We start from the raw sequence: 576,716 nt of genomic DNA on the forward strand, positions 1-576,716 counted from the left end.
CACAGCAAACCTTTGGGAATAGAGTGCCAGAGGCCTGAGAGGCTACATGAGCAACCTGACACCAAATTTAGCATCAAAACTATTACTTTAGGTATGAAAGAAAGTAAATTGCATGTTTAGCTTTAATCTAAGCAGGAGACAGGTGATGCTTCTTCATAACACAAACATGTAGGCGCTGTGGTGTGGTGAAGTGAGACAGCGTGGGAAGCTATTGACAGGATTTCATCCTGACTCAGCTGAAGGAGTTGCCCACAGAAAGCTGTTCCAAGTTTCACTGCTGGTACAAAAATCTGTTCTGATATGATGATACATAGCATTTTTGCACAGCAACATATCAAGGCACATGGTTCTTCAAGACCTCATGATCTTACTAAATATTTAAGTTGGTCTAAATGTTAAAAAAACACTGCACTTCAATAGAAAATTATTTTCCAGGAAAGTAATTATTACTAAGTCAGGTTAAAAGAAGCTAAGCTAAAATATCATTCAAACCCAGATTACTGGAGGCTAGTTGAGGAGGTACTCTATTTTTATTGAGTATTGAGTCTAATTTTACTCAAGGACAGCAAATAAAATGTCTTATATTTAGACTGTCATTTTTATTTCTGAGAGCTGTGTCTAAAATTTAACTTTGAGTAGATAAAGAGACAGGTTAGGTTGTATCAACTGTATCTATATCTCAATAGTACATTAGCATATTAGTACATTTAAAAAATTCAGAAAATAAAAGGTGGCATAGATGTATGTTACAGACATGAATCTGTTGCGTAGATGCTTTTTGCCTGTAATGAGACTACATTAGATTATGTTTGTAATTACAAGGATAAGTTTCAAAGCAAAACCAAGCATGTAGTTGCTTTTCTCACTGATTAGTGTCTGGCTACATTTCCTTCAGTAAAGAAAAGAACCTGATTACTAGCTCAAATTTCACAACCACCCTAGGCTTCTTGAGCAGGTTTTTTGACAAGTCAGTGGAGGAAAAATTATAATTAAACATTCTCAAAAGGTTACTTGTTGGACTGTAGGTGGACTATCAGTTCTGGTAAGGATGTTGAGTTATTTCTTTCAACTGATAAAATTTTAGGTGTTGTCTTTTAAGTTCCTCTTTAAGTAAGTTATTTCTGAGGGCCTTGCATTACTTCTAGCAGTCAAAGAAATTCAAGAGCACAAGAGCACATCCATTCTGTAGTTCTAGTTCAAGAGCTGACTTCACTTAAATGCTGATCAGCTGACCTAGAATAACAGTATCAGGCTACTTTTCATGTTTGGTGACAAACATGTCTGTTATGTCACCTGTCTGTTAAAATGTTTAGTATCTGGAAACAGCTCAAATCTATTACTCTATGCCTACAGGCATGAAAAGAATGAATTAGGAAACTAGATGAAGACATATTCTTGTCTTGAAAGCATGAAAAGGAACAGGCTGAATAAACATAGAGATTATTATGAAAGAGGATGCATGCCCTACAAACACTGATTTAATTTTGTCTGTTTATGAATACTCTGTATCCAAAGGCCTTTGTAATAGTAATAATCACTTCTTGCAGAATGCTTCCCTGAGAAGTGACACATCAGCACAGCCACATGCAGTAAGTTTCATAGACAGAGGTTAATGGCCCAGTATCACAGGACAGCTAGTGTCAATGCCAAAAATAAAAGCAGTCCTGCTGCTCAGTTTAAAGCAGCAAGGAACAAGATGTCTATGACTGAAGGAAGATTTATGTAGATATAACTGTACCAGCACTCAGCAGATAGCTTAGCGTGGACAATGTAAGTTATAACATAGCAGACAAATCCTTTGTTTTGTAAGTTTTCTTTAGATACAGTGGCACAGTAGCATCTACAGTTCTACATCCTCATAGAGGTGGATGGGCAAGCCCACAAAGCTGTCCTGTCACACAGGCACACCTACTGACACATGCTGGGTGAAAAAGATTTGGCCATTCGGGCAGCATCCTTCAAAGGAAAAGAAGCATTAAACATACTTTAGGTCACACTGGCTTATTTTTTTTTCCAGACTTGTCTTCACAAGCTAATAATGCTACATTATGAAAGTAGCTTTGTTATATACAGTAATGTTTATGTAACAATTGAAAGCTGGAAGAGGAAGGGAGAAAAGAAATCTTAAGTATTAACTGACTGGATAAACTGAGCTGGTACTGAAAAGATTAAACCCAAAATTTGCACAGTATTATGCTGGTGATTTGTTTAATATATTCTTAATGAACATAAAGATGCCGTCAGTTGCCAGACTGAGGGCTGAAACATGTGCCTGCTTCACAGGTGGTAAGTGTAAATGCAAATATACTATCTCAGCATACCTGTCCCTGGAGGACTACTTTTGCATTCCTTTTTAGTAAAGGCCTCATATGGATGTTAATGCATCCATCTCTCTGTTGAAAATATTGCCATTAATGCTGGGGCAATTACAAAGAAGAAAAAGCTGGGGTATTTCATGCACTTTAAAGATGGACACATGAAACATAGATTAAGTTATCTGTATGTTCATGAACAAAGGTCTGGAACCTGAAAGGTAAGTCTGTGGAAGAGCATATAAAGCTATCACTAGAATTTGTATTTCAGGAGCTCTGAAGTTGTGTAAGTCATGGTATTAAACTGGCTGGTTTTGCTCATACGTGAGAATTTCTAGACAAATGCAACCTCAAAAAAAAACCAAAAAAGAAGTCAAGTGCTGTTAAACCCACTCAGGATTTTACAAAAACCCAAAAAGTGTGTGTGTAATTAGAACCATATTTTGCCTGGTAAAATGTTATTTTTGTTATCTCCTGAAATACAACAGTGTCTATATCACTCAGATCCTGTGTTTCTAGGGAAATACTCATGCCATATGCTGGAAAGTTAGGGAATTTTGTGAGTAATTTTTTCAGTAGCATTTTCATTTGCTGTTTTTTATATGTTAAATTCTTTCACTTGTTCTTTTGCAGAGGTCTGCAGGTAAACATAATACAGTTCAAATGCACTTGCAGTGTACGTGATACACTCCTGTTCAGTTGCCAGGAGATCTGGCAACTGATGGCATCCTTTTGTACACTAAGAAGATATTAAACAAATTGCCAGCATAATTTGGTGTAAATTGTGGGTTTAATCCTTTCAAGTGAAACATCAACTAAGTTTATCCAGTCAGTAAACACTTAAGATTTCTTTTCTCCATTCAACTAACTGCTTAATCATGCTAATCTTATGATATGGTTGACTGTGACAAGAAATAAATTAAAGTCAGATCAGTTCAAGTGGATTACAGATGGTTTCAGATTTCTGGTTTGAAAATAATGAAATAATTCCACATTTTCAGTTAATTGGACAAATCTCTAGCTTGCACTACCTTAGATCACATTATAAATGCCTCTTTAAACACTCTGTAATTACAGGTGACCAACATTCCTGCAAGGGATAATGTAGGATAACTATCCAATATTAAACCAAAAATCTTTATGGAATTATAATTTAACTACACAAAACCTTCTGCATCTTCCAACACCATGCAGAGTGCAGGATTGTCCTCTAGGTTTTACTCTTTAAAAATCCATGTTTTTATCAATATGATGTGAGAAAAAAATACAGTATTTAGGCATAAAATATTCTCAACTATATATAGCTAATATTTGCTATGTTACTACTCCATGGTTAACACCCACTCTGGAAGAACAGAACTCATCTTGCATAGGAAATAAAGTCTCTTGCTCTTCCCTCCTCAGCTCTGTGCTGAGGGGAGTGGAACATTTCAGCCCAGATCCTCCCCAGGGAGCAAATGTGAGTAAGGACTTTCATCTGCACAATTTGGCGAGACCAGGCAAGATTTTTTTATTCCAGTGATGACTCAGGCATAATTTATTCACTTGGAAGTTAAATGTTTTTCATTTATTCATTTCCCAAAATGAGAGGATGCCAGGCTGCAGAAATGCTGGAAGTTCATAAGTACACTGGTGTGCCAAGTACAAAAGTGTCTAGTGCTGGAGGAGCAGGGAAATACCTTATGTTTCTTCACTTGGATGTGCAAAATTAGTGAATGTATTCAGATCATGGCAATGTTACTGTACTCAGACTCCTGTTCTCTGATCTGTGGCATGAGGACAACACAAACATCTGCTGAAGCATTTTTGATGGATTATAGGGTGTTAGAGTAACAGGAATAGCATGTAAACATATCAAATGAAACTATTCATTATCAAAATTAGAGCTTAGATCAGACTGAATATGATCTATGACCGCATACTGAGTAAGAAAAATACAAATGCATGTTGAATAAACAGTGCCAGCTGGTCTTAATAATTTGTAGAAAAATAGTATCTTGTCAAACATATATATACAGGATTAATCTAAACCAAGGATCAAGGGGCAATTTTCATTTTAGGGTTCCCTTAGATATTTCTTCCCTTTGAAAGCTTTTCAGTTGTTTCAATTTGTTTTGATTGAGCAAATATGTGCAGGGTTTTTCAGATAGTGTAGTATGAAATTACATCCAGAATTAATTGCAGCCTTCCCCATGCTTTCAATTCAGTCGATATATAACCTGACTTGATTTTTCAGCACCCTCTAGAGTAAGCAGAAAGATCCAGCAGCCTTTCCTTTCATAACTAAAGTAATGCCCTCCTCTTTTTGCCATTTTGTTGGCTTTTCTGATATTCTGAACCTTTAAAAATATTATGGAAGTATTGACACATGATAAATTACTAAATAAGTGTTCATATTATAAAAACATTCCTTCAGGTACTTTTACATAAAGACCTTACTTCAGAAAACAAAAGCCAATCAAACCAATTGTAGCCTGGCAACCAGGGACAATATTCCTACTGAAGTGTAACTTTACAAGCCAGTGGCTGATGCTTTACCCACTGTAGCTGCAATGGGAATCTCTGGAAGAAGAGCTGCAAGGTTTAGCCAGTTCTGTGTTCATCAATCTTACTAGAAAATCAAGTAATTGCCTACATGAGGGTTGGTCAGCTCCTTCTGCCTCTCTCACAGATCCTCCACTGTGCTCTCTACTGTCTGTCTTCCTTCTCTTTACAGTTTTCTGTCTTTTTACACTGGGGCTTTATATCTTGGATTCTTGAGTTGCTCCTCATTTCTTCATATCAATACTGTCACTTTTTAATGCAATTTTAATTCTCATAATTTAATGAGATTTTCAGTAGTCTGAGCTAAATGCATGGAGCTCAAGCCTAGCCCTTGGATCACAGACAGCTAAGTCCATGGGAGATTAATAACAAATGATGAGAACCCACTGGTGTTTCCCCCTGCCCCAGCCTGCTCTGATCTCACAGTTCAGCCCAGCCCAGCTCAGTCCCCAGCTGAGCTCTCCCAGGCAGGTTATGCCAGTGCTGTGAAAGGCAACACCATCTACAGAGCTCCCAGTGCTCATCCAAGTGTAATTCCAGTGCCCTCCCAGAGCACGTCTGGGCTGCTTTGTTGGTGTTGCTAAAACACCAGAATTCAGCTGTAGCAAGGACCCAACAAAGAGCAGTACACCAATAACTCCTAGTGGGAAGGTGAGGGTTATGAAAGTTAGTTTTCTGTTTCTATGACAGTAAATTTTGTCTTTTAGGGTGGCAATACACTGCCAAGAAAAGGTCACCATTTCCCTCTCAGTTTACACTGTTAATTCATTATTCATCATGCAGAAATAGAGAGCTTAACTGAAGGTCTCTGAGAGAAGTCTCAAGCAGTACACCACAGAAGTTCAGTAGCTAAGATGCTGTTGATTCTTTAAAAGTGAGATATAACTCACTCTAAAAAAAGCAGTTTGACAGATTTTTTCTCCAAAGCATGGTAATTTTTTTGCAAGAACAATATAAGAAGAATTGAACATGGGCTCGATGTCTGGAAGCTACACTTGATACAGAGCTTTTTTATTATTATCATTATTAATGTCATAATATGTTTGCTGCTGCAACCAAAAACTTCGTTAAACAGGTTGGTGATGGAGGAAGATTAGTTCCAGTGCCCAGCCTCAGTGAAGCTGACAGATACCAACCTCTGAGCCTTGTGATTAAAAAAAGAAAATGTTTGCTTTCAAAAAAATCTAAATTTGCTTCAACACCTTTCACATTAAAAGACATTCTTCAAGGGGAGAAAGAAATTTCTGCAGGTAAGATTTTTATCTTTCTTCAAAGTGGAAAAATGCATGTTTTCTAGTAAAGACATAGTAAACATAGTTTAAACTGTGCAGGTAGTATGATGTTTCCTTAGTAAATGGGTAATAACATTTTTCTAGCTTAGTCATGTAATAAATATTTAAGAAAAAAAAGTACAAATCAAAATGGTAAGACAAAAGGGAAAAAAGGACTTTCTGGGAAAAGAGTGAAAAATAAAAAAAAGAAATAATTTATACTAAAAATCCTTGATATTTTCTGAAATAGTATTAAACAAATTCAGTTTAGCCTTTTTATTTTTCACAAACCACAAATTCGTGACAGAGGTACTGATGTATGTTGATTAACTGCTACATAAAACTTGTTTAGAAATGTACCCCTTTGTCTGTATACTCACTTTTAAGTGTGTAAGAATGGCCTCAGCTCTGCAGCTCTTCCATGCTGGCAGTCCCTGGTGCTGAACTGACCTCTGCACAGGCAAAAGCATTTGAAAACAGCTATTACATCTGACTGGTGTAATTGGATTTTCATAAGACTTTTTCCACATTTGCAATCTTTGTGATGTATTTAAAGAGATTAACTGTTTTTAAATTTCCTTTTCTATGCCAGAGTGTAAATTTTGAGGAGATTCTAACAGAATTATGAGGTGCAAAATTGAACTATACTGCCTGTATCTTCCTATACATTCCTTTGAAAAGTGTGTAATTCATGTCTACAGGTTTTCTCAAAACCATTTAATTGCTTTATTTTTTTTGAAATGCCAATTTTGGCAAAATTATTGATGATATTACTGGCACAACAAATGCATCAGTTAAAAACTCTACTAAGAGAAACTAATATAAGCACAGGAAATACCACTTGATGCCACAAGAGGGGATTTCAGGAGACAAACATGATAGGAAAAATCTTAATCCTAAATCTTACATTCAGAAGAAGTCAGCTGGCTTGTCCTGAATGGAAAAAAAACAAACAAACAAACAAACAAAAAAACCCCAAAAAAACAAAACAAAAAAACCCCTCCCAAAAAATCTCATTTAAATGTTGCAAAATCTCATTAAAAATTCTCACAAAACCTTACTAGTCTTTTCTGTAAAGGTTAAATGTTGTGCGCAGAAAGTATTAAGAAAATCCTTTAACATAACCAAAGGGGTTTGTAATTTAATTTCCTTTTTTATGTGGCAAAGACTAGCATTTCCAATCTTTTTAGTATTATAAAAAATATATTAAGCTTCTTTTTGGTTAAAAAATAAACATAAACAGGATTCATAGTAGGTGACTTAATAATGTCAATTTATCCTAATAGCTGCAAAGGACTAAAAACAAAAAAGGAGTAAACCGCAGATTCTTACATGTATTTGGAAATCTAATCCCTGTGTTCATTTTAATTTGGTAACCAATGTGTTCTAGTATTTCTTCCGTTAGTGTAATGGAAATGTATTTGATATTATAAAGACATTTTTGTAGAGGTGCTTTGGTACCTACCTTTTGATTGTACAATGATTGAATGCAAGCTTTCAAGCAAGTCAGAATTAATCTGTAGTTTTCCTTTAAAATAAACAGACATAGCTGTTGGGCAGAGTTAATGTTACTGGTACGCCTATGTCTCATTCATGTATTGCAAAAATGAAGAAAAATTAGGGTCTTTGTAGGACATTTAGATGAAATTCAGAATTCCCTAATATTTTTTATACAGTGGCTTTCATTTTATTCCTAGCTTTAATATTCTCTGTGGCCTCCACTGAATCATTTTGGGTTTCAGAGCTTCTGTCATTAAAGTCAAAACTTACTACATGTGTAGTTTATATGTATCAGCATCATAGTTACAGGTGGAAGTACTTGAGGAGAATAATGATGAACACAGAAATTTGAAAATAGCTCTAATCAAACCCAGGACTTCTATGTACTCTTTCCATCAATCATCAGTAGTAACACCAATAAACAAGGGCTCGATGTATTTCTGATTTTCATATCAAAATGGTAAGCACAGTAAAAATTGTACCATTTATTCTTGCTATGCAAAAATCCTGTGTTCAGACTTTTCATCACACACAGGTTATCTTCTTTTACTCAGGTGTCTCGTCTTACCAGTTGCTCAACTATGAAGACAAATCAGATGTTTCGCTTAATGGCAGAAGAGGAAATCAGATAATGAATGATGTTGGGTTTGATGTTGCTGGATCAGATTCTGTTGCCTTTAAAGCTTCTTTTGGCATAGTGACCAAACACGAAGTCGAAGTACCAACATTACTTAAAGAACTTACTACAAGGTTGTATTCTGTGCTTTGATTTCTGTCTCTATAATTCTTAATTCATAATTCATAATTTCCATAATTATTTAATACAGTTATTCTGAAATTCCAAAGTTGTTAGGTTTTGATTATCTTTAGCCAATCAGTAGCAGTCACCATCAGATATTTTCAAGGGTATCATGTCGGATCACGGGATTAGACACATGACCTGTATAATACAGGCTGTACAATTTTCTGAATTATTTGAATTACAGTGCATCCCAGTAAATTATTTACTATGCATGATGCAACATTTGGCATTTACAAATATATTTTGTTACCTTGTTGGTATTTACCAAGAAGCGCATGCCATTTTGTATCTGCAACCTGTCTTTCCATATTTTCCTAATTTATTAATAACCTTCAAATGTTATCATTAATAACCATGAGTGAGGAAAGAGGATCTAGTCTCCTCCAAAAAAGATTCAGTATTACAGAACTGCCATTTTTTGTAGAAATTCTTCTACAAGCACTTGTTTCACGATTGTTTAAAAGTGATATAGGGTTTTTTTCAGTTAATGGCACTAAAGCCAAAGTCAGATGGACAGGCTTTGAATTTTCCAGGCTGTCCCAGATATCCTCCATAATATGTGTAGAATACTGGCTTTCCTTGAATTTTTTACTTCTGTTGCCAAACACTGAAAATCAATATTAAGTTTCCAGAGATTTCCTTGGTCAGTTGTTTTACTGCTATGAAACAGGTATTATGGTGATTTCTTTACTGATTTAATGTTACTTAGCTGCTTTGAAAATGGCTAATTATGTCTGAATTTCCTTCCTGCCTCCCTCTTGATTTTAGAAAAATAAACTTTGATCATTGTCTAGTCCAGCAATCAAGAAAAAGTAGGATGGAAATTTTGTGTGTGGTCATGGAAAGTATTCGAACTACAAGGCAGTGCTCATTAACTGTCCATACTGGAATGCGTGGAGAGACAATGAGGGTAAATATGTTTGGCAAAGTTCTGTAACTCAAATGATCAAGCATAAAAAGCTCATTATTATAAATGTTATGGTTTGATTTAATTGTGTTTTTATAATATAAACTCAGAAAAAATCTGAAGTAAATCAATACTACCGTACTGATGCAAAGTGGTTTAAAAGTTGGTCTTTTGTTAGCAGTGCTTATAGGACAGAGGGATGGGAAATGTATGAAAGGCTAGACAATGAGCCATTGCTTGGGGTAAAGCCTTGGCAAAAATGTGGAATTTACTACTTCTTAGTTTGACTTTCTAATAAATGTATAACCTTTCTTTCATTATTATGGTCATCTTCTGTAACATATTGGAATTTCAGGTTATTACTTGAAGGGTCAGCATCTTACTCCTTGTCTTATGCTCTTCCTCCCCTTTCCCTCTCAATGTGTTTGAATAATTAAACTTACAAGTCTTCTTACTTCACTCTTTCTAGTATTAATAAATCATCCACATAATTTTCAGTAAGTGATGCAAATTGCTCTCTCTGTATCAAAATTTATTAAAATGCAAAGTAGTTAATAGAAAATTCTTCAGTTGTGAAATTTGATCTTCAATTTCAAATTTTCCATCTGGCATTGTAATTCTCAATATATGAAGTTAAGATTAGTATTTTGTTTATTTATTCATTTCAATGTCTAACGTTTTTTCTTTTGATCCTTCTCTAAATTATAGTTTCACATAATTGAAGATCAGAATTATAAAGGGCGGGACAAAGCCATTGTTTTTCCTGCACATACAACTATTGCTTTTAGTGTATTTGAACTCTACATTCATTTGGATGGTAATTTCGGTAAGTGATATGAATTACTGTCATTACTGCTATTATTTATAATGATCTAAGTTTTTAAAACTGCTTTATTGCTCTTGATATACATAAGCCCTGATCCCATACAATGGGATGCTTTAATTTTATGCACATAAGTATTCTGACATTCTGACAGAAACAGTGCTTGAAAAGAAAAACAAGGCAGGTGCTAGAAAATAGTCTGCTGTGTGAACATTTCTTAAAAGTTAGACTTGGTATTTTTTAAATTCTGTGGTGGCATGGAACAAAAAGCCCCACTTAGTTATATTTCTAGCTGGTGAGAAACAGGTTTCTGAGACTACCTGTTCAATTTTGCATAAAATAGGCAAGTACAAAGAGACAAGTAGAGAAAAAAGTGTACAGAACTTCTAAACTAATAACATTTTTTTCTGTTGGGGCTTTAATTTCAATCTGATACATCATTTGCACATATAAATATCTAAAGCTATTTAGGAGGAATTAATTGCAGAAATTGGAAACAAATAAAAATTTGCATAGCATAGATTTTAACTTAAAGTATTTATTTCAAGTTATGGTTAGAATTCAGTATCAGAAGTGGTGAGTACAGAATTCACAGCCTTGCTTACTATGTTTCATTTCTACTTTCAAGTAAGACTACAGAAATGTTTGTCCTTCAGAATCAGGGCTTCCATTGTTATGCTACTGACCATTCTGACCCCTTAACATGACCATAATTTGTGCATGAATCAAAACAGGCTCTGAGGATGTTAATTGAAAGCCACCAACAGTTAAAAATTACCATCAAATCTGTGTTACTTGATTCTGTGGACAATTACTGTGTGCAGACTTGTATTAAAAAGTTATACTAGCCATTAAAAACATTAGCAAAGCTAGATTTAATCACTGTTAACTTTATTGATTAGAAATCATATTAAATTGTTGTGCAATTATGGCTTTTATATTTAGTCCTTTTAAAAACTTTTCATTTTTACAGAACTTTGTGTGACTCCAATTGCAAAAGGAGGATTTGAAAGAGAGAAATCTGGATCATCTTCACTGACCAAATTCAGGAGATTAAAGAATAATTTGTTTCATCGAAGTATGACTTTTGACATTTATATACAAATGTCTTATTTAAAAGTGTATCTTTGTTTCTTTAATTTCTGTCCAAGATGAATGTTTAAAGAATTTGATGCAAAATGTACCTCTCAATTTCTAGTGTATTGAAATGATTATAGAGTTATTAAAATTTACATTTGAGAACCTGTCTCTCAGAAGTAACAAATCTTTTCTTTAAACTCTAAAGATCTTAAAATGTATGGCTGTTGATAAACTGGTAATGAGTAATTACACAGTTAACACTGAGCCTATTTCATGTGTTTGCCATTTACAGCTTGTTATATACAAGTTATAATTATAGTAATATTTGAAGGCAAAAGCTGTAAATATTTTTTGTAAATATCAAACAATATTAACTGCAATAATTGAATGTACTCCTTAGGCTCTATGTTCCCATGGCAGGATACCATCGTAGTCCTTTTTTCTCATTCTAATATGAACATAGCATCCAATAAAAATGCAGATCCCTGTATGCAGCTTTAGACCAAGATCTTAAACTTGTAACACTCCTTGGTCCAAGTATGTTGGAAAACTGCAGATCTGAGTGTGAAGATAAATGCTGAGCAGTAAGCATGTCCCAAAAGCTGCTGTGTGTAGGTGTTCTTCCTCCACTGTATCCCATTCTTGATCAAAGAACTTTTATGGACCAAGCCTTCAGTGCTGTTCCAGTCCACACAAGGGGAAAAAATCTTCAGTGGGTATGATATATCTCAGGAGCTGTAGCTGCCTGAAAGTTCTTCACTCAATCTAGTCAGTCACTGAAGAGAGAGGGAAAGGTAGGTAGTTCTTACCTGTCACATCTGGATACCCAGAAATCTGCTAGGAGGTTAACAAGTAGTCTGAATTTTCTAAACATATTAAGTATTAGTGGGATTTTTTGGTAAATAATAGGAAATAAAAGTGAATTTACAATGTTTAGAACATAAAACTAGAAATGCAAAAATAAAAACAAGTACACAGCTGTGGTTTGACTGCACCAATTTCTCAGAAGCCTGCCTCATGCCTATCCTTCAGGTATATTTCAAAAAATGTAATTACATAGGTCATATACAAAAATTTCTAGCTTTTGTCAGTGTCTTAAGTGAAGCTGAAGAAAAATTTTTATCATACAGGGTTTTTGATGGGAAGCAGTCTATATGGCATGCTTAGAACAGTTTTGTGCATCAGTTGTTATTTCTATAATTAAACTGATATTTTTTAAACCACAGATCGTAATGTAATAACAGAATACTGCTTCTTTTCTTTGTGTGCTCTTTTTCAGATAAAGGAGTAGTGGAAATCGTTGCTAACTCTGATCCTTACTTGGAGGACCTTTTTGCAGATTATTATGAAAAAGCTGCAAGCATGACTGATCTCTCTACAAGCTATCTCAGAGACGGTTCTCATATCCGAATTAATTTACTTAATAACAACATCCCCAAAGGCCCCTGTGTCCTTTGTGGAATGGGAAGTTCAAAAAGGGAGACAGTCTATGGATGCCTGGAGTGCTCTTTTAATGGACAGAAGTATGTACGACTGCATGCCGTGCCCTGTTTTGACCTCTGGCATAAGAGAATGAAGTAACTGATCTGCGTAAGTGCCTGTTACCACAGACATGGGCATAACCGTGCCACAAACTTTTTGGAGTTAGTGAATATGTCTCCAATTGAGAAATGCAAAACAATGGAAGTGCAAAACATTTTATTACGCTGTTATCTTCAAATTCTTTGCTTCACAGTCGATAACCTCTACTTTAAAATGCACATGAATTTCCTGACATTGCTGTTTTTCGTAGAACTTTCTCATTATCATAATTAAAAACATACTTTTAAATAGTATTTTCTAATGTCAAAATATATGCTAGAACTTAAAGTTGTTTACACAAACTTATTGTTAAACCCCAAAATGTTGCCTTTCTCTACACTGGCATATGATGGTTAAATGAGAATATTTGTTAATAATTTAGTGTTCTCATGAATGTTTAATTGAAGTATCAGATTAAAAACCATGCTAAAACTTAGCTCAGTCTAATGTTTCAGTTACAAAAGGGAACAACTGGAACTATGGATAGGAGCTTCATATTAGAGTGCTGTTGCCTAATATCAAGTTTGTTTAATTATGAAAAAGTACCAGCCAGTCTACCTGCTGCAGTTGGATTCTGTGTCACAGCTGCTCTGTTCTTTTATGTGCTCAGAAAAATACCTGCTTAGCAGAAAATGTTTTGGAAGCTTATGAAAATAATGGAACTGCTCACTCCAACAAGACTTCAGGGGTGAAGGTCTTTAACAGCTGCATCCCAGCCTCAGGAAATTGAGTCTATTGAGGACTGGAACAACAGAAAGCTCTGTCCAGGGCTGGGACTAGGCTGCGGGGCAGGGCGCTGTTAAACTTGTCACTGCACTGTTTTACCCTGGCAGAGCAAAAAACCTTTTTATACCTTTTAAAATTATTTCAAGGATAACCCAGTATGGAAGCTTTTTTCACTTGTGCTGCTACTTTCACTGTGTACATCTGATTATTACATATTGATGTGAATACAGCCATTACTTTTCATGTGAGAAGAGTGAAGTATGTTACACAAGCGTTATGATGTGTTCTGCACAAGCAGAACAGTTAACAGAAAAAAGTACTGTCTATTAACTATTGCTACTTTGCATTTTTCCAGTGAGGAAAACCAGAGTGATGCCCAAATAATTAATTAATTATGTTTTTATACAGCATCTCCCATCATCTTCAGCCTCATTCAATTAAATTATGATAGTGTAGATTTTTAACTTGGTGTTGCTGAACAAACTGGCTAACCTGACCATTTTACTAAGTCAAAGTTTAAACACTCTCCTAAAGTACTGCTTTTTCTTCAACACCAAATTCTTTAGATTAATATTACATCAAAGAGGTTATTTTAAAAACATTTTTGTTTTTATCTTAACATTCCATAGACAAAGTTTGCCCATGTTAATGCCTTTTATAGTTAATTGCTGCAAATGGCCTTTCTTCAAGAAGCTAGGCTAGAAGCCTGCAGGGGTCTAAGAGCTGTATTCCCGGGACTCTGTTTTCCCTCTTTTATTTTACAGGGGATTGAGAAGTGGTCAGCAGTTACATTCCAGCTATGTCAAAGGTTATTGTAACTTTTGTGTCCTCAATTGAACAGAGATAATTATTTTCATCAGTATTTCACCAAATGAGAGACTACTGAGCAATACTGTAGGATTGGAACATGTTGTAGGAACCACATATATTATGGTGTCCTTAAATTTTATTTCTTTCTTTTGAAACATCTGACACATTTTATTAGCTGAATGTTAAAAATAAGATTTTTACAGTCACCTTAAGAGATATAAAAAGATTCCACTATAAAAAAAATACAAAAATTCTGTGACAAAGTATTATTATTTAGAATTCAGTGTGCAGAAAACAGCTGAAAATATTTTAAAGTACTTAGAGTTCATCATGCTGGTAAACATTGTACTCCTTTGCTGATATGAAGCCATCTCCATCATGGTCATTCTTCTTAAATATATCAGCTAAGATTTCATCATGGGCAGAGGGATGATGTTTTTTGCCATCTCTTGCAAACTCTTCTTTCAAATACTGGCTTATCTAGAAGCAAAGTAAAAAGTCAAATCATTGTGACTTTTATGCTAGCACTAATTTAGCTGTCTTCAAGGACACTGGGGGTATACAAGTAATGTATTGTGATTCCAGTGCAGACACATCTACAGCTTGTCTACAGGAAGTGTGAGACTTATTAATGTATTAAAGCAAATTTCAGCAACCTACAGCACAGTGTAGTTTGTGTAAACACACAGAAACCGTACATGATTAGCTGCAGCAGAGGCAGCTCATGTAAAGGTAACAGTGATGCAGCCACACCTATAGTTTTATAAATTATTTGTATCATATTACCTCAAGTTCAGAGAGTTTCTTGTCGCCGTCTTTGTCTATTTGATTGAATGCCTCAACACTACGAGGTCCTTTATTTACTGCATAAAGTTCAATCTCAAAGATCAGTGTTGCATTGGGTGGAATCTTACCCTGTGCTATGTATAAAGGAAAAAAAAAGTGTTTAAGGAATCAGACACTATGGGCAGAGATCACATGTATGATAAATTCACAGGTAAAGGATTTCTTTATTAAAAAAGGCTGTGTTAATATTTACATTAAACTCCAAATTTAAATGTTGTACATCTAGACAGGAAGATTGTTTGATTGTGTTAGATAAATGATTTCAGAAGAAACTTGCTGATCATGTACCTGCCTGAAACAAAACTATTGCATACCAATTCAGGTACTTTCAGCGATTAGATGACTGGTTATCATGAAAAACAAATACTTCTAAAGTTCTCATTCTTTCACATCCTGTCATATGACAGGGCTTATTTAAAGACTGGTTCTAAGATATATGTCTTTATTAAACAGCTGCAATCTGATTTAAAACATAACAGTAGTTCAATGCTCCTGTGCATTGTCTGTCTGAAGAAACAGACAATACAATGTTTTACCTACTTTGTATGAATTATACCTATGAATTTACCTATGGTAAAAAGTATTTTATGTATGCTGTAAAACAATGTTTAAAATGTACATCTCAAAAAGCAGCAACAGGATGTAAGTCATCTGACTTGCAAAAAAATTCCCATAGAAACTTCAAACTACTGGAGCACTTTGTCTGGCCTCTGAATTAAGAAAACAACTGTAAGAATTCTTTGTTCCTGAATCAAAGCATTTTCTGCCACCTGATGTAAAATCAGCACTGCCTACAAAAATAGGTTCACGTACCATGCATCTGGCAAAAAAGGGGAACTGAAAAGAGACAGCAACAAATGCAGTCTAAAGATAGTGCCAAAAGAGCATAAAGAAATCATGCAATATAAAATTAAAATGTTAAACATGCAAGCTACCAAAGCCAGTGAGCATGACACTGTAACCTCAGAATTTTGAGCTTGTGCTCATCCTTCATAAACTAAAGAAAAGCTAAAGAATCTACACTGTTTGTAAACAGAAGATAAACAGAAGTATTATACTACTCATCTAAAATAGCCATAGTAAAAATAACAGGTTTCAGAGTTAAAAAGGTTTTAACTTTCCATGCTTTAGAAAAGTACAAATTTTAAATTCATCTGAATATAAATAATGATTTAAATACACCTTACAAAAGAAAGAATATAGAATACAATACTAGAATTCAGTGCCAGCAGTTTACAAATATACATACCAACAAAGGAAAGACATGTAAAGATTTAGAAAGCCACATGCATCTTTTCTAATTCAAGATTAGGCAGGTATCTTCCCCAGCATGCAGGAGGTTGCACGCTGAGACAGAGGACAGGTGTGCTGTAGGAAAATGCTATTCCTTCAAGTGCTACCTGGAACAAACAGTTAATACTAGTATTAAAGAACATTCTTTTATTTGTATCAGTGTTTTTCCTTTTTTTATGAAATTGTATTAAAGACAAAACTGATGCATTGAATTCTGACATATCAGTACCAGAGTATTACTACAGAGCAAGAGCTACCTTTTCACAGAAACTACTACACCCAGGTCAGAGCTGAATTTATCTACATTTGAGTGTTGAAACACTGCATAGAACTTATACTGGAACTTTTTTTTAAGTAATCTGCACACTGAATTATCTTATATTCAAATCAGATTTCAGGTATTGCACTGTTGCAATTACTGTGTAATGTGATAATGAGAGCCATTAACTATTCAGAATGTAAGCAGTATTTTAAGCAAATTATTTCTACTTAGATTAATTGCACTGCAACGTATTTCATTTTACTCAGAAGATGCAGATTGTCATTAAAAGGCTAAACAGGTAGCAGTCAAATAAGAAAAAAAATGTGACTGGAATTTAATATATTAACACAATAAGGCTGATATTGCTCATGGAGATCTTCCTTTTGCTGCCAATTTTTCACACTATGGCAATACTTGGGAAAACACATTGGGTGGCGTGTACTGAGTTCTAATGGGAACTGCAAGGCCTGGGTGTGGGTCTGTGGTCAAGACTACTTAAACTGAGTAGCAATGAGCAGGACTGGGGCTGCACAGCTGCACTGCCTCCAAATGGGAGCCCCAGTTCTCACAGACATTTACAGTACTATGTATTCTATGTTTCAAAGGGTAAAAAACACAGGAAAGACAAAGTTTAAAGTCATAATTTCTTTTTTTACCATATCCTTGCTGTCCATATGCTAATGATGGAGGAATTGTCACTTTCCGTTTTTCTCCAGGGCACATATTCATCATAGCAATATCTAAGCCTTTTATGACTTGTCCAACACCCAGAACAAACCATTTTGGATGACCTTCATTTTGCGTCCGACTATTAAAAAAAAATTGTGCATGAGTAACGTTAATATAATATTTTTTAACATCAATATAACTTTTAGTTGCAGTTAGAACATAGATTATTAGCACACAAGAATGTTTAGAGTGCAAGAATACAAAGTATAAACACTTTTTCTGCTACATTTATAATTTAAGGTCAAATTTTGATATACGTAAGGGGAAAACCTCCTTTTAAAAAAAAAAGAACGCCCTTGTTTTTGAATTTCTTAAAACAACATCCAATCTTCCTGATCATATACACTGCATGCCAGAAACAAGGTGCCACTGCAGGCAGTCTCCAAGAAGAGGAATGTGGGGAGCACTAGAAAGTGAAAATGTCTTCAGCAGTTCACAACACTGTAGGATGGGATGGGACTGAGAGTGCAGGTGCGTGCTGGTGGAACCTGGCAATGTTGGCTGTAGGACTGTGTGCTCACTTACCATTCTGGCCAGCCCAGACAGCCAATGTTTGAGGCACCTTCTGGTCTTATGAGGCCTCCCCAGTACAGGCACTACACTGAACAGCAACTGAGCAAAACATCCAGAGAACAGCGCTCTATGTACCAGTCAGTCACTTCAACAGGTAAAGAAATGCACGTGAAATGGTACTGTTAAATGTAGAATTATCCTATATACTAACTGGTTTTTCTTAAATTATACAGGTAGGGGAATGAATCAAGATTTTGATGAGCTAAATTACTGAGATAAGCTATTGTCTGAGGATAGATGGATGGGACAAAGTGAAAAAGCAAAAGACTAAATGATAACTCTGTGGTAAGATGGATGGCACAACAAATCAAGAAGGGAAACAGCAACAGGCACGAGGCAAAAAGGCTGCCAACCACTAGTATAATAATGTGGTTACACTGCACAGCGCCAACTATGTGGAAGTGGATGCTATATAAAACTTTCTGCCCAAAATTGTCAGTGTGCATTCCTACCGGGAGCTCCTCCTCCCAGCCTGAGTTTTGCTGCACAGGTTACAGCACAGGACACGGCAAACATCAACATCATGTTTTGTTTTTTTTTTTTTCCACTCTGACAAATGAGGGCTCCATGTGAGGTGTGGGCTACAGGCTCTTGAAGTTTCCCCCTAGGGATCCTTGGACTCCTGGGGACTCCAGTTTGACCCTGGGGAAGTTCTGCATCCCGGAACACTCGGCTGAGAATAAGTCAAGATTGAGACGGGGAGAAATCGCTGTTGCTGATGCAGTCAGTACGGGCCCCGAGCTGTGCACTCCGGGAGCGCCCCGAGTCCCGCTCATCTGGCTTCGGGTGAGTGGAGCGGCCGCGCCCCGCGCCCCGCCGGGCCTGCCCACCGCCCGTCCTCCGGCCCGCTGCCACCTGGCTCACCTGCAGTAAAACTTGGAGCCGTCGCTGGCCAGGAATCCGTCATAGTGCGCGTTCAGCAGATCGCCCTTCTTGCTCTTCGGGCTGCAGGCCTCGGGGAGGTGCAGCACCTCTATCTGAACCCCCTCCGCTGCCGCCGTGCCGCCCCCAGCCCGCGCCGGGGCCGCCAGCAGCGCCAGCGGCAGCAGGAGCAGGGAGAGCCCGCGGCCCATGTCGCTGCGAGGCGGCCGCCGGCGTGGCACTGTCCCCGCCGCGCCGAGGGGCGGGGGCCGGGCCGGCGCCGCTCCGCCCTAGCCGCGCCGGACGTGGGGACGCGCCCGGCCCAGCAGCGGCCGCCAGGCGGGCGGTTCTTCGGGCCGCCCTCTTCCCTCAGGAAGTGGAGGGGACGCCGGGAGCGGCGGGGCCGGGCGCGCGTGGGGGATGCAGAGCGCCCCGCGGGGCGGGCGGCGCCGCCGGAGCCGCCGCGGCCGCCGCGCCTGAGCCGAGCGGCTCCGCCTCTGCGCGGGGGAGGCAGCGGTGCGGCCGGGAGGGGAGCGCCATCCCCGCGGCGGCCGCGGCCGCCCGTTCCCCGCGGCGGAGCAGGAGGATGCGGCCCGGCGCCGGGCTCTGAGCGATGGAGGGAGTCCTGTACAAGTGGACCAACTACCTAGCGGGTAGGCGCGGGGCACCGGGCCCGGGGGCCGGCGGTTCGGGCTCGCTCGGCCCCGGCTGTAATGCGCCGCCGCTGCTGCTGCCGCCTCGGGGGTCTCGGCGTCCTGTGGCGGCCGGAGCCGTCGGTAACGCGTTGGCTGAGACGTTCGTGCCCGGAGCCAAGCCCCGGCGAGCGGCCCCCGGAGGCGGCCCCGGGGAGGCGGTGGCCCGGAGCCGGCTCCGGGGCCGGGCTGGGCCGGGGGACGCGCCTGGCGGAGCAGCGGCAGCGCCCCCCGCTCTAGCCCGGTGCGGGCGGCCGTCCCTGCCCCGGCCGCCCCGGCCCCGGCCGCCCCGGCCCCGGCCGTCCCTGCCCCGGCCGCCCCGGCCCCGGCCGCCCCGGCCCCGGCCGCCCCGGCCCCGGCCGCCCCGGCCCCGGCCGCCCCGGCCCCGGCCGCCCCGGCCCCGGCCGCCCCTGCCCCGGCCGCACGGGCGAGCTGTGCCCGGCCCTGGCCTAATGCCGAGCCCCTCTCGCAACCCGGATTGCGCCTTGCCGAGTTAGTCGGAGACTCTCAGCGGGACAGGGAGCTCCTCTATCCCAACCTGGAAAACACGCGGTGAACTTCAGTTTCATTGAATGTATTTTTGGAGGCGCTGCAGACAAAAGGTGCACCAAATATTAGCATTTGCCTTGTTTTGTTCGGCTGATCCTCTGCGGTAGTAGGGGCACCACCTCCCTCTGGAGCAGGCAGCGGGCAGGCACTGGTGTCAAGGTGAAACATTCCTCCTCTGACACTGTGATAGGACTAATTGTCTCTCCCAAGCGGATCAGCGCTGGATCACATATCATGCTTAATCGTGCTTCTTATTACACTGCTTTGGCAGTATCTTTTTTGCTTTATGTTTCTTCAACACTATATATGTGGAATTCTGCCTCAGCATATGCAGGCTGTGAGTGTGAAGTGGTGTGAATCTTGGTTCTGAGGGATTATAAAATGTGGGCCACGTTGTGAGGATTGTACGGATGTGCTGTGAAATGAAGTATACAGGGCATAATCTTGCATTTTTCAGAGCAGTTTTGTGTCCAAAGATGTGGGCCTTCTGGTAAAAGGGACCAGTTGTGCTGTAATTAAATAGATACTTGATGTCTTTGTCTCTTCTTCCCAGTACCTATAGAGAAAACACTTAGGGGAAAAGTTGTGGTTATGAGAGAAAGAATGAGCACAAGGTTGTTTTCAAAGTAATGAAAGTTTTAACTTTCACTTGTGTGACTGAAAACATTGCCGTAGGAAAAGATAAATAGATAAGGCAATGAACTCTTGTGGTGTTTGCTCCTCTTTTAAGTCTGTTATTTAATAAGGAAATACTCAACGGTATCTGTGAATGCTATGCATACAGAGTACTATTAGCATGCAGCTAACTTTTGCTGAAAGCCAGTAGTCCTCTAAACCAGTGGACTTCAGAACCCTTCCTTAGGCTTGTGCTGGCCAACAGAGAACATCTACTCCAGCATTTCAAAATTAGTCAGGGTTTATCTACAATCTTCAGAATGTAGGAGGGCAGAATTTTGTAAAAAGTAATCTAATCATATTAGTAAAATGTTTAAATTCTATTACTGCCTGCCTTGTTACTCCACTATCTGTATAGTATCTGTTTTTGTGGCTGGAAATAGGCTGTAGTACTTGTCATTAATGCTAGACACCAAGCAGCAAATGAGCTTGTTATTGTTGCTGAAGTATTGTGGAAAATATTTAGTTTCTTCCTTCATTAGAAGCAAACCAGAAATACGGCTGCTTTTTTTTTTCCTCATATAAGAATTTGTGAAGTACAAATTTTTAAAATATTTTCTTGAATGTAGGATACTGCCAATTTTCAAATTGCAAGAGGTGTTTTTGTTCTTTGTCTTGCTTCTGTTAGGCACTTGGCCTTTTAAGTCCTTTGCTTCTGTTTTTTTTTTTCCAATACTAGAACAATGTGAGGATGGCATAGTCATTCAGATACCTTCCCTTTTTAGCAGAATAAGATTGTTTTGACAGGCATTGACAGGAGATAAGGACAGTACACAGTCCACAAATCGCAACAAAATGTAGCAGAAAAAAAGATCCATGCATTTTTGAGTTGCATCTTACAGGACAGTCTAATGAATTGCATATTCTTTGAGTATTAGTGTTTACATATGTGCACCATTTGAAATATTTCCTGTGTGAATTCTTACTCTTTAAAGTTTGTAGTTCTTAACTTTCTGCTTTTAAATTTGAGTGTGGACGTGCTTTTTAGTTGTCACGCTGCATTTAAAAAGACATGTATGCTAACTGTTACAGCTAGTAAACAACAAAAAAGAAACAATATGCAGTTACATGTTACTATTTCTTTATCATGGAATGGTAATGTGATTTAATGCAGCCTGGTCTCATTCTTCTTGAATTAGTGTTACAGCTTGTAATGACACTGGTGCTGGGGTGTCTGCAGAAGGGCAGTGGAGCTGGTCGAGGGTCCAGAGAGTGAGTCATACCAGGACCAGCTGTGCCAGCTGAGGGGGTTTAGCCTGGAGAGAAGGAGGCTCAGGAGTGACCTTATCTCTCTACAACTCCCTAACAGGAGGTTGGAGCCAGGTCAGGCTCAGCCTCTTACAGATAACAAGTGACAAAGTGAGAGGAGAAGGCTTCAAACTGCACCATAGGAGGTTCAGGTTGGGCATCAGGAGGAAATTCTTTATGGAAAGGGTTGCACTGGAACAGGCTGCCCAGGGAGGTGGTTATCACTGTCCCTGGAGGCGTCCAAGAAACAACTGCATGTGGTCCTTAGTCCTCTGGTCTAGTTGACAAGGTGGTGATTGGTTAAAGGTTGGACTTAGAGTTGATCAACTTAAAGTTGATCTTGGAGATCTTTTCCAACCTTCAATGATTCTATGATGCTGTGAATAGTATGAAGCCTGTAGCTGATTTCTGAGTCGGGTACCTGATTTAGCCTCCCGTGTTAAGATACAGTGCTGCTGGGTGGCCTCAGCTCGCTCTGTTGGGACAGCAACTGGACAGCATCCTGGGCCACATGGTCATATTGCCAAATACCGACAGGGCTTGGCCACACCGTTTCTGCCATTCCAAACCCTAAACCAAGCAGGAAGTTAAAATGGTGTCAAGTTGTAAAACAGAGGGATAATCTGCTCCTATTGTACAGCTGACCCAGAGAATAATGGGCCAGTGTAATTGTTATGCTCTACTGGAATATTTTAGTGCTGTGTTATTTGTAGAAATGGAGAAAGTGTCAATACATAAGTGTGAAATATAAATTTTTCACTGAAATACAGTAGCTAAAGGAGAACATAGCATAGCAGTTTGTGGCATCAGTCATTTATTTGTATCTTACAAATAAGTCCCTACAATCTTAGAAAAATATGCCTGAAAAATATATTTGAATGAGAATAGGTTTTCAGAGGTATGTAATTTAACAACCTTCAAAACAGGATTCTCTGGTGGCTAAATTAAAATTTAATTTTTCTCTAGAGTGGAATACAGTGAAAGCCGAAGAAAAATCTTGCACCCAAAGAGAATGGGAATGGAATATCCATATAACACTAGTCTGATTATAGAGTGGCTTTGGTCATCAGACTGCAGAGATTGATTACTTCCTGGTGTGTTACAAGAATAATTTAATGTTTGCCTCTTTTATTAAAGTTTTAACAGCCAAAGAAATGTATTTTATTTACAATTTAGGAATTAGACTAAACTTTCACGTTTTTGATCTTTCTAGGCTGGCAGCCTCGGTGGTTTGTTTTAGACAATGGGATATTGTCATACTATGATTCCCAGGATGATGTTTGCAAAGGCAGCAAAGGAAGTATAAAGATGGCTGTGTGTGAAATAAAAGGTAAGAATTAATAGATTTCTGCTTGAGAAAATTTTAGCTGCCATGGAAATAGAAAAGATCACCAACCATACTTTTTTGCATCACATGTTTTTCCTCCTCTGTTTTTGTTTACCTGTAGTCCAGTGTGTCAGCTTCATAGTTCACAGAATATAATGAATTATCACATATATTAATAATGAATATTATCAATATTAATAACATTTTAATCACAGATAATAATGCATTATTAATGAATTACAACAGTGAATAGAGTTCTGTGTTGAGATTTAGAACACACCATGTATTACTTTTTGTTTTTAATAGTTATGTGCACGTGGTTCATTCTTGAAATTATGTCAGCTAGCTGCTTAGTTCTAATGCTTTTCCTCTTATGACCAGGGATAGAGACTTAATCATGGAAGCCAGTTTTCCAGAAGAGCAGCAGCAGTGATCCAAAAGTGGAGATTCTTATAAACCAGAAGTGTTTAGTCTTCTGGTTGGGTTTCCTTTGTCACTGTTAGCAGGTGTGCACATGCACAGGTGATGGGTGTATTTGAGACAGTAAGTGAATGGTTTGTTCTGAAGCAAGAGTTTAGTCTTTAGTGTATTCCTAACTATAGGTCAGCCTCCTTGGCTAACAGCAGGGTGTTTTCTAGCTTCCCATTGCTGTTGACTATTATTTTTTTCCAGATCCTCACAGGTGACTCAGCTTGTGATGTGGGTACTTATTAAAAAGTGGAAATTATTTTACATGGGCCACCAAGTATTTTTCACCTGGTAACTCCTTTTTGTTAGTGCTCTTTAGTGTAGATGAAATCGGTTATGTAAAGAGAGGAGGTTCACTTATTAAAGTTTTTTTTCTTTTTGCCATTCCAGTTGATTTTGCTTGTTATTTTGTTCTTTTGGTGAAGGAAAGGGGGAGAAAGGCTGAGAAGCTTTGGGCTTTTCCTTACTTAACAGTGGTGCTTTGTGATTTACCATATTACTGTGGGATTATCATAAGCATTTTAAAACACTTTGAGCAGTATTTGATAAATGACTGTTACTCAGTTAAGGTTATTCAATTTTTTTTTCCTCTTCTATCACAAGTTCATGCAACAGACAACACAAGAATGGAGCTAATCATCCCCGGGGAGCAGCATTTCTATATGAAAGCAGTTAATGCAGCTGAAAGACAAAGATGGCTGGTAGCACTGGGGAGTGCAAAAGCCTGTTTAGCAGATACAAGAACAAAAAAAGAAAAAGGTATGTGTGTTACCTAGAGTAACTAGTTACTAGGTAACACTTTTTCAAATAGTACAAATATTGTGGTACAAAGTCAGTATTATTGTATTTTAATATAAATTGTAATTATTTCTAGTCATTTCTATGGTAAATTCCCCCTCAGTATTAGAGTTAGAAGTCACCTGTATTGACCTCTTGTATCTTAAGGTGCTGTTGTCACTAGAATAAACATATTGTTTGTAGTTGTTGTGAAGACATTTCATTTCTGATGTCATAGTAATTCTTTATAGTAAGTATTATTTTTCCATAATTTCTCTTGAAAGGCTTAATGTAACTGTTTCCAGCCACTCTGGTTTGTGGCATAAGTTTTATTCAGTAATTTTTCCAACATTACATGTCAGCCAAGAAAGATTTCAACTTTATTTTTCCTGATAATGTGCCTTTTTCATAAAAGTAATTAAATTAGCACCAGTTATCCAAAAGTATTGTTTGCTTCAAGTATAATGCTTGATTCATTGCAGGATCCAGTTTTCCTCAAAACAAAGTGGAAGTTTAAGTTGATTTTTAAATTGATCTTTAAATGAAAAATGTTTAAAAATTACAATATGTATGTACATTGTATGCAATAAATTGATACTTCCATTTTTTTCCATAGAAATAAGTGAGACCAATGAATCTCTTAAAACCAAAATGTCTGAACTTCGTCTCTACTGTGATCTTTTAATGCAGCAAGTTCATACCATACAAGAATTTGTTCACCATGATGAGACTCGCTCTCCTCCCAGCATTGAGGTGCACAATTCTAGAATTTCTTTACATTCCATTATATAATACACCTCAAGTTACTGTTGTTGTCTTAAACCTTATTCATCTCCCCATTATTGAGAGACTTAACCTAATGTCAGTTTTTGAATGCTTGTGTGTAGATGTACTGATAGTGATTTTCTGTATGTAAAGTACCTGGATGGTTTAACTGTAATTGTATCAGGTGTTAGGAACCAATTGTGTTCCTGGGACATTTGGTTGAAAAACCAGTAGAGCTATCATATGAGCAATACAGTATTTTGTCTTGTTTTACATCTCTGTTCAAGTAGTTGAAACAATCTTAGTTTGTCCATTCTTTTTTATGTGGGATGATATTCCATTTTTTTATCAGTGAAAGCTAGCATTCCAGGTATTGGAAGCATGCAGTGTAGATATTTGTCTCTGAATGTGCACAACTACAATACTAGAATGTATTCCTCCTTTTGAATGAAAGGACTGGAAATTGTGAATGACTTTATTCTTTGCACTCTTGAGCAGCTTATGAGCAATGTTCATCCTTTAGTGCAAAACCAGGAGTCGATGCTTAGTCACAACAGAGCAAATTTTCGGTTTAGGGAGGTGAAATGGACCTGCAGCTCCTTGCTCTAGTGTGATAAAACTGTTCAGAGCTTCTATTGCAATTCATTTGTTTCACTGAATGATCTTCTGATACCGTTAGTTAGTCACTCTGAGACAAGCTTTGCAGTAAGGCATTGTTGGCTGGTACCCTAAAGAAATTCAGATGTCATAAAAACTTACAATGCTGTCACATGTGTTTTCTTAAATTAGCCTTATGGAAAGGTGTACATTTGATTAAAAAATGGGAAATATAAATTCTTAGTGATAAATAGGGGAAATCAGTGTGTCTGGAAGAGGTGGTGGAGGAAAGTTGTATTTGCATATTTTAATTTTTTTTCTTGCTTGTGCTTGTACTTTCATTTACTTTCAGAACATGAATGAAGCCTCTTCCTTGCTTAGTGCCACATGTAATACATTTATCACAACACTTGAAGAATGTGTGAAGATCGCTAATGCCAAGTTTAAGCCAGAAATGTTCCAGCTGCCTCACCCTGATCCCTTGGTTTCTCCTGTGTCACCATCACCTATTCAAATGGTTTAGACATCTTCTAAGTGTCATACTGGTGGTTAGACTGGGGGAAGAATGCTGTGCTATTGTTATGTGTTATGATGTCCACAATTGAAATCTTGACTGAGTCATAAATCAGTAGTGGTCCCAAATATAAATCAGTTTTCCCATTCTCAGTCTTTTGCTTTGCACTTTGCTAGCCTTTACATCATCAGTGTCAAGGCCCTGTAATGAGGTATCTCATAAATGAATGAAGTTTAACTTTTCCTCAGTTCAGCTGTTTGGTTTTCTTAGAGTGCTAACCATACACTGATCATAAAAATTACATAACTTCACCTCCTGCTTAAGTGCTTTGTGACTTGGAGCACTTCAGCAAGATAGCATATGTTTCAGTGTATGTAATTCAAGATATTTGTATTAATATATCATTCCCTTATTTAACAAAAATATAATGATAAAGATACTACTTGCATAACTATTCAGTATTAATTCATTCCCTTAGAAGGACAGTGTATAGGGAATCAAATGCTTTGTCAGTTCGGTGTATGTTTTCCAAGATGAGCTGTATTGTGCAATTCTGTTCTGGGAATCTCTTTCTTTCCATATAGATCTTTCATCTCTTTATGTTCAATCCCTTTACTTACATTATGATTTAAAATAATAACTTTTTTTAATATGCATAGAGATTTTACTGTAATAGCAGAGAAACCACAGGGAATCAAGAGGCATAATTTGGCTTTATTGTGTAATGAGGAATTTAAACTTCATTTGGTAAAGGAAAAATGTCTTGATACTTCTGTATATCATAGCAATTAACAATGGCTCCTTGAGGAGCTTCAGTGCAAGAGGGAATGAATTTCATAGATAGGAGGTAGCATCTTTTTGTAATAAAATATTACCTTTGTGAATGTTCTAAAACTTTCAATATTGATGGCAATCCATCTGTTTTCATATAATTTAACCATATTTTTAACTGAGAGGTTGCTTTTTATAAAAAAAATATTGCCATCTCTCTTTGTAAAGACTGTAAATAAAGTAAAAAATAATGTAGGTATCCATATCATTCGTCTGAGTAGCTTGTGACATTTTTGTTGTTGTTTGTTCTTTGGAATTTTTCCCCTAGATGAAACGTTCCATTAGCCACCCTGGTCCTTGCTCTTCAGAAAGGTAATCTTCTGTTATCCTTAAATTTTTCTCGTGTCTCAAAAAACCTCCCTGAACTTGCTAGCATTAAAATCAAAATGTGACAAGAATTGTTTTCTTGGAGAAAAAATTAAAAATCATAAATTGATCTAATTTTAAAAACAAAAAGTGCAGATTATCAGCTATTGCTGGCAGCTGCTATTTTTAATACAGTACCAAAATTTTATGCTAGAAGCTTTATGCAAATGGCTTGTTTTGACAAGTTCATGAAATTAGAACTTGAAACACCAACATTCTTTTTCAGTCAGTATTTCAGTTTCTCAAATTATTTGCTTCATTTTTATTTCCACTTTCAGGCTTTGCAGTTGTGAAATTAAGATTGTTGACTGTGCTATTTTTAGTCTGCTATAGTAGACTAGTATAGTAAAAAGCACCGATACTGACAATTTAATCTAAGCACCAAAGTTATTTCCAATTTCAAGTATATAAAATTGGTTGGGTTGGAAATAACCAAAGTTATTTCAAATTTATAGTATATAAAATTTGTGTGGATTGTTAGAGATTTTGCTTACTAAGAGATTTAATTTCCTTTTTAGGATTAATCACTCTGTAAAAGAACCAGGTTTATCTCTTCACCGAGTTTCTCAGCGGCGCAGACGAACAGTCTCAGATACAGAATCTTACAGTGATATGCTTTCTGAAGACTCTCAGAGTAAGTGTGAAAGGGAGGGAGTTTTTGTATCTTTCAGAACAATTTATTTCCCTGTTTAGAGGGGCACTGATACTGGCATAAGGAAAAATGTCTTATTTGTAAGATTCACATATTATAAATCAGAGCACTTGTATAGTTTGTTACCTGGTTGACTTATGCTGGCTTCTGTTCATATTACAAATGATCTTGCAGCTGAAGTAGTTATATTGAAATCAGTGGGATTACTGGCAAGATAAAACTAAGACATATCCAGAAAATGGATGTTTGTCCTTATAGACTCACACAAATGATTATCTGGTAAGTGGTGTGGAATATTGCCGTTTGCCATCTGCTTATTGTCACAGAAGAAATTATCTTTTTTTTACTTCTGTGAGTTGCAGGGGTAGTTCACTCACTGCATTGTGGAAAGATTGTTCACTTCAGTGGCTCTCTTGCCTTTTGTAGATAACAGCACAGCTCTGAAGGCACACACCCTTGCCGATGATAAAGATCATGGTCAGAATTTAGTCCCTTCTAATTAGATGGGCTGAATTAGTAGTCAGTTCTTCAGTGGTTTTTCCTTCTGAATCTTGCTGGCATTTTGATTCCATTATAACTCCTCTCAAGTAGACTTTAACTTGACTAGTTCTTTTGATTGCTTATATATAGGAAATACTTTGCAAATACAATAATTGAGAGATTGGATTATACTTTTGGGAATTTAAAATTAATTACTTCATTGATCTCTTTATAGGATCTGCCCATTGTTCTAGAAGTGCTGTCAATGGAGATCTGGTATCATCAACCATTCCTGAAGAAAGTACATCAGTGTCAAAGGAAAGATCTGAACTGGAAGAGACTCCTTCATCCTTTCCCTCCTGAAGCAACTGAAAGTATTACATTTTCTATAAATAATGCTATGCAAAAGCTGCTGTAATTATACTGTTGTTATAGGAAGTAGTTATTTCCCTTTTTAGAAGGATTTCTCTGCACTTTATAGAATAACGTAAATACTATCTTTGAAGTGTATTTTATCTTTATATAGTTTATTTGCAAGAGTATTTTCCTAATATTTCACAGTTTGAATGTGCATTTTTTGGAACAGATGATGACTTTAACAGATAATCCACATTTGTAAATGCAGCTCTTTTTAAAAAAGTGTGGAGGTCTGACTGATATGTTGGTAAAAAAGGATTATAAACTTCAGCAAAATGTTTTCATTTTTTTTGAGAAAATGCAACTTGTGCCATGGGCCTCTTGGTCATTTGTACCAGGTCATCCACCTGGAGCTGTGATTAGCCCCACAATGGCTTTTTTTTTTTGCCAGTGTAAGGGCTGTGGGAATGGGCACTAATGGCTCTGCTCCAGCAGCTTGACGGTAATTGACATTGCCGCCTTTAAAAACACAAGGATATACATAATCCAGTCCTTATTTTTAGGCAATGAAAGTATAAATATTTAGTGTATTTTTCTAAACAAATGTATAAAAATAACTTAATATGAAGTATTTGTACCAGACCTGGGATATTTAATAGTTTTTATTTATTTATTCTTTTTTGCATCAAAAATTTCTACCTACTTTCACTACTAAAGGTCTAAAGATCTACTAAAATCTTCAAAATGTGCATAAATTGTTTCTGGGGTGTGTTGCATCACAAATAATTAATACAGTGCTGTTAAGATTTACTCTGCTTACTTAAGATGTGTTTTTAGAAAAGTGTGATAAAAACAAGAGCTGAAATGTTAGACTGTTCTAAGCTGCTGTACTAATGAATATTTGTATCTATATATGTTTTATTTATGACATATTTATACAAAAGGGAGTGTCTGTTTTTGCAACTCCTTTATATCATTTGAGGATGGTATACACCAGAAGATGGATTCTGCTCTCAGTTACATCAGTGTAAATTTGCATTAACTGTGAGGTCAGAGTCTGACTGTCTTAATGAGTAATATAGTACAATAGTGCCTACTAGCACCTTGGTCAAGAAGGTTGTTAATATTAGCATTGTAAGCTTTTGGGGGATTTGTTGGGTGTTTGTTTAGGGATGAACTTGGTCTATGAAGTCTTAGCTGTAGAGCACTTGAAGCAAGCCATTTACTGTTCTTGATTTACACAACTGCTAAATAAATGTACAGGGTTTTTTGTACTCCAGCACATACCAAAATCTGTTTTTATAATCAAATCTTTAATTTGGTTTAACTAGTCTTCCTTTTGTGTATATAAGTAATTTCAAGCAGGCTGGAAAGAACACATGGGAAAGGGAGTTTTCCTTATACATTTTTGGAATATTGATTTATCTAAATCAAAATAGGTCCAAATGTTAAGGAAAAACATATGAGCTGTTGGCCTTACATAAAATGCCAGTTTATAAACCATTGTGTCAGGTTCAAGTGGAGTAGAATGGTTTGTAAAAGGGGTTTGTGGATACCAGCACAGAGCTGTCATTTTTACTCAGTTCTGTCAGTTTTCATGCAAACTGGCATATGCATATCAGCCACATACATGCTTGTACATTTTTTTTTCTGAATGTTTGCTTTAATGTATTCTGTATGACACAACAGTTGTAAAAATAAGTATTAAAGAAGATGTTTAGAGAAGTAAACTACATACTGCATTTAGAGTGTTGTCTTGAATAATATGCTGTCAGAAGTGCTCAGAAATTTCACTGAGGTTTCTGCCAGCTTCTGCAGTGTTAATTACATGTCACAATGACAGATCTTTTTCTGCTTCCACCTACTATGAAGAAAGGAGGCTGGACTCCATGTTGTACAAAACCAAAGTGAGACTGATCAGTGAATGTAGTAGTAAATAATAATTTTAAATACTGACACAAAAGTTGTTGTGATCAGATCCAAACACAAAATTTGCATGTAATTGCAAATTTTAAATGTAATTGTAGTGCTGTTTTGGGTTTTTTTAGGTCCACAAAGCTATCATTTCAGTTTTATGTATATATGTGTGATTTGTTTCTATTAAATCAGTCTTTATATAGATACCTGTGCCAAACATCCCAAAATATATTTCAGTGAAATTAGTGAAGATAATACACTGTTATACTTTTGGTACTGGAGTTAAAAAATAATTTCTGAAAATTATCTGGCTGAATCACAATGATCCATGCAAAATAAGACTGAAAAATACCTGGCTGCTCTTACATATTTAATTTCCACATTCATGGGAGAGCTTTTCAGGAATGCCTGATTGTATTATTCTTGCCAGTGCAGAATGAGAGGTGAACCTCAACAGAATAAGTAGTTAGTACTTATAGTTTTGATCTCATGTGCTTCTGAAAAGATCAGTCTGAAACTAGTTCACATTCCTAAACAGTATTCATCATTTAAAGAATATAAGCATGGGACATATATTTAGATGAAAAGTGGTAACTTCAGTTACATCTCTGAAGTTCCTAACATCAGATAATTAGAATTTTTAGAAATTACCAGCTTCCATTATAAAGAATTAATGGTAAGGCAATCGATGATTTGGAGAGCTGTGAATACTGAGATAACAATGTTCAAGGGCTTTGAAGTACTCTAAATTAATGTCACTATGTCTTTCAATTTAATAATTCAGCTTCACTTTTTAAATTGTTTTTCCTCAGAGAAAGCAATCTTTGGGATAGGAATACTTCAGTGTTTGCTTTTGCAAAAAATGTTATTCCTTACTTAAAAATTGAAGTCACACCTATTTGTTTTTTTTTTTATTTTCACAAATTTTAAACTTGAGTTTTGCTACACCCCTATCACTGAGTATTCTAGTGTAGATGTTTTTCCTGTTGGTGCAAATTAGAAACTTTAAAAAGGGGTGTAATACCTGAATGAAGGAAATGTCTATGTCTGAAAACCAGCTAAAATTCAATGAAATTCATCTCTCTGTGTTATTATGGCTCTCCACCATTATAGTTATTTTCCTCAGGTTGCCACATGTAAAATGTTAGTAGAAAATACATAGCTCTATAGTAGGATTTATACAGCAGCTCATAGAGCTTTGTTAAAAAGTTTTTCCTTATGCATCAGCACTCAGGAAACATGAGTGCCAAATGCTTTCATACACTGTATCAGTGGTGGGATATTTTTATAAATTTATACCACAACAGATCTGATCTGATCTATCTATCTATCTATCTATCTATCTAATCTAAGAGACCAAATGCCAGCTTATATAGTTAGAAATCCCAGTATTTGACCTGGATATAATAAGTAAATAATTCAAAATGTTTATTTTCATCCAGAGACTGCTTTATCTATTGTCTTGAAAAATGTTATTCCTAGAGATGTGTTCTGTCAAATGGAATATTGAAGCTTTAGGTTGCGACTTCAGCAATGTCACTCTAGGTTAGCATTTGCTTAGCAGTCTTGTGGAAAAACACTGGCTCAGCTGGTCAGCCTGCAACATTATTTATTCAAGCTGTGTTTCAGCAAAGCCCCTAAGTATTTTAAATCCTATTTTTAGGCATGAGTGACTCATCTGCCGAAAGTACTTGCTTAAGTGCTGTGCAGAGTTGGGCCAGAGAGGTACTGGCAGGATGAACTTGCTTACAGTGTCACACTAGTGTGTTTCCTCTTCATCGAGTGAGTGTTTTGAGACTCACTAGAAGCCATGTGAGACTGAGTTGCCAGTAGCCTTTGTATAGAAGAGGCCATGGTTAAATCTGCAGATGCTGTCTATCATTTATCTCTTTCTGGTGAGGTTATTTAAAATCTAATGGGCTTTTAGTGTTTTTTTGGGGTTTTTTTTGTTTTTATTTAATGTGCCTATGTACACAAGTTATTTGTTAGCTAGACAAGAGTGTACCTGCACATTTTTGTCTTGTACTGAGTTTGGTGGTTGGGGTGTCTTTAAACATCGAAAGAAATATTTAAAAATTTAGAAGCTTTCTTGAGGGTTTCTTTTTCTCTTTGAATGGTTTAAAGATTAAAATACACAGCCTTTTAAACTTAATTTTTATTCTTTTTAACTTTTCTCCCTTTCATACTTGTAATTACTGCTTTCATCACTTGAAAAAGTTTGGATTTTGTCCTGACCCAGAGCTTAGCTCTTCTGAAATTTTTGTTGTCCTTGTTTTGTCCCCACTTCTTAGTTTTCCTGCATAATTTGAATAGATAGTGGTTGGTAATATACAGGATTACAGGAATGTATTGAAAAAGTGAGTCTTTTTGGAATAGGTTTTAAACATTCTGTCTGCTTCTGCTGATGAACTTCAGGGTTTTTGTTGTTTGCTTTTTTTAGTATTAGTGGTATGCTGAGAGTCACAACGATGCTTCATGTTTGCTAAATAATGCTCTTGCTCCACTTACAGTTCCTATGTGTTGCATTTCAGTGAATGTGTTTGCTTTCAAGCTTTTTCTACAAAGTGAATTCTAGAAGCAGACTTGCTCCTTTGACCTTGATACTGTTTTCCCCCATAGGTAACAAATCCCAACCCCTCCCACAGTCCTCCAAATGTGAAGACAGGCTTTGTTCTGACAGATATGTCAGCTGACTTGTGGGATGAAGAATTGATTCATCACCTAAGGGAGGTGACAGCTTGTTGGTCCAGGCAATTAGAGTCAACTAGTCTGTAGTAGTTGCAGCTGCCAAAAAAACCAAGACACACTAGAACAAGTGTAAAGGAAAGCCTGGAAATAACGAAGGGATCAGAACAGCACAATGCTTAGGCACGTGCTAGAATTTATCCTTTGTTAATAAAGAACATTTTTTTCTAAGTAACTTTCCAAGGCTAGCTGGTGGATAGGCTGTCAACAGTTAATGACCTGATTTACATTGGAAAACTGCATTTCTACTTCGTCTTTTGTTTTAGCAAGTCTTTTTCTGTAGTGTAGTACAGGAACGGTAAAAGCAGCATAATAAATAAAGAAGGAGTCGCATCTTTATGGTGCAGAAAGCATGCTTTATTTCAAATGAATGATTCTATCTCAAGGAGGTTCAACAGCTACCAAGCTCTATTACTACATTAGGAGAACTAAAGCAAATTGAAGTGCAGGCTGGTATTTGATGTTGTAGCAACAGTTTGTGTTCAAACTGTGGTTCATTGCTTAGTTGCCTGGAAGGGACTACAGGGTGTCTAATACTACCACGCAAACTCAATCACTGCACCCTAAGAACCTCCGAGATGGGGTACTGCTGCTGCATTTGAATACCTAAATAGCTTTGTTGATTAAGGGGATGGCCAGGTGATGTTACTTTTTTAAAAGCTATTCAGGCAGTCAATATGTCAGAAACAGTACACAGTGGGTGAACAAAGTGCTGGCCGCTTGCACTTTGCCCAGAAATTGTCAGTCAGGTATGAAAATTATGACACAATCAGATCCAATGTAAAACATTAAGCAATGCTTACAGGAGGGTAATTGCAAACATCACCAATGCCTTACATTTCTGATTCAACATAAATTTTGTGCATGTATGAAATACAGTGCACAGTATCATGTCTTAGGTGTAGGTAATCTTCAACAGGGAGCCTCTCTACCTGTTGAGGCATTCTTAGACATCAACAATGAGTTGAGGCGCAAAAATTAGTTAAATGTTGAGCAGGGTAGTCGTTTGCTAGGAAACTTTCCCCTACCAACTGTTAGTTCCAAAAGTTACGTTTCAAAATGTCACAAAATAAACGGTACAAAACTTCATAACCGTTAACTTCGGCTATATACAGTATGTACATGTCAGTGAAAAAAGTGTTTTAAAATCTTAGGTCAATAATGACTATAAGTCATAATGTATAGATTTGGACTTTGTCTCATTCAGGTAGGTAAAAAAATATTTTTCTTTTATATTTACATATCAGATATTTCAGTCCATATATGAATCACTTGTAAAAATACAAGTGTAAATAATACAGATTAAGCTCTCTAAGGTGATCGGATATTTATATTCACAGTGGCAGAATCGGTACCAAATTCATTCCCTAAATTCAGAGTATAAAGTCCGCCGTCGTTCTTCTGGACATCCATGATGATCAGGGTGGTTAGATCTTCACTGGTTTCAATGTGGAATCTGCCTTGCTGGTCCTGACTGGTAATTTTTCTCCCTCTGCAGTACCATGTTATTTCAGGAGCAGGTTCACCCGAAAAGGCACAGGATAATGTGAGAACTTTTCCTTCCTCAATGCTGATATCAGATGGGAGAGCTTCAATTTTGGGTGGTACTCCTTTATAAAATAGGAGAAGAAATACCAAGTTAGTCTGTTTTCACTAAGCCTGAAGCAGCTTTACTCTGAGGACTACTTCAGGATAGCTGAAACACTAATTCTACCAATAATTGTAATGCTCACCTCTCAGACCTGATTTAAGCATTTTACTAGTTGAACTCTCCAGATGAGCCATGCTAGATTTCCCCATAATACTGCTGGAGCTCATCTCTACAAAGGATTCTTTCATGGAGGACATGCTTTTGGCAGACATGCTTTCAAATTTCATTTCAGTCATGCTGCTACTGCTGAAACTGCTGAATGAAGCCTCTTGTTTAGAAGAAGCCATTTGAAAGGACTGAGAAGAAAAACTTTCGTGCATGCTTGCGTCGCCACTGGTCTTCAATACTACCTCTTTCGGAGGTTCTTCAACTAGAGCTGAAGAGCATTGCAAACATAGAAGGAAAAATCAACAACATCACATTAACTAACAAAGTCATGCAGTTCTCAATGGTTAATTTTACAGAAATGAAGATGGAATACTTTGCTTTCAATGGAAAACTGCAGTGGAGTATACACTTGTTTACAATTGTTTTATTCAAGATATTAAAATCACAAGCAGTAATTTAGAAATTAAAAAATGGGCAATGAAACTTACAGTATGTATGAGCTTCAAAGAAAAACATACATACTTAAGAAAAAACAGGTCACCACACAGTGTTTCCTATTAGAACCGGTACTAGAATTAGACACTGAGAAATTAATTGTGTGTGCTCAGTTCATATTTGTAGAAGCTGTGAAACGTTTTCAAGATCTTGAAATAGTAAAATCTGTATTTCACCGCATTGTTCTGTAGCTGTAAAGGGCAGCAGGAAAGCTCAATCACTGCAGCTTCGCTTTAAACCCAAACACAGTCATGCAAGCGTATCACAACCACACCTTGATGCTAGGAACTGGGATATGGTATAGCCAATAAAATAGTACACCCAGTTCAATTAAGTTGCCATAAAAATCTTGAACTGTGGAATGACTTAATTTTATTGTAACAGATTTTGTTAAGAAATAAGGGAAGAATAATTACCAGCACCAAGGTCTTAACATACTCATCCTAGAACAAATGCTCATAGCTTTCTTTCAACATGCACCTGTTGATATAATAGAGTACCTCTGTGCCATTGTGTGGGTGTTAAAAAGATTTCTAATGCTGTTTTAGGGCTGTATATGTAATATACAAAAGAAAGATGAACTTTCAAAAATACTGAAGTCAACACTGCCAGTGGATTTTATTGTAAGTCATTTTAGTAGACATACCACAGCAAAACATTGATCCAGAGAACAAACTTACGGAGTACGGTCAAAGATGCTGTAGCAGAACACTGCCCATGGTAATTTTTTGCCTTTACTGTGTATTTTCCAGTGTCACTCACTGTGGCATTTCGAATCTCAAGAGAATATACATTTTTAGAGCGAGATACTTTGAGGTGCGATGAAACTGCAATCTAGGGAGGGAATAAAAATGGATTCATTAAATAAATTTTATGAATAATTCTATTTTTTTTTGAGTAAACATATTAAATGATTACTTACAGGTTGATTATTTATTAACCACTCAACTTCAGGAGAAGGCTCCCCAGAAACTTCACAGGTGAACAACACGTCTTGTCCTTCATTGACATTTTGAGACTTAGGCTGCATGATGAATGCTGGTTCACTGGAGCGCTCTTTAGAAAGGGTCACAACATACTGGCATTTAATAATGCCTTCATCAGTTTTACCCTCACAGGTGAGTATACCTTCATCCTTATTACTGGCCTTTTTGATAGTTAGTGTGTGATCACTTCCAGAAACACCGTATCTGTAATCGTCTGAATTTCTCAGCTCCGTTCCATTCAGCACCCATTTTACTTCAGAGGCACCAGGAATGTTGACCTTCAGTGTCACCTTCTGCCCTTCAGACATTGTCATTTTAGTTGAAGAAGCTGTAATTTCTGCTTTCAATTGTCTGACATCTTCTGTAACAACTGACTTTTTAATGACTTCTTGAACTGCAGATTTCTCTTCAGTTGCCACTACTGATTTCTTCTGGCTAGAAGCCAGAAGTAACTCATCTTCTTTCTGAACTGTTTTATGAGATTCAGTTACACCTCTTACCTGGGAATACATATTTTTAAATACTTGGCCAGTAAACTGGAAGTTAGTTCTTGAAACACCTCCTTCCCCAATAATTTCACAGGTGTATTCTCCTTTATCAGATTCCATGAGCTCATGGATTTTGAGCTCATAAGTGCCATCTGCTGCATAATGAAACTTGAAATGATGGTTTTCTTTCAGTTTTTTACCATCCTTATACCAAGCCACTTCTCTGACACTTAAAACATTGCTTTCAACTGCACAGGATAACTTTACCTTATCTCCAAGAGTTTCTGCTTTCAGATGCTGTTTTATCTTTGGTGGAGAAGCAGTTGGTAATTGTACTTTCTCTGCTGATACCATTTTGTCAACAGGTGGTGACTTAGCTTTTGGAGGACTGCTGATGGGTTCAGGAGATTTCACTCGTTTAGGGGACTTAACTGGCTCTGGTGACTTTACACGAGGCTCAGGAGATTTGATCCTTGGAGGTGATGTAATTGTTTTTTCAGGTATTTTTGTTCTTTGAATGGTCAAAGTAAAATGGGCTTCCTGTCTTCCTTCAGAGTTTTCCACCACAACAGTGTAACTTCCTTCATCTGCTAGCTGGACGGAAGTAATTTCAAAGGTAGATTTGTACTGCGTTCGTGTTACTTGGAAGCGCCTTGAAGAAACAATAGGTTGACCTGCACGGAGCCATGTTATTGTTGGTGCTGGTTCACCATCAACATCACAGGAAAATCTTGCAGTCTCCCCTTCAGAAACTGTGATTGACTGTGGCTTTGTGAGGATTGTTGCTGGCAGAGTGCTTTTAAATGCTTTGTGTGAAGTCCTTTCTTCCAGTGACTTTTTTTCAGCTGCAGTGACTTTTTCTTCAGAAGCAGCATAGTGTTCATAGGATAGAAGTGATTCTCTTGTTGCTGATACTTCTGATTTGACCTCTCTTACTGAGGAACTTGCTTCTGTTTCAGATGCTTTCTTAAACGAGGAGATTGCATATGCCTCTGTTTTTGTCAAGTCAGGCAAAATTGACCTTGGTACTTCTTCATCTCTCCTCTGGGAAGAGTATGTAGTGTAATCTCCTCCAGTAACATCTAGTGTTGCATAATCAGAGCATTCCCCTTTGTAGTTTGTGCATACAGCTCGGTATGTTCCACTGTCATCAATGTGGCAGTCGAGAATCTCCAGAGTTAATACACCACTCGTATTGGTAAAGTGTATCTTACTGCTCTCTTGGAGCTCAATACCGTTGTGGTACCACTTCACTTCAGCGGTTGGTTTTGACTGGACATTTAAAATGAACCTAGTATTATGGCCACACGGTACCCGGTGTGAGCGCATTCTCAGGGTAATGCGAGGAGCATGGTCAAGGGTGAAAGGCTGCTGAGTCAGAACTTCATATTTCCTTTCCATCGTTTTTTGAGTTTTCAGAGCAGATTTCATGGACTCGTATCTAGAAAAGATATCAAATCTTGCCATCCTCTCAAACCGGGAGAGAGATCTTTCACTAGAGACTGGGCTAGGTGAGCGTGGTCGAGTTCTCTCTGGTGTTGGGGATCTTCTCTCACTTTCTTCAGGAGGCCGTGAGCGAGGTCGAATTAATTCAGATACAGGACGCATCAACTCAATGTAAGTTGGAGAAAGGGATCTTCTTCTCCTTAGTAATCTAGAGGGAGGTGAAAATTCCCTGCGAGCATATTGCACCATTTCTATTTCTTCTTCTTCTTCTGATGTGATCTCAGTTATTTCTCTTTCCCTCCTTCTCCTGAGTCTACTCTTTTCTTCCTCTGCCATATATTTGAGCTCACTCCTGTATTCAGAGAGTCGCTGATCAGTGCCAACAGGACGGAGCAATTCTTCATCCTCGTGCTCATCCATTATTCTTTGCTTTTGTTTAGGTGGTCTGTAGGCAGCCCTGTCATGACGTTGACGAAGCTCTGCATAGCTTGCACTGGTCTCAGCTTTAGTTGGAATGTGGTAGCTTGAATACCTCAGTTCTCTTTTTCTTTCTTCCTCTGAACTGACCTGTGCTCCTGCAGTAGAATATCGAAGGGCAGACAGTTCAAAGCGTGGAGGGCTTCTACTTGGTGGGGAAGCAGAAAAGCCTAACTCCAGCTCTTCTTCAAGGCGCAGTCTTTCCTCTTCAGTTCTCTTCATGGCTAAGTAGTCATCTATCGGCATGAGCAATTCCTCATCAGACAAGTCACCAAGCGATCGCCTTCTTGGTCTATAGTGATATTCATACTCTGGAGATGGGGTACGCCGGCGTGCTGGTCTCACAATTTCAAGATCGTCTTGTGTCAGCTTTGGTATGCGCCATTTAGGCTTGTACTGATCAGAAATGCGTGGCAGTGGCATCACATAGAACTGCTCCCACCTGGAGAGACGTATGCGTTTCTGGCGTTTCTGAACAGTCCTCTCAAGTTTTCCTGGCATTTCATACTGGTCTCGCAGCCTCTTGTACCATTTCATGTCTGACAGAGGCACAAAGTGTTTAATATGCTGATCTTCCTCAAGAGCAGCGCGCACATGTTTGCGAGGCTCTGGGATCTCATATGGCATACGAAGTCTCCTTTCCTCCTTCTCCTTCTTTTCTTCTTTCTGAATTTCATATTCACCTTTAACTGTTTTTGAGCTAACAGCTGGTTTATATAATATAGCAGCTTCTCTGAGAGCCTCTTGCGCAGTTTGTGTCAGTGGAACAGCTTCAACTCCAGAAAGGATTTCTGCCATTCGTAAGGTCTTGTCAATTTGCCTCTGTACATGCTTCTCCCGCTCTTCTTCTGTCTTGTACTCACGCTTGACATATTTCACGCGTTCAACTTTTAGATAAGCCTGACAGCTCGTAGATCCAGCACTGTTTGTAGCAGTAACTCTGTAGTAGCCACTGTCTTCTGGTAAAGTATCTCTGATATGCAAAGCATAATAATCTAAACCTTCATGAATTATATCAAAGTTGGGACCAAAGGACAGAGGTTGACCATCTTTCTCCCATGTCAGAGTTGGTTTTGGTACACCAGATACCCTGATCTCAAAACTGACATTTTGGCCTTCTTGACATTCAGCATTTGCCAGCAGTCTTTTAAACATTGGCCTGAGTGTGGCATCTGCTGGAGGGGGATGTGGAATCACAGTCAGCTTAGCTTTGCAGCTGTCTTCACCATATTTATTGCGTGCCACAATACTGTATTCAGCATCATCCTCTTCAGTGACATTATTGATGACAAGTTGATAAAGACCCTTGTCTGATTCGAAAGTATACTTCTTATCATCATCCCCAGGTTTGATTTTCTGGCCTGATTTGTACCATGTTAAGCGAGGTTCTGGGTGAACAGTTATAGTTACTCCAAACCTGACATTTTCTCCGACATATGCAGTGCGGTTATACAAAGGCAGAGTAAATTCTGGGGGATGCTCTAATAGTCTCATAGTATCAACCCGTCGTTTCACTTTTCTAACAGTTCTGCATCTGTAGTGCTCAGAAATTTCTCTCACACCTTTAACAAAAAGTTCTGCATAAGAGCTGTCCTCACCATAATCATTCACGACCTTGCATCTGTAGGTACCATCATCTGATTTAGAAACATCTTTGACATACATGGTTGCCACACCATCTTCATATTTGATTTCGTATTTCTCACTGCTTTCTAATTGCCTCATACCGAAGTACCATGTGACTTGTGTGGACTCATCATAGTTTTCAATTGTACAAACATATTTGGCATGGCCTCCTTCTTCTGTAACATTATGCTTTATCTGCCCAGCAATAGGCCCAATGTCTATTGGGGCAACTTTAACTTTAGCCACTGTTATGCCTTTCTGGGATCTAATTGCACCTCCACAGGAAATGCGGGCTACTGACACAACCGTGTTCCACTCTTTCTTTACTAGAGTTTGATAGTAACGTCTGTGCCTCAAGGTCTTAATGGTTTTAGTGCTGGTCTTTTCCGTCTGCTGTTTTAGCCACACATGATTAAGTGCTTCAGCAGCTGTCATCCGAGATTTTCTTTCCTTTACTAGTAGGCGATCAATGAAGTCCATGGCTTCGATGCTTATGTCTTTGAATGCTTCATCCTCAAAGCTGTATTCCGCATTTAGAATATTTTCAATAACTTGTTGGTTTGTTTCAGCAATGAAAGGGTTAAGACCACTGAGAAGTATGTATGTTAGAGCACCAACTGACCACATGTCTGTAGCTGTGCTGACCAAGTCATGGTGATGTACTTCAGGTGCATAATATTCAGGAGAAGTGAACTGGAGTCTAAAGCTGTCTCCAGGCCTCAGCTGTCTGGCTTGACCAAATTCAACAATTTTAATTACAGAGCTTCTTCTTGTGAAGTAAATAATATTGTCTGGTTTAATATCGAAATGTCCAATACTATGACGATGCAAAAATTCTAGTGCATCACAGACCTGGCGTATGTAGCTTACTATTTCTCTCTCATTAAGTTCAAATGAAGCTGTGCTGATTCTTTCAAAGATGTCAACCCCAGAAATGAATTCAAAGATCATGACCAACTCTTCTAGGCTCTCAAATGATTCATGAAGATACAGGATATTTTGGTGCCTAGCAATGTTTAAGATGGAAATTTCTTTCTTTACCAAAACTTGGTCTGCACCCTTTACTTTGACAAATTTGGCCAGGTAAGTCTTTTTTGAAACTGCCTCAACACAGCGGTGTGCAATGCCAAACTGCCCACGTCCAAGTTCTTCTGCAATCATGTATTTATCATAGAGTTCCTTTGTAGAATAGTGACCTGCTTTAGCTGCCGTGATTTCTCTGCTTTCATCAACTTCTTCATCATAGTTCATTACTCTGGTCTTATCTTCCTTTGTTACAATTGGATCAGTAGGCTCAGAAGGCTGACTTTGGCCAAACTTGTTCTCTGCAATTACTCGGAACTGGTAGGTGGTCTTGCCAAATAGGTTCACCACTGTGTATCGTGTATCACGAGCTTGTGCAACACGAATCCATCGCTCTGCTGTTGTAGCACGTTTCTCAATAATGTAGTTTATGATCCTGCTTCCACCATCAGTAGCTGGTTCATTCCAGGTTAAGTTGACTGAATCCCTGGAAACATCAGTTACCTTCAGACCTCTTGGTGGATCAGGCACATCAGCTACATCTAACTCAACTGTTTTTTGATCAATTCCAAATCTGTTTTTGGCACAAACAATGTAAAACCCTGCATCTTTTCTGTCGACACCATTTGGGAAAACAAGAGATGTGAATGATCGTGTAACAATGACTTGGTAGTGTCCATTAGTATCAATGAGATCTTGTCCCTTCTGCCATGTGATCACAGGGGGTGGCTTGCCACTGAATGGAATCTTGATGCTCACCACTTCCCCTCGGAGGGCATGAACAGCTCCCATGCCTTCCAAGTTTTTGGGCAAATGAATCTTTGCAGGAACTGGAATAGAAAGAGGAAGAAAAAACACATAACCAAAAGCACATGAGAAGAGCATCAACAGTCTAAATATTCAAAATTAAAATTAATTTGTCTTGATTATCAAGACCCTTCATTCACCTTCAACATCCAGAGAGGCAGTGCCAGACACAGATCCTCCTTGGTTGGTAGCTCTAACTTGATACACTGTGGCATCATCATCTGTTACATTCGTGATGACCAGCTGGTAATATCCACCCTTGAATTCCTGTATCTTGATCTTTTCCCCATCTGGCATGATTTCCTTGCCCTGTCTGTACCATTTGACAATTGGCTTAGGATGACCAGTGACTTTGCAGACAAATGTGGCATTAGCTTGAAATTTCACATTCAGATTCCTTAGTTCTTCCTTGAAATGTGGAGCTTTAATTGGTACATCAGATTTTGGAATGACTGGTTGGGATATCTCACTCCACTCACTTTCACCACCAAGATTTTCACATTTTACACGGAACTCATATTCAAGACCTTCAATAAGATCTTTCACAGAGTAGACTGTTTCACGAATTTCATCTGTTGTTACAGAAATCCACTTGTTTTGTTTTTTCTCACGCTTCTCAAGATAGTAAGTTCTAATCTTTGCACCGCCATCACTTGCAGGTGGCTTCCATGAGACAACGCAAGAATCCTTTGTGATAGCACTTGCTACTGGCTGGCCGGGTTGTCCTGGTTTTTCTGTAAATAACAAAGTTCAAAAACTGAAGTGAGCTTGCCTTACTAATTAATTACAGGGTAGGCTGGTTTTGGCTGGGGTAGAGTTAACTTTCTTCACAATGGCTAGTATGGGGCTGTGTTTTGGATTTGTGCTGAGCACAAGGTTGATAATACAGAGATGTTTTTGTTATTGCTGAGCAGAGCTTACAGAAAGCCAAGGCCTTTTCTGCTTTTTGTACTGCCATGCTGGTGAGGAAGTTGGGGGTGCATCAAAAGCTTTCAGGAGGAGACACAGCCAGGACAGGTGAGTCCAGCTGACCAAAGGGATATTCCAGACCATATGACACCATGCTCAGTATATAGAATGGGGGAAGGGTGGGACATTTGAAGTGATAGCATTTGTCTTCCCAAGCCACTGTTACATATGATGGGGGCCCTGCTCTCCTGGAGATGGCTGAACACCTGTCTGCCCATGGGAAGCAGGGAATGAATTCCTTGTTTTGCATTGCTGGTGCACACAGCTTTTGCCTTTCCTATTAAACTGTCTTCATCTCAACTGTTGGGTTGAGATTCTCTCCTTGATCCCACAGGTGGGGCAGTGATCAAACAGCTGTGTGGGGCTGGGCTCCTGGCTGGGCTTAAATGAAAACATGGGGGCATAGAGACATTGATATTTTGGGCTGTACTTACCAAATGGAGGCTTTATAAAAACTACTGATGTGACCTCCAGTGCTTCACTAATGCCGTACATATTCTGAGCAGAAACACGGAAATAATAGCCTGCATTTTCAGTTAGGTTAACAATTCTACAGGTTGTGCCTGAAATACTTGAAGATACAAGTTGCCATTCGGCCCCTTCCTTGGCTTCACGTTTCTCTATGATGTAATTGGTTATCATTACACCTCCATCATCCTCTGGTGGTTTCCAGCTTATCACCACAGAATTCTTCAGTATAGACTCTATAACAATTGGTCCTACTGGTTTATCTGGTTTATCTGTACAAGAAAAAGCACACATTTTTTATTTGTTTTTCCAGTCAATATTTTTGAGAAAATATTCCACAAAATACTGAAAAGAAAATTATTTACCTTGTATTTCCACATTAAGTACAGTGTCAACTGATCCAAATGTGTTACTGAGTTGTACTTTGTATTTCCCAGCATGAGTCTTGTGCTGGACATTCTTAATAGCAAGATGAGTATACTGTTCTGTGTTCTCAATAGTAACTGTTTCTGATCCTCTCAAAGGTTTGTTGCCATGGAACCAAGTTATTGCTGGTACTGGTCGGCCAATATACACAACGTGAAGGCGGAGGGTGCCACCTGCACCTGCATAATATTTCTCTTTCAATGGGAAGCCAGGGTGGAACTGAGGAGGAGCCTGCAATAATAGCTTGCCACTAGTTTCAATTTCTCCAACATCATTGGTAGCCATACAAGTGTAGAGACCTTCATCCTCCTGTTCATCTGTCATTACTGTCAGTGTATGATTGCGTCCATCAGACGACATTTTGTATTTTCTGCTCTGTACCAGCTCTTTGCCAAAGCGGTACCATTTAATATCAGGCAAAGGTCTCCCAACAATCTGGCATGTCAGCTGAGCTGCCTCACCCAGTTTAGTTGTAACATCCTGCATTTCTTTTTTAATGGCAGGTGCTTCTCCAGCTGTGACAAAGAAAATAAGAAGAAAATAATAATTACTATGAAATTTTCCTCTATTACTGTATTACTGGAAATTAATTTTCATTTATACCTGTTTCTCTTGAGAGACTGTCCTTTGGGATAGTCATGTTAGCAAATATCATGTAAAACAAATAGGCAGCATGTTAAATGCAGCACCATGGTTTATGACACAGCAAATTACAACAATATCACAGCAAATGTGACAATGAATTTTTGCTTACATGTTAATTTAGTTTTCACTGCCATAGCAGTCCTTCGAGGTCTACTGAGGCCAGTCTGATTTTCTGCAAAAACACGGAACTCATATTCTGTGGCCTCTAATAAACCTCCTACTGTAAACTGCCTGTCTTTGATGCGTTCTTTATTGCATTTTTTCCAGGTACTTTCTCCAGACTGGCGATATTCAACCCAATAGCCAAGGATCTCTTTGCCACCATCACTTTCAGGTCGTTCCCATTCTAATGTAATGCTGTCCTTAAAGATAGAAGTGATCTCAATTTCTCCAGGTTGGCTTGGTTTGTCTGAAAATTAAAACAAATTAAAACAGAAAATCAGTTTTTCCCTAAATGTCATTAAGCTGCTCTTCAAAAGATCTGTTAATGTGGACATTATCTTACCAAATGGATCCTTGCATACAACTGGTTCAGAAGCAGGACTTGCTTCACTTTCACCAATGTCATTTTGAGCAATGACACGGAACTGATATTCAGCATCTGGAACAAGTCCTGTGACTGTGTACATTGTAGTGGTAATCTGTGTCTTATTATGTCGGACCCATTTTTCTGTAGATGTCTCTTTACGTTCAATATAGTAACCAGTTACACGAGAACCACCATCATCTTTAGGTCTGGACCAGGACAAGTTGACAGAACTCTTTGTAACGTCAAGTACTTCAGGTGGGTTGTTTGGAGGCTCTGGTGGATCTGTTAATAATGATAATAATAATAAAATTACAGTGACATAGCATTAATATTTCTGCATTTAATGTTCTATAATATAGTAATTTCTTCTTTTTTTGAGTCTAAAAGGAAACTTACTTAGAGGTGTCTTTGGTACTGCTGGTTCTTCAGATTTGAGAGATTTGCTGATACCGAAATGGTTTTCAGCAGAAACACGGAAGTGATATTCCACATTTTCTTTGAGTCCTTTCACCACTAGTGATGTCCCTTTCACTCTAGAGTCAACAGTGTACCAGGCAGTCTTTGGTACTTCTCTTCTCTCAACAATATAACCCAGGATATCTGCACCACCATCATCTGTAGGAGGTCTCCAGCTTACTCTGACAGAACGAGCTTGTATATCATCATACTCAAGTGGTCCTTCTGGTGGATTTGGAATGCCAATCACTCTGACTTTAATGTACACGGCTTTCTTGCCACACTTGTTTTCAAGTACCAAATCATAGGTGCCTGAATCTTCTCTTTCTGCATCTTTGATCACAAGTTCTGTGTGAGTCTCAGAAGTCGCAATCATTGCCCTCTTGCTGATGTCCTGTCCTTCTTTTGTCCATTTGCACATTGGGATGGGCTTACCCTTAATGGGTATTGTAAGCCTGATTACTCCTCCTTGTCTCACCATGAGACCTTCTTGGTATTTTTCATCAAGTTCATAGTCAGGATATTCTATAAACAAAAATAACATGTCATGCTGTGTTATTCTATAGATAATATCATATCTGCTTTAGGCAAAAAAAAAATTTTAGGACAGCTTTCAACAAGAGCTAAGGCTTGAAATTCTTACCAAGCATTTCTGTAATTTTGACTGTTCCTGGCACTTCAGCAGGTTCTCCTGGCCCACCAGCATTACAGGCTAGCACTCTGAATCTGTACTCGGCACCCTGGGGAAGATGTGTCAAGGTGTATTCCCGAATCTTGGTTGGTGTAGTATTGCATTTGGTCCATTCAAATTGATCAACCTTCTGCATCTCAATTAAGTAGCCAGTAACTTTAGAACCACCTTCATCTTCTGGTGGACTCCAAGCCAAGGAGACAGATGTTCTTGTCGTATCAGTGACTCTTGGATTCTGAGGTTTACCTGGAGGAGCTGGAAGAGAAGATCAGATAGGCAGGTGGGATTTGTTTCTATGAATATTCAAAAGATGAAATAAATGCTAACTTGCAACTTACAGTCTGTAGTAAGTCTATACTGAATTTAAAAAGGAAAACTTTGAATGAAAGATTTTCACTAATTTTATCTTTGTTTTCTCCAGTCAGAATCTCATTCGCTAATATACCCAGAAAAATTTCCAAATTAGAATTAATTCTACCATAATGTCATTCCCTTCTTCCATCATTGCTTAATCTTTGTAGGAAATTACTTACCAATTGGATCTCTGGCAACAGCAGACTTGGAAGGACGACTGGGTTTCCCAGTGCCTCTGGCATTGATTGCTGTGACCCGGTGTTCATATTCTAATCCTTCAACCAACCCAGTGGAACGGTAACGAGTCATGGTGACTGGAACTTTATTTACACGGATCCATCTATCTGCTCTAACTTCTTTGCGTTCCACAATATAACCAGTAATCTGTGAGTCACCATCATCTTCTGGAGGATACCAAGTCAATGTCATGCCATCTCGAGAGATATCAAACACTTCTGGGGTGCCAGGAGGACCAGGAATACCTGTAAAAACATGACATGGAATCAGAGAAGAAAGTGTCAGATGACTTTACACACTAGGAGGATGTGACATATTGTGAATAACAATGTAATATCAATATCTTATCAAACTCTTTTATTAGTAATTACCTAGGTAATTTACAAATCAGGTCAGTGAAAAACTGTTTTTCACTGCTTTTTCAAAGCAACTTTTCAAGATGGATGGTAGACTTGAGCAGAAAGTCCAAGTTTACCATCCATGTTCTGTGCAACACATCTATAATACCTATACCAATTTATGGATGGCATTTTTCATCTGGAAAATAACACGATTACTGTGCATCATAATGTACAATTTTATCTGGCAAAAGGAAGTAGCAGCATCTAGAAAATTCTAGTATATGTGTGGGCATATAGGCCCATTTCAACATATATTTTTAATTTTAAAGATAGAGAATGAAGAAAAATTCAGACTTACGGATTCTGCTCTTGCATTCTATAATTTCAGACTGCAGGTAAGATCCAATCCCAAAGCGGTTTGTAGCAGCCACACGGAACACATATTCTGCACCTTCAACAAGTCTGGTGAACTTAAATGTTGTCCTAGTTACTGACTCTGAAACTGGCAGCCATCCAGGACGGTGAGCATCACGCTGTTCTACCACATATCCACTAAGGGCAGCTCCACCATCCAGCTCAGGAGGCTCCCAGGAGATGGTTACATAATTTGCATCAATTTCATCAATTCTAATAGGTCCAACAGGTGGTCCAGGCTTGTCTAGGGGAAAAAAAACCCAACAAAAAACAGAAAAAAAGCTTACAAAACAGGTGCAGAAAAAGAATCATATTTCTCATGTAAAAGTTTAGAGGAAGGTCATGGACAATTATTTTCATGAACTCTTACCAAGGATTATAACCTTTACTGCATCAGTAACTGTTCCAGTTGTGTTCTTCAGTTCAAGTGTATACTCCCCTGTGTCATGTATGGTGGTCTCACGCACAGTTAATTTGGCCATTTTGGCAGCAGTTTCCATTTTGATGCGTTCTGATTCTTTTAGTTTAGAACCAGCAAAGAACCAAGATACAGTTGGAGGTGGTCGTCCTTCAATTGGAATGGCTAATTCAATGGGCTTGCCAGCAGGTACGTGGATTGTCTTCTGAGGTATTCCAGTGAAGTCAATTGTTGGCAGAACTAAGGAAAGCAAATAATTGATATTTTAAATACCTGTTTTGTAACTATCACATTTATATGGTAAAAGCTTGACCCTATTGTTTTCAACAGTAGACACCTACCTTTTCGGTCTTGAACTGTCACTGCTGTGACAATCTCGCGTGGCTCCGACACGCCCTTCTGGTTCTGCGCTCTCACCCTGAACAAGTACTGTTCACCTTCATTGAGAGAGATAATGGTATGCTCATAGACGGTAGGCTTCAATGTCACTACCTTCAACCATCTTTCTGTTCCAGCTTTGCTGGCCTCAATGACATAGCCAGTCAATCTGCTGCCACCATCATGCAGTGGTTTCTCCCAAGCAAGGGTAACAGTTGATTTAGTGGTGTCAATCACTTCAAGTTTTTGTGGTACCATGGGGACATCAGATACCAATACTGCATCAGATGTTTCACAGCCTTCACCAATGCCATAAATATTTTCTGGGAGTACTCTGAAATAATACAAAGCTCCTTCCAGAAGTCCAGTAACTCTGTAAAATGTCTTGCTGCATTTGGTAGTGACAGTCTTGTAAGCTCTCATGGAAGCTTCACGTTTCTCAATTATGTAATTGTTGACTGGGGCTCCACCATCAATGACTGGAATGTCCCAAGTAAGTGTCACAGAATCTTTTGATACTTCCTTAACTCTCACTGCAGGTGGTGGACCAGGTGTGTCTAAAAAAAACAAACAAATTTTTTTTTCCCTTTTTGGATCCTTTCATTTTACAGTCAATGACTACTTCTGCATTAAATAAATGCTGGGATTTGATTTATAAACTAGCACAGCTCCAGAAATTATGTATTTTCCTTTGGATTATATTGTTTCCTTGACTTTTCATTCTCATATTATTTAAAATGCAAACTTTCTTTGGAAATGAATGACACTTATTCTGAGCAATGAGAATATGGAGTGCTTTAATGCTCATATACAATTGTGCAGTACTTACCATACACTTTCACAGAAATAGTTGCAGATTTTTTTCCTGATTGATTTTCAGCCTCAATGATGTATTTCCCAGCATCATACCGATTAACTTTATCCACAATAAGCAGAGTGTAGCTGTCCGTAGTATCAATAATACCTCGACTTGCAAGGTCAACACCCTGCTTGATCCATGTGATTACAGGAGCAGGTCTGCCAGATACAGAGACCATTAGGCGCAGGGAACCACCAGCTCTGACTGTAACTGTCTTCTTCAGATCATCAGCAAGCTCAAGTTCAGGTGTTTCTGTTGAAGGGTATAAGAAATACGGAATTAGTTAATCTTACAAAAGTCCTAAAGGAAAATATAATTTCCTTAAAATATTTATTAGGTTTTCAAATTACCTATTCTTTCCACAGGTTCAATTTCTGCTGATGATTCACTAAATTCACTCATACCATTCACGTTTGTTGCAGCAACTCGGAATTGGTATTTCTGGTTTGTTTTAAGACCCGTCACGGTGAACTCAGCATTCCTCAGAGTGGCGGTTGTATGTGCTCGATACCACTGTTCACTACCTTCTTCTTTCATTTCAAGAACATAACCTAAGAGGTCAGCACCACCATCATATGTGGGCTTTGACCATGCTAAACTTATGCTGTGCATTGTAGTATCCACAACTCTTGGAACTGAAGGTGATGCAGGAGTGTCTTTGAAAAAGAAGAAAATTCATTTTATATTGGTGCAGAAAACATTTTACAGTCAAAACCAATTTCCAGACAGCTAATTCCAGGAAATGCATTTAATATGAACTATAACTGTTTTTAAGTTATTTCAATACTATCTACTTCAGTGAGTTTATATGTGGTTATGGGTTTCTTAGTTAAAGTGTCAATGTGAATTTATGCTCTGTTATTATAAATAAATATTAAAATGTGCTTTAAATATAGAAACTTACATGATGGTTCTTTACATAACATGTATTGTGAAGCTTCACTAGGTTCACTGTTTCCAGCAGCATTCACTGCAGTGACACGGAATTGGTACTGGCTCCCTTCCATGAGACCAGTGACCTTCAGTCTGGTGTCATAAATGGTATAATCTCTATTCACTCGTGTCCATCGCAGACTTTTCCTTTCACGTTTGTCCACAAGATAGTCCTTAATCTCACTGCCACCATCTGATTCTGGTTTCGACCACTGAATAATGATATGTTCCTTGCCAACAGTCACTTCTTCCGGAGCACCAGGCTGTGTTGGAATAGCTATTTTTTAAAAAGTGAGGGGAAAAAAAAGATTGTTCAACACATTGTTTATCCGTAAGAATTATTCCACAAATTCTGATGCAGAATGGAAGGTAGTAACACTCACTGAAAGCATTCCTGGCAATCACAGTTTCTGATTCAAGGGGAACTCCTGGTCCGTATTTGTTGACAGCTCTCACACGGAAAATGTATTCATTATTTTTAATAAGTTTTGTTACTACAGTTGATAAAGTCTGGCATTCAGCCTCAACAATCACCCAGTGAAGTCTGCTGGTTTCACGCCTTTCTATGATGTAGTGAGTGATTTCTGCACCTCCATCTTCCTCAGGAATGTTCCATGCCAGAGTACATTTCTCTTCTGTTACTCTGCTAACTGTGATTTTGCCTGCACATGGACCTGGTGAATCTGTAGGAATCAAAAATAAATACTGTTATTAGTGGCTAAGGGAAAGCATCTCATTCTTATTTAAAATTATGCTGATTTTTTCTGTATTTTAAGCATTAATACTAATCATGGAATACATACCAAGCACTTTGACAAGAACAGAAATTTGTTTCATCCCACTGGCATTTTTAACTGTTAGGGTATATTTTCCACTATCACTTCTGTCACAGAACTTGATAATTGCAATAGCTCGTTTGCTGGTATATTGCAGAGATATCTTTTCACAGAGCTCCAGTTCCCTGTCACCTTTGGACCAGAAGACTTTGGGTTCTGGTTTTCCACCAACGGCTGCATCAAGAACAAGATCTGATCCAGCCCTAATGCTCAAAACTTCTCCCTGGAGTCTGGCATCAAGTTCAGCCTTTGGTGGTGCTGGAAAAAGAGATTTGAAGAAAAATTACATGACAGTACTAAAAATAGAACATTATGCTTTTAATTGTCCCATGTAAATATTCCTTACTGTATTCATCTTTGCAAATGACAGCACCGGTTGATTCAGATCCTTTGCTAATCACGCCAGCAGCATTCTTTGCTAGTACACGGAATTCATAGGCTTCATCTTCACTAAGAGCTGTCACAGTAAAGAAGTTTTCTGAGACAATGGTATAATTGCATTTCAGCCAACGTCCATCACCAGATTCGTTATATGGTTTGCGCTCAATAATATATCCTATTATTTTGCTTCCACCATCATAAAGTGGAGGCGACCAGCTCAGCGACACTGTAGATCTGGTGACATCTGTTACTTCTGGTCTTCCTGGTGGATCTGGAGGAATAAAGCAGAAAAAATGAGAAATGCACTACTATTTTAGTTTAAATAACAACATAACTCTAAAAGTAATACTTACCAACCGGATTTTGAGCCACTACAGGTCTGGAAGCTTCACTAGCTTTGCTAACACCTGCAGCATTTAGAGCATAGGTTCTGAATTGATATTCTAGGCCTTCCACCAACCCTGTGACTTTATAGTTGCAGTCACAGCATGGTACTTTGTTCTCCTTCACCCAAAGGATGGTGTTGCGCTCCTTCTTTTCCACCCAGTATCCAATGACTTTGCTGCCACCATCATGATAGGGTTCCTCCCAGCGAATGGCCATGGCACTTGCAGACACAGAATAGACTTCTGGTCTTGAGGGTGGGCTTGGTGGAACTAAACAGGAAAAAGGTGGGGAGGAAAATGTTAGTAATTATAAATACCTAATTCAGAAGAAAATAACAAATTTTGAGAAATGTTTCACTTACCAAATGGATGCTCAGCAACTACTGTTTTTGATTCAACTGGCTTGCTGACACCAAATCTATTTTCTGAGCTTACTCGGAAACTGTACTCTTGATATTTTGTGAGATGACTGACTTTGATCTGTGTGCGTTTCACACTAGAATTCACCAGTTGCCATGCTGTTGTGCCAGATTCACGTTTCTCTACAATGTAGTTTGTAATGTCACTGCCACCATCATCTTCAGGTTCTTTCCAGGTCAACACACAGGACTCAGCGGTTACAGACGATATTTCAACTGGGCCAGTGACAGGACCTGGCCTTCCTATGACTACCACTGTGACAGTAAATGTTTTCACACCAGCAGTGTTCTCAAGTGTAAGGTAGTATTTACCAGAGTCACCTCTCATACTGTCTTTTACAGTCAGTGTGGTTCGGTCTTTTGTTGTCTTGATGGTCACTCTTTCAGTTTCCTTCAGCCTCATCTCCTCAAGTTTCCATGTCACTTTTGGAGCTGGGCGCCCACTGATTGGTATATCAATAGTAAAGGTGCTTCCAGCCTTGCATGTTATAAGCTGTCTGCTTATGTCACTGAGATCTGCTGTTGGTTCAATCTGTGGCTCCTTAACAATAACAGAAGAGAAAGCTTCTCTTGGCTCACTGTAGCCAGCATCATTCTTTGCCTTGACCCGGAACTCATATTCTGTGTTCTCCACAAGGCCTTCAACGGTGAAAGTAAGTTGCTTGGTTTGTCCAGCTCCAGTCCAGGTATCAGATCCTTTTTGTTTCATTTCAAGAAGGTATCCAGTAATACGGCTACCACCATCATGATCAGGTTTAAGCCAAGCTAAAACTACAGAAGATTTGGTTGTATCAACAATATCTAGTCTCTTAGGTGGAGCAGGTTCTTCTGTGGCCACAACTGGTTCTGTTAATTCACAGGGTTCACCTACACCATACTCATTTTCTGCTGATACTCGGTAGTAATATGGCATACCTTCTGCTAGATCTGTGACCTTAAAGATTTGTCGAGTGCATTTTGAACTGACTACTTGCCAGCTACGACGACTTGCTTCACGTTTTTCTACAACATAGTGGTGGATACGAGAACCTCCATCCAGAACAGGAGCATCCCACATTAAAGTAATAGATGTTCGAGTCACATCTTTAAATGTAATAGGACCTGGTGGACCAGGTGTGTCCAAAACCTTGACAGTAAATGTAATAGACTTGCTTCCACTGTTGTTTTCCACAGTAAAGACATACTTGCCAGCATCATTTCTATTGCATTCCTCTACAGTCAATGTGCTGAATGAATCAGTTGTTTGAATGTCAGCACGCAAACTAAGATTTGCATCTGCTTTGGACCACACCGCAGTAGGAACTGGCCTTCCAGAGAAGGCAATAAATAGACGAATGCTTGCACCTGCTCTTACAATATGAGTCTGCTTGAAGTTTGCATCAATATCAATTTCAGGCGCAGAAAGCCTGTCCACAGTTTGGACTGAAGCAGGAACTTCACAACTTTCTCCTCTGCCAGCACCATTGACAGCACTAACTCTGAATTTATAGTGTTCTCCTGCCTCCAAATCAACAACGGTATATTTAGTAGCAATAACAGTCTCTGCATTGACTTTCTGCCATGCTTCAAGATCAGCTTTGCACATCTCAATGATGTACCCAATAATTTCCATGCCTCCATCGAAAACTGGCTTTGTCCACTCTAAACTTACACTAGTCTTTGATGTGTCTGTCACTTTTACAACATTAGGAGCACTTGGCGGGCTGACTGGCTCTCTGCATTTAATCAGCTTTGAAACGTCACTTGGAGGTCCAACCCCTGCAGCATTTTCAGCCATGACATGGAACTCATACTCATTGCCTTCAATAAGGCCAGTTACTCTGTATCTGTTCTCAGTAATGGGCCTCTTACTGGATACTTTAACCCAGCGCATGCTCTTCTTTTCTCTCCTTTCAAGAATGTACTCATTTATCTCGCTTCCACCATCTGACTCTGGTCTTGCCCATGTAAGTGTGATACTGTCTCCTGTTACATTGGTAGGCTCTGGAGTTCCTGGTGCATCAGGGAGAGCTACAAAAAAGAAAAATGTCATTAGAAGGACAAGATGGTAACTCCATGGATATTTGTGCAGAATGAGGCGGAAACTTACTGTAAGGTATTTGTGCAATAACTGGATCAGACTCCAATGGTCTGCCAACTCCAAATTTGTTCACTGCAGAGACACGGAACTGATACTCATTGCCCTTAATTAATTTAAGTGCTGTATAGCTGCAAGCTTCACATTTATCTTCAACTAATGCCCAAGCAATCCTGCTGGTTTCACGTTTTTCAATTATGTAGTGAGAAATAGAAGCACAGCCATCATTAGCTGGAGGCTCCCACCATAATGTGACTTTTTCTCCAGTGATGTTTGTAAATCGTATTGGTCCACCAACTTTTCCTGGTGTGTCTGCAATTTCAAAGGTTCAGAGTTACAATTTGCTGACACTTAGAATAAAATACTATTTTTAAAAAAGCATGCTGAAAGTGCTTGGTGCAGTACCTTGTACTCTGATGGTAATATCTTCTCGTTTAGTGCCTGATGCATTTTTGGCTTCTACTGTGTACACTCCACGATGTTCCCGGATAGCATCTCTAATGAAGATTGTACTATATCCAATAGCTGAAGTTATTTCTATATTCATCATTTTATCAATCTCTTTACCATCCTTAAACCATGTCACTTTAGGTACTGGACGTCCTCTGATTAGAGCTTTAAGTCTAATGCTCTCTCCAGCTTTAACAGTAAGGCCCTCAAAGTGTTCAGCACCAAATTCAATTGTTGGAGCAACTAGAAAAGAAAAATATAAATCAATTTTTATATAGCTAAATATTTTTTGATACTCTTCTAAATGCACTAATTATATAAGTCTATGATATATAAAATTATTTCACTTACAAAATGGCATTCTCTAAATAGCAGTTATTTTATGAATGATAAACTTATTTTTCCTTTAAGTATCCATAAGTGCATCATATATATATTTGCACATATATAAAGGTGAAGGATAAAATTAATATGTGGTGCTAATAGTATGCCAAGCAACCTGAGGCACATTTTAATTTTGAAATTATTCAGTGCATTGGAATATTACAGTCCATGCCTTCTTTCCAATTTTGCCACTGCTGCTTATCCAGGAACAATGTAGCAATTGATTATGTATGTCTGCCAGATTTGGGTCTTTAATTTAGACCTCCCCACCTTGGAATGTAAATGTTCTGAATTGACTGGGAGGACCTCAGTCACAAGGCCTTTGCCCCTTGACTTCCCACTTCCCATCAGTACAGCCAGAAACTTTTTCTGGCTTCAATACCCAAGCATATATATATAAAAAAATCTTACCGTTTTCATCTCTGGTCATGATATAGCCTGAAGACTGTGAAGGTGGGCTGATTGTACCAACAGCATTTCTTGCAAGCACTCTGAATTCATATCGGTCACCTGGGCTGAGCCCTGTAACTGTATATTGGCACTCACTGACATCAGTAAAGTTACACCTGAGCCAACGGTCTGCACTTCCTTGCCGCTTCTCAATGCTGTAAGCCACAATCTTACTGCCTCCATCACGCAGTGGGGGGTTCCATTTCAGGGTGATTGTTTCCCTAGTGACATCAATGTAATCAGGAGTACCAGGTGGGTCTGAAAGGAAAATAATGAAGATTTATTTTTATTACTGCTCATAATAATCTACAAGAACAGAATTTTCTGGGATGAGTGCATAATCATTCACTTACCCACTGGAGAGACTGCCAAAGTAAATTTGCTTGGCTCACTAGCTCGGCTTAGACCTGCAGCATTTTCAGCATATACTTGGAATTGGTAATCCAAGCCCTCAAGAAGTCCAGTAATCCTGTATTCTCTGTTAGATATTAATGCAACATTAACTTTTTGCCACAAAATACTGTTTCTTTCCTTCTTTTCAACATGGTATCCCATAATCTCTGAACCACCATCATAAACGGGAGCATCCCAAGTAATGCTCATTCCATCAGCAGTTACGTTGTATACGACAGGTTTGCCTGGGGCACCTGGGGGTTTAAACTGGTGTTTTGCCACAACATCTGCTGAGACAAGAGGTGGGCTCACTCCGTATCTGTTTTCTGCACGAACTCTAAACTGATATTCAGTATCTTTAACAAGGTTTGGTACTTTGAAGGTTGTTCTTGCAGCACTTGAACACACCAACTTCCAGTTCATTTGTGATGTTTCTCTCTTCTCAATGCTGTAGCCAGTAATTTCTCCTCCCCCGTCATCATCAGGAGCCTCCCATGACAAAACTACACTATCTGCTTTGATTTCATCTATTCTTAAAGGTGCTTTTGGCCTAGATGGAGGACCAAGAGTGATTACAGTGATTGTGAATGACTTTCTGCAAACTACGTTATCAAGAATTAAAGTATATTTGCCACCATGCTCCTTTTTCACATTCTTGATACTTAAACTTATCTTGTTTTCAGTTTTCTTGAAACGAAGATGTTCTGTTTCTTTAAGAGGGAGGTTGTCCTTGAGCCAGCTCATTGATGGATTAGGTTTACCTTTATAGGGCAATTCAGCATGCAGGTTATGTCCAATTCTTACTGCAATCTGACCTCCAGGAATATCAGAAAGGTCAGCCTCAGGTGTTATTATAAGTTCTTTCACAGTAATGGGTCCAACAGTAACAGAGTCACTCATGCCTTTTTCGTTTTTAGCAAAGACTCTGAATTCCATGACAGAAAGCTCTTTAAGTTTGTCAGCTACAAATTCACAGCTCTTGCTTGTGCCTGCATATGTCCATTCTTTCTCTTCCTGGAGTTTCTTTTCAATAACATAGTCTGATATAATGCTACCACCATCATAGTCAGGTTTGCTCCACTGCAATTTAACAGAACTCTTTGTAGAGTCTTTCATAGCTAGATCTTTTACAGGTCCAGGTATGTCTGCAGCTTTCACCGGTTCAGTTGTCTCACAAGGTTCACCTAGTCCAATTTCATTTTCAGCAAGAACACGGAAAAAGAATGCAGTCTTTTCTGACAGGTTAGTCAGTTTAAAGGTGGTATGAGAACACTTCGTTGTAACAGTTGACCAGGCCCTCTTTGTAGCATCTCTTCTTTCAACAACATAATTTGTTATTTCAGAACCACCATTGATGAGAGGTGGCTCCCATACCAGCGTAACTGTGCCACGAGAAACATGCTTGAGCTGCAGCTTCTGGCATGCAGAAGGTGTGTCAAGTACTTTTACATTCACAAATGATGATTTTGCTTCTCCAACTCCATTTTCAATTGTAAGAACATATTTTCCTGTATCATTTCGTGTCACTTGAGGAATAATAAGTAGTGTAGATGATTCTGTGTTTTGGATGATGTATCTTTCATCAGTCCCAAGATTCTTGTCACCCTTTCTCCATGTGACTGTTGGAGGAGGTCTTCCCTTGAATGGAATCATTATTTCCACATCTTCACCTGCTTTAGCGACAATAGATGTCCGAAGAGCAACATCCAGATCAATCTCTGGTGCCACTGTGGAAATAAATAAAAAATTAATAATACATACTTGGAATGTAAAATAAGAAACGGTTTAAAACAAAACAAAACAAAACACCCACACAGGAAAATGATAAATCACAAAGAAATACAGTACCAAGAATATCTTTAGCTTGAATGGGTTCCATCATTTCAATAGGCTCTCCTTGTCCAGCACAATTCATAGCAGATACACGGAAATAGTAATTAACACTTGGCTGAAGGTGGGATACAACATATTCAGTTGTTCTCACTTCTCCCTTGGTACTGACTACAGTCCATTCTTGCTCTTCACCTTCCCTCTTCTCCACCACATAGTGGGTAATTGGACTTCCTCCATCATAAGCAGGTTTAATCCAGCCAAGGGTAACAGATGTCTTGGTTGTATCCACAACTTTCAGCTTTGTTGGTGTGCCTGGCTTATCTGTAAATGACAGTTGATGGGGGAAAAAAACATCAATCAGAATCCCATTAATTATAAGAGGAAGAAAATCTGCCCTCAATTGCGTTTGTACAATCCCACCCTAACTACTCATTTTCCATTGATTTCTAAGCTATTGGAAGAAATGCACATTGGATCTTACCAACAGGATCTGCAGCTTTATAGAAGTCAGAAGCCTCAGAGAACGGACCTGGTCCAGCTGCATTGACAGCACAAACTCGGAAATGATATTCACTGTTTTCAGTCAGACCTGTTACTTTCTGTCTGGTGTCCCGAATAGTTTCTTTAGAGACCTTGAACCAACTCAGACTCTTCTTGTCACGTTTCTCCAGAAAATATCCTGATATTTCACTGCCTCCATCAACAGTGGGCCTACTCCAGACAACAGTCATAGAATTTTTGGTAATCTTCGTGACTTCTGGTGTACTAGGTGGTCCAGGTGTAACTGAATAAAAAACCATATGTCAGTAAAACAGTGCTACTTACAAATAGCACACAAGACAATTCAATTGCTTAAGTTATTTTATAGAACTTATTTCTTACCAAATGAATTTTTGGCTATAACAGGCTCAGATTCTAGCGGATCACCAATTCCAAACTTGTTCACACCACGGACACGGAACACATATTCATTTCCTTTGATTAGTTTTGTTGTAGTTACGATACATCCCTCCAGTTTTTCGGAAATTAAAGACCATACAACCCGACTTGTTTCCCGCTTTTCAACAACATAGTGTGTTATAGGTGCACCACCATCATCTGCTGGTGGGTCCCACATTATTGTAATCTTTTCAGCAGTGACTGTTTTAAACTGTATAGGTCCACCTGGGGGTCCTGGCTTGTCTGTGGAAATCAGAAGAAAGAAGATGTTAAGTATTCACGACTGAAGTATTGTTTAATAGCAAACACAGTTGCATCTCAGGACTTACCAAGTATTTGTACTCTAATATGGGCTGATGCTGAACCCATAGCATTCTTCAATTTTAATTCATAGGTGCCACTGTCAAGTCGATTTGCATCCTTGATGAGTATAGAAGCAAATTCTGTTGTGCTTTCAAAAGATACTAGTGCACTGGTTAGTACCTCATTGCCATTTTTGAACCATTCAATTGTGGGTATAGGCTTGCCTGAGATGCCTAGTTTTAGCTTAACTGAAGTTCCTGCTTTGTATTTCACTACTTCTGTATATTCTGGTGGCACATCGATTTCAGGTGCACCTTAAGAAAAAATAAGTTAAAAACATGTTTATTGTAGTCCTGTATTTAATAAAATCTCCAAATAATACTACCTTATTTAATCAAATAGTTAAAGGTATTTGATAAATACAGATCAAAGTAAGAGAGCATATGTAACTTAAATCATAAACCTAGAATAAGTTAGTACTAATTCTATGAAGGAGAGACAATTACATGTATAGCTATAAACACTTGAAACATTTGCTCAGAGAATAAAGATACCAGAAGACTTTAAAAATGGAGATACAGACAAAGATGCTTTTTGCAATCATGCCCAAATGCTCACAGTCAGCATGCTTCTTGAATCACTGTAAACTAGCCTTTCATATTTAAAATATGAATCTACAAACAGCACAGACATTGTCCTAGTACACCAAAATTATATAATTGTATCATTGCAAAACACTTACCATATGTATCAACACATGTGATAGGACCCACAACATCTGAGGGATTACTAATGGAACCAACAGCATTCTTTGCAAAGACCCGGAATTCATACTTGGAATTCTGTGTCAGGCCAGATACTGTGAACTGAGTCTCAATAACATTGGTGAAGCTAGCTTTTGTCCATCTGCCATCTGGAAGATCACGTTTTTCTACAATGTATCCAGTGATTTTGCTACCACCATCAAATGCTGGCTTCTGCCAGGAGAGAGTGATAGAGGTCTTGGAAATATCTGAGGCACGAACATTTCTTGGTGGTTCTGCAGAAGGAAACAAAATATTGCAATTTTGAGTATTGTCTTATTGTACAGAATACAGAATATTGTCTTATTGTCCACAGTTATTTTGAATATTGTCTTACTGTATAAAACAGATTATCACAGGGGAAACAAAATGGTTGGGCTTCATTATTTTATACAGAGTACATACCACAAGCATCAATTGCAAGGACTGGATCAGAAGGACGACTTGCTTTTCCAATGCCAGCTGCATTTTCTGCATAAACTCTAAATTCATAGATAAGGCCAGCGCTGATTGTGGTGACTTTGAAATGAGTGGTACGAATAAGGGTCTTGTTAGCCTTCTGCCATAATATGCTATTTCTGTCTTTCATTTCCAGGTGATATCCAATGATAGCATTGCCACCATTAGTGACTGGCTCATGCCATCCAACAGTAATACTCTCTCGGGTAACATTAGTGACCCATGGTGTAGAAGGTGGGCCCGGGGTAGCTGATGGGATCAAAAGAATTGATTGTTAACAAAATGGTATTTTCAACATCAAAGCACAAAATCATCAATGTATACCATGAGAAGCACGTTACTCACTGTAAGGAAGCTTGACAACCACACATTGCGAGTCTATGTGATCGCTTATGCCGAAGCGGTTCTCAGCTTTGATGCGGAATTGGTATTCTTCTCCTGTTGTAAGCCTCATAACTTTGATAACAGTTCTAGCAACAGTGGCAGACACTTCAGACCAAGCAGCAGTACTTGTTTCTCTTTTCAGTACAATATAGTTGGTAACCTGACTTCCACCATCATAAGCTGGTGGTTGCCATCTGAGTGTTACACTCTCTTCAGTGACATCACTAAGGACAACAGGACCAACAGGAGGACCGGGTCTATCCAGCACAACAATATTAACAAATGACTTTGTGGTGCCACTTGAGTTTGCAGCAGTAATGTCATATCTGCCAGCATCAGCAGCCACACTTTCTTTAAGGTTAATGATGAGACTTTCTGCAGTGGTTTCTGTGTGAAATCTCATGGTAGGTTTCAGTGCAACACCATCTCTAGACAGTGTCACCTTTGGCACTGGTTTTCCAGAAACTGGAATTTCAACTTTTAGATTTGATCCTGCTCGAACATATACAGTGTTATGAGGGAAGCCCTTCATGTCAATCTCGGGAGATTCTGAAAAACAAAACATTTCCAAAATATTAAAAGAATATTCCGTGTTTTAAAATATGAATGCAATTGAATGTAACTTTTGTTTTATGTCAGGAAGCATACCTAATTGTTCTTTAACTGTAACAGGGAGCAGTAGTTCCTTAGGATCACTTAAACCAGCTTGGTTTTCTGCAGACACCCTGAAGAAATAGTCAACATTTTCCTTAAGACCATGGACAACATGGTGAGTTGTCTTTACAACTGCACACTTAACCCATTTTTGCTGTCCTTTCTCAAGAGCTTCAAGGAGGTAGCTAACAATTCTGCTTCCACCATCATGTTCTGGTTTTAGCCATGAAAGAGATACACTGTCCTTTGTGACGTTTGTTACTCCTAGCTTTTCTGGTGGGCTGGGTTTTTCTGAGAAAAAAAGTGCAACAGGTTAAACAACATAGAAGATACTGACTTTTTATATTAGCAATTACAAAGGAACACAATCTGAATCAAGAAAATTAAAATCGGTGTTTTTAAACCAATTTCTATATTAGAAATATTTTAAGTAAAATCCAAGCAAAAAAATTTGAAAATCAAGCTATTAGTTAGCTCTTTTTTATTTGTAAACCCACAGACATACCTACAAAAATGACCTATTTTACTGTATGCAGATTTAAAGCTTTTGACATTATTTTAAAGTTAATACTTAAAACTCATATTTTTTTAAGTATTAACACATTTTTTGCATAGCAAAACATACCTGTTATTTTTGTTCCCTCTTTGGTCTCAGAAGGAACTCCGACACCATATTCATTTTCTCCAGAGACACGGAAGTAGTAAATGGCACCTTCTTGCAAACCAGTCACTTTGTAGGATAGGCGATGACAGTTGTTTGTCACAGTGACCCACGCCTTTTTGCTAGCTTCTCGTTTTTCAATTACATAGTTCTTTACAGGTGCTCCACCATCATTTTCAGGAACATCCCAAGATAACACAGCAGATTCTTTGGTTATGTCTTTTGTTGCAATATTAGATGGTGGGCCAGGCGTATCAAGAACTTTGACTATTAAAGTCAAGGTGGTAGTGTTCAGAATGTTTTGCAATGTTAATGTGTACTTTCCAGAATCATTTCTTGTTGCCTTTTCAATAGTAAGGGATGTACAATTACTCGAAGTGTCAATGCTTGCACGTGTACGGAGATCAGTGTCTGGTTTGTTCCATGTTACATTTGGGACTGGTTTGCCTCTGAAAGGAACAGTCATTGTGAAGGATCCACCAGCTTTTACAATTAAAGTCTTCCGCATTTCACTGTCAATTTCAAAGGCAGGTTCTTCCTCTCTCTCTTTTGCCACCTGAGGTTCTGAGACATCACTTGGTTCACTGACACCCATTTTGTTAATGGATTTCACTCTAAAAACATACTCAGATCCTGATGTTAATCCAGTTATGGTATATTCTGTGCCTCTTAAATTCTGAATAGCTGTTGTCCAGTCAGTTTCATCAGTTTTCTTGTATTCAACTGTGTATCCTGTTACTGGAGCACCTCCATCAAACAGTGGCTTTGTCCAACCAGTTGTGATACTTGACCTTGTAGAATCCATAATCTTAGGTTTAGATGGGGGTGATGGCAAGAATATTGGATCTTCTGCCTTAATCAATGGTGTGGTTTCACTTGGGAGACTGAGGCCAGCAGCATTTTCTGCATAAACACGGAATTCATACTCACATCCCTCACGGAGACCTGATGATTTCACTCTTAAATCATAAACTGGCTTTTTGTTTACACGAATCCATCTTAGGCTGGTTTTTTCACGCCTTTCAATTACATAGCCCGAGATCTCACTGCCTCCATCAGACTCAGGTCTTGCCCAGCATAGAGTTATTGAATCTTTGCTCACACTGGTGATCTCTAAAGATGTAGGTGGGCTTGGAACTGTAAATGGGTCTAGGGCTTTGACAGCAATGCTTTCTAGAGGCTCACCAACGCCATATTTGTTAACTCCCATTACTCTGAAAATATATTCATTACCCTTCAGTAACTTTGTCACTTTACAAGATGTTGTTTTAAGCTCTCCTTCACAAAGTGTCCATGCAATTCTGCTGGTCTCACGTTTTTCCACAATATAATGATCAATATCTGCACCACCGTTTTCTTGAGGGGGTCCCCATGATAAATGGCACTTTTCAGCAGTAAGACCATTTATTTCTAATGGACCTGCAGGTGGGCCAGGTCTATCAAGTACTTTGCAATTAATTGTCAAAGATTTTGTTCCTGCAACGTTCTGTAATGTTAGTACATACTGTCCTGAATCACCTCGGATACAGTCCTTAATGGTTATTGCAGTAGTGTAATCTGTTGAGACTATTTCAACTCTAGCTTTCCCTTCAAGCTCCTTGCCATCCTTTGTCCATGAAATCACTGGTATTGGCCGTCCTGCAACATCAGCATTGACTTTAAACACTTCTCCAGCTTTCACAACTACAACATCCCTGAATTTGGCATCCATCATAATTCTTGGAGCTTCTACATCATCTTTCACGGTCACAGGTCCAGTTGATTCAGATGGCTGACTGAAGAGACCAGCAGCATTCTTTGCAATCACATGGAATTCATAACGCTGGTCTTCTGTAAGTCCACCTACATCAAAGTATGTTTCTTGCACATTAGTAAAATTACATTTTAGCCAACGACCATCTGGTAGTTCTCGGCGCTCAATAATATAACCTGTTACTTTAGCTCCACCATCGTATTCTGGTTTAGTCCACTTCAATGAGACAGATGTTCTTGTAATATTAGTAACTTCTGGTTGACCAGGAGGATCACATGGATCTCTTGCAGCAACTGGCTCACATGCTTTGCTGCATTTGCCTATTCCAGCAATGTTTTCTGCATACACACGATATTCATACATCAGTCCTTCATCAAGACCTGTAACTTTCATTTGTGTATCAGTTATGAGGCTCTTGTTGACTTTTGTCCAAAGAATGCTGCTTCTTTCTTTATGCTCCAAATGGTATCCTAGTACTACACTACCTCCATCATTAACTGGTACCTGCCAAGTTACAATCATGAAAGATTTAGTTGCATGTGCCACACGAGGCGTTCCTGGTGGACCTGGCGGCTTAAATGGATACTCTGCCACAACTGAAGGAGAATTAGTATAAGAGCTTTTCCCATAGCGGTTTTCTGCACAAACACGGAACTGATATTCAGATCCAGTGACGAGTCGAGATACTTTAATTGATGTTCTTGCAACTGCTGCAGATACAACCTCCCATGTTGTTGTGGTAGTATCTCTCTTTTCCACAATGTAATTGCTAATGTGACATCCACCATCATATGCTGGAGGTTTCCAAGACAGAGTTACACTATCAGCACTAACTTCATCAATTTTAACATCAGTAGGTGGTCCTGGTCTGTCAAGGACAACTACAGTTAGAGAAGCTGTTGTTGTTCCAGCAGTATTTGAAAGATGTAATTCATATTGTCCCAGATCTTCATTTGTAGCTTCCTTGATGGACAGTGAAGTTAAAGTCTTTGATGTCTGAACATTTACCCTGGTTGTCTGTTTTAAGGGATTCCCATCCTTCTTCCAGGTAACAGTGGGAAGAGGTCGTCCTCTGAATGGAATGTCAATCTTAAGATCATCTCCAGCTTTCACTGTGAATGTGTTAAAGAGAAGCTCAACAGACGGCTGGATTTCAATATCTTTTGCAATGACCGGGACACCAAGTTCTCTTGGATCACTTTTTCCTTTTTCGTTAACAGCAATGACCCTGAAACTGTACTCTTCTCCCATACTTAAGCCTGTTACTGTTGCTTCCAATGTTTTCACCTGTGTACATGCACTCCATTTTACACTTCCTTTACTCTGCATTTCTACTATATAACCAGTAATTTTACTACCACCATCACTCTCTGGTTTTTCCCATTTAATTGATGCAGAATTGCGAGTCACGTCAACAAGAATGACTTTTGAAGGTGGAGAAGGTGGTTCAGACACCTTAACTGGATCAGCAATTTCTGCTGGCAAACCAGCCCCATATTCATTTACAGCTAGAACACGGAAGTAATAACTACATCCTTCTTGTAGTTGAGTAACCTTGAAGGAATTCTTAGTACAGTTGCTTGTAACTGTGGCATATGCCTTTCTCGTGGATTCTCGCTTTTCAACTATGTAGTTGGTAATTTTAGCTCCACCATCAATAATTGGTGCTTCCCAGGCTAAAGTTACAAAATCTTTTTTCACTTCTCTGATTGTCAGGTTTAGAGGTGCACTAGGTGTATCAAGCACTCTGACATTAACAAAAGCAGATTTTTTGCCACTGTTGTTCTCTAGAGTAAGATTGTATCTACCACTATCAAATCTATTGACATTGTCAATGACCAGCATTGTGTAGGAACTAGTGACTTCAATCTGAGCTCGCTCACTAATTGTTCCTTCTGCTTTCTCCCATTTAACTTCAGGTTCTGGTCTTCCTTTGATGGTGACAAACAGGCGTAAAGTACCACTGGCACGTACAGTGACTACTTTTCTGAGATCCGCATCAAGTTCAATTTCAGGAGGTTCAATCTTGTCCTCTGCTAAGACTGCACCAGGTATAGTCGCAGGTTCTCCTACTCCTTCTGAGTTGATGGCACAGATGCGGAAGTTATACTCATGGTTCTCTTTCAGTTTTGTCACAGTGAACTGTTTTGCTTGAAGGCCTGTTGGTGGGGTACAGGTAGTCCATTCATCAGCAGCAGCTTCTTTTACTTCAACTACATACCCTTTAACAGGAGCACCACCATCATAAATGGGCTTACTCCAGGCAAGGGAAACTGATGACCTAGAAGTATCTGTAACCTTTGGATTGCTAGGTGGACCTGGTGGATATAATACATCACAAGCACGATAGAAAATGGATGGCTCACTGGGTTCACCCACCCCTGCAGCATTTTCAGCAGACACTCTAAATTCATAGAAATGCCCATCAGTTAGACCTGTTACTCTGAATCGCAAGTCTGTCAGCCTTTTCTTATTGCATTTGGTCCACCGGATACCATCCTTGTCTCGTTTTTCAAGTATGTAACCTTCAATTTCAGCTCCTCCATTGTCTTCTGGGCGACCCCATGTTACCACCATAGAATCTTTTGTGATTGCTGAAACTTCAGGTGTTGAAGGTGGACCAGGGGGTTTGTATGGATTACGAGCCACAACTGGTTCAGATTCCAAGGGCTCTCCAACTCCATATTTATTCACTGCCATTATACGGAAAATATATTCATTGCCAGGAAGGAGTTTGGTTACTTTGTGATTAAGAGCCTGCACATCTGTTGCTACTTGTGTCCATGAAAGCCTACTTGTCTCTCTCTTCTCAATTATATAATGTGAGATACTAGAACCACCATCATGTGAAGGTGGAGACCATGACAAGTAGCATTTTTCTGCAGTGACACCTGTAATGTTCAAAGGTCCTTCTGGAGGTCCTGGTCTGTCAAGCACTTTTACAGTGATTGGTATAGATTTGGTGCCACCAACATTTTTGAGATTAAGAGTATAGTGACCTCCATCTACTCTTATACAGTCTTTGACAGTGAGAATTGTTTTCTCAATGGTAGATTTAATTTCCATTCTTGCAGTTGTTTCTTCAAGGTCTTTACCATCTTTTGACCATGTAATGTCAGGAATAGGTTTGCCATGGATATCAGCTTCAAGAACAAAGGTTTCTCCAGCATGAACAACAATGACATCTCTGTATTTAGGATCCAAAGAAGCTCCTGGTGCTTCAATTTCATCTCTGGCAGTAACAGGCCCTGTACTTTCAGACGGTTCACTCAAGCAACCAGCTGCATTTCTTGCAATTACTCTGAATTCATATCGTTGGTTTTCAACAAGACCACTTACTGTAAATTCTGTTTCCAACACATTTGTAAAGCTGGCTTTCATCCAGCGACCATCTGGCAGTTCTTTCTTTTCTACAATATAACCAGTTATTTTGCTTCCACCATCATATTCTGGCTTTTTCCACTTCAGTGTGATATTACTTCTTGTAACAACAATGGCCTCTGGGCGGCCAGGTGGGTCACAAGGATCTCGGGCAACGTACAGTTCTGATACTTTGCTGACTTTGCCAATACCAACAATGTTTTCAGCAGAAACTCTGAACTCATATTCGAGACCTTCTTCAAGGCCATCTGTTTTATATTTGGTGTCCACAATAAGTGACTTGTTCTGTTTTGTCCAAAGAATGCTGTTCTTATCTTTACGCTCAAGATGGTAGCCAAGAACTTTGCTTCCTCCGTCATTAACTGGTTCATGCCATTGTACAATCATGTGGTCCTTGGAAGCTGCTGTAACAAATGGGGTTCCAGGTGGTCCAGGCACCTTGTAAGGGTATTGCACAACAATTGATTTAGAAGCCAAAGGAGAGCTCTTTCCATATCTATTTTCAGCAGAAATCCTGAACTGGTATTCAGAACCTGTTTTAAGCTTTGTTGCTTTGATGGTTGTTCTTGCAACAGTTGCTGACACAATGTTCCATGTGGTAGTGCTTGTGTCACGCTTTTCTACTATATAGTTGCTTATCTGGCAGCCACCAGTATAATCAGGCGGATCCCATGATAAAACAACAAAGTCTGCACTAATTTCGTCAAAGCGGACAGGTCCTCGTGGTGGGCCAGGCTTTTCTAGTACAATTATGCTCAGCTGCTCTGTTGCTGTACCTGCTGCATTTGTTGCTGTTACTGTATATTTACCAAAGTCTTCCCTGTTGCTTTCTTTAATATGTAAAATAGTTGATGTTGTCGTATTCTCAATATTTAATCTGGTTGTCTGTTTCAGTGGCTGCTCATCTTTTGTCCAAGTAATAGTAGGTTTGGGTCTACCTATAAATGGTACTTCTACCTTCAGATCTTCTCCAGCTTGTACACTGTATGTATTAAACATTAGTTTGAAACTTGGCTCAATAGTCAGGTCTTTAGCTATCACAGGAATTCCAAGTGCTCTGGGATCGCTTTTGCCTTTTTCATTGTAGGCAACCACACGGAATTGATATTCCTGTCCTGGACTCAAACCAGACACCTCTGCATTACATGTTTTGGTCTCACTAACAACACTCCATTTTTCTGTTCCTTTAGGCAACATTTCAACAAGATATCCCAAAACTCTGCTACCTCCATCATGTTCAGGTTTTTCCCACGTAAGTGATGCACTTCTCTGAGTGACATCAGTGAGTGTTACTTTCCCAGGAGGCAGAGGTGGCTCCGAGGCTTTGATAGCATCCCTGGTTTCAACTGGAACACCAATTCCATATTCATTTTCAGCCATAACTCTGAAGTAATAAATGGCTCCTTCTGTAAGATTTTCAACTTTAAAACTTGTCTTGGCACACTTAGCACTTACATTTGCAAATGCCTTCCTGGTTGACTCACGCTTGTCTATTACATAGTTCTTTACCTTTGCACCACCATCAATAATCGGTGGCTCCCAAGATAATACAGCAGAATCCTTCTTTATATCCTTTACCACTAAGTTTTGTGGGGGTCCTGGTGTGTCCAAGACTTTCACTGTAACAAATGCAGATTTAGAACCGCTGCTGTTCTCCAGCTTAAGAATATACTTTCCAGCATCATTTCTATCACAATTGTCAATTGAAAGTTGTGTGTAGTTTATGCCTTTATCAATCTGAACTTTTTCTGAGAATTCACCTTCTTCTCGGGACCATGTGATGTCAGGGGTTGGTCGTCCCCTGAATGGTATGTGAATCCTAGCGGACCCACCAGCTCTAACCACTATGCCTTTCCTTAGCTCTGAATCAATATCAAGTTCTGGAGCTTCAAGTTTGTCTTCTGGTTTAATAGTACCAGGAACCGATGCAGCCTCTCCAACACCGATCTTGTTGAGAGCACACACTCGTAGTTTGTATTCTTGGTGTTCAGTAAGCTTTTTGATCTCAAATCGAGTGGCACGTATGCCTGTCTGTGGAGTAGCAAGCGACCATTCGTCTTCATCTGCTTTACAGATTTCTACAAGGTATCCCTGGATTTCACAACCACCATCATAAATAGGTTTACTCCAACCCAGTATAACTGAACTTTTGGTGGTATCCACAACATGGACATTTGTAGGTGGGCCAGGCTTGAACATTGGGTCACAAGCTTTGAAATAAGGAGAAACTTGGCTTGGTTCACCAACTCCAGCAGCATTTTCAGCAGAAACTCTGAATTCATATTCATGATCCTCTGTTAAACCTGTAACTCTTAATCGCAAATCTGTAATGCGGCGTTTATTGCATTTTATCCATCTGATGCCTGCTCGGTCTCTCTTTTCTACAATGTAACCTATGATTTCACTACCTCCATCACTGTCTGGCCGGGTCCAGCAGACAGTCATAGAATCCTTTGTGATGTTGGTAATTTCCAAGGCTTTTGGTGGTCCAGGAACCACAAATGGATTTCTCATCATTACTGGCACAGATTCTAATGGCTCACCAACCCCGTATTTGTTAACTGCCATGATACGGAAGACGTATTCATTTCCTTCCAAGAGTTTTGTTACTTTCAGCATTGTAGGTAAAACTTCTGAAGCAACCACAGTCCATGCCAGGCGGCTAGTTTCTCTCTTCTCTACAATGTAATGAGAAATATCACTGCCACCATCATGAAGGGGAGGTCCCCATGCCAGTGCACATTTTTCAGCTGTAACTCCTGTAACTTGGACTGGGCCCTCTGGAGGTCCTGGCCTGTCCAAGACTTTTACATTTACTGTTACTGTCTTTGTTCCTGCAACATTAGAGGCTTCAAGAATGTACTGTCCACCATCAACTCTAATAGCATCTTTTACAACTATTAATGCACTGAAATCAGTGTTCTTTATTTCATATCTAGCAGTATCCTCAAGCTCTTTATCTCCTTTGTACCACTTAATGGTTGGTAGTGGCTTTCCATGAACATCAGCCTCAAGTCTGAATGTTTCACCAGCATTTACAACAATAGTGTCTTTGTATTTTGGATCCATTGAAATTCGTGGAAGTTCAACTTCATCCCTTGCTGTTATTGGTCCTGTACTGTCAGAAGGTTTGCTTATCGCACCTGCAGCATTCTTTGCAATTACTCTAAATTCATATCTTTGGTCTTCAGTAAGTCCTGTTACAGTGAACTGAGTTTCAATGATATTTGTGAAGCTTGCTTTCATCCAGCGACCATCTGGTAAGTCACGTTTCTCTACAATATAACCAGTAACCTTACTTCCACCATCATATTCTGGTTTGGTCCACTGTAGAGTAATAGAGCTTCTTTTTATTATTATAGCTTCTGGGCGACCTGGAGGATCACATGGATCACGAGCTACATAGCACTCAGAAACTTTACTTGTTCTGCCTACACCAACAATATTTTCTGCAGAAACTCGAAACTCATATTCAATTCCTTCTTCAAGGTTATTTGTCTTAAAACTTGTGTCCTGAATAATAGTCTTGTTTACTTTAGTCCACAGAATGCTGTTTTTCTCCTTTCTCTCAAGATGGTAACCCAGCACTCTACTGCCACCATCATTTACTGGTTCATGCCATTGTACAACCATAGAGTCTTTTGTAACTGTTGTCACAAATGGTGTGCCAGGAGGTCCTGGTTCCTTGTAGGGATACTGTGCTACGACTGGTGCAGATTCTAATGCAAAACTCTGACCATATCTGTTCTCAGCAAATATTCTGAACTGGTATTCTGAACCAGTTTTCAGTTTAGTCACCTTCAGGGTAGTTCTTGCAACAGTAGCCGAAACTGTTTCCCATACAGTGGTTGTTGTATCTCTCTTGTGCACAATATAGTTGGTAATTTGGCAGCCGCCTGTGTACACTGGGGGATTCCATGACAGGGTAATACTTTCAGCACTTATTTCATCAAACTTCACAGGTCCCACTGGAGGGTCAGGCTTGTCTAGAGTAATAATTTCAACAGAGGCAGACTTTTGCCCAACAACATTAGCCACAGTGATTTCATAAGTGCCACTGTCTTCTTTGCTGGTTTCCTTAAGATTCAATATAGTGAGATCAGTTGAATCACTAACATTGACTCTTGTTGTCTGCCGCAATGGCTGGCCATCTTTAACCCAGGTAACAGTTGGTTTAGGTCGACCTGCAATTGGTATTTCTACTTTTAGGTCCTGTCCCACCTGAACACTGTAACTGTGGAAAGCAGGTCTTACATCAGGTTCAATCACCAGGTCTTTGGCAACTATTGGAACTGCAAGTGCTCTAGGATCACTCTTACCCTTTTCATTTACAGCCATCACTCTAAAAAGATATTCTTCTCCTTGAGTTAGATTAGTAACAACTGCTTCAAGTGTTTTAACACGAGCACACTCTGACCACTTCTCACTACCCTTTGCTTGCATTTCAACAATATATTGTATGATTTTACTACCACCATCATGTTCTGGTTTTGCCCAACTTAATGAGACACTGTTTCTTGTGACATCATCCACTGTTATTTTCCCAGGAGGCTGTGGAACTTCAGCAACTTTAATTGGGTCACTGGTTTCTGCAGGGAGGCCAATTCCATATTCATTCTCAGCAGAGACTCTGAAGAAGTAGTAGCAGCCCTCCTGAAGTTGATCTACTTTCCATGAAGTCTTGTGGCAGTTTGTTACAACAGCTGCATATGCCTTTCTTGTTGCCTCACGCTTTTCAATAATGAAATTCTTTATTTTTGCTCCACCATCCAGGAGAGGAGGTTCCCATGAAAGTGAAACAGAATCTTTAGTGATCTCTCTGATTTTCAAATTAACAGGTGCACTTGGGGTATCCAGTACTCTTACACTGACAAATGCAGACTTTGTTCCACTGCTGTTTTCTAAGGTCAGAGTATATTTTCCGCTATCAAATCTGTTAACATTATCTAGAACAAGGGAGGTAAAGCTACTAGTAGTATCAATAATAGCTGCTTCTCTGATGTCACCATCCACTTTACCCCATTTTACTTCAGGTGTTGGACGACCTCTGATGGGAACAAACAATCTTAAAGAACCTCCTGCTCTCACATTTACAATCTTCCTCAATTCCATGTCAAGGTCAAGGTCTGGAGCCTCCATCTTCTCTTCTACAATAACAGAACCAGGAACATCTGCATGCTCTCCGACTCCTGCTTTATTAACTGCACATATGCGGAATTTGTATTCATGTTTTTCCACTAATTTTTCTACTTCCATGTGAGTATTCTTAATTCCAGTTGGAGGGGTACAAATTGACCATTCACCATCACTTACATCGCATCTTTCCACAATGTATCCCTGAATTTCAGAGCCACCATCATATATAGGTTTGCCCCATGAAAGAAAAACTGAAGATCTTGTAACATCCGTAACTTTAGGATTATTGGGTGGCCCTGGCTTGTAAATAGGATCACATGCTTTGTAGTAAGCAGAAGGTGGACTTGGTTCACTAAGACCAGCAGCATTTTCAGCTGAAACTCTGTACTCATAATCATGATTTTCTATAAGTCCAGTCACTCTGTATCGCAGTTCACTTATCAGACGTTTGTTACACCTTGTCCAACGAATGCCTTCCTTATCTCGTTTTTCAAGGACATAGCCTAGGATTTCACTGCCTCCATCTGAGGCTGGTCTTTCCCATACAACTATCATAGAATCCTTGGTAACTGCTGTGACCTCCGGAGCCTTGGGAGGAAGTGGCACAACAAATGGGTTCTTTGCGACTACTGGGTCAGACTCAAGAGGTTCCCCAACACCATATTTATTTACTGCCATGATGCGGAAAACATACTCATTTCCTTCTAGAAGTTTTGTAACTTTGCAGTTCAGGGTTTGCACATTTGAGTCAACAACAGTCCACACCAACCGACTGGTTTCTCTTTTCTCTACAACGTAGTGTGAAATATCACTACCACCATCTTGTAGTGGAGGTTTCCATGATAGCATGCATTTTTCAGCTGTAACACCTGTAATCTCAACAGGTCCTTCTGGAGGTCCAGGTCTATCAAGAACTTTGACATTAACAGGAACCTTCTTTTCACCTGCAACATTTTTTGCCAGTAGTACATACTGCCCACTGTCAACTCTCGTGGCTTCCTTCACACTGAGGCTTGTTGCAAAATCAGTAGTTTTTATTTCCATATGAGCGGTGTTTGTCAGCTCACGATCACCTTTTAACCACTGAATGGAAGGTATTGGTTTGCCATGAACATCAGCATCAAGCTTGAATGACTCACCAGCATGCACTACAATAGTGTCTCTGAATTTTGGATCCATACTTATTTGAGGTGGTTCTACTTCATCTCTTGCTGTAATTGCCCCTGAGCTCTCAGATGGTTCACTGAAAACACCTGCAGCATTTCGGGCTATAACACGAAACTCGTATCTCTGGTTCTCAACTAGACCAGTTACTTCAAACTGAGTATCAATGACATTTGTAAAGCTTGCTTTCATCCAACGGCCATCAGGTAATTCCTTCTTTTCAACAACATAGCCTGTGATTTTACTTCCACCATCATATATAGGTTTCTTCCACTGGAGTGTTACTGAGCTTCTTGTGACAATTACAGGTTCTGGACGACCTGGAGGGTCACATGGGTCACGTGCAGTATAGCATTCAGATGCTCTACTTGCCTTTCCAATTCCTACTATGTTTTCTGCATAGACTCTGAATTCATATTCAAGACCTTCCTCAAGGCCAGTTGTCTTGAATTTGGTATCTGGAAGAGGTGTTTTATTCAGTTTAGCCCACAGAATGCTGTTTCTTTCTTTGCGCTCCAAGTGATAACCAATGATCCTGCTACCGCCATCATTGACTGGTTCATGCCATTGTACCACCATGCTGTCTTTTGTGACATTTGTTACAAAAGGAGTTCCAGGTGGACCAGGAACTTTAAATGGGTATTGGGCAATTATTGACTCTGAGGTGAGATATGTACTCTTCCCATATCTGTTCTCAGCTGCAATTCTGAACTGATATTCACAGCCAGTCTTTAAACGACATGCTTTTATAGTTGTTCTTGCAACAGTAGCTGACACAATGTGCCAAGTTGTGGTGGAAGTGTCTCTTCTTTCTACAATGTAATTATTGATAGAGCTACCACCATCGTACTTGGGTGGTTCCCAGGAAATGGTAATACTATCTGCTGTTACTTCATCTACTTTTACTGGTCCAGTTGGAGGTCCTGGTTTGTCAAGAACAACAATATTTAGTGTCTCAGTTGCTTCACCAGCAGAGTTTGTAAGTTTAACTAAATATGTTCCCACATCTTCTCTGCATGCTTCTTTTATTGTTAACACTGCATTGTTTTCCGAGCTTTCTGCATTTACTCTTGTAGTCTGCTTCAATGCCACATTGTCTTTATGCCAAGACACTGCCGGTTTGGGTCGACCAACAAAAGGAACATCAACCTTTAAGTCCTCTCCTGCTAGAACACTGAAAGTGGTGAACAGTAGTTTGAAAGCTGGTGGGATCACAAGATCTTTTGCAACAACTGGTATACCCAGCTGGCGAGGATCACTGATACCTTTCTCATTCTGAGCTGAAACACGGAAGGTGTATTCTTCACCTTGGATCAGTCCTGTGATGGTGGCTTCAGTGACTTTTACGGTAGCACAGGTTGACCACTTTTCACTGCCTTTGCTCTGCATTTCTACAATATAGCCTAGAATTCTGCTACCACCATCGTGTTCAGGTTTTTCCCAAGACAAGGTTACACTATTTCTTGTCACATCCAACAAAGTTATTTTCCCTGGTGGAAGTGGTCTTTCTGATACTTTTATGGATTCTGAAGTTTCAACTGGAAGGCCTATTCCATACTCATTTTCAGCTAGGACTCTGAAGTAGTAGTTGCAGCCTTCTTGCAGTGAATCAACTTTCCAGCTGGTCTTGTGGCAATTGGCATTAACAGTTGAATAAGCTTTTCTTGTTGATTCACGTTTTTCAACAATGTAATTTTTAATTTTAGAGCCACCATCTATGAGAGGAGGCTCCCATGTGAGTGTAACTGAAGATTTTGTAACTTCCTTTATTTTCAAATCTTGAGGTGCCCCTGGAGTATCAAGAACTCTGACATTCACAAATGCTGTCTTGCTACCTGAGCTGTTTTCAATTGTCAGTATGTATTTGCCACTATCAAATCTATTTACATTTTCAACAATAAGTAAAGTATAAGAGCTTGTTGATTCAATGCTCGCTCTATCCAAAGATTCCCCATGTTCTCTTGTCCATTTTACTTCAGGTGCTGGTCTTCCTTTAATTGGGACAAAGAGTCTCAGAGTACAGCAAGCTCTAATAGTTACAACTTTACGTAGCTCTGCATCAAGTTCAATCTCTGGAGGTAGCATTCTTTCTTCAGCTTTTGGAGTGCCAGGAACAAGAGCAGGTTCCCCAAGACCTTCAGAGTTCATAGCATATATCCGTATTTTATACTCTTGGTTTTCTTTCAAGTCAGTGATGGTAAAAGAAGTGGCCTTTAGACCCACTGGTGGAGTTACAATCTTCCACTCATCTTCTTCAGGTAGTGCAATCTCAACCATGTAACCTGTGATCTCTGAACCACCATCATATATTGGTTTGTTCCATGCTATTGTAATAGAGGACTTGCTGCTATCCAAAACACGAGGATTACCTGGGGGACCAGGCTTAAATACAGTATCACAGGCTTTATAGAATGGACTGGCTGGGCTTGGCTCACTGACACCAGCAGCATTTTCTGCCATGACTCTGTATTCATATTCATGGCCTTCTGTCAGTCCAGACACTTTAAAACGTAAGTCAGTAACAACCCTTTTGTTACATTTCACCCACCGTAGACCAGTCCTGTCTCGACGTTCTACAATATAGTTAGTTATGGGGCTCCCACCATCAGAATCTGGATGGCCCCAACAGACAACCATAGAATCCTTTGTAATTGCTGTAACTTCAGGTGTTTTAGGTGGATCAGGTGGAACATATGGATTTACTGCAAGAATGGGCTCTGATTCCAGAGGCTCACCAACTCCATATTTGTTAACAGCCATAACTCGGAACACGTACTCATTTCCCTTCAACAGTTTAGTAACCTTCAGTTTAGTCACTGGAACTTCTGTGCCTACAGATGTCCATGCCAATCTACTTGTTTCACGTTTTTCAACCACATAATGGTCAATCTTTGCTCCTCCATCATCCAGTGGGGGTAGCCATGACAACACACATTTTTCTGAAGTGACTTCAGACACAGCCAAAGGCCCTTCTGGGGGACCAGGTCTATCAAGAACTTTAACATTGAAGATATGCTTGGCAAAGCCACCAGGGTTTGTTGCAGTAAGTGTGTAAGCACCGCCATCTCTTCTTGAGGAATCTTTGTTGATGAGAATGGTAGAGAAATCTGCTATTTTTATTTCTAATTTTGCTGTGTCCTCAAGTTCTTTTTCTCCCTTTGTCCATGTCATAGTTGGTGGAGGGCGACCTGAAACATCAGCCTCAAGTCTGAAAACTTCACCTGCTTTCAGCACTATGGTGTCCTTGTATTTAGCATCCACCTTTATCCTTGGTGCTTCAATGTCATCTCTACAAGTGATTGCATCTGATGGCTCTGAGGGCTGACTAACCGCTCCACCAGCATTCCTAGCAATGACACGGAATTCATAGGCAGCATCTTCTGTCAAACCACTTACAGTGAATTCAGTCTCTAGTATATTGCTGAAATTAGCCTTCAGCCAGCGGCCATTAGGAAGATCTCTTTTTTCAACAGTGTAGCCAGTTATCTTAAAACCTCCATTATATTCTGGTTTAGTCCACTTCAGTGTAACTGCATGTCTTGTAATGTTCAGAGGTATTGGCTTACCAGGTGGATCTATTGGGTCCAGGGCAAACACAGGCTCAGATGGTTTGCTTGGCTTACTCTTCCCAGCCAAGTTTTCTGCTATAACACGGAATTCATATGCAATGCCATCGGTAAGTCCAGATGATTTAAAGATATTTCCTGACACCAACATTTTACTTACAGTCTGCCAAACAATGCTGTTTCGCTCTTTTCTTTCAATGTGATATCCCAGTATTGGACTTCCACCATCAGTAACTGGCTCATTCCAGCTAATGGTCATGGTTTCTTTGGTGACTGCAATCACCTGAGGAGTGCCAGGAGGCCCAGGTACCTTAAATGGGTAGTTGGCAACTACAGACTCTGAAGTAATGGCTGGACCAACTCCATATCTGTTTTGAGCTTTAACACGGAACTGATACTCAACTCCAGTAGTAAGACGAATGGCTTTAAATGTAGTGCGTATCACTGTAGTTGCCAGTTCAGTCCACGTGGTACTGTCAGTCTGACGCATTTCTACAACATAGTTACTTATTGGTACACCACCATCATTCAAAGGAGGCTCCCATGAGAATGTTAGGAAATCACACGAAATTTCTTCAAATTTGATTGGTCCAGTAGGTGGTCCAGGTATGTCATGAACCTGAACTGTGATTACTTCACTAACTTCTCCAACAATATTTTTAGCTGACAGTGGATATTGACCACTATCACTTCGAATACATTCATTGATGGTCAATATGGTTGCAGTTGCTGTATTCTCATAATTTACCCTTTGTGTTTGCTTAAGTATTTGGTCTTCTTTCTTCCAAGTCACAGTAGGCCTTGGACGACCAAGTACAGGGATTTCAATCTTAATATTGTCACCAGCTTTGGCAATGACTGTTTTCTGGTAAATAGCACGGAGGTCAAACTCTGGTAGCATTGTTTGCTCCTTGATAATAACTGGTCTGCTTTCCCTTGGGGCACTTCTTCCAGCACTGTTAACTGCCATAACCTGGAAAGTATACTCTTCATTTTCAGTTAGATTCTTTACTACACAGTCCAGTGTTTTTACAGTGGTGATGTGTGCCCACTGATTGGTTCCTTTTCTCTGTGCTTCAATTACATACCCAGTGATCTTGCTGCCACCATCATGTTCTGGTTTTGGCCAAGCTAGGCTAACTGAATTCCGTGTTACATCCATAATATTAAGGCTCTCAGGTGGGGATGGGGCCTCAGAAGCTTTTACTGGTTCTGTAGTTTCAGCTGGTTCACCAATACCATACTCATTTTCAGCCAGTACTCTGAAATAGTATTCACACCCCTCAGACAAATTAGGAACCTTGAAGGAACACTTCTGGCAGTTGGTTGTGACTGTTGAATATGCCTTCCGAGTTGATTCACGTTTCTCAACAATATAGTTTGTTATACGTGAACCTCCATCTACCAGAGGCATATCCCATTGGAGGGTGATGCTGTCTTTGGTTATTTCTCTAGGCTTAAGGTTTATTGGTGGACCTGGTGTATCCAAGACTTTTACATTTACAAAGCCAGTCTTCTTGCCAGCAGCGTTTTCAAGAGTCATTACATATTTTCCTGCATCATATCTGGTGCACTCTGTGACAATCAAGAGTGTAAAAGAGTCGGTATTTTCAATACTGGCACGCCCTTTGAGTGAAAGATCATCTTTTGTCCATGTAACTTCTGGAGTTGGACGTCCTTTAATTGGTACAAAAATCCGAATAGTGCATCCAGCTCTAACAACAAGTGTTCTTCTTAGCTCAGCATCCAGTTCAAAGTCAGGAATCTCTTCTCGGTCAACGATTTCCACACTCGGAATTATTGCTGGTTCACCAACCCCTGCAGCATTCATGGCAGAGATTCTGAAATTATACTTGGCCCCAGTCTGCAGAGGAGCTACAACAAACTGAGTGATCCTTAAAGCAGTCCCTATTGTGTCTTTCACCCATTCATCTTCTCCTTCTTTTTGATGCTCTACTATATAGCCAGTGATTTCAAGACCACCATCATAGTGAGGCTTGCCCCAGGCTAAAGATGCACTTGTCTTTGTGGTGTCAGTCACTCTTGGATTTGCAGGTGGACCTGGTGGGTCTGAAAAGCAAATAAAAGATAAAACATTACATTGCAGCAGAAGTCATTCTTATACTCTCTGAATGTGCTCCCTACCCATCCCACCCACCCCAAAAAGAAAAAGCATGATACTGACATGCAACATCTTTGCAAAGGACTGAGTTTGAAGTATCACTTGGCGGTCCGACTCCAGCTCTGTTTTCTGCACTGACACGGAATTCATATTCATTTCCTTCCAGAAGACCGGTTACTTTGCATCTAAGATCTGAAACTGGTTTCTTTGTTGCTCTCACCCATCTTAAACCTTTCTTTTCTCTTCGCTCCACATGGTAACCTGTGATTTCACTTCCACCATCATCGACTGGCCTTTTCCAGGTAACTGTGACAGTATTTTTAGTCACATTTGTTACTTCTGGTTTTCCAGGTGGGCCTGGAGGACCTGTTCAGGAAGAAAAAGGTATAGTTAAACAAAAAATCAAGTCTTTAGAAATTAATAAAACCACACTGGAATTCCTTAGCTTGTTCTACTTACCAAATCTATCCACCATTTTAACTGGTTCTGATTGTACTGGTTCACCCTTGCCATACTGATTTACTGCTGAGACACGGAAAACATACTCATTTCCTTGAATGAGTTTGCTAACAACATGCCTACAGCTCTCAATGTTTTCAGCAACCAATGTCCAGAGTAGTCGACTAGTTTCTCTCTTTTCAAGAACATATGATTTTACTGGTGATCCACCATCTTCTGCAGGAGGTGTCCATGTAAGAGTTGCTTTTTCTGCTGAAACATTGCTGATCTCAATAGGTCCTGGAGGTCCTGGAATATCTAAAACTTTCACATGTACAGTCTCCTGCTTAGTGCCAAAAGGATTGGTTGCAGTGATGGTGTATTCTCCAGAATCTTTTCTGGCTGCATATTTGACACTTAGAGTAGAAGAAGTTGGTTTGGTTTCAATGTGCACAAGCTCTGAGGGTCTAAAATCTTTTCCAGCTTTGGACCATGCTGAAGTTGGAGGTGGTTTGCCACGGATACTAATAGCAGACAGTGTGATGGTTTCCCCTGCTTTTACTGTTAAACCTTCCTTCAAAGTAGGATCCAGAACAATGCTTGGTGCCTCTGTCAAAACAAAGTAAAAAAATACTGATTGTTACAACAAGAACACAGGGAGAGGAAAAAAAAGAGGTTTATTGCTAATTATTCAAGTAAAATTCTGTCTTTTCAATGTTATCTACATACCATACTCATCCTTGCATATTATGGTTCCTGTGGATTCAGATGGAGGACTGATAGCTCCAGCAGTGTTCTTTGCTCTAATTCTGAATTCATATTTGCAGCCTTCAGTAAGGTCAGTTACAGTAAATGCACAGTCTGGAACATTCACGTGATTAGCTTTCATCCAAGTCTTCTTGGGTAAATCACGCTTTTCAACAATATAGCCAGTTAATTTATGTCCGCCATCATATTTTGGTTCTGTCCAAATAAGTGTTACTGAGTTCCTGGTTACATTGATAACTTCAGGTTTCCCAGGAGGATCTAGAAGAAAAAAAATAATAAAGAGCAGTCAAACAAAAGTTATTTAAAATTTCAGAATTTTCCTTTTTATTCTCCTGATGACTTACCAATAGGATCAAGTGCCACAACTGGTTCAGATGGAAGACTTGGTTTACCTACTCCAGCCATATTGATTGCCATTACTCTGAATTCATATTCCAGACCTTCAGTTAACCCTGTCACTCTGAAATCTTTCATTCTTATTGGCGTTGTATTTGCTCTCTTCCACAGAAGACTATTTCTTTCTTTGACCTCAATATGATAACCTAGAAGACAAATGATGACATAAAAATACAGGGCGGGGGTGGGGGGTTTCTAGAAATTCTGACTTCTCACAGCACTGTGAAACATCATACTGCCTGTACGGCAATGCATATGCATTGTGCAAGCGGAGGACTGAAAATCAGGTTAAGAAATGGATGCGGACATATATATGATGGATGTATGTAATTGCAATGAAGAGGTGTTTGTAAATGCAAATTGATAATTTTTTAGACCCAAGTATTGTCACATACTTGTGAATTTGAGTTTATTTCTTTACATATTTTGGCTCTGAGCAAAGATATTGTTTCTCAGTATTTTCCCAACATTTCAATTATTTATTTTTTAAAATAGGAAGTAAACCAGTGAAATCAGGTAATTAATCAGTCCGTCAATCAATCACTCAATTTAGTGCATAAACACCTGCTACTTTTATCTTACCTTTTGACAGAGAGAAAGAAATATTAGGAACTGAAATACTAGGGAGGTTTTGGGAGATGTACCTGTGATTGGTGAACCTCCAGTTCTTCTGGGATCAGTCCAAGTTAAAGCTACAGACTCATGCCGAACAGCAACAATACTGGGAGGTGGAGGAGCATCTGGGACATCTAAACAATATTTTTAAAATACAGCAGTGTTAAAAATTATTATTACCTCTAAAATAATTTTTTAGATTTCAAAATTTATAGTGGATACTTACCAAATGGATGCTTTGCAATGACAGGCTCTGATTTAAGACCTTCCCCTACTCCATATTTATTTTCAGCCCTGATCCTGAATGTATATTCATTTCCCTCATGAAGTCTTGTAACTCTAAATGTGGTTTTCTGGACAGCAGAGGCACAAGTCACCCACTTATTGTTTACATTATCTCTCTTCTCTAGAACATAGTTAGTGATTTCTGAACCACCATCGTCTTTTGGAGGGCCCCATTTTAAGGTTATTGCGTCAGCTGTGACTTCTTCAAATTTCACTGGACCTGTTGGTATGCCAGGTTTGCCAACAACTTTCACAAAAATAGTGCCTTCCTTGGTGCCAGCAACATTCCTCAGAGTTATTGTGTATTTTCCTGCATCAGCTTTCTGGCAGTCATGTACTACAAGGGTGGTGTTAACTGCTGTAGATTCAAATGCAACTCTTCCACTCTCAGTAATTGCCTGGTCTTCATCCTTCTTCCAAGTTACTGTTGGGACAGGCTTGCCTTTCATAGGGATTTTAAGACGGAAATTGCTACCCTCTTTAGCAGTATAGCACAAATCAGGTAGATCTCTTAAGTCAAGTTCAGGTGCCGCTGTAAAAAATGAAGGAATCAAGTTATTCCACCATATATAAACTGTGGTAAAATTAAAATGCTGTTTTAAAGGTGTCTTATTTCTATGTATACATGGTAATGATAGTATGCATAAAGTATAATTTGGGTAAGTAAAGCATTGAATTAATGATCTTGCTTCTCACCAACATCATCTTTTGCAACAATTGTGATCTCTGATGGAGTTCCATATCCAGCATCATTCTGGGCTCTGACTCTGAAAGTGTATTCTTGTCCTTCCTTTAAGTCTCTCATTGAAAAATGGAGGTTCTTTCCCCGCATGACTTCTTGCCATTTATCTTCACCAATCAGGACCTCAACAATATATGCAGAAATACGACTTCCACCATCACTGATAGGCTTCTTCCATACCAAATTGCATGAGGATTTTGTTACAGCTGAAGCTTTTAGATCCACAACTGGCCCAGGTGTTTCTAGAAGGAAGAAAAGCATAGTAAGTTTTCATTCAAGCTAAAAATAAAGATAATTTGAACCAAAAAAAATGGGTGAAAAGGATTAATTGTTCCTACCAGAAGCTTTGACAGCATCACGAGTTTCACAAGGATCACCAATACCATATTCATTTTCAGCAAAAACTCTGAAAAAGTAAGATTTTCCTTCTTCTAAATTAGTTATCCTGTAGCTTGTCTTTGGACATTCTGTTGTTACTGTGGACCATGATTTTCTTTCTGCATCACGTTTTTCAACAACATAATTTGTGATTGGACTGCCCCCATCTACTAGAGGAGGTTCCCATGTAATGTAGGCAGAATCTTTAGATGCTTCCTTTACAACCAGGTTAATGGGTGGGCCTGGAGTATCTGCATAAACACAACACCATATTTGATTTAGTAATAGACTTTTGAAAAACAGTTAAAATGTTAACAAATACATAGTAATGGGAAAAGACCTGAGACTTACCAAGTACTTTTACAACAATGGTGTATGACTTTTTGCCGCAGCTGTTCTCCAGACTGAGGACATATTTTCCAGCATCATATTTATTTACATTTTCACAACGCAGGAAGGTATCAAAATCAGTTGATTTGATATCTAATCCTTGTCTATCTCTTAGGTTGGCACCCACTTTAGACCATGAAATCTTAGGAGGTGGACGTCCTCTTACTGGCACATAGAGTCTCATTGTGACTCCAGCACGCAACACAAGGACTTTCCTTAGTTCTGCATCAAGTTCTCCTTCAGGTGGAACTGTGTGTTTAAGAAAAAAAACACATATAATTAAAACACCATCTTTAAGATGATCACAAAAGTTACTGTGACAAAAACTCCCTTTTTACTGGAATTTTGCTAGACTACCCAATTTCTCATGCCTGTGATGATGTTAGTAAGTGTCCTGACTCCTGTTTGAAGATAATTTGAAAATATACCTATTTTTTGCAGTGATTTCACCTCCTTTTTTTTTTTTTTTCCTGCCTTTACACCATTTATGTTAGAAAGGCTCTTAGTTTCTCTAGAATTCAAAGGAGTTTCAGAGCACCCTGGACTCTAATGCTTTTTTTGAACTAAGATAGTTTTGTGAAGCAATGCTTTTGTAGGTACAGCAAAATGCATACAAAAGCTAGCATGTATCTTAAGGAGTAAGTATCATAAAATCAAGGAGTATCGTAGAGCTGCTTAGAATAGTAATCTTGGTTTCAAATTATTTAAAAGATATGAAGGTGACTGAAAATTTTAATAAATATGAGAGACCTGAAAATTCTAATATTATGATTAGAAAAATAGTCTTGAAGATCCAGTAGGAGGCAGAAAGCTATAAAGCATACAATGAAAAAAGCAGACACCAAATTCTATTCTGTTCCTAACTGCCCTGTTTTCTTCCAAATTAGCCACTGTTAGCCCACATTTTTTAAGCCCACATGTTCCAAATTAATCTGTGCCTGTGACCTGTGACAAAATGTGTGTTTGAAACTCATCCCATAAATTGAAGCAAAAGTCAACAAGGCAATGTGCTTTCAGTGAACATACTTAAAATATCTTTGGCAGTGTGTTTATCCGGAACATCACTTGGATCACTGTATCCAATCTTGTTGACAGCATAAACACGGAACTGGTACTCTGTATCTTCCATCAGCCCTGTTACCACAAATTGTGTAGCCTGTAAATTCTTGGGTAGATTGCATCTGACCCAGTTGTCTGTGTCAGCTCGTTTTGATTCCACTAGATAACCAATGATAGGGCTTCCTCCATCATATGCTGGTTTGCTCCATGACAGGCTTATCGAATTACGAGTAGTATCAACCACTTTCGGGAAAGCAGGTGGGCCAGGAGGATCTGGGAATTAAAACAACATAAAGTTTGCATACCAAATGCTGCATGATAATATTTGGAAATAATAATGGAAAATATCTGAGACTTGTAGCTTACATTGAGGGTCACGAGCATACACTGCTTTAGATGGTGCACTAGGCTTGCCAGGTCCAGCCTTATTCAATGCTATCACCCGGAACTCATACTCTGTTCCTTCTTGGAGTCCAGTAGCTTTAACAGTTCTTTCAATGACAGGCTTCCTGTTTACTTTTGTCCAGTTAAGAGCCTTTGTTTCACGCTTCTCAAGTATATAACCAGTTATTGGGGATCCACCATCACTAGCTGGTGGCTTCCAGCTTACAGTCATAAAGTCTTTTGTTACATTGCTAATTACCGGTGGATCACAAGGTCCGGGCACATCTGTGGAGATTTATGTGAAAGTTACATTTACATTCTTATTTATAGACAAAAACCCAGTAACTAATGAAACTATTCAGGAAACACTTACCATATGGGTTCTTAGCAACTGCAGGTTCAGTTAAGATGGGGTCTCCAACACCGTATTTGTTTTCAGCACAAATGCGGAACTGATACTCATGTCCTTCTATTAGTCTCTCCACTGTGCAGCTTGTAATGGGTACATTGGCACTGACCTGGGCCCAGTTAGGTCTGCTTGTTTCACGCTTGTCTACAATGTAGTTAGTAATTTCTGAACCTCCATCTTCCAAAGGAGGCTCCCAAGAAAGCATTGCACGATCTGCATACATGTGTTTGATTTTGACAGAAGCTGGTGGGCCAGGCTTATCTAGAACAATTAACATCACATTGTTATAGTTCTATCTCTTGCTATATAATTTAATTATAAATGTATTTATTAATAGATAGTCTTTAGCTTACCAAGTACTTTAAGCCTAATGGTTGCTGATTTTGATCCACTTGCATTTTCAGCAGTAATAGTGTAGTCTCCTGTTTGCTTCCTGTTAACACTGAACAACTCAACAGTAGCAAGATTTCTCTTTGTGGTGATCTTAAGACCTTCAGATGGCTTTAAAACTTCTCCTTCTTTCTTCCAGGTGATTGCTGGCATTGGCTTGCCATACACATTTGCCTCCAGACGCACATTAGTTCCAGCTTTTACTGTAAGCTGTGATTGCATAGACAGATCCAACTCTATTCTGGGAGGAACTAAAAGGGAAAGAGTCCAAGAGTTAATCGATCTAGTAGGAGATAAATGTCTCATTCTTCACACGAGTGTTAGTTCCTGATATGCACAGACTCCTTCCAGAGCTATCAAATCCTTTTGTATTCCTTACCATTTTCTGGATGAATGGTCACTGGATCAGAAGGTTCTGAAGGTCGGCTAATGTTAACTGCTGTCTTGGCAATTGCTCTAAATTGGTACTGAGCATTTTCTTCCAAACCAGTCACAGTGTACTCTTCCAGGGGTATTTGATATGGAGTTGTATTGCACCGAATCCACTTATCATCGGGTAATTTGCAAGCTTCCACAAAATAGCCAATAAGTTTGCTACCACCATCATGCTTTGGTCTTGTCCATACCAGTGATGCAGTACTCTTAGTGACATCAATAACTTCAGGTTTTCCAGGGGGATCTACAGCAAATAAAAAATACTATAGTATATTTTTCAAAAAAGAGCTAACATTAAAAAATGGCTTTAATATTACTGCATCCTATTTACTGCATACCAAGACAGTGCAATTAGAGTGATGTCATAATAAACATGAAAGTACAAACAGAAGGGCAAACTAAAGATCATAATAAGTTGCAGATATATTGAAAATTATCATAAAAACATTCTGTGGCAAAGTATTGGTATGGGTGGCTTACCAACTGGTGCTCTTGCTGTGACAAACTCGGTTGGTTTACTAGGTTTACTTGCTCCAGCTCTGTTCAATGCATAAATTCTGAAAGTATACTCAAGACCTTCAATGAGGCCCACACAAGGGTATTCTGTGGAGCGCACAGCTGTGTCATTAGCTTTCACCCACAGTAAACTGTTCCTTTCTTTGCGCTCAATGAGATAACCAGTGATTGGGCTGCCTCCATCGCTATCTGGTTTATCCCAAGCAACAAAAATGCAGTCCTTATTGACCTTGGTAATACGTGCATTCTTTGGTTCACTGGGAACATCTAGAAAGTAATATGAAGATAGACATCAATTGTATGTTTTCTTATTAGAAAGTTTAAATAGACAAATGCTGCTATCAAAAACTGGCATACCAAATGGGAATCTTGCAATCATCTTGCCAGAGGCAAGTGGCTCAGAAATCCCAAAACGATTTTCAGCACGAACACGGAACATATACTCTTCTCCAGGAATCAGTTTTCCAATTCTGCAGCTTGTCTTTGTGACAGAAGATAAAGCTGTTACCCAGTCTCCTCGGCCTACATCACATTTCTCAACTACATAGTTTGTAATGTTGCTGCCACCATCTTCAAGAGGTATGTGCCATGAAAGAGTGCAAGCATCAGCATCTATTTCAGAAATATCAAATGGAGGCTCTGGTGGACCTGGTTTATCTGTATGAAAAAGTATATAAAGCAAAAATGGGATGAAATAAAATGGCAACCACTGGAATATAGTAAAACTAGCTTTGTATAAAGCTGGACTGAAAAACAACCAAATGGAACATACCCATGACTGTCACTTTAATTTTCTGACTATCAGTACCAGAACTGTTTTCTGCAGTAAGAGTGTAAAAATCAGTATCTTTTCTAGTCACATCCTTAATGATAAGAACAGAAGACTTTTCTGCTTTATGTACAGCCAGGCGACTGGATGTAACTACATCTTGATCTCCCTTCAGCCATTTACAGACTGGCTGAGGCTTCCCATATACATGAGCTTCAATTCTCAGTTTCTTTCCAGCTTTAATGTGAACATGATCAGGCATCAGAATCTTAGGTGGGACTGTAAAAAAAAAAATCACACAGAGGCAAATAAATTCAACTTCTTTGACATATTAATTTACTTCTTATTTTTTCATGTGAAACTTCTCTGCTTTTCTTTTAAGTGGAATCAACTGTATGAAGGACTAGAAATTCTTTAATTTAGGTTCTACTTATAGACAACTTCAGTTTCAGCAGGTGGCAATATCCATTCCAGTCTTACTTTTGTATTATTGTACAGTTTATAAGAGAATATTTATGAATTTGGATTGCCTTCATACACATTTATGTAGAGATTTGTGCACTATTAATGCACAAAATACATTTCTCTTTTTATCTGAAACTTGTTGCTTGCTTACTGCTGACCTTCTACAAGAAACATGGAGAAGGAAACTGAAGTTCTTACTGAGATAAACCTGCTTGCACAGTCAGTCTTTCTGTATCCTTGAATTATTTTTCTCCTACTTTATCTTTTGCACAAAATCAATTTTTTCCCAAAAGAAACCTGGTAGCATGTTTGGTGTACTTCCTTCCACTGGCTAGTTTTCATTCTCCTGTTCCTCTACCTCTCTCTCTTTCTCCCATATCACAAATTAAGAAGTTTCTACTCATCTTGCCCTTACCCTAAGTCTTCCTGTGTCTCAGGAACCCTGCCACCTTAATTAGGCCAATCTGTCCCCCATGATTTTTGTTTTAGATTTTCAACCAACCTTACAATATAAACTACTTATTTTCTCTTATATTAAAACAGGTCCAATATTAAAACAGCTTTCCAATTTATCTCTCAAATTACCAGTCTGACACTTCTTCTCTTTCATTTAAACTTCACTGAAGGTATTTATTATTTCTCCCTAATTATCTTATCTTCTGGTTCCAACTGAAACTGTACCTGAAAAATTATTTAATAATTCTGAATTAGTGGTCAACTCTCATTTTTTTCTGACCTGTCAAAATATTCAGTACAGTTAAATAAAATCCTCCAGATAACTCCATAAAGCAAATGTCTTTCTGTGACTCAAAAACCTGTATATCTTGCTCATTTAATTATTGAAGCAGTGTATTAGGTAGTATTTAAATTGTTACTTACTGAGTTGTTCTTTAATTTCATATTCTCCTGTAGCTTCTATTGGCAAACTTACTCCTACAGCATTTCTAGCTGCCACTCTAAAGTTGTACTTCTTTCCTTCTTTCAGACCAGCTACAACAATGGACAGATCTTTAACGACTGAATATTCTGTCCAGCGATCTGCTGGTTGATCATGTTCTTTGTAGCTAACAATGTATCCATCAATTTTAGAGCCTCCATCACGCAGTGGTGGCAGCCAGCCTAAAGTAGCACTATTCTTTGTAATTTCAGTAACTTCAAGTTTTCTTGGTGGATCAGGTTCACCTTTCAGAGGAAAAAAGGAACATATTAAACACTGAATTTTTGAGATTTTCTTACTCTTGAATATTGAATACTATCCATGCAAATTCAACAATTTCAAATATGCATTGATCATATTTGAAAGAAACTGATACAGACATACTTATGTTTATACTTGAGTAGTTAGCAGCATTGGTCCATTTAGAAGCACTAACTCAAAAAATGCAAAAATCTGCTAAAATTAGAGAAAAACAAACAGAAAATGTCCATGGAGGCAAACATAAAATATACATAAAGGCATACTCACTTAGAGGATCTGTTGCTAGAACAGGTTTTGGTATGTCACTTGGAACACCTGACCCATATTCATTCACTGCTGTTACTCTGAAGTAATATTCATTCCCAGGCACAAGGTTTGCTATTTGGAAACTAGTTTTCTTTAGTTCTGCCGTGACTGTTGCCCATGTCTTCCTGTCAGCCTCCCTTTTCTGCAGGATGTAATGAGTCACTGGGCTACCCCCATCATTCTCTGGAGGTGCCCATGAAAGATGGCAGGACATCTTGGTGACATCTGAAACCTTGAAGTCTGACACAGGTCCAGGAGTATCTATGAAGACATTTCATAGATGACATTTAAATTTATGTTAGTATTTTGTTCTTTAGTAAGTTAAAATTAAAGGGGATCAAAAGCTGTCTACATGGAGGGAGTTAGTGTTAGGTGATAGAATTATGCTCAAAAACTATTGCACCTGAAGATAATAAATATTCCTGCTAGGAACATCCAACATTGTTTTTAAATTGTCTTGAGATATTTCTCTCATTACTTACCCAGAACTCTGACGTTCACAAATACAGCCTTTTCTCCAGCTGCATTAACAAGTGTCAATGAATATTTGCCCGAGTCATCACGTGTTGAATCAGGAATGACACAGAAGGCCATAGTGTCAACCAGATCAACTTGTCCTTTTCTGATAACATTATCAATACCCATTCTCCTCCAGGTGACTTTTGGTGCTGGACGACCTCTAACAATGGCAAAAAGTCTAATAGGGCATCCTGCTCTGACTGTGACTAACTTTCTCATGCTGGCATCCAGCTCAATCTCAGGAGGTTCTGAAAGACAAAGAAATAAAATGCAAAGTTTTGCACATTAAATAAAATAAGCAAATAAAGTGTTGTATGCAAACACCAAAAGAAAATGGGAAAACCCACCAAGTATTTCTTTGGGAGACACAGCTTCTTTCAATTCTGCTGGTCGGCCAAGGCCAACCTGATTTTGGGCAGAAACCCTGAACTCATATAATTGCTTCTCATCCAGGCTGGTAGCTGTGAACTCTGTATGAATAACCTGAGCAGCAACATTGCATCGCTTCCATCCTGCTTCAGGATCAGCACCCTCAACTTTTGGTCTCATTTCCACAACATATCCAATAATCGGAGCACCACCATCATACACTGGTTTTCCCCAGCCAAGGGTTAAGGAAGTTTTTGTGCTATCAACCACTCTCAAGTTTGTGGGAGGACCAGGTGGTTCTGCAAGACAGTAAAAATTACAGATTAGAACACATCTTTACAGTTTAACAATATGTTACCATTGAAATAATGCAGAAAAATTCAGTGGTATTTTACCTATTGGGTCTTTCGCTATTACAGGTCTTGATGGCAAGCTTGGTTCTCCAAGTCCAACTTCATTTTCAGCACTGACACGGAACTGGTATTCGTGACCAGGGAAGAGATTGGTAACCTTCTTGCGTCTCTCTGGGATGGGAGTTTTGGTAACAGGAACCCATCTTAGTGACCGTTTCTCCTTCTTCTCCAAAATGTATCCTGTAATTGATTTGCCACCATCATATTCTGGTGGATTCCAAACTACAGTCATCTCTTCTTTGCTGACTCTTGTGACATCTGGAGGGTCCGGGCGACCAGGTCTATCATATTTCGTTTTTGCAATAATTGGATGTGTTTCTGTTGGTGGACCAGTGCCCATTTTATTCTCTGCACGCACTCTGAATATATATTCATTACCTTCAATGAGTCGTGTAACTTTGGCATAGTTTGTTAGGACAGAGGAAGAATATGTAGACCAAACCATACGCTTGCTTTCACATTTTTCCAGGATGTAGTTCTGTATTTCACAACCACCATCATCTTCTGGAGGATCCCAAGTAACAGTACATCTATCACTTGAAATGTCAGTGACCTTCAAGTTTCGTACGGGACCTGGTTTATCCAAGACAATAACAGTAGCATATGCTACAAAGCTACCAGCTGCATTAGTTGCCGTAATCACGTACTTCCCACCATCAGTACGCCTTGATTTTGTGAGAACAAACTTAGATGTGTCAGAAGTGTTTTCAATACTGACTCTTGGAGATCTGGTGAGATCTGTGGCATCTTTGTCTTTTGCCCATACAACTTCAGGCTGTGGTTTTCCTCTGACTCCAGCCTCAATTCTAATTGTGTCACCTGCTTTCACAGTTAGAACTCCACTTAACTTCAAATCTAGTACTGGTTTCTGGAGATCTTCCTTCACAACAACTTCAGCTGTTTTCACCCAGTTACTTTCACCGGCCTCATTCTTAGTTTGAACTCGGAATTGGTAAATTTTATTTTCCACACATTTATCTACCATGTAGTGTGTTTCCTTAATGCTACCTTTGTGAACTCTTTCCCATTCATCTGAATCTTTCAGTTTTCTCTCAACATGGTAACTTAAATTGGGACTTCCACCATCATAATCTGGCCTTCTCCATTTCAGGTATACAAATGTCTTTCCTTTCTCTGCAATGTGAAGATTTTCTGGCTCTCCAGGCTTGTCAATAGGATTGATAGCAAGGATAGGAGTCTTGGTCTCAATGCAAGGACCCGGACCTATTTTGTTCTCTGCACAAACTCTGAAGAAGTATTCACGGTTCTCTACAAGATTTGCCTTTACTAATCGTTTAGTAATATCAGAGGAGACAATTGACCATCCCCTCTGATTTGGTTGACGGTATTCTACTATGTAATTTGTAATTTCAGAGCCGCCATTATCCACTGGACTCTCCCAAGAGATCATACAAGAGTCTTTTGTGACATAGCTTATTTTCAGGTTCTGACATGGTCCAGGTCTATCAAGCACATTAACAACAGCAAAAGCTTGAGCCTGTCCACAGCTGTTTTTAGCTGCTATTATATATTTGCCATGATCAGATCTTTTGGCTTCTTTCACTTGCAGTTCAACAGTAGGTAGGTCATGAAGTATTTCAACATGCTTTTCTTGGACTAGTACTTTGCCGTCTTTAGACCATGTTATTTCAGGATCTGGTCTGCCTTTTACCTTACCAGTAATACGTATTGTTTGACCTACTCGGACAGTAATTAAGTCTCGACAGGTCACATCTAGGCTTATTTCTGGAGGAGAAAGTATATCTTTCGCAAGTACAGTTTCTGGCAGTTCTCTTGGTTCTCCCTCGCCTACGATGTTGACAGCTTTTATTCGGAATTTATATTCATTTCCTTCTATTAAGCCAGGTACTCTGAAAGCACACTGTCTAATGAGTTCATCTTTATTAATCCTATTCCACTGTGTAGTTCCACTTTTCTGACATTCCACAATGTATCCCAGAATTGGGCTGCCACCATCCTTGAGGGGCTTTGTCCACACAAGGTCAGCTGATTCCTTAGTTTTGTCTTTTAATTTTGGATTTATAGGTGGTCCAGGAGGAGAGATAGGACGTGATGCTTTTATTGGATCAGAGCTTGGAGATGGTTTGCTTAAGCCCACCATGTTTTCTGCAAAAACTCTGAATTCATATGTGTTGCCTTCAAAAAGACCAGTGACTCTGTATTTCATATCAAGTATAGGTGTCTTATTGACACGCACCCATTTACCAGATGCTTCCCGGCGTTCAAGTATATAGCCAGTTATTGGAGTTCCACCATCAGATTTTGGTAGAGTCCAAGACACTGTTGCAGCATTTTCTGTAATATCATAAACAGTTGGTTTACCAGGTGGGGATGGTGGATCAAACATGTATTTAGCAACGGTTGGCTCTGAATCCAGGGGTGCACCAATGCCTATCTTATTTTCTGCACGAACACGGAAAATATATTCACAGCCTTTCTGCAGCCGTGGAACCTTAATTTTTGTGTGACTTGTTCCAGAGCTAACCACTCCCCAAGTTTCTTTCTTTGATTGACGCTTCTCAACAATATAATTTATTATAGGACTCCCACCATCATCTTTAGGAGGGCGCCAAGAAATAACCATATATTCTGGTGTTACTTCAAGAATATTAATAGGACCAGTTGGTGGGCCTGGAACATCCAAAACTGTAAGGTGCAGAGCCACAGTTTTGCTGCCAGCTGCATTAGATACTGTGAGTAGATATTCTCCTGTATCTTTTCTTACACAGTCTTTGATAGTAAGCACAGTTGAGTAATTGTCAGTCTCAATCTTGTATTTGCCATCTGGTTTAATTTCAGTGTCATCTGTAACCCATTTTGCTGTGGGAACTGGCACACCTCTCATAATTGCTGGAAGACGCACTGTGGTGCCAGCTTTAACAACAAGACCTTCAATTAACTTCACGTCTAGATCCACAGATGGAGGTACTGAAATTAGAGAAAAATAGAAATTATTTTTTCAGGCCAAATGCTCATAGAAAAAGAGAAAAAAATCAGTGAAAAAACATGAAAAAACCAAAAATTACCTAGTTTTTCCTGACACTCTATTGGTATAGTTGTATCTGGAAGGCTAAGACCAACAATGTTTTGAGCTCTCACACGGAATTTGTATATTTTTCCTTTCTGTAGGCCTGTAACAACACAGTCTAGCATAGGGACTGTCTGGAACTTTGTCCATTCATCTGCACCATCTTCTTGATATTCCACCAAATACCCAGTTATCTCAGCACCACCATCACGATCTGGTCGATTCCAAACAAGGGAAACTTCAGTCTTGTCAACATCTACATGATGCAGATTCTTTGGTGGCCCTGGAGGATCTTTTAAAATACAAAACCAAAATGGTTACTAGGATGAAAAATCTATGGTAGCAATGCATCATGTTCATACCCATAGGACAACCTTAAAATTAGCAAATCCCATATGAAAAAAATCAAACCATATAACTGAAAAACACTTACGCAGTGGATCTATAGCTTTGATAGGCTTAAGTGTTTCCACATATGGACCTCTACCATACTGATTCTCAGCTGCAACTCGGAAGAGATACTGAGTGCCTTCCATCAGATATTTAGCCATATGACTGCGTTTCTTGGAGGATGATGAGATGGCTACCCACTGTGCAGAAGCTACATCTTTCCTCTCCACCACATAGTTAGTAATCACAGAGCCGCCGTCATCTTCTGGTTCCATCCAAGTGAGATAGCAAGAGTCACTTCTAACATCACTGATTTTCAGATTTCTGGGTGGACCAGGCTTATCTAACATTCATAAAAACATAATCTGTTATTTATTTGGTAACCAAAGAATTTCTTAAAAACCTTTGTAAATTTCAAGATAAACTATTTTATGCAGTTTTTAGTCCTTTTTCTATCTTTTAATATTTGCATAAAAATAAAAATATAACTTGGTTTATAACTTGGTTTATAGATATTTTCCAGAAATTCCTTTATTTCCTAATCTTCAGTTATAGAGTAAAAAGATGTTGGATAAAGGGAACACAAAAAGATTACCTAAGACCACAACTTTTACTGAAACAGTCTTTGAACCAGCTGGATTTTCAACTGTCAGGGAGTACATTCCACCATCTTCATGGACAGTGTTACGGATTTCAAGCTTACTGCCAACTCCTGTAACTTCAATATCAGCCTTGGGTGAGACCTCATGATCTTCTTTCTTCCAAGTAACTTTTGGGAATGGAACACCTTTAATAACAGCACTAAGTCTCAGGGTATCTCCAGCTTTTACATGCTGTTCTCGGGCCATATTAGCATCAAGTATTAACTCAGGAGGTTCTGGAATCAAAAATACAAGTTTTTACAAAATGAGGAAAAAGAAGTCTGTTCTTAGGTTAATTTATCTGATTTTATTAAACTCACCAAGCCTGTCCTTTACTTCTACCGGATCAGGAACATGTGCTGGATCGGATTCGCCTGCAGCATTGACTGCCTTCACCCTGAATTTATAGGTTAATCCCTCAGTAAGACCAGTGACTTTGTAGCTTGTTTCAGGACAAGAATCCGCTGTAAGATTAGCCTGTTTCCATTCTTCATCTCCAACTTTCTGAAACTCTACAAGGTAGCCAATTATCTTGCCATTTCCATCATGGCGTGGTGGTTGCCAAGATAAATCAACTGAATTTTTAGTTTTATCTACTGCTTCTGGATTAACAGGTGGACTTGGTTTTGCTGTTAAAAAAGTAAAACAATAAAGAAATGGGAGAAAAAAGAGAAACTATTAGAATAATAGTTTAGGATAATAGAATAATTTTTATTAACTGAAACTGAGTGCATTAAAAATTAAATGAGAAATTATATGTGATACTTTACCGATTGGATCTCTAGCGAAAATTGGCTTTGATGGTGGACTAGGATCACCAACACCAATTTCATTTTCTGCTGAAACACGGAATTCATACTGACAGCCTTCAAGGAGATCAGGTACTTTGAACTTTGTACCGGGGAAAATTGGGTCTTTGGTAGCTTTGACCCATCTTGTAGCCATTGTTTCCTTCTTTTCTACAATGTAGTTTGTTATTGGCTTGCCTCCATCATATGGTTTGTTCCAAACCACTACTGCAGAGTCTTTGGTTACATCCTTAATGATTGGTTGCTCAGGTGCATCAGGAACACCTGGGGTGAGAAGAAAAAAAGAGTGTATGAGCATTACAAACAGAATAAAGATTGGGGTATCCAAATAAAATTGAAAACTAAAAACTTACGGAAACGGTCCTTGGCTTTCATCTCATCAGAGATGAGAGGATCGCTTATGCCATAAAGATTTTCAGCATAAATTCGAATTTGATATTCTCTTCCTTCAAGCAGCTTGGGAATTTTGCATGTTGTCTTCACTGTGGCAGATGTAACTGGCATCCACAAGTCTTTGTGTGTATCCTTCTTCTCAATTATGTAATTTGTAATTTCACTGCCTCCATCATCTAATGGTGGTTTCCAGGAAACAACCATATGATCTTTAAAGACTTCATCAAATATAACTGGGCCTACTGGAGGTGATGGGCGATCTGTATAAGAAAAAATAAAGCATACCCATGCTTTGTTATGAACTTCTCAAAACATCATAGATTAAACAGTGTCAATACAGCAAATATATTATAAAATTAGAAATTTGACATCACAGTTATTATAATAAGGAATCAAGACTTCAGGGCTATTGCTCTGTAATACTTGTTTGACATACTGGAATTAATTCCTTAATGTTTATAATGTATTTGGTGATTAAAATTTTCTATAGTGTTGAGATGCATGTAGAAATGTTAAATTATTCATGCTGAATAAACTAATACGTGCTCAAAATAAATAAATAGCTTTTTAGTATAACTGAGAATGCAGTAAATCAAATTATTGTAATAACGAACACATTTCAATACTTAAATTTTATAAAAATCAATGAATTCTAATCACCAATAAAAATCACAGACAATATTGTTGTTCAGTAAAACCTACCAACGACATTAACTTGACAAAACCCTTTTCTTGATCCTGTGCTGTTCTCTACAGTAACACAATATCTGCCTGTGTCTTCACGGACAGATTTTAGTATCCCCAAACAAAGAGTTGTAGGAGTTGTCTTAATCTTTATTCTGTCATCTTCTTTCACAACAACATCATCCTTTAGCCAAGTAACTTTTGGTGCAGGTTTGCCTGAGTAGCGTCCAGTCAAACTGAAAGCTTCACCAACTCGGACAATAAGTTTGTCTCTAAAGTCAAGGTCAAGTGTGGGAGGAGCTGAAAGACAAAATACACAATGCCCACAAATGTCAGCAATATTAGTACAAAAAAGTAAGGAATCAGTAAATGTAATTAGTATTTTCAAAAGAAATGTGAAAAAGAAACATACCAATTTCATCCTTGCACGTGATTGGTTTAGTGCAAAATGATGGCTTGCCTTGCCCCACAATATTGCAAGCACTCACACGATACTCATAGGTGTCACCTTCTTTCAAGCCTTCTACAGTGAATTTCCTATCAAGCATTTTCTCCTTTGTAACTTTGTGGAATTTGTCTTTTCCAATGAGACGGCTCTCTAGAACATACATGGTGATATCTGAGCCACCATTATATTTTGGAGGGTTCCAAGTTAATGTAACAGAGTTCTTGGTAACTGCTTTTACTTCCAGGTCTTCTGGACGGTCAGGAACAGCTGTGAATAAAGTAAAAATGAGGTAGATTAATTTTTCTGCATATTCAGAATCTTCCTGTGTATTAATCTCGTATGACAGTTATCCAAATCAAAAATATTCTTACTTATTGGATCTCTAATGAGAATCTCTTTTGTTGTTTCTGTGAAAGGACCCATGCCAATTATATTCTCAGCTGCAATTCGGAAAAAGTAGGCTTTCCCTTGAATGAGTCCCTGAACAGTAGCATTCTGTCTTGTAACTGTGTAGGTCACTGGAGTCCAGGCTCTGTGGTCAGATTCACGTTTTTCAATTATATAGTTGGTAATAGGAGAACCACCATCATCTTCTGGAGTAAACCATGACAATTTACAAGAGTCATTAGTTAGATTCTCTGTAAGGAGTGGCATTCCAACTGGGCCTGGCACGTCTGAAATCAAAGAAAAAAACGGAGTATTGAAACATACATGCAGCATCTTATGAAACTGTACTTGTTCACAAGCACTGAAGCTGCTATTTACCTAGTACATCCACAATAATTGTCTTCTTCCTCTCACCGCCATCATTTTTAGCAAGAAGAGTGTATAAACCCTGGTGACTCCTTTTGCAATTCCTGATGACTAAAGAAGAACTAATAGCTGTTTCTTCAATTTTGGCTTCTTCTGGCAAAGCTTGCTCATCCCTGCTCCAAGTCACTGTTGGAGGTGGTTTTCCTGAGACATAAGCTATGATCCGAATTACTCCTCCAGCATGAACAACGATTCTGTCCCTGACACTTGCATCCAAATTAATATCAGGAGCCACTGAGGGAAGAGAAAGAAAAAGTCAATGATTTTTTTTTTCTTTGAGTTAGAGATACCAAAAATGTAAATCAAAGTGATAAATACCAATTCTGTCCTTCATTTCAATAATGTCTGTAACTTCTCCAGGCTCTCCGATGCCAGCAGCATTTACTGCTCTAACTCTAAACTTGTAAAAACAACCTTCTTTTAATCCTGCAACAACGAACTTGGTTCCTCTAATTTCTTTATCTTTTACCTGGAAAAAAAACCAAAACATTGTAACATCAGCAAACATCAAGATATCACCAATTTCTTTGCAGTCTGAAACCAATCTGATATTAGATATAATTTCAGATTTACAAGCACATGAAAATATTAAGTATACATGTACATAGCCCACACAGAATTCATCAGAAATTTTTAAAGAAATATATGTCAGGGACTTACAACCTATTCTGAAGATTCATGTTTTTTCTAACATATTATATATAACATATAAGGTTGTTAGAATTTAGCTTTTTAGCAATTACAATATTCTGGTTTCAGAAGAATTGCATGTATTTTTGGACACATAAACTCATGTAAGTGAGAGCAACAAAAAAAAGGGAATTAATTTATTGTCTTTTCAAAACCAAATATAAAGTCTCTTTACCTGGAATCAGTACAGGAAATATAGGCTTTATTTAAAATGAACCCATGTATTTGTGGAGATACAAAAAATAGCTAAGGTGTGCACCGGCTAAATTTTCGGTAATGCACTATTGAAACAGTAGTTGTAAATGCTCTGGCATTGTCTGATACCAGTTAGGGTTACTTTTCTGACAGTTCTAACTCAGTCTTCTGTGGTTTTTTATTACATATTATCTACATATTTCCCCACATCTTTAAATAAAAATTGTGAAATTCTGTATCTAGTATTTGCAAAGTTAACTTCACATTGAGGAAGGGCAAGCTTGGTCTTGTATTTTAAACATACAAATATAATAATAGTACAAACTTTTAAAAATTAAAAAATAACTTAAATAGCAAAAATTTTAAAAGAAAATATTCATATTGATAGGCACAGAGAAAGGAAGTGCTGATTCTGAAATGGTTTTCAACCTACCCGTTCCCATTCTTCCTTTCCTTCCTCTTTAAACTCAACAATGTAGCCAGTGACTCTAGAACCACCATCCTTTACTGGTGGAGTCCACTCCAAGTCTACAGAAGACTTTGTCCAATCAGTAACTTTTGGTATAGGAGGGCCAGGTGGGGCTGAAAAATATCATCATACAGCATAAAAATGTATTTTATGTTCTTATTTGTATATTCTCAAATTCAGAAAAAAGTAATTTAAAATATTTACCAATAGGATCTCTAGCAATTGCTGGATCAGATGGCATGCTTGGTGGGCCAGCACCAGCTGCATTGATTGCTGAAACACGGAACTGATATTCAGAGCCTTCAATAAGGCCTGTAACTTTGTATGAAACCCCTAGTGTCATAGGCTTGATAGGATCTCGGTTAACCCTGGTCCATCTCTTTCCAGTGGTCTCTTTGCGCTCCAACCAGTAACCAGTAATAGGAGAGCCACCATCATGTTCTGGTTCTTCCCAGTTTACTGTCATTGAGTCACGTGTTATACTGCTAACTGTTGGCTTGTCAGGAGGTCCAGGGACAGCTGAGGGAAAAAAATTCACACATAGCTTGTAAAAAATATGCTAAAAATACACAGAAATAGCTAGAGTGCAGAAGAGTTGTGCACTCACATGGTCACCATTGCACTAGGCAGTTAGCCATCTGCACAAGATTCCTCATTCAGTTTCTCACCCCTATTCCAGTACATATAATTCAGTGAAAAATGAAATACCTTTCCTCCAAATAAAAATCGTCAGTTTTTTTTTCTAGCCTTTCTGGATCACTACCTCATTTTAGTGCTCAGCCTAACACTTGCTGTTTTAAGAGCCATTTTCTCTTGCCAGCCTAACATTCCTCTGAGCTGGTCTGAGCTTTTCTGTATAATTTATCTTTCAAAACTGAAGGTAGGAAATTGATTCTTTTCGGTCCAAGACATTAATAATGTCTCAAATACAACAGAATAACTTGAATCCTATCAAGTAAACACTTCTGTATTTAAGCATTACAGATATTGAGATGGTACTTTAATATAACACAAAGAGAGAAAAAAATATTTTAATCACTACACATGCTTTTAAGAACCAGGTACTACTGCTAAAACTCTTCAAGCTATTCTAGAAAACTTAGTGATGAGAGAAAACAAGAGGGGTATTTAACAGATGCTGTACACATACCAGCATATAGAAACTTGACATAACTTGAAAGCTTATTTCTACTTACTGAAAAGGTTTCGTGCTGTTTCCGGCTCACTATCCAAAGGTTCTCCAATACCGTATTTGTTTTGTGCCATAATGCGGAACACGTATTCATGGCCTTCCATCAGCTTAGGAACAGTGAATATGCATTCCTTGGGCTCATTAGTAACAGGCACCCATGTCTTCCTATTTGCTTCTTTTTTCTCTATAACATAGTTTGTAATCTTAGAACCACCATCATCTAATGGAGGAAGCCATGATATTGTCATTTTATCGGCCAAAATGGTTTCAAATTTAATAGGTCCTACTGGAGGTCCAGGACGACCTAGAAGATACATTTTAAGAAAGAAGAATTAATCAAGTATCAAACAAATGCTATCAAGAAATGTAATTCCAAGAATTCTTGATATGTACCCAGAACATTCAGCCGCATCTCCTTTGAAGCAGTTCCCAGGTTATTTACAGCTGTTATAGTATATAAGCCTGTATCATTTCTGCGAGACTGTTGGATCAATAAAGTGCAAGTATCTTCATCAACAATCTTGTTGACATGTTGATCATACGCCACTGGTGATTTGTCATCTGGTTTCTTTGGAGAAGCTTTTAGCCATGTTAATGTGGGGAAGGGTACACCCTTTATCTTGGCCACAATTTTAACATCTGTTCCTTCTTCAACTTCCATAAATTCTTTGAGCTCAATAGATGGTGGACCTACAACAAAATGTTGAAAAATTAGCATACAAAAATACTTCATAATTTTAAAATGGAATTGGTAGTATCACTAGTAGTATCACTACTTACATGTCTGGTCTTTGACAACAAGTGGGCCAACAGTGGCTGAAGGTCTGCTAGGACCTGCTATATTTACAGCTTTAACTCTGAATTCATATTCTCCACCTTCTACAAGATCCTCAACAGTAAACTTTGTTTCTTCCACATCACGTCTGTTGCATTGCTTCCAAGACTCTTTCACTTCTCCAGTACGATCCCAGCGGAGACATTCAACATTATAATGTGTAACAGGAGCTCCACCATCATTCTTTGGTGGTTTCCATGTCAGGCTCACTGTGTTCTTGGTTACAAGGCCAATTCTCAATTTAATAGGCGGATCAGGAGGATCTTCACAACCAAAACAGAAGAGTGAATAAATCCACTATACAGTACCATGTGGTTTTAAAGGATTTGTTTAAAGGATTTTACTTACGAATTGGATCCCTGGCTGTGGTCCGCTGGATGGTTTCTGCAGGTGGGCCAACTCCAAAACGGTTTTCTGCACGTACCCGGAAGAAATACTCTTGGCCAGTTATGAGATCAGGTACCACAAAGGAAGTACTGCCACAGTTTGGATTGACTTTAGTCCAGGCCTTCCCATCAATATTTCTCTTCTCTATAACATAGCCTCTGATTCTATCTCCACCATCATCATCCGGCATCTTCCATGAGAGTTTACAGCTACCTCTTGTGACATCACTTACTTTTAGATCTTTTGGTGGACCAGGGACATCTGTTTAGATAAAAGCAAAACAGACACAATCTTATGTAAGTATGTAGAAAAATAAGACTAAACCCTAACATTTGGATACTTCAATATATGGAAGCCATACCAAGCACATTGACTCTGACATGTACTGTCTTTTGTCCTGCTTTATTCTTTGCTGTAATACTGTATCGTCCAGAGTGACTTCTGTTGCACTCAGGGATGATAATCTCTGAATGTGTATCAGTTGCTTTCACCTGCATATTATAAGAACAAAAAGAAGTTATAGAGCAACCTTGAATATTTATGTTTCAAAAATGCAACAATATCAGGTTTAAAAAATTGCTTGCTTTACCTGAGCTTCTTCAGGTACATTATGACCTCCCTCCTATAAACAAATGGAAATAATATAAATGTAAATGAGAATAGGCTTAAATGCCTAGAAACAGGTGTAGAAAAAAATACCTATTACTTTTACTAACCTTTGCTGCTGTTTTTGCTTTTCCTTCATACTCCCAGAATGTTTTTGGAACTGGACGACCCTTGATAACAGCTGGGATTTTAATTGTTGTGCCAGCACGACAAGAGAGCAAATCCTGTGCTCCAAGATCAAGGAAGATTTCTGGTTCCTCTGCAAAAATATTTAAATATAGAAATTTTAAAAGCTACTGAAAGCAAAATTCCATCATCACTGAGCTGAAATCCCCCAGAAACATGTGGAATGCATATTCACGTGAGACAGGTTGGATGTACAAAAAGGAAACTGGGAAGTATACAAATAGAAAAACTCGTTGCTGTAAATTTTTCATAAAATTAACAGTATTTCATTAGTATGTCTGTAGGTGCCCATCAGTTTCCTAATTAAGCACTCCCTGACAATGGACATAATAATGAAACATTCAAAGATGTGTGTCAGGCTTTTGCCACATTCTTGTATAATTGTTTACTCTGTTTTGATTTTGGCTTGCTTGGCATCCATTTTGAACAGTCATAGCAGTAAGTGGCATTTACATACAAATACCTAAATCAGTTCTCAGAACTCTTACCTAGAATATCTTGGATAGGTATCTCTGATGTTGCAGGACTTGGTTCTGATTCTCCAGCAGCATTTACAGCTTTCACCCTAAATCGATATTTTCTGAGTTCTTTCAAGTCGGGAATAACACATTCGCAAGTAGGAAAGAGTTTGTCTCCTTCATTCACCTTCTTCCAATCAGTACTACCTTCATCTTGCATTTCAACAATATATCCTTTTATAGGACTCCCACCATCCTTTTGAGGAGGCTTCCATGCAAGTGCTACAGATGATTTGGTTTTGTCTTTGACCTCTGGGCATGATGGTGGACCTGGAACAACTGGTAAAACAAGAGCAAGTAAAAATTACCTGAGTGTTAGTGGCTTCCTATATTTTTCTTGATAGGTTTCTAGAAGAATGCAAGTGTTTTCATTTCTTTACCTGTATTTGGAGTGTAAATCCTAGAATGTACCTAATAATTACATATATTTCCTATGTTAGCAAGGGATACTTAAGGTATATAGCATAAAGATTGAACTGTTTAACAATAAAGTAAAATGATAGTATAAAAATATGATTCTGAACTAAACTTTATTTGGAAATGCCTACATTGGTGTTATCACAGTATTAGGTACATAAAAGAGGTAAAAAAAAAAATTAAAGCTAATTATTTTGGAAGTTTTAAAATCAGAAACTTTGTGTAAATATATTCTCTTAGGTTTAATGTAAACAAAGCCTTTGATTAATGTTAGTAAATTAATACTTCATTATTTATATTTTTCATTAATAAATTTCTAAAAAGTAATAGTAACACATTTTTTGTTCTGCTGTGATACAGTCCTCTAACACAGTCATACAAATAACGTACTTACATATAGGATCTGCTGCCAAAGCTGGATCTGATGGTTCACTGGGTGGGCCAATTCCAGCAAGATTTTCAGCCATAACTCTAAACTGGTATTCAACACCTTCAGCCAAACGAAGCACATTGTGCTCTAGACCCTTTACTGATGGTTTTGTTACTGGAGCTCTGTTGACACGTGTCCAGTAGACACCTCCCACCTCTCTCTTCTCCAACCAATAGCCAGTTATTGGACTGCCACCATTGTCCAAAGGAGGCTCCCAAGTCACCAGCATAGATGATCTGGTGCGATCCAAAATTTTTGGCTTTCCCGGAGGTCCAGGAAGACCATAGGGATCCTTAATAACAACCTTTTCTGAGAGGCATTCATCACTTATTCCGTATTTGTTTACAGCCCGGACCCTAAATTGGTATTTTTCATTTGTTGCAAGATTCCATACCTGAAAAAGTGGATTTAAATCAATACAGATTTCAGAATCAACTTATTTGGAGCTAAGCAGAAATTTTACTTTAAATTCTATCTTGCAATCTGACTGATATACCTATGTTTATGTAATACACAGTTCTGTGTGACATCCTAAGGATATTCTTATTTATGTGCATAGGATTGACTATAAATAAAAAATGTCATTATGTTTGTTATTGCAGTTGGTTAGAAAAATGAGTAATTCTGGAAGATGAAAAGGAAGGTGTCTTCTTTCTAGCTCAGCTGAAGTTAAGTAGCAAAAGTGAACAATGTCCACTTCTGTTTTGTCCCATGAGGGGTAACACAGATACATGGATCGGAAACACTCATCCAGTAATTCTGGAGTCTAAATGGAGTATGAGCACAGATACCTATGTAAGTAGCAGTTTCCATTAAATATGTAATACTGTTATTATTTATGCATACTAAAGTATGTAATAGAGATATTTTATAAATTACCCCAAGTCTTCTCTCAACAGCGCCTTTGGAGACTTCTTCCCACTCAGATTTCTTCTTACTAGCATCACGCTTTTCAACAATGTAATGGGTAATTTCACTACCACCATTATCAACAGGTGCATCCCATGTTAAATAGCAGGATTCTGCTTTAATATCAGAAACAGCAAGATTTCTTGGTGGAGAAGGACGATCTGTATGAATGCAATAGAGCATGGAACTACATTAAAAAGAAAGAAAAGGCATTTTATTAGCTGTCATTTTAATAAAATGTTGCATCCTTACCATACACTTCAACATGCACATTGCGGAATGCAGTGCCAAGACGATTGGAAGCTCTCACAGTGTAAGTGCCTTTATCATCCCTCACTGCTGCAGGAATGATAAGTTCAGTTTTTGCCTCAGTTCTAGATACTTCTTCCTTGGTTATCTTAAGTGCATTGGATGTTTGGTCAATTAAAACTTCATTCTTGTCCCATTCAATCTTCGGCATTGGCAGGCCTGTTACATCAGCAGGAATGTTAACTGGTTCTCCTGCCTTGACTTTGATAGTATCTCCTCTCACAGCCAAACGCAATGTAACAGTTGGAGCCACTGAAAAGAAGGGAAGTGACACAGTGAAGACAGAGATGAAACAGAGAAAGTACCTTGAAGTGTTCTAGAGATATTTATATAGATTTCTTTAAAGTTGATATACCTTCATCATCTTGTATAACTACATTGAGGGGCAGTGATGGCTCACTTTCTCCAATCTCATTGACAGCTTTCACACGGAATTCATACATATGAAGTTCATCGAGTTTTTCAACGAGAAGAGATGTTTTTGGACAGAGCCTTGCATTAACTCTTTCATAATCTTTTGAATCATGTCTCCTCTTCTCAACAATATATCCTAAGATGGGACTACCACCATCACTGCGTGGAGGCTTCCAGTCAAGTGTAATGGATGACTTCGTCCTCTCTGTGTACATGAACCTCTCAGGTGCTGTTGGTGGACCTATTAACACAGACGAATTACAATAAGAAAAAATTAAAGCATCAGAGAATTTTAAATCATAAGAATGCAGTAGCTCTGGCCTTTTAAAACCATAGTTTTTACATGCAAAGAATCAGAGTATGATTATGGCTCATATAAAGTCTCTCATGTATGTGGAGAAAAAGGTAGTGTCTCAGTAGGCACCAGTATTTTGCTATGCAAAGAACCTCACTAGCTTCAGAGAATTCATTCAGAAACCTGACTGAAGTAATGAAGCTAAGGCAGATGCCTATCCATGTAGTTGAAAAATAAACACACTTTCTGTATGGAGGGAAAGACAAAAATATTTCCTAATTAATCTGACATTAATTTTTTTTTCTTTTTAAAAACCCTGTAAAATAAGTCATCTTACCTAATGGATCAACTGCAAGAATGGGTCCTATTTCCACAGCTGGACCAGTACCAAATTTGTTCTTGGCGCTAACACGGAATTTATATTCCTGCCCTTCAATTAGACCTGTAATATCACATTTAGATCTATCTGTGTCTACAGCTAGTCTCCATGTATGCATTTTGGCATCCTTCCTTTCAACAATGAAGCCTATGATTTCACTGCCACCATCATCTTCAGGATCAGACCAGTTAAGCAAACACATCTTTCTGTTTGTGACCACTGGCTTCAGGTCAAGGACTGGTCCAGGAACATCTGAAAAAAAAAACCAAACCAGTAAGGTAAAGCCTATACTGACCAAAAGAAAAGCTTATTTAATTTGAAAAAAATATTTTTCTTACCAAATACTTCTACCCTGGTTCCTGCTGATTTTGAACCACTGCTATTGGTAGCAGTAATTACATATCTTCCATGGTCTTTTCTCAACGCATTCTTAATGGTTAACTCAGATTTTGTGCCAACGTTTTCAATAACAACTCGATCTTTGTCTAATTCACCCTCCTCTACAGCCCATGCAATAGTGGGAGCAGGACGCCCTGTCACAGTAGCAGGAATTTTAATAGTCTGTCCAGCCATGACCTGAATGCCTGCTTTCACAGAAACATCCAGCTCAACAGTGGGAGGCTCTGTGGAAGAAACAGAAACAGTTCATTAATCAAACGGAGGGATTCAAACCCACCTTTTAAGCAGCTGGACATTTCTTAAAAATAATACAATTGAAATACCTTTAGGTTCTGCAACTGTTGCAGGTTCAGTTTCCCCAGGTGGTCCTTCGCCAGCTGCATTGAGTGCAGTAACACGGAGTTTATAGTCTGCACCTTCCCTGACTTCTCCAACAGTAAACTGCAGGACCTTAATGGGTTTTGCTGTACAGCGTGACCACTCATTTACTCCCATCAGTTGTTTGTACACATGGTAACCAGTGATATCTCCACCACCATTATACACAGGAGGTTTCCACTCTAGCTCAATGGAAGTTGCACTTGTGTCAGCAATCCTTGGAATTGGAGGACCAGGTGGCACTATAAATAAATAATTAAATAAACAAATAAATAAAGAAGTGTAAATCAAAGTTAAAGGCTATGAATCCTAGAATTTTTCAACTGTCTGCTACTAGCTTCTGCTAAGCCACTTACTTATTGGGTCCTGTGCAGTTTTTGGATCTGATGGTGGACTAAATTTACCAGGGCCAGCTGCATTTTCAGCACACACTCTGAAGATGTAAGTTAAACCTTCCAACAGTCCTTCAACTTTTACTTCTAGAGCATTCACAAGGTTCCTGTTGACCCGAGCCCAATGAGTACTATTGATTTCACGTTTTTCAATCCAGTATCCTATAATAGGGCTGCCATTATCTTTTGGTTCATTCCACTTAACTAGCATACTGTTGCTGGTTACATCTTCCACATCAGGCTTATTAGGTGCATCTGGTGGAGCTGAAAAACGAAAAGGTGGTTTTGTCATCATTGCTGTCTCTTCAGAGCTTACTCAAGACTAAGAGAGAACTAAGATATAAGAAATTACTAATTTTATTTCCTAGTTTTTCTGCTCTCTTAGAACCTTTGATTTTTAACAGCGATCAGTAAGCAAATTTACAATGGTTCTCTTTTGTGGTAAGAATACTAGCCTGTGAAGCACAGAGAATGTCACTATTGTTAAGTGTTTTAAGGGTAAAGTTTTATGACAGTGATCATCATTCTTATGTGTTTACTATTGAAATCAGAGTATTTTTGATAGTTCTCTGTATTTCAATGGTTTAAAATGTGTAGCTTAAGTTTCTTCTGGGAACATTCACATAAAGCTGAGTATTCACTGAGTCTGTTACAGTTTCACATTTTGTTTTCTGAAAAGGTTGTTTTTCAAAATTAAAACTTACAGAAAGGATCTTTAGCTGTCATTGGTTTTGAAACACATGGTGGTCCTGCTCCAACTCTATTTTCAGCAAATACACGGAATAGATACTCTTTTCCTTCAATCAGTTTTGTTACATGGAATTTGCAATGCCTGAGTGTTGAACTGACAGTGACCCAGCCCATTTCAGCTTTAGTATTGTCTTTCTTTTCCAGTACATAGTTTAGGATTTCACTTCCACCATCATCAAGAGGAGGCTCCCACTTGCAAATGACAGAATTTTTTCTCAAATCTTCAAATACAAAGTTGACTGGTGGCCCAGGTGTATCTGTTAGTAAACCAAGAAAAATTATGAGTACTCAACTTGTGCAATTTCTACCTAATAATCTGAACAACTAGGTGTTTTGAGGACATTCTTAACATACCCAACACATTGACTTCGCATGAAGCTTTTGCAACTCCATGATCATTTTCTACTTTAATTGTAAATGTGCCATGGTCAGCTCTAATGGAGTCACGAACTGATAGTATGGACTCTCCTTCCTTGTGGTTGTCAACACTCATACGTTCTGGCAGTGAAAGCTGGAAAGGTTTCTCTTCTTCAGCTTCACCCTTCCTCTTTTTAGGTGCTGTTACTCTCTTTTTGATATCCTCTGGTCTGACAACTTCATCATTCCTCAGCCAAGTAATAGATGGATAAGGTGACCCTGAAATATGTGCCTCAAGTATGATCTCATCACCTCTCTTCACCTCAAGGCCAGATTGTAGGTTTGCAGCAAGGAAAACTTTTGGAGCCTCTGTAATAACAAAGAATGAGAAATGGAGCATAGAATCTTTCAATATGTCTGAGGATGTATGGCAATTCATACAAAGGATCTAATAAGCAATTCATACCAATAGGATCCACAGCTTTCACAAAAGGAGTAATCCGAGAAGGCTCACTGATGCCAGCAGCATTCTCAGCACGAGCACGGAACTGATACTCCTTTCCTTCCTCAAGGCCTTTCACTGCGTAAGTTAGTAAGGGTACCAGATAGTCATTGCATCTCTCCCATCTCTCTTTGCCCTTAGCAAGCTTCTCTATTATATAGCCCATAATCTTGCTTCCCCCATCAAACAGGGGTGGTTTCCATGTAAGAGTTACTGATTTTGATGTTGGATTATGGACTTCAAGGTCAACAGGCGGATCTGGGGGCTCTGTGAAAGAGAAGATCAAAAAAGGGATCATATGAGAAAAGAGAGTATGAAGATTTTATTTAAAATTCAATTTTTTAGATTATTTAATAGAAAGACAAACTTACGTTTTGGGTCTTCTGCAATGATCGGGTTTCTTAGTTCAAGGTAATCACCCCCTCCAATCTTATTGACAGCTTTAACACGGAAATAATATTCACAGTTTGGGATAAGATCTTTGACTTGCCATGAAAGCTTATTTTCACCAGACATGACTGGGATGTATGTTTTACGACCAGCTTCCCTGCGTTCCAGAACGTAATGCAAAATAGGAGTACCACCATCAAAGTCTGGAGGCTCCCAGGACACTTTGCAAGAATTCTTAGTTACTTCGCTTGCCTTAATGTCTTTACACTGACCAGGTGGACCTGTTTTAAATAGGAATGAAAAAAATAGTTAATTAAATAGATGGGAAAGTGTATTCTTATAAATATGAAATTATATTTAATTTCTTTGCTTTGCAGAAAGCCAAGACCACAGATGTGGACTACACAGCATCTATATGAATTTCTGTTCCCAAAGGTGAAAAATAATGTGAATTATTAAATCACTTGTATATTTACACACTAACTTTTCAAAATAATTGGGCTTTGAGCAGTCACTGAATAGTTAGAGCAACTTGAGGTAAAGTTTTTTTTTCATGAGACTTCATAACATCAATCTGTATGTGTCTGAGTTGAAGTGATTTGCCTGCCTGGCAGAAAAGGTATCTTTTATAGTCCTTTCTTCTGTCAGCTGCAGGGTTCAAGTGAAGATAAGCACATTTCTCAGAATGGAAGAACATAGTTACCTATGACTTTGACATTGACTGAACCAGTTGTTGATGCCAGTTTGTTCTCCAGTGTGATAGTATAAACACCAGCATCAGCATGAACACTGTCTATCACTTCAAGCAATGCAGAGGTGTAGTCACTCTTCATTGTTGTTCTGTCACCAGCTTTCAACTCCTTGCCATCTTTGTGCCATGTTATGGTTGGGGATGGAACAGCTCTGAAGGGTATAGGGATACTTAGTTTCTGTCCTTTAACAACAACAATGTCACGAGTTTGCAGATCAATGGTTGGATTACCTGTAAAGGTAAGTATAATGTTATCAGAAAGTTGCCAAACACCATTCTTTGTCTAGTTATGCAGGTGTGAAAAAAAAATATATATATATATAAAGGAGTCTATTCTTACAGTCTGGGTCCTTGGCAACAACTTTTTCTGAGATGTCTGATGGCTCACTAGCTCCAACAGCATTGACAGCTCTGACTCTCAGCACATATTCTTTGTCTGGAACAACACCCTCATCCACTTTACATTTCAGATCTTTAATTGGACGAGAATTGATTCGCATCCATTTTTCTGTTCCTGCTTCACACATCTCAACATTGTATCCAATAATAGGACTTCCACCATTCTTTGCAGGAGGTTTCCATGCAATGCAAATGTGCTTTCGGCCTGCATCTGTGACATGTAAATCCTGAGGAGGTGAAGGAGGGCCTGCAGAAATGGAAAAGTATTGTATGATTTTCATCCCAGAACAGTACACTGCTTCTAAAATTCATATACTGTATTACTTACTTGTTGGGTCCTCAATATGAACGAGGTCAGTTGGTTCACTGGGATGACCACATCCAGCTTCATTTTCTGCACGAACCTGGAACTGTACATCTGTACCTTCAATGACATCTGTCACTCTGAAATTGCAATCTGGACCAGCTGTCTTCCCAGCTTTTACCCAGCGAGTAGCTAGCTTTTCTTTCTTTTCAATAACATATCTGAAGAGATTAGGGAAAATACCATGAGGCATTTGAAATAGAAAGACTTCAGACTTATTCAAGAAAATAGATGAAAAGAGATTAGAATAGTTTAGACAGTGGAAACATAAAGAGAATAATGGATAATAGAGTAAATGAATTTTTCTTCCCACTTTAGACACTTAGTCCTAGTAGCCCTCAGCCCTAATAGGACTGACATCACTGACAGACCTAGGTCTGAGTGTCAATTCTTGAACTTTGTTCTGTGTTTTAGAAGTGAACTGAACTGTGTTCTCGGGTTGTAGAGAGCTGCAGTGGCAACAGAACGTCCAAGCTCTACTTTTCTCTTTGCTAGTTTGGATCTCAGTGGTCAGTCCATTGAGAATATTTGAAGATACTATTACTTGGCTGTCAAAACTGTGCTTAGGACAGGCTATGGCAAACTAATGCAAATTGAGTGACTTATTTTTCTTCAGGCAGATCTCTGTAGTTGTTTGTTGGTTTAAGATGTGCTTTCTGTGTTTGGGAAGGAGTAAAACAGTCTGTTTGAAAAGTGTTATAAAGATGAAAATGAACCGAGAGACTCATTTCAGCTGAGTGTATACAATTTGAATGACATACAAAGCCAGACGGAAAATGAGAGCATACTACATGCTAGGTGACTTTAAGTGGCAGGAACTGGAGAATATGGTCTCATTATTATTTTTTATGCAGTTCCTTATTATTGTATGCTATTTTGAGGATGTTAACACACATTCACTGTTCAAGCACATTAGGTATTTTATTTGCATCATTTCTACATTGTAAAATCAAGCCTATCACTGGTTTGACCACATGGCTTCTCTTACACCCATCCACATATTTTTCAAATAACATGTTTTGATTTAAAATTTAAATATTTTGATAAAAATATCTTCACTTGTTAAAAGATGTTTATCTACAGGAGTCTACATAAACTTAAAATGACCTTACCTTTGAATTGGTCTGCCACCATCATTCTTAGGTGGTTCCCATTTCAAATCAACATGGCCTTTTTTCACGTCAACTATTGTAAGGGCATATGGAGGCCCAGGGGTTGCTAAGGTAAAATAAAAAAGGCACATATTAGAAGACTATGATTTCATGACATATGAGCTACTGATCACTCAGTAAGTTAATTAAAACTTACTGAAAGTATCTTTAGCAAGCACTGAATCTTCAATTTCACAGTAGTCACTCTGTCCAATGGCATTTTCAGCAGCCACACGGAACACATAGAGTGAGCCTTCAGTCAGTGGGCTCACTGTGTACTTGGTATCTTTCACTGTTGTATCAACTGTCTGCCAACCTTTCCGCCTTACATCTCTTTTCTCAACAATGTAGTTGGTAATTGGGGAGCCCCCATCTTTTTCTGGTACTGTCCATTTAAGGTCTGCTGTATTTTTAGTAATATTAATAACTTCAAGCCATCGGGGTGGTGAAGGAGGATCTGCAAAATAGGAAAAGAAAAAGTAAACCAGGATGTTGCAATTCCCACGAAAGCTCATGTAAGACAGGGAACACGCCAACTATTAAAATTTTGTATTTCCTGAACTAAAGCAGGGCAGATTTTAGTATTTCATAAGCCTTGTGAGAGTTCATTTAGTATCTACAAAGACAGGCAGAGATGGGGCTTTTTAAAAGTCAGAGACAGTGCAGCACATTTACAGTAGCTGCACATTCTGAAACAGTACTCACAGAGCCTCTCCTTGCACAGCACAGGGTCACTGGGTTCACTGGGCTCACTCTCGCCAGCCTTGTTCACAGCTCTCACACGGAATGAATATTCTTGTTTCTCCATAAGATCTTTGAGGAAGTGTTCAGTTGTTGGAACTCCTTCAGCCACTCTCACCCACTCGTCTGTTCCAGTCTTTAACAGCTCAATTACATAAGATTCAATTTTTGCCCCTCCATCATGTTCTGGCTTTGTCCAGTTCAGAGTAAGGAATGTCTTGCCAATATCTTTCACAGTTGGCTTTCCAGGAGGCCATGGTGGATCTAGACAAGAGTCCAATATTAATTATGTAATTGAAAACTATTTTTTATTATTGTTGCTAAGAAAACATTAAAAAATGTGTTTATTGTACCGATTGGATCTTTCACTAAGATTGGCTCTGTTTCCCTGCTTGGTTTTCCAGGTCCTGCAAGATTCTCTGCCAAGACACGGAACTTATATTTCTTCTTATTTGTAAGACCTTTTACTCTGGAAATAAAAAATTAAGTTTGATTAAACCAAACCTAGGCATTAATTCATTTCTAAAACATTATTCTCTCCACTTTTCATACCACAGATAACTTGGAAAATCTGAAAATACCCAAATTACTGCTAATAATGACAACACATTGTCAATACTAAAATGGTACATTATGACAGAAATGAATGTTTTGAGAACCGATTTGGATTTTTTGCATTTTGGTTTTTAATTAATAAGAGTATCAGGAAGAAAAAAACCCAAGCATTTTGGTAAATTGCTACTTGGGATGACCATGCCTCTGCCATTTTAGAGTATCTTATGAAATTACTAAGCAAAGGAATCATTGAGCATAACATTTAAAAGAAAAACAAGATGAAAAATTCTTCTGTAAAGATACTCATTAAAACTAATTTAAAAAGTAAGCTTCGAGGGGTAGTTGGATCAAAACTTATGGAAACTAGGAAAAAATAAAAACAAAGTAAAACTTATTTTTAAAGATACTGTTACATTTTTATGTCTCTGTAATCAACTTCACCCTAAAGTGACTATATTCTTACTTGAATGTTGTATCTTTCACTGGCATTTTGTTGCATTTTATCCATTTATCCTGCTCAGGATCATATCTTTCAACCCAGTAGCCAGTTATGGGGCTTCCACCATCTTCATCTGGTTCATTCCATGTTAAAGTGACTGAATCTTTGGTGACCTCTGTGGGTTTGAGACCTGTTGGAGGGCCTGGCGGATCTGTATACATTAATTAAAAAACAAACAAACAAACAAACCCCAAAACCATCAGTCATTTTTTTTTCTCTTCCTGTGGGAATACTGTAATAATTTATCATTAATTTAATTTACTAACCAAATGAATATTTGGCAATGATGGGGCTACACTGGGCTGGCTCCCCAACACCATACATGTTTTCAGCACTGACTCGAAACACATATTCTTTATGAGGAGTTAAATTGGTAGCTCTGAATTTTGTATCTTTAACAGTTGATGACAACTTGTCCCATATTTCACTGTCTGTAGCTTTTTTCTCAAGGACATAGTTGGTAATTTTAGAACCCCCATCATCTCGTGGAGGATTCCAGGTTAGAAGGCAGGATTCATTTGTGATTTCTGTTACATCAAATGCAGCTGGTGGTCCAGGTTTATCTGTAGAGGACAAGACGTGAATGTTAATTTTCCAGTTACATACCTTGGTACATTACTAATGATTTATATAAATAACATAAAGTACATGCATACCAAGAACATTAACTTCAACAACAGCAGTAGCACGTCCACTGGAATTTACAGCTTCTATAATATAGGTTCCACTGTCACTCCTCTTGCTGTCTGTAATAGTGACTGTAGAATGATTAGGCTGGCTTTCAATGGTGATTCTGTTATCAGGTCTCAAAATTTTGTCAGCCTTGGTCCAAGTAATCTGGGGCTCAGGCTTTCCAGTTACTTTAGCTGGCAGCTCAATTTTAGTTCCAGCTTTCACAGTAAGTCCAGCAAGAAGCTTCACATCTAAGAAAATTTCTGGAGCCTCTGATTTAGGAGAGAATGAAAATGTTGTTAGAGAAAGAGTATTTCAGAGACTGGTAAAAATAAAGCAGTTATGGCAATTTAGCTAGTGAAGTAGTTACCTTTTGCATCAATGGCCTGAATATCATCAGTTGGCTTACTTGGCCTACTCGCTCCCATTCTGTTCAAAGCCTTAACCCGATAAGCATACCACTCTCCTTCCTTGAGCTTTGTTACTTCCATTCTGTCAAAAAAAAAGGAAAAAAAATCAAATATTTAGAGTGGTGAGGACGGCATAATTAGTTAAGAGGATTTATCTACTCTGTTGATTTACTTACTTTGTTTCAATAACAGGCTCCCCACATATCTCCCACTTGTCTGTCCCACGCTGGGATTTTTCTACCAGATAACCCTTAATGCGTGCACCACCATCATATTTGGGAGGCTCCCATGTTAGGAAGATTCCTTTTGATGTTGGATTTCTCCATTTAACATTTTCTGGTGGGTCAGGCACCGCTATTAAAAATTAAAAATATATGGGGTCTTAGAAACCAGTCTAAGGAAGATATATTATTTTTATATCTTACTTTGAAGAAAATCAGCAAAATTTAAAATATGCTTACTTGCTGGTATTGACATATTTACAGGTTCATCAATATATGCAGGTTCTCCAGGGCCACACTTATTGCATGCAAAAACTCTGAATAAATATTCTTTCCCTTGGACAAGGTCAGGTACAGTGAACTCTTGGTCAACAATATGATCCGTAACCTAAAGAGAAAAAAAGTTCCATTGTGTTTTTAAAATTTATTTCCAAAGAGTGATTACAAAAATAATACAAAATTTCAGTAGCATATGTGAAAATAATATAGACATTTAAATGAGAAAGAATGAACTTACTTTGCTCCACGTTTTCCGGCTTACTTCACGTTTTTCAATTATATAGCCAGTAATTGGACTTCCACCATCATCTTCTGGAGGCTCCCATGCGAGCTGCACTGTACTCTTGAGTACTTCTAAAACATTGAGCTCTCTTGGTGCACTCGGACAAGCTAGAAGTCACAGAAATGGTATTATTTTGTAATTGGTGTTTGATAGATGATTGCTATGGAATGTATCTACCAGAAGATTTAGTCTTGTTAAGTCATTCCTCTTTAAACAATGAAGCTACATATTGAAAACTAGAAAAGAGGTTTTTTGAGGAGGGATTTCTAGTTTTTAGTTATAATTTAATATACTTTAGTATACTTTTAATATACTTTTAATATATTATGTTATGAGATTACACATTATAACCTAATTAGGTTTTAACAAGCATGGAATGTTACTGCTAAAATATATACATATTCACTTACCAATGACATTAACGTTAATTTCTCCTGAAACAGATGACACAGGGTTTTCTAATGTTAAGTAATAAATTCCCTTGTCTGGGCGTTCACTCGGAGTAATTACAAGTTCTGCAAAGGAGGCAGTGGTCTTCATTTTTACACGTTCACCCTCTTCTAAGACTTGGTCACCAAAAGACCATGTGGCAGTTGGCACAGGGTATCCAGTGATGGGAACATGGATCTTGATTGGCTCTGGTACAATAACTTCCAGCCCATCCTTAAATGCACTTAGGTCCATTGTAGGTTCAACTGGAAAAAATGGAAAGAAGATTCAATAAATTATTTTGAGATGTTGTGAAGACAGCTAATGATAATTGTGTTGAGAGGCTGCTTCTGATTGTACGTTAGCCTGCAGGTCTAGCTTGCTGTATCTCAGCATATCTAGACCTAGCTTTGCCTTTTGACTCCCTACCTCTCCTGGCTAAATGTTCTGGGTTTTTTCAAAAATATGTGAGATGATAAGGGAGATTAGTATCACCAAGTATGACATTTCATTTACTTTTTAATGTAAAAACTTTGCATTCTTTATTTTTTTAGGGATCTTTTCTGCCTTTCTTTCCTGCTGTTACCTCTCAGGTAAAGGTAGGTCAGAAGACTAAAGGTCATGTGTTGCTTCTCAGGCAACCTGACAGGCTTCTATCTCATATACAGATAATTATCTGCAAAATTCATAATGGAGGAGAAATAGCTCATGATCTCAAATATCTAAGGTGTTCCAGTTATCTGGTGAAAAATACACATATTACCCACAAGATGCACTTTAATTGTCTGCCTTATCTGATTAATTGTTTTTAAAAAATGGCATGCGGCTTACCAAAAGCATCATCTGCAGTTAATGGCCCAATAGCCTCTGCTGGGTCAGACACACCAGCTGCATTTTCTGCTGAGACTCTGTAGTAATAACTGGATCCTTGTTTCAATCCAGTTACCTAAAATGCACAAACAATCATTTACTACCTCATATCAAAGATGATGTGCACATTTTACCTGTTGATGAAGAGAACATTGTACCTTAAAAGTAAGAGCAGGTACTAGTTTTGGGTTACAACGAATCCACTTGTCTGTTCCTTCTTCTTGCCTTTCTATGATATAGCCTAAGATTGGACTTCCTCCATCTTCAAGAGGGGGTTCCCACGTGAGCTGAACTGATGACTTAGTTTGATCCGAATGCTCAAGGTTAATGGGAGGACTTGGTCTCTCTGAAAAAAAATGGAGACAAATAGATGTATTCAACTGATAAACCAGCATGGTTCTGCAAATCAACTGTTTCTATCTTACAGTAAAAAAAAAAAGCTTTTGCATAGCTTTTTCTAAATTGATTTTTTAAATTGAGGCTGCATCCTAACTTCAGAGAAAAAATATTTTGCAGCTTTTATTAAACCAAGTGGTAGCAAGGTACTCCTACTGTGTCTGAAGGACAAAAGTAGACAAAAGGGAATAGGGAAAATATAACTGTACACAGTATTTGCAGCACACATGTTCATCAGTTGAATTTTCCTGCACACATGGCATCCAAAATGCTCCTGTCTCATAATGCAGTCGTAATTATACATACTTTGCATACTCACCAATTGGGTCCATGATTTTTACTGCACGTGTAGCAGGACTTGGTTTGCCAACTCCAACCATATTTTGAGCTCTTACTCTGAAGAAATATTCTTCATTTTCCACCACATCAGTCAGGACAGCTGACAGTTCATCAGCTCCTGTGGTCATAGTTGGCTCCCATCTGATGGTAGCTCTGTTACGCAGTTCAATAACGTAGCCAGTAATCGGGGATCCTCCATCATCCTCAGGTGGCTCCCAGCTAAGTGTAGCTCCAAACCTGTTCACATCAGTAACTTCTACATTTTGAGGAGGACCAGGAACATCTGCATTTTATTTTAGGAGGAAAAAGGAAAAAGAAGGCATGTAGGTTTTTCCTATTGTTAGAATTCATACTGCTTTTTTTACACAACCATCAAACACTGAGTTTTTTGTAACTTCTGCTCACCAAATTTGCTCTTAGCTTCCACAGGTGTGTCGGTTTCCACTGGCTCACCAGTGCCCACTCTGTTGCGTGCACTGACACGGAAGAGGTATTCAACTCCTCCTTTCTGAAGTCCAGTAACAGTGTATTCACAATTTTCAGCACGATCTGTGGCCACAATCCAGGTCTTACGCTTGATATCACGTCTTTCAACGACGTAGCCTATGATTTTACTTCCACCATCACTTTCTGGTTCTTGCCATGCGAGACCAACTTCACCATCATAAGTTTCAGTGACTTCCAAGTTTCTAACTGGACCTGGAACATCTATTGAAGATATGACAATACTTCAGGGCATTGCATTGGTTTTCTTCCCTCTGGCTAGAGAATAGGAGTCTGAGAGGAGACCTCAATATGATCTACAGCTTTCCCATGAGGGGAAGCAGAGGGCTTCCCCCTCAATAAAGGCTTTTTATTCTGTGAGATAATGGTAAGCAAGGTTTTAATAATATGAATACTTACCAATGACCTCTACATTGATGAATGCTTCTGCCTGACCATGTTTGTTTCGAAGCACAACCCTGTACCTTCCCTTATCTGATTTCTTTGCTTCATAAATTTTGAAGGTAGTGCAGTCAGTTGTTGTATCAACAGTTGTTGTGGGCAGACTTTCCCCTGCTTTAAACCATTCAGCTTCTGCTCTTGGGTAGGCATCATATGGGACAGTCATAGTTAAAGGTTTCCCAACATCAACCACAAGGTTTTGATCACCAGTCTTGATTTTAGGTGCAGCTAAGAAAGATGAATGTGAAAAGTTCAGTACTTGCACATATATGTATACAAAAATTGATATATTTGTGCAGTCAGCAAAGAAGCTAACACAGAAAAGTAAAATGAGCTGTGTGTAAACTCTAAGGAAATCCTTCATATACTCATAGGGCAGCTCCAGAGAAAGAGAAATACAGATTGGTTGGTATGTACTGTGTCCTCCTAAAAAATCAGGAAATAAAAAGTTGCTTTTTGAGACCTAATTTAACTATTTTGTAAAATAGACAAATTAGGAATTATAATTCTAATAAGTCATATTCTAAATCTAATATGACTTAAATGAGTAGGCCCAATAATTGTAATTGTTTTTTAGTGACTTAATTAAAAGCTTAAAGCTCCTTCAATCTTAAATCTTGGCAAATACACATTGAAAAGTGATAGGTTTTCCTCAACAGCTGGATCAGCATGGTATAATAAAAAATGTTTGTTGTTTAAATTCATATTCACATACTTTAACAGGTTTGTTAAACAATACTCAAATAGTCTAACACTTTCCTCAGGCTGATTATGTATTCATTTCAGTTCAGCTCCTTGAAAGAGTAAAAATCAATTTAGTTAAACTAAGTTCACAAATCTAAGATTTTATAAAATGAGCATCAAACAAACAACTTACCAGCTAATTCAAGCTTAGCTCTAGCTTCCTTGTCTTTGGCGATGAATCTGTATTCCCCTTGGTCACGGGGCTTTATGTCACACACCTGCAGCCTGTGGACCTTTCCTTCACTCATCATCTGATGTTTGTCACCTTGGATGATAATCATGTTGTTTCTCAACCACTTGACTTCCACACCATCTTTGTTCAACTCAGCCATGAAGATGACATCTGTACCAGGAGCTTCGTAAATATCTTGTGGTGGTCGAATAATCTCAACAGGGATTTCTGAAATAAATGTTAATTTATTTAGTGTTATTTGTTTATTATTTACATTATTATGAAATAATGTCGAAATAAATCCCATCCAATTTTACACATACCTTCAACAAAAAGTCTTGCCCTAGATCTCCTGTCATCCACTCCGCAGGAATATTCACATTCATCATCTAGTCTACAGTCTTTTATGATTAATCTGTGCAGATTTCCATCCTTTTCAAACTGGTATCTTTATGGAGGAGGAAAATAGGCAGTATTTTAGTTTCCAGACAAAGCAATAAAATAAAACGAGTATGTTTAGCACATTCAGAAGCATAATAAAATGTACATACTTTTTGCCTTCTTTGATTTCTCTTCCATTTCTGTACCATTTTACACTGACTTTCTCTTTAGAAAGCTGGCATGTAAAGACAGCATCATCAAATTCAGTGACAGTCTGGTCCTGAAGATGTTCAGTGAAGTCTGCTGGTGCTTCTGTGATGATAAGCTCTGCAACTGATTTGTCTTGTCCAGCAGTAACAGTGTATTCACCTTCATCTACAAACCCGCAGTCTTTAATGATCAATGAGTGCTTGAATTTATCAATTTTGTACAAAATGCGCCTGTCAAACGTGATCTCTTCTCCATTCTTTGTCCATTTGAGAGTTGCATTAAGGCGATTGACTTTGCACCAGAATGTGACAGTTTTCTTTTCCATGGTCTCAATGTCTTCAAGAGGCTCAACAATTCTGAGATCCTCCTCTGTTATGACAAAAAGAAGTAAACATTTTTACATCCTCATTTAAAATGGAATGTAAATGATGAGACAATTTTAATGTAGTGCAAGTTATTTACCTAATACTTTTAAGGCAGCTGAGCTTTTAACGTGTTCACCTCTCTGGTTTGTCAATGAGATGGTGTAGGTAGCTTGATCTTTCGCCTCTGCATCTCTGATTCTGAGAGTGTAGACTACACCCTTCTGAACAATAATGTACTTTGCACTATCAAATATTGCCTCGTCATTTTTGTACCACTTCTCTTTGGCACCTTCTTTATTGACTTCACAGTTGAAAATAATTTCTTGACACTCAGTAACTTCTTGGTCCTTAAGAGGAGTTATAATCTTGAGTTTTTCTGAAATTGAGAAAACAGAAGAAATAGGACATCATGTAGCACAAAGAATGCAAAAAAAACAAGGACCTACACATTGATAAAATAAAACTTACCAATCACTGTTAAGTGTGCTGTAGCTTTAGCTTCACCAACCATGACAGTATACATTCCTGTATCTCCTAGAACAGACTCTTTAACCACAAGTGTTCTCTTTTTGCCATCTGAAATGATGTCGTACTTATCACCAGGCTCCAGGACTGTGTCACCCCTCAGCCACTGTACTGTAATGGCTTCTTTGGATACTGAACAGACAAATTCAGCTTTTTCTCCTTCAAGCACCTCAAGGTTTTGTGGTCTGGTAAGAAATTCTGCTGCAAGTTCTGAAAGAAAACATTTACATATATTATTTTTAACTTGTAAACGGAATAAACCAAGTTGTGCATTATTACTGATTTTAAATGTTTTAAATTTTTTTTTCCAGGACACAAGCCCACTAAAGTAGCACTCTTACCAAGTACAGTAAGTTTTCCTGTTGTACTAGAACTTGGGAGCTTGCAAGTGTATTTGGCAGCATCTTCAGGATGAGCATTATGTATAATAAGAATTCTCTTTCTACCATCAGAAATGTGTTCAAATCTACCGCCATCAGGCACCTCTTCATCTCCTTTAAGCCAAGTAACTTCAGCATTAGGCTTTGAAACTTCACAGATCAATTTCACAGTGTCATTTTCATTTACTTCAAGATCAGGAAGATTTTTTGTGAAAACAGCCTCTTCCTCTGCAAAAAGATTTTCAAAATATGATTAAAGCCTGGACTAATAATAATAATAATAATAATAATAAACAACTCCCATATTGTTATTGTTCATATATTAGATTCTAAAACATTGTGTTTACCTATCACTGTAAGTAGGCCAGAAGTTCGAGCTGTTTTTGCTTCACAGGAATATTCAGCTTCATCATCAAACACACATTTACTGATGACAAGAATGTGTTCTGCACCTTTAGAAATTATGTCATACTTTTTGCCTTTTCTAATTTCCATGCCATCCTTAAACCACTTCACCTGTTCCAGAACAAATTAACATGGTTTTAACATGCTCATCATAGCTTTCAGTGCGTTCTTTTATAGTAATATAACAAAGCTTTCCCCTCTAGCTGAAGGAATTACTGAGATTAAAAAGTGTCACTACGGACCTTGACATTTGGGCGAGAAATTTCACATTCAAACCGAGCAGATTCTTTTTCTTTAACCTCAATGTCAGTCAGGGGTTTCAGGAAGTCGACACGAATAGCTGTAAGACAATACAAAATTTTTAGTAGAGGGAAGTCTATGCTAGAGAAGTAAAAAAATTGCCAGCATTCATACTACTGCCAGTCATAGACACTAGTACATTGTCTTTACAGTAACTAGACATTTTGTAGAAAACTATGAATTACTCACGCTCTACATTGAGAAAACATGATGTCTTAAAATCCTTAGCATCACAGGCATATGTTTTTGCATCGTCCAGTGTGCAGCCACGGATGATGAGTTTTCTGACCCTGCCATCAGAAATTATATCGTACTTCTTTGATTTGTGAATTTCTTCTCCATTTTTGAACCATTTAACTTTTGCATTTTCCCTGGAAACTTCACATTCCAGTACTGCAGTGGCTTCCTCTTCAACAGTCTGGTCCTCAAGTGGTTTAGTAAATTCAACTGGGGGTTCTAAAAGAAACATATATTTTTGATAGAAAAAAATCTAAATTACAGTCAGTCTTCTCCTTGCATAGAACTATCCCATGCTGCTTACTAATATTCCTTGATTGAATAACCAAAAAGTCCCTATTGAAGGTTTCTTAAAACATTTTTTATTTTTAATACACAGACATTTTTTGTTAATTTTGTTAATCCTCATTTTCTTCATTTTCAGCCTACGTAAAATTAGACTGGGTGATATCATTGTCCATGGGGTTTTTAATTAAAAATAATCATAAAGCCTTGCAACTCAATTTCTTTAGCTGAACCATACCCATGTAATCTCAGTGACTCTCAGCTTACACTGTGAACTTAGAGAATGCTTAGGGCTTTTTTACAGTTTTTCATTGAATTACTGGATCAGTGTGTGCAGTTCTTTTCCTTCTCAAAGATAACAGCCTGCAGGCAGTACAAGTGGGTATACAGACAATGTTATCTTGTCCCTTGACTGATGGTGCAGTTATACTCTGACAGATTTCTGGATATTTAAAAGAACAGAAAAAGCCACTGGGAGCTACAAAGGCTGGTACTCGTGGGTCCTCTTGAGGCCAATTGAATGTTCAAGACTGCAGCAAAGCCCTGGAAGTCCTAATGAACTGGTTTTTCTCTCAGATTTGACACAGTTCCAGTGTTTTCCCTTGTTCAGCTCTTCTGTGAAGTGCAGAGATTTTGAGTAGGTGGCTTTTTTAATCAGGGAAGCTACCTACCAGTAGAATATTGTATATATGATCCCACTCTTTGATAAATATCAACTTGATAGATATGAAGTGTGTATCAGCTTCCTATTCCAGGACAAATCATGAGTGGAACATGAATGCTGATGATGGTGTAACTAAAATGACCGACTTACCTTTCACGAAAAGATTTGCTTGAGTTCTGAAATCTTTTGCTGTCAGTGATACCTCTCCTGCATCTGTTAACTTGACGTCTCTAAGAATAAGTGTGTGAACTCTCCCTTCAGCACGGGTCACAACCTGACAAAATATATAAAAACCCCGCTGTGAACATCTACAACAAGTATTTAAAAAATATTTCATGAAATAGCATGCTATTTATGATTTGTGGAGTTTGGTTGTCCAATTTCATGTGAAATTTTGACAACTTCCTTTTGTACATACTTGATATAGCTCAATTCTCTAAGTTTTGGGGGTTTTTGGACTGATTTGAGATGATGTCTGTTTTGAGAAAAAAAAAAGCAACTTTTTGGGAAAAGTTAGTATTACTGATGGCTACATGTAAAGGAAAAACTTTTTCAGCTACAAAGCGGTTTGGCGCTCCCCACATACACTTTTCTGGAAATGCCTATTTGACTTTCTATTATTAAAATTTGGTAAAAAATTCTGCCTAAATGCCAGTTTCTTTTATGACCTATTGCAGAAACTACTTTGCAATAACAGTAAACAAAAAAATCACTTCAATGAATAAAGGTTATAAATGTTCACCTGAATGCCAGCAACAGAGGTAATAAAAAAGTTTGAATTAGCAAACAGCCAAAGTGAAACACTAAAATGTACAAATAGATTGATTTTTAAAGACAGTTGTGTGTTTCAAGAGGCTATTTTGAATGGGTAGAAAGTGATGCATTGAGTGCATATATTGTTTACTTTCAATTTCATACTGATAAAGTTTCAACTGTTCAAATGACAGTTTTGACTATATATGTAAACTACATGAAATCTGATTTTTTTTTTTTCATGTAATTGAAAGGATCACTCAGACAGAAAAGACCAAAATAATGCTCCATTGTACAGATTACCAAACATAATAGTTTTCTGGCCAGGCAATCATAACTATCAATCCACTGCACTGACCAGTAACTTTTCACATTTTTATTTTAAAACTCAAAAGTAATTATCTTGATTAATTTAATTACTCATCTGCTGAGTTTCAACTTTGTTTATCTGTCCTTAAATACTGTAATAGGGTCCCTTATCATGATGATGTGTTTGGATTTTCCTATTTTTGGATTTTATTTATTGTATTAAATAGCTTTTATTTATGCAAATTTTTAAAGCACAGAAAGATCTAGAAAAACCTGAAAAAAAAAGTAAAAAATTGTATTTAAAGAAATACCAATCTGTACTAAAGTATTATTAAACAGCATTATCACAAGTTCTGCAACTTCATTAGGTTACACAATGCCTTGAAAGTTTATTTTATCTTAGGTTTCCAACTTTTATTTGAATTTGCATTACTTTTTTAGGACTAGTATGTGAAAAAGAAGTCTTACAACCAGTAATATACATTTAAATTTCTTAACATATTAATTTATGTTTCTTTATTTATTTCCTCTATCATTAACTTTAAACATTTTGACTGCATTCCAGGCTGCTCAGATCTCAGAGTTAAGAGCCAGCACTTGATGAAGGGTTAAAAATAGCTAGTGAGAAGTGCTTGACAAGCAAATCTGCCCAGAGAGATATCTGGAGAGCCAGAACAAATGCCTGAAATGGAATTTGAATCCTCTTAATCCCCTTATATGTTGAACTGGACTGCAACTCAGCATTCAGGAGAAAAAAAATCCTCTTTCAAAATCCTCTCACTGTAACCACAGGTAACCTGAGCAAAAATTATTCAGTATCCTTGTAGCTGAGTCTCCAACAGAATCAAGTACAAAATCACTATTGTAATGATGGATATTTTGGAATTTTAGTTTCCCTTCATATGATAAATAATTGTAGCATTCCAGAATACTGGACTTTCTGGAAAAAACTGTTGTATCTGATTTAGGGATGATTTAGCATTTGACACAGCAGTACTACAATACTGCTGTGCCTCAGTACTTCAGCTGGGAGAGAATAAATGAGAAATAAAGAAGGGGAAGAGACATGAAAGACAAGAAGGAGGAAACATGAGAAAAAGTAAAGTTCAGATTTTTTTACCTGATCACTGGGCTCCAGTTTCTTTCCTTTCAGGAACCATTCTACAGGGATTCCCTCGTAAGAGAGTTCGCAATCAAAGGTTGCTGATTCCCCAGCTGTCACTGTTACATCCTTGAGGGGTCTCAGCAAGCCAATTACTCGAGCTTGGTAAGGAGAAGACATAATTTTTAGATTAGTCACTTCTACCCAAGAGAGAACTGCTGCCCTTACGTACTAATCTCCATGGTGGCTTCCCTCAAGAGAGCCAGACATCGCAATGCTGCTCTTTAAATTCCCTAAATAGAAGAGGCCACCCTGGGTTCTTAGGGGAGGGCTGGTCACCTACAATTTCCTATTTGCAGAGCGTGTTTCTTTAAATTGAACAAGGTCAGCAGGAAAGTTGCTCTGCATCTGTCTCCTTGCCAAGCCTTGCATGCCTGTTGCTAGATAAGGCATGTGTTTCCAAAATAGCGAGGGCTAGGATTGGAGTGGGAAACAAGTGGTCTGCAACGGTGTAGTCTGTCCCTGTCCATCAAGCTCTTCACCCTATCCCCAGATATCACTGTTATCCTACCCTTTCCAGCTAACGTGACACTTCGATGCAGCAGAGGCTTTGCTTGCAATATTTGATTTCATAACAGTATATATGATGCCAGACCACCAAGCAACGTTCAAGGCCATCTTCTTAATTTTACTGCTATATGAATAAATTATATATAAGGTTAAAAACACGTAGGACATTCCTTAACAAAAAAAAATTAAGACATTTTGAGTAACTAATCCCTAAATTGCTGTTCTGGAAAGGATTCTGTGGGTTCAGTACAGTATAGAGGTTTGCCACCCATTCCAAAGAGGCAGTAAGTATCATGTTTTTGCTTAATTAATAAATTAATTACAGTTTAAAAAACACCTACGTTTCACTCGAAGGTGAGCACCAGACTTGGCATTTGCTGCTTGAAAATCTACTCCACCAGCTTGATCTAAGCGCACATTGTACAGTGTAAGGAAGTGCTTTTTTCCTTCCTCCTTGATTTCACATTCCTGCAAAAACAGAATTGAAATAATTTTTTCAGCATCCTTTTTGTATTACTCACCAAAAAAGCCCCTATTTCTCATATCATTAATCTGTTTTCTACTACTCCATTCACAGCTCCTGGGCCCATGTGAAGTATACCCTATAAACATTCACTCATAGGTCTTTCCTTTCAAACTCTCTTCTTAATACCATTTGAAGGAAAGGGGAAGAGGCAACACATTTCTGTGCTGAGTAGCAAATATATTAACATATATATAGACCAGTCAGAGGCCTAGCTCCCACAAAGGAACTAGAAATGGCTAAGCTTGTGCTGTGATCTTTTCTCAAGAAGACCTTCCCTTCTTTTATCCAGACAGTGATTTTCATGTACCTTCCAATCTTTCTGTATTATTCACATTTATGCCATTACAAAGAAGCCAAATTATTGCCAACTGTGATCGTATTGTTTCTTTATTTTCCAGATCTTTCCAACAAGGAATTTATATTTGATATTAATATTTGATTAAGCTCTGTACATTTTACTCCAATTGTAGCTGTCACAGAAATGCAGAAGAGTTTGTAAATGTGATATACATCTCTTTAAACCAAACATAACTCAAAACCCACAGGAAAAAGCATGAAATCTCATGTTTGCATTTTTAAATGCCATTGTGTTGAAGTGAATTCCATAAGGTCTTTGCACTTTGGATACATGATTGTTAGGTATTGTTAGCAATGCAGAATGTACTGTTTTATGTAAAAATCATTACTTATTCAGCTATTTTGGATTACATTTGTACTACATTTAAAACATTATTAATTAAAAAAACCCAGGAGACTAAATTTAGTTTCTGCAGTCATCCTCCCTCACACTCTAATTCCCCGTGAAGTGTTGAGACACAGATAAAAAAGATCATTAAATATTTGCTTACAGCTGATTCAGTCAGGGGTTCTCCTTTTAGCTTCCAATTGCCATGGACACCTTCCTCAGAGATTTCAATATCAAAACGGGCAGTCTCTGTCTCAATCACCTCCACACTGTATAGTGGTCGCACAATCTCAATATCCCGGTCTGGAGAAAAAAAATGCAATTGACTCTCTCAGTTTCTAGCAGATGTCAAAAGACCTCTATAAAGCAGCCCATTGAAATAACCATACCTTCAATATCAAGTTTAGCAGAGGTTTGGTCAGTACCACAGTCACAAGTGTACTGTCCAATGTCTTTCTTCAAAGCTTTCTTGAGAATAAGGATTCTCTTTTTGCCATCAGCCTTAATAACAACATTCTTTGAAGCAGTAATTGGCTTGCCATCCTTCATCCATTTAACCGGGGCATCTGCTTTGCTGATTTCACATTGCAAGATTACTTCATCTTTCTCCACAGCAGTGTAATCCTGCAGCTTCCCAGTGAAATAAGGGTCTCCCTCTGCAAGCAAAAGTTAAGATGTATTTCAGTCTGAAGTTTTAGTCTACCAGAAAAAACAGTTTCTACCATAAAATATATTTCCTGTTTATATCCCACAAGAAGGATTAAATATAGTCCTTTTTCACAGTTCTGTTACAAAAAAGAAAACAATAAACACCTAATAAATTATTCAGGGCATTACTAATATTACTGACAACATTCTTTTGATGCTCTAGGAGTTTTAGAGCATTGTTTTAAGTATGTACTTACTAACGCTGCAACTTTGCATGAAATTTTAAAATAATTGTAATCATCCTTCATGAACAGGTAAATGGAGACACCAGGAAAAAAACCAAATTGTTAGATTTTCAAAATAATAATTTAGATTTAGGCCAACCACAAGAGTTCTGATTACTATTTTTTATTAATAAAACTCCTCTGATAATATACATCAGGTAAATTATTTTGGGCATTCTTACCAAGAACAGTGAGTTTAGCTTCTGAGGATTTGCCCATAGCTTCCACTTTTATCTGAGAAGTATCATCAATAGTAAGATCTTTGATTGTGAGTGTATGGAATTTGCCATCATCTGTCATTGAAACCACTTTGCTGGTATGTAATCGTTGGTCATTCTTGAACCAGACCACAGTGATATTTTCATGGGAGAGTTCCACAGTGAACTCTGCAGTTTCTCGCTCCTTCTTTGTTACATCCTTGAGAGGAGTGATGAATTTCAGGCGAATACCTATAACAACGTAACATGTCATAATGTTATCAATAGGAATTATGCAAGTATATGATGCACAACTTTCCTAGAAAGGCAAAGTCTAACAAACCTTCAATAATTAGCTTGGCACTTGTTCTTTTATCCTCAGCTTCAAATGTGTATTTTACTTCATCCTCAAAGGCAACAGATTTAATAATCAGAGCATGCTTTGTTCCATCTGAAATGATTTCGAATCTTTCATCAGGAGTGATCTCTTCTGTTCCTTTCAACCAGCGGAAAGTCTTGGGTTCCCTGGATACCTCACATTCAAACTTAGCTTCGTCCTTCTCAAAGACCTTCACATCACTTAGTGGAGTGATAAAGATAAGAGGCAGTTCTGAAATCAAAGAAGAGCTCTTTCAGTTCAGTTCATACAGTGCTTTCTGACACTAGATTTGTTCTGATGCCCCAAAATACACATGGAAATGTTAGCAAAGTGCAGACTGTACCTTTCACTTTCAGATTAGCAGCACTTTTAGCATTGGCAGCTTGGAAAGACACTTCTCCAGTCATATCAAGTTTGCAGTTATGAAGGACAAGAATATGCTTCTTCCCATCTTCAATGATTTCACAGTCCTAGTGATAAAGAAACACATACCCCACCCCAAATATTAATATTCTAAGAAACCACTAAGAAATAACTATTATTAATATAGCTTTCTACTGGAAATTATGATCTAAAAATAAAGAAGAATTCTTACAGGTGAAGGTGTTAGAGTTTCTCCCTTTAGCTTCCACACAGGATGGACATCAGGCTCAGAAATTTCAATTTCAAAGCGTGCTGTTTCACCAACAAATACTTCCACTCCATATAGTGGGCGCTCCACTTTAATTAAGCGAGCTAAAAAAACAAAAACAAAACAAAACAAAAGTTTGCATCTTTTTACTCACAAATTGTATACCATAGAAATGTGATACTGGAAAGCATCTTAAGTCTCTTCCTTTTCCTTCTTTTGGGCATACAAATGCTACAACTAGCAAGTGTTGTAGTAACCCCTTCTTAAAAAGCCACAAGTTGGCAGTCTACAACAGTCTTCTATGTCTGAAATTTAGTTATTTTTGGTAAGAATATTTTTCCTAATAATTAACCCAGATATGTGTTAGAGTGAACTAAACTGTTTTTATTTCCTGATGGTAACTGGACAGAGAGAGTAACTCTCTCCAGTAATTGTCAAATATATTATCTCTTGCAATCACTTTTAATAACCTCAAATCTAGGTATTTCAGCCATTCATCATAACAGCATCCTTTTCACAGATCCATTTTGGGTCTTGCTCTCTGCAGAGTGTCTGTCTGTCTACACCAGTTCACAAACGCTTCGCTCCTTTCCTTTAGTGAAGACATGATTACTTACACTCAACGCTGATATTGGCACTTGTCTTGTCGGTTCCACAGTCACACTCATAAACACCTTTGTCACTCTCTGCAGCCTTCTTGATCTTCAGGATACGGCGCAAGCCATCTGTTTTTATGGAAATTCTGTTGGAAGCTATTAGTTCTTCACCGTCCTTGTACCATTTTACTGGCACATCTTTGCTAAGTTCACACTCCAGAGTAATATCATCTTTCTCTACAGCACTGTAGTCTTGTAATTTCACAGTGAAATATGGATCAGCCTCTACAAAAGCCACAGTGGATAAGAAAAATTAGTTATACAAATATACTAAGAGGTCAATATTTTGTCACTTTCTACTTATAAAAATGGTTGATATTTATTCTATAGCAGGTTTTAGATTATTTATGTAATTACCTAAGACTTTCAGGTTGGCTTGTGTGTTCATGTCCTTGACTACAGCCTTTATTTCTGAGATATCATCAAGTGTTACTTCTCTCATTTCTAGTTTATGAACTTTGCCTTCTGAAGTAATTAAAACTGTTCTGCTTGTGTGAAGTCTCTTGTCATTTTTGAACCATTTCACAGGCATGTCTTCATGAGAAAGCTCAAACTGAAAGTGAGCTGTTTCCCCCTCTTTCACTGTTTGATCCTGTAGAGGTGATATGAACTTCAGCCTCACACCTGTAATGTAGACACATAAATACAATCAGAAAAAAGGCTAATGTAGTCCTGCAAGACATATTTATCTTTTATTTTTGTTCTTTTGTTCATGAGAAAACACTTGCCTTCCACAAACAGTCTTGCTGTGCTCTTTTTGCCATCAACTTCAGCAGTATATTCTCCCTCATCATCAAACTGTGAATCATTGATAACAAGAATGTGCTTCTTTCCATCAGCAATGATGTCAAATTTTTCTCCAATCTTGAGTATATCAGTGCCCTTCGACCATATAACATTGGCCTCTCTGGTAAGGACACATTCAAACCTTGCTTGGCGCTTCTCAGGAACAGTGACATCTTTTAGGGGCACAGCAAAGTCCAATTCGATTTCTGGAAGCAAAAGGTAACACATCATTTGTAACGTGCTCCATGTGAACTCTGTCTAAGCTGGGGTCACGCTCCGAGGGACAGCGTACCTTTCACTGTCAGGATAGCTGTAGTGACGGCGTTCAGGGCCTGGTAAAGGACTTCGCCAGCTTGCTCTAACTTGACTTTGTGTAAGGTTAGGAAGCGTTTTCCCCCTTCAGCTTTGATTTCACATGTCTGGAGAGATGACAGACTTTGTTAAATACAAATACCAATGTAATGCTAATGCCTTGCTGCTGCATGATTTTATTAAAGGGATTTTCATAAACATTGTATGCACGGTAAAGAGTCAGGTAGGAAGAATAAAATTGCTTTTCAAGGAAAGTTAATACTTTGACTCAGTAATTAAAATACACAGTACATTGCTTCAGCATTCCACACTTCTTCAGAATGTCAGAATTATTCCCATAATGTATGTAGGATATTTCTATTATTGCTTGAATTATGTGCTGTAATACCTTAAGAAAATGAAGGCCTTCAAAACTTAGCTTTTATAAAGTATAATCCTTACTTAGAGAATTAGTTGTTTTAATCATATATTCTGGACTGAGTAGCAATGACATGTCTTAACATAAAGATTCAAGGAACCTGTTCACAGTATTTAATTGAAAGAAATTGTTTCAAAATTCAAAGATGCTTACAGGTGAAGGTCTCAGGATTTCTCCTTTCAGCTTCCATTCACCAGGAATATCATCTTCAGATATTTCTGTATCAAAGCTTGCTGTTTCCTTCTCATAAACTGTAACATCCTCTAATGGCTTCAAAAGCTCAACTTCACGTTCTACAATACACAAATAAACACACATGATTAGATCGAGTTTTGATAGAACTTAATAATTAAGGAAGGTTATCTTTCATGTTTGTTTGTTTGGATATTTTTCAACACTGGCCTACATGCTGATTAAATATAATCCAAATAAAAGCTTCCTTACCACCAAGGGTCAGTTTAGCTGGGTATCTGCGACCTTCCACTTCCACTGCATATTCTCCAATATCAGCAGGACCAGCATTCTTGATTTTCAGGAAAATTTTATTTCCTTCTTTCAAGATTTCTGTCTTGTCAGTGGGTTCAGCAGGGATTTCCTCATCTCCTTTGAACCATTTAATGTTTGGTGTATCCTTGACAATGTCACAGCTGAAAGTAGCTGTTCCTTTTGGTTTAACATGCTGGTCTCTTATGGGTTTTACTAACCAGTCCCTTATAATTTCTGCATGACAAAATGTTACACAAGAAAACAGCTTAGCAGACTTTTATTACAAATAGACATGTCATAAAAAAGAAGAACTAAGAGATTTTGTACTACGACATGCTTTTAATAGCTGTAAAAATCTTATCTGTCCACTTATACTGTAAGACAATGAGAAAAGGTTTTCATTTTTAAAAGCAGCCCAAATATCCTAGAGAGAAAAAACCCATGATTTTAATTGCTTACCTACTACCTTAACACAAGATGAGCATGATAGTTCAGAGTCTTCCACAGTAACAGTGTAAGTGCCAGCATCAGCATCATCTGAATCAGTGACTGTGAGGGAATGTGACAAACCAATAACACCCAGAGCAAATTTCCCAGGCTTGGCTTTGATGATTTTACCATCCTTTCTCCAGACCACATTTCTTTCTTTGTTAAGTTCACATGTTAAGTACAGTGGCTGAGTTTTAATGACAGTCACTTCTTCTTCAAGGGTTTTCACAAACCGCACTGGGAGTTCTGTGGGAAAAAAAATTATTTTGATTTTTCTCCTTTAGATATAGAACATGTGGTGCATAAATACCTTATATGTGAGTGATTGAGGGAAAAAAAAGGATACATCTACCAACTACTGTAAAATTACAAAGCACCAGTTCTAGTTTGAGGAGTGGCTAGCTTATTGATAAATTTGAAACAGGGAATACCTTCAACAATAAGTTTGGCTGTAGAGGTCTTCTCTTTGTTCCCCAGTCGTAATACACAAGTATATTCACCAGCATCAGACAGCTGGACATCAATAATATGCAACTTCCTATCTTTGCCATCAGCAATAAACTTGTGTTTTGGGCTCTCTCGGATGTTGCTTCCATCTTTCATCCAGCTGGTAATTGCAGTGGATGGTGAAATAAGGACTTCAAAGATTGCAGAAGACCCAACAGACTCAGCTTCTTTTAGCACTATATCTTTCATCTCCTTGACAAACTTCAGTGGTACAGCCTTGAGTTGGTAAGTAAATGGAGGCTCTTCAGGAGGTTTTTCACCACCGCTACCTGGCCTGAGTTTCCTTCTTTCTGCATCTGCAGGTGAAGGTGTCTTCTTGGCTGTAATTCAGATTCGGAAATGAATAAATTAATCCTGATTAATTGCTTCTTGTTGTAGGCTGTGCTGATTTTGTGGGGGAGATTTAACCGTGTTCTAAGTAGCTTGTATGAGGCTATGTTTTGGATTTGTGTTGAAAGCAGTCTTAATAATACAGAGATATTTTTGTGATTGCTGAGAGGCTCTTGCAGAGCCAAGGCCTTTTCTGCTTCTCATACAGCCCCACCACTGAGAAGGCTGGGAGTTCACAAGAAATTGGGAAGTGATACAGCCAGGAAAGCTGATCCCAACTGACCAAAGTGATATCCTACACCATATGGTGTTATGCTTAGTATGTAAACCAGGGGAAAGAAGAAGTTGGGGGAAGAGGGGGGCATTCAGAGTGCCCTTCAAGGGATGGAAGGGCATCCTGCTGTCCTGCATACGGGTGAACACACCCCTGCTCATGGGAAATTGTAAGTGAATTCCTTATCTATCTTTCTTTGTGTACTCTGCTTTTGCTCAACCTATGAGTTTTCTCACTTTTACACTTCTTATTCTTCCCTCCTTCCCACCATAGGGGAGTGAGTGAGTTGCTGTTTGGGGCCTGATTGCCAGCTAGTGTTAGACCATGACAAGGTATTGCTTGTAATATCCTACCTTTGACTGGACTGATACCCTTCGGAGATTCTTCTTTTGGTGGCTTGGCCTCTGAAGTAGAACAGCAAGATTATTAGAAATGTAGTTAAATAAACATACTTACTAAAACTAAGTCAATTATTTACTTTATATATAAGATTTTTTCTTCTTTTAGTTACCTACATGTAAAAGGGGAGGAAAATATATAAACATATCTCTATTTTTATAGAATGTATACTGTCTATATCTTGATAGTAAGTTCAATATCATGAAGTATAGGAATGACTTATTCAGCAGTAGAGCCTAATTGCTTAAAAGCTTAAAAGCTCCTATTTCCTTGTCCTGCCCATTAATTTGTAAAATTTTGTCATTCCTTGACAAAATACTTTATGTTCCTATTAAAATTATATGAGGTTGTCTTTTTTTTCAAAAACCCACACACTTTTACTAATGAACACCACAAAAATATAAAATGTGTAAATTAAATATATGTTTCAGGACAATGCGGTATTTTACAAGTGAGGGATGTCCTTTTAGTAACCTAATTTGCGATGAATCATCACAGACTTTTGAAAATATTACCTGTGCTGTGAGGCCTCTTGTTACTTTTGTGAAGGGAAATGTAAAAGGTACTTTTAACGGGAGAATGATATGAATGAAATGCAGGACAGATTTTGTTGCAGTGGATGGAAAAATGAATACTAGAAAAAAACATGTGAGTTTTCCTGAGAAGACAATGGCACATAGAATGATTTATGAAGTTTCAGAGAAGTATAAGACAGACAATGAACAGTGATCACACAGCTGTGTGTACAGGTAGGACAAACGTGAAGAGTGGCTGAATGCCAGTAAAGCCAGCTGACAGACTTGATGGAATAGCAAATGGTGTTACTAAAACACAGTGGCAGGTGGCAGTCTCCTGAAGCAAATGGTACAAGCACTTCATGGAAGAATTTGGCATCAGTCTTCCTCACCTCGCTTTGCATGAGATTTTGCTGGAACATCCAGAACTTCATGTGATTCTCCAGGTGCATCCAAATTCTTATTTTCACTCAAAATTCTAGAAGCCTGCTCAGTCAGGTGAGCAGGTTCTGATTTCTGGTATTCTTTCTCTCCTTCTGCTTTCTTTGAAGTTATTACCTTACCTATACTTGAGGAATAAGTATCTTCAATTTCAAGAATCCCTTTGCTTGATGATACTTTATCTATGAGCTTTCCCTTCTCTTTTTTCATGGTACCAGATGTGCTTTTTCCAATGCCATGTTCAGGTGATGTTTTTTCATCTGATATACCTTCTGTAGATTGCTTTTCTTCAATTTTAACTTTTCTGCTTTTGTCAGCCAGAGTTTCTTTATGTTCGTCCTGAATGGTATGAACTTCTTGAATTTGTTTTTCATCTTGACTTTGAGGGGGCTGAATAGCAACTTTCTTTACTGACTCAGGTATGATTCCCTTTTCATGTTCTCCTGTGGGAACTTCACTTTCCATTCCTCCTGTAATCACAGTGTCAAATTCTTTTTCCACAGGCAGACTTTCAGGGGCATTTGACTGCCTAATTTTGCCTTTCTTTAAGTCGCTGCTGAAGACAGTTTTTTCTTCCTTCTCTGGTAAAATCTTCTTGCCTGCCTTTTTATCACTTAAGAGTGCTTTCTTAGTCAACAATTGTCCTAAACCCTCCTCATAATGAGCTTCTTTCTCTGTAGAGTATTTTTCTCTTGCTTTCATTTCTACTACTTCTGACTTAAGAACAGATGGTTTAAAGATTGTGTGAGGTTTTTCTCCAGGAACCTCCTCATCTTCAATGGGGTATTCTAGGTTAACATCTTTTCTCAATCCTGGCTGAGCCTCCTCAGACAGGTCTAAGGAATGTATTTCTGGAGACGTAAAATCCAGATTCTTACCTGTCTCATCATCTTGAATATCTTCTATTTTCTTTGCTTCTTTGTTATGAATCTTACCTATAGGAATTTCAGGTACTGTGCTACCAGATTTCTTCAGCCTCTGAATTTTACTTTGTATGCCATGTCCCTTCATGGATTCTTCAAGAGGAACTTCATATTTCTCAGGAGTAAAACCTCCTCTCTCCTTTTCATCACTAAGCTGAGGAGTTTCAGCTATGTCTGCCTCTATGATATCCTGTACAAATGATGTTTTATCCTTAATGTGAAATTTTTCAGGTTGCAGACTTTTTTTTGATTTTTTCTCTTTTCCTGTAAGTCCTTTCAGGTCCTTGGGCTGATCTGGCTTTCTGGGTTTAGGTATACAAGTTGATTCAATTTCTTCTTTTCCATGGTCAGGAATCTTTCCTTCATGAAGAACACTAAACTTTTCAGAGCCCTTCTCTATGGTATCTTCCCTATGAACAAGCAATTTAATTTCATCCTCCTTTTGTTCTCCAGAATCTCTTTCCACATGTTCAGATGTTATAGAAATCAATTTCACTTCCTCATCAGGTAGTGGTAGTTCCTCCTTTGTGTAAGTAATATAATCCATTTCAACTTTTAATTTCTCACCTGTAAGGGTAGTCTTTCCTGAAACTACAGGTGTCATTTCTAGTTCCTCTTCTTCAGAAGCCAGGACAAAATATTTAAGAGATACTTTCTCCTGCTCATCTGTCTCTGAATTCAGTATTGCACCAGCTGTTTCCAGTGAGATTTTATACTCATATGGCTGTATGGCTGGAACTGTCTCCTTAGGACTTACTTTCTCTTTTACATGCAAGCTTTTTTCAACTGAAATCTTCTTCAACACAATTGACTCAGGCTTTTCTTCTTCCACTGAGGGCATTTTACCTCTATGTTTTAGTACAGATGGTGCATCAGGCTTTTCTGCAGCTACAAAGGTTTCATAGGTAATTTAGATAGTAAAAATCCATAAGAATAAGAATCAGGAACAATATATTTAAGACAAATTTAAGACAGCTATACCTGAAATAAAATGAACATAGAACAGTTTTTCTCTACACAACATAACCACAAAAGACAGGTAAGAACAGGTTACAACATAACCACAAAAGAAAGGTAAGAACAGTACACATGAACAGAAAACCTAAGTAAACTACTCTTAGTAGTGTCTCATTAGATTGCCAATTTAAATCCAGTGTAGGTTAAAAACAGCGGAAAACAGCAGCTATCTGGTCACTGACATAAAATAGGTTAATTGTGTTACTGAAGACTACATCATCAGATCAATGGCTAAGAGATATTAATGATTTGGCTTCTCAAATGCCCAAGATCTGAGCTCTACTGCACCATGAGGCCCTTTGAATAGTGGCCAAAAAGAACAGACATCAGCTCTGCTGGTGGAGCACAGGCTCAGAGTATTTCAGAGGAAATGGAACCATCCCAGCTCTTTTTTTTTTTCACAGCACGCTTTGTTCCGGGGTCCTGAGCATAGCAGATAGAAATAGCAATACTCTAATTCTTCAACATTACTGTCAGTTTTTCTCACGGCTTCAATGACAAATCAAAAGCAGGAAACCAAACAATGAAACAATTATTTAGAAACGTGTAGCTTCTCTTTGTCTATACAGAAAATACAAGATGCAATTCACAAAACATGTATCAGGACAATAGGAGCATCAAGAAAACAACAGAATACGCAAATTTCATAGTAGGACAACAAATAAAGACACACGTATCACCATCCAGACAAAAGAGCACAGATTGGTCTCCACAGTATATCAGTGATGTTTTTGTTTTAAATTAGGTGACAGCACCCAGCATAACAAGATGCTTGAACAGTATCTCAAATCTTCCTGTAGTGAATGAGTTATTGTACAGCTGTTCCCTCTTTTTATACTGAAGGTATTTAGGTATGTCAGAGAAAACCCCTCTAAATAGCATAGAATACACATAAATACCTGCTTTCTTTCCAACAACTGGAGCTGTCACTGGAGCAGTAACAGTGGGTGCCGGTTCTTCAGCTGGTTTTGGAGATTTTAGAGCTGTATGGGGAAAAAAAGTTTTAATACATTATTTTTAGTATGATATTCTTTAAAATGTTTTGTAGATGGTAGGGAAATTTTAGTCTTCTTAATTCTAAAGGCCTTTGTGTGGACACTTTTATAATCTGCTGCACAAGGTGGTGAGTTATCTTGTTGAAACTGTGCTTTTGCCAAGAAAGGTTGGACTAGATTACCCTTGAAGTCACCTTCCAACCTGGTATTTTGTGATTCTATGAATGTCCTTTTAGCAAGAAATCCCTGATGCAAAATACTAGACACACGAGAAAGGCTTCACCGGTATTTACAACTAAAGAATTCTTACCTACTACAGGTTTAGGTTCAGGCCCAGGAACTGGGACAGATGCTTGCTTAGTTTCTGCCATTTCAAACACAGAAATTACAAGTAGGTTAGTTTACATTTTTTTTGCAATCACATTGAGCATTAGAAGTTAGGAGCAACAACACAGAGAGAGCCAAATGAAGACAGAATTTATTGGTTTCTATTTTATTTGGCTAAAAAGCAAGAAATTACTGTGAGATTAACTCTCATGAAGATTGCAAACAATGGAAAAAAGATGATTTTTTCAAGCATTGAAGAATAAAGACAACAAGAAATCCAGAAGACTGCAAAATGGTTAATGAGGACACAGTGGTCATGACAGACTGGAGGACAGTAATGCATTATGTTAATATAGCATGATATCCAGCAGTGAATATTGTTTAGTTGTTGCAATAAGGAAAAAGAGCACCACATGTCTGTACCTTTTGGTGGTTCAGGCACAAGCTTCTCCTCTTTTTTTATGGCAGGTATCTCAGTTTTCTTCGTAGGAACTTCTGGGACTTTAAAATAATATTTTTATTTTGTAAGATACATTAAAACACCTTAAATCCCTATATAGAATACCCTCAAATGTATTTAAAAGCTTTCATTGTTTTTACATGTAAACAGTTTCAGATGTTCATAAGGTTTAGGAACATATATTTTTCCTAAACTGGAGTAAGATTTTAATAAATTAGAAATTATAAATGGGTAAGAAGACACATATTTGTAAAATATTACCTAAAAGAATGCTTTAAGTGTTTTGCTGTAGTCATGTTTTTACCCGTATTATATAAAATATTTGTGAAGCTCTTTCCTATACACAATGAAGATTGAGAAACAATCCCAAAATACAGAATGCAAACCCAAATGTGAATGCCAAACTAGGTTGTCCATCCAGGCAAGACTTAAACTGCACAATTAAGCCAATGCAAGCTATCTTTTAAGACACCAGTTTCATTCCTGAACTTAAGAAAGCACTACTCAATAGTGGGATTTTTAAAAACAAATATATTTCAATAAATATATTTGATAGTAATCTAGTACCTTCAGGTTTCTTAATTTTTTCTACTGGTGTAGGTACTGGTTTAACTTCTGGTTTAGGCTCTTTTTCTGGTTTAGGTTCTTCCTCTTCTGGTTTCTTTTTAAGAACTTCAAAGGAAAAGAAATCTCAGTTTTTAAAGCACAGGCAAACAGTGAACAAGACAACAATTAAAAACATCAATCATAAAGAAACAGGAAAATAAAATATATAGCTCAACAGAAATGGAAGATTTGTGTAACTATTCAAGATACTATTCAAAGTAATTTAAAATTCAAGTCATCTAAGAAAAAAGACATTTTTATTAAGAGCATTCCATTTGAGAAGAAAGATTTTAATGTTTTTTTAAGTGTAATTTCAGTGTAAATCCTCAAGTACTGTATTTGGAGAGCTCAAATTTATATAGTGCCCGTTTTCCACTTTATTGATTTCACTTGGTTTTGTCGTCTCAGTTCTCTGTCTTGAGTATGTAATGACACTGTCATCTGAGAAATGGAATATTACATTTTATAATGTTGTCTGAAATTTGAAGGTACAAGGTACACAAGCATGAATCATCCCTCTGTGGTATTTCAAAGAGAATTGGAATTAATGCTTAATTTTTCTAATCAACAGTTGAGCACAAAAATGATTCAGAATGTCCCAGACTTTGCAGGAAATGGGACTGATGTCCAATAGTACTGTGAGGTTCTGTGATCTGTGTGGTACTTCTAAGAAAACCACAGAAGAGAATACATAGACTACACATGTAACTTTAATAACATTTACACTGTGGGCAGTGGAAGACTCAACTCTAACATAAAGAGATAAGGAAAACAGAACAGAAAGAGATGGGGAACTAGATTTTCATCGTTCTGCTCAGTTTTCATTACAGATCCTTTGCATCTGAGAGACTTTCAGGCTACCTTCCCTTCCTCCCTGCACCTACAACTGCTTTTCCCAAGAAAGAGACATCAGATGGTATTTGATCATGTAACGTTCCTTACCACATACACAAAACAATTTTACTTAGGGGATTATGCTGATGAATGTTTAAATGCTGGGTTTTTAAAACAGAGCCAAGTTACTATACCTCTTTTCAAAACAACTTCTTCTTTTGGTGGGGGAGTAGGCTCAGGAATTACTTTGCGAGGTTTCTTTACAAGTCCAGGCACTTAAAAGAATATTATTCCAGATTTTATTACAGGCTCATAACAGCAGTAAGAGTTAACCAACAACTAGCATGTCCAAACACACAAATCAAACACTAGTCCACTAACTGTTAAACTGTTGCTATTGAAGCCAATACTTTTAATATATTTTCTATATAATTTGCATGCATCTGTCATCTAAGTTTATGTATGAAGAGAAAGTTTTCATACAAATCAACAGAAGAGAAGTATGGTTTAAGAAAATTATAAAGGTTATGCATTCAAGAACAATCATTATCACAACATTTTTATTTCCTTGTCCTCTTTCACTACAGGCTTATGTTATGTATCTATTCATAAGAGCTGTCTGTCTATTCATAAGGATCCACTTTAATCTCTAAACTTGGAACAGTGTTAAGAAGGAATGTCTACTGCTTAGCTGCTTAGCTTATCATCAACTCCAGTACATATGAATAATATAATGGCATACCTGTGAAGTGGCTTGCTCGATACATTATTCATTCCCTTCTCTAGAAAGTGTTCTCTCACAAAAATTAATTACATTTCATAAAAATAATAAACTAAGTATGTTGAAACAATGGTGTATACATTTAAAGAGTATTTTTATTTTTTTTCTAGCTAAGCAGAAAACCAAAGCGAGCACCTACACAAGTGATAAAATGAATAAAAATTCTCTCACTCTTCCGTGTTTCTGTCTCTTACATCTCATGGATTGCAGGATATACAATTAAAGTGGACATAGATATAACACAAACATATATGCCGAAGATGGGGGTGCATGTTGAATAATCTAACATAGACAGTGTTTTGATATATTTGAGCAAATTAAAGAAGAAGATACTGAGAACTACAACGTTTGGGGTCGTGAGAGGTTTATTCTAAGCTAGATTCTTATGTTAGCTAGGTACCTTTAGCAGGTGGAGGTTCCAATTTCGCAGGCTCACCAGATTTTGCAACCACAGCTTTCTTCCTTGCCTCAGGAGCTTTAAAGAAAATGATTTGAATTTTACAAAGCATATTAGACTACAAAAAGAAAGGAGTTTTCTAAAAAATCCGAACACTTCATTAATAGTATTGCTGTAAAAGAAGGACAAAAGCTGCAAAGCTAAGATCCTTGCTGATTAACTGTTTAGAAAAAGTCAGATGGTCTGCAGGAAGCACAATTGATCTGAAACCTGTGATCACATAACAACAGCAAATTATTGCTGGGGATTCTTTTCATTTCTAAGAATATGTTAAAGAGAGAAGAATTGTGTTAAGGGTAGAAGAATGTGTTAACTAGATTAAAATGGTTTTAATATTTTTTTTCTGTAATTATTGAAAAGAACCCATGTAAATGCTGGTAAAAAATCATAATGGACTGAGCATTAGTGAGGCGCATCATTAAAATATAGTATATTAGAAAAGAAATAAAAAACCCATAAAATTATAATCTAAAAGCATGCTTTTCAAGGTTCATCAGTAAACTTTAAAAAGACTGAGTTTCCACCATTATTACGGCTTCAGATGATTATACCTTTAAGCAGATCTTTTGCCAGTTTTATATCTTCTGTTGGAGCAGGTGGCGGTGGTGGTTTTCGCTTTTCAGGGATCTTCTTTTCAGGCTGTGGCACTTTAAATAACATTAGGTAGATTTAGAATAAATTTCCTATGATGGTGGTTATAAGAAGAGTAATGTACAAACCTAAAGACCACCACCTTCCATTTTCAGTGAAGTCAGTGAAAAAATGTCATTGAGTTAAATGGGAGCATGAAAGAGCCTTAGGTTACTGCTTCATGCATGTAATAGAAATACCCAAGCTGACTTTAAAAAAGCATGTTAATAATTTGAGAAGAAAAGTAGAAAACTAAATGATAGGAAGACTCTTGTGGACAAGAAACAAAATGAAAGCATTTCAAATAATCTTCAGGTTGTACTTAGAGTTAAATGATCAGAAATAATTTCCAGAACAAAACAATGGAAGAATCAAAGAAAGATCTACAATGTAGAGATGACCTACAAGACACAGGCACATGTGTGAAAAATGAGAAAGCAAGAAAAATCTGCAGATGATGATGATGAAAGAAAGGTGTGTGGCAGCCTCTAGGGAAGTACTTTGTATACCTTCAACTGGTAAAGCTTCTTCAACTTCTACAACTGGAATTTCTTCTGCTTCTTCAGGCTCAATCTCCTTTATGATTTCATATTCTTTAAAGAATATTGACAACTGGTGTAAGTTTTCAATTATAAGATTGCTTCACGTGAACAGTTATACAGATATAACTAAAAGCAAATCTACTTCAACAGACAGAGACAAATACATGTTAGGATAACAAATCATTCGGTATCTGTTACTTTTGCAGTTAATGCAAGATTTTGAAAGCTACTTTCTTTCTAAGCATAAGTGAAGATTGTGTGAAGGACAGAATTTTTTATGTATACAATATAAATTAAACATTAAATTTGTTGATGAGTCGTTGTAACAGGAAAGAATAAAAATGTCAATGCTCTCAATTAATTCAGGATTATAACAGCAGCATAAATACTAACTTTTGAGAGACTCCAATTTAGTGGGAATTTAATATTATCTTAAAAAGAGACATAACCTGTGCAGGAGCATATATTTTACTTCCAAATATGAAGATATACTAACAGACACAAGAAATAATGACTAGTATAATCTAAAATATGAAGTGAACAATTTACAAACATCACAATGGGAGAAAAAGGAAAATATGTACTTTAAAGCTTATACTCAGAAGAACAGGACAAAGGATTGTTCTTAAGAGTAAAATCTATGGTGACACAAACCTTCACTTGGTAGCGATTCAGGTGTTTTAGGAATAGTAACAGGCACTTTCTCCTCTGAGACGGGCTTCTTGGGCACCTCAGACACTTAAAGAAATATTAATTAAATATTAAGTTTCTTTTATTTTTGTGTATATAAATGCACATATGAAACATAAAAAGACAAAGACATCTAGTACACACAAAATCACAGTAACAGTGGCCATAACCATGAAAGACTGCACTCTAGTCTTTCTCAAGGTAGGCTACATTCAACTGATAAATTTTATAGACTCAGATATGAATAAAGAAAAGAGAGAGTATAGAAAACATTTATTCACAGGAGGTGCCTCCTGGCAATATGTACCTTTGGTTGGAGGAAGCTCTGGTTTTTCTAATTGTGACTTTTTAGGTGTTGTAAGAAGCACTTTCTCTTCTGGGACAGTTCTCTCTTGAACTTCAGTTTCTTTAAAGATATTAGTAAATTTTAATTTTTGCGAATATTAAGACACATATATACAAATAACACTGAAAAGTGCAATGACTAAAAAGAGGAGGGCATACAAAACATGAAGAATAATAAATTTAAGCAGCAGATCATTAATCTGGCAATGTATACATCAGTGAAAGAAAGGAAAAGGTATTCAGAGAAGACAGATAAGGAGATGCTCAGTCACTGATGTATGTACCTTTAACTGAAGGAACTTTATGTTTTCTAAGGACAGGCATGGGTTCTGGTACTTTTGGCACACCAACAGGCTCTGGTTTCTTGGGTACAACCACAGATTTCTTTGGCACAGCCACAGGTTTCTTGGGCACAGCCACAGGCTTCTTTGGCACAGCCACAGGCTTTTGAGGAATAACCAGTGGCACCTCCTCTTCTGCCTCTTCCTCTTCAATCACCTCAGGGACTTTAAAGATATTAGATCTGTTTACTTGACTGAGCTTAACATCATGCACACAGAGAAAATGACAAAATGCTGCTCTCAGCCCTCCCACAGAGTGCAGGGGGCACAGAACACTGAGCACTGCAGCAATGTGCAGGGCATGGCAGGCTCTTTCAGGACACCACCCTATACCTTCAGCTGGAGAGACTTCCGGCTCTTCAGGCTCAGCAACTGCTGCCACCTCTTCTGCTGCTTCCACCTCTTCTTCCTCTTCCAGGACCTCAGCTTCAGGCATCTCAGGCACTTCAAAGATATTAGTGCAGTTCATTTTACATAGATGAGAAGACATGGCAAGTAGGAACAACAGCCAGGGCGACACGGACACAGAACAGCACAGCAGGCACTCAAACCCTCACACACCACACAGCAGCACCCTTGTCCCAGCACACACTGCCGTGACACTCTCAGTCAGGGCATAGAGACAGGCCAGGGTAGGACAAGGCTTAGGAGAAGAAGATTCAGTATGTTCTTTGTTAAGCTATCCATGAAGACAGGTACCTCTGGGTGCTGGAAGCTCTGGTGCTTTGGCAGAGGGCACAGGTGGCTTTTCCTCATGAGCAGCCTTCCGGGGCACCTCAGGTGCTTCAAAGATATTAGTAGCAGTCAGTTCTGTGCATACAACAGGAGGATGCACAGTGACACATAGACTGGAGATACACTAATGAACAGAACCAACGTGGTCTCCCAGCATCAACCTCTCTCTCTCACTGGCTCACACACACAGACCCCACAGGGCAGGGCACAGGCACAGAGTAGTGAGGCCAGGTAGGCTCTGAGAGAGGACTGCTTGCTATGCATGGGCTTGAGGGTGAGGTGTGAATTAGGGTACTTAGAAGCCTTTCCTCCATTGGAGGAGAGCCTTTAATTCTCAGCCCTGCTGGGATCTGTCTTTTCTCTGGGAGCAATCTCAGTCCATGTCTTATCTGTTACCATTCCTCATGAATCTGCTGGTGCTTTACACTCAGCATTTTGGGCACAGACAGGATGAGGATGACAGTTTTTCTCAATTTTTCTCTAATTTTGTCCTTCTGTAAATCCATTCTTTGGTTATGCTTTTCTCTCTTTTTCTTTCTTTTTTTTTTTTTTTTTTTTTTTTTTTTTTTTTTTTTGACTGATTTTCTTATCCCAAGTACCTGTCTTGCTTCAACTTTCATTTCACAGTGGCAACTTCCACAGCCTGTACAGTGCAATGGATTTTATAAATATTCTTTTTTATAATGAACCCTAAAAGTGTCAGCAATTTCTTTACTATCACTTCTTTCTATACTGTCACTTCTTATTGCACTTGAGCACTGCTGAGTAAAAGCTGAGTTTTCATTTCAAAATATTTATGTCTATTATATACATTACCTGAGTCTGCCAGAAAAGTCATGCAGACTCTTGTCTATTTGTGATAGCAAATTTGGGTGACAAGATAAAAACTTACGATTAATTGCTAAAATACAAAGTTTTAATATCTACCAATTCAGGATATGACACCCATATAATAAGAGCAAAACATATTTTGAGTTGTTTACAAAAATGCTGGATTTTCAAATTCCTAACTGATACACGGAATGTGGAAAGTTCAGGAGATCACCAAGGAACAGAACAACAACAGACATCAGAAATAACAGGTAAGACAATAAGGACAGTCTCATTTGGACTGATGCACAAAGCCACAGGTACCTCGAACTGCTGCTGGTTCTGGCTGTTTGGGCACAGTTACAGGTGTAGGCTCTTCCAGAGCACCTTTCTTGGGCACCTTGGGAACTTCAAAGATATTAGTGGATTTTAGTTTTGTGGGCACTGCAGATGGCTGTGTTACAATAAAGCAACCCGTAGATATTGCACACAGTCTTTTTTGAGAAAGTGCTGTGGTTACATTCAGCCATCAGCTCTGCTTTGCTTCCAGCCTGTGGAATGACCACGTTGTCCAAGACATCCCACAGGAGATGGGAACTCTGTGTGGTCTGTGTCTCTTAGTCAGGATGGAAATGCAAAAAATGTATCTGGTTTCTTAGTAACAGATGATCAGAGATCTATATGTGGAATCCTAGTGTGTTTGTGTATCATCCAATATAATTCATGACTACTTTGTCATTTTAACATTATTTTTTTAGGAAATAGCATTTGATTTATCATCACCATATTTTTTTTCCCTATCAATTATTTCCATTCTTTATAACTCCTCTTAACTTTCTATGTTCCACAGTTCCTTTAATTTTAATTCTACTGTAGAAATAGATATCCTTTTTGTACTTCTCTCTTCCATTATTGGTTCTATTAATATCTTAATAAGATAATCACTAGATATATCCAATCATTTGCTAGCTAAAATTCCTCGTGTACCTTGGCATTATCTTACTTTTAAAGAGGTAGAGAGAACCTTGTTGTTGCCATCTGTTAGAAGCTAAAGGGATGCAATATTTTGTTTTTTACAGCTAAAGACTTATTTTCAGGCTCTTCAGAAAAGCATGCTATTCTGTTTAAACTAAACAGTCCGCAATGTTAATGCTTAAACTTCACTAAAAATTCAGTACACTAGAGATATATTTTCAAGGAATTAAATCTAGCTTTTATGCCACATTTTTGACACTCCACCTTGCACTTCATATATCTTAGGCACTTATATCTGATCACAAGTCCAGAAGAACATGAATATTTTTCTAATGATGATAGTGACCTGTACCTTTGACTGGTGGTGGTTCTGGTTGTTTGGGTACTGCAACAGGCATCTTTTCTTGTGGGACAGCTTTCTTGGGCACCTTGAGCACTTTAAAGATATTATATCATCTTAATTACACAGTTAAATTAGTAGGAAAAATCATAACAGTCAAAGAGTTTAGATACTTCTAAGCACTGTAGAGATCCTCTAGTGACTGGTTGGTTAGTCATGCACCAAGATTGGTCCAGCAGAGGTTAAAGGTCAAGGACAAACAACAAATCTTACAGGAAAGAAGGGATAACAAATGAAAATATTAATCAATACAGTTAATATTGATTAATAGGTAAATCTCTCCAGAAGATATACCTTTAGCTTGAGGAGGTTCTGGTTTCTTTGGCACCGCAACAGGTTTCTTGGGCACAGCCACAGGTTTTGGGGGAACGACCACTGGCGCCTCCTCTTCTGTCTCTTCTGCCTCAATCACCTCAGGCACTTAAAAGAAATTAGATTCGTTTACTTGACTGAGCTTAAGGTCAGCAAACAGGCAGATGGCAAAATAGGAAAGGAGGAAAGTGAACACTTGACAGAATACCAGGATGTCCTCTTCGGCCAATCACTCCTGGTGGATAAGCTACAAAGAGCCTAAGAATGGGCTTATTGCAGGGGGGTTTGTGGAAAACCCCATGGCTCTCTAGTGCAGAGTGGGCAGGCACACAGAGATACAAAATGCTGCTCTCAGCCCCCCCACAGAATGCAGGGGGCACAGAACACTGAGCACTGCAGCAATGTGCAGGGCATGGCAGGCTCTTTCAGGACACCACCCTATACCTTCAGCTGGAGAGACTTCTGGCTCTTCAGGCTCAGCAACTGCTGCCACCTCTTCTGCTGCTTCCACCTCTTCTTCCTCTTCCAGGACCTCAGCTTCAGGCATCTCAGGCACTTCAAAGATATTAGTGCAGTTCATTTTACATAGATGAGAAGACATGGCAAGTAGGAACAACAGCCAGGGCGACATGGACACAGAACAGCACAGCAGGCACTCAAACCCTCACACACCACACAGCAGCACCCTTGTCCCAGCACACACTGCCGTGACACTCTCAGTCAGGGCATAGAGACAGGCCAGGGTAGGACAAGGCTTAGGAGAAGAAGATTCAGTATGTTCTTTGTTAAGCTATCCATGAAGACAGGTACCTCTGGGTGCTGGAAGCTCTGGTGCTTTGGCAGAGGGCACAGGTGGCTTTTCCTCACGAGCAGCCTTCCGGGGCACCTCAGGTGCTTCAAAGATATTAGTAGCAGTCAGTTCTGTGCATACAACAGGAGGATGCACAGTGACACATAGACTGGACATACACTCATGAACAGAACCAACGTGGTCTCCCAGCATCAACCTCTCTCTCTCACTGGCTCACACACACAGACCCCACAGGGCAGAAATTTCAGGAAATCACCAAGGAACAGAACAACAACAGACATCAGAAATAACAGGTAAGACAATAAGGACAGTCTCATTTGGACTGATGCACAAAGCCACAGGTACCTCGAACTGCTGCTGGTTCTGGCTGTTTGGGCACAGTTACAGGTGTAGGCTCTTCCAGAGCACCTTTCTTGGGCACCTTGGGAACTTCAAAGATATTAGTGGATTTTAGTTTTGTGGGCACTGCAGATGGCTGTGTTACAATAAAGCAACCCGTAGATATTGCACACAGTCTTTTTTGAGAAAGTGCTGTGGTTACATTCAGCCATCAGCTCTGCTTTGCTTCCAGCCTGTGGAATGACCACGTTGTCCAAGACATCCCACAGGAGATGGGAACTCTGTGTGGTCTTTGTCTCTTAGTCAGGATGGAAATGTAAAAAATGTATCTGGTTTCTTAGTAACAGATGATCAGAGTTTTATCTGTGGAATCCTAGTGCTTTTGTCTACTGGCCGTGTTTCATAAATGACTGTGTTCTGTGCTGCTTTAGGCAGTCATTGTCATATTTTTACTTGCCACTTTACTATTACTATTTTTATCCTTCAGGTTGACTTCTCCTTTCTAATGCTATCTGCAATTTTCCTCTCTTCTTTAACTTTTCCTATTTTCCCCTCTGTCATCTCCTGGCTTTCATTCTAATCACTTGATGTTCCTTATAACTGTTTCTTACATTAATTTCAATTATTTAAATAATTACATGATCACTTTTAGGTAGTACTTCACTTGAGGAATGTCATTGTATTTCAGATGGAGAGAGTCTGATGGCAGAGGGAATGTTTTCTCTGGCCAGAACTTGGGAGTCCTAAAGGAAATTAAATGATGTATCACTGCATCAATATATTGTGTCTTCAGTTTAGTGTGTCTTCAGTAATTTTTTTGTATTTCAATTGTAAATGCCTTTTTAAAGGCTCACTGTCTTACATGCCATAGTAACTTTACAGCTTTTTCATGCTATTTATACAAAGTAACATGTTTGCAAATCCCATTGTCAAAAATGTTAATGTATGACCAAAATACAGACAAATTATAAATAACAGTTTAAAGAAAATATTCTGCTCTGTGATACAGATACATAGAGATATTTGTGATTATTTTGCTCTGTGTACTAAAACTACTACTCTCTGCTGAGACCTTTAGTTTCTGTCTATTTTGTCTTTCCTCATAGAATCATCTAGGTTGGAAAAATATTTTAGGATCATCAAATCTAACTGTGAACATAACACTGCCTAGTCCCACCAAACCATATATGAAGCCATCCCTACTAATAATATGAACAACTGTTCATGAACTCCTTCTCTTACATCTCTAAGATTTTGGCATTTTTTGGTAGACAGGAGTTTATCATATCTGCTTGATATGGCATAAACCCAGTATAACAAAAGTTGGTTTAAGTTGAGGAAACATTTCACACCCTTGCACAGCATTTCATATTTGGCACATCCCTTCCTCATTTTTGATAGCAGAGTATCATTTTAAACTGAGATTAATTAAAAATAACCCTAAAAAGCAAATAACACCCCTTCTTATGATGACAATAGTGGTGACATGTACCTTTAGGAAGTGAAGCTTCTGGTTTTTTAGCTAGAGCAGGGGGCACTTTCTTCTCTGGAACAGTCCTCTCAGCTGTCTCAGGCACTTCAAAGATATTAGTGCATTTCATTTTACAGTTACAAGAACACTCAGTATTAAATACAAAGACTGAAACACAGAGGACAACAGGCATGTTTTGAAGTAATAATTTAGCACACACTCATACTCAGTATGATTTGTTTAGCAAGCATATTTTAAAACACAACAAAAACGACAGACAGCTCAAAAGAGGTTAAAATAATACTTAAAAGAAAATTCACTCTGATTGTCTTATATTCATGATAACAGATAGCTTTGACCGATGCAGGTTTTGGTTTTTCAGGAGCAGCTAGAGAAATTTTCTTTTCTGGGACAGCTTTTTGAACATTGCATGTTCTTTGAAGATATTAGTATCTATTAATTATGTGTATTAAGCTTTAAGATGAACACTGAAACAACATACTCAATGGAAGGAAAAGAGATCCAATGCATAAGAGATACCTTTAGGCTGCGCAGCTGCTCGTTTTTTAGCAGCAACATGCTGTTCCTTTTCAGCCACCTTGGCTGGTGGTGGTTCCTCCAGTGCCAAAACGAGCTCAGGTTCTTTGGATGCCACTTCACGCTTTGGTTTTGGAAGTGGTGTAGAAGGCTCCAGGTTTTGGGGTTCTAAAATAGTTTCTGGTTCTTCAGACACCATGACAGGCTCTGGCACAAAAGGCTTTGATTTTCTGGACACTTCAGTATGCATTGACTTCTGGAAATCTGCAGCAAAGTCTGTTTCTTCAGCTGCTACAAATTCTGTTTTTTGGGACTGCACAAAATGTTTTGTTTTGGGGGGCACCACAACACGCTTTGATTTTTGAGTTGATTCAACTGTCTCTGACTCAGACACTACTATGAGCTCATATTCCTCAGGAGCCAAAAATGGTTCTGGTTTCTGGGATTCCAGAACTGGTTTTTGTTCTGGGGGCATCACACTATATTTTAACTTTTGGGGTGGCATGTGAGGCTTGGGTTCCTCAGGTACCACAATAAATTCTTCTTTCTCAAGAACTTCAACCTGTGCAAGTTTTTGGGATTCCACAATGGGCTTCTGTTTTGGTGGCATCACGCCATATTTTAGTTTTTGGGGTTCTAAGTCAGGCATTGTTTTTTCAGGTACCACAACAAATTCTTGTTTCTCAAGCACTACAACCTGTGCAAATTTTTGGGATTCCATAACAGACTTCTGTTTTGGGAGCATCATGCCATGTTTTAGTTTCTGGGATGCCACATCAGGCTTGGGTTCCTCAGGTACCACAACAAGCTCTGGTTTCTCAGGCACTACAACATGCTTTGGTTTTTGGGATTCCACAACAGACATCTGTTTTGGGGGCATCACACCATGTTTTAGTTTTTGGGGTTCTACATGAGGCATGGGTTCTTCAGGTACTACAACAAATTCTTGTTTCTCAAGCACTACAACATGTGCAACTTTTTGGGATTCCATAATGGGCTTCTGTTTTGGGGGCATCACGCCATGTTTTAGTTTTTGGGGTTCTACATCAGGCATGGGTTCTTCAGGTACCACAACAAATTCTTGTTTCTCAAGCACTACAACCTGTGCAAGTTTCTGGGATTCCACAATGGGCTTCTGTTTTGGGGGCATCACACCATGTTTTAGTTTTTGGGATGCCACATCAGGTTTGGGTTCCTCAGGTACCACAACAAGCTCTGGTTTCTCAGGCACCACAATATGCTCTCTTTTTTGGGACGCTAAAACAGATTCTGATTTTTGGTGTGTCAAAAGAGTCTCAGGCTGCTCAGATGTCAGAACATGCTCTAGTTTATGAACTGCCTTTACAGACTTTATTTTTCGGGCCACTCCAGCCACTTCTGGTTCTTGCGGTTCCACCTCTTGAGGCTTTAGTTTTGCTTGTCCTGCAATGGACTTTGGTTCTTGAGGAACTGGAACACGTACTTTCTTTTCTGGCAAAGTTGTCTTGGTTGCTTTATGTACATAAAAGATATTAGTTCTAAATTTAACAGCTGCACTGACAATCATAACAGAATTAAGCCAACCATAAAACATAAAAGACAGTTGTGATGAAAATATTAAAAACATATCAGGTATCAATCATTTATACTGGCTTTTTAAATGATGAATATAGGACATTTTGGCTTTTCTCTCAAGAGTACATACACACACTCCACCTCACAAAACTCATGCTCCTATATGGAAGTACACATATGAACTAATAATATAACTTAAGATATAAGTAAAAGCCATTATAATTGTCAACAGAATGGACAGGACAAAAGATATTAATTGCACTGCAGGCAATAAGCTGAAGATTCTTTCAAGAAACAGCGGTGATGGTATCTAGTTTTTCTTGGTGGAACTTCTGGTATTTCAATTAAATTGATTAATTCTTGTCTTAGCTACTAGAATGGGTACTTTGTTTTCTTGTGGTGGTTTTCTTGAACCCAAGCAGGTAGAGTAGCAAGGATATGCAAAAATAGTAAGAAGAACTGAAGTAGAATAATAGTAAGAATAACATACAGGCAATTCAGACATCCAATGTTTTTCAAAAACAACCGCGTGTGTCTATCTCACACATATATGTATATAAATAGAACCAGCATAATTTAGAATTTCAGGAAACAGAGGCTTGGATTATTACAGTGTTAAAGACAAGAGAAAGAACATTACTTTTGTTATTTTATTAGTGTTGAGATTTACCTTCCTTTGATGGGAGTTCTGGTTCTTCAGGTGCAGCCTCTGGTTCTGGGACAATCACAGGTTCTTGTATTTTTTGCACAGGTATTTTCTTTTCTGGAACAACTTTCTTTGGCACCTCAGGTTCTTTAAAGATATTTGTTTGTTTTAATTTCAGGAATTTGAAGAATAGGAATTTAAAAGACAATAACAGCTCCAAAGTAATAAAATATCTAACAGCATTAGAAAAAAGCCCACCCTTATAAACCATTTGGTTGGTTTTTTTTTTTCCATATTGCTTTACACGCACTATTGTTACTGGGAGCTATTCACAAAGGAAGAAGAGCACACAGTCTGTGACACTTATGAATATATTACATAAAGTATACAAAAAAGCTACTAACACAAACGTAAGAAAGATAATATTTAGAGAAACAGATTAATATTTGTGTGCAGTCTTATTAATGTTGAACATATACCTTTGGCTGGTGGAGGTTCTGGTTTTTTAGGAACTTCAATGTGTATTTTTTCTTCTGAAATCACTTTCTTGGGCACCTCAGGTACTTTAAAAAAAGCAATTAATTTTATTTATGTAGGTTTGCAGTGTTCAGACATTAAGAAATAGTAAATCTCAGGGACTTCAAAAGCATGGGTGGTTTTGGATGTGAATATGTAATTTCTCCTTTCTCTAGAGAAAACTCTCTCTGCTGCCTCACTGAGTTACAGATGCAAAAAGTACAATTGAAACAACAAAAAAATTTTAAAATATATTAATAGTAAAAGTAAAATACCATGATGTTAAAATGGCACTGAATAAAATTAAGGGGTTTTCTTTCCTTGCATACAGTTTTAGTCACTGGATGTTCTGGTTTCTTTGATACTTTAACTTAAACCTATTCTGGGACCAGTCCCTTTGGTACATCAGACACTCAAGAAATAGCAATAACTTTATACTGTCAGAATTTCATAAACATTAAAACATAACAGCAGATCACTCTCAGTGAAAACGCCAACTACAAATATATATATTTTTCTATCAAAATATTTGCATCTTTTTGACAACAGAAGAAAATGCCAACAGAGATCTTGAATAATATCTTTTATATCTTTAAAACAAGAAAAGAATTTTATTTTTGATTCTGTACTTTTGTCAAAATGTCAGGTATCTTTAGCTGGTACAACTTGAGAGGATTGAGGCACAGCAACTTTAATTTTTTTTTGTTGTACATCTACTTCTTTGGGTCCTTCAGGTCCTTTAGGACAGAGATTATTTTCAATTATATAGAATTTTACAGTTATTGCAAAACTTTTCAGTAGAAATTGCCAATAAAACCTCTGATTTGATTTGTTTATTGTCTTAAGGTTATGTCCCTGTAAAGCCTCAGGAAACACCTCAGAGTCTTCTGGAGTTTCTTTTTCTACATCAGAATATTTTTCCATTTTATTCAAACATCTCCCAAATCTCTATTTGACTGAGACTGACAATTGTCTATTTTGTATTCCTTGTATGTCACATTCTTCTATGTGTGACGACTTCTTGATATAATTTTTTTGGTCTCTGCACACAAGTTTTCTTCTATATTAGATGTCTCTATCACTCATTCTATGCTCTCTTTTGGGGCTAGTTCTTCATTGTCAGTCAGGACTATTTCACATCACAGAGGCCGTCTTTTCTCCTCTTCTTTTAAGATTTCTGCTTTTGTTCTCAAGTGTCAATCTCGTTTCTGCTCAGCTACATAGATATTTCTAACACTTTGGTACAGATTACAGCTGTGATTCAAAGGAGAAGAATTTTAAACACAGTAACATATATAGAACTCTATGGGCACAGAGAGTAAAAGTAACAGGAAAACACAAACAAGCAATAAAATAACTAATCTGCACAATCAAGCCAAAGGTGTTTTTCCTCTTCCAAATTTAATTTTTCTGTAGTGAAACATACCTTTGGCTGGTGGTGGTTCTGGTTTTTTAGGAACAGCAGCGGGCACTTTCTCTTCTGGAATTTTCTTGGGCATCTCTGGCACTTTAAAGAAAACAGCATTCATTTTTAAAATTAAAACATTTAAAATATGTACATTGTAATGAAGAACGAAGATCACAAGAAGCATATCAGAAGGAAAGATATAAAGAGAGATGTCATGCAAAAAGTGTTGTATACTATTACATACAAATAGGATTTTCATAAATGAGTTTTGCTATAAACCCTAATGTTCAAGAGAAAAATCTCCTCCTCCGAAAGACACTATTATTGACATATAAGCTTTAGGTAGTGTTACCCTTGTTTTTTTAGGTATAAAAATATTTATTGATTTCTTAGGTACCTTGTATACTTTAAAGATAATAAGATGCAGTTTTTAAAATGAAAAAAATTAAACATTCAATACAGAGACGTAAGACAAAACACACAGATATACAAGGATCTGACAAGTAGATGGATAAGGATGCTTTGACAACAGTTACAACTTTGGAGAAGTCTTCATGGTTCTACCCTTCTGGCAAAGAATAAGTTGGAAGTGACTTTGCTTGGGACCTGTTATCAAGCAGTTTTAGATTTGCTATGCTCCCCACAAAGATGAAAACAAGCTAAAGAAGTCATGGCAAAAGTTGCAATGAAATTCCTTCTGAATGTCACACATAACAGTTTTTCACTGATGCTTGGCAGTACTATGTGATAATGACTAGGGTGGGATAAGCTGTGCTGCTTGACAGTTTTCAATGCCACTCAAACTGCTACTTCAGACAGACTTTTAAAACATCTGAATGAATTGTAACAGCTGGTTTCTGTGCAAATCCTATTTCCATTCAAAATGAAATAAATTGACCCCTAAGTTTAACATGAGCAATGTGAAACAGAGGCGTAGGATTTACTCCTTGCTAGTGTATGAACAAATTTCTGAGGCTGTACCTATAGAGTGAAAACATTCTGTAAATCTCACTGTGTGTTAACATGGCTGGAGCTTTCCTTACCCTTTTACTGGCTTTTGATACAACTTCTGGGTTATTCTTGGGTGGAATCAGCTAGATCAACTCAACAAATTTTTAATGCTTTGGCAGCAACAGTACAAGGGACAGAAGAAACTTGTAGCAAAAGAATGAAAGGATATGCTGACCTATACCTTTGGCAGCTTCTGGCTTTATAGGCAGAGTTTTTCCTCAGGAATACGTTTTTTTAGGCAATTCAGACACTTGAAAGCTATTTACCAATTTTGATTTTATGACTTAAACACAACTTAAGAAACAGAAAAAGGGACATATACAACATAAACACCACAAATCTGACATGTGGACCATGAACTATTATATCAGAGACTATGTAAGAAACAGTAAAAAAGTAAAAGTATTTATCAGTGAAAGATCTCAGATCTACCAGGGTCTCAAAGTACCTTGAGATGGTGGAGATTCTGATCTTTTAGGAACAGGAGTAGGTTCTGGCTTTTTAGGCATAGTAATAGGTACTTTTTCTTCTGGAACAGCTTTCCTAATGGCTGCAGGCACTTTAAAGATATTAGTTCAATTTAATGAGAGAAAGACATGTCATGAAAAATCTCAAATTTTTCATATAAGTAAGGCACTGAAAGAATGAATATAAATATGAATTATGAATAATTTAATTTTCTTGGAGTTCAAGACTTAGCAGATTGACAGAAGAGGTGATGAAGAAGTCATATACCTCTAGATGGTGGAGCCGCCTCTTTCCTATGAACAGTAGAAATTTCTTCTTCTACGTGAATCTCTTCATAAACTTCATGTACTTGAAAGATATTAGTGTAAACACTTAAATTAACTTAGACTATCTTCAGAAAGCAAGACAACATGTTAGATAAATAAAAAATATAATCAAATATTCAAGCTCCTCTGAAGACATACAGATCCATTTTATATCTATGTGCAAAATTAGGATGCTTTCAAATAAGGGATGAAAAACCCCTCACATTCTGCCCTGGCCTGACCTCTGCAGTTTATCAGAAGAAAGATGTGTGATGTATCCTAAACTGAGCTACTACCTTGAGTGCAGAGATAGGCTGTATCTATCTAGATTTTGTCACTTTTTCTTTATTTTTTTTCCCTTTGGACTGATATCAAGTAGCACTTTATTTTAAGAACAACTACAGGTGATAATTTTTAAATTACTTTTTACTGTTGCAAGTAACTAAAGCTGTTAAGTAAACTCTAGTTCATGATAAACAGAATACTCTCAAAATAATTTATATATGAAAACATATATTTTATCCTTCAAATAATACTTAAAATTTCTTATACCTGTAAAGTGTGAAGGTTCTTCTTTAGGTACAGCAGGAGGTATTTTTTCTTTGTGGACAGCTTTCTTTCGTACTTCAGGAACTTAAAAATATTGGTTTATTTTAGAAATTTGCATTATGAAATAAGAATTACAGTTTTTTAAAAAAATTAAATCTACTAGAACAATAGGAAAAATATGTGGTATTGAGATGTGAATAAAATTTAACAACTTCACCTTCTGTAGTCTGTTACTTTTCTAACTCCTAGTATTTATGGTTCTGAATAGGCTCTTCTCTGAAAAGATAGTAGGGGTTTTTTATGTTTGGATTTTTGTTTGTTTGTTTGTTTGTTGGAGGGATGTTTTTGTGTGCATAGTATGTGCATGTTTAAGGACTTTCGGCACTAAAAAGGGTTTTATTTTTGAAATTTAAAAATTACCCATAAAAGAAAGGCAAAAATCCAGCTCAATTAACTAATTTTTAGGCTTCCATCATGTATAGAGATCTTCATTCTGGAATCATGTAACAAAATTATGTTTCTATTAAAAAATTTGTTGTTTTCTATTTTGTCCTGATTTAAAGTCATACCTTGACTTTCTTTAGGCCCTTGATATGATTACAAAGAGTCCTTTTGCAAATAAGCTTCTCTCACAACCTTTTAGATTTTTTTCAATATATTATCAGAGAAAGCGTTTTGAGAACTAGAACATAAGACATAAAGTAAAATAAAACAAAAAAACCCCCTAATCCCTGAATCTCCTGACTACTAAATTTCTATGTCTAATTTAGTCTTCCTAAATTTTAAATTGTTGATGAAGAATGTATCAATCTGTTTAAGCAACTGCTTATAGGAAACAAATTAAAAGAAAAAAATCCAACTGTAAAGTGTCTCTAGTAGCTGGTGGTGTTGTTTAAAGAAAACAAGGAAGCTGGGTTTCTCACTTGGTATGTCACTTTCATAAGAGGTTAGAGAGGGTTAATTTGTAAGTAATGTACCTTTAGCTGGAGGAGCTTCTTCTGCAGGTACAGCAGCAGGTATTTTCTTAAGTGGGACAGTTTTCTTTGTCACTGCAGATATTTCAAAGATATTACATTTCTTAAAGACATTATAATACACAAAGTGTAAGTAGCAAAGATGCAATGACAGACACATAGCAGCTAAGGAAACATTAGAATGAAAACATTAAATAGCAGATTAGCACACAGATGGAATGATGAAGATTAATTTGTAGGAATGTGTTTCTTTACAGATTACTTGAAGAGTTGGTTTACCTTTAGCTGCTGGAGCTTCTGGTTCACTAGGAGTAATAAAAGGTGTCTTTTCTTCTGTTGGAACTTCTCCATAACCTTCAGGTTCTTTAAAGATATTAGTTTATTTTACATATTATAATATTAGTTATAAGACAAGGAGTAGAAAGACAAAATAAAAGCATACAGACATGCATATGGACAAAGAGTTGTTTGAACGTAAGTTATTTAAATGTCTTTCAGCCTGATCATTGACTTACTACTGCTAGAAGTTACCATTCCCAATTAGTGAAATATATATTTACAGAAGTATTTCATTTTATTTTCTAGTTTCTTAGTTTTGTGTATTTGTAACTGAAATTTGTATGTCTTCATTTGGAGTTGACTATCTCCATTGCATCTCAAAAATTAGGTGTTGCTCAGGATGGCTCTTAAACGGCTGTCTACTTAAGTTCATTTCTTTGCTTCAGTGTGACTCAAGTGCTTCCTGAATCAGAAACTTAGTTTGTCTCTTATTTACATATCTTTTTCACATTATTAGAGGGGAAAAATACAGCATTTTTAAAAATGCTAAATTATATTTTTAAATTTAGTGTAAGGTTTTAAATTTGAAGTTTTTAAAATGCTGAATTATATCTAATTTTGTGGACATAGATGGTCTAAAAGATATGAGTATGAGCTGCTTTTAATAGTTTTAAAAATTAATTTAAAATAGCTCACATTTTACAAAATAGTATAGAGCATGACTTGATATATTTTCAATTTACTATTTGGTAGATGAGTCATTGATGTACCTTCATAAAAAGGAGGTTCCTCTTCTCTAGGGATAATGGTGGGTACTTTCTCTTCAAGGACAGCTCTCTTATGAAACTCAGGAACTTCAAAGACATTAGCTTTTTTTTTAGTAACTTCAAAGTAATTTTCAACTTTTAATATCCCAAACAGAAATAAACCCAGAAAACTAAGTCATTTTGAGGTCTTGGAAACTCTTCAAGAATCAAATATGATACAGGTCTAGAGCTGCCTTCCTGGAACAATGAATTATGTGAAAAAATTTATGGTTTCAGCTCTCAAAGAGAAAGCTGAAACATAATGCAAATTTGCATTCCTTACTGCATTGCCATGCTCTTCTTCTGGCTGGTGTAACAGCTTTAATAGCTTTAACTTACTGGCTCTTGCCCTATTACTTCTTCACCAATATAATGACCTGTGTATTGGTATCAAAACCCCAGTTTAAACTAAATTCACAACTGTATTATAAATAGAAAAGCCCTAAAGCTTTACATATTGTGTTGTATATAGGAATACCTCCTCAGCATGTTTTCATTCGTAATTTACTGTCTAGCACATATCTGAAATGTTTGCCCCAGAGTTTGAGATTTATCACTGAGATTTCAATCTCCACTTGGAGAGACTGGGTACTCTCGCAGTGGTGTAAAGACCGTGACAATTTTTAATGATGTTAGCTGGGCAAAATGGCACAAATGTTTGCTTTCCATAAAGTCTCATATCAAAGGCTCCTTTACCTTTCATTGGTGGAACTTCTATCTCACGTGTACGTGTAGGTTTCTTTTCTTCAGGGACAGGTCTTTTGAAATCATCTGGCCCTTTAAGATATAATTTACTTTTAGGGCTTTCAAAGCTACTTGAAAGAAGTTACAAAGAAGAAGAGCAAGTCTAGCAAGGAAGATTCTTGAAACATCAAAGAATTAAATCCTTCCTGAAAGAACATTTATGTTTATTTTGAAGATTAGACAGAAGAATAGCATATTAAAAAATACATTATTGAAAGATTCCTTTCCAGAAGAAATAAAGATATTATTTCTTTCTGACCTTTTTTCATGTGCAAGTTAATGACAGGACACACATTTTTAAAGTGACTCTAACAAGTTTTAAACAAATAACTTGAAACCAACAGGCAAAAAAGACTCACTGACAAACATGAAAAAAAAAACCACCATGGGGACATAAAACATGCACATGTTTCTCAACAAATAATGAGGACAAAAGACTGAAATTAGAGTTCATGTCTCACAAGGACAATGAAGAGGAAGAATACCTTTAGCTGGCGGAGGCGCTTCCTTTTTAGGAATAGCAGGTGGCACTTTCTCTTTTGGAACAGGTTTCTTTGGCACTGCTGGCACTTTAAAGACATTGGTAGTTGTTTTAAGAATGATTGCAGTATGAGTATTATGTAAGAATAGAGTTAAACAAAAAGCAAACAATGGAAAGAGTCAGAAAACTTAGCAAAACACAAAAATATTTCTAAAATACATAAATATACGCTATAGAAAAGGCCGCCTATCTGGACTATTTTGGTTGGATTAATGCAGCTAGAGTTTCAGCATTCAGTGAAAGAAAAACACTGCTATTGTTGGATACATTTTGAATAGGGGTATGCCTTAACAATTAGGTTTCATGTACTATTATCTCTAATTAATGGGAGCTGGGAGTACAGTAAGGTAGCCATTTCCTATCAACTAACTCCAAACTTTTCTGTAAAAGCAAACAAGCAAACTGAGCCACATTTTCCCACTTATCAGATTTCATTCTGACAATTAATTAATATGAGAAATAACTATAAAAGCACACAACGAATTCCTGGCAAATTTAGTGCTATGAACAGATAATTACAGAGCTCTGGACTAGTGCAGTAACTTCACTAGCACTCACTGACAATTGCTATTTCATAAAGCACTTATGCTTTATGAAACTTATGCTTTATGATACAGAGAATACCTATTAAGATAGGACACACTCCAGCACGTCATTAGGTAAAAAAATGTTATAGGTTTTTAGAATTCTGCAGGAAACTAGAGTTTTAACCATTAGCTTTAAAATATCACTTGCATTGTGATGGCAAAAATTAAATTAAGGTACTAACTTCATTCCCTTTGTCTCCAGGAAATAATTTGTTTGATTTTTGTTTTGCTAAAGGAATTTTTTTTTTTTTTTTTTAGTAATCTGTCTTTAACAGTACTGTGAAAGAAAGCTAAGAATTTAAGAGTCAAATTAGATGAGGTAAAGTACTGGATTTGGGGATTTGGAGATTCATGCAGAAGGCTGTGTTTTCATTTATCTGATGGATGATGTACCTTTAGCTGGTGGAGCTTCTCTTTTAAGAGCAGGTACTTTTTCTTCTGGCAGAGGTCTTTTGGGCAACTCAGGCACTTTAAAAAATATTTCATTATGTATTATATGTTATTTATTAAGAAACAGGTATAAAAACAGCAAGCAGAGCAATCACTCATTTGTAGAGGAACCATCTCATAATTCATGCAAAAAAAGGGAGCAGCCATCTCAGAATTCTTGAGTAATGAAATAAGAAATATCAATGTACATCTACTTATTACATTGTAGATGCACTTTCTGTTTGGTGTAAGGGATCCTATGATCATAAATATAAATGATGGGAAAGAAGGTTCTATAGGACTCCTAATATCTTTGTAACTCAAAGGAGCTGAACTGGACAAAACAATTAAATCTGAATGCATAAAAAGTAATTCAGGTTGAAGCTGAAATACATCAGAAGATTAACATTTTCTCTGCTTGTGTTATATATCTGCTAGTTCACTCTTGGGCAGTCAGATAGGGAACCCTCCCATTTTACAAGGAAAGGTGTTCCTTAGGAAGGACTAAGACAGAGACAAACTGGATGGATTTATCATTACCAGCAACATAGGACTACAAACACATAGGACTACAAACAAAGCAAAATATAAGTAAACACCCGTAGGTTGCTTAAGCAGCAACTGAAAACTCAACACACTGTAAGAACAAAGAAGTCATGATTTGATTTACCTATAGCTGGCTTGGTCTCATAAGCCTCCTCATATACCTCCTCATATTTCTCATAGATCTCTTCCTTCTCCTTAAACTGATACTTTTCATAGACATCTTTCTCCTCAGCCTCCACCTCATATTCCCGTTCCAGAATTTCCTTATATCCCTCAGGTTCTTCAGGTTCCTCATATGCCTCAATTTCTTCAGCTTCCTGAATCTCCTCAAACTCTTCAATGCTTTCATATGTCTCATACTTCTCATATTCTTCATAGGCATACTCATACTTCTCCACCACAGGTGCAGGGGCAGGGACTTTTTCTTTCTGTACCAGTTTCTTGGGTACTTCAGGCACTTTAGAAACAGTATTATTGTTACTACCTGACAATTATTTAAATTTTTTTTTTACAGTTAAGCCAAGATAATTGACAAAGAACAGATAATGTGCATGACAACCTCAAACATAAGTAACATTAAATTATAGAACTATGCTTCTGAAAATATATATATATTATAAAAGATTTTAGAATGAGGAAGAAAAAAAAAATTAAGAAAAATGAGGAAATATATCTGTACCTTTGGTTGGTGTGGGTTCTTTGGGTTTGGGCACAACAGCTTGCACTTTCTCTTCTGCCACAGCTCTTTTACGCACCTCCGTGACTTAAAAGATACAGATTTTGTTTAGGAATTTAAAAACAACAAATCACCTTAGAGCAGTGTAAGTAGAAAAGCACAAAAAACAGAGCTTTATGGTTCAACAACATAAACATTGAAAATGAAGAGTTTTAACATAAATTCAAACAAAGATCTTGTACAACAGAGACAAAAGTTAGAAAGAAGAAAGTCCTAGCATAAATATTTATTATAAGGAGTATATATACCTTTTGCAGCTGGAACCTCCACTTTTTCAGCGGGAGCAACCAGTACCTTCTCTTCAGGAGCAACCTTCTTAGGCATCTTGGATACTTTAAAGATAAAACCTAACTTCAGTGCACTTTTGCACACATTTTAAATGGACACAAAGCCAGAAGTTTATGAACAACAAAGCAGAAACGTACAAACAAACAAACAGTATAGTGACAAATACAATACAGGACAGAAACACTAAAGCGTCCCTTGCTAAACTCAACTTGGATCAAGAATATTATCAGTTAATCATAACAGCATTTACAATCTCCAGTACCTTTGGCTGATGGAGCTGGCACCTTTTTAGGAACAGGTTCTTTCACTTCAGGAATGGGTTTCTTAGGCATCTCAGGCACTTTAAAGACATTTTATTTTAAGAATGTCATCCACCAGTAGTATGAGAAAGATAACAGAAAACACGTACAATGAGACATAATAAGAACTGATCTGCAGAATATGTTTTTAAAAGATGAAACAGAAATTTAAACAAAAGACACTTTACATCCATGGGTAGACTTGAGCAACTCAAATAGTTTTAGAACTTGTTTTGTACTAGGAATTTGACAGGCACCCTGAGATACCAATACAGAAATGCAGCAGGGACACAAAGCTAACATAAATAACAAACAAACTAAACAGAAACACAGAAGGAGAATAACAACACATTGTTAACTTATGCACCTTTTGCTGGAGGAAGTTCCAGTTTCTCAGGTGGAGGTACAGGTGTTTTTTCCTTTTGGACAGGTTTCTTAGGAATCTCTGGCTCTTTAAAGATATTATTTTGCAAACACATGTTAAAATTGCTTTTGAAACAGTAAAAGCGTGAACATGGAAACAAGATAAAAACATAGAACAAGACCACAAACTTCCTCAAAACATATAAAAGAGTTACATAAAACTTAGAACAAGAAATAGAGATGAATTTTAATGAACACAAAAGATGTCATAAGTGACTTGCAAGAAAAGATCGTGTACCTTTTTCTGGTACAATTTCCTCTGGAATAAATTCCTCCTCTTCTTCTTCAGGAACAAAAATGGGAACTTTTTCTTCGGACACAACTTTCTTTACAACCTCAGGCACTTGGAAGATATTGTTTCAAGAACTTTACTTTCACAACATCACAAAGAAAATCCATAACATAAACCACAAAGACACCAATTTTAAAGTAACAATAAAAATAGAAAAAAATAGGGGAAACTACTGGGTGTTTTTTACTCCCTGAAAACAGCGATGTGTAATTGGGTTACAAGGATTATACTTTTGTCCAATTTTTAATTCCACAGTGTCATTGTAAACAGAAAATATGAGCAAGATATGCTACAAACCAGAGTTAAAGAAGATTACTAGCATTAAGGTTTTTTACATAAAAAAACTTGCTTTTCTTTTTCTTTTCTTTTTTTTTTCCTAAATTACTCGGCTGTTGAGGTAGGCTTGGCATCCAACAGTTGCCTTTGCAATAGTCTACCTCCACTTGGAATTTCACATTTAGGGTATAGGATCTTATCATTAGTGTGATCACTTGTAAATTGATATTATTTTTGTATAAGTTTAGTTAAAACCCTTGAGAATACAGCTTATTTTCCAGATACATATAAGAGTTATCTCCCTAAATTGAAGGCCCATAATATTTAATTTCAGCTATTTTGTTTAAAGAAAATTGAAATTACTTTAAAAATTATTTCTAGGTGATTATATCACAAGGAATTATTTCATTCACAGTAATCACTTAAAGTGGAAAAAAGAAGGTCATTCAAGGCCTGATTCTCAGCTGGCTGCAGTCAATAACAGAACAGACAATCCCTGTCTGAGCCCTAGGACCGCTCACTGCAGGGAAGCAGCAGGGTGCTATAACCCAGGGCCTGAATTCGCATGAGTATGAATTGAATGTTAAAATTAAGCTCCACTGAAATATGAAAATTAGAGGGAGAGGAATTATCTGCATACATCATGATGTGATATACCTTTAGCTGGTGGCATTTTCTTTGCTTTAGGGACTGAAACGGGTACTTTTTCTTCTGGTACGGGTCTCTTGCGCACCTCTGGCACTTCAAAGATATTGTTGTGATAAGAAATTGGTAATTGCTTTTAGAGCATCAAAACTACTAAAACTACAGAACAAAGTCACAAAGACCAGAAAGAAGAAGAAGAAGAAGAAAACCCCTCTCAGAAGGTTAGTAGAGGTTTATACCAAGCTTAAAACAATCACTGGAGATGAAGATCTATTAATGAATTGGACAAAGCTCTCATAATCTTCAAGAATCAAGGCTGTACCTCTTGCTGGCATCTCTGGAACCTTTTCCTCTTCTTCTTCAGGAACAAAAATAGGTACCTCTTCACTGGGATATCTTGGTATTTCTGGCACTTTAAAGATAGTTTTTAATTGTAGAAAATTTAGACACAACTTACACAGAAGCTAAAGCAAGTACTTTTGTCACACACTACTATGACACCGCAGTTAAATTCTAACAACAAATGCACAAATCAACAACAAATGCACAAAACCAAGAACAAGCATTATCCACATGTTCAGCTACAGGAAGCGATACCTTTGGCTGGTGGAGGTTCTGGCTTTTTATGTACAGGGACAGGTACTGCCTTTTCTGGAACTTTCTTGGGCACTTCAGGCACTTTAAAGACATTTTTATTTAGGGAATTAATTTTCAATGTAATATAAAATCTAGTAAAAAAATAACTGATATTAAGATAACTACACAAATATGGAAAAATTTAGTCATGTGATGAAAGTTAGCATTGATTTTATCTACAGATTTATGCACAGATGTAAACTTACAAACAGGGACTACAGAATGACAAACTGGTGTGGTAAGGGTAAGGGAGAAGTCTGGCTGTTTAGGTAAATTTTTTCTCTTTTGGACCATCTGTTTTTGAAGCAGCAAGTCCGTTAAAAGATTTAGATATAAAAGATCCAAAAGACAGAGACAATACAAAACACAAAGACATTTTCAAAGCGAAGAGTAAGGATAGACACCATGACTGACAGACACAGTGTCAAACAGCTCAGGGAGTGGTTCAAACATATTAGGCTGAAGAATGGGATTGTTACTGCCAGTAACAATCTCATAAAGATGAAGAAACAAAAATAGAATCACACAGTTGAATCAGAAAATGGTGTACCTTTGGTTGGTGGAGGCTCTTCCACTTTTTTAGGCACTGGGACATGTACCTTCTCTTCTGGCACAAGTTTCTTTGGTACTTCAGGCACTTGAAAAATATTATTGTAATGTAAGAATTTCATTTTTGTGCCATAAGGTAAAGAACATTGATATGAATCAATAAAGTTGGGTGACAAAGAAGAACTGTCAAGAATAGAAAACTCTTCACTCTATATCATGTATGAAAAAAGACTGACTTTTAACTTTTTTTTTATATAAAACATTTGGCCAAGAGCTATATCAAATCATATACCTTTGGCTGGTGGAATATCCTTCTTTTTTGGTACAGGAATAGGAACCTTCTCTTCTGGCACAGGTTTCTTTGGCACTTCTGGAACTTAGTAAGATATTATTAAATATTGAGCTTGGCATGAAAATCTAAAACAACATGACATACAAACTAGTCACACTAAAACAGTTAAACACACACAAAAGGAACCACAGTCTTCAAGAGCAACAATTCTTTTTCTATCCTAGTTTTTAACACAAGTGACAAGATAAAGGAATGCTAGAAGATCTTTCTGATCACAGATAATGAATGACACGTGCATATACCTTTAGCTGGGGGAGCTTCCTTCTTCGGCACTTGGACTTTCTTTTCAGGTACAGGTTTCTTTGGCACCTCGGGCACTTCAAAAACATGATTTTGGTTAAAAAAATAAACCATAAGCCTACTCAAAACAAAAATGAAACAAAAAAGACAGCAACATAACTATTTCATATGAAGACCCCTCTCCAAAAAGAACAGAAAAAAGTAATAAGCCATTAAGGCATCTGAAAAATAATGTGAATTACATATTCAGAAGATGTCTTCTAACATAAAGAGATTATATATACCTTTTGCTGGAGGAGGTTCTTTTTTCTTCAGAATAGGTATTTTTTCCTCTGGAACAGGCTTCTTGGGAGCCTCAGGCACTTGAAAGATACCATTAATGTTTTAGGTATTTACTTCCATAACAACAAGAACATAAAGTGCAAACAAACATCACAAATACATATTCATGTAAACAAGTATCACACACTCAAAAAACCAGCTATTATTTAAGAGGGCTTTATCACTAACCCAAAATAAAATAACAAACTCATCATATTAGCTGCTTTTATCTCTATTCTTCCTGCTTAGGCATGGAGGCCATCAATAAAAATATTTTCAATTTCAAGGGCTTTTTTGAAAGAAGATTTCCTTTTTTCAGAAGATTAAGTCAGAGAGATTCAGTCACTTTTTTGAATTAGTTATTAAAAACATGTTTCAAATGCTTGTCAGGCATGTAATAGGTTGCATCTGATCATATTCTTTTATATATATTAAATGTAAATTGCTGAACTGCATTTTCTTCCTGAAGAATTTCCAAGAGCTTTCTAAATGCAACAAAGCAAGCATATCTAGTTTATCAATGGACTTACTTCAAGCACAGAACTGTCCATTTTAAGTACCCAGCAGTTTATGCCACAATTTGTTGGATAAATTAAATGCTTTTTAAAAAATCTCTTTACTCTTCTGCAATCAACAGACTTGTCCTTTAACTGCAGTGAGGCAAAAATTTCAACTATAATATATATCTAAAATATAAACTAAAATATATCTAAACTTTTGTTTGTACCCTAAACCCCAGAAATGCCCATATAAATAATTCCACCGGTTCTAAGCATACTGAAGAAAGTTTGGAGCACATATGAATTAAACTTAGCTACTATGAGAGATTAAATGGAAATTTCAGCTAACCTTAATCTTCCTGCTCAGGATTAACCTGGCTTTTGCAGTGTACTGCCTTATCTTTTCTCATGTTTATGACAAAATTTCTACTGCAAACAATGTTGGATTAACTTTGACATTTATTAATTAGTCAAATGAAATTCTAAACTTCTTTGATGGAAAAAGACACTATGGAATGATTTGGATTAGGAATGGAAATGATACTCTTAGATGATTATGTAATTTTGGAAAATCAGATATAAATTATCTATATCTTTTTATTATGATGTAGAAAGGCTTTATTACCAAGATCTTGGTATGACCTAGTTCTCCTAACTAGTGAATACTGTACTAACAATGCAGAAAATTTATACCCATACCATAAAACTTTGTCCTAAGGAAAACACATGAAACTAAGTTTATTTAAATATGGGTATTGTTATTTTTCATGAAAGTATATTATTCTTTTCAAGATGGAAATAAACATCAACCATAGGCCTTTCTAAGATTTCTGAAAAAAATTCAATGTGACTTGTGTTCCTAAATCACTTTTTTTCAAGTACCCTAGCTATTTTCTAGATAAATATATTTTTTGTCTATAAGTGCAGATTTTACATAAGCATTTTTAAGTATTTCAAGCACAGACTGACAGCAACATTGGACCGCAGATGAGGATGAAATTAAGCCTGGTTATATTTTCATAGGGGATTATACAGAGTTCATATGAAAGAGGAATGAACATGTATGACATGGAAAATTTGAATTTATGGCATTAGTAGTAAAGAGTAGATATACAGCCATCTGCGCTATATAATAATCGATAAACACCTTTAAAAATGCACACTGTAAAGCACACAGCAACATTTTTAAACAAAAGTTTGATACTTTCATAGAATGAAAAGATACTACTTTTCCTCACACAAAAGTTAAAAGTATACCTCTAGCTGGTAGGGGAGCCTTCTCTTCATACTGAGGAACTTGTGGCTCTTCCTCCTCATATTCAGCAACTTCCTCTCCATAGTAAGCAGCTTCTTCTTCATAATGGATGACTTCTTCCTCTTCATACTGAGGAACTTCTTCTTCATACTGAGGAACTTCTTCCTCTTCATACTGAGGAACTTCCTCCTCATAGTGACTAACTTCTTCATAATGGCGAACTTCCTCCTTGTAATGGATTACCTCCCTCTCATATCTGGTGGTATCTTCCTCCTCGTACCTTGGAATCTCTTCTTCCTCTTCATACTGAGGAACTTCAACATATGCTTTTTCTTTTCGGACAATTGTCTTGCGTACTTCAGGCACTTAAAAAGATACCAATTAAAAGAAACTTAAAATTTAGCACATAGATCTTACTAATAATGAGGAACACAAGGCATTGTCAAATAAGAATTAACCAAGGGAAGAACATTCCATAGAAAACAAATCAGTACGCACTGTACATGGAACATACAAGACACAAAAAATATTTACACCATTTGAATACTCTATCCAGTATACCTTTGGCTGGTGGTCTTGCCATTTTTTTAGGAGGATAAATTGGTACTCTTTCTTCAATGATAGCCCTCTCTGGTACATCAGGCACTTAAAAGATACAGCACAATTACATTTAAGAATTTTTATATGCCAATTGTTTAAAAGCAAAAGTATTCTTGGCAAGAAACAGAAAAAGATATCGCACAAACACATGGCTGACATGTAAAAGACAAGTTATTGTCACTGGACATGTAGCTAGGGAAGTCATTAGGCTTCTTTTCAATTAAGAAACAACAATCTTTTCAAGATAACAATATAAGCAACTGATATGACTCCTGCTTCATCCACTGCTGTCAACAGTGAAGTTAAGTTTGCTGATGGGCAGAACTCAAAATCCAAAGCCATCCAATTACAAAATCAGTACAACTCATTGTTCTCTGCAGCAGTTCCTCTCCAGAGCAGTGACACTTTGCACTACCTCAGGAAGAGATCAAGAATCCTCATTCACTGACAACAAAAGATTTGTGTAGGAAAATCTAGATGAAGATGAAGGAACACATGGATAAAAACTTTGAGAGTGACTAACATAGATAAGGGCCCTGGTCTAATTAAAAGCAAAAGAATGACTTGCTCAGTGAGGAAGGTGTTTTTCCTCTTCTGTCAATTACTTTATGAAGTGACTTTTTTGTTCTGACATGATGAGGAGCCATTCCTTGTAAAAGCAGGAGCATCTCCAGAAGATTAAGATGCGGATATGTTCAGTTTTTAAGACTTATTCAGGAAAGAATGCTATGTTTAAGCACCATATTCTCTTTTACAGAAGTGTGTGGGCCTTGTCTTCCGAGGCATGTGTCTTGGAAAATTGACCAATATAATTGGAAACAGCACAGAAAATCACCTTGGCATTTTAAGATCTGCCAGACTTGGAAAGTCGGAGAATAACCGTGGCATTTTCTTAACAGATTTGAGATTTTTTCTGACCTTAAGAGATAGAATCCATTCTGTCACTGACAGATTTGATAATTTCTAAAAGCTTTCTTCATGACAGGCTACAGTGAGCATAGATGAATGGCTGCCACAAGTCTTGATGCTCGTTGTTATTTTTGGGGCAATGTGAAGACTCATTTTCTGGCAGAGTCCTCCTTGATATTTATTTATAAATACCAGGTACATCTACACTTGAAATATTAAACTGAATCTGGTTGGAACTGGTATTTTGGTGGATTTAAAACAAAAACTGCATTATGCATGAGTCCTCTTTTCAGAAAGCTCAGGTTCCTTTGGATTTTTTTTTTTTTTTTCCAGCTAAAACACCAGTGTTTGGTACGCTATTGGAGAACTGTTGCATTTAATGTCTTTCTGCTTTGACCCTTTTCTTTCCAGACTGGATGGAATATTACACCTGCCTTACAGAGAACCAAAGGTCATCCTTCATCATACTCTTGGTACCCATATTATGCTTGTCCCCCCATCTTTGGAGACTAAATAGGTAATTTAACTTCATGCTGATTTGTCTGTTTTAGTCTTTCATGAGATAATGCCATTTATAAACAGTATCAGAATTAAAAGTAGGGAGTGTGAGGCATCTTGTGGGCCATTTTTCACAAATAAACTGATAGTCTGCAAAAGTAAAAGAGCAATAAATTTTCCTTAAAGGCTATGAACTGTTGAGCAGGCAGATCCATTACATTGGATTGTGTTGTGTCTCAGCCATGCAGGCAACAGTAGAGCTAATGATTTTATCTTTAATATTAAGATTTAGGTGAGGAGTTGTTTTTACAGAACAGGAAAGGACTGTCTGTCTTTTCAGAATCATAAAGCATGTTAATTTAAATGAAAGCAAAGACTGTGTCTTGTTTCCCCTCAAAGGTCAGACAGGTGGCAAGATTTAAAAAAGAAGACCTAATGAAATTATTTGGCTCCCACGATGTGAACAGCAGTAAGCCAAGTGAAAGAATTAAACGAGAGAGGGTATTTTATTGTGAGAATTAAATACTGTCCTGCATTATTCTACAAGTTTCACTTTCATAATAAACTGGAAGTAGCAAAGGACATGAAATTTTCTTTTACTTTCTTTGTTGTTTTACTAGCTGACAATATGCAACTTTGGGTGCAGAATCTTTTTAGTGTTCATACCTGTGTATGAAATCTCCTTTTCTGTGTGGAGAGAAACGGATACTTCCTCTGACATAGCCCAATGTTCTTCTTCTGTTGATACTTCAAAGACAGAGTCTAGCATTAATTTTTTTCTTCTGGTGTAATATAATGTACAATAATAAATACCCCATTTGGAATTTCTTAAAAAAAATAACTATTGTTACCTGACACGACCCACACCCAGAGAAATTGGGAAAAATATCTCTAGTATTTCTTAAAGACTCTGTAAAAGTTCCTCTGGGACTACAGTGGATCATAGTGATGGGCTTGGTAGTTTCAGATTAATGGTTGGACTCAATGATCTTGTCCAGCTTAAATTATTCTCTAATTCTAAATTTGAACCTCATGAGACATGCCAGACCAGGAGGCCTGAAGCTCTCATACTATTACATGAGCACAACCTGTTCTTAGATTAACCCATGGGCAGGACTACCTTCTGGTGGTGGAGACACTTTTCTCTTTTGAACAGCAATGGATACTCTCTCTTCTCTGGCAGCTTTCCTCTGTACTTCTGGCACTTTAAAGATAGTAATTGTAAGAATACTAGCTTCTAAAAGAAATCACACACATTCTGAAATTCATATGAAATATTTATAGACAAACATTTAGGAACAAACAGCACACTATTTAAAAAAATATAATAAACACAACAATCACATGAGACATACAAATAATATATAGTAAAATAATATATCTAATATTAGAGTAATAGACAAATAGACAAAAAAAGTGAACAGAATATTCACATATGAAGTAAGATGGAATGAAGATGAAAGTATGCAGTAAATACTTTGTCTCTAAACTCTTCAGAAACTCAATTAAACCACAGAACATCAGACACACAGGGTACATAACAAAATCAAGCACAAGAAAAGCACAGAGGCAGAGAACATATTTGTAAGTTTGAAACACTTCACTGAATATTGACAATATTATAAATATTGATTTTTTTAAAAAAATGTGTTCAATTTTTTTTTCACTGAGTAAATGTTGTCACTCAGCTTTGCAAGCATTTAAGCATCCAGAATGGTTAATGAAATTAAATAGTAGCTAAAAAATGCAAAGAATGAAGGTGCATGACTATTCTCTGTCACACTCAGCAGTATTTTGAAGGGGAATAGATGAAGTTCCTTTTCATTTATAACCAAATCAGGAGAGACAGATCTTAGTAACTAGGCAGACTGTAAGTATGATGCACATGGATGTCTGATATTTAAAAGTCATCTCTACTTTCAAAAGGACTTGTATACCTTTAGCTGGTGGAGCTGCCACTTTCTGTGAAATTGGAACAGGTACTTTGTCTTCTGGCACAGGCTTCTTGGGCACTGCTAGCAATTTTTAAAAAAAAAAATTTTGTTGTGATAGATGTTAAATTAATCACAGTATACAAACATAAGCAGACGACAAAACAAAAATCAGAGACTTGACATTTCTTCAAGTAAAAAAAAAAAAAAGACAGCAAACACTGAGCATTAAAATCTGTATTTGATAATGAGACAGAAATAAAAACCACTGTTCTGAGACAAGACTTCTCTAGTGTAACTCTGAAAATGTGTATACCTTTCTTTGGTGGAGCCACTTCTTTTTTAGCAACTGCAACTTTTTCTTCTGTGATAATTTTCCTGTGCACTTCAGACACTTAAAAATAATTTGCAAGGATATTTAATTACAATATTTGAAATGCAGATATATGTTTCTTTTACTTATTCTGATTGCTTAAAAAAAGTGCTAAGTGAACTTCTACAGCAACAAAAATAACACATCCTGAAGAGCATCCTTTACATCCATAGCACCCAAAAGAGTAGAGTCAAAAGAAAGGGGAGAGCCATACAAAGGTTACAGATACTAACAAACAAAACTGTATTTAAGCAAGTTGCCTAAACACAAATACTGCAAGACCTAACTAAAAAAATCTTCGTGGCAATAATCTGTTTACCTTTGGTTGTTGGAAGTTCTTCAAACTCTGCCTCAAAAGTGGGCACCAAAGCTTCTTCAGGTTCTTAAAAAAGATTGTGTAACTTTAGAAAATTTATTTGGTTTCATCAACAGGTATAAGATAGAAGATGAAGTAACAGATAAATAACATATAAATCTCCTCAAGACAGCACAGGTCACAAGTGTCATTGTAGACAAACAGACATACAAACATGTTTAATGTTGAAGAAATTTGATACCAGAGATATATGTTATATCAACAATACAATCCCAACCAAGGCAAATATGTTAAAAATGGAATGCAACAGAAAAGCATTTTTCTTGCAACAGGAATAAACACTGATATACCTTTTGCTGGTGGAGCCACCATTTTTTTAGACACAGGAACAGGCACTTTCTCTTTAGGAACTGCTTTCTTATGAACTTCAGGAACTTTAGAAAAATGAGCAAGATGAGAAGGAAGATGAGAAAGAATGTTAAAGGGTAATATTTGCAATTGCCTACTATACAATGTGTTTTACTGAGTTAACACAAACAAGAATTTTCAAAGTACAAGGTGGAATTTGAGACAGCATTCATCACTGTGAGAAGACACCACCTATGTCAACATGTACAAGCAAGACAGTAAGACAAACATAATTCCTTTGAAGACACATCAACCAGTTGAGGAACTGGTTTATACCTTTTACTCCTGGAGCTTCCTTAGGAGCAGCTGGGACTTTTGGCTCAGGGACAACTCTCCTGTGCTTCTCAGGCACTTTAAAAGATTACAATACATAGTTTTACATAGAGGAATAGTATCACTATAGCACAAACACATACAAAAGTGAAAAAAATAGACATAAACATGTAGTGACAGCATAATGTTGAGAATGATGAAACAACCTATGGGTTGTAGTGAAATGAACTTATACCTTTTGTGGGTGGGGCTTCCTCTCTTTTTGGAACAGTTACTGTCTCCTCTATGTAGTAAGACTCTTCTTTAGTCACTTTTAAAAAGAGTAAAATATAAAAATACTTAAGTTTAAGGATTTCACATATATTACTGTCTTTATGGCCCTGCTAAGCAACAAAACATTTGTAAGACAAAAATAAACAGAATGCTTTATTAACAGACTCTTCTGGGATGACAAAAATCTACATTCAAGCCATCCTGCTTCCACTGAGGCCAATGGAAACACTCCAAGCAACTTAAATGGAACCAAGAGACAGAGCTGTCGTCTTGTATTTGCGTGGAATTTGAAAATGCTCCATTCCTCTGTCCACTAACTCATTAATGTTGAAATTTGTTCTTTCCCAAATACTGAGAAAATTCCCTTGACTAAAGATGTCCCTGGAAAAATCTGTAGTGTCACTAGTCATAGAAACTGTCAGTCAGAGTTACTGTCCTTCAGAATATTATGTGACCACCAATAAACTTAGAGGTGGAAACAATATAGTTATTTTACAGTGAAATTATCTGAGGAACCCGAGTGCAACATGGTATTCAGAAGAACATTTACTTTATTCAAGCAACCTGGTGGAAGAGGAACTTCCAAAAGAGGATTTTTGTAAACAGAAAGAAGTCCTGACAGATCTCAATATCAAAGAGATAACTTATTATTTTCACTCTATTGAAACATGATTAGCTACTCCACTTTTCAAAAGCAAGTAATAGAAGTTGTAGAAATTAAAATTAAAATTTATAAGTTACAAAACATATTTATGTAGTAGTAGTTTTTTTCCATATTATTAAAGCAGATATTAATCCAAATTGTCTATTAGGTATAGACCAAAAATTATTTTTTGCTTTTGCCCAGTGTTCCTAAATTGTTATCATACCTTCAGAAATCTCTTCTCTGTGGATGGAAATAGATACTTCCTCTCTTTCTTCTTCAGACCATTCTTCAACTGTTGGTTTTTTAAGGAAAAGTATTAGTTTTAGTATTTTTGGAGGATGAATAGATGGAGAGAGGGAAGGATTGATGGATAAAGAAGATGAAATCCAATTCTTAGAAGTTCTGTATGGCAATGACAGATATGCATACAATCCAGAAAGTGTTGTGCACTGTATGCATATGTATGATTTGTTTGTCCATGTGGTTTGTCCATGTCCCAGGTTCTCTATTGTGTATTGCATCTAATATCATTCATCAGTTCATTAGAACACCTCAGCTCCCCAGATTTCCCCATCACAACAGTTGAAGTGCGGGAACAAGAGTGAAAAAATGAGAAGTTTCTCCTTGATCCAACTGTATGAAAGCGAGGAAAGGGAAAAATGAGATGGATAGGTCAAGAATTGAAAAGAAATTCTGGCATGTACTCATCTACAAAGGTGACTGTATCAGGGAAGACCTCAACTAGGTTTTGGAGAAAAGGTTAATTTGCAGGAGACAAACAGAAACTAACACTGCATGTATCCATATAAATGTGCACTTGCAAGTTCATATTTTAGATAGACATGTTCCGAATTTTCTTCTCAAAATTCATTAATGGTTTTTAAAAGAAAGTGCAAATTTTCTTGACTGGATAGTCATTAATGGGACATAAAAAGAGATGAAATGCTGATTTCAGTAATCTTGAAGCAGATATTATGTGAAATTATACTAACTTAAAACAACTGATCTCAATCTTCCTGGAACATGAGAATGTGAACTGAAAGCTGGTGAGAAGCTAACACTGCAGAGGGAAGCAGTATTGTTTTATATATATAATCTATATTATATATATATCTTCAGGGCTACAGAAAGCTTTGTAGTGAGTATGACAAATGGCTGGTTACAGCCCTAAATTGTGGAGTCTAAAATAAACAATACATCCATATTTGCTACTGCAAATTTATGAGGCCCTCATCTGAAGGTGATTGTGTTCAGTAGTAGAGTTTCCATTCTTATCAATGTGGTGGGATCCTGAAATTCAAGACTGAGTTTGTAGATGGCACTTTAGGAGGCTTTTAACTGCCCGCAGTTCAACACAAAACATATATGAGATAACTATAAAAAAATGTTTGGTGTATTTTGATCTTGATATTAGAATAACAGACTTGTAGACATAGTGCAAGTTTCTCACTATTGTCTGCTTATAGTGTACCTTCAGGTGATGGGATTTCCTCTGGAATTGCAACAGATATTCTTTCTTCTGTAATAAGTACTCTTTCTTCAAAAGTGGCTTTCTTCTGTACTTCAGGCACTTTGAAAGATAATGATATTAAATGTATGCTTTTCCAATTCCATTGTGAAAACATAATTTCAAAATGCTAAATCTAGGTTTCCAAAGAAGGGGTACTGAGTACATAACATATAACAGAGATTCAATATTTATAAAGAATACTATGTAAATATTGCACATGAGATACAACATACATTAATGATGTATTATGTAATCAGAACAGCAGAACTCACAGGAGAAGCACTAATCAATGACTAATAACAGCACAGAACTTATAGACAGAAGCTGAGAAATAGCATATTCTTGTATTCAGCACAGAACTTATACACAGAAGCTGAGGAATAGCATATTCTTGTATTCTACTTGAAAGCATACCTTTAGCTGGAGGAGCCTCAATTTTTTTAGGAACAGCAGGAGATACTTTTTCTTTAGGGACAGGTTTCTTAGGAACTGCAGGCACTTAAAAAAAGTATTTTTTTAAGAACATTTCAAATGAAAACTGGCACATGTATCACACAAGAGAAATGTGTTGTTGAGAAAGATTACACATGGATACATGACAGATGACTAAACTGAGATAAATGCAATGATCTAAAGATTACAATAAATGATATTAAAGTGAACTGCATTGTACCTTTTGTGGGGGAAGTTTCTACTTTAGGAACATATGGAATTTTTTCTTCTGGAGCTGTTTTTTTAGGTACTTCTGGCACTTCAAAGATATTAATTATAATATAATCAGCTTAAATTACCAAGTTTTTAAAGAATAAATCTACAGCACACCTTTTCACAAAACTGACACAAAAGATACACATTAACGTACATGAAGCACCAGTATAACCAGATTAATTTGGTAATCAAATCTAAAATTTGACAAAAAAAGATGCTTAAGATAATAAGAAAATAACATTATTTTTTAAAGTGTACCTTTAGGTGTTGGAGCTTCCTCTCTTTTTGGAACAGCAACCTTTTTCTCTGGGGGAGCTTTCTTAGGAACCTCTGGCACTTAAAATATCATAAAGTATAAGGTAACTGAATTCTAATTCTCAAAGATTTATTGAAGCACTATAGATTTCTTTAATCCATCTGTAAGAGTATCAAGGCACACCACATAACACATTCATACACTTAACATAGAAAGATCTATGACAAGAGCAACATATGTTTGATAAAAAACAAAATCAAACCAGTTGCTGGAAGACTATCAAATACTTTAAGACTGATTTCTTAACTGAAGAATGGGATGCTCAAATATACTCCTTTGGGGAAAAGGACACATAATTTTTCTTCAGGCACAGTTTTTCTAGACCCTTTAAAAACTCTAAAGGTATTAAAATGTATCTAGGTAATATTTCTAAGGCTTTTGAATGCCTTACATGAGACAGTCACACATAACACACAATGATTACATTTATCATATATATTGAGAATATAAGAGAAGTTAGGAAAAGAGAACAATAGCACAGAACTGGTTAAAGTCCACATTCAAAAGATGCTGTACCTTTTGCTGGGGGAGCCACCTCCTTTTTAGCAACAGCAACTTTCTTTTCTGGAACAGCTTTCTTAGGGGCTTCAGGCACTTTGGAAAACATTGTAAGAGATCTTTAGTTTTTGGAACACTAATCCAGATTTGAATAATCCAAGATTGTTTTATACAGTGAAGACAGTGCTTGGACAAGGAGCTGAGCACTGCAACTGACACAATACAGTGTAGAGCCTTTTGGACAAATGTGGACAGTAGAGGAAGGACATTATGATACAGGATAAAACTCCCATGTTAAAATCACTGCACTAATACCTTTCATTTTACTATCTTGAAGTGAAAACACTTTACACTTGCCTGAAAAATTCACACAACTTAAATAGAAATAATAAGCACAAGATAGTTAAGAAAGAGAAGGACCCAAGCTGAGATAAATTCAAGCTGTAAGTTATAGAACAATTGAAAAACTGAAATTGTGCAACAGAGACAATGCAAAATCAAATAATGCATACAGAGATTGTGCAACAACAAAGACACATAGAGAGCAAATTCCTAAATATATGCAAGAAAACATGAAAAATAATACAAATAAAAAAATTGTTTGGGCTTTGCTTCTTTCTTTTTTACTCAAGCAGTAGAAATACCTTTAGCTGATGGAACTTCTTTTTTAGGCACAGGAACAGGCTTTCTTTCTTCTGGAACACGCCTCTTTGGTAGCTCAGGCACTTTAAAAGATAGGTGGTGATCATTTAGGGATGGTTAATATAACTGGAAAACCACAGTAGGCTACTCTTAACACGGTGTATAAGCGAACACTAAATGTCAAAAACGAATCTGTTTTAGCAAACAGATACAACAAACCCATCTCACAAAAAGCTACTAAAGGAATTATTTAAAGCAGCCATGAAGAAGAGTAAGATAGAAATGCAATAAGGCTTGAAGCTTTGAGAGCAGAGCCTTAGAGAAATTGAAATATCTCAGTTCTGATATGCTATCCTTTGGTAAAGTGTTACAGACAGATAATCTGAAAATTCAGAAAAACAGAGCAGATGTTGATGCAAAGACTTTATTCACCTTCAACGTGAGAGATCTCCAGTTCTGTAGAAACAACTTCTTCCTCCTCCTCAACCTCTCTATGTGCTACAATAGGAATTTTAAAGATATTAAAAGTTGAGATAGGAAATAGCAGTGTCCATAGTAAATCTGAAAAACTTCAATAAGATATTATGTGTCTATGGTACACAATCACTGAAACATATATGTTAATAGGTAAAAAATTTTAATCCAGAGAATGAAGAGCATGTGCAAATCGCACAATGAATTTTGACTCAAATTAAAACAAACAAACAAACAAACAATTTATTAGACTCCCATCCATAATCAAGCTACCTTCAATTGGGTAAACAGCTTCAAAGAATCTTTCTTCAACTGTTTTCTCATGCTCTGCTGGTTCTTCAAAGAAAAGTATGTAAACAATATTAAGATAAAGTAGTTGAAATATAAGCTGAATAATACTAAAGCTACATAATACAATGGACACAAAAAGCAAGGCATAGTGAAAGACAAATGTACAATATGTCTAAATATGTAATTTGCAATTCATAAAAATAGATCAAAAGAAAGTATAGCATGATTGATTGTTTTGATTTGGGTACACAGACTTTTGGTTTTGTACATACCTGTAACATCATATGAATACTCTTCTTCTCTGTGGACAGAAACTGACATCTTTTCTTCTGAAACAGTCCATGTTTCTACTGTTGGTACTTTAAAGATAGGATTTTGTTTTAGTATTTAATATTCTAGATCCACATTAGTGGTAGTCAGCAAGTGAGTTTTTATCAGGTCTTTATTGGTATTGCACATTAAAATCTTAGACATATTTAGACAGTCAGTATTCATATTGCAAAATACTGAACACAGAACAAGCACACAAGTATAATATTTAGTATTTGTTAAAGACTAAAGACACAGACACCTTTAACCCAAACATTTGAAACAAAATGCATGCACAGGCTTTTGGAAATAGTACATCAGAAGAATTCTAAAGGTGGTTCTTCAAAGATATTTTTGGGCATGGGGACACAATTATACTTATTATGTAAGGATAGGCCAGCAAGCAGAATAGATGAAGAAAAAGCTAAGTCAAACTGCAGCATGACTGCAGACTCTTTAAACAAGAACCAAAAGACTATCCACAAATATGTTAAAAACAGACATAAAAAACAAAAGCTTGGTAGACGTACTAACTAAACACTGAGAGCAGTCACAGCATGACTACTACTATGGATCCAGATACATACACACAGGCTCATGTATTCCAAAGAAGCACAGAAGTACACACTGGGTACTGAAAAAAGGGTAAACTGCAATTCAAAGATGCTGATCTGTACCTTCCTTTTTCATAACTTTTTCCTCAACGACGACTGGTGTAGGTTTTGGTGGCAGAACTTTCTTGGTAACTGTTGGCGTTAGAATTTTGTTACTCAGTCAAACATTTAGCAAAGAGATCAAAATAAGTCTACAGAAATCTATAAATTATATTGAAAATACAGCAAACAATCTAACTCAGCAGCTAAGAGCTAAGTCAGGCTTCTTAGAATCACATAAAGCAACAGAAGGAATGTGTTTGTTTCTTTTTATTGCTATGTTCTAAAGGAACTCAGGGCATTTAGAACACAGGTAATTTCCTGATACTTATTGAATTGTAGCTGACAGAATCCTGCTGCAGAAAGGGAAATGCTACACAAAAGGAAGTAGCTATTAAGAGAACAAGGGTGCATATTTATTTTATAAACAAAGAATTAACCAAAGCATTTTGATAGACGGGTCAAAATGGAAAGGTAAGGAAGACAGGGATTTCACATCTTCAGCTTCGATTGAAACATGCTATTTCACCCAATTTTATACACACTTCCTTTCTTAGAGCATTGGTAGTTAATATTAGCATTTAGTATTTTCCCCTAAAAAGCTTTTAATCTTATTTTTAAAGACTTCAACAGAAGCTTTTATTAGATGTTTCAAAGACTGAAAAATTGATCAGACCCTGTTAAGTAAGGACAAAGCATATGCAGATCAGCTAAGTAACAAAAGCACAACTTTCACAGAAAGATGACATTAAAATAACTGAACAGTATTTACCCTCAGCCCTTTTGAGTTTTTCTTCTGTAACCCTCTGAGTGGTTACCTCCACTTTTTCATCGACAGGTTTCTTGACAACTGCAAGTAATTCAGATAGATTTATTGTTCAAGTAATCTTGCAAATTGTGGATACAAAGCATATAGAACTGGCTGGGTTTTCTTGTTTGTTTGTTTTTTGTTTTGGTTTGTTTTTTTTGGTTTTTTTAGGATGTTATAAATCTTGTGCATCCTGTTCTCTGTTCAGTGCATTGTTTAATGATGGTGCTGGCAGTAAGGCCCACTCTGCCCTGAGAGATATGCAGTGATCTAAGTCAGAAACACTTTCCAGAAGGACAGCATTTAATTTCTTAAAAGTGACATCCATGCCTTAGACTAATATACAGGGAAAAGGAAGGATAACTGAAGCTCAGTTTGATTTTTCCATCAATTCTTGTTTTCATTCAACTACCTTTGAGCAGAGAGCTCAGAAATATGAGGTGGGAGAAGAGATCCATGACCCTTGCTCATCTCACTGTCCAACATAAAGATAATTTTCTTTCCAAGGAAATGTGAATAACCAGCACCATTCAGCTTGAAGGGGCTGCACAAGAGATCTTAATCTGCATATCTTAATCTGTTCCTGCTAGTTTTCTGGGGAAGTCATACCTTTTTGAACAGTTACTTCCTTCTTTTCCTTCTTTTCAGCTATAATGGCTGGTGGTTTTCGCTCAGGCATGGGTTTCTTAGGAACTTTGGTCACTTAAAAAAAAATAACATCACTTAATAATAAAAAATATGTTGTTTAAAGGCTCTTTAGACAGAAAGGTATTAGTTATGCCACTACAGTTTTATGAATTTTAAAAACAAACAGAGAGTTTTGGAAATCCACTTGTTGAAGTAAATGTTTTGCTTATTTCCAAGTTTCATTTTTTTCATCAGAGCCAACTTTTATCCCCAGAGGCATACATGTTACTAATCCCCAAGACAGAAATAACATGCAAGAAAGTGCAAAATACAACCATTGACTTCAATCAATAAATGTGTGAAACATTTAAGTAAATCAAGTCTATCTAGACCACAGGAAAATGATAGAAGTAATAACCAAAAACCTAAAAATTACACATATCCTAACTACTAACTACTAACTCATGTTAGGTTTTAAAGACCTGCAAAGTTCATTGGCAATGACTTTCTAATGTACCCATTCATATCTGCATCCAGACCTTGTGATATCTTGTGTTATCATAAAGTGTCACTTAAACTTTGTCAGCATATTATAGTTCCAGATATTTTAGCAAAAAAAAAAAAAAAAAAACCAAAAAAACAAACCAGAAAAATGTTCCCTAATTCAAAATGCTGGGGCGTTAATAATAAATACGAGAAAAGAGAAGAAATAAAATGACATGATAATTCAAATACCTTCTTCATGAATTACTCTTTTTTCTTCATAAGTCACTTCTTTTTTCTCATAAGCTTCTTCCCATTCCTCTTCCCCTTCATCATAGCCCTCTTCTTTGACATAATAGTCATGATCTTCACCATAATCTTCCTCCCATTCTTCATAAATTTCTTTGGGTGTTTCATGTATTTTCTTTTCTTCATGTATCTCTTCTCTCCTTGCCATGGATGTTATTTTGGTCTCTTTGGGCTTCTCTGGTAGCACCTCTGGAACTTAAAATAAATAAATTGATTATTCATATCATAGTGAGGAATTTGCAAGGCATATTGGATGTTCACATTTAGTGAAAGTATTTCACCCTCACGGATGGTTTAAAGGGACTATTTTTTAGGCAGTCACAATCAACTTGGATTTTAAATGTGTGTTTTTAACATAAAGCCAGAAATAAAACAATTTTGATAGACTGAAGTTATTTCAAAACAAAACACCTTGTTTCCACAAGGTAATTTTACTCTTTTAAAAAAGTTTTCAAACAAAGGAAAAAAGTTACCTTTAGGTGGCAGGACTTCTTCAGGAGCTTTTTTAACCACCTTTTGGGGGACTTTCTTTAATGGAACCTTTTTCTCTGCTTAAAAATAATAGATTAAAAAATTTAAATTAGAAAACCTTAAGAACCCCTAGAAAGCCAAACAAACAAAAATCCAAAAGCCAACTGTCATAATGAAACATGAACATATTATTCAAATACTGTAAGAACTTTTACCTGGCTTTTTCTCCTCTGGAGGTGGAACAAGAGGCAGAAGAATGGGAATAGGGGCAGCTTGTAGGAAAAATGAAATGTTTAGAACAAAATTTAAGTTTGATATTTCCTTGTAAATGAAAAAAATTGGTTTGAGAAAATGGATTATATTATTTTATTGCAGCTGCAGAATAAAAGCAAACATGGTGCTTATTCTGAGAGTTTACAGCAGCTGAATAAATACCATTTGAGTGGGAATCCCCAGTCTATTTTTTTGAACCCTGAATGTCCTCAGCTTTATTTTTATTGCTGCCATCACTCTCCTATCTTTGCTGATGGTAATTCATCTAATTATCAAATCTTTCTCTTCCTGCTGCCACTGCAAGCATTTACTAAATTATCCAAGAAGTTCACAGTGCTGATATTTATAGTAAGCTACTGGGCGAAACAGAAGTATAAATATTGTTTGTGGCCTGTAGTCCAAATCCAGAGCCTGGGGGGAGACCATTTGCCATAAACATGAAATCCAGTGTATGGCTTTATTTTTTTAAAGGCTGTAATTCAGACTGCTTGTTTAAAAGATATTTTTTTGTGGCAAAAAGAAAATTTTTTAAAAATTATCAGAGAGGAAGATGAAAATAAAAGGAAGATCAAATGAACAACAGACTGATAGGAAAATATGATGGAAAATATTCTCTTTTTAAGAGAATTAAAATTCTCCTTTAAAGATAAATTCTTAAAAATTCTTGTTTTAAGAGAATTAAATTAATTCCTACCACTACCTGTGTAGAGTTTTCACCTTCCACACAGCAAAGAAGCCTATCCAAGTCGATTCTTGCTCACAAGGACAATTAATTAAATCTTATTGCTGAGCTAAGATTTTTCCCTGAGGTTCCCACTGGCCTTCTGGTTCAGTGAAGGTACAGAACAAGTATGGTTTGTTACCCTACCTTCAGCTGGTTTTTGAGGTGGAACTGCAACCTTGGCATCAGGAACATCTAGAAAATCAAAATGTTTAATTGACTTAATAAATACTACCAGTTAAAAAATTCAGTGTGCTCTCCTCAAGGATAGTAGTTGATGGTGTTTTAATTTTTCTTTTTGTAACATACATGGAATGTAGCTTGCTCCTCAAGTATAAGCCAGCCAACCAATAAATAACTAACTGTACTAACCTTTCAGTTCAACCAGCCCATACAACATTATGTTTTATTTCTAAATAATTCTTGCAACAGTTGGAGTAGGCTCCTAAGAACATTCAAAAAAGAAGTTCACTGCACATCATCAGAAAGTGATTTTTACCTATTTCGCCTCATTTTTTTTATTTCAGTTGCGCAGAGAAGATCCTGCCTATTAATTGGTACATCTTCATTGTTCTGTTCCTTAGCAGTTAAAAAAAAGCAACTTGTGTGTTTTAGAGAATGGGGCATTTGATGTTGTACAAAATAGGGTCCCTATTAATGTCATTGATTATGGATTTGTCTCAGTATTCATTGCCACTACTTATGAGAATAATAGTTCCACATGTCTGTTGATGAGGAACACTTTTTAAGGATGTAGGTTATACTTACTCTAACCAGGAAAAAAAGATTTGAAAATAATAAAAAAGCAGAGCAATGCTTTCATTTTATGACAAAATATTAACAAGAATTTGCTTGAGGAGTTTACCTGGTGGCTTCAGTTCCAGTTTGATTTCTGCAAAGGAATATGAGATTTATTTTAGGACTATTGTTTTTTCCAGAACCATGTTTCAAACAAACAAATTTGCACATGGTTATGATCACAAATTTATCTAGAAAATTTGCTTACCTTTTGTTACAAGATAGAGCTCTGCAGTGCTTCTTGCTTCTCCTCTTGGTTCAAGACGAGCAATTACAGAATACACACCTGCAGCAGCCAAGAATATTCATATTTATATTCTTTTATCATTTAAAACCACACAAAAAAACCAGATAAAAAATGGCACCAGCACAACTGTTTCATGCATTTTTACCTTCATCTTCTGCATTAACATTGTGTATAGTCATATAATGACAACGACCTTCACTTCTGAAGCTGTACTTGGGACTCTCTCTCAATTCAGTGGGGCCTTTATACCACGTCACAACTGCATCATCAAAAGACACCTCACACTCAAAGGTTGCAGACTGGTGTTCACTCACAACGATGTTCTGTATGCTCTTGGTGAACTGAATTGGTTCCGCTGTTTTGAGAAAGAAAAAATACATCAACTGTTATGCACCACCACAGCATTTACTGTATCTGAATCCTTCTCAATGTTATCATCCAAATAGCTAAATTTTAATGAGATAATAGCAATAGATCGTAAAAAAGGAGAGTAAGAAAAAGGGATTCCATCTTCTATGAAGTTTTCATAGAATCTTCATGTATAAGAATGAAGATTAGAAGATGTAAGAGTTCAGCTATAACAAGATTGCTGTGCAGATATGTTTTGTAAGAGAAGCCATTAAGGAAACTAAAGATAGAGAATAATTAAGAAAAAGTCCAAGGAAAATATAAGAGTCACAGAGAAAATAGAAGCTAGTACAACTCAGATTGCTTGTGGGCTACGGGACATTATTAATCATGGTTTAGTGAAAAATACAAAGTTACACAAATATGTCACACATGTTGTTTAAAGAGAAAGAATAGTAAAATTTCTTATTTAGTCTGTTTCCAAGTTTTGGAACCTGTCTTTCAGAAATTCTTTTTATTTTCATTTGTTATGCTAATGAAACCTCCAAAAACTATCACTATTGTAAAAAAGAGAGTCTATATATTTACAAACCTTCAATGGCCAGATCTGCTGTTGTTTCTAGACTGTCAAGCTTGCAGGTATACTGTCCCTCGTCTTCCGTTCTAACATCCTTGATGATGAGTTTGTGCACTTTGTCAGAGACTTGTGTTGAATATCTCCCTCCTATCTTAATGGGTCTCCCATTTCTATACCACTGAGATTTGGCATTTGGGATAGAGAACTGACAAGTCAGCGTGCATGTTTTTCCTTCCTTGAAAGTGGTGTCATGAAGATGCCGCTCAACTGCAGGTTCTATTAGCACGTTAAAACATACATTTTATCAGAGATCAGAGAGTGGAATAAATGATATGTAAACTAATTCAAATATATACTTCAGAAGTAGACTTACCAATCACAGTTAGCTTGGCACTGGCAATATGTGGTCCACATACTATTCTGAAATTTCCTTGATCTTCAGGCTGGCAGTTTCTAATTCTCAGTATGTGGCGATCACCTTCAATTCTAATTTCATATTTGTCATTGGAGTCAAGTTTCTGTGTTCCCTTGTACCATGACAGTTTAATTTCTGGATAGTTAATCTTAATCTCACATTCAAAGACAGCATCCTCATCTGCTAAAACCGTCTGATTTTCAATGTCTCTGATCAGAGTAATAGGCTGGAAAATATTAGTTTAAGTTAATTTCAATTTCCCTGTTATAGGTTTGAATATTTCATAACGCAGTCCAAAAATGTTTTACCTCTGTTTGTGTGAGTCGTTGCTGAATAAAAGCTACAAGTTCATCAAACTCCTGATCTTCCCTTTGAGCTTTCTCTGTGAGCTCAATTTCCTATAAAAATGCAGAATATACTCAAAGATTAAAGGATACTAAGCTGTCACATTTATCCAACACAGAATTCATTCCTACATCAAATTTAACTGTACTGTAACTAGTGTATCTTCCCATTCTAACAATTGCAGTCAAGTTATGAAGACAGAACCTACTTAGCCAGAAGACCCATTTTTTCTTCTTGGATTTGCACATGCAAGAAATTGAGAACTGACAGTATAAGATCTAAAGAGGAACCAGAAATTTCTCCACACATCATAACTTCAGAGCTTCAGAGTGTGGACACCACGTCTGTTCAAGGGGAACATATTATTCCTAAGAGAACCAAAGCTGTATCTTACCAATCTATGGCTTTCTTCTGCTTGGGTTTGCTTTAGTAACTCAAAGGCTTGCAGGAGGCCACGGAAATCTGTAATTCCATACATGCGAGCATATTTCTCATATTCTTTGGGATCTACATTTTTGAGAAGTTCCAAGATATCAATAGGTTGTTCTTCCTCTTCTTTTCTTTTTGTTGGAGTGCTATTCAAATCAATAACAGGAGTTAAATATGCAGCATTTCATTCCCAGAAAGCTGTTTAATGAAATATTGAATCACCTCAGAGCTGTTCGGTGCAGTAGAATCCTTTAGCTCAGTTTAGTCAGGTGCTTTTATTTTTAGTACAGTTATTCCTATTTAACGAATTTTTTAAAATTATATCTTGTTCTGAGATGTATAATAAAAAAAAAATTCTTCTGGGTTGATAGCAAATTAATCCATAAAAATTTTCAATATACCTTTTTAGTTTTGCCCTGAGATCCCCTTCAACAACTTCTTCTTTCTTTCTTTCTTCAACTTGCAGGTTTACACTCCTTTCAATTTCACCATGTTGGTTAAAAGCAACACATTTGTACATGCCAGAATCAGTTTTTATTGTGTCCTTTATTTCTAGTTTGGCTTCATCTCCTCTCTGCTGGATTATAATGCGGCCTCCCTGGTTGAGTTGCCTCCATTTTCCTTTCATCCACTTAACATTTGGAATTGGATCACCTCCAACTTTTGCAATAAATGTTGCAACCGTCTCTGCAGAAAGATGCAAATGAGGAAGCTAAGTCTTTCCAGGAGTTTATGACAGAGATAATCTCAAACAAAAGGTGTAGGCAAATAGAAGACATAATACTGTTTTGAAAAGAGTTCTTACTTTCCATGACTTTGATACTCTGAGGCTCTGACACAAAATAAAGTTTGCCTTCCACTTCTGCTTTCTTAGCTGCTGGAGCAGCTGCCGGTTTTTCTAAAAAAACAGAGTCAGAGAGTTATAACAGATGGCTTCATGTAATAGCTTATGTTCATAGGTGATTATGCTTCTGAAGGAATTGTAAAAGAGAAATTAATTCCTGAGATGGAACAAATGACTGTGCAATAGGTAAAAATGCAAAATATTTTCATATTGTTTTAGCCAACTTGAAGTTTACTTTCCAGATGAAACTGTCCACAATGGGCCATGCTGTGCTGTTCATTTACTTCAGTCAGGCCATTTGTACTCTCCATGGATGCAAATCCATAGGTATATATACAAAGAGAAAGCCTCAGTTAATAAAATGGATTTTTTTTGGTGAGGTTTTTTCTTTTCAGACTATTTCTGGATATTCTGCCCTAAGAGTTACTTGCAGTTTTTATCAGTGGTCTTTAAATCCTCCTTTTCACCTTCTCCTGCTTTTTTTTTTACTTAGTCCTTAGCCTAGTGGCTAACCATGTAGTGAAAATACTGTTTGTACATACTGCTGGGCTCCTGTGTCCTTTATGCAGTGGTAAAGCAAGAACTACACAAAAGGACTCATGTTTAGACACTATTTACTTTCAGCTAAAAGGTCAAAATGTCTTAGAGCTGTAATAGTCTTAAAACAAATTAGCCTCTAAGGTCATATGCTCAAATTTCATCTGTATTTTTCTTTAAAAAACATCATTTTTCACATGTTTTCCATAAAACATGCATGTCCAAGTAATTTCACATATTTATCTTGCATTTTTCTAAAATTTCATGTTTAGATAGAAAATAAATTCTTAATCTCTTTGGTAGGAATGTACTATTGGTTTGACACTGATCTTTCAGCATTTATGTCACTATTGATATATAAATTATTGTTAAATACTCTGTTTTACCAGATTCTATGATTTTACAGAAAATTAAAAGTAAATAATCATTTGTTAAAGATTATTAACTTTTTTCTTCCACAGGAAAAAACCTTGGGATAGTGTTTAGGTTGACATTTTCATCATATGCCCTATTTTCTCCATGTTACTGTACCTTTGACTGTCACTTTAGATTTGCAAGTATCAGTGCCAGCTGCATTTGAAGCTTTGCATACATATTCTCCTGAATCTGATTTGGTAAGTGCAGCAAGTTCTAGAAGAGCTACTCCATTAGCAAAGCTGAAGTTGCATCTGTCTGAAGCTCTTATTTCTCTTCCTGCCTTCAGCCACTGGATCCGGATTGGCTGTGATCCCTGGACATGACAGCTAAGCTGTAGGGTATCACCTTCCTCTGCTGCTGCTGGCTGAAGAGGCTGGTCAAAAACTGGAGGCTTTTTAGGTTCTGGAATATGAAAATGCTTGAATGATTACTCAGGAAAATATGGTCAAGAATATGAGAGCAAGAGAGGTGCATGTGATTACTAAGGAGGCAATGGCAAGGAATGGGGAATGATAAACAGTAGTCTGAGAATATCAGTCATAATATTGTAAAATGGATAAATATCAAGAGAGCATGGCATCATAGTTCCTATATAAACATGCAAGAAATATCTTTATCCTCTCAGCAAGAACTTCTACACGCAAAAAATAATATGAGAGCAAAAGCGCCATTAGGCTGCAAAACTATATAAAATCTTAAAGAAATAAACCTGAAATTTCCTTCAAGACTATTATGACAAAGTGTCATGCTACCACAATGCAGTGTCAACACTGCCTAAGCTTAGATTTCATTGCACAAACCCCCTGTTACTGCACATAAAGAGAATGATGAAAAATTCAACAGAGATTTCAATGCTTACTTTAAATAAGTCATAGCAAGTAGTGAAAAAGAAGTTTCTCCTTGAAAAAAAATAGTCACACAAATAAAAGAATTTCTTAATTTTGTGGTTTATGTCCATCTCTGGACAAATCACTGCTGTTAAGGTAAATAAAACCAGCTCATAAGAGGGAAGCTATATACTTGCAACTAAATAAAACACAGATATTGTTTTTATGCAGGAAGCAAAGAAAAACAAGACTTCAACCAACCTCTGATAACAACAGAAGATGTACTCAACACGCTTCCTGCTTCATTGGACACTTTACAGGTGTATAAACCAGCATCTGATTGCTCTACAGTCTTTATATGCAAAAGCAAGGTATTGTTTTTGAAAGATAGTTCACAGTGAGCACTTGAATGGACTTCCTGATTATTTTTATACCAAGCAACAGTCAAAGGCTGAGAGCCAGAAACACGACCCTCAAGTTTAAGTTCATTCCCTTCTGTTTCTTCTACTGCTTCAGACAGTTTCTTAGTAAAAGTAGGAGGAGTTTTTCGTTCTGTAAAAAGAATATAAATTCCATGAATCGATCTTGAGATTAAAAATCCTAAAAATGCTTCAAGAAAAATTTGAACATTGGGGAATTGATATTTACTCTCATTTAAGCTGGACATATTTTTAAAGTGAAATTATGCTAAGATAAACAGCATGAGCCTTGCTCTTACAGTCATTGTCACTGTATTTTCCTGTTTGAAAAAAATCTCTCTTACATTAAGTCATACACCATTTAAATAACCCAAAGAGTTTTTTTTCAATTTCTTAAGAAAGAAATAGGCTAGAGCCTATTGAGAAAGTAGGCCAAAGAATATGTTTTATTTATCTTCCCATTGCTGTTAGTGACCCTTCCTAACTCACTTAAAAGATTCATAGGTATGTCCACATAGGCACTCTCAGGCTGCATCTCAAAAGTTTTCTCAAAGTTATCTTGCAGTAATAAGTCAAACTTCCTTTGTAACTGAAGGAAGAAAAATGTAAACACAATGCATTCTCTATTCAATACCTTTAACAGCCAGTTGAGCTGTGCAAGAGTCTTTTCCAACTTCATTGCTAGCATAGCATGTATATCTTCCAGAATCTCCCCTGTCAACTCTCAATATAGTCAGATGGGCTGTGTTGTCCACATAACTGATCTGATAGTTCTTTCCTGTTCTAATTTCTTGGTCATCTTTTGCCCAAGTGACTCTAATAGGCTGTGTTCCAGAAACGTGACACTCAAAATCAGCACTTTCTCCAATAATGCCATCCACAGGTGTAAGTGGGATGTCAAAGAATGGAGGAGTCTTCCCTTCTGAAGAGTGAAAGAAATAAAAAACATCACTTAAAAATCTCAATGTACTTTAAAACTGTGTGAAATAAAAATCTTTTGTACAGTATTAAATCCATATATAAAGCAAAACTCAGTTTTAAGACATTTCCATTAAATATTTCACAGCCCACCAACCTGTAAGGACAAGCCTGCCACTAGAAGAAGCAGTCCCAATAGCATTGACAGCTGTGCAGGTGTATTGCCCAATAAGGCTCCTATCTGTCTTCAAAATCTGGAGAGTTGCTACATTATCTACAAAGGACGTGTGAACATTGTAGTCCTCTTTTACACGCACACCATCTTTAAACCAAGATACTTCGATGGGTTCTGAGCCAGCAATGCCACAATCAAACACGACTGGTAAGCCAACGGTTTCATGAATATCTCTTAATTTCCGTGTAAAAGAAGGAGGAAGTTTACGCTCTGTAAGAGAACAAGCATTGTACAGTGAAGTCTTCCAGAAGACATGCATCTTTCGCTGTACTCACTAATAATCACTGACCAATATGCTGTAGAGTATGGTGGATTTTTGCTCGTAACTTCCAATTAAAAATATTGTTTAGCATATAATTTATTTTGAACTTGTAAAGAGCCCTGTGCATATGGTTGCAGGAAGAGATGTCACTATTTTTTTTATCTTAGACCCAATGAGCCTCAGGACTGCAAATACTGAAAACAATCAAAGAAATATCCTGAATAGGGACGGAAGATACAGAGGCTTGTAGCGCCACAAAAGAGCAGTGGTCAGTAAGTGCTGTATTTTAATTGAAATACAATTCTAGCCTTTACTGGTAGGCTTTTGTTAGTAGAAAGTACCACAGGGTATCTTACACATCAAGAAACAGTAAAGTGTTTTACGACGGAGAGGCAATTGTTTTTTGAAATAGCAAAGCATACTTAAGAAAAATAGGCCATTTCCCTATATTTAAAATTGAAATATTCACCTTGAACTGTAAGCAAAGATGATGAAGAAGCTTCCCCAACAGAGTTTTCTACTTTGCAGATGTACTCCCCACTGTCACTACTGTCTACCTGGCTGAAAACCAGAGTAGCAATTTGGTTCCTAAAGTGCATTTTCACAGTAGCAGTTCCTCTCAGCTTTGTATCACCTTTGTACCATGACACAATCATTTCTGGTGTTCCAGCCACCTGGCACTGTAAGGATGCAGAATCCCCAACAGTCACCTGCACTGGCTCCAAGGATCTAATGAAGTAAGGTGGTTCTGAAGGACAAAGACACACCATTAACATAAAAAGATATTGCATGATGACCATTAGTACAAATAACACTTGTTGAAGTGCTGCTGGCTTGACGCACCTAGTATTGTGATTGTACCATGACAAGTATCTTTCCCAGAATCATTTTCAATATGACAAGAATATTGCCCCTGATCTTCTAGTTTGCTGTTAGGGATTTCCAGTATGGCAGATGTGTCTGTAGTGGTGATGCTACACTTTTCAGAGTGCATTATTTTCACTCCATTTTTCTTCCATGTCACTGAAATCGGTGGAGTACCCATATATGTGCATTCCAAGATTAAATTTTTCCCTTTCTCTACACTTAAATCATTCACCTTCTTCACAAATTTGGCTGGTTCTATAATGAACAACAGGAAGAAAACAAATTAAATAAAGTCAAGAGGTCATCTTTAAGAAGTATAAGAAGCAGTAGTCTGGACAAACCTTTGACAAAAAGATGTGTTGTGCAAGAAATTTTCCCTGCCTCATTAGAGACCTGGCAGGTGTAGTCTCCACTCTCAAGTGGATGTACATCAAACAGCTCCAGTTCTGCAACTGAATCTTGCAAGGTGATATTGCATCTGGGTCCTGGTACTAGCTCAACACTGCCTCTGAACCATTTAACTTCCAATGGAGGGGAACCTTTAACAATACTAGTAAAGGTTATGTTTGCCCCAGATAAAACATCCAGTGGTTCAGGTTTCTTCACAAAAGATGGTGATTCTAAGCACACAAATAAAACAGACAGAAAAGAAGTACATTTGAGCTTCTTTTGAAGATCACAGTAATCAGAAGTATTCAACAAAGAAAAAATTACATCTTTCTGAAAATAAATTTGGACCGTCTGATTCTGGCTTCTTACTTATACTGACCTATAACACTCAAAAATGCGCTGCATTCATCAGACCCAGCTGCATTAGTAGCTGTGCACAAATAAGTTCCCATATCAGACTCCTGAAGTCCATTCAGTTTCAGAGAACAGGTATTGTCTGTAAGAGTAGCCTGATACTTCTCTCCGCTGGTAATCTCTTGTCCATCATGAAACCAGGAAACAAGAATGGGCGGTGACCCATAAACTTTGCACTCCAGTACAGCAGAAGAACCCAGCTGGCCATAAGTTTCTTTAAGTTTTCTTGTGAAAGAAGGAGGTATAATACGATCTGGATTTGTTTCAAAATAAAAAAAAAATATATATAGAATTTACCACAGAGGGTTCTTAAATGCAGGAATTTCTCTGTGCATAATAAAATTGATGATCTTTTGCTGTATCTGCTTTGGCAATATATTCTGAAACATCTAAGTATTTGAAAAATAGTCAATGGTTTAGGATATGCTGGAACTTTCATCCATAATCTTTGAGGAACACCTTCTGTTTTTTCCATTCTTTTTCATAAGCAACAATATTGCACCAGGTGTCCAAGATAACAAAAGGACTTGAAGAAATCAAGTCCTTTCAATAGTTCCTGCCCCTCAGATTTTAGGTAGACATCTATTCTTGATGCCTATCAAAGTGGCATACCAAGTACTCTTAAGATTATGCAACTCTCTTAGGTTGCCAATCACAATAACCACTGTGCTATCTGAAGGATTTGTAAAGGAACTAAAGGGTCCAAGGTGACTCAGAAAGAGTAGTCAACTAACCTGAAACGTGCACTGAAGCTGTGCAGCTGCTTTTGCCAACACTGTTTTTCACCTCAAAAGTATATTCTCCACTGTCTTCTAGTGTTGCATTGAGGATCTTAAGCCCAGACACTTTATTGAAGAAGCTGATTTTATATTTATGATCAGTGGACAGTTCATTACCATCCTTAAACCACCTAGCAGTAAGCTCTGGTGTGCCATCTACTGTGCATTCCAGAGTACAAGAGTCTCCAGCTGTAACTTTAACTGGGCCTGGCTTCTCTACAATGACTGCAGGTTCTGCAATGAAATGCAAGTCAGAAAAATTTTTAGAACAACGAAATAGCTATTATTATGATAAAATTTTAAATTTCAAAGCATGTTAAAAAACACTGTGTTTTTTATCTCATACTACCAACCTAGCACTTTCAGCATGGCAAAGCATTCCTGAACTCCAGCATCATTTTTTATCTGACAAATGTATTTCCCAGCATTGGTTGGTTCTGCATTTCCAATCTGCATAGTTGCAATGTTTTCTGAGTAGGAGATCCAAAGATTATCACTTTCTCTGATTATTTCCCCTTTGTCTTTTAACCACAGAACAGAAATGGGCTGTGATCCTTGTACTGCAGCCTGCAGTTCAATCGACTCCCCAACTACGACAGTGAGATCACTCAGCTTCTTCACAAAGGTTGGTGGTGCTATTGAAGAGAAGATATTCAACAGTAAAAAACCCTGCCAGAGGTGGAAAAGTAGGAGAAAAATTTCAGGAACAAAGAAATGCCAAGAAGATGACAATCTTTGTACAAACCTCTTAGTGTTACAGAGCCAATACAGGAGTCACTTCCCACATCATTTACAGCCTTACAGTGATATTCACCAACATCAGCAGTATCCACACTGAGAATGTGAAGACTAGCTATGTAGTTCTCAGACATGACCTTATACTTCTTGCTGCTCCGAATTTCTCGTTTGTCTTTATACCATGAAATCTGGAATGGAGGAGTGCCCTGAAGCTCACACTCCAGATGAATATCAGACCCTTTCAAGGTCTCAACTGGATGGGGCTTCTTGGTAAAAATAGGAGGTGCTGGAAAAAAGAAAAAGGAGTCATCGTTTGTGTTATTTAAGCAAAAGATATTAAAGAAGACAGAAGATTGAAGTAACTCTTCTGATGCTAAATAGCAAAGACAATAGATAAGAAAGAGCTGCCAAAGAGATCAAAAACAGACAAAAGATTTGCCATCTACTCAGGCAGGTTTTGGCCTCTCTGATAAAAGAAAGTGGGGTTTAAGAGTTTTTCCTAAAGGAGGACACAATGTTAGAAAGAGAAGGAAAGAGCTGAGATTCTGACCTTTTACTCTCAGTGTAGTACTGGTGCTTGCACTACCCGCTGGATTCTGAGCTTCACAAGTGTAGTCACCACTGTCTTCAACACTGAGGTTGTGCATTTCAATGACTGCCACTGAATCCACAAAGGACATTCTGTATTTTTCACTGGGATGGATTTCAGTTTCACCTTTGTACCAGGTGACTCTGATTTCTGGAGATCCACCTATTTTGCATTCATACGTTGTGGAATCGTGCTGTTTCACAAGTTTTGAGGAGTCTAATTTCTTAATAAACCTTGGTGGTTCTGGAAAGCCAAAAGGAGAGATGATGCTTTAAACTGCACTAATTGTTTGAATAAGCAGGGATGTGTGTAACTGAAACTGTAAAATTTAGGGACTTAGGCAAAAATTATGATTTTGCAATTTCTATTAATTTTTTTAGATGATTTCAAGTTGGTCCAAAATCCAGATTAAGAAGAAAACAAGTTTTCTATGCATTTCAGTGAGTTTCTCATTAGTTTACTGACACACTGTACCTCTCCTTGCATGTATTCATTAAAGATTAGTTGATAGTTGATTTCTTTACAAAATATGCTCTTGTTATATATGTGTAATCAAAATACCTGATGCAAATGCAAGAAGCCAACTCTTCAGCCAAAAAGTGTTATTAGAAACATTTACATTGAGTATTATAGCAATTGCTTTATATCCTGTGATTAATAATTAATGTAGTCAATGAATGTATCTGCATTATAACCCCTCACACATTTATTGCAAAACCAAACATAAAGTTGCACATAAGGAATCAAAGTTAAGGAACTCAGGTAGCAAACAAAAAAGCTTAGAAATAATCATGCTGAGGAGAATTATGAGATGGCTGTTATTATAGACATTGGTGTTAAATATCTTGTAATTGAAAAGTAAAACAGATGGTTACATTTTGTTCCATAAGGAGGAGAAAGGAGTGGAAGTTTGATACTTTTCATCAAAAGTACCATTTAGATGTTTAGAATCACAAGACTGAATGCTCACAGATCAAAGTTATAACTAGTAAAACCAAGAGGTGGTAATGTGGGCACAACAAACAAAATAGGATGAAGTGCCTCTTTGCCTGACTGAAAAGTGTAGGAAGAATATCGAATTAATTTTGGATTCCTTCGACCTGTGATACAGTTTCAGAACATCCTGTGCTGCTAGAAACAAAACTTCCTGAGTTTCTAAAAATAGAAATGATGATTTGGTAACATGAGGACTCTTGGAACCTTAGCAATTTACTATCAGATTTCACTTTGAGAAAGAGTTGATTATCTATCTACATACTAACAGTTGCTGAGTAGTCACACTGATTCCACTCCTTTCAAAAAATGAGGGTATGCACGTTAGTAAGGTATATATTTACAATGTAAAGCAGTCCTAGAACATAAAGCAATTATTAAAACTACAGATTGGGAACATTAGATGATAGAGTGAAAAAGTTAATAAAAAGCTGTGATTTTTTTCAAGGTCAATTAAAAGAAAGATCTTAATTCTACAAACAAAAAGCTGTATGTCATAGAAGTGAGACAACATATGCTCACATTAAACACATGCAAGTCAATGCACCCAAAAAGCACCCTTTCCAGTTCTATAGAAATTTGTTGAAAACAATCAGCATCACTAATTTTACAGCCCTGGGTAATCTGTACAAATTCTAAAGAATGCTTACACTAAAAATGTGCCAGTAAATTCAGGATCAAAAAATAAAATAATATTACTGAAAAAACTCCTCAAGATTTTACAAAGAAAGATTAGAAGAATAAAAAATAATATATGGTCAGCTGAGATAATTTAATGAATGGTAACTGTGTTCAAATAAAGATATTATCAATGATATAATTAATAATAAATAATTATTGTGGTGGAAAGAAATTTTAGATCTTTAGGTTGGATTTCTCGCTACAATTTTTCAATGCATTTTGGAAGTCAAGCTACATAATACAGCAGCCCTACTTATTACTGGATCCAGGTACACACTCTTTCCACCCCCACCAATAAAAATGTTTATGTCTGAAAAAAACCTGATAAATATAAAACATTTGACAAATAATTAATATAGAATTTTGCTACTAGTCACTCCATTTTCGGTGTTATTTGTCTTAGAGAGTAAAAGGATTTACTCTTGAAATATTTTCCCCCCTCTTTGTTCTCCAAATTCATACAGAGAAATAAGAAAAAAAAAAAGAAAAAAGGGGAAAATGCTAAGGCAACAGAGACCTTTTAACTCGGACATAATCTAAGCAGTGTATGTTACATTTCTTCTCTTATAAAACCAGTCAAATTGAAACATCCAGAACAGCTATAAATATATTTCCACCTACATTGAGGAAATTGCACTAATATACATGTGTCACTTGCACCAAGACAGTATGAGCCATTCATAAATTTAGATTTTACTTTTAGATCCACACACTATAAGGAGAGGTGGAGTGTTGGGTGGAATGGATATTTGTCCCCAAATCTGCTCTCAAATCTCCCAGTTTTGCTGCTTAGAAGAGCAATTTTCAATACTCTCAGTCTGTGAAAGAGCAAAGCTATTTGCAGGAGTTGCACATGCAGTAAAAATACTTCTAAGTCTCATAAGTGGATTGCATTTCTCTCAGTTTCCTTCCATTCCCCTGGGCAACCTAGTGACTGTCACTGCTGGAGAAAGACTTTAGAAAGACAGATTTTGCTGTCCAACAGAACCATTCAAAAAGGCACAACAAGGTAATAAGAGTTAATGTTTCAATGGAAGGATACCTTTGATAAGAAAAGTGAGGTTCTATACCAAAGCAGAAGAAATATAAGTATTTAAGTATTACAATAACATTTAAATGAAATAAGACATCTCAGAGTAACCTCTTGTAAAAATTGTTAGTCGCACACATGTCTGCATTCAGGACAGAATGTGTTTTCCAGGTGTCTGCCTTGCAAAGAAAACCTCATAAACACTAGAGCCAACAGCAATACCTTGTACAGCCAGCTGGGCTGCGCACGCATCCTTTCCAACACTGTTGCTGGCAGTACATGTGTAGAGTCCAGCATCCCCTTTACCAACTTTTAGGACTGTCAAGCTGGCCGTGTTTTCCACCAGTGTCATTTTGTAGTTGCCACCTGGACGAATCTCTCGGTTGTCTCTGCTCCAAGTAATCCTCATGGGAGCAGAACCAGTCATGTGGCACTTAAAGGTTGCACTTTCCCCTAGTACCACATCGATAGATACCAGCTTGATGTCAAAGAAGGGAGGTTGTAGGTGTTCTGCAAAGAGGAAAGCATGGCAGAGCTCACCACCAAGCCTGTCTCACCACGCCATGCCCATTGTCCCTGGCCACCATACAATGGGTGGAGTGGGAAAAAGGGTGGAGAAGTAAAAGAGCAAAGACATACAAAAGATTTTAATTAAAAGTGTGGTCTACAAACCTGTAAGGAGAAGTTTGGCACTGGAAGAGGCAGTCCCCAGAGCATTTTGGGCTGAGCAAGTATACTGGCCACAGTAATCCATACTAGTTTCTAAGATCTGTAAAGTCGCAACATTATTTAAGAAGGCTGATTGCATGTTATCAGTGTCACTCAAGAGAGCCCCATCCTTGTACCAAGACACCTGGATAGGCTCTGAGCCAGTTATGCGGCAGTCAAATGTCACTGGGGCACCAACCACCTCCTGAATATCTTTAAGCTTCCTGGTGAATGTAGGGGGAAGCTGACGTTCTGCAAAATAATAATAATCACTACTATCAGTAAGAAGCCAACCTAGAATTAATCATTTTTGAAATTAATAAAACCCCCTTTCTTTAGTCAATGAAGAGTTCCTACAAACTACCCCACAAAAGAGTGGCTCTTGGCCCATCACCTTTAACAACAAGCAAAGCTGTGGAGGTGGCAAAGCCGATGCTATTTTCTGCTCTGCAGATATATTCTCCGATGTTACTATCCTCTACAGCAGAGAATGCCAGTGTTGCCACATTGTTCTTGAAATGCATTTTGTAAGCCTGTGTTGATCTGAGCTTGGTGTCATCTTTGTACCAGGACACCTTGATTTCTGGTGAACCGCCAATCTGGCATTTTAAGGTCAAGGGCTCGCCAACCTTCACCTCCACACGGTCCAGGTGCGTGACAAAATAAGGTGGTTCTAGGGAAGGAGAGAACGTGGTGAGCAGAGGTAGAGCATCACTGGGGTGCATTAGGGGGATCAGGGGCGAGGAATACCTAAGATGGAGACCAGGCTGTGGCAAACATCCCCACCCGCCTCATTTGCCACCTCACAGGTATATTCGCCTTCATCGCTCTTTGTGCTGTTGAAGATTTCAAGAATGCCAGATTTTTCAGTAGTTGTAACAGTGCAGCGTTGAGACTGAGCAATGGGCATCCCATTTCTTTTCCAAGTGACAGAGATGGGAGGGGTGCCAATGTAGCTGCTTTCTAGCACAATGGACTTCCCCTGCTCCACACTGAAATCACTTAATTTCTTCACAAAGACTGCAGGCTCTGTGGGGAGGTATGAATCAATAGTAAGAGGGACAGATGTGGAAGAGATGCAGGCAGGGAGTGAATGAAGATAACTGTGCATTCATGCACACACCCAAACACACCTTTCACAAAGAGCTGTGTTGTACATGAGGCACTGCCAGCATCATTTGTGACCACACAGGCATAGTCCCCACTGTGGCCTGGCTCCACGTTGTACAGCTGCAGCTGTGCCACAGACTCATGGAGAGAGATGGAGCAATTGCTGTCTGGCACCAGCTCCCTGATGCCTCGGAACCAGGTCACTTTGAAGGGAGTACTGCCCTTGATGTAGCTGGTGAATGTCACATTTGATCCAGGCAAAACTTCCTGGGGATCAGGTGTCTTCACAAAAGAAGGTGGTTCTAAGGATCATGCAAAGAAGTGAAAGAGGGAGAAAGATGTTAATAGGAGGGCCTCTGTGGGGAGGAAAATGAGCAGGTTTGAGTCAAAAAGAAAAAAATAAAAGAAACCATGGGAAAAAACCCAAACCAAACAAACCAAGAAAAAGAAACCATGGGAAACCAGAGAAAAGAAAGAGAAGAGGGAAGAATTTTGTTGAAGGCATGGCAGTATCCTTCCACTGACCTTGTACAGTCAAGAAAGCACTGCATTCATCAGATCCAGCCACGTTGGCTGCCACACATGTATATGACCCTGTATCTGTGACATCCAGGGCATTCAACTTCAAAGCACAAACATTATCCAAGAATGAGATTTCGTATTTTTCTCCACTAACAATCTCATTCCCATCTTGAAACCAAGACACAGATATGGGAGCTGTGCCAGACACTTTGCACTCCAACAGCACAGAGGATCCCAGCACGCCATTTGTCTCCTTTAGTTTTCTTGAAAATGAAGGAGCAACGAGGCGATCTAAGTAGGACAGGGCAGAAGAACAGGAAGACAAGTGTTGAGGTTTCTTTCAAGGGAAAGAAAAGGGAAAAAAAAATTAAAAGCTTTCTTTAAAGACAAGAATGAACAATAAAGACATAGAGCTGACCTGAAACATCAACTGAAGAAGTGCAGCTGCTGTCCCCCACTTCATTGTGCACCTCAAAAGTATACAAGCCCCTGTCTCCCCTGTCTGCAGAAAAGACCTTTAAAGTGGATATATTGTTGAAAAAGGTAATTTGGTATTTGCGGTCACTCTTTAGCTCTCTGCCATCTTTGTACCACTTGGTGATAAGCTCAGGTGTTCCTCCTACTTTGCACTCCAAGGTAAAAGGATTGCCAGCCATTACTGTGATCGGCTCAGTCTTCTCTAAGATGACTGCTGGTTCTGAAATAGGAAGGGAGGGGTCTGTGTATCACAGAGAAATCTACCCACAAACGTGTGAGCACAGAGTGTAAGCAGAAGACAAAGGCTGGCAGAGCCAGCTGTGCAAGCTTTAAGACACAGTACCTATAGTGGAGTAGGCTATACCCACCTAGGACCTGTAAAAAGGCAGAGCACTCCCGCATGCCAGCGTCATTTTTGATCTGACAGATGTACTTTCCAACGTCAGTTCCCTCTGCACTGGCAATCTCAAGAGTTGCAATGTTGTCCATAAACCACATTTGAACATTTTCACTCTCCCTAATAACTTCACCCTTATCCTTGAGCCAGACAACAGAAATTGGTGGGGATCCTTCCACTACTGCCTGCAGGGCTGTTGGCTCCCCGATGAAGATTGCTGTGTCACTCAGCTTCTTTGCAAATCGTGGAGGTTCTGATAGCAAAAACAAGGAGGCAGAGGACAGTTAATCATACATGCTTGCTTGGAAGAGCGACAGCCAGGAGATCAAGAGAAGAGGGCAGTGATGTTGATCCTCTAGCATACAAACCTTTGAATTTCACTGGGCAGGTGCAAGTGTCGCTTCCCACCTCATTCATAGCTTTGCATTGATATTCTCCAGTATCTTGAGATTCCAAATTGAGAATATGAAGACTGGCAATAGAGTGCTTTGCTGTCACCTTGAACTTCTTGCTGCTCCTGACCTGCCTCCGGTCCTTGAACCAAGCCACCTCAAAGGGTGGGGTCCCTGCTATCTCGCACTGAAGGATAACATCTGAGCCTTTAAGAGTGTCCACAGGGCTTGGCACCTTGCTAAAAACAGGTGGTTCTATAAAAAAAGAATAGCATCATAACGTGTGAGCTTCCTTCTCTGAGTGGGTTTCTGGATAGTAGCAGGAAGCAACATATTCAGGAAGGGAGCCTACGCTTATATTGTAAACACATATTTAGCTTTTAAAAATGTGGCCTCACCTCTAAAATAATCCCAGCACTCAGAGTCCAAAGGGCAGAAAATGTGATACTTCTGCACCTGTTTGGAATCAGTGCTCAGTATCCTTCCCCAAAAGCCACTCTCCATGCCCTCTAGGGTGACATTCCATCTTAGTTCCCATCTTTCCCCCGGCTCTTTCTAGTCATGAAAGCTACAGTCAGTGAAGCTCAGCTACACAGCCTCCTCTTCCTTCTTAAATTTCATTCCTGTCAGTATAACTGTGTATAAAAAGGAGATGGAGGGATGGCTGAAAAGTATTCCCAGCTTCCTCACCATGGCTGGTGTTCTACCTAGTCCTTGCTTCCATTGTGATCTGAAAAGCTTGCCTTGTTCATCCTGCAACTGACTTAAATGGGGAGACGAGGGAATGACTGCACAGTGCTGAAGACTCGCCACTATTTCCTGCCTGATCTCTGCTGCTTAAACACATCAGCATTTAAATGCAAGAGCAGCTGGAGAGACACTGGCCCAGCAGGCACCAGCTGCTGCAGCAGCAGTGCAGCTGGGAGCAGGCCTGGCAGCCAGGGATTCTGGTGGAGTATGGAGCTGTGAGCTAACCTTTCACTGTGACTGAAGTGCTGCAGCTGGCTGTGCCTGCAGAGTTGTGGGCTTCACAGATGTAATCCCCAGCATCTTCAGCAGTGGCACCCAAGATGGTCAGCATTGCCACGGAGTCTACAAAGGACATGTGCAGCCTGTCGCTTGCCTGGAGTGCCTGATCGTTTTTGTACCACACGATTCTGATCTCTGGTGTGCCACTGATTTTACATTCAAGCTGAACTGTGTCCCCCTGCTTCACGAACCGCAAAGCTTCAGGCTTCTTGATGAACTTGGGAGGTTCTGCAGAACAGAATAAGTATGTAGAGAATGACAACCTACCTGTTTGCCATGTGAAATCTACAGCACTGAGCAAGAGTTCTACAGAGGCACAAGAGTATTACAGCACAAAAATAAAATTGTTACCAAAGTTGGCTGTATCCCCAACCAGAGTTTTCTCTCAAGGGAATACAGAAGATGAAGAAAAGAAGACAAAGACATCAACTAAAACTGTTCTGCCAGCTTTGGACCCTGCTGCATCAGACAGTTGAAGCCGTAAAAGATACACAAAGAATGGTTTCTCCACTCTATTGAAATTTTGTGATTACCTTTGAGTGGTAACAAGTAACAGAGTTCCCAGGCCAACATGAAAGATTTGACAAGCCCTTCATCCCTGAGAGCAACGGAAACACGGTAGGGATTGTTTCACTTGCTTAGACATCTCTAAAGTATATTTCTGCATTAAGAAATTAGGTGATTCATAGTGTAGATTAAATCAACAATTCAGAACTCCAACTGACATCTTTAGCAAATTTGAAAGAGTCACCTATTCAGGCCAACAAATGCAAGGTAGCAATTGCTATGAGTGACTATACCACAGTGACTATAGTTATTAAAGTAAAAAGCAGTGTGAGTGCAACTCTCCGTACAAACAGGTTCACACATTACCTTTCTCCTTTGAGATTTTGCAGTCACATAAGACTTCTGCAGTTACACAGTATGATGGGAGGTCATTACATGATTTATGTCTGCAGTCTGGAAAGCTACTTTCTGTATATTTCTAAACTATAAATGGTAGAAGATCAAAGAGATCTCTTTACCCAAGAAAAAGAAAATGCACAAACAAAGGTGACTTAATACCTTTGACACTGAGTTGGGCTGAGCAGAAGTCTTTCCCAGCTTCATTACTAGCCTGGCAAGTATATTGGCCAGAGTCTCCTTTACCCACTCTGAGCACTCGAAGGTGAGCTGTATTGGCTGTGAATGTAATATTGAAATTTCCTCCAGTTCGGATCTCCCGACCATCCTTGGACCACGTTATGTGTATTGGCTGGGCTCCCGTAACATGGCATTCAAAATCAGCACTTTCTCCAAAAGGCACATCAATAGATTCTGGTTTGATGTCGAAGACAGGTGCTTGCTTGGGTTCTAGAAATACAAGAAAGCTATGTAATACTCATACCTCAGAAAAAAAGCTAATCCCACACATAGATACCATTGCATGCATAAAATAAGAGGGAGGGACCTGTGATCCAAGTAAAAGTTTTATAAGACAACAAACACACCTGCCACTGTGAGCCTAGCGCTTGAGGTGGCAGTGCCCACAGAATTGGTGGCTGTGCAGGAGTATTGCCCAGTATGATTTATCTCAGTTCGCACCAGTTGCAGCACTGCAACATTATCTACAAAGGATGTGTGCACACTGTGGTCATCCTTTAGCAGCACGCCATCTTTGTGCCAAGTGACAGTAATGGGCTCCGAGCCATTGAGACGACACATAAGCTTAAGGGGTAAACCAGCAGGGTGCTCGAGGTCCTTTAATTTTCTTGCAAAGGAAGGTGGTTGTTTGCGTTCTGGAAGAAAGCAAGTAAAGGATAAATACATGCCAGGAAGCAACCTTTTATAGTTTTGTAAGCCAAAAAGAGTTTTAGCAAGCTAATATAAAATCATCACCTTGAACTGTTAAGAGAGCCTTTGTAGATGCAGTTCCTACACTGTTTTCTGCCTTGCAGATATATTCTCCACTGTCGCTGCTAGCCACTTTGTTGAAGATAAGTGTAGCAACATTGTCTTTAAAGAACACTTTATACTCAGGAGTAGACCTGAGTTTTGTATCACCTTTGTACCAAGACACAGTAATTTCTGGTGTTCCAGCAACATGGCATTGCAATGTTGTGTAAGACCCAACTGACACCTCAAGAGATTCCAAATGTGTAACAAAGTAGGGAGGTTCTAAAAAAAGAGAAGCAATTAGACAGGCTTATTGTGTGCCAGGTTTTGGAAAGCATACACTTGGAAAAAAGGCAAGGAAAAGAAGCAAACACACACCTAGGGTAGAGACTACAGCCTCACAAACATCTCTTCCTGCCTCATTTTCAACATGGCAAGTGTATTCTCCTGCATCTTCTTTGGTGCTGTCAAGTATTTCTAGGATGCAGGATTTCTCTGTGGTGGTGATGCTACACTTCTGAGATTGTGTGATGGTCTGGCCATTTTTCTTCCATGTCACAGAGATGGGCAGGCTGCCTGTGTAAGTGCCCTCTAGGATGATGGGCTTGCCAGGTTCCACATACTGATCACTCAGTTTCTTTACAAAGACAGCTGGCTCTAATGAAAGTAAATCACAAATGTTGAGCACAACATGCCAAATGGAGAGAAGGAAACAATAAGTTAAGGTAAGTGGAGAGACATCATCTTTACAAACCTTTTACTGTGAGGTGTGTTGTACAATTTACCCTGCCAGCATCATTAGTCACTAGACAAGTGTACTCTCCGCTTTGGGGAGGAGTTACATCAAATAACTCAAGCTCCACAACGGACTCCTCCACGTAGATGTTGCATTTGTCCCCTGGCACAAGTTCATTGGCCCCTCTAAACCAGTTAACCTTAAAAGGAGGGGTTCCTCTGACAACACATGTGAAAGTGATGCTTGTGCCTGGCAATACATCCAGAGGCTCTGGGGTCCTCTCAAAAGAAGGTGGTTCTAAATATACAAAAGAAAAAGATAGATAAGACAAATTGCTGCAGCATAGCTTTGGTATTTCCACACACCTACTGAAGATAAAGAGCAAAATTTTTATTTTTCTGTCAATAATTTTCGCCAAGAATATTAACAAATACTGCAGATAATTTCAAGAGAGAAAGAGAAAAGAGTAGCTCAGAGAGCTTCCTGACCATCATATACCCACCTTGTACAGTCAATACAGCGCTGCATTCATCTGAGCCAGCTGTGTTGGTAGCTTTGCAGGTGTAAGTGCCAGTATCTGAGTGGCTCAATGAATTAACTTCTAAAATACATAGGTTATCTGAAAAGGACATTTGATGTTTTTCTCCACTGACTAGCTTAAGTCCATTTTGGAACCAGGCAACAGAAATAGGAGGTGAACCTGACACTTTACATTCCAGAAGTGCTGAGGAACCCAGAACACAAGGGATTTCCTTTAGTTTTCTTGTGAAAGAAGGAGGAATGATTCGGTCTGCATAAGAAAATATAATAAATTCATGGTTAGAGAGAAAATGAGTAAAGGAATTGAATAAAGGACAGAGAATGGCCAAAAAAAAAGGCTTTTGTAAAAGGTAGAAGATAAGGTACACAACGAACCTAAAACATCAACCGATGCTGTACAACTGCTTTTCCCCACATCATTTTGCACAGCAAAAGTGTACAATCCACCATCTTCCTTTTCTGCGTCCATAATTTTAAGTGTAGATACATTATTGAGGAAAGTGATTCTGTATTTTTGGCTGCTGGTCAATTCTTTGCCATCTTTGAACCACCCAGTGGAAAGCTGTGGTGTGCCTGCTACTTTGCATTCCAAAGTACAGGCATCTCCTATAGTAACTTTCATTGGCTCTGCTTTCTCTACAATGACTGCAGGCTCTGGAAGGAGAGATGGGTAATATAAATGGTTAAAACAGGGTTTTATAAGTATCAGCTGTAAGTATTATAGCACTATGAGATGCTATGAGTATCACATCTGATACTATGGAAATTTTGATTTGTTGGGGTGTGGAGCTTTTTATAGCTGTTTTTTCCCAACCTTTCTGTTACTCTAAACTGCAAATTTCAGATGTTTTCCAAAACTAAATAAAAATATTTTAAATATCTTAAATAATTTTAAAGTATATTTTAATTTAAAGTATAAAATATTTTAATCTCCCTCTCTGAGCAGGCATGAGCAAAAGACATGACAGAAATTCAGACTGGTTCCTTTCAACTCTGTTGCTGGACTACTGGAAATATGGAACCCGACTTCTGCTTGTTGAGGAGAGAAGGATTCTCTGTTTTGTCTGTTTTGAACTCAGAGGCATAAGCAAAATATACAGCTGGTACTAAATAGCCAGGTTTCTAACTTTAAAAAGAAACTTCCATGAATTTGTGCTTTTCACCCACCTAGAATAGTTAAGGTAGCCATACACTCGCGACTTCCAGCATCATTTCTGATTTGACAGGTGTATTTTCCAGCACTGCTTATCTCTGTGCACACAAATTGCAAAGTTGCAATATTTTCCACAAATGTGATCTTCGTGTTTTCACTCTCTCTGATAATTTCCTCTTTGTCTTTAAGCCACTGAACAGAAATTGGCTGGGAGCCCTCCACTCTTGCTTGTAACTCTACTGGTTCACCAACCACAACAGTCATGCTGTTTATTTTAGTCAAGAATTTTGGTGGTTCTGAAGAAAAAATACGCAGTTATAGTAAATACTCACAGTGTTTCTGCAAGGAAGAGTAGTGCAGCGCCCATGGGAGCACTGCAGAAGACACATGTACCAGTACTTTACCTTTCAGCTTCACAGTGCAAATACAAGTATCACTTCCTACATCGTTCTGTGCTTTGCACTGATATTCACCAACATCTGCAGCTTCGACATTAAGAATGCGAACACTCGTGTGGTAGTTTTTGGCTGTAACCTTGTACTTCTTACTACTGCGGATTTGTCTCCTGTCTTTGTACCAGGCAACATCAAATGGAGGTGTTCCTGAAATCTCACATTCCAGGCTAACCTCAGATCCTCTGACAATGTCTACTGGAGAAGGCTTCCTGCTAAAGACAGGAGGTTCTAACAAGGAAAGAAAGGAGCATTTAGAAAGTAGTCTGAAGCTCTTTGATCAACAAAGAGTCTACAGATACCAGCTTCTGGAAAATGGGACTGCTGAAAATATCTACAGAATGGGCAAGACTTCCCTCTTTTTCTGGGCACAGTATGACATGAGCTTGCACAAATGTGAGTATTAAGAGCCCGTAGATCCCCTTTAGAAAAGGTAGACAGAGGGGTGACCTTTGGCAGAGAGGGTACAGGTCTCATTTAGCTGGTAGTAATCTCCCATACAGGGTGTAAAACTGACACTAGTCAGTTTGTGTCTATTCTTTCTCTTCATATTCCAGCTTCTTAATATAGCAATTCTCACTATGAATAGTCTTGGATACTAAAATTATAGAACTGGGGGAAAATAATAGAACTTAGTACACATCTGCATTAAAAACATCATCTCTCTTGTTTAGATACTGGCAGAGAAGATCGGGGGAATCAAGAAACAAACATGACATGAAGAACAGGGCAGTCCTGAAATAAATTAATCTCATGTTCCTGTGTATTTCTAAGGTATAAAGCCACCAGAGGAAAAAAAAGGATGCAGTTGGAAAACAAGAGGACAGCTAACCTTTCACTGTGACTTTGGTGCTACAGCTGGCCTTCCCGGCAGGGTTGTGAGCTTCACAGATGTAGTCACCACTCTCATCAGTACTGAGATGATTCATTTCAAGCACCGCCACAGAGTCAATGAATGATGTCCGGAATTTTTCACTGGCAACAATTTCATGGTCATTTCTGAACCACACTACTTTCATCTCTGGAGATCCACTTACTTTGCACTCAAGCCGGGCTGAGTCACCCTGCTTGACTACTTTTGTTGCCTCTAGCTTCTTAGCAAACTTGGGGGGTTCTAAAAAACCAAAAAAAGTGGGGTCAGGAAGGTCTGAACTAATACTGGAGAGAAAATGGTGGAAAAAGAACTAAACAACGGTGGGTTGCAGACACAGGGCAGGGAATTCACTTGGCAGTATATCAAAGATCACCAAGGTGGGCTCGTCAAAAACAAAGAGAAGAAGGAGACAAAAAGATAACAACGCAACAAGAAAGAGTGCACACCTGTTACTAACAGTGTTGTAGTGCAAGAGTCACTGCCAACGTCATTGGAAACATGGCAGGTGTAGTGCCCACTCCTAGAAGAATCCACTGAATAGAGGGTTAAGAACCCAGTTGAACCTTCAATCCCAATGAAACAAGTTGGACCAGATACAAGTTCTAAGTCTTCTTTGAACCACTTTACTGTAAAGGGTGGTGTTCCTTTCAGTGTGGCCTTAAACTCCACTGTGGAATCTGGTATAGCTTGCTGGCTTTCAGGTTTTACTAAGAAGCTTGGTGGCTCTGCAGTTTTTAAGAAAAAGACACAATTACATCAGAAATCTAAGAATGAAGAAAATCAGTGAGACAAGCACAGAGACCAATTTTTCAGTGTTAACATTAAGACGTATAAGAGTGTTAGCATAAGATTTAAGATATTTTCCCAGAATCTATCATAGATAAGAAGTAGTAGAAGAGTTTCAAACCTTTCACAGTCAGGACAGCACTGCAAGAATCATTTCCAGCAACATTAGAGACACTGCATGTGTAATTTGCACTGTCTGCCAGCTCTAGGTTAGCAATCTCGAGTGACATAGTGTTCTCATGGCACAGGCTTCTATATTTTGCACTGTCAGTTATCTCTTTTCCATCCTTAAACCATTTTGCAACAATTGGGAGTGACCCAGAGACTTTACACTCCATTTGGATAGAAGATCCCAGAATGGTATCCTTTTTGGTTAGCTTTTTGATAAATACAGGAGGAATTGATTGATCTGCCCAACACAAAAAAAAAAAAAATAGCAAAAACATACTAGTTAACTTCTCACTTATGTTTCATGGAGATTATTTTTCATTCCCTCCTTGATAGATTGGCAATACAAACCTAGCACAGTCAGAACAGCTTCACAGGTGCTACTTCCGAAGTCATTTTCAACCTTAAAACTGTATGTGCCACTATCCTCCTTTGATACAGGTTCAATCCTGAAACTGGCCACATTGTTTTCAAAGCTCATTGTGTAGTATCTACTGGGCAGGAGCTGCTTGCCATCTTTGTACCATCTTATCCGGAGCTCTGGTGTCCCAGCCACAGTACACTCCAAAGTCACGGGGTCTTTTTCAGTGACTTTAAGTGATTTGGCCTTTTCTATGATCTGTGCAGGCTCTGAGGTATAAAAAGTATAAAAATTACAGCAGTTAGCTACATAGATAGGGAACTGACTTTCCAAGTGCTCATGAAGGTTACACCTTGTACACACCTTGTACAAAAAGCAAAGCAAAACACTTCTCCACACCAGATTCATTCTTTGCCTGACAGGTGTATCTCCCTCTGTGGCTGAGGTCAACATTAGTAAGCTTCAGTGTGGCCACCCTGTTCTCAAAGGTAATGTGGTGGTGCTTGTCATCTTCTAGTATTTTCTCATCTTTTATCCATGACACGGATAGGGGTTGAGCACCTGCTACGACACACTGAAGGAATGCATCACCTTTCAAAATGCTAGTGACGTTCTCCAGCTTCTTGACGAAGGATGGTGGTTCTGTGGTGTGTGTTTTGTTTGTTGTTCAGAAGAGAAGTCATGGAAAGGGAAGAGGAGAAAGAGAGATCATATAAAGTAATCCCACTTTCTACACTTCAGCTGGGGCATATAATGTTTGAGGTGTGTTTCCTACAGGACTGACCTTTTAAGCTGAGTCTTGTGCTGCAAGAACAGCTCCCACCTTCATTTGATATAATACACTGATATTCACCAACATCCGAGATGTCACAGTTAGTCACATTAAGAGTAAATACTGATTCTTTGGTGGAGATGGTGTATTTCTTGCTGCTGAACATCTCCTTATTGTTCTTCAGCCACTTCACCTCAAATGGAGGGGTACCAGTCACCTCACACTCTAGTGTGGCCTCTGAACCCTTCACTACTTCGGTGGGACGCAACTCCTGAACAAAGGTTGGAGGCTCTATGAAGAAGAATGGAGGGAAAGTAGATAATAACCTCAAATAGTTTTGAGGGGAGAAGAAGTGTTTCCTACTTCCTCACCCCAGATATGTGACAGAGATGACAAGATGTTCAAAACCAACCTTTTACTTTCAGCTCGACGCTGCAGCTCTCACTGCCTGCATCATTGTGGGCTTCACAAACATAAATCCCACTATCTGCCACTCTGGCTTGAGTGACTCTCAAAGTGGCTAAACCATCTATGAAGGAGATGCCGTACTTAGCTTGGTCAGTCACTTCATTCCCATCCAGGTACCATGTAATGTGGATCTCTGGCGTGCCTACTACCCGGCACTCAAAAGTGGTGGACTGTCCTTCACGCAAAGCTACTACAGAAGTTGGCATCTGAATAAATCTGGGGGGCTCTAGAAGATGGACAGAGAAGTTGAGGCTTTATAATATTCAAGGTAGGAATAAAAAAACCCCAGACTTTAAAGAAAAAAAAAAGGCTAAAAGGCTTCTTCCCCCTCCCACCAAAACTGCACAGAAAAATCAGAACCAAAAAAGTAGAAGATTGGATTGCACACCTTTTACAAACAGAGTTGCTTTGCAGGTTGCAGTCCCCACGTCATTGCTTATCTGACAAGTGTAGCTCCCAGAATCAGCTGTCCTAGCTGAGAAGAGCTCCAGAACACTAGAAGAGTCATCCTTCCAGACAGATCGACTGGCTCCAGACAGGAGCTCCTGGCTGTCTTTAAACCACTTTATCTGCAGAGGAGTAGACCCTTTCACCAGTGCTTTGAACTGAACCCTAGCATTGGGCACAACCTCTTGAGACTGGGGTTTTTCCACAAAATATGGTGGCTCTATAACATGCAAAAAGGAAAAAAGGAGATTACTCTGAGATGGGGAAATCCAAAACTATGCATGAGAAACCTAACAGAAGAAAAAGAAGGAACTCAAACCTTTTACTGTTAAGAACCCGCTGCATTGGCTGCTTCCTGCTTTATTTGTTGCTTCACAAGTGTAAGAGCCACTGTCTGTGCCTTCCAATTTATTTATTTCCAGAAATGCAGTATTATCATGGAAAGAGTATTTGTGCTTTTCACTTGCTGTTATTTCTTGGCCATCCTTATACCACTGAATACTTATAGGATGTGAACCAGACACTATGCACTCCAGGTGGACAAAAGACCCCTTAATGCTGTCCATTTTCTTGAGTTTTTTCGTGAATTTAGGTGGTATAATGAGATCTATCCAAAACAGAGTAAAAAGAGGAAATATAAAAATTCAACTACAGTTGTGGCACATGTCAGCTCAGGAGAAAATATTTGGTATCTAAAAGCACTAGTAAGAGAAAGCCCATACACACCTAGGACATTAATGCTGGCAGAACAGCTACTGCTCCCAACGTCATTTTGAACCTCAAAAATGTATTCTCCACTATCTTTCTTATCTGCATAAAGCACCTTTAAGACTGAGACGGTATCTGTAACACTGATCTTGTATTTTGGGCCCAATGTCAGTTCCTTGCCATCTTTGAACCATTTGGCTGTAATAGGTTTTGTTCCTGAAAATTTACACTGCAAGGTTGCTGGGTCTCCCTCAGTCACATCTATTGACACAGCCTTGTCCACAATTGTAGCAGGTTCTGTTGTAAACAAGGAGATAGAGTGTTAAGTACCTCTGTAAAAATCACAAGAGAATCCCAGATCATTGCAAGCCTTCAGGGTAAGACCAACCTTTGACAGTCAGCAGAGCAGAACACCTCTGAATTCCTGCCTCATTTTTAGCCTGACAGAAATATTTCCCATCATGTTTCAGCTCAATAGATCTCACCATAAGAGTGGCAACATTGTTCACAAAGGTCATTTTGATATTGTTGTCTTCAATCACTTCATCATTGTCTTTCAACCAGGACACAGTGATGGGCAAGGAACCTTTAATAGCAGCCTGAAACACAACTGTTCCCCCTCGAAGTGAACTAATGTTTTCTATCTTCTTCAAAAACTGCGGAGGCTCTGGCAGGAAGAAAGTGGTTATGTAAGTACAAGTCTGGTGTATAACAAACAGTGTGGCATGGAAAACCACACCGGGATAAGAGCATGCTAATGATGTTCTGCACCTTGCACTAACCTTTCAGCGTGACCTCTGAATGGCAGAGGCAGCTCCCAACATCGTTTGTTACTCTACATTGATACTCCCCAACATCAGAAGCATCAAACCTGAAAACATGGAGGCTAATCAAAGATTTCTCAATGCTTATTCTGTGCTTCTTACTGCTCCGCACGGGTTTATCATCTTTCACCCAGAACACTTCAAAGGGAGGTGTGCCAAGCACCTCACACTCCAAAACCACATCAGAATCCTTCAAGACTTCCATGGATTGAAACTCCTTGCTAAAATAAGGTGACTCTACAGTGTAAAAAAGAAAGTGCAATTTGCATTAATGACACTTTTGAAGCTGGTACCACTGTACTGAGTCTAAAGATACAAACTATGTGGCTGGATGTCACACACACCTTTGACTGTAACAACACTACTGCAGATGTCTTTTCCAGCGTCATTTTTAGCTTCGCAAATGTATTCCCCACTGTCTTCAGTATCAACCTCTGAAACATGGAGTATTGCCAAAGATTTTGTAAAAGATATCCTGTATTTGTCGCTCTCTTTTAGCTCTCTATCATCCTTGAACCATGTGATTTTAATCTCAGGAGTACCAGTGACTTCACAGGTCAGCTCTGCATATCCACCTTTCTTTATGAGATGAGTTGGCTCTAGTTTCTCCTTAAAGGCAGCAGGTTCTGTGGATTTAAGAAGAGTGTTCAGGACAAAGAACACAGGAAAGAGTGCTGCTGTGTTAATCCAGCAGCTAGAATTTTAAATAAGAGTAAGAATGCAAACCTTTCACAAATAAGTTTGCACTGCATGTTACTGAACCAGCTACATTGGAGACTTTGCAGGTGTATTTTCCAGAGTCAGTTGGCTTGACTGCATAAAGCTCTAAGTAACTTGCTAATGCTTCTGTCATAATGTAGCAGGCTCCTCCTGTCACCAGCTCAGTATCACCTTTAAACCATTTCACTGTCAGTGGTGTTGTGCCTTTAAACATTGCTTTGAAATGTACAGTTGATGCAGGCAATACATCTTGAGACTCTGGTTCTACAGTGAAGTTGGGTGGCTCTGGATAGCGTTGAAAAGAAAAGAAATGCAAAGAGTAAGAGAGGGCTTGTATTTTAGGAAAGAAAAGTATTATCACAAGATAAGCAAAATTCAAAAAAAGGCAAAACAAAATGCCAAACCTTTTATAAACAAAGTGCTACTGCTCTCTTTGCTACCAGCAGAGTTTGTGGCTCTGCAAATGTAGACCCCAGCATCATTTGCATCTAGGTGTTTTATTTCCAAAGATGCTGAGCCTTCTGCAAAGTGTACTGTATACTTGGCACTTGAAGTGATCTCAGTATCCTGCTTAAACCATGAGACAGTCATTGGAAGAGAGCCTGAAATTTTGCAGTCTAGGCGGCATGAGGTGCTAATGACGCTGTCAATATTCTTCAGTGGTTTAGTAAAGAAGGGAGGGAGAGTGCGATCTGTTGAGAGTGAAAAAAAAATGACAGAAAGGAACACATGAGCAAAACAGGAATGCTGTTTTCCTTCTGGCTCTGTTGGGCACAGAGCAGAGTAATGGGACTCTGCAAAGAGGCAGTACCAACCTAGCACAGTGAAGCTGGTAGTACAAGAACTGATGCCCACATCATTGGATATCTCAAAGGTGTATTCACCACTGTCCTGCATTTCAGTGGCATAGAACTTGAGCTGGGCAATGTTATTTTTGAAGCTGATCCTGTATTTTTTGCTGGCAGGTAGTGGCTTTCCATCTTTGAACCATTTGGTTTTCAGCTCTGGAGTGCCTGTGACAGTGTACTCCAAAATAGCTGGTTCCCCAGCTGTAACCTGGATCATTTCAGCTTTTTCAATTATTTTGGCAGGTTCTACAACAGAATTAAACAACTGGTGTTAAGGACAAAAGGAAATTTCTTCACCTCTCAGGTGGGAGACTGCAGGAATCACAGTGCTTTTCCACTGACCTTTCACTGCTAGTTCACCAAAGCAGGACTGACTTCCTGCATCATTCTCAGCCACACAGGTGTATTTGCCACCAGAGCTCAGCTGGACTCCGGTAATTTGCAGTGTTGCTAGACCGTGATCAAATATTACTCTCACATTGTTATCATCTTTAATAATGTCTTTGCCCTTCATCCATGTCACAGAAATAGGCTCTGACCCTTTCACCACGGCCTGTAATGTAACACTGTCTCCAGCCAGAGCTGTCACATTTTCGATTTTCTTAACAAAAGATGGTGGTTCTAGTTCAAAGAAGAGAGACAAGAAAAAAATACTCATCTACTATTACATCTTCACATAAAATCTGCTACTTAAAGACAGTTTTGTAAGACAGTATGTGCAGTACATAATCTCAATTCAGCAAAAGAGCAGGCAAGTTGGAGAAGTGCTTTCTCCAGCTAGGAGCTAATGGCCCATTAATCTCAATGTTCTTCAAATTCACAGGTTTGATGCCAGATAAGACTCAAGATACACACAGAATTTTAAGAGAAGAAGATATTCTTTGTCCCCAGTCTCCCCAGCCTCCCACAAATCCAAAGAAAAGACATTTTATGAAATAAGAGGTTTTTGCCAATCCCTTCAGTAAATGAAGTTTTCTCTCTCTCACTGACCTTTCAAGATGTATGTGGCACTGCACATGCACTTCCCGACTTCATTAGCTATCACACACTCGTATTCTCCGACATCTGCACTATTAAATGAGGACACTTCCAAAGAAATAACAGCCTTCTGAGAGGTCAACCTGTATTTTTTACTACTGCGAATCTGTTTCTTGTCTTTGTACCAGCTAATCTCAAAGGGTCCAGTGCCAGCAACCTCACACTGAAGAATGGGGTTTGTTCCCTTCACTAGCTCTGCAGGTTCAAGTGTTCGGACGAAAGATGGAGGCTCTATAAAAGCAGTAAGAAAGAATTAGTCAACCATGACAAAAAAAAAAAAAAAAAGAAAGAAAGAAAGAAGGAAGGTTTTTCTCAAGAATGTGGCTGGCAGCAACAAGAAGGACAGACCTTTGACAACCACTTCAGTGGTGCAACTCTCACTTCCAACCTCGTTGACAGCTTCACATGAGTAGGTCCCAGTGTCATCAACTTTCATTTCCAAAATATCTAACACAGCCACAGAATTGACAAAGGACATTTTGTGTGTGTTACTTTCATGGATTTCCTTATTGTTCTTGAACCAAGTAACCTGGATTTCAGGAGATCCTTTGATTTTGCATTGAAGGCGTGCAGAGTCGCCTGGGGTCAGTAAGTAAGATGGATCGACCTTCTTCACAAAGGATGGTGGTTCTGAAAATGGGAAGAAAAGGGAAGAGAGGGGAAGACATGGTAAAAAGGGGAAGAAGGGGAAGAGGAAAGGGGAAAAAGGAAAGAAGGTTGAAATACAAAGCTTTGAAAGATTGCTTCCCAGAGCAAGAAAAAAATACAACTTCACAAGAGATCAGCATAATCTTTGCTGAGCTGCAGCTTCTGTGGTTTTGCTTTCCCTCCATCAATCTCTCCCCTGCAGGCAGGAGCAATTCTTGATTTTCTCCGGTGAAAGAAATATTGAAGTAACACACAGTGCACTGTGAGGCAGCAGGGGAAAAGACTTTACAGGGAACAGACCAGGTGGCAGGTCTGAGAAGAATTCACAGTGTAATTTCAGCCCAAAGAAATCTTTTGCCTGTGAAAGAATAAATGGGGAACCCAAGAAGACAAAAGGTAAAGGGGTCAGAACTATCTTACCTCTGACTGTGACGCTGGCAGAAGAGGAGCTGCTTCCTGCCTCATTTGAAGCAGTACACACATAGTGGCCCGAGTCCTTGAGCTTAGCCAGAGGAATCTCAAGTGAGGCTATTTTGTCTTCAAAGTAAATCTTATAATCTTTGCCTGGAGGGATTTTGTTTCCATCCTTTGTCCAGCCTACAGTTACTTTCCTGTCTTCATCTATCTGACATTCAAGGCGTATTTTCTTATTAACTGCTGACTGTACTGACTGCAAATCTTTAATGAAGTGCGGCTTGTCTATAATGACCATTTCAGTCTGGCAAATATCAGCCCCAAACTTGTTGGAAGCTTTGCATGTGTAAACCCCTCTGTCACTAGTGGTAAGAAGGGAAATTTCTAAAACATGTTTATTTTCCACTTTGGAGATCTTATGGTGGTCTGAAGGTGAAATAGTTGTTCCATCTTTCTGCCAGGTGATGTCGATGACTGGAGTGCCCGAAACAGTACACAGGAACTTGGCACTTTTGCCAACAAAAGTAGTAATAGGTTCAGGTCTGGTAAGAAATGTTGGCGGAAATGCCTCTGCAAAACAAAGGGGTTCAATGTTATCAAGAGGTGAGGAACAGAGCCACATTTGCCAGAGACAGAGAGCGAGAGAGACCAGCTTGTCACTGGACACTCTTAAGCAAAAGAAAACAGCAGTAAAGGAGATAAGAGGTGTTAAAGATGATACATTTTGGCTTTTGATTTTGTACTTCTTCAGTCTATGTATTGCTGCAGAGCTTGAAGGCATTTTGAATCTCTGGAGCAATGCATGAACTAAAGGAAAATAAACAAAAAGCCAGAAATTCCTCCCCCAAGACTGACATGTTTACTCAGTGTTCTCGCAAGATGGGAAAGTCTGCATGCATTTCACTGTTCATACACCTTTTTCTAGTCTCTAGCACCTAGCACTTAGCAAAGACCACATAAGAACTCATCCCAGAAAAAGTCGGAGTAAAAAAGTCATCATAAAAGAAACAGCCAAAAGATGATGACTTTTTGTTTATTGCTTTCTTTTAAGAAAAACCCCCGCTCTATAGCTCTCAATAGACAAAAAATTTGCAAATTGAAACTCTTTAAACCTCTTTTTGTTTAAGAAGAACTATTTCCCAATCACAGAGTTCCCCTTTGGCCACAGCACCAAGATGTTCAGGTATACAGATCTGCATAACCTGCGTCACAAATATAGCTGCAGGATAAATTTAAGGCACTAGGATATCACACAGTGACTATTACAAAAGAAAACAGTTTTTAAAGTTTCTTGTGTTAAATAAACCTTCTTCAAGAATATATTCACAAAGCAATCCCATGCTGTTTCTTCCTGCTCTCTTTCCCCCTTCTTTCTTTCCCTCTGAAACTTTTTCACAGTGATTCCCTCCTCTTCATACAGAAAGCCCCTAAAAGCAGCATTCTCAAAAGTTATTCCTTTTCTTTGTTCCTGCCAAAACTAGGTATGGATTATGTATTATGATGGCAACCAAGAGTCCTACCATAAACATGTGCAAGTATAGCAGTGAAAGCATTACAAGACACCAAGGTATTTTATGGAAAAGGAGAAGTGTTTGAAAGTCTGTACTTACCAGTTACTGTTAAAACAGCTGTAGAGCTTACACTGCCATGCTGGTTGGAAGCCTTACAGCTATATTCCCCACAGTCAACAACTTGAGGCCTTGGGATCTCCAGCGTAGAGAGGTAGTTGGAGGTGCGAATGGAGTATTTGTCCCCGTCATATATCTCTCGTCCGGCTTTGTACCACTGGAACTTGACATTGGGAGCCATCTCTACCTCACAGGTAAACTTGGCCACATGATTTACAGCCACTTCCAAGGGTTCAAGCCTTCTCCTCAAGATCGGTGCAACTGAAATTAGAAGCAGAGAGTAACTCAAAACCCTGTCTGTTGACATTCTGAATTTAAGTGACTGACTGAAAAAAAAATGCAAAAAGGTGACATACTTGCAATTCACACAAAGTGACTGTAAAAGAAAAAATATCTGTAAGAAATGAAAGCAGTACTAGAATCGATGGACAGACACTCTTACAGTGCATGATGACATCAGGAAACAGTGGTGACACTGGAAAAACAAAGTGAAATAGCAATGCACAATAGCAATAGGATATAAATATATAGTAATCTATCCTGGAGTTGTGAGAAATTATGGTGTGAATGAGAAGTGCAATGACTAAAGAGTGAGAGAGGGTGCAGCAGTGAGAAAAACAGGAAGAGCAGGTCCACTTCTCAGGCAAGAATAGGAGAAATGTTTGGAATTGAGATACATCTTTGTCCTGACCATGCTAGTGCAATGAAACAAAAAAGTTCCTGACCAAAGACTGGGGTAATGGAAGTGAGAGGCTTTGCAAAAGGGGACCATCAATCCAGAGAGAAAGGGGGCTCTCTGATTAGTGGCATCATGATATTAATATTGTATCTCTGTCCAAAGATTCACATAGTAGGGGAGTTTCATTAGTAGAGCAGTGCATTAAAATGATTGTTTTATCCCCACAATCCAACCTCTTTCAATAACTGTGAGTTTTGCTGCTGTTGTTCTTTTTCGACCTTGATTCAGTGCCTCACAGGTGTACTCTCCTTGGTGAATCTCCCCACACACTTTGCTTATTACTAGTGTGTATGTGTCCTGATCTTTCAAACACTTGAATTTGTTGCCTGAAGAGACCAGTTTACCCTCAAAGTACCAGTTCACCTCTCTGGCATTTGTTATGACAGACACCAGCCTGACACTCTCCTCTTCCTCCACAACAGTATCAACCAGTTTGCTGTGTATGATGGGATAATCTTCTTTGCCCAGCTCATCCTCTTGCTTTTCAGCTCTAGTTTCCAGACCATCTCTGCCCTCTTCACATTTTTCTTCTCTTTTTTTCTTTTCAGTATCCCTGAGGGTGTCTCTGTAAGAACATCTGCAGAGGCTACATCAGCACCCACATCCTTGATTAGACCATGCTCAGCCACAGTGTTGATTACTTGTCCAGACGAAGGGTGTTCCAGTGGTATTTCTACCTCCATAATCCTCTCAGCCTGCTGGGGCTCCAGCTCAAAGCCTGACAGAAGTGGACTGGCAGAGAATGGCAATGCTTTGGATTTTTCACCAGTCAGGGAACATTTATCTTCATAAAGAAAGGAATAGAAAACTTCCTTCAAGACTTTTCTGGTCAGCTGTCTGAATGTTGACTTCTCCCAAGAAGACTTGGATTTCTATGGACTGCATCCTCCTGTGGTCACAACATACGTGCACAAGGTATGTGTATTCTCCTTGATGAGGTTTATTGCCTGGACTTTAACATCTTCCTTATCAGCCAGCTCCTCTGAAAACAAGAGGTTTTTCTCACTTACCACTGCAGATTTCAGTGCATATCTGATTTGAGACTTTATGTCTAAACTGCAGTTCTTGGGAACCAGAGCAGTAAGCTCACTGTCTTTACTGAGGACTTGGCTTGGCTGGAGCTCACAAGAGTACATTGTTTCATGGGATTGTCTCTCTGCCACTGCTTAAGTGGCTTGGAAATATCAACATGTTCTTCCTCCATGGACTGGTTTTCTTCCAGCAGCAAAGGAAATCTCAAAGCCTGTCCCTCGTGTACTCTCGCAGCAAAATCTTCCTTTGCTGTTTCCAGGAAAGAAATGTTCTCCAGGGGGACAACTTGGTCCCCAGTGAAGGCCAATTCAGAGAGAAATCTTGACTCAGCCTTCAGCTCACCTTGTGCTATCTGAAAGCCCTCAAGGATCTGGATTTGGTCACCATCCATAGCATGGCTCTCAGTGGTGCTCGACACCTGTAGAAGGGTTTGGGAAGCCTCTGTCTTCAGAGCAGCCAGTTGCTCTGCTGCCTTGGGGGTGATTTTCTCTTTGGGCATGAGTATCTGTGCAGCTACAGTCCCGAGGCAGCCTGGCAATTGTGTCTCCATCACTGCTGCAGGCACCACACCTTGGGGGCCAGCAGGGAGGGTTTCCAGAGGCTCTGCCAGAAGCCCACTGCTCTCTTGTGTTGTGACTGCCTGGGTGAGCAGCCCTTCAACACTCTGTGCTGCCAGACCGGTTGGTGGCAGGCCAGGCAAGACATCCTCCCTGGGCAGCATGTACACTGCCTGGCTCATCTGCAGCTGAAGGAGGATTGAAGGCTCCCTCATGGGCTCAAGACCGAATGCTTCTCCCATTGATGGAAGCTCACCAGCCTCCTCGTAGCAAAGAGGGCTTTGCTCCTCTGCCACTGCAGAGTGCTGCAAGGCCAGGCTCTGCCTGCACACAGCACGTTCCTCAGGCAGCACAAGGAGCTCAGCAGAGCACGTGGCCTCACCCAGGGCACTCACGGCCCTGCACGTGTGGAGCCCAGAGTCCTCCTCCATGCAGGCCCTCACTGTCAGAGAGCCGGAGCTGGCAGGCTGCTGAGCAATGGAGCGACGCGCACCAGAGGAGAGCCGCTCGCTCCCCTTGGACCACAGCACGTCGGGGCACGGCTTCCCCACCACAGTGCACTCCAAGAGTGCTGTGAAGCCCGGTGCACACTGCACGCTGCCCGGCTCCCTGGCAAAGCAGGGGAATCCCGGCTCCCTCTGGCGCACGCGGAGCTGGGCGCTGCAGCGGGCCTCACCGTGTACATTGCTGGCCACGCACACATACCCTCATCCTGCACACCTGCGTATGGGGGGATGAGGCTGTGGTCATTGCCAGCAAACACTAACTTACAGTCCATGCACGGGCTTAGCTTCATACTGTTGAAAAACCACTGGATTTTGGGTGTGGGGCTGCCAGTAACAGTAACAGAGAGCCTAGCTACAACTTCCTGCCAGACCTCAACATCTGAAACTCGTTTGAGGAAAACAGGAGCTTTGCCCTCTTCCTCAAGTTTCATCTCTGCTTTGCTGAAATAAACTGGCTTTCCAGGCTCAAATTCAAGTGTTTTCTCTCTATCAGGCAACTGAAGGCCGCTGCTGTAGCCTTCATTTCTTCCTTCCTCAGAAGAGGCAATAAGAGACCTAGTGATGTCTGTATGGAAAAAAATTGTTTAGTTTTACTAGAATATTTATGAGAACACTCGTAGATAGCAATACACAGTGTTAGGCCATCTATTTTTCTATAACTGGAGGCTTTCTCAATACTCTAGAGCAGCTAGAAATGAACAGGAGGTCTGTGTTGTCTTTTTGCTGTCACACCTGCCAAAATGAGTAAGACATGCTGTGTTGTCAGGTTGCTTAAGAATTTCCTATCTTGATCAGGATGGGTGTCTTTAAACCTGACATCACAGTATGGGTTGGGCATATCCCTTCAAGGTGCACTGTGCAAGTAACAACCAAGCAACACTGATGCATTTCACAGATATAATTAAGGTGGTATGTGTCAAACATATTTGTACGTACACCTATGCAAACAAGTACAGCAGAAGAGTGCTAAAACCCTGATTTAATTCAAAACATCAACAACAACAACAAAAAAATCCCACCCCCTCCCGCCCCAAACCAACCAACAAACCCACAATCTTTTCAGCACACTAACCTTTCTTCTGATGCATAGTTCATCTCTTTAAACTCTATCTTTTGTCTAGTACATCAAAAGATTACCTCCACCTTAACAACTTTGTCCTGGTTTTGTCATTAGACCCTTAAGTTTACAGCATTACTATTACAAACATCATAAGTTAAAACCCTTGATTTAATATAATTGATTTAAATCTTTGCTTTTGAACTCCTCCCTGTCAAGATGTAGCATATTAAAACTCCCACAATGTCAGAGAAAAAGAGAACAGACTTTTAAGATTTTTTGCTTTCTTGCCTTTTTGAATTTATAGATATATGCATTAGACAACTTTAGTTCCAACAGTAGTTTAAAATGAGAGGAAACAGAGGCAAGAACATCTCTGCAGATGCTTGACAATAGAAACATCAGTGACATATAGAATTTCCAGGAATGGAAAAATTCATGAAAAGCACAATGCAAGGAAAGCCTTTGGAAATCGAATACTGTTGTCCTCACTAAGTCAAGTTTCCTCAGTAAAGGCCCAGAGTATTAGACAGATAAAAGAGTTTTTTTTTTAAAAAAAAGTGTATGGATTAATGTCTTTAGACACTGTAATGTCTCTAGACACTGTAACTGAGAAGCTTCTCAATTACAGTATCTTCAATTTTAAAATTTATTGAGAGATAAGAATTTTTGCAGCCCTCCAACAACAAATAGAAAATGGAACAAACTGTCACCTAATTCTTTCTCATTTGTTTTAGTAATTATTAGTCTTGCCACAAATGCCATAATATAAACGACATAGCACAGTGCATGCAATGTTCAACAGCAGAGAAGAAATGCTTAAGTAAAAAAAATTACAGCAGTCCTTCAGCGTTATTTACCAACCTTGTAAAAACAGTAGTAAATTGTGCTAATATAATTAAGAATGGGCGGCAGAATTGAGCCAATAAAGTAAAAAAAAAAATTGCAGAGTGCAACGCATTTTAGTACAGGAAAATGCTTTATACACAGGACTGTGTGAAAAATGAATGCACTTTTGTGTGTTACTGGATACTTATGAGAGAAGAACTATAGAGATATTTTAGATATATTTCTAAAATGAATAATGTACAAGAATTGATGGAGTTAAATAATTTCATATTTATTTCACAAATTAACCATACATGTTAACATTCAATATACATTGATGACAGATAGACATATTTAATTCTTTTTTAAGGATACTTGTTTTATGGAAATGAAGACAACATTAAATCTGAAAATAAAATTGTGAGCTTTTTCATTCCTATGAAAACCACAAAATTTTTAAAAGAGATAGTCAAGCTATTCCAGTTGTCCCAGACTAAGTTCATTCAAACCTTGGATTACTCCAGATTTAATAATTGTAGCTTAGGCAAACCAGGTCCTCCTGGCTAATGTACAAAATTTAAACCAAGACTTATAAATTTACATAAAGTACAAACACCACTGGAGATAAAGATGCTTGACCATATATTTCAGATGTGAATATGAGCTTGGACCTGCGTGGCTTATGGCTCCAAAACCAAGTTATGGGCCTCTTTGTGCTAAAAATATTCAGATTTACATGCAAAATAAAGACACTTCACAATTTTGCAGGACCTAATCAAAGGGCCTCTGACCTCTTTGACTTTGGAACTAAAAGACCCCTCACACCACAGCTGACATAGAACATCAGACAATTCATGCCAACCCCAAGGACCTCTGCTGTTTAATGACTCAGTACTACACATCTACACAAGGAACGGACTGAGGACACATCATGGAGTAACTCCTTCCCAGCACAACATTGGGACAGACAGTCATGCTTCTCTTTCCTACCACCATTACCTGTGCTTACAGAGCAAAGCACAATTTAGCCTTTTTACATACAAATCTTAAATATTCATCGAGGGGTAATGACGGAGAAGACACTGAAGCAACACATTTGCATTAGCCGAAACACTTCAGTCATTCTGGGATCTGCCTGCGTACTGGGCCATTAGAACTTGCCACTCCTGACTTTAAATTTTTATCAGGCAACAAAATTGGGCAAGGTGAATCTTTTGAACAAAAATTACTATTCCAGGTGAGTGATGGGATAGTCTTAGAAGATAACAGATTTTTTGAGACATGGTGTTCTCACTGTGAGGACAAATCAAACTCAGAAATAAGAAATGGTATGAACATAATTGAACATATTATAGGAGTAGTTTTCATGCTTAAAGTCACCACTCTGCTTAAAGCTGTTTGCAAGGCAACTGACAGCAATTTGTAAATAACTAGAAGAATCTCATAACAGGTAAACAAAGTAAAATTAATTTTTGCTTAGGGATCTTGAACTCAAGATCTCATTTTGATATATAGGTGACTGGACAGATGCTATGTGCATTAGAGAGTCATCTAGTTTCTGAGAAATACTAATTAATAACTTTCCTCCATTTAACAGAATTTCTTAATTAATTTATCATTAGGTAAGACAGATTTAATTCTGATTTAATTATGTCAGCTACCGCTGATTTCTCCTAAATATTAGCATTACTTTAAATATAAAAATATATATTCACATTGGGAACGTTAATGTAAAAATCTCTTGTGCTGAGAAAATGCCACACAATTGAATATATTCCTCTTATTTCTAGTCATCTTGATACATAGCATACTTAACTGTTCTTAACAATAAAAAAGAGAGAAAGAAAAAAAGAATATGTAGAGATGTAATTATAATGTGAAACAAGAATACTGCATAAAATTATCGTACTTTCTTACTACTATGCATTTTTTATAAATGACACTGGAATACAGGGACAACCAAAATTATTTTAATGAATTTACAGTAACATAATTGATTTTTTATTATTATGCTCCCTTTCTTCTTTCCCTTTAACTCCTAAAAATACAGTACAAAATATGCTTTCATGTTTATTACTTGGTAATAGAGAAGAAAATCCTGTCCAGTCTCTACTAATGCAAAATTTTCTTTTTTTTCCCCATTGCTCTGCTTTTCTTTGCAACAGCATAATTTCATTGACTTAAAAAAGGCATTTAATTCCATGAAAGAAGCCCATTGATGTAAGAATTTTGCAGTGATAGAAACCATAAACAGGATTTGAAACATGTTCTGACACATCATTGTGAGAAGGGGGAATACCAATTTAAGGAGTTCTTTAACAGAACTATACCAAACTAAACAGCAAGCATAAGTTAGTGTTTCATAGCTTTAGGTCACAAGCAAAAGGTGGTATCTACATTTTCAGGTGATTTCTAGCCTACATAAAACAATAGTGATTGCACTGTTACAGACACACAGGTACGTGTACATTATACAAAAAAAATTAATCCTATGCAAATGAGTGTAAATTGAAATATCTTTACAAGATATTTACGCAAGGAGCATAGAAGAAGCCTGAAATATCCCTCAGTGCAGAAACTGTGCACAAAATCTATGCATGGATTAAATCTCACTTAAATTCTCCAAAGAAGTCAAATCTAAGTGAAACACAAATATGCCCACAGAGTGGTTTTCATCCTTAAAGAGATGAAAACAATGCCCCTAAAATGAGTGCTGCATTTTTACCTGCAGTGAACATCAAAAAAACACTTAGTATTTCAAGACAGACTCTGAAATAAATTATGGAAATTTAGTATAATGTCAACACAGCACAAGTCTCAGCAGTTCCTGCCTTGTTAGTAGCTACACATTTGTACTGCCCACTGTCACTTTGCATCAGGTTTTCAATGGTAAGACTGTGCAAGCCGTTCTGCTCTTCCTGTGCAAAATACCTATCCCCTTCCAACAACACCCCATCCCTGTACCAGTGGACACTGGGAGGGGGGGAACCAGTCACAAGACACTGGAAGCATGCTGAGGCACCTACAAATGTACTGTAGTCAGAAATGAGCCTCACAAATCTGGGAGGAGCTTCTATGACCTGGAACTCAAAGCTGCAGCTCTCTGAATCCTCTGCCTTAAACTCAACCCGTTCCTCTTTGGATGGCTCTGCAAACACATCAAAACTAATGTTGACATGCTTCTCCCCTTCCACTTCCTGCTCTTGTTGAGTCACTGCAAGCAGTTGGATTGCCTTTTCTGAGTCATCTCCCTGCGGCTCAAACTCAAATTCCAGCTCTATTTCTGACTGGTCACCTGGGCTCACAGTCGTGCTCAAAAGCAAGTCGCACTTCTGGGACCTGTGTGGTTCACAGCCTGTGATTGTCTCACTGCTCACTGCATTTGCTTCCTGCTGAGCCATGACCACAAGGGAGCCTTTGCACGCTGCTTCTCCCAGCCTATTAATTGCCTGACAGTGATACAAGCCACTGTCAGAAGGTCCTACAGTTTTGACCTTCAGACTGTGGAGTCCCTCTTTCTGACTCACAACATACTTCCCTGTGCCAGGTGTCACACACGTGTCACCTCTGAACCACTGAACTGCTGGAACAGGAGTACCCGTTACAACACACTCGAAAACTGCATCTGAGCCTTCTGTCACCTTGATATCTGTAACAGGCACAGCAAAGCGTGGAGGCATTTCAGTTACTTGGAAATCAATTTTTATATCCTCATTCTCCCCTGCTGCCAAGCCTGCAGCTTGTTCTAACAAGGCAAGTGGAAGTACATCTAGGGAAACCACCATGCTCTTCTTGTCTGGGCTAAACTCAGGACTGGTTATGATTTTGACCTGCTTCTCAAACTCTTTCACTTCATTTTCATCCAGCTCCACTTCCAGGAGGATTTCCTGTGGTGAAGGGGACCTCGAAGATGTGTTTTGCTCCATGTCAAAGTGTATAACATGCTGGTGGGTGACAGGGGGTGGCAGTGCCAGTGACCGTCCATCTTCAGGTAAAACTTCCACCTCTGCAATACTTTTAGCTTCCCCGACAATGTTCACTGCATGGCACAGATACTGTCCTTCATCAGCTTTCTGGACATTAGTGATTTCCAGAACATATTTGTTCCCATCCTTCTCTATTAGCACTCTCTCATCCAGCTCCAGCAAAGACTTATTATGATACCACTTCACTCCTGGCTTGGGCACACCCACCACCTCAGCCACAAACATCAGCGTGCTGCCCTCATACAACCTCCTCCCGCTCAATGCCTTGAGGAATGCTGGTGGCATGTCCCTGCCTGATGGCTCCAGAGCTTCACAGGGAGTCATAAACCCATTTGACTGGGGCTGGTCTGGAGGCTGATGCCTCCTCTCACAGAGGGGGAGCATGGTCAGGGCATCCATATACTCCCCAGTGGGTGTTCGGTAGCGTTCTGGTGGCGTGCTGTCCCCTGATGCAGAGTAGGGTCCCTCAAAGGGTGTGAAATATTGCTCTGAGGGTGTGTTGCATTTTGAACTCTCAAAAGATGTGGAGTAGTGCTCAGGGGCCATGCTATACACTGAGCCCTCGGATGGTGTGGAGTAGCGCTCAGGTGGTGTGCTGTACCCTGAGCCCTCGGACGGTGTGGAGTAGCGCTCGGGTGTGCTGAGCGGCGTGTGGTAGGATGCTGATGAAGCAGTTTCAAAGATTTCCACGGAGGAGGGTGGTGTGTAGAAGCGGTCTGAATCAGGTGACTCTTCTCTGCTCCCACTCTCCAGCTCTATAGACATTTCTGACTCAGGAGAGAAGGGCCGGGCAAATTCCTGATGGTTGTTGTAATAATCATAAACCGTGCTGAAGGTAACCTCCTCCACTTCCAGTGAAGTTATAGTTTTTTGGTGCTCCTTCTGAACTGTGCCTTTGAGAGCTGGAGTTTCATATATCCCAGTGGATCTTAAATAATTGGCTAGGGACAAATCAGGCTCCAGCTCTGAAATTGGAGCAGCACTGTGCTCTGGACCTGCAGAAGTATCCTCCCACATTTCTTCTCCATCCAGGCTATTCTCAGAGGCTTCCTCAGTGGGTGTCCTCTTCTTGTCCCAAGACTCCTTCCTTTGCTCTTTCTGTGCCACAGGATCATCCATTACTAACCCAAGTGTGAGTTTCCCCAGAGAGAAGCTCTTGGTTGTGTTTGGTTCCTGCTGGATGTCTCTGAGCATCTCCTCAAGGGAATCTGTGCTTTCCATCTCACAGGTGAAGCTGCTCCTTCCTGGCTCAAAGAACTTTTCTGTCCCAGAACCACCATCTTCTTCAGCCTGATGCCCAGTCTGGGGTTTCTTTTCATGTGCAGCTTTTTTCAAGTCCATAATGAAGCTGTCACTCTGGGAGTCTATGGTCTCCAGTCGTTCCCCACTCTCCCATGCATGCGTTTCCTGAACTCCTGTTTTGAAACCTGGTGTGGGCTCCACTAGAAATTCATTAATTTTTTCCTGAAATGAGTCCTCTCCACAGACAGTCATCTTTGACTCCTGAACTTCTTCAGCAGAATGTCCCTCTTCAGCAGATACCAGGACACTGCCAATGTCCCCATTAGGAGTTTGCAAATCAGCTGTTGTGATTTCTCTTGGCTGCTCCTCTTCCTGGGCATCAACCTCCTCCTGCTGCATCCTGTAGCTCTGACGCAGCTCCTCACTCAGAGACATCTCTCCTTCAAGCACATCATGTTGGTGCACTGGGGAGATGACCCCAGCGATGACCTCCACACTTTCCAGTGCTGTGGGGGTTTGTGCCTGTTCTGTGTGCACAGTCTCTGCAGCTGGGAAAGGCTCTGCAAACTTCTTCAGATCAAATATGATCTCAGTGTCAGGCTCAGAGGGCAACAGCTGCTCTCTGAAATGCACTTCTTCCAGATGAACTTCAACTTCCTCAGTAAAAACCTGACCTGAGTTTTCTATGCCATGAGGAGTGGGGATTCGAATCAAAGGGCTACATGCATCAGACTCCATTTCTTGCAGCATTTGTCTGTCACTTTGTATTTTCCAGTGTGTGGCATCACCATCATCAATCACTTCTTCTTTACAAAGATTATCATCAGCTTTAATGTCCTGCTCAATACCAACTGATCTCTCTTCCTCCTTGTCCTGTTCCTTCTGCTGCTCTCCTGTATAGAATTCATAAAAGCCAAACTCTTCCTTTGTGGGGGTGCTTGCAATGTGGTCCTGCAGGTGGGGCACACTTGGCTCTTCCACAAGAGGCACATCAGGAGTCACTGCCTCTCCAGCAGGGGCATCACACTCTGTGCAGACATCACTTCTGTCTTGCACCACAGGTGATACCGGAATGAAAAATTGTGAATCCTTACACTCCCTTGCCAAAGCAGACTGCTCAGGGGCATATGCTTGCCCTTGCACTTCCATAAAGGATGAATCCTTACATTCCCCTGCCCGAGCAGACTGCTCAAAGGCATGTGTTTGTTCTTGCACTTCCATAAATGAGAAATCTTTACCTTCTTTTGCCAGAGCAGACTGCTCAGGGACATGTATTTGTTCTGGCACTTCCATAAGTGATAAAACCTTACACTCCCCTGCCCGAGCAGACTGCTCAGAGGCATGTGTTTGTTCTTGCACTTCCATAAATGAGAAACCTTTACCTTCTTTTACCAGAGCAGACTGCTCAGGGACATGTATTTGTTCTGGCACTTCCATAAGTGATAAATCCTTACACTCCCCTGCCAGAGCAGACTGCTCAGGGGCATGTATTTGCCCTTGCACTTCCATAAGTGATAAATCCTTGCACTCCCCTTCCAGAGCAGACTGCTCAGGTGCAAGTGTTTGTCCTTGCACTTCCATAAATGGTGACTTCAAGATGTCCCAGGATAGAGTATCTGTATGTGGTAGCACCTTGCCTCCTTCAGGCTCCAGCTCCTCAGAAAAGTGACCTGAGTCCTTGGCCACCAATTCACATCCTTCGCTGGATATAGTGGAGTGCAATTCAGTGATATCAATTCCAAAGCTGTGTTCCTCAGAGATAGCTTTTCCCCTGTTCTCCCTCATCTCAGACATACCATCTGTATAACTCACCCTTTCTTCTGTATTGCCCATTTCTTGCTTTGTATAATTTTCTGTGATATCCAGCACCATTTTTCCCTCTATCTCACTTTTCCTGATGTGGGGTGTTTCCTCACAATCTTCCAACTGCTCACCAGGAGGTGGAGACAACCTCAGGGACCAGGGTAGGTGGGCTTCCTCCTCCTTGGGGCATGCAATTTGTTCCTCTTCATCCTTACCAAGTGTGCTGAGGCCTTGGAGGTGCAGAACATGGTCCATGGCAGGCAATTCCTCAGTGCCTTCACCCTTGCTATACAGCTTGGGTGCCCTGGGCTGCACTGTCAGCTCAGAGGCAGTCTGTGCTGCTCCAGCCACATTTGTGGCCACACAGCAATATCGCCCAGCATCTGTGACAGAGACCTCTTGAAGGTGTAAGCAGTGTATACCATTCTTGCCCTCTTCAAACCTTAGTCTCTCATTGGCAGAGAGGCTCTGGCCATTCAAGGACCAGCTCACAACCGGTGGGGGCTGCCCAGACACAGCACACTCCAACATCACTTCCTCTCCTTCACAGCAATGAATATGTGCTGGCGCTTCTGTCACAATTTTGGGTGGTTCATTTCCCATTTCAAATGAAAACTTAAATTTGTGCTTTATGGTGGAAGCAGCCTGCTCTGGAGAGAGTCGTGGGATCTCCCTCATCTCTGTGTCTTGCTCTGGTGTTGGAGTGGGGGCAGTGATTTTGATTTCCACAGGCAATGACAGCAACTCTGAGTCTGGAACTGAACCTGGTAGTCCCTTCCCTGCTGCAAAGGCCAGACCAACTTCTTCCTCCTCCTCCTTCATTTTCTCCTCTTTCTTCTTCTCTTTCTCCCTTTTTTCCTCCTTCACTTTCTCATCTTTCTTCTCCTCCACTTTCATCTCCTCCTTTTCCTTCTTTGTGTACTTAGAGGCTGGCATTCGCTGCCTCACATGGAGCCCAGCTGAGGTGCTGACTGTGCCCAGCGGGTTGAAGATCACACAGGTGACAGTGCCACCATGTTGTGGGAGCACAGATGGGAAGGTCAGTGTGGAGCAGCACCCCGTGGTGTGAACAGCAGTGCCCTGGATGCGCCCCACGGGCTTGTCGTTGTTGTACCAAGTGACGGTGGGCTGTGGGCGGCCGTGGAAGAGGCAGGAGAAAGCGCATGTTTGTCCCTCAACAGTTTCCTGGGGCTTGATCTCCTGTACAAAGAGGGGTGGGCAGGGCTCCAGGAGCCCACCTTGCACCTGCCATCTCTCCCCCAGGTCCCTGGACCTGGAGTATTGCTTCACTACCTGCACTGCGAGGGGCTTTGAGCCAACCATTTTGGCAGCCACCTGAAGTGAGCCGGGCTTCCCAGGAGGTGCCTCCTGCGGCGTGGATATGAGGAATTCCTGCTTCTTTTTCAGTGCTGCCCTCTTTGCTTCCCGCAGCTTCTGCAACTTCCAGCGGATCTCCTCGTCCAGCAGCTCCTCCGCATTAGGCACTGTGCCCCCGAGCTCCGCGCCGTGCGCCGGCCCGGGGCGGCACGGCGCCCGCAGCGGCAGGCTCCGGAAGCGGATGGTTCGCACCAAGCCCCGCGCCGGCGAGGGCTCCCCGGGCTCGGCCTCCTGGCCCTTGTCGAAGGGCGAGCCAGTGCAGCGGAGCACCACCCGCAGCCGCTCCTCCCGCCGCTGCTGCAGCAGGCACCCCCAGCCCTGCCGCATCCCCTCGGCATTCCCGGCGGGACGCGGGCCCCGCCGCTCCCCTCGGCGCGCCACCAGCAGGGAGGCGGTGGACTCGGCCGAGCCCTCGCTGTTGATGGCAAACACCCTGTAGCTGCCGGCGTCGTGCTCCCGCACGTCCCGCAGCTCCAGGCTGGCGCAGTGCGTGTGCTCCGTGCTCTCGGTGCGAATCACCTTGCGGCAGTCCTGCAGCACGGGCCGGTTGTTGTGGAACCAGGCCAGGTGCGGTGCTGGGCACGCCACCAGCTTGCACCTGAAGAGTGCAGGGTCCCCCTCCAAGACAGACCTGCACTTCAGCCCCTGAGTGAAGATGGGTTTACGGTTCTGGGGGCACGCCAGCACTGCCGCTGTGCCGTGTCCCTCGAAGTCCACGCTGTGCTGTCCTGCAAGAGAGGGAGACTAGGTTACAACGTCACGCTCTGCCTACCGCCTGCTTGTAAAAAAGTAACAATATATTGAAATAAATGGGCATGCAACAGATTTCATCACACACCCAGGAAAAAAAAAGTAATTCACTCACCATATTTGTTCGAATAAACGCAACGCCTTGCTCTGTTTTAAAGATTGACACGAAAATCGTTCGTTGTCTGTTCTTTCTTCAGACTGGAAATTTCTTCTTGAACAAGCAAAAAAAGAATTTCAAAATAACATGTTCTTCTGCGTATATGTTTTTGTTGCCTGGAAAAGCTGTGTGTCTTTGGGTGGCAAAGAAGAAAATCTTACCTGACTTGCAGACAGTAGAATAAACGCCCTTTCTGACCCCTCTGTTTGTAGATATGTTCAAACAATTGAAAAAAATAGTTTGAAATATATTTTTTAAAAAGTAAGTAACAAGAAACGAGAAGGCGTTTATTCGAACTAATACAGCCACTAACTTCACAGTGTTATGCACGGGGGGGAAAGCAAGCAACATGAACCACGTATGCTATCTGCAAGCCAGGGTAAGAGATGTATAATGATGAATTAATGTATGTAAAAAAAAGTGCGAGGAATCAGTGGGAATGTGTAGCTTTCACATAACCTAAACAACAAATACTCTCTAGTATACTTCATCTATCCATCCAATAGTGTCCATTGAACCAATTAATGTTAGGCTGCTAACTTGTTTAAAAGTAATACAATTAAGATTTGTGTAACTTCCTTCTGAAGTAAACTATTCCATGCACTCAAACGGAAATTTAACATTTAAGAGCTCTGTGAACAGCTGCAAAGCATGAAGTAAAAGTTAAAAATATGGCTGCACAATTATAGATTTGAAGTTTTAAACATATTTTAAAACTTAAATAACTTTAAAATGCAGGTAACCCTTTGCATATCAAAACAAACATGCAACATGTTCCAATATGCTTTATGGTGTCTTTCCCCATCAGACACTTCATGGAAGCTGATAAAATCTTTTCATAACATTACTAATTACTGGTAATAATTATTCTCATTGATTATTGTACCTTTCACTTCCATTTCAACCTCTTCCTCTAGCTTCTCATGAACAATTTTTTCAGGAGCTAGAATAAAAAAAGACAAGTATTTTTTGAGCTATAGTTGTTAAATGTGCCAATCAACACTTTATATAGTAAAAACATCCAATGTGTTTTGCAAATAGACACAAACTGACATGTACATACACACATAAATGCATGCCAAACAATTCAAACATTTGATAAATTTTGAGAATAAAGTAATCAAATATTTTCCAACTTGTTTGCAATGTACATTTTTCTGTAAGATTTGCTTTCTTTTTGCAGGGTGGGGGAAAGTCTAAAACAACATGCCTTTATCATGCCGTAAATCCCTGAAGAAAACATTCAACAATCCACAGACTAATGAGACACTTCTTGTTCTTTATCATCTCCTAGGGAATGAATATAGTGGAATGGAATTATGATGCTATGCATGAGGAATTGATACTTGGAAGGAACATGCAGTTGCCAACCTGTCACTTTCAGATGGGTGCTGCACTCGGCTTGTCCTGCAGGGTTAACTATTCTGCACTTGTATATACCCTCGTGGTCCTGACCAACTTTCAACAATCTTAAACTGCATAGTGGCCCATCATGCTTTATGGAACACAGTGTGGACTCCTCAACTATTAGCTGATTGCACAGCCAGACTACACAAGGTGTAGGCACACCTTTCATTATGCAAAAGAGAAACACATCATCTCCTTCTTTTACAGTGGTTTCTGAAGGCAGAGTTTCAAGAAAATCTGGTGCTTTGGCATCAGTTTCTGTGATGTCTTCATAGGGCACAACATCAGGATAGTATACTCTGTTTCTTTGCTTCTCAGTTTCATGTGGTCTTTGGGATGTAGATATAAACAAGCTCGAGGTTTTCTTTGATGATTCTTGCTTAACTTCAGATGCTTTAAACTGACAATCTTTGGCTGCTTTAAAGGTTTTAGAATCTGTTTCAAGAGTAATTTTTGTTACTGCTTTGGCTTGTGCTTCTTTTGCTAGGTAAGAATAAAGTTAGGAAAAGGATTAGGTCAGATGTTTTGCAGGAATAAAAAAAGTTCTTATACTTATGGGGGAAAACCCAGTAATTAGTATTGATAGATTAGGCCATATATTAGTGCTAAAACAGTGCTATTAAGCATGAGTGATTGCACATTTAAGAGCTCTATTCCTGTTAGGCTAACTCTAGGTACCAGTTAAGCCTGTGGGTCTTTCATAGGGCCAAGTCTTGAACCACAGTGACTAAAAAAAAGCACATCTTTGCTTCTAATTTAGAGCCTTAATTTGGAAAGTAGCAGAAGATTATGTAAAGTGCTTTTGGCAGCTCTATAGTGAAGAAAGAAATTTCAGTAATTAAGAGCCAGATCAAAAGGGTCAATGCCTTTTTCATTATTCATCTTAGTTTTCTGCTCTTGATTCCTTTGAGCTCATCAGAAATACTATCACCTGTGGTGGTAATACATTTTTGGGTCTTCACTAGGGATAATACTACTAACATTTTAATACATGGATGTCAGGAAGAGGTAGAAGGAGTTTAAGCAAAAAGTAAATAATTATATATTAGGAAGAGTGGAAGGCAGAAGACAGTTCATTATTGCAGTAATACAATACTTGCACCCATTAATCCTTTCAAGTACATTAACTTGAATTGCTAACTTTGGAATTGGAATCTTGGATTTGTTGGAAACATGCTGGAGTTAGAAATGACCAAGTATCTAATTCAAAATTACATCTGTCATTCTTTTCTTCCTTAAACACCTGCTTCAGAAATTAACAAAATATAAAAAATTCCTACAAGCCTTACATCTCACTGCATGTCATGAAGGCTATGAGGAATAAAAAGCCTGAGACAGCTGTGACTCTATGGGAAGAGACACAAAGTTATAGTACCAACTTCCCAGTACTGCACACGTCACGAATAGAGCTGTAAATGTGGAGGAAAAACTCCAGAGCATTATTACTAGAGATTTCTCAATTAAATACTGATAATAAAGTAATATAAATGAGCTCTAGGCAGTTATAATGAAGCTGCAAAATTAAGTGATGTTAAAAGTCAGATAACCACCTTTGACTGTTAGTATTGCAGAAGTTGTTGTCCCTCCATAGTCATTATACACAGTACAACTGTACAGTCCTTGATCTGACAGCTGGGCATTTAGGACTGTAAGCAGAAGAACATTTCCGTTTTGTGATATCTTCAATTTTTCAGACAGCTCTATCTTTTTACCTTCATGAGCCCAAAGAAACTCATAGAATTCATTTTCTAAGGCACATATGAACTGAGCAGTGTCACCACATTTCACAGTTAGGTCTCTGAGTTGCAAGAGAATCTTTGGAGGGACATCTTTCTTTTCTTGAGAGGTCATCATAGAGATTTTGGTGCTCTGAGATGTTTGAGAATGGACCGATGTGTGCATGGCTTTAATTTCTTCTGTTGATGTAGCCTCCATGGTCAAACTTTCTGATACACTTTCAAAAACCTGCACACGCAATTCCCGTGATGGTTGTTGCACTGATTTAAATTCTTTTTGATAAGTTTCAATGTTCTTCTTTGTGAGAGGAGAAACATGAAGTTCTGATATAGACTGTGACCGGATAGACTCTTTTACATCTTTCCCAGAACTTTGCCTATCTAGGGCTTGCACTGTGTAATCAAGTAACAAAAACAACAACATTAGTATCTAAAGAATTTTACTGTGCCATGCTCCGAACAAAATCAAACTGCATGGAGGATGAAAATGAATGATCTTCATTTGAAAACACAGCATGCCAGACGTACTACTCTGTTGACACAGAAGTTATCCATTCACATGTATGAATGACAAGTGATGCCTAGACTAGTCATGCAGTTGATACTCAGTTGGTGCTTGTCTCTTCTTTTACTAAAGTAGTCCATTTTAGTATTGGAAACTTTTGGCACTTTAAAAGGAGGTATTTTCTTTTTTATCTTTTTTTTTTCCCCTACAGAATAGTGCAAAATACCTCAGTTACTGCTATAAAGATCATTAAATCACTTGTTTAAAACCCTGGATGCCTTCATTAAAGCATTTTTATTCTTTGACCTATATTGAGATGCAAACTTGAAAATTTCCAAATGTTACAGCTTAAAGACAAGAAATGAGAGTGGCTGGGTTACTGAGGGTACTATTAAAGTTAGGTGGGAAAGAAAAAGTGTGAAACAAGGAAAAAATTAGTAAGAGCATAAAAGTGTGGTATGCAACAAATTGAATCCCTTTGAAGTAAAAATGGGGCTTTACCTTCTGCAGTCACTGTAAGTGTAGCTGTACAAGTTGTTTCTCCAGCACTATTTCTTGCCTTGCAAGAGTATTGGCCAGCATGCTCTAAGAAAGCATCTACTATTATGAGTATAGCTGTGCCTGTAGACTCATCAAAGTGGAAAACTAAGTCTTTTTTTGGCAACATGAGTTGTTGATTATGAAACCACTGGATTTTTGGTTTGGGCCTGCCAGAGACTCTAGCTTGAAATCTGACTGATTCCCCGCTGCATACCCTGCAGCTTGAAATAGGCTGGATAAAGGTGGGCCTTTGGCCAACAGATTCCTCCTTAAGTGAAACAGATGAAGAAACATGCCAAGGGGACTCTGATGTAACTTCTTCAACATTTTTAAATCCTGAAAAGAAGCATGCCAACTTTTAATTTCTTACCCTACACTACAATGAATTTTCTCTCTCATTCAAGTTTTTTTCCTAAATCACAACTTAACAGCATGGATTATTTTCATTCATCATTTATAAAATCTATTGCAAAAAGAAAACAAAATATTTATGGCTAAATAATATCAAGAACTATATAGAACAGCAAATTTTCCAAACAGTATTTCTGCTGTAAAATTTTAATCAATGTTTCATTAATTCATATGAATGCAAAGTATTTCTTTTCAGTTACCCAAGTACCCATTACATACCTCTATTTGAGACGTTTTTCAAAATTTTCAAAGTAATCTATTTTATACAAAAGCTACTATATTGTCTTCACAAGGCAAATCAAAGAATGTGTAAGCAAAAAATTTCCATTAGAAAGAAAGTTTTTATGATCTTTGGTGCATGGATTCTAAGACTGGAATAAATGAAAAGGGGGCATGGAACATGAAAAAATCTTGTAATATCTTTTTCTGTTCATGACATATATTTTGGAGACAAAAATGTATGCTGTGGACATTGTAAATGGCAGCAATTAATTGAGTTAAAAGACATGACAGACAACAACTTGCACATTGATATCAGTGTATATTAAGATGATTATTGGAACATGACCTGAACAAGACAACTTCTTTAATGGCACAGTGTACCTTCTAACTTCAAGGTAGCAGTGCTGGTCACTTGGCCTACAGAATTGCTTGCCACAAAGGTATAGATCCCTTCATCCTCTGGATAAGCTTCAGCAATCTCCAGCTGATAAGTGTCTTCAAATTGAGTCATTCTAAAAAAACGTGATGGCTTGATCTCCTTCTCTTTGCTGTACCAAGACACTTTCAGATCTGCTCAGGCAAAAGAAAACAAAAAGGTCTAAGTTATGATATTATAATAGCAAGTAAACACTATTTTTATATTTATATCTTTCAAAAATCTTAAACTCAAACTTCTAACTTTAAATGTGCCTTGTATTATTCTGGTAAAGTATGATGAGTGGAAAGTGACCTACTTGTTGCTTTAGATTTTGATTTGTGCACTGGAAGTATTTGTATGTGAAAACTGATTCTGGTGCTGATCTATTATTGAATAAAAATCATTCTTCCTTAACTCTGTTAGTGTAAAAATTTAAAACTATTTTGGTATGGCTAAAGTCAGAGAAAGTATCTTTTTTAAAATGTGATTTTGCTACAGTTACATGATTAAACAGGCTGTAAAATATCTAGCTTGAGCTAGTCAGGTTAAGAAATTAAAACAGCACGTTCTTCTGCCAAGGACAGCACCTTCCCTCTTTTTGTTGCAAATATTACTTGTAATATTTCTCAAGAAAGAATTATATATTCCTATATGAAATGTATTACTTGTATAGATTCTTGTAGACATAAAAGTGAATTGAAGCAGACTTCAGCTTTTTGTCTCCGTCATTGTACTACATTATGAATCATATGTTGCTACTCAAATAGTGTGCTATTACTGTTATCAGAAGAGCATTTTCAATAGCCAGCCGCACAATGCCTACCATTAAACAACTGTACTTGCAATCATGTGTTAGCTAACCTAATATAAAAGGTTTTTATAAGTAAGAGGTGTGCAAATGCATTTGGATAGAGTATTCAATAAATGAGATTTTCAGTAGGAAAAATTTCTTCATTGCAAGGGTTGTCAAGCATTGGAACAGGCTGCTCAGTGAAGTGGTAGAGTCACAGTCCCTGAAAGCATTTAAAAGCCATGGAGATTTGGCAGTTAGGAATATTATTTATTTCTGGACTTGGCAGTTCTGGTTAAGAGTTGGACTTGATGATCTTTGAGTTCTTTTCCCACCTAAATGATTCTACAATGGGTGATCTAGATTAAAGGATCCTTATATTCTGTGCTGTAAATGCAGCTTCTATATTCACATAAATATAGGTATATTAAATAAAAAATTACACTAGCATGTATTGCACAAAGGGTGGACCAGTATTTCCAACATATATTTTCTGAAGCAGAATCAGATTTTTACTAAAGCTTTTTAAAAAAATAAAAAAACCCTGGAGTTTTATTTCAAGGGATGGTAATACAAATTACATATATTTGCATATATATATGTAAAACAAATTTATATTAATTTTTATAGAGCTGTCACATTGGATTATTTTTTAATTTAGAGTTTTGTTTGTCTCGAAATAATTTTAAATTCTTTGGCTTGTGAACTGGATCTTACTCTGCAATTTACTATGTGAATATTTTACTAGTAGTCGTACTCAAGGCCATTTGCTAAGTGGAAAAAAGTAGCTTTATTTGATAGTGTGGTAAGGAAAAAGATACTTTAATTGCAGAGTAACATTCTATGTATCTAAATCAAAAAACTTATTTAAGCAAAATCTACACTTAAAAAGAAAATTAGCTAACACTTTTTAAGTAACCACTGTTTAGTATTTGCAGGATGATACTTAAAATATTTGGAGAAAGGTTGAGTCACAGTTTCAGTTAGTGTACTTAAGGGCATGACAGTGTGTGTCTTCAGAAATTCATGTTCATTTGATGCAGTACTGCTTTTCTTCCATGAAACTTTTCGTCTTACTCACTGATAGAGTTCTCCAATATCAGTTAGCTTTTAAGATGCTGAGAAGTTTCCAAAGATAAGCTATGGGAAATTATGACAAACTGGTCTTTTTAGAAACACTTAATATGTTTATGACAGTTGAATACTTGCATGCTTTGGTGTGCTTAACTGAACCTTGTCAGTAACACTTGGCTATGTGTGTGTATCAAGTATCTGTACTTCTAGGGGAAGACTGATCTGAGAACATATATTGCTGAACTTTTTTCCTGAGTTCAAGATGAAAAATTTTGAGAGATGGAAAGATGTATAGGATGTCATTAAACCCACCTGTTCCAGTAACTCTGCACTGAAAACAAGCAGAATGTCCCTCAGATGTAACCGTATCACGTAGTGGTATTATGACAGCAGGTGGATACACTGGCATTTCTAGCTCTGGAGAGACAACTTCTGGGACTAAAGAAAAAGAAAAAAAGGTGATTTGTAAAGATCAAGAATGAAAATTTCATTTCACAGATGTTGTTAAGAGCATGGAAGACTCACTTTCGACTGAAAGTGAAGCTGAAGTTGTAGCTACTCCATAGTCATTTTTTGCTTCACAGGTGTACACTGCTTCATCTTCAGGGAAAGTTTCTATCAGCAATAGAGTATATTCTTGTGCATCATGAAGAAATTTACACTTGAAACCTGGAGAAAGCTGTTGATCATCTTTGTACCAGGAAATTTTGGGCTGGGGTTTGCCTGATACAATAGCACAAAAGCGGGCAGGTTTGCCAGACTCCACAGTAGTTGGCTCTAGCTCCCGAATAATCTGGGGTGGCTCTGGAGCTGAAAATTGAAGGGAAGTGAAGTGGCAAAGAGATATAGGAGAAGGAAGGAAAGAGAGAAAAATCTAATTATTTATGTTATTAGTGATTGAAAACTATTTTCAAAGAATTAAACAAACAAAACAAGCCCTTATAATTCCTAATCTTTTGTGTCCATAAAAATCTGCCCTCACCCTTGATACAGGGGGAGTGATTTAGCAGCAAGTGCCTTAATGTAATTAGCTGTGTTGGCAAAATCTGTACAAGTTAGTGTTTCTGGCAAAATGTGTACAAGAATTGTTAGGTTGATCCCTCTGGAAAGGCATATCTGGCCTTATGAACAAAGTAGTTTTATTTAGACTCAAGAATTTTCTGGTCTAAGTAAATACTATGGGAAAAGAATTGCTATGGTATTTTCATCCACTAGCCAGCTACTTCAATAGGGCAAGAAACATCTATGTACATGAAGAATTCAGTAGTGTTCCAAATTATCTCTTTGAATTTTTTTTTTCTTTGAAGGGTTAGAATTCCAGAGAAGGCATATAAGAACCACAAAACCACTGAGTAATAAATACAGTCAAAACATTGGTTGTGGGGCCACATACCATTCACATAAAGAATAACAGAACTCCTATTCCGTCCCGCAACAAAAGTATATTCCCCAGCGTCAGAGTAAGTGGTTTCAAAGATGCTCATTCGATGAACTCTCCTTTCCACCACATACTTGTATCTTTCTTCATATTGGAAGTTGATCTCAATACCATCCTTGTACCACTGTGGTTCAATGTCATCTTCATTGACTTCAAATTCAATTTCAGCTCTTTGTCTCTCAATGACCTTTGAAAAAGAATAAATAATAGAAGTAATATTGATTTTTTCCTCTGAGTCTCACTTTCCAGTTTCTTAGGTGAAGGTTCTGACCTTATGATTACAGATTTTTGTGCTGTGACTCTCTCTGGTTAGATATTGTTGCTCTTCCCTTGCATTATTCTTTGAGTGACAAAACTGTGAAATATTTATTCATCTGTATAGGTCTTACCTGAATATCTTTCTGGGCACTTTTGATACGAATGTCACGACCTTCCACTATCAAATTGGCACTGGATGTGTTTCCACCTGCTACTACAGTGTACTGACCAGCATCAGACATCTTTGTGGAAGCAATGATGAGACGATGGACGTATTTCTCTCTCTGAATTTTCATCCTGAGCACATAAGAAAAGAAAGTAAGCTAGAGATTTCATGTGGGAAAACACACACCAAAAGTTATTATGGTGTAGAAGCAATAATTTACCTATCACCAATCTGGAGTTCTTGCCCATCCTTCATCCACTGGACCTGAATGTCAGGTTCTGATACTTCACATTCAAAAATAGCCCTCTTCTTCTCCACCACTTTGATGTCTTTAATATGCTTCCTAAACTCAATATGACGAGCTAGAGAAGAAGAAAGTAGAATGAGTGCTGTGATGTTATTTAAGCCCGAGAAATCACTAAACATACAAATCGAGAGAGAAAATACCTTCTACATATAAAGTAGCTGATGAAGCTGCTTTTCCAGCAACAAAAGTATATTCTGCTGCATCACCAAAATGTACATTCCTTATGGAGAGGGAGTGTGTAAGCTTCTTAGTTCGTATCTGGCATTTATCAGTCGATTTTATTTCTACTCCATTCTTTAACCATTTATATGAGATGCCTTCATAATTAACAGTGACTTCAAATGTTATTGTATCTTTCTCTTCAGCATTGATGTCTTTTAGCATGGAGGTAATTAGGATGGCTAAAAGGAAAGGAATAGACATGGTTTGCTTTTTTCCATTCTGTTTTACTTTATTTTAAATGCATGTTAACAAGATTAGAGATGTTTCAACTTCTTTAAGATGATTTTGGAAATACTAAAAGGTACATTTTGTGTTTAGAATCAGTATTACAATTAAATGTCCCACAATTACTGAATTACATAGAATCCAAATTCGGTCTCTTACAGTGACCTGGCATTTATGTATGTTTGCCTAAAGAGGAGAACACAGGATCTGACTTTCAAGTTCACCACTTCTATATCCCTTTAAAGAATGTTATTGAGGCTCTTTAGTGTTAAAAAACACCTCTACAGTCTGCTGGTTATGTCAGAATTTCATTAAGTCCACTTGTTAACACAAACTTATTACTGGTAACTGTAAAATATTCTGGTTAATTTAATTTTTACTTACGTTTTACAGTCAGGGTTGCGCTGACTCTATCATTTCCACAGACAAAAGTATATTCTGCAGAGTCTTCACTGCTTGTGTTCATTATATTGAGCTGATGAAGTTTCCCTTGGACAACTATTTTGAACTTTTCACTCATTTCAATCTCCACACCATTTTTCAACCAGACAGCTGGCACATTGAAATGAGAAACCTCACATTCAAAAGAGGCAGTTTTTGTCTCAGGGATCTCAATATTCTTCATGGTCTTTGTAATGTGTATGCCTAAAATGAGGGGATAAAAGATACATTTTTTTTAAAGTTTGTATGTTTGGAAGACTGCAAAAAAAAAACAAGGGTAGCAGGCTATGAAGAGTCAGATCCAGTTGCTCAGTGTTGATGTAACAATTCATATAGCTATTTTATTACAATACTTACTTTCCACAAACAGTTTCGCCTTGCACTCAATTTGCCCAACAAGAGCTGTGTATTCCCCAGCATCATCAGGAGATATGTTATGCAGCATAAGCTTGTGAACTTTCCTTTGAGAGATCATCTTGTATTTATCACTTTGTTTAAGCTCAATATTTTTATGGAACCACCGGACGGGTACAGTATCATGGGAAACGCTCAGTTCAAATGAGACAACAGCATTTTCCAAAGCAGTCACATCCTTTGGCTTTTTGATGATCTTGACAGCTTGAGGAAAAAAGTTTAGCAATATTCAGCACTGTGTAAGATATGAATTCAAAACACACATTACAGCAAATACTCAAACCAAAATGACTTACTTTCCACATGAAGTCTGGCATTTGCTCCTATTTTTCCAAGTTTAAAGCTGTAAACAGACTCATCAGTGACAACACAGTGTTTGATTCTCAGTGTATGAACAGTTCCTTTCACTGTAATTTCATATTTGTCACTTGATTCAAGTTCAACACCATTTTTAATCCATAGAGCTCCTTTCACATCAGGGTGGGTCAGTTCTACACTGAAAACTGCCTCCTGTGATTCTGTCACAGTCAAGTTCTTCAGTGTTTTCTTTATTTTAACAGCTAGGAAAAAAAAAGAAAGAAAATAGAAAAAAAACTTGACAAAATCGATCAAAATGAAAGCCTATAGTAAATATAATAATTCTGATAAAACTGAATAATGGTGCTTCATTTTATGCATATAGCAATTTATACAGTTTTCAGCAAAGTGGTGCACTAGGAACGCAGCATGGCAGTTTTACTCATAGTATCCATGAGAAGTGTTTGGTTTCTGGGGTTTTTGGTTTGGGATTTTCTGGTTGGTTGGTTGGTTGGTTGGGGATTTGCTTGTTTAGTTCTTGCCATTGTTGGATAGGCTCAGGGTTTTGTTTGTTTGGGGTTTTTTATTTATTTTATTTTGCATGTGTCTTAAGGCCTGGTCCAAAACAGAGTGAGAGATGCTGGAATAAGTCTCAAAGACCTCAGTTAGTTATAAAAAATACTGACCTTCGACCTTCAGTTTGGCAGATGTCTTTGAGCTTGCTATTTCATAGCTGTATTCCCCCATATCCTCCAGTTTCGTCGCAGGGATAACAAGCCTTCTTTTTACACCATCAGATTCAGCACGGTACTGATCTGTCGTAGCTAATGGTCTACCATTTTGTAGCCACTGGCCCTCTGATTCAGGATTTGCCACCTCACATTCAAAAACAGCTGTCTGGGACTCGGCCACAGTCAGGTCACTGAGAGGCTTTGAAATGGCACCGCCTGTTGGGAAGAAAAAGTGTGTTCTTTTGTTGTGCTTCTGTTCAGTTTTCCCCCCCACAGAAACCAAAACTAGATGCTGGAATTCTTTGTCCTAATTCGCAGCATAGAAATGCTCAGTCATTCTAAGCTCTGAGAAAAATCAGGAATAAAATATGACCTGGAAATCACAAAAATATGTTTCTTATTTCTATCCTAATTATTCTCTTTTATTTTATCATCAGCACAGGTATACTGAGAACACACAGGACAAAACCTCCTCTTTTTTACATTAATTACATCACAAGCATAATATAGGTTTCATACTGTGCTTCTGATCTAGCAAAATATATTAACGTTATCAGATTTGAGTACTCAAATTTTACTAATCACAAAAGATAAGGGGAAAGTCAAGGAGAACATAAAATAAGGATAAATTAAAGACAAACTCCCACTGGAACAGCACTATTGCTACAAGTCCATTGGGTACTTTCTAAACCACAGTATAATAAAAACCTTGGACTTTAACCCTACTCACCTGCTACTATAAGCTTCCCAGATGTTTTCTTCTCTCCAGCATAAAAGACATATTCTCCTTCATCATCTTTCATCATCTTCACCACTGTCAATTTATATATTTTGCCATGTGCTTCAATTTTATATTTAGGACCGGCCTTTATGGGTTGGCCTTTGAAATGCCAAATGACATCAATCCCTGAATGGGAGAGCTCAACCTCAAAGGACACATTCTGTGTTTCAGTGCAGGTGATGTCATGAAGACCTCTAATAATCTCAATTTCTATAAAAAGAATAAATTATAAATTTATTAATTGTTTCCACTAGTGTTGTTTTCAAAGAAAGAATTTCACAAAGAACTGTGCATCTTAAGAAACACCAACCTTCAACTGTGACATTGCAGCTTGTTTCCACTTTGCCAACCATTAGCTTATAGCGCCCTGCATCTGATGCATGGGTTCTGGTGAGCACTAGCCTCTGTTTATTGCCTTTACAAACAGCTTGTACACGTTCATCAGGCTTTATTTGGTTATCATTTAGGTACCATTTTGAGGAGGACACATCAGGTGCTGAAACTTTGCATTCAAGGATGGCTTTTGTTCCTTCAATTACATGAAGATCTTCTAGAGGCACCACTATTTCTACACCTGCAAGTTATAAAAATATTCATTGTGAGAAAAACTATGTCCTTAAAAAGTAATCCTAAAAGAGCTAAAAATCACACTTTCAAAATTATCATAGTGACTTACTGTACACTGTGATCTGTCCAGTGGTTGACAGCTCAAGATCAGGAACATTAAAAGAGTAAGTTCCACTGTCTTCCTTTGTGGCATCTTCTATGAGCAACATATGTGATTGTTTATCCAACACAATGTGAATACGGTCACTTGACTGAATTTCTTGGCCATCTTTCATCCAGACACCTTCTGCATTTTCTAGGGAGACTTTGACTTCAAGTTGCACTATATCTCCCTCACAGACTTTTTGATCAGTAAGTCCTTGAAGAATTGCCATGGGACGAGCTGTGGAATTAAATGAAGTTAATATTTATAAGAGGCAGAATATGGAACATTAGCATTATGAGATACAACAGGATAAAGCTATAATACATGCTATAAAATAGAAAAGTGATAGTATATAGACAATGTGAGAAATGCTTACGCTTCATCTTCAGTTTGCATTGAGTCCTTTTTCCATCAACAACATAACTATATTCTCCTTGATCGTCTCTATTAATATCTTTAATAGTGAGGATCTGGCGACCACGGCGGGATGCAATCACATATTTAAGACTAGAAGTGAGCTCAACATCACCATGATACCATTTCCCCTCCACGTCTTCTGGGAAAACCTCACATTCAAGTTCAGCTGAGAAAGATTCTGGCACTTCAACATCCTCAAGTTCTTTAATAAATTCAACTGCAGCACCTAAAGGCAAATAATTACATTTGTAAATAAGCTTGATTAGATTCTCCTGAAGAAAAAAAAACTTACTAAATGAGCCTAAGGGAATATATATAGATATATAGTGTAATCATTTTACATAAATACATCTCTAAACTGTCATACTGGATTCCAAAAGTGTGAAAGCAGCTCCACACCTCTAAGGGCGTTAGAGGTCTTTTTAAATAGTTTTATTTCTTTCTGAAGCTGATTTCACCTTAAAAGTATGGCATGGTACTGAGTTGTATGCTTACCTTCAACAGTAAGCTTTGCAGTGGTTTTTACAGATTCGTCTTCAACCAGTGCACAGCTGTAGTCATCAGCGTCAGACATATCAATTGTTAATACTGAAAGAAAGTGAGCCTTTCTGTCCGAGTGCATCCTGTACTTGTCTCCAGAATGAATCTCAATTCCATCCTTAAACCATTTCACTTTGACAAAGGGCTCTGATGTTTCACATTCAAATGTTGCCATGGAGTCTCTTGCTTTAGCAACAACATCTTGTAACTTCTGGGTGAAGCTGACTAATTGCTTGGCTGCAAAATAATATATAACAATCAGCAGTGCACTGACCAAACAGACTTAACACACTATGATGAGCAGTAAGATGAGTAAAAGAATTGAAATTACCTTGTACTAACAGGAAAGCATGACTAGAAGTTTCACCAGCTATATTGACTGCTTTCACCATGATGCTGGCAGAATCATCAGAAGTCACATCTCTGATAACTAATTCACAAACATTATCTTCAGGCCAGTACCAGTACACACGATCCGTCCTTTCAATCTGAACACCATTTTTGAACCACTGGCATTCAGGATCAGGTTTTCCCACCACTCTCACACGGAAATGTGCATCTGTTCCTTGGGCTACAGTCTGGCTTTGAATTCGTTCAAGTATCTTGGGAGCCTCCATGCTTGGACTAAGCTCTACCTTCTCTGGTTTGAATGTTGGAATGGTGATTTTGCCTTCAGGAGGAAGTGCTTTCTTCTCTTCCTCTGGGATCTCTTTGGTCCAGTGAAGAAGTTCTTCTTTTGTCTTTTTTAGCATTTCTTCATATGATTCATCTTTTTTGCGAGATTTAAGTTCCACAGCTGTGATGGCTTCATAGTAGCCCTCTTCTGTCCTGCGCTTGAATTTACTACGCAGCTCTTCAGATTCCTCTGAAAGCTTTTCATGAGTGATTCTTTCAGCCCTTTTCAGCTTCACCACTTCTTTGGTTGTTGCCTCTGCAGGTTTGTCTACCTTTTGTACCTCAAATAGAAGTTTCCCAGGTTCTGTAACTACAGGCTCATGTTTGGGTTCAGGAGCACGACGAAGAACAGATCTGAAGTCTTCCCTCTGTTGGATCTCAAGTTTCACCTTATGTTCAATAAAGCCTTCTGGATTCTCTGCAGTGACTCTCACCTCTCCTGTGTCATATGATTTGCAGTCCACAATATCCAGGTAGTAGATTCCATCGTAACGGAGTCTAAACCTTTTGCTTTTACGGATGAGCTGTCCATTTAGGTACCAATTGACCTTGGGCATAGGATAGCCAGTCACACGGCAGCGGAATCGTGCTGTTTCACCTTCAAGAACTCTTGCAGGTTCAGGAACCAAAACGATTTCTGGTTTTTGTTTTTCCTTTTGGTCCAGTGCAACAGCAGGTAGAGCACCCTCATGGGCCATTCTTTCTAACTCTTCAATTCGCTGGAGCCCCCTTTTGCCTTCTGGCAACTGGGATTCTTCCACAAGACTTTTCTCATCCTTCACGATCAGAGTAGCAGATGTATGGTCTGTACCATATTTGTTAGTTGCCCTGCAAGTAATCACTCCACTGTCTCTGGAATAGGCTACCCCATAGTCCAGGCTACAGTACCCAAACTCGTTGATCATGCGAAGTCTGTTAGCAGCTTCCAAGGGTTTGCCATCATGCAACCACTCCACCACCATGGTTGGGTCACCAATTGGTGTAAGCCTGCATTCAAAGTGTGCTGGTCCAAATTGTTTGAGCCTCAAAGATGTGAGCTTCTTCTTAAAAAATGGTTTCTGTTGCTTTTCTTTGTCATAGAGATCTCCTTCCTCCCATTGCTCTTGACCATAACGCAGATGGAGAGGTTCTAACTCTGGTGCTGCAATCTCCTTGGCTTTGTAAGTTCCTTTTGGAATTATTAATTTCCTTTCTGGTTCAGGTTCTGTGTGTTCAACTTCAACATTTACTTTGCAACGGGTAGTGTCCCGTCCAGCTTTATTGATAGCAGTAGCAGTATACCATGCAGCATCTTGCCTGGCAGTAGATTCAATTTTAAGGGCAGCTGCCCCTTTGGTTCCCTCAATCCTGAAATATATATAAAAAAAAATTAATTATTTTTCCCTTCTTTGTCATTAATTTTTGTCCTTCTTCCAAATTAGTTCAAAGCTTCCAAAGGCAAATCTCTGGAGGTAATAGACATTTTGTTTATGTTTATTCATGTTTGGGAGTGCAGTGCCTAAGAATCAAACAGAGAAGAATAATAAAAACCAATCTTAAATTCTGTGGTAGTTTTGCCTGCAGAGGTCTTCAAAATCAGAGACAGAAAATTTCAGTAAATCTCTGTGATGGCTTTTAGAAATTATATGAAAACACAGGCTGGAAAAATATTGAGTGATTAATACAAAAAATTGTATATCTGTAATCCTTGCTGCAATGCAAAAGCCCCTAGTGAATCCCTTCTGTGAAAATGCAGAAAGCATTTTGCATTACTACTTAACTTATATAATATATTTTAAATAAAATTAAATAAAAGGGTAATAAAATTTAAATTTCAACAGATTTAAATATAATAAAAATCCTTACTTTATTTTGGGGTATTTATGAGGCACAATGATGTCACTGTTCTTGAGCCATACAATGTCAGGATTAGGGTTACCAGTAGCTTTCACTGCCATCTCCAGTCTAGAGCCCTCCTTCACACTGACATTTCTCAGCCTTTCCACAAAGTGTGGTCTGACTAGGTCTTCCTTAGCTGAAAGAGCAAATGTAAGTTATCACAAGAAGAAATGACAAGGCCATAGTTTTAAATAAGAACCACTCATCTGAATGCTAAAAGTAACATGATGTACAGAATACAATAGAAAATACAGAAGATACCTTCTACAGTCAGTGTCATGGAGACTGAAGCTTTGCCTGCCCTGTTCTGAGCAATGACAGCCCATTCTCCAGAGTCTTCAGGCATTGCAGGAACAATGATCAATGACTGGGTACCATCTTCTTTAATCACTATTTTATGGGTGTAGTCATTAATCACTTGCTGGCCTGCAGATACAGATGAAAGGAAAACAGTTGCAATCAAGACAGTCACAATGAGACATAAAAAGCTTTTTGAAAGACTATTTCTTCATGAAAATAAGGCTGATGTACCATTATGGAACCAGTATGTCTCTGGCATAGGTCTGCCAACAACTTTTAAGTCAAATCTTGCTGTCTGCCCCTGTGAACATTTAAATGATGTTGGTTTCAGCACAAAAACTGGCTTATATAGTCTCTCTAGTTGTCCTTCATCAGTTTCATCTAATCTCCGGGCAGGAGAACGAGAAGGAGAACTGCGGGCAGGAGACCGGCTTGGAGACCGTGGAGAGATAGACCTGGAAGGAAGAGATAAGACAGATGTGTATGGCAATGTCATATAGCAGTGGACTGACGTGATAAACAGAGTTCAACCTTTGCCTTTCTCATAATTTATTTTAAAGACTTTGGTCAATTTATCTATGTGAGAAATTGGGGGGAAAAATTATTTGTAGTCAATTTTCTTTTGGTTTTTGACAGCAGTTTTAGAGGCGAGTAGTGTTAGGATACACTATGACCAAAGAAATTTTTGGGTTTTGGATAGTGCACAGATCAAAATAGGATAGTGCAATCCTGTGTACGTTTGTGCATGGGTGTGTATGTGTATGGAGACTGAACACAGGACATGGCAATGCTTAATTTTTCTGTAATAGAAATACAGTATTTCAAGGACAGGAAAAAAATACTTGTACACCACACCAAAATTCGAAGTGCAGAAGATATTTTTTTCAAAAATGTGAGTACTTTAACAAATAAATATGGTTATTGAGCTTGTAAATCTGATACTGTGGCTGGAAATGAAATGCATATGAATTATTGCACTCTGGGAACTGCAGTGCTTATTAAAAAAGAAAACCAGACAAAAAGTTAGTACATAAATCTATATGAGTCATGAAAACAGCATTTAGAACTTTTCTAGAGGCGTGTAAACTGCAGTAGCTTAAGTTTATTTAATGGGTATGTTAAAATAAGCTTTTGGGCTATCACAGTAGATTGAAGTCTCATAAAATGATATGATTGTGTACCTACCTATATCTTCTCATAACTTCAGGTCCTGGCATATAACCTGGAGTTGCTGTAGGTGCAACTGGCTCAACATAGAGTTTTGCTGAGCAAATGGCATTTCCTTTCATATTACTGGCAAAGACAGTATAAATCCCTTCATCTTCAGGTAAAACAACAGGTAAACGCAGAGTGGCGCTGCCATCTTGCAGAAGTTCCATGTGGTAGCGCTCTCCATGTCTAATACGTTTGCCATCCTTGTACCATGCCACCTGCATGGAAAGAAAAAGTAGACTGCTATGTGAGCTCTCCCAAAGGCAAAGATCCAGTAATGGCTAGTAAATACAAGACATTACAACTTGCTATTTTTCAGCTGGAAAACATCACAATTCCACATATATGTGTTAAACATTAACATTTTTAGTTGAAATAGGTGAGACTAGTGTAAGATGTTTACATAGCAACCTGAAAGACAAGTTTTGGAGCTAGAAGCAGATATAAAGCCCATTTTGATGAAGGGCAAAGTAACCTCAACTGGACTGCTTCTGTGTTCCCCACTGGTCTGGGCTACCTCAGAGATACTCAGAATCAAGACCAACTCAATTGGTAAATCCAACCTACCTCTGAACTGGCTAACCAACCTAACTCTATTCTATTAAGACACAAAGATATCAAACCAGAAGACTGGATTCCTTTTGAAAGTCACTGTTTCCTATGCAGAATGTAGAATGTCTGACAATGAGATATTAAGGGATTTTTTTCAAGTAGAGCATCAAGGGAAAAAAAAAAAAAAAAGAGTTATACAGATTTGGGGTACCTTTGGCAATGGATATCCAGATGTCTTGCAATGGAAAGTAACTCCTGTCCCTTCAAAGGTTCTGTAGTTCTTTAATCTTAAATCGAATCCTGCTTCTACAGCTTCAGATTCAGAAATATCAACCATCATCTCCTCTCCATCTTCTTCAAGAAGTTCATGTAAGGTAGTCTTAATAATTCTGAGTTCAATTTCCTTGATAAGTCTTTCTTCAAAAGAAGAAATATGGAATTCCTATATAGAAAAGCAAGACCATTAGTTTAGTTTTCTGTGTCAAATAGTGACCTTGCAAATTAATTATTTATATGGTAAAATGTCAATACCCAAAATTAGTATGGATAGACATACCTCATCTTCTACAAAAGTTCTGACCATCACTGTATCTTTTGCCATTTTCTTCCTAATTAGAGCTTGTTCTTTCTCGTACTCTTTTTCAAAGTCACCATAGGAAATGGGTGGGGCTACCTCAGCCACTTTAGGTTCCTGTACGTATGCAGTCATTTGAGTTTGGTACATCATTTCTTGTTGCGATTTTATGTAGGCTTCATAATTAGCTAAGAATTGAGAACAGATTAATTTTGATAAATTTTTTGGTTTTCACTGGACTGAATGGAGAAAACAAGTACAAACTTATTTTACTGGTTTTGGTGAGTCAAGCAGATTTTCTGTCTGTTTAGCTAATAAATATCTAATAAATATGAACAGCAACAAAATGCAAAGACTAATGTATTAAGATGAGCTTTATAAACTGGTATAAGTCTTCCTGTACTGTTTGGGTGTCCTAGTTTTCAAAGGGGAAGAATCTGCAGAGATTATTGATTATTTTATAATTTCTTCACCATGACTCCGTCTCCTGAAAACTTTTGTACATTTATATAGGACAAATAAAAAAATTAAACTAGCTTATTTTCCTTCAAGATAACAATCTATTAATTTATTAAACTTCTTTTCCCACATCTTTTTCTGAATGTCTTGTCATGAACATGGCATGTCTACAGAGGAAGGTTCCTACAGCTACACATTCTAACAAAGAATAAAGTCCTTCAAGGACCTTATGTCAGATATTTTATCTTGAAGAAACAGAGCCATTAGATCTCCCTTTATGTTTTTTGAACTGGATAAACTAAGCTGCAAAGAATTTGCAGCACAATTGAAAATATTTTTTGCCATTTGGAAGTTAATTTTAGAAAAATATTGTTTCCGTTTCCTTAATCTAAAATGTACCTTCTTCTAGTAAGGAGACCGTTGCAGAAGCTTCTCCAAGATTATTACGAACAACAATAGTGTATTCTCCGGCATCGTCAGCAAAAGTCATGGAAATTTCAAGTTTGCATTCCCCGGTTTCTTTTTTGTAACTCACTTTGTATCTATAGAAAACATAAAAGTAAAAAGTCTATAATTCTGGACAGAATTTTTAGTAAATTTTCTTTTAGTTACAGTTAGACACACTCCTAACTTGTACAAGGCACAAAAAGAGAAACTTTTACAGGCAATTCTCACTGAATGAATGAGCATAGGGAGTACCATATGAAAAATAATAATGCTGAAACTGGAGTACAGGTCTTTTTGTTGTCACTAAATATATAGGATTCAAACACCAGTACTGAAATTTCAGAGGTCTAGTTATCAGACACAATATAATGGTATATTCTGTGTGCACACGGTTTGTCCTAGTATGGGTCATCATATGATTTCAAGAATCCTACAAATATAATATTTTTTCTCATCTAGAAAGAACGTTGCTTTCTACAACAAGACTTACGTAGAGACAATGCAAACATTGCACACACAGAATAAAACAAACACAAAACTTCTTCCTGATTTGTTTATAAGTATAACATATGAATAGATCTTATTTTATAGTCTTTTGAATATTTATATTTTTAAACTTAATGACCTTTTAAAGTCATACATTAAGACATGAGCCTATAACTTTTACATTAAAAAATAACTTATTTCACAGAAATCAGGATGTTATTTGGCTCAGCATAATGGAGGGAATCAAATTACGACATTACCAATTAAATATGCATTAAAATTATGTTAAGATGGATTTTGGGCATTGTATTCAAAGTACCTGTAGCCAGTCGTGAGAGGAACTCCACCTTTTTTCCAGTAGACATGTGGCTTTGGGTTGCCCCCTACTTGGCATTCAAAAATAATGCTCCCACCTTCAATTAATTTATGTACCATGGGTTTTCTTATGAAGAAAGGAGGTATGGGTTCTCCCGATACTTCCTCTGCTGCAGCAGAGACATCTTCCATTACAATGTCTTTTGTCTCCACATAGCTGAAATAAGATTTCCGTGCAGGTAAGTGAGCTGATGTCTGAAGCTCTCATAAAACAGAATGCAAGAACATAATGACTGCAATAGGAGCAGTCTGTTTAGAAAAGTAACTTACCGTTTCTCTTCTGTAACAGCCTTCTCAGAAATGGTTTCTCGAGTCTCAGTTTCTTCAGTAACTAAAAGGCAAATTTGATAAAGTGGATTTTAAAATATCTTAATAGGCCTTAAGCAATGAGTTCAGTTGACATAAAAAGAATATGTAGTTATCAGTCTTTTCCTTATATTCTTACATCCCTTTTACCTAATAACCCCAGAACACAACTCAAGCCATATGTTTTAAATGTCTAAGACACATTACAAGCAATATGCAGTTAACAAAATTATTAACTTCCTACAGTGATAAGAGGGACTGTCCTTGAGATGCACCAAGGGAGGTTTAGTTTGAATATTAGGAAACCTTTCACCAAAAAGGCTGTTGAGGGTTATCAAGCATTGAAACAGGTTGCCCATGAGTCATGTGGGGCTGACTTTTAAATACCTTCTCTACCCTGGAGGTATTTAAAAGACATGTAGGTGTGGCACTTAGGGATATGGTTTAGCGGTGGGCTTGGCAGTTTGAGGCTAATAATTGAAATCAATGCTCTCAAAGGTCTTTTCCAACTTTAACAATTCTATGATTCTATAAATATACTTACCTTTCACATGTAAGTGGCAGGAAGTGCTGACACTCCCAGCCGTATTGGTGGCAGTGCAGGTAAATCTTCCACTGTCCTCTGCAAAGGCTTCACGAATCACAAGGCGAGCAAGTCCTGCTTTGAAAGTGATCTGGAAATCCATTGAGCTCTCAATTTTGTAGTCTTCCCTGTACCACATCACTGTAGGCTGAGGATGACCAGATATTTGGCATTCCAGAGTGACAGACTCACCTTCAGTCACAGTCTTATTTTTGAGGCCCTGTATGACAAAAAATAAGTATCACAGTCAGTATACATTTTCAAAACTAAACAGATACTCAAATATCTAAAACCTATTAGAATGGAAAATTTAACATCCAGTTCAAAACACTGTTCTGTGAAGCAATGTATCAGGGAAAAAACCCCAACATTTTCCAAAGGGAAGTATTTGAATCTGGCTTTTAGGATCTCTGAACATTGCTGTTATTAACAACATAAAAAAGTAGGTTCATATTTATGCAGGTAGATCAACCTACTATGTAACATAAATGTGAAGAATCACTACCATTAAAAATATCAAGAAGACTTTGTATCAGAGATAAATTATATGGCTGAGTAAATCTAATGCAAAGTTAAAATGACAATAAATAAAGCCAATTTTTAATGGTTAAGTATTAAGCGATAAAAATTAGAAAACAGAATGGGTGAAAATCTAGTGGAACTCTCCTATACTACATACAAAATACTTACTGAGACTAAGGTGGGTGGCGTAGCAGGGATTTCTGCAGGTACAGGAACTCTGGCAGTTTCTGTCACCTAGGTTGTTTAGAGGACAAAAATGAACAAAGTATAATTTAAATAAGAAAATAAATCAGGTAATGTTAACTCTTTGCATGTCATAAGTAAATATTAGGTCCTAACAAGGATTTGTGTAAAACAAATAAAAAATAAAAGGCGGCAGAGTGCTTTGGAAATGGAAAAATGATGATAACAAGACAGCAAAAAAAGTGAGGGTATTCCATATTTTTACGATGGAAGTCAGTCAAAGAGATGGAAATTTGCTGAAAAACATACCTTTGCTTCACCTTCTTTATGCATCATCAAGTGTTCTGTCCGCACTGCTTCACTTTTAATGCTTGTCTCCATTTTAGTCTCAACATCATAGTGGCTCTTATACGTCTCCGCAGCCTCTCCAAAGGGGAACTGTGGAGGGGCAACTGGCTCTGCTTTTGTCCTGACTTCATGGGGCTTTAGCTGAGGTGGTTTCACAGGCTTGGTGATCTTTTGCGCAGCAGAAGTAGCTGATAACTCTTTCTCCAGAGTAGCCATGGCAGTTCCAGCTATTGAAACCTAGGGAACAGAAGAGTTACAGCTTGGTTGTCTTATTTTCAAAGGAGAGAGTGCATTTCTTGAGCAGATTGCATATGCAGCAGTTGCTTCATTAATTACTTGGTTTTGACACTGCAAAAGCTATATGTAAAAAAAGAGTAGTAGTTTTAGATTGCAGTAGTAGAATGCCAGAGATACAATATCCCTGTATTATTTTTGATCTAACATTTAAATATTTTATTTTTCAAATAGAATTTGATCTTTGAATGGTCAAGAAGCTCTTAAGCACAGCACAAGAAATGTTCTCTCCATTTCTTCACTTGAAACCTTAGATTTCCATTTAGTCTAATACTACAATAAAGAATACTATAAATTATATCACTTCCAATGATAAAAATAACTGAAGAAATTTCAAAATCCTTTTATGAGTGGAAAAGCTTTTAAAAATACATCAAAATATTTAATAAAAATATTTATAACAATGTTTAATCATATTTGGGGAAATATTTTTTAAATTCCAGATGAAAAGAAAAATTATGCTTGAATGAGAAAATTTGTAACTGGAAAATTTTAATACTATGTAAAGGAGTCCAACAGAAAAATGGAAGAATAACTTTAAAAATTGATATTATACAGTCAGTCTGGTTTTTTTCTAATTAAAAAATTAACTTAGCATTCATTAGCAAGGAAGAAAAAAGCAGTGTGTGAATGAACTGATGCACATAATAAGATTAAAGAGAGATACTTCTGCTCTTTAAAAAATATAACTTGCATGACAAATATCTGTAATTTCACTGTATGTCATCAAGTACTGAAGCAGCATCCTGAAACAGTTTATAAGTTTATTTAAATAAGAAATGATAACAAAAAATGGCATTTTAAGAATTCATTTGTCTGTTTAGAGCAGTGTTCTTTATTAGTCAAACAAGCCAACAAAAATAACTGCAAGGAGCACACAACTCTTCCTCTTGGGGAAGCACCACACTGGAGTGTGGGGGGAATATCCAAATTGAATGGATGACCTGCTGGCTATTGAAAAGGAGCATGCTGCTCCTCTTGGATGCAGCTTCAGCTTACCTCGTACGTATGATCTGGTTTAGGAACAGCAACTCTGGAGACAGTGAAGTGAGGACTTGCTGTGCGAGGCCGTGGCGGTTCAACATGAATTGTTTTCTCAAGTTCTGTTGTTCTTTTTATCTACACAAAGAAATGAAAAAAATTTGTTGAAAGCGATGCTGTTCTTTAAACTGGAACAGATTTTGCAGGGACATAGTTTCTGGAAAAGAATGTAATTTAAAAAAGAGTCTAACCTCTTTTGATATATGAACTTCCTGCTTTTCAGGAGTTGAGATATGTTTCTCAGGAGGAACATAGACTGTTTTGACTTCTTTGGTGACAACATGACGTTCTGCTGGGGCCTCAGATCTACGGTCTGTTATAGTGTGCTCTTTATAACCATATTCCAAAGTTTTCTCCGTTACATAAGTTTCATCAGCTTGTTCTGGTTGCCAGGGTGATCGAACACGTGCCTGATCAACTGCTGCAACGACTGTAGCTACAGCTTCAGCCTTTTTTCCAGCTTGAGTCTGCAAATAGCATCAGCATTATTTATACACATATTCATCATTATATTGGAAACTTGCATATACGACAAGCATTTATAATGTTGAGTATATTCCAAAAAGAGGTTGTAGGGTTATGCAAAAGTTATGATGAAAAGATCAAAAATATGCACCTGTAAATAGACTTAGGAATCAGTATTCAAAATGCAAATAAATTCTCTAAGTACTATCTCTGCACATTCAGAATATATCTGTGCTTCTGTGTTTTATACATATCAGTATTTGTCTGCAAGCCCAATTTTAATACCCTACAGCCACATTTGTGTCCACTTGTCTAAGAGTATGCAGGTATGTAAAGGTGCACACAGTTTTAAAGTATGATCATCAGCTCCATATAACTCTTGTACATGTAAAAAATGCATCTAGCATCTGATGTGAATGTATTTATTAAGCAACAGACCCATAAACATTTTTACATCAGGTATATCTGTTAATTCAGTGCTGATCTATTTGAAAGGATTTTACAAAAGAAAGGAGACTTAGATGTCTGATAATTTGGAAGTAATGCTTACGTATCAAGACTTCAATTTGTTTCTAATCATTCATAAATACTGTCAATTTTGTTGCTAGGGTTCAAACTTCTGCCCAGTCAGCCAGCAGTAGATAATAGTGACTTCTACTACTGGTTGTCATTACTGTCATAACTGAGCTGGATGTAGCAACAGAGCATATATCTATGTCTTGCAAATGGAAAAAAAAAAGCCCTAACAGATAATTTCATACTGATTTTAAAACTATTAGCAGCTTAAACTGTAATTACTTAGGTGAGGCCAAAATGTGATCCTTTACAAAGATTTTGTTTTCTTATTAAAGTAATGTTTAGGTAATGGGGATCTCTTATTCAGTACTACTGTCAGTTTTCAAATAATTTTTTTATAGTGGCTTGAATTTGGCCCTAAATTCACACTATATAACAAGGAACTGAACTCACCTAGCAGTCTGACTCCTCTGAGTTTTATATGCTTCACTCATTTACTTATATTTTATGAATATACTACACTGTAGGTAGATAGATTTTAAATAACAGCTGCTGTCAACTATGCTATTTTTCCACATGTAAGAGTTCCTGACTATGTTGTAGATATTTCCTACTGTGGGAATCCTACTGGAGCAAAGCAGTGCCAACAGCAGTGCCAGTGTCTGATGATCATAAGTAACAAACTGGACAGACCTGAAATTATGTCAAAATTTGTTTTATACAAAGAATAATTCATACCTCAATAAAGAGAAATTGTTTAATCTGACAGCCATGAAGTTACAAGGAATCACCAAGTAGAAAAAAAGATTGCAGAGTCAAAAATTTGAATAACTAAATGTTGCTTTGAAGCCACTGATAGAGAGGAGACTCTCACAGAGAAATCAGACCATAGCCTAAAGTGTGACATTTCCTAGCAGGGTGGGATATAAACCTCTTTAGCGCTAGAAACTTAATCCTACTGACTCTTTTACTTGAAAATCATCCCACTGAATGGGTACATTTTCAGGAATTAATTTGAGAGCATTCTGTTGTACCAAAATAGGTTTTAAGATGCAAGGTTTGCAGATAAACCAAATTGTAACAGTACATTGGCTGTAATTTCTTCTCCAGTTCTGGACACTGTGACTGGTGCTTGGGTATTAGCAGTGGCATACGGTAGTTTTCTCAACTTCCTTTTTAATCTAGTTTTTATTGCAGAAATAAAAGTTTCAGTTACATTAATTCTTGAAAGATATTTGAGCAATGAGAAAACATTTTGAAATGGGAACAGTGAAGTAGAATTGAAGAGTTAGATCCTTGTGTACTGCACACATCTCTGTGTTATGTATAGCAATAAGTATTGTTATACCCTCGCACCTATTTAAATAAAAGTAGTGATTAAAAAAAAAGTTAAAATGCATTTCAGGAGTAAGTCAGTCCACTCCAAACATCAGTCAGAAGATAATTATGAGCACCCTATTAATGAAAACAAGAGAGGAAGATCAAGATGAAATAATTTAGTCTCATTAGCAGTAGGTCTAAAAGTTTGTAAGTGGAATAATCTTAGAAAAAAAGAGCTGGAAATGTATAGTTAGTATTTTTTGAGGAAAACAGGAGGTTTGCAAAGAAGAAAGGATAAAACCCAAATATGGCTAAAACAGTGCTATTCACCTTTTCACGTGTTATGCTCACTTGTTCTTGTTTGGTGGCAACTCTTTCTTTACTTTTCGATATTATGACCGGTGCTTTAGGTTTATCAGTAGTAATTACTACCTTAGGTACTGAAGGTTTCATTTCTTCCCTTCTTATCTATTTTTTATGGTAAAGAAAAATAATGGTAATTGATTATGCCTGTTGTCATGATTACACAACTTTTTTGGAAAGCAGGATAAGGTTTCTAAATGTATATCAAGAAGAAAGAAACATGACTTCAGAATTGGAGTAATACCTTTGTACTCAAGTTATAGCCTGTTTCATATGCTAAGAGAAGTGAATGCAAAGTCATTAATATATTGCATTATTTTTTATTGGAATAAGAAAAGAAAGTTTGTATTTCCTAGTTTATAATATATCATTATGTTTTCTAGAAACTATTTGCATAGAAATTAGTATTATTGACTTAATAACTAACCCCATCAGTTGAGTGGTTCCACAATATGGTCTAACAAGTGTATTCAATTCTCACACAAATATGAACTTCATTAAATGAAGCACATATCATACCATGAAAAATAACCTTTAACATTTCTATTCGGAAATCTACCTTCAGAGATGAATTTATTTTTAAGCATCAGATGAAATTCTGTGTAGTGTGGCAATAAAAGCCCTAATGCTTGAAGGATCTGTAAGAAGGGCAGCTCACCCCTCTGCAGACAAGAGCTCCTATGAGGTCAGTAGCACTGAACCTGCAGAGATTGTGCTCTGGAGTACTTTGTTTCACAACATTTTTGTTTAGTAATCTTCTCTTTATGAAGAAGGACAAGAAAGTTATTTAACAGATTTTATAAACCAGAGTATCTCAACGAACTAAAGATTGTAACTCTTTTTTACCTGTTCGTGAGCAATGTGCACTTGTTCATGTCTGGTAGATATTTCTTCTCTAGCTCTTGTTATTCTTTCTTGTTCTTTGGCTTTGTCTGTGGCAATGACTACTGTCTGTACTGGAGTTTTCTCTGGTTCTTTTCTCACCTGGATATTTACAAATAAGGAACTTTTTATTTTTATTTTAAAATATCAGGTATGTGATTTTCAATATATTTGGAAAAGAGCATAGAAATTAAAGTGAGTAAAGATGTCACATTCTGTATTTTGAAATCATCTAGTCTGGAAACAACAATAAAAACACAAATGGACTTAGTACAAAACATTTAACATAAAAATAATAAAACACTGCCCAAATGCTTGGTTTGCCACTGAAAGCAGTACTAAAAAAATTGGCTCAGAAAAAAACTGTCCTGCATTAATATCACTTTGAGAAAGTGTAGGATATTAAAAATAAACTTTACGAAACTCTATTTTGATAAGAATTTGACTTAGCATTCAAATGCTAAGTTCAGATTAATGCCTGGGTGGATTTCTGTTTCTCTGCTTTCAAGAGAGGTTACACTTTCTTTCTCATGCACTTCTACTATAATTCAAATATAACATTGGCTATAAAAGCTCATCTTCCATTAAATCACATTTTTCTGATAAAATACATGTTAAAATAATCTGAATTCAAATCACTCATTCATATTTTCAAAATTTATTTCAATGCAGAATGAGCTTTTCCTCCTTTTTTTTCTGACCCCCTGTGCTGCCAACAGACAAAGCAGGCTACAAATGGCAAGCTTAGAGACAATATCAGAACACCCCCCAACACACACCCGATCCCCAACAAAATTTAAGAGCTGGTTTCTACATGTCAATTCTTTAAATGATCAAGAATACTATCTAGTAAATTGCTATATTATATGAAAAAAGAGAGGTTTGTCTAGGTTAATGTTTTGCAACTTTATCATATACTTAGGTATAAGTAATGAAAGTGAAATAAAGGAAAGAGTAACCATAGCAAAGAGACAGGAAAATGATAGCACTGTAAACTGGAAGAGTGAGCATATATAAAAGGGACAAATAATAACAGTATCTCATTTTTCTTCTTTATAGGTTTGTCTTTTATATGAGATATCAGATTTTTGCAGAAGGTAGGTCATAAAAAATCTCAGGTACAATCTGTATTCACCTTTTCAGGAGAGATGTGTCTTTGTTCTTGTGAAGTTACAATTCCTTCTCTAGTTCTCGATATCACTGTTTGTTTTGTGGCTTTATCACTGGTAACTACTACCATTGCCTCCTTTTTCATCTGATTTTTGTAGCAACAAACAAAAAAAACCAAAGCCTTAGAAATCATTTTAAAAAATTAATCATCAAAATAAGAGGAGAAGGAAAAATAAGAGAGGAACTCAAGTAAAGGAAAAATACTGAGGGAGAATTATGTTATTTCTAGTGGGGAAATTATAAATGAGATATTAGAGAAAAAAATTTCATCATTCTTAGAATAATGTTAGAGAAGAAAGGAGAAGAGAGAATGGAAGATCACTTTCAGAGAAAGCATCCTTAAACCTAAAAAGAGTAATTAGTTCAATCCTGTTATGACAGAATGGAATGGTGTAAGTGAACCTGAGCATTCCTTTACAGTCTAGGTGCTCTAGATGAGTATGCATGCTTTTGCAGTGTGTTGGGTAATATCTTGTTAATTCCTCACAGTGAATCATGCCTTGCTTGCATGTTGGATGAAGGGATAAAGGGAAATCTTAGAATGTCTGTGCTCTATTTCTACCTGCTCATGAACAGGCTGAACGTGGACTGCAGTCATTGCTGTCCTTTTAGCAGTTTGCTCTGCAACACCTGGAGCTGGTTCTCTCACCATGGCTTGATCCACAGCAGCAACAACTGTAGCAATAGCTGCTGTTTTTTCACTGTCCTTTCTCACCTATATCAGTCACATCAAAAGACATTTCTTCATATTTTGCATACATTCAGAAGAAGCACAAAACAAGTACAGAGACAGAATGTTGCAAAGAAACATTTCCACATCGTAGCAGAACTCTCACAATAGCAGATGCACACAAGGTTTTACACATAGCCTCTCGGATTCCATTTAGCAGACCTATCCAGCAGTGTGAGACCCCACACAAACCAAACCCAGTATTTTTTCCAGAAACAGACTTTACCTCTCTAGCACCAGCGGCCACCTCGCCAGCAGCTGTGCCAGTAACAGTAACTTGCTCTTGGACCCCGTATCGCCCTTCCCATCTCTCTTCAGTGACTTGGGTAGTGCTTGTGGATACTCTTGTTTCCTTCATCTGGGCTTCCATGGTTCCAGTATATCCTTCCTGCTTCCAAGGAGGAAGGACATCGGCCCCAGCTGTTGTCACTACATGTGGTTTACGGATTGGAGATGGAGATTTCACTGGTCTGATCGGTGAGGTGGAGATTCTTCCAGCAGGAGAAACTGACCTATTGAAAAAAAATAGAGGATCAATATAATTAATCTACTGCCACAGAGTGATAATTGTATAAACAACTTCAGCCTGAACTTGAACTCACTCCCCATAACAGGGTATCTCCAGTATTGTGTGATTTCATTTTAAGAAAGGTTTTTGAGAGGTTCTGCTTGCAAATTACGCCTAACTTATTTTTTTTAACATTACACCTAATTCTTGTAATTCTTATAATTTTAACATGTCTTTGTAGTAGCTTAGTTTCCAAAAAGAAATAAGAACAAATGGCAAAATAAATTTCAGTCAACCAAATATATTTGAAATATACAAATGATTTTGCATTTGCTCGATCCTATTTCTTCTAATAGGAATAATACAGAAGGTTCACAGTTGTAAATACTACATAATACATTCATGGTCTCTGTAGAGACACAAAATCGTAATTGTAACCAGTATTTAGAAAAATGTCATGTGGCAACCACCTAGCAAAACAACTGGATGAACTCCTGTACTACATCTTTTTTTCATGTGTTACCCATATATGTACCCACAATCCAGGAAAATTTCTTATCAGTGCCTAATATTTTTCCCTGCACTTACATTTACAGATCTCATACACAGTAATTTATAGCCAGTTGGAAAATGCTAGTTTCTAAATTCTGATATTCCAAAAATTCAGTCCTAATCCTAGCAGAGAATTTTAAAGCATTTTCCAAAATTCTTAAACAGGCTTTCTAACTTAGAATTTCTCTGAGTGAAATTTTTTGTGCTGTATTTCCCAGAGAATGTTAATAAATAGCATCAGTAGGGGGCAGCAGCATCATGTTAATATTTAGATTTAGTTTTTTATAACGTCTTGTATGTCTAAAAGAGATCTGACTAGCAAGGGAGGGCAAATTTCTGGCTCTATATGTGCTCTAGGTGTCGCTATTGAATTCCTTTTTCATTTATGCAGTTAGTAGCTAGCTGCTATTGATCCACTTATTCCTGTGTTTGCAAGTTATTATCAATGGGGTAAAATTCACCAGCGCACCCAGCTCTGGCAACTTAAATGGGCTCTTCTGAGCATTCAGCTTGGAGACATTCCTTCCATGATTCTGGTACTTCAGGATTCTGAAACTGAAGGGCTTTCAAAACACTTTTTGCTTTACCTGCCCCTCAGCACATCTCCCAGACCACAAACCTTGCTCTTCAAATCACTCACTTTTCCTCTCTAGACCTTCTACACAGCAGAGATAAACTTCGTTTTTCCATAACCACATTTAGCTTGCCTACCTTCAAAATATTATTTCTGTAGTTATTACCAGTAGATACATGGAACATGAGCTCAACTCTTTTTTTACATATCCTTTCATTCTGTTTGCTACTCATCAGTGTTATTGCTCTTCTCTCTGTTCATCTAAAACAATTGAGATTCAACTGCTCTATTGGGTTTTTTTCTGTTTCATCATGAAATTGTGCTGTGAGTGCTACTTTGGCTCTGTGTAGAGCAATCAAATGGAATTTTCTACAATAGGGGATAGAAGTATACATAGGTGACCTACATTTATATAGCAGTGGCAAATATAGCACATTACAGCTCACCATCAGAGAAAAAAAAATCGGTCACTAATAAGTCAATGCATTCTTTCATTCAATACCGTGCTCTCATTCTACAGCGTTACTTGTATATGTAAAAGTGATTCCAAAAGCAATATTGCCCAAAATAATAGTAATATTACCTTACTGGTGAAGGTGTTGGTGCTCTGACATGTCTTACAGGTGATGGTGATTGTCTAACGGGCGATGGTGATTGCTGTCGTGCCATTTGTGCTTTTGCAGCAGTTGTCGGGGTTGGTGATTTTGATGTAGGTCTAGGAGGCATTCGTGGAGGTGCCTTGTGTGGGAGCTGTTGGGTAGTTGCACCTTCTATAACCATTTCAACACTTGTAAGTGATCTGGCATCAAAGTGGGCTTCAGTCTTCTACAATGAAAAACAAGAAAAGGAAAACTAGCGTGAGGGGCTGTATAAGTAATCCTCCACATTTTAGACATATCTGCTTTGTTTTTGAAAATTATACCTTTTCAATTCTGGCTTGTCTTGTTTGTGAAATCTGAGCAGTCGAAACAATTGTCTTTGTCTTTTTAGCAGGAACGGCTTCTTCCTCGCCTTTTGAAAGAAAACATGGTCAGAAGAATTGCATATGGCAACAATCAATAAACAGAAATAAATGAATGGTCAACTCCAATTATACAAAATGTACATATACAACAGAATAATAATTAAACAACCATCTGTTTTGCCTTCAGTTTCTATAGACAGATAATTATCAAAACAGTTGAAACAGTATCATTGCATTACCAAGTAATTAGAAAAAACTCAAAGGAAAATAAAATACTTTAATTGCAGATTCTTCATATCAGTCCTGGATCTAAAATGATTACAAGCCTGACTGAGGTGAAATCCAAGCAGGACTGCTCTGGGTAGCATGTTTCCCTGCCACAATTCTCTAAGAACTGTCTTCATCCTTACCAGCCTCCTTTACAAGACCATGTACAGCTATGCAGTCTAATATCTCTATTGTATCAAAGCCAACTTACAAATAAAACTTTGAGAGATTTACAGACCAAAATGAAAAGAACTCAAGGTATCCCACACTTTTTCCATCAACTATATCCTCTCCTTAAGGAAGACCCATTCTGGAGAAAAGGTCCGTTTAAATCTCTGGCAAAAATCTTTGGCAAGTTTCATCAAGGACATTGCTTTTTTTTTACAGCAAGTTAATAACTCTTGAGAAAGAAATTATAAATTAACTTGTTGATATAACTGCAATGAAGTGGTGCAATGTGCACCACTACCATTAATGCTCTGATTTTCATGGCCTGCAACTTCAGCTCTGTTACCTTGAATTAGCAATTCAGCTGTTGAAGTAGCACGTCCCACACTATTTGTGGCATTTACGGAATAGGTGCCGGAGTCTTCAGGATATGCTTCTGCAATTATTAAGCTGTAAAGGTCTCCTTCTTGTAAAATTTTAAAATCGGGGGAACTTTTAATTTCTACTCCATCCCGATAGAACTTCACCACAGGTGTAGGGATTCCAGTCACTCTCACGTCAAGTCGAACTTGACTTCCCTGTCTTGCAGTCATGCTCTGTAGTCGTTGTGAGAAGTTTGGTGGTGCTGTTGCAGCTGCATTTTAATTGAAGAAGTAAATAGAAAAACAATAGTGTCTGTTAAAAAGAATGGCAAGTACTAGATACTTTCATTACTAGGAATGCTTGAGGTCTGTATCTTCTTCACATGCTACTGACATATTATAGTACCTTCTGAAATGTTCAAAATATTATTTTTGATTACACCTATGATTGCAAATTTTTCTAGAATTACAGACACATTGCTTGTAACCATAGGCAATAAGCACAGTCTCTCAGTATGGCCCTTTTTGTGGCTTATTCTGTTAAATATCATTTATACCATTAGATATCATTAACAGCTCCATCCCGCAGAACTTCATTCTCTCTTTCGTGGGCAATTTCAATGTAGCCAGCATGACAGACCATAAGGAGTTACATGAATAAGGGCTGGATATGAATTTGTGAGATCAAGATTAAACTTTATACAGTTAAAATGTAAAGGACACTGTTAGACATTAATGGTGAGACCAGATGCTGAGTTCTAGACTGCTTTAGGAAAAGAAATGTGGTTTGCTATTTTTTGCTGATCATGCACTTGAAATCTGAACTATTTCGTTATGTGAAAATCTCCCTCACACTGTTAGCAGGCAGAGAGAGGTGCCTTTCTTTGGTTGCTGTGTACCTGTGACAAGCAGCTCAGCAGTACTAGTTGCTTGCCCAGATCCATTGGTGGCTTGCACAGTGTATCTCCCGCTGTTGGCTTCTGTCACGGTGGGGATCACCAGTCTAGCGCGGCCATCACTAAACGAGATCTGCACACCGGGCAGAGTTGCAGCAGAGAGAACCTGGCCATCCCGAAACCAGTTCACCTCAGGAACTGGGAAACCTACAGAAAAAGGAAGACAAACGGAGATCAAGACACTATGAAATGCCAGACATAAAAAATTACCATATATACGCAGTTGTGGTGGAGCATAATGCCATAGGCACAGATATATGTCCAGTGCCACAGTGGCAAAGAAATTTGTTTTCAGAAAGGTCTCTAAAATGCACAGAGCAATAGAGCAGCTGCACTGGCTCCTGTGTTTAGTAAATCACTTGAATAATGAGAAAACTGCAAAGTTTAGCAATCTTACTAAGAAATAGAAGTCCATCAAAATCATAAGAAGGATGAATTAATTAATGTGAGGTATTTTTAAAATGAATTTGCTATTATCTAAGAAAGACAGCTTATTGTTAGTGTATTTATCCAGTCCAATAGTCTGGAGATATTGTAAAGATCAGTACTTCCAAACAAATGAAACATATATTCTTATGCTAGAAAATGAAGTGACAGAAACAGTGGCTGCTGTAGACATTAAAAACAAATGCTAACAAAGTTTTGGGGGTTTTAATTTCTTTCTTCTGGAATTTTTTGAATTTGATCAACAGCAGTCATCTGGAATCAACTGTTGTTCAAATATATTATTCTTTTTTGTCAGGGTCATGAGCAAGAGTCTTTAGGTCAGAAAAAATTCAATTTTAATAACAGCTGATTTTTGGCTTTAAATGGTGATTTTAGATTGCTTGTGGAAATTCTCTTCTCAGTGCTCTACTCAGCCAAGTTTATTGAGTGACTTAAATCCATTTGATGAATATGTAAAATTCTTATATGAACCACATAAGGAAAACAGGTAATTTAGGGAGACTTTTTCCAGCTCAAAGTCTGTCTTGTAGTTCTAGAACATAATTTCTTCAAAATTAAAACCTTCCCAAATTCACTTACTGTATATCTCTACTCAACCCAAATCACCAGTTGCACTGCATGGGGGCTGAGGAAAGAGATCTGAGACTGCATTTACAGCTGTATTAATTTTCCCAGTTCTAATGTGTGTTGTTTGGAAAATCCCAAGTGCACAGAATTCTTCTTCTTTTCTAGAGTATCCTTCCTATAAGCTGAATAAATTATTAGGGAATTTGATGTGCAAGGAAAATGACTGTATGAGACTAAAGTGAAAGAGAAGCCGATATGTAGATTGAGGCTTCACTGCAGTCCCATCAGACTTGGTTAGGAAAGTTTAAAATCTTATTCACAGTAAAGCACTCATATTTAGAGAAATGTAAAACAGGAACACACACACAGAGAGAAGGAAAATGTGGACAGTTTTAGGAAGGATTAGAAATCGAAAGGGTAAAAGTACATTTAAGCATTGTCAATTTCACAGATAGAAATTATCAAACAAAAAGTCCTGATGGGATGGTATAATTCAATTTTGTGCTATTGGTGTAGGGCAACTTGGGCATTATCATCATAAACTTAGAGTATGCAGCAGACCCCAGTGATTTAATTCAGAACTATGGGTCTTCAATATTTGTGAAAATTAGGTTAAAAATGATTTAAGCTAGGCAGCCTCCCAAAAGATATCCTCAGCAGTGAATTTCTTGAAATATTGTCAAAAGTTCTATTTTCTTGAGGTGGTATTATATAATGATTAGCAAAAATGGGAGTTTCTGTGGCAGGTTGAAAAAGGCCTGCACTTTTAAAATTGAGTCTATTTTGATGTCTCAAATTGCTATGTACAAGGGATCCAAAGCTAGAAGCCATTTTAGAAATCTGAGCCCAAGTTTATATTAAAAACTCAACTCCACAAATGTACTAGCACCCTGCTAGTCCCAAGTCACAGTCTAGGTATGATCTAACTTAAATTACAGATCTATGTGCCTGGTATATGGAATAGGGTTTTACTTCTACGTGTCCCAAATACACTATGATTTGACTGTTACTGTTAGGACAATTGTTTTTCATTTTAAAACTGTCCTTAAGGTTTTTTGAACTTTAATACCAAAAAGAAGAAAATCGACCTGAAGTGCCTCAAATTCACCACTTAAGTAATTGAATTCATTAAGACTTTCCTTACAATGATGTGAGAGGACTTGCCAACTTGTGTATGATCTTTGTGCTGCTTTCAAAAACAAGCTCTATGAAAAGACTGTTTTGCACTGGGTAATACTTGAAAATACCAGTTCAAGAAAGGCAAGCAGAGAGCAGGTTAATTCCTTATGAAATAATTCAAACTCTATCAGTACTGTGGAGACATGAGCTTGGCACAGTTCTGATGCCAGCAACACTTCTGACTTTCCTGTCTCATGACTCAGTCCCTGGTGACCCAGTAGGACTCTGCCTGTGACAGTGTCCTGGGTGCTCTGGCGTTTGCTGCTTTTAATAACAGGGCTTGTGTGTTCTGTGCTTTCTGTTACATGCTGGGTATATTCATGTCATCCCTTCGTAATGTGACACTTAATTCACATTCTAATACAGCAGCACAGTTCATTTGTTCTAGTTTACCCACAGCAAAATTACATCTCAGGTGGTTGCTAAGCTCTTCTTGATACTCTTAGATTAACTGAGCTCTTCACACTTGTACTGTTGCTCTGTATTAATACTTGACCTGTATATAATGGACCAGTGTTATTAGAGATAGGGAAAAATTCTGATTTTTAAACACACAATAATTCATGACAGATAGAATGGGTAGACATTACAGCAGGATAAAGCTGGGTAGTCCTTTATTTATGCAATTAGTTATAGTAAAAACCTTTCCTGATTTTTATGCTGTAGAAAATTAAATGCCAAGCTACTGTCAGATCTTTCAAACCCAGAGGATGTTTTTAGGGCAGGAAGGATATACAATGTGAAAAATTCACAATGCAAAAAAAACCTAACAAGAGGTTGGCTCACAAGATATTTGAGACTAACATACAGATATGGCATATGCTATTAGAAATACTGCTGTATCTTCACTTAGTAAGAAATCAAGTTCCCCTCCCAAGTACTCCATAATATCACAAAATTAAATTAGCCAAAATCACACATTGAATAATAATAATAATAGCATCCTATCTTTTTATGATGCTATTTTGTAGGTATTCATTATAAGTATCATAAAAGCAGAAAAAAATTTCACAGACGATTTACAGTGTAGAGGCAAGAAGAGAAAAACAGGGCAATTAACTGAATAATGGCCAAATAATAGAACATGGCATGAAAAAATGTCACAGATGGAGACTGCAGATCATGTTCAAACACCTTGAGCTAGTGTTATGCAAAGGGACCAAGGGATGAAATACATGGACCATAGATGTCAGAGATCTTTATAGGTGCACAGATCATGTGTTTGCACCTGTCACAGAGCATCTGAGTAGTGCTTTATGGTATGTGGATCATCACACTGCTAATGCCTGTAAGACAATATAATTCCACCAGCAGGAACACGTGTCATTTCTCCTTAGTCACTGCCGAGGTCAGAGACACTCAGAGCAGGGTGTTGGGTCTCTGGTAATGCTATCTCAGAGGTTTGCTTGGTGTTTTGCACAAGATAGGGTGTTTAAGTAGTATTTAGACTGGAGAAATCAAGTATCCTTTAAATTGTGTGGTATCTTTAAATTGCACAGGCAACTTAAATTATATTAATCCAGCCTTGTGCTACCATCATGATCACCCTACACATCTATTTTTTAGCATACTAGGGTTTTCTGCCCTCTTCAGTGGCTAGTTGGGCCTAGATTTTGTGCTTTTAATCCCCCTCCTAGAACTCTGGAATTAGGTAAACTTAAGGGCACGGGAAGCAGAAATACAGCATAGCTAGAGAAAAGCTTAATAAAAGGTCTTGGAGAAACTAGCATAAACCATACTTTTTGCACCCTGACTTCTAATTCTGCCCAGTTTTCATCCAAATGAGATTATTCTTTCTGCAGCCACATGAAGTTCCCTTATTAGCACAGTATGCATTTTTATGCATATACATTTAAAGGATCTGTTCAGCACTGTATGATAAGGATATATATCCATATTTCACCACTCATTTTTACCCATTCATACCAGATTACTATGAAAAGTGTCATCATTTTTCTTAGCATAAACATCAGGAAATAAATTAGTGCTAAACAATAACAAATCTTGGAAGAATGAATCAAAATCTTACCACTAATATGAGCCTCAAAGGTTGCGGCACTACCCTCCAGTGCCACAACACTTTGTAACGGCTGTGTAAATGTTGGTGCTTTCATCGTCATCTTTACAGGCACTCTGCAAGCAAAAAAACCCATAATTACATTTCAATGGTGGAAATGTTGCTATATCCACACCCTTCTTGCAAGATTCTAAGAATATATATAACTATTCTCTGAAGAATTTACTTTTCTCCGTTTTAAATCAAAACAACTTGGTGAAATGAAAAGATTGTGGGTTTTGACAAATTTGTATAGCAAATTACACTTGGAACATGCTTGGCTGAATTGGATGGGAAACCATTATATTCAGTGGAGTTGTGCTTTGGCATTGCAAGTATGCAGCAGGAGACAAAAATTCTGCTTGACTCACTGTGTGACCTTCCACAGGTCATTCAGGCTGCCTCTCTTTGTCTACTAACTTGTTTTATCTGACAGGAAAAAATCACCCTGTATAATTAAAAAAAAATATTTTGCTGGTGCAAAATATTTTCATTCTCAAATGACAAGACAACTAAGTCACTAAGAAGCAGTTGAAAGAAATGTAGAAGTCTACAATGTATTTAGCTTAATAATGCAAATAATACATTATTAATAATAAATAATTATATTACTAAATGTTGCGTTATTAATAATGCAATAATGCCAAAAGACTCTATTTTAAAAGCACTCTGTAAGTACTGGATAATTTCACTTTGCAGAAGCATGTTGGTATTAAAGATGCAGATAAAATGTTCCTCTTTCTTAGAGAGTATCTCAGTGGAATTTTGAATATGGGAGGACAGCCACCTTCGAAATGTGAGCTAGGAGATAAAGTAGCCACTGACACTGATGGCTTGAACAACTGCAAAGCCATGTGAAATCTGAAAGAAAGTTTGCTTTCTCTTGCTATGCCACAAGATCCTACTTTGAAATAACAGTGATGCTAGAAAAGTTTGTGTGTTGGTATTTTATATTTGCATGACCTATTTATTAACTGATGTTGAATTGTGCAGTTTTTAAAAAGGTGGCTCTTATCTTCTTAATATTATCATACATCCATTAATGTTACATTTTTTCTTGTTAAAAAATTTCACTCAGAACATATCTGGTATCAACAAACGGGTTAATCCCACAATACTTCATGACAAACTTACTCACATATTTACTTCCATTTACTTTTGCTCTTGTGCCTGATTTTGTGACAGTCCCAAGCTTAAATTAAAAATGCGAAAGTGAAGTTTTTTTCACTATGAGTCAAATTTATTCCACTTCTTACAGGGGTGAAAATTCTTCATTACAAGGGTTCCTTCATATAAATAAGGGCCTGATGCATACATGTAATAAGAGTTTAAGGGCAGAACTGGGTATTGGATTGGGATTTTCAGGTTCAGTTATGACTATGTTTTGAAGCTCAGCTAAAATAAATGGGGATAATTTTGCAATATAATCAAACATTATGAAACCTCACACATATATATATATATATATATATATATATATATATATATATATAATGTAGTTTCCAGAAGAGATCAGAAATAATTAAGAAGAATTTCTATTAAGATCCCACAAAGTTTCTATATTTCTTTGTCCAAGCAAATTCTGGTGATGAAGATCTGATCTTATAAGGCTTCTTGTATAATTAGAATTGAAAGTATGCATCTAAAATGTCATGTTCCAGAAATAACCTTCACAGCCATGAATGACAGCAGACAAGTGTTCCAGAGCTGCCGTGTAACTGATACCTTAGCAGTTGTTTTCCTTAAAAAGTCATCAGCACTTAGCTGATACCATGTGCATTTTATCAGAGCTATTCTTGGAGCTTCTCAGTTTATCTCTCAGCAGCATAACCTTGAACACTCCCAACAGAAAGGAGTTTTAAAGTCAAGCACATGTTTCCATGCACTTTTAAAATCTTAATTTATATGGTCTTTAGCGATGAAATACACTGGAAAAAAACCATTTTGCTGAGAGTTATCATAGCTTACTCCAGAAATTAAGGCTATAACCTTGACAGAGAATTTAAATGTTACATGTCTATACCCTGAAATCCACAACCCCCTGTGGGAAAATTTATAAATAATAGATTGTACCAGAATTATTAATGACTGATAAAACACTTATGACACCAGCAGAAACATGCTACTAACCTGATCTCTCAAAGTGCCTGCAAGAGTGGGCTAAGCCCAACGAAATCTTCTTGAACGACGTCCTTATCCAGAGTAAGATTTTTTTAGACAATCCCAGCATGAGAATTGAAGAGCCTCTAATCATAAAAACAAAACTACACAGTCTTGACAGTGTAGTTTTGTTTTTTTGCAATCCCTACACCCGAGGCGAGGCGGGGAATGCACGACTGCTCAGAAGTGCTAACATAGTTGTTTCGCTTTATATACCCCAGCTCTGCTGACACGTCTGCCTCATCATGTCAGTGCCAGTTCTGATTGGTTTCCTGAAAGAAAGTTTCTTGTGAGAGGGGATTTACTCTCTGTAACCATACACCACCTGTTGGCTTTGATTGACAATGCTAATTTTGGAAGCACAAAAGGGATTCACTGAGGAAACCTCAGCCGTGCCAAAGCTTTTGATTTATAATTCAATTTAGTTTACCAAGTGCAGTTAACATTGCAAATTTCCTAATTCATAACCACAAAACAATGAAAACAATAAAAAGCATTTTAGCGGGGCATATGGACAAGTAAGATTCAGTCTTAATTTCTCTCATGATAAAACATCCAAGAAGCCACACCAAATGTATACGTCAATCACCAGGCTAAATAAGTTAGCTGAGCTCAGACAAGTGGCTGCACACTATTGGAATACACCATTTAAACTACCTTTTTTCCCATAACTTCAAATTCTAAAATTGTGTTTGGTAATATATAGATTTGTTTCTCTAGGGTTGTTTTTGTTTCCTTCAGAATTTTTCTGTTGGATGTTCCAAGCAGTTAAGCATAACAAACAGTAGCATACAATGTGGAGAAACACAAATTTTGTGAAAGTAAATTAACACAGACAAATACTGTCATTTTTAAGAAAGAAGATTTTAAGTCTAACAGCTTTTTTCTAGACCTGTGTAGGCCTTGTGCAGACCTTGGAGCATGGAACAGCAGACTGGTTTGTGAACTTCAGTAGCCCAGCTTTGTGACTATGCAGCTAATTGTGCCATTAGAGAGGTTGCTTCTGAGACAGACATCAGAGTTAGAAGACTACTCTTGTTTATGGCTGGAATGGGAGGTGTTTAGCCACCCCACCTCATCTGCCTGTTTCTGTTCCTGCCTATCTAGCAAACTCATTAAGCACATTACTGGCACATAAGACTACTTAAAATTGCTTGCTTAAAATCAAACATGTGCTCAGCTGGTTTGGTAAAATGAGGACTTCAGTCTGCAGTTACCAAGTTCCACGTTGAAAAGGTCCTCCCTGAGAGCACCCAGCCAAGTAAACACAGATTGGAATTTTGTGCCATCAGCTGCACTTGTATTTGGAAACAACCTGAAGGAAGAGTTGTGAGGAGAGTTTCACTGCTATGATTCCTTCGGGGGCATCCTAATATTATAGTTTGCAGATCTGAAGGAAATAAGAAACAACATATTGCTGCAATTTCATAAAATAACTTCAGAAAGTTGAACTGAAAGTCAATTTATCTATTCCATAAGGTGGCAATTTAATGGCTACTTTTGGCATGTAGCAGTACCAGCAGCAACACAAACTGGAGGAACAGTCTCTACACTGGTACTACCTGAACACTCACAATGGCTGAAAGTCAGAGTACTACAGCTCATTTTTAATTTCTTGTTGCAAATAGATTTCAGAGAGCCTAATCACTCTGTACAAGACAGTACGACAGCAAATGCAACTCTATGCAATGAGGGGGAGTTCAAGCTAGCTTGTATTAAAAAAATGTATTAAAACTGTTCAAAGAAACTTGTGTAAAGGGTATGTCTATTTCTAAACAGACGCCTGCTAAATTAGAAAACAGTTGTTTTTCTCTGTAGTGAAACACTTAAATAGTGAAAATTCAAACTTGAAGAAAAACACAGGCTAGTATTTGTACACTTAAAAAATGCAGCCAGCTTAATGATAATGTCTAAATCAAATAAAAAATTAAAAAGTTTAGGAACATATGATAGTTTTTAAATGACAGAAATATCAAACCTGTCACTTTTGAAGTTTTGAGATGGTCAAGATGGTCAGAATTTCATGTTTCTATTTCCATCAAGTCAACAATGACTGATAAAAATCATAAGTTACAAGGGGAAAAATTTCCTGCATTTGAATACAAATATGTTGTATTTTAAAAAATAAGTTCCTTTTTTTTTATTTAAACTTTTACATTTGCTTCTAATCATCTGTTTCCATTCCAACAAAAGTTTATACCTTCTCAATTTTTTGCTTTAAATACAGAAATGGAATTTCAGAACAATGGAATATTTATCTTGTCTTCAAGGAAATATGAATTACTTATCCCATATGCCTTCTGTCACATTAATATCACATGATTTCTACATATTTAGTGTCACATAGTGTACCCACAAGAAAAATCAGAAGGATGACTTCAGTCTTAGTGTGTAGCATAAACTCTATATTGCCAATGTTTAGTACAATGTGGTACATTGTAGGCCACAACACATTTAAGGAGTAGCAGGTGATATTTAACACAGTGAAACATTGTGATGTGGGCACCTGCAATCTCTGTATGAATCACTTTGATTAATTATAATAACCCTAATGACTTGATCCATGGAGCTGCTTTAATAAGGCCCACATGATGATGCCTTGAAAGCTGAAAACTCTAGTCAGAGTTTAAAGAAAAAAGTAATATTTCTTGAACACTTAAAATTTCAAAGTGCCACCTAAGCAAGTTTTTACTGTGCTTTTTTGAGAGGAATTTCCTAATACTTAAAAAAAAATTCACTATCTTTGTCATTATTTGTCAAACACTACTAGTGTTGTACTACCAGTGTACTCTGCAGTAGCTGCACACCCAATGTAACATAAATCCTGATTTCTTGCCTGGTCCCTTAGTCTATCTAATTTGCAAACTGTGTAAAAAAACCAAGTACCTTTCCCATTCCCTTCTCTCCTTCCATTTTTGCTGTCTCACTTACTTCTCACTTCCATTCATTCATGTGCAATAACTATTATCTCTCCTTTCATTTACTATTTTCATTTTACTCCCTCCTCGATCAACTCTGCGAACAAAGAGAGTCATGAAATAGAACTTCACATAAAACTTCTCACTGGAAAAATGCTGTCCTACATCCTTATAGAACCAACAAAACAGAACCCAAAATATATTGATATATTATACTCTTGTTGAATTTCCAGTTTTCCAGATATACTTTAGAAAACAATTACTTTCCTTTCTCCCACCCACTTTCTTTAAGCTTGGAAATAACAATTCTAAATTGTTAAATGACTAAATCCTGACTTAAAATCAAATCACACTTCCACTACCCTTATCAACTTCTCTTTCCCTGCTAATACTACAAACAGTACTTTCTAAGAAAAATTTTAGAACCTTAAATACAGAACCTACAAATACAAATTGAATTGTATGCAGAAGAATATCCACGCTTGTGTGCTGCAACTGGCTTTTGAAAGGCTGCTGCCTTTAAGGTGCTTATGATTCTTATCTGAGCCACTGTAATTGAATATGCAAGATACATCAAACGTTTTCAAGGCAAACTAAAACCTGCTTGCAAAAAAATTGTTTCTGAAGAAGGCACTTTCAGTTGCTTCCAACATAGCAAACAAAACTAAGGCACTAAGTGAGTTTTGCAATTAGTTTATCTGTTTCATATGGAAACAACTTACTGGCAACTGCACATTATCAGGATTCCTACTCACTACCTTCATGTTGATAAGGGTCACTTATCTCCTTTGAAATACCTAAGGAGATCTATAGATGTCAATTTTGACAAATTTTCCTTGTATATTACTTCTTTATGTATCTTCCTCATATATTTACGCACATGGAACAAGGAAGAAAGAAAAACATTTGCCTTCTCAGCACTTCACTTTAGAGAGCAGGCCCTACTCACAAAACCTGCACCCAGAATAAAGAACATACTCATTAAGTGTTCCATTTTCTTCCACAAAACAGTAATTAACATTGTTGTACTGGGAATATATTTTATCTAATATTGAGACATTAGCATTTAATGTCCTTAGCATTTAATAGATATGAGTCCTTAGCATTTAATAGATATTATATACACATATTTCATCAATTTTGGAAACATTTTAACAAATCTGTAGACATCTATGATTTGTAAAATGAAAAGAAACAGACTTACCATTTTTCATAATGGATCCATTCTCTGGGAACAGTTGAAGCAATAGCTGTGTTACTCATTGGCCAAAGAAAGTTGATAAATCTTTATTTATTTATAAACACCACTTTTCTTTTTTTTGTAAGAAAACCGTAAGTAAGAACAGATACACAGATTTCTGGTTTGCCCCATGTATTATTTAAATAAGCATTAAAACTTTTTTTTCCTGAGTTATGTTTTGTGAATCAAGAGGAAAAACCCTCAAATATTAATCTTTTTATCATAGTCTAACAATCAAGGAAAAGCAAAAAGAACACAATATTTTAAATTTGATGAGCATCCAAGAAAAGCAAGCACTGAACTCTACACTTTCATTTTTGCAGGATCAATTTCTAAATAGGAAATCATATATGCTATACTAAAGGGTTCCAGCTGAGAAAAGAATATTCATTTAGGGAGTTTATAATTTGTGGCGAAGAAGGGGATGGACATCTGATATGGACTTTTTCAATCCTCTGAATGTAAGTACAGTTAGAAACAGTATTTTCTATGATATCTCTAAATCTAAATAACACACGCAAACGAGGGGCTCAGTTGGGAAAGGCAATTGCATAGGATCTGTAAGATGTTTGACACTTTTCTTCATTCCATTTTGGAGAAATCCGTGAGAGATACAGGGTAAATATGCAGAGCAAGTACTGCAGTCTGCTGCTACTATATTTATGTGCACATATACATAGCCTTGTGACTCTTCTGTGGGCAGGATGCCACTGACTTTTCCATAACGTCAAGCAAGTGATTTATGTGATCAGGTGAAGACATGTACATGATATTTTTTTCCAGCTCATTTCCTCTCTCTGCCTGTTCTTTAACTTGAAGATAAATTTAAGTTTCTGCTATCGAAACTGCATCTTGATGGAGAAAAATGTCTAATGTTTTAATATTATGATTGAAGCAATTCTTAAATATGTTATTTTGGCCCAGTTTTGCACAGATGACATCTGCTAGGATGAAGAACAAAAATGCAGCACTCCTTAAATCCCTATCTGCTCCCAGTGAGAAGTGTGAGGGTATTGCAGTGGTATGCAAAACCACAGCAGGTCTAATCATGCATGTATAGAATGACAGAATGCTGGACAACATGAAATTGTAAAGTACATGTGGAACCTGTGTGTATCTGTGGTGTTGGCTAAGCCGTTGAGGGCGCAATGAAGCAGAAGTCCTAGAAGTGTGAATCATTTCACAAAATTTTCCAAGGTAGGACTTTGAAAATCTGAATCAGGCAGATCAAGCTCAAGAACTGCTATTTGCAAGGGCAACTGTTTTGTTTACTGTTGTCGCAGCCAAACAGCCATCCAAAATGGAGCTTTTCCTGAACTACCTTTTTTTAAATGCCACAAGTGGATGACACTACAAAAGTCCTTGTCTTTCTTTACAAGAACCTTTGTGATAAATTGGAAAACACACCTAAACTCTGAATGCAAGAGATGGAGACAAAGCTAATGCTGTGTCATGCTAATGACTGGCCTAAAATCCAAAGATTCAGTTCCAGTTCAGGGCTTTTTTATTACCCTGAATAAACACTGTGGTTCTTAAGGAATTCTATTATTGAAGAGTCATTGTCTAAACTAAAAATGTGCTTTGAAGCTGGCACTAATATCACTTCATAGTCCACTCCTTTAAACTGCAATGGCAGGCACCAACTGGACATGGACTGTATTGTCACACTAATCTAGTCCTGAAAGCAGAAGCATTGCAGTGGAAGACTTCTCCATTATGCTAACTTAGAGGGACTTTCTCTTTCCTGAAGACTTTCCTGCTACTAAGCAAGCATTAGAAAAGATTTGCTAATATAAGTGACAACTCCTTTTGGTGGCTGACCTCCAAAATATGTCTCAAAGCTGTTAGAAATATGACAATTAACACTCTAATAAACTGAAGAATTCTGTAGTTAACAGATAATTTTGTTTTAAATCCTAATTCTTATATTACCTAGTGGGAAGACCTATTGATATGAAATATGAAATTAATACCACTGATGGAATTTGTAGAATACAATAGTGGGTACTAGTGAATCACCAAGGAGATCTGTAATTTTTAAGGAGAATGTTTCTTTTCTTCATCATCGCCTTCTGTTAGATTTGTCCAACAATCCAGAGAAGACCCAAAAGAAATTATAAATCACTGCCTAATAAATGCTGTGCACAGGTGAATTTTAATAATGATTTATTTGTAAAGAAACAAAATAAAAATTTAGATATATATTGGATAGCACCCAAAATTCATCTGTTCCTCACCCATGGCCAATCTCTACTAATGGACACAGCAAACACCACAAACATGCTCAGGAATCAGGCATCTTGCTGTTCAGTCCATCTTCTGTTCCACTGCATCAGGCAGAAGAATGGGATCATGTCTGAAATTGAAGTGAATCTCTTATGGCCTGTCAAGTTCAAGATGCACTCCTTGAAACCAAAGTTTCTCTTTAAACCTGTTTGAAAAATGTCAGTTAATATTGCCCATATTTTTAATGGTGGCATAGACAGTTTTTTTGTGTTCTAGTGAAAATAAAAGATTAGAGATGAAAAAAACTGTGATTACAGAGAGAATATAAAATATTCTAAATCTCATCTTACTGACCAGAATATACTATCTACAAACAACAGAAGATTAGAGAAAAAATTAGGATAAATCTAACCCATACAGTCTACATGTTTAAATCATACTGAATTCTCTGTGTGACTTACATAAAATTATGATGATCTTTCATGTCAGTTTTTACTTATGAATAACTGCCATAGCACAGTAATATGGAAAAAATCCCTGAACAAAGTATGTGGGATCAATGCCATGAAGCCAAGTGTGCAGGCAGCTCACAAGGAAAAGGACAAAGCTTTTGAATCAACATGTGCAAAACCTTTCCTTTATGTTTACATGTTGTGCTAAATCTAGATAGATAAACCTTAGAAATTTAAAGACAAAAATGCTTTCTTCTTTATCAGAATCTTATATTCATTCTTATCAGAATTTTATATTAATGAGGCAAGAATTCATCCTGTGCTGAAAGTCACAGGGATTAGTGACTTCATGTATCTCATTTATTTAATCTGAAATTGCACAGTGGGAAGCATTGTTATCTTTAATCAATTAAGGAATAACAACAGTTCCTGTCTTATTAGGATTGCTACTTATTCTTCAGAATAACCTCGCTTATATATTCTGCTCATGAAACTTCAAATAACTGCATCAATTTGCACTTCTGTAGTACTTTGTGTTTTAAACTCTTCAATCTTACTTTAATATCTAGATTAAGATGACTAGATTTCAAAAGAAATTTCACTAAACATAAATACATAAATATACAATAAACATAAATACCTTGCACAGGCTCAATTTTCTAATGTATTACTAGTTATTTGATCTAAAAATTACACATCTTTTGATGAAGAATTAAGTGAAAAAGGGAGTCACGTATTATGCACATAACATAGAAATTCATAAATTAGGAAGAGTGATGTGTGCTTTTTAAATTAAGGTTGTTACAGTTGTTGCAGTAGAACAAGCTGCAGCATGGAGTAAGATGCAAGTTACCTTACTGGAGTACATTTAGCCACTGGCCTTTCTTCTCCCTCACATGGTGTGTTCTGGGCTTGTACTAGCTCTGCTGTGGTGACATTCACTTCTTCTGAAAAGTATCCATCTTCACATTCTGGTTTAGCCTGCATTACACTGGACGTGTGCGGGGGTTTATTTTTCTCTGAAACAAAATACGTCCATTAGTTGCTCATGTAATAAGGCAAGAGGGTGCCAAAAAGCATGCAGCTGGCAGGAGGAATCACCTATCACCGTCACAAAAGCAGAACAGTGAGCCTTTCCAATTTCATTGCTGGCAACACAGATGTATTTCCCAGTATCAGCAAGGACTACATTTCTTTTTAAAAGGTAATAGGTATCTCCTAATTTCTCAGTCTGTAAAACAAGAGAATATACATAGGGGATAGTTAGCACCATAAAACAAATTTTTCTCCCAAGAAAAATTTCAAGAACATTAAAACATACACTGATATCTCCAGATACCACTTGGATGTCATCCTTTGTCCAGCAGACATGTGGTTTGGGCTTTCCATGTATAGTGCAATGCAAGATTAAATCTTCTCCTTCCTGCAGAGTTCTATGTCCAAACTTTTGTATGAAGTTTGGCTGTTTTCCTTGTACTTAAAAAAAAAAAAAAATCAGTATTAATTGTGTTTTAAAAGACAGCTAAAGCAACTGAAGAAAATAATCTGTTCTGGCAAAGTTTATCACATTGGAAGACAAAGAGAGCCTTTACTGATGCCTGGAACTCAGAATAACTTGTTTGCAAGACAATTGTCATATATAATTTATCTAGCTAATATAACATTTGTTAAAAAACATGGATCTTAAGCACCCAAGAATTTCATGCATCAGCATAGTGGTATTAGTTCTGTGGAAGTGGTAAAGAATTATATTGTTTGGTACGATATTAAGCAAGTCTGTGTCAATTATTGCTTCAACGAAGGTGGAAGATTAATCATTCCACACAAATTTAAAGTGACAAAGTCATGAGAGCAAATTTTATAATTTAGTGCATTCTTGTACATCACATTTCTTCATTTCCCCCCCTCTATTATTTTAGTTTTAAAAAAGTTATTGTAAAGATTTAGAAAATTGGTATTTGCAACATATATGAAGGGCAGAATTATGCCTCTCTACAGCTTTGACCACATCATTATTTTGGCTGTCATTAATATTGAAACCATGTGTTACCACATCATCCAGTACAAATTTTGTTCAGATGAAGGATGGGCAAGTAATTTGTTTTTTATTGCAATACCTAAAGCACGTGAGATTTATTTTGTGCTAGCCTCATGCCAACTGTGGAAGGACAGGTGACACCTGAACCACTACAAGGACTGATCAATACAAATTAACCCATCAAAATTGAAGAGATTTTGATCATCAGCATCAGTTTGTACTGAATAAAAGCATTGCTTTCTGTGACATGTAACTTAATGACCTGTAAAGCTGGATTTATTGAATCATTGTATTACCACCTGAGGTTCCACTTATATTCCACCTATGAGGTTGCAGTAAAAAGAGAAGACAAGCTCAGAATTGACTAAGTATTCTTGACACAGGGAATGTAAAGCAGAAGATGTTAACACAAGAAGAACACACAAAGACACCCTACAATAAAAACTCTTTTTGCATCTCTATCACATAAAGAATGTGTCCTCCTTCCTCTTTAGTATAAATTGTACTACATTTCCAAAATATTTGACAAAGGTTATCACTGGCCTTCTCCAAAATAGAAAGGTTTGGAACTGCCATGACACCATAACTCCACTGTTTAAGGATGAAAATTTTTTCTTTATGTTATTATGAAACAAATATCAACTTACTTCACACAGGTGCCCATCAACTTCTAGACCCAAATATATTGAGCCAAAGGCTATTTTTGCCAACTGTGGGCCTGCTGGCATCACGAGGCAGACATTTTGACCACTGTATTAATAAATTAGCTTCTTAAGTGAGCTCGTAGTTCCAATAAGCTTTCAAGCTTATCTGCTTTCATATTCTTCCTAGGTACTGCAGGACTGAGGCACCAAGGCAAAGCAGAAGAATGTAAGTTTTGCTCTCCCATACTGGTGCTAACCTTGTGTGACCTCTCTATTAGCCAGCCAGAGCAGCTCCAACAACTCAGTTCTTAGCTGTTGAAGGTTAGCATGTGCAAGCTGCCACCCCCATTGCATTGCATGCACCTGAAGCCCAGAAATTTGAGATCTCCAGCTTCACTTCAAGCAAGAGAACCAAGTTTACATCCCTGCCTACTCTTTGCAGGCAGTTAGCAACAGGTCACAAATAGAACATGATTAGCTAGTATTCCAGTGGAAAACATTAAGTGGGCTTCAGTGGCTCCTTGGGATAATTTTGGCTGGATTCCATAACTTGTGCAGTTTGGATTGCCTTGTGTACTCATGTTGAATCTGATACCAAAATGATTTTTACAAATCAAAGAAAAAAAAAATCTGAGTGGAATGGTGACTGTAATAATGATCAGACCACATCTTGACTTTATATCAGTAAGGCAGCAGAACACAAAAAGTAAAAGGTTCAGTTTCTAGAGAGCAAAGGTATGTGCAAATAAAATCATGAAGTTCTTACAACTCTTTCAGGCACAGGCTTTACCTCAACAAAGCCTGCTGTAAAAAAAGATTTTATCATTTGACAGCAACCTTCAAAATAGAATGGTTATATTTCACCAATGGTTTTTGCATGATATCATAACAAAAACTCAGAATACAATTTGTTAATTGCAAATTATTTCTTGGCTGGATATCCCATGATCCCATCCACACAGGTTAGAAAGAACAGATCTGTTCTTCCATTGTGAGAAAAATAATCAGCTAGACAGTGGTACTGAAATACCACTCTTACAGCTGCAGACAATAATTTTGTCAACTATCAAATATTCCATGAATTTTCTGTAGGAACCAGTAGAATTATGCTGCAAACTGGTGAATAAGCACAGAAAAATCATCAACCTGAAGCAATGCTAAAACTGCAGGAGAAAAGTTCACCTTCATCTGTCTATTACACTGCGTTCACCCCTGCCTAAAGTCTCTCTTACACACAGGTGTGCAGGTCAAGCCAAATTGGTTTTAACAGCTACTTTTTAAATTAAATTGCTTCACAGTTATTGTCAATCTATTTATTCTAGGCATGTAATTTCCAGTCTCTGGTGTCTTGAAATGTGAAATTAGCAGTTTTATGAACTTCCCCTGTCTTGTCTATGAATTTAGGTTAGGCAGATTCCCACCGTGCTGCTTAGAGACTTTGGATTTGCTCAGCATTACTCTAAATTGACAGCACACTTTATTGTTTGGAGATTTTGTCTCAGTCAAGCTCCTAACACAAACAGAAGGATTCCTTTATTAGGAATATTAAGCAGGTGTCATGACTCAATTGATCTGAAATATCCATAACCCCAGAGCTCCAGTCTCCTTGAATACCATATGTAACCTCTTTAAAGTCTTGGCAGTAATTTTTCAAGACACAGTTCCTCTAGACCACAGATCATAACACACACACACACAAAAATTACTCCTTTACCCTAGAAAAGTCTCCAGAGAAAGGTGCAGAAGTAAGCATACCTTACCAGTCATTTGAGAGGAACTCACCTTCTCCTTTGCAGCTCCAGCCACATTTGATCCAATCTGGGTAATGTCTCATCCTCCCTCTGCCTACTGACTCAAACCTGTGACATCAGGCTGCCTCTCTTGAAAAATTAAAATAATTAATTCCTTTCCCCTCCAAATTTAGGTACCCTGTGTAAACACCCCTTCACACGACTCCATGTCTTGTAGTCAGGCAGTATCTTTCACCATTTTCTTAAAGGTGTCTTCATATGGGGAAGAAGGAAGGCAGTGTAGGTTAGTTATATACTTAATGTCTTTCTTCTAAGGATGGGGGGACTGAGGCTTAAATCTTCACTATAAGGGAGCCATCAGGAAGATGTAAACATTTTGGGATCCTGAAGAAACTATAGCCTCAAAACTGAGTGCAATGAGGGGAAGTCAGTGTTGTGAACCAAGAAAGAACCAGTACCATACAAAACACCCAGATGTATTCCCTGCTCTACAGTATGGTTAAAAGAAGGAAGAGGTAAAGCATTTTAAAAAATACAATCAGAGTGGGAAGCATTATGTTAAGATTATTGCTGCAACAGAATGAGTGGTTTTTTCCTTCAAAGAAATACTAGTGCATCATTAGATAACATCACAGTCACTCCTTTCCCTCCCCCCCCCCCCTTTTTTTTAGATTATCTAAACAGAACACAGCTGGAATTTTCCAGTAATTTTTTTTAAATACTCATTTGAGTCCTTAAATAAAGGGTATTTAAATCCAGACTGCCAGCACAGCAGTAACCAGTGTTGATTATGTCTTTGTTTACAAAGCAGAACATTAAAACCATGAGAGTTTCAGAGTCCTGCTGTGAATTCAGTATCTCTAAGCATTCTTTTTGAAATCTTGTTTCTTGCAGCAATTAAAATTGTGGCTGATATCCACCCATTAAAAACTGCATTTAAAGCTATTCCTGATTGAAAGTAGATGCAATAACACACTCACAAAATCAACTTTTGTTTACCTAAAATTCACAGAAACTGTCAAATTCTCAGAGGAAATCTTTAAGAATCAAACAAACAAAAGGTATTATATACTTATACAATGATTTATTAAGATCTAAATTACCTTTATTGTGAAATGGAAAATACACTGCAGGAAAACAGGTGAAATTTATACCTGAGAAAATCTTTATGAATCTATATTTTTGGGAGATTACTGAACTTAGAAAGTGGTTCATTAAGGGTAATGCCAAGTTAGAACTTACTGTGTTCCCCATCTGTTCACCACTTCCTCCTCCTGCTCCCTCTCATTGCTGTGAGGTTATATCATGAGAATTTTTCCTTTTTTAAATGTTGCAATCACTAGGCCAAAATATCTGACCCTCAGCAAATACAATATATATTCTTTTCATAGCATGCTACACAGTAAAAGGTTTACTTTATTCCAGCAAATTATGCAAGAGAAGGTAAATACTTCCTCTTTAAATATTTTCCACAGCAATGCAATTGTAACACAAAAGCTGGTAATCAAAAGATGCAGGAAAAATCATGTAGCTGTTTGTCAACTCTTTTTACTGCATAAATGCAACAAATATTGAGGCTGAAGAATGACATTATATTTGAGGATTTATAAATTGAGTCTTCCACTGGCACAATTACATCATTGTTATGTAATAGTTAAACAAATTAGAACTTCAATAAAAAATATATTTGTGGTTGTTCTTGTCAAGAAGGAAATATAAACTGTAGATGAACAAAGCATTGATTTGGATTTACTGCTCTGAATTTAAAAGAAAATTCTGTTTGACTGACTTTTGTTTTTTTTTTAATTTTTCTAAAATTCGTATACACTTTTGGATATTTCCCTGATATGGTTGATTCTGTTTGAAATCAGTGCATTAAAAAATTCAAATGAATGCAAATGCTCACTTCATAAGTTATTAACTTTCTTGTACACTAACAATTTAGAGGATTATTAGAAATATTTGTACCTTTACATTGTAAGAAGGCAGAGAAAGTATTACAGACATCTATTTAAGCATAGTGGAATGTTGGAATGTTTCATTTTATAAACATTGGTTCTATTATGTCCTAGATGCCACTTACACGAATCCTGATGGTTCTGGGTCCGTTCTGTAGCACAATCACAACTCTATTGAACTACTGCAGCTTTCCTTTGTGGAGACTGTATGCTGGGCTGAGACAGATTTAAATCTGATATATATTAGTTCAATCATGAATGGTTTGATACCTTCCCTAAGAAGCTTTGTCCTAAATTTTTTTTTTTTTTTTTGTATGAATACAAGCAAATACGTGCCTGGAAAAAATACAATTGACGTTTAAAACACCTTCCACACCCTATCCCAGGAGAAGACATATTCCAAAATATACAATGATCTGAACACGTTACCTGGCTCTATACTGACATTTAAAACCTACAACCATAAAACTGTTTCCAGTGCTTTGGAATGCCTACATTTTTAGAAAGCAAAACTCAGCCTCAGATTCTAGAAAAATCTTTGTAAAACTTTTATGTCAACATCACTATTAGAAAGTAGAATAAACACAGAATACTGGCAATAAAGAAACAAGCAACATATCCATTTTGCCATAAAAAGTGGTTTGGTACATATTATGAAAATGCAGTGTAAGAAAATAAATTCAACATGTGATAATTAAGTCCAGTGCAGTCAATATTGTACTTATTTTGTGAATAGCCAGTACATTAGTGATACACTAATATAGATGACACACAGCATTATCCAGTCTATTCTTGCAATAAGTGGCCTGTTACCTTGCACGTGAAGAATGGCACTTGAGGAGATAGTGCCGTTCAAATTTTTAGCCCGAGCAACATAGAGGCCAGCATCTTTATCACACACCTTCTGAATGAACAAAGTATGCTTTGTCTCCTTTTGTAAAAGCTTTAAGTGCTCATCTGCAGACAGTTTCTGGCCCTTCTTGTACCTAAAGCAGAGAGTCAGTTTTCAAGTCAGAGTTTTATCACTGCATTCCACACCGAACTTTGCAAATTTAGACAATCTCTGTAACACTACAGTAACAGTAAGGGACAGAGAACTGCTTTACTCTCATTTCTCAGTTTTAAACTTAGTCTGTCAATATGCATGAACAGTTAAACAATGCAAATTATAGGACAATACATTCTTAACAGTAGAAAATTTGGTTCTGAAAATGGTTTTCAACATACAAGCTACAATTCTCTCACTGCAGTATTAGAGAGGTAACATGATGGCCTGGGCTCTCAGTTTTGTCCTGAGATATTTTTGCTAATGAGGTCTTGAGTCAGTCCATATCCAACTCATGAATAGGCTCCAAAGGATCAACAAACAAACTTTATAAACTTGCATCTTCTGCATAAAAGACAGCCAAGAACCTTCCTCCATCCCAGCCCACTTAACATTTTAGCTCACATCGTCAAACAGGATAGAAAAATGCATCAGGAATTACTTCAGCAAACTTGTGCCATAATCTAACAATTAAGGATCTGTCATGATGTATTGGTATTCACTTCTGATTTAAACATGGAAATTAGAGAAAATTCTGGCTCTCCTTGCCCCAGCCTATGTTTCAGCATAGGCTACATTTAACCTAACACAAACATGAAAATATTTTTCTATATGTATAGCCAAAGAAATTTCTACACCAGTACAAAAATACATGTTATTGGTGATTTTTAAATTAAAACAATATTTTTTTCTGTTTTCACAAATTTCTAATTTTCAAAATTATTCCACTTGAATGCTATCTTTTTGAAAGAATGTTAGTAATGTTAATGTCTTTTTGAAAGCCTGTTAATGGTGTATATATTTTTGGGCTAAATTAATGCTTTCTTACAATAAAATGAATGTCGTTTCACCAATAATACTCTCCAGTCTGTACAATACTGGTATTTAAAACAAGCTAACTTTATTGATACCAACAAAGTATAGCACCAAGGTTTCAGTGTCCAGTATTCTTCTCAGTGCCACTGAAAAAAATTTCAGTTTAACAAAAACATACAGTTTAATTCTTTAAATGTGCAATAATAATAATAACATAAATTTTTTTCCAATAAGAGGCATATTTAATTTTAATACATTAAAAGAAAGGCCTCCATTTTGAAAGACTAATGAAATAAGTGGAGAAAAGACAAATGAGGTAAAATTGAAGGAATACATGTCACAACATATAGAACTATGAAAAAAAATCTCAAAATCCTGTCCTTCTTTCAGTCCCTGTTCCCTTTGGCAGGGAAGTTTTAGAGTTCAGACATTTATGTTACATCATCTGTATTTCTCACAAATCCAATAATAAAGTAATCTAAATAGACATGTAGCAATTAAGAGATAGACCATGCACACCAATACATGGTACAAAACTGATTCCCTTAGTGTAGATATTTAGGTGGGGTTTTTAAACATGCAACCTTAGTTTTGATACCTGACTTTCACATATGTGTAACTGTGTCCCCATCTACATAGTGACTACATAGATATTTCAGTGTGCATGCACATCTATGTCTCTGTCCATACGTAGTGCCCAGAGCCTGGGAAAGAGGAGGTGAATTTATTTATAGTAAATCTCAAGTATGCAATGGTTTAAGAAGGCATTGAACAAGTAGAATGCCATATTCCAGATTATGAAAACTGTATGCTGATTTTGCTTGTAAACACTGGATATGTTTGCAGTACTTTGATACTCTCATTCCTGAAATTTGATAGAGAGATTATTTCAAGATGGTTAATTGTTGAAAACAATTCTGAAGGTGGAAATCATGCAGAAGTGTGGAGGAGAAGGATACAAACCTTTTATTCTAGCCTACAGAAGAATTTATTTGGTTATAAGCAGTTCATGGTGGCTCACTACTAGGTATATTTGCTACTTCTCATTGCAAGCTACCCACCATGTCAGTGTAGGCTCTGGGAATCCCGTTACTTCTACTTCCAAAGTTACTGGAGAACCTTCCATGACGGTTTTGTTAGACAGAAGCCGGGAGAAGTTAGGTGCCTGTCCAGTTAGGCTGGCCATGCTGTTCTTTTCTGAAGGACTTTTAATCTCTTCTCGGGTAACCATCTGCCTCTGACAGCTTCTGGTGGCATCTGGTTGAAACACGAAACCTGAGAATGCATCAGGCAAAGCATGCAGCCTGCCCTGGGGTTTAGTACAGTTATTCAAAGCATGCAATTTTTCTTGCATTTCTGCCATGCTTTTATGAAGTTCAAGGTGTTGTAAATGTGTTTTGCATGTTTCACTCATCATGCTATCTACTGGTTTGGCTTTTATAGGGTAGGAAGCAGCACTAGTTTCAGATATTCCTTGTGAGCTACAAGTCAAAGGAGATACTGCTCTGACTTTTGGACCAGAATCTGTGAAAGAGATACAAAACTTTTGAAAGTGATCTGATGGGCTTTCCGTTCTATTATTTGTAGCATCAGCAAAAGCAGAATTTGTTAAGAGGTCAGGTGCTTCCATCAGTTTTACTGTTCTAGTGGTTTTCTGCATTTGCAAGCTATAGGAATTGACATGCAGACTATGAGAACTACAACAGAACTGCTCTTCCAGCTCTGTTTCAGAATGTAAGAGGTTGGATTCTGGTGTTTCAGAAAGCGGTGGCAAAGATATATCATCAGGTGATATACATTCATATTCATCTCCAGAGGGTGTTTCTTCCGCCAGGAATTCAGTCTGTAAACTATCCTCTTTGGCTGAAGATGACAGCTCTGTATCCTGTGAAACAAGATCCTCACCAGCTGGAGAGATAACTGAAATATCAGCCAACATCTTCCTCTCCTCAGGCTAGGAGGGGGAAGAGAAGAAAGGAAAGAAGAAAAAGAAAAAACAAAGACAGAGTTATGATTAAATACCTGCCCTTGTCATGCAAAATCTAGCAAAAATATTTCTTCTAATTCAGCTTGATGTATTCTGAGAGGTAGCAAGAAATGGGGCAAAAGACCCTTTGTCAGAAAATGTTGCAGCAGCTTACTGGAATTTCAAACTGTTCAAGTAGATCCTAGAAAACATTATTACAACATTATATTATGTATAAGCATTTATTACAACAGTAACAATAAAACAGAATGTACCTTTCCATAAACAAAGAGCAACCTGTGGATTTACTGTAGCTTATGTTTATATGAGCATTTGCCAGGGAAATGTGGTGGAAGAGGAGGTGTGGTTGGCCTAATTACATCTAAAGGGGACACAGTTACACAGCAAAAAAAAAAAATATTAACAGCCAAGTTGCTGGACTTGTTCCTTTCAGAAAAAAGTTGTCAGTCAAGAGTTAAATAATTAAGCCAACATCTCTATAACATTTTCTGAGCATTTTATATATATATATTTTTTTTTTTACTTTGCCAGCTGTTAAAAGATCCTCCCAAATATTAAAAGAAAAGAAATGCAAAAATTATTTTTATGTTAGCTTGGATCCAGAAAAAAAAACAAACAACCCTCTCATCATGTTTCAAAGAGAATTGGGTAGGCATAAGTGCATTAATTTTAATCACAAAGCACATCAAAGTCATCTGCTTTGTTAATTACTTCTCTGCCTCTTGATTTTTGCGTGAATGTAATCACATATTCAGATTGATTTCATTTGTGCAAAGGCTCTCAGCAAAGGTGTGCATAATGTTTCCTTTAGCTACTCTCTCTTTGCTGAGTTCTGTACACAAATATGTAATCTACTAAGCATTGTTTCTATCACCTATAAGCTGCCCACTCTAATAAATTGGGTTATACACTGCTGCCCACTCTAATAAATTGGGTTTCCAAAGCAGGTCTCTTTGACAGTATTCAGTACAAGAGTGTGGTGGTATATTTGTTTTTGTTTTCTTTTTCCTTTACTTCTCTAAATACAATCTAACAACTAGTGCAAAAATTTAAACACCCAGAAATAATAGAACCTCATATATGCCTTGATTCTTTAGACATGTTTGTTTTAATATAGATGCTTTCACAAGTTATTTGTTATTTCAAAGGATTGTGATTCATGCCAGATCTATGAAAAAAATGACTGAAAGCATGTTGGGATTTTACTGTGTCTATTTTACTAAACAATTCAATTCAGTTGTTAGATGAAGTTCAAGTTTTACTATAAAAATGCCCACGAGCATCCCCTGATCAACTCTGACATCTGAAGAGAAGGAAGAAGACATTGGGGAAAATGCTGTGGAAAAGAATGACAGGTGAGCTGTGAGTGAGCAAGCTGCCAGATAGGCTTTGGCAGCATGAGACCAAAAAAGCAGGAGGATCAATGTGCCATGAGAAGGTCTAGCCCACTTTTAAGAGGGTTATATTTGAAGCAAATTAATACTGGGAAAGCAGCTTGCAGAAGTACAGACAAAATTAGAGATTGCTGGCCTGCTATCCGAAGCTTTAGTGAAATGAACCTGCTACTTCTTTAAGTGAAGTATGGAGTGATGAAAAGGGTAGAGGCATCGTAGCTGCCACAATCCTCATGAGATATTTGCTGTTTCACACACCCTTGACTTCTCTCCTTGGCAGCTGAGGCTCAGGCTGATGAGGACTGACAAAGCTGTGGTTAGCAAAACAGAGCTATGGACATCTGCTGAAGTGATTCTCATGAGGGACACTCTTTGGAGCAGTCTCAAAATTTTGAGTGAAATCTGGGCTCCGAGTCAATGCTGAAACTCCCACTGACTTGGATTGGAGGTAAGAAAATCAATTAGGTTTCATTTTGGCTCATCAGCAGATTACAGGACATTTTCTATTGAACTGAAGGGAATTATGTGAGTTGAATTTCTACAAAACATCACTGTTTAATATCTTGCAGTATTTGTCTGTGTTAGCAGTTTGCAAAATGGCATTTTTAGATCTCTAAATCTGTTATCAATGGATCCTACCTTTCCAAGGCTTAAACCCGCACCAATTTATCAGACTATTTTACATAGGAAATTATTTACATTTATGTCCAGGATCCCAAGACTTCAAAATATTCTTTAAGCTAAAGTAATTAATCACATAAAACATAGATCTGCTTTGCTTTGCCTGTACTTCTAAGATTTGATTTATCCATTGATTATTTGGAAACTTTCATTGTATATCCATGAATAAAATATGTTTGTCTGGATTTTTATAATTCTAAATACATACTCAGTATTTTCTTATGTTTTGTGAATTGTCCTCAACATGGATGCAATCTCTACTTTGGATTATTTATGATCTCTGATGTAGGGAGTCCTAGCAACTGAAATCCAGCTTGAGTGTTTTGAGATGAGGATAAAGATAATTATTTGATGGTGAGTTCTGTTATTTCTTCTGTAGTGTCATACCAATATTAAGCAAATTATATTTGGCATGATTTCCTACTGAACTATTGACAGCTGCAGTTGTGTTCCATCATTCTCTGTTTCCTGTTATTCACACTGTCTTTAAACTGAATCAATGTGCTTGTTTTGTCAGGTTTTTGGTAATACTGCAAATGGGAATATAACCAAAGCTTACCAATACAAAAATAGTCCTCACTTTTGATACACAACAAATTAAGGACTAGAATTCCCTTGAGAGTACACAGTGGTGCCCATCAATCTGATCAAAGGTAAATTGATATGAACAGCACATACCTGTTTAGTGCGTGCGGGACATGGAGTATTGCTTCTCTTCTCACCAATGCTTTCTGAATTTGCAAGCAATTCAGCTGGTGCCATCTGAAAGAAAAATGTTTTAAAATCCCACTTTTTTTCCCAATTAATACTTTATATAATTCAGCAAATAAACAGCATTTCCACCATTATTTAGTTCAAATTCTGAGCTATATTTCTCTCATAGAATATTACTTATAAATCAAATCTTGCCCTAACTTGTATCTAGGCATTATAAGAAGTCTAGAGGTCTGGGAATACTATCAAGCAGTCTCTACTATTACTTATATTCCCTTAGGTTTTCTTTTTAAAGAAGAGAATTCAACAAGTTCTCTTTTTCAAGAAGGACTGGTCACAAAGAGGACCTTTACATTAAGAATACTGTGGCGATAGGACCAAAGGAAAATTGTTAAAAGGTTACAAAAGGAATAGTTTTTAGAAAAGAAAGGGATATATACAGGCATGTAAAAATGTTAAAAAATAAATATTCATAGGGGAGAATATGTGGACTGGTTAGAAGGGAAAGGGGTAACTGAAAATAACTGAAAAACAATTGACCAAGACTGCACTGATAACACCCATCCAAATGAAGGCTTTAAGACTGAAAAACAAGAACCTTTTTAGCAATGCATAGAGTCTTTTAAGAAAGAGTTCTACTTTTTTAAAAAAACAATTAACTGAACTAACCTGCTGGTTTTGCTCCACTTCTTTAACAATCTCACATGTTTCTTGACCATGTCTTTCTTCTATTTTAACAGTAATCAGCTCTTCAGAAACATCAACTTTCTGCCACATGAAGAGAAAATTAAGTAAGTTTATACACTTTAGAAGGTAGGAATTTTTAGCTCTACACTGATTTATGCTCTGTACAACAGAGAAAGCATGGAAGTGAAAATCTGTCATCAGCACAGGTGTAAATTGCTTATGGCAAAAAATGCAGCAAAATCCAATAAATTTATTCTTGGAAAAACAATGACAACATTTTTTGAAGCTGACAGGATCTTTTCTAAGGCAGGGAAACTAGAGAAGACTATAATTCTTCAGTGTATAAGACTGAAGAATTCCAGTGGCTAATCAAGAATCTGAGGAATATGAACTAATTTATACACAGGCTCAGTAAGGGGGAATAAAGGATTAAGTAACACTGTTATATGAAAAAAGACAACAAACAACAATGTCAGAAATAATATCAGGATTGCAGGAAAACAGTCCTAGGGTGGAAAGAAACATTTGTGAGCATCTATAATCATTTTTTTTTTAATGGTGGAAATGGAAGAATGTGGTCTAAGCATAAAACATAGAAATAGAAATCTGGACAACCATAATGTATTTTAAGAAGACTTGATAAATCCTTCAAAACTGTCATGGAAGACTTACACAGATTTCAAAATATATGTAAAATTAGGAAAGATTATGTAATACATTTCCCCTTAATTTGTCATGCTTTAAAAATAACAGGAAGTGAAACTCAATTTATGGTCCTGGTATTCCATACAGATGGCACAGACAATTTGCTGAATTATTTATTCTTCATAAGATACAGACATTGATAATTGATATATTCTGGAAATGTTCAATAGGAATATTAGTTTTTAAATCTTGGAACATCACATAATGTAAAAAAAAAAAAAAATAAATTTAAAATAGTTGTGGACAATTAGGTAGTAAAATTAGTTTGAAATTCTACTTGTCCTGAAAAGCTCATAAAACATTGCTGTAGAAAAGATGGAAGGTTCAAGCCCTCTTCTGACAGAACCTGGGACTAATGTCCTGCACACAATAGTGTTTATGAAATACACTAATGGGGATGGGAAACGGTATTTATGTTGAGGTTTCTATATGGTCACAGTGCAAGACAAAGCCTTCCCATTCACCTAATGACCTTTGGAATTCATGTATATTTTTGGCATCTCTTACTCCTTTAAAGTGCATTAATGGATAATTTCAGCATTTGTCAATGTTATAGTATAATTCCATCAAAGAAAAGTGAAACAACATGCAGTACCAACAAAAGCATGATATTTAAGCATCTTAATTTTCCCACTTCACAGGAGCTGCTGCTGCATGCAGAAGGTTTTTCAGATATTACTTTGAGAATGGAGGGGGGTGGAGTAGACAGAGTCTTAATTATCTACCCCATCACCGGGCTTCTATAATTCCTCCTCAGTTAATATGTTACATTTAATTACACCTACAGCCATTTAGCAGAACATTAAACTAAAAATACTGTTCTCTTAAATATTTATATAAAACCAAGGCATTTCTAACTCAAATTACTTTGGCCATAACACAACTTGTTTTTCAGGATGTCTTTTCCAAGAGGAAGCCAAGTGAGGTTGGTTGGTATTTGGTAGCTCTACAGTTATGTATATTACAATATCAAAGGAAGAAGTATGAAAAAAAAAAGTATTTGCTAGATACTCAAATAGAATTTAACATTTTCTCCTAAAAGTTTCTTGAAAGGAGTAACAGTTTTGAAAGGGGCAAAGAAAAAGAAACTCAGAAGAAATATTTAGTGCTCAACAAGTAGCGCTTCATTGATTCATTACAATCATTACCTAAAGTAACAGAAAAGTGAACAATTAAGTAATTCATGCTACCACAGATGATCCTCACTAGAAGCACTGATTCAGACACCAAATAAAATAAATTGATGTAGATGCAATACATTCTCCAGTTTTAAAAAGTACCTTTATCTCCTTAAGTTCTCTCAGAGATCTGCACAACCCATCAACAGAATTCATGATTTCTTCATACTTTAATACAGTTTTTTCTACATACTTCTTTCCTTCTTCAATACCTACAAAGGCAAAACAACACAGAAGTAAAGCAGAATGCTTCAAACAGACATGCAACAATCCGTGTAATTTGTTACCCCAAGGTACTACAATAAACACATTTTTCTGTGTTTTGTTCTGCGGGAGGAATTCTGTCATTCATAGTAATGTGCTTTCCCAGCTCATACTAGCTTATTTGAGATGAATCCTCATAGTTTCTGCAGGTCTTCTGTCTGGTTAGTAATACTGCTTTAAAAGATGCTGACCTCATAAAGTGTCCCCTAAACTCATTGCTACATTCTATAACTAGGAGGCACTTAGATCCCTGTTATAAGAATACAGAACAAAGGCTGGAGAAGGGTTTTCCAATGTAATGACTTAAAGGCCATCAAAGCAACTTCTTTCTCCCGGTCTTCCTAATAAGGTGTTGTCAAAAATCTGTTCTGTCATCTCCTTTCCTGTAGATAGGAATGTTTAAAATATTGAGAAGGCTAAAAAAAAAAAAAAAGCGAAAAGAAAAAAAAAGTTATCTGTGCTCTCTAAATAATCTTTCCACTAAAATAAAAAGTATTCAAAAGCCCAGTTTGACTGCTGAATTTTTTTTAGCTTTACTACTTGAATTGATAGGCTACACAAAATCCCTGTACATTTGGTTTGTCACATTATCTTTGGAAAAATTAACTTTAAAAAGTATACAAAAATTACAAGTAGGGAAAAAAAAGAAAAAATACAAAACCTTTTGACTTTCAATTTTTTTGGTCAACAATGTTCCAAATCAATCCAATTGCAAAAATTGCAAATACAGTATCTAAGTAGCAGTCTACATTATTTGCGAATAAACATTTGACAATCAACTCATACCAGTTATTTACAGTTATAATGAAAAAAATTAATTCAGCATTGAGGTATATCATTATAATATCCTCTGGCTTCAAAGGCTTGCCTGTTATGAGAGAGCTTAAGCCATGAAATCTTAACTCAAAGCTCATGAATATTGCTAGGACATTTTGATTTCAAGGTGAACTCAGGCTGTATACAGAAAACTAAGTAAATACCAGACTGAAAGAGTACTTTGATATATTTACTTTTTGTAAATACTTGTTCTGAAATCCTTCACCTCTTCCAATTAATACTTTAAAACAACATTTATTTTTAAAAATTCATCGGATTTTCATCTTAAATGAACAAATCTAGGAGTCTGCTTACTTCCATCCCAAGTTACTGCATTTTGTCCCCACAGTACATTACCATATCACCTCACCATATAACTGTCTAGCAAGGTCCATAATCTGCTGAATTTTTTCTTCTTGTTCAGGCACTGCAGGTTCAATAAACTTATTGAATTGCTTGTAGAGAGTCTCTATTGCTTCTCTTGTTCTGCATTCTGCAGAGTAGTTGCCAACTCTAACCACTGTTGCGCTCACATCTTCAAACCAAAATTGACACTGAGGGTTAAAAAACCTGCATTATAATGAATTACTGTCTGCAGTTCAAGCTGTTGAAGAATAGACTGGATTATTCTTAGACTTTCCATAATCAGTGGCACACAGTATGTCTTAAATATTCTGACACATTTAACCTGAAAAACATTTGTTCATTACTAATGGTGCTTCAAGCATTAGTAGCTGTTAAATTTTCATTAATACTAGGCCCACGCTCATCTTACAATCACGGTGAAGTTACTATTTAATGGGTCAGCAAAAACATATTTTATTTCTGTCTTCTTTCCACATTGTATATCAACCGGCTAATTTCAAAAACGCCATGTTATGGCCTCAGTTATAGCTGTGTAAGGGCGTAAGAGTTCTTTAAATTTAACATTCTAGCAGATGGGGTTTTTGGTCTCAGCAACCATTAAAGTCATCAGGAATCTTACTAGTGACAAAATGGGCTTTAGAACATACACATAATAAACATCTTTGGTTAACAATACTCAGAACAGAACACAATCTGGTGTTCACTCAGAACCATCAGTATTGCATCATTACAGAAAGCAGCTAAAAATCACCAATTCTAGCCATGGTTGAAATCAGCATTCAAGACTGTGCCTATTTGCTGAAAGAAAAGTTTTGAGTAAAAGGTGATACTTTACACTAAGTTAAAAAACAAATCAAAACAAAGCAGTCTTAAATTCTAGCTTTAGGAGATAATTTATTTCTGTTAAATAAGTGGGGAGTTTGAAAATGTAAATATTCAAGAAATATTAACAAATTGCTTTGCTAATGGTATATGTAAAAACACACTGATCAGGTCACTGGACATTGAAAATATTTCTTAAAAATCTTTAGTATTGTGATTCGTTATTAAGGGAATTTTTCATGTACTTAGATCTCTTTGGAAATAAGAACAACGTTATTTCTAAAAATAAAGTGATGACCAGAATGAGCTTGCCCCATGGCAAGAGCAACAACACAATACAGCAAGACTAAAAATATTTACAGCAAGTAAAATACTCTTACAGTACTGTCACAAACTTTTTTCTTTAAAAAAAAACAATGCATGAGACAGTCCTCAGACACATTAAAATGGACTTATGGAAGTATCCAATAAGAAAGATTGCAGTTCAGAAAAAAAATTATAGATATATTTAAAAATTTAGTTTACTAAAAAACCCATATTCTTCTATTAAGGAACTGAGTGTTTTATATTTCAGTTCCATCATTTCATAAACCATAGTGGGTACTGTGATACCTGCCTCGCATAATTTGACGGCCACCAAAGAGGACTTTGTGGTGCTTTCTGTTGCCTCAGAGCTTAATCAGAGAAAATGTGCTCCTAAGCATGACCATAAAAATGCTGAATGACCGTGGAAGTCATATGGGCATATGGAGGCGGAGACACCACTTGCATGAATATGATCACACTGAACATTTATTTCTCCCTTTCACCACAAATTTAGAAAGAAACAAAAACCCATTTTATCAATTTATTACTTTTGGAATGTACAGATTAACCTTGAGGCAGTTAAAGCACTTTTATCCATCCCTGTCCTGGATTGTTATTACAGCCACAATGGGGCTGGCAGGTTTACTAGTACCTCTTTCATCATCTGCTGCAGATGCTCCATGAGATCCAGATTTTGCTTGTAATCTTCCACAACCATGTTAAAATCATTCAGCTGTTTTTGTAAGTCACTGATAGAGCCCAAGAGAACTTGAACTTTAGCTTTAGGTTCATTTGCAAAAGGGTCAATTACTTTCTTCTCTAAATTATCCATCTTCTTTTTAAGAATCTGTTTAAAAGATATAGCAATGTTAAATACCACTACAACATGCTTCTATTTTTGGAAATTTAATATAAAAAAGCAGGGGAAAACCATACATACGTATTTCTTGTCTTATGTTTTAAAAATTACAAGCTGCTCTTTCAAAAATCAAAGGAAACTGGAGGGCCTCTGCAAAGCTGATTAAAATTTATATAAATTATATTTATTAAAGGTATAATTGAGCTAACTTTTTCAGCATAAAATAAACAAATACCTGCAGTAATAAAACATGGTCATGCAAGACTTGCAACTAAAAAGGCCATTGAAGGAACAGTTTCTGGTGAATACAAAACATGGGTGAGGCTAACAGGATTCTAAGGTACCAATGAACATGATCAACTCCAGGCAATGAATACAGCCAAATGCTCTGAAGAAAAAAGTTCATCACTTACATGATGAAATCAGAAAGACAAGAGAGTAGCTTGATGCAAGACATGATTCTTTTGGGTTTCTTTAAGGAGAAGAAAGACTAGGTCACACAATAGAGGCAAGAAAAATAAAAGATTAAACAGAAAAATAATGGATTAAAGGAGTCAAGTCAGGAATTGGATTAGCATTATTTCACTGAATTAAATGGCAGAATAACAGGAACAGAATAGTGAAAAATGTCTCAGTCAATGACAGACGGAGGATAATATGAGAAAAGTAAGAGGGAAGTGCACAATAAATTTTGTGATGTGCCAGTTTCCTGTGATGTGTTTGGCATAGGCCAAGTAATTAAACTGGTGAAGCTTTTAGTAAGCCTGGATTTTCTGTTACCTGTAGCTTCTCTGCATATGTATCAACTTGCTGAATCTGTACTTTGAGTACTTTCATATTTCGAGCTTTTTCAGTTTTCTTCATATAGTTAAACTTCAAATTGTTGAATTTCTTTTTGAGATCTCTAAATGATTCTCTGAGCTGCAACAGTGTAAATATATTTGTTAGTAAAAAAAAATGAAATCAGTGCACATCAATTTAGGTTTGTTTCAAGAGCTGTTTAATGGACTATTTAAACACTGAAAATTTAACAGAGAAATTAGTAATACTATGCCATCTTATAAAGCATCCTTAGCTCCTCAGAATTTCTTTCCAGTAATAATACTCATAATCTTGCTAAAACAATGTTTTTGCATTTTGAATGACAATGCAATGAATATTTCCAGAATAACGAGGGAAAAAAAAGTATTGTAACAAGAGATGAGATTATTATTGCACAGACAATCTATGAAAAAATCCTCTCCAGGAGTTTCCATTGTTTTTAACTAGAGGTAGATGCTCTTCACATACTTTAGTCCATTTAGTTGAAATAGTCGCCATGTAACTGTCCCATTCCTCATCCCTTTTTCAAAAGTCCTGCTGCTGAAAAGAAGTTATATATGGACTTAATTTCATACACTGTGCAAGTCCAAACGTTCTAGTACATTTACTCACAGCACACAAAGAGGAATACAGCCCTTTGCAGGATCAAGATGCAGACTGCATGGTCGCCTGACTTTCAAACTGTGCTCTGAGTATCCTGCCCAACAGATAGAGAAACTGTCTAACTACTATTGGATGTGCTGTGTGAGAATACTTCTGCCAGGCAGCACCGACTTGTTGCAACAAGCCCAACATTACAGAAATTATTCTTACAATTATATAAATTAAAATTAACTAGTAGGTCCAATTATGAAGTATCCATGCCTTTGAAGACTTTTCAGATGAACTCATACCAGCTACCTATTAAATCTAGTTATATTAAATTTGTTCTAAAACTCTTTTTTTAATTAGATGGAATATAGCTAGATTTTCTTTATTCTATAGAAAATATTATGAAATGCCAGAATGATAGGAACTACAGTGATGAAGCTCTAGAAAGCTGCAATTTCATTTACACACATATGGATCAGATACATTGCCAATTTACCAGAAAGAGTTTAATACATATCAAAAAGAAGAGCCATATATGACGAACAGAATTTTAAACCCAGTGTTTATTTACCATAGGAACTAGTTAACATATAGGCTTGCTATATTCTTTATCTTTTGTTTTCAAGTGGCAATTATATTTCCTTTAATATTGTCATACAAGTAGGCCTTTAGTAAACCATGTCATTTTTTTATTATTAATTTTATATAAATCAGCATAACAAAACTATTTAGATAAACCATTACTAAAGGCCTATGATATTTTCAAGCATAGTTTTCCTAATATTTTTTCTCTGATAGCTATGCAACTTCCAATTTTATTTACAACTTTAAAAACTCCTTTCAGATATTACTGTTACTTTTTACTTTCTTTAAGCAAGAGATACAAGAATCAGACAAGTATAAAACCTGCTTACAATCAGTATTAATTAATTGATAAAATTTGAAATAAAAGAATATAAAAATGACCAAAATATTGATTTTAAGAATTTCAAATCCTTTAGGCAGATAATATTTTGCTTTTAGTATAATGTATAATAATAATAATACATAAATTATGTAAAAGTATGTTTATTTAAAGACACTGATACAAAGAAATGGAGAAATTCTAATGCCTTAGGATCTAATACCCCAGACACACAAATGTAAAGAGCTTACTTCACTAGTGTTAACAAGTTCAGGCCACATCTACAATTAGGATCTAATACCCCAGACACACAAATGTAAAGAGCTTACTTCACTAGTGTTAACAAGTTCAGGCCACATCTACAATTGGATATCTAAATATGTATTTGAGGCTTTTTTAATATTAAAAAATCCTACAGACTTCACCCTCCACCCCCTCCTCCTTCATGCCAAAGAATCCAGGGAGTAAAGAAGGCTTATTTTGCAGCCACTGTTATTGGAACAGCTAACAATCCATCATTATTATTATATACTAATGTTAATCCATCAAGGGATATATTTTTCATTTCATCTAGTGGGATGTTGCCACATTATTTCAGCAGTGAATAAACAGATGGTGCTCAGTCAGTGTAATGGAAAGGAAGGGAATTCTATCACTGCCCCTGTGATCTCCAATTACTTTAAGCTCTTTATCCCGCCTAAGTACACAGAATAATAAAGTCTATCTAAAAGCCCTCTGTTAATATAATCACTTCTGCAGAACAATATTTTTTTATTCAGAAATCAAGAGTCTTATTTGCTGCTTCAAGTTTGTGGGAAAGAAAAGATGAACAAGAGTTTATTTCACTGGCCTGTGCACATACAGACTAGCAGTGATAATTTATAAGGCCAGAGGCTCTCCTCATAGCAGTATGTGAAATTAGATCGCCTTGTTTCAGATATGATGGCTTCTGTGTGAAAGGTCTGCAGCTGCTGTCACTCTTCTCTTTTAGCCTCAGTGGAAAAACCAGATTCAGCTCTGACTTGTGCATCAGACTGCATTTGCACAGCTCCTGTTATCATCAGCAGTTGTACCAAGAACAATGTGTGGCTTACAATTTTTAGAAATCTAAACATATCTGAGTTTTTTAAGATTAAATGAAAAATACTGAAGGGGCTGTGCATCCAAATATGCTTCAGTGACTTCAGCCCACTGCTTTAATGGGACTTTGTACCTTGTCTATTGTGTCATAGTCTTTAATCAGGCAGCTGTTCTAACTATAGTTGCCCTGTCACAGGTGGAGAATGATAGTGGAGGAGAGGGGTTTAAGTACCAATTGTTTAATTTTATCACAGGACCACAAAAAACAAATGGAAAAAACAAGTTAAAAAATGCTCTAAACATTTTTTGTTAACAGTACCATTCCAGTAAATGCTTTGATTGCTGTGTGAGCCACACAAAAAAAAAAAAACAAAAAAACCAAACAATAATTTTCTCATTAAAGAGTTGGGAAAAAAGTCTCAGTCACCTCTTCTTTAGTGATTTCAGAAAATACAGTCTGTCTTTACATAGGTGTGGATTTACTTAGCAAAAGCTAAAGATAAGAATATATAACTTTCAGTGTCCTGTATTTATATTACATATGCTTCATGCTACAGGGAACATTAATGTGAAAATCATTCCATTTCAAAATCCACCTTCTGTTCTTCACAGATGCAGAGGAGTACAATCTACAGAACATCAAGTACAGATCCCATCAGCCTCTTACTTTAATGTATCAGTCTGGGAAAGGTAGTTCTTTGAAATGTTTTTCTTAAATTAATTTTTTTAGAGACATCTAATGAATGTAGCTTTCTGATTTGTGAATTCATTTGTATTTGGCCTACCAAGATGTTACACTGATAGTCATATTACCTGAGTAATTATTCCTGACCTAAGTTCCATAATGCTTATTCTAATCTCTTGTGCTCATGAACATTTTATTTCCTCCTAGCAGTTTTTCAAGTATGTCTTTTGTTTCTGAAAAAATATTAGTACTAAATTATTCTGAACATTTCATTGAAATACTAAAAGTTCTTTACAATGTCCTGACAACCACAATATGTACAAATTCTACTTTTGTTTGAAACTTTAGCTTCATAAGAAAAATTATGAAGACTCATGTTTCAGATGAAGCTGACTGAGCTGAAAGCCAAAGAAAATATAGCTGTTATATTTCCAGTCCTCTTGGTACAGTGAAAGCATTTTATTGCCAGCCCAACAGCTTGATAGAATCCTGAACAGCAGTGCCATGAAACATAGATTAGTGTTGCTGCTGCGTTGATCCAAGGTTGCTGCTAAAATCAAAGTCTGTTTTTCTGTATATATATGAAGCATTTAGGGGAATGGTAAACAGTAATATATATTATAGAACACACCAGCTCTTTTAACAGTCATGCAATGAGTTGGGATTCATCTCATTTACCTCATTTATATCCTCTTGAGTGGTGCAGTGTTGGAAATACTGTGACAGCTCTTCCTCGTACTTATCAGCTCTGGAGCTCCAGTTTATGCTATCACATTCAAATCTAGCAAGTTCTTGCTTCAGATTCTTTACAGAAACATTCAAGCAATTCTAATGAGGAAAGAAACAAATTAATCAGTCTCAGGAAATGTATTGATTTAACCGATCCAAAATGAAAATCATTGAGGCAGAAGGTGCACAGCCAGCCACAATGGGCTAGAGTAAACTAGCTCTCCACTGGAAGGAGAGCAAGGACAGAGTGGTTTCAGTCACTGGTAGCATGGGGGGTGGTTTTGGGTCAAAGTCACAACCTAAACATGGTGTCTTCTCTGAGCAAAGAGGGAGTGACTTACTCCAGTCCTCTGCCAGCTGGAGAACAGCTCCTTTCAGTCACCCATCACTTTATGGTGTCTGAAGAGCAGACTGTCAATATGAAGGATCTAGCCAACTCATAAGGAAAGCCTTGCTTTCTTAGTAAGCGAATGAATAATGAAAATTCTTCCCTGAATAAATAATTCCTTTCTAAAACTATATCCATCCTGTCATGCGAATCAGTCTTGAACCCACTGATAAGGTAGCACTGTTACTACATTTTCTCTTTTGTTCTTACATTATTCTTTCTTTATAGAAGAACAAATCTGCAAAGCAATCTTGTCAAAATAGCAGGATTGTAATGTAGAGATTCAAGGAATCGCCATCAGGGCCTTGTGCTTCACAAAACTAAAGTAAATGATGGCTTGCAGTTTTTTCCAAGCAATGATATTTTAAGATTAATTTCCTTAAGGCTCTCTCTGTATTTTTCTCAGAGTACTAATACATATTTGCACATCTAAAATTCAGCCAGATAAGTCCAATAATCTTTCAAATTTATCCTTGATTTCATAAATAATTTTACTTATACTCACAGGTTGCTGCACTGCAGACAAGATGTCTACTCCCTGGGTAATAAGTAGAGTATATAGCTGTCTAATATGTGCATGTTTCTCCTGAGAGTTCACAAGGTAGGTTTTGGCCTGGTGCACATTTTCAGGGTCCCCATATATTTCAGGAATATCCAGTTCTCCTAATTTTGATAGACATTCCAGCTGAAATATACAAAAACCAAAAATAAGTGTCTGTTAAAAATAACTTTTTCTTCCATACCATTGAGTTTAAGTAATTAAAATTTGTTTCAGATCTGAGTTTCAGATCATGCAGTTTTAGATCCAAGATTTTAATTGTGATCACCAGGCTGATTAATTTTATTTCTCTGGTGAAAAGGAAAAAAATACAACAGGAACCAAAACCAAAACTACAATGGAAAGACTGTATATTTTAAAATGTTATACTCACTTCTTTTTTAATGTGATGGAATTTGACTGTCTTGCTGAAAATCTCATCATATTCTATCATTGCATCCTTTATTGTTTGATGGAAATGAATAAGCTCACTTATTCTCTCAGTATTCTCTTTCACAGGAAATCCTTTCTGGCTTGGTAATTCCAGTAATTTTGTTAGGTACTCAAGCTCAGCATTCAGTTGCTAACAAAAATCAGAGAAGTTACTCGATTTGCACAAACATTGCAATTTTTCCTTTACATTTCATGAAATAACCATGTGACAATGTAAATTGCCTTGGGGAGAAGTCAATGCCCTGCACTTTAAAACACTACATTCTGTACTTTCTGATATGCAGAAATCTCAGCTATCACCCAGCCTTGCATAAAAACTAGTCAAACATAATTAAAGGGCAATGGCAGAGTGAATTGCTCAAACTCAGAGACAGTATTCACAGGAGGCAGAAAAGCCACTATGATGTACCTCAGCCTCTGACCTGCTCTAAATTCAAAAGTTGATGCTCTCCTTGTACTTCCACCACCACAGTTCTTGTCCCTTGAATACACAGCTAACACAGCACAAGACATTTTCTGGACACTGAAGGCAAAATCTCTTCACCTCTACCTTATAAACACAGAAACACTTCCTCTTGGAAAGCTGTTGTGAAACATAAAACACTTAAATCCCAGAGAGAGTGTCTGGCATCAGTGAGGGTGTGGATCTTTATGGGACCAAAAAGAGATTTTGATGTACCCTTCACTCCACTAGCTTGGTTTCTCACCTCATAGTGTGGTTTCATTTGGTTCAGCTTTTTCTGGAGTTCCAAAACAATTAAAAGGTCACTTCCAAGGTCAACTGGTACTGCAAGCTGGAGGGCCTCTTGAAGAATCTCTAATCCACGGGTAGTCTAAAAGAGAATCAAAAAGTTCAGCATTTCTAACTGCAATAAATTAAAAATTACCCAACAAATTTAAAGTCAAAGCTAAATTTGTAACAAAAACTTCCTCAAACCAGGCACCTAAATGCTGTCAGTAAAGCCTGTCACAAACCTTCTGAGTGACGAGGGTGATAAGATATCTTTGAGACAGCATGAAAAAGCCACTCAGAGGCCAGGACTGCAGGACCACAGACACATGATTTCTGTGATAGCAGACGTGCTGCTGTACTACTGAGTGGCAGCAGAGATACAGCAGCTACAAGCCTAGCTGCTGTTTCTACTTCTGCTACTAGCCCACCTAGTGCTTCTTTTAAAGAGTGCTGCACACTCTCCCTGTGCCAAGAAGGTTTCAATCCTCCTTCTTCATGAGCCATTGGATTTCAGTTTAGTAACTATTAGTACACAGCTTAATTCAGCAACTGTTCAGTCTTCAAAAAAAATGGTGCTTTTAAAAAGCATTAAAAAAATCACTGCTGGTAAAGCATTGATTAAGCTTCATTAAAACTTAGAATTTGAAGTGGAGACTTGGACTTGTATGCATTTGAGTAAGGCAAAAAAAAGATCAAAAGAATTTCATGGTTCCTGATGACTAACTGACAGAACAGAGAACAGAATATGGACAAGAATCATATCTTACTGATCATCACTCTTAAATAATAGTTAATGAGAGAGACACAGAAAAGCCAATAACAATCTATAAATATTTGCCACAGTTGCTTTCTTCCTAGCTATTTTACTTACGATTTTTAGTTGTTCTTTAAATATCTGGCACTGTTGCTTGATGGGTTTTACTTGAGTAATTTTAAAATTCCAGATTGCCCAAAGATCAGTCAGCTCTTTCCTTTCTTTATTCAGATTAATAATGATATCTTCTGTTACTTTTATCGATTTTTCTACTTCTAATATTAAACTCTCATTTACCTGGCAAATAAACAGACACATTTTTTTCCACACATATTTTTATAACATACAATTAAAACTTCATAATTTTAAATAAAGCTTAATAAAACCTCAATTATTCTAATGTAACTTTTATATAAAATTTTATTCTTTTGAATACAGTTTTCCCTTAATATTGTCTAGAAATAGGCACAGATTGACAGAGTTTGCAAACTGAGGACATACAAAGCTGGTGTTTAAAACACAGAACATAATTCAATAATGACTGAATTACAGCCATCTGATGTCTGTTTCACACTCAGACAAAATAAAAGAATTTCTGACTAAACAGAACTACCCAAAATGGTCTTTTGGAGAATAAATAGCAACTGGAAAAGAAAGTAGATGAAGAAAAGACCACTCCTTTGAAACAAAGCAGCACTGAAGCATAGGAGGGCTAAAATGCTTAGTATTTGAATATTTTAGTATTTGAATATTTGGTATTTTTTCCTCTTTTCAGTACAACCGCTATGAGAAATACCAGAAAACTGGGTAATGTCATTTCTGGTTTTCTCATTTGATGACTTTTTTTTCTAAGAGAAGCTGTAAATTACTAGTATGATCCATATCTTCCAGATATTTAAAAGCCACAGTCTGTGAGTATCATGGGAACAGAGTAGTAGAAAATACGGTGACAACATATATCCAGGTTGTTAGGGGGGTAATGTCTGAAGATGTGTCAAGATTTTAAGTGACTTTGCCATTACTCTGACTGTCTTACCTTTGCTTGGCTGCATCCAGCTGGGACACACACCCTGCAGCCACACTAACAGCCTGAGCACCTTCCCTCCCTCAGCTGCTTTTTCCAATTCACCTTGCATCCTGCTCTAGTTTACCAACACCACCTCCCCCTTCCCAGCTTAATGTCTAACTGCTCCCTAGTGTGTCGTATAAAAGCAGAAAGAACAGCTAGGTATTCAGGCTGACCTCATTAATTTGGATTACTTTAGGAGGTGTAGCTTAGGGAATGATTGCACATCTCAAACCAGCACCTCATGAAGTGTTGTTGGAAAATTACACAGGGATGCCTAGGCAGTGTAGCTGTTGGACAGAATGTAAAGACACTGGGAAATATTGTCTGCAAGGAAGTAACTCTAACATCCATTTCTTTAGAAAAATCCATACAATCAGTTGGTAAAGACTCCCTGCCTCTTAGTGGAAGTAAAATAAATTTAATATTTTACTTGTGTATATGCTGCTTTCCAACATGAAAAAAACAGATATGAGAATGCATTACATTTGTATACATGGACTGTGTCCATAAGGGCTATGTCATTGCTAACAACAAAACTTTTTACATTATCATAAGCACTCAAATACTTTCTTCTTCTGAAAGTATATATCAGCATTAGCCCCTTTAAAACTAGGTACACAATCCATCAGGCATAGAACTAGGATTGGACCTCACCACAGGCAAGTATAAAATATTCAGTATGGTTTATCAGATCATACTCACCACATTTACTAGATTAAGAAAATAGCAACCCAAATTTTGGGTGGAAAAAGTCTTTTTTATGGTCTGTTGCCACTGAGTATTAGCTGACTCTATTGCAATTTTACTTTCAGTCTCTCTGTTTGTTGATAGGGGTTTTGAATTATAGAATTCCTTCAGATTTTTAATATCATCATTCACCTATAGAAAGACATTAAATAAACATTTTAAAAAATCAAACTAGGTGCTATGATCAGAAGTTATAGAGATATGATAAATTTGAATAGCACCCTCTGAATCCTCTCATAAGATCTATGAGTCCCTAAAATATTTACAAACACCAAATAATAAAATAGTTTTAAATAACTTTCCCACTGGTAGACGGCAAGCAGACAGGTGGCAGCAATTAACTCAATTTCTGTCACATATCCTTACATGGATTTTACGTACCAGTATATCAATGCACTGGTTTTCACTGAGCTGCTTAATGTGAAGTAACTGAAGTTAACAATAATCAGAAGTAGACATAATACAATATTTTTTGTAGTTTATAATGCAATAAAAAAATAAATATGGCTAATTTTATCGGATAGGTCCCATTCCATCCTCAATTTTTTTCTAAAAATTAACGAACAGCTAACATATTATAGAATCTTAAAATGGAATCCAAATCAAAATGAAAATTAAGCATCCTGATACCATTAGCTCCCAAAATTATGTTGGTATTGAATTGATTGTGATTTGAACTAGAGCTGGTTTTCATCACATTTTTAAATACAATCATATGAATTAGCTTGCCAGTGGAAATAGTGTAAGACAGCAACAAAGATTCCTATGAACATATCATAGGACATTTTTAAAAGTTATATGGAGCAAATCAGTAAATTTAATATTCAGAATACCTATAAGGAAGCTCTTTTTATCATGTATAAGTGAGACTGCACATGTGGAGAGGAGAAAAATCTAAATAAATTACAATCCTTCCTACAATGGATGCAAATTTTTCAATTATAAGATTTTTACAGTCTAGTCAGAGAATAAATAAGTAATCCATACCTCTACAGCTGATTGTAAAAAGGCCACATAAGTTTCCAGAATTTCTAGCTTTGAACTAATATTTTTTTCCATTTTTTTCAGCTCTCTATTCAGAAAGGCAGCTCTGCTAGAAAAAGCCGCCACCTGCTCAGGTTCCAACTCTTCCATATTTTTGATGATTCCCTCAGCTGCTCTCAGTTCACATGAAGTTTCCTTTGAAGGTACAAGCATAGAAAAAAAATTGTATAATGACTGGAAAAGACTTGTGACTATTGATATCACATTATTAATTTTCATTAGGATTGCTTTTTTATGTATAATTTTATTACTTGTTTGAAGAAGAGCTCACAATGGAGACTAAATCACAGAAATATCTATTTCTTTCCTAAAAATGATAGGGAACTACTTCTTTTTTACTCTAAATGGGAACTACTTCTTTTTTTGCCAATTCATCCCTTATATTTGGCACAATAAACCACAAGAAGGTTTTTCTCTGACTCTGGCTGTCTAGACAATTATTAAACCTGGTGCCTCATGGAGGAGTAGCAATCCACATTTGAAGAGTCTTCCTATCAAGAATTGGTACAAGGATCCTGAGGCAGTAACAAATAACACAGTGAGATAGAGACAGTGGAGAAAAACAGTGATTTAATGACTGTAAAGTTATCTGTGGTTTTGTTCATTAATTACAGTTTTAAAACAAACTACAGATCTATTTTCTTTACAAGAAACTCTCAGACTCTGACCCTATTTAGAATTGCATATAGGAAACATTTGTTTCTAAAAGCACTCAACATTATTTAAAGGTTTTTTACCTTTGTTTGTTTAGCCAGTTCAAGGTGCTTGTTCAAAACTCTTTCTGACTCACACAAATACGAACCAATCTCCATCCCAACTGCGAGCATCGGGGCAAGTTTTTTAATTGATTGCGACACCTTTATTTGAAAGTATTATTCACATGGTTAATTTATATAAGTAGACATCATAAACCAGTATAAAATACCACTTTTTATAGAAAAAAATGAGGCAACACTTCTCTGTTGGTGTATAGATTATGTTTCTGGGCATAATGTCGTGGTTTAAACCCAAATGACAGCTGTACCACACAGCTGCTCACACACTCCAAATGGTGGGATGGAGAGAAGAAATGAAGAAAAGGTAAAACTTGTGCTTTTATATCATGTATACTCAGAGAAATATGGGAATTACATAAAAGAAGACAGCTCTACTATTTCTTCAACAGCCATGATCAAAACTGGTTCTTGTTTGCTCTCATTCTATTGACAGTTCTTTCCTTTACCCTAAATATCTGAGGCTTGTGATTTCAATGTGGCACAACTGCACTATAATCTTGCTATTATAGCCCTGGCAGAAATATTTTGATTCTGTTCCAGAATCAAAAAGCACATTTAAAGCTTCTCTGACAGAGCAAGAGACCTATTTTTGTGCAGATACATGTACAGAATTCCCTTCCACTGTCACTAAGATATTATGTATGCACTATAATAACAAAACAGATTATGAAGAGCACAGGCAGATGACACCAGACACGAAACACATAGTTATTATTAGACATGTGAATTTACATCTAATATTTTTCTTAAGAACTGGCTGCCAGTTGAGGTTCAAACTTTATTATATGAGGCTGAGGGGCAATTGAATTTGTATCCTTTGGATACTTTGCTTTAGAGAGCTGGGATTAAAAGTGTATTGCTCAGTAACAGTATAGCAGTAAGCACTCTTTACTGCAATGACAGTCGTGTTATGGCACAATGTTCTCTAATGCAAGGCTGGGAACAAGTTCATTGGAACAAATGGCACATTGAAACCTTATGTTCAAATTAAGGTTTATATTTTAAGTAAAAGTTGCCTTCATAATTTAACTTTTAAGTTAAAATTCACAACACAATAGTGTCATCATTTCTATAAACATAAATGGTATGGAAAATGGCCAATTTGTAGCAAATTAAATTCACATTTGATTGATAATGGTTCATTATAAACATCATGCAAATACAAAATATCAGATTGCAGACTTAATTATTCAGCCATTAAATTTTACTTACTTTTCTCATCTATGCTAAAAGACTATACTTTTTTAAATTTGAATTTACACATGGAAACTTATTTAGGAGCTATTTGTCTATTCCATTTTTAACAAGTCATTTAGAAGGTCTGTAGTACTATATGACATTCAACCATTTAAAGAAGGTTATGTCCTTGATGCATCAATACCTTAATTAACAAAAGGAATTTTTTATAGTGAATAGAATCTAGTCTGCTTCACATTTATTGAAAATTTGCTGTGATTCAGTCACTGTGCTTATTAAACCTCAATTCTTGCCACACTTTAATTTTTATCTTCAGCCACATAAAACAGAAGACAGAAACAGTATAAGAAACCTGCTTATGGGTCACAGGACTGATTGCTCACTTTTCTGAAAGAACAAATTATAATAGTTCATTATCCAAGCAAATTCATGCTTAATTGAACATCACTAGTAAAATGTGCTTGTGGAAATGGCTCAGTTTTTCAGAACAGCTTTTGGTTTCTTTGTGTTGATAAGAGCATTCAGCATTCTAACTATAACTGTGCTCTCTCTAAAAAACTTAATATTATTTGATTCAACTTCAATATTCACTATAGCTAAATTATGGAAATACAATGCACTGTTCATGAATGCACTAAGAAGATGTGCTACAGTGATGACAATAGCCATCACAAGATGATCAGAATGCTGGAGCACGTCTATGGTGACAGGCTGAGAGAGCTGCAGTTGTTCAGCCTGGAGGGCAGGAGACTTTGTAGGAGACCCTTGCAGTAACTAAAGGGGCCTATAAGAAAGCTCAGGGGTGACTTAGAGTGACAGAACAAGGGACAATGGCTTCAAACTGAAACCAGGTAGGTCTAGATTAGATACACAGGAGAAATTCTTCACTAGGAGGGTGGTAAGACACTGGCACAGGCTGCCCAGAGAAGCTGTGGCTGCCCTGTCCCCAGGAGCATCCAAGACCGGGCTGGATGGGGCTTTGAGCCACATGGTTGAGTGGAAGTGTCCTTGCCCATAGCAGAGGGGTTGGAATGAGATGTTCTTTAAGGTCCTTCTCAACCTAAACCATTCTATGAATCTATGATGTACCTTACTCAGATGATCTTCAAGCGAAGCAGTCCATTGTTGTTTCTTCAAAGTAAATTCTTCATAATCTGGACACTGGCTGTTTAATTGATCTACTTTTTTTTGAATATATTCCATCATTTTCTGAATTCCTGCCACCCAAGAGCTAAAATAGAAAAGTAGAACTCTCATTTATTTCTCTTTTTTTGCTTAAGATCGAGGATGATTATGATTTAAAAAAAACAATACTCATTCTGTTGATTTGTATGATGAGTAACTTATAATTTTTAAACTGTCACCCTTAAAAGAATAATAAGCAAGAAAAATATTAAAATTAATTAAAATTAAATTGATAATTAGCAAAACACAGGAATGAAATTTCCAAACAAATAATTTGTCACCAGTGCCTAAGGTTGATACACAAGACAGATATATTAATTCTCACGAGACACATAGCCTGATTCACTGACAAATAACTCATTTCCCTTTTCACTCTAGCTATACTATCTAAAAACTAAAATGACAAATGGAAGAGCTTAAAAGGGAAAATATATGGCATACCAGTTCTATTTGAAAAAATGTTTTCTTTGGATTCCAAAATATTTTACTGTTTTTACAGTAGCTGATAAAAAGAATGCCATATACATTCTAAGTCAACCTCTCCTTAAGGATGTTATTTTAATGGGAGAAAAATCCCCACCAATTTACAAAACAGTGGCTTGCATTATAACTTAAAACATAATATCGGGAAGAAATTCAGAACCTGAATACTTGAGGCATTCCACTTTAGCTTGTAAAGAAGTTACCTCATACAATTAAGAACTGAAATTTTGATAGTAACCCCCTCTCCCCACACATCAAGTTATTTCCTACTTAAATTTATATTAATCATAAGAATTTTTGTAAAATTAACATTTTCAAAATATTTTTTTTCATAAATTTACTTCCATAAGACACTTATGTTAATACCTGTGCGAATCTGCTTTATTAACTAAAGTTTGCCCCTTCTGCATGGTAGTTGCTGTACAACCTTTAATTGCTTCCTGCAATTCCTTGTACTTCAGTGTCAATACAGGTAAATGTAAGCCTTCAGAAATAGAGATTTTATGGTAATTCTCAATACTTTCAAGACCATCAAGTACCTGAAGGAAAAAAAGAGAAACATATGTTAAAACATATCTATATTTCTGTTGAAACCATAATTGGAAATTATCTGGGTTTTAGACCTCTATAAATGATTTAAAAAAAAAACATACCTGAAAAAAATACAAGACCATTTGGTCTTTGAATAGTCTAAAATATAAACTTTTCTAAATAGTCTTCTAACAGAAGGATTTTTGGAAAAAAAGATTTCATTATTAATAATACTGATTATAATTAGGTCCTGTGGAGACCACTGCAAGTATAGGGATTGTTTCTGGTGCTCCCAGAAAACAACCTTAAAGCCCAATTCTTGGCAAAAAAAAAAAAAAATCCCTAATATCTTATTTCCAAACCAAGCACTGAATATACTTAAAGGAAATAAAAAAGAGAATATATTTTTGAATGGATTTGCCATTTTGGATATAAGTTTGAGGCAAAAAGTCATATGAAAAAGGTAATTGGATTTGAATTTTTTCACTTCAATTTGCTTAGCCTACTGTTTGCATAATCCCACATCCACCAGCCTTCAAGAGCACACTAATAGTTTCATTGTCAGGTTATTATAACACACTTGGCTTCTTACTTACCTTGCCAGCAGCATGAAAGAAGTCATTGGCCTCTTGCAGCAGGGCTTTCCTTTCTTCCATGTGGAAGCACACTTCTTCTTGCAACAGACAGATTTTCTGATTTGCAAGTTTTAGGTGTTCTTTTTCTGTATAGTCCTCTGAAAGCAAGATCCTAAATGCTTCACCTTCCAATTGTTCCACAGTGTAATTCCATTCCTAGTGGGGAAAATTCCACTATAGTCAACTACACATAGAAAAATAATATACTGACATGGTAATAATATAAGCATTGGAAAATGTGTATTTTTATAGGCGTGAAAGCTATCATTACTTAAAACAGTATTTTTACTAGGAGGGGCTTCCCAGCAAATAATGGTTTTAGTGATAGGAGTTTCCAGCAGTGGCATTCTACATTTTTGACACAGTTTGACAGTTACTAAGGTGTCTGCTGGGAAAAATTGTCGGGAGAAGAAAGACAAGAAATCTCCTGGTAAGACCACACTCTTATGGCAAACAGCCCTTCAGCCCACCTATTTAGTCAAGAACAAATTAAAATATTGCCTAGACAATAGCTGCTTGCAGTGACAGAATTTCTGCTAAGAGATATCTGGTAATCCCTTCAATCAAATGACCCTCCCTTACAGCAGGTTGTGCCATCATCCTTGGCATTCTCCATTGCAGTTTCCCTGATTTCCTACAAAAAAATCTTAAGTTCACTCAAAAAATATCTCTATCTTATCTGATCATGAACCTTTCTAGTGGTAGTGACAGAAGGAAAAAAAGGAAGATTACACTTAAGAATTCCAAGCCATAGAGTCGGAAACATTTCTGACAATTGAGCCAGGTACTTTAAGAATAAAGTGCTTTAAAATGGATTCTGCTGAATCAGTACAAGTTTGTATATAGGTTTTTGGTCTACATTGCAACATTTGGAAGCACATTAAGTTAATTATAACTGATTGCCTATTTAACTCCTCTTTCTTTTTTCAATTATTTACACTGAACTGACTTGTGCTTCTACTGTAGTGACCCAAATATAAATCAGCTTTTGGAATGTTATTTCTCTACTGTGGTGAATAATCCCACCTTTCTGCCATGGAAAGACGAAGCAACAGTAAAAAGCTGTAGAACTAAATTATTGCTTCTTATCACTTTTTTAATATTAAATCTACTTTTGCCTTTAACTTTTAGTTAAAGTTAACTTTATAGTATTACCAATTCTAAAAAAGTGTTACCATAAAAAAAATTCAATAGCCTTAAAATGTTTCAATCAGATTTTAAGGGCTTTAGTAAGAAGATTAATTTCATATATTTCAACAAACCTATCTTTGTTTTATTTTTGTGTTTCTGGTTGTGCTTCAATATACCTGCACTGTGTGCCTAAAAAAAATGCAAATTTGTCTCACTCATTTTAACTCTTCTTTCCTTCCACAAGGGAACGTGGAGGAAAAGTCTTCTCAGATATTTTTAAAGTTCAAAGTTCATCTCTTCCCAAGATAAGCATCTGAAGGCCAAATCCAGCCCACTGTATTTCCTTCTATGCTTCTTAAAATACTGCTGGTTGAGAATATTCTGCAAAGAAATTGCTCATTTTCTCAAGAAAATACTCAAAAAAATCCCCTAAATGTCTTGACTTGGATACTCTCAGCTTCCTACTGAAATCAAGAGAGATGGATCGTGAGAACAAGAAAAGCAAGTTTTCTTTTCATTGTATCTATTTCTGATAAACAGCTGTAGCAAAATCTTTCTAATTTTTAAAACTTCTTTTTCAAATTAAAATAATGACCATTACAGACATCTGGATGCAATAATCTTCAACCTGTACTTTTAATTAAGTGAAACTTTGCACTCTATTATTTAATGCACAGTTCCCCTCTCATAAAATCCTTTGTCTCTCTATCCTAAGCAATATTAAGCAAGAATGAGGATTTTAGGCATAATAAATCACAGTCTGCTGTGCTGTATTTGTTACTTTTTACCTGACAAATTTATCTTGGGGGGAAACAATAGTAAGGAGGTGTCCCTATAGACACAGCTGAAGTGACTTGATTTCCAATTATATCAGCGCTGCAACATTTTCATCTTCCAATTGTCATCTTCCTGGAATGACTGGTATGAATTGCATGGTCAGATTTTAATGATAATTTTAAATGTAAGTAATTTTACTTACATTTAAACATATAGATATTCATGGTAATTAGAAAACAAGCCTGAAGTTAGGCACTTTGAACTGGGATTAATAATAATTTACCACAAAAATGGCAAGAAAAGTGCAGCTGAATATGTGAATCCTCATTTTGCTATTATTTTTATTTGTATCATAATTAAAAAATAATATTTTATGCAAGAATGAAAACTCACATGTAACATTTTAACAAGTGGAAAGAAAATTGTCCATATTTAGCTTAGAAGCAAATATGGAAAAACAGAAGTTCTGAATTGTTCCAGTGTATTATATGTTTAAATTATAATTATAGCAGGCAAGACTTATAATAAGAAAATGAATCAACTTACAGTGCAATTATTCCATGTAAGAGTATTTCATTGTAACAAAATTCATAAATTTGTTTGGTACAAGATGCCCAACAGCAGCTTTTAGGTGATCTAAAATCAGATATTAAACTTTGCCTTGTTTATATTGAGGCAAGGCTCATCTCTAAGTTTTCACACAAGCTCAAAATCCCAATTTATTATAATAATTTATATTTTAAAACATTCCACAAATATTACAACTTTTCACACTTTCTGAGGGTATTAAATTTGGTTAGACTCATTTGCTATCTTGTTTAAACATTCCTCAGTCGGTTGAATTTTCTATAAAACAGCTAGTGACAGCTTCATTTTCAGCTTTCTATTTATAAGGAAATGTTTCTATACATAAAAAGACTGGGCTTTCCATCAACAGGACATAAAAACTCAGTGGAAAAATCTTAGGTTCTTCTGTTCTTCAGACCCCAACATGTTAAATTCATAAGTCTGCCAGTCAGCACTAACATATTTCCTACTCATTTTCCTTGAAAGGCACACACAGCCTACTCCTTCATTGACTTTTCAATTTACCGGGAGATGCTTGTGAATTGCTCTGACACATTAAAGACACGTTGAATGTGCCTCCTTAGCTCTTGTCACTATTGTTTTCCTCACACTAAGTAAGTCTTAAAAACTCACTTTTACTATTCCATTTGGCAAGGAAAATGAGTCCTTTCTAGGTTCTTTGATTAAACAGGTATTTTTCAGGAGTGTTAAAACTGATGAATTAAAAATACTGTAGCTTAAATTAAAAATCTTGACAATTTTTTTATTTTAAAATATTCAGCACAAGTCTGGGAGGAAAAATGTGGAAATAAATACCTAAAAATTTACCTTGTTATTAAACAATTATTGTGGGATAAATTGATTTTCTTGTCCATACAATAAAACATTTGAACTTTGAATTAAAACCTCAGAAGCTGTATAAAAGTTTTTTTCACTGTAATGTTCTACGCTTAAGCTTTGAAACACATTTATTTGACTTCAGATTATGATCCACATATTAGATAAAGCAGCAATTAAAACATAAGTAAGTTAAACATAAAAGCATTTCTTCCAGAATGTGTGATAAATTAGCTTATTCTCTCATATGCAAAAATATCCACAACTGATTTTTTCTGAGCCCTGAACCTGCCTGTTCATTGCATACATCAGCACATTGATAATTTAGTCTTCATGAATATTTGAAAGGCTTTCCCCTTCAAGAACTACATTGCAGTATAACTACTAATATAGTCATATTATATTATAATCAAATTTCAAAAGAAGTGGTGGGCACTAATAAAACCACAAGGGGCTGTGAGCTGCTATGACCATTACCATATACTGTGTCTTTTGGGAAGCTCAGTGAATGGCTGTAGCAGTGTATTTAACAGTGAGCTGATAAAATCAACAAGCAGAAAGAGCAAAAAATAATTCAAAGTTTGTAAAGTTTGTCCCAGAAAATTGCTGAGATATGTTGAAAATTATTTGGCCACAAAGTGGTGCTAGCAGTTCTTCTTTACCATGTCAAGCACCTCCAAGGCACGCAGAAATGTAACAGCAAGCAGGTAATCAGTGCCAGCACTCCTTGATTGAAACACGAGCTCTAAATGTGCCTCTTCTCCCAGATCTTGGTGGCAACAGCTGGGGGGAGCTGGGAAGGTCCTTGCAGGAATGGGAGGCAGGAGGATTCTTTTAAAGTCTGTGGGGGTTGAGGGCTTTTTTCCCCAGTTATGATTTCTTGGGTTTGTTTTTGGTCTTGATAATTTTACAAACTAGTGATAAGGTTTTTATGGGTTTTATCTCTTAGCAAGGTGAAGTTCAACATCAGACACCAGATTGAGAAAATAATAATAACAATTAATCATTCTCCTTTCTCTTCTCAGCCCAGCCTCATAAATTAAATGCTAGGCCTGTAAAACCCTCTTAGGCTGGCCTCTGAACAATTTAAGAAACCATTTCTGCCGTTTAACCTAATACAACAATAGATGTAAGTAAACACGTTGTGTGAAATTTCAGACATTGGAAATTTCCATTCCCTGTGAGAACATTGAACTTGCTCTGCATATCTACTGCACACAAACATTTTGCTCTGAGCTACAGTACACATATGAAATGGTACTTGAAAATATTTATTTATGCTACTTTGGAGCAGGTTCCTCCTTTATTCTGTTTTCAACATCTGCATTCAGTGCTGCAAAAACCAATGCCTATAACTCACAGCTTTCTCCAAGCCCCATAACTCACAACTTTCTCAATTATATTTTCAGCATGCAGCTTCAACATGGCCACTCTTCTGCACATCATAAGCAAAACCTACATGTTCAGTAATATTCCCTTCAAGAATTTAATTTCTCTCTGTTAGAACATGCTGATAGTAAGAATTGCAGAAGGCTTAAAAATAAGATGCTCAAAATCATAATTCACATGGATGTGTAACAAAAACATTTAATGCTAAACACTTCAAAATTATCTCATTAAAAAAGAAATTAATTAAAATTATATCAATGATCTATTGCATAATGTGTGGGAGAAGAATTTTTAGGTTAAATTGTAATAAGTGTTATTATTATAAGTTAATTTCTAGATACTCAACCATGAAAAATGTTATTATAAAAAATGAAAATGCGTGTTTTCCTTTCTGCACTTACACCCTAATTTCTAATTCAGATAGCCTAATTACAAGAATAGCCTGTGAAAATGAAATGTGGGAAATACTGATTATTATTTGGTTAAAATTCAGCAATGCTTTAGAACACTTATTGTTGTGTCTCTCTCTGAAAACACTCCACAGTGTACTCATTTACTGCTTTTTCTGTTTTTCTTGTGTCAAAGGTCTGTTCAGAAGAATTTATCTTTACATGCTCATCTTCCCTTTAAAAACAAAAAGTATTTTTGACATGCTGCTTGGAGAAGCATTAGAAATATTATTGTATTGTGTTAACATGACAGCCTTGAAGCAGTTACCTGTTAATTATGCAAACAGGCAAACATGTGACATTTAACTACAAAGCTTACAAGGAAACAGATCTGTGAACAATCAGAAGCTCTTACTAACACCACAATAACCTTTTAAAAGACATTTCGTTCTAGTGGAGTACTTTATGGATGAAAAAGATCTCCTTGGTCATCTGGGTTATCCAAATTCAATTGCATGAAAATGATATATTGGGGAATGGTCCTGACCCAGCAGCAGCACTTACCTGATTATGCCACAATTCAGTTACCTAAAAAAAGTTCTAAATATAGGCCATTTATTTCATACTAAGATTCTTTCTTCTCATAGCAACATTTTCTTTAATATCATCTTGCTTTTATGAGTGGCAATAACAGATTTATTCTCTGGAAAACTGATAGTGACTATGAAAGTGGCATTTTCAATTACTTTTAATCACAAGAAATAAATGGGCAAGTACCTCTTCCAATCATGTACTCAGTTCACTGACAATTAATTATGGTAGAAATGGCTGGAATATTGTCCTTTATAAACAGTAAAATTTAAAAATTTTAAATGTTGAATTTTATTAAATTTATTTAACAAAAATAATTAAATCAAACAAAAATTAAATATAATTAATTTAAATTTAATGTTAAATTTTAAAATTTAACATTAAAATTCGAATAAAATTATTTTTATGCATTTTTCACCACAGGATTTTACATGAGAATTACCAGTGTGGAAGTTGATCACTAGATTGAAAAACCAACTAAACAACATCAAGGGTTATTCTTCTTATAACTTATGGGTAGCTTTTTAAATTTTAAATTAAAAAAAAAATCTGAGAAATATGGAGGCCTTGCATAAAAAGCAGTAAAATTACTAAAATAATTTAGACATATAGAGACGTATATCTCGTGTACATATAGAAAATGTCTGCTCCTATATGTGCTTGTTCAATGCCCAAGATCATGTTTTGCTACTAATTTTTAAAGTTGTTTCACCAACCAATTATGGTATTTCTTACTTTCACTTTGACTTCCATTTCTTCAAGTTCCTGAAGTAACTCTTCATTTTCCAATAGTGATGAGCCTAAGTTTTGCTTCTGAAAGTAATCTCTGATGTTTTTCTTATACCAAGATGTTACCTAAATAAATAATAAAAAGAACTCAGTGAGAAGTTTGAGAAGTCCATTTTTAAAAATATGTACAAGGCAGTATAAAAAAAAAAAAAAAAAAAACAAAAACAAAAAACTCACATTTTCATTCCTTTCATTTTTCATTCCTAATGTTCACTAATGTTCATGCTTTATTTAAACATTTATATTTCTGTCATAACAAATGCAGAAGGAAAGGACTAATACCAAAGCAAGCACACAGTGGATATATATGACAAAACAGACAAAAATATATTCATCAAGTATGAAAATCAAGTATCAAGATTGTGAATTAACACAGTAAAAGAAGAATCAAGTTATAGCCTTGCACAGAATAAATGCACGTTTTTTGATACCATAACGATATTGTACATTATCCCTTGACATACAGTAACTTAAATACTTGCATACAGTAAAATACTACAGATCTGAGTACTTCTGACCTAATAGAACCTCTCCATCCCTGGCTTGAAAAACTCAGTAAAGACAATGGGATACTATTGTATGGAATAATCTTATGTAGATGCACAAATTTACTACATCTTACAAACCTCTTCAACAAGTATATGCAGCAAACATGTGCAGTATACAATAAAATCTTCTAAATTCCACAGAATTACTTGCATTTGTACCTGCTTGATTCATAGTAGGTACCTCTCACATTTTTGGTTAACAACACATGGCAAGAATTCCTGAGTGAAGTTCCACATTTTAAGATAATATCCAGAATTAGTTATTGGTATCAAGAGGACTTCCTCCAATATTTCCAGTCTGGAAAATCACCACTATACTTAGATTGTAGGCAGCATATGAAGAATTTCTGTACTCTACAGATATTAGTAGCCCACTAGAGACTTTTTCTTGTTGTTTTATCTGCTCATGAAGAATCACATTATTTTTAATAAATTTAAGCAATTACAAAAAAAATTAAAATACTTTTAAAATATATTGGAAATATTTTCAGTTACACATAAAAATTATTAAGATTATGAGTCCAAGAGACCTAGGGAAGTAAGGAAATTATTTTAATACTAAGCCTTCATTTCTTGAGTATATCCTCCAGATGTGTACTCACTGACTGAAACATTTTTCCTGGAAACACATTTTCACAGAAAATTTACTATGAGTTCATCAAAAACCAAATAAATGGAGTGGACAATAAAAACTGTGCTAGAAGGGAAATAAAAATTTATTTGCAAATTAGGTCTGGGGGATTTTTATCGTGTATCGGTTTAGCAAAACAAGCCAGTATATCTGTAATGTTAGGCAGAGGAAGAAGTAATTTTTTAACCCTGTTATAGCAAAGTGTTCACCCTTTTACCACTTGGCAATATTCCTTTCCATTACAGTGAGTTTAATCAGCTGGCTTCCACTACAGCTAATACCTCTGAGTGATTTCACCATGCTACCTTAGCTCTGAAGGAATATCTGAGAATTCTTAACTTGCTTTACAGGAAAAAACCCACAAAATTCCACTTTTAGTGATTTTGCTGAAGGTATGGGAAAGGAGACAAGGTTAACACAGATTTTAGAAAAAGACATGGCATTCCTTGACTGGTTGAAATCTAAAATCACTCCTGTTTTTCAAGAATCAGATTTTATATTTCATTTACAATAATTATTGACTAGATTAATTACTTTATTCTTCCAAAGATAACTAATTATGCATAAAATATGCCAATCTGCCTTTGATTTTCATTAATGAAAGAGAGATCGGAAAATATGATGCTGACACTTTCATAATGGAAGCTATGTAAAATAAATATGCTTTCACACATAGAAAATTCTGAATAAGGAATATGTTACAATCATGACTATCAGATCATCACATTCCAGTTAGAGATCAAAGGGAGATGTTGCATTTTCAGTGTTTCATAACCTGGTAGTAAGGGATAAACAACACAGATTTTGCATCCTTCTAGACTACACAGCTGTGCCTAGCAAAACAGAAGCAACACAAAGAGCAAAAAGCTACTCTTAGATTAAGTGCAGCAGAGAATGTCTCCAGTACTCTTTTTGCTCTGTATCCCCTTAACTCCCACTAACATCAGTCAAACATTCAAAAGTTAGGGTTTCCTCAAACAGAAGTAGCCCAGAAATATAGGCTTAATAAATATATTTAAGCTTCTTCTCTATTTGTACTGTTAAACAGTTGCTGGGTTGGTTTTCATACTGTGATTTCCCTTGATATTTTTTGTGTTACCTGGGTCTCCTGTTGGTGCCACAAACAAATTTGCAGAACCTGCTCCAGTCCTTGGCGCTGATGTCTGAGGAATTTGTCCAGCTGGCGTCTCCTGTCCTGCAGCATCTCAAGGAGATTGTCAATCTTCAAACAGCTGCTGTGGGCTCCTTGAATCAGTTCTGGATTTGCATTTGGCCCCTCACATTTGAATTCTTCTATGAATTGAGTTAGGTCATGGCTTTTGTTTAAAAGAGCAAATGACTTCTCCAAAAGTTCTGCAAGAAAAGAATTTAATCAGGAAAAACCCAGAGTGCTTTGTGATTCTAGTATCATATTTCAAATATTACTCATGTATCTTTCAAACTATCTATTTGCATACATGAGCACAACATATTTTCATACATTGCATGAACATGAATGCTTACTTTAGAAGATATATATATATATTGTAAGATATTTCAATTTGGAGAGCTCTTAGGTAAACCTGCAAAAGTACAATGGTGTGTACACAAACATATATATACACACATATAATGGTATACTGGGAGACATCAAAACAAAACTGAGAAGTGTCATTGTTTTCTCAAAACAGAGTTCTTTTTGATGGTTTCCCAACCTGTGGGTAAGCCAAAGTGGAATTTTCTACCCTGCTTTCCTTGTGGGTCATTACACTCTGCAGTTTTTCACTAGTGAAGCTAAGTTTAGGTCTTTACATCCCTCACAGGCATTGGGGAAAAAAGTTCTCACATGCCTGGGTGTTGTTATAAATAATCCAGGGGTATCAGGAACTCTTACCTTCTTCTATAGTTTTTACCTGGACACATTCAGGGTTAAAATTCTAGTTAAAAGTGAACTACTCCACTTTAAGGACTTATTAGTGACATGTCTATCTTTGTTCCATCTCCTGAAAGTCATGTAGTTCCAAATCTATTGGATGGACAATGATCAATATTTCTAAATCTTTCAAATGAAAAAGGAAATATTTTTAGGCACAGAATGATGAAGAGGGGGAGACAAACCACTACAAGCGTCAAGGTAGACATGAAGGAAAGTATAAAGAAAGGAATATTTACCAAGATCTTCCAATAAAAGAACAAGAAGCAATCCTCCTGAAACTTTAAACTCCGAACTCTTCCCAGCTGAGTACTTGTAGTGATAATTCAAGGCAAAGCACCCTAAATCCCCACCTTGGACAAAAACACTTAGGGAAGAAGCAGAGTGGGAGGCCTCTAGTTCTTCAGTCACCACGGGCTAACCAAAGAGATTAGTGTCCATGAGCTCACTGCAAAAAGCCTGTCCATTTTACTTCTTGCCTTCCAGAAAAGTGGTATTAATCAGAAATGTTTCATTTCAGTCCATCCAAAATTGAACATACATAGAAATGGGTAAACAAAAATATTTCATAAGTTTTAACTTTTTTAATTACATTTTGGAGTGCAATTATATTAAAATATTTTTTTTTTTAATTCCAGAGTGATAAGCATTTTTGATAAACTACTTATCACATACTGGTAGAGTCAACACTTGGCCAGGGTTGTATTTTCAGACACCTTTCTTTGGAGTGGGTAGAGATTATCCTTCCTGTAGAAAGCACTGTTTTTTTATCAGATGACTCAATATCAGCTTTTAATTTTTCTTTTTCTTATTTTAGGGTAGAATAAGGAGTCAATAAATTGCAGCCACTTTCCTCCATCTGAGGGAAGTCTTATTTCCATCAAAGCAGACTTTGGCAAATAATTTCATCTGATCCTTACAGTTATAAACCATCTTTTCAGCAGTAAATTGCTGCCAGATACTCCAAGTTTAAATTGGTAGGCAGTGAGCACTTTGTTCCCATGAAGATCTATTTGGAGGACTCAAAACCCATATTAGTGTTATCCAAGTTTAATTCTCTATTCAGCCTCCCAGAAAGAATAACTGGCATTCAAGGTAGCTAAAAACAGTTTAGCTAGTGCTCCACTAGTGAATAATAAAGTATCATTTATATTCTGCCAAGTTTAATTTTAAAATTTGATTAAAATTACAGAGTCTTAAGACTTATAAAAAATGCAGAACCATATGGAATTGCAAAGGTGTCTAAAAAGCCACACAATGAGATTAGTTCCAAGAACTTTTTTCTCTTTTTGATTTGAATGTGTCACAATATAGTAGAAGGTACTTCACACAAAAGCTTGAATAAAGAAAAGTAATTCATGTGAAAGAAACTTTATGGGCAAAGATATGTGCAGGAAAGTTGTTGAAGGCAAGCTGCAAGGGCTAGCTTGAAACCAGGCATTTCACATCTTTCAGCAAGTCTGCCAAAATCTATCTCACCATTATATTTTTCTAAACAGAACATCTGCATATTTTTTATAAGTTGGTTTTTTTTTTAATACTCACATTAAAAAACAAAATTACTCCATCAAGAAGTCAGCACACAACCACATGCCATCAGGAGTGGAATACTGTTTGTACCTTTTGTATGATGTTCTTGTTGCAGAAGAAGTTCTCTCAAAGAGTCAATATTGTCGAACTCTTGAGCATTTTTTAGGAAATCTTCAACTTGGTCAATTTTAACAGCAAACTGCATTAAGGAAACAAAAGATAGGGAGAAGCACGCTGTAATTGTGTTTTACATAACTACATCATAATCTCTGTGTTATTGGGAAAGTTCATGAGAATTTGTAAATTCTTGGAGAAAGGCATTTTTAGTGGCTGCCAGGTACAGATGCTTTGTGGCCTCTATGCACTTCCTGAGTTGTTTTTTTCTTTCAGGTACTGATTGATTGAAGGATTTTAGCTGACACAATCTATAATTACAATTCACCACTTTGTTAATCATCTTTCCTACAAAGCTTTGTGTCAAATCTAATTTCTTTGTATAATGCATACTATCAGAATACAATAATAAGCAGATTGTTCATCTTGGGCTTCTTAGGACAGTTAGCAATCCCATGGGTGCTTCTGCAATTTATAGGGGGCACTGGAAACAAAATTATCAGGGAGAATTATTAAAGTCTTCAAGTTCCAGGATGTGGGGACAGTTGATCTTTAGCTCCCTGAGTGTATCAGTGAATTAGGATGAGATAAATGGGTAAACAGGGATCACACAGTTTTTCTTTTGTGTCCATCTCCACAGCAAAGTCTCAGGTAAAGCACGGTCAAGTTAGACTAATGTTTGCTTTATGAAATTAGGGATATTTTGGTGTAAAACTTTCAGTGACCAATCATCAGTGTGCATCAGTAAAGGCACCTGAGAATAAGTTCTTTCAATGCCAAATAATTTTAGTCATAAGGAATGAAAGCTATTCTGCAGAATGTCCATGGCCACTGAAATACATATTTTAGGGTTTGGTCCAGTTCCACTTTTCTTTGGCATTTTCTGTCAAGTATAAATTTGGGAGACATTGTGACTAAAATATTTCTTAAAGTCAACACGGTGTTTTGTTCAGCTTCATCCTGCACTTTCTGAAAGGTGGAAAAGGAAGGATCTTGAGGAAGGATCCCAATAATTTAATTTTATTGTTTGACTCAAACTTTAGGAATACAATGAACAGTATAAAACATATTAAAATTACAGTGGGCAGAGTACTTGTAAGATGAGGGTGGCTTCAAATTAGCAGTTATTTCATTTAAATACAAACCTCCAGAGCGTTTTCAAAGAACACTGAAGTAAGTTCCAGAAGTGCCTGTCGCTTCTCTAACAGAATGATGAGGGCATCCCATGCATCCCCAAGGGTCTCTGCCATGGCATCATAAACCTGACTCTTTTCTTTGTTCTCCTCTGCAACCTTGTCTGCTTCCTGCAGCAGGTCCCATACCTTGTCTTCCAAAGCCTGAGAAGGAAATATACCAAAACAGCACAAACATAAGAAATGTGTATACAAAATCCAAAAGACTGTGCTGATACCAGTCTTAGGATATTTTTACAGCGGGTCTGCACAGGAGCCACAAGCCTCCTACACCTGCTTTATATCCAGTTCCAGTTCTGCATGTTTTATAGCAAGCTTCTGAATTTCAACTGCACTTAAGAGGCAATAGTTTTATGAAATTCACATACAAACAAGATTTAAGAGAATTTATCATGTTATCTCCAATAGTTATGCTCCAAAGTTTTTACATCTCCATAAACACATGTCTTCCTGGAAATGGTAGCAGGGCAGATATTTTGATTTCTCTTTCATATGTCATGAAATTATATTACCGGACATTATAAGTTTTAGAACTTTGTGAGGTAATTTTCTCTTAAATTTCTGATGACTACAATGCAATCCAGACAAGAGTGGTTTGAACATAAGCACCTATTCTCCAAAAAAAAAAAAAAAAAAAACAGACCTAAATTATATAATGTTTCAAGTTCAGCTTGCTGCATTGCTCAAGCTGGCCACCATATAATAATGTTCTACTGCCAAAATAATTCTTCTGTGTTTCATTCCTAATCTAACCACAAGAAAGATAACTGCTAGCCAGCTTATGTTACAAATCTTCAGTGTGTCAGAAAAATTTATTAACATTTTTTCTGTGTTCTTCCCAACCCCCATATTGGGTTTTATCATGAGCATGAATTAATGAAGTGTCACTCTTTATTTTTTTTTTTAATTAGAGGTGCTATCACATGAATATGTAATGTAAAAATAAATGTTTATTAGAAAATTCAAACAGCCATTCATATGGTGCTGGATAAAAATTTGATTCTCAACTCTAAGAGAAGCCTTTATGATGTTTCCTTCTTGATGAGGCATAAAATTGTTACATGCATAACAACTCAGTAAAAGCAGTGGCATTCATTAATCATCCAACATGAGATATTATTAACATTCTAGACTGACTCTGTAACAAATATAACGGGAATTAAATGAGTATATGAGATATTGATAGTCTCTTTACTAACTCAACACCTTAATATCAATTAATGAGAAGCATTATAGTCATGACAATGCTGATATTAAAAAAAGGGGATAATATATTCTCAGAATGTTACACCCAAACTGCTTGACACTAGAAGGTCAATTTTACCGAAACATCAGACCACTTTCACAGCTGTTCAGAATACACTGTAGAAAACCAGATGACATCTGAGTTCCACATGGAATTTCTTGGCAAAGACTAGTTTTCAAAGAGCTGACTATTTTATATTTTGAAACAAAACTAGGTATGCTTTTATCCTAATATTACATCAGCTTCAACATATTTAAAAGACATTTCAAATGCTAAATCTTTCCTAACTACACAAGAAGAATGCTACAAAAATAGTATAGGACCAAGAAGAAGATTTTCTTCTTTTAGAAGCCTTTTTTCTGAACAGGTTCTTAATTACCATTTATCCCTGGCAAGTAGGCTAGTAATTGATTAGCTGTGAGGAATAGCTAATCCCTAAGACACAGAGAAAACTGGAATATTCTTCAAAGGTTATCAGTCATGCTTCCTGCACCTCTTAAAATTCAGTTACTATTGGATGAATTCAAATCCAGCCAAAAAAAATCAGAAGGTAAAAGGAAGCCAAACTACTGCATTTAATGAAATGCAAAACTAGCGTGCATTAAGTTACAAAAAAAAATTATGAAACTGTTCATGTGTAATAGTCTTTTAGTGCTTAGGACTGATTAATGAAAGTTTTCAGAAACAGACTTAATTATTTCTTTAGCATGGATTGGATATGGTTCAATCATTTAAAATGGGTGTGTATTATATTGCCTTCAAATAATAATTTATTTTGTAATGCTAATTTTGCTGATTTTGTAATGCTACAAAAACCCTAATATACTATCACAAGAGTTGTCATGTTGTCTGTTTCCTCTGCAACAGAAAAAGTTACATTTTGAGAAGACAGACTAATTTAAAACAAAAAAGAGGAATATTTTATAGAAAACTACTCTTTCTTTGAGAAACAGTTCAAATACCCTAGATGGTCAGAGTGATATTAAAGTTTTATTGCCTTGAATTTACAATTATGCTTCTCACAACTGTCAAAGCCACTAGTTACTGTGAACTTTCAAAAAAATTATCCTCAACTATGTTAGTTTCTATAGACTACATATGTGAATAGTTAGTTTTTAAATGAAGTAGACCAATATTACTGTTTTTCTACTTTTTCTCTTTGAAATATAATCCTTTTATCAACACAGAGCCAAGGAATAATTTGGACAGGACTCTTCAGGACATCTGTCTAATCCCTTGCTATAGTTATTCAAGGACTTAGCCCATGAAGTTTTAAATATCCCTAACAATGGAAATTCCAGGACATTTCTGTCCAACCTGTTCTAGAATGAATTCAATTTGTGGTCAAACTTTTTTTCCTAATATCCATTTGGCATTTTCATTTTTCCAACTTGTGTCTCTCGATCTAGAAGCAAGTGTAGGAAAAGGAAAAATGTGAATTTCCACCAAAAAAATGATTTCACAGAAATCTGAATTTTAATGAGGTTTTTTTCAATTGAGTGAACTTAACAGAGCTTTCCAGTAAAGACTTAAAATTATTTCAAAAACTTTTGGAATCTCATGTTTCATTCCCTGTGAACACAAAAAAATGGAAGAGTTTCTTTTTGGACTCTGAGAAGCTGGAATGAAGCCTGACAATACAAGGAATGCCTAGCATGTAGTCAAAAACGAGCTCATGCAAACATGCAACTTCTGTTACTGTCAGTAAAACCATGTCAAAAAAGCTTTGCTCTGAAAACAGCAGACCAATTTCAATTTCTATTAAATATCTATGATATGTTTAATTCTACCACAGCAAAAGAAGAGCACCGGTAGCTTACAGGGAGCAGCGTTCTGGTTCAGATGGACTGCAGGGATGCTGGGTGGATGCAATCCCAGGCCTGCAGCAGGAATGCTCCCTGCCTGCTGATGCAGCTGCTGTGCAGCCACACCTCTCCCCCCACTCCATCTCAGGGCACATTTGCCTCTGATATTGCAGCAAAGACAAAAAATTCTTTCATGTAATTTGTGTTGGATAGCATAACTTTTGTATTAATTTGTTCACAGTCCATTATTAGAGTACTTTTCCTTCTGCTAAAAGAGCAAGGAATGAGAGGGGGAAATTATCTTTTGCCTTTCCTGAGCTGTTGTACACTGACTACATAACTTGGAATTTTCAGAGGTGTAAACTACCCTCCCATTCTCTTAGCACTGAGCTGCTGCTAAAATTAACCTTCGGTTAGTGCTAAAAGGCAGTGCTGAGATAATACAGCACAGTTGGTAACTTGAAGCTGGAAAATAGTCATAAAGCTACCTTAAGACAAATATTATTTTGGTGGGAATTTTTTTCATATAAATATTGAAATTTATGAGTGACCTGAACAAACACTGAAAAAAAGATATTTATTACATCTCACTTTACCTTTTCCTTTTCTTTTTTTTTTTTTTTTTAAATCACTTGCAAAAGTCAGCTCTGGTTTGATAAAAATGCTGCTGAACTTTGATGCTAATTGTACTGTTGAGCACCTCAACAACTAATTGCCAATAATTCAGAAAATATTAACAAATAATTTCTTCCATAAGAAAATCTCTTAAAAGTAAGCATTTTTAAAACATTTTTGCTTGAAATAACTGAAAGGCTTATTTAAAAGGTATCAAATGCAAAAAATTAATGTATTATATTAGTGCTTTTTGAAGAATGTAATTTTCTAGTTTTTTTTCTCTTGGCTATTACCATATAAATTAATATTTTGCAATTTATGCTCTGTAAATTAAAGTAAATAAAATATTTAGGAGCAATCCTCAGGTTCATGAGCCAAATTAATAACAATAATGGTTTTAAACTTAAGTTTATGGACTGGATTCTCTTCCGTTTTATGGCTGTTCTGCCACAGCCTTTCTCATTATAAAAATCAGAATTCTGGAAGCAAACCAAGAATGCCTTATTGGGAATTTTCACATTTTTATGGACATACATACACTCTTTTTCTTTTATTTTTTTTTCAGAATATCTAGTGAGTTTTAATATTGAGAGACCCAAGCACTAAGAAATCACGTTATCCGCAAGTAGCGCTTCTCTTGGAAACACAGGAGAACGGCGGAGAAATGTCGTGCAAAGTGCAATCCAGGTCATTTTACCTCCTGGAAGTTTTGTCTCAGGTTTTATAGGTTTGATTCTTCTCATTTTTCTTTTTAAATTGTGAAGAATGAGACATCCAAATGCACATATACATATTTCCAGAACATATATACCTGCTGAAAGTTACCTAAAGAAGGATGAGGCAGATATTGGGAAAGAGACTTCCATGAAATCACAGAAGTTGATGATTTCAACAAAACTGGTGCTGCTGATATGGTCTGATTTAGGAAAAGAGAAACAGAATATATTGGCTTAGAATCAGAACTTATTAGATGAGGCTCCTGAGGGGAAATTTTACCTGGATGTAAATATTGTATACATGTTCTCTGTTTAGTCTCAGTTTCAATCTTTGCTGTTCAACATTTATTCTTTCAACTCTATTAATAATAACAAAACATCTGTTTCCTAATCCATAAACATTTGAAGTGGAACCCTTTTCAGAACTTGTATCCTGCTTTTTGTTTAAGTAGTAAGGTGTTTCCAATTCCTAAATTTAATGGAACAAATGTAAATCAGTTATGAATAAACTAGAGTGCATTCTATCAAAGTATTTTGGATATGTTTTTCCCTACTGCCCAGAAGACCACACAACAATTTTTATTACTATAATTCTGAACATTAAAAGAACTTCAAAAATGTTCTAAAAATTACTGTTTCATCTTTCAACAAATTTATTCCAATTGCTGTTTAAAGTACCATCTGCCTTACTAAATGTCAAGCTGTTTGTTTGGGCTTTTCTAAACCTGTTAGCATTGCTAAGTCAAAACCAATTCCCTGAAATACTGAGCTGGATTACATTCTTTTTCCTCTAGCATCAGAAGTACTGTATGTAAACTGATCACTGTGCCAGACTTTGTCCTTACTTACATCTGTGAATCTTCAACATATTGAGCTGGCAGAAGAATTTAGCCTGACTATTTTGATTATAACTTGCAATAAATATACTGGGATGAAAATAATGAAGTTAAAAAGCAAAGGGGTGATAAAAACCTAGAACGAGTTTACAGAAGAACATGGGATAATGCCAGAATGAACAACTATTCCATAAATTATCTTCCAAAAGTTGATAGGTTTGTCTCTACTTTTTCCAAAGGTGTATTTAGTATGAATCATCTAACCCTGGCCTTAAGCTGGACTAGATTCATGATTGAGTCATTATTTGTTCAAGAATTTTTACCTGACCTGCACAAAAAATTAATTTTGAATTGGGTTAGTCTAATCCATAAAGTTGAGCATATGCAAATCAAGTATGGGTATCTGTAAGAATTTATTTTCCTTTTTTATTAAAACAATAAAAAATAAATGGGGAAACAATTCAAACTGCCTCTTACCCATCTTTGCACAGCTAAGGTATAATTCATTATCAAATGCTAAGTGGAAAATAATTACCATAAACAATAATTCAAAAACTGAGGATCAATCATGAAAAAACTTTTTACAACTGGGTTTAGTGACTTAAGACTATGTAATTACTGACAAGTGTTAACAACTTGCTATAAGTCACAAATGGTCTTGGCTGAAAAACACACAGCCAGGAAGAATTATAACAACACTGCAGTCCCTTATTTTTATAGCTCATGTTATTAAGGAAAAAGTAGTAATTTTGAACTTCTTTCATAGAATATTCATTAATCAATGCTGAATTGAAAGAGCCACAGGAATAAAACATGAAATAACTAGTGCTTGTTCCCAATGTATATGGATGAAAAGTACTCTTTAACAGTTTATAATAAATGTTCTGATCTGATTTGATCTGATTGTAAAATATTATTTGAAACCTTGCTTTTCTTAAAAGATGGGAGCTTCTTTCAGAGACGGGAATTGTTTTCTTCTCCCACTCTTTAATATTTATTTTTGAAAATTAGGAGAGAAAGAATCAGCTTCATTCTGTCATCAGGATGTAAGAACTCAGTTAATTCTGAATTGCTCAAACAGGCCACAGCAGCTTGTTCCAAGAATACCCAAATGTTGCATTAGTGACAATAAAGATGAAGCACTTGGCATAAAAAAGGAAAGCAAAACCATCTTTCTCTAGGATTTGGGTATTTTGGTTGGTTTTGGGTATTTGGTGGGTTTTTCCATAATTCAATTCTTCATACTCTTCAAAATCCACACAGTGCAGTGTATTAGCTACATTCTCTATATACTGTACTGAATTCCCTCACACTCATTGGATATTTTTAATGATTGGGGAAGTACATAGTCCTTGGCATTAAATAAAATACTTATCCTATCCAAATCATGTTTGTTCTTTCAGATCTCAAATTTATGTAATTCCCCCAAAAATTAAATGGATAAGTTACTCTTAATAGCTTCTCTGTTAGAGGAATTAATTTGTCTACATATATAAAGTCAACCTGCCCTATCAAAACACTAAAACATTTCTTTTTAGGTGACTTCAGACTTCTCTCAGTGTCAAACACCCACACTTAAAATGATTCAACTCTTTAATGCAAGCCTGTCACTCAGTGTCCAAATGCCACTGTTGTTATAATCTGCTCTCAGGAATGCCAAAACCTGATTTTAGGACTGTCACTTAATTAAAATATTCCTAGATCAAGACAAGCTGTTTTAATCCTACAGTATCAATACCAATGCAACTTACATCAGTTAAGATTCAGTTAAAATGTTTGTGGAATATCTGCTTCAGAATTACAAAGGGCTTGCTTGTGTTCACAGCTGTTATAAAATAATCAGACTTTTCACAACATTGGAAAATTAAAAAAAATTAATTTACATTCCTTTATATTTAGATATAGGATTTTTTCACTTGACACTGATGTATAAAGTAGAAAAAACTGTGCCTTTTCTGCTGCTGTCAGAAGCATATTTTTCCTGGAAAGAAGTGTAATTTCCAGAGAATTATAGAATATCCTGAATTGGAAAGAACCCACAAGGACCATCAAAGATCTGCTACATTGACAAAAGCTGAACATATTTTTTTCCATGTGGAATTTAATCTAACCACCATACTGCAACAGGAGACACAAACAGCTACATCAGCTGTTGTACCTGGACTGTAATGACTTGAGGAATTTTATGACATCTTACCTTCAGCTTGGATAGGAGGAATTCATGATCTTGAAGTAGTTTTTTAGTCTCATCTTGATTGCTGCCAATTTCTAATATATTTGGTGTTGATTCAGCTAGCTGAAGCTTCACCCATTTTCCACACTGTAATAAGCAAATAATTACAGCCTTCAGAAAACACAAGGTTTCCTTCATTTATTTACTCACACGGATTCCCAGCTCACAAGTACTTTCCATAGTCATAGGAGCACAGGGACCATACACACAAGGAAGTCACAGAGAATACAGTACAAACTTCATCTGAAACATGTAACAAAACCCCAGACTAGTGTTATCCAGATGATGTTCCAATATTGATTTTGCCCATGAAGAGTAAAACCATCAGAATGAGCCAAAATTTTTGTCTGACTCATCTCCCCTTTTAGCTGAAGATGACACAGTTATGTGAATTTAGTGGGAGAGTGGGGCAAGCAGAAGTAACAAATGTATTACAGAAGATGCAAAAAACCATCCTCAGATCTTATTTCTATTGCATGGGTCCAGTGTACCTCTACAGTGAATACATGGAACAAGACATTGCACAGGTAACAGCAGGGACACTGAACAGCCTTTGGGACAGGGACCAAAGGATGCCGATAAGGACTGAAGCTGTAATGTCACTGGAAGCTAGCATGCTTCCTTCCACAGCACAGAGAGGGAAAGTGGCTTCACCATCAATTTGAGTCTCCTTGCAATGATATTACTCCCCTGCAACAGCAGATGGACTCACAGGAAGGGTGAAAACTAACCTCAAAAACCTTTCCCACAACTGAGGTAAGCCATCCTAAATAACCACCTGAATTAGGTGACAACTCAACCCATTATCACCTTATTCTGCATTACAAACATACTCTAATGGCTGAGGCTAGCACGTTTTCCAGGTTGCCTGGAGAATGAAAATCAAACTGCCAATAAATTCCAGCTGGGATTCATTACTAACATCTAGATTTTCTCCCACTGCCCAATTCCACACAACTGAAGGTGTGGAATCCAACTTACAAGACAGGCCTTTCCATACTTATAAACACAACTGTATGTACACAAAGGCTTACTGAAACATGTGGGATGGTGGATTCACAGCTTTCAAAAAATAACTACTCATTTTTAAGTTTAGCTCTTTTTTTTTTTCCCCAGAAAATACTTCATCTGTGGAGTTTGTACACTTACTGTGTAAAATTATTACTTAGTACAGGTTAAAGTAACTCAAGGAGGCTGAACTGCAATCACCATGCTTTAAACACATTATGCCACTCTTCATTTAACTCTTTTTAAACAGAGTAAAAGGAATTCCTTCCAAGACCCTACATATTTTGACCAAAATCTATTGTATTGGAAAAAGCCACCAAGAGTAATTGTGAACAGAAACAAGTGCTAATTTGCAAGAAAAGCCTATTAGACATTGAATAACCAAATGGCCTTGCTGTACCGTTTCATGCTAACTCCTCATTTGCAGAGAATATTTAAAAGCATTAATGACGGAGAAGCAGAAGGACGAGAGCAGCCGTGGCAGCAGTTGGTGCCTTACCTTCAGCACAGCTATAACAATGCTGGCATCCCCAGCCTGCACAGCAACTGAGCTCACTGTTGTTGTAGAAGGCTTCTGCTCCGAGCTGGCTTCATCTGACATGGTGTTTCACAAGGGGACTGCATACATCAAAGCAGGCTTGAGACACTCTGAGGGTCCACTGCTCATTGCAGAAAGCACCGGAGTCGCTTGGATTCATTCAGCGAAACGGCTCAGCTAACACTGATTAGTCTGCCAAAAGGAAAGAACAGGAGGTTAAAAATAGACAGCTCCATTGAGTTTATCATTCTTGAGAGAGATTTGACACACCCCTAGTTTGGTAGCATTTAAGCTGCCTGTTCTTTTTTGTCACCATCTGAAGTGTGAAGGGCTTCTTCCATGGCCATCGCCTGACATCGGTTAACCAAATTTTAAAAAGTTCTCAAATTAAAACAGCTAGGAAAAAAAAATTCCATTGATTCTCTAGTGACAAACCCAGTGTTACGAGGTTTCAAACATGCAACCATCAAATCTACATTTTCACATTATACCAGTAAAATACTTTTTCACTAGCTACTGAAAATATATGTTCAATATGATTCTCCTGCTGAATCAAACTCTTTAAACAGGATGAGCATGTATATATATATCAAATGCTAAATCAAAAGAAGGGATTTTTAATCCAAAAATACTTAAAGGTATAGTGACCATAACAATCAGAGAAGGAAACCAAGCACTTTGAATCCTTAAGGGATATTTTATTTCTAAGATTAAGATAATTTACTCACTTCTCAATTTAATCTTAAATGTTTCTAGAGTCTTCATTTTGTTCTAAACGAGCATAAGGGAGACCTCTTTAATAGCTGCTTAAACACTGCTTACGTTTTTTATTCAATGTGGGGAATTATAGACACCTTTAGATTACAATTGGTTTGACATATTAATTTTATTGCCATTAGTCCAGAGCATGCCACAAGTAGCCCACACTATGGGACAGCAGCTGCTGGGTTTCCTTCCACAGAACAGCTGAGAAAGTGACACTGGTGTTTAGGCTTGCAGGTCACTCTGGAAAAACAATTCCACCCAAGAAACTACATGCATAAGTCTCCCCTAAGCATCTGCTTGTTTGGTTTGTTTAAAAATATGTAACATTTAAACATTACCTTTTTATATAAACTAGATTTCTAATTACATACAAGAACATGCACACCTGCAATGGAATCAAGATCTAGAAGCAAATTCTAAAATAGTTTGGATTAGAAGAAACTTAAGGTAGTTATAAGGAATTTCAATTTATGTATCAAGGTAGGATTTTTCTTTTTGTTTGTTCATTTCTCCCTCCCTCCAATTATTGGCAGATTTGATTCTTAATTTGAGCACCACCTTCAAGCCATGAATTTCAAACAGGATATGAAGAAGCCCTTTATTGTGGTTTGTGCTGAACAAAATGAGCTTGGCAAAGCAAAATCCATCCCTTGTGTCAAAACACAACCATGAACCCTCAAACTGCCAACCAAGGAACAAGTATCACACAACTTTCTGAAACACTTTCTAACACCTGTAAGAGACCCAGGGACCCTGCCACTGAAATATTAGTCACATCTCCTTGGGATTTGTATGCATTCCTGTAATAAGTATGCTGAACAAAAATGTGATAATTAATCCCAACACAAAACCTGGGAGACAGAAGTCCTAAAGAAAACATCAGGATTGAAACATAAGAGAGCCCTATTTTGGTTTGAATGGAAGATAGGTCCATTCTACAAATCCTGCTAAATACTCAGCTTTCAAAAAAACATTCCTGAAGACAAGCAAGTTTGGATTTTTTACCCTGCAGGCAGGACTGCACTTGGAGGACAAACAGCACCTGGCTGTTGGAAAAACTAATTAGGAAAACACAGGCAAACCTCTTTTTACTCTTACAAAAGGAGTTACAAACCAATTTTGGTATTATGTCCTTGAGCTTTTGTTCTCTCAGAAGAGCATTCTAAGTGTATTTTTTCATGGCACAAGTTGGGCCAATCCATCATCTCCCTGGGGTAGCCAGACATAAGAGCTGTTTTTCACTCAAGTTAAATGAGGTATCATTTTTCATAGTGCTGACAGCTGGAAATAAGGGAAAAATGCCACACTCAAGAAGTTGACTATAAGCAAATTTGGTAACAACCGAGACAAGTGACTCAGAATGTCTGATAACAAATGTATGGATATTGTATTTATTCATCTTATGCTAAGCATAGAAGATAGAGACAGAGAAACATCAGGATAGTGGCAGAGAAAAGTTATCATGGAATCAAAACATCTTAGAACATAACCCTGGGAGAAATAAAACAGATTTTGGCATTGCACGATGAGCAGTTTCAGCTGTGTCCAAGGGAGCAAAATTTAACAAGCATGCCTTTCTCTGTCTTGTTTACTTATCTCTCTGTTCTTCTGAAACAAACAAAAATCCTGGTAGTAGCCAAAGGAAGATGGGCTATTTGTGTCAGGAGAGAGAAGTATTTTCCCTTTGCTACTGCTGTGTGAAAGAAGAAAATGACAAGAAGAAAGAAACATTCACCAGCTGTCCACAGGAAACAACAAAACTGAACAAAGGAACAAAGAAAACAATCTCAGGAAAACAGAAAAAAAGATCAAGTCTCTCTCGTGTAAAAAATGTCATCTGAAACAACTGTATGTAAAAAGGATTTGAGAGGTAAATATGATAAATTCCACTTCATTTTAACACATAGGGTGTCCAATCCACAGGTTTTTCTCTTGTATAGCAAGCAAAGTATGCTAATAACAGTTTTGATAGTGATACATAGAAAAAGGCTCTGACTTTAAGTTTCTGTTGAGAGCTTTTAAGCTACTGATGCACTATGAAAATGCCTCTGGGAGAGACAAAGCTCACTCCCTGCAGCCTCAAAGACACAAGGTGCTTCACTTTGGTTTGTAAATGTAGTAAGTCTCCTCTTTCTTCCCTGTCTCAAATCTGGGAGAAGAGGCATACACAGCAAAGAAGGGAAGGAAGCATCCCTCAGACTTCTGGGCTTCATGAGGCTTCCAAAAAGGTGCTGCCAGTAAACACTGCTTCCACAGCCCCACCTGAAACAGGGACAAAGACATCAGGCCTCGCCAAGACTCTGCTTGTTCCTTTTTACTGGTTCCTCTGGTCTTACCTTTTGAGTAGGGACCATTTCCAGATGTCATCAGGAATGAGGCATGAAAGCCAGCAGCCTTGCAAGCCCCCATGCTCATAAAACAGCATGGAGGTCATCAAGGGTGAGCACTGAGCAAAAGATGGGTTTTCCTCCTGGAAGAGGCCTCTTTACCCTAAACTGGTGGAATAAGTTTCTAGGGTGACAAACTGGTTGAAATTCTGACCCATTATTCCTAAAACCCAAACCCAAGAATGATGAAAACCATCCAGGCAGCAGTCAGGGGACACAGGAATGAAGCAGAGGTCCGGCAGTACCTGGAGGCCTGTGGGGAGCAGTAACTTGGAATATCACCTCTTTCTTTACTCTGAGGGGGAAAGTCTTCTCGCAGAGAGCTGCCCTGGAGAGAAGGTTGACAGGAAGCAGAAGGGAATTATATTCTTGTATATTCCCATTCTACCAGTGCATCACCCCTAACAAAAACTTCTCTACTCTTTCTTCATCACCTGTCCTGAATACACTTCATACCGCACTAAGAAATCAGCATGAAAAGAAAAAGCTGCCCAAAAAGCTACCCCAAAAACACCATCACACAAAGCAGAGAAACTGCCAAAAGGAAAGTTATCCCTGTCACACTGAACATCTCTGGGAAAGAAAATAAAGCAACACTGCTAACTGTAAAACCAGCAGTCTATCAGAGATTAAGAAACCAGCAAACATCTTAACACTGCTAATTTAGTGCAATGGTAAGAGCAAAAATCATTATTTGTTTGCTTCCAAGGACAACAACTTTTTAAAAAAAACATACAGTAATAGACACGGGGAGCAATGACAGCTGAAACATTTCAGTCCATTGGTCATCAATTTATCATGTTCCACTCTTTCATCCTGAAGCTTTCTCTTCCCTGTATCCCTCTTTATGGATCTAGAGGATTTCCACAAAGTATACATGCTATTTGTGCCTAGAACCTGTAAATAAGAAATAGTACCTAAATCTCTATTATTTATTGAATGATAGAAAAATCCAGCAAATTTAACTAGGGTTAAATGTCACGTCAGCCTTCACATTAATTTTAAGAAAGCTCATATAACCTTTAAATTTAGAATTCCAGATTCTAATTGTTATATAAAAAGCCACCATTCTTTCTAGCATCTGTTATTCAAAAAATTGTCTTCCAGTTCTTTACTAGTCTTATATACAAGATAAAGAGGTATACAGCACATAGGGACTGCTTACATTTTTATTCATTAGGCTTGAATTCTAGAAGAGGGTTTAACTGCCCTGTTTTCAGAAATACAGAAACAATAATAATAAATAATCAATAATAATACATTATTATATATAATAATAATTATAAATAATAACAATAACAATAAACAATTAAGCTTGGCAGAAATGCACTCATCTAATCTGCTTTCTTCATATCTTGTTATCCTAGCACATTATTCACAATGGGCAGCATAAAAAACTAAGGTGTTGGATTCTCCACTTAAGAACCCCTGCAGCAAAACAAATTTCTTGTTCTGAGACTGGATAACACATCAGTGTTTTCAGAAAGAAGTTCCTTCCCTTGTTAAAACTAACCTCATGCAAAAAAAAGAAATTCCTTCAGATTTTTTACTAGCAGATAACCTTGAGGTATTTTGATACAATGATAAACTAGAGGAAGAGGATAAAAAGTACTTTGAGGAAAGGAAAAGAAAGAGAGGGGAATGTGGGCTCCTGTAGTAATTCTGAAGCCATTGACAGCTCTGAGTGATTAACAGCTGTATCTCAAAGTCAAGCTCTCTGAACAGATTTCTTAAAATTGAAAGACATTAGTAACTTGCTATCATAATTTTTAGCAAGTTTAATTTGATTTTGCTATCACAGACAATAAAAAATACAAGCTGGATTTACACCTTTCCTCAAAGTGATATCTAGAGGAAAGACATAAGAAGTGACTTGATGATTGTTCAAGTGTACATGTAATGGCAAAATATAGACAGTGAAAATTTTAACTTTTGAATGGGGTAAAAAAAAAAAATCAAACAAAACAGAAAACAATTCACAAGTGTTCACAGTTGCAAAGGGATCATGTCTTATTCTGTCTCATGTTCCAGGTGAAGACATCAGCACATCTTCTTAAGTTTACTGCAGAAATGGCAGTGAAGCTCTCCAGCTTCCACAGAATCAGCTGGTGAACAGACTTACCCCATCAGCGCCCCTGGAGAAGCTCAACATTTCTGTGTCACTGGGTGTTGTCCAAACCAAATGCTGCACAGCCTATGGAGCTGTACCCTGCTAAATGCAAAGTGAAGCCCTTTTAGCAGCTCACAGGTGGCATGTGCACAAGTCAGCCCAGTTGAAAGGTTGTCAAGCAAGACGGTGGCCCAGGGTACTCAGCTCTGTCAGGAGGGTGAAGAGACATTTGAGGGTTCATTAGTCCGTTGTTGAGGCTCCAGCAGCAGCAGCAGAAAGAGGAGAGTTTATTATACAGGATTACTGTGTTCCCTTGCCCATGCATGTAAGGAAAGCCAACAGGACTTTTGTTACTGAATTCCTTGGGAGCATTTGAAATTCCTTCCTGGTGTGGTGTGTTAGCACAGTGGAGTATGCACTCTGCACCAAATATAGATGTGAGACAGGCTACTTGTTCTCTCTGTAAAGAAGGAAGATTAAGATACAGATTGGTAATCGACATTGAGCTCTCAGGGCAGCTACAAACTACCACTAATAAGGTAACTTTAGGGCACTTTGGCCCCATGTCCCTACTTTCTGTGTTTAACTTGCATTTACATTTCAGCTGTATTAAAAAACTATTTCAGTTTAATTTTTTTCAATGTTTATACATAAATACAGATGTATGTACTAAATTTGCAAAATAAAAACATTATTTAAAATCACTCAGACTGTTCAGAATTCAAGCAGAGTAACTGAGTTTTTAGGACCATCTTTTAAAAGTGAAAAGTCTCTGTTCAGACCTATGAAACATAATTAGCCAGCAGCTGCAAAAAGATCAGTATGAGCCATTCAGTTAACAGGGGATTAATTAAATAGATACAATTATGCAAACCACACCAAACCACAAAAGCCATATTGTTCCTATTGTCTGGAAAAGTTGAGTTACACAACTTCCAGAAGGCTAAATTTAGAACATGTACACAAATATGTTTCCCAGACATACTTGTAATAGAACATTACTTCACACCTCTGATATTTATCCAGAAAAGAAATATTCAGCAGGGCAGTTGAATTTTAGGTGTTAGAGAACCATGAGGCTTTAAAGACCTTTTAAAAAAATGTCATTTATTAGTGGGATTATAAATAGCGTGCTTTATTTTGTTTTAAAAGGTAAGTCCATCCTGCATAAAACTGCTACTTGAAGGTTGACACTGCTGAGGATTCCTCTGTATGTTCTGGCCACACATTGCCCTCTTCCAGACCCTGATACCTCAAACAGGGATCCTGCCTGTCCCTTTCAGGTAAGTACCGAATGGTGTCACATACTTAGGAGAGGCTATCTTGGCATTCCATCTCCACCCACCCCAGTTTATTTGCCTGGAGCTCTGTTAAACAATGGTGCTTACCCAATGTACAAGGAGTGTGGCTGCAGGGTATGAAGATCCTCCCTCCATCCTCCCAGATTAGGTGACTCCTCACTCTATGAAGGCTAGCATATAACACTTCAGAATTCAAGACCCACATAAATCTATGAAGCATTGCATACAATTAAAAAAATAACAAAAGAAACGCCCCCCACCGGCCCCGTGACTCAGTACTGTTTAAACACCAAAGAGGAGAGAAGAGGGATTTATGTGTTCCAGAGCCATTGTTTGCCATCCATAACAAAAACACCATCACCAAGAGTAGGTGATTTGTTCCTTGTTCTGGGTGCTCATATTGCTTTGGATTTGAGTGCTGCTCTCTGCAGCAGCAGGTGGGTTCTCCTCTCCTCTTGAACCTCTCTTCACCTGCAAAAGGAGAGGTTCAAGGGACAGAAACTCAGGACCAGGACTTTATATAGATCAATGTTCTTCATGCTGCTTCCAAGGGACACCATGGTGAGTGAGCTGCCTGCATGACAGTGTGTACTACAAGACACCATGGTGTACTCCTGTGGGGACATTATCTGGAATTAATGTATGCTTATCCTAGTGGAAAACTTTAGGAAAGCCCTGAAATGTTTTTAGATTTTTTTTTTTTAATACCCTGGAGTGGCTTTTCTTATGGTCTAACTATGCAAAAAAGCTCTGAGCATGGGAAGTTTTTGAATGCAGGTTGATGTCATGTTCATATCATTAGGACAACATTACCTTCTCTGTGTCATAGCTGGTGTTTTTGATTCCTTCTTCCAGAACCTGAAAAGTGAGGTGTTCTCCTCCCTTCTTCTGAGGGTTTGAACTTGCTCTGTAGGTCTTGGTTACTGGGAAGTTGTCATCTCCTACTGCTCTGTGCCTGCTTGGGTGGATGAGGTATCATAGGGATGCTGTCTTCTTGGGTAAGAAGTAGCAGCAAGAATGAGAGATGAGAAGCTCTCATTTTTATCATTCAAGCTTCAGCTTGTGTTTGAAACACTACTCAGCAAGTGGCAGTGTCCTTCAAACTCATAATGGGCCATCAGTTATCTTTGCCCATGCTTGTTAATCCAGTGTATCCTCACAGCTGGGCCTCTACTCTTCCAGGAATTATTCCTTCCCCACACACAAATCCACAAGAATGCAAGGTGTTTTTTTCCCATGAGAGAGGGCTCAATAGTTTATGAACTAGGACCGTAAGGAATAGAGAACCCTGTTAACTTGGTGTTCTGCACATTTGGCTCACTTGGGCACCAGGACTGGGTATCCTACACAGAGTAGGACCTGGACAAGTGTACTTAAACAAGAGACTGCTACAGGAGGATTCATGTCACACTCAGGGTCCTGAAGGGATTGATTTCAAAAGCATAGCAGCCCATGCTCCCAGGCCAGAGACAGCTGTCACTTTTCCACACCACTGCACCCAGTGCTGTAATACCACCAGAAGACTCCCTTCCCCAGAGATATGCACAGAACATCACAACCTTTACCTGGCTGCAGCAGTGGTCTGCCAGCATGTCCTTGTTGGATTTGTCTGTAGATTCCAGGGACAAGAACCCTGGATCAGCTCCGGAAGGGACACACTCCTTTGGCACCTCCCATGCTGTGATCCCAGATCTGAAAGCCCATCTTGGCAGGGCATTTCCAGCTGACAGGCTGTTCAGGCTCCATATACAGGTTATGTGGATGTAATGCTGCATTCCTATGCTTTGCCACATGTCCAGAATGTTTCTCTCAGGGCAAAAGTATTCTGTGAAACATACATTCTGTGAAACATAGTATAATTTACTTTTGACCACTTCATCTGATTTCTCAAACCAGCTGTTTCTGAAATATCAGTCCTCTAGTGAACTCTGCAGTCACTCCTCAATTAAGGATCCCCATTGCTTAATTACCTTGGATTTCACACTGGAAAACAGACTTGCCTGGGATAATAATCACCATCTTAGTTTGAAAAAAGGACAAAAATTGAGATTTAATGGTATGGTGGATACAAGATGTGATGATTTCACATTGTGGAGACAAAGGGCAGGCAAATATTATAGTTGAAATTTCCAGTCAGAAATAAAACTGCACTTGGCTCCCTCTATATATTATGGGATTGGGGAAGAGAGGAGAGGAAATACCAAACCAACTACAACTGTAAACTTTTTGCATCTTTCAAATGGCACAAAGATTCTTGCTTTGTTTTTAACCTTAACTCAATTTCAGTGTTAGAATTCAGGAGGCAGAGTCCTGTGGCATACATGCTCAAGCATCCCTTGCCTGATGTTATGGCCTGAGAACAGTTCTGTGCTCTCACTGACAGTAATAACATTGCTAGGATGCTGAGATAAAACTCTCATATTGCAGAATAACTTCCAGATTGAGGCTTTGACTGGCCATATTGAAAATTCATGGACATTTTTACGGAAAGTTTACAGGAGAATTGTGGTCACTGCTGTGCAGAAGGTTTTGCTCCAGTCTGCTCCTGTCCTCTAACCTGCAACTGACTATAATCAGCATGTTACATTGAGGCCATGAAGTAAAAGAGGTGTATATCAAGAAAGTTTAAAATAATAACAATTGTAATTGTAATTTGCTAATGTAATTTCAAATCTCCACTGTTTCATATTTGTCTATATTTGCACTGGTTGTTTAAAATCATGCAATATGTTTTACAGTACTGAGATTTTAAAAAAATTCTTAAGTAATCCTGTCAAGTTGCATGATGGAATATTAGACTTTTTTATAGTTATGCAGTTCCTGTGGGCTATTTCCTTAGCTAAATCAAATTTATTTTGTAACTATTTCACTGCCTCCATTTTTTAATTCACAGAGCCTGAATTCATCATAAGGGTTTCCAGGAGAGGGCTGAAAGACTGAAATCCACATTTTAATGAGGACTCCCAGAATTTGGCCTAAATTACCAGACACTTTTGAGGAGTCCTCTTTCTTCTTTACATTACATGCAAGTCTTTTCAGAAGAAGAGACAGATGTACTGTAAGTCATGCCTTGTCAGTGCAGCAGAATCTGCAGTAACCATGTTTCAGAACCTTGCTTTCAGTATTCCCAGGACAAAAAAACCCATGCAAGAGTACTTGTGGGCTGTGCATCTTTTTTGTCTACTTGATCTGATATTTGATAATTATCCTGTAACTAAACTCCTTTCTCTATGTTAGTTCTCACTGTGTGAATATTCCTTCCTTTTGCAGGTTGATTAACTGACTTCAAAGGATGAGCTTAATCTTCCAAAATATTAAAGGCTACCTACTGAAACCAAAAGACTTTTATAAATATTTTCACTGTATGTGAAACACACCATTCACAAAATGGTTTTCCCACCTTTCTTTTTTTGCTTGCTACTGCTCTTCAGGTCTCACTATTATATATAGGGGAAAACCCCATCATCTCAGTGTTCTAAGATTAAAATTATTTCATCTGTGCTTTTTATATCCTCCGTATGTGTGCATGATTTTCATGACTATAACGTCTTGCCACTCCTTCATATTGATGAGGTTTCCTTTCTAGCAACATTGTGAAGAGGGGAATGCAGCTGCCACCCCCTCCCAACACACACTGGCAGTACCAACAAATTCATCCCAGAAGTAAATCCTCTTTGGAAACAATGAAGAAATTCTTTACATGTCTGTTGGATCACTCTTTGATGAAACTGCTGCTGAAGAAGAGAGTTTAGTGGTATAGACATGTGGACATACCTCTGATAAAATCCAGAAGACAAAGCAATACCTAGAAAGGAGGTAACAGCTAACAGTAAATACAAAATACTCCAATAGTTTACATTTCTTCCACCTGCAGGAACAAATGCCCTGCTTCTTCATGTGTGGCTGGTTCTGCAGAGGCAATGCACCATGAAATGATGCCTGCAAACAGCAGCTACCTAACAAATTGGCCACATGCGATGAGTGGAAATAAAATCCAACAAGGCTCATTGAACTACGGCTCGCTGCAGCCTTTTGATGCCATTTCAAGTAAAGCACTAATATTAACCCTGGCTTACATGTCACAAATTACTGTGTTCCTTTGGATACATTAGTCCTGGGGAGGAGGAGAGGAGGAAGGCCATGCTCTGAGAGGCACCGAGTGATATAAAGCAGACAATGGGCATCACATTCACATCATCACCACTGATATGTGGAGTGGCACTCAAATGTGTTGAATACATTGCACAATCCTCACCCTGCTGAGCCCAGCTTGCAGCTATGTACCCTGCAATAGAGGCACACAGAGCTGTATACAAGGGCTGAGAAAAAAGAACAGGCTGCTCTTAGTACCAGTTTAGAATATGGCTTGTTCCCAAGTCTCTGAAAGTCAGACTTGTATCACACAATCATATTAAATATCAAGTAACCATGCTTTAAGGCTTGCCTCTGAAAATGACTGAGACGCCATGAAAGCTACTCTCGCTCCTAGTAGTCTAAAAACCTTAAGGGGAGAATGGCATGTTAAAAGATGCTTATCACACATAAATCCTGGCACAATATTTGAGAAAAACATTTTACTAGAGAGCAACAACCCACTGGAACTCTGCAGCCTCTTATCCTGTGAGGCACAAGAATCATGAGCAATCCTGGCACACCTGGAAATTCAGCAATGACAGTGGGAATATGTTGTCACCCAGCATCTGCAACTCATGCTAGGAAAATGAACATGGGAAGCAGAAATCCCAAAATTGAGATGGCAACTCATTCACTGCAGACCAAGCACAACATAGTGAACCATGCCTGAAAATGACACCTTTGAAATTAACACACTGACTACTCCTGCCAAAATGGAGAACACTAACAAATTAAAATCAGAGTTTTGATAGGTATTCATTCGTGCTTCATTCTGATACAGTGTCTCAAGTTACAGGTCTTCTCTCAGTTCCTCCAATAGTCTATTCTTAGAGCTAAGATGAGCTTTCCTCTCCACTTTACTTTCATAATTTACAGATTATTAGAATTAACATTTGGTGTAAAGTCTAGGAAAAGGCTCAAGAGTTTCTAAGTCCCAACCTATAAACATTTATATCCATTCAAATGGAGCCAGCGATTCTCAGAACTTGACTGAAGTCTCAGGGCTCTTCTACCATGAGCTGTCACAGCCTTATTCCAAGCACAAAACACATCTACACAGCTGCCCAAGCATCTTCCTGTGTGTGCTCTAGGACCTACAGCTACCATGAAACCTTTTCACTATTTTCTAATCCACCTAATGTATGTTGCCTTCTGACAGTGACAGCATTGTACAAGACTGGGATTTGTCCCATAGGGAGCCTCAGAAGAGCCAAGTTTATTTATATGTCACAAGTGGCCACAATGTCTTAGCAGGATGTGCAAAGGAATCGGTCATCTGGGCCATGAACAGTCAGTGACATGGTTTGCTATAGGAGTTTGACACACAATCTAGGGCTAAATATGCCTTCTCTAACACAGAGCTTCACTTTCTGAGTATTAGAAAGTAGGGGTGCTTACATTAGGTCCACTCAAACATTTTAAGCACAGATGTATGAGCTTAGTAAATCAATAGGATATCTTACATAGCTTGCAGCATTCCCCCCCTTTATATACAAATCCAATTAAGAGGTGCATTAAGAGGTTTCCCAACAGCAACTTGCATCAGTGGTGTCTGATAGCAATTATCAGCTAGCTGCTGGTGGAAAAGCTAAAAGGCTTCCTAATATGTAAAAAATATATATTTAACACTTTAAAATGATAAAAATGCATAATAATTTAAAATTAAGTTTTTAAGCATAATTACTTTGAAACGCATTTTGTCTGTTAGTTACCTGTGCACAAAAAGGTGTCTTCTCCTTGGCATGCAGTAATCACAGCACATTTGATGTTTCAAAGTTGTCATTAAACTGCCAATGAAACTGCATTAGTATTTAAAAACCGTGGTTTATCTGCACTAAAAAGAATGTAAATTATCTGCACACAATTTAAATTATTTGCTAACACAACCAATTGTTTCCACTTCTTTCAATATATCACAAAATTATACCAAATAAAGTTTCCTTCACTTTTCTTCAGGATTCAAAAGTCAAAAAAGAGCAGGGCTAACATTCTTTGGCCTATAAACTGTAAATATCATTAGTACCTGCAAAATTAGCTGAACTTTTCTCATTGAACTGAAATTAAAATGGGTATTTTCACTTTTCTTCATAATGTTTTCCAATATATTTCCTCAGCACATAAGAAATTTTAAGAAAGCATTTTTTTTAACAAGAGGTATTTATCTCCTGACTCAGCCTTCCTCTTGTCTGTGTTATATTCCCATAATTTTTGTGGTAATAGAGACCCATGTAAACTAAAGTCAACAGACAGGAAAAGAGAAGGCTGTTACATTAATTTTCCTTGCTATTTTGAGCTCAAGTGTCACTGGTGCTTTAAATACACTAAAAACCTTTTAATATATCCTGTTTCTATTCATTCTTGTATCAACATAACTAAAATTTCAGTCACACAAGCATCTATTTTGATGAGTATCTTTGATATGTAACATGTTGTGTTCCATTTTCACAGAATCAGATGTATTCTCTCTCACAAGTTCCTTCAGAAATTCATGTTCCAAATTAATCTTGGAATCACAAAAAATGGTCCTAAAATACCCTGTGTTTGGGAGATCTGTATAAAGGGACCCAACAGAAGTGTGAAACCAATGTCCTTCTTCTGTGGTTATTTAGTCTTACCTGTATTTCCACACAGTAAACCTAAATGAAAAATATCTTGAAGTACTCCTTGAGTCCATAGCATTGCAGAAAATATGCAATTAGATTTTTAATAGAATTTTCAATGAAGATGCAGTCTTGACAGGAATCGGTCACTATTTAACTGAAGGAAACTCAAGTGGGATGCCTGTGGAAATCAAAATTTAAAAATGGTATCACATAATAATTTCCTAACACCTGATTTTGATCCTGCAGAAGGAACTCTGCAATTGCCTGCACTATTACACATCAGGAAATTGTGGAAATGGCACACTATGGAAGACTCAATCTACTGAGACTCGCAGTGACTCTGCAAGGAACTACAAATAGAGGAGCTGCTTGGCTATTTGCCTTTTTATTTCAGAGTACATCAGTTCTCCACCAACCTGGAAAATATGGTATCTCTCCAAAGAGATAATTAATTAATTAATTACTTGGAACCATGTTATGCAAATCCAGATACTCAAACCGTTTGTGGCTGTGCAGCTCACATTCAGGTACTTTTGCAGCTATTACATACGTATGGATTTTTATTCTGTATGTTTCAATAAATTTTTAAAATAGATATTTTTTAAAACCAGAACAGAAATCTAACAACCTAGTATTTTTACAGTCTTAACTCCCTTTTTACCAATACAAAAATCTGTAGAGATACTAAGTCAATCCTTCAGAAGTTAGGAATTACCAAACCTTTGCTTTCATCAATTTCTCAGCATTTTACCTTCAGAACTATTAGAGAATTTAGACTGTAGCTCCAAAAGCTTTCCTTTTTCCTCCTCCTTAATAATATCCTTAAACAAATTAAAATTATCCTGTAGAAAGAATTCAGAAAAGTAGAGGCTATTATAACACCATCACCTGTGATAACTTTTGCAGAAAGCCCATGACAACCTCACTTTGTGATCATGACCTACTGACACTTTTTTTACTGTGATGGAAAAAAATGTTCCCCTCACCTTTCTGTCAGCTGGCACTGATATCCTTGGCCAACAGGATGGAACAAGAAGTGCTATATGATCCTGCTCTGCACACAGCACTTCTCCACCCACTGCTGCACCTCCAGAGTGGCTTTATTTGAATACTGAATCAGTCAGTCCCACAAAGCTATAGAAGTCCATGGTCCAAATCTATTTCTTTTCCAAGAAAAATGTAACCCTATTAATCCTACTGAACGCAATATAAAGTTAAGTGGAGAAAAGCACCTAACATTTTTATGGACACTAATACAACAATGCACACACATTTTACAATAAAAGAGCTTGTAGGTATAAGCATTTTCTATGGCTGTCAGTCTGCACAACTGATCCATCCCTAGGAAAACAGGATGGCATGTACTGAGTCGATCACCTTTCCATTCACTGTCACAAAACTGCACACTCAGGATTACATTACCATCAAGAGCAACAAATAGTCATCATAGTTTTAAACATTTCAAATACATCCAAATTTAGCAAACAGGAACACAGAAAATCTCAGTGCTCATTTCATTACCATGAACAGAACTGACTCCATCACTTCCAAGTCATTAGTTGTAATGTACTGAGGGGTGTAACAATTACAATCCTTCCCTTTCTGTGGTTATCTCCCCAGCTCACTCCTTGCAGCACTGCACGTGATCTCTCTTTAAAAAACCTGAAACACATTTGCATCTTTTGGAATTCCATTGTTTGAATTATTTTTGCAACCAAAAATGGCAGAGGAAAAGCTGCAAGTAGAGCCACCTTTCTTTTCACAGTAGTAAATGCACAGACAAGTAACAATGGATTACTTGAGCAGAGGGTTTTTTGCTTTTTAGTAAGTCTGTATCTCATTGACTTTGATGGCTATTAAAGGTTGCTTAGTTCTAAAGGTTCAGTACCAAGTACAACCACAGAGGATAGAGTAAGAGTAAAGACCAGCACAGAAATCCCCCTCTCAGTTAGTTACATTCAAAAGCAGTATTAACAGAAAACATTTATTCCATTGTTTCAGTAAGCTAGGAAGCCCTTTGCCAGACACTTGATTTGCCTAAAGGCAAGGAATTCCACAGGAAGACAGCCGAAAGGCAGAGCAAAAGCTGGCACAGCCCAAGATGCTGTACTGGAGACTCAGAGTCAACAAGGTGAAAGTCAGGATCCACTGGCCCCTAGGAATGTCAAAGGACAGATAAGAGCAGTATCAAGATTGGACTACACACACTGAGCCAAAATTAACATCAGGGTTACTGGGGTGAGCAGTCATCAGTCCCAAGTTGTGCATGCAGCTGTCACAGGAATGAGTGAAGAGCTTCTGATACTGCCCTGGGTTTGCATACAGCAATAAGACCCTAAACATAGTAAAAAAATAAAATTAAATTTAAAAAATCCTAAAATAAAATAAAACCCTGAAAATAATTTACAGTGTTTGTAATACTTGCTTACTCTAATATTTTAATGAGATTTTATACTGCAGACCATTATTTACTGTAAGCAGATTCAATTTACAAATGCTGCAGAACTGGAGAGAGGGTGCTTATTAATAACCACATTAATTTACTTACATGTTTGCACTTTATATTAAATATATGCATACTTTTCTTGTTTTGGTTATTTCTAAATGAATTTATATCCTCCAAATACTAGCTGTAATAACATCAGCTTTCCCAAATGCAATCAAACAACAAAATTAAATTTGAAAAGACTGTATCAAAAAAGTCTCTTCATAAACAAGGTCTGTAAAACTTCAGTTAGTTCTAAACTAGTATTAAAGTAACATTTTAACATTGCATTAAGTACATTAAAAAAATTATATTTCCTCTGCCAAAACACCCTAAGAGGAAAAATACCTTTATCACTGGATTTATAGGAAAGCTGTTAATTTGAAATTAATGGATTTTTTAAAATAAATGGCTTGATTTGAAGCATAGTTTTCCTCTGGAAAAAAGGCATAAAACTGAAAAAAGTAAATACAGTATTTGAGACAGATCCATCAGGAAAATCTGCAGAGTAATAGCAAAGCCTGTAGGAAGAAAGCATTATCTTTACTGTGAGCAAAGTATAGTGAGATAACAGTTCTCAAACTTACAGTCGTTTGCTCCACACAGAATACTCTAAATGGTCAGATCCCACACCATCTTCCAAAAATATAATAATTGATGTATCCAGATTGCATCCTGAAGATTAAAAAGTTAACCAAGCCATGTACACTGCTGATTTGGTTTTAATCTAATTCCCTTCTCTGAATAAATTTCATTTTATTACTAATCTCATGGTTTTAAGTTATGAACCTCATGTTAATTTCTTTCATTACATGAAAACCTTTAACCGCAAAGGTACCAACAGGGATATTCACATTATTCAGGATTCTCCATTCAAAGAGAAACAAAGGACTTAGAAACAAAGCACAGGAGACGTACCAGTCTTACAAGGGAACAAAACTGTGATTAATATAACACTGACTTATGCAAATACCATCTTACTTTTGTGAAAGTACTGCTACCAGGAAGAAAGAAAAAAATAGCCAGGACTTTCATATCCATTGAATAATATTCAAGAGCGGTTCCCTTATAGCTACAATGTATTTAATAAGAAAAATTATACAGACTTTCTAAATATATTGGGGGAGTAATTATTTTTACTACCATTTATCTTAAAAATGTAACATAAATAATATTTGGAAATACAGACCAGAACAAATTTATCTTAGATTTTAAAAAGATGATTTTTATTAAGCACAAACAGCTTTTAATACATTATCAATACAAATAAGAAAACATCTGTTTAATGAATTTGATATATCAAAGATCTGATGGGCAGGTTGCATACTGGCACAATAAAAATGATTTTTTTTTTTAAGTATTTCAAATGAAAATTACAAGGTTACCACAGTCTACACTGCAGGTACTTTCCTTACAGTCTAAAATTACTACATCACCTGGGCATGGGGGAAGCAAAGAACTAGTTTCATAATATGGAACTTCTAACACTTTAATTAGCACCACTCAAAGCTTGCATCAGCTGTCTAACTAAGAAACAGCTGACAGGTCAGGTAAAGCTTTACAGCAAATTTCAGTGCAAAGTTTACAGTTCCTTTTCATAAGATACTTGGAGTCTATGGTTTCATAGCATGTTAAATAATTATGGCTTGATAGATGTACAGTATTAAGATGCTGAGAACATTTACTTTGAAAAAAAGATGAGACTCGTAACAGCTGTGAAATGCATTTTAATATATTATACCAAATTCTGTAATATGCAAACAACATGCTGGATTACAAACTGAAGTCCTGTTATGAATTCATAGACAAGGTCAGTATTAGCTCTCTGGGGTAGTGGCTTCTGGTTGTCTCAGCTGTTGCTTTTTCAGGCTAACTAACTTCATCTTCTCCCTGATGTGTTCTGCTGCAGAAGCCATATCACTTGGGCTCCCAAAGTACTGCTCAGACCTAGAAAAAACCCAAACCACAATAAATTATCTGCAGTAAGTCAGTGCACAAATACACCTGTTAATTGCAGTAGAAAACACAATGCACATAAGAAAAATAGCCACTTTTTCCTCTTGTCATTTAAAAGCCACCTTTAAAAAGCTTTGGAGACTTAGTGATGAAGACTCAACAGCAAATTTTTATGAAATTGTTACAAATACTCAATGAGCCTTTCATATCCAAAAGACACTCTCAACAGAAGTTCAAAGGTGGTGAGACACTGCTGGTCTAGTGAAATGTGCCCCTGCCCATGGCAGAGGGATTGGAACTGGATGATTTTTAATGTCCCTTCCAAACCAAACCAATCTGTGACTTGAACAGCAAGGCACTATTCTAGAAGCACAACTGGATGCCTCCCTTCTCTGGGTCTCCCCCAAGTCCATCTGACAATTTTGCATACTGTGACAATATGATACCTGCCTATACATGAATTCTGAGTTTATAAAATTGCTGCATTATTAAAGGACTCTTCACATATTAAGTCAGCCACATGCTTTCAATTTGTGCCATCTACCTCTCAAACTGAAAGGAACACATGACTGTGTAATTCAGCTACAAAAAAGAACAGCTGAAATGTTAGGCAAACCACTAACCAAGCTGTCAGCAAAGGGAGGGTTTGAAAAGAACATGTGTTTCAGAAAAACAGGTATTAAATCTAGTTGGAAATGGCAGTAGGACAAAGGACTTTCAGACAGGCAAAACTGGACAGAAAAGTTATTCTGTGCAGGAACAGACTCATATTAGGAGGTAACTGGTCAGACTGCATAACTGCACATGGATCACAGCATTTCTTCATACACAGACACAGCAGAAGCCATGAGCAGGACAGGGAGCAGTGACCTGAGCTTCCAAAAAGATACTGGCAAAAGTCTGAAGAGGTGAACAGGCGAATGAAAATGCCTCCAACCATTTATGACATTTTGCATGTTCTTAAATCTCAAAGTATTTCTAATAATGAGCAAACCCTTTGCAAACTATTTGCTAAACACTTCAAAACCAGAATGCCAGGATGATGAGCAGGAGTTCCTGAGATAAAGGACAACTACCACACCATTTTTGTGAAGGGGGATATGCAACACTCTACTGAAATGCCAGAGGGGTCAAAAATAATATTCAGGATTGAACAGTTGCTACTTTTACCAGGTTACTAGAATCTGCTATGCAGAAGTTATACAAAAATACTTCAACAAACACGGTCAGTTTTTTTTTGTTGTTTGGTTGGTTTTTTTTTGTTTTGGATTTTTTTTTCCACAGCTATAAAATCCTCCACTATTTTCAAACACACTACTGAAAGAATAGTTAAAATCACTACTCATTCAGGCCTGGTCTCATCTTCATGATTAGCACTCTGTATTGAAGAATCTACACTGCAGAAGGCATATGGCATTTTGGAAATATGATGACAAATTTTCATGACCAGTTTCCTGCACCAGTGTTTTTCAGGTAGACTTCAGGTAACGCCTAATGCAGTTGCCGGATGTTATCTCATAAGATTTCAGCCTCTAATTCTGTATGCTTATTTCACACCTTTTTCATTATGGTGTGACATCCTACACATCAGAGACTTGCTCCATAGCTTGGCTGTAACTCACGTACAAATTAACTACAAGCTCAGCATAACAACAGACATCACTGAACAGAGAGAACGGAGTTTCATTATGGCTGAGATTGCAAATTCAATTTGCTTTTGTAGCTCAAGAGAATAACCAGTTTACAGTTAATATGAGTAATTCTCGAGGGAAGTACTGTTTTATTTACCAAATAAATAATATTAAGTTATCTTCAATATACTGGCTTAGATAGATAGAATTGCAAATAAATAATAGAAATCCTGTAATTCTCATCTGGTATCTTTTTTCAGGGAGAAGAGACTGGGACTGGTCATTCTTCTGTTACTTCTGCATACTGTGCTGGTGCAAAGACTGCATAAATCTAATAATCATTCAGTGTGAAAAAGTCACTAGTTTAAAAAGGCAGTGCGTTAAATCCTCATTAAAAATTCTTTCCCATTTTTTCACAGAAAGCAGACAGGTCCTATTTGAAATTTTATAAAACATACTCACTTTTCTGTTTCAACAATAAGCCTTCAGGATTCTTCTACATACAAGACTATCATACAATTTTACCAAAAGCATTATTCCAAAGACATTAGAAACCATTCTACATACCCATCGGGATAAACTACAGGCACTGTTAGTCTGTCCAACAGTGATTTCCCAACTGCTTCAATTTCATCAAATTGATCCATTTCATTAAAAGCTTCAGGCTGCTCTGGACATTCCTGCAAAATCTGTTTAAAAAAAGTAAGAAAATACAGAATAAAGTACACAAGGGATAGCATGTAGTTTCTTAAGTGCCATTAACTGTCAGAGTGAATGTTCTCTTGGCATTTCCACTGACACATTTACATGAGATCAACTGACATATATAATTCAAAAAAAGAAAATATCGATTAAGAAGACAGTTCAGGGCTACCAGTGTTTTGTATTAGAATGTTTTACATTACTTCTGAGAGGGAATAAAAATTAGTCTTCCTAGACAATATTCCTGCAACAAATGTGAAATGCATAAAAATAGCGACTGACATCATTAAACATACAAGACAGTAATGTAAAGTGGAAACACCATGGTCAATGAAGACTCCTTACAACAGGTTTCAAAACTAAAAACCATATCAGGCACAGAACAGGTAGGAATAAAGAAATCTGAACACAAGTCTTTCCAGATGGGACTGTAATCCAATACTAGCATTCAGTACTCTATTTTCTTCCACTTCTCACTCTGCCACTTCTTACTTTTTTCCAAAGCAGCATGGATATTAAGAGTCTATTTTCCACACAGACTCATATGTCCAACAGTGAAAGAAGAATAAGGTTTTTGAGCAAGAGCATTGTTTTGTCAGCCATTGATTTACTTTTCTTTAAACTTAAGACCGCCTAAACCCAGGAATTAACTACTGTAATAATGAAAGAATGCTCATAATACGGACTGAGAGATTTCACTCTTCTAGGAATCTATGAACTACTGAAATTTCATTTGGTATCAGGTAAGTCTCTGGAAGCACAGATGATATATTTCTGCTATTGTGAACCTCCATAAACTCCCAATGCCTGAAAATTCAAAGTATCTTCCACTAATACAAGTAAGAAATAAATAAAACCAAGGAGCAAAAGAATCAACTCTGAATCCATGCTCTCTTTCAATGACAGAATGAATTTATTTTACCATATCCAAGATTTGGATTTTACTGCAGTTATATGCAATTTTATTATCAATATTTGAAATACATACTCTAAACTGATTTTTTAAAACACACCACTGCACAAAGAAAAAGCAGCTGAGGACAAAAAGGTCCTACTTCTCATGACCTACATTAAAGGACACTGTCTCAAATTTAAGCATTTGAAAGCTCTCAATATTTTTCCCCTTCAGCAAGCTGTTACTGAATAGCAACTAATCCTCATCATACTGTTGCTGACTGCTCATCCTCCACTGTGCTTTGTGCATCACTTGACTGGGTGCAGCAGTGAGACATTTGGTTATAGGAGTCAGAAAACCATACCAAGGTAGAGGTGTGCTCAGGAAGAAAGCATGTTCAAACATCACCAGGAGCAAAATACGAGATGGAACAAGACAGCATATGTGGAAATTAAAGTGGCATGAGCTGCCTTCATTTACAGTTTGGGAGAAGGTTATCCCATCCAAAATCCACACGGCTTAAAAGGCAACACACCTTTAACTCTCCAAAGAACTTAAATGACCTGACAGCTTTGTATCATACCTTGCACAAAGACGTGTTCCTGGCTTTTAAGAATTACAGTCTTAAAGACACAAATAAATGCTTTCTCATCAATAGCAGAGTTCCCATTTGAATAGTGCTGTTCTCCTTTTTGCTAAGCAGGCCCTATACCAATACCAGTATATGAAAAATTATTACATTAAGTACTGAAGTTAATGGTTAGAAAAATATACATAAATTCTTCTTTCTGCCATTTAAAACAAAATATTTAAAAAGGGTAAATGTACACACTGACAACTTCATATTTCTTGTATTTTGTTTGCCTGAACTCGGGTAAGAATTGTTTTTCTTAATAAAACACAACACTCACCTTTTCAGCAGTTGAATGAAATGCAACAGCTGTTTCCAACCGGTGTACTCTTTCTTCAGAGGTCACTGTAAACTGTTTCCACACTCTGTTCAGCCTGGGCAGTGTGTCCCCTGAGGACCTTGAAGTGCATCGCAAGGACTGGCACAGGACCACCGTTGCCTGCAGTAACTGTCTCCCATAATCGTAAGTACTCTAAAAGTTGGATGGGAAGGGAGAATAAGTGCATGTAAAAACCCTGCACTTTACCTGGCAATGAAACAGCATCTTAAAGCAGCAACAGCAGGCAAGTTTATGGAAGCTCCACAATTTAGGTTCACAAAGTACAGTGAACTAATCTGGTCTACTAGAAAATGCTGATAAAGTAAGGATAAAATGGTTATGACCAAACACTGCTTTCACTCTTAAAAAAAAAAAAATCCAATATCGGCTCCTGGCTAGTGCTCACACTGGCAAAAGACAGCTTCCCAAGAATTCTGAATAGCTGTTTGGATCTTCCAAGGGATACTTGATATCCACTTCTGAGAAGACTGTCCCCCTGACTCCACTGGCACCATGTCTACGGTCAGCCAGCATCCACGTGCCCTGGGGCACATCACTGTAACAGCAAATGACCCTCCTGTCATCATCAACTCTTACTCATCAAAAGAGAAAATCAGTTCCAGTGCAACAGGTGGAATTAGAAAACATCACATCTGTTAATTAACGAGTCCAAATTGGACACTCCTAAAAGCAGCAAACGACTGACAAAACATCTGACCAGGTGCTTTGGCCCGGCTTGCCAAAAGTAATTTTAAAGACTGCTTGAGATATATCTTTCACAAAAGCCAATGAACTTTCATTGGTTGTTTGCATTGCCTGTGTGAAGGTTAACTAAGGTAGTGAACTGCAGCATTGCTGCTCTTGATGGAACTGTCAAATCTCATTAGGCCCATTGCCAACTTCGGCAATCAATTTCTTCACTCGGGCATTGAGGCAAACCAGTAAGACCAGTGACAGCTGTTCAATGACTGTCCATATAGATATTGATTCTATTTAGGAGAGAACGTGAAACTGCACAAACCCCATATTGCTAAAAAAAATTAACACATTTCACCTGTGCAACATCAACAAATTTTCGATGTTTCTCCAGTAAAACTTTTGTTTCTTGAGCATCATCTCCCAGTCGGATGTGTGTCTTCAGCAGAGCATCCAACAGTTCACTTAACCATTCTACCGCCTTAAAAAAGTTGAAAAGAATAAAAAACAAGTACATTAAAAAGAAATTAAACCAGAAGAGTGACATTACTTCAGTACTAGCATATACTTTTGATACAGAAAAAAAGTTAAATGAGCTGTCACAAGTTGGTGGATGCAATCCTCAAATATACTATTTGCAGACATTGCTATATCCTTTATTTTCACTGTACATATTCACTAAATAAAACTACATTTGAAAGTTGCAAAAAAAGTACTGTAAAACTACCAGCTCCCATAAATCAACCCAGTGGACTACAAAGATCAGAATGATGAAATTCTAGAGGTATTTCTGTACCTGAGCAGCATCCTCCTCACATTTAAATAATTGCACCATCTGAAGCATCTTCAGTCGCCGCACATCCACCATATCCTCACACCTTAAACAGCACACAGAAAGATTCATCAGCACATGTACAGCAGACACAAAGCACTCTGATGGTGACAACGTAATGAGAAACATTAAGATCCAAGCACTCATGAAAAGGTGATCAAAGCTGCTTTGTTTGGCCAAAATACCTCATGCCACAGACCACAATAAGAAACTTGCAATAAATAGAACTGAGCACTCCAAGTCACCAAAATCATGATCTTCAAGATTCCTGATATGGCTAACCTGGAGGCAGTAACACCAGAGATAGCTACCAGGTCTTGCAGCAGCATCCCAGGTTCCTTGCCTTGCTGCACTGGTAAGCTCTGCAAAACAGAGGCTTACATGGCTAAGACAGACTTTCTCCTATTAAAATTCAGATCAAAGTGGGCTTCAATATGACTTAATTCTGAATTGTACTGTTTGCTGGGGCAATGTTTTCTTGATGCATACAATGAGGCTGTTTCAAAGATAATACATTTTTCCATTTTTCTTTTTAGCTGATTACAGATGGTAATATCTGAACCCTTATATGATGATGTCCTTTGCTTTACTTGTCAGGAAGCATTTCAAAATCTAATTGATATAAAAATCGATCCTAATTATCTTGTTCTGAGTTGAGCACAGTTTTCAGTTCTTTCTCCAGAATTCCAACGAAAGTGTTGAAAATTCTTTTCTTTCCACAATGAGATGTAAGCTAATACATCCAGCAGAATGCTTTTCACTTCAATTTCAGAGCCTACTAAATAGACAGCAAGACTCACGCTCCTGTTCAGTGCAAATGGAATTACTAATGTCAACAACAGTTGGCTTTATAAACAAATGCAAAAGACTGTGTGCATGATCTTTTCCAAACTGGTTACAAACACAAGCTCTTCCAAAGAACAGTTTGTTAGCATGCTGCATTTTGTTTCATGTCCTGCAATGCTCACAGAAAGGACATCGGCTGCTCTAATAATGCAAGAAAACAGTTTATGGGTTCCAAAATCATAAACAAAGCAGCAAAATGCCCCTAAAAGTAAACATTACAACAAATGTGTATGTAAATAACAGGAAACACTCAATAGAACTTGGAAAAAAAAATAAAATTAAATGTCATAAAAAATACTATTACATGCTACTGAGAACTACTTAGTCCTTTTACTTTTTTGTTTCTCATCCAGGCTAAATAACCTTGTTTAATCATTCACAATCTGAAAGCTGCTTCATACCTTTGTCTGAAAACATTATTGATGTTTTAGACCTCTGACTTCCCACAATTCTATAACCCTTCTGAGAACACAGACCAGAATTGTGTAACACAAACAGAAATCAACTACCAATCTATACAGCAACACAATGACATTCTTCTTTCAGTTTTTTATTCCTTTCCTAATAATTCTTGGCATTCTACTTGCTTGTCCTTGTGTGTTTGCACACTAAAGCAATTTCTGCAAGTTTTCTAATATTTATCTTTGAGTTCACAGCTGATTCAGAGTCCATTACTGTGTCTACAAAGTCTTTGTCCCATGCACATCTCTTCTCACTATGGAACTCCATCTGCCATTTTACTGCACAGTGACACGTCCTCTGCAGCTTTTTGCAGCTGGCCCTCTAAACACAAGTATTGCTTAAATTAATAGCATTCAGAGGGCAGATGTAGAACAGTATTTTCTCTAAGCACTACCAAAACACATAGCTCCTAACACTAAGCTCCCTAAGAAAACAATTTAAGAATAGTGGAATTAATTTGTAAAATGGGCAATTTGATGCTCACTAGACCTTGCTGCTGCCCAGAGGCACCTCTCTGCTCAGCCAATGCCTTTGAACATCAGGCCTTTTCTATGGACAGTATTACATTGTCTGAGGGCTTCCAGCAGTAATACTGGCAATAGCATCTAATTTTTTCACACTGTTGAGTAGAAAAAAAAGGCAGTACTACAGAAAATCCAGTACTACTACATCTTTAATTATAAATAATCAAATTTTGAAGGAAGATGATGACCGGCAAAATCCATTGTTCTTTTAAATTCAACTCCCTCCAACATTTTTCCCAACCTCATCCTCCACTCTGTATGATTTTCCAAAACTCAAACCCCATGTCCTGGGATGACTGTACGGTCCTGCATCCCATCATCTGCTCTTTTGAAATCTATGCCTCCATTTTGTACCCTCACCTTATTTGTCTTCCTAATGAAGAGGATAAACAAGGCTGGTTATTATGTAATTTTACACCCATCACCACTACTGTAATTATATTATACTCCCATCTCAAACTGCTAACATATAAGACACCTCTTGCATATTTTCATAACTCTATCTGAAAGGAATGTCTCACTTCAGAGTGTTTACAAGGACAGGAAAGCATTCAAGTACTCCATCTAGTACCAAAATATAAAAAGTGCTTGTTTTTAGGAATACACTACAACAGATTAGTCAGGGAAATTTCTGTCCCATTCAAATATACTACAAATATAAGTGACAGTTGTAATACATCCTTAACTGAACATAAAACAAAATGGGTTCTTTTCAACAAACTAAATTGTATAAAAAGTAACTTGTTAACACACAAAATTCTTAATGATTCAAATTGTAGTTTTTACCTTTGTTTTCTTAGCTGCATATCTTCCATCACTCCTTGGATATGGTCCACATTTTCTTTGTTCTCAATGGTCACATCTTTCCCATAGGCCCATGATGCCTGGTTAGATATCTGATCAAGAAGACTTTGACCTTTCTCACGCAAGCCCTGCAAGCCTAAGTCTAATACAAGAAAGGGAATAAAAAGGTCAGTGATCACTCAGAGTTTTGGTGGGCTTTTATCTCAATGGAGAGAAAATGCAACAGAATCATACATGAATGAAGACTGGAACCTGGAAAATGAAAAGGACAAGACTATGTCCTTCACTGCCCTTTCCAACTCCCATTTGAGCGAGCATTTGTCTATATGAACAAAGAATTAAGGCTTTGGTATTTTATGACCTAGCAGATAACAAGAAAAGGGATAAAAGTTGACAGCATGTCAGCTTTTCAGCATATACATAGCTAATTAATGTCTTTCATCCACATAATTATATAATTCCTAAAATATTTATCACTGCTAAGCAGTTGTAACCTAAGTGTTCTTCCACTGCAGGCAGAAGTTACTATTTTATAATACATCTGATATGGCTGACACAATTTTCTACACTGAAACTTGTCAACCCTTGGGATCTGCTGTTACATCTCTTATTTGGCAGCTCTATTATCTGTTTTCCTGAAGGAATATCTCATTTATTCATCAGACTGTTATACTGCAATCATACCTACTTCTACCATAAATTTTCTTTGCAGCTCTTTCTCCCACAACTTAATGAACAAGCTGATCACTGTAGACTACTTCCAACTGAAATAATTCCATATGCTTGACAATGTAACAATCTTCAACGTGCCATTTATTAACATATGCATTCAAAGTTACTGCAAAACACTCAGTACAAGCATTCTAAAATGGAGTGGATAAAACTTTAATCATCAAGGAACCTGTTCTGGAGACAAAAAGATCATCTAAGCATAATGGCATATAACAAATATATATATATTAGATGTAAAACATTTAAAAGATAACCGTTCAAGATCAGTTCCACAGACAAAGCTATCACACAGCAGATGGCATAAGCCAGCCCAGAGTAGCTCAGTGGAACATTACATAGTCAGGAATCAGAAGTTGTAAGATCTTTTCCCCCTGCTTTTTTGGTGATTTTTTAAAAAGGGATTACTCTTTCTTCCCCCTGTATGCACTCATTAGAATGTATGTGTCTGAAATGCAGAAATATCTTGCTTACCAACACTTTTCAATTTTTCTTCCAGTAGTTTCAATGTTTGTTGAATTGACGCTCCATCTGCTGGTGCTACATCCACACACAACATTCCAAGTAAACCATCCAATTGCTGAGACAACTAAAATGTAAGAACATAAATGCTGACATTTAAAAAGAAGTCTGAGCTTCAGACGGTTGGATCTATAATATTCTAAATGTTTGGAAATTTGTCATTTTCAAATTTCTCTTTGCAGCTACAGGAAATGAATGTCAAGAAGAAAGATAAATGACCCATCTGCCTTGTAGAAATCCAAGAGCATACATCTCTAAATGGTGGGAGAGTAGAAGCCAAGATACTATTCATTTTTAAAGAAAAATATAGGATATGAACATGCCATTTTATAAAAAGAAACTATGAAAGGTAGAACAAATTCCAGTCCAATCAATGCACATGCCTCTAAATAAAAAAAAGAGGGGCAAAAAAATACTGCTGAAATGTAAGACATATTACAAAGTACTTCCCTCCTAAAACAAGGGGGAGCCAATTTTCTCAATGTTTCAATTACAGTAAATGATGACTTACAGCATTTTCCAAGTGACATTTTATTTCCCCTCATCTCCCTGAATATTTTTCCAATGTATTCAACATTTATAATATTAAGGCACTAATTTATTGACAGTGCCTTAAAAAAAATTAAAAAGAAACACTTACATCCTGGGCAACACTGTGGAATTCAAGCGCTGCTTGTAACAGGTTCTGCCTGAATTCCAGCTGACTGGCCTGCCTGTAACACACATCACTCAGCTGTTGCTGCAATGCTTTCAATTCCACAAGGTCCTCCTCATCCCCTGCATTTAGAAGAGCTGCTATCTGCTGATTAAGCTCAACATAAACAGCAAACCACTCCTAGAAACACAAGAAGATGAAAAATTAAAAATGCCAAATACAATTTTATTTTTCTTATATGGTATACATCCAACTGCAGGCTAATAAATACTCAGATTGAAAAAATGAGGTTATTACAGATTGCACTATTTCACAGGGGAGGAAAAAAATATTCCTGATTTCAAACCAACTCTCAATAAAGTGCTTAATAGATGTTAATACACACATTATAGTATAAGAAATTTAGTGCAGAAAGACAGGAAGAGTTCCATGCATGGCTCCTAGTCCCAAGCACAAACTTCCACCAAAAAAGGAATTTCACCATTTTAAAACAAATTTCTACTGCTTAAATGTCTGTACTGGTCTACTGAAACAAAAGATCATTTCTGCCAAGTGATCTGCTCTTATAAAAAGCTGTTCACAGACAATCCAGGTGTTACTTTCAGTGACATGATTAAAACTAGCAATTAATTTCCTTAAAATATTTAGAAAAATACTGCTGTTGACAAAGTGGAAGTAATCTCTATCTTCTGAAAAAAGGAAAGTCTATGCACAGAAACTTCAAAATGATCCTTGTTCCTTATTTAAGGAAAGCTTTATACTATTTAATTCAAAATGTGCAGATTTGTTGTTCAAATGGCTTGATTACTGAATACATACACAAGATTTAGTTACGTTATCCTGTTGGTATATTTGCAGATGAAACTAGTTCAAATATTTAACAATTTGGTGAGATATAAAAACAGCTTGATACATCCAGATCACATTCACATCTTGCATGACTGAGATGCCTGTAAAGCAAAATGTGTTTGCTCTAATTTTGACCTTGAAGTGTCCTATGCATTTCTATGGAACAGCACCATCTATTGGCCTACAATATTTGATTTAATTTGTATTCTTGTCTCGCTCCTATCGGGATGTTTAGAATTTTGTAAATTATGTCTTCAGCTTTTGCATCATTTATTTACAAATCATGCAAAACGGAGTATAAATATCCATATTGTGAATTTTTTTCTTTTTTCCCAAAGCTGTCTCTACCATCTGCTCACAGAAAAAAAGAGAGCAGGAAAAGAGCAAGAAGGGAAACAAACAGAAAGTAATGAAAAAGTTAAATTAGCAATCAGTCAAATGTTTAAGAGCAGAAAAAATTTCTCATCTGCCCCAAAATGGGCAACTAAGATGACATAATGTGAAAACATCTTCCATTGTGTCATATGCACTATAGATACACAGATTCAGCACAATCAGTTCACAAAAATAGCTCTTCAACACTGAGCATACAAATCCAGCTAAATGTGACATATAAACTACAACATGAGAAGTAAAAAACAATTAGATTAATATGTTTAGGGCTTTTGGGTTTTGTTTCTCTTTTTTTTTCAGTTTTATTTTTAGTATTAGAGTAAGTAAGAGTTGCAGTAATTTATTTTGATCAAGCTGTCAGTAAAATTATGATACCAGCAAAAAAGTGTGTTTCTCATCTTTTCATGGGAGAACTTGGACACAGTTGTATGTGACAGTTCAAACCCATGGAGCAAAGACCTGCTCAAAAACAACAGTTCCTGTATTGCTCATGAATAAAACTATCAGAAAATTAAAACCCTCCCAAAATCCAACCACCCTCTCCCAACAAAAAAACCAAACAAAAACGCACCCTATGGAAATGATTTTTGTCACTTCAGAGTAAATTGAAGTAAAAAAGTATCTTCAAAACAAATCAAACATTTTTACAAGTCTCTTCAAAACACTATAACCAATATTAAACAGAAGGTGATGAAAAAAAGCAAGCATACAAACTGTCAATTCAATTCTTAGGAGAGAAAAGACAGGAAAACAAGGAAAGAGGAAGCATACACTAAAAATCAAAGGAAAAGGCAAAGTACACTTTTCTAGCACTGTTGACAAACAATTATTTTAATCTCTGAACAGGCATCCAAATGTAAGGTAGGACAGTGGTCTTCCAATTAATTCTTTCGATATAAAATAAAATATTTTTTTCTGACTCTTGTTTCTGCAAACTCCTGGCAGCACCTGAGAACCAAGCTGTGTTTATGTCTACATCAACAAAAGTCAGAAAAGGTGAACAGCACTGTGAGCAAAACTCCCTTTGGGAGCACTGAATATCCATAACCTACTTATAGTTAATAATCTGATGGAAAGACAAAATTCTACTAAAGCTTAGGAAGTATTCAAAATTAGGAGCAAAGGCATCAAGTTAGTGTAGTTACAAAAAAGCATCCTCATGATTTCACTATGAACATAAAGTCTTGATCAATTAAAGCCTTAAGCCAATTTCAGCTACTGCTGAGTGTTGTCTAATAGAGACAAAAACATGGAGTTATTCACCTGACAAGTGCAGGACTTCTCAGACATTTTGGCAGAGAGGAGAAAGTAAATTTATTCCTTCTACTCAACATGAAAATTTAAGAACTGCTGTAACATACTAAACACAAGAAAAATCACAGATAGAAATCTGTATTTTTCTACAATGGAAAAAAATAAAATGCAAATATATATATATAATACGACCATATTAGTTCTACTGCTCAGGTAATTTCCTCTGTAACTCAGAAAATCATGCACTGTGCAAAATTCCTAGATACTCATAACCAAAATACATTGCTCATAACGACATGTATTTAGAATTATTTTGATACTTGAAAAGGGTATAGAAAATCTCACACTGTGCTGACTCTCAATCTCTTCATGCTTCTGTTGCAAAGCTTGTGAAGCTCTAATGGAATCTCCTATTCCCCACTGGGTTCTTAGCTGTTCTGATCCAGGTCCTTCAAGCCAATTGACAACCTGTCAGTATGACAAAGACGAGAAAAACAAAATAGCAAATCAATTATACAAAAACTGGTATAAGCAGAATTTTCTAACACAAGCAGAAATTTTAAAAAACCATATGTTTATGAAAAAAACAGATCTTTTTCAGCTTTGTAAAAATCTTGTTACTGAATCCATTCACATCCTTCAAAGTTTTAAGTAGAAACTACATTTAGTTAACCTTAGCCTGTCAGCTCTGTGCAAACAGGTCGTAGCTATGAGAAGATTTTTCAAACAGACAATTGTCACTTCATATCTCTTGTCAATAAAAGAGCTCAAATTACAATAATAACAATCCCTTGTCTTCAAACCAGATTATTTTTTGCCCAAGTCATTACAATGCACGGTTGTATTCAACCTCACACCTGAGAGCTTTCTCCTTTTTTTGCTGAATAAACTAGCACAAGTACAGGATACATACCTGTTCCAAAATTAAACTTACATATCAACTCTTTCTATTCAAATAACAGAAACCTGTAACTGAGTTTTTGTGGCCACATCTCATGGAATTTGTCTTTGCAGAGTCACAGCAACACAACTTTGGACTACAGTATTGGATTTCTTTTATTATTATTTTGAAACTATTTTTTGATGTAAATATTATTCAAAGCAAAGCAGAATGTCTTAAATTCTGGTTTCCTTACACAAATTTGAATTATCAGACAATACCTATGGAAAAATTTCCTGATAAATTTTTAGATATCTGGGAAACAGAGATAGCTACAATGAAACCAAGCGCAGAAGTCACTTATTACTGGAGTCCTGAAGTAAGGAAATGCAGGAATACCTCTAGATTCTGAACCTTAATAAAAAGGCATAGGAAGCCAGCTTCCTGTCTTTAATGTTCGTTTTGTTTAAGCATCAATCACAAAACAGCTTCACACAGATTTTTAGGAAACGGAATACAATACACAATGTAACCCCACAACCATGAAGACAAATGAAATAGGGGCTAATAGGACCATTTTCCCAGTGCTGCTAGACTGCACTGCAACAGCAATCAAGAACAATCATCATTACAAAAGGCTGCTCAATTCACTCCATCTCTGAGTCATTACGTGTCTGCCTTCCCACTTCCCATTTTTGCCCCATGCCAAAGCACCATTTCAGAGAATATATTCATTGCTCCAAAAGCATTCTGAGTCTTCCCTGCTTTTTATCATTTCTAGGACAAATTAATACTCAACAGTTGCAGGTTCTTTTTGTTTAAAGAGAAACTTCCTGTTGTGCTCAGCACCTCTGCACAGCTGTTACGGGTTAAATATGGAACTGACCTAGAAGTGAAGGGACCCAGATGTTCCCCTCTAAGGTCAGAGTGGCCTGGAAAACTTACACATGGGAATGACAGCTCTCATGCAAGCCTGAAGCAGTGAACAAAGCAACTGCTCAGCAGTTGCCCTCTCTGGCCAAGACCACCTCCCCATTACAAGTCTGCAGCAACTACTGCATTGACTCTGCAACTGCTTAGGCCAGCACATGGCTGTGCTTGTCACAGATGCTTATACTGAAAAGGGAAGAGTTCCTAGAATACATGCAGAAAAATGTGATGTAATTTTCACAAAATAAAGTTTAAGATCATTAATAACAAGACTACTGCAAGAGGTCACATTTATTTTTGTGAATTGAGATTAGAAAAACAATAATTAACACCTCTGCCTAAGGAGGGACAAAGCCAGAATTTATCCTAGTCTACACAGTTACAACAATAAGTAGCATTTAGAAAAACTGCTTATTACAAAGCATCTGACAATTATTGCAGCCTTTGCATTACAAAATTAAAGACAAAGGAGAGGAAACAAAACCATGAAACAGAAGCAAAAGGGGTGATTCAAAAGAGAGGGTAGGATATTGAAGGCATAAGGGAGAGAATTGGTTTTGGATAAGAGGGTTTTGAGATAGGAGTAAGAACTAAGCACATCACAGTAAGGAGAAGCAGAAAATAGTGAAATTGAAACAGGAATACAAAAGCAATCCAGGAGTGGTTAGCAATATAAGATGGTACACAAATAATAAAATATTAATCTAACTGTAAAGAAAGCTAGCAGAAGATCAAAACACACACAAAAAACCCCACCCAACAGCAGCACAAGGAAAAAAAATCTACTCTAATTAAAGTACTGCAAGTACTGTTATATGGCAACTTCTGTTTATTTTGTCAAAATAAATTCCACAGCACTTTGCCTCTATCAGCTTCCTTCTGCACATCATTAGCTTCCCATTTTTGCCTTTAACTCTATTAGCCAAATTTTTTGCTGTAAATCCAAAGGAAACAAAATAATTTCCTAGATTTAGTAAGTTTTTCTCAAATATTGGTATGCCATTTAGAAAGCTTTTAAATACACTTAAAAAAACCTGATTCATTTGGCAAAAGGACAAAACAAATTCTTCCTGTGTACTGAAACTCAGTTCACTCATCAGGTAACAACATCTGTAGTGCACACACAGCAAACAAGTAACTACTTCTATACAAATATTGCAAAATGAGGCTGAGTAATTGTAAACTATTCTATTTAAATGCATAAACAATGTCAGTTTGCCAAAGTACAATAAAAATCACATCTTGTTTAACCACTAAAACACAGGAAAAGAAGCTTCACCTGATTATATCCACAGCTGTGCTGATATGTTTTATATAGAATTATATTAATATTTCATATATTTTTAATACTTCCAGCTCAATATATCAACAAATGACATCTGTTTTTTATATTTTTTTACAGTAATCGAATTACTATAGAAATTAAAATTATCTCCTTGGTAGATTTCTATTTTCAATTCTAGACATCACAAAATTGATTAGTTTTTTATTTTTACCCATATCTACAATGCTGTAAAGTGCAAGTACTTGATACGCACTCCCCTCATGCATTAGAAAGGCCAATGTTGAAAGGTTAAAAGCAATTATCTATTCAATTTTCTGCATATTTAAACTATACAGAATCTAAAAAATACACATATCTAATTTCAAGTGATAAACACAAGATGAATAAATTAACTCAATTTCCTTGATTTTCTCTACTGAGACTCTGCTGTGAAACTGTTGAAAGTGCCAATTACATGGCTGTTTCCAAAGGACCAAGTGAGTTCATCATGACCTTTAATAACATGCAATTGATTAGGAAGTTTATATTCATTCTTGTCAGGGTGTTCCTGAAATACAGACAGTTTAAGCACTTCAGATTAGTTTAAACCACCAGGCATCAGACAACTAAAGGGATAAATAATGGCTTATTTTCAGTAACAAACACTTTAAATGATGTGGGCAGGGGAAAGTTTTCAACTCTCAAGCAAAGCTGATGCTCAGTCAAAGGTGTCCTCTCTGCCAGCAGGGCAGGCACTTGCACCTCCAACAATGCAGCCATGCACTGCCACAGTGCCCAGCAAAGGGACAGCCCCAAAGCAAGAGAGCAGATTTATAGCAACCTCCACATACCAGAACAGCCTTTGGAAAGTCACAGTGGCAGCCACAATGTAAAGCACTGTGTGACACCAGCACACTGAGATTTGTGAAGTGACGGGAGGCATGAAGGTCTCCCAGCTGGCAGAAATCACAGCCTGAGACTTGAGCTCAAAACTCCACCTCGCTGCATTTGAGAAGAGCTCCAGCTTACCTGCATTACCTTCTGCTGAATCTCCTCTAGCTGCGTGCGCTTGCTTCGCTGCCTACAAACCTCCTGGTAGCGGGTGTACTGCTCCCGGAGGGAGTCCAGCAGCTTCATCACCTGCGGCTGCGCCAGCAGCTCGTCGTCCATCGGAGACCAGGACACCCCCCCGTCAGATCCATTGAAGCGACGCTGCTGCAGCTCAGAGAGCAGCTCGTGACCTTCAAGAATACACGGAATGATCTGGTTAATCTAGATCCGAAGAAAAAAACCCATAAAAATAAGTAGTAAGATTGCCTGATTTTAAACCACCAGCAGTGCCTTTCTGCTGCAAAATGCTTCCTGTATTGCAACCATTTGTTGGCTACCGAGATGAATTAATTCCATAAGGCAAATATATTGACATCAGCAAGAAACTAAGCATTCCCAAAATTAAACGTAATATTTATGGTGATATTGTAAAGATGTTAGTGGTATTATAGAAAAAGTATTTAAAAATACATGTTTGGAGTTCTTCCATTTCTTAGCATCACTTTTTTAAACCCAAAGATTACGGTAAGCTTGTTACATTGGCCAAGATAACAATTGTGCCATCTGTGCTTCCACTTGGGTCCTAAAATGAATCATGTCACTTTACTGACCAACATTCTAATTTTTTGACTTACTATACCTGTCTGCAACACTGTCTCAGGATCAACTGATGGAAGGAAGTTCATATCTATTGATCTTTGAAAAAAAAACAAACACATGATTAAAATTTGTATTATAATAGCACTAAAAACTTCAGCTAAGGCTGGAACTACCTAAGGGTCTTAAAAGACTAGGGTTTTTTTCTCAGTGAAGTCCTTACTTTTTTAACTCATTAAATCAAAACACAAGTGGAGGTTCAGATAATCAGTTGAATGAGTGTCTATCTACACACTCACTTACTTTGTAGTCTACATTATAGAGGTTTAGAATTTCTTTACACATTTCAAGGTATTTAAGTGCATAATTTTTAAAGTATTTTTCTGAAATTCAAATGAAATTTTATAATCCAAAAGCACTGATTTCAAAAAGTGAATCACATACCTCTCTCTCTCTTGTTGAGTTCCTTTATCACTTCCATTGTTAATTAGCGCAAGCTCATCCAGTAAAGATGTTGATTCTTTAGTAAACTTTTCAAATACCTAAATAAGAAGAAGGTTTTAATTTAAGAAATAATTTTAGCTAGCTGAAGGCATCAGTGGAAATTTATTTTCAGTAGTTCCATTAGTATACTTCAGTCTCTATACAGTGTAATTATTTCCCAGCATTCAAAGGATAGGGAGGAAAGAACAGAAAACAAACACTTATGAGCACTAAGATTCCTTAGGGAGAAAGTAAATATACTGAATATAATGAATACTGAAAAAAATTGAGATATCTGCAAAACCTGTAAGATCTTAGGGATATATTTATTCTACAATTTCATTTAAACCTTTAATAATGATATAGAATCAAGGCATGTTACACAACTACTGGCCAGTTTACTTGGAAGGATTAAAATAATTTTGTAAAGATTCCAGCTTCTAATCACTATTAAAATGGACCATATTGTAATAAATAAATAAAAGAAAAATGTATTATATTATACAGAAAGATTACATAGAATAAAATGTCCTCATCAGTTTCATTGAACTCAGGGGCTTCTGATCTCAGATAACACCTGGACAGTCAAGACACTGTGCAGTGTTCAGACAATTCCTCTGTACCTGACTTCTGAGGGCTGGTTTTGCTTTTTAACAGAACTGAACATAACTGGGTGTCTTATGTGACATGCACAGTAACTTTCAGGTATTTTTGCTGTTATTGAATTATTAATCAATAGCTTGCCAATGAACTTTCCTTAACTTCTCTAGGACTACTTGAAATTTCAGAGGAAAGCAGGTGCAGTTGCAAGAAACATGGAGGTCTCACATGGAGACACACATTTTAGGAATAGATTACACAGGAAGGGAACATGCTGTGTATGCTGTGTAAATGAAGATTAAATATTGTTTTGAAAATTCTATTTAAGTAACTGAAAAGCAAGTATCAATGTAGAAAAAATTAAAAACATTCTGGAGAGCTATGCACACCAGCAGCTGCTTAAAAAAATTGTGCTGATTAATAATTAAAGGGTAGAGTTGCTCCTGGACATTTACTGCTTCTTGGTCTGCTGGGGAAACTGCACTGACAGCAAATGTTTTCGTGTAGGACAGCTTAAAACCACAGGAACAAAGACCTAAGTGATAACTCAGAAGGATCTGCAGAGTCCAGGTATTTTCTGCTTGTTTTGATCTTCTTCTACAGCAGCCAATTTCCCCTTATAGCAACTATACCAAATACTCAGGGTCTTCTAGAGTTATTGTTACTAAAAGAGCTTCATTAAGGAATTGGTTGTTCAACAAATTGATGACATTAGCTTTGTTACCCCTTGAGTAAAGGCAGTGTTACTTATCACAAGACTATTCAAGTAAATAAATTGCACAACTATAAATGTGACCATTTCCTGCACACTCTACAGTTCCTACATGAATAAAAATTTCACGGGTCAAGAAGGAGACATTAAAAAAGCCCCGAACCCCAAAACACAGATGACTAACCAGCCTCTTATTCAACCAATCCATGTGATCATAGGTGAGAGTTCCTCCAAAATCTTCTGTTAGTTGGCATGGTTCTATATATCGCGTCAGCTTGTTAGCAGATACTAAAATAACCTGCAACAATAAGAGAGGTCACTTGTAGGTAATACTCATACTTTCCTTAAGTATCTGAGAAGTGTGCCTAGAAATACTGAGCAGATCTTTCTGTGATTCAGATTTCACTGCTAAATGTTTAAATGAAATATGGCTCTTTGCAATTAATGTGGGCCTCAACGAGACAAGAAATTCTGACATGCAGTGTATGCCTCATGCATAATCCTTTAAGTGCACCACCTCTACCACCTTAGTGGGAAAAAGCAATGTGCTCCCTGGATATCTGTTTTCCTGCTGGAAGCTGATGCTTTGTGATTAAGTCATATATCACATTATCTGTTTCTAGTGAATATAGTAGCAGGCTATCATACTGCAAAGCACTTGGTATTTTTACCACTCTCTGGCAATACTTTGAGTCCCAGAGATGAATTTGTGCCATAAAAGTTAAGTGCCTGCATTTACTGTGAAAATATGCTCAGCAAAAGTTGGATCAATCATGATCTTTCCATGAGTAGTCAAAAACTCAAATCTTAGTATGCTTAAAAGCCTGAGTCATTTACCCAGGAGACAAATCTAGCTCATCAGCTCCATCAGGGCATACAGGAAAACACAGGTCCACTGCTAGGTGGAAAACTAAATTCTTGCCTTCATTTCTGCATTCTAGAGGCTCCTGAATGAGCCTTATTCATATAAGCCCAAACCAAAAGTTGGCAGCACAGCTTGCTTTGATGAATGATATGCTAAGCCCGGAATAACTCCTGTGGAAAAAAACCCCAAAACAACATCTCTATTGAAGCAGACATATTGGGAATATAAAACAAGAAACAAAAGAAAAAAAAATAAAAGAAAATTTCTATAACCCATCAAATCATCCACATACTTTTGCAGGGCACAAGAATATGTGGAGAGCTAACTAAAGAGAGACTTCTATTCCAGTTCCATTTCCCTGCAGATACTGAAACTACAGAATTCAGAGTAGCTCCAAACAAATGGTCTATTATTGCAGAGGAAAGCCTTTCAGCAACATCCAAATATACACTATTGCCCTGTACTCTCAATGGTACATGGCTGCTGTAAATGGAATTGGCTAGTAGTTTCTTTAAGTAATGCCAGTAACCAGCCCAAACCCCAGAGGATTCTACATCCAAGAAAGGAGAAAAAAAAAGCATTTGTTCTTCCTTCTTTTGGCACACTTAATAGTTTAGGTAATTTTTAACATTAATCTCTGTAAGTTCATCAAAAAAAAGAAAACTAATTTTGGTATGGACATTCTGGTATGGGAATGAAAGCAAACAGGGCAGCTGGTTCTTGTTACTCAAGTATAATTTCTGAAAAGACCCAAATAGCCTGACAAAATAGATGGACTGTATTGAGACCACTTATTTCATATTTTTTTTAACTGAGATCCTTCAGGAAAGACAGTGGGCAAGGGATAGCCCTCAAACTCCCACTAGGGATATGTTTTTTTTTAATAAAAAAAAAAAATATGAAACAGCAAAGCCTGCACAAAATAAATATTTTAGCCATATGAAAAAATAATCTTTTGACAAAAAATAAACACCCAGAAAAGAGACTTGGTCAAAACCCAAATTTTCTAGATCTTACTAAAAAAATTCTGAAAAATAAAACTTCCACCTCATTAATAAACCTTGTTGTAACTTAAAGCATTACTCCCAAACCCATTCATTCTCTAGGTTTCTCATTCTCATTTAAAAAGCACTTCCTTCTTAAACTGTTTCTTGACTGTTCACTGAGCTAGCTGCTAAAATCATGTGTGAACTTTTCACAATATAAACAAACATTTGAATTTTTGACAAGGTTGTGGCAGAAATGAGGGCTCCTGAACAGAATTTAGCTCTTGCTCTAAACCTGAACTAGTGGCAGTGCTACCCTAACATCCTCTATATGCTTTAAATTAGTCAATCAGCTTTGATATTTTCTAGGTGTCGAAAGTGTAGCTTGTCTCTCTGAAGCTTCAGAAGTAATGATTTAATCAGCTACTATAGATTAATAGCCTATAAGTATATAGACCAAGAAATAAAAAAGAGAAATAAAAAAATGTTGAAAAATGCAATGTGGACAGTGAGAAGACACTTCACTTTTACAGATCTGAATTCTACTTCAAGCTCAGCAAACTTCTGCTGTCAGGTTTCCAAAATGTTTCAAAATCCAAACAGAGCAATTATTTTTGACCTTTTGTGAAAAAAGATGTCAAAATACCACATCCTAGAAAAAGCTGTTCCTTATGAATAAGTGTTTCACTCTTGCTTTTGGATTTTACCCTTTGAAGTATTACCACAGGTAAATATAAGGTAATTTACAGCTGTAAAATCAGAAATAACCCTGTTTGCTTGCAATTGCAATGATTTTTTGTTTTCCTTCTTTTCCAAGTCAAGCTATGTTGATTCCAGAAAAAGGGAGAAAAAAAAGCAGCTTTCATAATCCAAAGTAAAAAGCCTTTGGACAGCAGATTATAGCTGCATGTTAAAATGAAGAGCTTAAATTTCCCAAGGGAGAAACAAGTAGATCTGGACAGATGGTAAAACAGGGGAAAAAAAGTATACATTATTGAATCCTTTAATCTTTGCTTCCCTTCCCACTTGATCCACCCACTTCTGCCAACAGGGACAGCTAATAAGCTCACAGTGGCAGTAGTTTCAAACATGTCCTGTTTGCTACTGACCAGAGTCACGGAATCATCATCTGCACTCAACTCTTTCTCAAACCTGGAGGAGTGGTAGCAGCTCTCATCCTTACTCCACTCTAGTCAGTAAAGTTCCTCTGCACAATATTGGCCTGCTAAATTCTTGTGAAAGCCTTTAAAGGAATAACTCAGAACAGTGCTTGGGGAAAAGTAGAAGTGCTGTATTTTTAATAAAATCAAAACAACGTTTGTAAAAGCTGTCAAGCAAAAGAAGAAAGACAAAGCTAAAAACATGGACTGCAAAGTCTTGTGTCTTAAGTGCAAAATTCTATTTCTCAGGAGTGAAAATATATGATTTTGACTCATGCAACATGTATCTTTTGTAGTAAAAAAGCTTTAAATACTGTTTGCAGTAAGCTGACCTCTCTATGTCATTTCTGTTTTCTGCAATTTTCATTGATCATCTACAAGGAGATAGAGGCAGAAGTCAAGATGAGAGAATTCTACATATTCAAGAGGACAATTAAAAGTGCCCCAAAATGTTAAATACTCCTATCTGAACTTTCTCTCTTAAGGGGAAGAAATGAAAAAGCTCTTTAACACAAATATCACAGAGTCAAACCCAGGAGCTACTTGAGAACAGGATGCTGTAAAATTTCAGTAACAAGAAGCTTTTTTCTGAAGTGTGTCATATCAGAGCAGCCACACTACTGAATCTGAAAAAGAGAAATTACTTTTCGAAAGAGAACAATACACATGTCCCTTGAGAATATAAAATTTAAACAAGTGTAATCTAAATATGCTCTTCATTGCCACAGAACTGTAAAGCAAAGGCTACTTCTTCCTGAGGAGAATAATCCTATTTTTGATACTAAATACTATTTCAATCCATTTTTTTGAAATACTATTTGATTAACCGCTGAGTAGCACAGGGTATTATTTGTTTAATATGGAACACTAATCTAAACAAAGATAATTTTCTTTAACAATACACCAATAAACACTAGGTAAATATTTATCTGGCCAGTGCCATAGAAATCTGTCATACTAGAAACCCAAGGGCAGTTGGCAGAACCTAGATAAACACAAGATGAATTCCATTCCCAGGAACTGCCTCCTTCACTTGTGGCTTTACCTACCCTCTCACTCACCTTACCCTCCAGGGCTCACAATAAATAGCACAGTCTCATTTTTACATCCCAGAGAAGAGAAAATAGGCAAAGATTCTTGCATTTTTCAACACACCTTCTTTGGACAGAATTCAGGACATGACATAAATGCAGGCTTACATGCCCCAGCTCCACACAGACAATTCCTTAATTTGCTCCAGAACCCATTGCCTCCCATGTTAAAGTAGCAACTGAGATACATACAGATGAAAAGAGATGCAGTTAAATAAAAAATTTTGACAGGAACTTCCATATGCTTTTTTAGGAAAGTCCATGAAAGCTTTAAATTCTGGTGCCTCAGTCTTAAAACACTGAACTGAAAATGGACAAAAATTAGATACTTTCTACAAAGTGTTATTCATTTTTTAGTCTGTGGAGCAATCCTCTGCTTATTAGCATAATTCTTAAAAGGTAAACTAGAAACTTGATATTTTTCAGAGCAGATGCTGCAGATAAATTATCATGAGATATTTCTGACACCCTTTACTAGAGAGCTGTCAGCTGCTACAGTTGAAGTGTGCAGCATTTAGAACTATTTAGACTTTGGACTTCAGGATTATAAAGATCATTATGTTACACACTCTAATTTTTTCAACTAACCCATGGTAGTTTACCACCCATTTTTTTCCTTTCTCTTATTCCTTTTTTTAATGCACTTAATTTCTATTCTCCAAATTCTCAGTGAACTTTTAAGATTTTGCTCCCTGATTTCCACAAGGACAAGAACAGCAAGCATGTCCTCTTCCTTCCTGCTCCTGACAAACTGATTTTCAAAGTACTGATATAATATCTAAATCAGGCTCAGATATTATTTTTTCACTAAGTTCCTTAAATGACTGATATGTGTGAAGTAACCTCATCAATCTATAGGCAATTTTGCATTGTGTACAAATTTGTACATTTCTTCTATTTTTCTGGTAATTTTTTCTTCCAGTAATGCTCATTGTTCTCATAAGAAAAGCTCATGCTCAAATACAACACACTACATCTACTAAGAGTGATTTCTTTCACATTACTATGTAGAGCATGTTAATAAAAACTCAAAAAGCACCACCTCCCAACTCTAAAACACAGCATTTTTTATACTCAAGTCCTGTTCTTCAATCTTTTAAAGCATTAACAGCATCAAGCATTACAGTGTCATATATGCAACATTTCAGCTGGAAGATAGCTTTAAAACAATAAAGACAACTTTCCTCTTGTGAAGCATGGCACAGAACCAGATAAAACTGCTTCAATTAACACACGAACTGATTGCTAATAAGGGAGGAATGAAGTTACAGAAGAAAGTTCTGCTGGAGGACAAATAGGAATTGTCCTGAGGCAGGTCCAAAACCAACACTAATGCTAACCAGAAATAAAGATATGAACTTTTACTCAGCTGAATCAGCCCACCTCTTTGTACTTATCCACCCAGTACTGTTTGATCTCAGTTCCCACATTTACTTTCAGTGTTTTGCAACTCATCATCACCACATCTCACTCTGAAGCAGAGGATCTCTGCCTTTGAACAGAAAGGAAGACACTGTGATTAATGGCCTCATATGGGAATATTAAGCAAGGTATTAAGAACAGATCAGGTAGCAGAAAATAGGAGGTAGATGTGATGCCCCATTAGAAATCACAGTTATTACACCCAAGTGACTAAAAAGATTTCGTATTTGAATTACAATTTTTAGTTCATAAATATTTCACTGGCACAACATCAATCCTGAATTTTCCTAGTAGTTAAACATATCTAACCTGTGATCCAAAACATGAGTTGGGTGTTGTTTGTTTTTACTGCCAGTAATGCAAAATTATGCAGCTGTAGATTTGTGCCTGCATTGGAGCCTTCCATGGCCTTATCAGTGCTCTGCACTCATATTTGGAATAGAGGAAAGAATACTCTGCCTCTGACACAAATATTTGGAGCCCAGAGAAGGTGGGTCGTTTTTACTGAAACAATTTTCCTGATTGTGGCCAAATGACAGAAACCAAAAGGTTTGGGTACATAATTCCAGTGGCCTATGCCAACAATGACAACATGATTCTAGCACAGACCATGCTTTATAAAATTACCAAGATTACTAGATTAATGGATTATCATTTAAATTAGCTAAACTTTAGAATGAAACAAAAATTCATTCTATTATCATAGTCATGTAAAATTATCCCTGCTTTGTTGATATAATTTCTGTAAGCTTTCTGCTTATTTGTCTAAAAATGCATTCTAGCTGAGTCATACTAAAGAAAAACCCAGGAAGAATCTTCTAGAAGGACTAATTTACAAACTAGCAACCCTATCATATATACACTAACAACTGCTATGGCACATACTTTCATATCATGACTTCAAAGACTTCCTGTACTTACCCAACAACTTTATTTACAGGAGTGTAGCTGGGAAAAGAGAGCCTAAAATCACACAGTAGTGACTCCTAAAGAGGGGCTTTGCCTCTGCTGCTCTCTGGACTCTGACATCTACCTTATGTTGTGAAAGATCTGTGTGAAACTGAATATTGCAAGCTTAAATCACTTTCTAACCAGCACCTCTTAAATCATATTTTTGAGTACAGATGGTTAGTTCAGAAGCTTTTTAAATTCTCATCATGGATGTGGCTCCAAACAATATGCTAGTTTATAAAAGTGGGTACCACCACACTCATGTTTTTGATTAGGGACAATGTAACTGGGCTGCATGCTACATGCCTGATGTAGTCCAAACAAGATTAGCTTAAAAAAAATAGTGGAAAGTTTTATGACACAGATATTTTCTAAAAAGACAGGAAAAGTTGAGGTTTCCATTAACGTCCCAGAGATAACAAGGGAAGTGCTAACATCACCATGTAGTCCCTTGTACATGCTCTGCCTCACAACTCAGAACAATGTCAGCTTGGATTTGGCAAGGGATATATAACCTGTTCCTGATGTCAAAGAACTCACAAAACGAGAGAAGATGCATGCAATACCAAGGTATTTGTCAGAATGGTTACAGCTGAGAGTGACACCATACACTATGTATCTCTACAGCCTATCAGAGAAGTAATTAAAAATTTCACACTAAATCCTGTACAACTGTTTCTGACTCAAAACACCCATATGTATCACAGAGATTTATTTTCTTACTAAGCAAAGAATTAAATGCCTCACGTTTCTAAGTTAAGAATATTCAATGAAGAAAGTCTCATTAAAAACGGAAAACTTTAAAAAGCCACAGTGGTTTGTTAAGGTTATCCACAAAGCATCAAGAATACAGCTACTTTAAAGGCACTTTAGTTGTCATCCAATCACATCAGTTATTTTAGAAACAGTATTTTTGACTGAACTAGACAAAAGCTCAACATACCTCAAAGCCAAGTCTATCTTTCTCTTTCCAAAAGCAGAAATGTGTAACCTTCTTATCCCAAAATTCATCTGGCTTTACTACACAAACAAGTGACACCTCAGCTGGAACAACATTCTGTAAAATAAATAAAAAAACAAGTAAAATATTCAAGATTAAAACCTTCATTTACCACAGAACTGAATTCCACTTAGATTTCATCATCTATACAAGAATGTAAAAATTGCAGACAGAAATTGAAGCCTGCTTCATCTACATTACATATTTGCTCCATTCTGCTTTGTAACATTGCACAAGATTTCATAGCAAACTGAGTCAAAACTGAAAAGAAAAATATAACCTCTTTACTCCCAGTCCTAAGGACAAACTATTAGTCTGTGCTGTGTTAGTACAGAAAAATGAACTATTGGCTAGAGTTAATTTAATTTATGGTATTTCATTAAAAAGAGGAAGAAATGTTTAAAAAAAAGCTTTCCACCAATGTTATCTTCTATGTAGAAGGAAACCGTAATCATAAAGTTAGGAAAAAATTGTGTATTTGTTATCAGCTTACATGTCAAGATTATATCCTATACTTCTTTAGTACATATTACTTAGACTAAAATGAAAAGGTTGAATATTAACATTTCAACATATTAATTTCATTAAAGTACTACCAGGAAAACATTTCTCAGACTAAATCAGTAATTTCATCTACTAAGTTGATTTTATGATGCCACACTGAATGTAGATCAAGGAACAAAGACTCTTGATTACTCATCAACTATAGCAGTAAGAAGTTAATCAGAGTAGTGACATAAGGGTGACACAACCCATGGGATTTCTCTTTAAATACCTAATTTTATTAATAACAAATTAATTCAAAAGAAGTTAAAGAAATCAGAAACAAAAAACCCCAATTCATTCTTGCACCATTTTACCAAATATGCAAAAACTATTTATAAGTAGGCAATATTTTGAACACAGAAGTGTTTTTGAGAATTACAAATGATGAAGCAGACAGAAATCTCACATGATCTACACAAGTGATCAATTCACATAGGAAAATCTTCCTTATTGGCTCCTTCTCAAACTCAAGACACAGATTCTGCAAGCCTTGCAGAGGCAGGGTGAGTGCTGCCAGGGAAATAAGTGTTGGCAAAGAGCTGACCTTCCCCACTAGCTGCAGCTCCTACTGAAACCTCACAACCACACAGTGGCTGAAGCAAAACCCAGTCAAGATCATTATCTGAACACAAGGGATTAAAAAAAAAAAAAAATCATTTGCATCTGACACACTTTCTAAGGCTTCACCTAAGTCTGAGAGAAAAACTACTCTGATAAAGAGGAACCACCTGTGCAGTAAGAAAGGCAGTAGTCCAAGTGTTCTAATGTGTTAAAAATACTGTATCTCACATTTTCTTTTACCACTGAGACCAGAAAATAATCTATACCGTTCAGCAGAAATAAGACTACTTGTAAGCCCACAGTTCTGAAGAGTTAAAATAATATTTTTTAGAATATTTTATTTGAAATTGTCACTTCTCCTACTTTTTGAAGTACACACAACATAATTTGTATTTGGAATTATGATCCATGACTAAGTCAACTATATCCTATTGCAAAGGAACCCTGGCAACAGCATATATTGCATCAAAACCTGCTCAGCTGCAGTATCTGTGTGAACTGCAGCCCTGCACACATTCCTGCTGCTCATAGTTGGTGATGCCAGGCGCATATTTTTTTGCTTTTTTAACTAAAACTCAGTTTCAGAAAAAGGTTTACAATTGTGTGTTCTCATCATATAAAGAATTTGTCTCTCTCTTGAGTGAACTGCTCTCTTGATCATCTGCTTCTCAGAATTTCTTCCTGCTGCACAGGAACCGCATTTGAAGGAAATTACTGTCTCTACAATAACGCAGCCATTGCATTCACATCATAAAACTGATCAGTCAACTATGAATGTATAAATATTTATTTACCTGGAGCATTAACACAACTGTCTTTACCACATTCCACTGAGATTTTCTGCCATCCACTATCACAGTGAATCCTCGAGCTTTACACTTCTCACTAAAAGAAAAAACAACTTATAAAAATATAAACTATAACAAGTGTCATACCATGACAACTTTGGATTTCAAGCCTCTTGTAAAATACAGCTACATAGCATTTTCCTTACAGAAACACTGTCTTATAAACCTTAAGTTTACTCATTTATAAAATAACTTCCAATTTTAATGCTCTGTAGCAACTCTGAAAAGGTTAACTTGACAAAATGCTCACAAAAGAGATCAACTTAGAGTGTCATAAGGAAGACAAAGGGATGTCAGTTTTTACAAGGAGCATCCAGAAGAGGACTTGCAAGTGAGTCCATGGTTTAACATTAGCTACCAGACTAGATATCATGTCCTAGGTTGAAATTCTTGCATTGGCAAAGTTATAAGCAATTAAAATCCATGACATTTAGGAGAGGTGGGAAAGCATTACATAATCTTTCCCAAATCTGCAATTATAAAACAAAGCTATTTCTGTGATCTCCTTAGCTTACAAAACACAAGGCATGCAATAATAAGCATTATGCTGCACAACAAGAAATCAGCTGTTATTTATTTCATGTTTAAGCTGAGCTTCATCTGGTACAGGTGAAAGACAAATTCACCTTGAAGTTTAAAAAAAAAAAAAAGGGGAAAAAGGTCACTTTACTAGCCTATTTAGGAAAAAATAATTCATCCTGGCTCTTTAAACAGTCCATGAATGCTTTTGGTTTTAAGGAACCTCTAAGATCACACATATGATGTTTCTGGAAGCAGTCTGAACATTCAGGCTTCACTAGCACAAATAAAACCAACTCAGAAGGCACAATGCTATTGCTTTAAAGAATAAGGTGTAAAGTGCTGCTACAGCATCTTGAGACATGACTTCCTTAGGATCACTGGACTCCAGCAGTATCAGCATCTTCTCCTCTACTACTAACCTATTAAAACCCCCCAAACCAACAAAATACACAACTGATCAAATTCAGGAGTGACCTACCACTTCTAGAAAGGTTAGCCAATGTATGTGTTTGTATGTAGGTTAAAATAAAAAGTAAAAAGCTTGGGGATTTGAGCCACAGCAGAGAGAACACAACCAAGAAAGCATATTTTAGTATGAACAGGCAACATATCATACTGTTCCCACTTTTATTCTTCCTCAGTTCTGAACAGGCATCTTCAGAATCGGAGAATTTTAAATACCATCAAAGTAAGGCATGACAGTATACTTCAACACTAGGAATGAGTCGTCTGAAATTTCAGAACGGCTTTACACACATATTCCAAAGAAATTCTACCCAAGACACTTTAAGCATTAATGCCTCTCCAATTTTGGACACAGCCAGCAATTCTCACTAAACTGCAGATCTCAAACCAGTTGTAGTCACATCGTATACCACACACAACTGAATTATAAGTCAAACATATTACCTTACACAGAACTTGGGGAAAAAAGTAGTATGTATGTTGCTTGGACAGCTATCTGGGTTTGGGACAATATCACTCCCCTCAGCCCTATTTTCCCCAAACACTGTTTAGAAAGTCTTTCCAGAACAAAAATAGAGACGTGCTTAGGCCAAAGTTTGCATTTCCCACTGAAAAACAACATACGAACCAAAACGACTATGATTTTTCCATACTGCCACCATAGAAGAGAGGTCATTTTTTCCACAACTGACACAGAGCATTAAATGTGGGAACACTGACTTCACTTTCAAATAGATTTCCCAGTTTCTACTGAATACAAAGAGCACTTTGGTTCAGCTTTTAGGCCGTTATTGTTACACTAATGTATGTAAAGACATACATCAGGATGAGACTGTGGAATAATTAATGCTTACTGGAACAAGAATGCCTGCATCTGTTCCACAAATACAGCCAAGTCCTTAAGTCAATGACATGACTTGTGTGTGGATGACCATTTGGTGTTTCACCACTTTACAAAAGACAACAAGCTGTTTCAAAAACTTAGACAACTAAAATGTTGTGCAGTATACTCATATACCTTCTGATGTTTTACTTTTAAATAATCTGAATTTATTCTTTGCTTCTCTCTTGCCAATCAGGATGTTTAAAAGTCTTATCTTCCAAAAAACCCCAACACTGGATCGTTTAACTGTGCTTTATAAACATTTACAGATTACAATATGCAAAGTACACTGGATATCTTCAGTTATGCCATTATTGTTCTGTTTCTAGAAGAGGAATTTGAAAAGATACAAAAGCAAATATTTATATGAGAGGCTCCTTTTCTTTATAAAACAGTGGCACATGAGAGAAAAAAAATTATGATAAAGACCAATCCTTGGATCTTAAGAAAACACATACAGGTAACTAAGCCAGGACCAAAAACTGTCACTATAAGCTGTCAATGGTACATGTAGAGAACTTGAAGAACAACAATTTTACAGCAAGCTATGGATGAGAGGATACTCAAGTTGTTAGGCAGCACATTTAAGCAGTACAATGAGCTGTTCTCTGCAGTAAGACTATATTTTTATCTTAGCACACTTTTAAACTGAAGCCCTAAAAGCTTCAAAGTTTAGCCATGTAGCACAGAAAGGGCAATGTTCGAATGGAATGGCTCATTAATTTACTTAGCAATTTAAGTGCATTGTCATTAAAAAGAAATTATGAAAAAAGCTGTGCCAAGAAAAGAGAACATAAGGACATAAAAGGACACAGACAAGCCTTAGTACATATCCATTAGCTTATTGGGATGTGTGTTTCTAGCTCAGTCAGATAGTATCACATTCTAAACAAACATTTACGTAAAATTAATTTGGTAAAGAAGAGCAAATAAAATTAAAAACAATAGAATGATCCCTTCTACAACTGGAAATAAAAAACAGCTATGAACAGATTGCCTTCCTAATCACCTTGGTATACTTAGAAGATAGTCTAGTGTGACACTCAGCTCATCCATGCTTGTCTGTTCAAGGCATAATGGAATAGTCAGAATGAGGCCACTTCTTCTGTCCTTCCCTCCTGTTTCAGAAAGAAAAAGTAATTATAAAGTTAATGTGATGAGGTTTAAGCAGAAGAAATACTTTGCAGCTAAGTGGTCTCAAACTTCATCACAAAAGCAATCTTTAAAGTTGCTGTGAAAACCACGACTGATTTCACCTATCAGTTGTGAAGATTCATTCACCACATGGACATTTAAAACATCACCAGGGCATCAGAGCATAGCCCACATCCACAGCTGTCACAATTTTTCATCTAATACTTTCAATATAAACAACACAAATCAAGTGTTCCAGAAGCTTTTTTTTTTTTGCATTTTTACATTATATTACTTAAAAACATCTCCTAGACCTTCTACACTACCAACCTATCAGAAACCTAGTCCACTCCCAAGCTGAGCATGTACCCAGAAGCTCCACTGGAGCTCCTAGAAAAGGACTTTCCTATCCAACTGGCTACTACAGGAGGATCTCCTACCACAGAGGCTGCCCATGGCACATTCTCTAAACTGGCACTTACTTCAAACACAGAAAAATTTCAAGACCTACTTACAAACAGCTAACAATCACCTTACAATTAAGAGATGTATTTCCAGCTTGCCTTAATCTTCATCTGCATTTTCAAACCTTTCTGGTAAAACTTATACAAACAATATTAGAAACAGTACATTTTGATATATTATCTATGTTATTAAAGGAAAAAAACCACAACCACAACATACTTAAGCACATGTAGGAGTCAATTACTATATAATCTTCTCTATATTTTAGAAAAAAACTATAAAAACACATCTATAATCACAGGTTTATTCGTGGAAAAATCAAGCAAAGTGAATTCCCATAATCTGAAAAAGAACATCTTTATTCTCAAACTGTTTTTCACATGGCTAAAGCAATTAAACTATGCTTTGGCATCATAAAGTTCTTCAGTAGAACTGAAGTTCCATCTAATCCATAAGAACAGCTTTTTACAGAATACTAACAGATGTGCAGAAACAAGGAAAGGCACAAGCACAGCAGTGCTTGTAGACTCATACACGTATGTCGACAAAATTTGATAAGAATTCTCCCCATCCATGAGGTGCATGCAAGATAATGAACAAACACTACTTACACAACATATATTAGAATCTTAATTGCAACAGGCCTTTCTTCCTTGTCTCCAAAGCTGTGCAAACACTCTAAATTTGGAGTTTTAAAGATCCACTGATACGTAGATATTTTCCGCATTTTCATAAAGAACCTACTACTTCTGGTGCAGTAGTTATGTTCCCTTTCCTTCCTCGCTTTTGTAAGAAAATTGTTGCTGTAAAATAGCAACATACTTTCTAATAACTGTATTTCTAAACTGAATAATTGAAGAGTGGTGCTGTATGAGAAAGGACAAATGGACAGATGCTTCCAGCAGAAACAATCTACAGCAGCAGTTATTTACAGACTGTCCACCCTTCTGTTTCTGAATGGCAAAAAGCCTGAAAATTGGAGTGAGGAAACAGAGAAAAAGGGAAAATGCTTGGATTTAAACAAGCTGAACTGCCTAAGCAAAGCACAACCCAAATCCCAGAAATATAATCTCTTGACATTTCACAAAAAAACCAGAATAATTATCTAAATTATTATTTCATTACAAGACATCGTGTGTGACAACTGACAGGTTTTTCCCTCAGCTTGTAAACACTGCTAAGGAAAGCAACTGAGAACATCACACAAGGAAGGAGAAAAAAAACAAAAGGAAAAATTTTTTAGTTTATTTTGCACCGAAGTGGTTGTTCAAGGCTTTTTGTTGATTTAGGAGCTTGCCTTTTCTTCTGTGCTATGTGTAATGAATGACTTATCAGCATGAAAGCTACTCCAGCCATGGACTTCCATTAGAAACCATTGTTTTGCTTCTAGAAAAAGGCAGGATCAACATTATTTGTACCAATTTAACTCAAAAATGACAACAGACTTCAGCACATAAACACTGCAGGACTTTCCTAAAATATTATTTTTCTGAGTGTATATTTCTAATCATTAATGAAACTATTATGAAACTATATAGAGTAAAATTGATGTAAAGAGACATGATGAACTGATTTGTGTCAAGTTAGTTGACTTACACTGAAGAAGACTAAAAAATCCTCCTGCATCAAGCTTTACCATTCATTAAATTAAAACATCCATTAATACTAAACAATTCCAGAATGATCAAACCTACTTAGAAATACATAGGTCCAAAATGGTTCCTAGCATTTAAAATGCCATTCAGTAAATTACTTTCCACTACGAACATCTGTATTTCAAAGCAGATCAGGCAGCTTTAATAGCAATTTGATAATGCACTCTAGTTAATGAGAATATCTGCTTGCAATATAATGCTGAACAACCAACTCACCACATCTGCTGTTACTGTGGAAGAACTGTCCCAGGATTTAATGTGAGTTGAGTTTTAGGGTTTGATTGTTTTTGAAAAGGAATTGTTAGATTTGCAATTGCTGGGGACAGTGGGCAAATTCAAAGCAAAATAGACTTCATTAACAAAAAGAGCAGGTTTCACTTCTCAGGTGATTGGAGCAGGCTAAACTAGACTGGCCAAAAACATAAATGAAAATAAACTAAACAAGAAGAATATTTATGCAACACTTGTCAGTTTTTGAAGTTGACAAGTGTTCTGCAAGTTACCTATCTACACTGCATCAGACAATCAAACACCAAGAACTAACACAGCTATCTACATCAGCAGTGAAATCAGAAATAAGCAAGGGATAGTCATTCACCATTTGAAGCATTTCCTTTTTTTTTTTTTTTTCCTCTGGCAGGGGGAGGAGAAAAAGTTACCTTCAATGTAAGATTCAGGAAGTTTTAATAAATACAGTGATAATTACAGCTTTCCCTGAATTAACTAATTGGCAATAATCAAACTGTTGCAATGCATGGCTAATTTTCCTCCCATGTGTTTCAAAGCTTGAGAAAAGACATGTGAAAAATTTTCTACAGAAAATCCTGAAAATAATCACTCTGTTTTTCTAAAACCAAAAAACTAAAAAGGCAAACCAGCAAGGATTATTTCTGGGTGTCTATTAAATCATCAGTCTCTTCTATACAGACTGAAACTTCTTTAAAACTTTGCGGGTTGAGCTAGAGGCTACAGCAAAACCAAGTCCTAAACACCAACACCAACAGCTTGGCTACTCAATAAAGGGTTCCAGAGATTCTTTTGGAATATGACAAAGCACTAACCAACAACACATTTGTGTTAAATACATCCAGAAAATACAAATAACCACCTTAAAAATCCCACCCAAATTATGCAGGGTGGAGTGGACTCAGTTGAGAAAAACTGAAACTGTACCTGAAAGAAATGCCAATTTTTTCTTCAGAATGGGTAATATTACTGACGCTTCCATTCTACTTCAGATACTTTTCGCAGCTCTGAAACACAAGAAGTTGAAGTTATCAAGCATGGGAAATCAGTTACAGTGTTTTGCTGTGTTACACTTTTGTATTCTTCTGAAGGAAGAACAGAACACTGTAACCAACATCTAAAATACTGTAAACTTTAGAAAAAACATAATTATAGGCATTATTAATACATATATTTAATTAAAGATTTCCTTTCCCTCATTGTGTGGAAAAAACAGTTCAACCACAAAACCCAAAGCAGAATCTCAACCAAGGACAACAAGATAATGTATATAAAATCAAATTACCCAACTAAAAAACTACAATTAATTTTCAGGTAGGTCTTTTTTTTGCTCATTCAGATGTAAAATGAGTGCAAATAAGATTGTGCCTTTGCACGGTCTGTCTGGTATTACCAAGAATATAATAATTATCTAAATATGTTATGCTACATTTCTGTCAGGACATTGCCATTACCCTGCCATTAGCAGGGCTTCACTTGAAGAAAAACATCCAACATGCAATAGCCTGAATAACTACATCCTACCTATAATCTATACCTGGAAATGCTCCTGCTCCTTCTGCCTCCTTACTCTCATGCATTTTTTATTGCACTGTGAACTGCAATTCACCATGATGAAGCTTTTTTGCTTCACTGACAAATCCACAGGATGCCTGAACTGCAACCTCCTCTTCCTGCCAACACAAAGTAGGAACTGGTATCTGCTTGTAACTTTCTGAGGTCCTACTTCCACAGATCAATTCATATAATTAAGAAACCTAGTTCTGCTCAGAAATACTCTATTCAAGTTATATGCCAATATCAGTCAAAGTAAAAAGAGACCAAAATGGCTTTGGACTGTAACCTGGAATTCTCCCTCTGGATACTTCAGAATGCACACAAAGAGAACTTTTTTCCTGGCACAGGGGAAGTTAACTGAATAAAAACTATAAATGATTTAGGAAAAAAAAAAACCAACTCAAAAAATTCAGAGAAATCCAAACAGCCTGAGGTAAAATAGTTATTCGTTTTCATGTTAAAACAATGAGCTTCATAACAAAACAAAGACCTAACATATTATTGCAAAAAGAAAAAACATTCAAACAGCTTTTTACTGTCTCTTCCTGTTCCAATGTGTCACAATGTTCATTGCCACCTCTTATCCCAAAATCTCCACACTGAAGCGCAATTTTTGCCAATTATATAGAATTCACACTGCATATATTAAAGAAGGAAACAAACAAATTTTAGTTCTCTCAGGGAACTGAGTCCCATGACAGCCTGCTCTTTGAACAACTACTCAAAAAAGCATCCTATTAAAGCTTCCTGTATACTTTAGACAAAGATTTGTAGTTATTTGTTGCATAAAATTCAAGAATTACGCAGGCAATAATTTTTGTCTCTCAAACCACTCTGTGTAAGCTTTTTAACTTTGGCACTTTTCTTTATTTTCCTTTTTTCAAGATGTGGAACACATACCTGAATGATTTTTTTCCCCTCCTCCCCAAGTTACATTTCCAAATTATTATAAATGCCTCTTTATTATAATCAATGAAGAAAGTTCAAACCTACACACACTTCATTATCTTCATACTTTCACACTGGAACAAAAGTCTGCATCAGCTTACTGACTCTAGGGAACATGTTTCTCTGCTGCTCTGAAAAGATCTATTTATTTAATATGAAAGCATTGCTTGGCTTTCTGCCACAGTAGTGGCACTGTCCATGGATCAAAATAGTTCTTTTATTCAGTATTTCCTGGAATCAAATAAAGCATTCTGTTCAGAGTGAAGGGAGGTGAGTCAGACCAGTTAGAACAACTGCTGGCAATTCCAAACACCTAGCTTTTGTTCCATAAACTCTTGAAGTGTACAATTACCTCTCTTCTGTGAGAGCTTTAATAGGTTTCATCTAGAAGCAAACTCTCACCAGAGCAGGTTATCAGAACATACTAGAAAAATGAAAATATTCAGTTTAAAAAACAGGCTTAGCATCCTTCTCTATTTTTGACATCCAAAGAGTCTCAGGATAAATGAAACAAAATGTCTTTTTTTAATATTGGAAAGTGAAACCATTTCAAAGAAAGCTGCCATCTACTTTCCAATGGGAGCTACTAAAGGTGTTTTGAAAAGGTACAGTGCTTTGTACCCTTGCAATGTATTTAGACATACAAAATATATGCAAAGTTTGTTGGAGGAAGACAAAAAATTTTCCATCAAGGTCTCAATTTAGAATGAGGAAAGAGTGACTTGTTGCTTAATATTTTCCACTATGTAGCTGAAAAAACCAGATTCAGTGTCTATTCATCAATAAAAAACCCATTTGGTTTCATTAAACACAGAAAAGCTACTGAAGAAAAACAAAAGCACTGAAGAGAACAGATTTCATGACAAGAAAGTGAAATACTTCAGGAAGTTGCATTTTATCACTTCCAAGTCAAAATACATAACTTTTATATGCTGAATTGTTACCGATATTAAACAAATAAAGAGGTTACATTTGTTTGCTGAATTTCAGAAATAATCTAGAGTGCTGTGTGCCCACCTAGAATCTACTTTGCCATAATACCATAAAATACCACACAGCAAACTGTAGAACTTGTAGTTCTTTTATTTAAAATGTTCCCTGGACACATTCAATACACTTTGAACCTCACTGAACTTGCTTAGAATGACATAGGTTCCAGGTTATTAAATCAATATACCAATGTCAGTCTCCAACAAAGAAAAAATATTATATGAGTTTAGTGTTGCCACCTTCTTGTGGAAATCTTCAAAAGAATGGAGATTCTTTTGAAGATTTCCACAAGAAGGCGGCAACACTAAATTCACATAATATTTCTATTTAAAACCCAAATATGAAGGGCATTCCAGTGAAATAGAAAACTCTTCCAATCCACTTGACAAGCAGAAACTAATACTATTTGTGGAGAAAATTCTCTTACATATAAATATGCATACATTAAGGAGAGAATGGGATATAGTAAACAAATAGTTCAAAGAAATTACAAAACAGGTAAAAATTGCAAAACTATATTTGAGGCTGCACTCCAATGTGAAATCAAATCACAATTTAGTAGGCTGCATCCTCCATCATTTCTAGACTTTGGAATGACTGCAAATTACAATGTTTTACTCCACACATCTAAAATTTTGGAAGTTCTTCCAACAACAACAACCAAACAAAAACAAACAATGCCCCCAATAAATATACAGAAAAAAAAGCCAACCAATAAAAAAAGCCAAAATATTAAAAAAACTCACACATAATAAATACTATGTGAAATTCACCAAAGTGCAAAATTCCTGATGAATGCAAAGTTTTGCCTGCATTTTGTGCAACCCATCTTCACTACCACCGAATTAAAAAAATTAAATAAGAACCAATGTCCAGACACTGTTTAAAACCATTATAGAAGCCTATTAAGGACAGGAGAAGAGGGACAGGTTGACTGGACAAATAGAAGTAAGATGGCAGAGAGAAGCTCTCCTGCAAGTAATAGGTGTTTTCTTTCTGAGCAACCCAGTAGAAACCACTGCTCCAAAATATTAACAATCTAAACATATTCAGGCTTAATGAGAATTAATATTAACATGTTTATTCATGTCTGTTAGACCTGAAACCTTTTATAATTCTCAATACATGGTGCAAGGTCTTGAAATGGCTTAGTCTGTGCATGAGCATCTGTTGCAAGATTCAAAGAACAACTTCTTTCTTCATTCCTGTAGCATGTACCTCACAAGAACATGTAGCTGGTCTGTAAAAAGAATCTGGTTTCTATTCTCTGTTCTGCTATGAAATATACATATGGCTTTCAGCAAGTCATTTATCCTCTTTTAGTCTCCATTCAGTTTCTCCATTTAATTCTCTTTTTACAAGAGTATTGTGATGTTTAATTCATTAATGTTTTTGAAGACTTGAGGGATTAGAAGGAGCTCCACAAATCTGCCTATAAATAACCAAGGAGCAGATGGGCAGCTAGGTTCAAAACTGTAGCAGCTTGCAAGTCCAAACAATAGCACAAATAACAATAGACATTCTGAAGTACCAAAAGAAAAAAAGCCTCAAATCATGTAGAATGAAAACATTTTTTCTTTTTAGATCAACTTTTGAATTGCAGACCTTCATAATGAACGTCTTCATTCTCTGAAGCCAGCACACAGGCTTTTTCAGACACTAACTTCAGCCCACAAAGCATTACCCTCTTTTTCCCTGAATCAGCTTAAAACTAGTTCATCTATTCCACACAGAAATAAAATCCACATGAAAAAGACAGGGAGAAAGCCAAGTATCATAATTATCTATGCAGATTATTATTTCACCTTCCTTTAAAGCTACATTAAAGGATGTCATATCTCCCACAGCAAACTTGTACAAAGAGAGAACACAAACGAAGGTGTCTCCAGGGCTGATGCCCCAGGGTAATTTAAGAAGGATAAACCTGCCCCAAAAATAAAAAAAGGCTGTAAATATTTATTAGTTAATGCTGTCTTCAATTAAAAAGCACCTGAAACTCAGCTACTCAGCTGGACAGTTTCAAAATAACAATAAAATATGATGGAGGAACATCAGCTCACATATGCAAATACAGTGTTTGATTTTTACTCATTAAGATATTATGAGCAGTACTAATAAATATTTAACATTAAAGCCCTCAGGAGAAAAGGTAATTTCAGATATATAAGGAATATCAAGTTTTTTGCTTTCTCAACCACTTCTGTATTTTTAATTTTTTCAATAAAAACTATCCAGAAAAACCCACAGAAGTTTTATACTATATCTGAAGTTGTGCACAACAAAAATATTCCTAATGTTTAACCTGCTAATTCACAATAAAGAAGTCAGAAAATAAAAAACACAGACTAATTTCTCAAGTATGTAAGCTGCTTTGACTCTAAAGGAAGAACCAGTCAATGCCATTTCCATTACACATGCACTGTTAGTACTCTAACTCAGCAACTTGCCATGGCAGCTCAAAGAACACACTGATAATGCGCTATGACTTGGGTTAAAGCTGAGGTAAACAGCATGCTTGACCATGATCCAAAAGCACATTGTCACAGCCACAACAAATTTAAGCTTGGAAAAATTCCAATTCCACTCCATTTTCACCTGAAGGTTCAAATCATGTCTTCTAAGTAAAGTTAATAATAGCATTTGTAAGAACTGTCCGTTAACTACTTCCTATATTTAACCCATCTTCCATGTTCATTTCCCACCCTTTTCAATCCCTCAGCATTCCGTGAAAAGTGAAATAAAAAGACAAGCAACAAAAGGAAGCGATGAGCAATATAATGAACAGCAAACCAGCAAATGGAGAACAGGTGAGTGAGAGGTTACGCCATCTGAGAAGAAAAAGTCATTGTGTGTCCGAGTTCTAACTTTGATCACAGCCAGCTATTCATTTCACACAAAGGCAGAGCTTCTCTTCAGACTTCAAGCAAGTGCCAGAGGGGAAAAAGGGAAGAGCAGCAAGCACAGAAACAATGTAACTCGGGATGCACAATAACACCTGCATGTGCAGGTGTTTCCAGAGAGCAGGGCCAGCCACAGGGCCCTGTGCAGCACTGAGCACACTCCCAAAGAACAGCACTCCTTGGACTCCTGGCCATGTTCAGAGAGTGAACCTGCCCGACCCAAAGGAGCACATCCAGACGTTCACAACGATGCTGCAACACAAGACAAAGGTGACAGCTAGCTAGAGTTTTCTACCCTGTCCAGCCTCAGTCCAAGGCACACACCCGGTCTATGCTGAGTTATCACAGTCGTCAGACCTCTAATCTAGAACAGTAGAAAAAATAAGCCACAGGTTTTGAATGCATCTCCATATTCCCTTTAGTGCAACATCCCTGTCACATTTTGCCATTCTCTCACATACAACGAGAGACACCATTTACCTTCCTGTAGAACCCTACAGTTTGCCCAGCAGCATCAGAAGACCAATATACCTCATACCCTTCTTCCCTTACAACAAGCAGCCAAACTAGCAGAAGTTGCAACCATCTGGTATAGTCCCATCTCTCTTAACACTATCAAGTAACCACAGAACACAGAAGATGATGCAAGTTGAGAGGCTGCTTCTTCCACCACCTTCTACATGGCAATATGCCAATTGAAATGCTATGTTCAAAGCATAGCCAAGACATTTTCTCTTCCTTATCAAACTGCGCTAAAACTTGTTAAAAGAAAATTCCAATTTTTAGGTCTTAAAATTTTCCTTAGTCAGAAGTCTCATGGGAATAGTACAGAATAACATGGATTGCAACTTCTACCATAGAAATACTTCATGAGATTAGGGGGAAGAAAAATAACCGACAGTAAAATAAAATTACATAGTCCTCTCCTAGCTCCCTGTTCTTAAAAACAAACAAACAAAAAAACCCCCAACAAACAAAAACAAAACAACATACAAGTCACAAGTGCTTGGAAAAATAAATACCTTATCACCAGCTCTTTAAGGAACTGTCCAAAACCAGTTTGTGATGAAAGATCAGAAAGCTTCTATGCCTTCAGTACTTCATAAAATGAACTGGGACAGTGGGTGGAATGAAGCTGGACAATCCAGGCCATGGGCAGCCAAATCAAAAGACAAACAGCTGTACTGATGAGTGCAACTGCTGGCAGTCTAGAACAAATGAAAAACACTTTCCTCTGGGGTGCAAGATTAGAACTTCTTGTTCTTTTTGCAACACTTATATAAGAAAACAATCTACCACTTCATAACAATACACATATTTGGCATTGGTTACAAGTGCATGTGGCTCAGGGCCCCAGGATTCAATTCCCAGCTCAGCATAGTGACACTCCACTGAGTGGAAGCAAAAAGAAATGCTCCCCTACACCAAAAGCCATCTCGTACAGCAGACACAAAAGCAGTCATTCTTTTGGAGTGGAGGAAACCGACCACAACAAGATGACAATGAAGAAGGGGCTAATACAAAGTCTGTTTACAAATCTCTAATACTCTGGGTTTGCTACCTGACCAAAAAATTACCAGCTCCAGGGCATGATTTTTTGCAGACCTTGAAACACCCTGAACAATTCCATCTGCCCCCAAAAAAAAAAAAAATTTAAAATTACTGTTGTGTCCTTACTGCACAATATAGAAAGTAACCATGATAAGGGTAATAATAAAAATCCCTTCAATAAGAAATAAATAACTTGAAAATTTTGCTAATGTTAACCAAACATGAAAGTACAAGAGACTGAAATATGCCAGATCTGGTCAATAAATACCTTATTCACGTATTTCAGAAATCCATTAATTCACTGCTCTAAAAAGCAAAAATAATTACCTAAAATGACGTAAAATTAGTGGGTACAGGAGAAATAAATATTAACTTTCATGGATGTCTTCATTTTTTGTACTCAGATCAAAAATTCTGCACTCAGATTAAAAATTCTGAACATTTCAACTGCAAATCACAAATTAAATCAGCCACAGCAATCACCTGCAGTAATCACAACACCTCTCCCTCTCTCCTACCCCCTCAAAATAAAACATGTAGCCTTTCACTACCAAGAAATAAATCAATAAACCAATAAATAAAGGGTCACATGCTTCAGAGCAAATAAGATCAAGCTCTCTCAGCTGCTGCCTGGAACATCCTGCATAGATGCAACATTCATACATTTTCCAATGGTACTATTGTAAGTGAGAATGTAAAATGAAAGAATTAGCAAACAGAACACCAACAGAAAGAAAACAGACAACCTGCACTGAGGTCTCAAATTCAGCCATAGATATCATTTAGTGACCAAAACATCAAGCTAACATCAAACCCATTTATCTTATTCTTGGAACACATTTTTGCTTTGGCCTTACTTGGTGTGGTCAACACTTATCCTTCAGGATACCTCACTAAGAACACATCTCAAATACAACTCTGCTAACATAATAGGAAGTGATCTTTGCCCTGAATTCTTAGGTACCTACTACATCTATCTCCACTGAATTATTGCTTCTGCAAAGCCCTAAGTCATACCTTCATCTCCTCTTAACTACTGTAATTTCCTTCTTAATGGGTTCTTTATGTCCCAGCATTCCAAACTTCAGCTTGTCCAAAATGCAGCAGTTCATCTTCTCACCTGGAAACAGGAAAACAACACTCCAGATTGATTTTCACTTGCTTCCTTGTTGAGTTTAGCATCTCTGTAAGGTTATCCTCACTTCAAAAATCTCTCACTCTTATTTAGTCTGACGAGCAAAAAGCTTTGCCAACACATTTTTCTACTTGCTCAATCAAGGTTCCCAACTCTTTCATTCATCTTCCAGCACAAGCTTATCAACACCATCAGAGCAGCAACAATTACCTCGATGCTATTAAAATTTCTTTCCTTACTCTCACCCACTACCACGGAGCCCTCTTAAAAGTAGAATTCACTTTTCTCCATTCTTATGCTTAAACACCCTCTTACACATCTGCAGCCACTCCTCTCCTTGTGAGACACTACCACTACGTGAGGCACAGGAACACAAGCTGCTCTGTGTGCTCACAGCTAAACAATGTAATTTAATATAGTTTTGTTTATGTTATAGTGTCTTTTAAAGGCTTTTTAGAAGAAACAAAATGAAAACAAAGTAAAGCAGGTAAGTTAAAAAAGGCATGAGCTAAAGCCTAAGTAAGTTTCCACAAAAGCAACTGCAAACATGTTGTTCCAGGCAGTATATTCAGCAGTTTCAAAGCTTCATAAGAGCAAATATAGTACATGAAAATTATACAGATTTATATTTGGAAGAGACCTATCTTACTTACCATTTATAGTGGAATGCAAAACTGTCTGCTATGGTTACAAGTTTGGGCTCCAGATCCTGGGTTCTGTAAATTTAAATGAAAAAGTATTTGACCATATTTTTTGCTTTTGCTACTCAATCTAAAACTTTATTTCCTTGGAGGTTGAAAACAAGAGTTTCTTACAGCGCTACATGATAGGGGAGTCAACATTTCTGTTTTATATTCACAAATACTAGTAAGCTAGGCATTTGAGTTTAGTGGGACAGCAGGAATCCTGCACTTTCTACCAAAACATATGGTAGACATCAACATTGTTTATAGTTAGCAGGCAATGCTCCTGAGGCAGCACCGGAAGCAGTGGGAAAGTAACAAGAACCAGAATCCCTGTAGTATGCTTTCAATCAGAGGTAACCTACACAGTTTTAGACTAAATTGAAAATCCAACAGTGTTAGTAGATTTTTCTGTGGAGAGGAATACCTTATTCCTACAAAGGTACTCACTGCTATAAAATTTTAAAAGGCAAAATATAACTTGAGTAAGAAAATAGAAATAGTCCCTCTTTGTATTAGGAGATATGGAATTAACACACAAGCATCAAATGTTAAACCACAGCAAGTGTTGTAAGACTTGAATGAAACCTTGTAGTTTATCAAATTCCATCCATTAAATTAAACCCAACAGCAAAACCCTAAAAGTTCAAATTTGTGTATACTGTGTAAAAGGCAAAGCCAAGATGACAAACACACTTCACTGGTTTTACAGTAAATCTGACAGATCAGTTATTACAGTAATCTAACCGGCAGCAAATATTAAATTAAAAGCACCCCTCTATTCATGAAAGTTTTCTAGTCAGCCTCAAAAAGATGGGAGAGAATGCAAGAAAACACACCTACAGATTGGGAACAAAACTACAAACAGCAAATCCTTGAGACAGCTTAAGTACAGACACACTGGGAATGCTGCAACTTCACTTCCAGGGTAGGCTCTGCCTACTTTATCAGAAGCTGTCTATTGAAGGTGTTCTGTATTTCCCCACCCATCACCACTAGGGAATAAAGGTGTTCCTCTTTATAATCTATTCCCAAAGATTGTTAACAGTAAAGCAGCACTGTATTAAAGTTCTTACAGAAATTCCTCAGGTTTCTCTTCCTACTACCACTCTCAAGCAACAACCAACTGAGCTGAAATTCACCTGACTCCTTTATTGTGTTGACAGAAAATGACAAAATTATGTGAATTTCCCCTGTTTACATAAGCTTTACTGAGAAGTAGGAATCCATAGCAAATTTAGAATTACCGCCTACAATTTAAAAATACATCTATTTCATTATTGTAAGTTGTACTTCTAGGAAAACTGGTGTTACTGATCAATAACCGTCAAACAAAATATCATCTATTAGCAAAGTACTCCAGGAAAAAGAGTCAGCTGAGATGATTTTACAGCACTCCTCAAGCAGCAATCAATGACAAAGAATTCTGGAAAATCCAAAAATCTGCCCATAAAAATACACTGTAATTACTCTTAGTTTTGGTGGAAGATTTTCACAGAATCACAGGATCATTACGATTGGAAGGGACCTCTGGAGATCATCTGTTTGAATGGTTCTATTGGAACCCCATTTGGACACATCCCTGTGTAACTGCTGGTGGTGACCCAGCCTAGGCAGGGGCTTTGATGTCTCCAGAGAGGAAGAATCCACAATCTCCCTGACCAGCCTGTTCCAGCGCTCTGCCTCGTTGCTTTTTTCCTGAAAGAGCAAGGCATGACCAGCAACACAGCAAGCCATGGGCCTCTCTGAACAAGCTTCAGTTCTATTCTGTAGTCCACTTTCCCCCTTTTCTCTCTTCAGTTTCTGCTTGGTACAGACAATGGCATTAGGACTATAAATGCTCACATTCAAAAAAAGGAGAACCCTTATTAGCAAAGAAATTAATAACTACCAGTAATTCTGTAATGTAGTAACAGTATTCATTATTTACTATACACTTAATCCTAGCAGGCAATGTCACAGAAGGGAGAAAAGGGGGAAAAACCCAGTACTTCCTCATCACGGTGAATTTTAATACATGAACAAAGTCAAGATCCAATTGTGAGGACACTGCAGACACTGCAATACTAAAAATGGAGAGGACCAATATTTCCTTTGGGATGCACAAAGATGAGAGAGCAACAGACAAAAGCATCTATTAATATGTATCCACACAAACCTCATCAATTTAGCTCACTATAAAACTTACAAAAAGTCAAAAAATAAAGAACCACTCTCCCCTAATTGTTTCCACTCTTGCTTCCAGACTCGTTTAAATTCTTCAACATAAACAGCTGCTTTCGTGCATTGCCTTCGTACAATTGCCCGGCTAAAAAGCTCTGTCGGGGGTAGCAAAAGACACTACAATTATGGGGGAGAAGACAAAACTGCTGGACAATAGACCTGTCAAAAATCAAAGCAAGGGTAACCACAGCTATGAGCAACCACGTCTTCAGCAGTGAATCAGCTTCCCGACCAGGCAGCGCTTCCAGAATCCGACGCCGCGGCAGTGACACGGCCGTGACTCGCCCGCAGCCCCCGGACGGACCGGCGGCCGCGCACGGCCAAAATCGCGGCCGGGAGCCGACCGCCGCCCCGCCCGCCCCCGGCGGCCTCCCGGCCCGAGCCCCTGCTGCCCGCCGGGCCTCCGCACTCCCGCGCCCGCACAAAGGCAGAACCTCCGCCGGCGGCGGCCGCTCGGGAGCCCCCCGGGAAGCCGCCCCGCCGCCGCCGCGGCCGCACGAACAATGCCCGGACCTGTTGCGCGGGTTCCCCCGGGCCGCACCGACCCGCCGCGCCCCCGGCGGGCCGGCGGCACCCACCGCGGGGCAGCGAGCGGGCGAGCTCGCAGCCGGGGCTGCTCCGCGGCACGGCCCCGCCGCCGCCGCCCCGGGAGAGCCGGAGCCGCCGCCGCACGGCGGAGCGGAGCGGAGCGGAGCGCCCGCGGCGCCGGCAGCGCCGCCGCCCGGGAACAAAGCGCGGCCAGGCCGCAGGGCCTGCGCCGCTCTCCGCGGGGCGGGGGCCAGGGCAGAGCCGCTCCGGAGCGCGGGGACTCACCCGATGCGGCGCTGCGGGTGCCCGGGCGGGAGGACGCGGGGCGGAGCCTGGACCCGCTCCGGCCGGGCTGCGGCGGCGAACCTCGGCCGCCGCGCACCGCCTCGCTCGCCCAGCGGCAGCCCCTGGGGACGGGGGCGGCTCCGAGCCCTCCTCCGTCGGCAAGGAGACGGAGAGCGCCGGGCGCTGGCGGGCCCGCCCCGCGCCGCTGCCCTCGCTCAGCGCCGCCCCCGCCCCGAGCCGCCCGCCCCGCCCCGCCCCGCCGGGAGACAATGCGGCCGTGCCTAGCGCTGTGCTGTGCCCGCGGGCCCCGCCCGGCCCGGGCCGCCGCAGCTGCGGACGGCGGTGGTAACCACTCGGCGTGGGACAAGCGGCAGAGTCCGACTGCGGAGTTGGCAGCGCTGGCAGCCGCGCTGCGATTACAGCTCTCTGCTCCGCTCTCGGAGACGCGCCCTGCGTGCTGAGTGCGCGGCCAGCGGCTCCCCGGTGAACGCTGACAGTGCCTCGGGCAGGTGTCGGCTGCCCCCGGGGCCGTTCGCCACCGACGTTTCAGCACTCACGGTATCGCAGAATATCCTGAGTATATCACAGAATACACTGAGTTGGAAGGGACCCATGAGGATCATTTAGTCCAATTCAGCACTGACGTCTATTTTGTTTCACCTCTGATGGCAGATAATAGCCCATTGTCTATTTTAGCTCCTGGACAAACGCCCTAAAACTCTTGTCATGCCAAGATTAAAATAATAGAAGCAAAAATGCAGAAAGAAATGCTGTGAAGAAAGCTGGCTGGGACACTTGCCTTACATTTAGCCTAACCACTCTAGGACAGATTGGAGTCCTAAATCTCCTAGCTGAATACATCATTAGGTGACCTAATGGCTCTTTAAAAAATTGGCTTCTGCAAACTCTTATTTTGCTCCTGGTTTTTCCAGAGCAGTTGAATATAATTTATTGAATCTCATTCTGAGTATGAAAACTGTCTCACAGAGGCTGCAACTGCTTAGTTTCTTCCCTCAATCCAAGAGTTTGCAGAGCTGCCTCTGTTCACTTTTCCTGGTTGCTGTCCAGTCAACATCTGCTGCAGCTACCATTACCTTCGGGACACACCTGTGGCACTGAGCTCATCCCTGGCCTCTGCAAACTCAGAATATGTCCCTCTCTCAGCAACACCACCCACTGCACATGCACGAGCAAAAGATCCTGTCATACAGATTTTCGGATGAGGCCTATCAGCCAAGGCCTGCCAGCCTCGAGAACACACCTTCTCTGCTGGGCCTTTCTTTCCCGGAAGAATACTTAAAACAGCAGCAGCAAAGAAAAAGGAAGGGCAAAATGACTTCCTTCACATTTTAATTACTTCTTGGTAGAGACAAACAGAGATAAGTTATCTTCATCAGCTTCCCAACAAAAGTCAATTGCTGCACAGAACCAAATAAATTATTTTTTACTTTATTAAAAGAGGAAAACTTTAGCAATATTTTAAGTGTGTTCACTAATGATTTAAAAATGTGCCAGATAGAACTTCTACAATGCTCTTCTACATTTATGCTTATTGCACACTTGTGCGAAAAAGTTAAGATAATAGAAACTCACTATTCATCAATATCTACTTGAGATCCCTCAGACTGGATCTTTGTAAGCTCTGACTGAAGGACAAATAGTAATTCAGAACACTAGGTAGGTCATCTGATGCCTGACACATGTGAAAGCTCAGTGGGACTCTCTGGCACACATATCTTTAAAAGGAGCAAGACAAAAATAAACAAAGGAAAAACTACAGTTGATTGTCATACATTAATTTCTCTTTCTTATTTCACACATCTAAGATCCTCCATAGTGCACTTATTACACTCTGTGAACCATTCCTATCACATAGCCTATACTATAAATTGAGTGGTTTTGCTTTGCCTTGTAGATCTCTAATTTTCAGTACACATAAACTCATTAATCCTAATAAATTTTCTTGTGGCTACTTTTGGGAGAGGAGAGGAGTGGGAGAGAGAGAAGAAGAGGGAGAGGGAAAGGAATTCAGTCCAAAAGGATATAGACCCTATTTCTCAATTTTTCTGGTCTCAAATGGAATCTTTTCTCAAAGACAGAACAAGGCTTCTCCTGCAGAGGAGGGACAGAATTCTTGCAGTGCCTTCCATAAGAGAGAATTACCCAAAAGTCACTCATTTTTGTACTCTGGTTGGAGATATGCTAGTTTAAATATAAAAATATTGCAACAGGTTTTCTGACTTTTGTTTTCCATGCTCCGATTTTTGAATGAGTGGCCAGGACAGACTCTGACATAATTAATATTTTTTAAGGTCATGCCATCAGTTTAGAGTTGTAGTTAATTGCCTTTTCCATGCAAATTGCCAGTAGGAAGAAATCAGAGTATCAAGGATCCATTTGATTAAAATGACCCTTAATATATGGTGTTATTCTCCAGCAGCTGTGCCAGATTAACTCAAATACAAATGAAAGCAAATAGGCTGAAAACATCCTGAGCTTTGGGCACTGTGCTGTGTGCCAGCACAACAGAGCCTTTGTTACAAGGCAGAGCAGTGCTCTCACAACAGAGTTACTGCTTCCAGCTTCAGCCCTTGCTCTTCTAGAAAAATCAGCCTTCAAAGAAAAACAAACAAAACCCCCATACACTTCTACTGGACACCAACTCATGGTGGCACTGGTCACACAGATGAGACACTGGCCATCCTGTGCAGCTCCCCTCAGGTCTGTAATACGCCTTCCCTCTTGCTCCACTTGCCCCTGGGCAAGGGAGGTGCTGCCAGGCACAGCCTTGCACCTGGTGGGCTGGAAATCCTCCACCTGGAATGATTTACCTTGCTGCCTTGCTTGTTATTTGCTTCCACATCTCCCTGCAAGAGATAGGCAATTGATTTCACTTGTAGCACAAAAATGAATGTGAACAGTTAAGTAAATGGTATTTAGTGGGTATTGGCAAGAGATGCAACTTACATAATAGTCCAGTTCATAAAAGGTGTATACTAAAAATAAGCAAATAACTATATGCAGTGGGATAAGTATAGGCTGGCAGCAATGAATTGTAAATAAAAGCTGTGGAATGTTTTCCGTATGGAGCTTTCTGATCATGACAAGATGGTATCATCATACTCACAGGTAAGAAGCAGAGGCACCTACTACTTTAAAAACTTATGCATTTGTCATACAGCTAGATTCATGTTGTAAAAACAGTGAAAAAAGCCCCTTCTATAAGGATAGACAGGAGGTTTGGGAAGTGAAAGTGACAGAAAAATTCAAGCATTCAGTGCACATTCAAAACATCACAGAAACAAACAAAAGATCTGCAGAATTCAGTACATGAGCTACCATTCACTGGCTTCTGAAGGTAAGCCACATTCACCTATTAGCATTCAGATTTTAAATGACCCTTTAAACACAAATACTAGGTTTTAATCCTGAACTGAGGAGTGATTGTTTCTTCTGAAACAATTACAACAATGCCTTAAATTGTGCTCTTAATAGAATTTGAAACTCTAATCCCAAATAGCCCAAACCCATGAGATTTTGTTTACTGACTAGCACAGGCAGAAAGCCTGGCACTCTGTAGACAGCACCTAGCAGGTTTTGAAGGATCTATGTTTTATTGTACTTATCATAGGGTGTGTAAAACAATATTTTAAAAATTCCATCATAATTTTAAAGTTCTTCTGTTCAATTCTATATAAAAAACCCATAAACCCTTCATTTTATAAAGGTATGAATGACATGCCTGTAATGAGATACAGCAGGATGAAACCTTACAAGATTCTGAAGAACCTGGAGTGTTTTGGTTTTTTTTTCATGTGCTTCTTAATGCCCAAGTACAAACAATAAACTATCCCTATTGTGTCCTTCCAAGTACTAGAGGCTGTTGGATTGTGCTTCCTGTAGCAAACTCGGCAGTGACTTTTGTTACTTTCTTTAATTATTTTTTATTTTCTGTGAAATAGTCTTTATAACTTGGTCTTTCTTGTATAAAATAAAATAGAAGCCTAAAGGCTGCATTTCCTGAGAAATATTTAAAAGGAAGCAAAGCTATCTGCGCTTAGTGTTTTGCTGCTCAGATTTCTTAAATATTAATGTAGTTTCTTCACAAATTTATTTAATCTTGTGAAAGAAAAATGATTTATGGCTGGCAGTAGACCTTGAGCATTTTTGATACAAGGGGGAATGCCTTCCTTTCTGCACAGCACCTAACATAACAAGAAAGTTGCTTCTCATGTCCTTCCCCTGTGGCCACAAACAACCTGGGATACAAGGGCAGGGATCTTGATCCTGTAGCTTCACTCAGAAGGTACACAGCAGCAGAATGGAGAGGGGCATGTCTCAGGTCACGTTTGTGGCCACAGGGGAAGGACTCGAAGACCAACTTTCTTATTCTGTTAAGTGCTTGTGCCATCCCACCGAGCAGGTTTGGTGGTATGGCTGCAGCATGCTCTGTCTCCCAATGGCTCAGTCTGATCAGGGGCTACTGCTGGTGTTTGCTGAAGCAGAGGAACTGTACTTACCATACTAGTTATCACATGAGGCATGGCAGCTCTGAGAAGACATGACTGTGGAAGTAACACAGAGAGAGAGAGCTGATAGTCAATGACATTTTGAATGACTCCTGTACAAAGCACCTAATATTCTGCTGGAACCATATTTGCAGCTCCATGATGCTTTCTTCTGCTTGCACCCTAAAAAAGGAAAGAACAGAGATTTTTCTAATGAGACTTGATTACCATCTCCCTGCAACTGCCTTGCTCTTCAGCCATGGAGTATATTAGCACTGCAGAGGTAGCCACACTCAGTACCACCACCATTTTTACTTACATTAGATTTGCATTTCATTTTCAGTTTCAAAATTAACTATTAGCAAAATGTTCACAGCATAAAAGAGGTTAGATGGCAATGTTGGTCAGGGATTGAGAATTGGGTGTTCTGTACTGTAGCTGTTACTTTGTTTGGTCTTAGAAAAGGGGAAGACCAAGACAGCTTTACAATTTTTGCATGCATTATTGTGTGATTCTACATTTTAGCACAGTTCTGGCATGGTGATGTTACCAAGCACCTTCTTGAGAAAAAAAAAACTCTTCTCTAAGTTTCTTTGGAGGGCCATAATGGGGTGTTTGGAAAGAGGATAAACTGAAAGGAGTTTCCCAGTAATAGGCTTTTCTCTAAGTGTAAATAAATCATCTTTCTACGTTGACAAAACCTATTAATTTACACAAATAAATAAAGGTTCTGCATAGGTTCCTCTTCATATGGCTCAAATCTCTTAAATTACAAACAACAGCTACACAGTCATTGTTAGCAAAAGTGAATTGAAAGAGGATAAGTAATATGAGTTATTTTTAGAGGCAGTAATAGGCAGAACTCTTCACTTTCAGAGAAAAGTAATTTTTAGGAGTGAGTGGCTGAGCTGGTTAAAATTCTTCTCTGTGTCTGTATAAATGTCCTTAGAGCTACCTGACTTCATAGTTTATTATGTTTATGTAGAAGCTTTAAATTGTAACCCTTTGAGTCAAAAAGATAAAAATTCTATTTTATAGAGATTCGGTGTTATTTAATGTTCAATGACTTAATATTCAAAGTTCACCCAGATCAGAAATTCTCTTCAAGACAGAATATCATGACTGAAAATCCAACTATTTTTCCAAATAAAGTTATTATACCTGTAGCTATAACTAAAAAATAAAACATCTTGGAATGAGTGGAGTATATTTCTCACTGCTTTGTTGAAACTTTTGTGTACAAGCTTTAATGCATTTTGAAAGGGTAATTTAAAATGTAATGAATTATGTTTATCCTTAAGATAAATTAGTTTTGAAATCTTTGTCAGAATGGCAAGGATTTTCAAACACATCCAAAAGCCCTGGGAGCCTAATCATAGTACATGTTTCTAATCCACATAAGTGTTTTAAAATTCCATTGATTGATCCTTGTTTTCTTGTTTTTTTGCATAGTTCACAAGCAGTTTGTAAAACTCTTCCTATATCTTTTTTTTTTTTTTTCTGTACAATTGTGGGCAATCAGGCTACAATAGTTCTCTTAGTCACAGAGGTCACACACATTACAAACAGGTTGTTAAAATCATTCAGGCCACCTAGATAATAAAGTGCAATTTAAATGTAATTTGAATAATACTGTCTAATCCAAAGTGCTGATAGTTTTCCAGTCTAAGGCAAGTATTTCTTGAGCTTGTCATCTTTAGAGTATTTGGTGTTATACAATAACTGAAATTTGGATGTAACTGCTGAGTACTAAATTAGGTACTTGGCACTTTGTCTTCTAGTACGTGAACATAATTTCAGAACAGCTCATACTGAGAGAGAGGAAAATAGGGCAGAGATTAGCAAAATCATGCAACAACTTTTACTTAATAAGGTAATTCTGAAAATCTTTGATATAAACAAATATTGTTAGAGAATATTATCATATACTAAGTTACTCTACATAAAATTTTGCAAAATGTGGAAATTTACATTTCTATATGTAAAAAAGATTTTAAAAATTCCCTTTCTTAGAGACTCATAGAAAATTTTATATCAGCAAATGATCCTTTCTAAAGAAAAGATAGTTAAAATCCCTCATATACTTCCCATGTACCAGCGAGCAGATTGAAAATGCAACGTACTCTGAATTAAACTCTCAGTTTTCTTTATCCTGACATAGCAGCAAACTGTCCTGCTAAAATTCATGAGCATGCTAAGCATATGCAGTCAAAACCAGTAGGTTTTTAACCCTTCGTTAGGATAACCAAGCACCAGATGTTTTCACTGTCTGGCCACCTACAAGCCTCACAGAAGGAGGTCCTTAGGCCTGCTGGTTGTTGTCACCAGTGCTAGTGCCCATTCTTCTATAAAACTTCCTCAGCACCCTCACTAGCTGAAGTGAAGTCCTTTTATGAACTCAGACTTGCTGTCCTGCTTAGTGCTGGAGGCTACCCTTCAGTGTTGTGCCATGAGGGAAGCAAGCAGCCTGTTCAGCTTTGCCTTCTGCTCACAGTAGAAACTTCTTTATGCATTTCTCTGTTCAGGTTTCCTCCCTGCCTTTCCCTCCTACCAGGCAGGCTCTGGGTTTAGCTCAAATGGCTCTTAATGCACCCGTTCTGCCTACCCATGCCTCTGTCAGTACATGTGTCTCCAAACAGCCTCTTCTCCATGGGGGCCATCTCAGACAGGCTTTGATAAGCCCTAACTTCACTTTTGCCTGTCCTTCTTGCCACTGCCTTTTGTTGTGCATTTTAATTTGTGCTGTCACACAGTGAGCCAGGCTGGAGAAATAATTAAGATCAAAACCAGCTTCTTTCCCTCCCTACAAAGCTGATTTATCCAGCACTTCCATCAAAGGAAATATTCATCAAACTCTAGCCTGAGTTAAAAAGGAAATCCTTCCTGTTAAGTCACACATGCCCTTCCCTCACAGTACTCGGTCCATTGGGCCTTTCCTGGTATCAATCCTTCTCTTCAAACATTTTCCTATTGTCTGACAAATTTGATTAGCCAAGGTTTTCTAAACTGCTTCTGTGCTATTCTTCAAATGGCTTCACCGTGATGAGACAGCAAAGTTCAGGAGTCCATCAATATTCCAGTTTTTGAACATGTCAATCTCTATCAGAATGTGGCAGGTTACACCTATGTTGTGATAGTAACACAGAAATATTTTGACAGCAACCAAAATTTTTCAGTTGCACAAACATTACCCTAGAAATTATGTACAGCTCCTTCCATCATTCTTTTTAATTTTCAACCCCTTGTAAGAAATTAAACCATTTTTGATAGAACATGAAGAAGTCTTTTCGTAATTCTTGTTTCAGTCCTGCTAAGCCTCATCAGTACAATTAGTGCTCTTGTTCAAAGTTGACTACTCACTTATATGAAGTTGCTTGTTTTGGTGAAATGTCTGCAGAAATAGACACACTTTTTGCACCAGAGTGCAAATCTTGTATAGGTTGCCTCCAGTGACAAGGAGCCCCGTTCATCTCAAATATTTCTGTAGCTCCACTGGCAGTTTTGAACTTTAGATCACCTATAAACCATGTAAGTATGCAAATACTATAAAAGACTTAAAAGTAGATTTCCATTTACCAGCAGTCTTTTGGAACAGCACAATGAGCTGAATGAAAGATGAGTCAAACCAACAAACCTGTCTTTGGATATCTCTGTTCTGTAAAGTGTCCATTTGAGTCCAGACCCAAGTTGCTCTAACCAAAGGCAGTTTCCTTCCCAGAGCCGGTGTGTAGGATCCCTCTCAGATGACAACTGAAAATGCATGGCATTTCTCTGCTTCTCATGGGGCAGAACATGGAGTTTGGAACATTCACAGCAGTTAATCTGCAACAAAGCAAAACAGAAAACAAATAACACCCTAAGTATTTTTGTGTCGTACTTGGTAAATAAAACATTGCATTTAGGTTTTATCCAGATTATTATGCCTTAAAATTTCCCCCCTTGAATAAATGTAAAGTTTTTCTATTCTGCGTATTAACTAGTATCTTTACTTTTATCAGTGGCCACCACTGCATTTTTTCAATCATATTTTTAGGCTTCCCTGAAAAATTGGCATGGTTCCCAAAATTGTTAATAAACTACAGTATCCTGAGTGATGAGTCCCTATACAATCTTTTAAAAATATCATCTCCATTTTTAATTTCAAGTTTAAATGCAAAAGGATAGATTTTTCTCACCACTTCACAAAAATCTATTTAAGACTCTCCATTAAAATAATTGGAAAGAAATATTATAAAATATGCAAAATATTTACCATTTGTTGCAGTAAAAGGATTATACTTTTTAATAAGATCATATTCTCATTTTCATTATTATATTAACAATAAACACCACCAATAATATATATATAATAGTTATAACCAAGTTACATTCAATCATAAGGAAACTAAACAAACTAATAGAAGTATTTTATTTTGACATAATTAAGTCAATGAAGCAGCTCTTTATTGGTAATGAAAACAGGATGCACACAATTATCTTCCAAATAATAATATAAAAATCATACCATTTTAAAATTCTAGCTATACATGAAACAGTACATGCACTTTCTTGCCAACAAATTTCACATATTTTTTGCTTGAGAGGGGAATTATTTCATAGTGGTTTTGAAAGCTTAGGCATCTGTATGTCATTCCAGCAAAAATTCACTGTGTTTTTATTGATCAAGAGGTTTTCAGTTGCTCAGAAAAAGTAGGAGGCTGGAAAAATGTTTGCATAGGAGGAAAGAGAAACAGCAATTATGGCCACATTATTTGTGAACTGCACAATAAAATAAGGCTGATGTTGGTTCAACTCTCATTCTAGCATTTCTTAAAAATAGCTATAAATGTGAGTACTCCACAAGCATAATAAAGATTTTGTTTATTTCGGTTGTTTCAAATGAGGAATAAAAAATAAATAGCTTTATAGCAGGCAAACTGCAGTGGTGGAACTGTGTGCACAGGAGAGAGGAAGGTGTGCTAATCAGCTTCATATCCTATTCTCAGATCCCTGATAGAGCAGCTAAGTGATAATCCTTTCCTGTGCAGCACAGGAAGATATCACTTTCAATCTGGACATCAATATGAGAAGTGTAATGACAATTCAGAGCTGGTGCTGATAATTACAAAGCTAGAGGGACTGATTTATGAGGAAATGGCATTGATTACAATTTGCATGGAGAGGACTTTGTCAGAGAGGATCACAGTGCTGTGCTGGTGTTAGACCAACATTTTCAAAAGCAAGCCTGAAGAGGCTGCTGTGCTGCTGGGGCCTCTGGTAGTCAGCAGACTTTCTGAGCAGGTGTTCAACAAAGCCAAAGCCTGCTGAACACCCTTGTGCTGAATACTCTGGGAGGAAGTGGTGGGCATTTAGTTGAAGCACCAGACACATTACTTTTATTTGTAAAAATGCTCAGGAGCCCACTTCACTTTGTTTCCATCCAGGTGCCTCTGATTTAAACAGCTCAAAGGCATACATAAAGTGAGTGAAGTCTCATTAGAATTGTACAGACACTACTGATAGCTCAGCAGACTGTGTACTTGGAACCTCTAATAGAAAAAACAAAATAAGCTCTCTGCCACTACTTCCCCTAAAAGTATGAGTATTCCCCTCAGGAATCAAAGAAATTGACTGAATATGAATGGCACTATAATAGATGAAAGAATGTAGAAAGAAAGAAGTGGCTATTGAGATGCTTGGATGAAACTGAAATTGGGAATTGCAATTCAAAGGGTAGTTACAGCTGCAGAGTCACATTCACCACCAAAAGCACCACGAATGTAAAATGATATTATGGACAGGGGAGATGTGATTAGATATAAAATATAGCCACATTCTCAAAATGGTGAATGAAAGTCAATGTGAACTTTCCATAATTTTTTACCAAGAACTGCTTGGAAGACAAACATTTACCCAAAGGATGAACTTGAGAAGGACTTGAAAAAATAAATCATTTAGGGATCAGCCAGGCTTCTGACAGATTTATGCTGTACATTCATGATCACCAGAAAATACCTCCTGTTCCTCTCCTTGTTACACAGAGTTGCAGTAGAAATGTTAAGATTGTGGTGACTGGAGAATGAATGGGAGTGCCTGGAACAAAGGGCAGGAGAAGACACAAGGGCCCACAAGTTATTGGAAGCCAGATTCGTGGGATGCCAGCAGACTGTGCAGTTTTTAACCCAAGTTAGGAGACAAAGGACAGTGAGTAAATCCCGATGACTCACAGAGCTGGGACAGGATGGAGAGGCTAAGGACTGTCAGCTCCTAAATGGTGTATAAAAGGCAGATCCAAGATCAGCACATGGAGCTCATTGAAAAGACTGGAGAAACTGGAGAAAAGCTCAGCATGCAAATGCAAATCAGCTCAGCTAACAGAAGAAAGGAAATAATATCTGCTATAAAAATAGAAAGGTATTGTAGAGCCTTTACATTGTTTTCCATGGCTTATTCTGTGGAATTACTAATTTGTATTAATGGAAATGAAGGCATTGCAAAGCATTATGAGATAACCTTGGAGAAGGAGAGCTCAGCCTCAGCACACAAGTAGTGAGATGTGTCTTTATGCCCTAACAGAGGACCAAAGGCAGCTGACTTAGGAATGAGCACATAAAAAGACTTTGTGCTGCTGCTGCTAGTAATTATAGTTTGCTTTTATTTTGATGCAGATGCATATAGGTCATTGCTTTGGTGAAATGCATACTTCAGTAATAATTTTCAAATCTCCCAGGTTCTCATAATTTAACCGTTGTTAATTATTTAGCAATTATGCTGATGAAAGGTTAAAAATTATTGCAGAGGCATTTCTTCAGTCAGGGAAAGGAGATATGGTTTAAAATTAAATCCTTGCAGTTGGTGCTAAATGGTAATGACATGATATTTTTGTTTTACTGGATCTAACAGCTGATTACTTAGAAACTTCAACATTGGAAAGTGGTCTAGAAAAGTATGGTGAGCTAAGTAACAGACAAGCATTTCTACTGAGAGATTTGTACATGGTAGACGCCTACAGAAATACAGCTTGCAAATTAATATCTTGATGATCACTGAAAGACCACAACATGGTATTTATATGTTGGAGCTCAAACATAAAGTAGGCAGAGACTACAGATAGGAGTGTTAAGAAAAACTTTACCTTTCTAAGAAAGAACAAGGTGTATTTTCATGCATTACCAATGCAGCAAATCATGCATATTTAAAAGGTAAGTTCTGTCAATAGCAGGTGTAGTATCTTTTAAAAATCATACCTGAACTACCAGTTCTGTTAAACTGCAGTTTTCTTTCTCCTTTTTTGTGAAATTTAGCATAGTTTAAGGACCGTAACTACCATGTCCTATCAGCCATTTCAGATTGCAAAAATTAAAATTAAATCTATTTTATTTCTCCCACAAACAATAGCTAATATCCAGGGTACACAGAAAAGACTAGAGTTCATGATTCCTTATGCTCTTTAAAGGAAAGTCAGAACTAATGAGCCAAGCCTTATGGCTCAAAATTAATAACTCCAGAACATCTCAGAGTAAGAGCAAGAAAGCATCTCAAAGCCATCAGAGATCCCTGTGAAGAATATCCTGCCAAGCACCCACACTTAGAATGAGGAAGGTGCATTATAAGCACATTTACCAATTGCATCCCTGACCCCAGAGGAAAGTAGAGGGGAGGAATATAGCCTGCTCACACAAATGGATCTCAAATTGCCAATCACTTCTGGTGCCTCATTTTAGACATAAAATCTCCACTGAAAGATAAGCCAATCTTTTGAGTATGGCAGAGGCATTTAATATAATTCTGCATGCTGTAAACAAGAGTGAGGCAATTGATGACCTTGTACGTGTTAGAAACAGCTAGAGCACGTGTTCAAGCTGTAGTAAGAGGAGAGGTATCAGCACATATAATCTAAGAACAAATATGAAGATTCAATGATGCCTTGCAGTATATGGAAGTATATGGCAGCATATGGGATTTCTCAAGCATTTCTGAGTATTTATTAGAGTTTAGTATCAAAAGTTAACTACAACATATTTTAGGAAATACCATGTTTATGAAGATGGGGAAGTATAATCATTCTGTCAGGTTTTTACTGGCAGCAAAAATATATGAGTTCTAAGTTCAGAAGTCTCTGATAAACACCAGCTTAAATTTATACCCTGGAACTTGAAAATATGAAACTAAATGAACTAATTATTCCCATTTGCAAATGGCAGATTAACTTAAATATTAGAAAAATATTTCACTGAAGCAGGGAGGAAGAAGTAGTGAGGCAGAGGGGAGGTATTTAATACATAACCACTTCTTTCCAGAAGTGCAAGCATATAATGTGTAGGTGCTCTTTCATCTCCTGTGCTGGGACTGTGGCTGTTATTCTCACCCTGTGATAACACCTCAATCTTGCAGGGTATGGCATCTGGGCTGGGGGATGTGTTCCTACACTGCTGAGGAACAAGGCCCACAGCTACTGAAGCTCCATGGGTCCACAGCTGTGAGGGGTGGTTTCAGTTTGGTTTGTTTTTTTTATGTATTAGACAACCAACCCAAAGTTACTCAAGGTTTGGATAGATGTTTTTTAAACTATTTTTCTGCTTCTTCTCACAGTGTTCATCAACTCTGAACACATCCCTTATTCTTTCTGATGCTCAAAAATTCCCACCCATTTTTACTTTAGCATTCTTACTTGACGTTAGTGTTTTTGCAGGTTTGTGAGTTTTTTGCATCAAGGTTTGCTTGGGGTTTTTTTGGGATGCAACAAAAAAAAATCAAAACCAGTCACACATTTTCTGGGAGAGGGAGATGTTAGACATTACTGACCTGTAAGTAGCACTGTTGTTCTGGGGTCATCTAAAGCACATACAGGTGCAAGTAGCAGTTTCAAGTGAGGTTTTTACATTATTTAATTTATCTGTGTAAACCTGTGTTAGAAGGCATTTTCCAAACAACAAACTAGCAGTACCTGCTGAGAAGCTTCAATGGTGAGGCAACATTCCTAAAATGACCCCATTTGTAGAGGCATAGAAATGAATGAACCTATAGTTCAAGGAAAAATAAGCCCTCACCTCTGTTATTTTAAGCTTGGTATCCATGTGTCTCTGAAGGTCCCCAAGCCTGTGAAATTAGCACTGCTGGAAATCAGGAGAGCCATCAATGTAGTCAGTAAGGAAATCCTCCTGCCCACAGTCCTCAGAGCTAGGTTGTAGCAGATGTTGAGAATCCTCTCAGCCCCAAATTACTTTCTAAACACAAACTTCTAGTCAGCACTCTGGAAAAGGTTCTCTGTGCTGTGAGTGGCTTTTAATCTACTTCTCTCTCCCCATACACTCTATTCAAACATTTTCTATTTGTCTCATAACACATAAAGCTTGCCTGCCTTCACAGTGTAGAGTGAGGCTGAACTATTTCAAATGCCCACAGGATTTGAAATTTTTCTCCTTGCTTTTCTGCAGTGATTAATGCTTTGGAAAGCACAGTTGCCCTGGGATGGCTGGAGCAAACACTCACATGTCTGCAGACAGCTGTAACCAAAGGCATGAGCAGAATCACTAAAGCTCTGCTGACTGCAATGCCCAATCAATAATCCATGGCAACAGCATCACAATCTATACAACATACCATAGGGCTGACAGTGGTATTGTTAGCAGAGGGCTCCCTTAATGCAAATCCAGCTCTGGAAAATTTGGAATATTTGGAGGTTTGTTTTTCAAAGCAACTACTTGGTATCCACACAGTAGAAATTTGAAAGGGAATTTGTTGGGTGCATTAATTTAAACTGATCCTTCTCCATAAAACTGGAAGAAAAACCCTACTTGAAAATTAACATGAATAGAAATTTGGATGTCATTAAAAGAATTTAAAATATACATAAGATTTTCACACAGCCTTTTACTCCTACAGGAGTAAAATCGTATGTGCAAGAAAACTTGTTAAACTGTATATGCTAAAGAAAAATATGAATTACAGAGATGTAGTTATTTTGTAAGAATCTTTCAGACTCATATATTTGTCACAAGTCTGTAATTTAATAGCCAAAAACAGATGTAAGAGTGATTTTCTTTGTGGGGGACCTAAAGATCACTTTGAACCCTTGAGCTGCATTTGGGATCATACCATGGAAACATATCTGATTGTAGGCAAGGCACTTTTCAGTCTGGTTACATGCAGCCTCATCCTACAAAGATACACATCAGTGTGCACCAATGGCACATCACAGCTTCATGGATTTTGATAGCATAGTTATAGCAGAAATCCTTAGATAATCCTTAGTGTGAAACTCAGTGACTGCAGTGCTAGGTAGGATGCTTACACATTTCATAATTCTAGTGGTTGTTTTTATTTTCTCATTTTCCCATTTTCTCTCATTTTAATCTCTTTCCTGATACCATTCACTATTTGTCCTCTGCCAAGCTATTTCTGTCCGTGTTCCAAACTTTCCCACAATCTTTCTTTCCTTCACTTCTGTTCCTCTTTCTTTCTACATAATTTCTCAAATTTCTTCCTTCATAGTTTCCACATTTCTTCTTCCCTTAACTTGTGGGTTTTATCCTTTCCCCCCCCACCTTTTTTTGGTGCTTCTTAAGTCTCAGTAGTTTTATGGCTACTTCTTGAGCCCATTTAAGAATAATTCCTTCTTTGCTAGCTCTGTCTCTGCATTGGCCTTGACTATATCTCATTGCTTAGATGTTAATTCACTGTTAGCTTGTAAAGAAGCCAAGCACACTGATAAGTCAAACTCACACAAACAAACAAAGCAACTCCAATTAGATTCTTTAGCTGTAACTAATAATTTAACACCACACTGATTAGGTTTTAAGAACAGACTCCTGATAAGCACAAGAAGTCTTCCTGGACACCTCTTCTACCAGTTATCTTTTGCTTGAAGTCTCCTCATAGTACTCACATTTTTTTTCTGATAAGTGCATCATCTGTCTAAAACTACTGGCATTTCTACAAATATATTTGTTCATGGAATGACAGCCACAAGCAATTCTGATAACACTAAATTAGCAGGAGTCTGAAAATAATGTGCTTATCAAACACCTTCCCCCCTCCCTTTCTTTGGATGTTCAGCCAAGGGAATGTATTTTTTCCTCCTTTACTTTTCTGCAATTTGCATTTTCATTTGCTAAGTGTATTACAATGTCCTGTTTGTCTTGGACTGCAGCATCAAGATCTTTGTACATCTTATTCCCTCCAGTAATTTCCCAGACAAGTATTTCCCCAATGCACCTATTTGCTAAAGAAAGAAAAAGGTTTCTCTAATGTAGAAAAGTAGAAACTGTCCTCAGAGAAAGCCAAAATCTTTCTAAAGAATAATTAATCTTCTGGAAACAATTCAACAGAATGACATTGCATGTGTGAACGTATGTTAGCAAGAAATAAAAGCTTCAAATCATATGGGCTCTCTCCTAGTTGATTTGAATAATCAGAAACCCCTCCCACCCAGTTCAACACATTTAAGGGTCTTCAAATACCATTAGTTCATGCCCCCTCCCAGGATTTGTGGAACCACCAAACCCTGAGAGCCTTCTTAAATTGTTCCCAACTTCTAAGCACTGTATTCTTGAGGCTGGGAAGAAAGATTGCCATTAATATTCAAACACAGCTTCGACCCAACCCTGCTCCCAGCAATGTGCTTATGATGATACATAACATATTCCCTTAAGCTAGTGTTAGAAATAGTCCATTATTTGGACTTCTCACTCACCAGAAAGAGCTTGCAGGAGGCATGCATACTTTTAGCTACCACCTCTCTGCTTTAGTGCATAGTTTTCATTGTGTGGCACCTCCCAAGAGGGTTTGCAGAGAGGCTTCAGCCTCTTGGGAACACTGCCCAACCCTGTCCTTCAGTTCAGCCAATGATGACTGTTTCGGCTCTGTTTAGTTCTGTGACACAAGAGGCTCTCTTGGAGCTAATCCAGAATTTCTCTCATACTCTTCAGCTTCTGGAAGAACCTTCACTTTGTTTGGAGTCCTTCTGGTTCTTCCTGTAATGATGGCTCAAAAGCATCAGTAGGGAAGTGCTGAGCTGAAAGTTGATGTAGTTGAAGCTTTCTGAGGGCTGACTTTCCCTGTGTGCCAGTAACAAAGAGCAGAAAGCACTTCTCTGTGGTTTTACCCCATCAGGAGTTCTGGGTAAATAGTTTATGCAGATGGGCTAGCTCCCTTCCCATTATTCTCCCTTTCTGTGAAAAATTAGTGTAATGGAGGCTTGGAGCATGAGACTTAAATGAAGTTTTATGAAATGATATTTTTCTGCTTTAGAATAAAACCTGACAGAAGGAAAAAACAAACAAAAAAATTACAGGAGTTAAAATTCCCACAGCTGCATCCAAGTATTTTTTAAAATGTCATTATCCCTCCAGTGTTAACACAATGCTGCTGATGCTGCACAGAGGTGCAAAGTTCTTTAGCTGAATCACTGTTACCAGATGCCATGTGCTCTGTGAAAACAAAGTTTTTGTTGATTCAAGGTCAGACAAGTTTCATCAATATTTATCTCTTACTGACTTGTCCAGAAAGTGCTCCCAGGGTTTAAACTGGTCAACCACAGGTAGACCTGAGTGCATCCTCTTAAATTTCCTCAAACATTTAGTGCTTACTTCCCTTTCTCCACTTCAGCCTCCCCATGAGACATAAGCCTGCCTCCTCAGTACCCCCCCATCTTGGTTTCTATCACCACTTGTAATGTTAAGATGCAGTTTCATCTGTAGGATCCTGGGCTGACAGAACATACTCTTATCCCCACATGACTCTGAATGCCTGTGAAGAGCAGTTGCCACATTTCTTAGGGGGGAAAAAGTGCTTTTTGTGATTCTGCTTAGTGTCCTCTGAGCCATATGATTATTTTTAAGGTCTTCCTGCCCACTTATATTTTCAGTTCAGTTTTGACTCTGTGACTTTTTCCCTTAACACAAGGCATGAGCCTTTAGTTGCAAGTGTTTCTTTCTTAAGCCCACTCATTCCAGGAATTTTTTAGCAGAGCACCAAGATTTTTTCAACTGTTATACTGCATACATTCTCTTTCCCACTTTAGAAAAATACTGAAATCACTAGTTGCTTTATCTAATCTTTTTCAACCCACAACTTTGTAATCACAGGTATTTGAAAAACAGCTGAGCAGAGACCAGAAGCAAGACATATTTGATTAGGGCTGGCACTATGCAAATATAGCTGTACTTATTCTGGGCCAGATCCAGACTGAGTCTTGTGGATTTACAGGCTCAGCTCAGCCTGCACAATATTTGTACCATATTGTCTTCCATGATATACAGACATATTCTCCCTCGCCTAGGCAGCACTGCAGCTATAGCTGTGCACAGCAGCCCTTTCCTTGGGCAGTGCCCTCTTCTGCCTGCTTCCCTTTCAGAGCTGCTTTTGTCTCACTCTCTCAATACAGTGGCCATCTTTATTTTTCCATACTTTAAAACTTGGCCTGACTGTTAGTGTTCTGTTGGAATATCTTGGTCGTTTCCCTTAAGCAAGTCCTAGCCCAGTTTCTGGTCTTTACTCCTTTCCTTCTCTGGATGGACTGGGACAGCCAGTGTCTCTTCCAGATGCACCTGGGTAGCTCCTGCTGGGCCTCCTGGCTGCTGCCTGGTTCTTACTCTACCATCAGCAATAGCAAATGATTCCTCTTAGATATATTCTTCACTGAATTTATTAAAAATGTCATAACTGCTATTAGTCATGGCACAAAGATGCATGGTCCTATGGTTCACACTAGTCTGAGCCATAGGAATTAATGGGAATATGAGTCCACTGCTTAGCAGATTTATCATAATGGAAGCAATTTTAATCCCTCTTGAGCCAGTTTAACCAACACACAAAAGATTCTGTAGCTAATTAGCAGGTCTTTGTAGTATTCAGACCCCAATAAATATTAATGTGATGGCCTAAAGAATGAGGTTTATGTTCCTGAATCATACATTTATTAAGTCAAGATTTGACCTTTTTGGAGATTACACGGGCAAACTCCTTCACTCTCTGCAAACACAGCAAAAATCAATCTCCTGCAAGCATTCCCTAAAAGAATTCAAATGCCACATCCTACACTTAATGGACACACTTGATTAAACTGAATACAAAAAGACAAAAGAAATGGAACCATCCTAACCTAGCTACAAAAAGTTAAGAATTAATACAATACCAACATCTTTAAAATGTCATTTTTAGTTTTGAATAATGTTAACAATTACAATTCTTCTGTTCTTCCTACAATAGGAGGACAATATATCTATATATAATTCCTGCCAAAAATCTACATTAACATCCTGCTGCAGATACAACGTCAAACACACCCAAATTTGTAAATACTAGAATGAAATCTATTAGTAGAGTGATCATTCATTGTCACATAGGCATTCTGCTGTTTTCTTCCCAAGCTAACGTTCAATTAGGATTTTAATTCTTGCACTTCACACACAGTTGTCTTACACAGAGGAGCAACTGGTGACAGAGATAGTAAACAACAGCATGGCACCCTGTCTGCCACAGGGTGACAGGAACAGGCAAGGGCTTGCTTGCTGTGGAGATTCCTAGAGGGGGGCTGCAGTACTCAGGGAAATGAATTCAGAAAGGACACCTGTGACACTTGAATAACATACACAGTAACTGGGAAGAGCCATGAAAATGAGCTGAGAGATGTAATTTTGCCCCGAGAGCCACCTGTATTAAATCCCCATAAAACTTTGGCTAGAGCTCTGGAGTGCAGTACTGGCAAAAGCAAAGAGAAATTCCCAGCCTCCATGGGCAGAAGTGTTAGAACGTGGTCAGAGATAAAACTCATGATCTACACAGAAATACCTACAGAAGCTGACAAAAATGAGGGTCTGTGATCTTGCAGCTTCTGACCTACTCCGTCTTAGTGTGAGTGCACTATGAAGAAAGTCCCACCACAGGTGCAGCCCGTGACAAGACTGCCTTATGTCATATTCAATGTGGTATAAATCTCCAGGAGAGTAGTCCTGTGGTGATTGATCCATTTGAGAATAATGCACTCATTCCTCCCTATCATTGGCTGACACAATGTATGAATAGCTGTAAAAATCTGGGATAAGAATAAAACTTTTTTATCAGGCCATCATTACTTTCATTATTGTTCTTATTTTACTGATTTTTTCCCTAAAAAGAAAGACCACCACAGTAATCAGATATGCCTATTGCACATCTGCAGCAATACTGCTGCAGTTACTTAGCAACCAGTGAGAAATTATGTATAGGAAGATAAAAATTAGAAGCAAATTGAGCTGAATAAAAGGAAATCAAATACCATACTAACATTCAGTGTGCCTAAATCCATAGGGCTGGCTTTGCTGCATGCACCACCAACTGTTGAACATTGTTAAAATAGCTTCTACTATATAAAATCAAAGCTGAGTCTAACTTAGATTTGAAGATGTGTTATCTAGAATCCGATGACTATATCCTCTTCTCTGTTTCATATTAGGAGCAGAAAGACACAACAAAATGAAGAATGCTATGTTGGCCAACAGCTTTTGGAGGTAAGTACCATCCCTGTCACTGAGAAAAGAAAGCAACCTCAACAGGACTAATTTACAAGGAGTAAAATTCTACTCCTTCTATTGGAAAAGAATAACCATGGGCTTTCTGAAGGATTGGAAACTTGGCTGCTGCAGAAGGAAGCACAAACACCTCTGCTGGCCAATGAGTTTTATGCACACTTAAAATCTGTTCATATGGACAAACACATCATCCCCTTCTGGCTTGACTGGATCCCTCTTCTTCACAGCTCCCTACCAGCTCAGACAGGATTTAAAGTTTTCTTTTATTTACTTTAAAAGGTGAAGATTTCATGTATGTTCTGGAATGGGGCAAACATAATAAAACTTGTCTATATGTTTGCCAATCTAATGTAAATTTTTGGCTTGACTTTTATAATTTAGGAAGGAATTAATCACATTTTGAAAGAAATTACAGTCTTTACTGAAAGTAATGATCCTATGAATTATCACTGAGATTCTCAGCAGGATGTAATTATGTTTCTGGTAATTTGGAAAATGTAGCACTGCAGTTTTCTTTAAAAGTGAGCAGTGTTTCATCAGAAGGCCATATTACATATATCACCTTCCAGTGCCAGGAGAGTCTTAAGTATAAAATATCGGAGATCAAAATTGGTTTCTGTACTTAATTATTACATTATTTCTTATGTTACATTTTAGCAAAACTGCTGGCATTTACAACTCATTAATAGTTTTCTGTGGAATTAAAAGCATCAAAATAAAAAAAAATAGTATTTAATTTCATTTTTTCCACTGAAACACTCTTTTGTCAATAAACCTCACATACTTCCTGCACTTTGCTTTCAAATTTGTTCAGAGGTAAAACCAGTCCAGAGTAAAGCCTCCCTCAAAACTCTCCATTAACTTAATTTTTTTCTAAGCTTTGCTGTTGGGATTTGAAAGATAGTAAGTCCTGTGTTCAAGACAACCTTTTTGGTCAATGCAAAAACTGTAACAAACTTCTTTTCTTTAAACGACTGACACTTAAAAAGACTTCATGATTTAGTTCAGAACCATTTCATTTAATGGGCTGATGATTTAAGTCTTCCATGGTGGATGAATCATAAATGCTGAAACCTAACACAGTTTTGGTTTTACAGTTTAATGGGCATCTGTACTGAGCAATGTATAAATAAAAAAAAATCCAAGTGACTATGCATCATAAATATTTATTTCCCAAATTATGTTTCCCTATCCATCAGACAGACCTGGGAGTGATGCTGAAAAATGTATTTGTGATAAACCCTTCCAGCAGCTGCAAAATGAGCAGTGGGGACATCTTGGGGTCTTTATTAATTTAGAGGTAGTAGGAAAGTGAGACTGAGTTTCTTAAAATTGTGCCCTAGCAGATTTCCTGACACATTTCACAACATGAGCCAGACAACTGTTTTCATCTTTCCAGTAGACAAAATAAAGATGACTCTTCATATCAGTGCAACTTCAGTTTTATATAAATTTTCAGTTAACAAGCTGTCCCTCTAAGTCAAGAGCTGTCCTTGGTGGTCACTGCCTGTAGGTACCATTTCTGTGCTACCAGGTATCTGGCAGTAAAAGGAGTAGAAAGGCTCTAAGAAGTTGGTGGTCCTGCTGGACTGCTAGTCTGGGGAAAGCTCTTCACAGTTACTATTAACTCTTGAATTATTGGTATTTTCCAGAAAAAAAATAGTGAATTCTTGATAGAAATTAATTTGTTTAACAAGCCCCCATTGTTATTTGAGCTGTTGATACCATAAAATCTTTCACACTGGGGGTTTCTGGGAAAAAAACCAGCAAATATGCCATTCATCATTCTTAGTTTCTACTTTTTGCTGTAATGTATTTTTAACAGCTCTAATTATTGCTTGGCTCTTGTACTTGAAGTGTTCTCTATGAGTCAGGCTAAAACTTGATACACATTAAATAATAAAAGAGAAGCATCCAATTAGTAAAAATGCATCCGAGTACTGCGCAATGCAACCATCAAGCAGCTGATACAGGATGTTTGATGTAATTACTGGGGCTTAGATGTCAAATGATTGAACAAGGCAGCAAATCAATGAACTGTACTTTTACAGATTATTAAAATCGAGAGTGGTGAGGGATCCCAAGGTATCAGTCGACACATTCTGCTGCAGTGAGTCATTTTTTGGCAAAAGTTTGCTGATGGATTATGAAATCTCCTCTGTTGTAGGTTTTAAGAACAAAGCCTTGACAATCTATGCCAATGCTTAGTCACCCAAACCATGAGAATTTTTTCCTAACATCTCATTTAAATCTTTCTGGAATTTAAACTCATTGCCTCTTGGGCTAATCACAGTTAGCATAAAGAACAGGTTGTTTTATTATTTTCTGCTGGAGCCTTGGCACAGAGCGGATGTTGCATGAGGGCTGATGAGTGCTGTGCCCTTCCCTTCCCATCCTGTGCAAATCACTGCTCTTGCAGCTCCTGTCCCAGCAGCAGCAGGGTTGAAAGGGGGCTGCAGCACCTCAGGGGGTGTAAAGATCCAGTTCAGCCCTAAGGGCAAACAGATCTCTGCAAATCTGTCTCTGCAAATCTAAGCCAAGACAAGGGCTCTCATTTGCCTCTCCTTGCTTGTTAGCAAAAATAACTAACTCTTGCTTAGAGCTAGAGCTTGGACACAGACTTCACTTGCATATTGTGAAGATATTAATATTTTATTTCTTCTTCAAAAAATTTTTGCTTGACCTATTTAAATAATATAATTGTTAAAAACTCCATACAAGCAGGACTGATATGTTATTCAACCTTGGGAAAACACTAAACTGAGATAAAAGGTCCCAAAGATTTTAAAGTTTAGGATATTGTCCCAACAGTAAACAAATTACAGCGAGGTTGTGGGAGGAAGGAAGCTTCTGGAAGTTCCCTGCTTGCTTTCTTTTCTAGCTTATAGTCCTGACACTGAAATAGTTGCTGACCTTTCACTGTGATATTACAGAGTGAAAATGAGGACATTCTGATAGGAAAATGGAGCATTGTGTGTCATCATGTACAAATCATTAAGGCTGGTACCCTGAGATAATTGACTAGCCAGGACATTTTCAGAGAATTAGAGAGAAACCCAACTATTCAATTTCACTGCTTCTCTGTGAAGTGTAAGTTAGTACCTGTTTTTAAATGAATGTTCAATTGACTGAGCAATCCCAAACTGGTAATTTGGTTGTGCCCTCAGCAGTAACTGTGGCAGGCTGCGTGCAGCCCCAGCCTTTCACTGTGTGTCAGACAGCAGGAGAGGAGCAGGAGGATATGAAGAGCAGGAGAGGAGCAGGAGGATATGAAGAGCAGGATTGTCACAGCCTCCTGTGCTATGCACCCATCTCCCACTCCACACCACGCATCAGCAGACATCTGGCAACTAGAAGCTAAACTGAAGCTCCTCTGGTGATTGCAGGGCTGTTTCCATAAAGCCAAGGGAAGATAGCACGTAAATACACAACACAGAACAGCTAAAAGCCACATAATGCAAACCTTTAGGGTGAATTGAATAGTTGTATGGGACAGGGTAGACATCTGGAGTATTTTGAAGAACTGTGACAGCAATGACAGTCTCCTCTCACTAAATCCTCAGCAAGGTACAGAAGGAGCATGTTGAGAAATGAAACAAATGTAAAAGCACTAAACCCTTTCATCAGTGAAAGGGTTTTCTCAAGGTTTGTACCTGGTATTTCACTTTAATAGCCTCACAGATCCAGCTTGGCAATAAAATACATAAATGTAACATCCTCAAACAGCCTGCCCACAGCTTTTAAAGGAGAAATCAAGAAATCAAGGTGCCTGTGGCTCCTTCCCTGGCCACTTTGGCTCCAGACAATACTGGGGAAGGCTGCCCTGTGCAGGCCCCTTCTTTACCCCCTTCTTCTCCCTGCTACAAGGTGTTTAGAGGCAAACCCAAAATGAAAAGAGATTATTCCCATCAAATTCACATGAAAAATACTTATCTGGAACACAGGTATTTATTATCCTGATGCTCATGTTCCTGGTCACTTCACATGAACAATGGTGGAAGTCACCTGAATGGTATCCAAGGAGACAACTTCACTGAACTAAAATAATTAATCCTCTCTTGCTGCTGTTTACAGCTCTTTTTAAGCAGGCAGTGACTGATCCTGCAGAGCCGGTTATGGCTCCTCCTTAAGGACTGCTTTATACAGATATGTACTACATTTATCAGAACTGGGTTCGCCTCTTAAAGTAATGTTATTAAGCTTTTCCATTTCACTCCTAGCATATTATTTTCTACTTTTAACTACCAGCCTCTAGTTCACATTAATTCCCCACGGATTTAACTTCCCTTTAGTTTCAGTAACATGGCCATCACCCATATGCGATTGCATTTCTGGTGTATAATTCGGATTTTGCCAGCAGGTGTCATCAGAAGGCTCACCAGCGGCTCGGCTTCCCGAAGGATTTGGGAACCCCGAGGTTTGCGTGGGGAGGTATACGGGGGGTGTCATTAGCTGCCAATAAACTGACACAGTATTAAAGGGGTCACACTTCTGGTTTCCTCACGGCTTCCTTTGTTTAGCTAGACTTTGCATTACAGCAATAGAATACAAACCACACGCTCCAGATGTTTGCACTGTGGTGGGGACACCAGCCTACCTTTGTTTTCCTAGGAGTCATTCCAAAGTCTGCCTGGATTTACAGTCCTCATTAACAAGCCTAGAAGAAGTCATTCTTCTTGTGTCTGGCCTTAAAGGCTTTTCAACCAGCCATTGGAACTCCCACGAGATCTACAGGATAAAAAACAAATTGGAAAGGCATCAGATAGGACACACTCATTCATTCCAGGGTTTCTGTAATGCTTCCTTCCTTCCTCTCTTCCTGGTAGATTGTGAAGTAATTTTTTTCCCAAGCAAATGTAGCTCTTCATTTTTGTTCTCTATCTCCCCCTCTTCAAATTTTCAGTTTTTTCAACAAAAAAATATTCAATGATGTTTCTACTTGCTACAGTTGACCTGCCCACTTCTGTAGGCCATCACCTGGCCAGTTCTCCATTTCTATATTAATTTACTGCATAGGGCATTTCCTTCTTTTCATCTGAATCAGAAACTTGGATGAATTAGTGTTCCCCAGGGCTGTTAATTAGACACGTGATACAGAGGAATAAGCTTGCCCTCATTTCTCCCAGGCAGCTGGGCACTGTGGGATCTTGCTATCCCCCTTGCTACCTGCATGGGGGCAAAGCAAGCCCAGCCAGCAGGGTGCCAAGGTGGCACAGCCATTGCTTTTTTAGATATCATGTGCTGGAAATTTACAGTAAGAACATTGCAGTAAGGAAAGACCAGCACCACTAAAGTCTTTAGTATCTTTCAGACAAGCAAATCAGCTCCAATGCACAAATAAATTACATATTTCCAAATTTTTGTTATTTTGTTTCAGGTCATAGAACATTTTAATTGATTGATCAATTCTGATAGGTCTAGTTTTCAGATTTTTCCATTTTGAGGTGCTTTAGCTAGACTGCATGCTGTCCATCACTTTTTAACTCAGTTGACTTCTTGCTGGGCCAACACATGATCCTGCTTCCCCCTGGGATTTGAGGGGAGCAGCCCTGTGTCTTCATTTGCAGTTATTCTTATGCGTGGAGAATAGCAATGTCTTCTTCAGTCAATCTCTAGGAGGATAGAAAGAAACCTGATTAAACAAAGCAAAGAAGAGTCTCGAGCTAGAAACCCTCTACTTCCCACACCCTTGATGCCCAGTATTGGAAGCACATCAGGCAGGAAAGGGGTCCCAGGTCAGTACTGAAAGCCTGGCCTGTGCCTTTGTCTTGCATGAGATAGGCTGCTTACATAAAATCCAGTCTTCAGAGAATTCCATAAACTGAATTTACTGCTAAGTACAACCCCTAGATTTCACCCAGGATGGGTTGTTATTAATATCCCATCTATTTGACCTAGTTTCTGTCGACTGTAAAGTGCCACATTTAAATTTAACTTCTGAAGGAAAAATAATTGAATTGAAAAATCAATCACTAGGCAATTTCACATTAAGTTCATTTAAGGTCAAGTTATTGCTGTCTCAGAGAATAAAAGTTTTCTTAATGGATCAAGTTCAGGAGTGATGTGAAATCAGGCATAATTACATACTGGCTAATGAGCCTAAACTGGCACACAGCATACATATTGAGAGGTATATATCCATTTACACCCTCTTTGACTCACTTCTTACTTGGACAAGAAGACAAGGGGCAGGAATTGCCACCAGGGGCTTTGGATGGCTCAAAAGGCCACAGCTGAGGCAGACAAGTACCAGCTTGCTTCCTGCATGAGCAGGCCAGGACTTGGCAGGGGGATCACAGGTGGCTGCCCAAGGGTATTTCTGCTCATATGCAGGAGCTATGCCAGATGTGATCTGCTGTGGGTGGCTGTCCTTTGCAATCCATATGGTACCATTTCCACCATTCTGCACCTTCCTAGGGCTCTAAGGAAGTCCTAGTCCCAGTCCAAGGTAAAATCCAATGTGTTCAACTTGTTTAGACTTTAGTCTTCTTCCATTGTCAACTCTATGTTTTGAATTTCTGTAGAAAATCAATCATAATCCAGTTTGAGAGGTTCTTGGATTTTATACCTAATTGGTTCTCCAGCTGAAGGTGCTTGGGTTTCCACCTATTTTTTCAAATTGAATAATTTCATTCAGCAGAACATGATCAACAGAATTTTGTAGTACTATGAAGCATAAATATTTTCTAACTGCATCATGGTATATTCATCTCCACTGTTCACAGATCTTAGCTCAGTGTAACTCGGTTCTAAATTAAGTAAATAATTCCAGATTTAAGGCTTTGCATTTGGCTTTTGGGCTTTTTCTTTTCAATTTAGCTTATGGGCTCTAATTAAGTATGAAAGTATTTGCCTATAAAAAAGAGGCACTAGTATTTTTGTTACATAATGATAAATATAAGTTCAGGTTATGTTTTTAATATGTCTTTTCACAAGTAAGATTTTATCATATCCTATATTTTAAAATATCTTGTTAGGTTCTGTGGAAAATAATTTTATTGACTTACAACAATAAACTCTGAAGTAATTAATTGCTTCAGGATAGTAATCAGCAAAGTGCTTTAGAAAAGTATCTTTTTCCTTTAATGACATATTTCTCAATCTGTTTTTAGGGAAGATATGTTGGTTGTCCTAATTAATTCTTGCACATAAAGTATATTTAAAATATAGCCTTAGCAGACTCAGTTTTACAGACATGCAGAACTACAACTTAAAGCTGTAGTGCTAAAGGGGAAAAAGCTAGAAGCAAGTTTAATTGCATTCATCTTAAAATAACAGCAGCTGGCCACAAGAAAATGTATCTATCTGCATTACTTCCTTTACTCTGAGATGCAGAATAAATCAAATATCCCTTGTGCAACTCAACAGTGTTACACTTTTATTCCTAGTTTTGCATTTCAAGGTAGCATGGAACTTTAGGAGTCACAGATTTTTAGTCTTTATCTGCACATCAAGTCGTAATTTCTAATATACAGATTCTTGATTTTCTTTTCTACAGGCATGACTGTGGGAGGAGCACAGCTGGTGAGACAGCTGCAGTGAGGCTGCAAGGATTCTGCTCACCAGAGACCTACAGATTTTAGGGGTGCAATTCTTTCCAGTCCCCTTTTTCCTGTTTCCTTCATTCCTGGGTTAGTGAAGGAAAGGAAATTCCTTAGCTGAAATTCCTTTATGCAGAAGTTCTATGACATTTTTGTCCACTGTATTTTTCCTTCATCAGGAGATCAAGCAAAGCAGGTCAGAGCACAGAGCTGGGCTGTGTACTTTGGTCTCAAGGCTTCTTGTCACAGCCAAGGCTCTATCTCCAGGAGAAGGCATTGGGCAGATCAATGACAGCATGGGAGGACTCTTTGAAAATACAATTAATTACAAAATCAGATTTGCCTAACTAAAAAGCTCAAAGAGTTCTTCTAACTTAGCCACATCTTGAGAATATTAAAAATTATTTTCAGTACATAAAAATGCATCTAAAAAAGGAGACCAGAGAAGGATGCTCAGTGTGAAGTTTGCATGCAACAGTAAATCATATTTTATCTTCCTTTTATTTATTTTGTTTCTTTTAATCAATCTGAAAGTTTTTTTAGCAGACTGAATATTTATTTTATAAACCAACATTCAGCTGTTTCAGGTGTGAGAAGCTCTACTGAGCTTTTCTTTGGTCTGTTGTTGTTCTCTGGTATGAAGTCTCTGTGGGAGCTGCAGAAATGCTTGGCAGCAGCTCTCAATTCCTTACAATGCCTACACAGAGATTTCTTTGGAGCTTCACATTCACCCTGTATACTTTCAATCAGTGCCAAGAAGAAAAGCATTTCTCCTGGGAAGTGGTGGTGTTAATTTTTTGGCTTCTTTATAATCTAAAGGGATACTAGTCAGTCATGTTATTCCAAGGTTTAACTTTGAAAATTGAGTTTCAACACAGCAGAATTTTTTTTTTTTTGTTTAGCCTGTTTAAATGCTGCTAGAAATAAGATCAGTCCCAGGAAATAGGGGAAAAATCCCTCTATCAGCAGTATATGCAGACCAAGTGTCATGTCTTCTTAACAGTACACAGAAATAAGAAAATCAGCCAGACTGCTCTACTGTTACAATTTGATTTTTTTCTCTTTATAATACCTGTCCATACTTCATAGAGATCAGCTAATGTATGGCTCCAGGTTGTACCACACCAAGGCAGCCCTGCCTGTGGGCTGACTGCATCAGAGTCATGAGCTGCAGGATAAGTGCCAAAGATCAGAGAAGCCAAGCATCCAAGATTTCCAAAAGCTGTGGCCAGGACACTCAGCTGTTTGAGGAGAATGGCATCACTGTTCATCTTTCCTGTTATGAGACAAAGAAAAGAACTCTGATGTGATCTCCAATTTACTTTCTCAGCTATTCCCTTTAATAATAGATAATGGACAAGAGACTGACTTCCCATCAGCACAGGGCCCTGGCAATCTGTTTCACAGACTGCTTTGATTCAGTCCTGCTAGAACTCCCCGTGTCTTCTTTTTTTTTCCAAAAATTACTGGCTGGTTTTAAGGTCCTGGTGTTTCTTTTCATGAGCACACAATATAAAAAACTCCCTTTGTCTCCACTGCATGTGAAAAAGACACTCACAGAATCAAAATTATCTTATTTTAAATCAAACTGGAAAGCACATGTGTTGGAACACATCACTGTGTGAACTGCTTGTTGAAAGCATGCAGCCAAGAGTTGAGAGAAGGTGGGAACAATCACCACTATCAACCTTCCAAATACCAACCAAAAAAATTTGATGATTTTCATGTTCTCTATCTGTCATTATAAGATAATTCCTTTGACAATGTGGCAAAGTATATTCCTAAAATGAAAGAGGACAATTGTAATTTTTTTGTTCCTACTTTCTTAAAAGAAACTTTATATGCTATCTGGAGTCCATTTCTATTGACCTTACTCTCTGGAAGCATCCAAGTATATTTTAGAAGAATCAGATAATTTAATATGTGATTGAACTTGAAATAAATTTTCCATATGGCATGTTTTAAAGAATGTCTGGCCATATCAATACAAAGAATAAGTTCTATTAAAGTTCTATCTTCAATATCAATGCTCTATGTTACAGAAATAGGGAGTTGAATGTCTACTTTAGAAGAAACGCATGCAGGTGAATAGAAAGAAATAACCATCACTATGCCAGTTCCTTCATTGCTTTCTGGTAATTCCTTGACTTGGAACATTTGCCAACTCTGGAGATGCTGACAGTAAATGTAAATGTGCCTTGTACTGCACATCAGAGCTTTTTCAAGTCACAGGATAAGATTAGGCAGTTAAAATTGTAGCCCCTAGCACAAGAAAATGAGAAAAGAAATTGAGTGTTTTAGCACGCAAATATATTTTGTAAAACACAGAAAAAGAAATCCCAGTAGAATGGGTTGGAATAGTGAAGTTCCAGGAATGGTCCACTTCATAAGATCTATCAAGCCTCTGTAAAACTGCTCTTTAGTTTAAATCTTCATTTAAAAGTTATCTTTAAGTGACAACTTAAGTGCATTTCAAATCACAACTTAATTCTTGCTCACTCATGATTAAACAAAAACCGATGGTGGTGTTTGTAAATGTGTTCTCCTCCTGAAATGCCTGTGAATGCACTGCACCTCTCAGTAGCTCACACATCACCACAGTGCAGGGAGAGCTCCCTCTTCTCTTGCAGCCTACCTTGCCCACTCTCATCTTGCTGCCTCCTCCCTCAACTGCTGGAGCATCATTCTAACACATGGCAAGCAGTTGCAATGCAGATTTAAAGTGTCTCAAATTTCCCTTGAGTTCCTTTGAAAAATAGATAAGAGCAATGACAGGCAACATATATAAGGAGGTGAGTATTTTCAGGAGGAGAATAAAACTATTTAATGCTTTTTTTCCCGTGACAGAAGACTGCAGAGCAAGCCAGCTCTGATGATTTAGAAGGCACCAGAATGTTCCCAGCATTCAGACCCAGGGAGGGAACGGCAAAGTCGTTATTTTAAAATTAACTTTTTCATTTGAAAATGTGGATGTAATTCTTATCACCCTCTACATTTGAACAATTCTGGTGCCTTTGCTACCACTAATCAGGACTCCCACACTAAACAATTTACAGAAAGCAACCCCTGAAGCTGATTTATGAGCCAGGTGCCTTGTCTGGCAGCACAAAAAGCACACGTGGTAGAAAGTATCTGTGTTTGCATGGTCTCCTGCCCTCAGGTATTTGTCAAAGGCGGGTAGGGGAGAAGGGGGAGAACATAACCAAAGTCTGTTTAGCATCAGCAAGGAACTGAGTCTGAGATTTATGTTTTTTTCTGTCACAGATAAAAACTTCATTTGTTAATGAAGTTCAGCCTGGTGTCAGGCATTATGTTCCTGTTCCCCTCTCCCTTTCCTTGGGGAATGAATAATTCAGCAGCAAACATGCACCTGGGAAAGTCACAGGTAAAGCTCATACTGGATGGGGTTTTCTACATGAACTCTGCCTCTGCAATCAGAGGCAGGAAAACAAGATGCAGGAAAAACCTCTGGAAAGGAGGGAGGCATAGACTTGAGACACTGGAGAATTAACTTTTCTACAGCGTGGCTATGTTGCAAGCAGTGCTGTTCTCCAGGGTGGCTGGACTGTGTTCCAAACAGGAGCATCACCCCCAGTGGAGTTACACTGGCAAGAAAGAGCAGGGGTGGAGCCAGTGCATTTGGTTTCACATAAAACAAACCCCCACTATTTCCTTTGCACCGTTGGGCAAGGGGTAGGCTCATACTATTGGACTGTGAACACTGGCTGAGCAGCTCTGGTGAAGTCAAGCAATGAAGATCCATTTTTCATTCAGCCTTTGCAGAAAACGTTAGAGAATGTTTTAAAATTCAAATTGCATATGAAAACCTGATTTGGCACACTGCAACATGAAAATTAGTTTTGAATCCAGCTACCACCTCCCTTCCTGAGGAGATAATATGTCCTGAAAAGCAAGAGTTTGCAGGCATCACTGACCCTCCAAGGCAAGCGTCGTATCTGCCAGGAAATGTGCTTAGTATAGTCAAGGTTGACAGAGTTTCAATAGATAAAATAAGAAGACTCACTGTTATGCTGTCCCTTATTCTTAGGCTTTCTTATTTGCTAAAATCTGACATCAGAAAAATCTCATGACAGTTTTACTCTCCCTGCAGTGGTGGTGGTTCATTTTAGGGGAGGGGCAGGAGGTGGGTTTGGATTTTTGCTGCCATAACTGAGCTTTAGGAAATAAATTGAAGGTGGACTTTTGGTGACTTATAGTTTAGGGAGTTGAACTTTGAAATTGAAGGGCAGAATGGAAAAATCTTACCAGCACCTACTGGAAAATGAAAACAGAGTTCACTCGGGGGATGGAGAAGGGAGCTGACATCCTGACAAGCTATGAGAACTCATACCTAGGAGCCAGATAGAGGGCTAGAAAAACAAAGGCATGGTTTGATGTGGTCAAGGAAAGAGCTAGAGAGAGTCAGCAGATATAATCAGAGGGTGAGGAGGACAATACAGCAATAAGTTCAGGCATGGGATGACAAGAGATTGAACAGTGGGAGTTCCCCCTCTCACAGCTGGAGGAGAGAAAAGTGTCTTAATGGAGAAGTAACTTGGGTGGATGGCTCTGGGGAGAAACCTTAACCAAAAATTACATCTTTTATGAGCAAGATACCTCCTGAAGAAAATAAAAAATCCTGGGGAAACAAAATGGAAATGTCCCTTGCTGGACAAGAGCTGTGTCTGGATCTGGAGCCTTAGAGAGGGTGCTCATTGCCTGGAGTATCCTGAAAGCTGCAGCTCAGATTTACAGCTCAGTTCAGCTGTAATTCTGACAGCATCAACTGGCTGCTAAACATGTTGGACATTTAAATCTGCTGAAATTACATTGTATATCTAAAGTGCAAACTGCAGTTTTTGAAAAAGAAGCCTTTGTGCTGTGGCTGCTTCTGGCCTAGCAAAATAATTCACAGTAGCTAACATCTTCTAACAAATATATTTTCCAGCACTACCACAGTCAAATACTTTCACTTAAGATGGATGTATTTGTTTTAGCAAAACTCACAGAGGCCTGAAACACATCACATTGCAATTACTGCAAGGTCCTTTTTCTGGTCTGAAAAATACAGCCTCAGCCCTTCCCAAATCCAGTAACAATATTGCAGTACAAATAATTTCTCCTTGCTGCCACTTTGAGTGCCTTACCTTTTCAGGTAAATCCTCCTTCCGGTTCTCCTTCTTCAGCAGGCAAGATGTTTGTCTTCATTTTTTCAGGCATAGCAGGTGCCCACTGTGTTGTGAATCATCTGTCAGCATTTACTGCTGTAAATCCATCAGCTGTTAACTGCCCTGTAATAATATGATTACTTTTGATTTTTCAGACTTTATTATCTTTTAGAATTATTGATTCATTTAACATGACAGGTCTTCTGGAGGGCACCTACTCCACTACTACTCAAGGGTGGATATTGCAATAACCTTCCAGGCATGGCACCCGCAATGCAGGCATTACCCACTATCACTTCAAAACTTTCTTTCATCTGTATGTTCACAATATACTTTCCTGCATCTCCTGGCTGCCTACTCTCATCTTCTCATGGTGCTTCTCTGAGAAACATCAATCTCTCTTCCCTGTGAGGCACTTGAGGACAGTGGCCTTCTCTGGGCTCAACAGACCCACCTCACTTCCCTGAACACGATATGCTCATTTTTTGACCACCTTTTGACCTTCTCCCAGACTTGTTCCCATTTGTTGGTCTCTCTCTCACCAGAAGCCCCAGGCTGGAACACGTTCCTCCAGGTGAAGCTGTGCAGAGGGGCTGTCACATGCCTTAAGCTGCTGCCTGTGGCTCTGGTACCACAGCACTGAATGCAGCCTGGTTTTGCTGCCGCCAGGGCACACTGCACACCCGAGCTCCCTTTGTCCACCACAGATCTGGGTGTCCCCTGCCTGCCCAGGCCCTTTCCCACAGGGCTCCTGCTGGTGCTGGCCAGTCAGCCATACTGCACAGCAGGCTCCTTCCCCAGCTCCTTTCCCTGGCATCTCTCCATGTCCCCCAAGTTCCCATCAAACCAGGTCTCCAGCTTGCCTAGGTCCCCATGGAGGGCAGCCTTACTCTCCAGCACACCAATGGAAAATAAGGTTCCTGCTCTGGCACTCACATGTCCTGCCCAAAGACCCCACCCCACTGCACAGGTTCCTAGGGTTCTCTGTCCTGCCCAAGAACCCCATCCCACTGCACAGGTTCCCAGGGTTCTCTGTCCTGCCCAAGGACCCCCACCCCACTGCAGAGGTTCCTAGGGTTCTCTGTCCTGCCCAAGAACCCCACCCCACTGCACAGGTTCCTAGGGTTCTCTGTCCTGCCCAAGAACCCCATCCCACTGCACAGGTTCCCAGGGGCTCTGTCCTGCCCAGCTCACTGCAGAGTGCCTTTGGTGTCACTGGCCTGAGGGACAGAGCAGAGTGGCTGCCATGGGCTGCCAGCAGCTGTCCAGCTCCTGGAGCTTGGTGGCCCAGGCTGTCCTACAGCTCATTGAGGCCATTCCTCCTGCCTTTGGTGCCCACATTTGCCTGCTGGGATTCTGGGAGAGCTGGTTTTGGAAGCGTCACCAAAGCCAGCCTCAGAGCACCTGGCTCCCTTGGCTCTGCAGACGGACCCCTCATGGCAGCCAGGCAGCACTCAGGCCTTTTGGATGTGGTTTTGTGTTTTGTAAACCCGTGCTGGCAAATCCTAAACACCTACTTGCTTTCACATGCCCAGATCTTCATTCCTGACATTTTTGAAAACAGGCATGAAATTGTCCTTTTCACAGTCCCAGCAGATCTCCCTCAGCTGCAGCATTTCAATGGCACTGTCTCAGATTGGTCTCCTCCACTTCAGGTACTCAGCAGGACCTGGCTCTTGGCATCCAGCACAGCACTCTATAGATACAAATAAATATGAACAGGACACAAAACCAAATATAAACATTTCTAAAACAGTGTTAATTTAATAATAAAACATTGTAATATAGAATAATTCTAGACACTAAAAAAAAAAATAGTTTTACCTGAAATGCTGGTCATTCCAAGAAATACTTAAGGATGTTTCAGCTGTCACTGGAAACAAGCAAAAACTATAGAAGCCACAGTAAGAAAATTATTGTGACCACTGTGAGCAGATGATGGCTGTGGAGATGAAATGTCCAACCAGGCATGAAAAAATAGTGAAGTACCTCACTTATTCAAGGTGACATGTTCAAAAGATATACAGCAAAGCTCACTTTACTGGGTTATTGCCAGATCCATAAAGAGAGTGGAACACTTCCTGCAGAGTTTAAAACCACCACGCTTTGTTTCCCAGATAAACGTGACAAAATCTTTTGTAAAACTTTTTCACCATAAAATTCATAGCTCAAGATCAGATTGTAAGGTAGTAAAACAAGGCAACATATTTTTAATGGAAAAGTCTCTTTTTTAAAGGAACTGCCTTTTAGTTTATCAGTAGATGAGCCCAGTGTAACGTTATCATCAGAGTCCAAGTGCTGATATCGACTGGGCAATGTCCATGCTAGCTCCTATCTGCTCTTGCTATCAGACCAGAACTGGAAGGAAAGATTTTATAACATTTTGACCTGAAGAAATGAGAGAGACACACACTAGTGACTTGTAGTGGTTATAGAATATTCTATCACCATTATTTTTCTTTTTTAAAAAGCAGTGTATATAAATATTCAGTCTGTACAGACTAGTGGACCAGATCTCTGTTTGATAACCCTTTGTGATACAAGGACCATGATCCAGTCACACATCCCAGCAGAAAGTTCCTGCTAATGTGTTGATATCTGGTTATGGATCCTTCTTTGTCTTCTACAGAAAGATGGCAGTGCCAGGTGATAATCCCTGACCCACAGGGTGCCCTTATAGCTTTTGAATTTTAATACAGGAACAACTTGCAGCTCAGAGTGCAGCCACCAAATCTAGAATAATAGAGGATATGATCCCATTACTGTAATCTTACTACCTTAGTGGTTTCCACATTTGGTGTCTTACTCAAAATTCTAACTGCACTGCCAATATTATATTTCTATACTTGTTATATGTTACAACAAATGCATGAATTTCATAGCCAGCCACGTGTGACACTTCAGGAGAAGGTATCCTAACATTACAAAAAAGCTGCTGATTGCGTTTTTCAATGATACTTTTCTTTCTCTTGTAAAGCTCATTTTTTAAAAGGAGAGATCCCAGCGTAATGGGAGGATTTACCATTTTTCCTCTAATTATCATCTCAAATGCTTTGTCCTGCATGCTGTAGATAAAACTTTGGTGGCAAGCAGAATTTCAATACACAAAATACAAAAAGTTAAAAATCAAAACACAGAGTTTTGATTAAGAATCTTCCTTGGTTCACAATCACATTTTTTAGTTCCTTATATTTCACAGATTAATTCCTTTCATTGCTGAATGACATAACACATTCCTTCACTCTTCGTGACCCGAATATTTCTCCATTTTAAGATGCTCTTTGAAATAATCAGCTGTCCAAGAAATCTAGACATGCTTAAACCAGCCTCCTCCTTTTTTTGTATTTCATATAGGAACATTTTCACTTGCAGAAACCTGTAATTACTTTAAATTTCTTATTATCAACAGTAGAATATAAAAAGAAAAACATAGTGGTTTAATACATAGACAACTCTTGTTTCCTGAGGAACTAGTTAAAATACAGAGTTCTGTAGACCTAGCTTGTGTTGGACAGCAACAGGCTCCTGATAGGATTAACTCCTCTGAAGGGAGCTGAGCAGTTAAATCTGACTCCCTGCAAAACCAGGCACAGACAGAAGCACATGGCAAGGTGTCTCCCTGTAATCCTGTGGGTCTGAGAGTCCACAAGATTAATACAAAGTCAACTGCTCTCCCAGAGGATGCTAAAAGCTTGGATTCCCTTAGCTACCTCTTTGGTAGAGGATTTTCCAGTGAGTTACGCTCTCACAACACAACTAACAGCTCCACAGAACAGGGTAAATGGGGAGAATTGCACTTGCAGAAAATGATCTCTAATAATGTTGCTATGAGGTATATCTTGGTCTGTAAAATCTCTACTATAAAGTTTCTGAAATTTTTTTTCCCTTGGCCTTTGTGGATTTGTAATGGCCCTGTTGGCTTTGTATTAACCTTAACAGCCTTACAGTTGAGTCCTTTTACTCTTGTACTCCTTACTTTCCACTTTTTATTAACAAAGAGCAGGCTTTTAAAGAATAGGCTAAGCCTTTCAGCAGTAAAAAGACAAGTTCCCAGTTCTAAAAAAAGATAAGGCTTCCCCACACACATCCCTTCAAAAGCTTGCTGCTGGGTCAAGCAACTGCAGACTTTGCCCATACTTCACAGCAAGTCCTGGCTCCCAAGTGACCTGCTTCCAGTCTCAAGTCTGCCCAGGCTGGTTTTAAAGTTAATCCTTAATCTCCATTAGCAATGGCACGACCATGGTGTAGCATTTTGGTGGTACAGTAAAACACTCACATAATCACACACCTGTCTCTGCTGCATCTTCCTCCGATGCTCTGATGTAGTGAATGTTCAGTCTTGCTGCAAAAAAGCTCCAGTAAAAGCTGTTACAGGCTGCGGTGAGGAAAGACATTAAAACATGAGGGAAACAAACACAGGTTCTGTAATTATACTTTATTGCAACTCTGATGCTTTGTCTACTCCTGGAAGACTCCTTTAGCTAAATTTGTTTCAGGCATTTTCTTTCCGTACCAATTAAAACACAATAAGCATGTACAATTTTCTTATTATTTTATTGAAAAGGTACATTTAAAAAAATACACAGACATCTTACTATTATGGATTGCTGATAAAGATGCTCTAAAAGTTAATTCTCTTTTTTTTTCCTTTCTTCCACCTGTAGTCCTCATTATCATATAATGACTCCAGTCTGAGCACTGCATAATGATTCACCTTTATAAAAGGGTTGGGGAGGTAAGAAGATAGGTGGGACATTACTGTAATATATTCAGTAAACAGAGAATATGGTCAATTATAAATATTTTATGTTCTGTACATTATTGCATTAGGGAGCCACAATGTTATGCAGCATCATTACAAAGGAAACTAGTTAGAAATTAAGAAAACAGGATATTTACGTACAAACACATGGATCCATTGTCTTCTTGAACAACACATGTGAGCTGTGGCAATGTGCAATTGAAAGCTTTTTTTTCTTTTTAAACATTGCTTAGCAACACCAGTGAAGAAACAACAAAAATAAGTTAAATGAAAGTAGCAAACAAGCAGTAATCTTAACTCTATGTTATATGGCTTTCTATTCTTGATTTCTCTAAATAAAGTATGACACAAAAGAAATAATTAAAAGCTTCAGCATTGCATTGCTTTGAAACATTTGCACAGAAACTAAAAATATTAAAGTCAGACATGGTACATCTGTAGTACTACACAAGATACACCAGTACTGGGGTCTAGGACAGCACACAATCCCTGTCAACAAGAGCACATAAAAATAATGGATGCAATTATTTTTTGAGATGTTATCTGCAATCAAGCATTTTGTTCATCTGCCTTTTCCTTTATTCCACATTAGATTATACCCTGTTGCTTTTCAGACAAGTATTTACATAGGTGTGAGTGAGGAAGACCCTAGTTTTCAAGTCTGTCAGGAAAATATTTTATGTTCCTTGATTCCAAGGTGCATCATACAAATTAAGAAAAAAAAAGAAAAAGAAAAAAAATAATAGATGCATGAATCTTTAATGGTATAAATTTTATGAGCAATTTAATTTTTAAGCAAATCACACTATTTTGATTAAAAAAAATAGAGATGGAGAGAAGACAGAGTTGTCTATACTCCATAACGCAGTGCCGTCAATGATGGATTTTATGATGTGGTTGGATGAGGTGTCATGCTGGATGGCATTGCAAAAGAGAAACATTTTAAAACCTCAACCCCTTTCCTGCTTTTCTTTGCTCTTTGTACTGGCCGTAGATATCTCTTTTTCACATCAATAAATTAGTATGGCGCAAAGAGTATGGAGGCAGGCGTTGCCCGGATGGGCCCGTGGGCTGGCCTGAGGAGAGCTGGCGGGATTGCTGGTGCCTGGAACAGGGATGCCGAGGGCCGGGGAGGGAGGGACAGAGCTGATGATACAGCTGCAGCTGCAGCAAGAGGAGATGAGAGGAAAGCAGGTGCCACAGGCTTAATCATGTCCTTCTGGAATGCAAGTTTTGCCTGGAATAAAGCACACACGCAAAAGCAATGTAAATACAGTTCTCCCAGCACCCACTTTTGCACAAGGGAAAAACTGAACTTGGTACAGGGAGCACTGTGGCTTCTCACAGAAACTTCTTGTCAGCTGCTTAGAAATGTTACCTGCACTGTCCCTTACTCCCAGGGCAATTAAAGCTACCAGATCCTAAATCTAAAGATAAATAAATGTCTTGAGTCTAAGAGACCATCTCAGTGATGTTTAGAAAGAAGCATAATTTGTGAGTAACTTTATATAAATTATAACTGTGTGCATGAAATATTAAAAATAGTCCCAAGATTAAGACTTCAATAACAAAAGTCAAATTTTCCACTTGCAAAATTGAATTGTAGAAAAGTAGAGCGGACAAGATGAAAGTGGTATCAGGCCAGTCAGCTTTGTGCCTTCCAATGCAGTCCTGCTCTTTTCAAAGTAAAAACATTATTTAAGATTGATGCCAAAAAGAAATTTTTTCTGAAATATATGTATGACTCTCCATAGGATCTACAAGCTTCTGGTGAAACAGCTAATCAGAAATATATACAGCCATTTATATATCTCTCACTGAAAATGGGTTGCACTACAATCATTCAATCGTGGAAGCAAAAATATTCATGTCCTTCCTTTATAATTGGTGGTCTCCCCTTATTCAATAGATGACAAAATGAGGTATTACACAAATGAAGAAGATTAGCATGGGCAAAACCTATCAAATGGGGAGACTTAGAAGACACCTACAGCATTTTCATTTGCCTCTAAACAATTACAAAGACATATCAATATTTTAGCATTTAAAGGCTTTTCACATGCTTTCTCTTACCTACACACAATTGCATCTGTCTCTTTTCAACCTATAAACTGTTTTTTGTGCCAGGGGTGGCGAGCACTTTTCTCAATGAACACTGGCTGTGTCATGGGCAAATAAACACATAAACTGTGCTGTGCTAAAGCCAGCGTGAACTCTGGCTGCAGATGATCAGCGGGACCAGCCTGGGGGATTCCTGGACATGCAGGTGGGTGTGACAGGGATTGGCTAGTGGCACAGAGATTGACTAGGTGTTTGATATCCAGTGACAGACATGGCCTGAACATACAGGCAGTCAACTCTCCTAAACACCTGATGGCTCTTGCACCAACTCATACATCCACAGAGCATTCAGGTTTGCTGTATGCAGAGAATGCGCACTAGTATATTTATATCTTAAAATTATCTCTATATCTTAATCCTGTGTCCTTTTCCCTGAGTGCATCCATCATAAGTTATAGTTATCTCAGGTGTGCAAAAAGACACAGTATACCCATTGGTGTTTTCAAAGAGCCCTCGCCCAGCAGAGCCCATACCTCTCCATGGGGCACATGGCTCATTCCCCATTCCACTGATTCCTCCCTTCTTTCTAGCAGTAAATAACACTTGCAGTGCTGTCTGCATGCCTTGGACTGTGCAGACAGAACACATAACTATCTTCAAATCTGATTCCTGTGCAGAGTCAGCCTGCAGGGGAAGAGAGGCTGCAAAAGCGTCGGGTCTGTCATGTTCCTGTCTCTGTGCAGTGGGAGTCCCCAAGGTCACAAATTCACACAGACAGTGATAAGAAATAAAAATACTTACTGCTAAAATACTTGGGTTGCGCTGCAGTTTGTTGTAAGGACTATATTTAGGCTTCATTGGCTTTCCTGCAACTCTGTCCTTATGCCTTCGGCTGGAAATGTGCTGAAATAAATATCCTCACATTTAATTAGCTCCTTAAACATTTCTCAGTTTTGAGTTTGAAACTGATTTATCAGCAGGATATGCCTAAGCCCGTTTGTAAGATAAAGTGGGCTCTTTATAGAGAGCAAGGATGAGTTTTGCTAAATTAAACATAACAATTTGGAGCATATCAAATAGAGAATCAGAAATTAATCAAATACAGCATATTTTGTGATTCAAGACAGGCAAATTATTGATATTTTGGTTACTATTTCCTTTTTCCACTTGAGGAGCTTTAAACCAGGCAGAGCTGTAATCACTAAGTTATAGGGCTATTCAAAAGTAAGAGGTAAATTTCCATCTTGCTGATACTGTTGAGTTGTGTAAACAATTCAGTATTATCTGAAGGAAGAACCAGTACCCAGGGATATGTCTACACATGCATTTAAAATTCTCTTAGAGCCAGCTGAAAAACAGGGAATAAGAGGACACATTCATACAGCACAGCACCATCCAGTCAGAGATTCCCATTTGGGTATCAGAATCACTGCATTTTTATGGGCACAGCTCTGAACCCAGGGCTAATTGGCTCAGACAGAGAACAGCTCCACAGGCACACAACAGCCACACTGTTAATGATAATGTTGTTCTACATAATTCAGACATAACTACAGTACTACCCCATAGGTGATGGTCCCAAACCAATAGATTTGAGTCATGTTTTCCTTCTCACATAGCATTAAATATTATTACAGCACACTGAAAACAGCACCAAAAGATGAATTCAGGGAACCTCAACCCAGAATTTCTTACATTTAGGATAACAAGTTTCACATCCCTATCTTGAACCACAGAAAACTTTTAAATGAGATCTGCTATACCATTGATACTGACACCTCTGCTTTTACAACTATCAAGCCCATTTTTCCCAACTAAAATAATAAGGTGAACTTGGCCTGTCATTAAATATTTATAAATATTTGTGGGAAGGCAGATAAGAAATACTAAGTTCATTCAATATTCAACAACACATCTTTACACAGCCCTACACTGCCCCTACAACATTGCAATGTAACTTCAACCAACGAAGAACTCCAGATACATGCAAGTTACCTGTTTAAGCTGAATTTCTGAATTAACATGGACATCACAGATTTCACAATGGAACGTCTTGTTCTGCAGTCCTGAGCCTTTGCTGCCATTCTGCACCTTCATTCGGGATCCAGGCCTAGGGTAAGACTTGATGGGACCAGCACCATTCCGAGCTTCAACCATGGTCTTGTGCTTGGAGCCTAATGGGCAAGGAGATGCAGGTGAGTTCATGATCAGCAGCACAAACATTCCCTCAGCTTTGGGACTTTGTAACATTTATTTCCAAGACAGAATGGTTAAAGTCACCACAGACTGGGACTAATGATCACTCTTGTTTCAGTCAGTGTAGTTCCTGCGTTCTTGATCTAAAGGCAAGCCAGAAGGCTTTGTGCAAAAAAGAGAACAGCAGGCATGCTGGACCACACTGTTTGGGGGCAGTATGTGCCAGGATGGCCAAAGTGCTTGCTGCCTATTCTTTTGCCAAATTCCATAGAGCCAGTAGATTTCAGAAAAGGGTTAGCCAACACTGGGACAGGAACCACAGCAATCCCTCAAAACCTGCCCAGGAACTGTAATACTTCAATAAATATCCTCTGATTTGGAAGAAATGTCTGCTTTATCCATTTCAAGAACGGATTACAGCTGTAAAACCAGCTTCAATAGCTTGTTAATAAGCTTTACATCACCAACACACCATACACAGACAGAGCACACTAGAGATTGCTGCTTGTAGCCCAAAAAAAGACACATAACTAATCTTCAATAATCAAAAGATTCTATGACATCTAGGAAACCTAATGATTCCACCCTAAAATTATAAAAAAATCAAATAACAAATAAATTACTGTAAGTTTTACCAGCAAAATAACAGATACTAATGATAATGAGATAAAATATGAAGGAGAGAGAACACTGGCATTTTATAAACCTTAAGTGTTGTAGAAACCACTATGATCTTACTGTGATCCTCAGTGTGAAGGTGTGAAGGGATCCAATTAGTTAACATGAACTGTAGGGATTTTGTCAACTAAAAATTTAGAGTATACGAAGGACAGTTATAAAAAAATTAGAGAGTGCTTTAATAGAATCTCAAAAAACACACAGGAAACTGTTATTAACAGGACCAGTGTTTTAACTTGCTATTTTAAGTTTTAACTAAAAGCTGCTTCAGTGAAGTGTGGTCACCGCCTTGTAACATTGAATTTTAAAAATGTTAACACACAGCTGACTTGTACCATATGGATACTCACCTGTATTGTGGGCTTCTAGTTGTGAAAGGGAATTCACAGCCACTTTGCATAATGAACAGTAAAGTAGTTTTTTGGCTTTTTCCTCTTCTGACTCAGTAACTGTGTTAGCAGCTCCATTGGTGCTCTTGGAAGATGAGGCAGGTGCTGCAGGCACCACTCCAGGTTTGGGAAGAAAAGGATCCACTTCTGTACTGGACTGCTGACTTGCACTGTCGGGTTTTTCTTTCCCTTTATCTTCTAAAAGAAACAAAACACATATGTTTTTGTTTCATGCCACACATACAAAAAACATACAGTAATAGTCCTGTGGGCTTAGTAAACATAACACAACAGGGGGCTAATTTATCTCATTTTTATAAAAGAGACCAGCATCCTTGAAATCTTGTTAAAAGTCCTGCCATGAAATATGTGTAATTTGACAAAGGGGTGATTTTCCTGTTTTTAAAGTTACCAGTGAATACCAACGAATTCACCATATTCATGCCAGCTGTTCCTGTTGTGCTGCAGGCATGGCCAGCTGAAAGGAGCCCAAGCAATACCAAAGGAAGCCAGGCTTAAGGACTGGACAACACTGAGAAACAAGCAGGGCTTTGCACTAGGGATTAAGAAATATTTCTCAAAAGCAATACATTTGCCTTTGGAAGGGCCCATGTTTCTCAAAGTCACTGGGAGGACACTGAAAGGCTCCAGTACCATCTTGACATACATCCCTTGTTTCAGTTCCAGGAGTTGTGGTACTACACATTAACATAGCTGCTAATATTTTTAGCTTTTTCCATTAATGACTCCTATATATTTGTGGATCAGGTGGCTTTTGTGTGCATTCAGTGCATTCCTTTATCACTTCACAAGCATGAGTCTGTGCTTCTATGAGGCAGGTATTACTTCATTTTGCAGATGGTGATCAAAAAGCAGGAGATAAAACATCTCAGCTGTGCCTACAGAGGAACTTTGTGCCAGAGCCAGTATTTAAATGATCCCTGCTTACATGCTCATTGCATTTGAAGCTGTTCAACTGGAGGGCTTGTGACCACAAGCCATGTTAGCTGCCAGCAGTAAAACAAGCTCTGTCCAAAACAAGCACAGGATGGGAGGGGGACAGTGCAGGGGTGCTGGTATGAGCAACCCCAGCAAAACAGACATGAATAAATGTCACTCTGAACAGCTGGAATCAAATTTCTTCATCTAAGCAAGTACCACATCTACATAAGAGCAACCTCCCCATTTGAAACCCATGGCTTAGTTTGAAATAAGAATTGAACAGACTTGAAAAACTAGGGTATATTTTGAGCATTTATTTTTTAACATGGACCCTTGCACTTTGTGTTTATAGCTACCAAACTTCATCTTAATATACCTTTGTGTATCAGGCCAAGACTGTGCTACCAAGAACAGGATTGTAACCACTCAAGCAAACACTTGAAAGTGTGTATGAACTATGAATAGCCATCCTGAAACTAACCCCCACAGCTGCTGGCATATTTCCCAGAAGTGCATTGCAGTACATCAATTTTGGATTGTTATAAACCAGAAGAAAGAAAACCCTAATAAAAGAACTATTATTTTTTAAAATAACAATAAAAATACTTGGAAATTACACAATATGAACTGTATTAAACATTGAAAATAGTCAAGAACAAAGAATACTATTATGATCAAATTAATGTTAAAACCAGATTCTGAAGGTATTCTGATTGACAAAGTATGATAAAAGAAACTGATGTTAAATTGTACTTCATAGGCTATTCATTTTAAAGTCTCCATAGTAGGTCACATCTGCAAAAATCTAGAATAATTTATATGACTTATGAGTCTTTATGAAATAGAGTTTCAATAAATAACATTTGCTAACATTCTAAATTAAAGAGTTTCAATATGGAAAATTCTCAAAGGTGCTAACATCTATAAATGAAACACATTGAGTAGCTGTCATTTACAAATATACATTACTGAAAAATAGAATTGTTGTTGTTGTTGTTTGTGTTCTGTGGAGATCCTAGGAGCATCCCCTAGGTTAGGGAGACACAAGAAGTTTCCCACAAAAAGCTGTTGAGACCCCATTGGCTCCTCCTCTTGTTCCTCTGTCCCTGAACTACTCCCTCCCCATGCCCTCACTGGCCATGATTTTGGTACTGCCTGGATGCCACTGCCCAGCCCCTGCCTCTGGGGAGAGAGAAACCTGGACTCCCCATGAGTGTGCCTTGGACCCTGAACATCTCACCACATGGCTGAATTAAACATCTGTGGATATCAGGCAAAGGCCCTTTTGCTTCCTTACTCTGGACTTTATTAACAACAATTCAGGCTACAGCATTGTAGTCTGAATATGCAATATTATACCAAATTGCAAAAGGTGTAACACTAAGATATATGTGAACCAAAATGGAATAAAGGAAGGTTCTACAGGATTTTGCATTTCAGGCGTTAAAGGAAAGATACACCTACATAACTGTAGGCTGTATGTTAACATATACCAACTACACTTCTAATTTGGCTTTGGGATTTTTTTATATATAAATACATGGGATTTTGTTCCCTATGTGCTTTTTTTAATGTAAGGATAAAAATTTGCTGGTTTTGAAACATCACCCATGTGCAAAAACCACAGTGCTTACCCTCATGCCCACAGCCCCTGCCTGCACTGATCTCACTGACCACAACAAGAGGGAGTAGACTTTGTTTTGCCATCAAATTTTGTCTGTGGAGTAAGATCCCAAGATATGGAAGAAGTTCCATTTTACATGGGCCACCAATTACCATCATAGCGATGGTTTTCCAACACTGAATTTAAGAGATGATTGAAAAAATTACAGATTTCATTTCCCACTTCTTCTCACTTAGCTGGCCAACAGCTGATGTAGTATGTTGATTTTTATAATGCTTGCCAGATTTACAGTGTTTTCACTATTCATTTTCCAAAAATTCTAGAGTACACACACTAACAAGAAAACTTCTACAGAACCAGAGAGAAGTTACCAGCATGCAGCTGGGCTCAATTCTGCCAGTATTGCAGCTTTTGGGAAGAACCTCAGTTCACATAATAATTCCATCATTTGGAAAGCTTCCTGACACAAATAAGCTCTTCATCGATGGGGATGTATAAGGAGAGACATACAAGCTCTCTATGAATTAATGTTTCCTTCCACCATTCTAAATGTTTAATGCAGAACATCTTCAAAGATCATCATTGTAAGGTTATTATACAGTTGAACTCCCACGGAAAGTACACGGAGCTAAGTGCGTATTTGTCACTGCAATGGGCTCAGAACTGCATTTTCCTGGCTTCTAAAATCAGAAAATTGCACTTCTCCAAATGGGCTTTTGATAACAGCTTATTGTTTCAATCCATATCATTCAAAACACCATTACTTACAGTTTTATGTTTGAGACAGAAATGCCAACTATTCAACAGTGCAAAGCACAGGAAATGCCAATTGCATGTATATACAAATCACAAAGACCATTACTCTTTTATTTGTACTTACAGCACAGAGATAACAATATCTGTATGCAGAACTCAAAAAATGTAAAAATGTAACAGCTTAGGGCTGCATGCATACCCATACTTCCCAGCTATCACCACCTTAGAAAACAGATGTGACTTGTGAGATGCAGCTGTAGGATTACAGTCCTCTTGCTATTCTGAAGGTATTTATTGAGAATAGGCTCAGATTTGCTCTAAACTCTACCTGGCTCAAGCCCAATAGAGCCAGGCAGAGCCCAGACGAGTGCAGGAGTGAGTCCATCCTGCCTGGATCATGGGCACACCAGCCTCTGCTGCACAGCTCAGCAGAACACAGCTGCAAGCATGAGACCAGGGCAGAACCAGCCTACTGCCTGAAGGCAGTAGCTATGATTCAGTCTGCATCATGGTCAGGTTGAAACGCTCACACCAAAACTCAAGTGCAAGAAATTAATTTAAACTCTAATTTGTATTGTTTCCCTATGTTCCTTTTCCATGCAGAAAAGCCATATTTCATGTGACTTAAATTCCTCTCTTAAATTCCAGAAAAGTAAATTGATGATTCAGGTTCTTACTGAAGCCTGGATTTATTTTGAAATAGAGCCCAGGGAAAATACCTAAAGCAAGATAATTAAGTATTGCTTTGGGCTCAGTAATATCAATGCTTTTCTCACCCATTACATTGTTTTAATTCTCCTTTGAAGTTGTTTTCATATATTTCTGCTTGTTTGACTCATGCTTGTGTCAGTGCCATGTTAACATTCAAGACTTATTTATCTGATCAGTACTGCCTCATTTCGAGTACCAAAGTCAGGACACTGCAGGGCAACACCTCACAGGTTCAAAACTACAGGTTCTACTGCTTCACTTCTACAGCTGAAGTGACTCACTGACCCTGCAGGTCATGCCACTCTCAGTGCAGTTGCTGTGGGATAGAGAATAGGTTTTACCCATTGATGGCATTTATTTCTTTTTGAGTCAGAGGGATGCTTTGGTGCACATTAGAAAGAAGTTTTATTTGGACTTCATAATGAAATAATACATGCTATTTTCAACAACAACAACTAAAAAAAGAGTAACTTAATATTCACATCATCAATTCAAAATTTACAATCTTGATAAAAATAAAAGCAATGTAAATTTAAAACTCATGTATATATTTAGAAATCTGATGAACTTTTTCAGTATCAAAAATGTTCATTGCTAGTTCCACCACTCAACATGCCTACCTGCCCAATTTTTATCACTGATGATACATAAGACGTCTTTACAATAAAGTTCTGTTCCATAACAGATTGTACAAATAGTTAGAATTAAAATATCCGAGGTACTGATGATATGTGATAAACTTGCACGAACTCTTTCCAATACATATGCTAAAAAGCTTTTCAGATATTAAGTTCTGCTACAATCCTAATAACGCTTACAAAACTGTCACATTTTCAAACTGTCAAATTTTCTGCTATATGTAATAAATAAACAAATTTGCTCTTGCTGTGACAGTAACAGACCAATGTTTCAATTACTTAAAATGCATATTTTGTGTCTGTCTGCATGCAATAATACACTTGCCTGCTTCCCTTCTTCACCAGAAACGGGGACTGTTGTGCACAGCCTGTGCTGAAGGCTGGGCATACAGAGAGGGAAGGATCCTGGCACTAAGAGCTGTCCACCACTGACTGTGGTGCAGTTGGGAAGAGACCACGCCGTGCTTACATCACCCACTGCCCAGCTTCAGCTTCACAACTTCCCTTGTGCCACGTCCTTCACTGCATCCCCCAGCTCCAGGCACTGAACAGCAGCTGTGCACAAAGTACTGACAGCAAAAGGGCAGCACAGGCACTGCAAAGTGGCTACTCTGCTCTACAACCCTGCACTGAAGCTCTTTTGTGATATTCACTCATTTGCCTTCTTAGGTATAGAAGTCTGATTTTATATTTCTTTTACCTGCTTCCACAATAGTGCACATTGCCAACTTAGAAGAGATCATAATGGAAAAATTACTTTTGGCAATAAAACGTTGAATATTCTCCATTGTAAAGGTAAGAAAACAGTAAAAACACATGCTTCTTTTCTTCTTGAAAAAGATGAAGAAAAGAGCCACACAATATCCAGTGAAATTTCCAGTCTAAACCAGTCACATAATTTTTTTTCCCATGTAATTAACTCAGTCACTGCATGATCATTGAGCACAATTGATGCAGTTAGGAGCAAAGCCTTTGGTTCAATCAGCCTTGTTTATGGTGGTGCCTTACAATACCATACCACTGCTGAAAGAACAGCTTTTTAAAAAAAGGACTGCTTGGTGATCCTGTACATTTTCAACTGATTTCTATGTCACTTCCTATGGTAACTAAAATCAATGGTCATTTCTGAAAGTAAATGCTAATATTTTGTTTTTGGGATACTGAAAGCATGGTGCAAAGATCGGCTTGTGATAATCTTGAGTTCACTTAAGTTGTGCTACAGGGAGCTGCTATTTGTCTGAAGTGTTGATTTTGGAGACTAAGAGAGAGTCTGAGGGAAAGCAAACATGTCTCCCATACCGGTAAAGCTGTACTGAATGAAACAGATTACCAGGTTCTCCTTGCAATTTCAACAGCTCCACATATGCCTGGGAATACTGGGCTGAATTAAACAACTTTTGAAGCATACAGTGATTACAGAATGGGAAAAGGAAATCCATGAGATTATCAGAATATTAAACATTCTTGTCCCAAACAAGAAAAGGTAAAATCAGTTGCATTCATTACACTAGTAGACAATCCAAGAAATTTTGCTGAAAAGCTTATCAGTAAAGCTAAATTAGCATCCACAATCAAAAAGTAAAAATTTGTCTGCTGGAAAACAGAATTCTCAGTTTAAGTTTGACATGTTAAATGCTTGGCACACGTGTAATAAATCTAAAAAGTGACAAATTTAATTACATTTTTTCCCACACTTCACAAGGTATGCCCACTGACAATGGTAAAGAGAGGTGAGTTACTCGAATAATTACTCAATAGTCACCAGTTGACCTCTCTGTTCGAAGCTTTCTGCACACAGAAGTTGTTCCCCAGACAAAATGATCAGTTTAGGAGCAGAGATGACCACTGCAGACAGGTATGAAACCACAGACAGACACGACAACCAGGCACTGATACAGACACCATTGTGGCAGTCAAACTTCTCACAAGTGTTCTCCTATTTTTCAGTCCATCACAGCAAAAGAGAAATTTTTAAAGGTGAGAATGAAAGAAATAAGTTTAGCAGCTGATTGCAGGGAACTCTTTACAAATAGGTCCAGACAAATTAGGAAGCTGTATCAGAAGCTGGTTTCAAATGGCTTTTTGTGGTAGGTGCAAGACAACATTTGAAAGTGTGTTACAAAAGGCATACAAAGGTATGGAGAGCTTTGAAAGTGAAGGATATAAATTCAGAGAGAAAAATCAATACCACAGAAATATTGCAACAATATTTGCTGCATTTAGACCAAAAACCATTAAAGTGGAGAGATCACAGTCAAAGAGATAACAAGCCTGGCTGAATGTAATTAAGGGAAATGTTAAGAAACTACAACAAAATAAAATCAAAGTGGGGAAAACTTGAGTCACACTGTACTTGTAGGACTGCCTAACCAAACATCAGGATCTACCCTGGAACACAGTCCTGGGGATAGAACAAGAACACCCACAAATAATTATATTAGAAGCAAGAGCTGCTGTACATCTCCTTGGCCTGAAATAAGATTTGAAGGGAGATCATCAGTGACTGAATTACCAGGATGAAAAGAAGGGCCTCTTTCAGTGTATTAGCAGAAAAGTTATTGAATAGAAAGTCAGATAATAGCTCCAGTAAGAAAAGCAGGTTTCAAAACACTGTTCTTCACAGAAAGCATTTTCTTCTGGTTCACAGCACTATAGAGGAATAAAGAACACACACACACACACACAATTAATTGTTTTTCTTATGATGGAAAAGATGAACACTTTGCATAATATATGCCATAAAGATAATAGTAGGACAGCAATTAAGTCACTAGTGGTCACAACATTTACAGATTTGTAAGTACTCCGTTCCTGCATCTCAGCACCACTCACAAAACCCCCTAACAAAAGAAACAACAAAGAGTATTAGATTATTTATTCACACTCGTTAAGATGGAGTTAGAAAACTTGAATATTTTTTGTTCTACCTGCACATTTGCTGAATAATGAGACTCTAATGGCTGTCAGACAAAATGCCTACTTTCTCACCAGTTGTGCAGTCTACTGAGAAATGAGGCTGAAAAACCCGTAGGGCTCTGTTCTAGAAAAATTCCACTGCAAAACCTACATGCAAATCAGACAGCACAGTGTATCTATTAACGCTTTAGTTACTTTTCGTTTTTGTAAAATGTGTTTTCTTCTACTTCAGGCATGTATGAAAAAGAGCTACATTTTACATATTGAAATAAATCAGTTTGACACATGCTGAAGCAAACAAATTTTGTCTCTATACAAAGATGAGGAAAAAATGGACATTACAAATATAACACTTTTTCTCTCAAACACAAATGTGCCCTCAAATAAACTGTGACATATTTTCTCAAGATACTGAAGCTACAGCAGGAAATGTCTGGATGGCTGTGCAATATTAGGTGAACTTCGTAGCTAGAATGATTATTTGATTAACTGCATCAGTACTCTCCAACAGGCTGAACCCAAATATCTTTTTTCACTTCAGAAGTATTGCTTGCATGGCTATGTTGCAGCAGTGATGCTGACAATTTCTTAGATACTTTATTTCTGATTTGGCATACCAAAGGCTCTTACAATGGAACCTGCATTTTCTCTAGAGTATGAAAGTATTTGTGCTAATCCAAATAAAGATGTAATGTTAAAAAAGGTTTGCTGCTGGAGTTTTGGTTGGGTTTAATTTTTATGATAAATTGGACTCATGAGAATTAGAAAATATTCAGAAGGACACAGAGCAAGTGTAAAACCCTGCCCTGCAAAATCTCTTCCTGTTCCTATTTGTGCACCTTCCTGAACTGAAAACTCCTGCTGCTTTAATTACTGGGTTGTCAGAGGTGATCCTGCTGTATCGCCTATGATTTTTCATCAATTACTTACATATTTGGAAATTCTTAGGGAATTGGTTTATGTTGGCTGGCTAGTGTCTGTTTTAAGATTTGCTATTACAAAATATATGGGTGAAAGCAAATGCTTTTCCAGCTATAAACTGATCTTTTTCTGACAACAGATATCTATTATTTTGAAAATATTTTACACTCCCATTCCAAATTCTGCTACATCTATTTCTGAAGTCTTGGAATGCAAACTTACAGTATTGCACTGTCTTCTAAACTTTTTAATAATGTAGGAATTCTTAGAAAAATAACTTTCAAAGATTATAAAAAACATACAGTATTTTACCCAGAGATCCTTCAGTCTGCTTAGTCTCAGTTCATCATCTCAGCTGTAAAAATAACATTGGCTCCACAATTTATGAATCTGAAATATATTACTAGAAATATATTTAAATTGCTGGTCGTGCAAAACAAAAATCTTAAAACTCTATGCTCAGCTGCTGAAGTGCTTTAGAACTTAATATGAAATTTATGGACATCTAAATAAAAGAATGAAGGAGAACTGACACACTCTGCAAGTAAATTCTCATGGGCCTGTGTCTGAACTACTCACTTGGTACTTGCCCAGGCAGAACTGCAGTTAAAGTCAGCTATGAAACACTCGTCTTCATTTCAGTTAAATGACATCTGTAATTGTGCATTCTTACCCACTTCTGTAGCAGGTTTGCCTGAAGACTGTGAGCATTCAGTCAAGCCCTCAAGATTTGACAAATAAATTGCATTTCAGATTTACTTGTCTAACCAACACTAAAATATTTTCACTCTCCTTGAAGACAAACAATAAGGACATAATGAGTAGCCTAATGTATGCATAAATAATTTTTCTACTATAGGGAATGAAGTATATTTCCCCCTTCACTGAACCAGATTTGGTCCTGACCCATTCTTTTATATTTGGACACTAAATTTATTCAAGGGCTCAGAGAAAAGGAGAAACTTAAACTTTGAAGCTTTAACGCAGCCTTTAACTTCACACAACTGAACACAGAGAAAATTTTATTCAACTACCAATTGTATGGTCACCAGACCCATATTATTTATTCTCTGGCACCAGTGCAAAATCCATATCTGATATCAGAAGAACTGCCTTATTTCCTTAGAAATATGTTGCTTCAGTAAGTGCTGTGAAAGTATAAAATACAATTGAAATTATTTCTCCCAGGGTTGTTAAAAAACCCAACAGAACCAGCAGGTGTCTTTTTAGCAAGTTATATTGTTATTTCATACTCACCTTACTATCATTCCATTATCACCATCATCCTATTAAAAACATCCTCTTGGGATACTCAATAAGCAATTTTATATTTAATCATTAATAGAACAAACAATAAAAACAGATGCCTGATTTCACAGTATAAATAAGGTGCTGAAAGATTCAAGGTATATGAAAGGATTGTTTAAATGACCACATACATCTAGCTAAAAAAAAAAAAAAAATCATCCCAGTAGCTGATAGCATCCCTGGCCCTGCTCCATTGTCCAGCAACACTAGTAGAGTGAATTTTGCTGGACCAAATGCCTATTCTCTACTTCTCAAAGAAAGAAAAGCTTTGTATCATTTTAAGAATGCTGGTTAAAAAATGCTTTGAAATTCATATTTTTAGAACTTGAGTAAGTAGAATTACTAGAGGTATTTAGTTTTAATGCACAGGACATGAGTGCTCAGGCAAAGTGCAGAACATCCAAAAGAGTCTTATTTCATCTTACAATATATTTTGATCCAAAGCTTATGCTTATTTTACTGCAGGAAAAGCAAAACCTTATCATTCCTTCCAAGGAAAATCCTGGTTGCCTATATTTCTGATTGCTACAATAACTGAAGAGAGAAAAATTTTGGCCTTTTCCAGTTTGAATAAAATTGCAGCAGCTCATCAGTGTATGTGTGTCAGCTGCAGACATTGCTTTTCAGTTAATGGCACCTATAATCAGTTTTCAGTTAGGTACAGAATTTGAAATGTAGCTAGCATTATAGACAGACCAAAGATTTCCCAGGAGCTTATCAAGAGCAAAATACACAGTATGACTGGTTTTCCATTCACATTTGGACACACATAGAAAGATGAGATTTGAATATTCATTTTTGAAAAGTATGAACAGTAAGACCGGCAGGGAGGAAAGTGTTTAAAGATCCCAACCTATTATAATGATTTCCTGTTAACAGACTTTGACTTGCTAATTTTTCTTTTGGCTCACCTTTCATCCTAAGAGCATAAACCAAACAGCAACCTACTGAAAGAGCTGCTGAAATTACCTGCCAGAAAAATGCCCAGAAGCTATTTACTATTAAATGAAATACAGGTATTACATGTGCCATGGATGTAAGTACACATATGGTACTTAGAACTGTGTAACTGTGATGACTTTATGAGCATTTATTAATAGTAATTTATATTACCAATTGTAAAAGCACCGTGGTCAAGCAGAAAATTCTATACTGTGCTATTACCTCTGTTTTGGGGGTAGAGTTTCAACAGATGGCAATATAGAAGGATCCTCACATGGCTGTGAAACACTGAATCAAAAAGGAACAAAGCTTACCTCAGATGATGTAATGGAAAAATGCCCTTGAAATTACTCTCCTTGGTGTCTGAAGCAGATTGAATTTACTACTCAGTTGACCATAAACTAATGCCTTTATCTAACAGGAATATGCCTGTGCTTAGCAGGCACTATCTGAATCCACATAAACACAAATGCGTGGTTATTTTATGGAGTACAGCTTCAGCTGAACTCTTTATGTCAGCATAAATGTGAAGAACTGACGAGGTTCATCAGTGGCTTTTGAAGGAGACTAGACATAAGCACCAGCATCTTTGAAGGGCAAAAGGGAGAACCTCTAAATAGGGCACAGTGACACAGTGGAAGACACCAAGCCTTGTCCTGTTCCTCTCCTAGAGCCTCTCCCTGCCCCACCCTCAAAATTCAACTTTGTCGCAACCTATTTCAAGGTCTAGAGGACTTTGGTACATGGCACAAAATTGTAAGAATGATTAGAATTACTATGGCTTTGAGGGTCTTATAATGCTATCAATGTGACAACCTCAAATTTCCCAGGACAGATGCACCACAGTTCAGCTGGGGAGGCTGTATGTCTCTGGCTACTAGCTACTTCTGAAGGATCATATAAGAAACAGATAATTTGAGCTATTCAATTTAAAATGTGTGGAAAACAATGTGATAAATGGAAACAAATGTTAAGGTGAAAAGGGATTTTGCTACAAGATCTGGTATCATTTTTGCATCAGTCCAAGTAAAGAGCTGCATATGTATAAGTTAGAATTTAAGCACTGGCATAAAGATTTTTAAAATAAGCAATGACAGCAAGATAAGTAAGGGAGTGTCCTGATGGTGGACTCATGAAATACAAACTGAACCCTCCACTGGCACATTTCACCTCACTGGTATTTGATGACTACACAGCACTGGCAATGGGGACACTGGAGAAATCCAACCCACCATAAGCTTCCTGAGTAAATGTGATTCAACATGTTGCACACTAATTTGGAAAAAAAAGGAAAAAAGACAGTCAGTTTTGTTGTGAAAGTATCCACAGATAGCCCTTGATGAACTAAACCCACAGACAAGACCACGAGGTCAACTTTTCTACGTCTGATAAAGCTTGGAGTTGCCAATCCTGTCTAATGGGACAACTAATTACCATATGTCTACATGACATCAAGTCATTTATGAGGTCCACCTGGACCTGAGGTCCAGGTTATTTTCCAAACATGATCTAGTGTCAGATACTGCACCAGACTCCGGCTTGACAATGTTCCTCAGAATAACCTCCTGCTATTTTGAGTCATGCAGCTGTAATGACTGGAATAACTCTTAGAGGACACACTTAGGATGAAGAAGCTGGCAAAAAAACTTGACAGTCACAGCCCTTTCCCACCATTCTTGCCACACACAGCAGATCAGCCCAAGACTGCTCATATGCTGGACTGACATCACTATGACCCTGTGCGCTGCCTGTTGAGCTGTCCTGAGACAGTGCCCCAGATCAAAGCTGTAGTACAAAGGGTCAGGATTTGAAACAGGTTCTAGTGTTTGGCCTAGTTAGGTGTGTAATATTCTCTGCTCCTGCCACCTGAAAAAAATGGGGTTTCATAGAGCCTCCAAAGGGTTTATTTCTACCTTCTAATTCCCAAGTAACAGAGGCTTCTGCTCTTCTGCAATGACGACTGAAGCTGAAGTATCCATACCTATCATTTCACAAATGGGCATGGGGCCAATAGAGCATACAGAGAATGATCAAAGGCCAAAAATGATTATCTTTTATAATCTGAAATATGATTTTGACTCTTGAGTAGTTTAAAACAGTTGCATTTACTTTCCAATTTTCATATCAAAGCAAAATGCAAAGAAGTTGATACCACTTCATTTGTATGCTTCATTTTGAACTATTCATTTTGATTTAGAAGTAGGATCAAAGAATTCCTCTTTGCCTGATAAGTAAACAGTGACATTTCAATCCAGTAATTATCATTTGCATTCCTGAAGGATTCATCACTGTAAGCATCTAGACTATGCTGACCTGGGGTCACAGACATCATCATCTATTGCACTCTTAGAGCTATATTTAAACCACACTTCAAATATTCTAAACTATGTTTTGTACTGGTTATTGCCCTTGCCCTTTCCTAAAACAATGCCATACAATACATCCTTCTGTGTAGCCATCTTGGAAACCCTGGGCTTCCTCTGGAAGGGAAGGGAATCTTTGCCACTATACTGAGTTTGCATGGCTAGGCTTTGGTAGTGGGAGGGCTACAGAGGCAGCTTCTGTGAGAAGCTGTCAGAAGTTTCCCTTATGTTTGACAGACCTTGGCTCACAAGCTTTTTGCTATATTTTCTCTTCCCTACTCAGCTGAGGGTGGGAGTGGTAGAGTGGCTTTGGTAGGTACCTGGCATCCAGTCAGGATCAACCCACCACAGCAAGAACAGCTCCCAGTGCTATTAACACAGCCGTTCTGTAACCACATCTCAAAGCAGGTACAAAAAATCTTGCAGGGTCACAGTATTAATTTTCTAGCATATAAAACTGTTATATAGACATTACTGGACTTTTCCTGTGTGGTTTGAGAAACTGTGTGGGAGACAGATACATCCCCTATGGCCTCCTCCAATCTACAAATACCAGTCAGAACATGTAGAGATAGACCAGCTATAGTGGGAGAGCAACAACTTCGTCACACAATCTGTGGTGATTTTTCCTGTCTGCAGAGTGAATTGGGAAGGGTGGTGGTATTGACAAGTACCAATAAATAAGTATATTCTGAACAGCAAGGAGTTGTGAGCTTAGACAGTGAGATCACATAACAAAGTTAGAATGTAAACTTCTTCAGTTAAACCCATTGATACCCACTTACGGTGCAGCCACCTGCACCATTCCTGCTCTATGGCTTTATCATTAAATGTTTGCTGATGATCAATTTACAAATGCCATTTCCAAGTCACACTGCTATTAACAATAGCAGGGAAGAACTCTTACAATGTGGGCATTGTCACTCTCAGACCACAGCCACACCTTTCCATGTGGCTGAGGCCACTTTTGCCTACAGGAGCACACATTCTTCTGGAAATATCCCAAAAAACCTTAAAGATTAATTTAACTTTTTTATCTCTACCAGCAGCCACATTTCTCAAGCTGAAAGGAACAGCTGTAGAGAGACCACTCCATCATACATTTTGAAAAATAAGGACTGGATGAATTTGTGTTTTGCATTTGATAGATTCATCACTAGTTGAGCTAACAGTGAAATTATTTTTCCTATTAGTACTATAGTGGTGATGTCTGACAAGTAAATGTTTTGGACTTCATGCTATGTCTGACTCAAAGAACACATGGCTCTGTAGCAAACTTAACCTGACATTTCAGTTCAATATTTAACAACTGTTCTGTCTGGAGAGCTCCAAATCATTCATCATTATCTCATTCAAAATGACAGAACATCAGAAGGGGTGCTACTCAAGCCTGTTGTGTCCCTTTATTAGCAGACCTACGTAAGAGAATAATTGCAGCTTATCAGTTTACTGTAATGCTCCCTACCCTTTCTGCACTAATACCCATGGAAGTACAGCAGATAAAAAAGGATCACAAGAACTTATAACTGTCTTCTCTGTTTAGCTTCTCTTTCTATTCCTCCATATACTAGAAAAGGACACCAGAAATTACTTCTACTTGGTGAACATTTCTCAGGAACTCTCCAAAGTACAATAGCTAAACAACAGCTTCCCAGGTGGTAGAATTTAATTCTCTTCCTTGATTTAATTTCAGTTCTGAAGCCATTTTTTCAGACCTACAGCACACATACACACTTTCAACTGTCTCATCCTGAAGGCTGAGTTCCTGATCAGTCAGGAGGTCAAGATGTTAGCATCCTTCAGGACAGAACATAAGTTATGACTTCTACCTAGGGGACAATTTTCATAAAACTTATAGGATTTATAGGATTAAAATCTCTACATCTTTTTTTTTTCCTGTTTTTCTGGTTTTTTCTTCTTTTTTTCTTTTTTGTTCTTTTCCGGAAAATATAGGAATAGATTATATGACCATAAGTCTCATTTCCTCTGGAAATCAGGATAAAAGAAGAACAAATAAACACATTAACTGAAATTCTTAGTATTAAAGATACTAAGGAAAATTAAAATATTCTAAAAAGTTAATAACTTGTACTAGTAGATTTCTTAGAGAATGAAAGCTGTGTTAAAAGATTCAGAAAAAATGGCATAAGTAAATATTTTGCTCCAAATTAAAAAAAAAAAACAAAAAAAACAAAACTAAACCAAACCCCAAGAAACAAAACAACCCCACAAAAGAAAACAAACCCCACCAACCCAAAAAAACCACTCCCCCCCCCCCCAAAAAAAAAAAAAAGCCCAAAACACTACCCAATGGCAACTTAGTGACTGCTTTAGTTTCGTTTTTGAAGCATTATGTTAAGGAGATAAACACATACCAGAATAGATGGGCAATAGTATCTGTAAGGGAAACTGCAGTTGAACAAAACTTGGTTTGTTCCACCCATCTCTCTGATGAGCTTTCCCTAGAAATACTGAAAATTTGCCTCAAGTTCAGGTTCTTTCCTCCCAAACATCCCAGTCTCAGTCTCTTGTACAGCAGTAAGAGGCTCTGAGGAGCCTACTCTCCACAGAGAATCCCACTGCTCTCCTGATGGGAAGAAAGTATTCAAATAAATTGCCACTGGGACTTATTTTTAATGTAGAAACAGTTGAAGTGGTGTAATCCAACAGACACAGATGGTAATGTCTAATTTGTATAGAGTAGTTAATAGCATAACACACTGTCAAAACAAGGCAATTAAAAAAATATCAAGAGCATGTTTCCCTTTTGACTGGTTGTATTATTTTACAAAAAACTGAATGTAGATTTTAGATACATTGCAGAGGAAAGAAAAAAATTAATTCAATTCAGACCTCATAGTCTGGGAAAGGAAACATGAAACAGATCCAGATGGTTTCTGGAAGAAAAAGATGGAGTTTGAAAAAGATGAAACTTTTGCTATCTGGACCTCAATGTTTGGCATTGGAGAGGGAGGGCATAATAAAATTATGTTTCCACAGATGAATTCTTAACATGTTAAATCCTCTCAAGTCTTAACTGATATTTTACTTTGGCTGTTGTCTGAGTTGTCAGTATGTACACCTGGAGCAGTAACCTATCTTAAACAAAGCTATTTTTGATATTTCAGAGAGTAAAATATTTACCAAATATTTCAAATCTTTCTGTTCAATATACTACCTATCGCTGGCAAATTGCTACCTTTTTATAGCAGCATGTCTTGTTTACCTGACAATGTACTTGAATTTAGCTTATTTCTCTCAAAACTAAAATGTGGTTTGTTAGGTAGATCAACACAAAATTTGGCACCCACTGTCGTTGTTAAGGATCCACAGAGAGATTTGAAGCTGCTGTAAAAACTGCAGGATGACAGTCATTGATTTTTTTTTTTTTTTTTTTTGAGTTGGATTTTTTGTTGTTTTTAATGCACATGTCAAAAAACTGTTATTCACCTCATAGCACCTGAGTCAAGCTCAGCTCTGGTGAAGAGGATAATAAAGGACTCCCTAGGTAGAAGCAAATTTATCAGCAGTAGTCTACTGTGACAGTTGGGTAATCCACAGTAGGGGCCTTCTCTTGAAAACACTGTCAGCGAGTTCATGAAAGTCTCCTGTTTCATTCAGTAATACAACACTGACAGAGCAGAAACTCAAGCAATTCTATTGCTATTAGTGTTGCTGACCTTCCTCAGATTACTCATCTGGAGGGTAAAAAAAAAAAGAAAAGAAGTGATGTGAAGCACTAACGAGCTGTGAAAGTCAGGAAATACCCAGGCCACAAGGCTTCACATTTCCTATTAGAACAAGATTGTCTTATTCAGAAAGGAAACATTTCTTACAAAGGTTTCTTGTGCTTCAGCTAAATACATAACCTCAGAACTCACCCTCCACCCATATCCATCCACTACTGCCATAAGAACAGTCATACTTTTTAATAGCAAATTCCATAGGTTTTAAAAAACACACTGTAGCATTCAGGGACATGAGTTGTTTCACAGACAAAATAGCAATTTGAGAGTATCACAACAAATCTATTCTGTACAAGAAAGTAAATAGTTTAGAAAAGACAAGTTCTGGATCACTATCATGCAACCAAATCCTCTCATACAAACACCAAAAAAAAGGAGAAAGTAAAGGATGTACGGAACAAAAAGTTGTCATTGACCTGATTTGTCAGAGATGTTGGCTGTGACTGGCGTGGTGGAGCAGCCCGTGTTAACCTTTGCGCTGTCCTTGGAAGAACCAGCTTTGGGTTTGTTTTTCGTTGCCTCTAGTGCTTTGACCTTCTTGGCATGTTTACTTCCTTTGTAGTGGGCCTCGGCCTGGCTCTACAAAGGAGAACAAATCAGGCTCACTTTTTTTTGCACTTGTATATAATACAATGGGTGACAAGGCAGAAAAGTGACACTTTCAATAGTAGGCACCATATTATTCCACCTAAAAATTTTTAATAGCTTTATACTAACACTTTTCATGGATGTAAGTTCTTATATTTTAATGAATATTGCATGTTTTCAGTAACTTGGAAAAATTCAAGATTACATAGCACTCTGTCACTCCTAAGGTAATTCTTTACTTCTATGGTGCTTAAAAGTTTAAAGGACTATACAAATGCAAATACATCCAATTCAAAAAGATGCTACTCAATTTTCATGTGGTGTTCCTTAGTCTTTATTACTTGCAGTTCGAAAGATGTACTGTGCTGAAACATGATTAAATAATCCATTTTTGCTTCTGTTTGATCTAATACAGATGTCATAAAATACTTTCATTTTCATACTAACAGCAACTGAAACAATTGAAAAAATATTACTTTACTAGTAGATCAAAAAATAAGGGTTAAAATAAGGAAACACCATATCTGTAAACTTCAAGTACAAGAAAACTAAATACTTGCCACTCTTGATTGCTTTATAAATTGTCTTGAATATTATTTTTAAATACCAAGAAAATTGGAACCTGAAGGACAGGGAGAAGAGGAGCTTTTAAAAATTATTATTTATTTTGTCTTAATCTGCCCAAACAGAACAGTATAAATACATACTGAGATGTTTCCTTTACCTTTGCCTTAAAACTATCTTCAGAAACTAGGTCAGTGTTTTTGAAGTTGCACAGCTAAAGCTAGACACATAAATATCTGCCCATTTTTTTCAATGATTTTGAGTCCCCTTCATGGCTCCTGACTCTATTTAATCAGATGCTTTGACAAATCAGGCCACTTTGTTAGAAGCTGAACTAAGGAACTACATATTAAATATGAACTCCAAAGCTTGGAAATTTCAGCTAATGAATTTAAGTGTTTTTTTGACTTCTTATAAAAATTAATTTACCAAATAATGGACAAGAAAAAAATCCTATCCAAACTAGTTTGTTTTCATGATGAGTTTGTATTGAGAAATAGCTTTGCATTATTAATATTTCCGAACACAATTTTAAAACGCTATTTCAGGCATACCACTAGGTGCCTCTATTGAAGGTTACATATTAACCAAAAAAGTTAATATTGCTGTTTACTTCAAATTAAAACATTAATAGAAGGCATGCTTCTTCTAAGCACATCTTGGAACCTGGCATATAAAAACATCAGTGCAAGTAAACTTTCACTGTGTTCATGCAAAACCACATTCATTCTCTCTCATCAATCAATTATCAACTACTTTATTTATTTCGCTGTGTTAAATGAAGCGAGCCATCAAACAAGTCACATGCTTTTTATAAAGAGCAACTAGAATATCTAAGATGCTTGAACTCCATAAAGAGTGCTACCATAATGAGGAAAATTGTTCTAAGATCAGCAGAAATGGGCATTACAATACAGTCACCCTGGGACAGCATGTAATAACAGCATTATCATATGGTAGAAGTGAAGAATAGAAACAGCTGGGCAAGAGAACAGACAGTATGTTGGAGTCCTCACACAAGTAACTGGCATCATTAAACTAATGGAGAATTGTTGCTAAAATAGAGGACTTAAGTTCTTACACACCAGAACTTAAGTGATTTTACAGCCCATGAAACAGTGCTTTCCATCTCAGGACAGTGTATGTTGTGGGCACATCTTTCCTTTCATTGGAGATTTTAGTAAGCAAGCATTCAGTAAGAAAGGCTGCTAGATTAGTTTTATTTTAATTCCTCTGAAAGTGAGATGTCTTTTAAAAACTTTATTAGAAAAACAGCAAAGAATTTACTCATAAATTGCTAGTAAAATATTTCTTGATTTTAAAACCTTTGAAATATTAAGACGCATACAAACACAATTTAAGGGTTATAAAGAAACAACTAACCAGCTATACCACTAGTACTATGTGCACTACTTAAAGGGACACTTGTCAACTTCTGGGTTGGATCTCTCCAGTTCTGAATGTGGGCAGAGGAACACAGTCCTGTTTTTGCCCTGCTATGCCAATGTGCCTTCTGAGGCACAGGAGTCACATCCTGTCTCTGTCCACCTTTGCTGGCTTTTTCCATTTAAGCTTTTCAGTTGCAACATGATGCACTGGAAGGGTGTTTTCCGCCAATAAAATTCAATAAACTATTCACACATTGCAGTGTAAAAAAGTGGAACTAAAAATTGGGGTGAATATATACCCTTTCCATTCCAACACCTTTAACTTTCAATAATAGCAACTACAGGATTGTCCATTCAAGCATCCTCAAGTTGATGATGTCCCTTTAAATATTTGAACTCTATTCTCTGCGCATATGTGTGCTGTTGATAGGATCATATGCTGCCTGAGGCCAAAGCTATGACATAGGAAACATAAATGCACTCAAGAGAAAGACTTAGTAAGTCAATTGCTTGATAATAAGCCTTTCTGCTGATATTTGCAATAATAATGCCTGCAATATCAGTAATAACCTACTACAGTTTTTGATTCCCTTCATTCAATCCTCATATAGTGTACATGAGACCTGTTGAGAACAAACAAGCCCAGGCAGGATTAAATTAAGATTTCCATAATAACAAGCAAAGCTTCATGGGAACATGGTGAATGGACTAATTTTTAAGCTTTCTAATTATCATAATCTATCAAACTCATAGCTGTATGTTATAAGGCAAAAAAATACTGCTGTGATCAGTCTAAGCAGGGGTTTGGAAATGCCATCCTTCTTCAATGCTGTTCAAATTAGACCATAATCCTTTGGGGGTCAGTAGGATTCTCCAGGTTGAATTTTAAAGTAATAAGGGGATGGAAAAATCTACCTTTCAAAAACTGTTTCAGTGCCTCACTTTGTCAGTTAAGTAGATGCTATTTGTTTCTACATTGACTTTGTCAAGTTTCAGTTCCAGGGGCTGCCCATTTTTAGAGCTTTGGTTTTTAGACTTTGTCAGCTCATCACTGTTCTGTGAATAGAAACACAGATACTCTTTCCAAGCATGACATTAGAGAAACATTCCTTGAAGTATTGAAGCAATCTTTCCTAACCACATAAGCACTATTTTCTAGTCCTTTCAGATACACTTGAAGTTCAGAGTTTGCTTTTTCTTATGCACTGTGGGATAAATAATTTGATTCAGCTGCCTTTTGGTAACTGAAATGCTGTACTACCATGTTACGTAAACCTTTGGAGTTTTCTGGAGTCATAGCAAGCAAAAGAAAAAAGGGCAGCTGAGGCAATGGGAAATTGGAACTCAAGTTCTGATTAGTACTGATACCAATTATTGTGATTATTAATTTCCTGATCATTAATAATTTTATTTTTATAAAATATTTGCAAAAGCACCACATTCAAGGCAAACATATTTGTTCCTAGTCTCACTTAAAACTTGCTTATGAGACAAATACAGCAATAGAGCAGAGGCTATGAGCTTTGAAATCATTGAAATACTGGATCTATCCTAGAAATAAGCCATGACATATATCATTTTCACTTTTAGTTAAGGCAAGAAGCTGAAAATTTATTTTCATTTGCTCTGGTAATCCATAGGAAGTTATGTACACATAGGGTTCAAAATTCATGTGCATAAAAGAAAGATACTTTACCAATTTTAATATAAACCCCCACTAAAATACAAAGTTAACTTAAGAGTAAATATCTTTGGGATACAATATTTTAAATGGATAATGAAGGTACTTTTTGATCATCATTAAGTACAACTAATTAATGCAAATTATGTGTCAGCAAAACAATATTTAAAAAAATAAAAAAATAGGAAAAACCAAAATTAAAATCCATTACCTCAAAATAGCTTTCTATACTCACGTACTGTAATGATTTTAATTGCAAAATACTTTATTCCAGTGTAAACAGCTGCATTTACTGTAGGCATTAACTCATTCTACACTAAAATAATTTATCTGTGCCACAATTCAACATTAAATATTTATTTTTCATTTCAAAAATATTATTTTACATCTATTTATTACAGAGTTGGTATTAAAGCTTACTATTGAATTATCATTATTACAATTTTGAAATTAAATGCATAATAGGTTAGGAAAACACTTTTTGAGAAAGTGGAATAAGAAAATATTTCTATTAAAGAACTCCTTAGCTGAAAGGAATCTTTAATTTTGAATTGAATCTAATACTGACTGTAATCTGCTAGTTTGAGATATATATATATATTACACATTGCAACAGTTTAAAAAAGGACCCGCCTACTTATTAGACAGCACAGATAGTCATCAAGTACTGGCTAGTAAGGTTTAATGAACAAGAAAAGCTTTAAGCTGCCATAAATGTGACATTATGAATCAGAATATAAAAAATACCTTTGTACGGACACACCAGATTCCAAAAACGTGTTTATACATTTGGCTGGCATTACTTTTTGATCAATAGGATGCATATTTTATGATACTAAAAAATATGTCTACCTATTTGTAAGATCAAGGCTTAGTGAATAGCTGTATTTTAAATTAAGTTGCAAATAATTAAGAGTATAATTGACAGACAACCATGTAATTTTTCCCCGTAATTTTTCTAATGTATACACCTTAAAATTTATACACCTCAGTTCTATCCAGAGTCTTTTAGTATCAATTAAAAACCCCTAAACAATCAAACCTTATGAATGTTTTAATTTTCAAGAAAGCCTCTATGTCATAAGGATTAATGATCTGGCTGTAAGAAAGGATAGCTTTTTCTGTTCTTAAAAATTATACAAATGCAATATTTTATTTAAAACTGCTACTTGCAAGTAGCAAGTAGCTACAGATTATTAAATTTGAGATCCAAACAGGATGTTAAATTGCATAACTACATAAAATACATATACAATAGCCTTACATATACTGGACTGCATTTAATAAAACATCAACAATTTATATTATCTTCTACATGTAAAAAGGCTTTTGAAAATAAAATTTAATTACATTAGCCTATTGTAGTGCATAAAACAACGTCAGTAGCTTTATTTTGTAGAAAGTTAAATGTGTTTAGAAATCTGCATATATTGAAAATATCTAGATAACCAGGAAACAGGTGGATCATATGGATTCATTGATAGCAGTATTACCTTTAAGAAAACTCTGAACTACAGGCAAGACTGCAGTACAAAAGATAACAAAATATTCCTCATCAGGAACAATGAATGACAGTGTGTTTGAAATCCACATAATCCATTTTGACAGTTCACAAGTGACTGAGTTTTAGAATCTACTTGCGATGTGAATGACTAATTAACTGAATTTATTGCTACACAAAGAAACATTAACCTGATGAAAGGCTTGAGTAAGTCTAAAGGTGCAGTGTGTGTGTGTGAGATCAAGAGTTTTTACAGGTTTACTCAAGAGCTGCTGAAGTAGCCCTTCATTAGGTCTTCATGGAAATAAGACAATTGTACCAACAACTCTTGAATCTGCTACCCCATCATCCAGTCTGGCAATTAACATATACAATTAAATATATGTAGGTATGCATCTGCATGAACAGAAAGAAGGAGACATGCAGGAAAAAAGGGAGACTCTGAAGCATCCATGTGGGAAATGCTGGTTCATGCCTTGAGCTGCACAATATTAGGCGAGTGCTGCAACTAAATGGAACTGAAAAAGGTGGCTCACAGCTCCTATTTTTTCTCGTTTATACTGCACCTTCTTAAAGCAGGAATTCCACCCTGGATGGGAAATACTCTCAACACCAGTTCTAACTCTAACGGGCTGCCCAGTGAAGTGGTGCAGTCACTATCTCTGAAACTGTTCAAAAACCACCTGGGTGTGGCACTCGGGGATATGGTTTAGTGGTGAACATGGTGGCGGCTGGACTTGATTATCTGAGGTGTTTTCCACCTTCAGTGATTCTATCTCAAATCCTGTGTTCATTTGGTGTTGATGCAATTGGTAATCTCTAATGAAAAATATTTTGTTGAAAAAAACCACAAAAGCCTCTGCCAGTAATAGTTCAACCACAGAAAATGAAACAACTGAAAGACTGAACAGATGCATAATAATCCTGAAAATTTCCAATCTGTTATGGAGTACTTATAAAGATGAATTTTTTCTGCATATCACAAAAAAAAATTACATAAATTCAAGCTAAAAAACCCAAGTATGTCTCAAATATAGTCCTAATTTATATTGTAGAAAGAACCTCTCAACACCTGTGTTCCCGCCCACTTTTACTCATCAAGTTGATTACAATGGCAGTGGTCCTGGTGGAGAAGGAAACTAACTGTGCAAGATGGGAGCAGAGAGGTATTTGTTTATTACAAACTGTTATTTCAATTCACAGCAGATCCTAAACTAGAAAGGTCTCCTAATAGCAAGATGTTTACAAAATGTTTGTTCACTTAGTTTATCTGTTAGAACCATTCTGTAAGAGTACGCACATTTATTTGAGCATATAAATTATGAAGAATTTAGACTAGAATCGTAACTAATAAAAATTACATGATAAATTAGGAAGCAGTGTTGAAAAATAGATTTTTATCTCATTTGTTATTAATAATAGATGTAATTGAAGAAATCTGCAAACCTGGCATGTTCATACATTTTTTACACCAAAGCTATACATTAGTTTTTGATTCCATCCTTACAGATTTCTAAAACCTAATTTCTCAAAACAGTAAGGTAGATTATTATTGAAAAGAACACATAATAATTTCTCACATAGAAAGCTGTGAGAATATCAGCCATGTCATAAAAAGTCAACTCATATCTAAAATACTTTACCAAACTTAGTTAAAAGCTCCATTAAATAGCTGTTATTTGAACAGAACTTCCATCATGTTATAACCCTGTACCCTATAATCATGTGGTATTTCTGTCACATTGGAGGTAACAACTTTCATCATTTTGTCAGTTCTGTCTACAAAACACAAAATTACCTCCACAAGTTCCTGAGATTTATGCTTTTAATTACCTCCTATCTGCTTCACTACCCTCCATACCCAAAGAATCAATATAGTCCTATAAATAAGAAAAATGTAAAATGTTTGACAGAAGACAATGACAGTTCTGTACATTTTTATGTGATGCTATTGATTATTTTGTTATCCTTTTGACAGCATGAATGATTTATTTAAATCTGCAAAGTCAACTTTTGCTAATGTTTGCCTAAACTTAAAAAATTTGCCTTCTGGCTTTTTAAAAAGATGAACACTATAATCACATCATCTTTATTAGCTTTAAATGCATTCAACAATAAGATGACCTTCATTGTCTCTTAATGCCAAATTGTTACATCTGCTTTTCTGATTTGCCTCAAGGTGTTTAATCCTGGTTTTTCAATCTCCTCTTGATTTTTGAGGTGACACCAAAAACCAGGGCTGAGTTGCAATCATTACCAACACAGCAACACACTGTGCAGACACAAATTTATTTTCAATAACAGGACAGTGCCTACCAGGCTGTACCACAGCTAAAGATATTTCTATAAGAAACAAAGTGTGCAGAAGGAAGCAGACATTTTCACCTATTTTAGACACAATCAACAGATGACAAAATCTGTTTACAAAAAAGGACACCACCAAACAGAAATCAGAAAAATAGCACGTGGACTCCAGGCATCATGGAAGTTTGGATATAGAGAAGCCTGGCTGCTGGAAAAAGGGATTAGATTAGTACTGGCATTATTTATAGTGCCTAAGCACCTAAAACTCAGTGGACCATCACAGAATCCTTTGGGCTGGAAAGGGCCTTTGAGAGCAAGTGCAAATGTTAACTCAGCACTGCCATGTTCACCACTAAAACATGTCCCTACACATCCTTTAAATACCTCCATGGGATGGTGACTGCACCACTTTCCTGGACAGTCTGTTCCAATGTTTGACAACTTCATTTTGGTGAATAAATTTCTCCTAACAGCCCATCTGAGCCTTCCCTGAGCCAACTTGAAGCAGTTTTTTCTCATCCTGTCACTTGTTTCCTGGAGAAGAGACTGACACCCACCTTATTACAACCTTCTTTCATGTAGGCATAGAAAGTGATAAGGTAACCCCTGAGCTTCCTTTTCTCCAGGCTAAACAATCCCAACAACTTTAAGACTAAACAGTAAAATAAAAATAATGAGGGAGAAGAGAAACACAAGGTAACAATTCAGATAAGGAGGAAAGAGCAATTCTGCAGAAACCAAACAAATAGCCTTCCAACTACAACTTCCTTTTCTCTTATGGCTGTAAGCTACACTATCAGATGCCACAACAGAATAGACACCTTGGGGCCAAAGCTCCACAGCTGCTGGAGACTTATTGCCACACACCAGTTGAGGAAATTGCTGCAGATTCATCTGCTGGCCAGAAGGAATGAGGAAGAATGAGCAGAGAAGGAGCCTATATGGGATTAAAAAGAGCCAGTTTCCCCTTGCCCTCTTGCTACTGGACCCTCCTACTGGTACCATATGAATTCAGTAAACTTACTGTTGTGGTTCAGGAATGGTATTCCCCAATTCAGCACCACAGCTAAAATCAGGTGTCACTTTCCTTCCTCCCCCCAAATGGAAGCACAAAAGGAGAAGGTCCTGGGTTGATACAAGAATAATTTAATGGAAACAGCCATGAAATAAGATGATGAGCAGTAAGAGCAACAATATTAATAACAAAAGGTATAAGTAAAAGAAGCTCCCAACAATAAATAACAGGGGACTGCTCCATCTGCCACATTTCCCTGAGTGGAGGGAACCCCTTCTTAAAGAGAGCTCCCAGCAAGGATGGGAGGTGATGTAGAACAGTCTCCAGGCCCCTGGCCATGCCTCTCTCAGCCACTGCAAAAAATTAGCCCTGTCCAGGGCAGAACCAGAACATTCACTCAAGATGATTTTTGGTTTTGCTAGAATGTCTGTAGTATATAAAATTATTATCACCATACAAACCTATGTAATTAAACCTAAATTCTTAAAATGAAAAAACAAAGTATTTCTTCAAAGGTTAAGCTAGATCTTTCACAGCATGTCTTGCTTCCTCTTGGTGGAATACACGTAGTGTAAAATCTGACTCACAATCACAATCTGTTCCATGGAGAGGATTCTTCCTCTTCTACTGCCTGGCCTCCCATGGTAGTAAATGTAACTGAGTATTTCTCCTTTTTTCTGAGCTGGATTATAACACAACACCATAGCTTGAACTTCATTGACATATTAGTCATTGCTGCACTGGAGCACATGCTATGTCATCACATGGTGTTTACAGATAATTTGATGCAAAGATGGAAATACCTGTGTTTATTCCAAAACATTGAAGCACATCCAATTGCAACTGGTAAGAGATAATATTGCTTTTTTCCTTTTTTTCTTTTAACTATTTTCAAAAAGAGTGTGTTCCTCTGTATAGCAGAATGAAGTTTATGCATACTAGAGTAAGTATCTCATTGACAATACTATTAAATCAACATCATCAATATCAATCCTCATAACACTATCTTTCCTAAAATGAGATTTCTGAACTATTTCAACTGTACTTGACTCCTGCTATCTATCACCATTAAAAGCAAGTTTAGGAAAGAGACCTTTCCTCTATACCCTCCTCACATTTTTTGCTCATTTCACTTCCTCTATTCCTACATTTTTATGCTTTTTCTCCTTGCTGCATCCTGCTTCTCTCTCTCTCCCCTCTTCAAAATAAAAGAAAGAAAATTAAAATAAGAAGAATGAAAAGTAAACCAGAAGGCACACTGAATGAGTGGGGGTTCTATTCTAGAGGCAGGCATCCCATATAATTTGGCATGTCCTCAGGTATCCTTTGTCAGCCTGCTGTGGATGTCCCAGGCACCTCAGATATTCCAGCAGCAAGACACTTAAATTTAGGCACCTAATCCCACTCAGTTCCAGCTGCGGTATCTTAAGGAGATCATGCAAAAAAATGTTGTTGAAGGCAACCTCAGCTATCATTGCTGTAATGCTGATATTACTTTTACAGATATAATTCTCCTGAAGGACTACAAAGTTCAGGCTATTAAGACAAGTTCAGTTTGCTGTTACTTCAGAGATGACCTTATATTTTTTCTGTTTTATGAGACTTTCGATCATCTTTTCCATACTACAGTTTATCCTGGAGTTGACAGAGATTGGAAGGGATGTCCAAACTACTTGTAGCAAAATTTATTAGCAGAAATAAACAACTTCAAATTTGACCAAAATGCAGCTAGAAATATTAAAAAAGGACAGGTGGAGTATGATGGTGAATGTCTGTAAGTATGAGTCAAATACTATGATTTCTTTTTTTGGAAGAGGACAGACATATCAAGTGAAGACTAGATAAAATTAAGAATCTGTACACAGAAGTTTTCTTCATGTTGTACTTTTAAAAATCGAAGACTGGGAGATCCTGAAGAGTTCAGTTAGAAAATACTATTCAAATTATATGGCAGAAGAAAAATCATTCTATGGACTTTATTTTTGAAAATAAAGAAGCCATCACTTCAACACGCACAATCCCACATTCAAGAAAACCTATTTTTAAATATTTAAAATTTAAAATTTCCTTCCATCCCTATCTTTCTTTTCCTCCAAGTAGCTGCAGATCCCTGCCTCTGAATCTGATGCCAGAACACTCTCACCAAAGCTAAATGTGTGCCAGAACACTCTCACCAAAGCTATGTGCAGACACATAAGTAAAAGAAACCCAAACCTTTGCAATTCACTCTATTAATTTAGTGTGAGGTTTGACAACTACAAATTGACTAATTTGATTTTTTTTTTTTTTTTTGCTTTGGTCTATTGATTTAGACCAGTGAGTGTCCATAGCACAAGGAAAAGACTGAAGGCAAGGAAACCAATTTTCTTCTCACAGATGAATAACCACTGTCTGTGTTTCTTATGCAATTGATAAAACACCACCAGAATGAAGCCAGCATCCTCAAACGCCATACTAATGAAATTCATTTAGGAGAATAAAATTTAAAAAAACCCAAACAAAACAAAAAAAGACTCTTCATAGTTCAGTTTTGACATTTTTATTTCATTTAGTTGCATAATTTAGGTCAGAGAAAGTTCAAAGGAATAGAATGCCTATCAACAACAAGAAGTATGTCAGCCTTGTAGAGCCAGAAGAAACTGCAAGTGTGGAGTGACTGCACTACTAATCTCATTCTGCAATGTGCAATGAAGTCTTAATGCAGATTAACAGAGTTTGATGCTACTCAAAAGCATGTCATGGTGGAACTGATTTCCTGAAAGATTCAGCAGTTACAAGGTTCACAGTTATATGATTCCCTTCTTCCCAAAAGAAGCAAAGAAAGGATAGATTGTAAAGATTATTTTATGCCCTGAGCATAATTTCACATTCTTTTTGGTCCAAAGGGAAAAATACAGAGTCCAGATTTTTATTTCTGTGCAGGAGTTTCAACAAGCTAAGATGGAGAGCTTGGTTGAAACCCCATTACCATTACCTCAATGAAACAATTACAATGCAGATTATGGGGGGGAGTGTCTATTTGGATAGGCAAAAATAACATCCAAATAAGATAGGATCTCACTCTCAGAAAAAAAAGATGCAGCATATGCTCATATAAATAATTCTTAAGATTAAATGACTGAACCTGAAGAAAAATTTAGAATCTTATGTACAGCTTCTCAGGAGAAGCTAAATAACACAATGGAAGACTAGAAAGCTTTTAAAATAGAAGTACTACACTATGAAAACTCATTCTCCCAATATTCCTGGATGTTGAGGTTAAGAAACAATTGTGAAATTAGATTGATATTTAAGTATCTTCTGGTATTTGTAATATTGCTGTAACCATAGCACTTTCCAAAATCAAATTTCTCTATTGTTTGTGGATGGCCTGGTAAACTAAATTGCTGTAGAAAGTAAGGTGCTGCACTTCAGCAGGTAAAGTATCAAAGTCACAATGCTTCATCCTTTCTTACAACCATTCATTTCAAAAGGATGGTGATATTTTCTAGTAACTATAACTGAATATGCTTACCAAATTTAGGAAGATCACACCACCCTATTGAATACACCTGGCCCAGAAGAAGTGTAGCTATAACTTGCCATGCTTTTGTGATGCCACTATTTAAAGCAGAATATGACATGCACTTCCTGTTCTACTTTGTAAGTCTAAATAGGAAAAATTGCTTGGTTGTCAGAGGTAAAAAATGATATAACATATTCAGCTCTTTTTTTGTTTGTTTGTTTGGTGGTTTTGTTTCAAGTCACTCAGCTGTGATTCAGTTTATCTGCCTGAAGTGCTGTTTGTCCACCTGAATGTCAGCACAGACAAAGTGAGTGACCCCTCTGGGGACACATCCCATCATCAGGGGGACCCTGACCTCAAGAGGAGAGGGAAGAATGAGGACAGCCTGAGCCATCTCATAGGTGACAGATCCACCTCAGAAGCAAGATCCATGAAGGCAAAGAAAATTTTAAGAAATATTATTGGTTCCTTGATTTAATCAGTAAAAGGAAACACCTGGACTAAGTATCAGAGCAGAAAAGATTTTTTTTCCCCCTTTAAATCTTAACCTTAAAGTAGAAAGACAAGCAAACTAAATTTAAAATAACGACTTTTGAGATGAGTTAACTAAGCAGATATTGCCACTTCAAAGGAAGTTTAATAAGCTTGTCAAATGATGACAGATTTAGAAATCAATTTGAAGCTGAGATAGCACTGCTTCAAAATCCTTACCAGCCTAGACAAGAAAAGCAAATTGGGGAAAACACTTCACAAGACAGTTTTCAAAGTGCAATGTTAGAAGCAGAGAAAACCAGGGTAATGGGTATGGGTGCTTTACTGCAAACCTCTAGGAGCACAAAATACTCAAAGGCTTTGGAGGAGGTGCCTGAAAACTGTTTCAGAGGCCAAAATTTTGACAGAAAAATATATAATATTAACACATCATGTCAGGATTTATTCTTACCTAAAGATTAAAAAAAAAAAAATCTAGTAATTTGAGTTTATTTTTATTAACTCAATGACATTAACAATAGTCTCCAAGAATAAATACATACTCCTTAACTGTCAAAGGTTATAATTTTCTTAGATACAGTTTCCTTGAATTTTGTTAATTTTCAAGCTACTTAAGAAGAAACTTTAAATGGTTATATATTTTAAAAATACCTCTTTTTTGCACCATTTTAAAACACCATTACTCTTTTGTAATGATTTTTTTTTAAATTAACCTCCAGGAAGCAGTTTCTTTGCATTTGTCATACTCAAAATGGCAGCTAGAACTATGTGATTATATCTATTATAGATGAAAGTATTTATAAGAGTGCCTTTATTAAAAAATGGAAAGTCGTATCAGCAAGGACATCCAAACAAGAAGAAAAAGCTATTTCTTCTGGAAGAAAAGCAAATATGACCTGGAGAACTCACTGGGAAGCTTTTCTGCTTCACTTCATTTTTTTAAGGAAAAAACCTCAGGCAAACATTTCTTTTTGCAATACCTGTAGAAGGTTATTGTACCATCAAATGGGATCTCACCTACGGATGTGGCATTGGATATCATGCCAGAGCTATGTAAGAAAATTAAGAGTTCATGCTCTATGGACTTCTGCTTCTGAGTGGACAAAAAAACCCACCAGGCTGAGCAGAATGCATGTAGCTGGGATGAGTTATTTGGGAGAAAGAGATTTATGATTAATTATACCTAATGGACCAAATTTAAAAAAAAAAAAACTAAGGAAGAAAATTGGCAATACTCACATCAGAGTTAAAACGAAGCTGGCAGACATTACAGGAAATTACTTGCTTCTTCTTTGGGGGAATGGACACTCCAAATGTATGGTTTATGACTGCTTTTTGCACAGGATCCATCTGGAGAACAAACAATAACCAATTTACAAATTTTCAGGGCAATAAAGAGTACAGATGAAAAACTTTTTAAAAAATGACACTTCCAGCAGAAAGCTCTTTTCTTTTCTTTTTTTGAGATAAACAGGATAAATGAGATTCCAACCCTCATAATAGTAAGATTTAACATAGGTTAGGGAATTGGCAGCATGCCAAAGCTGATGAAGAAAAGGCAGCTTAATTGGAGCTGTCCCCAGGTTACTAAATAGTTCTTTCCCCAATCCTGCACATCTTCTGGGCTTCAGGGCCCCCTACCACACCTGAATTGCAAATGAAAGCCCACCCCTTTCACCCACTGTCCCAACAGACATATTGCAAAAGCCACTTCTGCACCCTGACAAGTCACTGTCATTTATTTCTACATGCTTTCCTTTGAGTGATAAATATTAGCAATTATTTGAAAATATTCTCTTCTGGAGATCTCTTTGTGAAAGGAGGTCCTTTGCAGGCTCTGGTACAAATACCACTTGCTGGGAAAAGAGGTTGCAATCCCCAAGCATTTTCATGCAGAACTGATGAGTGACAGAGCCCATGGGAAGGCTGAAGTTCAGAGGAACATGAAGGGAATGTTTGTACCAGGAAAGTTGGCATGCTTCAGAGAATATTTGAACACTGTAAGAAACGTGAGATAAGGGAAAAATCTGAATATATTACTCCTAAATCTGACTGAAACTTTCAGGAACTTGGAACTGATTACATCTTTGCTACATGTCAGGACTCCTGTTGGTTTAAACAGAGTTTAGAACTGCTACTGGAGCAAGGCCTCAGTCCTAACATGTCATTCTTTTGGATGCGACATGAATACAGATTAAAATTAATTTCCTGATGCAAAAATACTCAAACAAAATTTTCTAATTAAAGAAAAAGCAAAATATCTGGTCTGGTCTCACAACTGATTGTGCTCTCAGCATGATGACATCTGAAACCCCTTTCAACCCAAATATTCCGATGAGCATCTGTGTATGTGTGGCCCCTCATCCTTATCTAAGATAAACAGATTCTGAAGAGGAGAGGAGAAAAAACAGGACATTTACAACAAAAGATAAGTGCTTATTTTGTTTTTAAGCTAGTTCAGAAGAAAATAATTTGATTTTTTTATAAAGTTAGAGTTTTCTGAAGCTTGCTTTGCAACCACAGTGATTTTTTTTTTTCCTTTACAGTACTATTAGAAGAAACCAAACCTGCTGTTTAATCCCAGGTGATACACAAAACACATTTGGTACTAAGCTGACTTGCAAAAGGACAAGAGAACACATAATTACCTGCTTCTAGACTTTCTAAAAATGAAGATAAAGACTTTAATTTTCCCTTAGTACAAATTTTAAGCTTCCAGTGAAGCCTGCACTACTGAGGATTTTCTGCACACATATATACACACACACAAAACAAATTCAAGGAAAACTTACTGCATTGTATCTACCTAAGAAGATATTCCCCAAATATATTACCTAACATTAAACACTTTTTTTTTTTTTTTTGGACAATGGTTACATATGTTTCTTGCTGCATTCATTTTAAACCAAATGCATGATTTTGTAAATGGCATTAGTAACAAATTTTCCAGAGAGGTAATTTAATATTTATCTTCTTCCCCTAAATACTGTATTTCATTGCCACAGGGGTACCATGTGACAACACAAAAGTAAAAGCACTTCATCTGGAATCATCTACTAAATTATTTAATGATGCATTGTTGTTACAATGAATTGTGACAAAATAAAAAGAAAAACCTGAAATAGATGCCCTTGTTACCTGTTTATTCTATTTGTAGGATATAGTGAGAGTTCAAAGCCTAAAAGCTTAAACACAACAAAAAGAACCCCTTCTTCTGACTTGTACCATTTACGGCCTTGCCCTATATAATATATCAAAATTATACATGCAGATTAAAATTTTTTTCAACATCCACTTTATAATAGATATGGCAATCAATATATATAGTTAAATTTATTATACATGTTAAAATATTGCTGTATTATTAGGAAAGAGATAGGTTTTTTTCTTAAATGGAAGATATGTTTTACATTTCAACTTAAATACTAAATGTTAATCAGTTAATCTAGAAGAAAAGGGTAATGTTCAAAAGTACCTCAAACATTTGGAGTGTCTGAGACCGGTGAAAAGAAACAGCAAAAGTACCCACAAGTGTCTGCAGTCCCGTTTAAAACAAGACACAAAGGGAAGAAGCAGTGATCAATGACTCCTCTGTGCGCTCCAATAACGATCCGCAGCGCTAGCGCCAGGCAGGGCACTTCACAACCACACAATGCAGACTCTGCACCAAGTCCCAGCTTCAAACAGATGCAGCAGCACAAGAACATAAACCCACAAAAAGAATACAACTCATGGTGCCTCCAGAAAGTACCACTTGTGATCCCCAGGGGAGTGGGTAATGATCCTTCCCAAACTGGAGCCCTGCATGCAAGCTGGTCATGATTAGAATTCAAGAAGTGCAACATTAACAATTAATACACTTTAAATATGTCAGAAACTGGGGTGGATTACAGCACACTGGAAAAATATAATAGTATCTCTCTGTTAGAAGATTAATGCTGCAGGGTAAACTGATCTTAGATCCCTAAACAAAATTATCCTCTTCAATGCAGGGAGGAAGGGAGTAGGAAAGAGGCAGAGAATTATTCATTGAGGTATTTATTACGAAATGATGCAGTATAGTTTGCCCAGTGGGGAGCACCAGTATTTAAGAACCAGGTCTATAAAACAAAATAATAACAGAACCTAACAGCTACCACAAATGCAAATAAAAATCTGCACTACACTGTTTATGCTGCAGGGGGACTTAACAAAGCAATTCATAGTGCTCTGGTAGCCATAAGTAGGTTTAACAACCTGTAAGTATTGTTCTCCTACTTCCATTGGTTTAATAAAACGTTAAATTTAAAAATGTCTTTCCAAGAGAGTTGAAGATACCATCGTTTTTGCAATGAGTCTTGTAAAAACCACCCAAACTATTGAAGATAGCAAGGATTAAGAAATACTCTACACCTACTGAGATTTGCAACAAGAACTTTAAAGGCACCTAGAAAATACAAGTGTAGCAACATACAGGACAGAGCAGGGGCAGCACAGACATTGTATTTCCTGCTTTTTTCATATTTTTCCACCAAAAATTTTCCAGACTCAGGTGTTTTGTGTGTATTTGATAAATTCCATTGACTTTCTCTTGTATAGTTACTCCTGAAACTGATATAAACCAGTTTGCACTCTTTTCATGCACTTCCAATGCCTACAATCCTCAGTGCCAAGAAATTATTTTTGTTTACATATACTTTCATAAAATTCAGTTTTATAAGACCTGTACCACATCACGAGTTATCTGTGTGCTACTCAGTCATTCTGTGTATGGAAACAATTCCATTCCTTTCTACATTCTTGTTGCCCATCTCAAGTGTACCAAAAAATCAACAAATTCAATTAAATATATTGAAGATATGGACAGGAACCATATAAAATACTCTGGGTAGATTAGTATTGAACTCTGAGCTGATGTTTTCAAGGAACCACTATTATAAACCTGAGCTCCCACTCCCAAGTCTTGATGACCAATTCCTAGCTCACTACTTTCTATGTCAAGTTTTGTGAATTTTTACTTCCATTTGCCTGCCTCACTTTAGAAATATCTAGATGTAACTTTACCAATCACTATTTTCTGCCTTGTCAGTCTCATCAAGGTCTTTCACAATTTTTGTTGTCTACCTCAGAGACTTTGCCAATAGCAAATTTCCTCAGCTCACTTACCTCCCAAACATCTTTTTGTCATGCAAGAGTCTTCTTATGCCAATTTAGTTTTCTTTAAAAATCTTTGCCAAGTGGTTTTGTGAAAAATCTTGTTGGTAATTCAGACTATGTAGATTTAAACATCCTTATTCACACGCTTGTTGATCCCTATAAACAGGCTTGTAGAGAAAGATTTATCTTTACAAAGGTATTCTACTATACTGTTCTTATTGAGGCACATATTCATTTGCCTGGTAAAAAACCCCTTTCACACTCTACGGAGTGGGTTTTAAAAACTTGCATCATACTTACCACCTTTTAGTCCTCAGGTACAAAGCCAGTTTTAGATAAGATGTTTCACCTTATCATCAGCAATTCAATAATTTAGTCCTTGAATTCTCTTACCATTCTTGCTACCAGAAACTCTCCCTGCTCTGCTATGTATCATGGTACCATAGATTCTTCTGGTGACTCCAGGGAAAGGAACCAGACTACAAAGACACATGTAAGTAGGCAAAGGAAAAAGATTAAAAAAAAAAAAGCATTGGAAGAAGTCACTTGGTGAAACTGAAGTTCTGGTTATTTTGAAAGATCTCTTTATATACAACAGACTGTACAAACACCAATTTGTGAGCCTCAGAAATAAACTGCAATGATCCTGAGGGGAGGCAAGTAACAGAAGCATTACCTTAAACCTGAGTAAGGTTTAAAATTGTGACTGGCAATGAATGTCCTGTTACCTCTTATAATCAGGTAACTCTTAGGTCAAATATAGAATTAACTGTTAGACAAGCTTTTGTAAACAACATATTGATAGTGGGGATAAAAGATGTAACTCAGTATCATTTAACCAGCAGGCTAATCAGCTTCTGGAAAACACAGAGACTGGTCTCCAGTGTACTATCTTGGTTTACTCTGATAAAGAAAAGTTTTAAAATGTTTGTGGAACAAACTGATAATATAATCCAGTATTTCCCTCCAGAAAAAAAAAAAAAAACAACCCCAAAAAAAAAAAAACAACCCCACAAAAAACCCCCAAAAAAACCTGCTGGCATATATAAATTACCAGTGCAACATGTAAATTACGTTCTGAAACTTCCTGTGTGTCTGAGCTCCAGTTGTTATGAAAGCCAAGCACACTGCCACTGTGGAGAATGATCATACACTGAAGCTTATCATAAATTCTGCCAGAAATACACAGCCCCCTGCCATAACTGTACATATTAGAATGACTGAAAGAGTGACAGAAGTGAATACACATACTGTGTATTCAAAAGCACATACTTAAAATGCTCAGCATAAAATCAGAAACATTAACATTGTGATGTAATGCTTGGCAAGCTTGGCCAAGACAAACCAAAAGCAAAAATCTGTTCTCTCCACGTTTGTGTTGCTTTTGTTGCAACAAATATATTTCTCATTTGACTAATTCTAAGCATAATTTAGTGTTCAAGTCACTACAATCCTGTTATACATTTTATTGCTTTTTTAGCATCAGGAACACTTCTGCCAGCTACTGATTGAGCTCTACCTGAAAGGCTGTAGCAAGGTCAATGTCACTATGTTTTCCCAGATAACAAGTGACAGGACAAGAGGAAATACCCTCTAGTTGTACAAAGGGAGGCTTAGACTAGATACAAGGAGAAATGTATTTATGAAAGGGTTATAAAGCATTGCAACATTGCTCAGGGAAGTGGCGTCTCCATCCCTGGAGGTATTTAGAAGATGTGTACATTGACACTGAGGGATATGGTTCACTTGTGAATTTGTCAGTGCTGCCTTCACGGCTGAACACAATGATCTTCAGGGTCTTTTCCAACATAAATCACTCTGTGATATGAACAACTTTCTTTTCATGCAGGAAAGCCATCAATATTCCCTGTGCATCAGCTCTCCTTGAGTAGCAGTGTCTCCAGAGATGTATTTCTGTAGTGTGAGCCTGCAGCTCTCTAAACACTACCTCCCTACACCTCTGTCCCTGTGCTCTTCACAACATTTTGGGGGTTCTTAAAAAACAGGCAAATGTAAATAGCCAATAACCAAACCACAGAGGTAAGTCAGATTCTCAGCAGCTGATTTGGAGACATGTGCAAATACTTCACTGAACAGAAAGAATAATTAATTTAAAACATAGAGTTTTGGGTTGGTTTTTTTTTTTTACTGCAGTCCTGTGGTCTAGCTGAGGGTTGCTGGAATCACTTTTTTTTTTTTTTTTTAAGGAGGCTCTCGATGTACTTACACATAGCACATTTGCACAGAGTATGAAATATGGATCTCTGGGAAATCAAGCCCAACCATACTCAGGTTACAGAAAGGCCATGATTTTACTTTTTCTTCTTTTTAAAATGCTGAGTAGATGTCTCCCCAAGTGCAGTAAAACAAGCATCCACTAAGAAAGAATACAGACCACAGGGTCTAGCATCTCCCCTCGCACAGGATTCCTAAAATACAATAACACTGTACTCTGAAGAAAATTCTCTCTGAATTGAACTTCTCACTGTGTTTATCTGTTCCCTCAATTTGGCAGCAAGATCCAACTTCCCTGAGGAACACAGAGGCTGTGATAGCTGTGACATTCACACACTACTACTGGTCAGAGTAATCAGCCAGGAAGCATTTTGAAAATCCCCAAAAATCTTGCTGTAATTCACTTGCTAATGACAGATACTACAGCTATCCATGAAGAGTTGCTGAAATAAGAGTAAGTACTGAAGAAAAAAAGGAAAGAGACACCTTTGGTGTTTACATTTCTACTTCATTTTTAGTATAAGACAACTAAAAGGACACCCAGAGCCAGAAACAACTTTTATATCTTAAAAGAAATATTAGAAATAATAATAAATTCAACTTCCTCATTCTCCTTTTAGATTAAGGCTCAGCTACTTTTGCTTTTGCAAATTCCACATTATTTCTGTTAACAGAGTTGCAGGACTAGATCCCTGGACATCAGAGACCAATTTTCTATCTCCAGCTCCTAGCAGCTAAATTTCCCTTCCTATATTTTTATATCAGTCCTATGGTATAATGCAGAGTCTCTGGGTGTGCTACCCTCTTGCATGTTCCCCCTTTAGAGTTTGCATAGAAAAATGAAAAAGAGGCTGATTCTCTTTGTGTGCCTGTATTCACAATCACACAGAATACTGAAAGTGATTTCTGAAGTGATTTACAGATTTGTGTTAGGCCAGAGGGAGCCATTACATCTGATTTCCTGAAAAATTTATGACATAATTTCATTCACTGAAAAGGTTCAGTCCTTCCTATTACAAAGTCCAATAATTTGTGGTCAGCCAGAGCCTAAATTTTAAGGGGAAACAACCCCATCTCAACAGCTTGATTTAGAAGTTTCCAAACCAGTTAATTTACATGACTGTGGAAGCAATACTTGCTGAGTTATTATAAGCCCCTCACTCTAGTTCTGCTGCTCTGTTAAAGGTCACTCAAACCTCAAATACCTTCTGAATAGTGCAGGCACTCACACACTGCAATCATGCCAGCTCTTAACCTTCTCTTTGAAAAACCAAACTTCTTAAGCTGCTCACAATAAAAACCTTGATCATATGCTACCTTTTCTCCGACTCCTTTTCAGATTTTCAGTACACCACTGAAGCCCAGGTACTGAAAGTCAGAACACATGCTCAAATATACTTTCTCTTCAGCTACCTAATTACATCCTTTCTGTATTAACAAGAAATGCATTCATCATCTTTCCCCAGCATCGACTTGGGAAGCAGAGCCCTAAATCTTTATTGACATGCACATTTATCCCTCCAGTGTGCTAGCACAAGCAATTTCACCATCACACATCCTTCTCTCTCCTAGGATGCTTTCTGACCCAGTCTCGTAGAGGGCTAGAACAGCACCACACTGGGAATCTTACGTTGAAGCAGTGAACCTTACCTTTCAGTAAGGTCTGCATGTAGGAATTTGCAAACCATTGTCAGAACAAGATCCAGAGGCTACTGATGAATCTCAGTCTCCTCGGCAGAATTTTCTTTCTCCTAACCCAGTTCTGAAATAATGGATTTTCTAATTTTTTTGCTTTTCTGACATCCTCTGGCTTTGCATTACAATAGCCTAAATCAAGGTACTATATTAAAAATCAAAATCAAAGATAAATAAACTCTCAACTCTTCATACCTCTCTCTTCTTTCCATGTAATGTGGTATAAATAAGCACAGAGGTCAAAAGGTAACTGAGAAAACACTGTTAAACTATTTTTTACTATTATTTTTTTCAGTGCTGTGAATATTTCCCCCGCCCTTCCTTCCCTTCACACTTGTATATTTTTTGCATGTTAAAAACAATTTCTGGGTTAGAAAATCATAATCAGGAGAGTCTTAGTCTTAAATTTTCAGAATTCTCTGAAAATTAAATACCACTGCTGTTTTCTGATTTAGAAATATTTGTGTAAAAAATCATGAAAATGTAATATTTGATTCCTATAGAAGTGCTTGACCCAAAAAAAAAATTGACGAGCCACCACAAAAAAAAAAAAAAAAAAAAAAAAAAATCTAAATCTGGTTTCTTTTCTTATAAAGCTTATTCTTAGCAAGGATATAAATACATTAAAGGATTGAGTTTGTTTTGAGAACACCAAAAATGGATTTAAACTTTGTGGTAAAAATTGTCAAATTTTCTGCTCCAGACAAGACGAGAGATTTTTATGGCTGAAATAAAGAAATAAAAAGCTGCTGACAATATTTTCGGATAAAAGAGAATTCCCCATGAAAGAAATGGAGAATAAGTAAAAAAAGCAAGTGGCTCAGTGCTGTTTGCTATATGAAACTGAACTAGCTCTATGCATTGGGCAGCTTCTTCTTTAATCCATCCAGATTACTACTCTACCATTGTGTAATAATTTATATCTGTAAAGTGAATTGCTGGGACCATGACAGACCAAACCTGAGAAAAAGAGCAAAGTCTAAATTCAATGGTTAAGCTCAGGGAATAAGACAGTTTTCTTTCCCTCTGTGGCTATGCTGGCTCATAAGTTTAACTGTACATGAGAAATTTCATCTGAGTCTTATATCACTCATTTATAAACTGGGGATAAAAGTATTTGCAACCCCATAAAAAAAAGCTGAAGGGTCTAAATAACATGTTAAAATAATCTGATAGGTGTTATATAACTGCTATTATTATAGCTGCTGTTTTTCAGAGCACTCAGCTGTGTTCAGCTAAACAAAAAAAAAAAACATTACTTGCCTTCAGATCCAGCAAAAAATAAAAACATACTGTAGTTTGAGAGTTGCTGAAAAGCAAACCAATAACATACTCTGAGAGCAAAACTACTCTTGTTACAATGTCTATTACCAACTGGCAGTAAAACAATATAAATAGGTAAATAACACTAAAAAGTACCTTCCAGCAAAATCCTGCCAAAAGATTCAAGCCTAAGAGCTTGTACTCAGAAAAGGAGCTTAGCTAGTGCATGGGGCAAACAAGATTCCTGATTTTTGCTTTCATCTTTGAGATAGTTCTTAGCTGTAACCTTTTTCTACTTAAAAGTCTGCTCTAGGTTTTGATGAGTTTTCCTGCTCCCAGGCTGCTCCAGAACACCAAAACACAGAGATGAATGGTATTATTGCATTAGGTACAATTGAAGTTCCACTACAGTTCTGAACTATGCTGAGAAGTTAGGGACAAATTCAAAGCTTTAGATTAATTCAATGAACAGGAGAGAATAAAGACATGAGAAATCTAGTCTTCTGAAATTAATTAATATCATTACTTTTCACACACTAAAAAAAAAAAAAAACAAATAAGAGGATAGAATTTATGTGTATATAGACACTTGAATATGAATGTAAAAAATGGCTAAATATAAGCGAGAAGCAAATCAGAAGCAAGAATTGCCTATATATTTTCACAGCTGTCTTCTGCTTTTCACCATATACAAGAAATAAGGCCTTTTTCACTTAAAAATTAATAATGATATTTTTGGTTTAGGTTTATTTCTCTTGATTTTGTTTTGGGTTTTTATCAACAACATACACAACATAAACAAACTTCAAAATGCTTTTGATTAAAAAAGCACTGTATTTAGATATGAATCTTTAAAGGATTCCTCTAAGTCTGCTCTGAAACTTAATATAGTATCAAAGTCTGTTGGTTTGGGTTTTTTCTTTGTTTGGTGGTGACTTTTTTTCTTTAAATTTAAGTAAATGAGAAACAAAGCCAGGTAGAAACCTGCCTTGTCTAACATAGACAGGCAAGAAATGAGATGCTCTTTCCCTAGTGGTAACCTGGGGAAGCAGCTGAAGTTCATGGTGAAAATGGACAGACAGAAAAGGGAAGACTGGTCTGAAAGGCACAGCTACTCAAATCAGCCTTGCTCTGTTACTTGAAATGAGCTGCTCAGCACTCCAAACGTGGGTGGTGTTGGTTTCCAGGCATGCAAAGGAAAGCCAAGTTTCACAGTGTGGCTTTAAACTGCCATACAATACCTTCAGATTGTCATGCAATTGACTGCATTGAGATTAAAAGACTATGAGTACACCCACAGTCTGAAGGAATGAGTATGACAAGAATTAAATTTTGGCTACATTTTTATAATATATTAACTAATAATTATTGCAGCAATTCTCAGTTTCACCCAGAACAATGTGACAAAAGTCTAAGGCAGGGCAGGAAAGCTCACCATGGACAGCCAGGATACAGCAAAAGCAGCCACTTCATCAGACCTATGGAAAATTACTTTTCTCTAAAGCTAGTCCAGAATTTTGCCTAGATTTTGTAGAGCTTGTAGGTTTGTAATTAGGAACTAGCAAAATCTTTGTAAACAGAGTGGTAAAAGACATGTTACTTTTCCTAAACCACAATTCTGTGACTGTTTGTTTTGAAGGGAGATGTTTTAATCACAGTCTATTGGCAAAACATCCTTCAGTTACCTAATGCCTAAAATATCTATGACTGACAACCCTCTCCCTTTAAAAAGCTTTCTTGCATCAGGAACATACTACTAACTTGAGAAGAAAGCAATCCAATGCAGATAAAGGCTTCTGAGCTTTCCTGTGTTGACTAGTAAAATAAATAAATATTGCTGAAATGTAACAAATAGTAACTCCAAGCTTTCTCTTAAGAAAGACAAAACACATAGCCAAGGACCAGATTTTATGAAGGACTCAGCAAATTGTAGGATTTGTACACAGAAACTGTACTTTTTTTTTTTTTAATTAGGATGACCTAATTACTTTTACATGCAATAATGGATGCAATGCAGCAATTTAGAAACCACTTTTCAACATCCACATGGTGGATGCCAGACTCCTGCAAAGGGGTAAGGAAAGGCTGCACCTGGTAACTTCTGTTCCTCACCAGTGCATGTCAGTGCACTTTCTCCTTGGAGACAGGGTCCCCTATCTGGCTACTGATCTGGAAACTGAGAAGGAAGCTCATCCATCCAATTCCTCTTCAAAAAAATACAAAAGCAATAGAAAAATCTATAAGATATTTAATGTTTGAAGAGATTATCCCTTAAAGCCTGACTGTATTCTTTTAATAAAAACATTTCCCCCCCTTGTAATTATATGTATGATATACTAGAAGAAGGGACAGAAAAGTGCTTATTTAGGCTCACCAATTTTACAGAGCTGCTCTTTGAGAGATTCCTGACAGGAACTCGGGAACCTGCATCTTTCTGTTAAAATACCAGAAACTGAAAAATCTGTCAAATTCAACTAACAATCCCCTGTTTTTGGCAGCTTTTTTTCTCATACCTAACTCAGTGTATCTTACTACGTGTTTTCTTCAAGCTCAGAGGTTTTTGAAAGTTTCAGGAAAAGACTCAGGTATTTTTTTGGGAAAAATATACCACCTTCAATAAACATTTTATAAGGCTTCCACAGGCTGAGAAGAATTTTTCCAAAAACTCCTACCACAGCTGAAAGAGTTCTCTGCTGCTTTGCCTCAAAGCCATAGAAAGACAAAGAGGGATTCCTGGTTTGGTAAAAAATGCCTAAAGATACAAAGAAAAGGGACTACAAAAAACTGAGAAAATGATGACATGGAGAGTAAAGGGTCTCTGTAGCCAGGTACTTGGACAAGTGATAGCAAAGACTAGCCACAGAGGTCTGTGCTGACAGAATCTGGGCTTGATTGTGTGGTCCCTGAACTTGTGCTTTCCTCACCTGTATCTCAGAAAATACCTATTACTTTTTTATTCCCTTAATAAATGGCAATAGGATGACTCCTCATGTTGTGAATTGGATGATACTGGCTATGACTTGAAACACACGAACTTTTATATCGGTACAACTAAAAGTGAAGTAGGAATATCTTTTAAGTTTTCAAAAGAGGAATAGAAGGTAAACCTGAAGTCCTTGTGTTCCTGCATTTTTATAAAGAGTATAAGAGATCTGTAAGAAAAACATTACTATTTCTTAATTAAAGAAATCCCAGCCACCAAAAATCCTCAAGAAAATATCCAGCTACCCTGCAAAAACACCACTCCTAAATCAATTGCTTAAATTTCCTTTCTGTGCGGTTAATAAATAAAAGTATGAATCTTTGAAAATTTTACCTCCTCTCTGGAGTCAGATGGAGAGGAACAGAAAAGGTCACTTCCCTCCAGCACTCCAGAACAGGGAAAATGGGAATTCAGAGCCCAGGGATAGGGTACTTGGATAAAAAGGATGGTAGATAATGGGTTGGCAAAATCCAATTGGCTGCATTTGTAATCTGTTCCTGCCATATACAATCCTGGGCTGCAAAGCGTACCTTGGCACTGCAGCAGGGTGTTAAGTGGCTGAATTCAGGCCCTGCTAAGGAAAGAGAAAGCTCCCAAGCCAGAGAGTCCTGCCAAAAAGGCAGAAGAGGCACTTGGCACAGAGGGCTGAGTGAAGCTGGTGGTACGGGTGCCCTGTGCTCTTATCTGCTGAACTCAGCTTCTGCCTTGGTGATTACTGGGCCTTTCAAATGAGAAAGAGATGGGCAGCAAATAAAAATGTGAGTAATAATTGAAAATGTAGAAGAGGAAAGAGAAATTAGTTCCTCCCCATAGCTGTCTTGGGGATAGGCCAGGGATACTTAGTCCAGGCAGGGCTAATGCTGGAGAAGAGTCAGAAATATCCGACTGAGTTACTAGTCAGCTCCTCTTCCCTTCCTGTAGCACATTCCAGCTGGCTTACCTTCCCTGGCAGATGTAAAATATCTCTGGTCCACTTTGCAAGGGGACTGAGAGAACTCTAATATAAAGAATCAGCATAAAGCTACTTGAAGAAAAATAAAACACTGAAGCAATAACTAGGCCACATTAACCCATGTGTCCTCTAAAACATGAAGGGTATGAACTAGCATTTAGAAACCAATCATGAGCTAGTTAGATGCAAAATGTTTCACTAATGTGAAAGCTACAAGAGATGCTCTAATCTTTGATTACCCCTGAGGCCATAACAAACTCAGAAAGAAGCATATGAATTGCTGATTATTTTCTATGATGATAGAATCTGAGAAGCTGCTGATAATGTTTTTGTGCAGATTGACAGGTCCCTGGCTGTACTACTACAACTAAATGTGAGTCATGTAGTACCGCTCTCATTTCAGGACGAGGCAGAATATGCTGGAGTTTTGAGACTTCTCTTTTTGGGGAGTACACAATCTTTATATTGGGAGATGGAGGCAGTGCTCGTGAAGTGATCATGATCTCATGAGATAAATCCTGGCTTTCAGCCACTTTAGCACATGTACCAAGATGTGATCACAAAGTATCCTTTCATCATTCAGTACGCAAGATGGATGACAGGAGGTGAAGAATCAGGGAGGTTTAGAGAAAGAATGGGACAGAAGGTAAAGCTGTGTGGTGGAAGCCAGCAAGTGTAAAATTCAAGATTATGTTATAATAAACACACAACAGGGATCACAGTAAACTTAGCTTTGATTTCCACTGACTATATACTTGACTTACATATTTTTGAATGTAATCAATATAGAAGTTGTTAACTTGTTAAGGCTTCTTTATAGTCATTTTAGTATGCTGAAAAAAAACCTCTGCTTTAACAATACCTTGTGGTCCATATCCATGTCAAACTGGAAGTACAAGTTTGGGAAGTTCCTATAATGATGGTTCCAAATTTTTTATAAACAGGAACATTTTAAGTAATAATAGCTGATAATATGATTCAAGCTCTGCATTTCAGACAGAGGGGTATTGAGCAAGACCATTTTGGAACCTGATGCCAGGACAAACATGATGTCACCTTTGGATCCACTGCTGCATTGCTGACAGAGGGCTTGTCCTTCCATGCAGAAACTCAGGCTCAGACTCTGACAGTCTGATCATGCCTCTACTGTTCTGACAAAACTACTTGCAGCTGACATGAAAAGACCAGGGAAGACAGCACCTATTCTGCAATACCTCTTCATTTGGAATCCTTCATCCTGCCCTTACAAGATCCCCTTCTGGCTGATCTGTTAAAACAGAAAAGTTTTATTCCCCTTACTGAGGAATAAAGATATGTATCCAGTGAGTTAGTGCAATCATTCCCCAAATAATTTTTCCTATATAATAAGTCCTAATGAACAAAGACAAATTTAATTGCGGCATGAATTGGCAATTACTGTACATACATCCACAGCATAATAAGAGCTATTAATGATATAAGAGAAGCAAATTGGAGACAGCTTAAACTAAATCACACAATTCCATCAAGAAAATAAGATATGACTGAGGTAGGTATTGCTTTTACAAAATCAGGGCCTGCTCACTGCTTCAGTTGAAAGTACTCCTTGTGGAGAGAAGATAGGGATCAAAACAGTTCCACAAAAAAATGGGAACACTAATGTTTTATCTGGAGAATCACTGATGTTTTCAGAACTGAAAACTGTCAAAGTTAACTAAATAAGAAAGGGTTTACCCTAGATTTTAAATATGTTTCCATAAATAAGAGAAGTTCTTTGGGGAAAAAACTGTAGGGGGTGTTCCTTGAAGATGTTTGTAGTTAATACATTTTACCTTGTTTTTCTGCCTTGGTAGTTACTGTATTAACACCCATGCAAAACTTTCTTTTTTTAAGGCCACTGATGTTAAGTTAGAAACCACTCCTAGCAAGGTTTAGAAAAATGTTTTTGTCTCTGACAGCCATTGAAAATGCAGGGGGATCCAAAGAAGTTTTGGCTCGGACAGTTTCTTTCTGCCTCCTTCAGTGAACACATGCAGGCAGAACCAGCACCCCAGAAAGGTCCTCCCAGTCTTTTGGAAGGCAAAGAGATGAAGGGAAGCACACTGGACGTTTCCCTGTCTGCAGTCCTTGACAAGTCCTCCAATGAATGAAGTACACAGATTTCCTGATTGATCCATAAAGCAAATGATGGCTTTCTTGGCTCTTCTAATAGTCACTTCCTGCACAATATAAAAAATTGTGGTTCTTTGGATGATACATATGGATCAACTGAATTTTGCTTCTATAACTCAAAATCATCTTCTGGAAAAATTGTTTTAAACACTTTTACATACTATTGCCACCACTTTGGAATGAATAAGGACAAAAAAAAAATGCTACATATACAAAACTTAGAAATCTACCTTTGCAAAGGTTGTGCTAAGTTAGAAATAAAGGAAGTGCATGACAGCTGGCATTCATTGTGCCTGTCAGTAGATAATCATGAATGATTTAGTTTTGCAATGAGCTTTGGAGTCCATTGTGAAAGACTCTTAAGGAAAATCAATACCTGAAAGATAAATGGCAAAGTCTGCAAATTAGAAATAGAGAAGTACTGAACCACTGTTTCTTAAAATAAAGAGTTTAAATATGCAATGTCTGTATAGCAGCATAATTTTATATAATTATCAAGAATTCCAAGGGAGGAAGTAGACACCAAGTTGACAATGTTTGCTAATTACCCCAGGTCAAATTTTTAATCAAACCTACAGAAGTTTGGAGAGGAATGACAGTTGTGAATGATAAACATGCCAAGAATTAGGCAAATGAAAGGCAACCCAGATAAATATAAGCTAGGCAAAACCAGTGTAAATATACAAATTAATCTGTATCTAGAGGCTATTGCAACTCTGATATTCAGTAATACCACCAGAAAGCAAATAAGGGTTGGTTGACTCTGAAACTACATCTGTAAAGAAAAGTTTCTCTGAGTCATAAAGAACAGTTATGTGAAAAAACTCACCGAGAAAACCTGTGCAACTAGAAAGGAAACAAATCAGTAGCAAACAAAATTCCTGAGAGTATTAGGAAGAGGATGGAAAATTAATATGAATTGCACCATGCCTAGATATGGTAATAGCACACTGCTTCCTTAATATGGTATTGAGTATTGAACCTGCTCTTTTAATGTACCTGTTTTTTCCTAGTCTTTTATATCTTTGTGCAAATGCACATCCCCACATCACCCTGATAAATGCACATTTTTCACACACATGTTCTGCAATGAATTAGTAACATTTGCTGCTGCTCATACCTTGGGCTGCTGACACGTGAGAGAAGCTGGTTCACATGTCACCCCACAGCCGCCCCACATCCCCACGGGCTGTAGCACCAGGCCTGTCAGCAAGGTGGATTTGCTTGGCATGAGGAAAAATAATGCCGTTGCTGCTCTAATTTCAGACAGACAGTTAGTTTGAGAAAGGAGACACTTGGCAGTAGTTCAGCTGGTGACTGTGTGGTGGTGATGACACTACTTCCCTTTCTGCACCCCCCCCCGCATCAGGTGCCAAGAGCAGCGTGCAGCAGTTCAGGTGACGGTCACCTACAGACACACTGTACCTGCACTGGGCAGGAATGACTCACAACAGTTTCCTTCCTTTTTTTGTTTCAAAAAACCCCAAGATGCTTTACCATTAAGTAAAAATAACAGTTTCACATTTTCCACATTGACAGTGTGCAGTTTTACACTCTAATTTTGAAATTATACAGAATTAACAATATCCTCCAGTTGCTTTCCTGGTTGTATTAGACTTAGTTTGATTCACAACAATGTAGGATTTAGGTCTTACCTGACACACCTGTCTGTCCTTGAACTTTTATTTTTTCCTTTTTTACAGCATATAGAAATACATATATCCAGACAAATGCTGCAAATCATTCTATTGTTTCTCAAATGTTTAGCACAGCATAGGGTTTTTTTTAATGTGCAAACACTACCTCAAGAGACCAAGTTAAAAATCAATCAGCCTCATTCACAGTGAAAGGCTTGGAGTGATGTCCAGCCTTCTATACAAAGGGAAAAGCAACCACCATGGCACAGAATAAAAGGGCTCCTAGAACTGTGTAAGCAATGCAATGTTTTAAGGCAGTTTCAGTACTGGATATTAGAACCAGATTGGAAAGTATACACTGAAACTAAATGTGGAAACACCTTTACTTACTGTGTTAAAATTTGGGAAGAATCCAACAGCAGAGCTGCTGTCCACAGGGAAGGACATAAAGGGTTTGATATCCAGGGAAGGCTGCATCATCAAGGTAGGTGTGCGCACAAGGGTGGGAAGTGTAGTAGTGCCTGCCAAGAGCAAACAAAACCAGGAATTCATGGTATTCTCCTTTCTGCAACACACACAGTATAGCTGACACAACTGCCAAGAAAAAATTACACAGAGGATGATGAAAAGGCTCTGTAGGAGTTAATATCATTAAAACAAACCTATTTAAACACAGTACAGATGAGGCAGAGCACTTCCCTATGGCCATGGATACTCAGATGTTGAAGAGAAGACATATGGTATATAAATCACACTGGCAGGTAGAATAAATCCTTTCTACAGCTGCAAAATTCTTCTTGTGCCAAAAAGGCCAGGATGGGTGCCCATGAAAGTCAGATGCTTGTGCAATTCATGGTTGCCTACTAGATCAGCCAGCACAGACAATACATGTATCCTGAAATCCAGAGATTTGTTTCCAAATAGTGATCTGTGTGTTATTTTTTCCCTCTTCTAAGTGTGAGGTGCTACACAAACACCATTTCATTGAACATGTAAAAATTTCCCTTTTTTATGGTGCAAGGCAAATACTAGGAAACAGCCAACAATTTAAAAAAAATCAGCTAGCATACAGATTAACACAATTCTTTACATGCAATGCTAAATATTTGCTAAATTGGAGCTCTCCAAACAAAAGTTTTCTAGAAATCCATTTGCTGATTTTTTTCCTCTATACACTTAAGAATCATTGCCCAGCAAGGTCCCAAAGGAATGAGCAGGCACAGACGTCCAAATATTTATTTTTAACTAGCTATCTAACCTATTCACTCAAGAAGGGTGCCTAGCACACCGCTCTCAGCTATGCTTGTGGGAGTATTTTTTTCCCTGAAATGATACAAAATAAATTTCAAATAAAATTTCCCTCATTGAAATACAAAGTGGAAAAAAAAAAAAACAAAAAACAACCAAAACCACAAACAAAAAGAAGCCCTCAGTGTCTCCTTCCTGGGTTGAATAAATAATTCAACACCGACAGGAGCAGGCAGTGGAAAACAAGTGTCCCACACCTCTAAAGGAAGGTGAGTCACTCTGTTTCTCCTACCTCTGTCACAATTTCTCCATAATTACCTCCTCCTCCCACTCATCAGTGGCCAGCAGCTGGGAGCATAACAGGCCTTAGGAGCTTCCCTTGTCTCAAGCACAGCTTACACAATACCTGAGCTTTTTCTCACAGAAGACATCTGAGCTTTTCTAACCCAGCCAGGAAGGGGATGGGCAGGAGGGAAGGGGAGGGGAACTGAGAGGCTGCTAGAAGGATGGGGTTAGAAAAGTAAACAAGCAATTTTCCTTCTCCCATAAAATGAAATCATTTGTATTCACTTGCAAAATGCCAGGCAATCCGTATGGGCTGCATGAGCACCAGTCTTCCATTAAGGGATCTGCCTTTCTGCCTACTAAGGACGCACAAAACTGAAGGCAAAGGAGAGATTTTCCTCCTTTTCACTGTCCTCTCTCCACAGTCACAATTTTAAGCCCATCTCATGGTATCCAAGAGGAAAGCTAAGTTCAGAAGCAGATGGGGCTGCATGGATTTTTTGGATGAACAAACTCTTACAGCTAGCCCTGAGCTCCAATTTTGTTGATGCTGGAGAGACAGTAATTTTGATCTCAGCTGCAGCATAGTAAACACTGTATTATGGTCTAGCACACGAATAGCAGGCTGTAATCTATTCTCCATTTCTTCTATAGGAAAAGCATCATGATTGCACAAAGATGGGTCAGTGACAGCCATGCAAAATCATACCATCCCAACAGAGCTGCACAACTTGAAAGAAAAAATATGCTTGAGAAACTTTCCAAGACTATTTTCTCCCTTCTTCTATCCCAATACTTTCATAAATGTCAAGTTTTTTCCTGCATAAGCCCATGAGACTAATTGACAGTTGTGCCTAATTAACTGTACGTCAAAGCTTATTCAAGTGGAGTCACAAACGTCAAAAAGCTAAAGGCTAACATGCCTATAGTTTCTTAGTCATATCCATAATGGAAAAGATGAATCAATAGGAAAGCAGTGTGTCAGAGAATTTATCCAAAGAAAGTATCTTCAACTGCAAAAAATTATGATTATTTCTACTAGCTGGTTCTGAAACAGTAGATTTACATAATTTGGATTTCAGAGTTGCATTCAAACAGGAACTATGTTGTATTCAATTACCTAAAGGGCCATCATCAATCTAACTTCTGCAAGTTTCTCTTTGAAGTTCATAAGCAATTAAAGATCTGAAGTTAAAGAAGACCTATCCTCCTTTTACATAAATGTACTTCAATGAAGCTATGGTTACATATTCTAACTCAATTTTACAGAAAAAAAATAGAATAGACTTAGATTGTGACTGACATTTGAAATCAAAGTTACTTTTCTGACATGGTCCTTATTCAATGTATAGAAAACACGTGGCATAAAATCTTTAAGGCATCTTGCTGCAAAAAATGCAACCTTCTTTGTACTCCTTGGTTGAGCACAGGATCTTTCATGTGAAAAATACATCTGAAATTTCTCTCTAGTTTTGCAGTCCATGTTTTTTCTGCTGCCAGAGTAATTTATAATCAGGAGACTAGAATACATTTGGAGCCCACACAGAAAACATACACCTACCAGACTTATTAGTGCAGGCATTAATCATAAAAAATGTGTTCGTTTTGTTTGCCAATTTACTACTTCAACAATTGCCAATCAAATATTGGGAACCCTGTTGGACTGAAGTCTGGCTTTCAGACCCACCTCTGAAAGCCTCTGAAGGAATTATCAGGTCAAGGTGACCTAAATCACAATTAGAAGCACTTAATGAAAAAAACATCAAACCAAATGCAACAGGGCAGTTTTACCCTGGCATTGCTCCCAATGGTCAAATAGATTCTCACCACTACTCCACCAAATCTTTATCCAGGCCTGAACTAAGCAGGAATATTGGCACAAAAAAGTTGTCACCGACAAGCTTCATTATCTTTGTGAATTTAACAGGTGCTTATAATTTTATTAGCATTTTAATGATAAAGACAACTTATCATGTCAAGCACAGATTGTTTTAAACTACCTGTAAATCCTTACAAGAAAGATCAGTTATATTTATTCCAAAGGCATTTGCTTATTTCAGCTTCATACTTGTTAAGCAGTATTTTGTACCTTCAGTTTTGACTCCCACAGCAGGAGTTATCTAAGTGCTGGGAATGCAAGCTGTGGACAGACTTTGCAAAAGGTACTGATTCTCACTGGTCCCTTTTACCCTTGCTGAAGAGGAGAAAAAGAGGTTTTCAGCTTACACAAAATTTCTAATTTTGTTAAAAGTTTTTCTTCTTCCTACACATATTTGTCTGAACAAACAAGTCCTTGTGTAAGAGGTGCTGCTCCTCCTTAGCCACGTACACATGGCTTTGCATACACTGCAATGCACTGGGACACTGATGTTTCTACAGAAGTTAGGAAAGGTGGTAATCTTTACTCAAAATTAATCAGCCTCTAACAAATAAGGTGCAATGGATTAAGCAGTGCAAGTGATATTTTGGGGAGCAATTAGAACATCTTTTATCTGTCACTTCTGTAGCAAGATGTGTCCCCAGGACCAATGAAGCAAGCTTTAGCCTGTTGCCAACAAAGGGACAGATGACACAGGGGCTTGAAGAATCTCTACTAACACCCCGCTGGAAAAGAAAAAAACAGAATCCCAGACTAACAAGACTGCAGTTTTGACAGAGGGAATCACAGTTAACTCTGGCCATGGTAAAAAGTCACTGGTGCTCTTCAAGTAAAAGCAGTGCCAAGATCAGTCAAATCTAAGAGCACAACTTCGCCCTCTGTACCTCTTTGTGACACTATTACTTCTGTGATCTTCTCACCAAATGCTTTTTTTTGTCACTGAAAACCACAAAAAAAAAAAAAAATGCAATGCCTGCTATTAATTCCTCAGATTTGGGTCATTATTAGACTGTTATACAAAAAAAGCCCAATTCCATCTTAAATCATACTCATATAAACCACATTTGTGAATTATTTCAGCTTACTTAAATGAATCATGTTTCAGACTTGAAAGCATTCTCTTCCAATAGCTTCATTAAAGGCAACTATAGAGAAATCTGAAGCCATACTCAAGTTTCTCCTGTTTTCTTGTTACCTAAAGATGTTACTACAGTTTTTAAATCCTACCATCAAAGGAAGCAATCCTCACTCAGAGCAAGACAGTGGAGGAGTAAGCACTCTCAGGACTGAATAGAAACATTTGAATGACTAATTTCTATGCATTGGACAATCTACATCCACCTCAGATTGCACATGGTTGCATTTGTTTTAATTTGTGCCACTGAGAGTATTTGGGAAAATTCCAAAGGGACATGGAGATATTCACACACACCACTACTTATGGGCATTACACTGGCAGTTTTCAGTTATGGACACTGTGCTGCTGTTTTCATCCCTCACCATGTTCAGCTGTGAGGAACCTTCACTTTCTACAGTAGTGTTGAGCAGTCTTATCTGGCCCCAGAACAGCAGCAATGTAAGTGGTATGATGGATCAATTCTGGGCTTTCTCCTCCCTTCTTTGTAGAATTGTGTTTTTGAGACTGTGCTAGAGCCAACAGTACCCCTCTGAGGGTGGATGACAAATTGCTCCTGAATTAAGGACTGCAGCCAGGGTGTGCACAGCCACCCTGTCTCTAGACCTCACACTGTCCTCTCCAGTTACAGCACTTTCCTTCTGAGCTCCAGAAGGTGGAAGCAACCCCTTGGAAGGATTCTGAGACAATTCTGCATGTGTTCACCCAGGAGCTTTTTCTGGGATCCTATAGTGTCAGTGGAAGTTTTCAGAACATTTTCAGAAATACTTACTTTCTTCATGTGGCTAAGAAATCCAGTTCTATAAACACATTACAGCCAGAGGTAGTACCTAGGGATTTCATATGGAATAAAAAAATCTCCAGCTGTATTGCCTATGACTCACATAAAAAGCCCCAAAAACTCGGACCACTTCTAGAACAGCCCAACTTACACAAGACTTTTCTACACTTGCTTATATACAACTATTTGGAAGGATATGCAGAAAAAAATATGTTTATTACGATCCCTTTACCTAACTTCAAGATGAAAGATTCAGAGTTTTCTTCCTTTTTGTCTGATACCCCCATTGCATCATACTTCAGTTCTGCTTCCCCCACAGATTTTTCCCCCTATCTGACAGGTAAAAATCAATCACTTGCAAGTCACTACATTTTGTTGTTTGGGCATTTATAAGACACTAGCCCTTGAGATTTTTTACAATGCTTAAAAAATCAGTAATTTTTCCATTCTAGTATTATCAGTTTAGAGGATTTAGAAACTTTCTAATTTAGTTTGTTTACTTACAGCTATAAAAGGGTATTAGAGGATGTCATCTGCTTCTGTTTATGCCTAAAATAAACTCATAAAAACAAGTTAAGTGCAAGTAAAATAATCCTGAGTTTCTGAACAGCAGGTGTTGATATAAAAACGCTTAAGAAAAAATCTGTTCTAGAAGTAGCCCATTAATAATACTCCTGAAGGTGAATATTAACATATGTACTCCCCTTACACACACACAAAAAGTTAGTAAATACAGAATTAATTGTTTTCACATTTCACTCAGCAGACCAAACATGTCTTCCTTACAATATGGTATTACGAGAAATGAGACCTATAACACCCATATGGATTCCTGTCTGTCAAAAGAAGTCGTGAGAGATAAGACCATTACTTAAACATATTTTTCCAAACTAATGTGATGTTAAGAGATAACTCGCTACCCTGGCAACTTACTTTTACAAGTAACTTGAAGCAGAAGCCCAGAATATGTGTGACATGGCACAGCCCCTAGCTGACAAAAGGAAAAATGCTAACAAGTTTTCTACCCCCCTGGGCAGCACACCAACTAAAACACTCATGAATGAGGATGCAGCTCCTTTGGGAATTGACATGATTAGCATCAGAGCTACTGATACACATATTTTAAAACCTGGAGAGTGCACTGTATTCATATCACCTAAATATTATTCAGATATCAATGGAATAGTCCTTGGATTATTTATGTATTTAAGAACCAAACTATATACACCTATCTGTGCCTGGCAAATAAAACCAGATAAATCCTCAAAAAATGTGGTTTTGTTTTCTCAGGAGCCACAAGGAAAGGCAGCAAGAAATGGTGTAGAAATCATGGCTACTCAACTAAAGAACGACCCCTGCATGGAACACTCATAAGGCAAGTGTTAAGAAAGCATTGGTCCAGGTCCAGCTTTCCATAGCAACATATGGATAAAAAATGATATGCCAAATATTCTGTACTCCATTTGGAGTTTATTTTTTCAGTAGATGTTTCAGGAAACCCAGAGGCTTTTGGTGCAACTTCACTGCAACATATAAATTATCTAAATATTGTACATTGTAAGCTCTGTACAATACATGCTGAAAAATTACTTACCTAAAACATGTCAGATTATAAAAATAATTTTCTCCCTAAAAATTAAAACATTATTTCCAGTATGTTTGAGCATGAAGTTAGTATTTCCATTATTATCCACATAGAAATGGTCTATGAAGGTATAGTATCAGAATTCCATATTCTCCTTTTGTATAAAATGGGATACCTGGAAATGGGCTATTTATATGCTTCAAAAGCATGTAGGCTTCCACCAACTAGGTCAACACCAAAAATAAATTGAAATCTGGTGCTGCTGGAATGAATGCCTTTTAGTCAATCCAAAAAGTCAACCATCACTTACCTAATACTGATAATTATATATAACTCATCCAGAAAAGTTGTATATCTATAGTTATATATTGCATGTAATTTCACATAAGAATCCTAAAAATAGAAAAAACTTTACAAATAAGCATATCTTCATTGGATCAGATCCTTCCTCATTGAAATATTAGTTGGTTATATGAAAGTACTTTAACTTTGATTAATTGTTAATATTCCTTTACCTAGCTAATTATTTTCCATCTCCAAAGCCTTATGATAGAAGGATGGACACAAAAAACAATATTATAGATCATAAGTATTATGCACATACTTTATAGGAAGATAATGAAAAAACTGATATTGAAAATTTCTCTTATGATAATAAGAGTATGGAAAATAACTGTGTTAATACTTACTGCCTTAATCTCTGTATATCAAAATCACATATATAGACAAATAATGATATCTACTGGGGAGAAGGGAGAAGACTGAGACAAAACAATAAGAAACTGGAATTTCAGTATTTTAGAGACAAATATGTTAGAAAATTAATTAAAAAAAAATCTTACTCTTCTTGCAGTTGAAAAAATCTTATTTTTCTTGCAGCCTTTCTAATAGTTTTCAATAACAACTGGAATCCCCATAGGTTTTTTATTGAAGATACCAGAACAGATGGAGTGGGAAGTGAAGTCCAATAATTAGAAGTGGAACTGATTATCTTGCATTTCCCCTAAATAACCACATTGCAATTTCCAGATCATAACATCAGGAAGAGCCCTGTACTTGCAGGATGGGTGACTCATGCTCCTGTCCCCTCCCTCATGCAGCTGTCCCTCCATGTCCTTCTGTGTCCCAGGACACACACACCTGCACAGAGAGCAGCAGAGTTCACAGCAGTTGTGCTCCACTGTTCATTTCACACATTTTTTCTCAGTATTTACATTCCAAGCCAAGCGAATGCCACAAGCACTATACTGCTATCAAAGCATGTTTGTTAGCACTGGCTCCTTGTCAAGTCTAAGCAATTAAATAAATTACAAAACATCCTTTTCTATATTTAGAAGAAACATGCTGGCTGGAATGCAATTGCAGTTTGGTATTATCTGTAGATACTATGGGAATATTTGCCATTAGTTTCTTAAAAGAGTTAATTTTCTAGACTTCTAAAGCAACCCAGACTGTTTGACTGAAAAATAGAGTGCCATGTCAAGGCATAACATGATCAAGCTCGGTAAGCTGGGTTTTTTTCTAATAAAACAGTAACAACTATTAATAAATGCAATGTTCTGACCTACATTAAGGTCAGATGAGGTTTTGCAGTCTATCCCTATTTCTTTTTCTCAGAATCCTCTGGATGGGTCAAACTTCCCTCTCTTGTCTCCACAGACTGAGTGAGCAGCATTAGCCCCCTCCTCTGTTCTTATCTGCTTCTAGGAAACATTGCTTTGGACTTGTTTTCACTTTGAAGTTTTCCAAACATAAAAGAAAGAACAGCTGCATCTTTTCCAGCTCTCTGTTCTCCTGCCATCTGCACTAATGGAGAGCTCTCTGAAATCCTTAGGATCCTTTTACTTTATTTATTTAAACCAGCCCCCACCCTTGCCTTTTGTACTGTCCCAACCCAAATGCAGTGAAAGAAGGTGTTTGGTTTGCTGCAGTCACCCCTAATTGAAAACACATCAGGTAACACCTACTGAAGCCACATTCTTCCCAGAGCATGGTGCAACTTCTATAACAGTCTCCATTTTTTACCCCAGTGCATGTTCTTCAGTGCTGGGCATCAAGCCTGTAATTGTCCCAGGATTAAACACTGCACTCCTTTCCTTTCTGGTTCAGGAAACACAAGTTTTCTTACAAACTGAAGCTTCCTTGATAAAGAAGAAGAGCAAAATATTGAAATATATATTACCTCGAAAGTTTCATAATTTGGAGGAAATCACTTAATTGCAGTTAGTTTTTTAGAGTCTATTATCCCTTCAACTCTCATATAACCTGATTTTTCTCAAAATCCAACTCCAATTCTGGCACCACTGAGGTGCCATTTAACCCTCAGTGAGCCTCAGCACAGGCTTTCTTTCAGGAGATACTGAGCTGCTACCCACAAAAACCAAACGAGTCTGTCACCAGGAATGCTGCTGAGGGAATCCTTTGTTGCTTGTTGCTTTGTTTGCAGCTGGTTTCTTGCTCCTTATTCCCCTTCAATATGCCAACCCCTCAGCTCAGTAGTGCTGTGCACAAAGGTAAAAGGGATCTAGACACATGGATCCTCACAGATGTGTCCGATGCCTTAACCACATTAGACAACTTCCAGCGCTCCTGAACATCATCATAGCTCAGAGAATTTCATGCCTCATTTGCTTTTCCTGCATAACACACAATCTCCTATACTAGTTACCCAAGTTGCTTTTTGTTTTCTAAGTTTTTCTGTTGACAGTGCCCTGTTCACAGTAAAGATTGCTGCAAAAACTAATTTAGGTTATTCAAAGAGGTCTCCTGAAAATATTGGCAATGGAAATCCAGGTCTCCACCAAATGAAATCTATTTTCCTTCCAATATTAATTTTCAAATTTGCAGAAATTTCAAAAGTAGTTTGCGTATTCACTCCATCCCTTTTCTATCCAAACCACCACAACACCAGACACAATCTTCCCCTCACTTGCCATCATTTCCATACTAGGCACATGCTTTTAAAATAACCACTATCTTTCTGTTTAGAAATAAAAACAATGATGCAGGGAAGGAAAGCAGATTTTAAAACATTCATTATATTGTCCATGTAGTGTACACATGTTTCACATTGAATTTAATTGCTCTGCCACAGCATAGGCCATGCAGCACATGAGAACCTATCCAAGAGATCAAACGTGCAGTTTTTTTTCTAGCTGTTGCCCTTAACTAAAGCAACAAGAACATCTTCATAGGATTTTCTGGAGGATTTCAGTGTCCTGCTAATCAGATGACACACTACATCTACTTCTTTTCAGACCCCACACTCTTAAATGTCTTCAGCAAGGGACAAGACAGAGCTCAAGCTTCACAGGTTACCAGTGCATCCTGTAGCACCACACCTGGAAACAGAGTGCAGAGACCTCACTCCACAGATGAGAGCAGAGTCAGGCTTAGCACTTCCCTACCTAACAATACAAAGAAAGGCACTTGAACCTGCCTGTGGAAAGAGCACAAGAGTTGCATTATTTTTCTAGCTGTCTAAATTTCTGTAGGTCATTCACCAAAGGAAGGCAAGTGCCACAGATTTACCAGTGCCTTACAATATTCAGAAGCTTTATATGTTTTTGCTGTGACCACACAATTGTGAATGATTTTAGCAAACCAAAAGGCATAATAAAATACACATAGTCCTGTAAAGGCTTCCCACTATTAATCAGTGCCATGGTGCTTACTTAAGTCATTAAGGGTATAACCCACCACCTCTGCAGCACTTCAACATATACATATACAAACAAACAGCTCAATACTCAGAGGTAAATAATTTCATTTCAACATGGTGCTTTTATGACTTCAGGTGCTGTGAAATAGTGAGCAACTTTCAAGCCTGAACAAACCTGGGCTGTTGTAATTGTGTGTTTAGCTTTGACGATCTGTGAGATCAGTGTGTCTGAAATGAGCCCCCTGATTCTCGGGGCTGTCCTGTGCAGGAGCTGGAGCTGGACTTTGATGATCCCTGTGGGTCCCTTCCTACTCAGAATAATCTGTGATTAATTGAGTTTTTTGCAACTTGACCCTCGAAGGAGGGCAGCTTGCTATTCAACATTAAAATATAACCTAAAAGACTGATAAACTGAATTTCACTGGCTTTTTCCCTGATATTCTTCTTAGAATTAAACTTAAAAGGATTACTAGCTAGCTGTCTGCTACTGAGCTGCATTTAAAATAACTTCTGGGGGAAGAAAGAAACAAAAAAATGAAAAGAAATGGTCTCTGAATTTTTTGAAGAGTTCATAAAAGGGGACCTCAGAGCACAGGGTTACAGACAGCATGGGGTCATGGCATTCAGAAGATCAAAGTCCAAAAATTCTGTCTTTCCTGAATTAAGGTGCACTGCTTTACTTAGTCTCAAAGTCAGCATTGATGAATAAGTGAGAACTAGAAAATCTATAAAACTAATATATGTGCTATCTACCCTCTATTTATAATGGGAGAAGGAAGACAATAGATTTCAAATTAACAGATCTGCTAGCCCAGACTGCTGCATTTGTGATTAATTAAACACCAGTATCTGACTAAAAACCTTATTTTGTCTTGGGTGCAGCAGTGCTCCAGCCCTGCCAAGGCTGGAACATAAAGACTTCTGATAGTGTTATGTTTTCAAAGAATGCATGACATGACCTTGACAACTCTACCCTCAGTTTACCTTCAGAAAGAGAGAAGAAGAAAAAAAAAAAAAAAACAACAACAAAGAAAAGAAGCAGGTAACAGAATGTTTCTGTCAAATTAAATTGAGATTGGACCAAACAAGAACTTTTTCACCTAAACATTTGAACTGACTTAACTGTGCTCCAACTGATACAAGCCTTCCAAAAAAAGGCTTCTTTTTTCTTCTAGTTTCCCAGAGACAAATCAGTATCACTTTAATATGATTTATTTCATAAACTAAATGTAACGAATTAAACACTATGCTGAAAATAAAGATAAACAAAGAGAAGTTGAAAGTATTTTTTGAAAATGTGCTGTCCAGCCTGCATCTGCTTTTCATGATGACATCAGCAGTGAGGCTGCCCAGCCTCACTGCTCCTCTTCTCCTAACACTGCCCTTGAGCCAGCACAGGGGATCAGACCAGTTGTAAACAAACACAAACCAAAAAAAGAGAAACTTGTCTTCGAGCAGACCAGTGAGCTGGTCAAGCTGAGGTCATGGTTGAGAGTACCAAGAGACTACCAAGTCAGCAGCAGCAGAAAATAAAACCTTCGTTGAGCACTGATGCATCTTACTGTCATCCAGACTCATCTGAACTAGCCCTCATCTTCCCTGCAGTGTAACAGTCAAATTTCATGCCTGCCACTTTGTGTTCCTGGTTATTTCTCTCAGGATGGTATCAGTTTAAGCTGACAACACAGCAGTGTTAACTCAAGTTCACTTTATGAACACAGCAACCCAGTCCTGCATTCCCAGAATAGAGATTACTGCTCATGTTCTGCACTGGTTATTACTCAGCTCCTGATTTCCTTTCTATACTTTGGCGTAATTCATTTTTCCTTTGCTTCAAAGGGAAGATAACCTATTAGTTCTTAAAGTTATTCAGTTTGTTCTTCTCTTTTAAAATTACTGTGACCTCATCAGTTCTCTCACTACTTTGGAACCTCTTTTACAAGTACCACAGATCTGTATGTTCATCTATGCAAGTATCCTTGTGGTGTGTCTGTCTGAGCCAGTGCTTTGAAGATTCTGGTTCATCAATACACTCTGACCTGTTCTTGCAGGCTTTTTTTGTTTATATTGGCAACTGTCACATGAACATAACTTATCTTTCTAACAAAAAGTAATTACAAACTGGCTCCATGCAACCCAAACATTTTGTTTTATCTGACTCTCACAATAACAATCCAATTTTAATTTGGTATTCTGTAAGTATTGTAAGTGCACTTAGAGAAAGATTTCTTTATGTTTGATGCTTATTTCATTCTCATTTTATTTTCTGGGTTTTTTTCCTACAGATGCATGTTGCTCTTTCTTCATCATTATTAGCAATTTAAACCCTTTTCCATTTCCTACCCCTAGATACAGCTCTTGTGCTCAAGTCTGTAGGAATTTTATAGTTTAGCCAAACTATTATTGCCACATTTACTAACTTGCCTCTACCATGAGAGAGTTTGCAGCTGTGTTCTTACTAGGGTTTCTTTAGAAGAACTTTCAAACCCTTACATTATGCTTGATAAAAAGAAATATACTGATAAGGATAACTTACAGGAAAACCTCAATCCTCTTTTCAGAACTGCTTTCACTACTGTTTTTTTTTTTTTTTTTTTGTGTGTGTGTGTGTTATCATGTTGCAACCTTTTGCTGCATAATTAAAACCCAGGCAAGATGGCTATTCTGACATTTTTTTTTCTACTAAAAAGCAACTCCCCCTCAGTTCTAATAAATAGTGGTTTTCCCCATCTTTAAAATAAGTGTAAGATTTCACTCTAATTTCAAAAGCAATAATCAATAGTTCATATTCAGTATCCTAAATGTTAGTTTAAAGTTGAATCTAAGCATCAGAAAGACTCCAGCTTGCCTCTGGAACAGGTAGCATATTTCCCTTTCACTTCTAAATCCCAGGTTATATACTGTGGTAAATAATTGAGCCTGTAATTCTGAGCAGTGATAAAGAAGCAATGAGCCCTTCACTTTTTTCTTCCCTTTTCTCATGCCTGATTTAAGAATGTGCTTAAATTCCCAATCACTGGGTTTTAAATTCACATTCAAACATTCTTATTAATTCCCAAGAGTACCACACATCTCAAACCTCAGGTCATACTTTGTGATTGGCAAGACTGAAGAGAGGATTTTCTGACTAAAGGCAATGCAAATTTAACAGAAAGCATATGGTTTGAAATATGACTTTGTATTTCTAAAATATTCAAAACTTAACAATGAGAGTTGAAACTATATAATTCAAAGAAAGGGTATTTTGGTTTTGTGAAGTGGAAAGAACTGGCAAAAAGCTCAAAGGAGGAAAAATACTGCTACTGCAAAGGTGTCTTCCACCTCCAGTGATGTTTCTAGTAGCTATAATGCCACTCCCAGCAAAAGGGAAAGCAAAACCACTGAAATGCTACCCAGATTCTTGGAAAAAGAATTATTCATGTAAGATTTTGAAGTCACAGTTGAAGGCATTTGATGAGTATATGTTTAGACACAAATAAATTTTAAAATACTTTACAGTATAATTTTGCTTTTCCCTTTTAATTGCCCATATTTACAAAACCAAGAGAAGCAAGCTTACTTTTATAAACTTGAGATCTGGGGCTACAATGTGTGATGTAAAAAATGCTGGCAAATAATTCAAACATGGATCTATTACCCTGGTGCAAATCTGCCATCATTCCTTTTAAGTCCAGAGAATCACCAGGATTAGCAGCAGTACAAGCGTGAAATTTGGCTGAATAACTTCAGTTAGAGGAGCTCTGTGTAGAAGCAGCAGCTGCCAGGTCAGACAGTACAGTGAACCTTCCCCAGTGCAAAGCAATAGCAAGACAAGGTACAAATGTATTTGTTATCAATTCCATGTCGTCAGTTTGATCTACATCCACAGAAACTGCTACGTGCTCTTTGCTGACTAAGAGTTCTCCAACTGCTGCACGGAGAAGCCCACTGAGGACATGAAACATGCCAGCACTCACTGGAAAGAGGTGAACGGACATTCCACAGAGCAGCACTTGTAGGAGGAACCCAGCAAGGGGGTCCTGCAGAGCAACTTGGAGGGCAGGCAGGGCATCACAGCCCACCCACTCCTCTATCTATTAACACTTCTATGGAACTCTCTCTCCATTTCTGTGCAGATGTCTCAATTATAGCACCTTACATAAATATCTGCTACAGGAGCATGCTAAAGCTGCAAGGGAAGCATCAAACACCGGCTCTTTAGTTAAGGTCAAGGCTGGTATGTTTCCGTGGATGCACCAGACACAGTTTGACAATTCATCATGCATTCCAGAATGGGTTTAAAATATGCCACGTATCTCTCCATTAGGTACAGCCTTTCAGAGTGAAACTATACTCCAGTGCCATATAACCTAAGGATTCTAACCAAATTCCCTAATTCAGGAGCTGGAGTTCTTAAGCAGGTGATCAAGTAAGAAGCTCTGAACTTGCATTCTGCAGTTGCAGTTCAATCACCTGAAGAAGGATCCCATATTTTTTTACACAGTCACCTCCAGGAGAAGCAGAAGTGATCTCCCCTCCACCTCCACTGGTGGTACCTACAACTATTGGTGTTTTCTTTGGGTTTTTTTGTTTGTTTGGGATTTTTTGTTTTTGTTTCTTTTGTTTGTTTTTTGTTTTTGTTTTAAATTTAAGGTCTATTTCACCATCTTTGCAAAGACAGTTTTTAATCTTACAGTTTTCTGCCAACACAGAATTTCAGGATTGTACAACACATTTTTGGACATGAAATTCAAACATCTTCTATTAAACACTTTTCAAAGTTGCACAAAAGAAAAAAATGTCATGCAAAATGAAATTTAATCCTCAAATATGTTTCCTATTATAAAAGAGCAGAAATGTCTATCATATATTTTAAATGCTTTATGAAACGCACTTGAATTATGGAATACACATGAATTGATTACTGTGATTAATGCCTCAACTGGAATAAAAGAAAGGAAAGAAATAAAAGGGAAAAAAAAAAGATTGGTTTGCCCTTAGACAACGCCAGAGCCAGAATACAAAACAGCCATAAACATTTTCTTTTTTCACCCCAGATTTAACAGCATTGTTTGCAACAAAGGATTTCAGAAGAGCAATTATTTAACATGAAAAAAGAAAACATGCCTCCAACACAAACTGAGAAACAGTCATCCTGTGACACTGCAGCAAATTATTTAATTCTTGAGATCCATTGTGAAAGGTATGAAAAATTAACTTAAAATGGGAATAAGAAGAAATCATAGGAGCAACTGGATTCCGGTGTGGCAAGCATCAGAAAACTAGAGCTGACTTTGAGATTTCAAACTTTGGTGCCTGAAATAACAGAGGTTTGAACATGATGAGCATTGTCTAGTGTTTCTATTTCTGCACACACATGCTCAAATATAACAGCAGAGAAAATCTGTAAATCAAGCTAAAACCACCACTTCATATGTTGGGCTAGGTATAGATTGATAAATCACTCTATCAGGCAGTGGTGCAGAGTTAAAAAGACTTAGACAAAAAAACTGCAGAAAATAAAAATATCTGGACATTTTGTCTGAAAAAAAAATTTAATGCCCTTGGTCAGGGCAATGAGAAATATAAGAAAAAAGTATATATAGTAAAAATGATTGATGGGCTTCCAAGTAATATTTGAGTTGAAAGAGCAAGAGAGAGCAGTAAAGAAAGACCTGCCAGAGTAGCAATTAAGGTGAAGGAGGAAAAAGCCTAATAGAAGCCTAATAACCTGGTCACAGCATGAAGGACAAAGCTCAAACCATCCATGTGTCCTTGACATGAAGGAAGGACTCATAAGTCCATCTCCGATAAAGCTTATTGTGATTAGCAGCAGGTACCTTTTAACTGGGAAGGGATTTACAAATTGAAAGAGCCTGAGGTAAAGAAAGCTCTGGGAAGTCTAGAAAACACAAGAAGTTAAATATGGACACCCTTGGAACAATACATGGCAGATATGGAGGCTAGAGGGGGTACAGGTATTTAAAAGACTTCTGAGGTGAAGAATTCTGAAAGGTTCTGGAGAATAGAGAGAACTGAAATAAAAATATGTGAGAAAAACAGGCCTGAACATCATGGAAACATGATGAAACATCATGAGCATCAAGATTGTTCTGCGAGAGATTTAATATTCATGGTGACAGCCTTTTTCAGCTGAACCAAAGTGTGGAAATAATCTCCTAAGAGGTTTTGAGATTCTCAACAGCACATGCATTTGTATCAAGACTGAATAAAGCAGTACTGTATTTACAAGAGAAGCAATCCTACACTGGCAAGGAGAGGATCAGATGATCAGCAACCATCATTGCACTTGTTAAATATAATGTGCAATAAGGTATTGATAGCATTAAACTTTTATTTTATGAAGTACAAGCATGGCTTTGCTTCATTTCAAGGATTCCATATCTTTCAGAAAGTTCTATCATAAGTTTTGATCAAAACATCAATAAACCAAAATTTTACAAAAGCAAATAAAACCACAACCATATGTTAACAGTTAATATCAATGAGAACCCAATGTCCATTTTACAGCAAAAAAGTGGGTCCTTCCTCCACAAGAATTGTTAAAAGTTTAACATTATAACATAGAAATAGATAGAAATAGCTCTATAGTTCTCTGTATAGAGCAGTAAAATGCTCTAGCTTAAAAAACAAAAACTTATTTCTGTTTCAAATTTGCATTTTTATTTTCTGATGGAACTTGCAGTCTTTTCCACTTGAAATGCAGAAGACAATATAAACACTTAGAGTGTTTATTTTAATTCTGGAATTATGTACCTATTCCTGTGGAGAAGTAAAGCAGAAAGTCTTTTAACACTTCTGTCAAATGTGGTCGTTGACAACTGAACAATTTAGTAGTTCTCAATACAGGAGTAGTTGCAAATTCTGGGAAAAGAAGGTTGCTCAAATTCCCTCTCACTCTGCAAGTGGAATTTTCCACTTCATATAAATACTATTTTTGTCAAAGTGATTTTTACAGAGTCATGCTACCACTGCACATGAAATGGAAAGTTCCACAGCTGTAATGGAACTGGGAGCTTTTGTTCATGGAACACTTTTATTTTCATATTAAGGACAAGTGTGCGTCAGTCAAAAACAGCATTGCTTATCTTCACAGTAAATACAAGATTTACAAATTTTATTCCTAAATATCACTTGTATCTCATTTTAAATGCTAATGTTTCATAATGCATTCCTAGCAAAGTTCATGATAAAGCACCCTGAGCACAGCTGCTAGTTGCCATGTCCCTTACATCTACTGTAACAATCAGCTTGCATGCAAAGCACTGGGAGCTGAATCAGCAAAAAGCAGAAGGAGCTTTCATTTAGGGCCATTAGGACTTGTGCAAGTGGCAACAAAGGAAGATATCTATCCAAGAACTTCTATTTACTTTCTAGAGTGATAGCAACTTTCAGCTATTATTCCTACATCTATCAAAGCATTTTGATTAAAATCTGATCATTGAATCACAGAATCTCAAGTCACTCAATCCATCTACATGAAATAAATCAAGAATTCTACCTTAAATCTACAATGTCCGTCAAGCACCACATTATTTGAAAATCCCTTTACTATAAATAGCACTCAAAACAGTGGGAAAAGAAGAGCAGGTAAATGAAAAGCTAGCAGAGAAGATGAAAAAAAAAGACTGGCTCCATGGAATTTTGTGTATTTTCCATACACATTTGTATCTCCAAAAAATCATATCTTTTAACAGATCTATTGACAAGAAGGTACAAAAATACCTAACACATTCATAGTTAAAGGAATGGTGGGAAAGATTATATGATATTTGCAGAGTAGATAGAAAATAATGACAAGTGTCAAGATCTTGCTCATAGTCTGGAACTTTAATTACTTAAAAGAAAATATAAAGGAAAATAATTATAAAGATGAAGCCGTTAATGATGCAGAATAATTGATGGAATTACAACAACTGCTTAGGCATTTCAAGGATTATCCTTCAATAGCAAGAAAGAACTGTTCTATCTAATAAAGGTAAGAACAATACAGACATATAAACCACTTTCCCCTAAAGGTCTGGAATCTCACTGCTCCATATTTTGCTTATGCTGGAAAAGCCAGTGTTACAAAAGTATAAATATCTATTTGGCTTGAAAAGAAAATTGTCACTGGTGATAAATCACACACACACAAAAAAAAAAAATATATATATATATATATGCAACTTGCAATTTTCAGAAGCGTTTATAGGGCTGGAATTTAGCACAATAATAGCTTTGCTTTTAGACTGAACAAGTTACAGAATTAGTGAGATTTAACATTTACAATACATCGAAAGGGAAATGCTCCCCAAAGAAGTCAAGCAAAGGGAAGAGGACTAAAATGGGATACAAAATTTCACTGATTGAGTCAGCAGATTTGTGAGCCTGAGTGGATACTGACTTAAGCAGGCACTGATCAGCTGGAGGCTGGGCTGGAGTTACCTGGTGGCCTTCAGGTCCTCTTTCAGACCTACATTTGGCACCTTTACATACATAACTGCCCTTCTCAGGAGAGCAAACAGGTACAGGAAAACCTCCAGTACCTGCACTGCAACCACTCTGCTAAAAGGAGTCTGTCAGTCTCACGAGCTACTGCTGTCCTGTCCCTCATTAAAAAAAGTTAATTTCATTAAGTGCCCCAGCAACTACAGACCCCCACTGGCAGTGACCCATATCAATTAATCTCATCAAGAACCTTCACCCAAGCTGATTTAACTCTTAAAAATTATTCCCACCATTCTCACATCTTGTTCTGCTTTCCATATAGTTGAATGTATGAGAAAAATTAATGAGTAGGTTAAAAGTATAAAAACCCCTGAACAATTTTCTTAGATGCTGATATCACAACGATGTGCTGACAGCAGAACTGGTAGAATATGCAGTGTGCCTCACTCTTCCCCATGTCACTGGTATCTCCCCTCAGCACCATGCACACACTTGGCTCTCACAGCAAAGCAGGAAACCTTGCCTTGAGGGTCCCCACCCCACCCATGGTGGCCTGCTGTCCTGAGAGCCTTCCTGTAAACTATTCCACTTTTTATCATTGCAGCTTCACACAAAGTTCAAGCCCTGATCTGGAAGAGATCCCTTGTAAAGAGCCACATCAGTGATGACTACAAAGACAGCTTCCTTAACTGGTTCATCTTTTGAAGGATACATGTTTGCATAAACTTAAAAAAAAAAAATAAAGGAGAAAATAAGCAAGACAAAAATTTCATTAGTTCATTCAAACTAGTTCTGAACTTTTCACAGGACCATTAGGGAGCTGTTAACACCAAGTAATAAATAGCTTGTAACAGTGCTCTCCTTTGAAATGTTCCAGTGTTAACCACAACAGTGGCTGCATTGCTCCCTTAAGCTGATCTGGTCTCAAATGGCACAGCAGAAGCAGCTGTAAGCAAAAAAAAATTAATACATGCTGTAAGATCTCTGCTTAAGTTTTGTTACAAAACACACTGATACTTGAAAGGTTGTTGATGATGTAGGTTAGAATTCCAGTTTCATCAAGAGTGTTAAAAATGTCTAAATAACTGGGAACTTCAGAAACTCTATTATTTGATTTGAATGAAATGCATGCTTTGGGTTTATCTATACACTTTGAGACCCAAAAGACTGCTCAGAAAGCTTTCATATCTGAGATAAATGAAAACAAACAAGGAAATCAAACTTTAAGCAAGAGTTGGCTGTGTTCCTTAGTACAAGTAGGCTAAATTAGTAGAATACAACAAATTAAATAAAATACACTATCGTTATGTTTGTTTAAGAAGGGCATAAGCAGGTAACCAAGGACCACGTGAGTATCTGTCCAGTTTTCTGAAGTCTAAGAGAGACATCAGCTGGTATCCTGTGCTGTTGTCAGTGAATGAACCGTTCTGTTTGCTTGCATTAAAATAGGGTTTGTTTGATGCTGCCAAGTAAGCTCTGGAGAACAGCTGGTTGCACTTTCCATCCTCCATCTTTCTCATGGAGGAGAAAAGCATTCTTTGATAACAGACAGTTCAAACAACAGGGAACCCCGCATTCAATAAATGCAGTGAGACTTTCACAAAATACAGAGCACTAACACGATACTTTAACTGGAGAAAGTGGCGCTCAAATTCAGCTAATTCAAGATTGTAAAAGGTGTCTTGGTACACACTGCACTGACAACATGCATACATACATATTAAGAGGCAGAATTCTCACAGTAGATCCAGCACCAGCAGTTCACATAGATTTGTCAAATATCAGACAAAAATTACTCAAAACAATAGAGTTTTATTTTCATTAACACATCTGTCACTACTTTTTTTTAAGAATGGATTTCCGTATTTAGCATGTCTCTACATAAAAACTACTATAATTCCTATTCTCCCTGCTTTGACATCAATCATGCCTTTAAAAAAAATTTCTCTCATAGTTGGTTTCCAGAAATAGTCTCATCACTGTTCAGTCTGACTTTCTCATGGCTTTTTCCCCCTGAACTTTTTTCAATTTTACATGTCAGTAAAACTTCCAAATCCCTGACAACATGAGATTAAGATCAAAAACCGATGATAATCCCACCCCAACCCCTTTTTATTAATTTTAAGAAAAGCATTGCCTTTTCTTTTTAAACATACTTCCTTTTTCAGATCAACACAAGTTAGATGAGAACTTCAAATTTTATTGCCTTTAGGAACTGACTCCACTTTTTTAAAGGAGCTCTTGTTCTCTGTTCCATCAAGAAACAGAGAAGAAAGCTTGAGTTGCTCTCCAGATGGCCTATACTGTACGTACAAGGAGCTCTTCACTTTTCATGCAATTCATTCCGTCAGGGAAGGTAAACCACAGTTTTGAATTTTAAAGCAGGATCTCATGTATAATTTATAAAAACTGCCAATTACATCAACCTTACTTTTTCTGGTTATTTTCTGCTTCCAAGTGTCCCATGATGTTATACTTTAGGCATAGGTGCAGTATCAATTACTGGCTGTAAGTGACCCTGCACTGGCATCTGTTTTGTTGCTATCAACAGTCCCTTGAACATTACAGATTTTTGGCTGACAACATCACCTACTGCTTTGTTGTTACTTCTTAAAGTTGCCATAGAGACAAAAGAACAGCTGAATAGCAATCTTAATAGTCAAAAAATGGTTATTCTTTAGTAATAGGATGCTATTTGCCAGTACAGAGTCTCAGGTTCTAATGGAATTTATTTTCAATAGTGAGATTTGAGTCAGAACCTTGCTCAAAAAAAAAAAAAAAAAAGAAAAAGGCAAAGAAAAAAGAGCCTTGTGTTTCCTCCTGCCCACTGTAGTTCTGAAGAGGCAAAGAAGACTGACTCCCTGGTGTGGCACGAGATAAACTCAGCAGATGTTGAATCCAGCCCCACACGCTGAAGGATAAAACAGTCAATACACAAAGACCTTACCTTATTCTCTCTTCTTACACATATATTTTCTCTTCTTATGTCTCAAAATGGGAAGCAATAAAGAAGCTTCATGCTTCATCTTCCTCACCAAGTAAAGTGCTTCACCACCTCATGCAAAGTGCTGCTTCATCCATAGAAACACAGCACAACCTAGGAAAAAAAATCAAGCATTCCCCTCCTTGAATTTTTTCCTCTAGCCATAGAGATCTGCTTTCTCCCCAGCACGACCCTTCCCGTACAGAGTATGTGCCAAAGCTCAGACTAACAGCTGAATCCCACTGCTCACTGTCCCATTAACTCATATTACAGTATAACTTGCAGCTGATGGGAGCTGAGGGCACTCAGCCCTGGGATACTTGGCGTCTTTCAGATTCCAGTCCTAGGTTTTGAAATCCTTCCATTGCCCCACAGCTCCTGAGTGAACAGAAAGCATGGGATCAGACTAAAGTGTTACCTTTTCTGTCTTGAATCCTGTTGTTGAGAAGTCAGATAATTTCTAAAGATAACTATAAATAGCAGATTATCCCTGGTTTGGTACAAATAGAACGCAACAAATCAGATCTTTGTCCTGCAAAGCCATCCCACGGACAGTTGAAAGAATATTCTCCAAGAGCCTTCACCTCCCCCTCAATTTGACACCACTGCCCTTCTCCCAAACCTTAGTGGTAGCATGAACACAAAACCTGTTCCCAGGGGTTGCTGCCTGATCATTCCCCAGGAGCAGCTTTAGCCCCTCAATTTCCTGCCCCATGAGCAGACTGTTATCTGCCTATCCCCAGAGCTTATCTGCTGCAAGGTGCAGGATAATAGTCAGGAGGAATATTCTAGCAAGACAAGTAGTAGGGGATAATGCATAAGAGAAGGAGGAAAACAGATACACAAGTGATTCTTCCTCTTCTTCACCAGGCCTTCCTTTTGAAAGATTCCTGCACACCCTTTCCCAGTCACTGAATTTTCTCACCCCCCCTGCCTCTGATCCCCACAGCCCTGACATCCCACACTTGAGGCTCCTTTCACCTCTGCCATGGCCTCTTGTGAACCCTCAGCTTTCAACAACCTGGCCTCTGTGCCAAAATACATTTTGTTGACACTTAGAAAGAACACTTCACACTGACTAGTGTGAGCTTTTGCTCACATTGGACAAAATCTGCTTTTACTAAGAAGCCTTGAATTGACTTTGGAGCTCACACAGGAGCAAAAATATTAAATATTAATATATGAAAGGGCAGGCAGGCTGTAACAGTGGAGGTCTGTTCCTCCAGCTTGCGAGTTTCCAGCTGAGTGAGAACATTTTAATGATAAACTGAAATTAAACATACAGGTTGATTCTAGTTTTAAAAATTCCAATCCACAGAAAAGGTGCTTAATGTGGGAAAAACCCTTAAAAATCACTACTTTTTTGTTCTTTTGAGCAAGTAATTTTTTATCAGTTGAGGGGGGAGAAGATACAATTCAGACATCACTCATCTAGGGGCTAAGGGACAAGATGCAAACAATTACAAAAACAGAAGGAGTAAGAATATAAAAGCAACTTCATCAAAAAGAGGGCAAGACCATATTTTAAATGAGCTCCTTCCCCACTCAGGAGTTACCTTAATCCAAGCTCAGCTTTGCCTCAGCAGGCCCTGCTCTAGGCTTGCTCAGTCACACAGATTGCACATCTTGGGCAAATCACCTGGGCAGATGCCCAGCAAGAAAAGAGCGCACTTCAAAAAAAGAAAGTGCTCTCCTCTGATGGGGAGAGAGGCAGCAGCCCCTCTGACAGGGATGCCCAACAGCTCACAATGCACCCACTGGAAGGGCATTGGGCATCTGCCAGGGGCAGCAGGGGGCTGAGACCCGGGCACCACCCCACCCACAGCAGCAGCTGCTGGATTCTGGGTCTGAGCCTCCTCACAGCCCCAGCTACAGACAGAAAAATGCAGTCTGGCACATCACTGCTGACAGATTGCCAAGTCCAATTCCACACCTCTCTGAAAAGGAGAATGGAAGAGAAAAGATAGACCCTAATATTAGTAGTGATAATAATAATCACAGAATTAACTAGGTTGGAAAAGATCTTTTATATCATTGAGTCCAATCTATGACCAAACACTACCTTGTCAACTAAACCATGGCACTAAATGCCACAGGCCATCTTTTCATAAGCACCTCCAGGGAAGATGAGTCTACCACCTCCCATGATGGTGAAAATAATAATAATAAACCACAATGACATTTCTGATCCTTGTGCACCCACAGTCAAGACCTGAACGGAAGGGAAGAAGTCCACACACCATAACATGAGGTAAAACTCAAAGGGAAAAGGAAACAAGTTGAATGGCAGCCTCAGACTCAGTCCCAACGGTATTTTTATCAAACATGTTTGGAATTGCTTCCACCTTGGGAGCAAAAAAATCTTCCCTGAAACATAATTTAAAGAAATGTGTGCTGAGAAAGGAAATAAAAGATTTGCATTTAAAGTGTTATATGGAAAGATTATAAGGGAATGACTTTTGGAAAAGAATTTTCAATGAAAAAAATTCCAGATGGAATTCAAAAAGAAACAAAGCAAGACACTGATAACATCAAGGACAAGTTGTATTTGAAGATTAGCATACGTTCATAACATATGAGGCATAATGAAATGGTGTGTATTTAAAACTTAGTAGCTATTTACACAAAATTGTTGTGAGGTACACTGCACTAGCAGCTATGTGAAGCACAGCTAAATTTATTTAAGGAAACCTGAGAAAAAAACAGACATGTAACTTCTTCAGAAAAAGTATGAATCCTTCCTTCACATGACAGAAATTATTATAAACTCTTGACTTGCAGTGCTAGCAGTTTGCCTAGTATTTCAGCTCCTATATTTCTATTTTTAAATACCATAGATAAAGAACAGTATCTAGATAAGCCAGGGGTGAAGAAGTAGGGCTCTCAGACTATGTAAGTGCAGAGGGAGAACTGCATTTAAGACAAACAGTAAACAGAAGTCAAATACAGAAAGTTTTTAAAGTTTATGAAATCACAAAAAAGAATTATACAGAAACTGGCAAACACAACTACAGATCACCCAGCAACTTCTATCAATACTGACTAAAAGCAGAGATTTAACCACTCTCTTGCTGTATTAGCTAAGAAGTTCCTTGTCTGTGAAAAGGTGACTTCCTTGGTGTGAAGGCACAGATGTGGGAAGATCTGATGCCTCAAGAAGTCTGGCAGAGAGAAGCTGCAGTGATGCCCTGGAGCTCCCATAGCCACCATGCAATGGCCTTGCAACAGCTCAAATTAAGAAACCTTGCTGCTCTTCTTTCAGATGAAAGTCTATATTTCATCTTTTTGATCCCTTTGGTGTGAGCAAACATTCCAGATATCATTTAATTGGAGTTTGTATGTTTTCTCAGAGGTCAGTAGCACATACGTCATTATTTATGTTCATATTTCCTTAGGGAATTATTCCTTAGGGTACCATGGTTTTTAAATTCTGATGAAAAGTCTTAAAATTCCCCCTGGATTTGTATTCATAATTGACAGTATTACATAACTTTTAAGCACAGAATGATTCACAATTGGTTACAAAATATTGACTTTGTAGAAACTTTGTTATGCTTCTTAATATTTCTTACACTTTCTTTGCTCTAAGGGTCTAGAGCTTCAGTCTCTGATGTTTAGATTTACAAGAAGCAATTCCTCTCCTTCAAGTAGAAGCATGTCCTTTGTTAAATTTTAAAAAGCAAAGACAGGGCAGAGATCCTAATTTTTGTTAGACTTGCATAACTACATCTCAAAGTACTTCTCAGGCCACTCTAACAGAAGGATTTCCCAAATCTTACAACTCCAACTAGGAGCAAAAATAAATCCATAGGTTTGCAGACTCAGCATGTTAAATGTATCTTGATGAATCTTTCATATTTAGACCAAGTAGTTTTTCTGTAATCAACTCACCCTCCCAGTTCACAAAAGCTGCTCATTTCTGTTAACTCAAAATGCTACTCAGAACCTGCTAATGCATCTTTGCAACATTAAGACTATCACTAGCTCTTAAGCATCACAGCACAGAATAGTAAGTCTTTACATTTAATTTGATTGGAATTCTGTAGAAAGTTATTTACTTGGTTTTGTTGGCTTGTTTGTTCCACTATTATTAAGCTGTAATAGCATCCCATCCCTTTCATTATTTGATACTATTTCTTAATGGCCAAACTTGAACAGGGACTCAGAAAGTAAAATGATAGTGCTCCTAATATCCCACAGGCAGACTGTTAAAACAGTAAAGTGATACCATTTACAGCTGCTGGAACTAAGCATTTGGCTTAAAGACCTCTCATGTAATGAAATGTGTTTCAGAGCACCACACAAGCAGAGAGAATGCCACTAAAAGTAGCTCCAAGCCTGCTGCATGCAAAGGAACAGCAGCAGCACCCAAATGGCAGAATTTCCTGTGCCACCTTTATGATCCTGGTGACCATGACACAACAAGTCACTAACTTTACTGTGGGGAAAGCACTATTCAAAAAGTATCTGTGAGCTGACTTGAAATAAACAATTTTAAAATAAATATTTTAATGAGGTTAAGACTGTTCCGTTCAACCAGACAACACCATTCCTACCTCTAATACCAGGATTGATTTAAAAGGAAATTAATATCTGAACCCCTCGCTGGATCACAAATGTTTGAGACATAAATACTGTAAGCAAAGACTGTCCCTTAGTTTAATACACTGTGGTTATAATTAGGAATGATGAGATGGAAGAAATGAATGGCATTTCAAAAGCTTAATATTGAGAAAACCAATATCCAAAGCAATCTATTCAATAAAGCAAAAGGAAAGTGACCCATGGGAAAGGCATGAAAATCAAATAGCTTAGGACTTTTAAAGGAAGATCAGAAAGTAATGAAATTAGTGAGTGCAGCCTATTTTCATGTGTTTCAATGTCAGTTTCTCTTGCATTTCAGTTGTATTTTTAATATTAAAACTTATAAAATTTATTTTAAATGTGATAATTAGCATAATTTTAAAATTGAAAGAGCACAGAACCACAGTGTAATTATGTAGTCTCTAACACTGCTCATCTTGAAGTATATCCCTTACTATTGAGTATACTCAGTGAAAAACTGATTTTGTTCTACAGCTAGAGTTCTACTTAATCAGAAATGTACATCGCTCCCCATGGACTTCCTTGCACTCAAGATACAAAACTAAAATGAAAATACTTCCCCCCCCTTTTATGAATTTACTTATTTTCCATTTAAACTGAACAAAGACCAGATTTTGTGGATTGCTGATCCTATTTCTATTCTCACACATACTCTTGTCCCTCTAGTTTAATTCCACTAGCCTCAGAGAAATCATATGAGTGAAGAATAAACATTGAGCAAGCCAGCAATGGCTCTTTGAGCAGAAACATGAGCCCTGTGAGAGAGTGTGACCTGCAGTACATTAAGCAACTGATGGGCAGTGGAGGTGGTGATCAGCCTTTTGTTTTAAAGCACATCAGAAATACAACATACCCCTTCAGAGGCCAGCTCCTCATCCCACCGCAGCAGGCAGCAAAGCTTCCAACAAAAACAGCATTACAAGATAAAAATTTCAAGGTAAAGGACAACACTCATAAGGAACATTCTAAAACCCTGATCATTCAGCTTTATAGCTCAGCAGATACCATAAGCTATAAAAAGAATGGGAAAGAGAGATGGGACACCCTACCCCCTCACCCCTAGTATTCCTTATGTCTTTTACTGGCTGAAGAGCTACTCGTCCATTGCCATCAAAATCACACAAGCATATAATCACTTTTTCAGTCAAACCATAGGACTGAGTTTATCCTTATTCTTCAATCTTTTCAAAAGCTTTAAACTCTGAATCACTCTCTTTTCACATGCTCTCTTGTTCTGCTATGCTACTACCTGCCACTTCAGGAAGCTGGTGCTAAGTTTTCAAAGACCATTTCAGAACTACTTGTCAGAGCTGTTATTGACATTTCCACTTCTTTTGGCTGTGCCACCACAACATGGTGACAGACTTTAATATATGGTACCTCAAGTCACTAAAAAGCAGTTGGTAACAAAAAAAATGGTTCATTTTTGCACTGGAAATAAAGCCCATGAATCTGCCTAATAGCAGGCCTGGAAGTATTGCCAAACTCTATTAAGAATTAGCCACGTTTTCAGAATTCTTCTAATTTGGTATATACTCTGAAGTAAACCTGAAACCTCCTGAAGAAAAAAAAATTAAACAAAAAACAAAACCACAAAACCAAACAAAAAACCACCACAACAACCACCACCTAAAAAGCCAAGGAATGTAGACAAAAGTATATATTTCCACATTCTTTTTACAAAGTAATCACTGGATTTTTTTTTATAAATATATAGAACTTTTTAAAGGAGAAGCTGATCTGTGCCTAACTAATGTGACAGTCACTTGCTGTAACTACATTCTGCCCTTTAGTTTCATGAAGGCCTCCAAATACATGGCAGCAAGAACTACTTTCCTAATAACCCTTTAGGGCTGTATTCCTAAGTAATCTTAAGCAACATAAAAGTAATTTATGTCTAGTCTGTAATACTTGTAATCCTATTTTTAAATTTATATATTATATACAAAGATGTAGTCTAATTCAATTTATTCACAACAATGAACAAAGAGTACTTTAAATTGAACACAACTATAGAACTCTATGACAAGTTTAGCATTTTTGGGGGCAGTGTTTTGTTTTGGGGTTTTACTACTATCAGCCTTTTCTAAACCCATGAAAATAGGCTATTCTATAGGCTTAGAACACCATTCCAAGCAGTTAAGCAGTGTGGTGGGTTTGTGTAATGTGGTGAAAGGTGTGAATGAGTGCTTCATTGAACAAGAAATACAGGTAACCAGGAGCAAGGTATAGGAAGACAAACTTGGCCATTCTTTTGCATTGAACAGATGCCTTGATATTTAAGTGTATGTATTGCTGTACAGTGACACAGGAGAAGAGTTCAAAAAGCAATTTTCTTTCCTCCATTCTGAAAGCTCTGTCTTTCTTCAGGTTCCCTGTAAGAATCTACAAAGAACAATCTGATTCTGTACTTACCAACTTCATTTTGGCACAAATCACAGCATCACCAAGGGCATACACTTTAGTTACTGTGTAAATACTTGTTAAATGAAGAGGAAAAAAATAAAAATCACTTCAGAAGTAGTACCTTAGCTACCTCTTTTTATACAAATACCACACAAGCACAGCCATACAAGGAAGGTGCTAAAAAAGAAAGTAATGCAAATGAAGCTCTGCATGGTCATGAAGGTCCAGAATGGCCAGCAGGTGGGTTTTGAAAATAACATCTGTGTTAATCATGGTGAGATCTGGCGATGCTTCACCACTTGAGGATAAGTGCACTTATCACTGTCATACCAATCTCTACCTCTTCAAGTGAAGCAATCTACTTAAACAGGGAACACTGGATGGACATTTGGTTTGGATTTATGCTGCAAGGGGGTATGTAAAAGTTCTTTGGGATACACTACCCTTTGAAACATGGAAGACTGGGGTACATTTCTCTTTGGTAAAAACTATTAATGATATTACCAGATAACACATATTTCAACCACAAAGACTACAAAATCAAATTTGGTTTCATAGTATAAGCCGAACTTCACTATCTGGTTTGTATAACTACAACAGCCAACACATTTAACTAGAAGGTTTGCACATTACTTTTTATTGCAAGACCACATTTCTCAGTAACATATGTCACTCTATTAGTTGAAGTTCTCTTTGCCTAGTTTAAATTTGTTACTGCTTTAAGCTTCTAGTCACTTCTGAGAACAGCTATTATAAGTAACTTGAGTGCACATAAGCTTGAACAAATTAAAACTGATAGATACTACCCAATTAAGATTATCTGAAGCTGTCCACTGCAATGGATTCTTAAAATTTTGAGGGCATTTCTCATATATTCACTGACTGTTAGTACATGAAAGAATTTGCTAAGCCTATCCACCTAATCACTGTTTTATTGATGTACTTACCTTCTGAAGTGTCGAAAATCGTCCTTCCCTATCCTCACCTTTGCCTCAGAGAGATTTCAGCAACATCCCAGAAACTCTGACCAGCCTCTGAAAGGAGCAGGTGACTTCTAAAGCTGATGCCATAGCCAGCATACCTGGTCTCTACCAACCACTGCAGCAGAGGAAAACACCACCAGGGTAAGAGAGCAAAATGTCCAGTCCCAAAAAAAATTTAGCTTAGCCCCAGTCAGTATCCTAGTTGCCTCCTCTCATTCCAATGGACAGTTTTTTCCCAGGGGTTTGAGGACAAGCAGGTTTTTCTGTAAACCATTCTCTGTAGGTAGCACATGTGACTAGCAATTGTTCCTACCCACTGAACTCAGGGAAAGACAATACTTTTCTGAGTTCTCACAGGAAGGATGATGAAAACAAGAGACATGTTTAGCTTTCTCTTACAGGTTCCTGGATTCAGGAACTTTTTGCTTGATTTGAAAATTGCCAACTTTTATTGTGAGATAGTAACATTAGGCTTGTAGATCAGGGAATAACAATAAATAAAAGTATACTGTCCCCAGTCCTTTCTTGTCCCTTTCTGGTTTGCACTGAGGTCAGTGCATTCTTGCACTTTTACCTCCCCTCCCACAGTGAGGACAAAAATCTCCCTAAAGGCACACAGGACAAACAAATAAACATGACTGCAAAGAATTAGAGAAATATGTAAGTTAATCATATATAAAGAAACTCCTTTTTTTTTTTTTTTTTTCTGCACAGCAAGCTGTATTAGGATCAGATTTTTCTTTAACTAATCTTCATTAGAGTCTCACCAAAACACTACTGAAGGACCTGATCAAAATCCCAGAAATTACAGCAGGAGAAAACTGTTCCAAATATAACATACTGAAAAACAATCCCTTGTTTTAATTGCACAACTCCAAACCACGGCCAACAAGGTTCTGCAGAATTCAAGCCAAACCCATCCCCAACTGAACAGCTCTAGCTAAAAGCGAGTTGTTGTTCAAATAGATCCTACCTTCTTTTACCAGTTAAACCAACATTTGTAGGAGAGAGTGCTGCTTGTCTCCATGTTCTTTACTCTATTGATTGTTGTGTAAATATTAGGCTTCCTGCTTGTGGAGAAACTACTGCAAAGTTTCTTTCAGTTCTGTTTGCACACTTCAAACTTGTGCATGTTTTAGAACAAGGAAGTTTATGTAATGTTCCTGAGAAAATGCAGTACATCATGGCTCATTTTAATTCAGGTATGAATACATGACACAGATGAATTCACAAAACACTCCTTTCATCTGAAATTTAAGTAGTAACCCTTTTTCTCCTGAAGGTTGAAGCAGCTTTAAGTGATGAAGTGATTAGATTTTTCTGTTTCTTTACAGCAGTGCTGGATTGAAACACCTTTGAATTAATCTTTCCTGAATTTACTCAAAAACAAATACACCATCAACCATAAGAATATTTGAATAAGTCATCCAAAAGATGTCAATGTTCTCTACAGCCACAGAATATAATTTTAAACTCTGCTCAAAGCATTTCAGTATTACAGCATATAAAAGCATGTTCTCCCCAAAGACCAAATTTTCAAGTACTGAATTAACCCAAATACTCCTCTGCAAAATCAAGAGACCTGTACACGCATCTGGGATATTCACCTATCTAAATACAAACCTTTGACACAAATTTTATTTGCACACTGTTCACTACCAGTGCTGCATTACTGAAATTCTTGCTTACTGGTATATGCGTGGCTTCATCTTTCCTTTTTAAATTACTAAAATTTACCTTCTAAAGATATCATTGGGAAAGTGACAGCAGACCACTTCTGTATGTATGGATTATCCTTCTTTACTCGGACACCTCCCACAAGTTTAGAGTCCTGTTCAAACCCCCCCTTCTTGCCATGACCCTTCCTGACCCCCACTGCTGTCTCTTGTCCCTGTGACTCAGTTCTGGTGACAACAGGGTCAAAACAGACACTGGTACCAGTACAGGTCAGACATTTTCCTCCATTTGCCAGCACTTGTATTGCTCAGCTCTTGCCAAAATTTGTATCTTATTTGTTGCACAAATTTCCAAGTTTTATTAGGTTTCCCTTCTCAACAAATTCTTTCTCTCAGTGTAACAGAGCTGCATGTTCTGCATAAAGCAGTTTTGATGGGTTAAAACTGGAACTTTCTCTTTTAGTTGAGTTTGGTTCATTTGGGGGTTTATTGTTCATTGGGGTTTTCTTTTTGTTGGTTTGGTTTTTTTTTTCCCACTTTCCAAATAGACAGAATTTTCTCATTTACTTTAATCCCAGTCCCACTGTCCCCAAAGGCTTGATACCATTTTTTGGCTCTCACTTTTCTCTCTCAGCTGGCAAACCATTTCTGGTCTTGCCACCTTCTAGCCAAAGCTGCAGGCAGATGATGCCTGGCCAGCATGGACTGTCCACTGCCTATGTCTTGTCTCCCAGGAGACAGGAGCAGCCCAAGATTTTTGGGCTGTCTGCACTGCCCTGCAGAGTGGCCCATTCTGGGGGCTCTCAGATCAGCCATGCTGGGAAGTCAAAGATAAGACATTACCATGATAATGGTAGCACAGGGGAACTGTGCCTGGTGATGTTTAACACAGCATCCTGAGGCTGAATGGAAGATGTGGATTGCTCCAATTTCAGACAGAATTAACACATTTCTAAATCAAGATTGCTGAAATCAAGTAAATGAACAACAGGAACAACAATTCACCAGATTTCTCTCAGGCTTCTCTGTTAAACCTGCTGCAACATGTATTTCTGTGCAATGCTGCAGGATTACTATTGTGACTGTATCTGAGCATACAAAATGACAGAGAGCAAAGGTCTAGGAAAACCAGAAAGCAATTCCCCACAACAAAGATTCCAGCACCCAAGGTATAAAATTATGATCATCAAACAAAACATAGACATATATAGAAAAGAAAAAGGAAACACATACAAATATGCAACCTAATTTGCTGAAATCTCATCAACTCAACCACACTAGGCTAAATTCTGCACTAATCTTAAATTCTGCCACCTCATAAAAAGCACCTCTCCAGGCCTTTTTCTTGTTTTTAGAAAGTTAAAAAAGGTGACAGTAACCAAAAATTATGTTCAATTAGTACGCATCAGTTTAGGTTAAAAAAAGAGCAAAATATTACATAGTAGTTTTAAAAGCAATGTAATACTATAAGATGTAATTTTGTAATTGACTACATACTAAGGATGATCATATTTACACAGAAAAAAAAGTAATTTACACATTCAAATCACAGAAAATGAGCATTCTATTACTATTTATTTCAACAGCTGAAAAACCTACCAATGACATTCCTCCAGTCATGGTTGCCTTGTATATAAAAAAAAAATTAAAGGTGTTTTATACAAGCTAATAATCTAACTATAAACAGGACTTTGAGGATAGAAGAGAGCATTTATGTTTTTGACCTATCAAGGCATTGTAAGAGGAACATTTTGAATGCATCATGTACATTTTAACACTGCAGTTAACTAATGTTGTATAATCTGCAACACATGAACAATTCAGAAGCTTAATAAGTTCAAGTTCTTCTTTAATATACACTTGAAGGCATTCCCTATTTCAAATTCTGCTAATATTTGTGCTTATTAAAGCTATTATATAAATAATATTAGTCAACAGATTTTAGCAGCATAATGATAAAAGAGAATTAAATATATACAATAATTAAGCATTAATTTTTTACAGTGAACTATCACTAGACTCACAAATAAAAAACATTTATTTTCACATTTAAGAAACACATTCTTCCAATGTGCTTCTTAATAAAAATTTTCAGTTAGAGCCTTCCTTCAAAAAATGTCACAATTACCATCTAAACAGGCGCAAAAAAAGTTCAAATGCTGATTTTGGCATTTGTATTTCTTTGCAGTTTACCCAAAGATAAAAAGTATCTGAACAAATAGATCACAGTCACCCACAGTGCTAAGATTTCCAAATTTGACTACTCTGTTCCTAAACTGCAGCAAATTAGTACAGCTTTCACTAATGGATTGCTATTAAAAATAAATCAGCCAAACATTTCTCCTTCCATACAGCTGGAGCAAGCATACAGCGCTCTATTATGCAGCTGCTTGAAAGACACATTTCAGCCTCCACATGGAATTACTTACCCAGAAGCATGTTTCTCTTCTACAGTTAGCTCAGCAAAATAGAAGTTCTGCACAATAGATCTAGCAAAAGAAATGTTTTCACAAGCTCCTTTTTGACTTGGTGTAAGCCTTGAGTAGGGTTTGAACTTGTGCTGCTGAGAAATATGGCTTGCTCCACAAAGCTGTTGGGGCACTTCACTCCCATTGGTGCATGACACCTCTGCAGGCTATGCACAAGTGATGCAGACAGGCTGCAGCTGGTGCCACCTTAATTCAAGGTACCAAAACCATAGAAAAAGAGAAAGCAGTCACTTGTGCAAAATTTTTAAAGTTAATATATTTCAGTATATCTGTCCTACAATTGGTTTTAAAACAGTTGCCCATCTTCCAGCAAGAGAAAAACTCCTTACAGAACAAATAGTGTGTCAAGGAAAATCTACAGGGTAGGCAAGTTTTGCAACAGTAAATGTTCCATCTTTGCATAATGTTTGATTTCATTACAGCTGAATTTCTCTGCTCTGATGGAAAAGACTTCTTTTAAAGAAATACAAATAGAGAGCTGGTTTTGGACTTTTTATTTAGCTCAAAAGTCACCTACAAGGTTAAATGGGACAAGCAATAAAAACATTCAGAATGCTGCTGCTACCATGGCAAGTACCTACTGTCCAGTAAAACTGACCACAGACTATTTGCCCAAAATTAAAATGAGCCTCTGCTATGAAGAGAAAAAATATCCCTCTTCATATTAGAGAGGGAAAAGGCACAAAATCTCAAATCTGGGACTCAAATAATTAACTTCAAACAAAAAGCCTCTCTAATCTGCAGCCCTCACTTTGGGATGTGCTGTGTGAGTACACCTCAGCTGGAGTTTGCACAGAACTTCTGATTCACTCAAAAGAATTTTTCCAAGCACATCCTAGTAAGAATACTTGATAGGAGTATTATTCAAAATAATTAAAAAATAGAGATGGAAGACATCCAACATAATTAGGAACAGATTTTTACCTGATGCAGTTTGCAGTTATGTCAGATAATTCCTCACTGAGAACTAAAGATTACAGAAGAAATCTTATATGCAATCCTTCCACTTTAATGCTTTGTGTTAAATATATAAAGATTTACTTAATCTTCTCATTTGTTTTGTATGAAAGTGAAGGAATGAGAAGAGAGATAAAAGATGACTTTAAAAAGTAAACTTCTTGAAAGAAATTTCCATGCCTCTAGAAATACTGGACAGAATTTCTATAACAAGATTAAATTTGTACCCAGTCCTGAATAAAGTATATTGTTCCAGTGAAAACACTCTTCTCTAGTATGTGACTGTCGGTTACTCAAAACAGCACATATGAAAATTCAGCTTAATCTTATTTTATTCTATAACCTCCTACTCCTCACTTCTACTAAAGGGGGATTACTTCGATAATTATCTGATAATATGAGTTGGCAGTAATTACATAATTTTGTTACATGTCCTGAAATATTTGGTACTCTAAAAAAATCCTGTTCTTAAAAAAAGAGGAAAAAAAAAGGGTTGTGGGCATTGCAAGCAGTGAAAAAAAAATCAGCTTTGACATAAAAAGGCAAATAAAAATCAAATCAAATTAAAAATAAACTTCTCTGACTTTTAAGCAAATCTTGGAAGATGTGACTCATTCTCATTGCACACTTGGAATTGGCAACACCAAACTTCTGTGAAGTTTTATGTGGGTTTTATATAGACTCTGATGACTTCATAAGATGACCAGTATACTCAATAAATACTCTGTTGTCTCATGCTGATAATAACATTCATAATTGCATTTTATGGGATGATGGAAGGATTTTTTTCCTTCAATTTCACTGTTAACTGCAGAAGAGTCTTACATGTTCCATAAGCATGTGGTAGGTTTATGCATTACAGCAAGACAGAACAGCAGGGCCTGTACCTCCCCCAGACAAGAGGCGTAGCTCCCTTACTCCCTCCACTTGCTCAATGATTGCAGGGTCTCTTTTTTTTTTATTTTTGGCAGTGTTTATTAGTTCCTTTCTAATATCATGCAAATGTGCCAGTTTTAAAAATTTATCTGGTTTAACATGCCATAGCTCCTTTCTATTTTCTTCTTAACAGCATAGAGCACCCTGTCTTGCAGAAGGCCAGACCTTGGTTTCAGAGGGAGGTCTTAGGACACAGTAATCTCAGATTTAATGTGTCAGCCTGCCCCCCAACTCACATCCAAAATGGGACCTCCAACCACAAACCATCCCAGTTTTAACTACAGTTCTCTCTTCCCCACCCTTTAAACAACACTAACTCTCATCTACTCGACTGGCAGCCACTGTCCCAAGATTTTGGAGATACCCTGATTATTTTGTTTGTCTGAGAAGGCCTCCTCAGAGATCCATAACAGCACAGAAGGCCCCCCCAGACTACAAGCATGATGGACTCTGGTATTGAGGGCATTCAATGCACTTATGCAGCACAACAGAGTGCTGTGAGCGAGCAGGAAAGCAGGACAACAGCAATTCCTTTTGGAACAGCAGTCTGAGACAGTCGTGCATTATAGATGCAGAAGTCACAAGGGTGAGGATAGGTGGCTAGAAGAGAAAAAAGAGAAAGTGGAATACAGAAGAGAAAGGTGTGGGGGAAGGTTTAAAGACATCAGATATGTGCGAAAAGAATGCAATGAAAGGGCAAATGTTATTATACCAGAAGGAGAGACTGAAAGAAAGTAAAAACATTAAGATGAAAGCAAAACAGGCAGAAAAAAAACCAATAGTAAATTTAAAAAAAAAAAAAAAGAAAAGCATTTTTCTTTCCAAAAAGCTATGATGTGCTGACCTTTCAGAACACAGTAGTACAATGTTCACTCCAAGTGTCACACCAAGACCATACATCTAAGCAAGGGGAAGAAAGAGAGACCACAAAAATATGCACAATCGAACCACAGAGAAAGGAGAGGCCTCTTGAAGAGGTTATCTGAGGGCAAATGCACTCAAGTGTCATTCACATGCAGCTCCTATAGTCAAAGAAAGAAAAGCTGACTCTGAACAGCTCAACTGCCAAGATGCTCAGGTGGTGGAATTTTTTTTTAAACCAAAGCTCGTACTTCAAATTCTTCTCTCTTGTTTGCAGGAGATGTGACATTTTGAGCACTTTCAATAGGTTACTTATTATCTCAGCTAAAAAGTTTTACTAACGAAAAAAAGTCACTCAGAATCCAAAAATAGCTACCTAAAACATGTTTTTTTTTCACTTAAGATTCTATTGTCCACCCCCTTCCACTTTGCTTTGATAGGGGCAACTCTCCCTAGCAGAGTGGAATACATCATGCTTGTATTTTGGCTGATTAGAAACTTGAAGAATTGTACTGTCAGGATGTGACTCAAGAGAAATGAACAGTCTATGCAGATGTGCTACATTTTCAGATTAAGTACAGAGAAAAATCATCTTTCCAAGAAGTCCAATGTGTAGCAGTTTGGACTTCTGTAAAGTTTAGTGCCAAGCAGCAATAGCATCCAACTGTCAAATTCATAAAAGGCTTCTTTGCAGAGCCATGCTTGGATCCTTAGGTTTTGTCCTTTGCTTTTCATGCACAAGCAACTCTTAAGGCTTGCTGTTCCTGTTCTCAAGGTTTTCTCTTCAGCGCACTGTATGCCAGTCACATACAGAATTGTTACAGGAAATGTTCACTGAAGGGCAGTCTAGAAAAAAAATGGGCAATATTGGGTAATAATAAAAAAGCTAAGAAAAAGACAAAACTTAGTTGCTAAGGTTTGATCTTATTGTTATTATACTACCCATCATGATTCTTAATTCTCAACTTTGTTCACCTAATGTTTTCAGCACAAAAATGCTACTGTTATGATCACAGGAGGAATTTCATTAATATTTCAATGAACTTATATTTGCATTATCACACTAATGAACTAGAAGCACCCTCCAGAGACATTGACATAAACCAATGATTAGTATGTAAAAGAAAGGACCTTTATTCAACAAAAAACAATTACCCTCCCTACTTCTTGGAATAAAAGATCAGTAATCCAATCTTTATTAAGCATGGGGGAAGCCAAATCACCCATTCTTAGCTTCAAAAATTCAAAGCAAGGCTCAAAGCAGAGGTGAAGTAACTTTGTCAGGAGAATACCAATGCCCTGTCAAACACGCTGGGAAATCTGCTGGCCATGCTTGAGTAGTATTTTAATACACCACTTAATACAATCCCCAAGAATCATCCCAGTTTGAAGGAGGAAAATTGAAGCGAGAGGTGAGGTAGAACAACCTGATCCTACTGTACAGGCAACAGCCTGGTCAAGCACATATCCAGTGAGTAAAAGTAAAATCCCTTTCACAGTAGACAAATTTCACAATGTATGACAAACCACCAGGGCTTTCCAGAAACATCTCAGAACAGAAAGTTATTCAATCAAAGGAGTTCAGTTATTCTCCTCTAAGTCTTTTGCCCTCATCAAGTTAATGACAGTGAATTGTGGTACAAACAGACACAGATTCAAAGCAGAGATAAGCAACTGTATTCTCCTGAACTCTTAAATCTTAACCTCCACCAAGACATCTACACATCCAGTCATATATGTACTACTTTACATATATGTACTAGCTTTTCCTTTTCCTGTCACCCAGCTCTCACTACGTTTGGCTCCAGGACAATTCCCAAAAGCAGTATGTAACTCTGCCCCAGATGACACATTAGGCAGATGCCTCATGGCAAGCATCCTCTTGAAATACATATGACAGGACTACTAAAACCTACCAGCTCATACTGGTATCTTGTACTTTTACTTACATGAAACAAATTCTGTTTGAATATCTGCTTCACACAGATGCATCAAACTCACACACATATTCACCAGTGCCTATACACCCATTAAGCTTAACATTATACTGCATGCTAGAGGAAATAATAAAATAGTATTCCTGTTCTAGTTTATGGTATTTTGAAAAAGAAAATTACCTGGAGCGTATCCTCAAAGATGACATTTTAACTTCAACAGCTCCTCCCAGGACACTGGTGAGATGAAAAATATATTCCCAATTTTATGAAGCATAGAAGTATTTTCATACGTAGCAACCAGATGCCACATTTTTTAATGCACGCACCTTTGTCATGATGGGGAATGGTGCAGCCATAAGAACTTAATGTCAGTTTAATTCTCCCCGAGCAGCAATCTTCACAGACAAATTTTTAAATCTTTCTCCAGCTTCAAAGACTGCAACAGGTTCTACAGGTATGCAACCTTCAAGGTCCTAACAAATATTCAAGGCATGACACTCCAGTTATAAATGCACAGTAAAACCTATTTTTGTTCAAACTGTTAATCACCATTGCCCACCTCACCAGCTACTTTGATCTAATTTTTCATTGAAAGGTCTAGATGACAGCAAATGTTTTAGGATTCATTCCAGTAAGTCATTACTTCCCTGCAGTTGGAAAAGAGAGAACGATGAACTTATTTTCTGCTTTGGATCTTGTATTCCAGAGTACTGAAGAAAATGAAATTTCCCATGCCATGTATGAGGCACCTTTGATCCTTCCTCTTTATTATGGGCACACAGATTCTGAAAGACTATTAACTTTCAGTTCTCAAACTCCACATTGCATTTCTGTACAACTGTCATACAAATTTAGAATTGAAAAAACTACATATTTGGAAGTGGCAACATTTTAAAAGTCATATGTAACTCTTCTCCAGCATTTTCTTCCCAAATTCATATTTATATTAGTATATATACTTGTCATAATTACAGAGTTCCTAAATAATGTGATAGTAGGGAATCACAGAGGATAAGCAGCTTCAAGCTAGTCTAAATAATATAAAAGGTCCTTGATTATTTTTAATATGTGTATTACAATAATGGTGAGAGGTGCCAAAATGACATCACGCTACACAGTAACAACAGCTCTCCATACACACATTAAGAAAGAATTCTTGACCTAAATTATAGTTCAAGTAAGCGATAAAAAAAAAAAGAGATACATGTGACAAGTAGATCAACTTTTATGCAAAGTGAATGAAAGCATCTGTAACTTTCCCAAAGTCAAACAAATTATGTGATCTGTACTGCTTCATTATGACAAATTTCTTTTACTAAGCATGTTCTGATCATTTTACTCCAGTTCAGTCATCTTTCCTGGAGCTGAAAAGCTATCACAAGAGATAGATCCCAGAGGCATTTCTCCTGACATATATTTTTCATTTAGAAAGTGATGACACGCCAATAAAAAAATCCCCAACAAACAAAACCCTCAAAGACTCACCAGTCCAATGCCATTTGTAAAGCATTTTGTCACTGAGGAAGAGGCAACACTCATGCTCCAGAAATTCCCAAATTCTAATGCAAAGAATTGCATATGGTCAGGCTGGGGAAGCTTTTGTCCTTAAGCAAAAGCATAAGCGCTTTCAGAAAAAAAGGGAAAAGGGAGCAGGGTACACAGATTCAGGTTGCTTCCAGAACTTTCTACAGCATGGGCAGGGGAGCATATTGTGGAGTATGTTTATACCAGTAAGAAGGACTGTCTGATTTCCACAGAAATTATTGGAATTCACTATGGTGAATACCTTAAAAGACTGTCTTTATCTAGAAATCCACTCCTTTGGCACTGGAAATATGAAAACCCAATAAAGGCCATAGGAGAGGTGCTATAAAAATTTCCACATGGATAACTTTTTTTAATTGGCATCCTCTGTTGTAAGGGATAGCAGCCTTTAGCAAGTCATCAAATGGAAGAAGAGTGGGTCACCATCACAAAAATGTTACCTTAACAATAAAAATGAGGAAGACATTAGCATCAACATGAAAAGGCAAATTCAACACAGCCTTCTGAGACATTATTTAGCTTGAAAATACATTCAAATCCTCTGAATGACTAAGAGCTTCAGGAATTATTAAAAAAAAACACAAAAAAACCCCAAAATCAGTAAAACCTTTACCCCTCCACCACAGCAAACCAAACAAATTTTTTGCAAGGACTAATATCCAAAAAGTTTGAACATAGGTAAAAAGCATCAAGACAGTTTTACTGAGAGAGTGAAGGTATAAGAAATAAGCAATGCATCCAGGTATAAGATGAGCTGGCAGCTCAAACTGACTCCAAATTACCATCTGAGATTTTTGTTATGAAAAGCATAGCATCCTGATGCAAGAAGAAACAAAAAAGAGAAACTAAACCACATTAAAAAGCACCCTAACACCATTAAAAAACATTCATAACTCATAGGCTTACTGGATCTTATTGGAAGACATACTCAAAACATCCATATCTCTTTCTGTTCAGATTTTAACCTACCACCTCCCTCCTGAATGGGCATTCTTGTTTAATGGCAGGTCACGAGAGGAAGTTCTACAGGTGAAATCACTTCTGGTAAATTGCAGGGGTAGAAGCCTGTACCGCCTAGTTCTAAGCCAGGTGTTTCAACTGAGTGCAGGTAGGACAGTGTGGCTCTCCAAGCACTTGTGTTCAGCCAGAGTCCTAAAACAGGCTGAGGGGAGTCTCCTGCCTTCTGAGTTGCTTAACGGGCAAATCCAAGAAACTTAATTTCTACCCATACTCTGTAAATGTGAAGCGAGTCTGTTCTGTGGACTGTATATTGGCTCCAGTCTTCTCCCACATAGCCTCCTCAAGCAGGGGAGGAATTGCACATTTCACAAATTCCCTACCCTTCAATCCTTCCTCTATTTGTCACTTTCTCTCAGTTTTCCTTTTCTTGGTATTTCCATCTATCCTTTCTCTACTTAAATTCACACTCCACTGCTCATAACTATGATCATACTGGCTTCTTCTCCTTTGTTTTCTCTTCTTGCATACAAAATTATTTTCCTTTCTGGTGACGATGAGTTAGCAGTTGGGTTTTTTTCATTTTTGTGAGTTTTTTTTTTTTTTTTGGGGGGGGGCAGGGGGGATTGTTTGTTTTGGTATTTTTTGCCCCTTTTTTCCCCTCCCCACAGGATTGCACAATACCTCATACTGTAGACTGGGTTTCAGTATATCTGCAAAATATCAAATCAATGGCACCCACTGCAAAGCCAGCTGGAAAGAAAATACACTCTTGCATCAGCATAACTACATTTCAGACCATGGGCAGGGAGAAAGCTGACAGAATGGAACCACCCAGCACAAAACCCATGCCAGGACTATTTTGGACATGGAAGATGCATGTGAGATGCTGACCAAGGGCTCTGTACTACGCTGGGACAATTGTTTCTCTGGTCAGGCAGCTGGATTCATGTAGTAGGACAGAGTCTGTTATAGAAAAATTTTCCTGAAGCAGATGGATACTGTTACTCAACAAAGAGACCAGCCTCTCAGAGCATGGTGGCAAGTAGTAGCTCATTTTTATTTCACCCTTAGGTGTGAAAGTCATTTAAACTGCTTAACTGACACAAAGACATGGGGTTAATTTTTCTTGGCTGCCAGCATTCTTTTTTTCACAGTCATCAAATTGTGTACATGGGCTTCGCAGAGATGCCTTGTGTTCAGACACATCAGAACTAGAAGTACATTTACACCTGTTAAAATCCATCCCCAAAGGTTTGCAGGTTCAGAGATGCACGCATTCATTCAAATATTTCTGAGACTCCATAGGTATATATATCTACTATCAACACAAGCATATGCTCCCAAAGCTGTGTATGAACAAGTGCAAGATGTACAGAAACTTGGCTGAAAATTTCCAGGCATTGGATAGAAGAAAAACAAAACACCCCAACTCCAGGAAAAGCACTGCAGCAGCGGCTGTGCTGTCAAACCTCCACCTATACCATTGCAATGGAAAATTCCATCAGTTTGCTCCGCAGCTTCCAAAGCTAGCTGTTCTAAAAACATCACAGGGATTGTGTAGGTTATGTTACTACAGTACAAAAACCACAGCAACATCACAGAGCAACTACTTCATCCTGAAACAGTCACTCTGAATGCTGTTACATTTTGTAAGCATTCTGTATATATCCCATATATATTCCATTATATTTGTATTGTGTACATGACATCCTCCCTTTCTCAATCTGAATAAAATACTAATCTTGAAATTCTAACCTCAAAGGCTCTTCCTTGATACCTTAACTGCCTTTCATCACATGCATTTGGGTATGTATTTCCTTCAGGGCATCTGAGATGTATCCCTTTGGGACAACATGCTCACTAAGGACTTCTGTAAAGGGGGTACTCAGCTAATCCAAGTTCTCTGGAGACATTTAAAGCACTGACAGCAGTAAGATCATTTCAGGCACCTGTTATGAATTTTGAAGCAACCTAATTTAATTAATCATAGACTGAAGTAATTTGGATTCTCTCAGTCAGATTGGCATATATTTTCTGTGATTTTCTTGAAATGAGTTTGTTTGGAATTCAACAGATTTATAGCACTGCAGTCTGCCACCCTTTTGGCAAAGTACCAACATACTGCAATGCATGACAGGATACAGATTTATTCCCATAAAAACATAACTGAGCTTCTACTCATCATAGAGAAAACAGTTAAAAATCACATTATTTTTATTACAACAGACATGGCAATGTCTGTTTTAAATTTTAAATTTTTAATTTAAAAATACTATTCAAATTAGGTTATTTCAACATTATTATTAACTAAATAAAAATATCAAAGTGTAAAGCCGTTTGACTAAGCCTTCCCTAATATGACAATTATTCCTGAGGGCTATTTCACTATTATCTGCCATTCAACCCAGTTTCCCAAAGCACTGATACTCTGAAACTGCAGAGAAGCCAAAAGAAACTGCAGATACTCTGTCCTTGGAAAACTAGGCCAGCTGTCTTTCTGCAATTCTTCAGCTTCACCTCAGTTTAAGTCTGAGGTATTCTTAAAAGAAAGCACAACCCAAACTCTCTTTAAATGAGTGGTATAGAACCGCAGTTGCAATCGCTCCTGCATATACAGTACTAATTTAAGCTGCCCTGACAGACTGGATTCTCCCCAAAAATAGAGGAAAAACCTACCAAAGTGAAAGAGGCTTACATGTGCCCAACTACAAGACAGTTTTGTTGAGCAAGGCAGTTTATGGGGAAGCTTTGTGCACTGGCACACAACGAAACATGAAGAACAAATATCCAGGACCAGCTGAACTAAAACCAGCTGAATAAGATGGACTCTGCAGGACAGCCAGTATCTTCCTTAGCCACAGAATGTTTTGGCACCTAACAGCTCTTAAATTTAATGGAAAATCGAGAGTTTCCTTTTCTTTTAAACATATAAGGACTCTCTCCTTGAAAAAGTCTTCTGGATAAATGAACACCTCATGTCTCTACTAATTTATTATTCCCATTAACAATTCCCTCACTTTGTGTATGTATGTCTAGCCTGCTGGGCTCAGCAAAAAAAGTGGCAGATATCACTCAATGTTTACCAGTTTAAAAAAAATCATAATAATTTTGTTCTTAAATAGAATGTTGAATGTTTAGAAAGGCAGTTTAAAATGGAACTGTGCAGAGGGCCACTTTCTGTAAATTAGTCAGTTGATGAAGTCTGCTCATTTTGACAGCTGTAGAACCATACTAAACACCTGGGAAAGATGTCATAATGGCTACCAATGTATTTCAAATTCCAGTAAGATCTTTTCTATGTCTCCTTTAGAAACAAATGATAAATAATGAATTGATATAAATAAATTTATTACATAAATAAAGTATTGTCTGGACAGATTAACTGTCCAACTTGGGTTTGCTATCTGCTATACAATATTGCTGATTAAAACAAGTACCTTAAGCACCTTCACTTAGTGAAGGGGCAGTAAGAGAAACAACCTCACCTGCTTTCAATATATCTGCAATTATTTAATCAGGATATAATCTCATTATTTCTGTATTTTGCACACATTTTTAGGTTTTTATGCCCATTGGTCTACTGAGCATGCCAGGTATCACCCTTCATTTCATTGGTTTCAGGGGAAAATTTAGTGGTTAAGTAGACTTGGTAAAAGATGAATGGAAATGGTTGTTCTAATTTCATATTTTTAGATATAAAATAATATCTTTAATAAGAATTTTCTTTAAAAAATCTGCTCCCGAGTTGGAAACTTGAGAAAGAGCAAAACAGACTTCTACAAAAAACACCACACATGATGTGGCAGGTAAACGAACATTTAATTTGGTATCTCAAATCTTTAAATATATGTCACAGATGAGAAAATAACTACTTTAGAAAGGAGTCTATATAGGTTTCACATAAAAGGTAACTGAGAGGAAGGAAAAGTCTGCATAATTAACTCAATGTCAGATCCGACAAGCCAAGAGCTTACATCCTTCAACACCAGTGTGAAGAATATAGACCACCAAAGCATATTCTGTCTTTAGAGGTTAACCTGCACAGGGCAGCCATTGTTAAATATATCACAAGAAAGATGTGAGTACCTCCTGAACCTAGAAGAGGACCCTTACAGAAAATTTCTGTCATCTTTGGAAATAAACTGAACCTTCAGCCAAGCAATTCTCTCCCATAATTGTAAATAAACACATGAGTTTGGCAGCAACAGAACTGTGAAATACTAGTTCCACATTAAGAAATCAGCAAAAAGGTAATTCAGTATTTTGGTTTTGGACATCTCTGATGTCAGGCACACAAGCACTCTTCTGTCCACCCCTCCCAAACAGCTCCCAATAATTTGTTTCAGTCAGCATTGCTGGCTCCTGATGAGAAAAACTGACTAATGAGACAAGTGTTCCTTACTACAGCCAGATTTGGATCAAGTCTGAAACTTGAGAAGCAATGAAGAGCCAGGGCATCTTTGTCACAATCCTTCACATAAACTTCTATTTTCATATATGTGACAGAGTACAAAGACCAGCACAGAAATACATCTTGCAACCTCACATCCACTTGCTGAGGAAGACAGATATCTTTGCTTTTCCTTTACAGAGAAGCAAACACCATCCATCCATAACCACTCACATATAAAGAGCACAAAATAGAAACCACATCTGACATTACTGGCTGTGAATCCAAACACAGAGATTGAAAAACAGTATAACAAACTCTGGTCATTTCAATCACTTTGAAATCTCAGTATGAAAAAAAATTACATGTTTAATCTTAATTAAGATTAATCTTCAATCCTCAGGCCACAGATGCTTTATAAACAGAGATAGAGATGTGATCATCTCAATCTACTCAGTGCTTGTCAGGCTGCACTAGAACAGTACTAGTACAGTTCTAGTCCCTAAAAAAAACAATAAATATGTGGACAGAGTGATGAGGTCCAAAGAAGGCCCTAAATGGTGATCAAAGGTCTGGAGAACCTGCCCTTTGAGGAAAGACTTAAGGAGTTGGACTTTTCTCCCTGGAAAAGAGAAGACTTAGGTGGGAACTCATAACAGAATTACAGCACTGTCAACTAAAGGACAGTCATAAAGAGGATGGAGGCTCTCTCTCCATGAGGATCCACACGGAGAAGACAAAGTGAAGTACAAGAAGTACACTGGGAGATGCATCATCTTGACATGAGAAAAAATTACAGTGAGATGAATTCACTGCAACAACCTCCCAGGAACATGATGGAATCCTCATTGCTAGAGGTTTCAAGATGTGGACAAGCTGCTAGATAATCTTCTCATGACTTCCCTTCCCTGGAAAGCTTGGACCAGATGGTCTTTCAAGATCCCTTCTAACCTGGGCCATTCTCTGAAAAGATTACCCAGTTTTGCAAGAATATGTTGTGATAAATGTTATAAGTATGCACATATAACCTGATGATACTAAAAAGACATTAAAAAAAAAGGTAGTGAAAAAAATGTGTCACAAGCATTTTAAATTAATGTAACACAATTATATCAGAGAATTTAGCTCTTGCTCACCTCTTTTCAAAATAGACACATGAAATTATGACTTCCACAACTGTTTATGCAGTGTTTGTTGCTCAAGCAAGTTCCAGATCACAGACACTATACATAGTATAGTCCACTAAAGATCAAGTTTTATCTAGTAATAGATGGATCTATATATACAGTTCTAGAGCATAAAAATACTACTAAGAAATCGCATTAAACCTATACTCATTAAGTCAATCTACAAGAAAAAGTGGCCATCTATACTGCTAATCGCCACTTGCCAAGATCCCTGTGAAATGAATTCAATCTTTGTAGAGTAATCTGAGTGATGGAGAAGCAATTGTTCTTATTACTGAATGATCACAACTCAAAATACTGTGACTAAAAATATTCAAGATACAAAAATTTCAAGAGTGATTCAGTTAAGAGGTTTTTAAAATATCTGTATTGCTCCATGTGACATAGGAAATCCACTTCTGTATTCAAATAAAATTATTATTATTTAATGTCAAGGTTTCGAAAGGTGAATATGAAATTATTTCGTGTCTTCAGATGCTGAAACATGAGGGGACAAAAAGACCCCCTATACAATTTTTCAGGGTCTCTCATATAATACTGACAAAGAAGTGCTTTTGTACTATAACTGGCTGTGATAGCATATAACATCAGATGTTCTGTGTGCTTCTTCCCCAGAAAAAGCACTTTTTTTAGCAGAATAGACAGTAATACTCATTTGGGAATAGTCTTATTACCATTTTGCATAGGATTTGTGTCTTATTATGACATATATTCCTTAGTTTTACAAACAGAAGTTAAAAACTCAAATCCTTTATTCATCTTGTACTTCTCATTTTTTGTGTTGTCTATCCAGAAGAAATTTAGCTTACCAAAATAAAGTTATTATCAATTTTCAGTATATTACATTACACATGTTCTTCTATCTTCCCTACCTTACTTTATGTGAACTTTATTTTAATATTGGCTACTGTTTTACTTAAATCATCTCCTCTCTGTTACATGTTAACATAAAGCAACAGAACATAATTTCCTCTCTGTTACATGATAAGATAAAAAGACAGACACTAATAAATTCTCAGCCAAGAGGTCTACACCTGCTTTAAACCCTTTTCTGTGCAGTGGAGCGTTAGCAGCACTGGCACTTAAATGAGAGAAAAAAAGACAGCATAAAAATGTTGTGCTAAATGATACTGGCTCAGGAAATGAGAGACCAGCTCATTAATACAAGAATCTACCTTAAGACATGGACATATCTTCCTGCTCAGATGTCTTCAAATAATCAATTAAGTGGATGTTGCTAAGACTATTTCAAAGATTTCTTCTCAGTAACATATAGAGGTCAAGGCTTTACTTGTCAATATTGTTAAAACAGAGCTTTAATACTGGACACAGTAGATGGAATTTTTATAGAGAAGCCTCTACATATTATCATTAATTTTACTTGTCCTGAAATAAAAAAAAAAATAAAAACTGTAAAAATAGAAGTCCTATTTCTCCTTTATACCTTCTCTAAATTTGTTGTTATTTTTGTTTTTGTTCCTTGCCTGGGCAGAGGTCATACTTAAGCACCCTTAACCATCTTGCTGAAGAGAATACTAATGTGCAAGTTACCAAGAGCAGACTCATTTACATAATTTAAATCAATATCAAATTATGTGGACTCCCCCACCTTATTTTACTTTTTATATTTATTTTATATAACTATATATTATTATGTAGTTTCTTAGGGGTTTTTTTCTCAACTCTTCAGTAAGAACACAACCCTGAATACTTTAACAAAATTTCATCTTATCTTGATTGACTTGAGGATCTTTCCATCAGGACAGGAAAGGAAAAGAAAGAGGTAAATGCCAATTACAGCTTTGGTCCTCTATGTTAGCTAGCAGTTTGGGAATCAGAGCTTAATAAAGTAGCCACAGAATGAAAATCCTGCTCATCTGACATCAAAACTTTCAAAGGGGTAAGGGTAAAATATTTAAGAAAGTATTCCCATAACAATCACTGGCAAAAATCCTAATTATGCTGAAACTGTGAGATCTATTTTGTCTTATTTTTTCTATCATGAATCTTCATTCTGAAACAGATACAGTTGTTTGAAAAATTCCAATTACATTATCCCTTAGTGCCTCTTGATCTTATGCAGACTGCTCTCATAGTTAACATTTACAAGAGAGCAACAGCCTCTTCATCTATAAAACATCCAAATTTTAACAACATTATGTATGAAGGTGAAGTTCACTATGTCACATGGGAACTGAAAATCAGGATGCATCTTAGCAGTAGCTACATGAAATTCTGCATGCTTGCTTTTATGCCTGGATTTTCAGAAGCTATGATAATTTTTAAATCAGTTAATGATCTAGTACAAAAGATCATTCCCTGAGATGATTCTGCAGCCCTACTGTCCTCAAAAAACAGCTTCCTCTCCAGGTACAAGTATCAACACGAAGGCAAAAACGTGTTCTGCCTTACAAACCACACCAGGAGTAAGTACCACAGTGAGAAACAGCCTGGTTTAAGACCAGACTCATTTTTCCCCATCCTTGTCAAACACCAGCTTCTTTAAAGACATCTATCAGCCAAATGCTATGACACCTATTGTAATTCCAGATGACTTCCAAGTCATAAGATTTGAGAAATAAGTAATTTATAATGCAGATGAACTACATTTCAGTCTTTTCTAGATTACGCAGTTACTATGTCTACATTGATTCAACACCCATGCAAATTAAAATACATATTGGAGGTTAAGAGAGTGAACAAAATCATAAGAGTTTATTTTTCAACTCTATACTACTTCCCTTTCTCCTAGAGTGGAAAAAAACAGAACTGTCATCCAAACTCACCAACTGAGTTTAGAAACCATTAACTCAAACCTACAAGGTCATCAAGATAAGAACAAAATCAATAGGATAGTCCTTCACTGCTTTTTTCAGATATGGCTAATAAGTCTCTACAGCACAGCCTTACACACTGGCTCATTTTTAGCCAAATATTTACCCTGGTTGCAGTGCAACTCCTGGTTTGCTTTACAAGCTCTCAGTGTTCTGGTTTTGACTATAGCACTGCTTCATGCATCTGGTGGGGCCGCACTGCTGTAAGGCTGTGCTTAGTGCACATAACACCCCCATCAAGTCTGGGTAATGCACAGCTTGCTGAGGAGAATGGGAAAATAATGCTCAAATAATGGAAGACAGCATCTGGATATTATAACTGTGACCAACCACCTAAGCCAGAATGAAAGTCTACATTAGGGTGATGTTAACTCATTAAACAGAAGTGCAGAAATTAACTCTCTTGGCCTGCAGCCAGTGATGACCACACATCCTGAAGGAAGGCCAGCACTCTGAACACACCAAAACTTGCCATCTGCATGGATGAGTGGTGGGAGAGCTCTCATCACCAGACAGTGACAAGCCCTGGCATAGCTCATGTTCAGATGTTGAACTTTTAAGGCTCTTTGCAAAGCAGTCCCTCCTCCCCCTTGTCAATCCTTCTGCCACTAAAAGCCAGCATTCAACTGATTTGCCAAAGCAGATCACACCTCATGCCAACCCTGACATAGGAAATTTCTGTCTGATGGCCACCCTATCACAAACCTTTTAATGTTGAAAATACACACGAACTCTTCAAACAGGAGCAGCTTCCCTTTAATAAAGTAAGAGCAGTGGTACTGCCTATAAAGGGACTAAGTACCAGCAATGACAGCACAGTGTGTCTGCTCATCATGTGCACACCCTGAAACAGGCACTGCTGAGCTAAGCTTAATGACACACCAGAGAAAACATTTGAGAAATAGACAGCAACACCTGCCATGGATGCAAATTGGCCTACCTAGCTTCTATTTTCAGCAATTTGGTGCTTAACTGCTATATTTGGAAAAGACAGAAGAAAAAAAAAAAACAAACTGTTTGTGTTTGGGAACCATGCAGAACATTAAAACACCTATTCAAAACAAATTATTCAGACAAAAATTTCAGATCACAGGAGTGGATATACAGGTTTCCTTTGGCAGCATGGTAAAACCAGGGTTATCATCTTGGCACAGGTAATTTCACCTGTGCAGAGAAGCTTTGCAATCTGTTCCACTTGAATAAAGGGAGAACAGTCTTTATCCAACATACTAAACAAGGAAGGCTGTCACAGCTTCACAAATGCAGCTAAACACCATCCTAGTCATCCTGCAGCATAAAAAGGCACCACAAAAATGGTCAGCAATATCCAGTACCCAGCTGAAGTAATTTTTGTTCACAAGGAGTACTGTCTGGAGGGAGTTTTTCTGATAGCATGCAAGTCTGAAACTCCTCCAAGATACTGACAATAGCCAAGTCATTATGAACTGACAAAAGTGGAAATAATTTTAAGGCTTGCCAAGGGCCATAAAGGTCACCATTAATGAGGCTGAAAAAAACCAAACATCCAAAGCCCCACCACAATGCCACAAGCATGAGACACAGACACACTGAAATTTGTTATACCTAAAGCCTCCTACCACACTGAAATACATCCTATACCATGATGTCTTGCCTTCTTCAAACTTTCCTTGCAATTCCCTCCTGTACACAGGAGAGAAGAACTGCAAGTAAAATTCTCAAAGTATCTCTAAGCAATTTTAATGGTATTTGCTATGACAGTGATAAGGAGCACACAATGTCACAGATAGAATATTTTATGTGCACTTGTTTAGCTTACATATGAAAGACTGAAAAGTAGTTACCAAATAATTTTTCTTGGTTGGAAGATAAAATTGTGTTTTATTTATGGCTACAACATATAATTGGCAAGCAAACCTTTTTGAGGTTACCCTAGAAAGGCATCATTATTTACAGGAATCAAAAGTTTGGGCCTTTAACTTTCAAAACAATTCCAGATGGTTCTCCAAAAAGTGATATTTTTAGTAGTTTATGCTAATGTTACAAAAAATGTCATCTTTTAAATAGCTGAAAGTAAAATGCTACTTTATGAAAGATAACCAGGTATTGTATATCTCTCTGAATAACTTCAACTAGCCTGTCTCTTCCACTCCTACCAGACTCTGTTATCCTGAATTTTGCATATTACAAACTTCCTCTGCTTGGACGTAACAGGCTATAAACTGAAATAAGAACCAAGCAATTTATGCTGGTTTTTTAATAAAAGTACACAACTCCAATTGTAATTCCTCAAAATAACTCATCAGTCCTGAGATCTAGTGTATCACTTCTCTGCCCATTCAGTTTTGTACTCTGGAATTATTTTTAGTTATCTTTTAAGGCTACATGTCCATATACTATGTCAAAACATATACTTCCCGGTAAAAATGATAAAATTAAAGACAGCCAATATAACTTATTAGACAAAAGACTAATAACCAAATAATTTCTGACAAAAAAAAAATCAAATCATGCTTTGAATAAAATTTTTAATGTAGTAAATAACAGATAAGGAACTTCTTTTTCCTTAAAAGCCCAGTTATGAAGAAACAGGCTTTGAATCAGCTCCATATACCCATAATAATGCATGCACGACTTGATTTTTTTTTTTTTTTTTTTTTTTTACATTTCTCTTCTGTAATTATTTTTTTTTTTTAATACCTCTTTGGGTTATGTTCTTGAAGCCACTTATTTTGTTGAGTAACATTCATGTACTTTAAATGTTTTTACTCTCAGACGTTGCTTAGGATTTACTTCCCTTTTCTGTTTTTTTCATTATTGAAGTATTTTAAAGCATTTCAGAAGTTTCCAGAAATACAATCTTTACCTCCTCCTATAAAAATAGCAGTGCTTTTTCTCATCCTTTTCTTTTCTTTACTACCTCAATCTCTTAACATTTGGAACAACTGTGTTCTTCCTAGAACTGTTTAGAATTTATTTGCTTTTGGTTTATGAAATTTATTAGGTGTGAAATATTTTATTGCTTTATTTACTGGCTTCAGTGTCCTATTCTGGGAAAGCAGGCAGATCAGCTACAGGCACTCCTAAAGACAACAATATTAATGACTCCAGCTGATGTTCCTACTTGTCCAGCCAATAGAAATGTGAGCACTGCTCCTGCAAGCAGCATGCTTCCTGAAGCACTGCCCCAGCACACTCCAACTTCACTCCCTGGAGTGAAGCCAGACATATACCCTAGCCTGCTGCACAGAACTGCAGACAACACATTCTGATCATCACTCACCAAAGAAAAAAAATGTCATTTATATTTTTCATAAGTAGGACTCCTCAACATAAAACCTAAATTTTCCTCACCTAGAAATATTAAATTGGTCATTCAATTATCAAATAAAGAAAAGGGAATTTAGGCAACATAGTATCTATGACCAGGAAATTCAATTTCCCCCTTGAATGCAGAAAACTAGGTGCAAGACCTGAATAAAAGTATTGTGCTACTATCTCTCAGCCAACTGTGCTATCCCAGCGTGCCACAGAGTCCTACCAGCAGCCACATCATCCTTGACAGTCTTGCAATTCATGTATCTATGGCATATTGACCAAATAAATATGTTACACCATCCCAACACATCCAGAGCAAATGGATGTGTCTAACAAAATTAGAGAGATGAAAAGGAGCAGGCAGTGTACAAGGACCCTGACTATGATCATTACAAATCTGTGTTAAAAACTCCAAATTTAAGTAAATTATATTTTCATTGAACTATAATGAAAGTTTAAGATTGAGTAAGTATAGTTTGGACTCTCTGCATTTAACATTGTGGACCTGGAAACCTGTGTGTTTGCAACATGTACCACAACTTGAGATGGGAAGAGATCAGAGAGCTCCTGGCTCCCTGTCTGCTCCTTCATAACCTGTTAGACTGCACACTCATGTTCTGAGGCTGTTCCTTGACTCATTCTTCCTTTTCAAAAGCAAATGCCTCATGGCTGAGCTGTATTCATAAGGCATGGAAAAAAACAGCAATAAGGAATAAGGAAAACCACCAAATTTTATAGCTGTCTCGTTAACATATCAGCCCAATGAACAAAAAGACAATCCTGCTTAAGTCAAAGACTGTCCTACAGGACAAATAAATTTAATATTAATATTTAATATAGAAAAACAGATGAATGTTAAGGAAGCTCTTCTTCTTGTTTTGTTCATATATTAGATATTTCTTCTACTGTGATACAATCAAGTCTTGCCAAACAAGTACTCACTTTCACGAGAAACATCAAGAAAATAATTTAAATTTAGGAGAGCAATTTTTCCTAGATCTCTCTATTCTTCTAGTTTGCACTATTGCCTTAATGCCTTATATTTCAAAGGCAGATTTAAAAATTTTGGGAATAAGCCTTTGCCATAATTCTGTACAAGTCTAGCACAATAGAATTGTAGCTCTTAAGACATATATGAAATACAAATAATCATTCATTTCATTATGGTAACACAAAAGACAACAAGCTCCAAGCAAAATGCCCCTCATTTGTAAAGATGAACATGACTAATCCTGCGCCAAGACAAGACCAAAGATTAAAAAAAAAGAAAAAAAAAATCCAAAAAACTACTGCGCAATCTAAAATCTTGTTTAAATTTTCTTTTTGCTACAAGGCTGTATTGAACAATTAAGTGATTTTTTGTTGTTGTTGTTGTTGTTAACATAATGAAATCAAGACTTAGAGTACCTAGAGTACCTGTGAATTTAAGATTCCCTTACTGGACATTAATTTCAGGCAGGTATTTTTCATTAAAATTCAGCATATCAATTATTTTTTTTTCCAAGGCATGTTATTAAACCTTTATGCTCCACATCCCCTCCAATTCTTATTACCATTTTCATACCCTATGGTGAGGCTGACAAAAAGCAGTGTAGATTTGACAACCACAAGCACAGGAATCTAGCAAGAAATTACTATGCAAATGTGTCTGGGACAAGATAACATTAATAAATATTTGCTGATGGGCCTTTTGCTCCAGTAGGTGGCACATTTATAATGAAAATTTAACAGTAGTTTAAGCCAAAGATCAGAAGCCTCAGATGCACATGTCACTGAGAGATGATGAAAGACTAAAAACACTTCCAACATGTTGTCATTTTAGAGGAACCAATCCAAGCTCACTAAGTTCGTGAAAAGTTGCACGGAAAATATTTTCATTTTCATAAATACCTTACTTACAAAAAAAAGAGGCATTATATTTTTCTCAGCAGTTACTAGCAACCTCAATTAAAAAGGCCCATTAAAAAAATAATAGTTGTTTACCAAAGGAAAAAAACAATAAAAAGCAAACCTTCAAAGTTAGACTTCAGTTAATTTTGCAGCTATAGGAATGTAAGCCACAGGAAAATACACCACATTTTTATTTCACTGTAGAGAAAAATCAATTACAAACCCTGATACTAAAAGAGAAGTCTAAGAGAAGGGGAGAAAATACTAAAATTTGAAACTATAAAATTTGAACTAAAAGAGTTACTGTAAGACTATGTTTCAGAAAAAAAAAGTAACTAACCTGAGGTAACTCCTTGACTTCAGCAGGGGAAAATAGAGGGAAGCTTACATAGCAGGAGAAAAAGCAGGCAGTCCAGGAGTGACCAGCTGTGCCAGCTTTTCAGTGATGTGCAAAAAAGAATTCTACTTCTGTTTTAGTTTGAGCATTTTCACTTTAGATAATGCTACAAAATAATGTTCTTTAATTCAAGCCATGTTGCTTTTTGATTTATTCATGGACAACACTCTCAAAATCTTAAACACAGGTACACATACACTGACCCAGAAGAGAGAAGAGCTTAGATAAAAGTCAAGTTTCAAGCAAACTGCAGAAATAAATTCCAAGCAATACTCAAATTCATAGAGCTAGTATCAAGAAAAGAAAAGCCATATTCTGGCAGCATACTACCTGGAATCAGAAATACTGAACACCAGCTTGTAAAGTATTAGAAAGACCAGTATTAGTACTACAGTCACAGGATTAGGAGTCAGCCTGTTAACAGTACATCTTGTCAAGACAGTCCTGTGCAACCCAACTGTAAGCATTTAACCTAAAGTAAAAGGGTAAAATGGGAAGGAACTGGTTGTCCAAATAAATTAGTATGCTTACACTATGCTTCCCACAAAGTACAAAAAGAAGTCTTTGTGGGTAGATGGATGTAGCTGCTGGGGACATGCTCCAAAGGAGGTAAAGACATTCCAAGGATAATAGTCTGAACATAACTCTAGATGATATTGTCTCTAAACAATACAATGAAGTGAGAAAAAAACAATGACTAATGAGCATGAGTGTCAGTACTAATGTATGCAAAAACGATAAAAACTCAACAAAATTATTTACACGATTAGATTACATATATTCTTTCCCTAAAACCTAGGTAAAACTATAAGGAAACATCTGTCACAAAATCATGTACACAGTATCTTTACAAGCTAGGTAGATTCTCCATTCTCCACTTTCTGTTTTCACCAAAAGTATGCTTTAGATCAATGAAAGCTTTTGAAACTACAACCAAGAAAATTAGGAAACATTATGTACAGGAACTCAGATAAAGCTATGCCAATACAAACCCTACATCAATATTAAGCATATTTTCTTTTTGAACTGGTAAAATAACTTTGAGTGACAAAGTTCCCCTCACATCCCAGATGGTACCAAGCAGCGGACACAGAGTTGCTACATAGCTGCCTTGCAGTATTTAAAATACAGTATTAGGAACAGAGGCCAACTCTGTAAAAAAGAGCAAAATAAGCAGCCCATACCATAAGCAAGGAATTTGAACTGGAAAATTACTCTCCTTTCACAGAGAAAATCTTGATCCTGCCAGCTGAAAATAACTAGAGGAGAGGAAAAGACAACAGAAGCCCAGAAAATCTTGAGCAGTATCTGTATCATGGTTCTAACTTGATGCAAAGAAAGAGAGCTTTATGAACTCACTCCTGGCTGAAAGAGTATTTGTTCCAGTTACAAGTGTGTCATGCAGACTTTAAACACCAGGACCCAACAGTCCACGGCTGCGGGGGCAAAGCTGTCCTCCTGATTCATCGGCGAGTCACTGATGTAAAATCATGTTATTAAAAAAGTAATACATAACCTTTTCAAATGTTACACAATCTCTGCTTGTAATTGCATCCTTCATACAAACAGGGTTGGACTTGAAATGAAGATTCCCTGCCATTTTACTAGGAGAATGTATCTGATCTTGGAGATTCTTTAATAGCAGAGAGGAAAAGGGACCTCCTAGCACATAATTAGAAAATTTCAATTGGCAATAAGATACAGTTCTTAACTGCAAGGGTGAAGGTTTATTTAAACAATTCAAGAGCTTAACAGGCAAATTCATCACATCCTGAAGTCCTTAAACTGAACTTGAATGTGTCACTAAATAATGTGTTCTAGTTCAATTGCAGATTTATTTGACTTAACAGCAAACACCTGCATATTTGGGAAAGCAATTTCTTCTCCTAAAGGAATTAATACCAGAGATTATTTTGTCCAGTATTGTAGAATGATAAGGCTTGGCGATTCCTTCAGCCCTCAGAGTCTGTGAGCCCCAGTGGATGCATTGATTCTGACTTTGTTTATACCAGAACTATCATACTAGACCATATGTGGCTTACACATGTGCTGACTTCCAAATTTCTTGGTAACAAGTTAGCTTTGATTAGGGTAACAATAATAATTTTCTCATTATTTTCAGTTAATTGGTAGATGTCCCTTCAGACTTCGCTTTGTGCTGGCAGCTGATTGCTCCACACCACAGCAGTACCATCGTGTTCTACTAGCATCCAGCAAGAACATCAAAGGGAAAAGAAGACGGGAAAAAAGTTTCTAAGTTATTATAGTTCCTCAAAGGCTCCTCCTCTGTGTGCCTGCACTGTCACTGGCTGTTCTACCAGCTATGCAACTCCTGAAACCTTGACTTTGCATAACAATTTCTCCTGACCCAAGAACTCTATTAAAAGTAGGCAGTATACAGCATGTTCATGCAATAGATGGCCTAGAAAATAATATACTGAGTAAAAGGATTTCAATTCCAGGCCAGGTAGCACAATAGCACAGCACTTCCTTGCCATTTATCATCACTCAGCTGCCTACTAAAAGCTGCTATTTTGACACATTTTAGGATAAGTAATTTCCAGCTACATGTACTTGACCACTCAAGACAGAATAAAAATTGCCATTTTTCGTTCAGACTCCCATGTATTTCTAAACTCCTAGTGTTGCTCCAGCAGTTTGCTTTTGCACAGAGGGGTCAGTGTTGAACGGGCTCGGCAGGTGCCCGTGAGAGGGGCCAGAGCAGCTCCCTGTGCACAGTGCACGGCTGATCACCCTGGGCACAGGATGGAGGAGACTCAGACTGCCAAGCTGCAAGCAGCAGAAACAACACAGCCCTGCTCTCCACTCTGCAGATATTCAATTAATGAATGACAATTCCTGAGATTAGGATTCTTATCTTGGTTATTTAAAGCAGTTAAAACAGATTTGATGCTTTGCATCAACCTTGCAAAGGGATGACTTGAAGCTGTCAGGGTAATGTGCCATTGATCAAAGCAACACCAAGTTTCCAAATGAGGAAAGCAGTATAAAGTAGAAATACTTTAAAAATACAGATAGATTTATCTGCCCAATTCATCCACTGATTTCATGTCTGGATAATCATAACAAGTATTTTTGAAGCAAAACTGTAAAAATCCATTAAACTGGATTCTAAGGCAAAGTATGTGCCTGGCATTCCACCACCTACCAAGAATTTAAGCAAAAAAAAAAAAAAAAAAATCCCACAAACACGGTAAGCATAGATACCATGCAATAACTAATAACCAGAGTAGAAGTCTAATATACCCTTTACCCAACAATATCAACTCAAATATTTTTTTCTGCAAAGGTAGTCTGAAAATCTCTGAAACAGTTGCCTTGTTTGTTTGGAGGAAGATTGAAAGAAAAGACAATTTTCCCTTGAAGGAGAAATACTTATTAGATAGGGTGAATTATTAAAATGAGTAAATGTTTGTAGCTGATAAAATAAAAGGACAACAATATTTTTGTTTGTTTCTGCCAGATTTGTCCTTGTTTCTGTCAATAGATATCAAGAATAAATCTGGAACTATACCACTTTCCATTCTTTATAACCATATTTAAAATATCCAGAATCTGAGGCTGTTTTCATAACAATTTGCTCCCCAGTCAATACACTCCTGGTGTTTCAGCTTTGGCTTTTCTCAAAGTCTTATCTTTAACTCAGTAGCCAAAGTGACTGAGAAGGTTAAATCTTATTTTCAAAAGTAACTTGGGTACACAGGAGCTAAGTGCTGTTTGTGTTTCCTTAAAAAAGAGGTTACTACAATGATTACTTAATAGATCAATTTTTACTATTCAAAACCTTACTAGAGATGCATTAGGCTCAAATGGTACCACTACCAAACCTGGCCACAATACATGAACTGCAATTCCTAACAGTAATCTTCTGTCCTTTCCAAATAGGCTGTTTTTTCTTGATGAAGTGATTTCTGTGACTCTTTATCCAGATGTGCCACTCTAAAGCCTATGAATCTTCCTCACCTCCTTATTTTTTCCATGTTCCACCTAAGTTTGATCACCTGTTAAAAAAAACACCTCAATTTCTGCTCATATTTAAATGTTCGGTCACAAAAACATCTCCAGATGTCATCACTGCAAATACTCAAGGCTGAGCCAGAGGAGACGCACATGTATGAAACTTTTGAATCCAGCTTGAGCAGAAAAACAGACAATTTTAAGAACTCCCTACATGGATTTCTTACCTCCCCTTCATCTCTCTACCCCTACTATGAAATATCCTGAAGTAAATGGAGACCCCCAGGTGGAAGTTACAAATCCAGGTACTGTGTTTCAACTTCTGCCATCACAGAATGCTTGAAAGGAGCGAAAGGGAAACTCCCACACCAGAGACCTGCTCTGTCTTTTCTACCTCAGTAAAAATATAAACAGTACCAATGTGAACAGCTAGCAAAGCCAAGCAAAAAAATCCAAAATTTAATACACCCCAGTAACCTCAAAAGTCCCTTGACATGGAAACATCCTTTCATCACCTGAACACAGGTGATCTGAACACAGATCTCCTACACCATCTAGAGCAACCCATACACTAACAAATGGTATTACCAAATGCATCGTAACACAAAATCTTGCCCAAAGTCTGACAGTTTCACAAGTTGCTTAAAGGGAAGATTTTGTCCACTCATCTCTCATAGTCATATCCCTTTCCTCAGGTAGCTCCTGCAGCACACTATATGAATTTTAAAGCCTCAAGCCTTAAGGAAGCTGTATTCCTCTATTCACAGAGTATTAAAAAGACTTCTCATCTCCTCCCAAGATGTGCACTGCTCAGTCAGAGACACAAACACTTCAGTGTAGTTCTTGAACCTACCCAAGGCTAAGGAATTCAGCCTTTCATCTGCCCTGACTGCTGGTGTCAAAACAAAAGTACTCTCCTGTACTCTCCTTACACCTCTGGAGATCAAAACACACCCAGCTTTCCTCACTTCCAACTAAAAAATAATTTTAAAAACATCCTTACAGGAACAAAAAATCATATGTGAAAGAGGGAAGTTACTCAGTTTATTTTCTCTTCAGATTCATGTTATGAGCACTGCTCAAAATCCAACAGAACAGAAAGTATATTTAAAAAAATAATAATTTCTTGGCTGAACATTCTGGGTGAGACCTCCAGAACATCTCTGGCTCTTTAACCTACAGACAGGAAAAAACATATAAACCTGAGCTTCAGTAGTAAAGCTTCAACAGGGCTGCTACAGTGAACTACAGCTCTCAGTGCACTCAGCTCCTCTGGCAGGATTCATCAGTGACCTCCACTAAAAAAAAAAGCAAAATTCAAAATTTCCACCAAAAGCCTAGCTATACTTGGATCCCAGAGTCAAGTGACTAACATGGATTTGCTCACAACATACCACTTCCCCAATAATTTCTTTTCCTTTTAGCTTAGTGTCTTCTTCTTCAGAATTTCTTTGTAATCTTGGCAGTAGAGAAGCTGCTACCTCCTGAAAACTCCCAAAATGCAGATCACCATACCTTAACAGTGATGTCTTCCAAAGGAGAAGAAATTAAAATCACAGTGCCACAGTGATAACTGACAATATGATACAGAAATAGCTAGAGAATGGATACAGAAGCAATAGAGCTCCACAGCAGAAGTGGTTTTGTCCAGCACAACACATCAAATCTTGCCCCTCACTTGAACTACCAATATGAAATGGCAGGAGAAGAAACATAAAATAAAGGCACTTGGAGAAAATGCAAGATCTTTAAGGGTAAAAGGACTTTGCAAAAACCATCTTTGAACAAAGAACGAACCAGATTGAAATTTGGCAAGCTAATATCCAAAATGATACAAAGAATTTCCAAAGAACAAAAGGACAAAGAAAGGCACTCTAGCTCAAGCACTTAGAGAAATAAAACAAATTTTATATGCCATGCTAGCAACATGTCACACACATTGTTTTCCAAATGTTCATAATATTTTCTGCCTGGTAATCTTTAAACACACACTGGAAAGTAGCAAGCAAATTTACTCAAAGGTACTAAAATGATAACAATATATATTTAAGCTGCCAGTATGCATCTCTTGCATGACTATAGAAGCATCCAAACATGGTTTTGAAAAGGGAGCTTTGTTGCAGTAGGACTGCTGTGCTTTCCAAGTGCCTGTGACAAAGGGCAGTCTTCTCCATAGCTTCTACTTCTTCTCCTCCATGATGATGGAGTAAGAAAAAACAGGTACACCAGCTCACGTTACTTCTTAACTTAACTTATGGAACTATGACCTCCAGCTTTTTCTTATCCCAGGAAGGCATAACAGTAGGTGGAACAGAATCTCTCCTCAGCACTTAGAAGAAACACTACCAGCTCTAGAGCCAACATCATCTTGCACAAAAAACAAAGCAACATCAAATTTTGCTCCTTGCAGACAGAGCTGAGTAAAGAAGCAAATATTGTATCATTAAAAAAAATGCTTATTTCAGGATCAAATCAGAATTGTGAAGACCTAGATTTCAAACAACACAATTTTAAATTGCCTATATACAAGAGAGAGGAATTTAGGCTAGACAGAGTAACCCAAGTGAAGTGCACAATGTTAACCACCTTAACCTTTCATCAAGCACAGCTCCTAGTGAGGAAGAGTCACAAATCTGGCATAGTTAGAAAAACAACAAAAACCTGCCAAGAGCGAGACACAGGTTAAAAATAAGTTGGTTCATCAATTTATGAATAGTATGTATTAAAAAGGGTTTTACAAAGGCTTGAATAACAACTTATTTTGACTTCTATAGATTCCTAAAAAAAGGGAAAAGCTTGTAAAGCAGCTATCTAAAAATCACCCTGAATGTTTAGGGTGCATTATATACATTTTTTCACATGTATTTTGACCTTAATCATTAAATAAGCACATAGAGAAAATTAGCATTGAGAGATAGCAATTTTACATGTCACAGGAAAAAAAAAAAAAGAGCAAACAAAAACTTATTAAGTATAAAAAGGTGACGATTAATTTAATAATTTCATGTCATGAATAACAAATGTTTTCTGAAATACTACAACAAAATAATTCCAAAATGCTATCAGGAATGTCAAGACTTAGGTCATTCAGGAGAACTTTCTTTTATGTGCATCTCCCTAGGATCCCCACCACAAACTGCATTTTTGTTGGGGATGTTTTTTTTGGATTTTGTTTGTCTTTATCTCCAAAGAACACCTTAGCAAAAGCTATCAGCTTTGACAGAACACCAAAATTCTGGCACTGAACCATAATTGACCATTACCATAAAAAGAACTGCTAAATGAGAAACTATGTGCTCAGTATAAAACTAATTTCATGCTTTCAAAAGCACACAGTGGCTTCTAGCAAGATAGTGGCCCTGGGACTTGCAAAGACAGATTGGCTAATACAAATGGTGTGTGCTCCTGATGCAGTCTGCTTAGCCAAGCTTTACATGTACTGGCAATAAATGGAAATTCTCGAATCTTCTGTCAAACAAATACACACTTATCTATAACTTTGGAGCTGAAAGCTATAAAACAGCTGCCTCATAAATATATTTAGCAGGAAAAAGCATGAGCTGTCCTAGTTCCTCAGAAGGAAAAAAAAAAAAAAAACAACCAAAACCACAGCAGTCTTTACACAGTAAGCACAGACATTTCTGTAGCAAGCAAGAAAAACAATAAATATTTTTCAACAGTTTTCCTTGTTCTATTTAAAAAATACTATCAGCATATACAAATATAATCATAGGAGGTCTCACCTCACCAACTCAATATTTGCATAACAGCAGTGCTTAATAAGTAACTCAGCTGAACTATTTTATTTTGTTCTGCTAGAGGTGATATTCTCAATAAAAGCCCTTTTTTTTAAACACACAAATACCAAGTCTGTTTAGTTTATGATAATCCTTTCAAGCTTAAAGATTTGCTACTAGAACTACACAAGCTACCTTTAGCACACTATCTGTTCCCTTAAATAAAACTTGGTGCACTAAATCTCAAATTTAACTGGTTAGGGAGAAGCAACAGTAATTTTATACCCTTCTCAAAGAAAGCTGTCAGTGCAAATGAATTACTGGAAGCTGTTCTGGGCATGACAGATCATAACTTTTAATATTAACAATGACAGACATATCTATTATGTCAAATCCAGTATACAATTTATTTCAGTCTTTACTTTTTTAGTTTACCTGGAGAATCCGACAGCTCTTGTGTTTCACACATCATCGTAACTATACTTTGAGATTTAACAAGCCAGAAAGCAAGCTCCGGTAAGAGGTATTTATTCACACTGCTAATAAGCTTCTTTCTACAACAGTAACACAGCATCACTGACATTCAAAAAAACATTTAAAATGCATAGGAAGTCACCTACTGGACAGATGCCCTCTGCAAACAGCAAGCAAGGAAAGGGAGCTTGCCACATATTTAGTAATTTTTTATACTGAAATGAGAAGAAAAAGATGCATTATATGCCTTGCCTTTTTTATTATCCTTTCCACTGGAATAACTAAAACAGAAATGCACTGCACATAGCAATAATGCCAAACATGTAAGCATCCACTCTTAATGTCATAGCACAAAGCAACTTAGTGAAGTTGAATAATAAAAAACAGACTCACCTCTACTGGGAAGCCCACTCCACATTATGGCAATACTATTTAAGCAGGTTAAACAGCAACCAAGTTACATAAACAAAACTTCCAGTATGTGACCAATATGATCTACGGTGCTACAGAGTGTTGGCTCCAGCCCTGATCATCTGTGTGACAGTTCACTGCTATACCAGAGCAGCCTCAAACCTTCCCAGATGCCGGCTTATTGCACTGCTCATTGAAAATCCTTCACACGCTGGCAACATTTTAGGGAAGGACAAGCACACTCTGAGTCATTTGTAAAGAAAGCAAAGCAATTTCAGTTCTGTATCTTCATGCGTACCGAAACACAGAGCACTGTCAAACTAGAAGTCTGCCTGAATTTATGCTGAGAATCAGGCAACCCAAGCCTTCATTATCAATGCATGGAATCAGCTACAGAGATCAAATTCAAGCAAACCATAAAAAAATAAAAGGATATGATTATGAAAGGCTCTACAGCTTCAGCTCCAAACCACACAGAACGAGGAATCGTCTATCTAGACTGTGTAAATGTTAAAAATAGCCCTGTCTTTTCTACAACGAACACGAGACAGAGGAGAATGAGCAGCCTGTATTGTGAAGAGGTTCATTATTGGGGGGAGAGGGGGGGGAATCCAGCAATAAAAATTAATGACACCTTACAGCTTTTCTAAATAAGATTACTTCAAAATTATGGACATGAAATAAGTAATTTTTAACCATACAACAGTCTATTACATAGTAAAAAACAGGATATCCATTAAAAAGCATAATAAATATTTGGGTGAAAACATTTAGAATGCTGACCCAACAAAGACCTGCACAGTCTAGCAGATTAAATATTTTTTACCAAAACAAAAATATCATTAAAAGCATGACACTGCATGACTAATGCCTTCATTCTTTCAAAAGAGCAGTAATTTAAAATTACTTACTATGAAAAATATCCATGGCTTATTAAATTCCTGCTATCCCTACTCCCACATGGACTTCTTGCAGCATACATCTTTTTTATCTTTTCAGGTACTTCATAGGTTTTCCTTCCCCAGAAAGGTAAGAGAGCATGTTTTGCTGTGCATGCTCACAGCCAGAGATACACAGCATAAGACAGATGTAACTATAACTAGGCTTTGAAGAAATGGAAAGACAGGAGTTTTTTATTTTATTTCCTGTGCAGTTACCCAAATATACTGCTGGGTCATGAGATAACTATCAGAGAAATTTTGACAGGATCTGATCCCAAATGAGAAAAATTATTGTACAGAGAAGATGTCAGTTTTCCTTTTACGAAGTAAAAATAATAAGCAAACCTGACTTCATTATTTTGTTTCTTCCAGTATTTTTAATGCAGAAATCATGGCCAGAAATGCACATGAATAAAAATGTATGAATTTATAGATCCCTTTTCATCTCAGCTTTCTACACCTCTAAGCTGTAGATCACATCCTTCAGAGAGACAGTGAAGAAATTCTCGCAGCAGCATCAACTCAGCTGATTTAAAACACTCTCCAGGCCATGCCTGAAGTGGTTAAAGGACAAGGGACATGCTCCCAACTGAAGCAGAAGTTGTGTCACCACCACTCCTGCAGTCATTCTCAGCTTGAAACCATGGCTGATGAGCAGCTGTATTTTTGGTCCTAGACTCTAAAACATCCGATTTTCTGATGCTTTAAATGCTGCTTTTTTTTACCACAGCATACCCACCCTTGAAGAGAGGTTAAACTGTCCAGGAGGGCATTTTGCTACAAGAATACATCTATGCAAAGTAGTGGCAAAGGGTCCCGAATGTACTGTCCAATTTTATTTTGGAATCTTTCCACATTCCACCCAAAGGACCACTGCCTGCAAACCATTTTTTCCCATAATAGGTACATACTTTATTTGCTTGCTTAATGTCACTCATGTATTCCTCACCTCCAAGAGAATGGAGTGTAGAAATGAATAACTGGTCTGATAACTCTTATCTACTTCAAAAGAGTTATAGTTTTCAATTTGCCATTAGGGAATTAGGAAATTTTTTAATTCTGTGTTTCTACAATCACTTCTGCAAAAGAAAAAACAGCAATTGCTTATACTAAATATATTTCATACTGTAAGAAAAACGTTACATACTATTACCTATCTCTTAAGTAAATGGTGGAAGAGACTCAAGCGATGCAAAGAATGTGGTACCATCTACCAAATGTCATCTTGTTCAAGAGACCACTGAATAAGAAAAAAGTCAACATACCCTGTAGCAAGAAGTGAAATACTAAGACTTTCTCAGCAGTTCACTAAGCTACATTTCATTATGGTCATATAACTCTTTCTGTTATTATTTCTATTCTATTGGATGCAGTTTTGATTTTTAGTGAGAGCAGAATTTTTTACAAATAGAAAAATGGATTTTTCCTAGAGTAGGACAGCAAAGCATGAAGCAACCTCCTGCTTCACGAGGGGACAGAGGGGAAGCCCTGAGGAGTTGCTCCACTTTGTGGCCCCACAGAAGCAGCTCTCCTGAAACTGCTTTGTGAAAGGTCAGGCTGTAGCAGCAGATGTGGAAGACAGAACAAGTGCTCACCTTCTGCTAAATCTAAAAATGGTTTTGGCCAACACAGAGTAAGCTCACAGTGCTCTCTACAGACTTGTGTACTAATTCTGTAGCTACGCATGCATACATTTAATAGGACTCGGGTCACAAACTTTAATATACTTTTAGTTACTGCTTTGCATTCCTCTGAGTACTTGCTAGAATAATTCATAAAGATCTTCTGCAATAAAAATTGGATTATTCTTGTCTTTTTAGATTAATGAAAGAAACATTGAGAAGGAATTGAGAACCTAGATCAAGAGGCTTAAAGTAAGCAAAAGTTCTGTACTCCATTATGTTGGCACAAAGCAATCTCAGATGGCAACTAAGTTACCTGTCAGAAAGGCAGTCTTGGCCCATATAAAGATTAAAACCTACATACAAAAACCTGCATTTAGGTTTAGATTCATCTGACATAAAACAAGGAAAAACTCCACTGAAATGAGAGCAGTGCACTGCAGATTCATCCTGTTGTAACCAACCATCATTGGTCAGATCAAAGGCTATCTGGAATATTTTCAGTGTAATTTCTCAACGTCTATCAATAGTCTCTTTAATTCTTTGGCTGAAGATACTACACACGCTATCTCTATTTTTTTTTTTTTTGAAACAAATATGCAAGTAAGCGATACAGTCCATGGATCCTATCAAGAGTAATCTGAGTTCTTTAATTGCAAACCTCCCTGCTTCCATTAACTTGGTAGGTTGCCTAGATGTACAAATTTATATGGCACTAGACAAAGAGATAAAGAAGCTCTAATCTCTGCTGCCAAAAGTGGAAGAAGCTCTGCCTTGTCCATAGTCCCATGTCCTTCTCCCATGCCCAAAAGTGCTGTTTTACCGTCTCCCTGCCACTGCCAGGCCCTTTTTGTGACCTGTTTAAGTCACAAACACAACAGAAGTCTAGTAATTTACATATTTATTTTGCTGTATTAACAAATCCCTGGCTGTCATTGCTGTGAACCAGATCACAAAACTGTGTGTTTATAACACCTCAGGAAACCAACCTGTGATAACCTGTGATAATTTCCTCAGTATTGCAGCGTCCACAGAAAAACTTGTAGCACTATTCCTTACAAAGAGTCATGGTATAGGGTCCTAAAGCATTTCCAAACTGTCACAAAGTCAGAGATTTCAAGAACAAGAAGGCAGAGCTGCTACGAGGACACACTGCATCCTGACATCCCAATCACACCTCCAGCCGGACCTGCAGGAAGATCACACGGGCGTTAATGAGAGCCCTAAAGTACATGTGCCTTTAACAGTCTAGGACCCAGGGAAAAGGGGTTCTCCTTTGCCCACTCTTAAATCCGGACATTTTCTGTAACAAAAATGAAACTTCCCTACACGTTTCCAGAGATCTGTAAAATCTGGACTTCGATAGGCATTTCTAGCAAACTCCCTTAAAACTACACCGACTGCTCCCATGTTACCATGGGGGAAAGGAGCGAGAACCAGGAGACTCACCAGGACACACCACCCCATGGAGGAAGCACCGAGGATCCGTGGGGCAAAGCGGGTGTCAGCTGCGGCAGACGCGGAGGAGCAGCGGCCATGCCGGGACCCCCGGCCGGCGGCGGGAGCAGCCCGCAGCGCCCTCACTGCCCGGCCGCGGCAGCGCGGCAGCGCCACCGCGTGGCGCCGGGCGGCGCGGCCCCGCAGCGATCGCCCCGCCGGCAGCGCGCGGCCCGAGCGGACCTCGGTCAGCGCCGAGCCCGGCCCGTGCCGGCCCCGAGAGCGGCGGATGCTCAGCGAGGGCAGGTGGAGTTCAGGTACCCAGAACGCTCCTGAAAGCTTTCAACAGGCTGCTCCAAAATACATCTCCCCAAGGCTGCAGGAAACAGCCCTTTCTTTTCCTTTTTCTGCATAGGAAATACGTGAAATAATTTCCAACTTAAGCCGCAAGACAAACACGCATTTTCTGAGTTTTGTGCGAGTTCCTGCTGACAGCAGCCTGTCTCTACGTCTGCATGCCTGGCACAAGGGTCGGATGGCCCTGGGAGTGGCAGCACTGAAACTGCAGCCAGAGACGTGGTGGGCAAGGCAGGTAATAAACAAGCACTAACATAAACAATATGTGTGCGTGCATTTTGCACCGTATGCAATGCATTTTCCAAATAGAATACTCATTTTTTCCAGTTTTCAACACCAACGTAAATTAAAGGAGGTATTAATGAGTGGATCAAATGACCAAAGTTGCCTAATGCAACCCATTAATTTATTGATTGTGGCAATATAAAGAAAAGCAGCTCCCAAATCTTTGCTTTCTATTAAATCTTACTTGCTAGGAAGCAATTTAAATGGCAGGTAGAGGTACAATAGCAAAAGAGTTTGTATATATCAATAACAGGTGAGGCAAGATAAACTAGAAAAGAGGAAACATTTTAGAAAAATATGTTATAAATCATACGACAATTGTACCCTTACTCTAAATATAAAAAAGTAACTTTAAACACATCTCTAAAATGATATTTAGACTTTAAATATATAAAAGCCCTTCATCTACAAAATTAAAGGTATTCTTGCCAGGACCTGGAATCCCAGGTATCGAATCATAATAAATGCTCCAATGTAGTACAACAAGGATCATTACCAGCAAAATTTAAGAGCAACAAATTTGAGCTTATAGTTGTAAAGCACATAGGAGTCAAAAGTTAATGGACATTTATTAACAACTGAGGGCCACCTGTCATAAAGGATCACAAAACAGAATGAATATGAAAATATGTCTCATCTCCATTTATAACAAAGTCCACCAAGTGTCAGGGAGAACTGGAGTCAGCAATCCATCAATTCTGTCACACAGAATCAAGACAGTTCTGGCAGGTCTGTAATCCTGGTTTCTCAAGTGTCAAGGAAAACTTACAGTCACATATATTTTACAGTCACCTCATTTTCCAGTGGGAATATTATTGCTTTCACATTCATCTACTGAATACAGAGGAAAACCTCCAACCTGACACTGGATGGAACTCTTGCAGGAAGTTTCCTAAGGTGTGCTGAACTGTTCACTAGATGCTTTGTTAGAAGGGTGCAGCTATAACAGCGAAGTATCAGAGGGGCTATTTGCTTCCTTTGTGTGTGGAATAAAGTCTATTCACTGGTGAGGTGAGATTAATATAATTACTCTCTTACCATCTGCACAATTAGTTCTGTTTACAATGTTAGCTGAAGAAATGGGAAAGGAAGACTTCCATTACAAGAGGTAATAACACTCCAGAGGACATGGATTAAAACTGAGCCTGGATAATGTCTATTTATAAGAAAATTAATTTCTAGTTATTTTTGGAAAATGTTCTTTGAGAACTACATCTAGTAAGTCTTGTTCTCACAGTGGTTCTTAAACAGTATAATAAATTGTTTATGTAATCACAGTAATAATAAGTTGTCTATTATAAGGAATTTCTTTCTTTTAAATGCTATGAACACAATATCCCTCAGCTATGAAAAAAGAGTGCTTATTTCAGCATGCACTAGATAGACCAGCATAACTACTATACAACTAATAGTCTAATATAGAGATCGGTAAACAAGGTAGAAAAAAACATGAATTTTAACTCCCAAGCTATGCAGTAACCCCAAAGCATGTGCTCCATCAAGCATAATTGTATTCTGAGCATCAGAGCATTCTTTGAGTAATGATGCCAGAGCATCAGCTGTGATCCCCAGGAATGACAGCAAAGTTATCAGATGAAGGAGTTCAGATAACAAAAAGCAACAAAAATAAAAAATGTTTTTATGTTTGCATTGTAGGTCTACACACAGAGCAATCTTAAATCAATCATAATGCCTCACAGATATTAGTTATTTTAAGAATGCTCACAATTAAGTAATCCAGATGTTTTTCAATAGGAATTTCATCTCTCTAGTGATACTCTCATACTGTTTAGTTCTAAGTCAAAGAAAACAGTACCACAGACTTCAAAACAAGTAATATTCAAGTAACAAGGAACAAAATCAGAAGAAAAAGCAAAACCTTTCAATGCAGCTTGACTATTTCTATACAAAATGAAATAAAAGAAAACAAAGGCAGTGTATTAACATAGCAAATAAATACTAATATTACAACTGAGAAAACTTCTTGTATGAAGATCTGAGATCTTTTAGATTTTTCTCAAGTAGTTATGAACTAACACTAAAATGAAAAGAAACAAACTACCCCCAAAAAACAGAACAGCATATTATGTGCTTTGTATCTTTACATTATGCATGCTAAATGCATTCTGCCCAAGACTTCTGTTTTTCCCAGTAAGTAAAAGTCTTATTTTGAAATACTTCTTTCTTAGAGGTCTTCTCCAACCTAACCAATTCTATGTATAAGAGTGGTTAAAACACAGAGGGCTGAAAGGAGAAAGAATCAAAGGGCCAGGCCTGTAAATTCCAGCTCTCCTCCTCCATCATTCTATTACTAGATTTCATTTAAAAGTTTCTCCTGTACATGTTGCATCCCTCCAGAACTTTCTTTTGGGAACAAAAGCAGATGACAAAATGTCTAAGTATTTGGATTCACAAGAGTTACTTTTAAACAGACCATACCTCAAGATCTAACACATAATGGAATATTGCCTGGAATAATGGAATATTGCCTGGAATAATGGAATATTGCCTGGAATAATGGAATATTGCCTCAATACCACTTGTCTTCACGGGTAAAGAAATACACCAGTAATTCTGAACGTGGCAAAATATTAACTAATAGTATTAATCTATATTAAGTTTAATGGTTATGTTACATGCAGAAGGTACAGTTTAAAAGCTTCCTTAGAATTCTTGACCAAGATGCAACATATCAATCTAATTATGTACCTGTGCTTGTACTTGCAAACAAAGTGCCAGGAGCTGTACTTGTAGGGAGCTTTCCATTATTTAGCTGCTTCACTCTTTTCAAGTGAGATTTCCCGTTGTAATGAACTTGAGCTTGGGCTGCAGAGTTCAGCTGTATATTGCACACTTCACAGAAGGAAAATAGTATCTTCTTTTTTTCTTTGCTTAATTGGTAATCCTGTCTGTCATTCCTCAGTCCTTTTTCTTCAAAGGCCTGTAGAACAGCTGGTTGATTCATAGTCCCATCTTCAACAATGTGGTCAGGACTTAATGGACGCTTCATACCTACAAAGAAGAGACAAAATTGTTACTAGACAGCAACAAATCCTTACTATTAAAACTGTGTTTTCTGTTTTAAAATGCTGTAATGCATGACCCAGCAACCAGTTCTAACAAGGTTGCAAACTGCAGAGGCATTGCTTAATATAGAAATAAATGCATTCGTGACACACCACAGAGCTCAGAAATAATAAGTTGGTAATATATCACAGTCTGTGCACAGCAACTTGGAACAACTCATTATTTTGTTAAGCAAGCTCTCTATTTTAAAGTAGATTTATTATTGCATCTGTAGCAGAGGTTAAGATGATTTTCAAATACATTTCCTCTGCCTTACTAAACACTGGTTCCAGAGCTCCTCACTTTCCAATGGCTATAGCAGCGCCCACTGCTTCAAATACAACGATTCAACAAAATAGATGCCAACAAAAAATGTTATGGAAACACTGGAAGGCATCAGACTGTTCAAATGAGACTAATGAAGCCTTTCCACTTTCACATGCATCCAGATCTAAAGCTTCATACAAAGATTGTATGTTATCTATATTAGTCCATCAATACCTTCACAACTCAAACTATTTTACAGGGGAAAGTCAGTTAACATTAGTCTTGTGCAAGCTACAGAAAATCATGGTAAATCCCTGAAGAACAATCCAATAGCCTGAAATATTAACTTGCCATAGAGAATAAAAACCTCATCATCTAGCTACACAAAATACAGTTTTACATATACTGGGGGAACGTTCCTATTTTATTTAAGGTATGGTGCTAAACCAGCAGACAAGAAATTGGGGGTGGGGGGAAAGTGCATCTAGGGTAACTCATATAGAAAATAATTCTGTTTTCTCAGCTACATAAATTGATATATATTCTTATCCCTCACCACCCAGATACTCTGGATGGCCAAAGGCTGGCTCAGAAAGCAGTGCACAAAAGCAGCTCTTTCCAGGCAAGAGTTCACCTATGCTCAGGTTTCAGAAGCAAAAGACTTCAAACACAAGATCCTTTTTCCTGCCTGGAACCAAAGCAGCACAGAATTTTGTGTATACTTACCACTCTGTTAGGCAGGAGCACTGAAAGACACAAACATTAAAACTAAAAGTAGCAGTAATCCTCCCCAGAAGAGTGCAGCATTCACAAGTAACACTAGATTACCCCTTTCATAATCCAGTTAAGTTTATTACCAAGAGAAAGTCTGTTCTGTTCTCTGGCACAGGGGTGTAAACAGAAAAAGCTTCAGAAATAGTTAGTCATATATATGGTAGGATAGAGTATTTCATCATATTCCTAACTAACCCATGCTTAGTATTGGTACAGATTCCCTCTCAAGTACAATTCACTGATCAAGAATTCTAAATACACTTCATGTGTTTGTTTCTAATAGATGACAGTTCTGTCATCAAACAATATTAACAATACATTAAGGTATAAATCACACCAAATAAAAATAAAACTAATTATTAAAAATAATTGTAGCATACAGGTACCTAATTAATTTAAAAACAAAATACTGGTGATCTTGAAAACCTAGGCTAGAGACTGTCACACTAAATCATTTAAGTGTAAGTATCATATTTCAAGGCCAGCAACCAAGATCCTTGACTCAGCTAAGATAACGTTTTCATCTGAAAATTTAATCTCCTTAGAGCTTCAGTATTTATTATTTTTCAATGTATTTTAAACCATAAATAACCTCCCCTAGTCCCTTTGTTTTCCATATTTCATTTCAACATCACTATTGTAGCTTTTGTTCTCTGAAGTAAAATGTTCTGAAACAAAAATTCTTTTACAAGTTGTACATACAAATCATTATTGAGTACTAAAATGTTACAGTTTAAAAATCCTGTCCTATCAAAAATCTCTTACTTTTGGTTGCAGACAGAAAATAATCCAAAGTATGATTCAGCAATTATTTTAATCATCTGTAAGACCTTAATGAAGCTCAGTTGGTTTGGATATCTTTAAAATTGGCAGAGGCAAACATCTGCATTGGGAAGATGCATGGAGCAGAAGGAAGACTGATGGAGCACCAAAGCTTCCCAAGAAGTGTTGTTTTAGAAAGCACCAGGCTGGCACTGCATTAGCACAATAGTACTGCAGCACAAGGCACATACACTCCTGGACTGCATGTTTCTGCTGCCTTTCCTCCAGAGGAACAAAACAAAGCCTGAGACTGCTCAATTATGGGCCAAAGCAGGGTACACGGGGAAATCAGAACATTTGCCTCAAGAATGCAGTCCTGACATCACCAAAGTATTTATAAATATGGACGCACCCAGAAAGAACAATTGAGCACACTGCACCTGCACCCTTAGGCATCCCAGCTGCCAGTATAGAAAGAAAACTAACCTTCAAACAAATAAAAAGAAATCACTGCCAAGGTACACTCTTGTTTTAACAAAAAAATAACTATAAACTCAGTTTTACTACAAAGTTGCATACACAGGACAAACGAGTCATTGAAACAATCTCTTGCTACTAATTCAAGAATTAAAAAACAAGCTGAAATTTTAAAACAACCTTTGTTGCCTGAAGCTCTGCATCTAAATTAAAAGGTGGCTTGATTATAAGCAGCAATGACCTCCCAACAACTGATGGGAGCAGCAGATGCAAACTACTTCTGAGAAAATGCCTACACTGAGCATAGGAGGGCTTGTAGCAGCATAGTCTGACCAGTCCAGCCCTGGAGAGAACCTGTACCTGCAGCCAGAGATGCGACCATGCCAAGCCTCAGAAGTCTGCCTGTTCCTTACAGAAATCCCAGCCCTTATCCCCCTGGGATGTGGAGATCCGAACATTTGGTAAAGCAAATCACTTGTGCTTGAAAAGCTTTGTTTAGTCCCTTCTAGAGGTTTTAAAATGAAAATGTTGGTGGCAAACATGCACTGATATTCTAAAGCATGGCCATTTTTCACACTGTAATACAGATTTTAACATAAATGATCACATCTTGTGATGCATGTATTTGTTCAAAAACTAAAAATGTTATTACATGCAAAGAAAGCTTCCATTGTTTTAAAAATCTCATCTCCTTCCTTTCTTCTTTAAAGTTCAGGTTGAAAAAACATACCTTTGAAATATACTGGTTCTAGAACGTTCAGGACAAGTACAGTTCTGCATTGAGTCAGTGCAGAATCTCACCATGAGGCTTATCTTGTACAAGCTAACCTTTCTTTAGAAACCTGTCTGAATGCTTTAAACTTTAATGACAGAAACATGTACATACACATTAAATTGTAATAGAAAACAAAACCAAAAAGATTCCCAAACCAATCACTTTGTTCTTATTCTCTAAACTTTGTAGTCACTCAAATTTATGCAAGCACACATCTGACAAGTGATTTTTTTTTTTTCAAAAAAGCTTATTCCTGCAGATAGATTGTGAAGAGCTCTGGGTGGTACTTGTGCTCACCCACCAGGAGTCAGATATGAAACAGGGTCATTTCATTCCTCAGGCTTACACATAGCTCAATGACATTATCATGTAACAGAAGCAGCTACTTGAGACTACAGTCAGTGAGCTGAGAATAAAGAGAAGTTACATAATCATTACATTCTGTGAAACTAAAAAATAATTTAGAGTAATTGTTATAGGTAGATTTGTGGAATATTTAGAAGTTGGTTTAAGCGTAAGAACAAGAATATGAGTTCATTAAAAGGCAGAAGGGTTGGGAATTATCATATGGAGAAAATACATTTGATCAATCCTGCAAGCTCCCAGTTCTGTACAACCTTGATAAAAAGCACAGTGTAAGTCTCAGCAGCAGCAGCTGACACATAACATCCACAAGTTAAAATGATCCATACAAAAAGGACATGATTCTGTGAATCACACTGGACACACACATTGCAAAGGTTGTCACTGTATTTACTCAGTGAGGATTAGACTTAATTAAAAATTGAAAGGTGGGAATGAGAAAACAAGAAAAACTAAGCAGGAAACACAAGAGTATCCATATATCCAGCTGAAATGATCCAGAAAAATGTTAAGTCTGTAAAGGAATTGTAAGCTTCATCAGTTTTTCTCTTGCAAAAACAAGTTCTGAATTAAACCAGGTATACTAATTTTTCTTCTGATCAAAATCATAAGAGGAAGCAATGTAAAGTGTAAGACCTTTTCAGATATTTGACATAAACTGTTACCAGACTAAACAGGGTTGTATTTCCTGCAAACAATAGATTCTGCAAACAATACCGGAGCAAGAATAAGTTAGTGATTTATGACACCACATTAAAATTCTGAAGTGTCATGAGATACCCTGTTAGGATTTCTGAAAACACATCTTCTCAGCCTCTTGCAGCTGGCAAAGAAATCTAAGTGTGGATATCCTTTGTACTTGAAGCTTAAGGCAATTAGCCTTTCAATTTGGCTGGCTAATTTACTTTTAAACAGAGTTGTGCTTTCAGAGGAGCTACAAAGAAGTATTTATATAGTACAGTGCTGTAGGTGAGAATGTGCAAATCTTTACTTGAAGGAAATAAGCTTTGGTTATCCTAATGAATTAGTGATGGTTACATGATGCATTCTTGTCCTGAGTGCTGGTCTAAACTTTTGTAATGCCCATTCCTAATTAGTTCATACTTCAAAGAACCACTGTGCTGGAAATGTAATTAGACTGCCTTTCCTTCGTGGATCTGTGCCAGGTAAGCAAAAAAGAAAACTGATTTTAGAAACTTACATATGGGCAAAGAGAATTCTCTCCTTTAGCCTTTGGAAATAATCAAATGAGTTGTTGAAGACATAAGAACAAAAACTAAAGTTAACTGTCTTTCTGTATTGTTACATTTCCAAAAAGGTTCATTCAAACAGCTGGGAGAAGGGGAGGGGAGAGAGGGACCCAGGACCCAGCCTTGTGTTACAGTCCTCTTAGGCATCTCCAATGGAAAAAAACTAGCTGTGCACTGAACTAGTGAAGTCTGCATACATGTCTTAAGAGCTGTGGTCTCACGCTGAGCAACTATGGTTCCCTGCTTCCTCATCTCTCCATAAAACATTTACACACATCTCCCAAAAGAAAAAGCCCAACCCCAAAAAAAATACAAAAACCAACTTTGAATACCTCCAGAGCATTATTTAAAAGAAATTCAATAGAGCTTTTCTTCACAAGTCTTATGACCTTTCTTATATTTTTAGAGAGTATTTCCCAAACACAGATAAACTATCAAGAGGCATATGGTTTGCACCATCTGGGCAACAAGTTCTTTTGGGATACTGTGGTGAACAGCATATGCATAGTGCCTTGTGTGCAGTATCCTACAGAGTTTAAAAAAGCACTAGAGACTCTTTTGAAGCCAGCCTTGTAAAATCCCCCATATGTTTAAGGGACCTGTTTGGTTTCAGAAGATGTGTTTCTCTTTCTTTCAGTACAAACCCAAACAGAGAACTGCCATGTTTAATCCTCATCTTGTTCTGAAATTCCTCAAGGAGGCATCTTATTCTGCAACATCTCCACCTGTCAAACTATTTATTACCCATCCATCCATATCAAATCAACTCTTGGTTATGTCTTTCATCTCTGCTTACAAAATACATGGAATGTTTTTATTCAAAGTTACAGTAAAAATTGGATGGTTCATAAAAGTAAATACATTTTTTTATTTCTTAATACAGATAAAGAATAATCAACTGGTCACAGTACACAGACCAAATTGGACTCAAGTAATTTTTTAGCTTTAATTTTGACACTAGTTCATCAATACAAAGAGGAATAGAAACTCAGCTTGCTTTCACTGAGCATGAAAAGACTTGAATGGTGACAAATGGCTGACAGCCTCTTCACAAACACATTTTAGAGCATTTAACATTTGAAGGAGATTCTCTTCAAACTATAGAAACAGATGGCTGTTTCACAATACAAACATTAGCTGTTCAGCACAAGGTAATTCAGAAAACTGGAAGCATTCAAGTAACTAGTGTTTTGCTTTACTAGCCTTGAAATTTTTGATGTTAAGGAAACCTAAAATTAGACCTGTTACACTAGACTGTGAGCTCAGCTAAACTGGAATAAATGAAATTACTCTCAGGTTAGGTTATCACTGACTGCTGTTGCATGTGCCAATATCTGCAGTTAGCTCTAATTATAAGTTTGATTCTTTCCTCTGTAGCACCTGTACTTACAGATTTCTGGCACTCTTAGCATTAACAAGAATTTATTTACACATCAGTTTATTTGCCAAAGAGATATATCCCCACCTGACATAACACATCAGACTGCTGCCAAGTAGGCTAACCAAGTTTGCAGTCCAGACAGCTATCCTGGATTATGCTTCAAGATGAACAGATAGTTCTACAGAATTATCATAATACGACTTTGCTTGATGAACCATTTGACAAGTTGGTCCCTTCTACTCAGCAGTCTGTCATTAAACCACTGCTTACCTTCAGTTAACTTGCATTCTAAGCAATCTTAGCTAATTAAAGAAGAATGTTTAGATGCCCTAAGTGTCCAACACATGGTTTATATATCATTTTAGACATTTGCCCTCCCCTACCACATGCAGAAACCTTTCAGAGAGTAGACCTTCCAGGAAAATGGCTTGGCTCCCTTAGCTTTCTCTCTAACAAATGTTTTGAACAAATCCTTATAATGATCCCAATATCCATAGTTCTATCCCTGGTATGAAGCCTGCAACAAATTCCATCAGATAACCCATGGTCCAGTCTGTGTTTTAGTGTCCTCATTAAAAAAAAAAAAAAATCCGTTTCATACCAGCCATCACTGATTGTCTGTATCTGATCCTATTTACATCCTATTTCATCCAGGAACTCTAGTTCCTATTAATGACCTAAATCCCAAATACATTGTATTTGTAAGGCAACACCGAGAAAGATTAAAGCCCTTTCTTGGATACAGGCAGCATTAAAACATAAAACATCCACAAATGCCAAACGGACAGGGGTAAAAAGAACAAAGAAAATAAAGAAAAAGGTTTAAAACCAGGATACTTTAATAAGTTCAACATGAAAATTACAAGTTCTTTTAACAGCAAATCCTCAATTTTAAAAAGCTAAATTTTTCCAAGTAGAAATTAGCAAAGTGAGTTTTCTTATGTATATTTTCAATTTTATCCATTTTCATACTCTGCTTTCTTGAGACCAGAGAACTCTCTAATCAATTGTGAATTTAATACATCAGTTGAATTACATTACCCCTAAGAATTTTCTTCAAAGTTGCTAGGTTAAGATTTTTATTTGTAACTTTCAAAGTATTGGATCCAAGTACTATTTAAATCAAAGGACTCCTTGTATTTGTCCCTAGAAAAACATTGAATAACACAACATTAATTAAGTGTATCTTCATAAGATTTTACAACTTGGAAGAGCTGAATACAAACCTATAAAGGGAAAATCCTGTAGAGGATATAGTTTGAACCTGTATTCAACAACAAAAGAACCACAGAAAATAGGGTTTTTTTAAATAACATATTATTTTATATATTTGAGAATCTTGAGATAACATAAAGCCAACTGCAAAACAAATGGGTTTTAATTATTTGGACAATGATTCAAGATGTAAGGTGCTTCTACTGAAGCAACTATTTTATTTATTAAAAAATTCTGTTCATAGCATAAACTTGCAAAAATAAAGATCAAAACCTGCTGACATAATCTGAGGTTCCTACAGAGAATTTGTACCTGGCTTTACTTTACTTTATCTTGCTTGAGCATAATGACATTTGAAGAGTAAATCAGTCTTTGGTCTCGGGAAGTAAAAATAATTTCCTACCCTCTCAAAAATATCAAGAATTCATCTCAGCATAAAAGGAAGCCACAACGGAAAGTCAGGTCTAATAGATGGCTGTCATGTTCTTAAGTCTGACAATGCTACAGCTGAATATAAGTCGTACTGGAAATCATTAATTCAGGATAAAGCCTGGTAATGCTGTGAAAGCACTCTTGGACACAAGAGCTTTGATGATTGTGTGACAATAATAGCTGGGCATGAACAAAGAACACACCACATTGAGAAAAAAATGTGAGATTGAGATCTATCAGCTTGATTGGAAACACTAAGAGCACAAAGAACAGAAAACTGCAAGTATTATCAGTGGCAGTGAATGTCAATCCTAAAATGTTCCTAAAAAGATGGTCCCAGATTAGTCATCATTCATAGATTCTGTCATTGTCTGTGTAAACACTGATTCTCTTTTGGAACTGAAAAAATATCAAAACTAATGTTGCCTTATATTATAAAGGGACATCACACCTGCTTTATCTTATTAATTACTTAAGTTTTATGATCAAGTTATAAGAACATTACCCAGCTGGTAGTGACAGACCATAAGAATATATTGGATCATTTAGTCTGAAGCCACCTGCAAGCAGGCTAGGGTAAAGTCAGCACTGACCTGAACTTAACCTTTTGCTTGCCCTTTTCCCCATTTAAAGGAACTACAATTAAGTGTATTTTGTGTCAGAACTGAACTTGGAGAGATGACTGGTGAAGTTGAAGTTACAGCCACTCCCTTATTCCTCCTTCCCATGCACAGATCTCTCCTAAACTCAACTGCCAATCACCTCAGGCTTTAAGTGACTGTTGCTTGCAAAATCCATTCTGAATATCTTATTCCACACCAAAAAACACACTTCCATTCAGAAAAAAAAAGAAGAACCAGCCTTTTGTGAGTTTTGCTGATTTTTCATACATTGATCCATAAATAGGATGTGCTTCCATGCTGTAAATAATCCACTCTGCTCTCTCCTCAATTAAGAGCCATGAGAAGGAGGGCATTTGTTCATACAAATTTGGCAAACACCCCTCATTTCTGCACTTTCCAGTCAGTGCAACCATATTATTGCTTTGATCTAATCTGGTTTTATAAACTTTTGGACCCTAACTCTTACATTTTAAGCTGATCATAGTACCCAAATTAAGCATTCACAGGGCAGATTGTTTGGGTTTCATCCTTTTAACTATTCATTTGTATAAAATCAGTATAGTATTTGCATATCATACTTAATAGTCAAAAATACATTAAGATACTCAGGTAATATATTGCTCTACCACAAAACCTTCACACCTAAGGTCCATTGGCAATTCCACTAAACTGCATAAACTTGTCATGGCATATGTCACAACTGAGAGAGTATCACCATACAGTTTCAGAAGGCTTTAAGCATTCCCCCACACAGAGTAACACCATACCACACCAGAAGGCTTCAAGCATCTGCCCATACAGAGTAACTTCATTCCACTTCAGAAGGCTTCAAGCATCTGCCCATACAGAGTAACCTCATTCCACTTCAGAAGGCTTCAAGCAGCTGCCCTTCTTTTTCTTTAGCCCAACATTTTATACCCTCATGTTCATGCATTGCACCTGTGTGCCCTCTGCTCCCTGTGGTGGTTGCTCAGTGCACCTGGGCTCACTGCTGTCAGTGCTGTTCACCTGACCTACACAGCTGTACCCACTGGGGATGAGGCTCAGCCTCAGCCCCACTCCCAATTACCACAAACTGTGTACCTACATAAACTTTTTTAAGCCCTGCACTCTTGTATATATTCTACACCAAGTAGTCAGGAAGCACTGAAAAAAATAATAGTCAAGTCAACTACATGAATCACTAAAGCAGATGTCACTTCCTTGAATTGTTGTTTCTAAGTGCTGGAGAAGGTCCATGGGAGGGTCACAAAGGTGATTAGAAGACAGAAGTACCTCTCCTATGATGAGAGGCTGGGAGAGTTGGGTTTGTTTGGCCTGGAGAAGAGAAGGCTCCAGGAAGACCTTAGAGCACCTTCCAGCAGCTGAAAAGGCAATGAGAGAGCTGGAGAGGGACTTTTCAAAGGATATGGAGTGACAGGACAAGAGGTAATGACTTCAAAATGAAAGAGGGTAGGTCTAGATTACATAATAGAAAGAAATTCTTTGCTATGAGGGTGGCGAGACACTGAAACAGATTTCCCAGAGAAGCTGTGGAAGCCCTATCCCTGGTAGTGTTGAAGATCAGGTTGGATGAGGCCCTGAGCAACCTCACGGAAAGTGCCCCTGACCATGGCAGGGGGTTGGAGCTGGATGACCTTTAAGGTCCCTTCCAACCCAAACCCTTCTGTGATTCTATGATACCTACTTCAGCTGGTATACAGACCAGGTAAGTGTGAGTAAAACAATAATAACACAAATCAAAATGGATGTTCTAATTGCAGTAGGAATCGAGTTGCATGATAGATGCACAGACTCTTTCAAAGATGTTTGTACTTGATACAACTCAGAGTTTCCTACAAGGCCAGCTTTACTGTCTAAAATACTCTACATAAAGAGCCTGCTACATAAATGACAGCAGCCCTTCCAGAATATCACATCTAAATAACATTTCTCAAAGCACACCTGTTCAGGAAAGAGGCTTAGTGCATAGAGACAGGAACAGAAATGAGGAAAGTGGCCTGTGGATATCCTCATGGTTCAGATGTTTGTGTGTACATCTTGCTCAGGGGATAATGTAAAATGGGAGTAGACTGTGGGGAGTGAGACAGAGTTCAATGCAACTGAAAAAGAAGCCTGATATCTCATGCCTAACCAAGCAGAAACCATGGGAGAGACAGACACAGATAACTGCTCCCTGGTGTACAAGTGACCAAGAGACATGTACAATTTTGTAATTATTACCAGGTAGCTGATGTCATGAAGAAGGTGTAACCAATGAGAAAATGTTACCAAAAATAGAATCCTATATACCTTATATAAACTCTTCATATTCTCAATAAAATTGTCTTCTGATCCAGCTCAGTCATCCCCATCTCCCTATCACCCATAGCAGAGGGCCCATTCCTGCATCTGGAGCAAAACTATGGAGTGTTTTTACAAGAAATTCACACCTTTTTCTCCAAACTACCCCCTCCATTTCCCCATCAGCTCAGAGTACACTGTTCATTATCAGCATTGGTTGCAATGCCGTATGAGGCATCTAAATATTACTGCTGACACACTACCAAAGAGTAAAATTCTAAGCACAAAAGCAGTGACAAAGACTAAAAGTCTGGCAAGATAAGAACCATTCAAGTTTGCCATCAAAGTGAACAAATAATGGACTATTCAACTTACACTCACCCATATTGCAGAGATGAACCCAAGGCACACAGTTTGTCTTTTGCTGATTACTGCATAAAGTGTGCTTCTCATGGAGGTGACTGCATACCAACTGCCACGTTAACAAGCAGTGTCTTCCCTCAGACATTTACAAACATCAGAATGCTTATTCATGACAGTCCCACATATCATCTGCCATCCCAGATGGTGACTGGTGGGATGCTGATTTTGTCCTAAGGCAGTTACCACCCACCAAGATAGTATATGCAGGGCTAAATAAAAAGCATGTGCCATCTGCTGTCAAGTTTATAATATTTGTTGAGACATACTAGATGATTTTAAGTTTATTGTAGATCAGACAAATCAGGAGGTTATAGCTCTCTAATTGCCCAGTAAAATAAGAGTAAGTTGCACTGTAGAAGACACAGTAAATTAAGAACAAGTTACAATGTTCTGCTGCTTCCACCTACTGACCTGGGAGCAGATAAGGATTCTCACTGTGATCAGCAGCAAAAGGCACATATGGACCACAAGTTCAGAGGAAACCTGAGACAAAGAAACAATTCTGCAGAACTTACAGTTTTCCTTGACCTGAAAAGAAAATTTAGGAATTTTCTTTCTTGCCAACAGGATGTTTTCTTCCTCCTTTTCATGTGATCATTTACAAAATGATACTGTTATTTTGATTGCTGGTTCCTCCATCAGCTCTTGCCCAGCTCCAATTTTTTTCCTATCCTCTCTGTAGAGTCTTCTTATCCTCCTGCTCATGCACTGACATATTATAAATACATAGAAGAAGGAAAAGACAATTAAAAAGCAGAACTAGTATGATATCTTCTGTCTGCTTCACAACCAGCATAAAATCACTTCATGTGTCATATCCATTTATACATGGTTAATAGAAAATATAGCCATTTCCCCAATAACAACTATCAGGAATATATATAAAAATTAGGAAAATATATAAAATAATTCTATGCATTCTTTTTAAAATATCTAATGGAAATTATTTTTGTACCTTGATAAATACGTAATGCAACCAGAGAAAATAGAAAAATACATCCACAGAAGCCTTTTTCCAGTCTTTTTAAATCACCAGGTACATGAAAACCTTTCTCAGGGAGGCAATTAGCCCTTGCACAAATATAAAGGTTATATCATGGTCTGCTTGGATGAAAAAAAAACATTGTTTAAGCTGAAACCTTAAAAAGTAAAATTTCAAGATATGGACAAATTGCCTTTAAATCATTAATAGCAGAAGAACAGGACATAAAGGAGCGAGATCACCAAGGTCTGTACTGCACAGTGATGAGGGAGAAGGGTTGCAAAGGTCTCTGCAGGGGCCCTGTACTGTCCCCAGCACTACAGCCCCTGTGGCTGCACCTGCAGAGATGCTCCAGGAGGCCCAGAGCAAATGCTCAAGGAAGGTTCCCCCAGCCCAGCACAAGTGCATCACCTCCTCCAGAATTCAGACCATGAAGGGCAGAGGAGCAGAGTACATCAATCATCTGCAAATGACAGCTTAGCTCCTGAGAAAAAGCAGGAACTATCTAAGGAAAAAACCCAAACCACTTGGAAATCTACAGGACACTCAGCCAGAGGCAATGAGGGGCAACAAGGTAGCTTTTCCAAGTTTTTCCTTAAGCATTGCCCCTTTTCAAATGAGTGTAGAACTGTCAACTGCTTTAAATCATTCCAGACTGCGTCCTCTACTGCAGAGTTCACTAATCCATGATCCTAGTGCAGCTCTCTGTAGAACACTTCATTAAATGGCCAGGAAATCATAAGTGCTTTTAAAACTAAATACCAGATATTTAAGACAAAAATATCTGTCATCAAATTATACAAGTCACAGTGAGTCTTGTGCTGCCATCCTGCATAGAATACAAGGCTAGCACCTGCTCAGGGATATAAACATAATTCCACTTGTCATTTTACAACAATCTATTTGAAGTCTTCACAGAAATTCATGCATACTGTTCCCCTAAAAAGTAAAAAAATTCATTTTACAGAGGGATAAACTTCTGATGATGGCAGTCACAAGGAAAATTGGCTATTAATCTCCTCTGAATAAATATGACCCCCAGGAAGATGAAAGCATGAGCAGAATATATATTTTTTTACACTAGAAAATGTTGAGGTGCACAACGAGAAGCTTTTACTTAAGCATTTCCAGCTCAAGTTATCTTTCAGAAGCCCATTTTATTCTCAGGAGAAATTTCTCTCCAGTCATTCACTTTTCAAAGCCCTTTGCAACTTTAGGATTGCAGTAAAGCTGACTTTTATGCCTTATTTCAGTAGATCTCTCCCTTGTCCGAACTGTCACATTCCCTGGAGACATTTGGTAGCCTTAAATTTCCTCAACATTTTATCAATAAAGAAATTTTTTTAAACCCCTTCTTTTTTTATGTGCAGACAGTTGATTTTGTAACACAAAAACATCCTTTTGATAAAAAATTATTTTATTAAATCCTCCAATTAACAAAGATCTTTCTCTCTCACACTGGCTTACCGAATTGATCTGTGCCAAAGTTGTCTTCTTCTGAATAGCTAATAACTGAACACAGTTTCTGTTAAAGACAGTTTTAAACACACTTACTTAAAAGACCCAGCAGGTTGAATATCCCTCCTGTGTTGACATCAAAACCTCATATTCAAGTATGAGGTTTTAAATATGAAACATTTGGAAAGGTTCACTTAGTAAAATCCAAGTTCTCAATCTGATATCCCCTCTGCTTATGGCACTCCACTCACAAATTCAGGGCAGCTAGCTCTCAGAATTACATCTTGCAGTATTAGGCATTTTTCTTAAGCCTGGGTCATGCAGTCATAAAAATCCCCAGGAACTCTAGCTTTTTAAATATCCTTCTAATCCTGGCAGAGCTGACTGAAAACATGAACCCTAAAGGCTCAAAAACTAGAAGGGAATTAAACAGAAACCAATTTCAATTTTCTTCTAGATCTGGGGTGATTTTTGAATGTTCAGAACTGACAATGTTTAGGCAGGAGCATTTATCTT

At 37.5% G+C, this 576,716-nt stretch overlaps 11 protein-coding genes and 1 long non-coding RNA gene across 64 annotated transcripts in view; 2 read left to right on the forward strand and 10 right to left on the reverse strand.

Moving 5' to 3' along the window:
* The first annotated feature begins 5,792 nt into the window (after positions 1-5,792).
* On the forward strand, positions 5,793-12,941 carry PJVK (pejvakin). Its single transcript, XM_021552427.3, has 6 exons — positions 5,793-6,106; positions 8,182-8,377; positions 9,198-9,339; positions 10,045-10,162; positions 11,133-11,237; positions 12,519-12,941. The coding sequence occupies exons 1-6, from the start codon at positions 5,896-5,898 to the stop codon at positions 12,818-12,820; spliced, it is 1,074 nt and encodes a 357-aa protein (XP_021408102.1). The 5' UTR covers positions 5,793-5,895; the 3' UTR covers positions 12,821-12,941.
* Positions 12,942-14,441: 1,500 nt separating this feature from the next.
* Positions 14,442-19,158, reverse strand: FKBP7 (FKBP prolyl isomerase 7). Its single transcript, XM_021552426.2, has 4 exons — positions 18,924-19,158; positions 17,414-17,565; positions 15,143-15,276; positions 14,442-14,836 (listed from the first exon to the last, which is right to left on the reverse strand). Exons 1-4 carry the CDS (start codon positions 19,130-19,132, stop codon positions 14,675-14,677), a joined length of 657 nt encoding a protein of 218 aa, XP_021408101.2. The 5' UTR covers positions 19,133-19,158; the 3' UTR covers positions 14,442-14,674.
* A 273-nt stretch (positions 19,159-19,431) lies between these two features.
* On the forward strand, positions 19,432-29,345 carry PLEKHA3 (pleckstrin homology domain containing A3). The gene is made up of 8 exons (XM_021552400.3): positions 19,432-19,573; positions 23,298-23,414; positions 24,483-24,638; positions 25,273-25,409; positions 26,371-26,535; positions 27,632-27,675; positions 28,248-28,363; positions 29,097-29,345. The coding sequence occupies exons 1-8, from the start codon at positions 19,534-19,536 to the stop codon at positions 29,222-29,224; spliced, it is 903 nt and encodes a 300-aa protein (XP_021408075.1). The 5' UTR covers positions 19,432-19,533; the 3' UTR covers positions 29,225-29,345.
* A 4,870-nt stretch (positions 29,346-34,215) lies between these two features.
* TTN (titin) lies at positions 34,216-273,327 on the reverse strand. Of its 31 annotated transcripts, XM_077785099.1 has the most exons (300): positions 273,103-273,327; positions 270,946-271,049; positions 266,667-266,870; positions 265,752-266,039; positions 264,929-265,017; positions 264,590-264,831; positions 262,599-262,884; positions 262,205-262,357; positions 261,608-261,727; positions 260,437-260,574; positions 259,558-259,695; positions 257,118-257,393; positions 256,885-257,004; positions 255,553-255,828; positions 255,229-255,294; positions 254,500-254,758; positions 253,920-253,980; positions 253,594-253,806; positions 252,741-252,883; positions 251,865-252,070; positions 251,520-251,750; positions 250,730-250,974; positions 249,776-249,999; positions 249,506-249,670; positions 249,212-249,380; positions 247,023-248,713; positions 246,647-246,928; positions 246,111-246,377; positions 245,699-245,971; positions 245,333-245,596; positions 244,972-245,232; positions 244,197-244,457; positions 243,510-243,773; positions 243,157-243,417; positions 242,743-243,003; positions 242,052-242,312; positions 241,825-241,966; positions 241,570-241,735; positions 241,136-241,367; positions 240,268-240,552; positions 240,055-240,180; positions 237,842-238,030; positions 233,526-233,582; positions 218,588-218,866; positions 216,984-217,547; positions 216,264-216,545; positions 215,868-216,146; positions 215,220-215,498; positions 214,845-215,123; positions 214,434-214,721; positions 214,036-214,314; positions 213,654-213,935; positions 213,268-213,546; positions 212,874-213,152; positions 212,504-212,782; positions 212,097-212,384; positions 211,719-211,997; positions 211,275-211,556; positions 210,875-211,153; positions 210,454-210,732; positions 210,081-210,359; positions 209,683-209,970; positions 209,222-209,500; positions 208,734-209,015; positions 207,854-208,132; positions 207,464-207,745; positions 206,672-206,950; positions 206,259-206,546; positions 205,775-206,053; positions 205,399-205,677; positions 205,024-205,302; positions 204,636-204,923; positions 204,211-204,498; positions 203,092-203,373; positions 202,093-202,371; positions 201,696-201,977; positions 201,269-201,547; positions 200,854-201,141; positions 200,352-200,630; positions 199,969-200,247; positions 199,613-199,891; positions 199,183-199,470; positions 198,733-199,020; positions 195,768-196,049; positions 195,225-195,503; positions 194,833-195,114; positions 194,435-194,713; positions 193,666-193,953; positions 193,238-193,516; positions 192,873-193,151; positions 192,499-192,777; positions 191,690-191,977; positions 191,249-191,536; positions 190,457-190,747; positions 189,483-189,770; positions 188,376-188,468; positions 187,972-188,257; positions 187,536-187,716; positions 187,105-187,194; positions 186,755-187,022; positions 186,397-186,657; positions 185,602-185,811; positions 185,418-185,495; positions 185,277-185,303; positions 184,559-184,606; positions 183,633-183,689; positions 183,420-183,497; positions 182,890-183,141; positions 182,137-182,229; positions 181,492-181,569; positions 180,744-180,812; positions 180,030-180,116; positions 179,740-179,802; positions 179,425-179,490; positions 178,995-179,075; positions 178,369-178,446; positions 177,795-177,872; positions 177,243-177,326; positions 176,790-176,888; positions 175,542-175,619; positions 174,635-174,709; positions 174,403-174,477; positions 174,069-174,152; positions 173,722-173,784; positions 173,346-173,423; positions 173,036-173,113; positions 172,219-172,302; positions 171,765-171,845; positions 169,653-169,736; positions 169,094-169,456; positions 167,300-167,377; positions 167,018-167,092; positions 166,716-166,799; positions 166,425-166,511; positions 165,836-165,916; positions 165,561-165,650; positions 165,251-165,334; positions 164,264-164,368; positions 163,970-164,053; positions 163,566-163,643; positions 163,264-163,347; positions 162,959-163,042; positions 162,404-162,736; positions 161,698-161,772; positions 160,662-160,745; positions 160,129-160,209; positions 159,397-159,480; positions 158,627-158,710; positions 158,351-158,431; positions 157,377-157,457; positions 156,787-156,867; positions 156,500-156,610; positions 155,059-155,139; positions 153,596-153,679; positions 153,141-153,263; positions 142,530-142,625; positions 141,922-141,996; positions 140,935-141,015; positions 139,868-139,972; positions 139,264-139,341; positions 138,824-138,877; positions 138,418-138,501; positions 134,577-134,627; positions 133,544-133,939; positions 133,083-133,358; positions 132,582-132,857; positions 132,291-132,430; positions 131,700-131,826; positions 131,350-131,613; positions 130,979-131,245; positions 130,583-130,846; positions 129,930-130,069; positions 129,678-129,804; positions 129,299-129,565; positions 128,941-129,207; positions 128,216-128,482; positions 127,990-128,129; positions 126,957-127,083; positions 126,064-126,206; positions 124,032-124,155; positions 122,885-123,151; positions 122,638-122,735; positions 122,338-122,506; positions 121,952-122,218; positions 121,554-121,820; positions 121,183-121,461; positions 120,681-121,089; positions 120,453-120,577; positions 120,091-120,357; positions 119,172-119,441; positions 118,674-118,976; positions 118,249-118,551; positions 117,692-117,879; positions 117,495-117,609; positions 116,645-116,929; positions 116,190-116,341; positions 115,913-116,060; positions 115,628-115,805; positions 115,412-115,533; positions 115,026-115,313; positions 114,636-114,932; positions 114,334-114,520; positions 113,669-113,784; positions 113,280-113,579; positions 112,732-113,031; positions 112,536-112,641; positions 111,388-111,584; positions 111,001-111,306; positions 110,613-110,891; positions 109,891-110,190; positions 109,484-109,786; positions 109,015-109,386; positions 108,615-108,917; positions 107,875-108,174; positions 107,464-107,760; positions 107,080-107,364; positions 106,700-106,993; positions 106,009-106,308; positions 105,597-105,905; positions 105,315-105,505; positions 104,400-104,829; positions 103,559-103,867; positions 102,995-103,143; positions 102,868-102,900; positions 102,640-102,769; positions 102,240-102,539; positions 101,837-102,154; positions 101,450-101,746; positions 101,061-101,360; positions 100,069-100,383; positions 99,829-99,977; positions 98,829-98,979; positions 98,463-98,744; positions 98,069-98,371; positions 97,662-97,964; positions 97,268-97,549; positions 96,526-96,825; positions 96,134-96,436; positions 95,684-95,992; positions 95,318-95,599; positions 94,766-95,065; positions 94,331-94,624; positions 91,266-94,232; positions 90,849-91,169; positions 90,465-90,749; positions 89,944-90,243; positions 89,358-89,660; positions 88,017-88,292; positions 87,602-87,901; positions 87,209-87,511; positions 86,673-86,972; positions 86,257-86,544; positions 85,868-86,164; positions 85,477-85,779; positions 85,078-85,383; positions 84,013-84,300; positions 83,622-83,912; positions 83,238-83,525; positions 82,483-83,073; positions 82,286-82,390; positions 81,590-81,787; positions 81,207-81,503; positions 80,499-81,086; positions 80,103-80,405; positions 62,882-79,987; positions 62,251-62,547; positions 61,564-62,151; positions 61,165-61,467; positions 60,699-60,995; positions 59,983-60,270; positions 59,597-59,896; positions 59,196-59,498; positions 58,730-59,035; positions 56,842-58,608; positions 56,450-56,746; positions 55,610-55,897; positions 55,217-55,516; positions 53,071-55,137; positions 52,676-52,978; positions 52,288-52,593; positions 51,909-52,199; positions 51,489-51,788; positions 51,077-51,382; positions 50,523-50,828; positions 50,143-50,424; positions 49,277-49,870; positions 48,888-49,175; positions 48,462-48,761; positions 47,705-48,007; positions 47,124-47,426; positions 46,421-47,005; positions 46,001-46,306; positions 45,605-45,904; positions 44,790-45,365; positions 44,391-44,696; positions 43,128-43,721; positions 37,057-43,010; positions 36,815-36,968; positions 35,614-35,907; positions 34,216-35,490 (listed from the first exon to the last, which is right to left on the reverse strand). In XM_077785099.1, exons 2-300 carry the CDS (start codon positions 271,034-271,036, stop codon positions 35,192-35,194), a joined length of 98,412 nt encoding a protein of 32,803 aa, XP_077641225.1. In that variant the 5' UTR covers positions 271,037-271,049; positions 273,103-273,327; the 3' UTR covers positions 34,216-35,191. The 31 variants fall into 31 exon arrangements, with proteins under 31 accessions (XP_077641225.1, XP_077641195.1, XP_077641193.1 ...); XM_077785069.1 differs by lacking the exons at positions 156,500-156,610; positions 156,787-156,867; positions 157,377-157,457; ... (59 more) ...; positions 261,608-261,727; positions 262,205-262,357 and having other exon boundaries at positions 183,420-183,494; XM_077785067.1 differs by lacking the exons at positions 156,500-156,610; positions 156,787-156,867; positions 157,377-157,457; ... (59 more) ...; positions 261,608-261,727; positions 262,205-262,357.
* Positions 135,026-137,865, reverse strand: LOC144246701 (uncharacterized). The gene has a single exon (XM_077785101.1). The coding sequence runs from the start codon at positions 137,340-137,342 to the stop codon at positions 135,516-135,518; it is 1,827 nt and encodes a 608-aa protein (XP_077641227.1). The 5' UTR covers positions 137,343-137,865; the 3' UTR covers positions 135,026-135,515.
* LOC144246702 (uncharacterized) lies at positions 148,782-153,115 on the reverse strand. The gene is made up of 3 exons (XM_077785102.1): positions 150,920-153,115; positions 150,401-150,484; positions 148,782-148,998 (listed from the first exon to the last, which is right to left on the reverse strand). The coding sequence occupies exons 1-3, from the start codon at positions 152,520-152,522 to the stop codon at positions 148,883-148,885; spliced, it is 1,803 nt and encodes a 600-aa protein (XP_077641228.1). The 5' UTR covers positions 152,523-153,115; the 3' UTR covers positions 148,782-148,882.
* Positions 219,486-222,527, reverse strand: LOC144246670 (titin-like). The gene is given in 5 exon segments (XM_077784835.1): positions 219,486-219,865; positions 219,868-220,506; positions 220,509-221,620; positions 221,716-222,004; positions 222,512-222,527. Coding segments are annotated over 5 exon segments (2,436 nt in total).
* On the reverse strand, positions 223,596-233,152 carry LOC144246671 (uncharacterized). The gene is made up of 2 exons (XM_077784836.1): positions 233,126-233,152; positions 223,596-232,476 (listed from the first exon to the last, which is right to left on the reverse strand). Exons 1-2 carry the CDS (start codon positions 233,150-233,152, stop codon positions 226,114-226,116), a joined length of 6,390 nt encoding a protein of 2,129 aa, XP_077640962.1. The 3' UTR covers positions 223,596-226,113.
* Positions 273,328-279,666: 6,339 nt separating the features above from the next.
* On the reverse strand, positions 279,667-335,801 carry CCDC141 (coiled-coil domain containing 141). 3 transcript variants are annotated; one of them, XM_077784827.1, is made up of 29 exons: positions 335,700-335,801; positions 334,157-334,279; positions 326,694-326,885; positions 325,525-325,633; positions 323,092-323,345; positions 320,760-320,879; positions 314,305-314,499; positions 313,544-313,716; positions 312,599-312,740; positions 310,274-310,393; positions 309,480-309,671; positions 308,448-308,624; positions 306,794-306,973; positions 305,897-306,022; positions 305,131-305,319; positions 304,704-304,883; positions 303,760-303,909; positions 299,780-299,920; positions 298,793-298,987; positions 297,017-297,200; positions 295,669-295,778; positions 293,666-293,764; positions 292,961-293,044; positions 289,282-290,168; positions 287,173-287,345; positions 281,290-281,444; positions 281,070-281,199; positions 280,822-280,987; positions 279,667-279,721 (listed from the first exon to the last, which is right to left on the reverse strand). In XM_077784827.1, exons 1-29 carry the CDS (start codon positions 335,799-335,801, stop codon positions 279,667-279,669), a joined length of 5,103 nt encoding a protein of 1,700 aa, XP_077640953.1. The 3 variants fall into 3 exon arrangements, with proteins under 3 accessions (XP_077640953.1, XP_077640954.1, XP_077640955.1); XM_077784828.1 differs by having other exon boundaries at positions 293,657-293,764; XM_077784829.1 differs by lacking the exon at positions 292,961-293,044 and having other exon boundaries at positions 289,282-290,174.
* Positions 335,802-352,721: 16,920 nt separating this feature from the next.
* On the reverse strand, positions 352,722-400,472 carry SESTD1 (SEC14 and spectrin domain containing 1). 7 transcript variants are annotated; one of them, XM_021552508.3, is made up of 21 exons: positions 400,340-400,472; positions 397,274-397,336; positions 396,503-396,605; positions 394,957-395,142; positions 388,467-388,546; positions 385,049-385,157; positions 382,116-382,206; positions 380,158-380,271; positions 372,924-373,037; positions 371,389-371,486; positions 370,988-371,043; positions 370,327-370,538; positions 366,569-366,691; positions 363,713-363,907; positions 363,025-363,139; positions 361,804-361,963; positions 359,150-359,231; positions 358,712-358,834; positions 357,619-357,810; positions 355,678-355,799; positions 352,722-353,470 (listed from the first exon to the last, which is right to left on the reverse strand). In XM_021552508.3, the coding sequence occupies exons 5-21, from the start codon at positions 388,519-388,521 to the stop codon at positions 353,341-353,343; spliced, it is 2,091 nt and encodes a 696-aa protein (XP_021408183.1). In that variant the 5' UTR covers positions 388,522-388,546; positions 394,957-395,142; positions 396,503-396,605; positions 397,274-397,336; positions 400,340-400,472; the 3' UTR covers positions 352,722-353,340. The 7 variants fall into 7 exon arrangements, with proteins under 7 accessions (XP_021408183.1, XP_021408181.1, XP_021408184.1 ...); XM_021552506.3 differs by lacking the exon at positions 394,957-395,142; XM_021552509.3 differs by lacking the exons at positions 394,957-395,142; positions 400,340-400,472 and adding an exon at positions 400,040-400,117.
* A 1,507-nt stretch (positions 400,473-401,979) lies between these two features.
* LOC110482913 (uncharacterized) lies at positions 401,980-434,080 on the reverse strand. Its single transcript, XR_002467480.2, has 6 exons — positions 433,027-434,080; positions 428,952-429,155; positions 424,936-425,066; positions 408,482-408,669; positions 404,860-405,030; positions 401,980-403,206 (listed from the first exon to the last, which is right to left on the reverse strand). It is a non-coding gene; the product is annotated as an uncharacterized LOC110482913 (long non-coding RNA).
* A 3,387-nt stretch (positions 434,081-437,467) lies between these two features.
* Positions 437,468-576,716, reverse strand: part of ZNF385B (zinc finger protein 385B) — a 155,908-nt gene continuing 16,659 nt past the window's right edge. For 5 of the 15 annotated variants that reach the window (XM_021552492.3, XM_031505402.2, XM_021552494.3 and 2 more), the window contains exons 2-9: positions 562,379-562,681; positions 491,481-491,611; positions 474,278-474,388; positions 460,417-460,579; positions 443,095-443,331; positions 441,866-442,044; positions 440,672-440,773; positions 437,468-439,046 (exon numbers count right to left, since the gene is read on the reverse strand). In XM_021552492.3, coding sequence (XP_021408167.1) covers positions 438,828-439,046; positions 440,672-440,773; positions 441,866-442,044; positions 443,095-443,331; positions 460,417-460,579; positions 474,278-474,388; positions 491,481-491,611; positions 562,379-562,679 — 1,443 coding nt within the window. In that variant the 5' untranslated portion in view covers positions 562,680-562,681 and the 3' untranslated portion in view covers positions 437,468-438,827. Of the gene's footprint in view, positions 439,047-440,671; positions 440,774-441,865; positions 442,045-443,094; positions 443,332-460,416; positions 460,580-474,277; positions 474,389-490,573; positions 490,706-491,480; positions 491,612-521,035; positions 521,187-546,370; positions 546,970-555,009; positions 555,797-555,938; positions 556,945-558,579; positions 558,780-562,378; positions 562,682-573,346; positions 573,680-573,718; positions 576,349-576,716 lie in introns of those variants that run through there. The other 10 variants (XM_021552490.3, XM_021552495.3, XM_021552499.2 and 7 more) reach the window with 10 other exon arrangements.

This window comes from Lonchura striata, chromosome 8 (genome assembly GCF_046129695.1).
Source record: "Lonchura striata isolate bLonStr1 chromosome 8, bLonStr1.mat, whole genome shotgun sequence".
NCBI classification, from domain to species: domain Eukaryota; kingdom Metazoa; phylum Chordata; class Aves; order Passeriformes; family Estrildidae; genus Lonchura; species Lonchura striata.

Coding starts and splice junctions, on each gene's coding strand:
- PJVK (XM_021552427.3), top strand. CDS start 5,896: ATGTTTGCTGCTGCAACCAAAAACTTCGTTAAACAGGTTGGTGATGGA. Junction 8,378..9,197: donor CTTAAAGAACTTACTACAAG/GTTGTATTCTGT, acceptor TCTTGATTTTAG/AAAAATAAACTTTGATCATT. Junction 11,238..12,518: donor GAATAATTTGTTTCATCGAA/GTATGACTTTTG, acceptor GCTCTTTTTCAG/ATAAAGGAGTAGTGGAAATC.
- LOC144246701 (XM_077785101.1), bottom strand. CDS start 137,342: ATGCCCTCAGTGGAAGAAGAAAAGCCTGAGTCAATTGTGTTGAAGAAG.
- CCDC141 (XM_077784828.1), bottom strand. CDS start 335,801: ATGTCAGATGAAGCCAGCTCGGAGCAGAAGCCTTCTACAACAACAGTG. Junction 320,880..323,091: donor GGCACCAACAGGAGACCCAG/GTAACACAAAAA, acceptor TTATTTATTTAG/GTAACATCTTGGTATAAGAA. Junction 306,974..308,447: donor TTCTTAATCTAGTAAATGTG/GTGAGTATGATC, acceptor TTTATTTGCCAG/GTAAATGAGAGTTTAATATT.
- FKBP7 (XM_021552426.2), bottom strand. CDS start 19,132: ATGGGCCGCGGGCTCTCCCTGCTCCTGCTGCCGCTGGCGCTGCTGGCG. Junction 15,277..17,413: donor ATATGGACAGCAAGGATATG/GTAAAAAAAGAA, acceptor CTTTATACATAG/CACAGGGTAAGATTCCACCC. Junction 14,837..15,142: donor AGAAACTCTCTGAACTTGAG/GTAATATGATAC, acceptor CTTTGCTTCTAG/ATAAGCCAGTATTTGAAAGA.
- SESTD1 (XM_021552511.3), bottom strand. CDS start 388,521: ATGGAAGCGTCAGTAATATTACCCATTCTGAAGAAAAAATTGGCATTT. Junction 382,207..385,048: donor TATCTTCTAAGTATACCAAG/GTGATTAGGAAG, acceptor TTTTTCTTTTAG/TGAGAAGTGTAAAGCTCGAG. Junction 380,272..382,115: donor CAGTTGTGTTAATGCTCCAG/GTAAATAAATAT, acceptor TTTATTTTACAG/AATGTTGTTCCAGCTGAGGT.
- LOC144246671 (XM_077784836.1), bottom strand. CDS start 233,152: ATGGACACTATTGGATGGATAGATGAA. Junction 232,477..233,125: donor CTATTGGATGGATAGATGAA/GTATACTAGAGA, acceptor GTTGTAACCTAG/TCTCCCTCTCTTGCAGGACA.
- TTN (XM_077785099.1), bottom strand. CDS start 271,036: ATGACGATGAAAGCACCAACATTTACACAGCCGTTACAAAGTGTTGTG. Junction 173,114..173,345: donor AGTGGCTCCACCAAAGAAAG/GTATACACATTT, acceptor AAAAATTGCTAG/CAGTGCCCAAGAAGCCTGTG. Junction 61,468..61,563: donor GGTTGTCAAGCTTCCTTACA/GTGAGTAACGTG, acceptor TGATCCCATCAG/CTACCCCGGGCCCACCTTCT.
- LOC144246702 (XM_077785102.1), bottom strand. CDS start 152,522: ATGTTTTTAATATTTTCATCACAACTGTCTTTTATGTTTTATGGTTGG. Junction 150,485..150,919: donor AGCAGCTGCGCAGCCTAAAG/GTATCTCTTATG, acceptor ATATCTTTGAAG/TGCCTGAGACAGCTGAGAGG. Junction 148,999..150,400: donor AGAAGCTTCACTTCCTAAAG/GTACATGTCACC, acceptor ATATCTTTGAAG/TTCCCAAGGTGCCCAAGAAA.
- PLEKHA3 (XM_021552400.3), top strand. CDS start 19,534: ATGGAGGGAGTCCTGTACAAGTGGACCAACTACCTAGCGG. Junction 23,415..24,482: donor GGCTGTGTGTGAAATAAAAG/GTAAGAATTAAT, acceptor TTCTATCACAAG/TTCATGCAACAGACAACACA. Junction 24,639..25,272: donor AAGAACAAAAAAAGAAAAAG/GTATGTGTGTTA, acceptor TTTTTTCCATAG/AAATAAGTGAGACCAATGAA.